Source organism: Tamandua tetradactyla, chromosome 6 (genome assembly GCF_023851605.1).
Source record: "Tamandua tetradactyla isolate mTamTet1 chromosome 6, mTamTet1.pri, whole genome shotgun sequence".
Lineage (NCBI taxonomy): Eukaryota > Metazoa > Chordata > Mammalia > Pilosa > Myrmecophagidae > Tamandua > Tamandua tetradactyla.
In genome coordinates this window covers 1,476,673-2,027,939 of record NC_135332.1, presented here as the reverse complement: position 1 = coordinate 2,027,939, position 551,267 = coordinate 1,476,673, and the positions used below count along the sequence as shown (strand labels likewise).

The following is a 551,267-nucleotide window of genomic DNA, read 5'->3' as shown; positions in this document are numbered from 1 at the left end:
TTTTCAGCAGTCAAAAGAGAGAATTTCCATCTCTGCTTCAGCTGGCCAGCCTCTCCTGGGGAATTCATCACAAACGTTCATCAGGGTTGCCAGCTTGTGGCCTGCCCTGTGGAATGTGGACTTATGCATCCCTACAGTTGCATGAGACACTTTTCATAAAATCTCGTCACATTTACAGATATCTCCTATTGGTCCTGTTTCCTTAGAGAACCCTACTACAGCTGAGAAGACTGACAGCCCACTGAGATGCCCAGCTTGACTTTGTGAGTTTTACCTATTGAATATTCTGCAAGTGTGAAGCACGGGCATGATTTGTTCTACCTTCAGGCAGTTCTCCACATTCCCCAGAGACCCTGGGACCCCGGACACCGCGTTAGCACACACTCTCGTGGTGAGGGAGGTGTACGAAGACCTCGCCAAAGCCAAACCTGGAGTCTCTGACATTGAATTATCAGATTATCATGGAAGTGAGGTTCCTATTTCTGTACGTATTGGTATGCACCAAATGTGAATGCATCCAGCTCCAGAAAACACGATATAAACCCAAGTACCCCTGACTTGATTGACAACTTGTGAACCTCTGTGTGGATGTAAAAATGAAAATTGAAGCAAAGAATATGAATTGAGAAATTTTGTTCTTCAAGCAATCTTCAGAATGGCTCACCAATTTCTTTGAGTTGTGCAGAATCTTATTTTGTTTGGGAATAACGAATTGTGGAATATTTTTAAGGAAAACTTATATAAGACTCGACTGCAGTAACCTTAGACCTTGGAGAGGGAGTCTTGGGATGAAACCCTAGCTACAATAGGCAAACCGTTTTCTCCTACATAAAAGGAGAAAACGATACAGAACTAAAAGTGGCATCAGAAGAGGACTGGGGGACGCACACGTGAATCAATAAAAATACTCAACTTTTTAAAAAAAGGTTTAGAGTGCTACCTTTTGAATTTTGCTGTTAAGCCAGCCATGAGAAGGTACTTTTGCCACGGGTCCCTAACGTCAAGGAAAAAGGCCTTCCCTGCTGTTAACATAATACTGTGTCAATAATGCGTCCCTTTCACCTCTGGATCTAGCCTTCTCAGCTGTGGGTCAGGATGTGGGTAAGTGAAGGTAAAAGGGATGAAATATGCAAACTAATTATGCACACACAAAATCTGTGGAACCCATTAGACCTCAAGTGTCGTGAGTGGTTTGTAGAAAACCCACTAAATACCCATTTCTCCGGGGGCCACCCTTCTCCGGGGGCTGCTGCTCGTGGTATGAGCTGTAGCACCCAGAAGAGGGGTTGCTCCTTTGGTTTTCATTTTTGTTCCCCAAATGGCAGCTTTTATCTCACTGCTTTACCCTCCTATTTCCCAAATAATTCCACTTATTTTGTCATTTGCACCAGTTTTTGTTCTTCAGAAGAATGGTCTCTCTCCCTACTCTGGCAGACCTATGGGTGATTCTGCAGAGACGCAGCATGACTTAGCTACCAGAATTATGCTAGAAAGTTCCTAGCGTGTGCCTATATAAAGCATTTGGAAGATGCCCTGTCACCCTAATGAACTTGAAAATCAGGATCTAGGGTTAGGTAGCCACAAGTGCTCTTCTTGGAGCATTATTCCAAACTCCAGCAGCCTTTAGGAGTTCCGTGGGGATGGCAAGTCACGGGGGTTAGGCCTCCATTGCATCCATCTCGGCTTCTTCCCCATGAAATTTTGAATCAGAGCGTTTATGGCGTTGGCCAACCACAGAACTTCCTCAATTGAGTTTCATTTGACCCTATGATAGAAATGAGAAAAGTCCAAAAAAGCTGGTAAAATTTTTAAACTTTTCCATTTTAGGTGGGGGTGGCTGGTGTATTTTATTTTTAACAAATAAATCAGTTATCTAACCACAATAAAAATAAAAAGTAGGCCTTTCAACATGGTGTACTTGATGGTTCTGTCCCTCTGCCTGTAACAAATTTCCTTTTTATTGACGAGATCTGTGTGAAAGAAATAAATCTGCCCCAGTTCTGTATGATTAAAAAAAAGAAGAAAGACAGCTCATGGATGTCTTCTGTCCTTTCTTCCCATTTCATCCCACCCTGTTACTTAAGAAACAAGGTCTCAAAGGGGTGAAAGACGTGTAACAAACAAGGCATCAGTGGCAGACAGAGCCCAAATAGAGTCAAGAGGCTACTCTGGAGGTCACTCTTACTCAAGCTTCAGTTAGACATTGTTACCTGTCATAACTTGCCAAACCCAACCAAAACCATCCCAGCCAATCCTAAAGGACACCTAGGGCAATATATCAGATTCTACAAATGTTCCATGCACTAGGGTAACTTTTCAGAAACCTACAACCTCCAGACGGGTCCCTGGACCACATAAGTTCTGAAATGTAGAGGGTCCAGCCTCTCCAGAACATCAGCTAGTTCATATCCCATATTAGTGACAGCCCCTTCCCACCCGAAAAAGTTGGAATGGGCATAGCCCAAACGCCCCTAAAGAGTGGGAGAAAGATCAAAGGTGATGGCAGAGTTATACAGAGAAGATCAGGTTTAACAAATGAGTATGAGTGCTGAATTATTATATTGATATTTCTTTTAGTCTCCAGTACCTTAGAGCAGCTAGAAATAAAAACCTAGAATTGTGGACTTGTAACCCATACCAAACTGTGAAATCTGTTTTACAACCAATTGTTGCGATGTGCTTTGGAATTTATTGCTTTTTTGTATCTATGTTATTTTCCACAAAAAAGTCGATTGTGATGATAAATGCGCAGCTATATGATGATATTGTGAACCATAGATTGTATACTTTGGATCATTATACAGTATGTGAATATATTACACATATAAATAAAGAATCAATGAAGAAACAGACACGCGGTGTCATGCTGAGCCTCCATCCCAGGCCACGGGCACAGGACCACACCTGGAGAAGCCGAGCAGAAGGCCACATCAGTCTGAATCCAGGCTGTCCGCGGAGACCCCATAGCAGCCTCCACTGTTCCCATTCGGACAGTCTTATTTCTATCTTGTTTAAGTCACTCACATTAGTCTTCTGTGGCTGCCGTAACAAATTACCAGAAAGCGGGTAGCTTAGAATCACAGAAACCCATCCTCTCACAGATCGGGGGGCCAGGAGTCTGCCCCCCCATGCCACAGGTGCAGTCCGGGTGTGGGCAGCACTGTGCTCCCTCCGGAGTCTCCAGCCTCTCGGGGAGGACCCAGCCCTGGCTTCTCCCAGCTGCTGGTGGCTGCTGGCAAGCCTTGGCTTGTGACCACATCACTCCAACCTCTGGCCGCACGGTCATGTGGAGTGCGTCTCATCTCTCTGTCTTCTTTGGGAGAAGATGTGTGATTGAGTTTCGGGCCCATCTGGGTAAATTCAAAATAATCTCCTCAACTCAAGATCCTTAACTTAATCACATCTGCAAAGACTCTTTTCCCAAAGAAGGTAATATTTATAGGTTCCAGGGATTAGGACCTGATATCTTTGGGAGATATCGTTCAGCCAACTACACCCCACACCAGCAGGGCATACGTTCTCAAGTGAACACGGATCATTCTGCAGATAGACCACGTGGTGGGTGGCAAAATAGGTCCCAACAAATTTAATTGATATTCTTCAAAGCATATATTCCCTTATCATAATGGAATGAAGCTGAAAATAAATAACCAGCTGAGAAATGGAAATTTCACAAATTTATGGAGATTAAAAACCATGCTCTTAAACAATCAGCAGGTCAAAGAGGAAATTTCAAGAGAAATCCGTAAATAGCTTGAGACAAACGAAAATTTTTAAATTATAGGATGAAGCAAATGCAGTGCTGAGAGGGAAATTTATTGCCCGAAATGCCTACAATAAAAAGGAAGAAAGAGCTAAAACTGAAGACTTAACTACACACCTGGAGGAACTCGAAAAAGAACAGCAAGCTAACCACAAAGCAAAAAGAAGGAGAGAAATAACAAAAATTAGATAAGAAAAAAAATGAAATTTAAAAAAAGAGAATGGCCTCAATGTCCTCTTGTCATGGTCAGGTTCATGTGTCAACTTGGCCAGGTGGTAGTGCCTGGTTGTCTGGTCAGGCAAGCACTGGCCTGTCTGCTGCTGTGAGGACATTTCATAGAATTAAATCATGATCATGTTAGCTGATTCCATTTGTAATCAGCCAAGGGGAGTGTCTTCTGCAATGAGTGATGCTTAATCTAATCTCCAGAAGTTGTTTTTTTTATTTCTTAAAACATTTTTATTGTGTAATATAACATATATACAAAGCAAAGAAACAAAAAAGCAATAGTTTTCAAAGCACTTTTCAACAAGTAGTTACAGGACAGGTCCCAGAGTCTGTCATGGGCTACCATACGATCCTCTCAGATTTTCCCTTCTAGCTGCTCCAGAATATGGGAGGCTAGAATGCATAAATATATTTTAATATCACAATTGACTTTTTTTGTGAAACATAACATGTATACGAAAAAGCAATGTGTCAGTTTGAAAGGATGTATGTACCCTAGAAAAGCCACGTTTTAATCCTAATCCCATTTTGAAAAGGCAGCTGTTTCTTCTTATCCCTATTCAGTACTGTATGCTTGAAACTGCAATTAGATCATCTCCCAGGAGATATGACACAATCAAGAATGGTTGTTAAGCCGGATTACGTGATGACATGTCTCCACCCATTTGGGTGGGTCTTGATTAGCTTCTGGAGTCCTATAAAAGAGGAAACATTTTGGAGAATGAAGGAGATTGAGAGAGAGCAGAGAATGCTGCAGTACCACGAAGCAGAGAGTCCACAAGCCAGCACTTCTTTGGAGATGAAGAAGGAAAACGCCTCCTGGAGAGCTTTATGAAACAGGAAGCCAGGAGAGAAAGCTAGCAGATGACGCCGTGTTCGCCATGTGCCCTTCCACCTGAGGGAGAAACCGTGACTGTGTTCGCCATGTGCCTTCTCACTTGAGAGAGAGACCCTGAACTTCATTGGCCTTCTTGAACCAAGGTGTCTTTCCCTGGATACCTTTGGACATTTGTATAGACTTGCTTTAATTGGGACATTTTCTTGGCCTTAGAACGTAAGCTAGCAACTTATTAAATTCCCCTTTTTAAAAGCCATTCTGTTTCTGGTATATTGCATTCCGGCAGCTAGCAAACTAGAATAAGCAATAAATTTCAAAGCACAGCACCACAATTAGTTGTAGAACATATTTCAGAGTTTGGCATAGGTTACAATTTCACAATTCTAGGTTTTTACTTCTAGTTGCTCTAAGATACTAGAGAATAAAAGAGACATCAATTTAATGATTCAGCAATCACATTCATTTGTTAAATCCTATTTTCTCTGTATAACTCCACCATCATCTTTGATCTTTCTTTCCCACTCTTTAGGGGTGTTTGGGCTATGGCCATTCAACTTTTTCATGTTGGAAGGGTCTGTCCCTAATATGGGTAGGAAGATGGAACTATCTGATGTTCTGGAGAGGCTGGGCCCTCTAGGTTTCAGGACTTTTCTGGTCCAGGGGCCCATCTGGAGGTTGTAGGTTTCTGGAAAGTTACTCTAGTGCCTGGAACCCTCGTGGAATCATATATTGCCCTAGGTGTTCTTTAGGATTGGCTGGAATGGTCCTGGTTGGGGGGGTTGGCAGGTTATGATAGGTAGCAAGGTCTACCTGAAGCTTGCATAAGAACAACCTCCAGAGTAGCCTCTCGACTCTATTTGAACCCTCTCTGCCACCGATACTTTAATTACACTTCTTTTCCCCCTTTTGGTCGGGATGGAAGTGTTGACCCCACGGTGCCAGGGACTGGAAGGCTTTTAAGGAGGATTCAGAAGAGATAGTCCCTTTTCCTGCTCCAGCCTCTCCTGAGAGTTGGTTGAGGACCTGCATCGGAGCTGCCAGCTCGCAGCCTGCCCTACGGACCTTGGACTCCACATCCCCACGGTTACATGAGACACTTTAATAAATTTTATATCTACGGATATCTCTTGCTGATTCTGTTTCTTTAGTGAGCCCTAGCTAATACACCTGTTGATACAGGAGAATAGATAAATAAATTATAGCATATGGTACCATGGCACCTTATACAGCAAAGAAAATGACTGAACCCCTGCTACATGTGCCAACCTGGCTATGTCAGTTGCAGAAGGACACATAAAGTATAGATGGGGTGCTGTGCTGGTGCTGGGGACAAGGAAATGAACTGGACCTGTCCTTTTCCTATAGACATCCCACTGTAGTGATGGAGACACACCCAGAACTGATCATAATCATTGGAGCACAGCGCACACGATAGCAGTGTACCTAGCAACCTCTGATAGAGCCCGGGGGTCAGCCCACCCGGGAGGCCAGGGAGAGCCCCACCCAGAAGGATATTGGAAGTGAACTATGTTCTCACCACGTCAGCACGTGGGAAGGACACTCGAGGTGGAGAGGAGGCCGTGTACAAAGGCTTGGAGGTATGTAAAGACCAGGGGAAAGTGTCTTAGTTTGCTAGAGCTGCTATAACAAAATACCACAAATTGGTTGGCTTAAACAGGAATTTATTGACTCCCTGTTTTGGAAGCTAGGAGTCCAAGATCCAGGTGTTGGCTGGATTGGGCTTTCTCGGAAGTCCGTTATGCTCTGGTGTTGGCTTGCTGGAAACTCATAACTCAGTCTCTGCCTCTCTTACATGGTAATCTGGCTGCTGGCTTCTGCTGACTAACCACAACTGAATTACCTCTGCTAATAAGAACTGCAGTCACAATGGATTAGGGCCCACCCTGATTCAATTTGGCCTCATCCAAAGAGGATATTTGAAGACCCTACTTACAAATGAGTCCACGTCCTCATGGCCTGAGGTTAGGACTTGAAGGTCACAAATGAGTTCAGACCCACAGGCCCAGGGGCGTGAGCATGTCTCCATGAGGACATGATTCAATCCACCAGAGGAGGGGAGGTGCTCCAGGCAGGGTACGGCCGGGCTCAGGCAAAGGAAACCTAACAAGAGAAGGGGTTTACTGGGTCCAGTGAAAAGGGTTTCAGGAGGGGTTTGGTCAGACTCTGCTATTGTGCAGCTCTCCCCTTCTCTATGGGTCAGCTTGTTCCATAGACCGGCCTCCTCCGAGGCTGTTGGCGGTGGTCAGGGAAGCAGACTTCTTCAGTCACCCAGGGTAGAGGAGAAGGTGTCTCTCACGGACAAGAGCCCAGAGCCCAGCACTGAGCAGACCACCTCCCGATCACAATCCGGGCGCCAGGAATTCTATGCTGCCGTCCACCCTCTGCCCCACTCCACTGTCATTCTCTGCCCTTTTCTGCTTTGCATCCTGGGAGTCTGGTCACCATGGACCACATCACTTGGGCTCCCTCAGCCAGGGCTTCTGGACAGGTTCCTCCATCAGGATTGGAGGGAGAGACGAACGAGATGGAGATATTCATTATCTCCACTCTATCTCAGCTCACTGGTGTTCCTTAAAAAACCACAGGTCCTGGCAGAGGGTCCTGCTTCCACGGCTCCAGCTCTTACTGGTTTGAGTAATATCCGTTCCCTTCAGGCTTAGGGATGGTGACAGTTTCCACTGGTGCTCCTCCATTCCTTGTGGGTGGCCTTAACCCTGCCCCACCTTTGTAAATTGCCTATTAAATGCACCATGTTTGAACCCCTTCAGAGTGCCATCTGTTTCTGCCATCAGAACAGAGCAGTGCCACATGATAATTCACCCAGTTCCGAGTTTCCTGAAACAGTTGCCATGGTAATGGGAAAGGAATTATCCTGATTGGTACAGAAAAATCAAAGCCCATCTCTGGAGCTAAGGATGGAGTCAGTGCCCCCAAGACAACAAGGCACTAAAGGAACAGCTGCTAGGGACATAATCCAAATCCACTAAACATGTCTTCCAACCTGCAAATGTTCAGACACCTGGCAGAGAATTCCCTGTGCACCTGTCTCGTCAGGTTCAAAACCCTGTCATCAAGGGGGACATCAGCAAAAATGGAGGAATAAGAGCTTCCAAAAGGTTGTCTCTCCATAAAGGTGAACATATAAACTGGTAAAAACATTCAGATTCAACCTTATCAGAAATCTGGAAATTAAACAAAGGCTTGCAACAATATGGGAAGTATTTAGTCAAGAAAAACAGCTGAATCTCAATAAGAACACTGAGCTTGGGGTGTGTTTTTAAAAAATATTTATATTGATAAATCTTAACATACAAACATTCTTTATTTTATTTTATTTTTTTAAATACCAAAAAACACCAAACAAACGCAAACATTCCTATTTTGATCATTCAATTCTACATATATAATCAGTAATTCACAATATCATCACATAGTTGCATATTCATCATCATGATCATTTCTTGGAACATTATACAAACATTCTTAATGTAAATATTCTATACACAGTGTACAATTAGTGGCTCACAGTATCATCACATAGTTGCGCATTCTTCACCATGATCATTTTTTGAACATTTGTATCACTCCAGAAAAAGAAATAAAAAGAAAAAAACTCATATATACCATATCCCATACCTCCCTCTCATTGACCACTAGTATTTCCATCTACCCAATTAATTTTAACCTTTGCCCCAATTATTTTATTTTTTATCCACATTTTTTTACTCATCTGTCCATAATCTAGATAAAAGGAGCATCAGACAAGGTTTTCACAATCGCAGTCACATTGTAAAAGCTTTATCATTATACAATCATCTTCAAGAATCAAGGCTACTGGAGCACAGCTGGAAGTACAGTTCTGGGTACTTCCCTCCAGCCTCTCCAATACACCATAAACTAAAAAGGGATGTCTATATAATGAATGCATAAGAATAACCTCCAGGATAAGTTCTTGATTCTGTTAAAATCTCTCAGCCACTGAAACTTTATTTTGTCTCATTTCTCTCTTCTCCCTTTCAGTTGAGAAGACTTTCTCAATCCCTTGATGCCGAGTCCCGGCTTATCCCCAGAGTTCTGTCCCATGTTACTAGGGAGATTTACACCACTGGGAGTCATGTCCCATGTAGTGGGGGGGAGGGCAGTGAGTTCACCCACCAAGTTGGCTTAGAGAGAGAGGCCACATCTGAGCAACAAAAGAGAGTCTCTGGGGATGATGCTTAGGCATAATTATAAGTGGGCTTAGCTTATCCTTTGCAGGAATAAGTTTCATAGGTGAAAATTCCAAGATCGAGGGCTCAGCCTCTTGATTTGATTGTTCCACTGCTTGTGAGAATATCAGGAATTCTCCAAATGGGGAAGTTGAATATTTCCTGCTTCTCCACATTCCCCCAAGGGGTCTTTGCAAATACTTCTTTATTCACTACCCAAATCGCTCTAGATATATAGGGGCATTACACTAACCTGGACAAACCAACAAAATCTCACACCCGGTTCAACGTTTCATATACTTATAGTGTCCAACTAAACTGACCATACAAGTTAGATTAGGAACTGCACTACCCAAAATATAAATTTTGCACCAAATAAACATCTCTCCCTTTAGTCTCACACAGAAGATGAAGTTTCAAAATATGGAAAATATCATCCTTTACCCTGTTCTCTGTTATACCTTAGTCCTATCCAGATCCGCTTCATTCATATCTCTGCTTGATTTCTGATAACTTTTTCAACATTTTAAACAGTTCCTGTATGGGGTAATGCTGAATTCCATAGCTTCAGAGCTTTAACTCTGAGTCACGGGTATCACATAAATACCCGAAGTTTCTGGGAAAGACCATGTTATATACAAACAGCACAGTATCTCAGAATTTAGAATTAACATTTCCACCTCCTGAATATATGTGACCGCTGTAAGAGCTTACAATCTAGGACCCTTTACAATAAGCCCCAACCTGCTAACCCATGCTCTCGACTTTAATTCACCAAATTTTTATATTATAGTTAGTCCATATGATTGAGGCATGTTAATATTTGTCTTTTTGTCTCCGATATTTCATTCAACATACAGTCCTTAAGGTTCATTCACATAGTTCATGCCTCACAACTTCATTCCTTCTTGCAGCCACTTGGTAGTCCATTCTATGTACACACCACAGTTCCCCCTTCCATTCCTCAGTCGTTGTACCCTTAGGCCACCTCCATCCATTGTGGATTGGAAACACTGCCGCCATAGACACTGGTGTGCAAATGTCCATTCGTGTCCCCACACTCAGGTACTTCAGGTATATACTGAGCAATGGGGTTTCAGGTCATATGGCAACCCCACCCCTGAGCTTGGGATATTTTAACATGCCCTAATCCCACTCCCCAGCTCAGCAGTAGTCTTGAAAAATAACAGCCCATGTTATCAATAATGGAGGGAGCAGAGAGGAATTGGAGCCTCGTTGTCAAAGAAGAGCCCTTATTTAACTTGTCTGGGGGTTCCACGGAAGACATCACTCAACAGGCTTACCTTTTTCTGGTCTCACGCAATGGTGTCCAAGGCTAAAAGCCCCTTGCCTGGGGTCACTTATCAAATGTTTTAAAGTCACAACTGTCTGAAGCATTAGGTAACATTTGGAGCGAACAGTAGACTAACCAAAGAGCTTAAAAGGAAAAGCTGAGGAATTGGGTGTCCATAGGAGCATTGAAAAGTTTGGGCATACTCCTGGGAATCTAGAAGGCCAATCGCACATGCTCAGGAGACACCTGTGAAGACCCTAAGTTCTCACCTGTGACCTTGAAACTCTGAAGGTAGGAAGTGAAGGTTAAGGCAGAGTTTTATACTGCCTGGCTGAGTACTGAAGGCTCCAATACACAGAGTCCCTTAGCAAAGACTCAGGGACGTACTGGTTCCAGGCATATGAGAAGTCTCTGTCCAATGATTAGCTGATATTAATGTAATTGAGTAGAACTCAGTGGCCACACATGGCAAAGAGTACAGAGTTTACAGAAATAGCTCAGAAAAGCTAGTAAACAACCAAACATCAACAACCACCACAGAAAGAACAACAAATTGTTAGAGAAGGGAAAGAGATCTGATTTCCAGAGTGACCACACCATATTATTGGAAATGACCAATTTTCAGCAAAAATTATGAGACAAGAGCATATGGCCGACATACAGGAGAAAAAAAAAAATCAGTCAACAGTAACTAACCCTAAGGAAGCCCAGATATTGTGCTAGTTAGACAAAGACTCTAAATCAGCTCTTTAAAAATGTTCAAAAAGCTTTAGGGAGATTTTAGCCAGTGAGAATTTAAGCAAAGCACCCAGCTAAGCCCACTGGACTTATGACCTGCAGAACTGTGTGCTTGTGTTTTTTGTGTCCTGTTTAAGAAATCTCTGGAGCACTTCCAAGGAAGGTGGTGGAGTGATAGGCTACGGGGCAGACTCCTCCTGCAAAAGCAGTTACTACCAGGCAGAAACTTTCTGAAACAACTGTTCTTGGATTTCAGAGATGAGGAGAAGACTGCACGGCATTCAGGAAAGAGGAGGTTGGGAGACTGAGAACCTACAGCAAAAGCGGAATCACCCTGGTGGAAGTGGCTAGTACCCGCACCCCTTCCAGGCTGGCCTCGGGTAGGGCATGGCTGGCTGTCCTGGACTTGCAGGCCCTGAGGCCTCTCCCTGGGGACAGGAGGTGGGGTGGAGTGTGGATGAGGGCTGAGTGTGGCTTCTGGGCAGCAGGTGTGGACGGCTGAGTCCCAGCTCTGAATCCTGCTTCTAGCCTGCTGGGAGCAAGGATTCCAGCACAACACCCAGGAAATACACCGGGTCCTGAGGGGAAAAGGTTTCTGAAGAGCGCCATATGCTGGGCCAGCCAGGAAATTGCACCTTAGAAGCAAAAGGGAAAAAAACAAAAACATTTGAAGGCCTTTCCTGACCCTCTCCCCAGGACCCTAGGGAACTGGTCTGCACTCACTTCCTGGGTCCCTGGCCTGTTGGCATCAGTTAAACATGGGCAGTTCTAAGGATCTACAGTAAGTTGAACCAAGTGCCAAAGAAGCCTTAAGACAAAGCCAATTAACAAGAAAACACTAGGCAGGAGAGAGGAAGGAGGCATCGGAGTCGATGATCAGAGCACACAGTGGGTACACACCCACTGTGTGTAGGGCAGCTCCGGCCAACTCCGCATTTGCGGAGGCGGGAATGTGGTCCAGGGGGTGGGGAATGGCAGCACAGGTGAGGCAGGGCGAGGTCGTGAGCCAGTTCCGCGCGAGCAGCAGGGGCCACAGGGGCGGTGGGTGGCCGGTGGGTCTGACCTTGAAGGAAATAAAGACAGTGGGCAACGTCTTGGAAGGCACTTCACTGTGGGTGGCAGAGAAGACAGTTTTCTATGGCCCAGCGATGGCCCGCAGAGCCTCCCTCTGAGTCACCGGTGTTAGGGTGTTAGACTCCCCTGCGTTCCTAAGGTGAGCCGTGTACCCCAGCAAAGGCCAAAGGCACAGTTCTGTTCCCATTGCCCAAGAATGGTGTGGACAAGGAATACACAAACCATCTTTGATGCAGCTGGCAGGTGTCGGTAACCCAGCGAATGCAGGTGTGGTGGGGGAAGGAGCCGTGCAAAGCTATTTCAGTGCCCTGCCCCCATGCCAACTCTAGGGAGTTTTAGGAATGGGGATATACTTCCTGGAGAAGCAGCATGAGGAGGCACTGAGAGCAAGGGCTTTGTGTGCCTGTAAGGAAACCGCCTCACATCCCTACCTGGCTCCATCAGACCCTAGTCCCAGAGAAGAGAAGGAATGAAAATCCCTCATGAATTTCCCTACTGAAAATAGGAGAAGTAAATGAATGTCTGCACACTGCATTCAACCCTTGTCCAGCACCCAGCGCCAGAGCAACGGGCAGCCACGTTTAGGTGGGGGGGTTTAGGGGATCATCATCATTGAACATACGAATGCCTTAGAGTAGACCTGTCAGCCTGATGAAGCAGGCTGAAACAGCACAACTGCACGTCCCTGGCTTCCTATTCTGCTCTGAAAGAGTGAACAGACTGAAGTAGTGGAAACTCCGTTTACCCAAGAAAGCACGAGCCTCTGAGAAGTGGTCAAAACTTTATTGCCGGCTGACACAGAGGACTCTTTGTCCAAAGTCTGAGCCCCGAGTACTCTTGGGTTCCGGATTACATAGGCTAGTGAGAGAGGCAGGAGTTACTATGGGAAAGGGTGGTAAACACTGGAAAGGTATGGGATTCCTTTTGTCTGAGGTGGGATGTGCGTAGAGGACCCCTGCTCTGCGGATGTGACCCGAGGCAGGGGTCTGCAGGCGTGACCAAGTGCAGACAGACGCCGCAGACATTTTGTTCTACTCCCTGCTTTGTATATACGTTAGGAGTTCATAATTTCGTACATAAATTCACAAGATGATACACATGAATACACATAAATCCATAAAGTTGTACAACAATAATACTGAGGAGATACACATGAACTCATAAAGTTATATAAAAATACCGAGGTTAAACTTGTAAACTGTCTCAAGACAATTGTAAATTCCTTATTTCTTATCCAGCTCCAAAGAAACTAATGCAAACTGCAAACTTCAGTTGCAAATTTCCTGGGACAAAAATTTCCCCTAAAGTCCCAAAACCTCCCCAAATTGTTGAGACTTCCCCAAACCATAAAAGCTTAGAAAATCATGGGCCCAAAACAAATTCCTAATGATAGGAAGCACAGGGTCATAAAGATTGTTAATCATCTGTCCAAAGACAAATTTTAGGTGTGTGACAACAAATCATGAATTTCACCTAGCCAGTCTCCTCCTAGAACAAACAGGACACCTGGTATTCAAAGGTTACTGTGGAAACCTGCTACCAACAAAACTTTCCTATAAAACAAGCTGGCCTACTCCACTCAGTGCACGCCCCTCCCTTGGCCACGTCCGCATTAACCTCTTCAATGTGCAGTCTCCTTCCCTTTAATAAAGTTTACCACTGATTCCTACTGGCCCTGTCATCTCTAAATTCTTTCCATTTCAAGACTAACGAACCTGGATTGGGGTTCAGCTGCATGTTGCCAGCCTGGCAGTGGCTCCAGTGACATTCGGGTACCTGTACCTGAAAAACTCGCCTTAAGGTGAAGTCCATTCGTTGACAACCCTCCATGCAACTCGGTGAGTTTCCGGTCAGCTTTGTCGATAGCCAGGGGTTACGTGACATTTGAGGAATGGGAACATCAGATAGGAAAAGGAAGGCAGGACAGTGCAAAACTGAAGAACATTTCAAAAACTATCATTAAAATCTGTGAAGATATAGTGTCCACGAAACAGGAACAGGATGCCTCTAAAAAAAGAAATATTCAGAGATAAAGACAAAATTGTTGGGACTTATATATGTGATAGCTGAAATAATAATTTCAGTAAAATGTTTGAAAGATCAATCTAAAAGTAGAACAAAAAAAAAAAAAGATAGCTAATAGGGAAGAAATAATAAAATGAGAGGCTCCTTCAAGGAAGTTTAACGTCTGACTGAATAAAGAAAGAGAGAAAGAATGGGAAGAACAGAGAAACAGGGGAGAAAATTAACAAAGACATAAGATAAAGTCCTTCATAACTGCAAGGCATGTTCTGCAAATTCAAAGTTTCCACCTGGGGCCTATCAGGCATGCGTGGCTAAGACAACCTCCACCCTCCAACAACTATGCAAGACACATTGCAATATAATTTTTAAACATGACCAAATGCATTGACGATCTCAAAGCATTAGTTTTTTCCTGTAGATGTCCCTCCTGGAGCCCTCCTTTCTCCTCATTCCATCTGGACTGATTGTACTTTAACCTAAACGTTCAGTTTAGAATGAAAGAGGTAGAGAGACTTACCCTGGTAGTTTCCAGATGGGAAAACGAGATTACAAACAAAGGATCGGGTGTCAAAATGGTATTGCACTTCCAGAAAAGAGAACAGAAAAGTGCCTTCAAAATTCAGAGGAAATATAATTTCCAGTCCAGAATCCTATACCAAGTCAAATTATGAAGTGTGAGGAAGAAAAAAGACTTTTCAAACATCAAAGTGTGAAAAGATTATCACTGGGTTCCTATTTCTCAAAAAGCTACTTAAGAATGGAAGAAAACTAAAGAAAGTGGAAGATAAGAGATCTCGGAAACAGGCTCTGACACAGAAGACAGGTGAAAACAGTTACCAGGATGCTCTCTAGCGAGAGCAAGTTTGGGGGTGATTTCTATGGAGCTGGTCTCAAGTACAATCAGTCCAGATGGAGTGAGGAGAAAGGAGGGCTCCAGGAGGGACATCTCCAGGGAAAAATTAATACTTTGAGATCATCTGATACATTTGGTCGTATAGAAAAATTATATTGCAATGTATGTTGCATGGTTTTTGGAGGATGTAGGTTGGCTTAACCAGATATTCAAGGAAAATTAAGCAAACGATAAAAAACAAAACAGTAACAACAAAAACAAAGCCGTATAACCTCTAGGGAAAAAGAAGTTATATAAGAAAAACATTTTGATTTGATGAATGACTTGGTTCAGAGAAATGTTTATATAATTATAGTGTTTTATAATGAATGGGGATTTACAAAAATTACCTTGAGAAGATGAGGGGTTTGTGAGCTAAAATTTTTGTTTACCATGATAGGAAATTCAATAAAGAATATGTAAAATCAACACAGCAAAAGAAACATGTTTCTTGAAGATGACTGTATGACAATAAAGCTTTCTCAATGTGAAAAAAAAGAGCACTATTTTTAAAAAGCCCTATATGCACATGATTTAGAAATAAGGAAGGAGATACAATAAAAAAACAACAGTAAAAGGGTAGTGTTTATGGACTGCAGGTGGTGTATGGCTACTATTTTTTTTTTTACCTTTCTTCTTGGTTTCAAGCCTTTTGGCACTATTTGATTTCTTTAAAGACCTGTGTAATGACTTAATATGATTTAAAAATACGTTAAAATAAAACAGAACTATAGGTCTGAGCAGAAAAAAACAAACAAAAAAAAGATAATCAGGTGTCTTGACCCAAAGTAACAAACTAAAAAGTTGGAGGAGACACAGAGTTTGAAACAACTAATCAGAGATGGTCTAACAAATCTCCTAAATCAATTCAAGGAGATGAAGGAAAATATGGCTAATGACATAAAGGATATTAAGAAGACACTGAGTGAGCATAAAGAAGAATTTGAAATCACACAGGGAAAAGTAATAGAACATATTATTGGAATGAAACATGCACTAGAAGAGATTAAAAATAAACTAGAGACATACAACAGCACATTTCAACAAGCAGGAGAAAAGCTCCGTGGATTAGAAGACAGGACATTTGAAATCTTACAGACAGAAGGACAGAGAGAAAAGAACAGAAAAATTTGAGCAGGGTCACAGGGAATTGAATGACAGCCCAAAGCCCACAAACATATTCATCTTGGGCATTCTGGAAGGAGAAGAGAAAGGAAAAGGGGTTGTTCTAGTTCGCTAGCTGCTGGAATGCATCAGAGACGGATTGGCTTTCAATAAAAGGGGATTTATTTTGTCAGTCCTTCAAAGGAAAGGCAGCTAATTTTCAACTGAGGTTCTTTCTTATGTGTGAAGGCTCAGGGTAATCTCTGCTGGCCTTCTCTCCAAGCCTCCAGGTTCCAACAACTCTCCCCGGGGTGACTTCTTTCTGCATCTCCAAAGGCCTGGGCTGAGCTGTGAGTGCTGAGATAAGGTGTGCTGAGCGGCTTGGGCTGTGTGCTACGTTGCGTTCTCCCGTTTAAGCACCAGCCAATTAAGTCGAACGTCATTCATTGCAGCAGACATGCCTCCTAGCTGACTGCAGATGTAATTAGCAACAGATGAGGTTCACGTACCATTGGCTCATGTCCACAGCAATAGAACTAGGTGCCTTCACCTGGCCAAGTTGACAACTGAATCGAACTACCACAGGAGCAAAAGGAATATTGAGGGAATGAAGGCTGTAAATTTCCCAATTCTTATGAAAGATATAAAAAGATATAAAAATATAAGAAAAAAATTTTTCTTATGAAAGAAAAATAAAAATATTCAAGATGCACAGTGTACTCCAGACAGAATAAATCTGAATCGATCTATTCCAAAACATACTAATCAGAATGTAAAATGCCAAAGATAAAGAGAGAGTTCTGAAAGCTGCAGGAGAAAAGCCATTCATCATACACAAGGGATGCTCAATAAGACTAAATGTCAATTTCTCATCAGAAACATGGAGACGAGGAGGCAGTGGTAGCATATGTTTAGTATACTTAAAAAGAGAAAAACTGCTAGCCAAGAATTCTTTATCCAACAAAACTGTCCTTCAAAAATGTGGAAGAATGGATAAACAAAATGTACTATAGGGCGGGCCACGGTGGCTCAGCAGGCAGCGTTCTCACCTGCCACGCCAGGGACCCGGGTTCAATTTCTGATGCCTGCCCATGCAAAAAAAAAAAAGAAAGAAAAGAAAAGGAGTATAAACATATGATGGATTGTTATTCAGTAGTGAGAAGGAATGAAGTCCTGTGGCATGCGATAACATGGATGAACCTTGAGGACTTATGTTGAGTGAAATACATCAGATGCAAAAGGATGACTATTGTATGATGTCACTAATATGAACTAATTATTCCATGTAAAGTCCTAAGCATAAAATACAGAACACAGGTTATATGGGAGAGAAAGAAACTAGAGAATGGGAGCAGTTGTCTAAGAGATGCAGAAGTTTTAAGTAGGTTGAATTTAAATGTGTTAAAACGGGTAGAGGTGATGGCAGCACGTTATTGTGAGTTTAATGAACAATGCTGACTTTGTGTGTGAGTGTGGGTGACTGGGAAGTTCAGAGCTACATATGTCACCAGAAGGAAAGCCAGAGGTTAAACATGGGACAGGACAACTCAGTAAATCCTGTGGCAGAGCTGTGTGTAACTGTGCAAATATAAACATTTTCCTCCATGAACTAGAACAAATGCATGAATCTATCATAAGGAGTTAATAATAGAGTGGCATATGGGAAAACGCACCCATTGTGAACTATGGATTATATTCACGGTAATATCTTAATATCTTTCATCAACAGGAGCAAATGTACCACATCAAGGATATGGGGGATAAGGGGTATGGGATATTTTGGGTTTTTTGCCTGGAGTAATGAACATGTTCTAAAATTGATTGTGGTGATGAATGCACAAAGTTGTGACAATCCTGTGAGCCAAAGATTATATACTTTGGATGGATTGTATGGTGTGTGAATATATCTCAATAAAATTACACTAAAAGAGGAAAAAAAGTGAGCATTTTAAATAGTCACAGATAAACAGAATCTGAGAGAGTTTGTTAACAAGAGATCAGCCCTACAAGAAATTGTACAGGGAGTTCTGCCGGCTGAAAGGAAAAGTCAGGAGAGAGGGTCTTGGAGGAGAGAGTAAAAATGAAGATTATCAGTAAGAGTAACTAAAAGGGTAAAAAGAAAAACAAATAAAATATGACATATAAAAGCTGAGGGATAAAATGGTTGAAATAAGGACTGCCATTACTGTAATAAATTGAATATAAATGTATGAAACATCCACAATCCACGATCAAAAGCCACAGTTGACAGAATGGATAGAAAAAATGATCCATCTATATGCTGTCTACAAGAAACTCACCCGAGGACACGAACAGGCTGAAAGTGAAAGGCTGGGAAAAGATGTTCCATGCAAACAGTAACCAAAAAAAAAAAAAAAAAAGAGCTTGGGGTAGCTCTACTAATATCAGACTGCATAGGCTTTAAATGCAAAACTGTTATAAGAGACAAAGAAGGACATTATATATTAATAAAAGGGGCACTCCACCAAGAAGAAATAACAACCATAAATAATTATGCATATAACCAGGGTACCCCAGAATACATGAGGCAAACACTGGCAAAGTTGAAGGGAGAAGCAGACGTCTCTACAATATTAGTTGGAGACTTCAATACACCATTCATCAATAGATGGAACATTTAGACAGAAGATCAGGTTTCTGCTCTTTATTTCCTTCTTTCTTTTATTTCTTTCATTCCTTCTTTCTGTTTTCTTTGGGTTTGCTTTTTAATTCTTTTTCTAATTTCTTAAGTTGGGAGCTTAAATGTTTGATATGAGACTTCTCTCTCTTCTTTTCTAATGTAAGCATTTAGTGCCATAAATTTCCCTCTCAGCACTGTTGCAGTTGTGTCCCCCAAAGTTTTAAATGTTACATTTTCATTTTCACTCAGTTCAATGTTTTTCCTTTCTCTTGAGACTTCCTCTTCGAACTTTATGGTATTATGGTATTTGGAAGCGTGTGATTTAGTTTCCAAGTGGCTGGAGCTTTGTCTTATCTTTCTGTTACTGATTTCTTGTTTGGTTCTATTTTGTTCAAAGAATGTACCCTGCGTGACATCAATCCTTTCATCAGTCATAGTCAGGAGAAGCAGCCATGAGGCGGGAGACACGCAATAGGCCATTTCTCATCCCCTGGCCTGGTCCCGAGGGGGGTGGGCGCATCAGGAAGATGCCAGCATCACAGAGCCCCTGGGACCGGGTACTGGGAGCACACACCACAGCGGACAGATGACCCAAGACCAAGGCCAAGGGCGGGATGCGCCACGGATACCAGCTGAGGCAAGTAGATGATGACACGGAAGGAGCCCCAGCCCATGGCCATGACACCACTTACCTCCTTGGAACTGAGACACAATGTCAAGAGCAGGAGGGAAGCCCGTGAAGTGACTGAACAAGCTCAGGACACTTGGAGAAATGAGGGCTTAAAATTAAGGTTGGGACTTCTGGGTCAAGATGGCAGCTTAGCAATGTGCGCATTTTAGTTCGTCCTCCAGAACAACTACTAAATAACCAGAAACAGTACAGAACAGCTCCTGGAGCCACGATAGTGACCAGACACACAGCATACCCCAGTCTGGACCAGCTGGACCAGCTGCGAGCACCCCCCAGAACCGTGAGTTCCCAAAGCTGCAGTGGCCAGCGCCCCTCCCCCACAGGCTGCTTCCCAGAGGGGAAAGGAAAGGACTTTACCAGCAGCAGGGACTGGGCACAATCAAACGCCAATTATGAAACTAGTTAACAAATTCTGACTACTAAAAATAGGCCCCCAGCTTAGGTGAACCTGATCAAAGCAGAGGTTGCTCATTTTTGCCCCGGCACCAAGGGGGCAGGACTGACAGAAAAAGGGGGGGAAAAAAAAAGAAGGAAACAGAGGTTTCTGTGGCTGTGTATCTACAAAGGCTTGACTGCCTCTGGATACAGCGGCAGGACTTTTCAGGCTGCAACTGCCCCAGGCACAGGCAGAAGTGAGCTCTTTTGGGGGCTTATCTGGAGCTTGTGCCTTCCCCAGGGGAGGGGTGAAGCCCCACCCAGGTGGAATCCCTCCATCAAGGAATTCAGACACCAGGGCTTGGTAATTTGAAGCCATTAAAACCAGCCTACAACCTCTCCTCTGTCTCCACCATGCCCCCAGCAGGGAGAGTCTGCCAAAGTTAAAGGTACCGCATCATCTTAAGCTGGTGGGACCTGCAGTCAGCCAAGTGCCACATACTGGGCAGGATAAGAAAAGCAGAGTCCAGAGACTTCACAGGAAAGTCTTTCAACCTGCTGGGTCTCACCCTCAGGGAAAACCGACGCAGGTGACTCTTTCCTCCTGATAGGAGGCCAGTTTGGTCTGGGAAAATCCGGCTGTGGTCTATAATACCTAATTAGACACTCCTAAGGGTGGGGGGGAAAAGGCACCATACAACAGGGCAAGAAACAAGAAAACAAGACCTGAAAAATTCTCCTCTGTTAAACAAAACTTAAGCTAAAGGTTCAGATAAAGCTGAACGGGATGTCAAAGAACAGAGAGACAACAAATTCATCCAGCAAGAAAACCCTAGATAAAAGAAGTGCAAGCAATCTCAAGAATAAACTAATTAAGGTAATTAAATGCCTAGACGCCAGCAAAAAATAACAAATCACACTAGGAAAGCTGAAGATAGGGCCCAGTCAAAGGAACAAACCAACAATTCAAATGCCATACAGGAGCTGAAACAATTAATTCAGAATGTACGAACAGACATGGAAAACCTCATCAAAAACCAAACCAATGAACTGAGGGAGGATATAAAGAAGGCAAGGAAAGAACAAAAAGAAGAAACTGAAAGTCTGAGAAAACAAATCACAGAACTTATGGGAATGAAAGACACAGTAGAAGAGATGAAAAAAACAATGGAAACCTACAATGGTAGATTTCGAGAGACAGAACATAGGATTTCTGAACTGGAAGACGGAACATCTGAAATCCGACAAGAAACAGAAACTATAGGGGAAAAAAGGGAAAAATATGAGCAGGGACTCAGGGAATTGAAGGACAATATGAAGCGCATGAATATACGTGTTGTGGGTGTCCCAGAAGGAGAAGAGAAGGGAAAAGGAGGAGAAAAACTAATGGAGGAAATTATCACTGAAAATTTCCCAACTCTTACGAAAGACTTAAAATTACAGATCCAAGAAGTGCAGCGTACCCCAAAGAGAATAGATCCAAAGAGACATACTCCAAGACATTTAATAATCAGAATGTCAGAGGTCAAAGAGAAAGAGAGGATCTTGAAAGCAGCAAGAGAAAAGCAATCCATCACATACAAGGGGAGCCCAATAAGACTATGCGCAGATCTCTCAGCAGAAACCATGGAGGCGAGAAGACAGTGGGATAATATATTTAAATTATTAAAAGAGAGAAACTGCCAACCAAGAATTCTATATCCAGCAAAACTGTCCTTCAAAAATGAAGGAGAAATTAAAGCATTTTTAGAAAAAAAGTCACTGAGAGAATTTGTGACCAAGAGACCAGCTCTGCAAGAAATACTAAAGGGAATACTAGAGACAGATACGAAGACAGAAGAGAGAGATGTGGAGAAGAGTGTAGAAAGGAAGACTATGAGTAAAGGTAAAAAGAAGGAAAATTAGATATGACATACAAAATCCAGAAGGCAAAATACTAGAAGAAAGTACTACCCATGCAGTAATAACACTGAATGTTAATGGATTAAACTCTCCAATCAAAAGACATAGTCTGGCAGAATGGATAAAAAAACAGGACCCATCTATATGCTGTCTCTACTCAAAGGACACGAGGCCAAGGACACAAATGGACATTTACACACCAATGTTTATAGCAGCATTATTAACAATTACCAAGAGATGGAAACAGCCAAAATGTCCATCAACAGACAGTTGGCTAAACAAACTGTGACATTTACATAAGATGGAATATTATGCAGCTGTAAGACAGAATAAAGTTATGAAGTATATAACAACATGAATGGACCTTAAGGACAGTATGCTGAGTGTGATTAGCCAGAAACAAAAGGACAAATACTGTATGGTCTCACTGATATGAACTGGCATTAGTGAATAATCTTGGAATATTTCCTTGGTAACAGAGACCATCAGGAGATAGAAATAGGGTAAGATATTGGGTAATTGGAGCTGAAGGGATACAGATTGTGCAACAGGACTGAATATAAAAACTCAGAAATGGACAGCACAATATTACCTAACTGTAATACAATTATGTTAAAACACTGAAAAAAAATTAAAGTTGGATGGGGACTGGGGGTGGGTGGATTTCTTGTACACTCAAGTGGGTGGTTGTGATTCTCACCCATACCACACCCATCTCTAATATTTGGACTTTATTTCTTCTGTACCTAACATGGGTCTCCCTGAGCTCCAGGCTGGCTCATCATTTGCGATGTGCACACAGTGAGACCCGAATTCGAATCCTGGTTCCGTGACACCAGCTGTGTGATTTCCTCTGTAAAATGGAGAAAATGATTCTACCTGCTGCTTAATGCTCTAAATTAAATTTAAAAATGCCACAGGAGGGAAGGAATCCACTAAGCAAATGAGTTATTTGATAACAGAATCATTCCAAGAATATGTATATAACCTGAATTCTCCTGAAAGGTCAATCATGAAAGTACTTCCCTCCAGCCTCGTGGATCCCTGACTCTCCCACTGTCTTTCCCTGGGTTCTTCTGAATCAGTTTTAAATCAATTTATTAACGTCACACTAGCTACACCTGTTGTAACACTTTGACAACTGCTTGTTGTCATGAGCAGCACACTAAGTGCAGTGATTAGGCTGAGGACTGAGAGATGACCGGCCCATCTTGTTGATGGGCAAACTGAGTCCCAGAGAAAGCGATTTGTAGAAGTTCACACTATTCGGTAGAGCGGGGCCTTGGTCTGGCCTCTTTTCCCTAGGGTATGTAGGCCCTGGGTTGTTTTTTATTACATTTCATTGGGGTAACATATACATGACATAAAATTTGCCATTTTAACCATTTATAAGTGTACAATTCAGTGGCATTAACTACTTTTACAACATCGCACGGCTATGCCCACCATACATCACCCAATCTTTTCCATTGATTCTGCACTCATTAAGCAGTCTCTTCCCGCAGCCTGTTAATCTCTAATAAACTTTGTCTCTATGAATTTGCCCTTTCTCCATATTTCATATAAGTGGAATCAGACCATATTTGTCTTTTTGTGTCTACTTATTTCATGTAGCACACTGTTTCTGAGGTTCACCGTGTTGTAGAAGGTTTTGGAACTTCTTTTCTCTTTGAGGCTGAATAATATTCTATCTTATGGATATACCCAATTCTGTTTATCCATTCATCTGTTGAGTGGCAGTTGGGTTGTCTCCACCTTTTGGAATTTCAATTTTTGGGTCTCCAAAATTCCCCTTGGATGTCTATACCAGTAACAATAGCTAACATTTGTTGAGTCTTTATTACGCGCAGAAAGAATCTAAGTGTTTTAGAAATGTTTATTAATCCTCCAATTCAAAAGATCTTCAATTGAAAAGTGAGAAATAGGAAACTTAGAGGTGGAGTGCCCGGCCTGGGACTGCACACCTAGTGACGTCCAGCGGCGCTCCGACCCACCTGGGTCCCATTTAAATGAGCACTGTGCTCATCTGCGGGACACTGGGGACGTTAAGCACATGCCACGAGATTCGCCCCAAACCCCACGGGCCAAGCGCCCTCCCCACGCGGGGCAGCTCCGCTGTTGTCCTCCCGGAGGAGCCGCCCGGCTCTGCTCCGGGTGCCGGGCTCCCCAGGTGCACCGAGGCCCCACGTGGTCCCCGCGAGGCCAGCCCCGTCCCCGCCACGCCGCAGCCAATGGCATCGGCTCGCGTGATGGAGGGGCGGGCTCCGGCCGGCCGCGCGCTCTGATTGGTCGCGCCAGGCGGAGCTGGAGCTGCCGCGCGCCAAGTTCGGCTTCGGGGCGCGCGCGGCGGTCACGCGGCGGGCCAGGCTCCGAGCAGCTGCGGTGCGGGTTCGGCTCGCGGTAGGTCGCGCCCGCAGGCCTCAGTTTCCCCGGCGGCCCCATCCCAGGCCTCCGCGGGGCCCGCTCCCGCACGGTGTCCCCAGGCCGCCGGGTGGGGGCGCGGGTGGGGCGGGGGTCCCTGCGGCCGGCGAGCCGGCGCCTGGGCCCAGCACCCGGGTCCGCGGAGGCCGGCGCGATTAGATCGCGGCGGGACAGGAAGCTCCGGGTAGGGTCTCCGGGCTTCTAGGTCGGGAGAGGTGGGGAATGGTCTTCTTGTTCAGGGCGGGGGCCGCGGAGAGGGCTGTGCGGCTCGTGGTCAGCCCGAGCCAGGGTCCGGCCATTCGGGCCGCGGGACTTCAGACCTGCTGCCTGCGTAGGTCCAGCAAACCCGTCGTCCCGTCCGTGCGCTTCTGTGGAAATCGGCTCCTTTCCCCCCAGGGCTCGGCCTCGTGGGCTGGATCGCGCGCTCTTTATGGAGATAAGTACAGTCCGTCCGCAGCGCATGGTCAGTGTCTTCTGGCGAATTCAGAGTTGTGCGTGCACCACCTCACTCAGTTCTGGGACGTTTGGCGAGTGAATGAGTGAGTTCATCGTAGGCTCATGGAGTGCAGTGGGGGTCTTAAGGATCACACGCTCATTTTGGACCCCAGGCAGGGGTGTGAATTTAATAAGTATGTGGATAACCGGCTGTAATCCGGAGGATTCCTTGATCCTGAATGGAGGGTGGGGACGGCACCCCTAGACTGGAGGAGAGACCCCTGGCAGGAACAGGTATAGTTTCTCACACGGCGATAAGGAGAGACCAGGTCTGAGAATGACTGTCTTGGAAAAGAAAAAGGTTTGCAGTAAGCACCAGCAAACGGGGCGGCAGGTGGATGTGCTGAAGCCAAGTCAGTGAGTCAAGGTACTGAAGGCAAATAGAGACCTTGGCTCCCGGCCCCTCCTCCCCCACCCCCCGGAGCCTCTCACGGAGTGACTGACCTCTGACTGGCATGACAGAGGGGTGTGTGCACGTGGACTTCAGTTATTTGCTGGTTAAGAAATATCTCCCTTGCATTGCTTGCCACCTTCAAATCCTTTTTAACCTTGAGCAGTTCGTGCTTAAGGGCAACTTTTCTTCCGGGGTGGAGATCTAGGGTCGGAAGGCCTATTTTTGGGGACTGCACTTTGCATGTGGCGCCCTTTGCCCCAACCCGGCCCGTGGTTAGTAGACAGAACTTCTTGGGTGGCACAGGCCATGGGGGGTGGGGGGCAAAGCTCAGCACCAACAGGCAGCCAGGCTCGGAGCCCCAAACCATTTCTACTCTCTGCTGCTTCTGCCCTGAACTCGGCCGGAATTGTTCTGTTGAATTTAAATCTTAAGTGTTTTGCCCACTGCCTTGCAATTTGCAGGAGTTGCTGAATTTCTAATTATGTTCTGCTTGTATTCAAATACTGGCTGTGTTGTGGAATTTCCTGGTTAAAGATTATTGCTAGTTTCTTTATATTAGCTCTATCAGAAATTAAGGAGGACCCCTGCGGTTTCGGGCTGTTAGGCAATTTTGTCTTAAAGAGTATATTTGCTGAATAAATCATACAGTGTACTCTTGGAAAATAGGCACTTTCTTCACAGATGGCTTTTTGTTCAATGAAAATGTCCTCTCCTCCAGTAGGCCTTTCCCTGTAAGCAGGGATACAGCCTGTTTATTTCCCAGTATACATTTGCACTATGGAACAATCCTGGCAAGTGGACGGTCCTCCATGGGTAGCTGTTGGACAAATAAATTTTAAATGAAAACAACCAAACTTAGTGGGAAAAGCTGCTGACTGTTAATTAAGAAAGTTGGTTCCAGTTCAATGTGTGAGCTTACCCACTGGGGGCAATAAATTCTTTTTTTTGTAGAAACCCATAGAAGAAACATCTCTTTCCTAGTCTGCTGTGTTTGAACAGAATGCGGTTTCCTAATAGAGATTTTTAAAAGTGTACAACCGACCTGCATTTCTAACAGGGGTGCATGTGCGTGCAAGCACGTGGTAACTTGTTCTAACAGGGGTGCACGTGGTAACTAGTCAGTCCCCAGAAACTCCGAGGGGTAGTTAGAACATGTTTTTTGGCTTTGAATCCTGATCCCGTGGGCGACATGCTACGCCGCCCCGGGCCACAGTGCTTTACTTTTCTGAGTCTCATTTTCATTACTTGGGAAATCGGGTGGGGTGGGGTGGGCACTTGGATTACTAGAATTGAAATAGGATAACCGAAATCGGGCACCTGGTAGAGACCTTTCTTAGAGCAGAACTCTTGTTTGTAATTTTCTGGAGCCTGAAGAAATGTGCCAGGCCTAAACAGATGGAAGCCACTTGCTGTAAGTGTCCTTCATACAGAGTTACTGGAGGCCAGCCTGGGTGGATTATCCCACTGGCCTGAAACCTAATCATTGTGAGCTTCCGAATCAGCCCAGGGAAAATATCTTGAAAAGTTGCTACACGCTGAATTTTTGACATTACGTGAAATCCTACCAGTTCCTTCCCTGTTGAAATTTAATTTGTAGAGTTGTTTGGCAAATACTGCTTCACGTATCTCTGAACTGGGTGCTGTGGGAGGGGGAAAATATACAGTAGGGCCTCGTTTTATGCAAACTCCACGTGAATTCAGGTATATGAAAAAAAATAAAGGCAGAGAGAGAATTAAAATCTAAAAAATTATTGCTACTATGAATTTTATTTACTTACTGCGAGTAAAATGTTTGTTTGCCTTATTTATAGGAAATGTGTGATAGGTATGTTCGTATAAGAAATATTAAGTCAGGGATTGCACAATTTTCAGCTTATGCAAAGGGTCTTGGAATGTGTGGGTCACATAAAACGTAGTCTACTTAGTCCTTGCCTTCGGGGGCTTAAAATTTAGTTGGGAAGAAAAAATGCAACCAAGAAAAGTTATCTACGCAGTGTTGGCAAGTACTTTTTTTTTTTTTCATTAAAGAAGTTGTAACTTTATAGAAAAATCATGCAGAAAATAGAGTTCCCATATACCCCCTACACAACCAGGTGTCCCTATTATTAACACTTCCATTAGTGGGGGTACCTTTGTTTCAACTGATGAAACAATATTCTAATTACACCATTGTCCATATAGTCTGCAGTTTACAATTGGGTTCACTGTTTGAGTTGTTTTTTAATTTTTATTCTTGTAACACATTAACAACCTAAATTTCGTCTTTTTAACCACATTCAAATATAGGATTCCGTGGTGTTAATGACTTTGAATTGTTGTACCTCCGTCACATTGTTATGACTGCACCAACTAAACCTTAACTCCCTATTCCCTCCCCTTACCCTGGCTCCTGGGAATGGGTAGTTTCTGACTTTATGGATTTACATATCTAATTATTTCATATCCATGAGATCATACGATTTGAGCAAGGGTCAGATGAGCTGTTGCGAAGAGGCCATGGTGCCCGCTCCAGGCTGGGTCAGCCTGGCAGGCCCTGGGGGGTAGAAGGTAGAGATTGGAGAACTGATTGGTCAGTTGAAGCTGGCAAGCTTACATCCATAGTTCAGAAAGGAACCAGGAGTTCCAGGGAGTGGTTTCGAAATTTCTTACTAAGCATTTCTGAGGGAGATGCTAAAGACATGCCCTCACTTCAGCTACTGGAGGGTGAACAGGTTGAGATAAGATTTGGCTCAATTCAAATCTGACGATGATACGCTCCCCCCGCCCCCCCATTTTTAGACAGCCTCACCCAGCATAATGGAGACTTCAGTCAACGGCGGGCAAAAGGATGATAGCCTCTGGTCCTCGCACAGTCGGATGCTCGCACAGCCCCTGAAAGAAAATGACGTTGAGGTGAGTGTCTGGACGCCGAACAGTGGTTTTTTTATTTTAATTGATTAGGGGCTTTTGTCGAAACCTCTACTTGGAATTGTGGATTAACTTCACAAGGGACGGACTAGTGTAAGAGTGTCTGTCTTAGAGGCACTGAACGGACTGTGATGGACCAAGTGGCTAGAAGTCCTTTAAGGGCAAGCTGAAATATTTAGAAGTTTCTAGCCTGTGTGAGAACTGGGCTGGGTTCTATGGAGGTGTGGTGGGGAGGGCAGAGAGAGGTCCTTGTGATTTGATCCTTTCCTTCTGGTTCAGAGGCAGCGTATGTGGACGTTTAGAGGCATCCTTTGTTTTTATAATAGGTTTATTGAGTTAAAATTCATTTACCTTATAGTTCACCCATTTACAATATAATGAGCGTATTCACGGGGTGCTGCCACCATCCCTGCACTCAATTTTAAACCATTCTCATCACCCAGGAGGAAACCCTGTCCGTGAGCGGTCCTGCCCATCTCCCCCAACCAGTCCTGAACCCCTGACAACCTAATATCTACTGATTTGCCTATGGATTTGCCTAAAGTGTCTTTTTTCCTAAGGAAGGGGAGCAGGGAGTACATTTCAGGGAGGGTTAGAGTGGCAGGAAGGGGTAGAGTTAAGAATTAAGGGGCATACTTGTTTTAAAATTAATTTTCATTTTGTTTTCCTTATCCATTGCCTTCTGTTAGTTCTTTCCCAGTTGGTAAGCTTTTTGGAGGAAAATTTCTGCTATTCCTTAAGTGTTAACAGTTTCCCCTAAATTTGTTTATTTGGTAGACAGTCAGCTTTGAGGGTAAAATATAAGTCTATAATATTGTCTTCGGTTTTTGGAGGTTATTGCTTTGATCAGAGCCAAATCATAAACAAAAATATCCAAATGCTTAGTGTCTGTTTTATTCTCATGAGGTTTACGACATCATCAAGAAGGAGAGTAACCGACAGAGGGTTGGACTGGAGCTGATTGCCTCTGAGAACTTCGCCAGCCGAGCTGTCTTAGAGGCTCTGGGTTCTTGCTTAAATAACAAATACTCTGAGGGGTACCCAGGCCAGAGGTAGGTGAACGTGTCCGAAGACCAACTTCTGATGTAGGGATGGGAAACCACTTCTCAGCATGAAATCGGAACGGTTGGGAAATTTCAGAAAATAGCAAGGTTCTCACTTTGGACTATCTGTAAGACTTCCCATTGTTCCTGCATGAGATGCTACTGATGCTCTCGGAGCAGGTGTAGATTCTCAGGCTCACCTTTCCCAGGGTACTGGGGGGTTCTGGATCAACGGCCGGTGCCCCAGGAGCCCTGGGCTGGGCTGTTGCTGCCACCTCCACCTGGAGAAGGACCCGGGAATCGACTAGACATCAGAAACAGCCAGGAAAGGAAAAATGAATCCGTGGTACCAGACACAGTTTCCCTATTATAAACGTTGGATTTACATCTGCTGCCATTTCAGTTAACTCTTTGATGCTGAGAATGATGATTAGTTGTACTCATTTTTTTCTCAGCCATCATTAAAAATGAATGTAAATTATAGAACATAAAGTATGCTTTTTGCAAATTTGTATATTTGTGTCCCAAAGGAGTACAAATAGCCAGCTGAGACACACACGCACACACCAGAGCTCTCTGAAAGAGAATCAAGTTGAAAGAATTGGCTTTCTCCTACTGTGAATAACTTTTTTTAACATGATAAAACATGCATGACTTAAATTTACCATTTAACCATTTCTAAATGTACAATTCAGTGGCTTAAATCAAGTTGTGCAGCCATCACTACTATTTCCAAAATTTTTCATAATCCCAAACAGAATCTCTGGACCCATTAATAAGCAAGAACTCCGCATTTCCCACCCCCCACCTCTTCTGGCCCCTGATGACCTCTAATCTACTTCCCATCTCTATGAATTTGCTTATTCTAGATTTTTTCATATAAGTGGAATCATACAATATTTGTCCTTTTCTGTCAGGTTTATTTCACTCAACATGACGCCTTCAGAGTTCATCCATGTTGTCCCATGTTTCAGCATACCATTCCTTTTTACAGTGGAATAATGTTCCATTGTCTGGAGAGGCCACATTTTGTTCACCCATTCATCTGTGGATAGACACTTGGCTTCTTCCTACCTTTTGGTTATTGTGAGCAACGCTGCTGGAGCACAGCTGAGTCCCTGCTGCCGATTGTTTTGGATATACCTGTAGGAATGGAATTGCTGGGTCATATGGCAGTTCTAAGCTTAGCTTTTTGGAAACAGTGTAACTGTGTCCCATAGTGACTGAACCATTTTATGTTCCTACCAGCAATGCATGGGGTTCCTGTTTTTCTGCATTCTCACCAACCATTGTTATTTTTCTGTATTTTTAACAGCCATCCTGGTGGGGTTGAAGTGGTATCTCGTTGTGGTTCTGATTTGCATTTCCCTGATGACCAATGATGTTGAGCATCTGTTCATGTGCTATTGGCTTTTTGTGTATCTTTTTTGTAGAAATGTCTATTCTGGTCCTTTGCTAAGAATAGTTGGATTGTTTGTCATTTTATTGTTTAGCTGGAGGAGTACTTTATATATTCTGGATATTAAACTCTTACAAGATATATAGTTTACAAATACTTCCTCCCATCCTGTAGGTTATCTTTTCACTTTATTCACAATGTCCTTTGATGCACAAAAATGTTTAATTCTGATGAAGTTCAGCTTATCCTATAAGTTTTGTTATGTTGTATTCTTGTTTTCCTTCATCTCAAGATGTTTACTGATTTCTCTTGCAATTTCTTCTTTGGCCAACTTATTAAGAGTGTTGCTTAATCTCTGTAAATTTGTGTGTTTTCCAGCCAGTCTTTCATTACTGAGTATGATGTCAGCTGTAGTTTTTTCTTTAATGCCCTTTATCATTTGAAGCAAGTCTCCTTCTGTTCTTAGTTTTCTGAGTGTTTTTATCAAGAGAAGTTATTGGGTTTTGTCAATGCTTCTTCTGCATCAGTTGGGGTGATCATGTTTTTTTCCCTTTTATCCTATTAATGTGGTTTAGTACATTGATTGATTGTCTTATCCCTTAATCCTTGGAGCCACCCTTGCATTCCAGGGATAAACCCGCTTGATGATGTTGTGCGACCGTTTTGTGTGCTGGTGGGTTCGGTTGGTGGGGATTTGCTGAGGATCTTTGCATCTCTGTTCATAAGGGATGTTGGCCTGTAGTTTTCTTTTCTTGAAGTACCTTTTTCTGGCTTTGGTCTCAGAATGAGTGTTCCTTCTCCTGTTTTTCCGAAGAGTTTGAGAAGGATTGGTGTTAATTCTTCTTTAAATGTTTGGTAGAATTCACACCAGTGAAGCCATCTGGGCTTTTCTTTCTTGGGAGGTTTTATTTTATTGTTGTTTTGTTTTAAATTTCAAAGAATGGTTTTGTTAATGTATTTAAGGACAATCACTGTTCATTTGCCACTTATTTCTGGAAGAAATACCGCCTATTACAAATAACCACACAACACGATGACTCAGGGTCCAGGGAGCACTCCTAGCCATCTGGGGGGCAACAAGGAACCCTAAGTCACCATGCAACCCTAAGTCCTCCTCTGTGAGACAAGCCCTGATGGTCTGAATTCTGTCCCCTGCAGAGGCCCCTGGTGGGGGTCCTACCTGCTGTGCTCACAGAGGCTGGAAGGGGCTTTCAAGTCACCTAGCGAACCGACCCCCTGGATTTTTAAGAAATATAACAACAGACACAGACATTCTTAAACATATGAGCATTCCGTTCTACATATATAATCAGTAATTCACAATATCATTACATAGTTGTATATTCATCATCATGATCATTTCTTAGAACATTTGCATCAATTCAGAAAAAGAAATAAAAAGCAGAAAAAATTTCATACATACCATACCCCTTATCCCTCCCTTTCATTGATTACTAGCATTTCAATCTAAATTTATTTTAACATTTGTTCCCCCATTATTTATTTATTTTTAATCCATATGTTTTACTCGTCTGTCGATAACATGGATAAAAGGAGCATCAGACACAAGGTTTTCACAATCACACAATCACATTGTGAAAACTATATCATTATACAATCATCTTCAAGAAACATGGCTACTGGAACACAGCTCTACATTTTCAGGCAGTTCCCTCCAGCCTCTCCATTACATCTTAACTACAAGGTGTTATCTATTTAATGCATAAGAATAACTTCCAGGATAACCTCTCGACTCTGTTTGGAATCTCTCAGCCATTGACACTTTATTTTGTCTCATTTCAGTCTCTTCTCTTATGGTTGAGAAGGTTTTCTCAATCCCTTGATGCTGAGTCCCAGCTCATTTTAGGATTTCTGACCCACGTTGCCAGGAAGGTCCACACCCCTGGGAGTCATGTCCCACGTAGAGAGGGGGAGGGCAGTGAGTTTGCTTGTCATGTTGGCTGAGAGAGAGAGAGGCCACATCTGAGCGACAAAAGAGGCTCTCTTGGGGGTGACTCTTAGGTCTAATTTTAAGTAGGCTTAGCCTATCCTTTGCAGGGTTAAGTTTCATATGAACAAACCCCAAGATTGGGGGCCCAGCCTATTGCTTTGGTTGTCCCCACTGCTTGTGAGAATATCAAGAATTCTCTACTTGGGGTAGTTGAATTTTCCCCCTTTCTTTGCCATTCCCCCTAGGGGACTTTACAAATACTTTTTTTTTTTTTTTTTTAATATATATATTTTTTTATTAATTAAAAAAAGAATTAACAAAACAATTAGAAATCATTCCAATCTATATGTACAATCAGTAATTCTTAATAACATCACATAGTTGCATATTCATCATTTCTTAGTACATTTGCATCGATTTAGAAAAAGAAATAAAAAGACAACAGAATAAGAATTAAAACAATAATAGAAAGAAAAAAAAACAAAAAAAGCAAAAACAAAAAACCTATACCTCACATGCAGCTTCATTCAGTGTTTTAACATAATTGCATTACAATTGGGTAGTATTGTGCTGTCCATTTCTGAGTTTTTATATCCAGTCCCGTTGTACAGTCTGTATCCCTTCATCTCCAATTATCCCTTCTCTTTTTTTTTTTTTTTTAATTAACGGAAAAAAAGAAATTAACCCAACATTTAGAGATCATACCATTCTACACATGCAATCATTAATTCTTAACATCATCACATAGATGCATGATCATCATTTCTTAGTACATTTGCATTGGTTTAGAAGAACTAGCAACATAACCGAAAAAGATATAGAATGTTAATATAGAGAAAAAAATAAAAGTAATAATAGTAAAATCAAAACAAAACAAAACAAAAACCTATAGCTCAGATGCAGCTTCATTCAGTGTTTTAGCATGATTACTTTACAATTAGGTATTATTGTGCTGCCCATTTTTGAGTTTTTGTATCTAGTCCTGTTGCACAGTCTGTATCCCTTCAGCTCCAATTACCCATTATCTTACCCTGTTTCTACCTCCTACTGGACTCTGTTACCAATGACATAGTCCAAGTTTATTCTTGAATGTCGGTTCACATCAGTGGGACCATACAGTATTTGTCCTTTAGTTTTTGGCTGGATTCACTCAGCATAATATTCTCTAGGTCCATCCATGTTATTACATGGTTCATAAGTTTATCTTGTCTTAAAGCTGCATAATATTCCATCGTATGTATATACCACAGTTTGTTTAGCCACTCTTCTGTTGATGGAGATTTCGGCTGTTTCCATCTCTTTGCAATTGTAAATAATGCTGCTATAAACATTGGTGTGCAAATGTCCGTTTGTGTCTTTGCCCTTAAGTCCTTTGAGTAGATACCTAGCAATGGTATTGCTGGGTCGTATGGCAATTCTATATTCAGCTTTTTGAGGAACCGCCAAACTGCCTTCCACAGTGGTTGCACCCTTTGACATTCCCACCAACAGTGGATAAGTGTGCCTCTTTCTCCGCATCCTCTCCAGCACTTGTCATTTTCTGTTTTGTTGATAATGGCCATTCTGGTGGGTGTGAGATGATATCTCATTGTGGTTTTGATTTGCATTTCTCTAATGGCCAGGGACATTGAGCATCTCTTCATGTGCCTCTTGGCCATCCGTATTTCCTCTTCTGAGAGGTGTCTGTTCAATACAAATACTTTTTTATTCATTATTCGAGTTACTCTGCCCACCCCCTTGATTTTAAGGCTCGATCTGTGATTTTAATCACTTATCTGAAACAGAACTCTCCCTGAAAACTAATTAGAGACAACCATATCAACTGACTGAGCCCTTGATCTTGGGGTTCACCCCTATGAAACTTATTCCTGTAAAGGATAGGCTAAGCCCACTTAAAATTATGCCTAAGAGTTACCCCCAGACAACCTCTTATTGGGGTGTTTGGAGGAAAGTACCTGAAACTGTTGGGCTGTGTTCCAGTCACCTTGATTCTTGAAGATGATTGTATAACGATACAGCTTTTACAATATGACTGTGTGATTGTGAAAACCTTGTGTCTGATGCTCCTTTGTCCAGGGTATGGACAGATGAGTAAAAAATTATGGATAAAAAATAAATAAAATACAGGGGGCATAAGGGGTAAAATAAATTGGGTAGATTGAAATACTGTGGGTCAATGAGAGGAAAGGGTAAGGGGTATAGTATGTTTGAGTTTTTCTTTTTATTTCTTGAGTGATACAGATGTTCTAAAAATGATCATGGTGATAAATACACAACTATGATGATGTTGTGAGCCACTGATTGTGCACCATGTATGGACTCTGTGTGAAGATTTGTGAAAAAGAAAAAAAAATACTAATTAGAATCCAGGAACTACTGGTGTGATGGGCTGTGAACATCCAGGCTGTCAGTCTAAACCCATGAAACAAGGTCATGCCAGAGGCAGAGTGAGCTTCATCTACCTGAGATAAAGTCATCCACAAATGCCCGAGTGGTATTGAGAAACATGCCCAGAACACAACAAGCAATCTCACTGCCCTCCCCCTGTCTACGTGGGACATGACTCCCAGGGGTGTGGACCTTCCTGCAACGTGGACAGAAATCCTAGAATGAGCTGAGACTCAGCACCAATGGATTCAGAAAACCTTCTAGACCGAAAGGGGGAAGAGTGAAATGAGACAAAATAAAGTGTCAGTAGCTGAGAGATTCCAAACAGAGTCGAGAGGTTATCCTGGAGGTTGTTCTTACACATTAAATAGATATCACCTTGTTATTCAAGATGTAATGGAGAGGCTGGAGGGAACTGCCTGAAAATGTAGAGCTGTGTTCCAGTAGCCATGTTTCTTGAGGATGATTGAATAATGATATAGTTTTCACAGTGTGACTGTGTGATTGTGAAAACCTTGTGTCTGATGCTCCTTTTATCTACAGTATGGACAGATGAGTAGAACATATGGATTAAAAATAAATAAATAATGGGGGAACAAATGTTAAAATAAATTTATTAGATTGAAATGCTAGTGAGCAATGAAAGGGAGTTATAAGGGGTATAGAAAAAAATAGGGGAAACAAAGGCTAAAATATATTGGGTAGATGGAAATACTAGCAGTCAATGAGAAGGAGGGGTGAGGGGTATGGTATGTATGAGTTTTTTTCTTTTTTCTTTTTATTTCTTTTTCTGAATTGATACAGATGTTCTAAGAAATTATCATGGTGATGAATATACAACTATGTGATGATATTGTGAGTTATTGAATATATACCAAGAATGGGATGATCATGTGGTAAGAATGTTCATTTTTATATGTTGTTTGCTTAAAAAAAAATATATATATATATATATATAAATAAAAAGAAACTTGCCCAGAAAGAAAACTCTAGGAGCAGGTGGCTACAGGATAGTTATTCCAGATGTTTTACAGAAAAATAAGACCAAGCTTTTATAAACTTTTTCAGAGAAAATGAATATGGAATTTTTCTATAGTTTTACAAGGCCAATATAACCTTAATACCAAAACCTGAACAAGATGTTACAAGAAAGTAGAGTTACAGACGAGTGTTTTGTGAGTTTAGATGCAAAATCCTAAAGTAAATAAAAGAATCCAGCCAAGAAAAACCCAAAATATTTAGAAGTATAGAAATTCTATTATATATTCTTTTTTTTTGAAAAATGCTTTTATTGACAAATCTTCACACACCTACAGTCCATACATGGTATACACTCAGTGGCTCACAATATCATCACATGGTGGTGTATTCATCACCATGATCATTTTCCTAGAACGTTTGTATCACTCCAGAAAAAGAAATAGAACAAAAAAAGAAAAACTCATACGTCCCATACCCCTTACCCCTGCTTCTCACTGACTGCTAGTATTTCCATCTACCCAATGTATTTTACCCCTTATACCCCCTATTATTTATTTTATCCATATATTCTTACTCTTCTGTCCATACCCTGTATAAAAGGGGTATGAGACACAAGGTTTTCACAATCACACCGTCACATCTTCAAGAATCGAGGCTACTGGAACACAGCTCGACATTTTCAGGTACTTCCCCCAGCCATTCCAATACACCATAAACTAAAAAGGGATATTTATATAATACATGAGAATAACCTCCAGGCTAAGCTTTTGATTCTGTTTGAAATCTCTCAGCCGCTGAGACTTTATTTTGTCTCATTTCTATTCCCCCTTGTGGTCAAGAGGCTTTCTCAATCCCTATATATTCATTTTAAAGAACTCTTTTAAGGTGATTGTCCTTTTAAAAAAAAATTGAGAGAAGTTGTAGGTTCATAGAAAAACCATACACAAAATACAGAGTTCTCATATACCTCCCCATTAGTAATACCTTGCATTAATAGGGTACATTTGTTACAATTGATGAAAGAACATTTTAATAATTGTATTGTTAACTGTAGTCCATGGTTTACATCAGGGTTCACTGTGTTTGTTATACAGTCCTGTGGTTTTTATCCTTTATTATCGTATTTTTTTTAATAATGTGAATTTACTTTAGAATATTAGTGATCAAAATTAATATTTCAGAACAGTATTGATCTAGCATTAATGACTTCACAAAAATCTGAAACACCAGGTTCTGGAGTTTATTTTTGAATAAAACAGCTCTTTCTTGGGTGTGATTTGCCTCACAATGTGCCCCAGGGCAGCGTCCAGTGGGGCTGCCTCTCCTCTGGGCGAGGGGGACTGGCTCCTGCCCCGGGGCCAGCGCCGGTGGGAGGGTGAGGTACAGGCGCGCCTCACTTTCTCTCAGTTCGCAGATACTGCGTTTTCTTCAAGCTGCAGGTTTGTGGCAGCCCTACGTCGAGCCAGTCCCTTGGCACCGGTTTTCTGGTGGCAGGTGCCCGCCTCGCGTCTCTGTGCCGCAGGCTGTCTTCTTGTCAGGCGCGGGCCGGGAATGGCCTCCAGGTCTCCCGCCTGGCCGGCGAGTGTTCCGCCCCCGGCCCAGCTGGGCCCCTCCGTGCCGCACTCTAAGTAAGGTGTGCTCGCCGGTTCCCTGATGCAGTGCCGTTGCACGCTTGGTAGAGCCTCCCTTTCATGGGCACCCTTCCTAAACATCCGTGTGACCCACTTCAGCGGAACCAAACCCGCGGCGCGTCCGAGCCCGGCCTGCTCTGGGCTCTGGAGCCCTGGTGACTGGCTGTTGTCGTTGCCTCCCTTCCTGTTGCCCTTGGGTCCCTCCGAGGCTCCTCTGGCCTCTGTACTAGGCTCAGCTCCAGGGCGGCGTGGGTCTGAGTCTCGGCTTTCCCTGCACAGGTATTACGGCGGCACCCAGTTCATCGACGAGCTGGAGGTGCTGTGTCAGAGGCGGGCGCTGCAGGCCTACGGTCTCGACCCCCAGCGCTGGGGCGTCAACGTGCAGCCCTACTCAGGTAACCACCATGCCCGTGCCAGGCCCCACCGGGGCGGCGTCCACACAGCGCGGGAGGGACAGGCCGAAGAAGGTGGGCCAGAAACCAGAGCAGACCTGGGCTGGCCCCGTGGGTTGTGAACGGCTCTTTCTGCTGCCCGCAGGTGTCGTGGCCGTGCTTTCTGCCCACCTCCCCTCCTCCCGCCTTCGCAGGGATGGGGCAGGGCAGCCTCCCAGGAGTTCTCGGCTGCCCCTGGGTGAATGTCTAGCGGCCGAGCCTTCGAGGTGCTGCTTGGTACCTCGCAGGCAGAGATAATGGTGTCTCCTCGGGCCCCCCACCCTGGTTTCAGGCTCCCCTGCCAACTTTGCAGTGTACACTGCCCTGGTCGAACCCCATGGACGCATCATGGGCCTGGACCTGCCCGACGGGGGCCACCTGACCCACGGGTTCATGACCGACAAGAAGAGGATCTCTGCCACGTCTATCTTTTTTGAGTCTATGCCCTATAAGGTAGGAGTCAGGGGCCTCGTAGCTCTGCAGAGCATTTTCTCTAGGACTTGTCTGTACCTCCAGGAGTAGTTCTGTTTCCCTGGCGACAGAGGAGGTTTTCATTTCCATGTCCTAAGAGGGGAGCCTCCCTGGGGCTGGTGGTGTGGCGTCCCAGGCAGTCAGGGCAGTGTGGTGGGCATCTGGGATGGAGAGGTAGAGGGGCAGCGCCGATGCTCTGGGAGTCGGTGTGGAGGACGGGACCCCCACAGTGGGGTGGCAGCTGCTCCAGAATTACGGGGCCAGCAGGAGCCACTGCCACCGCAGGCCCTCACCCAGCCACAGCCCTGCCTGGGACCCCTGCGGGCCCCCAGTCTCCCTGGCTCCATGCCAGCACAGCCCCCCACAGCCGAGGTACAGCCAGCCCCTGCTTCCAGGAGGCCAGAGCTAAGCTACCAAGCCAGCGCTGGAGGAGGAGATTCTCAGGAGGAACTCAGACGAGGGTTCGCGTGGTATTTCCTTGTCTTTGATCGAGCACAGCAGTTGCTTGGTGTTTATTCAGCGTCTGTCTCAGTCTGCTGATTGCGCGCGTACGTTTTCTGTGTATGTGGTATTACATTTCTTCTCACGGAAGGCCTAGCGGCTTCCACTCCCAGAGCCCCCTTCTGGCCAAAGCTCATTTTGAAGGTGGGTTTTGAAACATGTACCAGTAGCACCGAAACGCTTGGTCTTTGGAATACGCAAGCCGGTTTGTGCGGTGTCTGTCTGTCTGAAGGAGTGTGGCATGAGGGTCACTGTCAGCCGGTTTGGACAAACCTCAGAGGAGGCCATGGCAGCTCCCACCTTTTCCGCAGCGTCCTCTGCCTCTGAAGAACCCCTCCCGGGTACCCGGGAGTCCCCCCTGCCCCAGCTCCCAGTCGCCCCCATCTCTCAAGTGCTCTGTGCAGGGCACAGCCAGGTGGGTGAAGTTGGGGACCCACTCCCACTTTTTCTCAGCTGCATCCTGGCCCTTGGGGAGCTCTAGGGCACAGGGGATGCCTGGGGCCTGCTCGGTCTGAGCAGCAGGAGGCGTGGGGAGTCCGCCCGGCAGCAGCTGTGGAGCTGCCCAGGATGGGGGTCCCTTGTGCGCCAAGGGTGGGGCCTCCCCAGCCACCCCCTTCCCACTGGCACCCACCCAGGGCCTGGACTGTGGCCTTTGTTTCCGTCTCCTGCCCCCTCCCCTCCTGCTGCAGGTCCCCGGAGCAGCAGGGGCTCAGGGCGCGAGAAGGGGCTTGTGAGTTCTAGGAGCACCTGATCATCAAATTTTGAGGGTTTAAAAAAGAAAACAAATTTTTTAAAAAAGGCTAAAAAGCAGGGCAGGCCACAGTGGCTCAGCAGGCAGAGTTCTCACCTGTCCTGCCAGAGACCAGAGTTCGACTCCCGGTGCCTGCCCATGCAAAAAAAAAAATTCAAAAAGGTTAAAAAGCAAAATGTGGAAGGAGAGAACAATAGATTTTGGGGGGTAATTATGCTTTGAAAAATTTTTTTAGACTGGATCTTTTTGTTGGTTTACTATGGGTCAAATGTTTGTATTTGATCAAGATAACGTCTTCCCTGAGCTCAGATAACTGAGAAAGAACCACACCCTTGAAACAGAACCAAACCACAAATAGTCTCCCAACCCCCCTTTCCAGGTGCTGCCTCAGTTCCCCACGACTCAGGCTCGGCACTGGGTTGAGGTGGAAATGTCTTTGTCAGGAAGGGTGACTGCCAAGCCCAGACTTTTTCCCGGACAGCCCAGGGGTTTCTGGTGGGACCAAGTAGGGGTATAAGAGGGGGCAGGGCTCCTGTGCCTCCCCCCAGGGTTCCCCATGCTCCGACCCAACGTTCTTCCCGTAGTAATTCTTTTTTACTTTCCCTGGGCTTTTTTTTTTTTTTTTTAATATTTTTATTGTAAGCAAACATACTTTTTTTATGATCATTCTGTTCTACGTATATAGTCAGTAATTTACAATATCATCACATAGTTGCATATTCATCACCATGATCATTTTTTGGAACATTTGCATCTCTCCAGCCAAAGAAATAAAAAATTAAAAAAAAAAAAAACAAAAATCTCAGCCTACCATACCCCTTAACCCTCCCTCTCATTGACCGCTAGTATTTTATTATAATTTTTTTTTGCATGGGGCAGGCATCGGGAATCGAACCTGAGTCTCTGGTATGGCAGGCGAGAACTCTGCCTGCTGAGCCACCATGGCCCATAATCGAATTTATTTTAACCTTTATTCCACCTATTATTTAATTCTCCATTTTTTTTTACTGCCTCTTTAATTTTTAAAATTTATTTCTAAAACATAACTGCATACAAACACAAACATTCTTACCATATGATCATTCCATTCTTGTTATATAATCAAAACTCACAATATCATTACATAGTTGTATATTCATCATCATGGCCATTTCTTAGAACATTTGCATCAATTCAGAAAAAGAAAGACAACAGAAAAAAATTCATACATACTATTCTAGTTTGCTAGCTGCCAGAATGCAATATACCAGAAACGGAATGGCTTTTAAAAAGGGGAATTTAATAAGTTGCTCATTTACAGTTTTAAGGCTGAGAAAATGTCCCAATTAAAACAAGTCTATAGAAATGTCCAATCTAAGGCATCCAGGGAAAGATACCTTGGTTCAAGAAGGCTGATGAAGTTCAGGGTTTCTCTCTCAAGTGAGAAGGCACACGGCGAACACAGTCTGGGCTTCTCTCTAGGCTGGAAGGGCACATGGTGAATACGGAGTCATCTGCTAGCTTTCTCTCCTGGCTTCCAGTTTCATGAAGCTCCCCGGGAGGCATTTTCCTTCTTCACCTCCAAAAGTCGCTGGCTCGTGGACTCTCTGCTTCATGGTGCTGCAGCATTCTCTGCTCTCTCTGAATCGCCTTCATTCTCTTTTATAGGACTCCGGGAACTTATCAAGACCCACCTGAATGGGTGGAGACATGTCGTCACCCAATCCAGTTTAACAACCACTCTTGACCAAATCACATCATCCAGGGAGATGATCTGATTACAGTTTCAAACCTACAGTATTGAATAGGGATTATTCTGCCATTACAAAATGGGATTTTGATTAAAACATGGCTTTTCTAGGGAACATACATCATTTCAAACCAGCACACATACCATACCCCTTACCCCTCCCTTTCATTGATAGCTAGCATTTCAATCTATTAAATTTATTTTAACATTTGTTCCCCTATTTGTTTATTTTTAATCCATATGTTTTACTCATCTGTCAATAAGGTAGATAAAAGGAGCATCAGACACAAGGTTTTCACAATCACACAGTCACATTGTAAAAGCTGTATCGTTATACAATCATCTTCAAGAAACGTGGCTACCAGAACACAGCTCTACAGTTTCAGGCAGTTCCCTCCAGCCTAATATGCCATAAACTTAAAAGGTGATGTCTCTATAATGCGTAAGAATAACTTCCAGGATAACCTCTCGACTCTGAAATCTCAGGTACTACCGAAGGGATTTCATCTCATTATTTTGTCTCATTTCTCTCTTCCCCCTGTTTGGTTGAGAAGGTTTTCTCAAACCCTTGGTGCCAGGTCCCAGATCACCCTAGGATTTCTGTCCTATGTTGCCAGGGAGGTTTACACCCCTGGGAGTCATGTCCCACGTAGCAGTGGGTAGGGCAGTGAGTTTGCTTGCTGCGTCGGCTGAGAGAGGCCACATCTGAGCAACAAAAGAGGTTCTCTGGGGGTGACTCTTAGACCTAATTTTAAGTAGGCTTGACCTATCCTTTGCCGGGATAAGTTTCCTTAGTATGTTGAGCTGCTTGGGCTGTGCTGTATTGAGCTCTCTCCTTTAAGCATCCAGCCAATTAAATCAGACATAGTTCATTACAGCAGGCACGCCTCCTAGCCGACTGCAGATGTAATCAGCGACGGATGAGGCTCACATGCCATTGGCTCATGTCCACAGCAACAGAACTAGGCACCTTCACCTGGCCAAGTTGACACCTGAACCTAACTACCACAGCCACTATCATTGTACACTCGAGGCATTCCTAGACTGTACCATCTCGATCTTTATTATCTGTCTTTCCTTCTACTTTCACATGCTCCCCCAGCCCTCTATCATTCTCACATTCAGCTTCATTCAGTGTACTTACATTATTTTGCTACAGTCAGGTATTATTGTGCTATCCATTTCTGAATTTTTGTAGGCAGTCCTGTTGCACAGTCTGTATCCTGGGCTCATGTTTTCAGATAACTTTTAAAAACTGTACTTATTAAAAAATGTGTTCACCAAAAGAGAAAGTTAAATGGCTTCCATCTCACATTGTGCCCCGCAGCCGTCTGGAATTGAGTTCGTAAGTGGTGCGAGGTGGGGCTTCCCAGTGACCCAGCTGCCCTGGGGGGAAAGGCTGCTCTCCGTCGGGCCTGGCGGACGGCCGCGCCCTTTCTCAGCCCTGCCTCTCTTCCTGCAGCGACGAGTCTGCCCTGACACGCGTGCACACCGACTCCTCTCACACATCTTCCCTGAGTTATGCCCCTTCTCAGATGCTTTATGGCTTTTGATGCGAGTGTAATAGTAGTATTATTCTCATTTTCTATTTTTTTTGTTGCTGATATGCATATCTTTGATTTTTGACTTGGTATCCAGTGACATTGCTAAATTCACTTATTAATTCTGTTTGCTTGTCTCTAGACCCTTTGGGGTTTTCCAAGTACATGGTCACATTGTGTCAATAATGTCAATTTTTTCTGTCTCCTTTCCCAATCCTTAGGCCATTGGTTTCTTTTTCTTGCCTTATTGTACTGATTTGTGAGATTGAAGTGTGTTAACAGGCGTTTTGCCCATTCCTGAAGTTAACTGTATTTGGTATGTGTCGGGCAGTGTGTGGTTGATGTCTCTCATTCTTGTTCCTTCTGCTCTCAAGACCGAGTCCCGTGGGCAGGCCCGGGGTCTACAAGCTCCTGGCCCACACCAGGCTGGCCTGCCCTCGGCCTCCTCTCCTCTCTAGGGCCATCCCTGTTTTTCTGGTGGGGTGGAGCAAACAGCTTTGGGGTGGAACAAAGTGCTGACAGAGGTTCTAGTAGGAAGGGAGGCTCGGTGGGGCTCGAGGAGGGAAACTGAGGCCGAGGCTGCTGCCCCATATCTGCAGGTGAACCCTGACACCGGCTACATCAACTACGACCAGCTGGAGGAGAACGCCCGCCTCTTCCACCCGAAGCTCATTATTGCAGGTGAGCAGCTGGGCCAAAAGCCCCCCGCGGGCAGTCCCGGCGTCGTACGCGAGATGTTTTAGTGTCCCACCAAGTCGTGGCTTATTCCGAGGTTCTTTCTTGGATACTTGAGCTTCGCGGGTCTGAGTAGATTTTTCTCCTTTCGGCGGGGAGCTGAACTCTAACTTCCAGGCACAGAGGACAGCTGAAGGCAGCTGCCCGTCGTAACCACGTCTGCTCTGGGTGGAATAGGGCCTGAGGTGTCCTTGGCGGGGCCTTTGGGACGGTTGATTCCAGCTGTGGGGCGGAAGTGGTGCCGGGCCCAGCCCACCCCCACGCGCTGCCTCCAGCTCAGGGCGGGGCTTCAGTGGCCCTGCTCCACTTCCGTCCCGCGAGGTTTTGGGGCGCCCCTCCAGGCTTTCCCCAGCGCGGCCACCTGGAAGCCCCAGCTGACCATGTCACCCTTCCGTCCCCAGGAACCAGCTGCTACTCCCGCAACCTGGACTACGCGCGCTTGCGCAGGATCGCGGATGACAGTGGAGCCTACCTCATGGCCGACATGGCCCACATCAGTGGGTTGGTGGCGGCTGGCGTGGTCCCCTCCCCGTTCGAGTACTGCGACGTGGTGTCCACCACCACCCACAAGACCCTGCGCGGCTGCCGGGCTGGCATGATCTTCTACCGGAGAGGTGGGCGGCCCCCATGGCCACGGGAGCCCCCGCGTCTCTCCAGGCCCCCTGGGTTTGGGCAGCTGGGACTACTCGGGCCTGGCATCCCTGGAGGATGCCGGGTCCCCAGGAGAGCCCGTTAGGAAGGCAAAGTCCAGGCTGGGCAGGGAGGGCTCTGGAAGGGCCCTGCGCCCTCCTCATCATTCCCCTGGTGCCTGCGTCCTGGAGGAGGGCGTGGGCAGCTGGCGTGTCTTGTGTGGTGCTGGGCACACTTCTTCATCTCAGCGAGTGCCCGCGGCAACAGGCAGGTGTTGTCTGAGAGGAAGAGCACCCAGGGGGGCACAGCAGGGCCAGGTGGAGGCAGGAGACCTCAGCGGAGCAGGGTGACCCTGCCGTGGCCGGGCATGCTGCTGGGCTCTTGGAGGGGACTCACCCAAGACATATGAACCCCAGTGCCACTCCATAATTGTAGGAGGCCTTTCCCCCAGATGGGACGCCCGGGGCCCTCCCCCTGGGCCCACCTCTAGGTCCTCCCTCTGGGCCCCTACCTGGGAAAGCCACATGAATAGTCCTGCCAAAGTTCAGCCCATGGGGAGACCTGACACTGACCTGGAACCAGAAGTGGGCTGGCCCTCCGGCAGCAGGGCCCCTCTCTCCCCCAGCAGCGTCCTTGCTGCGCCATTGCGGCTCCTTGCCCGCCCTCTGAGGACCTTCGTCAGTTGCGTTGCTGTGTCTCTGGCAGGGAGCTCTTCCCGTATGTCCAGGTGCTCTCGGGCCCGTTAGACGTGATGTTGGTGGGGCTGGCGGGGCCCAGTGAGCCTGGCCGAGCCCCCGGGTGGGGGTGGCGCGAGGCTGGCCCTCCAGCCTGGGGGCCGAAGCAGAGGCCCCCGGCTCCCAGACCGCGGCGTGAGGCCAGACTACTGCATTCCGTGTACAGTGCCGGGAAGGCATCTCAGCTCACGGAAGCTCCGCAGAGATGTTACTGTTAAGCTACATGTTTTCTCAGAAAGGAACCTTCTCTCCTGTGTCTGGCTGAAGGGTTTTGTCCCCGTCACAGTTGTCCTGTTGCAAGACTGCTTGCTATCCTGGGCACTTCCCCAGGGGAAAGAAGCCTGTTCTAGTTTGCGAGCTGCTGGAATGCAATAACCAGAAATAGAATGGCTTTTTAAAAAGGGCAATTTAACAAGTTGCAAGTTTACAGTTCTAAGGCTGAGAAAATGCCCCAATAAAAACAAGTCTATAGAAATGTCTCATCAAAGGCATCCAGAGAAAGATACCCTGGTTCAAGAAGGCCGATGAAGTTCAGGGTCTCTCTCAGCTGTAAGGGCACATAGCGAACGTGGTGGTGTCTGCTGGCTTTATCTCCAGGCCTGTTGCTCTCGTGAAGCTCCCCGGGAAGCATTTTCCTCCTTCTTCTCCAACAGTTGCTGGCTGGTGGACTCTGCTCTCTCCGAATCTCATGGCTTTCTCTCCTGTTCTCTAGCTGTTTTTAAAGGATTCTAATAAACCCAATCAAGACCTACCTGGAATGGGTAGAGACACATCTCCACCTAATCGAGTTTAATACCCACATTTGATTGAGTCACATCTCTGTGCAGGGAAGCTAATTAAAGCTTCCAACCTACAGTACTGAATAGGGATTAGAAGAAACTGTTACTCCCACAAGTTTGATTAGGATTAAAACATGGCTTTTCTAGGGTACTTAAACCTTTTCAAACTAGCATAAAGCCCAAGGGATAGCCTCTCATTTCTCCTTAGAGAGCCGCAGCCGAGAGGGTGGAATTGAGCATTCCAGCCCTGCTGCCAAGGGGAAGGGCTCCCTCTGCTCCGCAGCCTTTTCCTCACTGCGGGGCCTGGAGGCCTCTGCTTTATTGGTGTCCTGGCCAGTTTGGGTTGAGTCCAAATCAGGAAGCGCAGGGGTCAGCCCATCATTTTAATTCTGGAGTTCTTTGTCTAGGAGTCCACAGCGTGGATGTCAAGACGGGCAAGGAGAGTCTGTACAACTTGGAGCCCCTCATCAACTCGGCCGTGTTCCCGGGCCTGCAGGGGGGCCCCCACAACCACGCCATCGCTGGTACGTGCCCCAAGCCGGCGAGAGCCCCAGCAGCCTCCAGGGAGTGCCCTCGGCCACGGCCCCCACGGTGTGCTCCCCACTGCTCCCCCTGTGGCCCTGAAGTCCCATCTTGCCTGCCCCCCAAAAGTGTATGGCAGGACTCCCAGGCAAGGAAGAAGCTAGAGGGCTCTGTCTCCCTGGGGCTCAGGCAGGAGGAGAAGCCGTGATTGGTGTCAAGTGGAGAGCAGAGGGCGTGGCCACCCAGCTCCACCTGGCCCGTGCTGGATTCCATAGCTTTGGAGACCTCAGCAGTCACAGGGAAGGAACTTGACAGTAGAGAAGAAGGCCTTGATAGTGGGGCAGCATTCAAGCCCTGCCAGGGGCAAGAGGGTCAGACCAGGCTGCTTCTCCTTCAGACAGGTACTTACCTGTGGAGGTGGGGCCCAGGTGGGCGGGAGCCCCTCACTTAGCCCTGAGCCTGATGCCCTGGTCACCCAGCCATAGGAAGGCTCGGGGACAGTGTCCTTCTGTGTCCATATGAGCGGCTTAGAAAAGGCTGTGACCATCTCAGGGTCATGTGAGCCTCTTCGGAAGAAAGCAGGTGATGAAGCCTAGCTCAGGGCTAGCATGTAACTTCCCTGGGGATAGGGGGTGGGATTTCAGGCCTCTGCAGGTGGGAGGAGCTGGGGGCGCACAGGGATGTTTCCAGGCCTTGCCTTTTACCTATGAGCCCAGCAGCCAGGTTCTTCAGCACACAGGTGAGAGGGCTTTTGGGTCTCTAACCCTTCGAGCCCTTTTCCTTTGATTTGAGCTGACAGCTGGTCTAAGTAGCACTTGGAATTGAACCCAAGATGCCTGCCTGGACTGGGGCTGTACCTCATCTGGCCCTTACCTGGAAAATCCCAACAATCTGGCATACAGACCTCCCAAGTAATCGTGTTCACTTGTCCGGATGGAGGAATGCTGCAGGTTCCCCTTGATTAAGAACAGCGCTCTGGTGGCAATCTTATTAGCACTAAGCCATGCCTGGAAAAAGTTAGCTCAGAGAGAAAAGGCTGCTTCTGTGAAGGCCTGGAAGTTTAGCCAGGTAACTGTAGGATTAAAAAAGAAATCATTTGGGAAAATGAGTATCATTCCCCCCACCCCCTGCCCAGTGACCCTCAGAAGCAGGAAAGCGCAAGTTTAAGTGGGCAGGGGTGGCCCCGGCTCTCGGTCCACTCCTGACTTGCTGACATGTCGTCTCTTCCTCCCTAGGTGTCGCCGTGGCCCTCAAGCAAGCCATGACGCCGGAGTTCAGAGCTTACCAGTACCAGGTGGTGGCCAACTGCCAGGCCCTCTCCCAGGCCCTGACCCAGCTGGGCTACAAGATAGTGACAGGTGCCAGGGGCGGCCACGGGACACCTCAGGGCAGCCTCCCCCTCCAGCACAGTGCCGGTCAGGTGATGCTGGTGGAACTGGCATTGATTGCCCAGCTCCTGAGGCCATGGTCCCCAGGACGGCCCGTTGGGGAGGTGGCGGGTCTGTGAACCACGAGGCACCTGTGGCACGAGCCAACTGGGGACAGAGCCAAGGCTCAGACATGGACCCAGCTCTGGCCTTTCTCTGCAGCACCGCTGCCTGCCCGGGAAGCCGGGAGCGGGAGCGGGACCCCTTCTGCAGGCGGGGCCGCCGGTAGAGACCTGCCTCCTGAGTGGCTCCCACTGCCATGAGTTTGCTTGCTGTGTCCGTGTTTGCCTTAATTCAAAAAGTGGTGAAACTGATTTGCCATGACTAAGGCAGGTGTCTGGAGCTGGGGCCTCCCTCACTGCTCAGCGGTCACTGAAGAGGTCACTTTGGAGGTGCCCACTCACCCAGCATGAGGAACGGCCGCTTCTGCCACCCACCTAGGCCCCAGCGGGGTGGTCCAGGAGGAGGGGTGTGGGCCATCCTGTCAGCTCAGGACCTATGCCGACTCTGCAGCCAGCTGGACTTCCTGCTCCTGAGCCGCGGGGCTGGCCGAGGTTGGGGGGGCATGGTGGGTCCCAGGCAGACACTGGCCTCCTCAGAGTCCTGGACAGGCGCCTCTTCGGTGTTTCCTTTACCAACCCTCTGGGTTTTTCTTCATCCACCACCCTTCAGGGTCACATAGGCCACCGTTTCTCAAGCTCGGGTGTGCACCCGATGCCTGGGAGCTGTGAAGCCCAAGACTCTGGATTCTGATGTCATGGGCTTGGAGTTGCAAAAAGTTAGGCACTCTTGGAGGTAGAAGTCCTTCCCACCTTCTTAAACGTGCAGGCTTGCCCTTGCCCTGGTACTTCGTCTGCACGTGGAGAACATGCCTGACACAGACGTTAGGAGCCCATCGGTGACGGTGATGGTGGCGGCTGGCCTTGATGAATGCACCCTTACTGTGGGTGCTCTGCCATGCAGGCCGCACGCCGTCTGCTCTCGACCTCACAGCAGCCTGGGGACTTGGATGTCTTACTGTACAAATGAGCTCAGATGTGTCGATCTGCTCAAGTCACTCTGGTAGTAAGTGGCACAGCCAACTGTGACTTAAGCTCTGGGCAGGGTGGCTCCAGTGGCCAACTGCTGATCCAGTTCGGCTGCCTATTTGGACTCATTCCTGAACAGCCCCCCAGTGGCAGAGGCAAAAACACTGCTGTTGCCTGAGTCCGCAACCCTGGCTTATTAGGAGTCTGAAGTGGTGAGGCCCATAAGTGTGATTACACTCCCCTTGGTGGTCCTGGGCCAGGTGCAGGGAGCCCTTTTAGCCGCAGTCTCCTCTTCTGCATCGTGTTGATAACCTGTCCATTCGTAGAGTCAGCTTCACCCAGGACTGGGCGTCCACTGTGTACTCAGTAAATGTAGTGGTCCTAGCACCGCGGTGGCAGATGGGGCCACCTTCCACTACCCCGGGCCTGCCCTGGAGGGAGGTAGCCTTTGGGATCAATTTTGGAGACACTTGGAAAATTACCAAAGAACGTGGGAAGAAATAAGCCACAAGTGGAGCTGGACAAGCTGTCACTCTCCAGGCAAGCTTCCAGCAGCACGCACTCTGGGCGACAGGCTGGATGGTTTACCCAGCAGCCTCCTATCCTTCCTCTGGGTGACCACTTACTCTTCTGAAAGGATTCTCTCATTTCTTTGGAATTCGTAGGTCCCAGGGCATCTTTTCTGTAGCAAGTGCCTAAAAACCTGGGATATGTGGTGGTGAGCTTTTTTTTTCTAAATTTGTTTTACCATTTGTTCCCCCTATTATTTATGTATTTCTTTTTTGCACGGGCAGGCACTAGGAATAGAATATTTACTTATTTATTTTTATTTTATTTTTTAAAAATTTATTAATTTAAAAAATCTAACAAATGAACTAAAACATCAACATATATAATCAGTAATTCACAATATCATCACTTAGTTGCATATTCATCATTTCTTAGAATATTTGCATCAATTCAGAAAAAGAAAAAGAACAGAAAATGAAAACAGAAGGAAAAAAAAGATTATACATACCATACCTCTTACCCCTCGCTTTCATTAGCATTTCATACTAAATTTACTTTAACATTTGTTCCCCCTATTATTTATTTTTATTCCATATGTTCTACTCGTCTGTTGACAAGGTAGATAAAAGGAGCATCAGACACAAAGTGTTCACAATCACACAGTCACATTGTGAAAGCTGTATCATTATTCACTCATCCTCAAGAAATATGGCTACTGGAACACAGGTCTACATTTTCAGGCAGTTCCCTCCAGCCTCTCCATCACATCTTGACTAACAAGGTGATAGCCACTTAATGTGTAAGAATAACCTCCAGGATAACCTCTCGACTCTGGAAACTCAGCCACGGACACTTTATTTTGTCTCATTTCTCTTCCCCCTTTTGGTCAAGAAGATTTTCTCAATCCCTTGATGCTGAGTCCCAGCCCATTCTAGGATTTCTGTCCCACATTGCCAGGAAAGTCCACACCCCTGGGAGTCATGTCCCATGTAGTGAGTGAGTTTGTCATGTTGGCTGGAGAGAGAGACCACATCTGAGCAACAAAAGAGGTTCTCTTGGGGGTGACTCTTAGGCCTAATTTTAAGTAGGCTTGACCTATCCTTTGTGGGGTTAGGTTTCAAAAGAACAAACCCCAAGATTGGGGACCCAGCCTATTGCTTTGGTTGTCCCCAGTGCTTGTGAGAATATCAAGAATTCTCCACTTGGGGAAGTTGAATTTTCCCCCTTTCTCGCCTGAGGGGACTTTGCAAATACTTTTTTACTCACTGTTCAAAGCACTCTGGGATTTATCGGGGCATCACTCCGGACAAACCTACAAAATCTCAAGGTTCCATGTACTTAGGGTGTTCAGTTAAGCTGTCCACATAAGTTATATTAGGAAATCCACTAGTGAAAATATAAATTTTGTACCAAATAAACATTCTTTTGCTTTAGTCTCACATATAAGCTAAAATTTTTAAACATTAATTACCATCTATTTTCAAGACACTGCAGTAGACATTCCTTTGTTCTTCCTCATGCAAAAACATTTTAAAATTTGTACATTTAGTCGGTGTGCTCTTTCTTAACCTCATCTGCTACAGCCTCCTGCTCTGCCTGACCTCGTCCCTCTGGAAGCGGTTCCTTCACCTGGTCTGGGATCAGCCTTCTGTGTTTTTACAGATCCAACTTTGTTTCCAGGTGGTTCCGACAACCATTTGATCCTTGTGGATCTCCGTTCTAAAGGCACCGATGGGGGAAGGGCTGAGAAGGTGCTAGAAGCCTGTTCTATAGCCTGCAACAAAAACACCTGCCCAGGTGAGAATCATCCTTGGCTTTCTCTTCCATATTTTTGTCTGCATTTCTCTTGGGAGAAGTTTCATCTGATGAAGATGTTCAGCACTGAGGATGTTTATCACGTGATTCGGGGTGTGTGATGGATGCACCATGCTGGCTGGAAGCTGAGTTTTGGCTCTCTCCTGGCGGCTTCCAGGCTCAGCTCACCCTAGCAGGGAGCAGAGGACTGGTTGGTCTGGAGTGCTCGGAGGTCGTACGTCATTTGGGGGAAGGAGGCAGGGACCTCTCAAACGAAGTGGCATTTCTCACTGGGTCCCATTAGTGAAATGTTGGTGATGCATCTCAGGCCGAGACAGGTGAGACCCAGTTTCAGAAGCATGGGCCACATCACAGCAGACAACTCTGCATGCACTTGCCTTTGGGTCTCTCTCTGGTGTTTAAATCAGTTCTAGTTCTAATGTAGTGTTTGTTTGAGCTGGTACCTCCAGGTCAGTTCTTTCTGGTCCAGATGAACCCTTTAAAATGCAGTGGTGAGTTTGGTGTGGGTTATCAATAGAGTCCTGTTTATTCTGAAGGTGACAAAAGTGCCCTACGGCCCAGCGGACTGAGACTGGGGACCCCAGCACTGACATCCCGAGGACTTTTGGAAAAAGACTTCCAGAAAGTAGCCCACTTCATTCACAGAGGTAAGGATGCAGTTCTGGAAGTTTGCCACATTTCAGCAGGTGGATGGAGTTTCTGATTGTGACTCCAGGGACTGAGACATTTGTCTCAAGGCTGACTGGGGGATAGGGGGTGGCAAAAATCACGTCAGCTGACCATCCTGTCTGAGCGGCTATGAGCTTGTTGTCCTGCTGCTCTCTGCCCAAGAGAAGGGGCACCTGAGAGCCAGCTCTGAGGGGAACATTAGTCTTTAAGCTCAGTAGCCCTCCAGTGGCTGGGGACACTTTAACACTTGACTGGACTTGGTCCACGGTCCCCTCTCTGCGGGTCCTGTGCTGCCCCTGCTCCTGTGGCCTGTGGCGCAGGCCGGCACTGTTTGCCCAGAGAGGACTCATTTTGTGTCTTGCTGGTTTAGGGATAGAACTGACCCTGCAGATTCAGAAAGACCTCGGTGTCAAGGCCACCCTGAAGGAATTCAAGGAGAAGCTTACAGGGGATGAGAAGCACAGAGGGGCTGCCAGGGCTCTCAGGGAGGAAGTAGAGAACTTTGCTTCTCGCTTCCCTCTGCCCGGCCTGCTTGACCCCTAAAGGAGCCCAGCTGCCCCTGCCCTGGGCACCGTTTCAGGACAGCTGGGTGGTGAGGAAGTTGCCTGCCCAAGAACCCAGTGCCCTTCCCAGGAAAGACACGGTTATTTCTCTGTGCCCTTTGAAGGGGTTGCTTTTTGAACTTTCTTCTCATATCTTCTTCACAAATCAAAATTTGTTTAAAGTCTGTTGTTAGTAATTGTTAGTTATTAAGGAATTCAAATTAGAACCTGGTTTTATCACAGCTAGATGTAATTACTCTGTGAAAATGAAAGACTGCCCAGCCACGGAGCCTAAATCCCTCTGGACAGTGGGATGTGGACACCTTCTCTGAGGGGTCCAGGGCTTTCCCGACTCGCTGCAGCAGAGACACACCCAGGCTAACAGCTGGCAGACGCTGCCATTCTTAATACTTAGCCACCCAAAAGGAAAACTGAATTAGGACCCTTGGCACCGAAGAGGGAAATTCTCCCCGGTCTCTGCTGTGAGCTTTATATCAGAGTAAGCCAGACATGGTCCCGGGTGGGGCGAGGCGGGGCGGGGCGGGGTGGGGGCTTCCCCCTCCACAGTGTGGGCCAGAGAGACACCTGAAGGGCCACGATCCCGCTCCACCCCCACCCCCCCGAATCAGGAAACCAAATGTCACCTTCCCAAAGAAACTTTATTTTTTCATAAAGTTGAAGTGCAAAACACAGATGACCATTTTTAATCAGCACAATCATTTTAACCACAGAATGTCCACAAGAATGTTAGCTTTAAAAAATACAATGAAGTTTTATATTTCAAAAATATCTGAACTTAAATAAATTAATCTTTAAAAAGCATACTTCTCATACTATTTGGCATGACTGTTAGACTTGTGGCAGCAACACCTATACAGTGCTGTCGGGTGCGCCAGCTGTACTGCCCCCACCAGACCCTGGGAAAACGCGGCTGCTCACAGATGGCCGATATACACTCACGCACGGAGGAAGGAACATGCAGTCATAGAACAAGTTCTCCTTAAAATAACAAGTACAAATTCATCACAGATTATGCTTTTCACTGCAGCTGGAAGGCAGTATTGACGCCCATCCAACGTGTGGGGGTGGCCCAAGTTCTCACGCCTCGGTCCGGAAGGGGGCCGAGGTCACAGCCCCGTGGGGGTGTGGCATGCCCAGGTCTCTACAGCCCTGGCTCCAATTTGGGAGTTTTGATGATGCCAAAACCTAAATTCAGGGGACTGACTGCTCCCCAGCTGAAGGGAAACGTCTCCAAGCCCCCTGGCCATCAAGCAGCCTGGCTGGGGTGAGGGTAGTGATGCCAGCTTCAGTTTGGGGCTGGAAGCTGAGGCCCTTCTGTCAGTTATCAGCTACCCCATCCCCCTAGGCCTCTGCCTCCTCTGCCCCAGACTTTAACCAAACATTGATAAGATAAAGCCAGGTTATATCAGCACTCAAAGGAGAAAAGGACCAAGAAAACTTAGAATCTGCTCAGATTGGTTTTGCTTTCCAGTTAGAAGCAGAAATTTGATGCTCCTTCCTTTTGAAATCTGTATATACCCCATCTTTTTTTTTTTTCACATGGGCAGGCACCAGGAATTGAACCTTGGTCTCCAGCATGGCAGGTGAGAACTCTGCCACTGAGCCACCATTGCACTGCCCTACCCTATCTTTTTAACATTTCCATTTCCTTCACTTCTTATAGTTTGGGGGGAAAGCCAGAAAGCTGGCTGGTTTGCTTGAAGCACAAACCAAGGCACTTTCTCCTGAGCTTTTGAGGGAGGTGGGAGGTGAGAGGGGTAGGAGGTAAAGGAGATGGGAGAAACCTGACAGTTTGCTGTGGGACCAACTCCTCCAACGGCCACACATACTACTGATGAATCTGCCACTAGCTTGAGATGGGGCTGCCAGGTGTGCAGACAGATATGAGACTGAGCAACAGCAGCAGCTCACCTGACGTGCAGAGGACCAGGGGATAGCGCGCAGGGCGCATGCGTTTAGTCCTGGCAGGAATAGGCGGTCCGTGCATGCAGGAGGCCCCACAAGCAGGTGACTATTCTCTGCCTCACTTCATGGAATTTCTGCAGCCCTGGCATTTGGGAAGAATCTGTTAGCCTTTCTAGGATTTTGAAAGATTTGTCATGTTTGGAGTTGAAAGCTACTTCACTTTGAGTACAGTGGCTGACCTGAAACAAAGAACTTAAAAGCTGGGAGGGGAATGACAGCTGGGTTGTCACAGTGCCATTTCCACTGTCTTGAGCAATGTGTCACTGGGAAAGGCAGTTTCTAAAATCCAGCGAGTGCACTGGAGGAGCGAAGCCCCAGGAAATGGGGCAGGAGACAGCAGCACAGGCGAGAGCGTGCCGTGGGCTACACATGCTGTGTAAAGCTTTCTGGTGTGATTACGAAGATGGCTTCTAAGACCACTAGTGCATAACTGACAGCTGGTCAGGTTCTTATTGACCCGAGTGCTTTTAAAGAGGGCAGGGGTCAGTGATCGGGGATAAAGTTGACACCAACTGCAGACAGGCACCTGGGCCTTCAATGTGACTTCGAAGCACTTCAAAGTGAGTGAAGAAGTATAAGGGCACTAATGTCATCTACTTTCAGTGTTGTTTTAGATGTTTTATTAAACTCATTAACCTGTATTAGTAGAGAAGAACCCTCAGAAGAAACTGAAGAGATCAGTCCCATTGCATAGGCGTCCCCACTATTCGGACCTGGAGACATGAGACTTCTCATTGGCTCAAGCTTTGCAGAGTGGAGAGGGGCTGGGGAGGGGCTACAGCTTCAACGTTTTAAATACCCCTGCCCCAGCCGGGGCTCAATTCCAGGACTGCTGTAAGATCCCTTTAGAAAGGAACATACTATATATCAAGTAACCCTTTAAAACTACCACACTGGAGAATTACGTTTTAACCAAAATCTAAATCCTGGAGCATTCAACCACCATTCCATGAAGCCCTCTTCACTTAATAAAGAAACAACTCAAGTGAGAAATGCAGGGTGTGTGGCTTTGGCCTGGCTCTGCACAGGAAACCATCTTGTCCTGGTCACTCCCCTGGCTGGCGGGAGGTGACCTGCCCTGGCTTCCAGAAGGCCAAGTGTAGCTGCAGTTGCGCATATACCAACAACTGCTACTAACTGCCCTCCAAGTTTTTACACTGGTGTAGAACCACAGAATGCAACAGTGCAACACTTGGTTGTACCAGTGACCACCTTTCTGTTTTCTTGTGGTTTGAACCCTGCAGACCTTTTTTCCTTTTAAGATACAATGTTGCACCACCATATCTTGGATGCCTGAGTAGACAGGTACTAGCCACCGGGGTTAGGAAATAAAAAGCAGCACTGACAAGGAGTGGAGCATGGTAACAGAAGGAGACAAGAAGAAAGCCCAGCTTTCCTTGCAGCCTCTTCCATGTGCAAACAGTGGATACTGCACATTCAAACACTCCAAGACCCCCCTAGAGACGGCCTGTCTATAAAAGCACGTGGTAAGGTACGGAGAAGCCGACTAGAGGCGATGCTGCCTGCCAGGATGGGGTCTGAGCACAGCCTGGTAAGCAAAACAGCACCCTGTGGCCGGGACGCCAAGAGGCCCTACTCCTTTGTGCAGGTTCTGGGTAAGGAAAGGGCTGCAAAGAGATGGAAGGCGCCAGTTCTGGCTGTTCCTATTGCTACCGGGGCTCCTCTGTCTCCCTGGATAAGGGGAGCAGATCCCCTCAGTGATCTCCATGGTGCCCTACGAAGTGCACAGCACAGCAGGACCAAATCTCCACAGAACAGGACATCCTGTGGGTATGACACATGCACGGGGCAGCTGCTGGGACCAATTCCGTTCCATTCTACCACCTTTTCCTCCTGGAACAAACTGAAAACAGCAGCAATACCCAGAGTCTTCTCTGCTGAGGGAAACAAACAGCTCTAAGAATAGATAGAAACTTGAAAGTTGCCAGAAATCCTTCCTCTCTGTCCAACTGGCCATTAGGGCAGAGCCCTAGGGCAGCCTGTGGCCGTCACTGCCAGGGAGCGGGGGACAGATGGACTGGAGGGCTTTCCCATTTAGCAGCCTTTGAATTCCTCTGCAAACGTGGGCCTCCCTCCGGGCTGGGAGTGGAGTGAGGGGAGATGAGCTGAGCTTCAGGTCTGAGCCCCTGCCAAGGGGAGAACCCCGGGGACAGGTGGACACGGAGGCTGTTTCAGGAGGTTCCTACCGTCAGCGTGAGTAACGAGCGGCCAACAGGCCAGGTCAGGCAGCTGAGGAGAGCGCCGTGCTCGTCGTGCCAGCAAGACCAGGTGCGAGGTAGTGAGGTGGTTGCAGAGGTGTGAGATGGGTGCAAGGACGGGAGCCAAGGCTTACAGCCTCTGCTGAGTCTGAACATTTCTGCAAATTGTTCTCAAAAGGGAAGTGCCAACTCTAGACAAGAAAAGCTGGTGGACCAGCCCCAAAAGAGCACACTGGCTGTTCATGTCTTGCACAGTGGTTACGGCCTCACGGCACCCCAGCCCATCCACACCCCTGGGCCCCCTGACAGTACCTGCGGGTTGCCTGGTGCCTTCTCCCCAACTGGGCCCAATCAGACCTGGGCTGAACAGACTCCCAGGGCCGGTTTTCAGGCCTGTCTCCTGGGTGGGGATGTGAGGAGGCGGAGGGGGCGAGGTGCTGTGTGCACGTGCTTGCTTGCTGCAGCCTGTGATGCTCTCCTTCCGCTCCGCTGTGGGGAGCCTCACCCCCATCCCCGCTCCCGATCATGGCTTTACGAGGCCACGCGAATGGCCACTGGGGCATGAGGGAAGCTGTGCATGTCGTCATCCTATTTTCCACCAAATCATCACAGCTGACTGGGCTGTTTCCCCTGCTTATCTCACTTGCATTTCTGGCGGGCACTGAATTTGCTCCTTCCGTGTAGGCTCTGGCCTGGGGTCCGCTGGAAGCCAAGTGCTGCTCCCAGCCCAGGGCTGCTCTTCACTAGGAGCTCGGAGCAACTGCCACCCTCGCACAGGCCTACAGCACAGCAGCCGGCCCACAGCCACCCCAGAGCCCCACTGTTACCGTGCTCCCCCCCCCCCCGAAGACACCAGGAGTCTAGACCCCAAGCTCAAGCCGGTTTGGTCACACCAACCCCTCCCCACCCCGCGCCCTGAGTTGCCGGTCTTGGTCACAGTGGCTGAGACTGACCTCAGATTTTGTACAGGAAGCTGGGGACATAGTCGATCCTGAGCATGGGGTGGCCGGCCCCTGCAGAGTCCTGCGTGTACTGCAGCCTCAGCAGCTCAGCCAGGTACTGGACCACCTTGACGTCCTCGTTCACCAGGCCCAGGGTGAGCTTCAGGAAGCTCCCCTGGCGGCTGGCCGCCAGCTCCTCGGGCTCGTCCTCGTGGGCGGGCAGGTGGAGGTGGTGGCAGAAGGTGTAGAGGAAGGCTTTGGAGCAGAGCTGCGTGAGCGTGCTCTGGACGTGCATGTAGTAGGTGCTGCCCCGCTTGATCTGGGTGCGGTGATCTGCCAGCCGGGGCACCAGGGCGCCCCGGTAGAGGGGGCAGCGGAGGGTCTTGCTGTCCAGATCCAGGATGCTTGTGTAGCGGCTGTAGCGGCTCAGGGAATGGAGGGTGCCAGCACTGGCAGGTGAGGCCACTCTGAAACAGACAGGCAGAGGTCAGCTGGAGGGACGGGGTGGGAAGGCAGGGGCTTCCTGTCTTGAGGCCAGCTCCCACCCAGCAACACTTTCTGGCTCTTTCTAGAAGACACATCTGACCACCACGCTCTTCAAATGGCTCCCTGCAACCCTCACAGGCGAGTTCAGATGTCTTGGCCGAGCCCTCAGCTCCTTCATGAGCTGACTCCTGTGGCCTCCGAGGCTCACGTGTCACTGCCCCAAATGGACTCTTCTCTTGGGTGGGCCCAAGCCCTCTGGGGCCTCAAAACCGATGACCTATTTGCTCTGCCTGGACCACCCTTCTCTCCCTTTTGTACTTGACCTACACCAACTGGACTTTTAAAACTTTACTAAGCCTTCTGTGATCCCTCAGGCTGAAACAGAGACCCCTCCCCTGTCTTCCTGAAGAGCCCCTTCACCTCTGGCTGCCATGTCCCTAACGTGGAAACAACACATCCACACTGCGAACAGCAAACACACTGTCCTAGAATCTGAGTGGCCCTTAGTAGAAGCTAAGTGCTGGCTGCCTTCACTGCCCCTGCTTCCAGCCTTGCACTCAGCGGCATGGGGCCTGCTCTCTGCTTGTCTGGACAGGAGCTTCCAGAAGCAGGCCTATGTCTGGTTGATATCATGCCCCCACAGCCTATCCCAGTGTCCAGCACATCGCAGGCAGGAAAGAGGCTCCTTATACTTCCTCTTCTAGATCCATTTTCTCTGCGGAGCTGGGACTATCCTCTAGAGACTGCAAATGGCTGGCTTGACCAGAGATATTTCACAGATTACCGACCTGTGAAATTTAGGGCTGCTGTTGGACATAAAGTGTTTTTTTAAAGAGCTGACAGTCTACCTGGAACCAAGATGATATCACAATTTTCCTTCCTGCATTTTGTTATCTTCTTAATTTAACAATCATTACTAGGCATCTAGTGTGTACCAGGCTCTGAAGAGAATGGAGCTGGAGCCCGGAACTCCTGTCCTGAACGAGCCCAGTTTGGTCGGGAATAATGACATACCCACAAGTCCACTGAAGCTGGGGGGAGGGCATGGTCTCTTCCCCAGGAGACCCTATGGCTGGGAGGGTGTGGGGTGCAGCTGGTGGAGCTGGGTCTTGAAAGAAGGGTGAGGGTGTGCTTGAGGAAACGCAAGGGCATCCCAGGTCACATGCCAGCGCCGAGAGAGCAGAGGCTCTCAGGCTGTGGGAGCTAAGACCCACGAGGAGGGCAGCGGGAAAGGCAGCTGAGGTCAAGCACAGCACCTGGGGCCACACCCTCGGGTAAGGAGCCAGCGCTTCCAAAGGGCATCTCAAAGTGATGCCAACGTCTGCAAGATGGTCCTCCCGATCCAGGCTGGGCTGGTGCACCTCACTGTGCCCCAGGTCCCACCCTCCTCAGGGCCTCTCCAGGCATGTTTCCCGGCCCTCCCTGGGGCTCAGCCCACTCCTAAGGCTCCCTTACATGCTGCAAGGGGCACCCGACCTGCTGTCCAACACTTGCTCTTGTTTGACATGCCCAGTCCACCAAGGCCCTGACTCAATGGCCCCTCGAGACTGCCCCTACTCTTTCTGCCCCTTAACTCCTACCATCCTTCTTCAGCAGAAAAGCCTGGTCTCTCAGGCCAGCCCCTTGTGTGGTACAGCTCTGACACCACCATCTCTTGCCCTCACCCACGGTTGCTCCTTCTTGTGGAAGATGCTATTTCAAACTTACTCTATTCCTGTTCCCCACCGCTCCTCACACAGCAGATGACATGGAGAAGTGGGGAGCCCCACACCTCTTTCCCTTGGCACACACAGCTGTGACCCAGAGCCTTCTGCCTCACCTCCCATCCCAACTTAGGATCACTGCAGGCTACTCCAAATCCAGAGGGGCAGCCTCTTAAAAGATGAGGGTGCTGAAGCCCAGAGAGTGGCTGGACTGGTCCAAGGTCACTGGACTCCTAGTGGCTGAGCTGGGACTCGAACCAGGGCCTCTGACCCACAGGGTTAGGGTTAGAAACAGGGCCTCTGACCCTAACCCTAACCCACAGGAGAACTGAACTCTCCTGTGGGTTTGCTCCTGCTCCCTAGTAAGCAGGGGCAGCGAGGACTGTTTGACCTGATGTAGAGCCTGTTTTCTAAATGCTGTTTCTCCGTATCTAGCCTACAAAAGGCTGGTCTAGTCGGCAAGCATTTCCAGGCAGAGGGTCTACTTGAATGAAAAAAATCAAGGGCCAGTGAGACTGGCAGTTCTGGGGCTAAAGCTCTAAATAAGCAGTGTTGGGGGGTGCAAGGGTGGTTCAGTGGTAGAATTCTCATACGCCATGCAGGAACCCGAGTCCAATTCCTGGCCCATGTACTTCCCAAAAAACAAATAAGCAAAACTAACTAACAAACAAAAATCAGCAAATGGTGCTGCAATAATGGGATACTCACATGGAAAAAATAATGAAACGTGACCCTGCCATATAGTGTATACAAAAAAACCAAAATGATGGTGTGTGATCTTGGCACCATAAATGCCAGCCCTTTCCCAGGAGCTGCAGTAAGATGTGTGGAGTAGGGTAAGATAATGGGTAATTGGAGCTGAAGGGATACAGACTGTGCAACAGGACTAGATACAAAAACTCAAAAATGGACAGCACAATAATACCTAAGTGTAATGTAACTATGTTGGAACACTGAATGAAGCTGCACCTGAAATATAGTTTTTTTTTTGTTTGTTTGTATCTTTTGTTTTTGTTTTTTTTCTTTTTCCTTTTTTATATATATATATTTATTAGTATTATTATTTTAATTCTCTATATTAACATTCTATATCTTTTTCTGCTGTTTTGCTAGTTCTTTTCCTAAATCGATGCAAATGTACTAAGAAATGATGATCATACATCTATGTGATGATACTAAGAATTACTGAGTGCATATGTAGAATGGAATGATTTCTAAATGTTGTGTTAATTTCTTTTCTTTTTTTTGATTAATAAAAAAAAATTTAAAAAAATAGGGGGAACAAAGGTTAAAATCTATTGAGTAGATGGAAATACTAGTGGTCAGTGATGGGGGGTAAGGGTATGGTATGTGTGAGCTTTTTCTTTTTTCTTTTTATTTCTTTTTCTGGAGAGATGCAAATGTTCTAAAAAATGATCATGGTGATGAATACACAACTATGTGATGATATTGTGAGCCACTGATTGTATATCATACATGGAATGTGTGTTAAGAATGCTCATGCTTGTATGCTGTTTTGGTTTGATAATACAAAATAAGTTTTTAAAAAATGCTAATGAGAAAAAGAAGTAAATAAATAATTATAGTGTAATGTAGTATGCTAAGTTTCACAGTAGAGCCAAATAAAGGCAATGGAAAAATGGAGGAAGGTGTTATTAATTCTGCCTGGTAAAGCCTTCACTGAAAAGCTGATATTTTAGGTGGGCTTAAAAGATGAGCAGACCTTTCCATATTGAGTCAACGTGAACGCAGGCAGAGAGATGTGCTGTCAGAAACATTAGAAATAATCCGTGGACGTTGTATTTTAAGCTGTTAACCAGGCTTGTCTGGGTGGTAAGCATATGGATGATTTTTCTTTTTTGTGCTTCTTTGTATTTTCAAGATTTATTTCAATGAATGTGTATATATATTGTTTTTAATAAAAAATAAAATTGAACATTAAAAAAAAAAAAAAAAAGATGTGTGGAGTATACGAAGGCGGTGCAGTGGCCAGCCCAGGCTCGCGCAGCACCAGGCCCTGACTCAGGGACACCCACAGCCTCCCCCTATGCCTGACACAGAATCACAATGCCATGGGTTTTGATCTCCTGATCTTTTGATGTCGGGTCTGCTGCTCGCCTCGGCAGGTCTTTGAGTTTTACTGCACTTGAGGCCCCTCGGCCAATCCTGCAATAATGTGTTCCCAGGGAACAAGGCCTTCCCACCCCCGCCACCCACCCCTTACACTCCTGGCTCCTAAACTCTGGGCACACTCAGAACTTCGGGGAAGGAGAATTCAATGGGAGAAGCAATCGGAAACTTCACACCTGTGATTCTTTGACAAGAGCCGATGGGTTCCTGCTGTTAGGGAGGGATGTTTACAGAAACTGTTTTCCAGGCTGCTTCCTGGAGCCGGGCTTCTAGGGCCCCACTCAGCCTCTGCTACTGGTGGCCTGTCCTTGCACAGGCTGTGTCTGTATCCCTGCTAGGATCTAAGAGGCACACTCCCACCCCTCAAGGGCAGATAAAGTGCCCCAGGCCCTCTGACACGTCCAGGCTCCAGCTTAGCTGGGGTCTTCTCTCATGTGCTGCACTACATCTGATGGCCTGGTGACTCTGGCACTGGGCACAGTCCATGGCACTTAACAAACCTCAATAAAGAGTCGGCAGGTGGCTAATGGATGATCTTCCCCTCTTATTTCCTAAGGAGGGAACAAAAGCCTGGAGTGGCAGGGGGACTTGCCCAAGTACCCAAGTGAGTGAATTCGGGGGCAGTGCTGGAACTAGCACGCAGCCCCTCTCCCCAGTAGGGCCAGTGCTCTTGCACCTGAGTGCTGTATTAAGCCTCAGGCTGTGGCAAGGACTGGATGACCCCTGCAGCCCAAGGACAGCCTTACTGTCACATAGGCACATCGTCAGCTTCCCATACCTGACCCTTGCTAGGGCTTCCTCACTCACCCACCCGAGGCCTGCCCTGGTATCCCTCTCCTCCCTTCCAGTGTGTAGTTAATCTGCTTTCCGTCTCCCAGGGGCACTGAGAATCCACCTCCCTGGCCACCCTGCCCACATCCTCCGCCACACTGTGAATTCTCCCAGAGCAGTGGCCTTGCCCAACCCTCCTGGTGCTCCCCCCAGCTCAGGGCCAGCATGGCCTTGAATGGATTCTCAGCAATGCTGTGGTGTGTACAGACCCACATTCCACTCCTCCCATCGCAGGTGAAAACGAATGCAGCCAGGGTTAGAGAAAGTTCCAGGTCACTTCCCTAAAAGGGGTGAGCCCAGGGAGACAAGGGAGATAACCTCATCCATTCTAAGGACCCAGGTGAAGAGACAAGCCGGGAAATTTGAACAAGCAGGAGAAATTCATTTCACCCTTTCATGGACTGTAGGAAGTATAGACAGTGGCAGGAGACTGTGACAATCACCTAGTCTGACGCTTTAGTTTTACAGATGAGGAACGTGGGGCTCAGAGAGAGGAAGTGACTTGCCGAGCGTCACAAAATGAGGAAATTAAACCTGGTGCACACGCAGAGGAAACGGGTCCCGTAGTCAACTTAACTTGCCAAGCAGTATTTGGAAAAGCAAAAACAATCTACTAAAGCAGAAGTATCACGGAGAAATGAAAGATAAAGTGTTCAAAGAACAGGAAAGTCGGGACTAGCTACTGCAATTCCATAGTAAATCAGGCTTCTAGAACAAACGGGATGGTAAAGAGAAACCACCGGGGCCCCTCTCTTCAGGGATGGCTGCCTTCTCCTTTTACTTAACGTAACCTCTTTCCCCAGGAGAGCCCTTCTTAGTCATTTACACCACACTGTAAATTTGAGGATGAGAGGACCTGAGCTCTTGCAGGCCACTTGTCCCCAAACCTCACTGGATGCCAAAAAAAATCCCACGTCATATCCCAGACCAACTGAGTCAATGTGGGGAGGATGCCAGGATATGATTCAGAAAAATTCTCCAAGGAATTCTAACACAGCAGGGTGCAGACCAGTGTTGGGAAACACTTAGCAACTGCAATCCCCTCAGGTGGAAGCCGAAGACCAGAGAAGGGCAATGATTTAACCACAGCAGCACAGCAAGTCGGCAGAGGGCCCAGGCTAGAAGCCTGGTCTCCTGATCCCATACCACCACACCAACCCGTTAACCTCATACGAAGAGATGTGCCCTCGACACCTCATCTCCAACTGCACAGAGCCCCTTCCCACCACCTGTAACCGGTTACCTCTGCAGGCCAATAAGCTTCCACTTCTGAAAATCCGTAATGTGCAAAGGGGAAGAGACCCAGTGCTTCACAGGTTTGGCACAGCGGCCATAGTTGGGGACGAAGATGGATAGTGCAGTCACAAGTTTCCTAACGATGGCCTCCTCCTCCCCCAGGACCACAAGTGTCCTCCCGCTGAGCAGGGAGTAGATGGCGGGGTGGGCAAAGGGGTATTGGCGGATGAATTTTAAGGCGTTCTGGCCAGCCCTCTTTTTATGCCTCTCCGAGTGAGCAGAGGAGGGCGTCCTTCCTGAGCCTGTGGAGGCTGTGCTGCCCACGCAGGTGGTGGAGTCCGAGCAGCTGTCCAGGCTGGTCTTACTGACATCCCGGCCAGAGAGCAGGCAGCCTGGGTCCAGCTCATAACGGGGGAAGCCTTCGGAACTGTTATCTCGGGAAGAAGGGCTAGCATTTTCCACCGCTAAGTCCACGTGGACGCCCTGGTCCTTCTGTCTGTGGGGCTGAGGGGGAATGCTCACCACTCTGTCCTCATCAGAGAGCTTTGGGGCCAGCGTGGAAAGTGGCGCCAGCAGACCATCATTCTCCTTCCCGATACAGCAAGAGGAATCTGTCTGTGATGGAGCGCTCTCCAACCTGCCCTCCTCTGCCTCACCCAGTACCAGAGGGCTGAGGCTAGCCTGGAAGTGGATGGCTCCCTCAGCATCATCTGCATACGATTCTTCTTCGTTAATGGCACTTGGGTAGCTGGCCTTGAAGTCATCAGGAATGAGAGCCTCTGAGGGGCAGGTGCTGAGGACTTCAATGCTGTCCTCGCTGATGGTCCTGTGGCTGACTACTTTGCTCCGGACCACCTGGGGGCTCAGTGGCACCGTGAGGCTGGCCTGGCTGTCAGACTTAGACAGCACAGAGGTTGACTTCTCTGTGCCCAGAACCTCAATGCTTTCACCACTGCTGATACTGCCTTTCATATCCATATCTAGGTAGTCCAAGTTCTCTTGGGGGTCAAAACTGCCCAGTTCCACCCCCCCCACTTCCTTATACTCCTCATCTACCAGTTCCTGATTCATCTTGATCAGTACAGACTCCACACTGGACTTGTAAGACCCAACGCTAATTAACACTGTAGGAATAGGACATTCTTCCAGAGACCTGGAAGGCGGCCTGTCTTGAACAGGCTCAAGGGGTGCACCATCTTGTTTCTCTATCACCCTGTCAGGGACCTCCACAAAGTCTTCAAAGAGGAAGCTGGTTACATGCTGTTGCTTCAGAAGTGCCCGGTCAATCTGACTGGTCAAGAGGTAGCACAGATCTCCTCTGAACATGTGCTCAATGTGGCTGAGCTGAGCCAGGGTCTGGGTGAAATACTCAGTGTCACAGAGCTCCTCCAAGGTCTTCAACTTCTTGTCAAAACACTTGGTGGACTTTGCTTTGATGAGTTTTGGGGTGTAGACTGGTCTGCGGGCGCAAAGACCTGTGTTGGCAGACTCATCAGAGTTAGAGGTAGTGGATGCCTGATCAGCCTGATCCTGGCTTGTCTCCTCCATTTCACTAGAATGCAAATCAGATTCCTTCAACTTCCGATGAGGGTACGAGCGGATCTGCTTCAGCAAGTCTTGGTGTTCAATGATGGACTTCTCCACACTGGCCAGTTCATTGGCTTTCTCAATCGCCTGAGATGAGTAAAAACCTTTGTCATTGGCTTTCTTCTGGATCTCTGTTTCTGTATGCAGTACTGTCCTGGTGTAATCCAAGTCTTTCAACTTTTTTTCAAGCTCCCCAGCAAATGCCTTCCTGTTGCCTGCCTTCAGGCACTCAGAAGCTTTGGAGAATTCAGCAGAAAGCTCCTGGAACTGTTGCATGATTTTGTGCTGGTCAGCCGAGATGTAAGCCATGCAGAAGGGCCTCACGAAGCCGCGGGCCTCCAGGTCATACAAGGTAAGGTGGTGCACATAAGCAAAGGCTCCCTCCTTGGAGTCACCCAGCACCACCTTGGAGTCCTCCACAAAGTTCAGCTTGGGGTAGGCAGAACCAGGGGGGTGGCCCACGAAGGAGGCCTGGTAATCCACAGACATGATCCGCAAGGAGAAGTAATTGAGATCAAAAGTGCCAAAAACTTTGGTGTCATTGGGGATGGTCAGCAACGGTTGGGGTCCCACCTGCTCTGAGAACTCAGAAATGAGGATGAAGTCCCGCGAGAACTTGGCCCCAGATAACTTAGACCATGGGTTGGCTCCTGGGCTGGCGAAGGGGAACAGGGGCACCGAGTACTCCTCTGGCAGAGCCGGCTCACTGTAAGGTTCCTCCTCATACTCATCCTCTTTGGTGAAGGCCACCACGTCTGGGGCGCTAATCATATTTCCAGATATGTGGAGAGAACATGGAGAAGGGGTGGGGCAAAGAATGCGGGAGTAGTCAACGTGGCGAAGTCAGGCCTCTGGAGGAAGAAGCGTAGTCCTCGCGGCCTTTTTTTCAACCCTCAGGGATCCTACGCTGCCTTCACACACTCAAGTACTCGAATTTCCGTAGCGCCCTTAGAAGTGCAGCTCTGCGGGAGTTCTCATGAACCTCAAGGCCGCAGGTCCAGAAGACCGGGGAACTGGCTGCCTTCCTTCTCCTCTGGCGACCGCTTGCCGGCGCACCTGCGGTGAGGCCAGCCGCACTCCCCCCGAACCCACCTCGTAGCAGCCCCAGGCCGGAACTGATGCCCAACGCGGGGTTACGGGCCGTCACGGGGGTCAGCCAAGTGTTGCCTTCCCCCTCGACTCGAGGGCAGAAACCGTCGCTCCTTGGACGCCACAAGCCGGATCCAGCTACCGCGGGGCCGCCATCTTAATATCACATGACTCGCGTTAACGGCACCGCGTGACCCGGAAGTGCCCGCGTGGACTTCCGCGCAGGGAAAAAAAAAAAAAGATGGCGAGATACAGCGCATTTAGGGCGGGGCAATGAGGCAGGCACTCCCAGGGACGAATCCGATTAACCTAACCAACCAGTGCCAGGAAGGGAAAGAAAGTGTGGGGAAAGGGTGGAAACCTTAGGGAACCAGTGTTCCCGGAACGTGGGGTAGCCTGAGAGTTTCAGTTCCCTGAGCTACAGAGACTCGAGTCCGGCGGAAGCGGCTTGAGAGGCGGCCGGAAGTAGATCGCGACGGCGTGGAGTTCGTGCTGAGGCGGCTGAGGGGTGGAGAAAGTGCTGGGACTGTAGCCCTGAGGCCCGGTGGGCTGTGGGCAAGTGAGTGGGACGCGAGCAGGGGCGCTGGCGACGCCCGGAGCCTCTCGCTCCCTCAGGGTGGGTGCCGGGCGGGGCTCCCCGCAGGCCCCCCCAGCATGCGCGGGGTTTCGGGATGATCTTCCCGGCCGCCCGCCGCGCTCTCTGGCGGCTGCCGCGTCCCGGAGGCCGCGCGTTATCCCGTGCCGCCATGGAAGTGGCCTTCCGAGGGGTGCGGAAAGTCCTGTGTGTGGCCGAGAAGAATGACGCGGCCAAGGGGATTGCCGACTTGCTGTCCAACAGTCGCATGAGGCGGGTAAGAGGACGCCTTCCCGAGCGGGGCCCTGGGACGGGCGCCCGGAATAGAGGTGGAGGCAGCTTGGCCCATTCCCAACTGCACTGTCCCCCGCCCGGGCTCTCCTCGGCCTGATGGGCATTAAAAAGTGCGGTTAAGACGTTTCACTTATTTGCTTGACAGCCTTGGATACCCCCTGCCCACAGTAATGCGTCCCAAACTTGTCTGATCTTCGGAATCCCCAGGGACAACCTGGTGTAGGATGTCCCGGGATAGCTGCCTTTTTTTTCTTTGCAGGTTTTTGTGTGTGTGTGTGTGTGTGTGAAATGTAACAGATATACAAAAAAGCAATACATTTCCAAGTACCTTTTAACAAGTAGTTATAGAACAGATTTAAAACTTTGGTGTGGGTTACAGTTCTATGATTTTTTGTTTTTTCTTCTAGCTGCTAGCAAAGACACTGGAGACCAACAGATTAATATGATTATTCAGTCATACTCACTTGTTAAATCCTATCTTCTCTGTTACACTCCCTCTTCTTTTAAAATAACGTATATACGTGCCATGCTGGAGACCCGGATCGACTCCCGGAGCCTGCCATGCCAAAAAAAAAAAAAAGAAAGAAGAATAACGTATACGTAAAAGCAATACATTTCAAAGCACATCGCAACAGTTAGTTGTAGAACAGATTTAAGAGTTTGGAATAGGTTTCACTTCCACAGCTGCTCTAAGGTACTGGAGGCTAAAGAAATATCAGCATAAAGATTCCGCAGTGATGCTCATTTGTAAAACGTGACCTTCTCTGTTATAACTCCATCATCACCTTTGATCTTTCTCCCTCTCTTTAGGGGTGTTTGGGTTGTGCCCATTCTAACTTTCTCATGTTGGAAGGGATCAATAATATGGAGTAGGGAGATGGAACTATCTGATGTTCTGGAGAGGCTGGGCCCTACAGGTTTCAGTACTTATCTGGACCATGGACCCGTCTGGAGGTTGTAGGTTTCTGAAAAGTTACTCTAGAGCTGAAACCCTTGTGGAATCTTATCTATTTCCCTAGGTGTTCTTTAGGATTGGCTGGAATGGTCCTGGCCGGGGTTTGGCAGGTTATGACACATAGCAAGGTCTACCTGAAGCATGTATTAGAGTGACCTCCAGAGTAGCCTCTCGACTCTGTTTGAACTCTCTCAGGCACTGTTATCTTATTTGTTCCACTTTTTCCCTCCTTTTGGTCAGGGTGGCCTTGTTGATCCCACGGTGCCAGGACCAGATTCATTCCTGGGAGTCATGTCTCACACCTCCAGAAGACTTTCACCCTGGATGTCATGTTCCACATATGGGAAGGGCAGTGATTTCACTTGCAGAGTTGGGCTTAGAGAGAGTGAGGCCACATCTGAACAACAACAGGGATCCTCCAGAAGTAACTCTTAGGCATGCCTGTAGGTAGGCTGAGCTCCGCTACCTGCATAAGCCTCACAAGAGTAAGCCTCAAGATCAAGGGCTTGGCCTATTGATTTGGGTGCCCCTAAAGTTTGAGACAGTATCCAGGGTTTCCCCAGTGGTAAAGTTTAATAGTTCCGTATTTTTCCTCCCATCCCTCAAGGGACTTTGCCAATACTTTTTGATCATCTGCTTAATATACTCTGGGATATCCAGGCATTACATTAAGCTATCCTGGTTGAAGGGCGCATTCTTATTCTGGGCTCCCCGTGTTTGGATTGTTTAAATGAACTATCCAGACAGGTTGAGTTAGATTATGTGCTACAGAAAATTTAGGTTCTGGACTTAAGATTTTCTTCCTTTGGTCTCAAAAAGTAGGTGAAGTTCTAAAATACAGGCAGAGTCTTCCTTACCCCTGTGTTCCGAACTACCTTAATCCTGACCTGATCAGCTACATTCTTATCTCTGAATACCAGGTTATGCATATATAAGACAGCCCCTCAAAAATCCAGAAATAACAATTACCACTCTGGACTAAATGTGACAGCTGTAAGAGGTTTTACACCGCAGTTTTCTTATAAGTATTTTCTAAATGAGATCATATAACATTTACTCTTTTGTTTCTGACTTATTTTCCCTCACCAAATATCCCACAGGTTCATTCACATTGTTGCATGCCTCACAACTTCATTCCTTTTTGTAGCACCATGTTCGTTCATATGTTTACACCATCGTTCACCAGTCTGCTTCTCAGTCAGTGCATCTTTCAGCCATCTCCATCTTTTCGGTCTCTTGTATAATGTCCAAAGTCAACGGTCCATCAACACTCTCAGTTTTAGATAATTTCATTGTTCCCAAGAGAAAGATAACCAATAAACACACCCTCACCAAATAGAAAATCTAAATCCTTCTTTAACTCTTGTCCCTCCCCCCATTATGTACCTAGGTGTTGCTGTGGCACTGTTGATGTTTTTCTGTTAAACACAGCCCATAGCGTGCAATAGCATTTTTCCCCCTGTCCCCTGATATTATACACTCTGTACAAGATTCATACCTTTGCAGTAGTTCATGCAAGAACTTATATTTCTGATGTTAATCAGTGGGACACATGGGTCTATACAACCCCTTTCAATCATGTTCACCTTCAATATGGTAATAATATTTGTAGACCCACTAGTGAACCGCCTTCGCTTCTATCTATTCCCTTACATTGGAGTTCAACCTCATTAGCTAACTGTTCACCCATCCCTAACTTCTATGTATCTCTAAGTTTCCTATATTCTGTATTATAAGCCTCTGATTTTTACCTTTACTGTGGTCATAAAAATGGAATCATTCATACAAAATCTGTCCTTTTGTATCTGGCTTATTTCATTCAGCATTATGTTCTCAAGACTCATCTGTCTTTCATGTGGTTCGGGACGTCATTTCATCATATTGCTAAATATTATTCCATTGTATGTATATACCACATTTTGTTAATCACTTGTCTGTTGGTGGACACTTGGATTGTTTCCATCTTTTGGTGATTGTGAATAGTGCTGCTGTGAACATTGGTGTACCAATCTCTGTGTCACTGATTTCAGCTCTTCTGGGTATTTTCTGAGCAGGAGTATTGCTGGGTCATAGGCAACGCGATATTTAGTTTTCTGAGGAACCGTCAGACTGTCTTCCCTAGGTGTCCCAATTTCTCCACATCCTCTCCAATATTTGTCATTTCCTGTTTGTTTAATAACAGCCATTCTTATAGGTGTGAGGTGGTATCTCATTGTAGTCTTGATCTACATTTTCCTTATAGCTAACAAGGATGAGCGTCTCTTCATGTGCTTTTGAGCCATCTGTATTTGCGCTTCCAAAAAATGCCTGTTCATAGGCATTTAGCCCATTTTATAATTGGGTTGTTTGTTCTTTCACTGTTGAATTGTATGATTTCTTTATGTATACAGGATATCAAACCTTTGTCCAATGTGTTTGGACAATTATTTTCTCCCATTGAAAATTGACTGTCTCTTCACCTTTTTGACAGTTTTTTCAAGGCACAAAAGCATGTGATTTTGAGGGGTTCCCAATTATCTATTTGTTCTTTTGTTGCTTGTACTTTGGATGTAAAATTTAGGAAACTGCCTCCTATTAGTAGGTCTTGAAAAATGCTTCCCTATATTTTCTTCTGGGAGCTTTATGGTACTGGTTCTTATATTTAGGTATTTGATCCAATTTGAGTTAATTTTTTTACAGGGTGTGAGGTAAGGATCCTCTTTCATTCTTCTGACTATTGATATCCAGTTCTCCTGTGCCCATTTATTGAAAAGACTGTTTTGTCCCAGTTCAGTGGATTTGGGGAGCTTGTGGAAGATCAATTGACCATAGATTTGGTGGTCTATTTCTGCACTCTCGATTTGATCCCATTGGTCAATACATCTGTCTTTGTGCCAGTACCACGCTATTTTGACCACTGTGGCTTTATAATAAGTTTTAAAATTGGGGAGTGTTAATCCTCCCACTTCTTTTTTAGGATGCTTTTAGCTATTTAGGGTCTCTTTCCCTTCCAGATGAATTTGAGAACTAGCTTTTCCAAGTCTTCAAAGTAGGTTGTTGGAATTTTGATTGGTACTGCATTGAATCTGTAAATCAGTTTGGGTCGAATTGACATCCTAACTACATTTAACATTCCTATCCATGAGCATGAAATGTCTTTCCACCTATATAGATTTTTTATTTCTTTTAGCAATGTTATGTGGTTCTCTGTGTACAAGTCCTTTACATCCCTAGTTAAGTTCATTCCTAGCTACTTGTTTCTTCTTAGTTGTTATTTTGAATGGAATTTTTTCCTTAATTGACTCCTTGGTTAGGTCATTGCTTGTGTATAGAAACATTACTGATTTTTGCACATTAATTTTATAACCTACCACCTTGCTGAATTTGTTCATTAGCTCAAGTAACTTTGTTGTAGATTTCTCAGAATTTTCTAAGTTTAGTATCTTGTCATCTGCAAATAATGGAAGTTTTACTTCTTCTTTTCCACTTTGTATGCCTTTTATTTCTTTGTCCTGCCTGATTGCTCTTGCTAGAACTTCTAGTACAATGTGAATAATAGTGGTGACTGTATTAATAGAGGGCATCCTTGTCTCATTCCCAATCTTAGGGGGAAAGCTTTCCGCCTCTCACCGTTGGGTATGATGCTGGCTTTGGGTTTTTAATATATGCCTTTTATCATGTTGAGGAGGTTACTTTTGTCTCCTACTCTTTGGAGTGTTTTTATCAGAAAAGGAGGTTGAATTTTGTCGAATGCTTTTTCAGCATCAATTGAGATGGTCATATGATTTTTCCCTTTTGATTTGTTAATATGCTGTATTACATTAACTGATTTTCTTGTGTCGACCCATCCTTGCATTCCTGATATAAACCCCACTTGGTCATGGTGTATAATTTTTTTCATGTACTGTTGGGTTCGATTTGCTAATATTTTGTTGAGGATTTTTGCATCTATGTTTATTAGGGAGATTGGTCTATAGTCTTCCTTTCTTGTAGCATCTTTACCCTGTTTTGGTATTAAAATGATGTTAGCTTCATAAAATCAGTTATTTAGTGTTTCTTTTTCCTCAAGTTTTTGGAAAAGTTTGAGGATTGGTGTTAGTTCTTTTTGGAATGTTTGATAAAATTCCCCTGTGAAGCCATCTGGCCCTGGGCTTTTCTTTGTAGGAAGGTGTTTGATGACTGATTGAATCTCATGTGATTGGTTTGTTCAAATCTTCTGTTTCTTCTTAGTCAGTGTAGCTTGTTTGTGTGTTTCCAGGAATTTGTTTCATTTAAGTTGTCTAGTTTGTTGGCATGCAGTTGTTCATAGTGTTCTCTTTACCAGGTTATGGAAACCCTGTGTATAAAGAATGACAACTCAGTGGCTTGAAACAACTTGGCACGTTCATAACCTGTGAGTAGCTGCAGTGGGAGATAGTTGGAGGACGTAGTGAGATAAGCAGGAGAGGCAGTTGAAGGCACATCATGGGGGCCATTTGTAGGTTTTGTGCGAATGTGTGCTGCAATTCACGTAACAGAATTTATCGTTTTTAAAGTATGCAATCTAATGCCATTTAATGTGTTCAGTGTTGTGCAGCCATCCCCACTGACCATTTCCAGAAGACATCATTATCCAAAAGGAAACCCTGTATCTATTAGACAGTTACCATTCCTCATTCTCCCCATCCCTATTTCCTGACAACCCCTAATTTTAGTTTCTATTTCCATGAATTTGCCTACACTGGATGTTTCGTTTAAATGGATCATATACATGTGAGATTTGTATCTTGGCTTTTTTCATTCACCAATAATGTTTTTGAGCATGTATCTGAACTTCCTTTTTGTAGCTGAATAATATATTCCCTTGTATGTATATCCCATGTTTTGTTAATCTATTCATCAACTGACGGACTCTTGGGTTGTTTCTACCTTTTGGCTATTATGGACAGAGCTGCGCTGAACATTCACGTACAAGATTTTTTGGATTTTTTGGGTTTTTTGCATGGGCAGGCACCAGGAATCGAACTGGGGTCTCCAGCATGGCAGGTAAGAACTCTGCCTGCTGTGCCACCGTGGCCCGCCCATGTACAAGTTTGTGTTTGAACATCTGTTTCTAGTTCTTTTGAGGATACAGAGGAGTGAAACTGCAGAGTCATATCGTAGCTATATGTGTAACTTATTGAGGAACCGCCAAATTGTTTTCCGCAGTGTTTGTACCATTTTAGCTTCCGCCAGCACTGCATGAGGGCCCTGTTTTCTCCACGTCCTAGCCAACATGTCCATTTCTTTTTCTAATAGCCATCATAGTGGCTCTGAAGTGGTATCTCATTGTGGTTTTGATTTGCATTTCTCAAGTGGCTAATGACATTAAGCATCTTTCCTTGTGCTTATTAGCCATTTCTTAGTATATCTTCTTTGGAAAAATGTCGGTATTCATGTCTTTTCCCCATTTTTAAATTGGGTTGTCTTTTGTTGTTCTGTTGTAAGAGTTCTTTTTATATTCTGAATTCTAGACGCTTATTAGATATATGATTTGCAGATATTTTCTCCCGTCCCTTAGGTTGCAGTTTCATTTTCTTGATAGTGTCTTCTGTGCACAAAAGTTTTTAATTTTGATTAAGTCCACCTTATCAATTTTTTCTTCTGTTGCTGGTGCTTTTGGGGTCATACCTAAGAACCCGTTACCAAATGCAAAGTCATGACGATTTACTTCTCTGTTTTCTTCTAAGAGTTTTACAGTTTTAAGCTGTTAAATTTAGGTATTTCACCCATTAGAGTTAATTTTTTGTGTCTGGTGCATGGGTCCAACTTCATTCTTTTATGTATGTATACCCATTTGCCTAGGACCAGTGGCTGAAGAGACTGTTCTTTTCGCCAGTTAATAGTGTTGATAGCCTTGTTCAGAATCAATTGACTAGAGATGTAAGGGTTTATTTTTGGTTTCTCAGTTCTTTTCCACTGATCAGTGTGTCTGTCCTTATGCCAGTACCACACTGTTTTGATTATTGTAGCTCTGTAATACGTTTTGAAATCAGGATAAAGATTGTTTAGCTATTGGTGCCCTTGCAGATTCCATGAGTTTTGTGTCATTTTCCATTTCTGAAAACAACAAAAAAAGCTGCTAGAATTTTGACAGGGATTGCGTTGAATTTGATGTCTCCTCATTTTCTGTAGTTGTTTTTAGCACTGACTTGTAGTTTTTCTGTGTGGAAGTCTTACACCGTCTTGGCTAAGTGTATTTTCTTTCTGGTGCTATGGTAAATAGAATTGTTTTCTTAATTTCCTTTTTGGGTTGGTCGTTGCTAAGGTGCAGATGTATCATTCATCTTGTGTGTTCATCTTGTGTTCTGCCACTTTGCTGAATTTGTTTATTGGCTCCAATAGTTATTTTGTGGATTCTTTAGGATTTCCTCTATAACGTCATGTCATTGTGATTAGAAATATTCACTTGGTTGTTTTTTTTTTTAATATTTTTATTGACACATCTTCACACATATGTATTCCATACATGGTGTAGAATCAGTGGCTCACAATACCATCACATAGTTGTGTATTCATCGCCATGATTATCTCTTAGAGCATTTGTATCACCCCAGAAGAAGAAATAAAAAGCAAAAAGAAAAAACTCATATATTCCATACCCCTTACCCCCTCTCACTGACCCCTAGGATTTCTATCTACTCAATTTATTTTACCCCTTACCTCCCCCCATTATTTGTTTATTTTTATCCATATTTTTTTATTTTTCTGTCCATACCCTGGATAAAAGGAGCATCAAACACAGTGTTTTCACAATCACTCAGTTACACTGTAAAAGTTATAACTTTATACAATCGTCTTCAAGAATCAAGGCTACTGGAATACAGTTCATCAGTTTCAGGTACTTACCTCTAGCCACTCCAATATACCGTAAACTAAAAAGGGATATCTATATAATGCATAAGAATAACCTCCAGGATAACCTCTTGACTCTGTTTGAAATCTCTCAGCCACTGAGACTTTATTTTGTCTCATTTCTCTCTTTCCCCTTTTGGTCAAGAAGGATTTCTCAGTCCTGTGATGCCAGGCCCCAGGAGTTCTGTCCCATGTTGTCAAGAACTTTTACAACCCTGGGAGTCATGTCCCACGGGGGAGGGCAGGAAGTTCACCTGCAGAGTTGGCTTAAAGAGAGAGGCTACATCTGAGTAACAAAAGAGGTTGTTTGGGGGTGACTCTTAGGCCTAATTTTAAGTAGGCCAAGCCTATCCTTAATAAGTTTCATAGGGGTGAACCCCAAGATTGAGGGCTCAGCCTTTTGACTTGGTTGTCCTCTCTGTTTGCAAGAATATCGCAGATTCCCTAGGTAGGAAAGTTTAATATTTCTTCCATTTTCCCCAGCTTCCAAGGGGACTTCGCAAGTACTTTTTTATTCATGACACAAATTTCTTTGAGATGTATCGTGTGAGAAAGAAAGTCGTACCTGAAAGAGAACAAACACTCATCCAATTGTGGAGAAGAAAAGAATTTATTCACAATCTTGCAAGAACGGGTGCTTAGCCGAAAAAAAGATGGCTGGCGCACTAAGCAGTAGAATACCACAAGTTTTATACCCTAAGCTTAGCGTGCAGGTCCCTCCCGTGTCTCTCCACTGATTGGATACTCAGTAGGGTACAGCTTATCTGAATACTCTAATTCAAATTTCCCACCGAAGGTTCCGACTTTTGATTACGCCTTACATTTCAGAGACCTTGGCCGTTACTTATTTAAACTTGTTTTTACCTATATTAAGGATTTGGCACCAATTCTAGGCTTGTGTCAGAGGCCCTTCCCTTTCCCTGCCTGCAAGACCAGTCTGAGCTGTTACGTCTTCTGTGAAAGCTAAACTTAATTTTATTCTTACATCAGGGCATCATAATAACCTGGACAAACGAACAAGATCTCACACCCTATTCACGATTCCTTGTAATTATGGTGTTCAAATAAACTGACCATACAAGTTAAATTAGATAATACTGTACCAAATATATAAATTTTCCACCAAATAAACATCTCTTTCTTTGGTCTCACACAGAAGTTGAAGTTTTAAAATGTAGACCATATCATCTTTTACCTCTGTATAGTTTTTTATTTTTTTTAATTTTTTAAATTTTTTTATTTTATTAATTAAAAAAAATTACAAGAAACAAACATTCCCAACACAACACTCAGCAATTCACAGTATCATCACATAGTTACATATTCATCATCATGATCATTTCCCAGAACATTAGCATCAATAAAGAAAAAGAAATAAAAAGACAACAGAAAAATATAACAAACAGAAAAAAAAAAATTTTACAGGCCATACCCCTTACTGTCCCTTTCATTGATCACTAGCATTTCAAACTAAATCTATTTTAACATTTGTTCCCCCTATTATTTATTTTTATTCCATATGTTCCTCTCATCTGTTGACAAGGTAGATAAAAGGAACATCAGACACAAGGTTTTCACAATCACACAGTCACATTGTGAAAGCTGTATCATTATACAATCATCATCAAGAAACATGGCTACTGGAACACAGCTCTATATTTTCAGGCAGGTCCCTCCAGCCTCTCCATTACATCTTGGATAACAAGGTGATACCTACTTAATGCATAAGAATAACCTCCAGGATAACCTCTCGACTCTGTTTGGAATCTCTCAGCCATTACACTTTGTCTCATTTCCCTCTTCCCCCTTTTGGTCGAGAAGGTTTTCTCAATCCCTTGATGCTGGGTCTCAGCTCATTCTAGAGTTTTTCTCAATCCTTGATGCTGAATCTCAGCTCATTCTGGGATTTCTGTCCCACGCTGCCAGGAAGGTCCACACCCCTGGTAGTCATGTCCCACGTAGACAGGGGGAGGGTGGTGAGTCTGCTTGCTGTGTTGGCTGGAGAGAGAGGCCACATCTGAGCAACAAAAGATGTTCTCTTGGGGGTGACTCTTAGGCTTAATTTTAAGTAGGCATGACCTATCCCCTGTCGGGTTAAGTTTCATATGAACAAACCCCAAGACTGGGGGCTCAGCCTATAGCTTTGGTTGTCCACACTGCTTGTGAGAATATCAAGAATTCAACTTGGGGAAGTTGAGTTTTCCCCTGTTCTCACCATTCCCTAAAGGGGACTTTGCAAATACTTTTCCACTTTACTGATCAAATCACTCTGGGGTTCATCAGGGCATCACCTGGACAAACCAACAAAATCTCATGTCCTATACAAAGTTCCATGTACTTAAGGTGTTCAATGAACTATCTACATAAGTTATATTAGGAGATGCACTAGTCAAAGTATAGATTTGTACCAAATAAACATTTTTTGCTTTAGTCTCACACATTAGTTGAAATTTTTAAATATTAAGTACCATCTATTTTCAGCATACTGCAGTAATGACATTCTTTTGTTCTTACTCATGCAAAAACATTTTTAAAATTTGTACATTTAGTCACTATCATTATATACTCTAGGCATTCCTAGATTACACCATCTCAATCTTTATCGTCTATCTTTCTTTATGATTTCATTTATGCCCCAACCCTCCTCCCTCTATCATTCTCGTATACAGCTTCATTCAGTGTTTTAACATAATTGTATTACAGTTAGGTAATATTGTGCTGTCCATTTCTGAGTTTTTATATTCAGTCCTGTTGCACAATCTGTATCCCTTCAGCTCCAATTACCCAATATCTTACCCTATTTCTATCTCCTGATGGTCTCTGTTACCAAGGAAATATTCCAAGATTATTCACTAATGCCAGTTCATATCAGTGAGACCATACAGTATTTGTCCTTTTGTTTCTGGCTAATCACACTCAGCATACTTTCCTTAAGGTCCATTCATGTTGTTATATACTTCATAACTTTATTCTGTCTTACAGCTGCGTAATATTCCATCTTATGTAAATGTCACAGTTTGTTTAGCCAACTGTCTGTTGATGGACATTTTGGCTGTTTCCATCTCTTGGTAATTGTTAATAATGCTGCTATAAACATTGGTGTGTAAATGTCCATTTGTGTCCTTGGCCTCGTGTCCTTTGAGTAGAGACAGCATATAGATGGGTCCTGTTTTTTTATCCATTCTGCCAGACTATGTCTTTTGATTGGAGAGTTTAATCCATTAACATTCAGTGTTATTACTGCATGGGTAGTACTTTCTTCTAGTATTTTGCCTTCTGGATTTTGTATGTCATATCTAATTTTCCTTCTTTTTACCTTTACTCATAGTCTTCCTTTCTACACTCTTCTCCACATCTCTCTCTTCTGTCTTCGTATCTGTCTCTAGTGTTCCCTTTAGTATTTCTTGCAGAGCTGGTCTCTTGGTCACAAATTCTCTCAGTGACTTTTTTTCTAAAAATGCTTTAATTTCTCCCTCATTTTTGAAGGACAGTTTTGCTGGATATAGAATTCTTGGTTGGCAGTTTCTCTCTTTTAATAATTTAAATATATTATCCCACTGTCTTCTCGCCTCCATGGTTTCTGCTGAGAGATCTGCGCATAGTCTTATTGGGCTCCCCTTGTATGTGATGGATTGCTTTTCTCTTGCTGCTTTCAAGATCCTCTCTTTCTCTTTGACCTCTGACATTCTGATTATTAAATGTCTTGGAGTATGTCTTTTTGGATCTATTCTCTTTGGGGTACGCTGCACTTCTTGGATCTGTAATTTTAAGTCTTTTGTAAGAGTTGGGAAATTTTCAGTGATAATTTCCTCCATTAGTTTTTCTCCTCCTTTTCCCTTCTCTTCTCCTTCTGGAACACCCACAACACGTATATTCGTGCGCTTCATATTGTCTTTCAATTCCCTGGGTCCTTGCTCATATTTTTCCATTTTTTTTCCTATAGTTTCTGTTTCTTGTTGGATTTCAGATGTTCTGTCCTCTGGTTCATTAATCCTATGTTCTGCCTCTCGAAATCTACCATTGTAGGTTTCCATTGTTTTTTTCATCTCTTCTACTGTGTCTTTCATTCCCATAAGTTCTGTGATTTGTTTTCTCAGACTTTCAGTTTCTTCTTTTTGTTCTTTCCTTGCCTTCTTTATATCCTCCCTCAATTCATTGATTTGGTTTTTGATGAGGTTTTCCATGTCTGATCTTACATTCTGAATTAATTGCTTCAGCTCCTGTATGGCATTTGAATTGTTGGTTTGTTCCTTTGACTGGGCCCTATCTTCAGCTTTCCTAGTGTGATTTGTTATTTTTTGCTGGCGTCTAGGCATTTAATTACCTTAATTAGTTTATTCTTGAGATTGCTTGCACTTCTTTTATCTAGGGTTTTCTTGCTGGATGAATTTGTTGTTTCTCTGTTCTTTGACATTCTGTTCAGCTTTATCTGGACCTTTAGCTTAAGTTTTGTTTAACAGAGGAGAATTTTTCAGTTCTTGTTTTCTTGTTTCTTGCCCTGTTTGTATGGTGCCTTCCCCCAACACACACTCAGGAGGGTCTACTTTGATATTATAGACCCCAGCCAGATTTTCCCAGACCAAACTGGCTTCCTATCAGGAGGAAAGAGTCACCTGCGTCGGTTTTCCCTGAGGGTGAGACCCAGCAGGTTGAAAGACTTTCCTGTGAAGTCTCTGGACTCTGTTTTTCTTATCCTGTCCCGTATGTGGCACTTGGCTGACTGCAGGTCCCACCAGCTTAAGATGATGCGCAGTACCTTTAACTTTGGCAGACTCTCCCTGCTGGGGGCGTGGTGGAGACAGAGGAGAGGTTGTAGGCTGGTTTTAATGGCTTCAAATTACCAAGCCCTGGTGTCTGAATTCCTTGATGGAGGGATTCCACCTGGATGGGGCTTCACCCTCCCCTGGGGAAGGCACAAGCTACAGATAAGCCCCCAAAAGAGCTCACTTCTGCCTATGCCTGGGGCAATTGCAGCCTGAAAAGCCCTGCTGCTGTATCCAGAGGCAGTCAAGCCTTTGTAGATACGAACCCACAAAAACCTCTGTTTCCTTCTTTTTTTTTTTCCCCCTTTTTCTGTCAGTCCTGCCCCCTGACAAAATCAGGTTCACCTAAGCTGGGGGCCTATTTTTAGTAGTCAGAGTTTGTTAATTAGTTCCACAATTGGCGTTTGATTGTGCCCAGTCCCTGCTGCTGGTAAAGTCCTTTCCTTTCCCCTTTGGGAAGCTGCCTGTGGGGGAGGGGTGCTGGCCGCCACAGCTTTGGGAACTCATGGTTCTGGGGGGCGCTCGCAGCTGGTCCAGCTGGTCCAGACTGGGGTATGCTGTGTGTCTGGTCACTATCGTGGCTCCAGGAGCTGTTCTGTACTGTTTCTGGTTATTTAGTAGTTGTTCTGGAGGACGAACTAAAATGCACACATTGCTAAGCCGCCATCTTGGCCCAGAACCGCTCTCTCTCTCCACCTCTGTATAGTTTTAAATAGAATTGGTTAAAAGGGGACATTCTTGTTCTTTATCTTAGGGGAAAAGCGTTCTTTCACTATTCAATATGATGCTAACTGAGAGTTTTTCATAAATGCCTTTATCGTGTTGAGGCAGTTCCCTTCTATTCCTAGTTTTCTGAGTGTTTTTATTACAAAAGGGTGCTAGTTTTTGTCACATGGCTATTCTTGGTCAATAGAGATAAGCTTCCTGGGTTCCCCTCCCCCCAGATTTTTAATTAGGGTACTGTCAGGATCATATTTGTGTTTTATAAAGTCACTCTCACAGTAGAGGATGTGAAGAGAGGAAGACTAGAGAAAAGGGAGACAGCCTTCACTTTTATCGATTCCCTTACAGTTAAGTTCAACCATGTTAGGTAACTGTTCACCCATCTCTAGCTTTTGTGTATCTCTAGGTCCCCTATATTCTCTATTATAAGCCTCTGATTTTACCTTTACCACAGTTTCATAGATTTTTAAAACATTTTTATTCTATAACCATATATATATATAATATAATGTTTCCCCTTTTAACCACATTAAGATACATATTTCAGTTCAATATATATACAATATACAATATAACACGATTCTATAACCTTATGACTTGTACCTGTCTCTATTACATATATACAATATAACGTTTCCCCTTTTAACCACATTAAGATACATATTTCAGTGCAGTTAATGATGTTCACAGTGTAGTGTGAACATGGTGGTGAATGGTAGTGAATCATTACGTCATTATCAAAACATTTTCGTGGTTCCAAATAGGTCTAGCTGCAAGTTTTTAAACCTATGTAATTGAGGAAGATAAGCAAGGGCTATAAGGATGAGTGTCGAAAGAACAAAGTGAGACTCTGCACACAATAGAGACAGGTACAAGTCATAAGGTTATAGGATCGCGTTTGGAGTTAGAGAACCCAGACCTTGTTATTATACTCCTCTGGCTCTTATAAGTCTAACATATAACACGAACCCTCACTCTCAGAAAGTAAACTTTTGGATCGGGAATACCAATAGCACTGTGAATTTTCTCCAGGTAAACCTCAGTCACTGTGCTACTGGTATTTTAAATTTTTTTTAAAAACCGGGTTCTTGAAGGCTAGGCCTTGGCTGCAGAACTACCACCCCACTGCATGACAAGTCCTCCTAGAGTTGCCACCTTTAATAACTTACCATTTAGGGTCTTCAACACACCTTAAAGTAACAGTCGTTAGCTGCTCTTCCTTAGGCTTAAAAATGAAGCCAACGAATTAGGAACTTATAGATAGATAGATAAGGTCAAAGATTCAAGTTAATGCAGAAAGGAAAATATCTCTTAGTCAAGATTTATTTCGATGCCTGGAAACATTCAGACTAATTAAAATGGTAATACTGTAATTTCTTAAAATATATGTAAATATGTATATTTTTCAGCTATTTTCTTAGTGGCTACCTTTGTAAATACAATGAACATTTTAAACTAATAACAGCCTAGTTCAGCTAGTTTGTATTCTACCCTGTACTCCTATATTTCTTCCTCCCTCCCCATTTATATCATCTCAAATTATATCTTTGTACATTATATTATGCCCATCAGTATAGATTTATAACTATTTTATACATTGCCTGTTAAGTCATACACGGGGTATAAAAGCAATTACAAACCAAAAGTACAATAATACAGGACTTTTTTTTTTTATCTCCTGATGGTCTCTGTTACCAACAAAATATTCCAAGTTATTCACTAATGTCAGTTCATATCAGTGAGACCATACAGTGTCCGCAGCCGTCTCGTTCGGCTTCTGATCCCCGGCCGGCGAAGGGAACAGGAGGGGAGAAAGAGACAGACGCAGGCAGACCAACTTAAGTGACAAACACGGGTTCGAGGCACGCAACGGTTGTGAGCACAGACCTTTACTGGAGTTAAGCTTGCATTCTCTGTTACAGGTTCCACGCGGGGCAAGATACCCCGCGGGGGAACAACCTCTATGCGGCCGTCAGGTACGGCTCCCTGTGGGTCGTCTCCACCCACCCTGTCCGGGTAACCTCTTATATACTGTGCCCAAACCCAATAGGTTAGTGCCACGTATACAGAGGTGATTGGAAGATAGGGTTGGTGGGCGCGTGCGTCATACGCGGAAACAGGATGCGGGCGCCATCTTGGCTCACTCGATGGGCGGGGGGAACTCTAGAGCAGGCTGCGGCGTGTCCACTAGGCCAGACCCGGGAGGCGGCTCTCCACAATACAGTATTTGTCCTTTAGTTTTTGGCTAGTCTCACTCAGCATAACGTTCTCAAGGTCCATTCATGTTGTTACATACTTCATAAGTTTATTCTGTCTTAAAGCTGCATAATATTCCATTATATGTATATATCACAGTTTGTTTAGCCACTCGTCTGTTGATGGACATTTTGGCTGTTTCCATCTCTTTGCAATTGTAAATAATGCTGCTATAAACATTGGTGTGCAAATGCCCATTTGTGTCTTTGTCCTTATGTCCTCTGAGTAGATACCTAACAATGGTATTGCTGGGTCATATGGCAATTCTATATTCAGCTTTTTGAGGAACTGCCAAACTGCGTTCCACAGCGGTTGCACCATTTGACATTCCCACCAACAGTGAATAAGTGCCTCTTTCTCCACATCCTCTCCAGCACTTGTCATTTTCTGTTTTGTTGATAATGTCCATTCTGGTGGGTGTGAGATGATATCTCATTGTGGTTTTGATTTGCATTTCTCTAATGGCCAGGGACATTGAGCATCTCTTCATGTGCCTTTTGGCCATTTGTATTTCCTCTTCTGAGAAGTGTCTGTTCAAGTCTTTTTCCCATTTTGTAATTGGATTTTATATTTAACTATGTAGTTACCTTTACCAACATGATTTATTTCTTCTTATGACTTCAAGTTACTGTCTGTTGTCCTTTTATTCTAGCATTTCTTATAGGCCCAGTCTTCTGGTAATGAAACTTTCAGCTTATGCTTATTTATAAATGTCTTAATTTTGCTTTCCTTATTATTATTATTTATTTATTTTTATATACTGCAATTTTATTTCAATTGCACAAACGAAGTTAGTGTGTAGGAAATTTAAATGAAACACTATGGTAAAAATAGCAAATAACTGAAAAAAAAAACAAAAAGGAAGTCCACCTAAAGCATGAGAATTCAGCATTCATAGTTTTGATTGATACTTGATGCTTGCAAATTTTTAAACAAACTTTTAAATCATGATGACTCTTCTGAAGAGATTTCAGCACCAGTACTAAGATTTGTACATTCAGTTTGTTTGCAGTTGACTTGTTAGCCGTTTGCAGTAGAGTCACAGATCAGATCACAGACCAGTGTTGAGGAAAGCAGTACCTCCTGTAATGAGAAAGGATCCCTTAACTGTACTCAGCTTAAGGCATCCAATGTAGAAAAGCACAAAAACCATCATGATGTTGTAGTTCCAAGGAAATATAAGGAAACTAACTAACTGACTTGTTTCTCATTTTAATTACTGAAATCTGTAATAATGATTTAACTGTTATATGACAGCAAATGTTTACAGTAATTCAGACTTCTTGGAAAAGACACATTTAGCAATCTGGGATAACACAAAATGATGGAAAATATAGCATGATTCAGTACTGGGGTTTTTTTTGTTTTTTTTTTTTTTGGTCATTTTACACAGACATCATCTTATTAGACCGAGGCACAAAACGTTTAGTGCATAAACCAGTTTCTTTTAAGATCTAGGATTTTGTTTTAGTCTTTCATCTTACTTTGGAGCACTATACTCAGTACCTTCATCTATCCTGTAGACTATTTAGCTTAACCAACAAAGTCAAAAGAGATTTCTGACCAGATTTATAGGGGGGATAAACATTCATATAATCAAAGTGTTTGCATAACCAAAAGTATATTAATGAAGATGAAAATGGTATTTCTTTTATAAAATAGAACTTTATAACCTTGCTGCATCTAATGCCTTTACTGGTATTCCTTGGCAATGAATAGTTGAAAGAAAAAGAACTGTATACTTGAATTATGATAGCTCATCCATCGCAGTTTAATCTTAGGAAGAAGTTTCTACAGAAACAGGAACTATTTTAACAAAGAAAAAAAATCTTATTCCAACCTCTTTGAAATGGTAATGGCTGTAAATCTGCAGCATTTAGAAAACAATGCTGTCAACAATCGTTTGTCTTATGAATGAAATGTTAAAGAAATCTAGAAAGCAGATGAAAATGAATTTGTTCCAAATTTTAGTAAGCTTCTTATGATCAAGTATTTAAAAGCACATATGGGGCGGGCCGCGGTGGCTCAGCGGGCAAGAGTGCTTGCCTGCCATGCCGGAGGACCCCGGTTCGATTCCCGGCCCCAGCCCATGTAAAAAACAAACAAACAAAACAAAATATAATAAAATAAGAAAATGTTTAAAAGATGTTTCCCTTTCTTCCTCCCTTCCTTCCTTCTATCCTTCCTTCCTTCTCTGTCTCCTTCCTTCTATCCTTCCTTCCTTCTCTGTCTTTCTTTAAAAAAAAAAAAAAAAAAAAAAAAAAAAGCACATATGGCACATAACAACTCAAGCATAAATCAAGATGGAGGGTGTAGAGAATTTTTGATATGCTAAATTTTCCAAAAAGCTCTCCTTGCAACATCTAGGATTTCTTCCCTATTTTAATCTTACTAGTTTCAGAGAAAAGGAAATGGAGTGAATTACCCATGGACACACTTCCCACCAGATAAAGTCTCACTTTATTTGTTTAAAGAAAATTACACAGAACTCCTCATTGGTCTCCCATTATCTCATTATTTCTGTGACCTTAATTGCTGCCAATGTTGTTATTTCTTGTATTTCCACTAGGAGCATGTACCTGAACACCTGTCCAACTGTAGGGACATCTAGGGAATAACTGCCCAATTCAGTGATCAAGCTCTTGAGTTCCAGAATAAGGTATACGTCACGTGACACTCAGAATCATGTTTCGGGTCATTAAAATTACTGAACTTAAAAAATACAAATAGCGGAAGACATGATTCTATTTTTTTTTAATTTTTTTATTTATATATTTTTTTATTAATTAAAAAAATTAACAGCAAGCAAAACATTAAGATATCATTCCATTCTACATATATAATCAGTAATTCTTAATATCATCACATAGTTGCATATTCATCATTTCTTAGAACATTTGCATCGATTTAGAAAAAAGAAATAAAGCGATAACAGAGAAAAAAAAGATTATACATACCATACCCCTTACCCCTCACTTTCATTTACCACCAGCATTTCAAACTAAATTTATTTTAACATTTGTTCCCCCTATTATTTATTTTTATTCCATATGTTCTACTCTTCTGTTGATATGGTAGATAAAAGGAGCATCAGACACAAGGTTTTCACATTCACAGAGTCACATTATGAAAGCTATATCATTGTTCAATCATCCTCAAGAAACATGGCTACTGGAACATTCCCTCCAGCCTCTCCACTACATCTTGAACAACTTAATGCATAAGAATGTCTACTTAATGCATAAGAATAACCTCCAGGATAACCTCTCGACTCTGTTTGGAATCTCTCAGCCATTGACACTTAGTCTCATTTCGCTTTTCCCCCTTTTGGTCAAGAAGGTTCTCTCAATCCCTTGATGTTAATTCTCAGCTCATTCTAGGGTTTTTCTCAGTCCCTTGATGCTGAGTCTCAGCTCATTCCAGGATCTTTGTCCCACGTTGCCAGGAAGGTCCACACTCCTGGGAGTCGTGTCCCATGCAGAGAGGGGGAGGGTGGTCAGACTGCTCGTAGTGTTGGCTGGAGGGAGAGACCACATCTGAGCAACAAACGAGGCTCTCTTGGGGGTGACTCTTAGGCCTAAATTTTAAGTAGACTTGACCTATCTTTTGTGGGGTTAAGTTTCATAGGAACAAACCCCAAGACTGGGGGCTCAGCCTATAGCTTTGGTTGTCCACACTGCTTGTGAAAATATCAAGAATTCAACTTGGGGAAGTTGAATTTCTCCCCGATCTCACCATTCCCCGAAGGGGGCTTGCAAATACTTTTCCAGTCACTGAACAAATCACTCTGGGATTCATCGGGGCATCACTCTGGACAAACCAACAAAATCTCATGAAGACATTTATCAATTAAAGTCACAAAATATTCCTCATCGTTATACATGCTGGTAACTGAGAAAAAAAGTTGGTATGGAAATTAGCTTTAAATAAAAAATTAATTCCTTCCCTTCCTCCCACTCTACACAGTGTTTTCCATGGGATGTACTGTGACAGACATTACTGTCTTCAATTTTAAAAGCTCATTTTGTGGTGATTGTAATTACATTATAAAAATGTTTCCATGTTTAAATCCAAAAAAGGTTGAAAACCTACAGTAAGTGTACAACATATTGTCTTACTTTGACTACTTGTTTGTGTTATGTAGGGGCTATAGATTTGGTAAAGCATTGTAACAGTTTAGGGAGGCATCTAAATATTCAAGGTCTGGATGGAGTTTATGTTTTAATCTACAAAACTGCAGGAAGGCAAATTTGAGAGACTTTCTGTCATCTAAAATTCCTCAAGATGGATGAATCATTTCTAGGACACGTTCTTATAAATATCACTCTTTGAAAACACGTGAAGTGCCATTTATTCCATATTTTCTGATCTTCGCCTATATAGAGCTGATCTCATTTTTTTATGAAATATCAAATACGATAAGAAGACAAACTTGAGTGAAACATTTACAATAGCATAACTTGCTAAACTCTTCAGCACACTCTGGAAAAAAACTTCTTAAGCCTTTCTTGTCTTTTAGCAGTGGATTGTGGAAAATGTGCAATTTTACCTTGGCATGAAAATATTTTGATGTACTGTGATCTTGTCTGCCAAGTATAGTATTTTTCTGCATAACTGTTGTAGGAACTCTTAGTTTGTCTCCATTTTCTTCTAATGGTTCACAAACGGTAGGGGGTTGATGATGATAACAGTTGCTGTTGTGGGTATTTTTTTTCCTCCAGATTAAACTCTTTAGTTTTTTTTTTCTTTATGTAGTATTTTATTTGCTCCCTTCCTGCCTTATTGCACTGATGAGCTCGTCTTTTAGTTTCGTTAATTCTTTTCTCGTTTCAACTAAAATGTCCTGCTTCAGTCTGTCATAGTCTAGTCCTGTCTGCCTCCATTGGCACTGGGCTGGGATGAGGGTGCAGATTTTGGTCTGGAGGTAACAGGTGTTTTGCTGCCATTTATTGTATTTGTTCTTTCCCAAGATTTTCTTGTTGACGAGGCCTTAGATGTTACCGGATCTTCACCTTCATCTTTGTCCTCTTTTTGTTTTGTTTCTGTTGTTGACCCCTTTGCAGTAGTCCTTCTCCTGGCCAGTGGGGCACTCATTTCTTCATTAAACTACGACCTCCTAAGGGAGAGGGTCCATTTCCAGACTAGTATCTGTCTTGGATGAGGCCGAATTAACACCAGTGGTATTCCCTTTGTTCAGGAAAGAAGCATCCTCCATCCATGACGCTTTCCTGCGTTTTCTCCAACAGTTGCAGCTGCAAGTCCATTTAAAGGGCGATTATATTCTGGTATGGATCCCACAAAAAATCCAGATGCAGGGAGGGGAGGAGCAGGAGGTGATGGAGGTCGAGGGGGTACTTGATTAGGAAGAACGGGTGGTTGAGGCAGGAAGATTGGAAGCAGAGGATTGAAAGGGGTCGTAGGGGAGGGAGAAGAGCTGCTGAAGGCCAGGTCGGACCTGATGGGAGTGGTGGAGGGAAAGGAGGGTCACGTGGTCCCAAGACAGTGCCCCGTTGGCTGGAGTCTGGCCAACTGAGAAGGTGCCCACAAGCCTGATGCAGAAGCAGAGGCTTCTCCCAGCACAAGGGTTTAGAGGAGTCTCAGCAGAGGCAGGGGCAGCGGCATTTGGTATTCTTCACGCTCTCATTCCACCTGCTCCCTCTTTAGCTGTTCTTGTCACTCTCTTTCTTGCCTTTCTTGTTAGAGTCTCATGTGCTCCTGCATTCTTGTGTGTCCTGCTCCAGGTGTTCGTGCCATTCCCTCTCTTGTCTCTCTCTCTCCAGCAGCTCCTGTTCCAGCCATTCCCTCTTGAGCCTTTCCCTTTCTAACCTCTCTCTCTCCAACCTCTCCGTTTCCATTCTTTCACTTTCTAGCCTTTCCTGTTCCACCTTGTTTTGTCATTGCTGCTCTTGAAGCTGCCTTCTTTGAATTTCCGATTCTTCTTGTGATGGACTATTCTGTACTTGGAATTTGTGAATTTTGTCTAGGCAATGTTAGCCCTGTTTCTTGTGAATTTAACACTTCTAAGGCATACCTCATGGCATTTGTGAAGACATTGGCATCCTTTTTGCTGTCAAAGTTAAACTGTATACCTGGCTAGCATCTCACCATTGGTGGCAGGTCTGTGTAGCTTAATTGTACTTCAGCCTTTTAGGAATGGCACAATTTAGCGCAATCTGATGGTCCTGAATCTTCCTGCCCACCACTCTGAATGTGTTGCTGCCTGTGTGGTGATATATATGAGTTCTGCTGAAGCCAATTGAGCTGCCAGCTGATACCCACTTCTTTTTTTTTTTTTTTTTTTATTAACGGAAAAAAAAAATTAACACAACATTTAGAAATCATACCATTCTACATATGCACTCAGTAATTCTTAACATCATCACATAGATGCGTGATCATCATTTCTTAGTACATTTGCATCGGTTTAGAGGAACTAGCAACACAACAGAAAAAGATATAAAATGTTAATATAGAGAAAAGAAATAAAAGTAGTAATAATAGTAAAAAAAAAAAAAAAAAAACCCTATAGCTCAGATGCAGCTTCATTCAGTGTTTTAACATGATTACTTTACAATTAGGTATTATTGTGCTGTCCATTTTTGAGTTTTTGTATCTAGTCCTATTGCACAGTCTGTATCCCTTCCGCTTCAATTACCCATTATCTTACCCTGTTTCTAACTCCTGCTGGACTCTGTTACCAATGACATATTTCAAGTTTATTCTCGAATGTCCGTTCACATCAGTGGGACCATACAGTATTTGTCCTTTAGTTTTTGGCTGGACTCACTCAGCATAATATTCTCTAGGTCCATCCATGTTATTACATGGTTCATAAGTTTATCTTGTCTTAAAGCTGCATAATATTCCATCGTATGTATATACCACAGTTTGTTTAGCCATTCTTCTGTTGATGGACATTTTGGCTGTTTCCATCTCTTTGCAATTGTAAATAACGCTGCTATAAACATTGGTGTGCAAATGTCCGTTTGTGTCTTTGCCCTTAAGTCCTTTGAGTAGATACCTAGCAATGGTATTGCTGGGTCGTATGGCAATTCTATATTCAGCTTTTTGAGGAACCGCCAAACTGCCTTCCACAGTGGTTGCACCATTTGACATTCCCACCAACAGTGGATAAGTGTGCCTCTTTCTCTGCATCCTCTCCAGTACTTGTCATTTTCTGTTTTGTTGATAATGGCCATTCTGGTGGGTGTGAGATGATATCTCATTGTGGTTTTGATTTGCATTTCTCTAATGGCCAGGAACATTGAGCATCTCTTCATGTGCCTCTTGGCCATCCGTATTTCCTCTTCTGGTAGGTGTCTGTTCAAGTCTTTTTCCCATTTTGTAATTGGGTTGGCTGTCTTTTTGTTGTTGAGTTGAACAATCTCTTTATAAATTCTGGATACTAGATCTTTATCTGATATGTCATTTCCAAATATTATCTCCCATTGTGTAGGCTGTCTTTCTACTTTCTTGATGAAGTTCTTTGATGCACAAAAGTGTTTAATTTTGAGGAGCTCTCATTTATTTATTTCTTTCTTCAGTGCTCTTGCTTTAGGTTTAAGGTCCATAAAACCGCCTCCAGTTGTAAGATTCATAAGATATCTCCCTACATTTTCCTCTAACTGTTTTATGGTCTTAGACCTAATGTTTTGATACCCACTTCTTATTGGCATCATCATAAACCATCACAACAGCTCTTGCCTGGCAGATACTCTGTTCGCTTAGGGTGCCAGTGGTGCTGGTGGCACCGAGGTTTCCCCAGCAGCCAGGACAGATGAGAGGCACTGAGCCCACCCGCTACTCCAAAGACCTGTACTCTCTTGCCACCTCACCCTCCACAGAGGCAGTGTGTGACCTGCAGCTCCTGCAGCCACAGGAGCAGAGAGAAGGTAGGGCATACCTCACCTTCATTTTTTATTTATTTATTTTTTTGCATGGGTAAGCACCAGGAATCGAACCTGGTTCTTCGGCATGATAGGCGAGAGTTCTGCCACTGAACTACTTTTGTACTGCCCTTGCCTTCATTTTTGGAAGAAGCATTGCTGGGTATAGTAGAATTATTGGTTGACAAGTTTCTTTAAGTGTATCAGTGCCCTGCTGACAATGATGCCAGCTGAACCCCAATCCAGGTTCGTTAGTCTTGAAATGGAAAGAATTTAGAGATGACAGGGCCAGTAGGCATCAGTGGTAAACTTTATTAAAGGGAAGGAGACTGCACATTGAAGAGGTTAATGCGGACGTGGCCAAGGGAGGGGCGTGCACTGTGTGGAGTAGTCCAGCTTGTTTTATAGGAAAGTTTTGTTGGTAGCAGGTTTCCACAGTAACCTTTGAATACCAGGTGTCCTGTTTGTTCTAGGAGGAGACTGGCTAGGTGAAATTCATGATTTGTTGTCACATACCTAAAATTTGTCTTTGGACAGATGATTAACAATCTTTATGACCCTGTGCTTCCTATCATTAGGAATTTGTTTTGGGCCCATGATTTTCTAAGCTTTTATGGTTTTAAGAGGTTTCTGTGGTTTGGGGAGGTTTGGGGGCTTTAGGGGAAATTTTTGTCCCAGGAAATTTGCAGCTGAAGTTTGCAGTTTGCCTTAGTTTCTTTAGAGCCAGATAAGAAACCAGGGACTTCCTTGTCCTATTCTATTCTTCTTCATGTGGACTTTAAATTTGCTGCCCCACTGTCTCCTGGCCTCTGTGGTTTCTGCGAAAAGTCTGCTGTTAATCCTATTGGGGATCCCTTGGCTTGTTTCTTTTCTCTTGCTGCTTTCAAAATCCTCTCTTTGTCTTGGATTTTGACAATTTTGCTATAATGTGTGATGGTGTAAATCTTTTAGGTCTAACCAGGTTGAATTTTGTTAAGCTTCCTTGATATGTATGTTCATGTCTTTCGTCATATTTGGACAGTTTTCCACCAGTATTTCATCAGATATTTTTTTCTGCCCTTTTCGCTTTTGTCTGTCTTGGACTCCCCTGATGTATATGTCAATACATTTGATGTTGTCACAGTCTCATTCTCTGTTCATTTTTCTTCACTTTTTCCTTCTGCTTCTCATACTGGATAATTTTAATTGTCTTGTCTTCGAATTTGCTGATCCTTTCTTCTGTCTCTGAATCTGCTGTTGAATCCATCTAATAAGTTTTTCATTTCTGTTACACTAGTTTTTGGTTCCAAAATTTCTGTTTGTAATTTCTCTTTCTCTCCTTTTTATTATCTAGTCAGTGCTTTCCTAATTTCCTTTAGTTTTTCATATATATTCCTTTAGCTCATTGAATATATTTAAGATAGTTGGTTTAAAGTCTTTGACATCCAAGGTATGTGTTTTCTCAGGGATGGTTTCAGGTGAATTCTTTTTTTCTGTAAATGGGCCACACTTTCCCATTGTGTGTTTTGTAGTTTTTTATTGATAACTGGCTATTCGATTATTATTTTGTTCTAAACTTGAACATCTAGTTCTCCCACTCATCTGGGATTGATAGGGTTTTTTAAATTGTTGACGTCTGGAGCCTTCAATTTGTGACTTTTCCAAACTATTTTTGCACTCAAATGGGAAATGGAAAGAGAAAAGAGGGAGAAAAAAAAAGTACTGCCTTTTTCTAAGAGTCACCCCCAGAGAATCCCTTTTGTTGCTCAGATGTGGCCTTTCTCTTTAAGCCAGCTTGGCAGGTGAATGCACTAACGCACTGCCCTCCCTCCTACGTGGTATACGACTCCCAGGGGTGTAAATCACCCAGGCAACGTGGCACAGAAATCCCAGAATGAGCCAGGACCCGGCATCAAGAGATGGAGAAAGTCTTCTTGATGAAACGGGGAAAGAGAGAAATGAGAGAAAATAAAGTTTCAGTGGCTGAGAGACTTCAAACAGAGTTGAGAGGTTATCCTGAAGGTTATTCTTATGCATTATACAGATATCCCTTTTTAGTTTATGGTGTATTGGAGTAGCTGGAGGAAAGTACCTAAAACTGTTGAGCTATGTTCCAGTAACTATGATTCTTGAAGATGACTGTATAAAGACATAACTTTTACAATGTGGAAAAAAAAAATCTGGGGCTTTATTACTTAGGAAGAAGGAGAGAACAGATATTGGAAGATATCACAATTGCTGCCACCTTCCTTAGTAAGGACTCTACAGAAGATTTACTGCATAGTGCTAAATACAACAAATTATAATGAAGCCTCAGTAATTTCTAGTCTCCACTACCGTTCCTCTTTATGAAGGGATCCATGATTATCCTTCACCTGAGTAGCTGAGGAATTATTTCGGGTAGACTCTGAATTCTTCTGTGTTTGAACGACATTGTTCTTGTTTGTCCCCAGTAGTATGTCTATCTCTTAACTTCAAGGCCCTTCACTATTGAGTTCAGTAAATTTGTTTTAAAAATATTCCTTTGTTTTAAAAATATTCCTTTGTTTTAATGGACATTTGCACACCAATGTTTATAGCAGCATTATTTACAATTGCAAAGAGACGGAAACAGCCAAAATATCCATCAACAGATGAGTGGCTAAACACACTGTGGTATATACATACGATGGAATATTATACAGCTTTAAGACAGAATAAACTTATGAAGCATGTAATAACATGGATGGACCTAGAGAACATTATGCTGAGTGAGACTAGCCAAAAATTAAAGGACAAATACTGTATGGTCCCACTGATGTGAACCGACATTAGAGAATAATCTTGGAATATGTCATTGGTAACAGAGACCATTAGGAGATAGAAATAGGGTAAGATAATGGGTAATTAGAGCTGAAGGGATACAGACTGTGCAACAGGACTGGATACAAAAACTCAGAAATGGACAGCACAATAATACCTAATTGTAATGTAATTATGTTAAAACACTGAATGAAGCTGCATCTGAGGTATAGTTTTTTAAATATTTTATTTTATTTATTTTTTTATTTTTTATTTTATTTTTTAATCTTTTTTTCTCTCTATTATCGTTTTATTTCTTTTTCTGTTGTCTTTCTATTTCTTTTTCTGAATCGTTGCAAATGTACTAAGAAATGATGAATATGCATCTATGTGATGATATTAAGAATTACTGATTGTGTATGTAGAATGGAATGACTTCTAAATGTTGTGTTAGTTAATTTTTTTAATTAAAAAAATTCCTTTGTTTTAAAGAAGCAAATTTTAAAAATACGAAATAAAAACAAACCAAAAAATTCGTTTGTTTAAAAAAAAAAACAGTACTGCCTTTTTAGTACTCCTCTGATACTTATGCCTGAGGGGGGTGCTGGAATAATGGCTGCCCTCAGAGCTGGCCCCCCAGAGATCTATAGTAGCCGATCAAAAGCGATCAGAGCAGGATGCGACGGCATACCCCTGGATTTGGAGGACAAGGTGCCCATAGCCCCTGGCACCCGCATGCTTCACCTGGATCCTGGGCCGGGAGGGTGACATCACCGGTGCTCACCTCTTTCTCCTGTTCCTTCGCGGGGCTGCACAGTTGTTCCCTTAGATTCCAGAGTGCAGACAGTTCTCGCCAGTTCAGAAGTTGTTTTGATAGAGGGACTGCTTCCTGGAGCTCCCTTTCTGCCATCTTCCAGCAGTACTCTCCAATACTGGTAAATCTCGACTTTGAGTGTTTTCCACTCCCAGTTGACCTTTCTCTTGACTTCTGTAATTGTGTAAAAATCATATGAAATACCGTTTTTAATGCCCTTGTGGAGAAAGGTGGGGAATACTCAGGGAGGGTCTTGTTCATCCACAGTGGTACTGAAGAAGTGCTCTGGGGATGGATTCCAGTTCTGACCAGACTCAGAGGGTCATTGGCTTTTAGAGCTAGAAGAGACCGTCAATAGAATTTTATTCAGGAATAAATTGAGGCTCAGATTGGTGAGTGACTTGTCCGGGGTCAACAGTTCATCGATCTAATTGGATGGCAAAGAAGTAGCAGAGCTTTATGGAGAGGAAGGAGAAAACAGAGGACAGGGGCCTAATCCTTTCTCTGCTATCAACTGGTGTGATTTGGACACCTCAGATCTTATCTCTAAAAAGATGTTATATGAGCTGATCTCAAGAGGGTGCCTTCCAGCATGAAGAATCCCATGGATTCTACAAAGTTTGTGCTTGGTGACTTTGTTGTGAGGGACCACTTAACGAGTGTTGGTAGCTGTTTAGCTGAGTTTTTTCTATCTGAGCCATTATTGCATTTTTTATGTTCCTTCCTTTATACTGAGGAGCATTTGTTCTTTATTGTATAATGTGTATATTTTATTTATTTTTGTTTTGTTCTATAGAGGGAAGGATTTTCTAAATTCAACAAGATCTATGAATTTGACTATCACCTGTATGGCCAGGTAGGTGCTAAAATATTTCTATCCTATGGCTGAAATATGCTTTCAGATTCATGTGCTTTTTTTGTGTGGGCTGTGCGATGGGACTCACATTTCATTGTTTTCCATGTGAATATCCTATTATTGCAGCACCATTTATTAGTTTTTGTTTTCTTGAGAGGTAGGGTGGGTGGATGGGCCAGGATTCGAACCAGGGTCTTCCATATGGCAGGCATCGTGCACCATTTTGATGTACATTCCTTAGGCATTCATCTGTGACTTTTTAGCTGCTTTTGTTAGAGCATCTGTTTGCTATAACTTCTTCCTGAATTTCTTGCATTATAGAGTTACTTAATCAAGGAGAATTTAGCCTAACCCTTGTAGAAAATGTTACTATCTCTGAAAAGTAACTATAATTTATAAGGAATTCTTTTTTCAATAAAATATGGTCCCATCTCAGCTTTTTAGAACAAGAAAGAAGCCATGTAAATACCAGTATTCAATACTTTAAAGAAATGTCAAATGAAACAAAAAGTATCATGGTTCTACAGTGATTTTTGTATTATTGTGGCTTTGGGCTTTGAAGAGCTAAATTTATTTTGGTTTCTTCCTGTCTGCCTGCCTTTATTTTTAGTAGAATTCACTCCCTTTTATTTGAATGATTTGGCAAAATATAATTGCTAATAGAGTAATTCAGATTTTGTTGTCATTCAGAATGTTACCATGATAATGACTTCGGTTTCTGGACATTTGCTGGCTCATGATTTCCAGATGCAGTTTCGGAAATGGTCAGTACAATTTCTGGGCAAGAACTCTCTGATTATTACAGTATGTTCTTTTAATACTATGATAACCTAACATCTGTTTCATTGTGACTTTTAATCAGATCTTTAGAATAAGCTGCCGCTTTTAAGTGTTCCCCCAAAACAGCCAACCCTGTTTTGTGCAGTTGCTGGAATGTACTGATCCGACTGCAGGGACATGCATGAAAGGAGTCCAGAATTTCTTCTCAGCAGCTCTTGTCACTCCTCATGAGGACGTTGAAAGGGCACTTCACAGAGGGCCAAAGCCTGGCTTCCAATCCCCCAGAGTTTCCCCTGGGTCCCCTCAGGGTCCTCCTGGATGGTGCAAGCTCATTATAATGGAGTACTCTCCATTATGGACTGGAGCAAGATTGGTTTTCTTTTTCCACCTAAACCATGTAACTCTTTTGTTTTCATTTCTGTTCTAGGCAGAGCTGCAATCCCCTTGTCCTCTTTGAAGCTGAAATTGAAAAGTACTGCCCAGAGAATTTTGTAGACATCAAGGTAGAACCTTTTGAAAGACATGTGGTATTGGAGTTGAAACAACCACAAAATCGTTGAACTGGGTGATTTTATGACTAGTAGTTGTTGAAATAAAGCTAGGAATAAGTATTTTTGAGCTATAAAATCTTCTGTCCACATCTAGGTAGAGTGAAGAGACCACAAAGTGCAAATGGCTGTTTGACAATAAATTGTACAGTCCCAGCATTCAAAGCACCTTTAATTCTGCTAACTGAAAAACCTTCTTTGGCTGAAATTCAGTTGGAGGTTAATTTTTTTCCTAAGCAGTTCCTAAATAGAACCAGGAAAGTTGAATTATGAGTGTGTGGTAGAGGTGAATTTTGGGTTTCATCATCATCCTAGCAGAGGTGTATAACACTCAGTCTTCTAAAAACCAACTTCTGGGGCTGTGATTCTTAGCTGGAGGGGTGCATAATGATCTCAGCCATCACAATATATGGCAAAAACAATGTTCTGTTATTTTTTACTCACAAGTTGGTGTACTCCAAATACATCATTTATCTTCAGTCAGATCTCTTTAGTGTGGTGATGTTAGGTAATTGTTCTGTAGATGCTGCCCTCACTGCCCTTTCTCCACCGTGAATTTCAGAAAACTCTGGAAAGAGAGACACGGCAGTGCCAGGCTCTGGTGATCTGGACAGATTGTGACCGAGAAGGTGAAAATATCGGATTTGAGATCATCCATGTATGCAAGGCTGGTAGGTGCTACTGCTCCTGAGTTTTTTACTGTAGGATCACATAAGGAGATTATCTTCCTGTATGTGTGAACAGGTGGGCCATTGCTGTGCTCTTCCACATGCACCCCTCCTCTGAATCAATCTAAGTCTCAAGGTGGGAAGATGTGGGCTAGGATAAGGAGAGCCAGGGTTCATTGTTGGCTCTGCAGCTCACCAGCTCTGTGTTCTGGAGCAAGTCACTGAACCTCTTCAAGCCTTGTCTTCATGCTTTCTTGGGCCGTAGTGAGGCTTAAATGAGTTAGCAGGTACTTGTTAGGTCCAAGTAGATTGCTAACTCCTTGAGAACAGGGGCTTTATGTCCAATTTTTAAAATTATACATTGAAAATATATACAAAAGAATAGACAAATACATGCTACAGGGAATAAATTAAATAGTCATTCTGAAATGTTCTGCTTGTTTTTACCTCTCCTTTATTCTTTGTACAATGCATGAATATTAAGAAATACTTGTTGAGGTGAATGTCAGTGGCTCTGACAGGGATAATGGTTTAGAATAATTTAGCAGGAGCAATGAACAGAACAATTCTAGGGCTCAGGGGTGGGGGTGGGGTGGGGCAGTGGTGTTTTCCCTAAGTGTTTTTACATTAAACGCTGGTTTGATTCTGGGAGTTTAAGTAAGTTAACTGCCAAGGGCAGTGTATGTATGTGTGTCCTAGATTCTATTTATGAAAAGATATGAAAATTCCTCCATTGGACCCTTTGACAAACTTTTTCTTTTCCCAGAGAGCAAGTGAGATTCAAGTCTCAATTCACTCACCAGAATTTTACTTAATAGCTGAAATTCACTCCACCGTTATTTCTAACCACATGCAATTTAAAAGTCATAATGCTGTCCACTCTTAGAATTATAAACCACTCATTGATCAATAGCCTTGAAATCCTCACAGGTTTTCACACTGATTTGCCTTCCATTCAAGGTGATATAAGAAAAGCAAGCCCCTTCCCTTTTATAAGAGAGGCAGTGAGCCCTGGTTCTGAGCTCATGACTCACTCTCCATAGTGAAGCCCAGTCTGCAGGTGCTGAGGGCCCGCTTCTCGGAGATCACCCCCCGTGCCGTCCGGGCGGCCTGTGAGAACCTGACCGATCCCAATCAGCGAGTGAGCGATGCTGTGGATGTGCGGCAGGAGCTGGACCTGAGGATTGGTGAGGAGCTGGTGGGAGGGCCCAACAACACATGGGGTGTTCCGTTTGGGGGTCAGAAGGGGGGCTTATGTGTAAATGTGTGCAGTGCCCTTTGACCTCTCTCATTGTCTCTCTCCCTTCCTTCCTTCCTCCCTCCTTTCCTGTCTGTCTCTCCTTCCAGGTGCTGCCTTCACCAGATTCCAGACCCTGAGGCTTCAGAAGATTTTTCCCGAGGTGCTGGCAGAGCAGCTGATCAGTTATGGCAGCTGCCAGTTCCCCACACTGGGGTTTGTGGTGGAGAGATTCAAAGCCATTCAGGCTTTTGTGCCAGAAACCTTCCACAAAATTAAAGGTGAGGCTGGGGCATTGTGTGTGGTGTGGAACTCGAGAGTCTGGAGTGACGGGGGGACCAGGGAACAGTAACAGTAACAACAAGAGTGAAATTAGTGAATTTTTGAGTCTTGTGGTCCTCCACTCTACTCTTTGATATTCAGAATCCATGTGAGTTTCCTTAGTTGTCAAGAAACTCTTCTGAATTTCATACTCCTTTAACTTTATGTTATGTCGTTTTTTTCTGTCTGTCATATCATATAACTTCTGAGTCACAGCTTTCCTGTCTGTCTTTGCCCAACATAGTAACTCACGAGCACAAAGATGACATCGTAGAATTCAACTGGAAGAGGCATCGTCTCTTTAATCATACAGCTTGTCTTGTTCTCTATCAAATGTGTATGGAGGTAAGAAATATTTGGAAAATCTTAACGATCTAGGAAATATCTTTCTACACCTTTCCCAAGCTACTCCCTCTCTTTTGGCAGAGGTAGTCCTGTCCTGTTGTCCCAATGAACTTTTCCTACATTTTTCAACTTTGCATCTCAGGCATCAACTTTTGGCAAACAATAAAATTAGAACCCCCAAAAAACAGCATATAAAAATGTGGAAAGGGCTAGGGAGAAGATGGCGGCTTAGTAAGATGCGCGGGTCTTAGTTCCTCCTCCAGAACAGCTACTAAATAAACAGAAATGGTACAGAACAGTTCCCGGAACCACGACAGAGACCAAAAAGACAGCGTACCCCATTCTGGAACGGCTGAAACGGCTGGGAGAATCCACTGCAATGAGGGGCGCGCGCTTCCCCGGTCCGTGCAGGCTGGCGGCTGGAGCCCCTCCCTCCCTCCTTCCCGGGCTGGCTGGGAGATTTGGACAGGCGATCCCCTCAAGCCGTGGCGGCCGGCACCCCCCGCCACATGCGGATTCCCAGGCCGGCTGGGAGATTTGGATCGGCACTCCCCCAAGCCTCTCCGGCTGGCGACCCTCCCCCAGAGCGAGAGTCTTCCAAAGTTAAAGGAGCCACAGCATCTTTTACTGGTGGGACCTGCAGACAGACAGCACCACGAGCGGCACATATTGGGCAGGATAAGAAAAACAGAGCCCAGAGATTTCACAGGAAAATCTTTCAACCTGCTGGGTCCTACAACCAGGGAAATCTGATTAAATGCTCAGACGCCAGCAAAAATAACGGATTGCGCCAGGAAAATTGAAGATATGGCCCAGTCAAAGGAACAAACCAATAGTTCAAATGAGATACAGGAGCTGAGGCAACTAATGCTGAATATACGAACAGAAATGGAAAACCTCTTCAAAAACTGAATCAATAAATTGAGGGAGGACATGAAGAAGACATGGACTGAACAAAAAGAAGAAATAGAAAAACTGAAAAAACAAATCACAGAACTTATGGGATTGAAGGACAAAGTAGAAAAGATGGAAAAAACAATGGATACCTACAATGGTAGATTTAAAGAGACAGAGGCTAGAATTAGTGAACTGGAGGATGGAACATTTGAATTCCAAAAAGAAACAGAAACTATAGGGAAAAGAATGGAAAAATTTGAGCAGGGGATCAGGGAACTGAATGATAATATGAAGCGCACAAATATAGGTGTTGTGGGTGTCCCAGAAGGAGAAGAGAAGGGAAAAGGAGGAGAAAAACTAATGGAAGAAATTATCACTGAAAATTTCCCAACTCTTATGAAAGACCTAAAATTACAGATCCAAGAAGTACAGCGCACCCCAAAGAGAATAGACCCCAAATAGGCGTTCTCCATGACACTTACTAGTTAGAATGTCAGAGGTCAAAGAGAAAGAAAGGATCTTGAAAGCAGCAAGAGAAAAACAATCCATCACATACAAGGGAAACCTAATAAGACTATGTGTAGATTTCTCAGCAGAAACCATGGAAGCTAGAAGACAGTGGGAAGATATATTTAAATTACTAAAAGAGAAAAACAGCCAACCAAGACTTTTGTATCCAGCAAAACTGTCCTTCAAAAATGAGGGAGAAATTAAAACATTTTCAGACAAAAAGTCACTGAGAGAATTTGTGACCAAGAGACCAGCTCTGCAAGAAATACTAAAGGGAGCACTAGAGTCAGATACGAAAAGACAGAAGACAGAGGTATGGAGAAGAGTGTAGAAAGAAGGAAAATCAGATATGATATATATAATACAAAAGGCAAAATGGTAGAGGAAAATATTATCCAAACAATAACAACACTAAATGTCAATGGACTGAATTCCCCAATCAAAAGACATAGACTGGCAGAATGGATTAAAAAACTGGATCCTTCTATATGCTGTCTACAGGAAACACATCTTAGACCCAAAGATAAACATAGGTTGAAAGTGAAAGGTTGGGAAAAGATATTTCATGCAAATAACAACCATAAAAGAGGAGGAGTAGCTATACTAATATCCAACAAATTAGACTTCAAATGTAAAGCAGTTAAAAGAGACAAAGAAGGACACTATCTACTAATAAAAGGAACAATTAAACAAGAAGACATAACAATCATAAATATTTATGCACTGAACCCGAATGCCCCAAACTACGTGAGGAATACACTGCAATCACTGAAAAGGGAAATAGACACAACTACCATAATAGTTGGAGACTTCAATTCCCCACTCTCATCAATGGACAGAACATCTAGACAGAGGATCAATAAAGAAATAGAGAATTTGAATATTACAATAAATGAGCTAGACTTAACAGATTTTTATAGGACATTACATCCCACAACAGCAGGATACACCTTTTTCTCAAGTGCTCATGGATCATTCTCAAAGTTAGACCATATGCTGGATCACAAAGCAAGTCTTAACAAATTCAAAAAAATTAAAATCACACACAGCACTTTCTCGGATCATAAAGGAATGAAGTTGGAAATCAATAATAGGCGGAGTGCCAGAAAATTCACAAATACGTGGAGGCTCAACAACGCACTCTTAAACAACGAGTGGGTCAAGGAAGAAATTGCAAGAGAAATTAGTAAATATCTCGAGGCAAATGAAAATGAAAACGCAACATATCAAAACCTATGGGACGCAGCAAAGGCAGTGCTAAGAGGGAAATTTATTGCCCTAAATGCCTATATCAGAAAAGAAGAAAAGGCAAAAATTCAGGAATTAACTGTCCACTTGGAAGAACTGGAGAAAGAACACCAAACTAACCCCAAAGCAAGCAAAAGGAAAGAAATAACAAAGATTAGAGCAGAAATAAATGAAATTGAAAACAATAGAGAAAATCAATAAGACCAGAAGTTGGTTCTATGAGAAAATCAATAAGATTGATGGGCCCTTAGCAAGATTGACAAAAAGAAGAAGAGAGAGGACGCAAATAAATAAGATCAGAAATGGAAGAGGAGACATAACCACTGACCTCACAGAAATAAAGGAGGTAATAACAGGATACTATGAACAACTTTACGCTAATAAATACAACAATTTAGATGAAATGGACAGGTTCCTGGAAAGACATGAAAAACCAACTTTGACTCAAGAAGACATAGATGACCTCAACAAACGAATCACAAGTAAAGAAATTGAATCAGTCATTCAAAAGCTTCCTAAAAAGAAAAGTCCAGGACCAGACGGCTTCACATGTGAATTCTATCAAACATTCCAGAAAGAATTAGTACCAACTCTCCTCAAACTCTTCAAAAAAATTGAAGTGGAGGGAAAGCTACCTAATTCATTCTATGAAGCCAACATCACCCTCATACCAAAACCAGGCAAAGATATTACAAAAAAAGAAAACTACAGACCAATCTCTCTAATGAATATAGATGCAAAAATCCTCAACAAAATTCTAGCAAATAGAATCCAACAACACATTAAAAGAATTATACATCATGACCAAGTAGGATTCATCCCAGGTATGCAAGGATGGTTCAACATAAGAAAATCAATTAATGTAATACACCATATCAACAAATCAAAGCAGAAAAATCACATGATCATCTCAATTGATGCAGAGAAGGCATTTGACAAGATTCAACATCCTTTCCTGTTGAAAACACTTCAAAAGATAGGAATACAAGGGAACTTCCTTAAAATGATAGAGGGAATATATGAAAAACCCACAGCTAATATCATCCTCAATGGGGAAAAATTGGAAAACTTTCCCCCTAAGATCAGGAACAAGACAAGGATGTCCACTATCACCAATGTTATTCAACATCGTGTTGGAGGTTCTAGCCAGAGCAATTAGACAAGAAAAAGAAATACAAGGCATCAAAATTGGAAAGGAAGAAGTAAAACTATCACTGTTTGCAGACGATATGATACTATACATCGAAAACCCGGAAAAATCCACAACAAAACTACTAGAGCTAATAAATGAGTACAGCAATGTAGCAGGTTACAAGATCAACATTCAAAAATCTGTAGCATTTCTATACACGAGCAATGAACAAGCTGAGGGGGAAATCAAGAAACAAATTCCATTTACAATTGCAACTAAAAGAATAAAATACCTAGGAATAAATTTAACTAAAGAGACAAAAAACCTATACAAAGAAAACTACAAAAAACTGTTAAAAGAAATCACAGAAGAGCTAAATAGATGGAAGGGCATACCGTGTTCATGGATTGAAAAACTAAATATAGTTAAGATGTCAGTCCTACCTAAATTGATTTACAGATTCAATGCAATACCAATCAAAATCCCAACAACTTATTTTTCAGAATTAGAAAAACCAATAAGCAAATTTATCTGGAAGGGCAGGGTGCCCCGTATTGCTAAAAGTATCTTGAGGAAAAAAAACGGAGCTGAAGGTCTCACGCTGCCGGGCTTTAAGGCATATTATGAAGCCACAGTGGTCAAAACAGCATGGTATTGGCATAAAGATAGATATATATATCGACCAATGGAATCGAATAGAGTGCTCAGATATAGACCCTCTCATCTATGGACATTTGATCTTTGATAAGGCAGTCAAGCCAACTCACCTGGGACAGAACAGTCTCTTCAAATAAATGGTGCCTAAAGAACTGGATATCCATATGCAAAAGAATGAAGAGGACCCGTATCTCACACCCTATACAAAAGTTAACTCAAAATGGATCAAAGATCTAAACATTAGGTCTAAGACCATAAAACAGTTAGAGGAAAATGTAGGGAGATATCTTATGAAACTTACAATTGGAGGCAGTTTTATGGACCTTAAACCTAAAGCAAGGGCACTGAAGAAAGAAAGAAATAAATGGGAGCTCCTCAAAATTAAACACTTTTGTGCATCAAAGAACTTCATCAAGAAAGTTGAAAGACAGCCTACACAATGGGAGACAATATTTGAAAACGACATATCAGATAAAGATCTAGTATCCAGAATTTATAAAGAGATTGTTCAACTCAACAACAAAAAGACAGCCAACCCAATTACAAAATGGGAAAAAGACTTGAACAGACACCTCTCAGAAGAGGAAATACAAATGGCCAAAAGGCACATGAAGAGATGCTCAATGTCCCTGGCCATTAGAGAAATGCAAATCAAAACCACAATGAGATATCATCTCACACCCACCAGAATGGCCATTATCAACAAAACAGAAAATGACAAGTACTGGAGAGGATGCGGAGAAAGAGGCACACTTATCCACTGTTGGTGGGAATGTCAAATGGTGCAACCACTGTGGAAGGCAGTTTTTCGGTTCCTCAAAAAACTGAATATAGAATTGCCATACGACCCAGCAATACCATTGCTAGGTATCTACTCAAAGGACTTAAGGGCAAAGACACAAACGGACATTTGCACACCAATGTTTATAGCAGCATTATTTACAATTGCAAAGAGATGGAAACAGCCAAAATGTCCATCAACAGATGAGTGGCTAAACAAACTGTGGTATATACATACGGTGGAATATTAGGCAGCTTTAAGACAGGATAAACTTATGAAGCATGTAATAACATGGATGGACCTAGAGAACATTATGCTGAGTGAGTCTAGCCAAAAACTAAAGGACAAATACTGTATGGTCCCACTGATGTGAACCGACATTCGAGAATAAACTTGGAATATGTCATTGGTAACAGAGTCCAGCAGGAGTTAGAAACAGGGTAAGATAATGGGTAATTGAAGCTGAAGGGATACAGACTGTGCAACAGGACTAGATACAAAACCTCCAAAATGGACAGCACAATACTACCTAATTGTAATTTAGTTGTTAAAACACTGAATGAAGCTGCATCTGAGCTATAGGTTTGTTTGTTTGTTTGTTTGTTTGTTTGTGTTTTTTTTTCTTTTTCCTTTTTTTCCTTTTTTATATATTTTTTACTTTTTATTTTTATTATTTTTTCCTCTATATTATCATTCTATATCTTTTTCTGTTGTTTTGCTAGTTCTTTTCCTAAATCGATGCAAATGTACTAAGAAATGATGATCATACATCTATGTGATGATATTAAGAATTACTGATTGCATATGTAGACTGGAATGATTTCTAAATGTTGTGTTAGTGAATTTTTTTTTTTAATTAATAAAAAAAAAAATGTGGAAAGGGGTAGTCGTGTGATCAAGAACAACATGGCTGCTGCCCTTGCTGGCCTGGCCACTGGGCCCAGAGCACTGGAAGCTGGGGCTGGGGTGGCTCAGTGTGGCAGCTCTGCTGAGGGCTCACAGCTGTTGGCCGAGCAGGGAGGCTGGCAGGAGGGAAGGAACCTTCCTGAAAGTGTGAGCCAACTGGAAAATCCAACTGAATGCTCTGATTGAGAAAATGAAAAGGGGAATGCAAGATGCAGGGCCGAAGGAAAGCTTCTGCATGGCTGAAGATGATGCCATGAACATCGAGCATGAGAATAGCAATTGCTTTGAGGAGTAGGAGTGGTATGGGCAGAGGCAGATATGGGCCACCACTCTCCTGGAAGGTAACTTCTGAGGCTCTGACCTTGTCATGTGCCCCGACAGAGAACCCAGACAGTGATGCTGGCCTGGGCGCGGATGTTGATGATACTCTGCAGTATGCAGGCAGTCGTCATCCCCTGCATAGGCAAGGAGCCTGGTGAAGCCAAGGAGAGAGAGGCACTCAGGGTGCAGACCTAAATGGCTGCCCTCCTAGGACACACATCACACCTGGGTTCCCTAAATGGGCCAGTGCTGAGATGCCCTCCACCAGCAACATGAGGGCAGCAAGCAGGAGGCCATGCCTTGAGAAAATCACCAAAGATTCAACTGACTACCTTTGAGGCCATGAAGGCTTGTGTCAGGGAGCTTGAACAGTAGCTGGCTCATGGGGACCAGTATAGATGCCTCATCTGCATGAACTTGAACATGATGCCCCTGGCATCCATCAGTGTTGACATGTGCACTGTGAGGAGGGCTACCTGTGGACCCTGGGTGCCAAGAAGCTGTCCTCAGTACAGCACAATCACAGCACCTGAAACCTGTGGTGAAGCTAGTGATCCCAGGCAGCACCTGCCCCAGCAGCCTTGCCTCAGCAGCCCTATCTGCCCCCAGTCCCTTTAGTAGAGGCTTCCTAGGTACAAAAGTGCATATGCTCACACACACACAGAGGCTTTCTGCGTACACTTACATACACACAAACACACAACATATGGAGCTCTGGAGCCAGAGTGGAGACTGAAGCCCATGTTGCTGGCTCCCACCAATTTGGGAGCATACCTGTTCCAGGCTCCAGGGTTGGGCAGGGAGGCAGGGGTGGGGTGAGCTGGGGGATAATAAGGTCCCTGAGATCCAGCCCCTAGGCTGACAGATGGACAGACATGCAAACACCAGACTGAAGCACATGTATTGTAGACTGTATGTTTACACTGTTGTGTATAAATAGGACACCTCCTCGCCCTCTATTCCATCCCTTCCCCCTTTGGTTGTATGATTTTCTTTTTGTAAGAACACCTGGCAAGAAGGCCTTTCTCCAGGCTGTCGGGGCTTGGTCCATCTGCACTCTGTGTATCTGCCTCTCCTCCATGTGTTGTCCCTTCTCTCACCCATGTGCTTGGGGTTTGGAAGTAGTTATTTCTCCCAGACATGGGGCACATGCCCCAAGGGACATTATCCTCTCCTTAGTCTTTGTTCATGGGGCCTTGTTCTAGTTTGCTAGCTGTTGGAATGCAATATACCAGGAACGGAATGGCTTTTTAAAAGGGAAATTTAATAAGTTGCTAGTTTACAGTTCTAAGGCTGAGAAAATGTCCCAATTAAAGCCAGTCTATAGAAATGTCCCATCAAAGGCATTCAGAGAAAGATACCTTGGTTCAGGAAGGTCAATGACGTTCAGGGTTTCTCTGTCAAGTGAGAAGGCACATGGCGAATATAGTCAGGGTTCCTCTGCTATCTGGAAGGGCACACAGCAAACATGGAGTCATCTGCTAGCTTCTTCTGGCTTCCTGTTTCATGAAGCTCCCCGGGAGGCATTTTCCTTCTTCATCTCCAAAGTTTGCTGACCGGTGGACTCTCTTCTTCTTGTGGCTATGTCATTCTCTGCACTCTCAGAGATCTTCCATTCTCCAAAATGTTTCCTCTTTTTTTTTTTTTTTTTTTTTTTTTTTAAAGAGAGAGGGAGGAAGGGAAGGAAAGACAGAGAGAAGGAAGGAAGGATGGAAGGAAGGAAGGAAGGAAGAAAGGGAAACATCTTTAAACATTTTCTTGTTTTATTATATTTTGTTTGTTTGTTTGTTTCTTACATGGGCTGGGGCCGGGAATCGAACCGGGGTCCTCCGGCATAGCAGGCAAGCACTCTTGCCCGCTGAGCCACCGCGGCCCGCCAATGTTTCCTCTTTTATAGGATTCCAGTAAACCAATGAAGACCCACCCAAATGGGTGTAGACACATCTCCCCTAATCCAGCTTAGCAACCAGTGTTGATTAGGTTACGTCTCCAGGGAGATGATCTAATTACAGATTCAAACATACAGTATTGAGTAGGGATTATTCTACCTTTACAAAATGGGATTTTAATTAAAACATGGCTTTTCTAGGGTCCATATATCCTTTCAAACTAGCACAGGCCTTTACAAAGAGTTGGAGGGGTTATCAGATAACAGGAACTGAGCAGAAGCAGAGGCTGAGCTTGGAACTGGATGAGGGTGCTCCTAGCTACCCAGCCTTCTGCTGACAACCATTTTTGAGATAGAGCTCCTGTTCCCAGGGAGAAAGTGTGGTCTCCCTGCCCCGCACATGGGCCCCCTGGGGTGGGGCTGCCTGGGTATTCGATACAAAGGTCCTTGTCCTTTCCCTTTGTAAACTACATTTGACCTGGATTAAACCAATATAAAGAAAAGAAAGTTGTAGAAAGGAAAGATCTGCTCCTGTCTCCATGCAATGCAGAATTTTTAGATAAAATAAGGAATTCTGAGAACGGTTGAGCCGAAAGCCCTTCCTGAAATAGTTTCCATCCCCAGAGATTGGAGAGGGTCAGCTCTCCTAAATGTCTAGAGTGGTAAGATGTCATCTAAATTCCCACACCCTCTTCCCTTGATCAAGTGAGTAAACCTAGAGAGGCGACCATCACGCCTGCCAATTTTTGTTGAGTCCCTACTGTGTACCCGGGACTGGTTGGTGAATGAGGCAACCAGGTCCTTGCCCTTGTGGACCCGTCCTTCCAGCTGGAGAAATAGGACAGTCACATACCAGACATACAAGCTAATTTCATACGGGGAAAAGGCCACAAAGAAAGTAAAGCGGGACAGAGTAGAATCAGGGGAACTGCTTAGAGGAGACAACTGTGGAAGAGGGTGGCACTTGAGCCAAGGCCTGAATACTTCAAAGATGCCTAGGGGAGGGTCTAGGGAGCAGCCCACTACGTAGAGTGACATATGCAGCCTTCACACTTGTTCTGCCCACTTTTCGCTGTCTCCTCTGATGTGCCGGCCATAACAGCCCAGTTTACCCAGAGACCCATCCAGCAGTGCCTGCGTGACATCCAGAGGGTCTGGGTTTGATCATTCGTGGTGTGCCTCTTGGCCAGGGCCCCTGCCAGCTCTGGGTTGGTCTGGTGAGGGGGGTGTGGTCATGAACACCCTCCATGTACCAGCACATTTTTTTGCCACCTACTGTTTTATCATTCTTAGCAGTACCCCCATTTTACAGATGTGGAAACTAGAGAAAGTTAAGTGACATGGTCACAGAAAGACCCGAGCTAGTGAATGGTAGAGTATAGATTTGATGCCGTTATGTCTGACTCCATGCTGCAGCAGAGTCCATAGACCACACTGCCTCCCTAGAGTCACCATGTCCGCTGATTCACCCTCTGGCCCAAGAGCAGTCACACAACCACCTGGCTGCTCTGGGATACTGCACATTTACCTGTTAAATCACAAACACTTTACTGGAATTAGTGCAGGAAGATGAGGCAGGCAATGTACTTTGAGCTCCTTGTAAAGTCGTTAGTCCCCAGTCTGTTTGGAGGGAGAGATTTGGATTTTTATTTACAAATATATTCAGCAAATCACTTAACATTTGCTTAAAATTTTAAGCAATTCTCTGTCCATTTACAATCTTTTAAACGTGTGAAATTAGTTTTAAGTTTAGAGTTCTCCAGCTTGTATAATTTTTCCCATTTCTAATTATATGTTATCCAGAATTTTAAAAAATTAATACTGTGTGTGTGGGTAGGAAACCACACTTAGGAGACGTAAGGAGGTTGTATCTCATAGGCTCTCCAGGAGGAGCTTACGGCTTTTGAACTTGCCTTTCAGCAGCTCAGTTTGAGTGGGAAGGTGGCTTCTCTGCTCTGCCAGCTGAAAGCTGCGTGATCTAGGAACACTGCTTTAGCTGCAGTCTGGCTGGCCAGTGTGAGCTGCAGTGGGGGTAGAGGCCATCCATAGGAAATGTGGAGGTGACACACCTACTGAGTAATGAGGCTTTTCTCTCCCTGACTTCCCAGGATCCCATGGCAACCGTGGTGGAGGTCAAGTCTAAGCCGAAGAGCAAGTGGAGGCCTCAAGCTTTGGACACTGTGGTACGTTCTGGATGGACTGTTTCAGCCATTCAGTAATGTTTGCTTCCTGTTGAGACTAGGTGATGCTGCATGCTGCGTGGGCCTGTGGCCCTTTGGAAGGAAGCATTGCCCCTCACTGGGCCACCACAGGAGAGCACTTGGGGAAAATGGAAATCATAGGCCTGCTTGGCCTCTTACTGCGTTTTTTTTTGTTTTTTTTTTTTAAGTTAAAAAATGCAACGTGACTACATTATAAGAGGTTTGGAAAACAAAAAAAGGCAAATCACCTATAACCTCGCTGTCCTTGCCTAACCACTGATAGAATTTCGGTGTCTTCCTGTTTCTTCCACATGCATATTTTTAAAAGCAGTATAATCACAGTAGCTTATTTTTCCCACCCAAGCAGTCTTTGCATCTTGCTATATAATCTTTGTAAATACCATTTTATATATCTGCTGTAGGAGCCTACCTCAAATGTTTCAATCTCAGGGGAGCTATTCCCATGGAGACAAGTCTGCTTCGGTCACGCTGGGAAGTTCCTTCCCAGGCACGATTTTTCTGGGCAAATCAAGTTATAATCACTGCTGTAGACACCTCTGGAGGCTGAACTACAAAACATGCCTGCCTAGAAACATGCCCAGGGATGAGGGGCAGGCCATCCTTTATACTGGCATGGTATAGTGCCTGTGTGTATGTGTCAGGGAACTAAGAGGGGATGTTACAGATGAATTTTACATGGTATGTTTTCTGTTCTTCTCTAGTTATGCATTGACATAAAGTGTGGTTGTCAGAGTACATATATTAGAATCAGTATGTTAGGCTGCTTTTTACCCCCAAAGTTTCCATGTGTTTTAAATCAGTGAAATTTGAAATGAAATAAGTACATTTTTGTACCAATTAATTTTGTACTAATTGATAGTACATTAATTGTACTGTCTGCTAATGAGAAGAATGAAGTTCCTTTAAGAATGTCTGTACATTGCAGATTAGTTACTTCCACTTGAAAGTTAAGTGGAAGCCCCCTCAATTGCACAGTTAAATGGTGTTTGAAATGCGAAAATTTTCTTTGTATTTGTGTCAAAGAACTGTAGTTTGAGCTCGGAAGATAAATCCTCCACATATGTGTGGGAATGGAGGTCTCACTTCTTGTTTTAATTTTTGATAGCGTGGAAAATGTATAGAGCAGCTTGGCATTACTCATGATTCCAATAATATTCGTTGTCGTTGAAATGACTGTAACACAGTATATATTTCGATATAAGTCCTGTTTTGCCTTATAATGTTAGGTTGGATTCATTAAGAAACATTTTCAGTGCTATCCAGTGACTTATAATAGAGGTTAAGGGAAGTTATTCTCATTCAGAAAAATTTCAGTCTCAGCCCTGAGCTTAAAAATCCTCATGAAACTTTATTCCTATTAAGCCTTGACCCCTTGTGTGATATGGCGAGTCCCAGTGTTCAGCTTTTGTTTCTGAAAAGAATTCACAGAAATCCTGATGGTTATGTCTACCAGAGCAGATGAAGTTCACCATTGACTCTGCTGGTTCAGTGGGTATAAGAAATGCAGCAGTTTCCCACAGAGTGCCTGCTGGTGAATAAATAATACCTTGAAAACCCATGGGCTGTAAACACCAGCTTTGTACATTTGCCCAAGCCTTTTCCTACTCCATACACATTTTTACCACCATCAGTGGTAATATATGGTAGCAGGTTCCACTTTAGGATGTATTGATAGTGTTTCCTCAACTGCTTTGAAAATATTCACACCCAGTTCGTTGTTCTGAGCAGTGGGTCGTTCAGTCGCTTCCCGATGCATTGAGGCACCATGCCTGGGTGGACAGCCACCGCAGAGCCCTATCTCCCAGCAGGGCCAAAACTCACTCAAGCCATTGGCCCAGTTTGCAGGCTTTTTGTCGTTTCTTTTTAAGTTTTATTTCTTTTTCTTTTTTAAAAAATTTATTTGTTATTTAACAACAAACATACATTAACATATGATCATTCCATTCTATATATATAATCAGTAATTCACAATATCATCATATAGTTGCATATATTCATCAATTCAGAAAAAGAAATAAAAAGACAACAGAAAAAGAAGTAAAACGAAAACAGAAGAAAAAAGATTATATATACAATACCCCTTACCCCTTGCTTTCATCACTATCAGTTTTCTCCACTATCTATTTCCGTACTATTCATTCTCCCAAACAAAAACTCGAAAAGCTCCGGTGGCGGAGCACATGCCTTTCATGTGGTCAGGTATTGACTCTTCTCCTGACTTGTCACCATGTCACCACTATTTATCGTCACCACCAAGGACAGCAGCCACTGGAGTGGCGGCCCAGGCCCTTCCTGAAGGATGACTCTTCTTGTTACTTCGGGTCTTTGACTCATTCACTAAACCCTGATGTATCTCTTCACTTGTTTGGCAGGAGCTGGAGAAGCTGGCTTCTCGCAAGTTGAGAATAAATGCTAAAGAAACCATGAGGATTGCCGAAAGGCTCTACACTCAAGGGTAAATATTCTGAATTTGGGCATAGTATCTGGCATGTCTTTATCATGATGAAGCTTACGGGAGAAACAGACACTTTGTCTAGAAATCACTTCCTGAAACAGGAACCCATAAAGTCAACTTGGACCCTCCCATGGACCCCTCAGCGCCTCTCTCTGGGGTCCTGGCCTGTGACAGGCAGCACCCTCATCTCTGGGGTAATGGGTGCAGTGCCCCAGAGCTGCAGTCCTGTAACTACACTGCCCACATGCCACAAAAACTGCTGAGCTCTTGTCACCTGGGCTAAGGTGGGGAGTGCTGTGAGTGTGAGCACACACCAGACTTCAAAGTCTTGGTATGAAGAAAAGAATAGCTTCCCTCATTGGTAACGTAGTTATCAATTACATATTTTTAAATTAATTTTACCTGTTTATTTATTTTAAAGTGGCCACTAGAAAGCTTAAAATGACATACAGGGTCCACGTGGTGTGTCTGTGGCACAGCATTGTTCTTTCTGTACCTTCAGTGACTGCTGGGCCGTCAGGGCCACTGGAGCAGGATGGTCCTGCCAAGACCAAGAGGGCCAAGGAGGGGCCTGCACCCCACCGCTGCTTGCCACACCAGGCTGTCCCATGTCCTAGGCCATTTCCTCCACATCGGGCTGCCCTGCTTAACCCTTCGACTCCCTTGAGTCTCCTAGCAGGAGAGCTTGCTGCTTTTTACCACATTTGGGGCTGCATCCCAGCATGTTTTTCAGTGTAATTGACAGGTTGCACTCAGTGATTGCACATTACAGGTAGATGAGAGACGCTGGCAGCATCTCTTCCTGTCTGTTTCCCTGTGTTTTAGATATATCAGCTATCCCCGAACCGAAACAAACATCTTCCCCAGAGACCTGAACCTCATAGTGCTGGTGGAGCAGCAGACCCCAGACCCGCGCTGGGGAGCCTTTGCCCAGCGCATCCTGGAGAGTGGTGGCCCTGCCCCACGCAACGGGAACAAGTCTGACCAGGCTCACCCTCCCATTCACCCCACCAAATACACCAGCAACCTGCAGGTTAGTTTCCCCAAATGTCTCGCCTGCTGGGCCCCAGAGAGGGATGCCAGGGGTCAAGACTGGGGTTTGAATTGACAGTGGATTTGTATTTTAGGAAATGAGCTATTTTGAAATAGCTCTTCAGAAAAGTATATCAAAAAAGAGAAGTCAGTGTCAAAATTCTGTTTCATAATCTGCTTGGTTTTCATGAACCCCCCTCCACGATAGACCCCCTCTCTCGATCTGGCTTCTTTCCCACACACTCACCATCAGACTCCCTGTGGCTTGTCCCCGATCCCTTTGCACAACAACTAAGCACTCCCCCTTCTCGGGCCAGGGCACAGACCCCTGCCACCCACGTAGAGGTGGATTGCCTTCTTGGTCCCTCGGGACTGTTAAACCCTCTGTATCCTTCCTGGACTGGCTTCATCTCCGAGTCCTTCTGTAACTTGACCACCACCCTCATTTCATGTTTGTGGTTACAGAGCGGGTACACTCAGCTCTGCTGGGTTGGGTTCCATTTTCTCCCCTCCTGGGGCTTAGGCTCCACGAGGGCAGGAGCCACTCAAGCCGGCTTCACATCTGCAGGCTTGTCCTAAAGCCAAGTAGATTTTGGTCTTTTTTTCTTTTTGACGACATGTGTTATTCTTTCTGATTATAAAAGTTAATACATGTACATTTTAAGATCCTGGACCAGAGCTCCTGTTCTTTTGCTTTAAAGGATAGTAGTGGAATAATTGATGAAATTTTAATAAGGTCTGTTTGTCAGAAGTTATACTACTACATCAATGATGATTTCTTGATTTTGATAAAAAAGTTCCTTAGTTTTAGAAAATAAACATTGAAGTATTTGGGATCAGAGGAGCATTATGTCAGCAGACATATGAATACGCACATATGCACATGTATGTGAGGCAATAAAGGAAAAGCAAGCATGTTAAAGTGTTCATGTTCGGGAAGTGTGGGTGAGAGTATAGAGGAATTCTTATATTTTATAACTCTTCTGTAAGTCTGTAATTACATAAAAATAAACATAAGTGGGGAAAAAATACATATTCATTTTAGACAATGTAAAAATATAAAAGATTATATGAGGAAGAAAAAAAATTGCCGGTAATCCAACCTCTTACCAAGAGCACCTTTTTTCTGTGCATGTTTATAATATCCTTCTAATAAAATGAGAATCTTAGATACCTTTGCTAAGTACTTTTTGGGGGGGGGGATTTTTTTTTTAATTAAAAAAAATTAACAAACAAAACATTAAGATATCATTCCATTCTACATATACAATCACTAATTCTTAATATCATCACATAGCTGCATATTCATCATTTCTTAGAACATTTGCATCGATTTAGAAAAAGAAATAAAAAGACAACAGAAAAAGAAATAAAATGATAATAGAGAAAAAAAAGATTATACATACCATACCCCTTACCCCTCGCTTTCATTTACCGCTAGCATTTCAAACTAAATTTATTTTAACATTTGTTCCCCCTATTATTTATTTTTATTCCATATGTTCTACTCTTCTGTTGATATAGTAGCTAAAAGGAGCATCAGACACAAGGTTTTCATATTCACAGAGTCTCATTGTGAAAGCTATATCATTGTTCAATCATCATCAAGGCTAAGTACTTTTTTCTGTTTTATATCATAAGCATTTACCATGTGCTGAAATATTCTTCAGAAGTATAATTTTTGATAATTGCATAGGTAGACGTTATTTTGTTTTCCAAATTGTTTTTAGACGTTGATGTTTACAGCTTTTAATCATGATGTACTACAGTTAACATTTTGTACATAAATATCTGTGCAGGACTCTCATTATTTCCTTCAAATAAATTGTTAGGAAGGGAATTATTGGATATGAGTATGAGCGTGTTAAAGGCTCATAAAGGTAGATTGATGTTTACTGAATCTCAATTACTTGACACATACAAAATCAGCCCAACAAATCACTACTTGACTGTGTCTGTGAAGGGAGTTTGTCCTCAAGGCAGGTGTGTCTGCGAGGTGGGTGTGTCCTCCAGGTTGGTTCCAATCTGGCAGCAGGAGCCGTACTACTCTGTGTATTTTGTTTGTCAGTGAGTTGCTCACTGACTTTTAGACTTTTATCATATTTCTGTCACTTCCCAGTCTTCAGGGGAGGACTTCTCCCTGCTTATCTCACCGTGGAGGGAGTCGGGAAGGCTCGCCTGGTGTTCCACAGGTGGTAGAGGGCTTGGGGAGCAGTGTGCCCTGCTCTGTTCAGAGCTTGTGGTGGCATCAGCTGTCATCCCTGAGAGGTAGAGTTCTTGAGGGCGTTTCAGACTCTTTTCTTTTCTTCATAGGGAGAAGAGCAGCGACTGTATGAGTTTATTGTTCGCCATTTCCTAGCTTGCTGCTCCCAGGATGCTCAAGGGCAGGAGACGACCGTGGAGATCGACATTGCTCAGGAGCGCTTCGTGGCTCACGGCCTCATGGTTCTGGCCCGAAACTACCTGGATGTGTATCCGTATGACAACTGGAGTGATAAGGTGAAAAGCCATAGCTGCAGTCAGAGGTTCAGTTTGTGCCCAAGTGTCCGACCCTTGGGCCTGAGGGAGAGGGGCGCGCAGTTGGGTCTCCAGTTCTAGTCCTCCGATGGGGCAGGACAACAGCCTCCCTGAGAGTCGTGACAGGCTGATTTGACCAAAGCATCTGCTGCTTCCTGTAGACCATCCCTGTCTACGAGAGAGGATCCCACTTCCAGCCCAGCACCGTGGAGATGGTGGATGGAGAGACCAGTCCCCCTCAGCTGCTGACCGAAGCAGACCTCATCGCCCTCATGGAAAAGCATGGCATTGGTTAGTAGCATGGCTGGGGCAGCCCACCTCTGAGCATGCAGCGTGTGGGCCCTGATCTCGGCCTCCGCTGCAGGCATTGCGTCCTGTTCCCCTCCTCGTGGTTGAGGTGAGGCTGAGAAGAGGACATGGAGTGCATGAGTACATTTAAGCCCGCATCCAGTCTTTCCCCACCAGGGGCCATAGCTGTTGTACTTAGAATGACAGGGGCATTTCCTGTAATTCAGAGCCTGTCCACAAACTTTTTTTCCCCTCATAGGTATTTTTGTTGTTTTATTTTGAATAAGGTACTAACATTTATAACTTGGGAGATCCCATAAAAAACATATGGGTCATCTTAGGAGGTCGCAGAAGGTCTGGACGCCCTGAGCCTTCGTTCCTATGTGCCCGTGGCCGGCTGTGACAGCACGGCCTCCCTTCCCGTTGCTCACACACAGCTTCACTAACCTGCATGGTAAATGCAGGTCCCTACCGACATCTCAGCCTGCCACCCTGGTGTTAGCTGTGGGAGGCCTTATTTTTAGCTTGTGGTTAAAGTGTTTTCCGTATTTAGGAATCAGAAATCAGTTTTTAAAAACACTTAGGACAGGGTGCACGGGTGGTTCAGTGGTAGAATGCGTGCCTTCCATGCAGGAGACCCAGGTTCGATTCCCGGACTATTCACCCCCCAAAAAAATAAAAATCTGGGTCAGAATTATGTTTTCCCATCAAGTAGGGATGCCCAGCAGCCGTAGTGGTCAGGCACTCAGGCTCTGCAGGTGGCCCTTGTGCTGCCTCCCTGCCATCAGTCTTCATTGCAGCTCCAGGCACTGGCTCAGGCTCATTCCTGAAGCCAGTCCTTCAGGCTCCGGGGCACTACCTCTCACTGGAACTGGGACCCTTTCATTATCATGGTTCTGTGCTTGGAAAGTGCTCCAACCAGGAGCTCAGTGACCACCAGTGGAATGTTCACGAAACCTCCAGGTGTAGGTCAAATTTGAGGCAGGTCCCCATCATGACGTATGAATTAACGGTCATGCACCCACTAGAGGTGGGCCTGTGCTAGACACTGGGGCCCAAAGATGAATGAGTCCTTCCCTAGGAGATGCAAACCACGCTTGCCATCGAGGGTGGTGCACAGGCAGGAGGGCCTTCATGGGGGCTGCCAATTAAGCTGGGCCCAAGCCTGATGAGGTGGCAGTGAGCCCAGCAGTGGGCAGGGTGTGAGTAAAAGCACAGGAACAAGGACGCACATGGCTGGTGTGCTTGGAGCAGAGAGAGGAGCCTGGGAAGGGGAGTCAAGTCAGGGTTTGTGGGGCCTGTCTGCTGGCCTGAGGACGTCACAAGTTAGCCTGTGGTCAACAGGGAGCCATGCGAGATTTCTGGATAAAGCACAACACAGATCAACATTTTAAAAAATAGTAATTTTTATAACAGCTTTATTGAGACATAATCCACCTACTATGAAATCCATCCATTTGAACTGTACAATTAAGTGGTTTATAGTGTATCTACAGAGTTATGTAACCATCCCACAATTTTAGAACATTTTCATTATGCCAAAGAGAAACTCCATGCCCGTTAGCAGTTAGTCCCCAGTTCCCCCCAACCTTCCCAGGCATACACAAACATCGATCTACTTCCTGTCTCTGTGGATATGCCATTTCTGGACATTTCATACAGATGGGGTTATGCAGTGTGTGTCCTTTTGTATCTGGCTTCTTTGACTCAGCATCGTGTTTTGAGGCTTGTCATGTTGCAGCACAGTCAGGACATCGTTCTTTGTTGTGACTGAAAAGTATTCCATTGTGTGCATAAACCACATCGGCTTGGCCACTCATCTGCTGAGGGACACAGGGTCGCCTCCACTTTGTGGTTACTGATGAGCAATACTGCTGTGGACATTCGTGCCCACGTTCTTGGAACACTCTTGGGTACATGCTTGGCGTGGAATTGCTGGGTCCTGGTAGCTCTGTGTTGAACTAGGGAACTGCCAGACTGTTCTCCACGTTGGCTGTACCATTTTCACTCCCACCAATTTGCGAGGGCCCAATTTCTCTCTGTCTTCACCAACACTTATTATTGTCCATCTTTTAAATTATAGCCTCCTAGTGAGCGAACTGGTATCTCATTGTAGCTTTCATTTCATCTCCTTAGTCACAGAGCTACTTTTTTTAAGGGTCTCTTTGGCTCCAGCATGGGGAATCGGGTATGGGGAGCTGTGGTCAGCAGGGAGCCTCTTCGGTGAAGAGGCCAGAGCAGGAGACTGAGGATGTTGTCATAATGCAGATGAGTTGAGATGGGCTCCTGCTGTGACTGGGACACGTGGGCTGAGGAGAAAAGTTTAGAAATGAGACCTGAAAGGTAGAATTGACAGCTTCAAGTGTAACTAGATGTGCTCAGTCCTTGGATGGGAGTCGAGAGTTGGGGTTCCTGTTGCAAGTTGCAGCATGGGCCAGGGCCAGATAGAGTAAGGGGTCCTGTCATGATTGTGGTACTCACAGGACATCTGGGGGAAGATGCCCCTCAGCAACTGTCTGCATGAACCTCCTAGTAACCAGAAAACTGCTCGTAGGTACTGATGCCACACATGCTGAGCACATCGAGACCATCAAAGCCCGGATGTACGTGGGGCTCACGGCAGACAAGCGGTTTCTCCCGGGCCACCTGGGCATGGGCCTGGTGGAAGGTAAGGTTGGGCAGGGCTTGCAATGACAGTGGGTGGCCGTGTCGCCAAGGTCCCCACTGGCTCGCCATGGTCCTTAGAGAACACCGCTCTTTCCCTACAGGTTATGACTCCATGGGCTATGAGATGTCCAAGCCTGACCTTCGGGCTGAGCTGGAAGCTGATTTGAAGCTGATCTGCGAGGGGAAGAAGGACAAGTTGGTGGTTCTAAGGCAGCAAGTCCAGAAGTATAAGCAGGTCTTTATGGAAGCAGTGGCTAAAGCGAAGAAGTGAGTGCCAGACCCTGCTCTCCTGCCCAAGAGGTCATTTAACTCAGAGGTCTCAAAAGTAACCGTCCCTAACAAGAAGCAGGGCATTTTGGAGTGATGCAGGAGAAAGTCTGTGGGGCAACAGTTTCCAGCCTGTGCCGTGATTGGGTCTCAGCCAGGCTGGTCCCTCCTTAGCAGCAGACTCGCTTTCCATGGCTGAGGTGCCCCCCTGTAGTCTTTACCCCTGCGGACTTTCTGAGTTTTGGTTTTCCTTTCCATAGAGCTTTGTCAGCATGGAAACAGCCCTTCAGAAAAGACGTTCTCTTGATTTAACTTCTGCCTTGACAGAAGGCCTAATCGCAGCGCAGACTTTTAAGTCAGTAAGGCCAGCTGCTGGTGCATGATCCAGGTGTTGTGGGGAGTATTTGGAGCGGGCCATTTAGCAAGCAGTGTGTGTCCATTTTATTAGAAATAACGTTTTCCACCCCATGCCAACTTTGAAAATAAATGTATTAGTTTGTTTGAACTTAATGCCAGATAGACCTTTCTGGAGTATGTGCATGGATGCTTTGCAGTTTCGTTTATTGTGTGACAAGGCAGAAGTTTATCAGCCTGGAACTGGGTTCCTTCCACCAGCTGACCAGGAGCCAGGAGGTCTGGAGTAGGGCCCGTTGGTGGGCTCAGCCTTCCCTCTGCTTTCCAGCCTCTGCCTCGGGCCCATGGCTGCGCTGACCAGCTGGTCCCTGAGGCCACAGGCACAGTGGGCACATGACGCATGATGACAGCCTTCTGAGAGCCTGCTGCTGTGTGTCTTTGTCTCTTCTTCAGGTTGGATGAGGCCTTGTCCCAGTACTTCGGGGAGGGGGCAGAGGTGGCCCAACCAGAAGAAGTCTACCCCACCCCAGCCCTGCCCATCAGGAAGTGTCCGCAGTGCAGCAAGTCCATGGTCCTCAAGACCAGGAAGAATGGCGGGTCAGTACTCAGTTCCTGCCCCTGCCTCTGCTCGCCCAGGCAGCTGGGATCTGGCCGGGGGGGGTGGGGGGGGTGGGGGAGGGGTGGCTTTTGTCCCCTGTGGAAGGCAGACAGGCTGTCCTTGAGCTGGTGTGTGCAAATGGGGAGTAGGAGGGGCTCTGTGTAGATCTCATGTTTGCTGCTCTATGAGCTTTGTGGCTTTAAGCAAGTTACTTTTCTACTCTACCCCTGACTCCCTCTTCCATGAATTAAGGGCAGGTGTTCCTTCCTCACAAGGCTATGGTGAGAATGTGGGTGACAATGGGTTGAACGTCTAGCACAGAACCTGATCCCTCGGGTACTCAGCAAATTCCAGTTTTCTGATTTTGGCTCTGAAACTCTGAAATCCCTTGTCATTTTCAGTGTCGTAGAACAGAGTCATTCTAAGAACCAGGTTACCGTTCACCATTGTTATCCAAGCTATCACCTGGCCAGTGGGCGCAGTGCTCGGGAGGAGGTGCTGCTGGGGGTTGGCAGCACTGCCCTTGTCCTTGGGACATCCCTGTGGTTGGCAAGGTGCGAGGCACTGTGCACCCCCACCTCAGTCTGCATGCCTGGCCTGCAGGGCAGCTGTGTACCTTGCTTGTCCAGGGTGGGACAGGCACAGAGGCTGCAGCGTCTTCTTTGGAGCCAGGCAGCCCTGGAGAGCGGTCGAGGCTGAACTGGAACCCAGCGCTTGCTGCCTTTCCTGGCCCTCCCCAGGAGCACAGCGTTGTGCTGCCTCCTTGTTTCTGGAGCATCAAGGAGATACAGGAAAGGCACTGAATGCTTAGGGTGGGTTCTCACCCAGCTGTCAGGGTGAGGAGGAGGCCACCCCTGCCCGCCAATACCCAGAGTCTCAGTCAGTGGCTGGGCACATGTCGCCCACAGTGTGACACAGGCTGGTGCCCTGCATGCCTCTCCTGCACCTGAGGCATGTGCATGCATGCTCAGTACATGCTGTCCGGGTACTGTTTTCTTTCTTGGCCACCAGTAGGTAAATTAATTAGTAATCATTGAAGTAAAAGGGAAAAGAATATTTGTTTTTGTTTTAACTCTGAATTCTCCAAGTACTTGACCGTAGGGAATGCTTCGCTGAGTCACCCTGGAGGACTGTAGGTGTTTTTTGTTGTTGTTGTTGTTTATTTTTTCAAGAAATTCAGCATTTTGGAATTTACCTAGTAATTTCCATTTCTGTACTTGTGAAATTTGCTATTTAAATAATTATGTTTGGGTTTTGTTTTGTGTTTTATGGTTGATCTAGTCATATCCAGCCACACACAAAACAAAATATAAATTAGTAAATCACATGCCTGTTAACAAGTGACTGGAAGGGATGAAGAAATGTTGGCTGAGAAAGATGTGTGGTGTAGGCATTAAGAGTAAAAGCTCTTTCCACAGACAGATAGGCAGGCAGGCAGACAGACAAGCTGACCCCCAGCCCCCTCTCACTACACACACCTCCCTGGGCAGACTTCAGCCCACTCCAAGCTGAGCGTGCCACCTCAGAGTCATCATGCTTAAGAAATGAGGGGTGTGAGAGTGCCATGAGCACTTGGTACACATGCCACATTGATGGATTAGCCAGTTATTTTAAGTATAAAGCATGGTTAGCAACAGCTGTTCGTTTTTTGTAACGTGGGAAGTCAGTTCAGGTTAGTTTTCCTGAGTTCTCCAGAGAAATGAAAATCCTCTTTAATCTGCTGGAGACATGTTTCTTTGGCAGGTGGGTGAGGCCCTGGGCCCCTAAGGGTACCTGCTGTGCTCAAGCATTCCCACCTGGCCTGTGGCTGCCCATTCACCCTTTCTCTCTCTCTCTCTCTCTTTTTTTTTTTTTTTAACTTTTTTATTGTATAATATAACATATATACAAACCAAAGAAATAAAAAAGCAACAGTTTTCAAAGCACTCTTCAACAAGTAGATACAGGACAGATCCCAGAATTTGTCATATAAAGTCATCTCAGATTTTTCCTTCTAGTTGCTCCGGAATATGGGAGACTAGAAGGCTTAAATATTTTTTTTATCACCATTGAGACTTTCATCCCTAGATGTCATGTCCCATGTAGGGGGGAGGGCAATGATTTCACTTGCAGAGTTGGGCTTAGAGAGAAAGAGGCCATATCTGAGCAACCAAAGAAGTTCTCTAGAAGTATCTCTGAGGCATGCTTGTAGATAGGCTAAGCTTCTCCACTACCTACATAAGCTTCACAACAGTAAGCCCCAGGATCAAGGGCTTGGCCTGTTGATTTGTCGCCCTTTCTCTTCTCCAGGTTCTATCTCAGCTGTACAGGTTTCCCAGAATGCCGCTCAGCCATGTGGTTCCCCGATTCCGTTTTGGAAGCCAGCAGGGATGACAGTGTGTGTCCAGTATGCCAGCCACATCCCATGTACCGGTGAGCTGGGTAGAGTTCAGATGACTGTGGTAGATGTGGAAGTCCAGGCTGGGTGGGGAGGCACCCTTCCCCCAGCACAAATGCACAAGGAACTCGCCTTCCCCCGCCCCTCCAGAGAGCTCACAGTGGTGATTCTTCAACACTTCTGTCACAGGACCCCTTTTCACTCTTAAATCACTGAATCATCAAGGAGCCCAGAGAAGTTTGGGGTGGATAGTTATGTCTATCAGTATTTTACTGTATTGAAGCAGAGATATCTTTTGAAATATTAATTTATTAATTCATTTAAAGGATAACAAACATATCACATGTTAACATAAATAATATTTTTATGACCAAATATTTATTTTCCAAAGTTAAAAAAAAAAAAGTGAAACAAATGGTGGTGTTTTACATTTTTGCAAGTCTGGTGTCCAGATTTTCTTAGCTGCTTCTGCAGCCAGTCTGCTGAGGTATCGTGTGTCATAGCTTCCAGAAAGCTCACTGTGCACACATGGAAAAATGAGAGCAAAAAACACATAACTTCTTTGCATTGCTATAAAAATAGCATTACTATAAAAGATAGTCTTGACTGTACCTTTAAAGGGTTCCCTGAGCTGCATTTTGAGGAATACTGGCACAGAGAAAAGTCGGGTTTGGGAGACTTCCATATGCTCGGGACCACTCCGGGCTCTGTGATTCCATGTGCCATTCCCCGGTGGGGATGGGAGGTGCTTTTTGGGGGGCCTTTTGCCCCATGGTGTTAAGGCTTTTTCCTTGTCTGGTCCACCCCCCACCCCCAGGTTGAAGTTCAAGCTTGCACGTGGCAGTGCCCCTCCAACCATGCCTCTGGAGTTTGTGGGCTGTGTTGGCGGCTGTGATGAGACCCTGAGGGAGATCTTGGGCCTGAGATTTTCACAGGGTGTTCCCAGAGCTTGCCAGCTGGGCAGCCAGCCCTCTAGCCACTTGCAGGCCAACCAGTCTCTGAACAGAATGGACAGCGGCCAGCACAACCAGCCCCAGCCTCCTGGCAACAGACAGCCCAGACCCGCAAAGCCACTGGCCCAGCCCGTCCTACCCACCACCGCTGGTGAGGGCAACTCTGTGACCTGCAACTGTGGCGAGGAGGCCCTGCTGCTCACTGTGCGCAAAGAGGGCCCCAACCAGGGCCGGCAGTTTTACAAGTGCAACAGGGGCAGATGCAGCTTCTTCCTATGGGCCAACAGCAGCCTGCCCGGAGCTCAGGAGCCGCCTCCTGCGGTATCCCAGCCCCCAGACAATTCACAGGGACGCCCACCAGGCACAGGGAGCCACCCAGGGGATCTTGGCAGCACCTCTTGCCTGTGCAGCCAGCCTGCCGTCACACGGACTGTGCAGAAGGACGGGCCCAACAAGGGCCGCCAGTTCCACACGTGCCCCAGGCCTCGAGAGCAGCAGTGCGGCTTCTTCCAGTGGGCTGATGAGAACGTGGCCCCAGGTGAGCAGGGGTCTGTGTCCCTGACGCCAACTCCCCAGTGGGGATGTCTCCCAGGCCAGAGAGCAGGGGTGGCCATGCAGAGGCCTGAGGTATGCAGGAAAGGGGCCAGGGGCAGTTGGCTGAGCTCCTCTAGGGACGTGCTTGATCCCCTCAAGGTGACAAAGTGCCCAGTCTTCCTTGCAGAATGACAGGTCGCAACCAGCTCAGTGTACTTCATGTGCCCCTTCCTCGGTGCTCATCAGGTCAGCGCCATCACCCCGGTGTCACAGGTGAGGAGAGGCAGCCCCAGCAAGGGCCGCGCCTTGCTCAGAGTCACACAGTGACGGTTGAGGTTCAGCTGTAGGCCCGCCTGATTCCCGCTCTGCACCCCGTGTGGGCTTGGTGTGCCTTTGTCATGGCCTCCTTCAGCTGAAGAAACTTGCCGCAATGAGTTCTGGGAGCCGGCGTGAGCTTTGCAGGAACACACTCGGCTTGGGTCACATTAGATAACGTACATGACAGCAGGCTGAAGAAGGTCTCTGGCTCTCTTGCCACACTTCAGAAGCTCAGTGAGGCAGTCGTAAAGGACTGCGAGGTCAGTGGGAGCGTCCAAGCTACCCCGAGCTGTATGGCCCTGAACAAAGGACAGCTACTCAGCCTCGGTCTCCTTGACCCGCCCTCCTTCCATGCTTTCCTTTTTTAAAGAAGTTTAGCCTCAGAGTGTTATTCAGCACCTTGTTGCCAACTCTGCAGGCTCTGGGAGATCCCAGAGAGCTTGGCAGGAAGTTAGGGCTTGAGAGCCAGACACGGGGGCTGGGGAGGGCAAAGACATTATTGTAGGGACAGAGCCATGTGGGAAGTATGTGGAGGATAATCCAGCACGCAAGGTCACTCATCAGCCTAGGAACAGCCATGTCAGGCCCCCGGGCTGGCTGACACACTGTCCTGGGCAGTCGGGTGGCTAGCATTCAGGCTATGTAGGGCCTGGAAAGGCCCAGGACCCAGATTCCCCTGCAGGAAGAGGGGGGTCAAATTGTGTCCCAGGCCCGTCTCACCACCTAACCCTGGTTGTCACTGGCTTGGGTTTCTACTACTGTCAAAAGGGAGCCCCGAGCTTTCCTTACCCGGACGGGGTGGGGATGGGGGTGTCTTCAGGAGCTCAGAGTCTCGAGGAATGGTGCCCAGCACCATAGAGCAGTGAGCACCTTGTGTCTGGACACGTGGCATTGCCTTCAGGCTGAGAGCCTGCCTGTGTTTCCTGCTGGACTCTGTCAGAGCCTGGACGCTGTCCACCAAACACCAACCCGGGTTTCTTGCCACTTGAGCTTGTTAGCTCTAAACCCAGCCTTCCCCTGCCTCTTCCCACAGGCACCTTTGGAGCCACGCCCTGGCCAGGAGGCAGAGGAAAATCCCCAGGGCCCGAGGCCAGAGGCAAAAGATCCCGGGCCAATTCCTCAGACCCTGGGGCCATGGCAAAGAAACCCCGGAAATGCAGCCTTTGCCACCAGCCCGGACACACCCGCCCCTTTTGTCCTCAGAACAGATGAGGGGGGTGGAATACACAGGCCACTCCACCGGACCTGGTCCCTCAGGTCTGGGGAGTGGAGCTGGCTTAACCAGGACCAGGGAACCCCCCAGTTGTGGAAACTCGAACTCCGTCCGACAGTGTCCCTCTGCCTGGGACTCAAGAGCAGCCTTGGCCATTGCCAGAAGCCACAGAAGGTGCCTCCTGGTAATGCTGCGAGGACTTTCGTGGTCAGCACAGAGGGGAGAAGTTCGCAGCCAAAGGATTAACTCGGGGACCAACTTTGGGCCGTCTTCTCCTTCACGACAGTCAGAAGGCTTCACTCCCAAACCCCTGGGAAAGGAGGGGGCTGCAAGATGCTCTTTCCATCTGCACAGAGCTTTACTGCCTCACTGCCAAGGAGCTGCCCCAGCCAGGTCATCCCACAGAAGACGTGCCTTAATAAAGGGCTTTATCCCTCTCAGTTATCACGGGTGTTGGTGCCGTGTCTGGTGACACTTGCAGGAGTGATGGGGACAGAACCCACCCCCAGTGCTGGGGTGAGCACTCACCCACCAGGCTATACCCTCCTGGGTCAGGCTCCCTCGCCTGCCCTGCCCTTCCTCCCTGCCCGCCTAGTAAGCATTAAATTCACTTCCACCCACCCCACAGGCAGCAGAAGCATATCAGCCCAAAGCTTAGAATAGCAGCTTCCTCCTGCCACCTTTACGGGAGGGCCACGTACCTTATTTGCCTTCATAAAAGTGAGGAGCATGTAACCCAATTCCTTTATTTTGTAGTTTAGGAGACAGGTAGAAACTGGGTGCAGATTGCCCCTCCAGCTTATGGCAACTGCTAGTCTCCTCTGTCTCCAGGTTTGCCTCTTCTGGACATCTCACGTGAATGGAATCCTGTAATACATGACCTTTTGTGCCTGGCTTCTTTCTCTCAGCAGTCTCTAAGACCCATCTGTGCTGACAGTGTAGCAGTACCTCACTAATCTTTGTGGCTGAATAATTGGCCACTTTGCTAATCCATTCATCTGTTGGACATTTGGGTTGTCTCCACCTCTGGGCTCATAGAAGTAATGCTGCTGTGAACAGCTGTGACAAGTTGTTGTCCGAGCCCCTTTTCAGTTCTTTGAGTGCACACCTAGAAGTGTACTCGCCGGGGCACTTGGGGAGCCTGTGCAGTGCTTCCTGAGGAACTGACAGGCTGCGCTCCTGGGCAGTGCTCGAGGCACCTCCCCAGCAGCCATGTGTGCTCGGGTGTCTCCGCGTCCGTGCTGACACTGGGTTCCACTGTTTTTGTTGCATCCAGCCTCGTGTGCATGAAGTCAAACCAGTATGGACTTGCTTTGCATTTTTCTGATGACCAGTGAGATTGAGCATCTTTTCATAGGCTTTTTAGGAGGCATTTGTATTTGTTTGGAGATATACTTACTCAAGCCCTTTGCCCCTTTTTTAATTGGTCTCTTCGTTGTTGAGTTGTAGGTGTTCTTTATATCCTGTGAATACTAGATGTGTTTGTGATTTTAATCTTTTCAGAGATACTCCGTGTGCTAGAGCTCTGCAAACGCCTCCCCCCCCCCCCGCCCCCATTCTCCACACCCAGGCTGAGGAGATGGGCATGCTCTCACTATAGAAAGGAAGCCTGGCTGACTTCTCCATGTTCTTCCCCATGGGTGGCTGTTCCCCCAGCTGTGCCCATCAGTCGCCCGCTCCCCTGTGAACATAAGAAAAACAACGGATGAGTCCCACACCTAGGCGTGGAGGGACTCGGACCTGGCACGTCCCTGCTGCTTACTGGTCTTGGAGTGGCTAGAATCTGAAAATGGTCCCCTCCAGCCCATCCCCAAAAGGCTCTCAGCACACATGACAGAGACCCCCTACCTTTTGGGTAAAGATGATGGAGCCGAATTTCCCCCCTGCTGTTCCTTCCGGGCCCTGGTGCATGTTCACACTTGACCATCCAGCCTCCCGCTTCCCTGAGCCGCAGTATGAAGGGGCGGTGGTCCCCTTTCTACCCCGAAATGCCATTATCCCCTGCAACTCAGCTGTCCTGCCTGCCCACGGCGCCACCAAGTGGGCTCGCTGCTCTAGGTCCTCAGGGAGCCCCGGAAAGGTGGTCTCCACCTTGAACAGCTTGCCTGCGGTTGTTCACGCCTGCCTCCAGGAAGAGCAGGTTTCTCACCATTGCCTTAGCTTCCTCGGAAGATTCAAGTGCAATGAGATTGTAATGCTAACTAGAGTATATATTTTTTAAAGTCTGTATTTTCCTGATTATAAAAAAAGTCTATGAAAAATTAAAATGTTACAAATATCTATGATGTTGACAGCCCCTCGTTTTAGGGAGATAAGGGCAGGGGGTGGGCTGAAGGGCCCGGGTCTGCACTGGGGGCTCTCGAGGCAGGACCTCAGAGTTTAGGACGTGGACGTGCCCCCGCACAAGTGAGACTCAGCCATGTCTGAAGAACCAGAGGATGGGTTGAGAAGAGGACCACTTGGGATCAAAGCTCAGGGTGCCTTCCCCCGCTGGGAAGCCCAGGCTTATCCACACAGCTAAGGTGTGGCACGTGGTAGGGCAGGGGGCCGTGGCAGGGAATGACATTTATTTTTTGATCCTAAAGTAAAAAAATTTTAGGAGATTTGGAAAATAGAAAAATATGGAAATCAAAGTTGGTGGTGGTGGGGACTTAATCTCAGCCACGACAACCTGTCTGTGGCTCAACACTCCAGGCTTTAGTTTTGGACATGCTGGCCAAAGTCCTCGTAACATGCAGTTTGGCTGGAGAGCTTAATATTTGGAAGCTCCACCTTCAGGAATCTATCCTAATGAAAAAGCTGGTGTGCACAAAGACTTCTTCAGAGCACAAAAAAAAAAAAAATTGGAATACCATTTGGTCAGCTGTAAGAGAAACGAATGGTGCACCCTTGATGGACCAGTTTCTAAGTGTCCCTGAAGAGAAAGTGTTTATAAGTTAATTTACAAAAATATATTTTACGTGTGGTAAGATTGATTCTTCTCGGATTATATTATGGCACTAATAACTTCCTATTTCCCAATGTTGGGCTACTCTGTATTGTGTAAATCTGCATGGGGCAACCCTCTGATTGTAAGCAGGTAAAGCAGGTACTGCTTTCCCACCACCACAACTCCTGGCCTCTGTTCACTTGGTAAAACTAAAAGAAAGGAACTAGAATACCCCCACAGCTGAAGGTTCTAGGTATTAGGATGCTTTGGCCAAGGGCTGAGGCCAGACCTGGGTCAGCCCAGGCACACGGACCTGGCGTGAGAACTGGGATTGTCATTGCTTTAAAGGGGGTGAGTGGAGTTTAGCAGCAGCTCCTCACGCGGCGGGTGTGGCACTGAGCAAACGGCACACAAGGCCCCCTCGTGGGGCCACAGGACAGGAGAGGCAAGACACGGACGCAGGGCTGAAGCCAAGCCCCAGGGAGCCAGCGCTGCAGCCGGGACAGCAAGTGCAGCCATCTAGAAGGAACAAAACCCTAAAGAAAGACTGACCACACGCGGGATCTTCCCACCTCCTCGCCCTACACACCCCACCGCCTTTCCTCCTTATAGCCCACCCCCCACACCCACCCCACAGGATTCCCAGCAAACTCCAAACAGCAGTACGAGTGCAAGCCACCCGATCCCTGCACCTGAGCCACACGTTAGAATTTCTTCCTTTATTCTCATTCACATTGAGGCAGAGCTGTGTGCCAGCAGGAAGGCCACTGGGGAGGCAGCTTGGCACTACCTGGGCTAGGCTTTAAGGGGCTTCAGAGTCGGAGTGCAGACATCGACTGGGTGACTCATTTTGGCACACTGTGGAGGCTCCCAAGGGTTTCTGCAGCCTGAAGAGAAAGCCCGCCCAGGTGGAGGGAAGAGACCCTCCAAGACACGAGGTGGGCAGCAAATCAGGCCAGTTTCCCAGCCCCATGCATGGCTCCAGAGCTAGAGCAAGCAGAGAATCTGATGTGGAAACCAAATACACACAGGACGGGAACACGCCATCCCTCCTGCTGATCAAAAGGCTCATTCCAGGCGTTCCCGGGGAGAGAGAACAAACACGTGACACTGTCAGCCCCCGCAGAACCCAGGACGCCTGGCAGCTGCACCTGAGCAAAGTGCTAAAACCACTTTTTGTTGGTAGAAGAAATGGAGCTGGCCGTCTTCCCTGCCTGGGACAGCAGCAATGACCTCCCATCTGGGGACTCACTGCTGGTGATGACGAGCCCAGGGCCCTCGGGTCAGCCCCAGGGGCAGAGGAGAAGCCTGGGTGAGCAGGTTGGAGGCGACCCCCGAGATCGGGTGCCATCGCCCCATACACCCTGGGCTCATGCAGACAGAGCCCATGCAACGGCCGCAGGGTGCGAGTAGACCTGTGTCTCAGATCCTGGCTAAAAGCGAGGGGTGGCTCTCCACCCTGGAAAAGCGGACCACTCCCTGCCCTCTAAAGCAGCCGCTCAGGCTCCTGCAGGCCGCTGTACAGCACGTAGCCGATGGTGTCCATCTCCTCCTCACTCAAGTCCTCAAAGAGGTTGACGCTGGGGTTGAAGTGGGCGGGCAGGCTGGCCTGCTCCAGGCCACCCACGAGCTCCTCCAGAACCTGCAGAAAGCGGTCTCCCAAGGCCTCCTCGGCCCAGTCGGCCGTGTCCTCCCCTAGGCGCAGGACTACCTGGGTGAGGGGGCCCCGGCCCAGCCGTCCCAAGGCCGGGTGGCGGCGACAAACACAGCACAGCAGCCGCAGGAGCCGCCGACGGGCCCCAGCATCACCCTCGTCCAGGGCCTGCAGCCTAGCGGCCTCTGCCGGGTACCAGTCCTGCAGCCACAGGTTCCCAGCCAGCCCCTCCAGGGGCCAGGCCACAAGGAGGCGGCCGGCCTCGGCCACCGCAGGCAGCACATCGATGTGGAGCTCCAGGTGTGGGTGTCGCACCTCAAGCAGCAGCTCCGGGGAGGCTACACCGGGCTGGATCAGGCAGCCAAGTAGGCTCCCGATGGCCGGCCAGTTGACAGATGCAGCCAGCGCCTTGCGGAGCAGCTCCAGCAGCTCCCGGGGGGACAGGTAGCCGCCCACCAGGAAGCGGTCCCAGGGGCTGCTCCCACGGGGGCGAAACTCCAGCTGTGTCCTGCGCACGGCCCAGCAGCGGGGGTCTCCGGCCACGGTGTCCGTACCCGGTACCAGGCCCCACAGGCCTGGCTCCAGCACCAGGGGGGCCAGGAGGCGCACGGGGTCAGCCACCCCCACCTGCAGCCCGTCATAGAGCGGCCCGCCCGGCTCCAGGGCCCCGAAGGGTAGCATTGGGAACTTAGCCCGCAGGTAGGTCTGCAGCTCCAAGCCAATGTCTCTGGCCAACTGTTTGGCTAACGCCTCGGTGGCAGCGGGGACGGCCACATGGTCCCGCTCGAAGGCCAGCAGCTTCTCCTGGAAGGTTAGGCACAGCGGAACAGGGCTGCCGAGCCACGGGGTCGGGCGAGCACCAGTGTCTGCAGGATGGGTGTCACTGGGCGCCTCTGCGAGGTCGGGAGAAGGTGAGAACGCACGAGCTGCAGTACTCTGCCCGACTCCCAGTGGCATGACAGCAGATAGGCCCACGGCAGGCCCAGCCCAGGGAGCCCGTGGCCCCAGTTCTCCCAAACCACGGCTGCCTGGTGACCCCCACACCCTCACCCTGCAGTTACTACACGGAACTGGGGAACGCTGCCCCCACCGCTCTGGACAGGCGCCCCTTTGGGCCTGGTGTTCCGCACTGGAAGCTCCCACCCCCAATTCCCACGTCCCTGCCATGAGCACTCTGCTGCCTCGCCACACCCCACCCAACACAGACACGTCATGGTTGGTGGGAGGACAGTGAATCCCACTGTTCACTAACCATTCGGGGAGAGCACCACCCACCCCGAGTGCCTGGAACCTGCCCGGGTCACACCACCAGCAGCAGAGCCTGGACTGACTCCAGGAGAACCCCAAAGGGAACCCCTGCATCCTGGGAGAAGGGCTGTGGCTCACCTGCAGCAGCAGGGGCTGGGGACAGGAGGGGCCGGCTGAGGGGGACAGGAGGCAGCTGGGGGTGCAGGCGCGGCGTGGCCCTGAGCAGGTTCAGCTCCTTCCAGCTATCCTCCAGGCAAGTGGGTTCCAACTTGGCGTCATCCTCATCCCGTGGGCTGGTGGCCCTGTCAATGAGCTGGAGGCAGAGACACAGGTCGGGTCGCCGGGGTCCAGGCACAGCTCCAGGTGGGACACACCGAGCTACTGGGGGACTGAAATGCACCCCACCGGCCCCCTGCTGGGACCTACCCAGTACAGCCTTACCCGCTTTACAGCCAGGGTGGCGATGCCCAGTACTGCAGCCCCACCCATGCCCAGCACCAGGCGGGCATTGGCCAGGAGGAAGTCCACAGCAGTGCCGAAGATGTCACCGTCGGGCCGCTTCCCCCGCTTCTGGGAGAATTCAGCCATGGTCTGCTGGGAGAGAACCAGGTGTGCGTGTGTGCATGCACATGTGTGTGCACATCTGTGTATGTGTGCATGCGTGCATGTGGGCAGCCCCAGTGGAGAAGCTAGGACTGCCAGGGGGTGGCCCAGGGCAGGCAGGGATGGGCAGAGGGCTCCTGCAGCCATCCTGCTGGGGCACTTAGTCAAGCCCATGACAGCTTCCCAGGAGAAAAGGGCTACGTGTATGGTTTCTTGGGAGATCAGGGTGCTGCCCAAGGCCCTGCTCCCCCAAACCTGCACACCACTGCCTGCAGGAAAAGGGGGATTCATGCAGACTGGCTCCTCCCCAGAGGAGTGAGTCGGAGTCACCACCAGCTTTTCCCTGATCACACAGTGAGCAGTGGGGGCACAAACCCGCAAACATACAGCGTGTGGCACCCCAGTGTTTCCTGCTGGCCCCTGAGTCTACTTGGTCCTCTCTGACCCACGAGCCCAGCTCAGAGCCTGCCGCAGCCCTAGAGCTCTGGTTTCCAACCAGGGCTGGGTAGACTCCCAGTGTAGACAGGTGGGGAGGAGTTAAGGGGACCTCAGCAAGACTCAGGGGCCACACTCCCAGCCCTGAATGCTGACAGGGCACCCCCAGGACAGGCAGAGGGGGCCGGCCTTGGCTCCAGGCAGCAGAGGGCACGCGCAAGTCCTGCTACGTGCAGGGGCAGTGAGCAAGGAAGCTTTTTAGAGCTCAGACGTGAGACTGCCCAGTGGCTTGGGGACAGAGGGACAGCTGTCATCAGCTGCTAGGAGGCCACGCACCCCAGAAGTTAAGGTCAGGGTCAGCAGCGCCACCCACTTCCTCCCCTGCAAAACAGCCAAAGGTGGTGGACAGAAAGGATCAGAAGGAGGGAGTCCGCAGGTGTCTTCTGGGCAGGCTCAGGCAGGTGAGAAGAGGCAGGGCCCTGACCCAGCCCCACATTCTAAGGGAGACCCGGCCTCAGGCTCTGCCCACCAAGCCCACCTGCTGAGGGAGAGGGGCGGCTACAGGGCCAGCGTGGGGCCCCGGGCCTGCAGGAGGGACAAACACACACCAGGCAGGACTGTCCAGTCCGGGAGGCCGAAGCCCGCGTCATGAAGTCACGGCCGGCTGGGGCCCTGGGGACGCAGCCCTCCCGGCCTGCCAGGTGCCCGCCGAAGCCCGGGCCAGGGAGTGACTCATTCCCAAGCACCTACCCACCCGCCCAGGCTAAAAATAGAACAAGAGGTCTCAGGGGCCGCGCGAGGACACCGGCCAGCCGGCTGACCAGTCCGCCGGGCGGCCGGTTTGTCCACCGGGGGTTCACCCGCCTCCACTTCGCGAACTGTACACCGATTTGAACACCTCCCTCCTGGCTACGCAGGCGCCCGCCCAGCGCCGGCGGCCGAGCAGGCCCCGGCCCCGGCCCGGGCCCCAGCCCCAGGAGCCGGCGCGGGGGGCAGGCGTGACCCCTCCCTCCTCCGCCCGGCCCGCCCCCACGCGAGGAACCCGCGTCCCGGAGACCGAGGGGCTTGCCCAACACGGGATTCGAGCGCGGGCGGCGGGCCCCGAGGCGCTGCCCCCGCCCCGCCGTACCCAGGTCGCGGCCCCGCGAACGGGCCCCAGCGCGAAGCGGGCCCCGCCCGGCCCACCTGGGAATGGAACGCGGCAGAGCCGGGAGGCGCGCGCCGGGGCCGGGGTCGGAGGAGGCGGGCGGTGACCCCCAGAGGCACGCAGACGAGGAAGCCGAGCTCCAACGAGAGCGCACAGCGCCCCGCCCACGTGCCAAAATACTGCGCAGCTCAGCCAATGGGCACCTGGCCACGCCCCCCGCCCGGCGCGACTTCCTCTCGACTTAAAGGCCGAGGACTCCATTTCGAGCCCGCGGCGGGCTGGGAAGTGGAGGCTGGGAGGCCTGTCCCGGCGCGTGGAATGAGCGGCCCCCAGGGCCCGTTGTGACTTGGGTGCCCTGGGATAGTGAGCCTGGGGGTGAAGAAAGCTCTCTGGGCCCACGTTTCTCCCGGGACCACTTGCCGGGCGCCCTGAGGTCACCTGCCAGAAACCTGAGGGCATTTCAGGATTACCTGCTGGCCCACCTGGTGACCTGGGGTGAGGGGGTGTGTCCATGCTCCACAGGCCTCAGTTTTCCCTTCTGTAAAGCAGGGCCCCGCACGGCGTGGCTGAAAACAGCAGCAGCTGGGAAATGCCCGGCCTGCTCTGGGGTCGCTGGACTGCGCCCGGACCCCGCCCCTGTGGGAGCTGCATTCGGGGGGCCACGAGGCGGGAGATCGCGGGAACACACCTGGGGGAGCTCATGCCCAGCAGGGATAGCAAACACGTGCACCATTGGGCGCCTGCTGTATGCTGGGAGTTCCACGTGGAGGTGGGGGTGCGTCTGGCCTTAGGAAGCGTTTCACAGATGCGGCCGCAGGTATAGGGTGGCCCGGGCCAAGCCCTGGGGCAGGCAGGGGCGCCTCGGGAACGGGCCCCCGAACCCCTCAAACCCAGTCGGACGACTGCAGCAACATCCCCGGGTCCCGCCGCGGGGTTCTCGGAGCCGACGCTGAACCCTGCCGCCGTCAGAGGAGCCGAAGCCAAGGCCCTCCCCGCCCCGAGACCCGGCGATCCCCGCGGGCAGGCGCGTTCCCGCGGCAGGGCGGTCCGGGGCGCGGGTGCGGCGGGCGCGGGCGGGTTAAAGGGGCGGAGCCGGCGGCGGAGGCCCAGCCCGCGGCCGCCTCCCGGATCCGCCCTGCGCGCCCTGCCCGGCCGCCGGCGACAGCGGCGCCATGGAGGCCACCGGGGTGCTGCCGTTCGTGCGCGGCGTGGACCTCAGCGGCAACGACTTCAAGGTGAGCCGGCCGGGCCTGCTCGCGGGCGCTGCGCCTCCTCCGCCGCGGGCCCAGCCGCCCCCCGCTCCTCGGCCGCCCGCGGGGCCCTGCGCGCGGCCGCGATCGCCGGCCGGGCCGGGGTGTGGCCCTCCGGGCGCTCCGGGACCGTCCCCGCGCCCTGCCCCGAGCCGGAGTCCGCGGCCCCGAGGCCCGGCGCGCTGCCCGGGCGGGAGGACGGCTCTCAGGCCGGGCTGCGAGAAGAGGGGCCTCTCGGCGGGGGCGACCCTGGGCCGGCCGGCGGGCCCCTGTTCACGCCGCCCCAGCCCCAGTCGTGCCCCTCGGAGGCCGCACCGCCCAGCCAGGCCCTGACTCACGCCCGCGCTGCCCCGCCCCGCCGCCACCCCTGGCCACATCCTGTGCGGTGTTGGGCCAGACACTTCCTCCTCGGAGACCCGGGCTTGCTCTCCGGGAGGAGGGTCTCCCTGCAGCCCTTCCTGGGAGTGTCCGGAGGGCGTGATAAGTTGCTTGGAGGGTGTGCAGGCCGGTGTGAGCCCCGGTGGTGTGGGTCTGCCTCTCTTACCGGCCCCCTCCCCACCCCTGCCCCCTACCTGGCGCTGCCCAGTTGGAGGGCAAGAGGAGGTTGTCCTGGAGAGAATCGGGAATGGGGTGGGCTGGGCTGTGACTCCAGAGAAGGGCCGCAGCTGAGAGCTGGCCTGGTGGGGGGATGTGTGGCTGCAGTGTGCGGGGCAGGTATGGGCCTGGGGCTGTTAGGTGGGGGTCTGAGGGCCCCCCACCCCTCCCCCGCTCTGCCTGGGGTTGGGCGTCAGCCTGGGGCTCGCTCCTCCTGCATCTCCCAGCAAACCACCACACCTTTGACTCCCATGCCCAGGCGTGGGCTGACTGCATGTCACCCTGTCCCCCATCCCCACGGGGTCTCCAGGTGTCCTCTCTGCACTAGGAGAGGCTGCATTACAGACTGGGAAGATGGCCATAGGGGAAAGGGGACACCAGCCAGGGGCACGGAGAGCACTCTTTGTCCCAGACCTCCTCCCCCAAGCAGGGAGGGGCTGTCACTGCAGACCCGAACCCCCCAGCCCCCATCTGCCCATGTGCACCTGGGGCATTCGAATACTGGGAGTCCATGGGGGTGGCAAGCCGAGGCCTCAGCACAGTGGGGTCAGGACCTGGTGGGGGTGTGAGGGGGTGGGCTGTGCTGCGAGACAAAGTGCAAATCTGGAACGTACCTCAGCCAGGTACTGTCCTGTCCGGGTCCTCCCCGGGCTCAGAGTCCAGTGGGACAAATAGATCTCAGGCCACCAACCACACCTACAGTTAGTCCATCCTCACAACACTTGTCATGTGAGGGCTTTTATTAGCCCCATGTCATGGGTAAGGAAATTGATGAAGTGACTCGTCCAGGGTCACCCAGATGGGTGGGTGGTGGAGTGGGGGTACCGGGAGGGGGTGCCTCCCTTCTCCAGACATGCCTACCATGGCACTCCGTGGCTACACAGGGTGGCTACTTCCCTGAGAATGTCAAGTCCATGACCAGCTTGCGATGGCTGAAGCTGAACCGCACGGGTCTCTGCTACCTCCCAGAGGAGCTGGCCGCTCTGCAGAAGCTGGTAAGGGGCTTCAGGCGGGGAGCAGGAGGGTGTCCCTGTGAATGAGCCTGGGCTGGGTGGAAAGGGTGGCCAGCACAGGAGGAACACTCTGACAGTCGTGGTCAGAGGTGGCTGAGAGGGAGTAAGCACCCTGTCATGGGAGGTGTGCAAGAAGAGGTCAGGCCTGTGAGTGAGGAGAAGGCAGAGATAGACTGGGCCTGCGTGGCCGAGGCCCCTCCCCCCATGGGGTACAAGGCTGCAGTGGTGGGCAGGACATGTGTGGACCCCATCCAGCCTGCTGAGCCCGTCTCCCTTCCTGCCCCAGGAGCACTTGTCTGTGAGCCACAACAACCTGACCACACTTCATGGAGAGCTGTCCAGCCTGCCATCACTTCGGGTGAGTGCTGGGGGGAGGGGGAGGCCTCCAGGCACAGGGGTGAGGTATTGACGAGCATGGAGGGGTGCCAGACATGGGAGGGGCCTAGGGGCAGGCGCTGGTATCCTGCCCGGAGAGGAAGGGCAAGGCCAGATCCCCGGCCGGGCCAGCATTTCTGTCTACCCCCATATGAGAATCAGGGGCCGAGGCATAAAGAAGGGAAGACATAATAATGCTTGTGTAAGGTGAGGCGTGTGAGTTGGAGAAGGCCAGAGTGGAAAAGAAGAAAAGAAGTCCTGATTACCCACTTTGGGTTGTAACAACGCAGTAGTAGTAAATCATTTAACCCTGGTTTCCACCTATTTTGGGAGGGGAGAAACTTAAGCTCAGAGGTCAGGTCACACCTGGCAGTGGTGGGGCTGGTAGGGTGAGCTTAGTTGGGGTGGGAGGGTCAGAGGGGAGCCCCTGGACAACGAGGATCAGGTCCACAGCCAGTGACCTGAGAGGTTTAGGGCACAGCCTCTGGGCCAAGGCTGCCCAAGTTCAAATGTGAACTCTGCCATTTTCCGGCTGCATGACCTTAGACAAGTCACTTCAGCTTCCTGGGCCCCAAGTGCAAGTAGGGTGGAATGGCACTGAGTAAGCCTTAGTGGCTATTATCATTCTTACCACTGCTTCTTACAATCATGGGACAACCTCCTCCACCCCCACGAACTTCCTGTAGGTCTGCGGTATGTGGAAGTTCCACCCAGGGGGTCAGAAAGCAGACTGCAGCTCTGCTGTCTTCCTCTCAGTCCACACACTGATTTCTCTTTGGTCGCTCCATTCTAGAAACCTTGACTCAGATCTAGAAAAGGTTCCCTGAGGGCCCTGTGCTGGGCTGTGAGGTACATTTGAGCTGGGCTTTGAGGTATGAGTAAGAGCCTGCCAGGCGGAAGAGGTCCAGAGGTGTGACAGCACTCAGGCAGCCTTCCTGAAGGAAGTGTCCCTCTCCAGCCTTGGGGGTGGAGGCTGAGACTCACAGGCCCTCACGGTTCTTCCCCAGGCCATCGTGGCTCGAGCCAACAGCCTGAAGAATTCCGGAGTCCCTGATGACATCTTCAAACTGGATGACCTCTCAGTCCTGGTCAGTGGTTGTCCACCCACCTGGTGGGTCACCCCAACCACGCAGTCCCCACCCACCCCATAGCTGTGGTCTCTGGGGCCATTTTTATCCCACTTTCACGTGGGGAAACTGAGGCTCAGAGTGGCCATACCCTTCCTCTCAGGGCTGCCTCCCTTTGGCCCTGGAATCCCCTTGTTTGCTTCTCCCCTGGATGCCTCCTCCCTGGTGCCGGAGCCGGCACAGGTCTGGCAGGTGGGGCCAGCCCCTGATGCCCTGACCAGGGCCTGCTCCCTCCCACCCAGGACTTGAGCTACAACCAGCTGACCGAGTGCCCGCGAGAGCTGGAGAATGCCAAAAACATGCTGGTGCTGAACCTCAGCCACAACAGGTGCCGGTCCACCTGGGGGTCCCGGGCAGGAGCGTGGGCCCCACCTGCCAGGCGCCCGCTCAGGCCGTCCCTCCCGCCCACAGCATCGACACCATCCCCAACCAGCTCTTCATCAACCTCACCGACCTGCTGTATCTGGACCTCAGCGAGAACCGCCTGGAGAGCTTGCCCCCCCAGATGCGCCGCCTAGGGCACCTGCAGACGCTGCTGCTCAGTGGGAACCCACTGCTGCACGCCCAGCTCAGGTCCACCCCGCCCCGCCCCACCCTGCCCCTCCACCGCGAGGCGGGGCCCCGCCTCTGCCCTGCCCCATGAGGACCCGCCCCACCCCGTGAGGCCCCACCCCCACAGCCTTTCCTTCTGAGGAGTCCTGGCCTGGGGCCTGCTATACCCTCAGGCCTCTAAATGTCATCAGTTCTGCCTGCAGCCACCTTTGGCCTTGTCCCCCTGGGCAAATACAGCCCCCCATCTGCCCTCCCAGCGAAGGCACCACCCCCTGCTCCCGGGGCCTGGCCCTGCCCCCACCACGTGCCCAGCCTGCCCTGTGTCCCTGCAGGCAGCTCCCTGCCATGACGGCCTTGCAGACCCTGCACCTGCGCAACACCCAGCGGACCCAGAGCAACCTGCCCACCAGCCTGGAGGGCCTGAGCAGCCTGGCAGGTCAGGGGGTCCCCCTCTAACTTGATGGGGTGTCGATTGCCCCCTTCCCTGACCCCTTCGTGAGGGAGGAGAAGGGCTACATGAGTATTCTGTTGTGGTTGTGATGCAGCAAGTACTGCTAGGTTATGAGCACCTGCTCTACACCTAGAACTTGTGCTACTCTCCATGGAGAGAAACGGGCTCAGAGAGGTTAATTCACTTGCCTAGGGCTGCACAGCCTGTGGATGGTGGAACTGGGGTTCAAGGCCCTGAGGGCGCTTGCTGACTCCCACTGCCTGTGTCCCCAGATGTAGACCTGTCCTGCAATGACCTGACGCGGGTGCCCGAGTGCCTGTACACCCTCCCCAGCCTGCGCCGCCTCAACCTCAGCAGCAACCAGATCACAGAGCTGTCCCTGTGCATCGACCAGTGGGTGCATGTGGAGACCTTGAACCTGTCCCGCAACCAGCTCACCTCACTGCCTGTGCGTGCACGGGCTCCCTGGCCACGTGGGGGGGGGGGGGGGCGCGCTGCTGTGCCCAGCCTGACTAGCCCCTGCCTGCCTATCCCCCCCCCCAACCAGTCGGCCATCTGCAAGCTGACCAAGCTGAAGCGCCTCTACCTGAACTCCAACAAGCTGGACTTCGACGGGCTGCCCTCAGGCATCGGCAAGCTGGCCAGCCTGGAGGAGTTCATGGCGGCCGACAACAGCCTCGAGCTTATCCCGGAGAGCCTATGCAGGTGTGTGGGGGGGGGGGGGGCATGGCACAGCAGGCCCCGGCAGGGTGGCCAGACCCCACCCTGAGGTCTCCATGCCTTGTGCGAAGTGGGAACATGTTGATTTGGCTTCGTGGATAAAGACCCCACAGTCCTGTGCTGGCAATTCCCAATTTGGGTTCCCTAGGGCACCCCTTGGGATGAGGCGAGGAGGGTTCCTCACCCGAGCTGGACCAGGGCAGCTTCCAGCTGCTTCTGAAAGTCCCAGTGCCCAGTAGCCCCAGCAGATTCTAAGCTGATCTGAGGGCCAACACATGTTTTGTTCATCTGTGGAAGGCTCTGTGGAAGACACACGTGGGACCTCTGTCACTTAGCACCGAGGCGGCTCAGTTCCCGGGCCCCAGCTCGCCCTGGCGTCCTAAATCTCACTTTCTGAAAGGAGCCCGGCCCCTCCCTGCCCTTCCCCTCGAGACCGGACATTTCCCTGCCCAGCCCCACCTCGGTCGGCTCCTTAGAGCTGCCGACCTATCCTCGCAGGTGCACAAAGCTGAGGAAGCTTGTCCTGAACAAGAACCGCCTGGTGACCCTCCCCGAGGCCGTCCACTTCCTCACGGAGATCGAGGTGGGGAGCAGGGGCAGCAGGGCACCCAACAGGGGCGGAGGAGGCAGGAGTGGGGGCTGAATTGGGGACGAGTAGGGAGCATTGCCTTCTTTTGCCTGAGGTCGCCACGGGTGTGTGGCCTCCGACAGGTCACAGCCCTCCCTGGGCTGCCGTTTCCCCCTCTGCACACAGTGGGCAAGGCCCCAGCCCCGTTGCTCTTGCAGGGTGAAGGAAAGCTCTTGGGGGGGGAGGGGCGTTGTCTAGGTGAAGCGTTAGCACCTCTCTGAGTTGGGGGTGAGGGTTCTGTAGGCTGGGGGGCCCAGGTGTTGGAGGGGATGGCTGGCCCATGTCTCCGTCCTGCGGGGGACGCGGGTGGTGGTGAACCTCCTGGGACAGGCCTCTGGCGGGAGCCTTTAGGGAGGGGGTGAGCTACACCCCTGTGTCTGCGTCACACTGGACAGTATCATTGAAGGACTCCAGCAGCCCCAGGGGTCCCACTCCACAGCAGGGGAAACAAGCCCACCTGACCCCCAGTGCTGGCCCCTCATCCAGCTGCTGCAGGGCTGGGCCGACCTCGGGGCTGGGGTGGGTGCCTGGGAGGCTGAGCTGCCACTGCTCCCCGCCGGTAGGTGCTGGATGTGCGGGAGAACCCCAGCCTGGTCATGCCACCCAAACCTGCCGACCATGCCGCTGAGTGGTACAACATCGACTTCTCACTGCAGAACCAGCTGCGGCTGGCAGGGGCATCCCCTGCCACGGTGGCCGCAGCTGCGGCAGGTGAGTGTGGCCCCTCAGTGGCCTCGGCCTCTCCCTCCATAAAGCAGGTGGGACACGTTTCTCTGGGCTGGGGTGATCCCAGGGGCCCTGGACAGATGCCCAAGGGAGGACAGAGCCCACTGTCACCCAGCTGCTTGCCCCCCCCGGCCCCGAAGCAGGGAGTGGGCCCAGGGACCCCCTGGCTCGGAAGATGCGTCTGCGGAGGCGCAAAGACTCAGCACAGGACGACCAGGCCAAGCAGGTGCTGAAGGGCATGTCTGACGTGGCCCAGGAGAAGAGCAGAAAGCAGGAGGTAGGCACAGCCAAGCTGGGGGGTGCCAGAGCTGCTGTGCAGAGGCCCCGCAGTGGGGGCCGGTGAGAGGCCTGTCCGGGCTGACCGATTGCCATGCACCGTGCCTGTGTCTCCAGGAAGTCCCGGACACCCCGGCGCCGGGGGGCAAGGCGCGGCGCTGGGACCAGGGCCTGGAGAAGCCGCGCCTCGACTACTCTGAGTTCTTCACGGAGGACGTGGGCCAGCTCCCCGGCCTGACCATCTGGCAGATCGAGAACTTCCTGCCGGTGCTGGTGGAGGAAACCTTCCACGGCAGGTTCTACGAGGCCGACTGCTACATCGTGCTCAAGGTGAGGCAGGCCCCCTGGGAGGCTTCCAGCTCCCATCTTAGGTGACCAGGAAGTCCCCCGCCCCTCCCCCACCCCGCGTGCTCTGCGGGCCTGCAGTGGGGGGGCAGCCCCGGAAAGGGGCCTCGCGTCCCGGCGCTGGGAAACCCACCTGGGGCCAGGCTCAGGCCAGCGCTGACCGTGGCCACTGCCCCCACCAGACCTTCCTGGACGACAGCGGCTCCCTGAACTGGGAGATCTACTACTGGATCGGCGGAGAAGCCACGCTCGACAAGAAGGCCTGCTCCGCCATCCATGCCGTCAACCTGCGCAACTACCTGGGGGCTGAGTGCCGCACAGTGCGGGAGGAGATGGGCGACGAGAGCGAGGAGTTCCTGCAGGTGGGGCCCGGGCGGGTGCGGGGTGAAGCTCTCGGGCTGGGGAGGGCGGGGCCGGGGCCAGTGGGTGTGGCTGAGAGAGAAACACGGGCAGCAGGACCAATAGTGCTTAGGGGGCGGGGCTGGGGTGGGGCCGGAGCCCAGCCTGCAACCAAGCGCTAAGCTGGGTATGTAGTCACAGGCCCTGAACCTGGAGACATACCTAGAATCGCCCCCCTCCGGCGATTCCCCTCCCCCCATCTTCCCCGGCCCTTACCCCCATTCCCCCTGAAACTGCTGACACCTTCGTGCTCACAGGTGTTTGACAACGACATCTCCTACATCGAGGGTGGAACAGCCAGTGGCTTTTACACCGTGGAGGACACGCACTACGTCAGCAGGTATGGGGAGAGTAGTCGTGACTTGCGCTCATCTGTGGAAAGCTGTGGGGGTGGGAGCCGGGAGGGGGCTGGGGGCCAGGTCGCCCTTGGTGCCCCAGCTGAGCCACCCTCCCCTCCACCCCCAGAATGTACCGCGTGTATGGCAAAAAGAACATCAAGCTGGAGCCGGTGCCGCTCAAGGGGGCCTCTCTAGATCCGAGGTGGGCCCCCCTGGTGCAGGGCAGCGGAGGGGGTGCTGGGCCCTCGAACTCCTTCTCGCCAGCGGGAGACAGATCTTCCCTGGAGAAAGGTCTTCTGGCAAACCCTCAGCCCTGGCCCCACAGAGCCTGGCAGGAGAGTCCCTGGGGCCCAGAGGGTGGCCGAGGCCCTATAATGCGGCTGGGGGCAGAGCCAATGGGGGGAGGGCGCACCCCCCAGCCCCTCCCACCCCCCCTTCCAGGTTTGTGTTCCTGCTGGATCATGGGCTGGACATCTACGTATGGAGGGGGGCGCAGGCCACGCTGAGCAGCACCACCAAGGCCAGGTATGGGAAGGGGCCCCCCTCGACATCCGGGGTGTTCCCCACAGAGGAAGGCTGCTGCGTGCCGGGGGGTAGGCCACTCAGCCTTCTCCCCCTGGCCTTGCACCCACCTCAGGCTCTTTGCAGAGAAGATTAACAAGAACGAGCGTAAAGGGAAGGCAGAGATCTCGCAACTAGTCCAGGGCCAGGAGCCCCCAGAGTTCTGGGAGGTGCTGGGTGGGGAGCCCTCCGCCATTGAGAGGCATGTGCCTGATGACTTCTGGCCGCCCCAGCCCAAGCTGTACAAGGTGAGTCACTGTTTGGGGGGAGGCCTGATGTCCCCCAGCCAACCAGGGGGCCAGGCTGGGGAGCCCCTGTCTGGACTTTGGGGAGATGGGGTCCTGCCGCCTCGGCAGGGACAGCCTGAGCAAAGGTCTGGAGGCCGGCTCGGGGGAGGGCGGAGCTGGGGGTGATGGGGGGCAGTGTTTTCAGGAGGCAGCACTGAATCGCGATGGGTGCCAGGTGCAGGAAACTGGCCTAAATTCTGGGACTCGGATGAGCAGAGGGGACGAGTTAGGTGGAGGTGGACAGGCAGGAGGAAAAGCACCATTTGAAAGTGTTCACCTAGATAGGACCTTGGGGGTGAGGAGAGAGAAACCGAGGCCCAGAGAAGACAGTGGCCAGCTTCCAGGTCCGCGGGCTAGGGTGGGTGGGCGGGACTCTGTCACCACGCCCCTCTTCCTCCTCCCAGGTGGGTCTGGGCCTGGGCTACCTGGAGCTGCCACAGATCAACTACAGGCTCTCAGTGGAACACAAGAAGCGGCCCAAGGTGGAGCTGATGCCAGGGATGCGGCTGGTGAGATGCCCAGGTGGAGGGCGTGGGCGTGGGCCCCTCCCTGGGGCCAGGAACCAGCTGACCTCCCGCCCCCCACCCCCCGGCCCCTAGCTGCAGAGTTTGCTGGACACGCGCTGTGTGTATATCCTGGACTGCTGGTCCGACGTGTTCATCTGGCTGGGCCGCAAGTCCCCTCGCCTAGTGCGCGCCGCCGCGCTCAAACTGGGCCAGGAGCTGTGCCGGATGCTCCACCGGCCGCGCCATGCCGCCGTCAGCCGCAGCCTCGAGGGCACCGAGGCGCAGGTGCGCGGCCAGGCCCGTCCTCCTCCTGCGGCCTTCCCACGCTGCGGGTCCTTTCGAGCCTCAGCCCGATCTGGCCTCCTTCTCCTGCTGCTACCCAGGCCCCGCCTCCTCCACGGCCCTATCCCCTCCCCGACCCCGCCCTCTTCCACCGCACAGGCCCCCCCTCCGCGCCCAATCCCCTCCCCAGCCAGGACTTGTCTACTCCACGGCCCTCCCCCTCCCCATACCCTGCCCAGTTCCACTCCCTAGGCCCCTCCTGCCCCATGTCCTGCCCACTCCCCCAGATCCCGCCCACTCCCTCCCAGGCCCCGCCCCTTCCGCGTCCCCCCCTGCCCTGAGCTCTGCCCATTCCACACCTGCCTCCCAGGGCCCCACCTGCTGGGACCCCCACCTTATTCCCGCCGACTCCAGCTTGCGCTATCCCTGCGCCGGCAGGTGTTCAAGGCCAAGTTCAAGAACTGGGATGACGTGCTGACCGTGGACTACACGCGCAACGCCGAGGCTGTGTTGCCGGGCCCGGGGCTGGCAGGGAAGGTGAAGCGGGACGCTGAGAAGAAGGACCAGCTGAAGGCCGACCTCACGGCGCTCTTCCTGCCGCGGCAGCCGCCCATGGCGCTGTCCGAGGTGCGTGGGCGGGGCTGTGTACGCACCTGCGTGGCCCGGGCCCACCAGGCCGGGTGGGGCCGGGGCGGTCTCTCATGCTGCGAACGTCCCCCTCCGCAGGCCGAGCAGCTCATGGAGGAGTGGAACGAGGACCTGGACGGCATGGAGGGCTTCGTGCTGGAGGGTAAGAAGTTCTCGCGGCTGCCCGAGGAGGAGTTCGGCCACTTCTACACGCAGGACTGCTACGTCTTCCTGTGCAGGTGCCGCCCCCGCCGCCCCTCCCGCGGCCCCTTCCCCGCGGCGCGCTGCGGCCTGGGCTCACCGCCCCTAACCCGCAGGTACTGGGTGCCGGTGGAGTGCGAGGAGGAGCCGGAGGAGCCGGAGGAGCCGGCGGCGGACTGCGCGGAGGGTGCGGAGGGCCGCACGGAGCGGCGGCCGGCGGAGGAGGCATTCCAGTGCACAGTGTACTTCTGGCAGGGCCGCGAGGCCTCCAGCATGGGCTGGCTCACCTTCACCTTCAGCCTGCAGAGGAAGTTCGAGAGCCTCTTCCCCGGCAAGCTGGAGGTGAGCCTGGCTTTCCCCGGGGCTGTGGGGGGCCAGGGCGCGGCCCTCACACCCCGCGCGCCGCCCCCCTCGCCCCCCAGGTGGTGCGCATGACGCAGCAGCAGGAGAACCCCAAGTTCCTGTCCCACTTCAAGAGGAAGTTCCTCATCCACCGGGGCAGGCGGAAGGCCCCGCGCGCGCAGCAGCCGAGCCTCTACCAGCTCCGGACCAACGGCAGCGCCCTCTGCACGCGGTACCTGCCCGGCGGGGCGCGGGGACAGTGAGCCCGGGGGTCTGCCGGCTCCGTGCTCACACCTCCCGCCACCTCCCCAGGTGCATCCAGATCAACACCGACTCCAGCCTCCTCAATTCCGAGTTCTGCTTCATCCTCAAGGTGGGCCCTGGGCGCGGGGTGGGGGTGGGGGGGCCGACCTGGGCTGACCCGGGCTAACCCGGGCCCCGCTGCCCGGATAGGTTCCCTTCGAGAGCGAGGACAACCAGGGCATCGTGTACGCGTGGGTGGGCCGGGCCTCCGACCCCGACGAGGCCAAGCTGGCTGAGGACATTCTCAACACCATGTTCGAGGCTTCCTACAGCAAGCAGGTGCCCGGGTTGGGGGCGGGCGCAGGGGTGCCGGGGCTGGGCGGGGCTGACCCCACCTGACCCCACCTCTCCCCACAGGTCATCAACGAAGGCGAGGAGCCCGAGAACTTCTTCTGGGTGGGCATCGGGGCACAGAAGCCATATGACGATGACGCTGAATACATGAAGCACACTCGGCTCTTCCGGTGAGGGCAGGGCCTGCCCCTTCCTCGCCCCACCTCTGTCCCTGCTGCCGGATCTTCACCCTGATCCTCTGACCCCTGACCCCCAGGTGCTCCAACGAGAAGGGCTACTTTGCAGTGACTGAGAAATGCTCAGACTTCTGCCAAGACGACCTGGCCGATGATGACATCATGCTGCTGGACAACGGCCACGAGGTGCCCCCCCCCGTCCCTGCCCCCTCAAGCAGCCACCCCTCTGCCACCCCCCGTATGACTCCTTGCTGCTGTCCCTGCAGGTCTACATGTGGGTGGGGACCCAGACGAGCCAGGTGGAGATCAAGCTGAGTCTGAAGGCCTGCCAGGTGAGCCGGGGCCAGGGCAGGGCTGCAGCCGAGCGGGGGTGATGCGGAAGCTCCCCCCACCCCCTCACCTCCTCCCTCCCCCCCAGGTGTACATCCAGCACATGCGCTCCAAGGAGCACGAGCCCCCCCGCCGCCTGCGCCTGGTCCGCAAGGGCAACGAGCAGCACGCCTTCACCCGCTGCTTCCACGCCTGGAGCACCTTCCGCCAGGCCCTGGCCTAGGCCCCGCTCAGAACGCCCCACAGCACTCGCCAGGCCGAGGGCAGCTGGGCCCCATGTGCACCGCTCACTAGTATAGAGCTGGTAGCTCCTGCCCCACCCCTCTGTGGGCCCCTCGGGTCTGCCGGGGCCTGGGAAATTGGATCCACCAGCATGAGCACCGTGTGAAGCCCCCTCTCCTGCCAGGGATGAAGTAGTTCTTACTAAGAGATATTAAATGCTTTTATTTTCAATATTAAAAATCAGTATTTTTAATATTAAAACAGTGCTAATTTTAACAAAATGGCAGGAAAAAACAACCCCAAGGTACAATCTACAGGGAAGGCCATCCTGAACGCCCCCAGCCCCCAACACGCAGTCCCCATGGGGACTTGTCACGTGAAGGCACACAGGCATGTGCACCCAAGTGTGGTGGGGGGGTGGGAGCTGGGCCAGGAGCAAGTACCAAAATAGTTTTAGAAATTGACTTCTAGGCCAGCCCTGGTGTTAGAAAAATACTCTGTGCAAAGGGACGTGGGAAGATGGCGCATGGGGAAGGGGCCAGCGTGTGCTGCCAGCCCAGCTGTCCACCCCACCCCACGCATCCACCCAGGGCCACCCACTGCCTGGAGGAGGGGCTGACCTGGGTCTTTTCCCCAGAGAAGGCGGGAGCCAGGGACACAGAGTCACGTTCCAGACCGGTGGCCGGTGGGTGGGCTCAGAGAGAACCAGCCACCCTGCTCCAGTCTCAGGACCCGGAGAAGAGGGCGCAGGGTAGCCGAGGCCTCTCCCACTGGGCCCCCTGTCCGGCTCCTGCACCTGGGTGGCCTCATCTGCGGAAGGGACTGAGCCCTGGGTGGGGGGCTGTCCAGGGGCGGCTCCAGGCTGCAGGGAGTGAGCACAGCATGGGGCCCTCGGGCTCCAGGTGCACGGGCGGGGAGGCAGGAGCGCACAGAGGACCAGCTGGACCCCAGGCCCCCCACCTGCAGCTCATTTGATCAGGACGGTGCAGGTGTGGGCCTCGGCTTCTGCCACAGTCCTCAGATTCCTCTCCGCTTCCTCCGAAGAGCTGGGAGAGGGAACAGTACTCAGAGGTAGAGGCCCCTCTGTCTCCAGGCCCAACGCAGACAGGGGCTGGGAGTCGGGACCACCAGTTCGGAGAAAGGAGAAAAAGGGAGCGTTGGGGCTACAGGGCAGCCCCTCACCCCAGGAAATCCTTCACGTCCTCCACCGTGACGTCCCCTGTCGTGTCCAGGGTGGTGTCAGCACTGGTGGCTGAGTCAACAGATGTGGGTGATTGGGTGGCCTCTGGCAGGTCCACTGGCTCTGCAGGGAAGGAAGCTCAGGCCTCGGGCCAGACCCCCGTGCCCACAGCAGGGGTCCCGACCCCAACACAAACCCAGGCCCACCCTGCCACTCCCTGCAAGCTCCAGCTGCAGCTCCCACATCTGAGCTGGTCAGCGCCCTCATGCCCGGGAGGTCAGAGGTCAGGGCTGCCCGTCGCTGCCCAGTCCCATCTCATACCCCCTGCTCCCCTGCTGCGTGCTGGACTTGGGCTGCCGTCGTGGCTGGGGGGATCCAGGATGATGCCTGGGGTCCCGTTGGCCTGGCCAAGCTTGGGCGACCCTCGGAGCCTATGGCTGTAGAGATGGGGCCATGACGGGGGGCCCCCCAGCCTCCCCACACAGCCAAAGGAGGGGACACAACCAGCCCCGGCTGCCCGCCTGCTGCGCACCTGGCATGGGTGGCCTCACGGGGCCAGCAAATGTCCAGGGAGCACAGAGGCTCCGTGATGTTCCGGGCACTCAGGGAAAAGCGCTCGAACTCCGACGGAGAAATCAAGTAGAAGCCTGGGGGGTGGGGAGGGAGAGACAGGGGGTGCGGCTGGGAGGGGCCCACACGCCCACCCGCCCTGCCCAGGCTGCCCCACTCTGCGCCAGCCCAGGCCTCCTGCCACGGGAGCCTCACCCTGGCCGTGGCGCGTGAAGACGCAGGAGGCGATGCCGCTGACATCCTCCTTGCGGATGCAGGTGTACTGCACCTGGGGCCGCAGGCCGGGCACCGAGAAGACGTGCACATCGCCCAGGTTGGTGAGGCAGGCCAAGCAGGTCTCGGCGTAGTCCTCGCAGGCCACGCTGGTGAAGGTAGCAAGCGCCACCTTGCGCACCCGACAGCCCTCATGGGCAGTCAGCTTGAACTTGGTCTTGGCACTCACTTTGGGCAGTGTGAACACCTGGCGGCAGGCGGCCTGTGAGCACAGAGCCCGATCCAGCCCGATCCCGGCCTGGGGCTGTGGCCACGCCTGCCATTGGCTTCCAGGTGCACTGCCCCGCGGCACCCCTGCCCCTCACACTGGACACTGCCTCCAGGAAGCCTTCCAGGGCCCCACCCACAGGCAGCACGTGGCTGCAATGGTTGTCTGGTGCCTAACCAGTCACAGCTGCTGGGACCCTCGGCAGGGGGTTGGGTAGTTGGGCATCCTGGAGGAGCAGGAGGGGCTGAAGATCCCGGCAGGGAGAGGGCAGGGGGCGGAAGAGCCCAGGGGTGCTGTGGGGGCTCACCTTGAACTGCTCCTCGGAGGCGATGAGCACGGCATGGCCACTCTGCATGTCGGGCGCCTGCGCCAGGTCCCGGGAGGCCTCGTAGGGCTCGGGCAGCGGGCGGCCACGCCCGTCCAGCACGGCAATGGCCACCACGGGGGCCCGGTGCATCAGCTGAACCTCCTTGCCCAGCACGGCCTCCACCACCTGCTCCGGCCGCTTCTCGCCGCCCGTCACTGCCGGCACCTCCAGCGCGTAGGCGAACACGGAGCCCGAGTTGGTGCCCGCCCACATGGTGGGCCCGTGGTGTGCGGCTGCGGGGCAGGGCAGGCCGGGTCTGCGTCTCCTCTGGCTGCGCCATCACCCACCCTCCCTGCAGATGCACAGGACCTGGCGGGCCCCTCCCTGCCCTCATGCCGCCCTCACCCAAGCCTTGGCCTCCAGGCATCTCCATGGGGACAGCATTTGAGCAGCAGCAACACAGCTGCCCGGCCCGGGGCCCGGCCCCTCCCATCGCTCCATCGCAGCCCAGGCACCCTCGCCCCTCTCCACTCACCCCCACCCCACTCCTCAGTCCCATGGGCCCCCACCAAAAGCCTGGGAGCCTGACCCCTGCTCCGGCCTCCCGTGGACCCCCCAGGCCTGTTCCGCACACGGCAGCCAGGGGGAGCCCACCTGCCACGACGGGCCCAGCTGGGCAAAACCCACAGCCAGCCTAGGCCATTGCAGCCAGGAAACATCACGGAGAACCAGGATGTGAAGGATGAAACTGCCTAACAGCTCAGACCCCTGGCCACCCCAGACCACGAGTCCCGGCCGCACGGCCACCCCCCTGTGAGCAGTTCAGGTGCACCTCAGAGTGAACAACACGGGCAGAGGGCAGGGGTCACCTCTCCGCCTCCCTCGGGCAAGCCTAACCCGAAACCCTGACATGTGCTACTAGCAGCTCAGCTCGTTGGAGAAACACCCCAACCCGACTGGAGACGAGACAGAACCCGCTTGGCCTCCTCCTGGGGCGGGCACCCAGGCTGCCGTATGCCAACAAGGGGACCCCACGGGCTGAACGACCGTCTGCCTCAACAGACTACATGGGGCTATCAGCTGCAAAGCGATTTCAACTTGTGACAAGGGGAACCTCCCACCTGCCCAAGAAGGGAGAGGCATAATCATGGCTCGAGTGTGGGGCCGTGCTGTGCCCCAGCTGGCCCATCCCGCTCCATGCCCGCTTTGGTTTCTCACCTGTAAATACTTCACCACCTATCTCCAATTAAACCACACAACCCCGGCCCGGCGACAGGCCGTGCCCTACAAAGGTTGACGATAACCCTTAATCCCTGTGATTCTCTGGGGCAGCTTCTCTGTCCGCCTTAAAGCCTCTGGTCACCTTCTGTCTGCAACTGGGGTTCCACCCGGGAACGAAGTAAGGGCCTCACTTTGCAGCGCCCCGAGGCATGGTGGTGATTACACCGCTCCCTTCTCGGGTAGGTAGGAGGTTCCCCTTGTCACAAGATAAAATCAGTTACCAGTCCCTGGCAGGGTCCCAGGGCAGTGAGGGTCCCCAGAGCAGTGCTGACCCCCACCCCATCTTTCCCGGGCCTCACCATCACGGAGGAAGGTATCAGCAAAGTAGAGGCAGCGGACAACACCCGAGAGGGAGTCATCGGCTGAGCGGGGCTCGATGCGGCGCTGCACGGGGGTCACCTCCACGTCGGGGGGGCAGGCCTGCTCTGCCAGCTGGGCGTTGGCCTCCTGCAGCTGGGGAGGGGAGGGGAGGGCTGCAGCTGGGGAGGGGAGGGGAGGGCTGCAGCTCCCAACACCCCCACCGTGCCCCCCACCGGCCCCACCCAGCCTGACCCTGGCATCCCCTGCCCAAGGGCCCAGGCCTGTCACCCCCAAGCCACCCCCACACGGCCCGACCACAGCCCTGAGCCCCTGGCCAGCAGCGGGCATGCAGTGCTCACCTTGCTGCTGGCACCCACTGCCCGCTTCTTGCCCGAGACGCGGCTCTTGCGGATGCGCCGGAAAGACTGCCGCAGCGACTTCTTGAGAGACTTCACCCGAGAGAGCGGCCCCTCCATGGCCAGGGAGTCATTGGGGTGGAGGGTACACCTGGGCAGGCAGGGCGGGCAGGCGGGCAGCTGGCGCCTGCTGCTGCCTCAAGATCCCCCCCAAGCACCTCATTGCTCTTATGGGCCAACAGAGGTGAAAGGGGCTTTTAAAGCCACTGTTTCTGCCAAAACCCAGGTCTAGAAACTTGGAAGCCTAGGCGAGAAGGCCCAGGGAGGCCAGGGCCTCTGCAGACTCAGACCCAGCCCACGGCCCTGTGCCCACCCCCAACTCTGGCTGCACCTCCCAGTCTCGCACCTAGCCAGCACAGGGCTCTTGCGCTGGTAGTCGTAGAGGCCGAAGCCATGGCTGGTGCCAAAGGCTACGAGGCCCCACTCGGCATGGAGCGTGACAGCGGTGACGGCAGCTGGCGGCAGGCACTGCACTAACACGCGGGGCTGGAAGCCAGCAGGCCAAGGCAGCGGGCCCAGGCGCGGGCTCAGCCGGTCGTGGCCCTTCCAGGTAAAACCCTCGCGGTCCTGGAGCAGGTCCACGCTGGCCACGCTGACTGCCAACGTGGCGGGCACGTCGCTGAGCTCCAGCACTAACACCTGCAGTGGCAGGGAGGAGTCAGGGTGCAGGCTGGGCCCCCAAGCCTGGAAACACCCCCAGCCCCACCAGCTAGCCAAGGACAGCCTTCAAGGGTCGTTCACTGGGCGCTTACGGAGTCCTACTGTGTACCAGGGCCGCAGGGAGCGCGCAGGCAGAGGATCCCGACCCCCACGGGTTTCAGCCTCAGGCACCCTCACCTCCACATAGCAATACGCACACACTGAGCACCTTCGCAGATGTGCTCGGGCCAGGGGCCCGGTGGTGATCGAGACCCTAAGTCCCTGCACATCCAGGCTTCTGAGCGGGTGCTGAGCTCAGCAGAGCCACGTCGGTCACCCAACACCGCCTTCTGGAACCTAGGCCTATGTCTCACGGTCACCCCCACACCGGAGGTCCTGAGGCCAGGCCCACCTCCCCGTCCATCCTCTCCTAGTCTGACCCCCAGAGCCCCAGACCCACCTCCAGGGTCCTGCACAGGCCATTCCTTAACCACCTTGCAGATCCCCCAGCTTGGGCCAGCCCCGACCCAAACAGCCCCGAGCTGGCCAGGGCTGCCCCACGCACCTGGCCTGCAGTGCCGGCCACCACCATCTGGGCACTGTACTTGCAGAGCGCCACCTTCTGCACGCCCAGCCGGGGGTCGTCGCTGTAGGGGTCGAAGCAGCCCACCTGGGGGACAGGATGGCAGGTGAGGCCGGGCAGGGCCTAGAGGCCAGGCGAGGCCAGGCGGTGGGGGTGGTGTGTGCACCTTGCGGAAGGGCGGCCAGTCTTCCTCTGCGGCCTGGGCCCCGCCGTCGGCATGCTCGCAGTCCGTCTGGAACAGGCCGGCCGTGCTCAGCCGGTAGAGAGGCCGCAGTGCCACACCTGAGGCGTCCCAGAAGCGCACAGTGCCGTCCTCGTGGCTGCGTGCAGGGCGGCGTCAGGTACGTGGCCAGGCCCCTCGACACTCACTCCGGGGCCCCCACGGCAGCTCAGACCCCGGCTGCACCCCTACAGTGCCCTGAGCACCTACAGGATGCTGGCCACAGGGGCTTGCGGACCTGAGCCACGCACACAGGGTGGGAGGAGGGGAGGTGACAAGCGCCCTGCCGGGCCAGGCAGGTAACCGCGCAGAGGCCTGCACTGGGGCATCCGGAAAACAGGGCCAGTGGTCAGGCAGTCACAGGGCAGCAGGCAGGGAGGCAGGGAAGCTGCGGGGGTTGGGAGGAGACAAATCCGGGGCACAACCCTAAGGCCCAAGACGGGGAGCTGGGCAGTGACGGCAGCTGGGCTGCTTGGGACAGCTCACGCCAGCAGCCCTGGGAGCCACTAGGAGTTCTTGAGCAGGGTGGGGACATGGCAGCCAGAGGCTGGAGAGTCCCAGCCCAGGCGGGGGCGGGGCAGGAAGTGGGCCTGAGTCACCAGGCTCGTCAGCACCCGCCAGGCCCAGAACGGCTCTCCTGCACCTGCCCTGGGCAGCTCGAATGGGCCAGCCCGGATTTTCCGGTCTCAGGGCAGGCCAGCGGGGTGGAGCCCAGACTGCTGAGTTCAATTCCAAGCTAAAAGGCGGGGCAAGGCCTTGGACCCAGGTCTACAAGGCTGCATCCCAACCCACCCTGGGGCAGGTGGACAGCCTGGTCCCACCAGGGGCTGGCCCAGAGTCACAGGACGCATCAGTGTCCACTGGACCCGGGACAGGGCCTCCCACTATGGAGGGGGCACTGCAGGCAGACCTGGAGGGTCTCCCGTGCCCGTCCCCGCCCCCCCCCACATGCCCACTCTACCCGGTCAGCAGCAGCCCCCGCTGTGATGGCTCCTGGGCCAGGTTCCGGCCCCCGGTGATGGGCCAGCTCTGGGAAGAGAGGCAGAGTCGTGAGCACAAGGTCAGGACACACGTCTTCTCCCTCTCACCCTGCTGTGCCACGCAGCTCCCCTGCCCCAGGCCCTAGCAGCACCCCCACGGGGTACACCACCCTGAGCAGAGCCTGCTCAGCAGGGCCCCTGGCACACACCGCGATACTGGAGGCAGGCTGGGGGCTCTGCTGCTCGCCAGCGCTCACAAGGCGGGCCCACAGCTTGGCAGGGACGTGGGCCACGTGGGCCGAGCAGGTGATGGCAGACGAGTGCAGGGGGGCGAGGTATGGAGCCGGCACAGGCGGCCACCCGGGCGTCTGGAGGTCCAGCACCACCAGCTCCTCTTCCAGCAGCACGGCCAGGGCCTGGGGGTCGTCGAATTCTGAGGGATGAGGGCGGGGTGTGTCGGGCTGCAGGCCTGCAGCGCATGGGCGCAGGGGGCTGGGCCAGGGGGCGGCACCTACCGTCTGCAGGCCGGGCACTGTGCACCGTGAAAAAGTCAATGACGCGAGAAGTGAAGTCCAGCGTCACCAGCGCCTCAGCCCGCAGCACGCTCACGCAGTGGCGGTCGCCGTAGCTGGCGCGGGGCATGCCGCCACTGAAGATGATGAAGTGGCCCCTGTGCAGGGCAGGAGCCCCGTGAGCCACAGCCCCTGCCTGAGCCCCTCCCACCTCCCTGCGCCGAGGCCGGGCCCCTCAACCTACCCAGCCTGGCAGCTTCGCCACAGAATCTTGTTGATGGCTTTGCAGGGGAAGGGGCCTGGAGGGTGGACAGGGCACCAGGCCGGAATTCGCTTGTGGGCTCCTGGGAGACCCACAGACCCACCCTCTCGCCCGTCACCACGGGCCTGGCCCGACAGCCGCGCAGAATCCACCTCATCCCTGCGCCGCTCCAGGGCGGCTCCGCCTGGAAACACAGCTCAGCACGGCCACCTCCCACAACTCCAGTGGACACCCCCAGGCCAGGTCGCTGTCAGCCCCCCCAGCGCTCACCGTAGGGTGTGGTGGCCACCGTGGGCTGCAGAGCTGAGGAGACACACGCGTCCACGGACCAAATGGCGTAGCTGCCGTCGCTGTGGGAGCTGACAATGGTGCCGCCGCTGCGCTCCCAGCACACGCTCTCCAGCTGCTGGGGGCAGGAGGGCGCAGGGCGCAGGGCGCGTGAGCCGGGCGGGGCAGGGCGCGGGGCTGGGGGGCGCCTCCCCCACCTACCTGGCTGCCCAGGAAGACATGGTCCACGCGCCGCACACTCGGATCCCAGATGGCCAGGAGGCCCCGGCTGTAGCCGACGAGGATCTTCGTGGGGTCCCGCAGGTGTCCCTGGAGTGACTCCACGGGGCCCAGCGCCTTCCCGCAGCGGTAGTCGTCTGGCACGCTGCAGGCGAGACTCAGGTGAGACAGGCGGCAGGACTTCCTGACCACGGGGCGGGCGCTGGGGTGCCTCCTCTCACCTGCACAGAACCTCATCTGGGCTGAGGGTCTGCCCGTCGAGCAGCGTCAGAGTGGCGACATCCAGGAAGAAGACGCTGCCAGCTTCGGTGCCCAGGGCTGCCCGGTCGCCAGAAGGCAGCAGCAGGACCACCGTGATGCGGGCGAGGCCGGGAAGGCTGCTGTGGATGCAGGCAGGTGGGTGAGGCACAGGCTGAGAAGGGGCGCGTGGGGCCAGCCCTTGGCACTGGAGGCACCTAATTACCCAGCGGGCTGGCACATGGGAAGGCAGCGGGCAGCTGCGGGCCTCCTAATTAGCTCATTTGCTGAACTATACATCAGAGTGTAGGCAGGAAATGGACTCAAAATAGGGTCCCCAATTCTGGGAGCTGTGCCTCAGCTCCTCTTGCCCCCCAGGAGGGGCCAGGGCTGGGGGAGGTGCCCCCAACACACGTGGCCGCCCCAGTCCTGCCCTGGCACCTCCACTGCTGGTCCTCAGGATCTCCTCACTGCCCTGGGTTTGCCCCCGCCTGCAGAGCTGGGGAGGCCACAAGCTCACCCGTGCCAGCTCTGACTCTGCCCCTCTCACTGGGCCTGGGGCAGCTGCAAGGCCAGGCAGGAGAGATGCCACCAGATCCCAACCACTGACCATCCCACCCCAGCCCAGCTGGACCCTCCTTCCACCCCTGTTCACAGCAGCCTGGCCCCCTCCCCTGCCTCAAGAGCCATAGGGCCGTGAGCTCCCAGCCGACCCGCGGCCCGGCCGCCTGCGTCTCCCACTGCTCCCAGCCCAGGTCGGGCTCCAGTCCTGGGCACAGACACCCTGCTACACGCTTCAGGCAGCATGGCTCGGTCTGGAAGGTTGGGAGGCTTCGGCCCTGGGCAGTCTCTAGCTAAGCAACGCCGTCCCCTGCGGGGTCCAAGGGCCTGGGGGCATGCAGCCAAGCCCCCCGGTACCTGGCACTGTCAAAGCCGGGACGGCTGGGTGGCTGGAAGGTGAGGGCTTCCTCCAGGCGGGCGCAGCCGTTGTGGTGGACGATCTCCCAGAGGTGCAGGCTGCTGTCGTCCAGCAGCGTCAGGAGGCGGCCCTGCGGGCAAGCAGACAGCAAGGCGGGCTGGCGGGAGGGCGGGGGGCAGGGGTCCTGGGGAGCAGCCGGCGGGGGGCGCTCACCTGGCCGGGTAGGAAGTGCACCTGAGTGATGGTGGCCGTGTCGCGGTGGAGGCCCGTGAACTCCACGCCGGGTGCGCCGTAGCTGCAGGCACGGGGTCAAGGGCACAGCCAGGCACGAAACCAAGGCCCCAAGATGCCCCGGCCCATTCCTGCCTGGGATCCTCAAGGGGCCAGGTGGAGCGGCACCCCCACTTCCCAGGCCTGCAGGGTGGGGAGCAAGGCCTGGGGCGCTGGCCCGGGCACAGGGGCTCACAGGGCTGGGGGGGCCCTAGCCGCCTCGGCGCACCTGTCCAGCCCAGCCCCTGCCATGGACGAGGACGCCCACCCGGGCCCGGGACTAGCAGCCAGCGCCCGCCCACCCGCCCACTGCGCAGATGGGCCCCGAGGCTGGAGAGCGGCACCCGTGTCAGCGCCTGAGTCAGGAAGGGCCCGGCCGGGAGGGTCGGCGAGGAGGCCCCGTTGCTCCGGTGACTCGGCGGGAACGGTTGCCGGGAGCGGAGCTGGGGCGCCCCGCAGGAGCAGACAAAAGAGGGGGCAGGAGCAGCTGGGCGGGGGCTGGGTCGCCAAGGAGATGCAGCGGCCCTGCGGGGGGAGGGGTGGCTCTGGCGACCAGGGCTGGCCCTCTCCAGCCTCGATGTCCCCACGGGGGTGGGGGGGGGCCAGATGGCGGAGTTCTGGGAAGGAGGGGGAGGGGAGCCCTGGGCCTCCTCACAGGCCGTTTCTCACGGTGAATCCGGCCCGTGCCGCAGGGCCCAGCCCAGGCACATGGTGGGGGGGACGACAGGGACAGGGCTTGCTCTGCTTCACCACCCCCCACCCCGTCCCCACCACACCAGATGCCCCAGGACCCAGGGAGGGCACACCCCAATCATCCTGCCACCCTCCCTCCCTTCGTCCACCCCTGGCCTGACCCACCCCCCAGCCCTGGGGCACAGAGACCCTCCCAGCCCAGCCCCACCCCCCTTTTTCGGCTGCAATTCGTCTTCTGCCCCCACCATGTCCCCCGGGGTAGACAGGGACCCAGAGGGCCAAGTGGGAAGGGGGTGGCCCGTAACCCACCAGCACCCCAGTTTCCCCAGTGGGGGTGACCCCACAGTGCCTACCGGGGTCGGGTACTCAACTGCAGAATGGAGGCATCAGCTGCCCGCACCCCCTCCCGGGCCCGCGCCACAGGGAGGGAAAATGCCTGCTTTGTGCGGCTCACACGGCCCAATTGTGCAGCCGCCAGCACCCCAGTGGGCCGGCCTCACAGGCCGCCCCAAGCCTGGCACTGCCCCGGCCACACGCGGGTCCCCACGGTCACACGTGCATGTTCTCCGCCACCAGAGGAACACCGTGGGACCCCCAGCTGCCACGGCCCAGGCTCCCTCCCTCCCGGCACTCCAGGCCCCCCCCCCCCCCCCCCGCGGGGCGGTGGCTGCAAGACACAGGGTAGCCGTGTCTTTCCCGTCTCTGAGGAGCCGCCCCCCAGCCCTGGGGCACAGAGACCCTCTCAGCCCAGCCCCACCCCCCTTTCTCGGCTGCAATTCGTCTTCTGCCCCCACCATGTTCCCGGGGTGGACAGGGACCCAGAGGGCCAAGTGGGAAGGGGGTGGCCCATAACCCACCAGCACCCCAGTTTCCCCAGTGGGACGCCAAGGCCACGCCACCCTCCGTGGCTGCCGGAGAGGCCGGCACTGAGGCCAGTAGCACCTGCCCCCGCAGTCCCCGCGGTCCCTGCAGTCCCGGCCAAAGGATACATCTTGACGGCCCCGTTCCGGGTGCCAATGGCCATGATGCGGAGCTCAGGGTCGAAGGCCAGGGCACTGGGCTGGTTGGGGAAGCCATGCTCCACGGTCTGCGGGGGGCCAGGGGCCAGTCACAGAGGGCCCCGGCGCCACGCCTCAGTGTCCTCAGCTGGGGGCAGCGTGCAGGGGGCTGGGCCCACGGCCTGCCTCAGTGACCCGACCCCGAGCAGCCCTCCCTGCCCCGGACCCCCACTCGTTCCACCCCTCAGCCTCAACTCTGAGGCCCAGGCCCCCTCCCTCCCGACCCTCCAGGCACCCACACCCCGGGCATGGCTGCCTAGATGCGGGGTGACCAGCAGACTCAGGGAGGAGCAGGCCCCACGAGGCAGCGGCAGGCCTGGGGGAGGCTCATGGCTCCCCTTCTAGAAGCACCATCCTGATGCCCAGGGCCAAAGGTCAAGGGTCAAAACCCAGGGTCAGTGAGGCAGGGAACTCCACCCCATCTGCTGAGACAGGGAGACTGAGGCCCAGAGAGGGGGGCTTTCTGCCTGGCCCCGGCAGCTATCACCCCACCTCCCAGGCTTCAGTTCAGCACCCAAAGGTTGGCCAGCTGCCCCCCACCCCATCAGCAGTGAGGACAGCATGAAGGGGCCTGCAACGGGGCTGTGGACAGGGCAACTCCCCTGACGCCACCTGCAACCAGACCCCTGCCCCCTGCCTGGAACGCCTGCACAGGGCAGGCCACGGGTGACCCTTCACCCACTGCCCAGAGAAGGCACGGACTGAACCCCAGGTTCCCTCACAGGCACTCCAGGTCCGGTGAGCCCGGGCTACTCACAGCACCCTCCAGGGGACAGGGCCGCTCCAAGGACAGAGCTGCCGGCTGGGCAACAGGGCTATGGCCCCACTGTCCAGTACAGAGAAAACAGAGGACAAATGTCATATGGCCCTACAACCCCCACAGCCTTGACATGGGCCCCCCACACTTCCAACTTTACAGAGGAGGGAGGTGAAGCCGGGTGAGGTCATTTGTCCAGCATCTGTTTCCCTCACATCCCATGACCGACTGTCCCCAAGCCTGCCAGCTCGGCTTCAAGACGGACACCGAAGTGGCCCCTTCTTCCACCCTGGTACCATAGTGCCCTCAGCAGCCCCATCCCTGCTCAGGACCCTCCTGGGGTGTCCACCTCACTCAGAGTCAAAGCCAGTGTGTCCCCTCTCAATGCTCACTTGACCCCAATTTTCAATGGCCATTCGCTCTCCTCCAGCTCAGCCAGCAGGCCCCTGCCCCAGGGCCTTCGCTGCTGATGCCCTCTGCCTGGAACACTTCTCTGCTTCCCCCGGAGGGCTCATGCCCACCACCCGGGAAGTAGCTCCTCAGAGGCTGGACAGGCCACATGGCCACTCTCCATCCCTGACCCCACCCCATTTTCACGCCCAGCCTGGCTACCACCCCAACGCCTGCACATTCTACTTTCTAGTTTTGGCTTTCACTCTGTCCCTCACTAGGACGTCGGTCCTGGAGGGCAGAGTGAGCTGTGTTCTTTGGGGCACTGTGCCCCCAGCACCCAGGAGACGTCACACGCAACACGGGCACAGCATCTGTTAAGCTGGCAGAGTGGACACCCCACAGGCCACTTGTGGGCAGGGCTGGGACTTGAAATCCAAGACCATCCAAGTCCAATCCCATGCTTGGCCCTGACTCGCACCTCAGAGTCCCCAGCGGTCACCTCCTTTGGTGACCCAGCATCTTCCCGGGGCCACCCCCTCCCATTGACCAACTCGGCGTGGGGCCTCATCCCCCCACAGGACGCTGGCCTTCTGACCACCCATGAGAGCAGGGGGAGCCGGGCGTCCCCCCATGGGTGTGAGGCCCCCATTCCACACTGCACTTCGCAGGCTGAAGGAGAGGCGTGTTAGCCCAGGGCCTGCCCCCCACCCTCCTGGGAAGGGTCAGTCTCCTCTCCCTGTCCTCACAGCCACCCCAGCGCAGGACAGTAAGGGTCCGGGACCCCTGAGCACCAGCCTCCCCTCCCGGGCCCTCTCTGCCCCTGGCAAGTTGGCAAGTCCTAAAGGGTGGTCCCGCTGCCCTGGCCACCCCAGAGCCTGGGACCACTGCAGCTGCCCCCCACCCCCGAAAACGCCTGCCCCTCAAGGCCACCATCAGACCCACACACAAAGGGACTGAGGACAAGTGCCAGCTCGGACAAGTCTTCTCCCCTCTATGAACCTCAACTTTCTCACCTCCATGGTGGAGCTGCGAGAAGCTGTGTGGTCAGAGGTCAGAACTGACAGGGCCAGGAGGGGTCCCCAAGGGGTGAGCTGGGGGCTGCGAGCTCCCACATATCAGTGCAGGGAAAGTTTATGGGCCCAAGGCAGCCCTGTTTCCCATGGTACTCCCTCCCCACCCCCCTGCCCCCAGCCAGCGCAAGGAAGGAGCAGCCATCCATCACCTCCTCCTTGGCCAAGGATGCCCAAGTGGCACCTCAGCCAGCCGGGTGACCCAGGGAGCCAGAGCCCCCAGCTGAGAGAGAAGCAACTCATTGCACAGAAGGGAAACTGAGGCCCCGCAGGGCAGAGCCTGGGCAGCGGGTGGGGGAAGGGAGCAGAAGAACGTGGACGGGATTTCCCAGCCCCACCTCCCCGCCTTGCACTCCCCGCGCCTCCTGGCCGGCCTGGGGGCCAAGCCAAACCAACCCCGGGCTGCCCCAAGGCGGAGCCTGGGGAGGGCCCGGAGGAGCAGCGGTCAAGAGGCAGAGAAGAGTCCCCGACCCCACGGAGCGGGTCTCTGGACACAGAGCGGCAGGAAGGGGCGGGGGACGAGGAGAGACGCACAGAGGGAGAGACCCGGGGGCCGAGGCGACAGCCCCCTACTCCCGCCCGGGACTCAGGCCGGAAAGGGCCGGGGCGCGGAGGGCGCAGGGCCCGGAGAGGTGCGGAGCCCCGCAGGGACCGAGAGCCAGGGACGTGCAGAGGCAGGGCCGGGCAGGCCCGGGACCCGGGGATAGACCCGGGCGGACGCCGCGTCCCGGGGCCGGGGGGGAGGGGCACGGGGGCGGGCCCCTGCGCCCCTCCCCCTCGCCCCCGCCCGGCGCCCCCTCCGCGGGCCCGACGTGGCTCGTCCCCAGCCCCGGCCCCCCGCCCCGGCCCGCCCCCTCCCCGCCGCCGCACCTTGTTGAAGGCGAAGAGCTCCTGCTTGAGCTTCTCGCGCTGCGGGTCGGCGACCTGCCGCCGGAACCGAAACTTCATCATCTTGCGCCCGGCCCGGCCGCGCCGCCCCGCCGCAGCCCGCAGGATGCGCCGCGCGGCCCCGCGGGTCCTGAGGCGCGGGCGGGGCGCCAAGGGCCGGGGCGCGGGCGGGAGGCGGGGCCGCGCGGGGGTGGGCGCCGGCCGCGACGGACGCGCCGCGCGGCCAATGAGCTTGCGTGCCGCGCCGCCCGCCCCGCCCCTCCGCCAGACAAAGGGGGTGGCCGGGGCCCCCGGGCTCGGCCGGGCTCGCGGAGGGGCGCCGCCGGTCATGTGCCGCAGCGCGCGGCCCGCCGGGACTCGTAGTCCGCCAGCCAGGCCCCGATCGTGGGCGGCTGGGGACTCGGCCGGCGGGTGCGGGCGCCTGGTCGCGGCTTGACCGAGGCTCTCTCCCCCTGCGAGGGAACGTCGTGCACCTCCACTTAGGGGGCAGCCCTTTCCCGAACGCTAGAGAGTCCCGACTGGGCCAACGCTCTGGCCCCTCCGAGCCTCAGTGTCCCCGTCTGCGCCACAGACCCTTGGCCCCATGTTGCCAGGTTCATGTTCTACCAGGCTCACGGGACACCACTCTGCCTGTTCTGCAGAGTGCCGGACCCCTCCCACCACCGTGCATGTGCTCCGGCTGCACGGCCAGTCAGGAATGTCCTCCTCCACTCCCAGCCCCTGGGGAACTCCTACACATCCTTCAGGACCCAACGCGAAACACTCAGTGTAGCAGCACAGGGGATTCTTAGGAGTGGCACGAGCCGAACAGTGAGACAGAAACCCAGCCGAGGGAGGAGGCCCTTTGGCAGAAGATGGTATGTGGGTCTGTCCTCAGCTCGGATTTGGGCTTTGGGCGATGGGGGAAGGGCCTTCCCACTGGAGGGAACAGTGATAAACAAAGCTGAAGGACTCTCGGCCTGTCCCCACCCACCTCCCAGGCCTCCTTTCCTCATCAGGAAAATGGCCTAGAGGTTGGACCTTTCCTTCCAGGCTGAAGATAGGCTGCGCTGGACCCAGGGCTGGGTTAGGTTGGAACTCCCAGAAGCCTAGATGGGGCAGGTAGGCCGGGTCCCAACCCCACCAGCTGTGTCAGGGAAGGTGGAGCTGACCTCTGACCCCAAGTGACAGGAGTTGTCTGTCCCCCTCCAGCCACACCCAGCCCTGCCCCGCCTGCCCTGCTGGATCCTGGATCAGGAAGAAGGTCAGGTTAGAAGAGGAGGGAAGCTGATAAGAACAGCAAGGCTTCTTCTATGTGTCCATTCAAAGATGTTTTGACTGCTTTAAGGCTCCTAACAGTTCTCTGAGGGAGTCCCCAATATTAGCCCAGTTTACAGATGAGGAAACTGAGTGACAATGCCTGCGCGCCCCACCCCATCCCTGTCACCTCTTCTGCAAAATGAGGCAATAAGTTGCACCAGACGGACCTCACGTGGGGTCCTACCATCACCACTGAGAAGCTGTGCCGCATGGAGCAAGTTACTTGTACTCTCTGTGCCTCGGTTTCCTCATCTGTAAACATGGCCATAATACTAGTACCTACTTCAAAGGGTGTGGTGAAGGAGAAATGAAATTTGTCCTTGTGACACCCTCAGAGCTTGCCTGGCGCCCAGGAAGGGCCGAGCGAGGTTAGTTATCATGGCTCTAGTTCACTGCTCTAGGAGCTCTTGTCCTCTGTAAGGGGTCTGCCTTTACTCAGCCTCCACGTCTCTGTCTTTGAAATGGGACTTTTTCATCAGGCATTAAGCAGCCAAACCTGTGTCTTCATCCCCTGGCACCGGGAGACAGAGCTGAGTAGCTCCCCAACTACTTAGAGTGCTGGGCTGTGGTAGGGGGTGCACAGGGTTGGGGTGGTGGCAGGGGGGCAATTCCAGATGGGCTATAATGAGTGAGGGGTTTATTAGGCAGAGAGATGGGGAGACAGGGAAGAGTTTCATGGCAAGGAACGGCTCTTGTAGTCAGAGGGTGTTTTGCCAATGCAGATACCAGGTACCCCCAGATGCAGATGTCTGCAGAATCAGGATTTTATACCAGCCTCTTCCCATCTGATCAGTTAAGGGGGGTCCAGTGGATATGCTGAAATATAAATGGGTAAACTGAGGCCTGAGCTGGGCCACAGCCAGGTAGGGTTTGGTGGGGAGGCGTTGACAGGTCCCGGGCTTCCTTCCCCTCCCCTGTGAGCAGGGGCAGCCCAGGCCTGTGATTTACCAAGGCGGTGCCAGGGGATGGGCCCAGGCAGCCAGGGGGGCACCAAGTGCCCACCCAAGCCTGTTCGTTGCTCAGAGCGGGAAACTGATGTGCAGTAAAGACCAGGCAAGGGCTTGACCACAGGGTCCTTTGAGATTTGGGGGCCCCCTCATCCGTCCTAGTCAGCAGTCTTCAAGCTCCAGCCTCCAAGGCCTGTGTCATCCCTGGGCCAGGGAGGGGCATTTCCTGGGCAGGGTGGCCCTGCCCCCTCCTAGGCTGGCTCCAGCACGGTACCTAGAACGGCAGCTGGCACCTGGTAAGTACACAACACGTATTTCTTAAAAACATATATAAAAAAAAATTTTAAAAAAGCTTAAGACAAAAACTCAAAAATGGACAGCACAATACTACCTAATTGTAATGTAATTATGTTAAAACACTGAATGAAGCTGCATCTGAGCTATAGTCTTTTTTTGTTTTTTTTGTTTTTTTAATTTTTAATTTTTATCTTTTTCTATTATCATTTTATTTCTTTTTCTGTTGTCTTGCTATTTCTTTTTCTAAATCGATGCAAATGTACTAAGAAATGATGATCATACATCTATGTGATGATATTAAGAATTACTGATTGTATATGTAGAATGGAATGATTTCTAAATGTTGTGTTAATTTTTTTTTAATTAATAAAAAAAAGCTCAAGGAAATATGGCAAAATGTTAACATTTGTGAGCGATGATGTCTATAAAGTGTTTTTCAGTGTGTTTGAAATAGTTCATTAAAAAATAGTCAAATACAAGTAATGATAGCCACACTGTCTGGGAGTCGAGCCCACGGGAAGCGGTGGTTGGTGCAGTGACGGGCAGGGGGTGAACAGGGGGCACCTTGAGTCAGGCTGGGGAGCAGGTTCGGGGACAGCGAAGAGGCCAGTTTGGTGAGTGCTGAGAGCAAGATGTGGGGGCCCTGGAGAGCACGGGCTGGAGCTGCAGGAAAACAGGTGTTGCGTTAATGAGTGGGGAGATGACTGTGGTGACAGCTGGCACACACCAACTGAGGCAGGCACCCCGATAAATGCAGTATTTGAGCTTCGCCTCTGTGATGCTTCACAAGAGGTGGGTGAGCAGATTGTCCCATCTCATGGATGGTAAATGGAAGCCAAGGGCAGAGCCCAGGGTGGCCTGCGGAGGGGAGGAAAGAAAGGGTGGTTCCAGCCAGTGACCAGAGGGAAAGCCCCAAAGAGAGGGAGACCGGAAGAGTCCAGCTGAGGGAGGCGGCTGTGGGGCTGGAGGCTGGCGCTGCCTTCCTGGCGCTGATGACCCAGATCCCAGCCAAGGCCGTGGCCCCCTCTGCTGTCCAAACCACACACACAGCTTCTTCCTGGAGGCTCCCCCAGGGACTCGGTGGGCCGAGGATTCTTGGAATGGAGTCTAGCCTGGGGCAGGGCTTGGGCAGGGTCCAGGGTCGAGGAAGGTGAGGGAGAAAGGGAGGCCCAGTGTGGAGGCCTGAGACAGAGACCACCTGGTAACAGGGTCTCCAGCCAGGGCTCCAGCAGGGTAGCCCAAGCCGGGGGAAGGAGGGAGCACCTCGTCCTGTGGGGTATACAAAATGAATCTGGCTAAGAGAGTGTTCTGGGCCCAGAGAGGGGAGGGTGGATCTGGGCCCCCCCTACCCCATTCCACAGAGGATGAACAGTGTTCTGGCCCCCATTTTACAAGGGAGGAACCTGAGGCCCAGAGAGAAGCAACCTGGGGCTGGATGGTCTCCTCCGGACGCACAGCCCCGAGCCTGGCTCCCGAGGGTCGCTGTTCTGGGCTCATGCTGGGACCTGGGACGCCGTACCCTCTGCCGGGCGTGTTGGGTTTGGGACTCCAGGGGCCAGGGAGGTGGGGCTCTGTGCCTCTTCCTTTCTACAGCCCCAAGTTCTAATCCTGCTGCTTCCTCCTCCCCTCTCTGGACCTCGATTCCTCATCTGTAACCTGGGGCTAATATTAATTGCTACCGTTAATTAACACTGAGCACTCGGCCTGTGCCAGGCACCACAGTCATTCATTTAATCCCATGGTATTTTACAAAGAAGCCAAGGCCAGAGAGACTAAGTAGTTTGCCCCAAGTCCACAGCTTGTAAGCCAAAGAAAGCATGATTTGAGCGCAGGACCCAGGCAAGGTATTGGAGGTTGTGGCGACGATTAAATGAGAGCCCGTGAAGGACCTGGTTCAGAGTGTGCATTCAGCCAAGGGCAGGGCAGCCGTCTCCCAGGCTGGACTGGACACCCTGGGCCCTGCTCGCTGACTGTGACCACAGCCTCGGTGCCAGGCTGTGCTGAGGGAAGCTAGGGAGCAGGGGTGGGGGGGTTCCAGAGACAGCCCTGACAAGGCTGGGGGTGGGGGGCCAGAGAAGTCAGCCTCGAGGGAGAGGGGAACCCTAGAGGCCACCAGCACGGGCAAAGGCTCTTAGGGAGAGGCCCATTGAGTTGTGTTAGGGAGACACAGAGAAGGAGCCCCAGGCTGATGCCATGTGCCCCTCCCCACACCCACCAACGCTGAGGGCCTCGGCTGGGCAGGGCATTAGAAGCAGGGAACCTACGTTCTTGAGGATAAGCTCTGGCAGGTTCCAGGGCCTCTGGGGCTTCAGTTCCCCAATCCAAACCAAAGGACCACGGTAACAGGCGCTCAGACGCTGCTGCCACACTGTGGGCACAGAGGAAACTGCAGCCATGAGCACGGGGCCTAAGTGGGGGTGGGGGTGGGTCCTCAGACCCCACCCTGCGCAGAGGCCAGGCCCTCCCACCCACCCGGGGCCCCCTCAGCCTCTCACCAGTGCCTTCTTTGGTGACTCTGACTGTCCTGGGTAGTCTGACACCTAAATATCTGCTCAGAACTCTCCTGTGGGAAACCCAGTGCTGCTTGGGTTACTTGCAACAGCTGATTGTCAAATTTTTGAGAATTATCAGCTAAGCACAGCCATTATTGAAAATTACATACACTTCAAATTACAAAATATTTAAAAAGGTAATATTTCAAACTTATCACATCCTAGTTATTTTACTACGCCTTACTATGCTCTTTACATTAAGTACATCCACTGACCTATATGGCAGAAATACTACCTAATAGCGCAGCACTGCCCATCTTTTCCCGACATCGTGTTCAGCAGCACAAAATCCCTCATGGTGGAAGTATTTACACCATGAAAATGGGCAGACACTGCAAATCAAACTTGGTTTATTGATTTGTTGATTTTCTAGACCAGTGCTGTCCAATGGAAATACAATGCAAGCCACACAGGTAATTTTAAATTCTCAAGCAGCCTTTCAAACAGTAAGAAAAAACAGGTAGTTAATTTAAATAGCATATTTTATTTAACCCAGTATGTCCAAAATACTATCATTTCAACATGTCATCAATATAAGAAGTTATTAATGAAATATTTCATTCTTTTCATCCTGAGTCTTCCAAATCCGGCGGGTATTTTACACTTACAGCACGTCTCAATTCAAGCTAACCACATTTCAAGTGCTCAATTGCCAAAGTGCCCAGTGGCTACTGCAGTGGACAGCGCGGGTCTAGAGTTGAGAGTGATGGAGAAAGCATTAATGCCGACGAAACTTTAAACTAGTGCTGAAGCTAAAAGAAATTACAACTGAATTAATGTAATTTGCTCAAGGTTTTGAAGTCAATAGGTTATTTATCTGGTTTAATGACAATAAATTTATTGGGAAAATATAATAGGGTGAATAACAGCCACCCAAAGATGCCAGGTCCTCATCCCTGTAAATGTCACCTCGTAAGGAAAAAGGGTCTTGGTGTGGGCAGATTATCCTTCATTGGCCAGATGAGCCCTAAATCCCAACCCAGGTGTCTTTATGAGGCAAAGGGAGAGTGGATACACACAGAAGCACAGTGGGCCCAGGAAGCAGGGATTGGGGGTGCGTGGCTACCACCCAGGGAGGGCTGGCAGCCAGTAGAAGCTGGCAGGGGCCAGACAGGCTCCCTTCCTGGATTCTCTGGAGGGGGCACGGTCCTGGGGCCACTTCGATTTGACCCAGTGATACTGATGGTTCTGGCCTCCAGGGCTGTTGTGATAGGCTACCAGATTTTTGGCAATTCGTTATAGCAGCCGCAGGAATTAATATAAGCAGATAGCGGTATAACTGTGTTCGTCAGGTCATGGGTGATATACAGATTAGCTACAAATAGAAGAATTCAGCAAAAATCAACAAAAGCAATTCTGAGAGGAACAACTGGCTATATGGAATTTACAATAGAATATTGTATATTTCACTATTTGGAAGTTACGTGCTACACATCTTCTACATCAAATTGATAACACCTCGTGCACCTGTGTCATAGGATGCTCTGTTGTCAACATGCTGTGTCCCCACCAGTCTGTCAGCACCACAGGGCAGAGGCTGGGTTGTCATACATCACCAGCACCCAGAAAAGGACTCAAAAGATTTTTTTAATGAATGCATGTGTGACCTTGGGGCCTCCAGTCCCCGCCCCCCGCCCCCCCCCCCCAGCAGGACTGGCGGGATGAGATGCACAGACATGCGCGAGGCTGGTGCCAGCCCTTGTTAGGTGACCCAGAAGATGCCTATTGTGGGAGAGGCTGGCTGGGACCCGGGCCACAAAGCTGGTGCCCCGGGAGATGGCTGCAACAGGCAGATTCAGGCAGCCCAGGGTGGACTCCCCACACGTCTTTGGGGCTCCAATAGGGGCCATGGCCAGAGACCCTTCCTCCAGCCTCTCTGGTCCCTCAATCCTGCATGGTGGAGCACCTCTCACTCCAACGCTATGAGTCTGGGTCCGGCTTTGTCAAGCTACAACTCGGGGTCCTCCTGGCTCCCCAGGCCTCCACGTGAGCCCCTCCCCAGCCCTGCATCAGGGCTGCCCACCTCTGCCACTTGCATTGGGATTATCCTGGCTCAAGGCACTGCCTGCTCAGCCTGGGCTTTGGCCCCTCTTCCTACTCTGACACAGTTTTGCGGACTGAGCCAGCTCTAGCTGGTCATTTGCTTCTCTGGCTTCTCCTTCTCTGTTAAACGGGCAGTTAAGCAGGTTGCCTGTCTCCACAGCAGGGATTTGGCTCAGGTGAGCTGGCTCTGAGCCCTTGGCCAGGCCCAGGATCTGGAGGCACAGAAATCCCCTGGGCCCAGCCCACACGTCTGCTTCATGCCTGCACTCCACAGCCCCACCAAAAGCATCCCAGAAGCAGGGACAGCCAGAGCTTTTGCTCACCACCAAAGCTCCAAGATGGGCTTGCTCAGCATATGGGAGAATTCAAGGATGTGTTTAACTAGCACAAGCATTTGCACAGCTTCTACAAAAGCCTGCTCTGCCCACCTGCTTTTGTGGGAAAGCTTTTGTTCACTACATGCAGCCTCTCTGATCACCACCGAAAAAACAGGCGTCCGGAATTCACAGGATGATACCCCAGTGCTCTGGGCACCTGGGACCCCCGGCTCATGAAGCCCTTCCTCCATAAGTGGGAGGGCAGCAGGCAGAGAGCAGTTTCCCACCTCCCCACCCTTGGCCCAAAGCCTGAGTAGCCTGGGTGCCAATACCAGTTTCTTTCTCTGGGATTCTCTCTGGTGGGCAGCAGGCTTTGGCCCCCTACCCACCCCAATTCAAAGTTCAAGAGAAATACAAAGGTGAGGAAATTGCCAGAGGCAAGCCCTCTCTTATGACAGCATCAGACAATTATTTCAAAATATATTAGATTTGGTTTTTATTGTAGAGCACACATATCAGGGCAAAGTGCTGCACACACAACTACAAATCATTTTTGGGAAAAAAGCTGTAAAAAAAATAAAACTGCAACTGCTTTAGTGATGCAGTTCCAACTTGAGGAATCCACGCTGGCAAAGGAGTCCCCGGCCCCTGAGAAGGGCCTCTTGAGGGTGGCCACCCCAGATGTCTGTGGGCTCGGCAGCCTCAGGCCCGAGCCCCTGGGAGGCAAGGCCTATGGGATGGTGGCAACCTGGGGCCAGGAAGGCTCTGCTCGCAGGCAGGCCCTGGACCTGGCAAGGAGGAATTCCTAGAGAATCCCGATCAGCAAACCCTTGCTGCCTTCAAGGATGTCAGTGGGTAGAAACTGCTAACAACTCTATACTGTTTTTTCCTTTTATTATATATTTCAGAAGACCCTTCCCTCCCCAGCTCCCACTCTGAGGTGGGGGAGGTACCAACCTAGTCTGAAGGCCTGAGCGCTGGCCTTGGATGCATGCTGCAGGCGGACAGAGGAGAAGGGCCTCCGCAGGGGCTGACAGGGAGAAGGTCCAAGCTGGCCAAGGTAGGATAAAGAAGAGGGAAAGGAAAATGCCAGAGACCAAAGGAAAAAAGAAAAACTCAAAATGAAAGAAAACAAAAACCCTACCACACACCACGATTTTCCATACCCCAAATGCTAGACTTGGAAGGACACTCATCCCTCTAGCTAGAAACAATTCCTAAAATGGACCCAACAAGGCAAGTCTAACTGTTCATACAATCACACGCATGTGCTTGAAAGCAGCAACCAGCAGAGGGACGCATTCCTGGCAAGAGGGGTCAGGGCCCCTTGGCAGCCCCAAGAAATTGTGGACAGAGCAGGTAGGTGTGAAGGAAGCTTGGGGTAGTGGTGGGGGGGTGGTGTGCTCAGCAACAGCTTCAGGACAGCAAGGGGCTGCACTGTTTCAGCCTGTCTAGCCACCCCGAACAAATCGGCTGCGGGGGGAACAGGTGTTTGCAGGAGCTTCTAGGGTCTGGGAAGCAGGTGAGAGGTGGGAGGATAGCAGAGCCAGGGCTGAACTGGCCAAATTCCGAGAGACCTCAACCAAGCGCAGATGTTGGTGGAGGAAGGGATAGGGCAGGATATTGAATTTTGTTTTGAACACTGAAAAGATTTACAATTAAAGCAAAACAAGAATTTTCTTAACCAGAACATTTGTTGCTTTTAAATAAACCCAGCCTGACAGCCCCACTTGCGCAAGGCTGCCCCCCAAGCCTCTACTGGCCACTACAGTGTGAGCTTCTGTCCCCTAGGACACCAAAGGCCTTTCCATCAAGGAGGAAAACCAGGAACGTGAGAACCCAGGTCCTCGCCAATTCTCTTCTTCAGCCTTAACAGGCAACAAATCAAGGAAAGAAATATATAGGATCAAAAACTAAAACAAAAACCCTCAAAACAAAACAAACTAAGAGGAGGGGCAGCTAGGCGAGGATGAGCCAGAGTCCCTGGAGGGTGTGGCAGGCGGCTCAGTGTCGCCTCATCTTCACCTTCCGGGCAGGGCTGCCTGCTGCCTCTGAGCAGTCCTCCACCGACTCATAGGACTTGCGCCAGTAGTTCTCAGAGCTGAAGCTACCCCGCCGCCGGTGGGTGGGCAGGAGCACTGAGCGCCGATTCTCCTCCTTATCCATCTCCAAGATCCGTGGCCTGCAAGGAAGGAGTGGGCACATGACCTGAGAGGATTGCTGGGGGGCCCAGCCTCCCCACCTCCCTGCCTGGTCCCAAGACCTTGTCTGCAATGGGCCACTCCGGTTCAGTTCTCAACTGTGGGACAGCACAGGCAAATGCACTGGCATGAAAGGTCCTTGTCCACTAACTGCCAGTGGCTGCTCCTGGTCTTTGAGACATTTCCAACTGCCCTGCAGGAAGCGGCCCTGACCCCGGCCGAGACTGGGTCTCCTTAGTACCCCAGGACACTTCTAGGCTGCAGGACAGAGGAAAGCCATCCCCAACACTGCCTCAAGAGCCCACTGTGGCCCATACACCTCAGCCTCTGCCCCACCCACCTGCCCTCTCTCTCTGCCTCCTTTTCTCTACCCCTCTCTACACTCCAAACCCCTGGCCCCTGAAACCACTGAGCTCTCTCCCACTTCAGGGTATGTGCCCACACAGCACCTCCTGCCTGGAATGCCCTCCCGCACATCTTCTTCACCCTTCTGGTCTCAGCTTAAATGTGCCTTCCTCAAAGATCTTTCCCCAGGCCCTCTGATATAGGCCCCTGGTTTGCTGACCTCCATGTCTCGAGTTTTCCTCTTGATACTTAAGTATAAACCCACAAGAACATCTATCTGGGTCTCTGCTTGGATCCCCTTCTCTCTGGGGGTGTAAGCAGCAGGTCACGGAATAGGTGGGAATGCCACCAACCCAGAGGACTGGACATGAATTTCTGGAGAGGTGGGATTCCTGGGCCCCTACCAAGCCTGCCCCAGGCTTCTCCAGCCACAGGACTGCCTTCCTGGCCTCTGGAGGGGGCCTCAGCCGAGTACCTGTGGGCAGCATCAGGGTCTGCCTTGCGGTGGGACCGTTTGGGTTTCAGAGCAGGGTCCCTGTTTCCTGACAGGCGATCTGAAGCATAGCTGGGTGGTAACACGGAGCTGCTCAAGGACTTTGTTTCCAGCCGGGGGGCGTCTAATCTTGTCCTGCAAAGGAAGCACAAGTGGCATAGCCAATGAGCCTCTGGGGAGGATATTACCCAACCTCCTCATTATTCAACTACAGACTGGTCCTGCAGACTTTTTTTTTATTTTTGTCTTGGAACATTTGCATCTATTCAGAAAAAGAAATAAAAAGAAAAAAAAGAAAAAAATTCATACATACCATGCACCAAGTGGAGGTTTCAAGGAACACATGTCTAGTGAAGGGAAAATACGCGAGCATGGGCAGGGAAGAGGGGGAAGGCAGAGGAGCTGGGCAGAGAGAGTTCAGGGCACTGATCAGGTCCTTTATGGAGCTGGCCAGGAGGAAGACGGCCTGGGAAAAGCCTCAAAGAAGCCCCAGGGCCATCTTGCATGGCACAGAGAAGACCATCAGGCCAGACAGGTGAGAATGGAGGGCAGGAGAGGGGTCTGTGCGACAGCCTGGGTGGGAAGGAGCTAGGGGATGACGCACACAGCCAAGCCCTTTATACACCTCTCCTGTAAACCACTGGGCATGAAGCAGTGAGCTGCTTCTCAAGGTTCAGGCTAGGGTCAGGGAAGAACTTGAAGGGCATCGTTTGTAAGGACAAAGGAAGGAGGGGAGCAGGAGGGAAATCCCAGAGCTGCTTCAGGCTAGGCCACTTGGAGTCCAGCCCTCACAGGACCCCAGCCTCCACAGTGGACCTCAAACTGGCCCCTGCTGTATTCAGACAGGGAACTAGAGCTGGAAGGCTCAAAGTCACCTCTTGGAGGATTTAAGCCTAGGTTAGTCCGCCAAGCCTGGCAGGCAGGAACCATAGGGCTCTGAAGCCAAGCAGGGATCTCTGCTGAGGCCAGCAGGAGCATCTCCTTCCTTTGGCTGGGACCAGCACTTCTCATGCCTTCAGGCCCCCAACTGGTGGGCAGGGAGGCAGGGCAGCTATTGTCTGGCTTCAGCATCAGAGGTGGGGAGGCCAGAGAAGTCCAGCCGCACCTACAGGTCCACTGGTCTCGTCCTCCATTCTGGGCGCTACAGGCTCCAAGAAGCAGGACCTAAACAGCAAGGCTGAAGATCCAGACCTGGTGCTACCACAGTCCAGGCTGGTGACCACCCCTCCCGGGCATCGGTTTCCCAAAATAAGCCAAGGAGGGTCTAGGAACCCAAGACAAATCACTTCTTCACAGCTGGAATTCTCTGGAGAGAGATAAGGCAGGAGGTAGTGCTGGGCAACACCCAGAGAGGAGGACGTGCATCAGAACCATCTGAGCCCTGAACTGTTCAGTGTCAGACCTCATCCCACAGAGCGAGAGGTCCAGGTGGCAGAAAGAAGCCCAAATGAGATTCCTAGCATCAACCTGCACTTAGAGGAAAGTCCCACCATCCAACACTAAGACCTCACAGAAGCAGGAGGCTATGCTCAAGGCCAAAAGGTCCTAGGGTGCCAGAAAATCCCAAGGACACACTGGTGGGCAGGGCCTACATTCACGGAGATGTTTCCTCAGGGGATTGATGGATGTCCATAGAAGAGCAGTGACCAAGGTGAGCATCTGTGGTCAATTCGACCCACATACCTCCCAGGGCTGGAGAATGGAAGCATATCCTGCCACACAACACAGCTGGCCCATGCCCAGCCCTGCAGCTGGCTCCAGCCCTCCCTCCTCCAGGAAGCCAGGCCAGTGGCACCAATTCTGCTCTCTCTCTGCATGTCAAAGGAAGGGCAAGGGGTTGCTTTTCACCATGAGAGCTCTGCTATGTAAGGGGTGGCCCTCAACGAAGGGATCGTCACTCAAAAACAGCCTTCTAAACCTACTTTGGAGACACATGAGCTCTGGGGCCACTTGTCCCTTGGGGCTGTTATAAGTACACCTCATAACAGCTGAAAAAGCTCTTGCGTTCCCCACCCCCTTCTGAGAAGCCACCAAACCACAGCCAGAGCTAGAACCCAAGCTTAGAGCCCACCAGCAGCCTAACTTCAGGTAAACCCCTCTGAAGGCAGCCAACTCCCAGGGAGGTCGGCCCTCAGGGTTTAGGGGAAAGAGCCACGGATTTGTAGTCAAGGGCCTGGGCCTCCTCAGGTGGGAGCAGGAGTTAAGACTTGCCTTACAGATCTGAGTCAGGATCCAGGGTCCACTATGAAGCACCGCAGGCACATAAGAAGAAAAGCCCCTTCTGGGTGGAGGGTCAGCCAGGCAGCCCACCACACCCAGAGAAGAGGGCCCCCAGCTCCTGGACAAAGCACAGCTCCTGGATACAAGTCAAGCCAGAACAAGGGGAGGTGACTGCAGCCCCTGTGAACTGAGGAAGCGAGGGGAACGGACTGGGTCCCAGGCATTATCACTCATTCGGTCCGGAGAGGAACTGTTGGGTGAGGACCAGTCTTCTTTCCAGGGGTGGAGCAATGAGGAACCACCAGGTACTCGCCCACAATGACTTCTAATGCCCATATAAGCCTTCTCTGCAGCAGCACACAGAGCTCTGCAGGCACCACCACTATGTCCAGGAAGTGGTGCAACAGTGACCCTGCTGGCCTTGATAGAGCAGCTCCCCACCCTGCCACTAACTACACCCCGATCACTAGCTGCCCCCCTTACAAAGCACCCCTGTGTTACGAAGCCTGCTGGCTCTCCCATCGGAGCAAGGAGGTAGGGTCCAGTGCAAAAGGCACTCCTTGTGCACCTCCTTGTACAGCTGGGTACCTGGGGCCTAGGCCTCACTCTGGACTTGCACCTTGAATATCAGACTCCCACAAAGCCCAGACCTGTACCCTGCTTAGCACCCAAGACCCCAACCTCCTGCTTCTAGCTCACCACAGAGCAGTTCTGAGGCATAGTAGCTTTCTACGGTCAAGAGAGCATAAAACACTCATGGAGGTCTTACTCACGAAGGGGCTCCCAGCAGACACACCCCAAGGGGAGCCTGGTTACTGCTGCAATCACATCGCACGTTTGCATATCCAGTGCCCAAGTACCAGGGCTCCAGGGGGGCCAGGCAACAGGGCTAGCATCACAGGGTGCTCCGCTCAGACCTGAGTAATGCCTGCTGTCATCCTCCAAGACACCAGAAGGTCTGAGGCCAAGTGAACCCTAGCTCTCAGGGTTTCCCTTCCCTCCCACTAAGGTGCCTTTACTCTACTCAAAGCACACCCCACCAGGCACAGCACTCCTCATCCCTGACTTTAACCATCAAGATCAGGGACTAGAAGCTATACCCCCAGCACCTAAGGGTCCCACTTTACATGTGTGAACACAGGTTTAGCAGGCTCAAGTAAAAGACTCACACTGCCCCCCACTTCCTCAGGCAAGCTGCTGAACAGGCAGGGTTCTGTGTGTGCACACGCTCACCGGGCCAACGAACAGATGAAACCTCAGCACCTCCAAAGGCATCGTGGAGAGAGGAGCCTCACTAAACCGTGGCACTGGATGGTGCCCTGGGAGGAGGGGGTGCTGCCTCAAGCCTGGCCAGGCTGGAAACCCAGAGCTGGCCGCTACTCCCACCCCACCAGGGAGAGGCAGAACCCAGAGAACACTCGCCACCCCCCACCCTTCAGTTATCCACACAGAGAGCTTCATTCAGGCTGCTCTGCTTTCAAGGAGGGTCTCCTCTGACTTGAGACCAAATAAGCCATTTAGCTCCCTCTACCTAGAAATCATGGCTCAAACAAATCTGATCACAACTCCTCACCCCTGTGCTCATGTGCCTCATCCACTCCCCACTGATTATCTCTGATCATTATCCTGGCTCTTCACCCCAGTGGGACTCGAGGCTCCAGAAGACTAGACCACCTCAGAGCCCCTGAGACCTGCCCCCTTTCTCACCTGTCCGCTCGGAAAAGAGCAGTCCCTCTGCCTAAAATATCTTTCCTTTTTCCCTGCAAACTCCGCGAAGGCCTGAGTGGCACCACCTCTAGAAAGCCTCCTGTGACCAGTCCCTGGTGAGATACTCGACGCCTGCCTTTTTCCTAACTGCTGAGGAGAGGCCACACTGACTGTTTTCCTGTCACTAGCACACATTTGGCAAAGGGGTTTCTCCCTACTTTTCCCGGTTTCAGTGCACTCTGAGCTGGGTTCCACCTGATCAAAGCAAAACATGGGCTATTCACAGCGCCTCAAGCCACTTTACCTGGTTGACTGGAGTAGGTGTCAACCAGCCTTAGAAAAACAAGTCTCGTGGGCATGCTCAGCACACACTGGGGCTCCCCAAAAGCCACCCACAAGAACCGACCTTCAGGCTGAGGGGGTGGCACCCTGGTCACTGACTACAGGGCCCTGAGGGTCCCCTGGTGCATGGAGGCCTTGGACTTCCCTGCCTTCCAGCCTAGGAGCTTGGGTTTCTGCTAGCCAGCAGTTTCTAACTCAGGAGCAGGTTCTTCTACCTGTACTCAGTGACCATCCCCTGAGTTGGATGTAACATTTTGTTTGTTTTGCTGGGCCCCAGGGACACTCCATACCCTTGTGCTTTCAACAGTACTCCCTCTGATTTGTGTTGTGCATACACAAAGCACAGGCCTGTTTCATACAATACACCGAGGTAGCACTAAGTTTCCTGAGGTTCCCCCCTTAGGTGCCTGGCACAAAGGAGAAGCTTGCTGTTTCAACGGCCAGGTACTGCCCCCCACCCCTCAAAGGCCACAGTCTGATTTGGGGACAGGTGCTGAGGCAGGATGCTCCCCTTTCTAGTTCACCACCAACTTATGACAGACCCCTGCCGCTGCTCTTCTCCAGTCTGAGTCATCCTCCATACACTGGCTGAACCTCCTCTGGGCCCCTTGATGAACAGGATCTCCCAGCCCCACGAGCGCAGATGTGAGAACTCACAATGGCGAGTGCTCGGGCTGAGGGAGCCTCCACATGGGTGCATATGGTGCTTCCTGCAGAGGGGTGGGGGGGGAGTATCTGGCTGTTGAAGCAAGCTTCTCCTCTGTACCAGGCACCTAAGGGAGGAACCTCAGGAAACTTAGCACTACCTCGGTGTATGAAAATGGTTGGCACCTGAACCCTGAAGGATGACTAGGCTAACCAACATCTACCTGACGGTGGGGGTGGGGCCCAGAAGACGAAACCATTCCCAACAGAAGGCGCACAGCAGCAAGAGCCCCGGGCAGCCCTCTATGGACCACGCCTGGAGTTGCAGGTACTTTACTCCAACGAGGGGAAGGTGAAGGGGAAAGCTCCAGACTAGGCTGGATGGACAGGCAAGGCCCTCAAAAGCCCAATGAGGAGCTGAGTTTTACCCTGCAGACCAGAGATACCTTTGGTTCTGTCCCCACAGTTGGTGCTTTCCCAGTTCAGCTGTGGGGCAGCTAGGGGGAAATTCTCATACTCCTCTCTAGCCCCCTCACACTAAAGCTCTGTGCTTCTGCCTTCTGGCCCAGTCCCAAGCTGCTCCTGGGCCTGCTCAAGTCAGAAGGTTGCAAAGCCTGGGCCAGCCACAACAGCCATTCTCTAAGGGCAGACCCCTGCCAGGGGATCAGTTGGCCAAAGACCTTCCAGGGGAGCTAGCTAACAGTGTTGACTTCCAGCCCCACAGGAGTGTCCAATTCAGTCAGTCTGAGCAGCCAGGTATAGGAGCCATTATTCGAGAGGAAAGCAGCAATTGGAAGCCTGAACTGACATTCAGCCTATGGACAATGGTCACCTCTATTAGCACCTCCAGCTAAGATTTAGAAGCTGGAGGAAACACCCAGGAAGTTACTGCTCTCGTCCCATACAACCCTGGGAGTCCTGACTGGGCCGCCTGTCCATGGCTGAAGCTGGAGATGCCAGGTACAGCCTAAGAAACGACTAAGAGGGAAGGGCCACAAGGGTGCTCACCCTGGGCGCCAGCACTTCAGGGTCCTGGATTCTGGCCTGTGCTAGGAACACACAGGAAAAGAAGTGGGAAGGCAGACAAAAAAACCTTCCTTTAATAAATTCTGGGAAGATTCTTAGGCTAAAGTAGAGAGGCTGCTGGCAGCTGACCCAAGTGTCTGGAGCTCCCAACACATACTCAGGTCTCTGCCTGCACCGCCTCCTTTATTTGCCAGGGCTGTCCCCCAGGTCTGGGTCATCTCCATTCTACAGACAGAACAGAGTCTCAAAGGTCTGACCTGACTAGGTGGCAGAGCCAAGCCATGGAGACTCACCACCACATTACTCTGGAGTTCTAGGCGCAAAGGGCCAGGATGCCAAAGTTCTTAAGTTAAAAAGATGGCAAGGGAAAGATATTTATTTGTGCAAAATTTATATTTTGGGTAGCACATCAGCTAATTTAATTTGTATGGTCAGTCTACTCAAACACCATAATTACATGGAATCGTGAATAGGGCACGAGGTCCTGCTGGTTTGTTCAACTTAGTATGATGCCCCAATAAACCCTAAAGAATAAAGAGTTATCTGTAAAGTCCTCATAGAGGACTGGAGAGAAAGGAGGAAATAGTCAACTTTCCCATCTGGGGAATTCCTGATATTCTTGCAAGCATTGGGGACAACCAAACGGCCTGAGCCCTAAGTCTTGGGAATCGCCCCTATGACGTTTATTCCTGCAAAGGAGACGTTAAACCTACTTAAAATTAGGTCTAAGAGTCACTTCCAGAGAACCTCTTTTGTTGCTGAGAAGTGAACTCTCTTCTCTCTCAGCCAACACGAAAAGCAAACTCACTGCCCTCCCCCTGTCTACATGGGACATGACTCCCAGGGTTGTGGACCTTTCTGGCAACGTGGGACAGAAATCTTAGAATGAACTGGGATTCAGCATCAAGGGATTGAGAAAACCTTCTCAACCAAAAGGGGGAAGAGCGAAATGAGACAAAATAAAGTGTCAATAGCTGAGAAATTCAAAACAGAGTCGAGAGGTTATCCTGGAGGTTATCTTTTAAGTGAAGGTATATGGAGAGGCTGGAGGGAAATGCCTGAAAATGTCGGGCTGTGTTCCAGTAGCCATGTTTCTTGAAGATGACTGTATAATGATATAGTTTTCACAATGTGACTGTGTGACTGTGAAAACATTGTGTCTGATGCTCCTTTTATCTACAGTATGGACACATGAGTAAAGCATATGGATTAAAAGTAAATAAATAGGGAATGTTTGTGTTTCTTGTAATTTTTTTTAATTAATAAAAAATTTTTTAAGGGCGGGCCGCGGTGGCTCAGCGGGCAAAGTGCTTGCCTGCTATGCCGGAGGACCTCGGTTCGATTCCCGGCCCCAGCCCATGTAACAAAAACGGAGAAACAGAATACAATAAAACAAGAAAATGTTTAAAAAATGTTTCCCTTTCTTCCTTCCTTCCTTCCTTCTATCCTTCCTTCCTTCTCTAAAAAAAAAAAAAAAAAAAAAAAATTTTTTAAAAAAGTAAATAAATAGGGAGAATAAATGTTAAAATAAATTTAGTAGACTGAAATGCTAATGATCAATGAAAAGAAGTGATAAAGTGGTATAGGAAAAAAATAGGGGAAAGAAAGGCTAAAATATACTGGGTAGATGGAAATATTAGCAATCAATAAGCGGGAGGGGTTAGTGGTATGGTAGGAATGATTTTTTTTTTCTTCTTTTTATTTCTTTTTCTAGAGTGATGCAAATGTTCTAAGAAATGATCATGGAGACGAATATACAGCTATGTGATGATATTGTCAGTTATTGATTATATACCAAGAATGGAATAGCTCATATGTTAAGAATGTTCATGTTTGTATGTTGTTATGTTTAAAAAATTAAAAATTAGGCCTAAAAGTCACCCCCAGAGAACCTCTTGTTGCTCAGTGGTGGCCTCTCTCTCTCAAGCCAACCTGGCAGGTGAACTCACTGCCCTCCCCACTACATGGAACATGCATGCCTCCCAGTGTGTAAAATCTCCCTGGCAACGTGGGACCTGACTCTCAGGGATGAGCTGGGACCCAGCATCATGGGAATGAGAAAGTCTCTTGACCAAAACAGGCAAAATAAAGTATCAATGGCTGAGAAATGTCCAATAGAGTCAAGAGGTTATCCTGGAAGTTCTTCTCATGTATTATAGATATCCCTCTTTTTAGTTTATGGTGTATTGGAGTGGCTAAAGGGAAGTACTTGAAACTGTAGAGCCAAATTCCAGTAGCCATGATTCTTGAAGCAGCTTTTACAATGTGACTGTGTGATCATAAAAACTTTCTACCTGATACTTCTTTTATCCAAGGTATGGACAGATAAAAGGATAAAAAAATAAACAATGGGGGAGATTAAGGGCAAAAACTGGGTAGAATGAAATACTGTGGGTCAATGAGAGGGAAGGGAAGGGGTATGGGAGGTATAAGGTTTTTTTTTTTCTTTTTATTTCTTTTTCTCGAGTGATGCAAATGTTCTAAAACTGATCATGGTGAAGAATACACAGCCATGTGATGACACTGTGAGCCACTGATTGTATAATATGGTTGCACTGTATGTGTGTGGAGATTTCTCAATTAAAAAAAAAAGATGGACATGCCAGAAAGCAGAAAGTAAGGAAGTTCTCACAAACAAAAGCAATTGAGGGAGGCATGTCAAAAGGACCCAGGAGCCAAATGAAGAGTTCACAGTGGCCAAACTGGAAAAATTTGAGCAACAAAATCAAGTAGTACTAAACTACAGCCCAAAGTATAAAATATCCATGAGCCCATAAATAAATGATGGACTAAATGAGAAGAGACCAATACCCCATGGAGAAAAATTCTTAATAGTTCATGAGACTTTCCACCCTCACAGAAGTAGAGTATAATTCCCACCACTTAGATGTGGGCTATACATATACTTCCTTCTAAAGAGGACAGTGTGGAAAGGGGGAGAAGAGTAACCTCTGGGTGGAGAGACAACAAACACAACCTCAATCACGTGCTGAAGGTCAGCCTCAAAAGGATTAAATCATCCTGACAGCCACATGATGAGAATGGCACTTTCCCTCTGTGGTCTTCCTCCCAAAAATCTATCACCCCAACGTGACCAGGAGAAGAACACCAAACAAATCCTAATCGAGGGTTTTTCTACTTCTCAAAAGTATCAAGTTCATCAAAAAACATGGAATGTCAGAGAAACTGTCACAGCCAAGAAGAGTCTGAGGAGGCATGATGACTAAATGTAATATGGGATCCTGGAACAGAAAATGGACATTCAATAAAAACTAAAGAAACTTGAATAAGGTATAGACCAGTTAATAATGTGTCGATGTTGATTTTTTGATTATAATGAGTGTACTGTACTAACATAAGGTACAGCTGGGTACAGAGTATACGGGAACTCTCTATTTTGCAATTTTTCTGTAAATCTAAAACTGTTCTAAAAATGGTTTAATTTTTTTTTTTTTAAAGGGTCAACTATATGACATTCTGATTGAGGCTGGCTCTAGGCACAGGCGTTGCTTTGTTCACCGACTCCTTTGTGACCCTGGGCAATCACCTATTCCCTCTTGGACTCCATGCAACAGAAAGGCTGGTCTTGACCCAAAGTGGGCTCAGCTCTGGCCTCTGACAAGCCTTAGTCCATTCACTCACAAGGAGAAAGAAGAGATGCTGGTGAGGCCAGGTTTGGGGATGTTCATCAATGCACCTTCCTGATTCCCTCGCCAGAAAGGAGGGACAGCCACAAGCCATGAGCCAGCTGAATATTACATCCGAACATCCCCTCTTCTCACTCCCTGTTCCTCCCAGAAGCAAAAACCCAGGCATTTTTAAAGCAGGCTGCTCAGGCACAGTCTAAAAATAACTAGTGAGAGCACATGTGACAAATCAGAACCAAGGAAGTGGGAAAACAAGACCTAACATCCCACCTTCGTCCTTAGGAAAGTGGGGGTGTGCCTGTCTGGAATATCTTCCCCCAATACTGTCTCAGGCTGAACTCATCAACACTGGAAGAGCACTCAATTTTCTGATGAAGAAAAGAAAACCCCTTTATCCTTATAGATTCCAAGTCAAAAAGTAAGAGAACATATAGCCTTCTCCTCTCCTAGGCTTCACCCAGCAACGGCATTGATACAGTGGACCCCTGGGTTCTCAGGAAACCCAGCCCACCATTTCCAGGCAGGCCTGCAGGCAAGGCAGACGTTGAGGGGCACTTACTTCCTGAGGATGATGACCGCTCGGCGCTCCTTGATGTCCTGAGGCCGTATGCAGTGAGTGATTTCATCAGCAGCATACCCACTGAAAATAGACACAGGGTGTGTGAGTGTGGAGAACATGCAGACTAGAGCTCCTGCAAGAGCACAAGCACCTGGCCCAGGTCCTAGAGCCGTTCTCTGCCCTACAATAGGACAGGCCAAGACACTTGAGAGGATCAAGGCTCTGCATGAACAGGAAAACCATGTCATGCTCCGGGAAGCTTTCATCTAGAAACCACTCAGGGAAAAATCCGGGAAGAGGCAAAGGAGACTGAATGCCTAATGGCCTCTTAAGACATAGGCTAAAGCAGGTATCGTAAACAGGCCATGAGCCCCCTTTTAAAAGATCCTCAAAAGGGAAAACACCTTTAGTCCCTGTGGAGATAGCTGGAGGGACAGAGACCTTGGTCTCCCCCAACACCCCCACCCCTCAGCATCCACAGGCAGACGAGGCAAGTGCTGGCAGCACTGAGTCACCAGGGTAATCTAAGACTGCAATGTTCAAAAAGGGAATCTGTCTACTTGAGAAAAGCTTTCAAAAGCCTTCATTTGGGAAGATCCAAAATTTTGAAGACAGCTGTGTTTGGGATATTATGAGACTTTCCACCACACTCAAGTACTTCTTTATTTTCAACAAGTTCTGTGATTTTTAAAATTGTTTATGGACCAAAGAACAGGGATAGATAAGCCAGCCCTCTTCACAGCTAACATGTCTCTGATTTGACATTAGAAGCAAATTCAGCTTCCTGAGCCCCCTACCCCTCACTGGGGACCTGGAACCCAAAAGACATCCCTCACCCCAAGTTCCCTCACCCCAAGTTCCCTCACTGAACTGAGGCAGTTCTACCTGGTCAGAAACACAAAGGCCTAGTCACAGGCCTAGTGAGAGGAGAGTACCTCCTCAGCCTTACCTACCTGCTCAGGATTCCCCAGACTGCCCCTGGACCACAAATCCTTCTCTATTTGTCTGCCAACCAACTCCCTCTCCCAAGAGTGATTGTGCAGACCTGGGAAGGACTCCTCGAAATGGCTAGGTTGGTCCAACTGAGGGCAAGAGCTAGATGCAAAAGCAAATGAGAGACAAAAAGGTGTGCTGCTTCTGGCCAGCCTCAAGAGGGAAGCATTTTTTATTTGGAAATCTGATTTAAGGCCATGCTAGGGGACGAAAAGAGAGCCTTTATTTTAGGGATTCTCCCTCAAGATGCCCCTACAACAGAGTTTTTCAGTTTGCTCTGTGAACACCAGTCACACGAGAGACTATAGACAGATTTCCAGTCAGATCAACTTGGACAATGGAGTTTCAAAAAGTATTATCAGTACATTAAAGGATCTAAAAATTACTACAGCGAAGAGCCTGCTGGCTTTATTTAACTGAGCACTGACTGGGGACCCGTCTCTCAAACAACACCTTTTCTATCCTTCAGTACACAGTGAGCAGGGCCACAATGTGATCAGGAAGCTGAAAGTCGGGTTCCAACCCAGCTTTTGACCTTAGTTATGTCACTTGCTGAGCCTAAACCTGTTCCTTCATCTGTGATAAGGATAGAACTAGATTCCCGGGTGTTCATTTTGTAATGTTCTGTCTCACAGATATTCTTTTGTGGCTATTAAAGATTCCGAGAGTTTAAAAGGGGGACTGCACCTCCTCCTTTTCAGGCAAAATCAGTTATGGGAACACGGCTAGTCCCCCTGGAGCAGGGTGACAGGAGGCCTACCTGACTATTGAGGGAGATGGAAGGCTGTGCCAGGCAACCTGTCCTGTTGCTAGGCACATGGCACAAGCCAGAGGACCGTGAACTACCTTAGGGCGAGCCAGAGCCCTGGGCTCACGACCTGCCAACTAACTCAACCCAGGGCTCCCCTGCAGCAGCAAAGGCCTCCTGGGCCCCATTCCCAGGGTTGGGAGCTCTTGGTCTCGTCCCTGCTCCTGTGACTCCCCACTGGGAGATGGGAGTCAGGGCTGCACGACACTCCCATATATACACAAGAGTATTCCCAAAGAGCTAAGACCAAGCTCCGCAAAGGCATTCCAAGACACGTTTCTAAGGCCTGAATCCACACTGCTAACTATAGGCAAGCTTCCCTCCAGTCTACAGGTGTTACAAATCTGTGTGATCGCCCTCCCCCCTCACTATGTGGGACATGACTCCCAGGGGTGTGGACCTCCCTGGCAACATGGGACAGAAATCCTAGAATGAGCTGAGAATCAGCATCAAGGGATTGAGAAAACCTTCTCCACCAGAAGGAGGAAGAGAGAAATGAGAGATTTCAAACAGAGTTGAGAGGTTATCTTTATGCATTATATACACATCCCCTTTTTAGTTTAAGGTGTATTAGAGAGGCTGGATGGAAGTGCCTGAAACTGTGGAGCTGTGTTCCAGTAGCCATGTTTCTTGAAGATAACTGTACAGTGACACAGCTTTCACAAACTGACTGTGATTATGAAAACCTTGTGTCTGATGCTCCTTTTATCTATGGTATGAACAGATGAGTAAAAAAACACAAATTAAAAATAAATAAAGAGGAGGGAACAAATGTTAAAACAAATTGAGTAGACTGAAATACCAGTGATCGATGAAAGGGAGTGCTAAGGGGTATAGGAAAAAATAGGGGAATAAAAGTTAAAATATATTAGGTAGATGGAAATACTAATGGCCAATGAGAGGGAGGAGTAAGGGGTATGGAATATATGAATTTTTTCTTTTTTTCTTTCTTTTTCTGATGCAAATGTTCTGAAAAACGATCATGGTGATGAATATATTACTATGTGACAATATTGTGAGCCATCGATTATACACCATGTATGGAATGCTTGTATGTTAAGAATGTTATATGTTGTTTTTTTTATTTGTCAATTAAAAAAAATATATCTGTGTGACGACCCTGGGCTCTAACTGCTCATCCCCAATAAGGAATCACGTTTCCTAATGCAGTACTGGAGCAAATCCGGATGTTTCTCAAAATTTAACTGCCACATGTTCCCTGTCCCCATTCTCTAAAGGGTACTAGCAATAAGAACAAGTCATGCCAGGCTCCTTCCTGCTCCAAGTCCACAGGCCTTGGAAAAACCAGTACAGAGGGAGGGCTGCACAGGCCCTTAGACGTGACCTTGGCACCAATGCCACGTGGAGGACTCATTAGTACTGGCCTTCTAGAACTTTCCGGTAGCTGTGACACAGGCAACCAATCCTACCACCCCCATCCCCCAAGAGAATCCAGGAGCAGGGAGACTCAAAGTTATGACCAAGAGACGTTCTCCCAGCCAAACTTCAGCAGAAAGTAGCCAACAGAGACCAGAATAGGGTTATTTACTGCTTAAGGAACCTACTTACTATAAGAGAAACTGCTTGAGAGCTCCAGTCTTGCCAGGTTGAAACTTAATAAGCCCTGGGTCCAGCCCTACCCTTGGCGTGAAGAAAAGTTTCAGTGCCTCTACATCTGTTGTTTTATCAGGGAGGGAGAGGATAAAGTACCTCTTGCAGGTCAGGTCAGCCCCCTGCTGCCTTTCCCCTGCCCAGGGGAGCCCCCTTGAGCTCTCCCTGACACCCCAGACAGTAGGGACCAGTGTGCAGCAACACAAGGGTGACAGTGTCTGGCTCAATCATCCACCAGCTCTAGACCCTGAAGGACTCTTGAGGAAGGACTCACATCTATCTCTTCCTCGGGGAAGCTTTTCCTGACCTGTCCAAGCTGGGTCCCCCACCCCCCACCGTCCACTAATGCCTCTGCTACACCTGGCCTTGTGTGCTGCAAAGTCCTTACCATCTCTGCACACAGTGGATGATAACCGAAATGTCTGTGGAGTCAAACTCTTCTGCTGTGGAGCCTCAGTTTCTAGACCCACAAGACAGAGAGTACAGCAGGCCCCTTCTCAGAGGTTACATGACAAGTCTGGAAAACCCTTTATAAGGGACTGTATATCTCTCCTTTAGGAGAGTATCAAGGCATATTTCCAAGATGACCACCACATCCTATCTCCCTGGGTCCACCCAGGCCAGCGGGAAGGAGATGGAGAGACGGGTCAGAATCCCAACCTTAGATCACCCTCCTCTGGCATGGGCCACCTGCCCTTGGCAGCCCCATAGCCCGCCTCACCACTGGTAGGCCGCAGGACCAAACAGCTGGGTACAGGGCAGAACTCTGAGCTCAGGCTCAAGTTATTTACCAGAACCCAGCTTCCAAGACAACATGAGGCTTAATCTGATGAGGAACCCTGGGGCTTTCTGGATCCAGAAACCTGCCCCACATCCCAGTTCTGTGCACTATATGAGGAACCCTGGGGCTTTCTGAATCCAGAAACCTGCCCCACATCCCAGTTCTGTACACTATGAATACATGGTAGCTGAGCACAGGAGCAGCTCATCTCCAGAGACTGTTCCAGCTACACCTAGAGTTCAGCAGTGTGAAACAGATTCAATCTTCAGTAACAACTCTATCTGGTACCACCAGACCCATTCTGCAGGTAAGGAAAATTGAGGTCAAGAAAACTTGCACAAGGACAAACAGCTGGCATGATGGGATTGGAACTCCAACCAGGTCTGACCATTCTCCTGGTTTCAGTGTCTATGCTACAATGTTTTTTGGCTCTGTGTGTGTGTCATTATGGGGGAAAAGGAACGAGGGGCAGGAAGAGCTGATCTGTTGCTTGTGGTGACAAGGTCCAACTCTGTCCAGGGGGGACTAGCTGGTCTCAGCAAAAGACATGTATGCAACCACCTACCTGCAGAGATGCCTTCAGACACAAGCCTGCACCCCTAGAACAAGCACCATATCTCAGCAATGGCTGCAGACCAACTGCCCAGCCCAAACTGGCCAGCTGCCCTGAGATTTTTACGGCCTATTTATCCTTTGCTTGCTCCGAGTTTCCTGATGAAGACCACGGCTCACTGCCAGCTTCCTTCCGCTTGCCGCCCTCTGCCTTCTTATCCAGCTTGGCAGAGCCAAGGGCAGCGAAAGCCCCCGGCTTCAGGGCTCCTCCTGAGAGAGCACAGCCTGATGTCATCCTGTGGCTACTTCCCCCCCTCCCATGGAATCAGAAGGCTCCACACAGGAGATGTGACCCAGGGCTTATCTGCCCTACTTTTCCAACTATTTTAAGCCAGAAAGCTAAATTTTGCTTTCGACCAGCTGAACAAGATCAGCCCTTAGCCTAGAATTAACAGGGGTGCCCACTCTACCCAACACCAACTCTAAACTGGAGAACTACAGGCTGAGCTCACTACTGCACGCCCCATGGCCAGGCAGTGTACAGACAGACTGAGTCACTTCCAGATGGGCAGCCAAGGCCTGGGTCTCTGGGCATGCAGCCATTACAACCACAGACCAGGCAGCAGAGAGTAAAAGCAGCAAGTAAGCAATTAGCCGTTGAGATAATTATTCCAATTAATCCAACTGGAGTCTGTCTTAATTTGCCCCATCCTTCACCCAATATAGAGTATAGGAGAAAAAACGTGGGATGGGTTGACATGAAGAGGAGGTAAAGATATTTCCCTAGAGAACAGCATTGAAAAAGGGACTCACCAGCGAAGGATTACAAAAAAACAACTGTCACCTAGGTTTGGAGAGGAATTTGCAGCACTTCCAGAAGTGTCTGTGAGGCCTTGCTATAAATGCCCAAGCTTGGACACTGCTGAGTCAAGGTCTGCCACATACCCACACCTGCACTGATGACACTTAAATATAAAAGTGCATTTTTGCCACGTGGCCTGGGCCAGGAACAGACACCCCTGCCTGCCCCCAAAGCCAACTGAGGACTCAGTCGGATGAGAATTAGACTCCCTTGCCATCTGACTTCATCAGCCACTCCCTTCCAACCTGAGCTTCACAGCTCATCAGCCCGGGGCTGGGATATGGGCCAGAAGAGAGAAAGCACCGCCTCTCCTCAAGGCTCCTCCCAGCTGGGGGCACTACCAACACCTGCACACAAAGTAAGCTGAGAGTGCTAAGTGAGCCAGTACTAAGAGATTTAAATTAGGGGCAGTGCCCGGAACCCTGGAGCAGTGGTTCTCAACTTGGGTAATTTTGCCCCCCATGGGACATGTGGCAATGTCTGGAGACATTTTTGGTTGTCACATAAGGTGGTACTGGCATCTAGTGGACAGAGGCCAGGGATGCTTCTAAACACCCTACAAAGCACAGGGCAGCCTCAAACAACAAAGAATTACCCAGCCCCAAATGTCCACAGTGCTGCTGCCCCAGATGCCCTGCCCCAGGGCCTCTGCCTCAGGTAAAATCTAAGGACAAATAATGAATTAATGCACAAGTCGGCATTTTCCAGCCCCCTTGTCTATATTGTTCCCTGTTCCATGCCCCCAGCCCTGCCACCACACACACCCCTGCACCTTTCTCTGCTTGGGGGGAGGGGGCATTTCAAGTTCCAGCTCACTTCCTCCAAAAATTTCCAATACTCTAGTGAGTGAGATGACTCCCTTCACTGTGCCCAACGAAGCAAGCTTGTTTCAGGTCCCAACAAATCCCCTATGCACTTACCCAAGAAACCAGAGGATCATCAAATAGTGGCAGGAAAGCAGGCACCTCCTGAAGTGCCTACACTGGGCCGAGCTGTATTAAGACACTAAATCACCCTGCTCCATTCTAACAGGCTTTGGAAGTTGGCATCTCCCCCACCTGGCAGATGTGAAAAACAGCCCAAAGAATACCCACAAGATGTCAAAGCAAATGAGAGAAGAGCTGGAGTCAAAGCCCAGGGCAGTACTTCTCAGGACCTGGCTGAGCCTCCAACACTAATTCTACAGCCAAGTCGAAATCCAGGAGGAACTGGAAGGGGCTGGGAAGGTTTTGGGACTTCACTATTTCCAGGAAAAGTAAAGAGAATTTTCCTGATGATGCAATCCTGTTGCTGATCGCTAACAGACCAGCATTTTAAGAACTTAGAACTCCTGCTCTTCAGTACAAAAGTGAGTGCTCTGCAGGGTGGGGGTCCCTCAAATTCACACATGCCTCTCCCCATCTCCCCATTACACACCTGATCACTGCTACAGTTCCCAACCACTATCCTGAGGGTGGAAAATTAATATTCCGTTAAGAAACCAAACAGTCCTTGTGTGAGCTCCTCTTAGCATCAACAGCCCTGCGATGCAGTCAGACGCCAAGATGCCTGACAAAGCTAGCCACTGGGAGGGTCTGTCCTGGGAATCCCACCCTAATGAGGTCTGCCAAGACACGGACTTGGGACGCAGACATGAGGGAAGGGCTCTGAAGCCTGAATGACTGGTAAGTGGCCCTCGAGCTCCTGAGGTGGACATCTGCCGTGTTTCAGAGGCATAAGGAAGCCTAAGTGCTGCCTCTGCTGCCACCAACTTTCCATTAGGAGGCCTCAGACATCACAGGTTCTGCTGCCAGCCCGACAGGAAAGCAGCCTCGGCTGCCCAACTCAAAGGAGATCGAGGACCTGCCCCCAGTATCAAGAAGGCTCCAGGGACCGCTTCTCCCCACAGGGCCCACTGAACTGACAGTACTTCAGAGGTTAAGCTGCTCAGAACAGATCCCCAGTGTGTCCTGATCCTGTACTTTAATTCCGTGGTCAACCATGCCACTCTGAACAGCTGCAGTCTAGTCCTCCTAAGAGGTTTGGGGGATTACTTAAGTATGCTCCTAGTTTACCTGTTTCAGGGCTGGAATAAGGCAACAGCTTTCAAATAAATTTTCTGCTTCATTTAACCAAAGAAAGGTGTTCCCAGAAAGCATTCTTTTTCTTGGGCCAGGACCGAGCTAATTCTCTGCAGGGTCTGGGACCCCAAATAGACCAGGAAACCAAGTTCTGTTACCGACATAACTGTCAGGCCAAAAAAACAGCTATTTTGTTTTAGTCGGTCCTGACTAAATGGAACCCATTTTTATGAAGGACCTTATAGGTTGTTCCACAGCCAAGGGGGTAGAATTCTTTAAATATACTCAACCCTACCTATTCCTGGCCCAACCACTGCTTTGTGGGATTCCAGGAAAGTAACTTCCTCTCTTGGGAGAGGAGACTGTGCAGCAATTAAGCCCTCTCAGGGAACCTCACCTGGGAGTATTTTCTCTGCTAAGGAATCCATGAGCATTTTCTCTGTTAAAAAGACAAAGAATGGTAACATCTGAAAGACTTTCGGATCGTAAGCGTGACTCGCCTGTTGTTTAAAATACAACACAGATTTGGAAGTGGAGGCCCAAGCATGGAAAAGTGGCTTGCCTAGAAAAAAAAAATCACACACGAAAAGAAATTTGTTAGCCTTCTGATATCCAGTCAGGCTGACTTCTGGAAAGATGACTTTGGATGAATTCTCAGTCTGGTCCAGGACTGTGTCAAACCTGCCTCGGGGATATAGAACTCTAGATCGGGTCCCTGACCAGGCTTTCTGGTCAGGGCCTCTGGCCGTGGCCATTCCCCATCACCTACAAACAGAAGAACTTAGAATGGATCAGGACCGTGATCGCAAGCCTGGGCTCCGAATGGCTGCTGCTGCAGCCTCCCGGGACAGAGGGCGGGGAGCTAGGGCAGAAGGTACGAGGCAGCCCCCTCCTCCCAGGTAGGTTACCTGAGCACAGTCACGCTCCCCCTACGCACGGGCAGGGAAAGCACAGGTTCTGACACCCGAATAGGCTTGAACTGGAACTTGCAGCCGAAGCAGAGCGCGGAGTCGCTGAAGAAGGACACGGACACGATGGGGCGCTCGAAGATGTGGATGGGATCTACGTGGGACACGATGCAGCCGCCGGGCTGGTAGTCGTTGATGACGGCGCTGTTGACGAAGCCCTCGGGGATGACGCGGTGCTCCACCAGCTTCTGGATCACCAGCTGGTGAACCCACTCGGGGATCTCATCCACGTCGCCCGGCGGGTAGAGGCGCTCCTGGCCGGGCCCGCGCTTCTGCAGCTGGGCGCCGTACGTGTAGCCCTCGCCGAAGAAGTACTTGTTGCGCAGCGGGGCCCGGTCCACCGTGTGCTCGTTGTACAACCCCTTCTCGGCGCGGGACACCACCTCGTCGATGCGGGCCTCGATCTTGGCGCACTCGTCCTGGCTGAAGAGGCGCATCTGGCGGATGCCGCTCTTCACCTTCCGCGCCTCCTCTTCCTTTTGCAGCTGCTGCTCCTCGTAGTCGCTGCGCTCGGGGTCCGAGTCCTCCGGGTACTTGCGCTTGGCCCCGGGTGCCGGGTAGGGCTCGGCCGCGGCCGCGGCGGCGGCAGCAGCGGCCACAGCGGCAGCGGCAGCGGCGGCCGCCTCCCGGCTGCCTGCCTTGTAGTTGTCTCGGGACGTCATGGACTTCAGCTTCTCCCGAAGGTCCGTGTAGCCGCTGGCGGCCGCCATGGCCCCCGCGCCGCTGCTCTAGGGTCCTCCGCGGCGGGCGGGGCGGCCGGGCATGGCCCTTGGGGGACGCGCCCCGGCACCCCCGGAGGGGAGGGGGTCCTCAGCGCCGGGCCCCCATGCGTGGCCGGAGGAGCCGGCGGGGGACGTCGAGGGGAGCCGAGCGCGGGACCAGGCCTCAGGGGCAGCGGGTCAGGCAGCGGTGGCGGCCGCTGGTCTTCCTCCGCCGCCGCCTTCTTCTCCGCGTCCCGGGGGGCAGGGGCGCCGGCAGCGCCTCATGCCGCGGGGGACCGCCGCGGGGACTCGGACCGACTCCCGGCCGGACCCTCAGACGCCCGGCCCGGCCTGCACTTTAAAGCGCTCCTCAAGACGTCACGGGCCGGCCGCCCGCCCTACGTCCGCCAGCGCCGCTCCTCAGCGGGTTCCTCCGAGCGCACGCGCAGAGCCACCAGCCACCGCGGCTCCGCGCGTTACGGACATGCGCAGGCGGGAGGACCCAGCCGGCCGAGAGACCCGCGCAGGCGCAGAGGGGGAGGCGGGCCCCCCGAGCGACGTCCGCCGCCCCTCCCCCACTCGCCGAGGGGCTTCGGGGAAGCACCCGCCAACAGCAGCCTGTCTCGACGCCGCGACGCCTCCAGGGCCTAGGGGCTCCCTCCGCAGGGGTGCGCTCACGCGTTCGACGCCTCCGCTGGACCGTGTCAAGGCATCGCCCGAGTACCCGTAATCGCCTCAGCCCTCAGCGCGCAATCACCGGGGAACCGCCACAACCTACGCTGCCCCGTGACCGCCCCCTTTGGCGCCTCCACTTCTTTAATTGGGTCTCCAGCCCCGCGTCGGGCGGGCCCAGACGGGAACTCCCGGAAGTCGGTTGGTAAGGATGCCTGTCAATCGGTCGGTCGCCTTGGTTACCACGTCAATCACTTAATCGGCGGCGGAGGAGGGCGGCGAGGACCCCTGAAGGGCGAACGGGTGGCTAAGTAAGTGCCTGAATGGAGAACCCCCGGAGGGAAGCCCCCCTACGCTTAAGGAAACTTTTGAAACCAGCGGAAACTTCTCAAACTGCGGGACCGGGAGCACTGGGCCCAGCTCCAGACCTAGATGGCGGCGGTCATCGAAACTGGCCACGCATTGTCCGGGGTGCCCCTCCTGCCGCCGCCTCGGCTGCGGGAAGCGAACGTTCTACGAGTCACGTCCCGGGGGCGGCGGGCGCGCGCGGCGCGGGGGCGCGCCTGGGCTGGGGGCGGGGCGGGAGCGGGAGGCTCGCGGAGCAGCCAAGCCGGGGCGGGTCACGGTAGCCGGCGGAGAAGCAGCGCAGCTGCGCGGCCGTGGCGGCCGGAGCCCCCTACCCTCTTCCCGACCCTGCCCTTTGTCCGCGCGCCGTCTGCCGCAGGGTCGCCGGCCGCCTTCCAGCCCCCGCCTCCGAAGCTCCTCCTGCCGTCCCAGGCGAATCGGCCGGTAACCACTTCCGCGGCTGTTTGGGTGCCCCCCGCCCCAAACAAAGCACCGACCCTAGAAGCGGAGAGTCGGAGTCGTGGGGGTGGGGGGTTCGGCCTCTCGACGGGCTGTAAGACCCCGAGCAAATGATTTCCTCTCCCTGCGCCTCAGGCTCCTGGTCTGAGAAACGGGAGTGACCCTAGTTCCCATCCCCCATGGTGAAAGGGGTCTATTAAGCGGGGTGCATCGCGGACCTTGGTTCTGGGCCTCAGTTTCCCCATCTGTAAACTGAGGGTCCCCCGGTCTCTGTCGGCAGTGGGAGTTGTACGGTGCCTTGTCAAGGCCAGGCAAGTGAGTGGCGAAGCCCAGACCCCTGGGACTGTGGCCACTGCCCCAGCTTCCCCTCTCTCCCAAAAAGCAGCCACATCAGGTGCAGGGGGAAATGCTGCAGGTATGGAACTTGCAGTGAAATTAGCTCCTCCCTTTTTCTGGTGCAGCCTGGGAACGGACAGACCGGGAGAGAAAGGTAGCTGCATCCGCAGGCACAGGTCCTTCAGAAGCCCAGCGCCCACCTCCCCTCTAAACTGCCCTCCCACAGGGTGCACCAGACTCTGCTCGCTTACTTCCTTGGCATCCTCCCAGAGCCCCTACGAAGCCCGCTGAGCTTATCCAGGCACAAATGGGAATTGCCTCCTCTCTAGGTTGACAGCCCCTCCCATCCCAGGATCCCCACTGGAAGTTTCTGTGTGTCCTTCCCGCACAGCGCAGACTCTGGAGCCAGCTGCCTGGGTTTAAACCCTTGCTGATGCATGTACTGGCTGTGTGGTCTTGGGGAATTCCGCCTTCTTGCGCCTCAGTTTCCTGTATATAAAATGGTAAGAACGATAATATCTACCTCACTGGGATGTTTTGAGGATAAAATGGGTTAGTACTTGTACAGTACAGTGCCTAGCAGGTGGTAAAAATAAGAATTAGCTTTTTAAAAATGTCTCTCCCACCCCCACCCCAGACATCCACTTGCATCACCTGCCAGACATAATGACCACTTAGCACAAGCCTTAAAGTGTCTATCAGTGCTTCCCCTTTATAAAGAAAGAAGCACAGCTCAGAGAGGACAAGCAACTTGCCCAAAACTACACAGCTAATCAGCAAACAAAGGTGGGATCTTCCCTGTCTCTGCAGCCTGGGCCTTCATCACCAAAGCAGGATTCCCTTAAGAGGCTGTGGGTCCTGCGTAGGAGGACGCGCCCTGGGCGGGGGAAGGTGTGGGGGGCAAGTATGTGGACAGTGGATCCCAGCAGATCCCAGCCCCTATCCCACGTGGAGGAAGCAGTATGGTCCTTCCTGTTTTGTTTTGTTTTTTTTAACTTAATTTTGAAATAATTTCAAACTTACAGGACAGTTGCAAAAATAATACTGAAACAATGCAGAGAAATCCAATACCTTTCGTACCCAGATTTACCAACATTTAACTTTTTGCCGCATTTGTTATATCACTCTATGTCATAAACATTTGAAAGTAGGTTGCGTGCATCAGGCTCCCTGAATACTTAGTAATTCTGTGCATATTTATTTCTTTTTCTTTTCTTTTTTTTGGGGGTGGGGTGGGGTTCATGGCCCAGAATAATTCTGTGTGTATTTCCAAACAAAGATCATTTACTTATATAACCACCTTAAGCACAGTTATCAAATTCAGGAAATTTAACATTGACATAAAGTGCACAGTCTATATTCCAAGTTTTTCAGCTGTCCCAGTATTGTCCTCTTGGGCATTTTCTCCAGTTTTAGATCAGTTCAGGATCATGTGTTGTCATCTCTTTAGTCTTTCCCTCTCTTTTAAATTGTGGTAACATACAATGTAAACTTTCTGTTCTTAACCACTCTCAAGTATACCACTCGCTGGGATGAATCCATTCTCCATGTTGTGCTGCCCTTGCCACCATCATTTCCATAACTTTCTCACCACTTCAAACAGTAATCCTGCACTCTTTATGCACTAGCCCCATATTTCCCTTCCCCACCTCCCTGGAGACATATAGAATCGACTTCCTGTTTCCATGAAGATGCTTTTTGAATGACTTCATTTGAAGGTCTCATACAATCCCTCTGTCTTATTTTATTCAACACGTATCTTCCAGGTTCACCCATGTTGTAGATTGTGTCAGAACTCGGTTCCTTTTTAAGGCTGAGTCATATTCCAGAGTATGGATAGACCACGTTTTTTATCCATTCACCTGCTGATGGACACTTGGGTTGCTTCCACCTTTAGCTCTTGTGAATAATCCTGCTCTGAACATTGGGTTCAAATACTGTTCTAGTCTCTGCTTTTAATTCTCTTGGGTATGTACCTGGAAATGGGATTGCCAGGTTACATGGTACTTCTGTACTTTGTGAGGAACAGCTAAACTGTTTTCCACAGCAGCTGTTCTATTTAACTTTCCCACCAGCAGTGCATGAGGGTTCCTATTTCTCCACATCCTCGCCAACACTTGTTATTTTCCGTTTCATGAATAGTAGCCATTCTAGTGGGTGTGAAGTGGTATCTCATTGTGGTTTTGATTTGCACTTCCCTAATGGCTGATGATATTGAACATCTTTTTGTATGCTTGTTGGCTGTTTATATTTCTTTGGTGAAACGTCTAATCAAGTCTTTGGCCCTCCTTTTTTTGTGATGCAATTTTGTTGAGATATATTCACACACCATATAAACATCCAAAGTATATAATCAGTGGCTCACAGTATCATCACATAGTTGTGCATTCATCACCATGATCAGTTTTAGAACATTTTCATTACTCCAGAAAAAGAAATAAAAATAAAAAGTATACCCAAAACATCCCATACTCCTTACCTCCTTCCTGTTATTGACCCCTAGTATTGGTGTGGTCCATGTCTAACTGTTGATGAAAGAATATTAAGATATACTGTTAACTATGGTCCATAGTTTGCGGTAGGTACATTTCTTCCTTGTTCATTGCTGGTATCTAGAACACCCCTGTTTCCTGGGTTTTAATCTTGTGCCCTGCCACTTTGTTGAACTCACTCATCAGCTTTAGTAGCTTTCTTAAAGTTTCTTTGGGATTTTCTGTATAACAGGATCATGCGATTTATAAATAGGGATACTTTTACTTCTTACCTTCCAAATTGGATACCTTTTCTTTCTTTTTCTTGACTAGCTTCTGTAGCTAACACTTCTATGACAATACTGAATTGCAAAGTGAAAGCAGGCATCTCAATCTTCCTTCCCTTTCAGGGAAGCGTTGGGTTTTTCACCATTGCGTATGTTTGCTGTTTTTCATAGGTGCTTTATCATGTTGAGGAAGTTCTTTCTATTCCTAACTTTCTGAGTGTATTCATCAACAAAGGTGTTGGTTTTTGTCAAATGTCTTCTCTGCATCAATCGAGAAAATAGTGTGGGTTTTTTCCTTCATCCCGTTAATGTGGTATATTACATTGATTTTCTTACGTTGAACCACCCTTGAAATGCTGGGAGAAGTCCCACTTGATCATGTTGTATAATCGTTTTAATGTGCTGTTGGACTTGCTTTGCTACAGTTTTGTGGCGGATTTTTGTGTGTGTATTCATAAGGGATACTCGTATATCATTTTTTCTGCTTGTGATATCTTTAATCGGACTTCAGGATCTAGGTAAGCATGGCCTTACAGAAAGAGTTAGGAAGTGTCTCTCTTCAATTTATTTGAAGATGCTATGGTAGTTTGAAACTGAATGGACCTCAGAAGATTATGTTCTTAAAGTTAATCTATTCCTGTGGGTTTGAACCTATTGTAGGGGGGACCTTTTGATTAGGTTATTTCAGCGGAGGCGGGCCCCAGGTGATTCTTAATCCTCTTACTGGAGTCCTTCATGAGAGGACGAAATGCAGAGAGAAGGACACAGAAGCTGAGAGAAGGACACAGAAACAGAGGAAGCCCCCAAAGCCTGGAAGCAGTGAAACCTGGAAGAGAAGGGAGAGACAGCAGATGCTGCCACGTGACAGGAGAAGCCCAGAATCACTGGCAGCCTGTGTTGAGGAAGAAGGTATTTTCTTGTTTTTTCCAAAGGGTAAGGATAGGTCACTGGGCAGATGGCGTTGTGCCTTTAACTCTTGACCCCGATTTGTGTGTGTACTGGCTTGGAAGGAGGATTCTTGTGGCTTCCTTTTACTCTGGGTTTATACTTAAGCGAAGACTAGATTTGCTGCCGTCCCATCACTGGCACATGGAGGGCTGGGAGCACATCAATGGTTAGTATCCCACAAAACCAGTGGGCAGTGGAAGTTGATGGCGCCACGTGTAAGTAACCAACTTGGGTATTCAATTCATGCTTTTGTCCCCACGGTAAAAGGACTAAAATTTTTATTGGCCAGCTGCAGATTAATCACGAGGATTTGAGTGTCCACATATTACGCCAGGTCATTTAGGGGCTACTAGAGGGGTGAGGTGAAGGGCTGGAATGGGGAAACATGCTGAATGAGGGTAGTTAGGAAAAGGAGTTGCAAGATAGTCGCTTCACAGTGCAGGCAAAATGTGCTTTCTGTCCCTCTACAGGAATGATCATTACTATGTGTTCACAAACCCAATATAATGATAGTATGTGGTTTATGTAAAACTGTGTCATCTTGGTCAAATAAGTTAGGGAATGCCAGCGTGAAGAAAATGTATACAGGTATCTTTACGTAGGTTTGTCCAGAGTCTTTTTAATGCTAATTTTGAAATTCCAAGAGAGAATTTACTGGTTTCCCACAGTTGTTGGATTCTGAAAATATCTTTATTTGTGACATCTTCTGGCGCTAGTGTTCTCAAGAGAATAGTTTGGAAACAATGGTGCAAAGTTTTCCACGTCTCCTTTCTTTTGTTTACTGTACTCCTTCCTTTTAGGTCTTGAAGAGAAAATCTAGCATAATGTGGTATAAAAGTGCCCAGAGGGTGGTCAGCAACCTGGGCTCATCCCCTGATGCTGTTTTATTTTTATCTTCCAAGAAAATAAATCAGCCCCTACTGTACTCAACAAAGTGAGCTCAACTTGAGACTCATTGACCCAGTAACTGCATTGCCCAAACAATTTCAGGTTTCCTAAAAGAAGGTATTTTCTTGATGATGCCTTGATTTGGACATTTTCACAGCCTCAGAACTGTAAGCCTGTAAGCTAATAAATTCCCACTGTTAAAAGCCAGCCCATTTCTGGGATATTGCATTTCGGCAGCTTTAGCAGACTAAAACAGATGCTTTGTTTAATTTCAATCTTTTAAATTTATCAAGACTTATCTTATAGCCTAATATAAGGTCTATCTCAGATTACGATTTCTGTACCCTTACAAAGAACATATTTTGCTGTGATTGGATGAAGTGTTTTATATATGTCTTTTAGGTCTAGTTGGTTTATAGTATTGTTCAAGTACTCTATTTCTTTATTGATCTTCTGTATAGTTGGTCTATCTATTATTGAAAATGGTGTGTTGAGGTCTCCGAATATTAACATAAAATCATTTATTTCTCCTTTCAAACTTGTCAGTATTTGCTTCGTTCATTTTGGGCCTCTTTAGCTAGGTGCATGTGTTTTTATAATTGTTATATCTTCTTGATGAATTGACTGTTTCATCACTATATAGTACCCTTCTTGTCCTTTTAACAGTTTTTGACTTCAAGTCTACTTTGTCTGGTATTAGCATAACCACTCCCACTCTTTTTGGTTACTATTTCCATCCTTTTTTTTTTTCCTCCATCCTTACACTTTCAACTTACTTTTGTCTTTGAATTTAAGGCAGGACTTTCTTCTGGCCATTTTACACTTTAGTTTTTGTAAGTCATATTTTTTTGTCCTTCAGGGATTCCATTACTGCCTGTTTTTGTTTTTAGTTGATCTTTTGTAGGATCCTGTCTTAGTTTTTAAAAACTGCTAGTATGCAATACACCAGAAATGGAATGGCTTTTAAAAGGGAATTTATTAAGGTGCAAGTTTACAGTTATAAAGCTGTGAAAAAATGTCTAAATTAAGGCACCCACAAGAGGTTACCTTCACTCAAGAAAGGCTGATGCCATCCAGAATACCTCTGTCAACTGGGAAGGCACATGGCTGGCCTGTGCTGAGGTCTCTGGGTTCTGGACACCTCTCTCAGATGGGAAGGCACACCCAGCTTCTTCAGGGGCTTCCCCGGGGGTGTTTTCCTTCATCTTCATAGGTCTCTGGTTGTGTCTGCTCTGTTGGCACTCTGGGTCTTTTCAAAATGGCTCCCTCTTAAAGGGCTCCAGTAAGCAACCCCACCTTGAATGGGTGGAGGTACATCTCCATGGAAATGGTTTAATCAAAAGTTACCACCCATAATTGGGTGGGTCACATCTCCATGGAATCTATCAGAAAGAGCCCACCCAGCAATGTTGAATGAGGATTAAAGGACATGGCTTTCCTGGGGTATATAATAGCTTCAAACCAGTGCAGATCCCTTCTCATTTCCTTCTGTGCATATTTTTCCAATATTTACTTTGGTTGCCATGGGGCTTAATTTTGATATCCTAGATATAGAAATTTCATTTGATTTGATGCCAACTTACCTTCAATAGCACACACAAACTATGTTCCTATATCCCCCATTGCCTCCCTTGATGTTGTTCTCCTTGTAGATTACATATTTTTACATTATGGGTCCAAAAACTTAGATTGTCCTTATTTTTTTGCATTTGTCTTTTAGATTCTGTAAGAAGTAAAAAGGAGAGCTGCAAACCAAAAATACATTAGCATTTGCATTTACAATTTACCAATGTCTTTACCTTTCCTGGAGATGTTTATTTTTTCATGAGGTTTTACCTACTGTGTAGTGTTCTTTCCTTTCAACCTGAAAAACTCCCTTGAGCATTTCTTGTAGGGCAGGTCCAGTGGTGACGAACTCCAACAGCTTCTGTTTACGTGGGACTCTCTTAATCTCTCCCTCAGTTTGAAGGACAGTTTTGCTTGGATATAGAATTCTTGGTTGACATTTTTTTTTCCTTTTAGTGGTTTAAATATGTCATCACACTGCCTCACTGCCTCCATGAAATTGGTGTTAATCTCATTGAGGCTCCCTTGTGCATGACGCATTGCTTCTCCTGTAGCTTTGAGATCTTTTGTCTTTGACATTCAACAGCTTGATAATAATGTGTCTCAGTGTGGATCTAATTGAGTTTAACCTGTTTGGAGTTTGTTATGTCCTTAGATGTGTATATTCATGTCTTACATTTGATTTGGGAAGTTTTCAGTGATATTTCTTTCAGTATTCTTTCTGCCCCTTTCTCTATTTCTCGGACTCTCATTGCCACACCTGATGGTATCCCACGGTCTCTCAAGCTCTGTTCACTTTTCTTCATTCTTTTTTCTTTCTGTTCCTCAGAATGAATTTCTTTTATTTCAAGTTTACTTCTTTCTTTTGTCATTTCCAATCTGCTGTTCAATCCTTCCAGGGAAATTTTCATTTCTGTTCCAGAACAGAGAAGGTCTTCATCTCTGTTGGGTTCTTTTTCATGATTTTTCTTTATCATGTTCTTTTTTTGTTCATCTATCATTTTCTTGAATTATGTTTTTCTTATTTTCCTGTGTTTTCCCTTAGCTCTTTGAGCATATTTAAGATATTTTTTTAAAAAGTCTTTGTCTAGTATATCCCAGATATGTTTTTCATCATTAATGGTTACTAATGTTTTATCTTGCTCCTCTGCATGGGCCATAGTTTCCTGTTTCTCTGTATATCTTGTAATATTTAGCTGCACACTAGGCATTCTGATATACTAATGTGTTATCTCTAGAGTTTCCCCACTCATCTGTCTGTTTCTTAAGCTCCTATCCAGTTAGTGTTAAACAGGGATTTCCTTGAAGGCCAGGAACTAACAGAAAGGAAGGAAGGGAGGGAGGGAGGAAGAGAGGGGAGGAAAGGAGGAAAGAAAGAAGAAAAGGCCCCTTAGTCTGCAGATTGGCCTGTGCGAAGTTCACCTTCAGAGCCTAGCCTCCTAACAGTGAGTTTAAAGACCAGCCCAAGGCAAAAGCACATGGTTTTCCCTGGTCTTTTTCTGAGCATGTATCTTGTCCTGGTCCTGTGCACATGGCCTTAGGAATTCCCCCACTTACACAGATCTGAATGTTCCTTTTCCTTAAGAGATTGTGTTCCCTCCCAGGCCCTGGTGTTATACTGTATGTGCTAATGTTGGCAGCCCTTTGCCTTGGGCTCCTGTGCTGTTACTGTTTCTTAAAGCGTGTTAGCTGCCCTGCAAGCTCCCTCTGTGCACCAGGGGAGTCCTGGGATGGGGGGGCCCTCAGCAAGCATCCTGGTTCAGTCCTTCAGGTCTCTCCCAGGCATGTACGCACCCTAGCATGCCACAGCGGGACCCTGCTCCCTCCACAACTTCCGTGAGGGGACACAGCCCTGGAGCATCTCCCTTGTGATGTCCCTCCCTTCCTGTTACTTTTTTATCATAGTTCCTTGTGCCACATGCATCTGGGGCCACAAGCTTTCACAGGGGTGACTCTCAGGCTCTTAAGCCACCAGACATTCTCCTGCATCATCTCACCCCATGCTGAGCCAGGCCCTCCGGGATCTGGTCCCCTCTGCACAAGGCCTCTCCACACCTACCTGGAGTTCCAGTCTTTCCAGGGCTCGGCCTAGGTGGGGGCTTGGCGCAGAACCCCTTGTCTGGGTGAACAGCAGGGTCCAACTCTTCTGCCACTCCTGGCCCTTCCCCTCGCTGCCTCGTGGGGATCGTCACCTCCTCTCAGGAGGGCTCGACCTTATGGACGCACCTCAGGGTCACCAGAGCAGCTGCTAAGACCTGAACCCCCTGCCTTGGGGCCCAGAGCCCTGAAATCCCAGAGCTTAGACCCAGTCACTGATTTAGCTCACAGGTCTGCAGCTCAGCCAGGGTTCGGCTAAGAAGGCTCATCTCTGCTCCACGCGTCCCAGCTGGGGCAGCCGAGCTCAGGGCCAGTGGATCCCCTTCACGGTATTTCCAAACCCAAAAGGCCTCTCTTTTTCCCGTGCTTTGCCCTGTCATCCCTCCCCATGCCTTGAGGTTTGGCTTGAGTGGGGAAAAAGTAATTCCTGAGACTGAAATCCCTCCCTGTACCACCCTACACCACTGAAAAACGAAAGAGAAGCCTTCAGGACTCCAGGCTGCAGGCTGTGGGACCCAGGCCACTGAATCTGGGGTTCCCAAGCTGAGCAGGGCAGGAGGCTGTGGGCATTGCAGCAGGGGCCAGCCAGGGGCCGCCTTCAGCAGCTGGACTTGATGCACCAGGCACTTTTCCTGGGACCTTTTCTACTTCCTTCCCCTCCCACATAAACGACACACACTGGCCTCCTCAGTCTCTCTCCAGGCATCGACCTCTCCATCCTCCTGCCACCACCAGCAGCCCTCCTGGACGCTGCAGCAGCCTCCCCTCATCCTGCCTCCTGTACTCAGGGGTCAGAGTGACGATGATGGTGAGGTGCTGGGTCAACTAGGCCACATGATGAGACCTAGTTGTCCAGTCAGGCGAGCACTGGTCTGACCACTGCTGCAAGGATATTTCGGGGCTGGTAGACAAACCCAAAGGCTGGTGCAGTAAATCATCACTTGGTGGATTGCATCCGTGGCTGATGACATCCGCAATCAGCTAAGGTGTGTCTCCCACCAGTGATAAAGTGCAATCAGCTGAGGGCTTTTAAAGAAGAAGAAAGATTCTTTAACTGCTTCTTCAGCTCGGAGCCTCTCCTGTGGAGCTCTTCCATACTCTTCCTCGGAGCTGCCAGCTTCACTCCTGCCCTGCGGGTTTTGGGCCCTTCCATTCCCACAGTTGCATAAGACACCTTTATAAATCTCACATTTACAGATCTCTCCTGTTGGTTCTGTTTTTCTAGAGAATGACACACTGACCTTTCTGAAGTACAAATTGAGCAGCCTACCCACTCACCCCTACTCCCTTCCCCACACCCCCTCGCTGAGGAAACTAAGGGCTCCTCATGGCTCTTGGGATGAAATCCTGAAACCTAAGCCTAGCCCACAGAGGCTTACCCAGCCCACCCCTGTTGGCCTCTTCAGGCTCCGGTCCTGCCACCCTCCCCCTTGTTAGCTGCTCTCAGGGCCCTGCCCGTGCCGCCCCCGCCATCCACCTTCACCCCCAGCCCACTCGCACTCACAGGCCTCATCCTGGTTTCAGCCATTTGACCGAGCAGCCAGGAGCAACTCCTAGTTGCCCTGTCTCTTGCTGGTACACAGTAGGTGCTCAATAGGTGCTGACTGAATAAATGAACCCTTCTTCTGACACCATGGCTCCACTCGGTCATGCTCCCCCCTACATGCCCATTCTTCCACCCCCAAACCTGGCGCTTCCCCACCCCATGAGCTCCCCAGATCACCAGCACTTTCCATCAAATTCATTTATTCCTTCATTAATGTGACAAGTATCTTTTGAAGGCCTGCTCTGTGTTAGGCACTGCCTTAGGCTCTGGACGATACAGCAGGGAACAAGCACTGTCTGCTCTGTTTGGAACATCCGTCCCCCATTTGGTACAGCTATTCCTAGTGAACCCCTTCAAAACCCAGTCCCACTGTCCCATGCTCTAAGAATCTCTTTCCCAGACTTCTCCCCAGCTCCTGAGATCGAACTTCTGCCTCTCTCTGCTACACCATTCTCGAGCTTTGTGTGGCCTGTCCAGTGAGGGGGACCTGGGATTGGGGCTACCCAAGGGAATCAGAGCAGAACAACGGGTTTACAGGAAGAGCTAAGAACAGGTCCCTGCTGGAAGCTCTGCTCTTGAGCAGTGAGCCCAGCACAGCCAGGACTCTAACTCCTCCGTCCTCCCTCAGGCTTGTTTTCCCGCCACTTAGCTACCCATGAAGGAAATGCCTGTCTTGTGTACCTTTTATTTGCACAGAAATGATCCAGGATCTCTCATCGAGGCCAGAAGGGAGCACACAGAGGGAAGGGGTGGGGACCTGAAGGAAGACATAGGCGCTGGAGTCGGAGCAGATTCAAATATCAGACCTTTGGAAACCAGCAGTCAAGTCCAGTTCACTGGGGCTCTGATGTGAGGACCCCCTGCGTGAGCAGGAGGTAGGGGTGCAGCCTGCCTGGCAGGAGGCTCTGGGGGCTTGCCTTCCACTCCATTGCACCATGGAGCAGCATGTGGCATTCCTCCTGCCATGAGACCCATGTTGACCAGCCCCAACAGAGGTCACTGGCTCAGGGAGGCCCGGGAACACCCCCACCCGTAAGGCCACACATCAGTCTCCATGCAGAGGGCGGCATCAGAGCAGGGTGATCTCGCTGGGGGGCAGCGTGAGCCGCTTCTCGCGGGCGCTGAGCAGGCTCTCCACGTGCGCGGCCACCACCCGGCACAGCTCCAGGCTCTGCGGCAGACACAGCGAGAGCCACTGCCCAGCTCGCCAGGGGGTAGGACGTGAGGAATGGATTGGTGGCTGGGAGTGTGAGCCTGTGCGTGCATCCCCTCCCTCCAGTGTCCCTAGCAGGCAGGTGCTGTTATATCCCCATCCGAAGGGTGAGACGCTGAGGCTCAGAACAGTGAGGCCACTTGCCCCAGAATCAGAGCTGGAAGGTGGGGGAATTTGAATCCAGGCAGCAGGCACCCGAGGCCACACTCCAGATTGCTCTTTTCTGTGGTCTGCTGTGTCTGCCCCCACCCCAGAGGGAGGGGGACCTGGAAGTGCCTCAATGTGGGAGTTGGGAGGGGGGGAGCAGTCCGTCACCTATCCAACGGGCTGCTTGTTCCAGGCCCTTTGGGGCTATTGTCCCACCTGGCAGGGGTGGAAACTGAGGCTCTGTGAGAGGCGGGGATGCCTCCATAGCACACAATCTGTTGGGGGTAGGGGGATGGGGACCCTGCTCTGTCAGCTGCAATGCTACTGCACTCAGACATCACCTCCTCCTGGAAGCTCTCCCTGATGAGCTCCCAGACAGCACAGGTGCCCCACGTGCCCTCTCAGCACTGACCACAGTTTATCTGAGACATTCTTTTAACTCTTGAGATGTGGGGCTCTGTGAGAGTTAGAGCTGAGGGGGCTCAGTGACTTTGATTATCACTGCTGCCAGTACAGAGCCAGCTACACAAAGATGTTTAAGAGATGAAAGAATGAATGTGAATGAATGAATGTCACCTCACATATTCAGACTGGAAGCACAGAGGAGCATAAAGAGCTTAAGGGGGCTACAAGCTCCATCCATTCCCTCCATCTATCCAGCCACTCAGCAAGTACATCTTGACATCTACTCTGTGCTGTGGCCACAACGGTGGACAAGCTGGGTGCAGTCCTGCCCTCTTGCAGCTGTCATTCTGGCAGGACAGACAGGCAATATACACACAGACAAACATCTAAATGGTCTGTAAGCCATGATGAGAGCTACTGAGGGAGAGAGTAGATTACTGGGAAAGAGGATCAGGGAAAGCTCAGATGCCATGATGTTTGTGCTGAAACTGCTGAAAGAAGGGAGAGAGGGAGACCTGAGATCAATCAGGGAAGAGCATTCCAGGAAGAGGTAACAGTGAGTGCAAAGAGCCTGGGGCAGGCAGGGGGAGAGGAGGGCCAGGTTGGCCTTGGGAGCTCCAAGAGGCCAGGGGAGAGGGGCGGGAGGTAATTGCAGGGGGGAAGTTTGGGGCTTGGGGCCTGTGTGCCTCGGAAGCTGGGAGGAGCAGGTCTGGGGAATTGGAAGGACACTGGAGAGGGCTGTTGGCCTGCAAAGGAGATGCCGAGGGGGCCTGGAGTTCTGAGGGCCGGTGGAGGAGAGAGGAATATAGGGGCTGTCAGGGTAGGGACTGCTTTGAAAGCCTCAGGACCAGATAGGGTGCTCTGGCGAGAGGCCCAGGCTCAGCAACATTTGGAGATCACCGGGGAGAAAGTGCTAGGAGGTGGGAGAAGGGCAGGAGACCTGCGGGAAGGAGGGAAAGTCAGGGATGGGGCGAGGCTCAGCAGGAGCAGGACTGGGGTGTGGTGGGAAGTGGACTGGGGTGGCCAGGCTCTGAGTTGCACAGAGCGGTCAGTGGCTGTTTCGGCCTGCCCTGTGAAGCAGGGCTGCAGGAGTGCAATCCTCTCTCCTGCCCTGGGAAAGCAGCCCCTTCAAGGCAGGCCCTGGGTGGGGTGTGGGGAGTATGGGGAGTGTGGGGCCCCAATCTCATGGGGGTACAGCAGCTGGAAAGGGCAGATGTGTGGGCCCCCACCCAACTTCCCCCTTCTCTGGGCCTCAAGCCTGTCTCTGCAGCCTGTCTCTGCACCCCTCTGCAGTGGGGTGGAATCGTTGATCCTCCTCCTCTACAACTGGGGGGGTGGGGTGGGGCTGTAAGGTGTGGACAGTAGTCTCGGGGATCATCTGTGCCTTTTAAGGAGCAGCCACAGTGGATAAGAAGGGGCAGGCCAGGTGGGCCTCAGTTTCCCTATCACATGGGGACCTCACTACACCCCCCCCCCACGAACTTCCTTAAAGCTGAGTGTCCCTCCCTTCTCTCCAGCCTTCCAGGGCTCCCTAGTGCCTTCAGGAGAAAGGCTCAGTTCCCAGCCGGGCACGTGGGGCCCTCCAAGGCCAGCTCTCCCCTGGCCTGTCTCCCCAGTGCCCCATCGGACTCCCCATTATTCCACAAACAATCTGAACCCTTCCCCATGTCCCCACTCTGGAGTTGCTCCCCTGGAGGACCACCCTAATGTGTGGCGCAGGGGTTAGGATGACCCTGCACTGGGCCGGACGCTCCTAGGGGGAACGGCCACAAGCTGATCTTTCCTGGAGCCAGGCCCAGAGGTCCCTGACCCGTGGAGGTTAAATGAGAGTGAAGGGTTGAGTGACAAGGCAGGGAGGGTGGGGGGCGGGGCCAAGGGATAGCGGGGCGGGTTTGTCAGATTGGAGAGGCGGGGCTAAGGGAGGGGGCGGGCAGGTCCGAGTGGAGGGGCGGGGCTATGGGAGGGGGCGGGCTGGTCCGGGTGGAGAGGCGGGGCTATGGGAGGGCTGGTCCGGGCGGGGGCGGGGCGGGGCCCACCTGCTCCAGCTGCAGCTGCACTGTCCGCTGCGTGGTCACATCGCCCAGGGCGATCTCCACGTAGGGGTAGCTGGAGTTGGCCGTGGGCCGCTGGGTCCGCGTCGACTGGATCTCCTTCAGGGGGAACTTCACTATCAGCTCCTGGGAGTGGGGGGAATGCGCTCACTCAGGCTGGTGGGCTGGGGGGCGTCCCCCTCCCGCCCAGTGCTCTCATCCACTCTCACCGCGCCCCTCCCCTGCAAAGCAGATGGTCAGAAGACAGGGGACCCCGGTTGGAGCGCCCGTTCCCCAGTAGCACGCTGTGCGACCTTGTGTTAGTCACCTCACCTCTCTGGGCCTCCGCTCCCTCCCTTGTGGAGTTGATTGCACACATATTGGAGGACGACCCAGGCATGGTTTAAGAGCGGGGCCCAGGGGCTAGTGGAGGCCCGGCCCCCCGACGTCACCTTTGCACAGCAAAGTTCTCTCTGGGGTTTTATTTCTGGACCACGCGGAGGGCAAGCCTGGTGCTGGGGAGCCAAGGCTTCAGGAAGGGCCCCGGGCCGACCGGGTCGCGGTGGGCTAACGGCCGGGCCCGGGATTCCCCTCAGGGATCCCCAGACGCACCGCGGCCCCTGGGTCGGTAACGCCCCTGGCCTGGCTCCGTCCCTTCCCCGACTCCCTTCTCCGTCCTCACGGCGCCCAAGAGCGACTCTAAATAATCACTTGCCCTAGAATCCATGTCTCAGAGTCCGCTCTGGGGGCAAGAACTCTGAAAGGGGGAAGCTGGCTCCGGGAGCGGGGAGAGTCGCCAAGACCGGGGGGGGGGGGGGGGCCGGGCCCGAGGGGCGCGCGGGGCGGGGCGCAGACCACTCACGTGGGTCTCGGGGACCAGGAAGCTGAGGCCGTCGTGGTTGACGGCTAGCACGCAGGGCGCTGGCACCGCGGCGGTGCTGCAGCTCTGAACCGAGAAGAACGAGGAGCCGAACAGGGGCGCGGCGCTGAGCAGGCCTGGGGGGAGAGGGCAGGGTCCGCGACGGCAGGGGCAGCCCCGCCCCGCCCTCCCATCTCCTCCTCCCTCCCAGCGGCCCCCTGGTGAAAACTTTTAAGAAAAGTGTCTTCCTATGGTAAATCAGAGTATTGAGTAAAGGATGATATGGTCCGCGTTTTAAAACTTCAACTTTTGTGTGAGACCAAAGGGAGAGATGTTTATTTGGCGCCAAATCTATATTTTGGGTGGTGCATTATCTAATTTAACTTGTATGGTCAGTTTACCCCAACACCACAATTACATGGAATCCTCAATAGGGTGTGAGATCTTGTTGGTCTGTGCAGGTTAGTGTGATGCCCCGATATATCCAAGAGTAGTTTAGGCAGAGAATAAAAAAGTATTTGCAAAGTCCCCTTGGGGGACTGAGGAGAAAGGAGGAAATATTAAACTTCTTCATCTTGGGAATTCCTGATATTCTCACAAGCGGTGGGACCACCAATTCAATAGGCTTAGCCCTCAATCTTGGGGTTTGCCCCTATGAAACTTATACCTGCAAAGGATACGGTAAGCCTAATTAAAATTAGGCCCAAGAATCACCCCCAGAGAACCTCTTTTGTTGCTCAGATGTGGCTTCTCTCCCTCTACGCCTATTTGGCAGGTGAACTCACAGCCCTCCTCTCTATGTGGGACATGACTCCCAGGGGTGTAAATCTCCCTGGCAACATGGGACAGGATTCCTGGGATAAGTCAGGACCCAGCATCATGGGACTGAGAAAACCTTCTTGACCAAAGAGGGGAAGAGAGAAATGAGATAAAGTTTCAGTGGCTGAGAGATTTCAAAGTTGAGAGGTTATCCTGTAGGTTATTCTTATGCATTATATAGACAACCCTTTTTAGTTTATGGTGTATCGGAAAGGCTGGAGGGAAGTACCTGAAACTGTAGAGCTGTGTTCCAGAAGGTTTGATTCTTGATCATGATTGTATAATGATATAGCTTTTACAGTGTGACTCTGTGATTGTGAAAACCTTGTGTCTGATGCTCGTTTTATCCAGGATATGGAGAGATGAGTTAAAAAATATATATATATGGATAAAAAAGAAAGAAAGAAAATTCCCTGGGAGAAACTCACAGAAAGAAAACTCCCCAGGAGAAGCAAGAAGGACCCACAGAAACTGAACATTTTGAAACCAGAGCCCAGGAGAGAAGGACCAGCAGACGTCACCATGTGCCATTCCACATGACAAAGGAAACCCAGACACCAGCAGCCCTTCCTCAAGAAGGCCCCTTGATTGTGCCAGCCAAGGACCCCCAGAAATCTTCATTTGAAGCTGACAATACTGGAAACCAACTGTAGTAAAGTTCAGGTGTCAGCTTGGCCAGTGATGGTGCCCAGGTGGCCTGTTGCTGTGGCCTTACAGCGTCAGCATGTGAATTCATCTATGCTCATTATGCCTGTGGTCAGCTCAGAAGAGCGCCTTCCGCAATGAGTGACATGAGTGACGTTTAATTTAATTAGCAGGAGACATAAAAGGGAGAGGTCAGACGCGACCTCAGCGTAGCTCAATGCAGCCCAGTAGTCCAGCAGCCCAGCACACCTCAGCTCAGAGCTCAGAGCCGGCTCAGACCCAGACATTTGGAGATGCAGAAAGGAATCACCCTGGGGAAAGCTGGCTGAACGCTGAAGCCAGGACCGAAGGCCAGCAGAGATAGCCGTGTGCCTTCCCATGCGGCAGAGAATGCCAGAGGAAAGCCAGCTGCCCTTCCTCCAAGGAACTGTAAATTTGTAAATAAATAAATCCCCTTTATAAAAGGGCAGTTAATAAATAGGGAGGATAAGGGGCTAAAAAAAAAAAGGATAGATGGAAATACTACTGGACAATGAGAGGGAGGGGTTGGGGTATGGGATGCATGAGTTTTTTCTTTTTATTTCTTTTTCTGGAGTGATGCAAATGCTTTAAAAATGATCATGTGATGAAAACACAATTCTGATGCTATTGTGAGCCACTGACTGTGTACAATGGATGGACTGTATTTGTGTGACGATTTCTCAATGAAAATTTTTTTTTTTAAGATTTTTTTTAAAGTGTCCTATCCAAGCAGGTGCTCAGCTTGGCTGGCAAGAAAATGACTCGAGAAAAAAATAACTACTGTGGGTGGGGGAGGTAGAAGAAACACCCTCTCTGGGGGGCACCTTCCTCTGAGCAAACGCACCCTTCGGGGAACTGGGTCTCAGCCCCGCTGCCTCCTCATGTGCAGAGTTCAGCCGGCACCACTGCACGGCAGCCCTCCCCCAGCCCCAGGGCTGCAGCCACAGCCTTGCACTGAGGACCCATCTCCATCCCAGGCCTGGCACCCAGCTGCAGACTAGCTGCCTCCAGGGGCCCAGAGGCCCTCGCCTCCCCCCATTCCCGCTCCTCTGCCACCCTCACTGCAGCTCAGGCAGTTATCAGGGGATTCCTTGAGCCTCCTCCTTCCCCCAACATAGCTGTCACCGAGGCATGACCCCCAACATAGCTGTCACCGAAGCAAGACCCCCAACATAGCTGTCACCGAGGCATGACCCCCAACATAGCTGTCACCGAAGCAAGACCCCCAACATAGCTGTCACCGAGGCGTGACCCCCAACATAGCTGTCACCGAAGCAAGACCCCCAACATAGCTGTCACCGAGGCAAGACCCCCAACATAGCTGTCACCGAGGCAAGACCCCCAACATAGCTGTCGCCGAGGCAAGACCCCCAACATAGCTGTCACCGAGGCGTGACCCCCAACATAGCTGTCACCGAGGCATGACCCCCAACATAGCTGTCACCAAGGCATGACCCCCAACATAGCTGTCACCGAGGCAAGACCCCCAACATAGCTGTCACCGAGGCGTGACCCCCAACATAGCTGTCACCAAGGCATGACCCCCAACATAGCTGTCACCGAGGCAAGACCCCCAACATAGCTGTCACCGAGGCGTGACCCCCAACATAGCTGTCGCCGAGGCATGTCCCCCAACATAGCTGTCGCCGAGGCATGACCCCCAACATAGCTGTCGCCAAGTCATGTCCCCCAACATAGCTGTCACCGAGGCAAGACCCCCAACATAGCTGTCACCGAGGCACGCCCTTTTCTTCCTCCTGGCAGTCTCCTGTCTCCATCCACCCTTCCTGTTCCCAGGACTCTGTCCAACCTCAGCCTCCACCTACTGTGCCCTGGACGCCTGCAGCGACCTCCATTCTGGTGCCCTGGCCTCCGTCCCCCATGAGTGAACCCAGTGAGTCCCTTCGGTGGCCCCCAGGAGCCCCCAGGGGAAAGCCCCTGAGCTCAGCATCCATGACCTCCCCCAGCCCTAGCTGTGCCCCGCGCCCACCACCCTTCAGGATCCCCGTGGGTCCAGCCCCTGCCCCTGCCCGTGGATTCTTACCCAGAAACTGGGCCCGTGCCTGGTGGGGGCTGAGCGCCTGAGTCTGCTGCCGGTGCTGGCTGACGAGGCTGAGCCAGGCCGAGCCTGCCATCGCGCGCACGAGCTGGGCCGGGATGTAGTCCTGGACCTCCTGCCTGCGGACGCACAGAAAGCCCACCTTGAGTGCCGCCAGGGCAGCCCAGGCTCACGCAGTCCCCCACAGGGACACCTGGGAGGCAGATGGCGTTGTCACCTGCAGAACAGGTGTAGGTACACCCCACCTCGCAGACTAAATGCTGGGAAGCACAGATGGGCAGCGGGTCAGTGGCACGTTCCCATGCTGTGCCTCGGCACACAGCAGGAGCTCAATCAATGCTCACTGGCAGCACCAGGACCCCTTGGTGCAATGAGGCTCTTAGGAATTCACAGACAGCCTTAGGTCCCGCAGTGACTGAGTCTGGGAGCCAAGACCTGAACCCAGGGTGGGTTTGTCATTTGTAGGCAGCCCCTACGAGGCAGCCCCTCTCCCTCTCTGAGCATCTGGAAAATACCAACAGCAGCCCCAGACCTCCTGGGCAGCAGAGCAGGGAGAGTTGGGAGAAAGTCAGTCTCCTGCAGAAAGCGCGCAGGTAATGTCTTTGCACATTGAGAGTGAGAGCCTGGCATCTGTGCCTAGCCAGGGTTTCAGTCCTGCTCCCCCATCCTGACCTATTTGCTGGGCGAACTTGGGTCAGTCATGTGACCTCTCTGAGCCTCAGTCTCTTCATCTGTGAAAGGGGAAAACAAAGTGTGGTTTGGAAGATTAGCTGACAAAATGCCTGCAAAGCACCTTGCAAAAGAGTGAGAATGCAATGATTTTTATCCAGGACTCGAATACGCCTTCACAAGCTTCCTGCTCTTTTTGCTTAAAATTAAAACATAAAAAGAGCTTTATGGACACCGATATTCATAGCGGCATGATTCACAACCAAGAGGTAGGAGCAAACCACGTGCCCCTCAATGACCAGAGAAAATCGGTACATCTACATGATGGAATATTACTCAGCTGTTAAAAGGAATGATGTTCTGATACACGCGACAGCAGGGATGAACCCCAAAGACATCATGTGGAGTGAAATAAGCCAGACAGAAAAGGACAGATATTGTATGATCTCACTTATGTGGAATAACTAGATATGCAAATTCATAGAGCCAGAAATTAGAATACAGGTTAGTTATCAGAATCGACCATGTGGGAAGGAAATGGGGAGTTATTGCCTAACAGGTGCAGAGTTTCTGTTTGGGGGGATGAAAAGCGTTTTGGTAATGGGTGGTGGTGATGGGAGCCCAACATTGTGAATGCAATTAGCACCACTTAATTGTTTATTTGAAAGTGGTTAAAATGGGAAATTTTAAGTCATACATCTATTACCAGAATAAAAATTTTTAAAATAACCCCTAGAATTGTAGACTACAAACAGTGAACCTGAATGTAAGAATGGATTATAGTAGATAATACATTATAGTAATTGTTTTATCAATTGCAACAAAGTTACCCCACAAATGCAAAATATTAATAAAAGGAAAACTGTGGGGTGGCGTGGAGTATAGGGGAGCTCTATACTTTCTGCATGATTTTTCTGTAAAAGTATGGCAGTTCTAATAAAAAAAAGTTATCAGGCAAAAAGAGTTGTATGATTGAGCCCTGGGATATATCACCTGTCCTTACATTCTCTTGTTTACTATTATTTAAGCCCAGCAGTTCTCAAAATATATCAAGAATTTGGGAGGTCAGAGCCATTTTCCTAATAACACTAGGACGTCATCTTCCCTTTTCAGTCTCATTCTTTCATGAGTATACAGTGTAGTTTTTCCGAGGTAATGTGATGTGTGATATCAAAACAGATGGAATGCAGAAGCAGATGTGCAAATTAGCTGTCTTCTCTAAAGTCAGACAGTAAAGAGATCGGCAAAAAATAAAACGGTGCCCCTCTTCTCCCTAAATCACTTTTTTGAAAATAGTTATTTCTCATAAAATGTAATTTATATTAGTGTGGTATGGGTATTGTGATGTTCAAATGAAATGCTTAATCAATACTTACACTTTTTTTTTCTTAATTTTCATTTTGATTAGGATAAATATTCAAAGCTTTAACCCATATGAACAAAAACTTTTTGGGGTCTAATCTTTAAGATAGTAAAAAGGTGCTGAGACCAAAAGTGTGGGAATGACTGATTTATACCATTAGCGCTGATCGCATCTTTGGGAACCTTCTCAAAGATGGCCTAACTCCCTATGATTTAGCCAGTAAGTCCCCTATTGTTGGATATTGAAGTTACTTTCAATTTTTTGCTGCTTTCAGTAACGTCACAATGAACACTTTTGTCCCGAGTCACACTGTAAGCATGTTCTGAAAGTTTGGGTTTTTTTTAAATCATTAAATTAGCTCTAAGGTTTCAGTACCAGCCTAGTACCTCTCCAGGGCTGGGCAGGCAGCCGGGAAGGGTGGGGCTGGGCAGCTCCCAGAATGCTAGGGATCAGGGAGGCCCGGGTGGCCCTTTCTTCCCAGCTCGGGCAGGTGGGAGGCCAGGTGGGCGGGCGCTTACACGCTGGGCAGGTAGGAGTGGTCCTTGGCGCGGTGCTGCAGGGCCGCCAGCTTGGACGCCTGCTGCAGCTGCTGCTCACTGGGCCTGACGGCCGGCACGCTGCTGAAGAGGCCCTTCAGGTAGTCCGGCAGCACCTGTGGGGTCACTCAGGTGAGGTTGGCCCGGCCTCGCAAGCACGCAGGCACGCATGGGAGGGGACCTGGAGACACACCTGCAGGTGAGCTGGCCTGTCAGGTTTCTGGACTTGGGGGATGAGCACAGAGGCCCCCGAGGGTGTGCCCCGTGAAGCCCAGGTGTAAGTCCAGAGTGAGTGGGGAGGGTTCGGGCTGGCGCAAGCCCGGAACCAGCCACACAGTGGGGAGAAGGGTCCAGAGCTGGTCACACATGGATATGCCCCAAGGTCACCTCGAGGGCTGGCTACCACAGCCTGTTGGTCCACGCACAGGGACGGAAGGCAGAGCGTGGATGCAGGGGGGTGGGGGTGGGGGACCCGGACCTGGGAGCGACTGCCTAACGGTACCGGGTTTCCTTTTGGGGTGCTGGGAATATTCTGCAACTAGATAGAGGTAATGGTTGCATGCTATTGTAAATGTACCAAACGCCACTGAATTGTACACTTGAAAATGGTTAATTTTATGTTGTGAATCTTTTCCCCACTAAAAAAGTTGAAAAACAGCTAGGCAGCACCCAGCCCAGAGCCTCGGATTCAGGGGCTCTGGGTGGGAGCCGCGGCTCTGCATCTCAGGTTCCTCGGGCGCCCAGGCCCACGCTAGGCAAGTCGCCCGCGGTCGGGGCTGGCCTCTACAGCGATACCTCGCGGCCGCGGGAGGGAAGGGGCCAGCTCCAGCGCTGACGGACTGGGCAAGGTCCTGTGCCCCCCGCGGACCTTGGTCCGGGCGGAGAAGTGCATGATAGCAAGACACGGCTGCGTGACACTGTCGTGCTGCCCGGGGCCCACCCCGCCGCCGCGGCGCACAGCCTCCCCCGCTCCGCGCGTCCTCCCTGGGGCCCGTGGGCCGCGCCCACCTTTTTCTCACGCCTCTTCGGGACCCTGGCGCTGGCCTCCCCTACCCACGTCCGCAAAGATCTGACCCCCCCCCAAGACAGAGGACGGAACCAAGGCTTCGTAAGGCCCGACCCCAACTTCCAGGACCGGCAAGTCTCAAAGCGAAACGACACAAGACAAAAACAGCGGCTTTAGCCACAGAAGCCCGGGGCCAGGGGGGCACCGAGGCGACCACTGCGGGCCTGGTGGGCGGGGCGCGGGGTGGGGCGCCGGGTGGGTGGGGTGCGCGAGCCGGGGGCGGGGTCGCGGGGTGGGTGGGGGACGAGGCGCGCGAGTGGGGGGCGCCAGGTGGGTGGAGTGCGCGAGCCGGGGGCGGGGCGGGGGCGCGCGGGGCCAGGGTCTGGCCAGACCCGCGAGGCCGCAGGCGGACGCCTACGCAGCCATGGCGAAGGTTCCGGAGCGGCGCACCTGGTGGTAGTGCATGGTCACGTACAGCTCGTTGTCGAACCGGAGCGGCTGGCCCCAGAGTGCGCGCCGGAAGCAGAGCAGGTAGCCGCAGTCCACGCGCTCCAGCTCGCAGGCCACGTCCAGGATGTAGGCGTGGCGGCTTAGCGGGCACACGTGCTGGCCTGCGGGGCGGTGGGGAGGGCTGGGGCACGCGTGGGGCACGCGTGGGGCACGCCCCCGCCCCGGTCTCGGGGCGCCAATTCACGGAGAGAACAGTCAGGGGACGGGGTGTGGCGTTTTGTTAAAATGCTGGTGGTCACAGAGGGGCTAGTACCTCTCGGCCCAGCGCCCGGGTTCCGCTAGAGAAGGCACCCGCCTCTTGCAGAGGAGACCGCGGGTGGACACAAGCTCACATTAGGAGACCCAATGGGTTCCTTTCGGTGGAACCCCCAGGAGACAAGGAGACACCCCTGGCACCAGGTCTGGGAAGGAGGGGTGGGGACAGCAAAGTGACTTAAGGTTTCGGTCCTGCACTGACATTTTGACCACCCGCCCCAGGCCTTCATAAAGTGTCACCAAAGAGAGGAGGCATGGCTGGTCCGCAAAAGCCCAGGCCCCTGAGGCCAGGTGGCCTGAGTTCGGATGATGACTACCGGATCTTGACTAAGTCACTTGATCTCTTTTTATGCTGAATAATGGCTCCCTAAAACATACAGATCCTAATCTCCAGGAACTTGTGAACATACTACTTTACCTGGAAAAAGGGAGTTTGCAGGTGGAATACAACAATCAAGGACCCTAATCCTGGATTTTCCAGGCAATCCCAATGTCACAAGGCTTGTTTTAAGAGGGAGGCAGGAGGGGTGGACTCAGAGAAAGAGATGAGACAACTCAGGCAGAGGGAGGGGAGACAGCCCAGAGATGGGGGGTGGGGTGGTTAAGAGAAGTTATAAACTGATTTACAGAAAAATCATGCATAAAATTTAAGGAGAGATTGCAAGGAAAATCATTACCCTTCCCCCTGTGTGGGACATGACATTCAGGGGTGAAAGTCTCCCTGAAAATGTAGGACATGACTTTCAGGGATGAGCCTGGCCCTGGTACTGGGGGATCGACAATGCCTTCCTGACCAAAAGAGGAAAGAAGAGAAATAAAATAAGGAAATAAAAGAAGAGAAATCAGATGGAGTCGAGAGGCTATTCTGGAGGTTGCTTTCATACAAGCTTCAGCTCAACAGTGCTAATTGCCATATGTGCTACTTTGAAACTATTTTGTACCCCAGAAAAGCCATGCTTTACTCCTGATCCAATCTTGTGGGGCCAGCCGTTTCTTTTAATCCTGATTCAACACCGTAGTACAGAAGCTTTTGATTAGATCATCTCCACAGAAATGTGGCACGACCAGCTGTGGATATGAACTTTTGGTGAGATGGAGATGTGACTCCACCCATTCAAGGTGGGTCTTGATTAGTTCACTAGAGTCTTTAATAAGGGAAACAGAGTGGGCCACAGTGGCTCAGCAGGCAAGAATGCTCACCTGCCATGCCAGAGGACCCGGGTTCGATTCCCGGTGCCTGCCCATGTAAAACAAACAAACAAAAAACACCCATAGGGTGTAGTAAAAGGGGAAGCATTTTGGAAAACCCTTGGAAACAACAGAGCAGAGCAGATGCAGTTGTTTAGAGAGGAAACCACAGGAAACAGGCTGAAAGCAACGGAGCCCAGGGGCAAGGGGCCAGCAGATGCCAGCCACGTGACTTCCCAGCTGACAGAGGGGCTCCTGTCCCATCGGCTTTTCTTGAATTAAGGTATCTTTCCTGGATGCCTTAGTTTGGACATGTGCACAGCCTTAGAACTGCAACTCATTAAATCCCCTTTTTAAAAGCCGTTACATATCTGGTGTATTGCATTCCAGCAGCTTTAACAAATGAATGCACCATGTTTGCTAACCCCCAACCAATATCACTCCTGTTAACTCTTAAGAACACCTAGGGTGAGGAATGCAACTAGGTGAATGAACCTTGAGGACACTATGTGGAGTGAAATGTCAGAAACAAAAGAGACAAATGTTATCATGCCTCACGCATATGGACTATCTATAATCTACAAACTTGGAGAACTGAAGCCGAGAGCGCGGGTTATCAGGTTGGGCCTATTGTAAAGGCTCCTAGACTAGAAGCTCTTACAGCAGTCACATGTATACTCAGGAGTTGTCACTGTTATTTCTCAATTCTGAGATGCTGAGCTATTTGTTTATAACCTGGTTGTCCCTGGAACTTCGGGTATTTGTAGGACACCTGAAACTCAGAGTTAGAGCCCTGAAGCTATGAAAGTCAGCATTACTTCATAGAGCAGTGGTCAAGAAAGCTGAAAAAGTGATCAGACTTTGCTAGAGATATGAATGAAGCTGGTCTGGACAGGACTGAGGTCAACCAGAATGAATATAGGGTAAAGGATGATACAGTCCATATTTTAAAACTTTAACTTCTGTGTGAGATCAAAGGAAGAGATGTGGTTTTGGTGCAAAATTTATATTTTGGATAGCACATTATCTAATCTAACTTGTATGGTCAGTTTATTTGAACACCATAATTACATGGAATCTTGAATGTGAGATCTGTTAGGTTCGTCCAGGTTAGTATGATACCCAGAGTAATTTAGGCAGAGAATAAAAGGTATTTGCAAAGTCCGCTTCAGAGTCTGAGGAGAAAGGAGGAAATATTAAACTTCCCCACCTGGGGATTTCCTGATATTCTCACAGGCAGTGGGGACAACCAATTCAATAGGCTGAGCCCTCGATCTTGGGGTTTGCCCCTATGAAAATTATTCCTGCAAAGGAGAAGCTAAGCCTACTTATAATTATGTCTAAGAGTAACCCCCAGAGAACCTCTTTTGTTGCTCATATGTGGCCTCTCTCTCTTGAAGCCAACTTGGCAGCTGAACTCACTGCCCTCCCTTCCTACGTGGGACATGACGCCCAGGGGTGTAAATCTCCCTGGCAGTGTGGGACAGGACTCCCGGGATGAGCCCGGACCTGGCATGATGGGACTGAGAAAGCCTGCTTGACCAAAAGGGGGAAGAGAGAAATGAGACAAAATAAAGTGTCAGTGGCTGAGAGATTTCAGAGTCGAGAGGCTATCCTGGAGGTTATTCTCATGCATTATACAGACATCCATTTTTAGTTTATGGTGTGTTGGAGTGGCTGGAGGGAAGTACCTGACACTGTAGAGCTGTGTTCCCTTAGCCTTGCTTCTTGAAGATGATTGTATAATGATATAGCTTTTACAATGTGACTGTGTGATTGTGAAAACCTTGTGTCTGATGCTCCCTTTATCCAGGGTATGGACAGATGAGTAAAAAAATAAGAATAAAAAAGATTGGGGTAGATTGAAATACTAGTGGTCAGTTAGAGGGAGGGGTAAAAGAGGGATGGGGTTTTTCTTTGTTCTTTTTGTTTCTTTTTCTGGAGTGAAACAGATGCTCTAAAATGATCATGATGATGAATGCACGACTATGTGACACTGATGTGAGCCACTGATTGTATACTTTTGGATGGACTATATGGTGCATGAAAATATCTCAAAAAAAATAATAAAAACAGAACACCTGGGGCTGGAACTAAGACTCTAGAAAGAGTTTCATGCACTAAGTTTGCTCTCCTGGAACCTATAATTCCCAGAGTGTTCCTAGGCCAGATAAATCCTGAAACCCAGAGGGATCAGCCTCTCCAGGATCATCGACAAATCACATGCCCCTGTCCTTTAGTGTGGACACCCCTTCTCAACATGAAAAAGTCAGAATGGACATGGCTCCAAGATCCCCATGGATTAGGAGAAGGATCAAAGGAGGAGTTATAACAGAGAAAATGGGATTTAACAAATGAGTATGATGCTGATTCACTGTATTCATATTTATTCTGGCCTCGAGTGTTTTGGAGCAGCTAGAAGGGAAAATCTGAACTAGTGGAACAGTAACCTATAGCAAACTATGAAATCTACTCGCTGACATGTACTTTGAAAATTGTTGCTTTTTCTTTCTCTTATTTGTATATATATTCTATTTCATAATAAAACAATTTTTTTAATTTAAGAGAGAGAGAGAGATTCAATGATGTTACGCTCCTGGCTCTGCAGCTGGAGGGAGAGGCACGAGCCAAGGAGGCAGGCGGGCCCTGGAAGCCTTCCCCTAGAGCCTCTGGAAGGGACACGGCTGAACCCTCGCTTGGACTGTAGGACTTCTGACCTCCAAAACCATAAGAGAATAATCTGGGTTGTTTTAAGCCACTAAATTTGTCATAAGTTGTTACGGTTGCAACAGGCAACTAATACAACCTCCCAAGGCCTCAGTTTCACAGGGTTACTCTGAGGGTTAAAATAGTTCATGGAATTATGAGCTTTAAACTGTGCCTGGGACAGAGTATCAGCTCGATGAGTGTCAGCTGTGAAGGCCTCCTTGCCACCCTCTTCTCCTGCAGGGGCGAGGACACAGGGCTGGAGGGTGGGGACAGCGGTGGGGGGGCCTGGGCAGGAGGAAGGCTGCGCTCCGGCGTGGGCAGCAGATGGAAGGGGCTTGGCTTGCAGGGGGGTCCCCCGATGTCCCCGGCGCCCTAGAGAGGGGCCTGCTGAGGCCGAGGGAGGGGCTGCCTGCACCACCATTAAGGGACAGGACATCAGAGAAACATTCAGACTTTGGGGCCTATTTAGGGAAACCTTCCCCTGGGTGTACATGCCTTTGGGGCAGGGTGACACCTATCACCCCAGGCCCCAGGGCACAGAGGGTGGAATCGAGGGTCCCTGTCCCCCATGAACGCACAGTCTGGGAGGGAAGACGGACTCTTAGCCAGAAGGAGGCAGGGCAGGGAACGAAGGGCTGAGGGCTTGGTGGCGGGAGAGGCGCTTCTACATGGGGCGGGGGTGCCAGGGGTGTCCAGAGGAGAGGGGGGCATGGGGCTCACCTCGGTTGGCAACAACAAAGATGACGTACTCGCTGAAGGCCTCGCTGCGGGTCAGAGCCATCTCGGCACAGATTTCCTCCACCACGTCCAGGGCCACCTGCCCGAGAGGGGCCAGGTGTGCGGGGTGGGACTCGTTCCGTCCCCCCAGCACCGCCAGGCCCCCAGAGGCTGAGGGCGGAGCCCCCATGAGGTCTCTCAACCAGAGCCAGGGCCAGCCTTGGGAGTCTCAGAGGCTGGGGTCGGAAGTCCACCTTTGCCCCACTTGCCCCGCGGTCCTGCTGGGAGGTGTAAGATCTCCGGCCTTGGTTCAGTTTTCTGAGAAATGACTCCTGCCCGTGGGACTGTGCGGGAGTCTGAGAGAGGCTCTTGGGGGTCCACCCCCACCCCAGGAGGCTGTGGCATCCCTGCCCTTCCAGAGCCTGCCGGCCCAAGCTCCTCACTTACGGTGCATGTTTTGATTTTGAGATGGCGTTCGAGGCCTCCTGGAAGAAGGAAGAGTTGCCTCTTGGAACTTCGGCCAGCCTGGGTTGAGGAGGTGACGGGATGAAAGTCTGGGTCTTGAGGCTGGGGTCATGGTGGTCCCCAAGCCCAGGGGTCCCAGGCATGCTCGGGAAGGATTGCGTGCAAGCAAGAGTCTGCCAGGGGAGTTTCAAGCTGACTCCACCCCCACCCACCTCCCTGGCCCAGCCTGACACTCACCAGCATGGCCCGAAGCTCCATGCTGCTGGGGAGCTCCAGACGGCCCCCAAATCGCAGGGTTTTCTGCAGGTTCTGCTCACAGGCCTTGGCAATCCCTGCAGAGATAGGAAATCTATTCCTTGCCCATGCTAGGTGCCAGCCAGGGGCCCACTGCATTCTCATCCCCATTTCACCGCGGAGGTGCAGAGAGCTGCAGACATTTGCCCAAGATCAAGAGCTGGAGTGTTAAGTTCTGGATTCGAACTCAGGGCACCTGACTCCACACCCCATGTGGATTAGGCCTTTGCTTACCCCACCCCTCCCCAGAGCCCTGGGCAGTCTGTGAGCCTGGGAACAACTGCCACCCACGCTGCCGCAGTGGGGGGCTTGCAGACACACCTGGCCCTGCAGCTGAGATGCCCCGGCCGACCCCCCTCGCCCAGACACCCCAGAGCAGAAAAGCCCACCATCGGGGGATGAGCTGAGGGGTCAGAGCACTTCTGTGCCTTCACAGACCTGGGACCCCCCTCTCTGGACTTGGAAATGTTTGTTAACTGAATCAGAGAGGAGAAGTAAGTCCCCGATCTCCTACATGACGCCCAAGAAAACTGCAGGGGCCCCAGCCTCTTTCTCAGGGGGCCCAGGGAAGCAGGGCTGGGGTGGGACCTGGGGAACGGCCCCTTCCTTCAGACTCCAAGGGGGAAGGACAGACATCTGTCACCAGCTTTGGGGTCACCCTTGCTAATTCCCCATGGCCAGAGAAGCTGGGCTCAGCCCAGCACTGCAGGCCCTTCCCTGCCCTGCTGTCCTCTTGTCACATACACCCACTCACTCCCACCTCCTAGCCTGGGTCCTGCCACTCCCCCCACCTGGAAGCCCCTCCCATATGCCCAGGCCCCAGAGAGACACCGCCACCAGGAAGGCTTCCCTGACCGGCCCCCATCTCCCCCTACTTACCGCCACACCCAGCCCCTTTGGGACCTCTGCAAATATTGAGCAGTGACTCAACGTTAGTGAACACTGCCCGGGCTTCCCCTTCCCGGCTGCCCACCCAGTCCTGGTCCCCACTTGCGGGGCCCTCACCCTGGAAGGGCAGGCCTGGGGCCCGGCCTGCGTGCTGGAGGAAGCGAACGAGGTGGGGCCGGAGGACCTCTGAGCAGCTGTGGTAGGCAGCCACGATATACAGCAGCCTCCAGCCTCGCTGGCAGCTGTCCCTGCGGGAACACATGCATAGGGCCATGTCACACAAGGCCATGGCCTGGAGAGCGGGGCCGGGCTCTCTTGGGATGGGTCCGGAAGCTTCCAGTTCTCAAGCAGCTCCTAGCTTCTGGGGGTGCTCCTTCTCCCCCTGGGAACCCCAAAGCCACCCAGAAGGGATGCTCTGCCCCGGAAGCCAGGGCGAGGGGCCGGGGAGGAGGGGGTGAGGCCATGGGATGCGCCCAAAGAAACAAATCTGATCCGGGTGGGAGATGTCTCAGGGGACATTTCTGGGTGAAGGTTCCGGATGGAGGAAGGGGGTTGGAACTTGCTGGGGCTGTGCAGAGGTAGTGGCGGGGAAGGCCTCAGACATCAACCAGGGCAGAGAGAAGCATGATGGGTCTAAAATTCCAGGGGAGGTGGGGGGAGCTGGAGGGCAAGTGGAGGAAGTAGAGGGAAGGGCCAGGACAGGAGGGTGGGCCTGATGGTAACAAGAGCAGGTTACACACTGGACACCTACTATATGCTGGCCCTAAACGAGACAAGGTAACTTGTCTTCACACTACCTGGGGGATGAGGGTTTCATTTGTGGGGACTTCTGGTGTCTGGGGACAGCCTTGGACTTCCTTTGGGGAACTACACCTTCTGCAAGGAGCTCCCCAAGCTGTGGTTGAGAGATGGGCCAGGACCATGGCCAATTAGATGGCTGCAGACCCTGGTCACCATGATTGGTTTAGGGATGGCCGTAAGATCCAGGTCTGGCCAATTGGAGCACAGCCTCTCTCTGCCCACAGTGATTGGTTCAAGGTGGGGCATGTGACCTGGATCTAGCCAGTCAGAACTCTGTGCCCCCCATTGAGGCTGCTTGTGACCAAGCCCGCCAATGAAACTTGGGGATGTGGGAACTTTGGCTGCAAATATTGGGTCAGGCATCTTGCTTTCCTCCGGGCTCTGGAGCTCAGGAGATGTCTTCCCAGAATCTCCACTGCCTGGGGAGGATAGTAACATGAAGGAAAGCAGGCCAAGAGATGGAGCAAGTCTGCTTCTTCATGGCATCTGGATCCAGCTATGCCTGAAGCCACCTGCTTGCTGTTTTCTATTACCTAAACCAATAATTTTCTTTTTTTTCCTGCTTAAATTAGCTTGAGTAAGGTTCCTCTCACTTGCAGCCAAGAATCCCCACCGATGCATCATGACAGCCATTTCACAGATGAGAAACTGAAGCTCAGAGAGCAGAAATGACTTGCCACACAAGTCCAATACCATGTGCTTTGCCTACTAAGTGAGGAGGGGTGCAAGGTGGAGAGAATCTGGGCCAGGCCGGGTGGAGAGCGTAGGAGGGCCTCCTGGAGCCTGGGGGGGGGAGCTCTTGGAGCCTGGTGGGGGGCCCTCCTGGAGCCTGATGGGGGCAGGGGGAAAGGCCCAGCCCACTCACTGCTTGGCGCTGGCGTTCTCCGTGACCTGCTTCATGATCTGGCAGTAGCACTCGTCCCGCAGGACCTCGTGGTCCCCACACAGCTGGGGAGGGGGCAGGCCAGGTCACATGTCAAGGCCGTGCCGGGGCCACGCCACCGGCCAGCAGGCACCTAAGAACGGCCGGGCACGGGGAGCCAGGCCCGGCGCCCCCCTCGCCAACCCCTCTTGCCCCCCCAGTGAGAGGCACTGGTCCCGGACCGCAGGCGGAGCTGCCCACGGCAGCAGCCAGCCCCTGTGGAGGGCCTGGGGAAGGGCAGTCCCTGAGCAGAGGGAGGCAGCGACCGCGAACTGACCTTCAGGAGGGTGCGGAGCGCGTCCAGCTCGCTCTGGCCCTTCAGCGGGGCGTCCCCCATGAACCGCATCACAGCTGCAGGAACGCCTGTCCTGCTCAGGCCCGCCAGACCCCAGTGCCCCACCCCAGGGTCACCCCCTCCCTGGGCGGCTGCGGGCAGGTGCAGCAGGGGGCTTCGTGCTCTTATAGGGCCCCCGCCGCCCAAGGACCAGAGAGCAGGGGTGCTGAGCAGGGCTGCACAGCCCCAGCTCCCACAGCTGGCCCGGTGCCATCACCCGCACCTAGGAACATGTCCACGGCCATCTTGTTGAGGCTGCTGTCACTGAGTTCGATGAGGGATTCCTGAAGTGGGACCTGTGAGGGGAGGCACATCAGAGCAGAAGGGTCACATTGTTTCCAGGCCACAGGGGGATGGGCAGGTCCGTATCACAAAATGTCCTCATGGGCCGGGCGCTGGGCCTAGTGGGAAACCAGGGCCCTCTGGGTGCTGACCGTGGGTCTGAGAGCTGGGGGTGGGGTGGGGGTGGGCCAGATGTGGGGGGCAAAGTGGGGGGCAGTGTGTCCATCATGAGGACCCAGTGTTCTCGTCCCAAGGGCCTGGGAGAGGGCTCTTGCATCACCATTTTACAGATTGGGAAACTGAGGCCTGGGACTGGGCACCTTGGTGAAGCAAAGCATGTCTTCCAAGGCTTGGGACTCCCGGCCCTCCTTGGATTTCAGCCTGAGGCCATCCCTGCAACAGGAGGGGAGGCCCCTGACAGTCCCACTCCCCTGGGGCCACAGCCCCTGAGCCAAGGTGGCCTCACACCCCGGTGGTCTCTCCTGGTGCCCACAGCCCCGCAGCCCAAGGCTTCAGAAGCCTCCAGGAGCCCCAGAAGGACCCTCCTCAGGGCAGGGCCGCCACTCACTGGGGTCTCCTCTGATAGTCTCGGAAATATTTCTGGGCAAATTTGAGCATTGTGTGCAGAGAGAGGGCCCCTGCGTCCTCCTGACCGCCAGCGGAATCAGCCCTGGCTAGGGCACCCTGCCGTAGGAGGGGAGGGAGGGGACAGGAGGGGAGGGGTCAGTAAGAGGAGGGGTCGGGCGGGGTGGGGAAGGCAGGGGAGGGGAGGGGACTGCAGACCTGGTGCCCGCAGCCGCCCGACCCACGACCCACGGACTCTACCCAACCCCTTACTCGCCCACTCGGCTTGGTCATATCCGCCATGTGCCCCGGATAACCACGCCCCTGTCCCTGGCCACGCCCACCGCCCTTGCTCCCGCCCCCATTGGTCTTCCCTCATCCCGGGTGACCCCGCCCCCCTACCTTGACTTTCTCCCACCTTCACAGGCACCACGCCAAAAACCTGACCCCGCCCCACCCGTGGTTGGCTTCACCTGGAGGGGACTGAGCCCGCCCTAATCCAAGCATCCCCACCCCATCGACCTGGTCACACCACCTTGCTGTCTCAGCGGACCCCCACCCCTCCCTGTCCCATTCTACCACACCCCTCTGGTCACGCCCTGGCTCTTCAGGCTTTCATCCCCTCCCCTGGCTGGCTCACCCCTCCCCAGCCCCACGCCCCCGGCACTCACCTCCCTCCTGCGGCCCACCTCCCGGGCAGCGGCCGTGGAGGCCACCGCAGCAGCCACGGCTGCGGCCCGACCACGGCCTGGCTCGGCCGGCAGCTGCAGGAATTCCGGGGCGGCCGCGGGCTGCACCAGCTCTGAGGGGAAGCGGCCCACGCGCCCGTGGATTGCCCCGAACCTCCAGCCTAGGCGGCGGGAAAGGGTCTGAGGTCAACAGGAGAACTGTCGTAGGACGGCGAGGCCCTGTGGGGCATTCGGGTGCCCCTCCCTAGAGCTCCGCCCGGGAGGCCCTGCGCCCAGCCCAGTTTACGGATGAGGAAACTAAGGTTCAGAGCGGGGCTCAGAGCGGTAGTGGGAAGTGGAGCGGACAAAGCAGCTTTTGTGGACTCTAAGAATATGCGAAGACCACAAACACGGAAACGCCAATGCCCACGGAGCTCCCCAAATCTGCAGACTTTGGCGGCCACCAACACAGTGACATTTTGGTCGGGGCAGGTCCCTCAGGGCACCAAGACCCTCCACCCTTAGTGCGTATCTGCAGTGTAAGTGCATGAAACCAGGATGTATGGGAGGGGTCCAGGGGTTGGAGGATAGCCGGGGGTGGGGTTGCGGACACCCTGGGAACCCACCGAAGTCGGGGCCCCCGCGCCGTAGCTCCTCCAGGTACACCACCTTCTTACGCACCACGCAGCCGGCGCTGTAGCCTGTGGGCGGGGCTTCCGTCAGCCCCGGGGAAACGCCCCCCTTGCCCCGCCCCCTCCTGCTAAGCCCTGTCTCCCGCGCCGACCCGCTCGCGGTGGCTCTAGGGGTTGCAAGTGGATGATGTCGCCCTTGTGAAAGGCCAGCAGCGCCGGGTCCTCCGGCAGGAAGTTCCTCACGGCCACCACGTAGTCCGAGTCCTGGATCAGGCAGGGGCGGGCTCAGGGGCCTGGGCCACTGCCCGGCGCCCGCACACAGGCTGGGGGAGGGGGGAGCATTTCCTAGGCAAAAGGGGGGCAGGGCATTCCAGATGAAAGACACTGGGCAAAGGCCCGGAAGCGTAAAGAAGCCGAAGGAGAGGGCATGGCAGGCACACTTTCCCGGCAGGTGGGCTGGGTTATGCCTGCCATGGGAGACTGGCCCCGGGTGGGGCTGGGGTATCTGTGCAGGGGCCCCGACCTTCTTCAGCTCCAGGATGAAGTCGTCCACCAGGGCCTTGACCTGGTGAGCTCGGGCGGAGAAGAGGATGACCTTCTCACTGGCCAAGTTGAACTCCAGCATGTTCTGGGAGGGGATGGTCACAAACAGGATGTCCGCAAAGCTGGAGGTCAGGAGAGTGGCATGAGGGCGGACGCCATGGCCAGTCTGCTCCTGCCTCCCTCTTCCCCCACCCCTAAGCCCAGCCTGTCCTGTCTGCCTCCGGGGCTCTCAATCCCCTCACACCAGCCCCCATGGGATTGCTCCTCTCTGCCCCCATCAGGGTCCCCAGCCTCATGCCCTACGGCCCTGGAAAGCAACCCTGCAGCCCCTCTCCACCTTGCCGTTCGGGCCAGCCTTCTAGATTTTGCCCACACAAATGTGTCTAGTCCACCTCTTGGCCAAATTCCACCTTTCCAAGCCAGGAGCTTTCCACCCGATGGGTGAGCAAGTTTCTATCTTTGTCCTTGTGTTATAAAGGACAAAAGGAGCAGGGGACAGGGGTCCCAGGACTCAGCGAGCTCCCAGTGACAGAGACTCCTTTTCCCTCCCGCTGCCCCAGGCTTGGCTGGCCACCTGCAGGCAGAGCTGGCGTTGGCCTCCCAGGTGGGAATGGGGAGTGGACTCATCCTCCCCTTCCAGGCTGTGTGACCCAAGACTCCCTAGCTCTATGCCTCAGCTTCCCCATCTCTAGAGCCTCAGTTAAAGGGTTTAGCACCGCCCCCCGGCCCATCCTGGGTGGTCCTGCAAGCGTTCCCAGGGCCTGCGGCTCCAGCGTCGCGAAGGCCCACTCCCGCCCCCTGCCGGTCACCTGTAGGCACGTAGGACCTGCAGCTGCCCGCCAGCCTCCCGGCCGCCCTTGACCATCCTCAGGAACTTGATGCCGTGGTGGGAGACCGCCAGGACCTGAACGCCCGTGCCCACGCTGCCCTGGGGCGGGGGGGAGGGGCACGTGAGGCTCTTCTAGCCTCGCCCCGGAATCCCCCGGGTGGGGTGTGGGGGCGGCAGGGGCTCGCACCGTGGCGGGGAAGAGGCGGGAGAAGTAGACCTCCCAGCTGTCGCGCGCAACGCTGACCACGGCCCGCTTCACGCTCTCGGTCACCACGGGCCGCTGCGCGTCCAGCTGGTTCTGGGCTAAGGGGGAGGGGGGTGTCAGGGCCTGCCCTCGCCCCACCCCCAGCCAGAGGTGTGTCCTCGCTGCCGCGCACACTGGAAACTGAGCCAGGCTTGGGTGGGGGCAGAGCGAGCTCCAACGGGCACCCAGCCTGGCGGCGGGCGAGGCGGGGGCAGAGCCATCAGGGGCCGGGCGTGTCCGCCTCGGGGTCCCGCCGGGGGCTGCCCCGCTCAGCGCCCTCCCCTCCCCCTGCAGTACCGAACAGGGCCCTCATCTGCAGCCGCTCGTCCGGGGAGATGCGCAGGCAGGCCTCAGAGAGCGTGTCATGCACAATCTGTGGGAACGAGCGTGAGGCAGGAGGGCCATGCAAACCCCTTGCCCGGGACCCGCTGGCCAGTTCTGGAGGGAGCGGGAACGTGGTGGAGGGGGGTCCCATTTATGCCACAATGGGGTCATCTGTAAACTCAGTCTTCTGTGTCAATCAGACTCCACCTGAAGGGCTCCTCTCCTGTCTCCTCACCTGCACAGGTGCACGCCGCCCCTCCAGGGCTGTAGATCCCTAATCTGTACTGTGGGGCACGCAGATTAAATCCCAGCCCCATTCCAGCTTGGACAACCTGTGACTCCGCCTTGACCCAACTGGGGGCCCACTGACCCTCTCTGTGGGGCTGGGGGATTCGGTAGAACAGCCCCGCCCCCCGCCCAAGGACCCCAATTCCCAGAGTGAGGGAGGCAGAATTGGCAGCCAGCCAGTCTACGTGCAATTGATGGTCCTGCTGGGGAGACTGAGGCAGAAAGGGAACAGAGGACCTCACCTGCCGGAACAGGAGGTCCAGCTGCACAGGGTGGCTGTAGCTGTCCTTAGGGTAAAACACCTGCGGGGGCGGGGCTTCAGCGGATACTTCTCCACGGCCTCCACCAGGCTCCAACCCCAGGGACAGCCCTCCCCCATACCTGCCGCTCCAGTCCCGCCTCTGGCCCCGCCCCCGGCTCCAGCCCCGCCCCGGACCAGCCCGCACTTCTGACCACGCCCCTAACTCCAGTGCCGCCCATGACCTCGCCTACTAGCTCCAGCTCAGCACCTGACCCCGCCCACCGGCTCTGGCCCCGCTTCTGGTTCCACCTCCGCCCTGGCCCTGTCCCAGGCTCTAGCCCCGCCCTCCCTGGTACCTCCTTGCGCAGGAAGATCCGCCAGGGCGCGTCCTGATAGCCATAGAAGTTGGGGTTGGCGAGGCGGTGCAGCCGCGTCTGCACGGCGTCCTCCGGGGGCTCCAGCGACCGCGAAGGCAGGGCTAGGGGGTGCAGGTCGAGTGAGAAGCTGGGCCTGGCCTCGGGGCACGGCCACAAGCGCTTCCCATCCTCGTCTACAGGCACCTGCTGGCGTGGGCTCACACGTACACTCATGGTGCTGCAGTTCTTTCCACACATATATTGAGTGCCTACTGTATACAAGTTCCGTGCTACGGGCTGGGGGTGCCTTGGTATAGATAAGGCACCTGCCCTTCAGCTTAGCGCCTCGCGGCGGGTGTGGGTTAAACGGCCTCTTTAGAAATGACAAAGTAGTCCTAAGAGGTGGGGTGGAAATGAAACGGTGATGAGAAGAGAGGCTGGGGGTGGGTGGTATGTCCCTCAGCCAGCGCGGCCTCAGCAGGCTTCTCGGAGGAGGTGCCATGTGAGCTGGGCTCTGGATGATGAGATGTGAGGAAAGGGCTTTCCAGGCAGAGGGAACCTTGAGAGCAAAGGCCCCGAGGTGGGAGTGGGCTTGGCATGTTCCAGGGACAGCCAGGAACAGAGTGAGCCAAGGGGAGCAGAGTGAGCCAAGGAGAGTGCAGGAGAAGACCAGTGAAGGAGGAGGGTAAGAAGATTGCTGAGGGTCTCACAGGCCATGGTGAGCAGTTTGGAATTTATCCTAGGGAACCCACGGGAGGTTTTCATGCCCACTGTGGCTGCTGTGAGAGAGTCGGAGAAGTTAGGGCTCCCGTTCTGAGACGTAGGCCGCCTGGGTTTATATCCCCGCTCTGACACTTCCCAGCTGTGTGGCCTTAGGCAAGTCACTTAACCTCTCTGTGCTTTTCCTCACCTCTAATATGTGGTCACAAATGGTGAGGATGAAGTGAGTGTGTACTGCAGCGAAGAACAAGGGGGACTGGCCTGTAATCAGTGTTAGGTGTGGCTGTGATGATTATACAGCTCTCAAGGACACAGAAGCATACACGCCACTGACACCAGTGACGGGCCCCTGTGCTCACACGGACGCTCAAACACCTGGCCCACCTGCCCCTCCCTCCCTCCTGGCCCCCTTACCTGGGGTGGGCCCCAGAGATGGCCTCGGGGTACTGGTCACCGGCTTTACTAGGGCCACAGCCTCTCGGGGCACCTGTTCCCACCCCCAAAGAGAGCATTCATGGGTCCTGAGGCCACCCCAGCTCCTGGTTCGGCTTCTGTCCACTGCGGGCCTGGCTGCCCTTGGCCCTCACCTGGGTGCCAGGTGCCGCTGCCGGATGCACCATCTGCCCCTTTAGGATCAGCAGGGCCTCCTCATGGGGGTCTGGCCGCTTCATGAATACCGTTCCCCCGTCCTTCCTGCAGGACGGTGTCATGCCGTGGAAACTTGGACACTGGGCCTCCCCCCTCCGCTGTGAGTTCCCACAAGAGGGAACTTCTGCCCACCCACCCCGACCCCTCGGCATTATACCTAAGGAAACTGAGACCCAGAGAGGGCCAGGGACTGGCTGAGGTCACACAGCACAAGGCCTCCTCCTGCCCTAGGACCCTCATCTGGATCCATCTACATGACCACTCACTCCCGAAGGGGAGTGGATACTGAGGCAGAGCAGAAGGGGCCAGAGGGCTGGCGCTGACCTGCGGACCTCGGGCTGGCCGCCTCGGGGTGGCTGCTGGTACTGCCGGACGATGTCCTTGATCTGCTGCGTGGGCTGAGGGAAGTGCTGGGAGTTGAGCGTCGAGTACCGAACCAGCTCTGGGGTGGGCAAGGCTGCGGGGCGAGGGACGGGGGAGGTTGAGGTCACCGGTCACCACTGTCTCCACGGGGGCCCAGCCCACCCGGCTACCCCCACCCCCGGGCTGGGATGGGGCACTCACTGGTTTCTGGAGAAGCATGGTCCTGAGCTAGAATGGGGGCCACCACGGGCTTGGTGGGGGGCCTTGAGGCCTTGGGCAGGAGGGCTGGCACCGTGGGTTTTGGTGTGGGGCGCAGGAGCACAGGTTTGGCCGGGGGGCCAGTGCCCACGGACTTGGGCCGGGCCTCTGGCGCTAAGGGTTTCTGCGGAGAGCAGGGTGTGAGGTGGATGCCTGGGACACACCAGCCCCTTCCCTCCTCTCGGGCATCCCAGCTCTGCCCAAGATGAGCTGTTGGGATCCCAGGCTCAGAGAGGGACAGAGATACCCAGGAGTGGCACAGCACGCCTCCTTACAGCGTGTGTCTCCGTGGCCCCCTCACCATGGGCAACCAAGCTCACCTCAGGGGGCAAGGATCTTGGGGTGGGGCCCAGGGGCTGCTGCTGGAGCGCCAGGGCCTGCAGAGTCATCTCCCGGGCCTGGGGAGAGGTGGCAGGTGTGACCAGGCATGTCTATTCCTGGGGCTCCCGGCCCCAGCGCCCCGGCCCCACTTACCAGCAGCACGGCCTGTTGGTGGATGAAGGCTTGCTGCAGGGCCAAGGTGGATGCATCCAGGCCTGGGACTGAGAGGGCACGGGAGAGGGCATGGCCCCTCCGCACTGTGCCCCTTGGGTCATCTGACCCCATCCCCTATGCTTGTGGCCGCCTCCAATCCAGCACCTGAGAACCAGTGAGAGACCCCAGCCCCACTACCCCTGGCCACCCCTGGCGGCACTAACTTGGTTTTGGCTCTGGGGGTCTCCTAGGGGTGTCCTTGCTGCTGCTGCTGCTGCCGCCACCTCCACCAGGCTGGCCTCCCCCCTTCATGCGGTAGGCGATGGCCGTTGGCTTCTCCAGGTCCTGGGGACGTCGGGTGGCTCGAGTGACCACCTCGGCCCTGCACTCCTGAGTTACCCAGCAACGGGCACCTGACACCGGCCGCCTCCTCCACCCGCGGGGGCTGCCTCCCCCGTTTGGGTTTCGGCTCAGTACCCAGCCTCCGCCCACGGGGTTGGCAGTGCTGTGTGGTCCCCACCCTCCCCAACCCCCCCATCCACAGAGGTGTAAACTGAGGTTCAGAGAGGGGCTGTGTCCTGCTCAGAGATGCACAGCACATCAGGGGCTCTTGGAAGGACCCCTGGGAGCTCCCAGAATGGACCCAGGTGCCCGAGGCGAGTCCCATGAAATCTGGGACTCAAGGTTCCTGGAGACCAAGGCCAGTCTGGCCCCGATAGAGAGAGCTCCCATCAGAGGTCAGCTCCCACCAGAGGCAGGGTGGGGGGCCTAGCTGTGGGGTCCCTCTTGTATCAGCCAGGAGCCCATACAACTGTGAGGACACCCCATCTTGCGCCCACTCCCAGGAGAAACCAGATGAGACCCCCACCCCCACGGCCCTGGCGGTACCGCATCCCCGCAGGACAACACAGGGCCGAAGAGGCTGTCCAGGTAGCAGTCCAGCCCCCTGTGGGGCGCGGCAGGCTCCCCAGAGCTGTCTGAGTCTGGTGGGCAGGGGTGGGGGGCAGGCAGCTAAGTCACGTCCTGTCTTCCCGCTGACCCCTGTACCATGCAGCCCCCACAGCCCCCCTCCTCCACCTCACCAAACGCAGCAGCCAGGGCTGGCTGACCTGGATGGGGTGCTGTCCCTCTCTGGGCCTCAGTTTCCCCATTTGAACCCTCCTCGTTGTGGCTGGAGTACCCGTCGGCGTCAGGCACTTTGGGCATGTACCCGGGGGGCTGGGGCTGGGGCTGGGGCCCAGGGGGGCCGTCGTCATCTGAATCCCAGCTGTTCCCAAACACCCTGTGGGGAGGGGCCATGGAGGAGCTGACCCGGGGGCACCTACAGCCCACCCATCACCCCCCTACCCCTGTGCCCTGGATTTAGGCGACTCTCCCTTTACAAGGCACCCCTTTCTCAGCCTCTCCCAGAAGCAGGGAGGCTGCAGCTCGTTCGGGGGAGCCCATCTGTGCAAGAGGGTTCCCAGATAGCTACCTACACTCTGGGGCCTCCCCGGCCGGATGTGGGCCCTTCGGCACCCACAATGAAGTAGGACTTCTGCCGCGGGAAGCCCTTGACGAGCTCTAGGTCCGACACCAGGTCCAAGACATAGTCGTGACCTGCCAGCTCGGCCCACTGGATCCCGTTCTTCAAGGCCACTGTCCAGCCCCGCCAGCCATCCGGCAGCCCCCTGGTGACAGTATGCGGGAGAGGTAGAAATGGAAGGCAGACCCCAGCATGACCGCATTGACCCCCGGGACCCTAGGGATGGGCTCCTGCCCCTCCTTCTCCCCCAGGTGCACGATGGTGGGTGCTGGGTGGGGTGTTCCAGGGGCCAACCTGTGCCTGAGAATGTCTCCAGCCACCTCTTCTCCCGTACTCCAGGAGTGCACAGGGCATGAGAGCTGATCACCTGGGGAGGCAGCAGGGGCCAGCGCAGTCTGGGGGGGCTCTCTTCGGCCTGGCTGCTTTGTCCTGTCCCCCTCTCAGGCCTCCTGGCGCTGGACCTGCCCCTTATCCTCCCTCCCCTCCCCCGCACAGCCTTTCTTCCAAGGGCACACATGTGCGGCCCCTCCCCAGCTCTGGACCAGCCTCCCTGAGGCCTGTGCTACCCAGGGCCTCAGGTCCTGCTGATTCCAGGGCCCCTTCAGGAATGGATGAGGGGGAACCATGGGTGGGGGGACGACAGGGCAGCTCACCATTGAAGCAGCTCACGTCCAGAGCCATGGCGGCCTTCTCGTATGTGGCTCTCCACTCGAGCTGGGTGGGGGGGAAGGAGCGGGCAGCCCCGGGCCCCTGCTGCTGTGCACGGCCCATGGCCTGCATGAGGCGGTGCTGACACACAGCCTGGAAGCCATTCCGCCCATGATCGGACACAAACCTGCCAGGAGAGGCTGGAGCTGCGATGAGGAGGGAGCTGAGGCTGGCCCACAGCTCTCTGCACAGGCCACAAAGGCCAGGCTGGGCTGAAAGGGTCCTAGGCTAGCCCTGAAGAAACTCAGGACAACTGCACAGAGGTCCAAGGAGAGAACAAAGAGGTTCCAGGTTGGCTCAAGTGCCCCTCGGGGGCACTGCCAGCATCCCAACAACCTTCTGCGCTTGTTCCTTGCCCTGAGCCCCATGGAGACGGAGAGCAGCCCCTGACCAGCCTCCCCGCTGGAGCTTCCAGGCGCAGAACCCCCCATGCCTGGCCTGCTCTGGCCCACTCACTTGAGAAGGTACTTGCTGAGGCGCGGGGAGGGCGCGAAGCCCCCCAGGCAAGCGGCCAGCAGCAGCCAGCCCCGCTCGGCGTTGCGGGCGTTGGGGTTGCGCCACACCTGGTTCGCCAGCTGCGCCAGGATTTCGTCCCGCAGCTCAGGCGCCGCCAGCCCCTTCTGCACAATGTAGCTCCCAAGGAGGGTCTCCTGGGCGCCGCGCAGCTGCGGGTCCCCCATGAAGCGCAGGATCTGGGCACACGAGGGCTCTCCTGGAGCTTTTGGGAAGTTGTTCCTGCCTGGTCCCCCCACTCAAACACTTGTCCCCCTACCCATATAAAAGTCCCCCACATTGCAATGCGATTGCCATCGTCCGTGCTGAACGACAGGCAGTTCATCCCAACTTTGGGAACAGTAAAGATCCAAATTCAATGTTGGTTTTCTCTCCCGCCCAGGAACCCTCTCTAGTGCCTCCAGGCCCAGCCCCCTCGCTGCACCCTGGGCCTCCAGCCAGCCCCTTGCTGACCGCTGGATCTAGGCCCCAAAAGGTTCTTTCTAGCACTCAGCACCTCACATTCTAAGCACCTTTCCTGGCTTCCTAAGGTCCCTGCGGTGAAATCTAATCCTTTTGTCCATCAATGAAGGGCTTGCTGACCCCTCTCTCCCCTTTGCCCACTTGAATCCTGTTCTGACCACCTCAATTTCCTCTGCAATCCGCGCCTTCTCCACTCTCCTGTCTGGAAGTTTGATTCTTCCTTCTACTCCAACTCAAATATCTCCTCCAGGAAGCCCACCCAGACTGCCCAGGGCTGGACTGGAGGTCTCAGCTGGTCTCCCCAGCCCCTGGGCTTCCTCCTGTCCATGCTGGTTTCTCACTGGCCAGATCTTCTTTGCCTCCCCCATCAGACTGGGAAGTCCTGGAGGAGATGACGTAGGGCCCATTTTTGGCCCTGGTGCGGCCTTTTTTTAATATTGAGAACTCTTCAAACACATACTTTCTATCCTTGGTGATGCAGTCTTTTTGCTGAGGAGATGGCTGGGAGGAAAAGCCCACCAGCCCCCAGACGGGGAGGTGTGGAGCTCACTGTAGGGGTGGTAAGGGCCCTGGCGGGGGGGGGGGGGGCTGGGGGCCTCTACATGTGAAGGTGGCCTGGTCAGCGCCATACCAGCTTGAAGACGCTTATGGCTTCCGCGTGGAGCTCCAGGGGCAGCAACGTGAGGGGTGTCCTCGGGGGCACTGCCAGCATCCCGAAGGCAGGTTCCTGGGGGCACAGGGCAGGCGCTGGGGAGACCGAGTCCGCCGGATCCATGGTGCTGTGCAGGCAGGCACACGCGAGCCTGCGGGGCAGGGGCTCTTATCCCAACATACAGGTGGGGAAACTGAGGCTTCAAGCGGGGCAGAGCCCGCCCTCAGGAGCTGGTGATGGAGACAGGGCAGGCCCCACTCTGGGCCCTTCCAGGAGGCAGGAAGTCAGGGCAGGGCTGACATGGGGGGGCGGGGGGCTCTGGTGGCTATTACATTTCTTAAATATTTCCAGAATGGTTGGCAAGCAGCCGTTGCCTGAGCCCCTCAGCACCTTCCCCAGACCCACCCAGGATCTGGTCACTGCAGGAACCATACCCGGAACCACAGGACCTGGAGGACAGGCCCCCCAGGTGAGGACAAGTCTCCACCAGCCCTCACCTTGAAGTGGCACCGGACGAACTTGGCCATGGGGTAGTTGTTGATGTCCAGGGGCAGCGTGGCCCGGGGCTCGGCCTGCAGCCGGGGCGTCCGCACGGGCACCACGTGGGCAGCTGGGGCCGGCCTGGCGTCTGCAGGGAGCGGGGGGCACTGGGGCGCCTGCTCCGCTGCCCACCCAGCCCACCCGCACCTCCAGCGTGACCTACCCGCCGCTGTGCGCAGGAGCCCGGCCAGCTCGGCTGGCACCTCCAGGTGCCCCACGGCCACCACCTCCCGCTTGCTCAGCTCCTGGGGGAGTGGGGGTGGGAGGGGGCAGCCCATGGAAGGGCCTGGTCGGCCCTGCCTCCCTCCACCCCTCGCAGCCCCCCTTGCCCGCACCCACCTCCTGCTCCCGCAGCCGCGCCTCCTCCACCTGGCGCCTCCGCTCTGCCCTCAGCTGCGGGAACAGATGGTCAGGGAGGGGGTGGTGGGGAGCGGCGATGCAGGACCGGCCCGTGGCAGCCCCGAGCCCGCCCAAGAAACTGTGGCCACTGCCCCACTTCCCAGAAGGGTGGGGGTGGGGCAGGCGTGTGGCCAGAGGGACAGGGTGACGGGGAGAGAGCAAGGGAGGGTGAGGCCCAGGGCAGAGGGGCGCTGGACTCTGGGTGACAGGAAGCCGTCCACAAATGCTCTGCAGCTCCTCAGTGCTTTCAGGTCAGATCTGCTCTTCGGGGGTCTGGGCCCGTAAGGGCTCCGAGACCTGCAGGTGTGTTTGGGCGGCCAAGCCTTAAGATGCCCACAAGCCAGAGACCCCGCCGGGACCCCACCCCATCCTTCACCCAGAAACCCCACTAGCCTCACTCAGCTCTCCCCACCAGGGCATGGGGTAGGTGGGGAAACTGAGGCTGGAGAGCGGCACAGTGGGAATGGAACACAGGCTGGTGTGGGGTCGGAAGTGCCCTGTGGGTGCTGAGCACCCCTTGTTGTGCCTCCTGGACCCTTGTTATGCCTCCTGCGGGGGGCAGGGTGCAGGAGTGGCCCCATGGGGTATGGGGTGCAGGGTTGGCCCCGGGGGGTCGGGGTGCAGGGGGGGTCCTGTGGGGTATGGGGTGCAGGGGTGGCCCCGCAGGGCATGGGGTACAGGAGTGGCCCTGCAGAGGAGCAGGGTGCTGGGGTGGCCCCGCTGGGGGGGCGGGGTGCAGGGGTGGCCCCGCGGGGGGTGGGGTGCAGGGGTGGCCCCGTGGGGGGTGGGGTGCAGGGAGGTCCCACGGGGTACGGGGTGCAGGGGTGGTCCCGCGGGATATGGGGTGCAGGGGTGGCCCTGCGGGGGCGGGGTGCAGGGGTGGCCCCACGAGGGTGCTGGGTGCAGGGTGGCCCACGGGGGCTCAGGGGGCCCTGTACCTTGAGGAAGCTCCGTTGACGCACGTAGGCGCGCACCAGCGCCCGGAACTGCATCAGACGCCTCCTCATGCGACGGTACCGCTGCCTGTGGGGAGGGGCACCTTGGGGAGTCAGGGGCCGGGGTGCACGCTGACCGGGCTTCACTTCCCTGGGGCTCACAGGGGAGCCTGCACTCCCTAAGGTCACGCTGCAGGTTCGGTGGCAGGGCCGGGACAAAACCTGCCTGGGCCCCGGGCTTTGGGTGGGCCTCTCATCACGCAGTGCAGGGTGGGTTCGACTGAACCGACTCCCACCCACCAGTCTCGAGGGCCCAGGAGAGGGTGGGAAGGGGCAGGGGCACAGCCAGTCTGGTCCCCCTTCCTGCAGAGGCCCGCCTCCTCAGCTTGCATGCCTCCAGGGATGGGGAGCTCATTCTCTGGATCCAGGCGGGCCTCTCCAAATCTTGGCCACTGGACCCCAGGGAGCCCTGCCCTCTCAGGGCTGCACCTGGCCAGGTAGCCTCGGGCTCGGCTCTGCAGCAGAATGATCTTGCGACGCAGGGAGCGGAAGCGGCGCTGGATGAAGAAGCCCCGGAGGCAGCGCTGCAGCGTGACGGCCGCCAGGTGCAGGACGCGGCCCCGCATGCTCTCCAGCAGCTGGTGGAGGTGCTCCTTGAGGAATAGCTGGGGACGGGAGGCAGGCACCGAGGTAGGGCGGAGACCAGGGAAAGAGGGGTGGTGGCGGGTGAGGAGGAGGGAAGACAGGGTCGGGAGGCGGGATGGTGCTTCGTGTAGAGGCTCCTGTGGGTGGGCTCGGGGGCCGCAGTCTTGGGCTTGGGCGTCCTGGCAGATGGCCCAGAACCTGGGGCCTGGGGGGGGTGGGGGCAGGGCTCACCTTGCTGACCCCAATGCGGTACATGGCCGGGGTGACGGTGCACAGGCGACTCAGCAGCGACACACATACATCCCCGGTGGCCGGCAGGTCCTGCTCGAGCGCCACTAGGCAGCGGTACCTGCGGGGTCTGAACTCAGCCTGGGCTGTGGGACCCACCCCGGGTGCCTGTGAGGCTACAGGGTCACTCCTCCCAGGGCTCTGTCTCCAGGAGGCCCGGTGGCCCCACTCAGGACGTCTCATCAGAAGAAAAGCGCTTTGTTCTCAAGACTCTTTCCTTCTGGGTGTCAGAAAACTGTCCTAACATGATTTCAGTAGAAGATGCTTTGCTGCCCTCTGTTGGGAACATGTCACAATAACTATCAAATTGACCCCCCTTTGGGGTCCAAACATGAAATACAGATACGAAAAAATGCCAAACAATCAAAACACCAAACAATCAGCATGGGACAGCTAGCATGGGTGGTTTTGGGTAGTGTACAACCTGAGCAACTGTACATGGCAAGCCCCGTTCTGCCTGGGTTGGGTGCCCCTGAGGCTGCGGGGTGCTGGGGAGGTGGGTGGAGCTCAGGGACCCCCCCCGACCGCGGTACCTGTCGATGAACACCTGGAAGGGCAGGCGCGCTGGAAAGCCCTCCTTGCGGATGCGCACTGTCTCCAGCACCCCCGAGTAGCGTAATTGTGCCATCACCACGTCCGGCTCAAAGAGGCCTGGTTCCTGAGGACAGGAAGTGTGCCCCTTGGGCTGCCCATGTGCAAAGAGCACCATCAGTGGTCAACAGTCCCCAGGGTGGGCTGGGCAGGTGGAGATCCACAGAGGCAAAGCCATTTGCCCATGGTCACACAGCACGGGGAGGAGGACTGCCACTGCCAGGGGCCTCAGCCATCACTCACCTTCTTGTGGTTGGGCTTCAGGCAGCGCACGAACAAGGGGTTACACCTGGCCGGGGCAGGAAGCAGGCAGCGTGAGGCTGGAGGGCAGGCGCTCACCTGCTGAGGGTCGCCCAGGCGTTAAGGTGCGGCTGGGTGCCCCTCCCACCTGCCGTGCCCACCTCTCCATCTTTTCCACCAGATCCAGGAGTGACTGCTGGAATTTGGCGGCCACCGTGTGTGCCTTGTAAAGCCGGGTGACGGAACTGCTCTTGCCCAGGCGCTGAGGGGCCGCCTGTGGGGCATGGCTGGAGAAGAGGTGTGCCACCACCTGGACAGGCGCCAAGACACCGGGTGGGGCGGCCAGCAGTGGGGAGAGACCCAGGAGACAGAGACAGAGAGATGGGGGCCGAGAGACAGGAGCGAACAGAGAGGGAAGGAGAAGGAGAAAAAGGAGTCAAGTTGTTAGGCCACAAAGATCCGAAAGCTAGCCCTCTCTGCTAGTTCTTGGCTTGCATGCCACTCAAGTAGGCTCTTTGTAGGGCACTCAGCACCTACACAGGGACCCCTCGCACGATTGGGCTTTGACTTTTTTCTTCTCCAGGCCAGAGAACACAGCTTTGCACTGAGTGTGTGCCTGGCCCGGAGGTGGCCCTGTTACAGTAACCTCGTGGGCACAGGGTTGGGGCCGAGGACGGGGTGAGCCAGAGGCAGGAGCAGGGCTGACCTCCCTTCCTGCTTCCCTGAATGGGGTAAAAGTGGCGCCAAGGGCAGGGTCTGACCCCCAGGCTGGGGGACTCTTGGGGGCGGGGCCTTGGCCTAGGGGCGGGGCCGCGTCCGGGGGCGGGGCGCACTCACCCGCGTGCGGCTGCGCACAAACAGCTCCAGCACGTCCTGGCGTACCTGGTCGTGGTTCTTGTCCAGGAACTTGTGCACCTGATAAAAGAGAAGGAAGCTCCGGGTGAGGAGCACAGAACGGACCCCTCATGCTGCGCAGCCTGGTGGGGGCAGAGGGCCAGTCCCGGGCAGTCAGTGCGGCCGGCTTGCTCCTTCCTGCCCCCGCGCTCCTCCCACAAGGGCGGGTCAGAGGCTCCCAGCCGGTTCGGGTGACGCGGGTGCCTCTGCCTGGTCTAGGAAGGACTGCACCCTCCCCGCTCCAGCCCCCACCGCCCTCCCCTCTCCTGGAGGGGACGGGTCATTAGCCAAGACCAGCCTGGGTCTTGGCTCCTAAACTCAGTAGGGGACACGCTCCTGGACCCGTTGTGCGGATAAGGAAAACAAGGCCCAGACAGAGGCAGGGGCTCCGAAAACTGGCCTGGGATAACCCCAGGGTGAGAAGGGGCCTCAGATAATGGTGATTGCTAGTCTGTATCTTACCCACTCCAGGCTTCTCCTACCTACCCCATGAAATGGGCACTACCATGACCCCCATTTCCCAGGTGAGGAAACTGAGGCTCAGCGAGGGTAAGTGGCTTGCCTAAGGTCACACAGCCCAGGCATGACACGGCTAGAACTGGAACCCGGGGCTGAGTGTCTGGAGCCCACACTGTGCTTCCCAGATTCCAGCAGGTGAGGGTGGGGGGCTGCAGCCCTGGGAGGCCGAGCTCTTGGGTCTTACCTGGTAGGTGACCTTGCCTGCATAGTGCTTGATGGTGAACTCGGGCAGCAGCATCTTGGGTTTGGAGTAGAGTGGGTTGGTGCTGTGGTGGTAGTGGCACTTCTGCAGGAACGTGTGGTCTGTGGCCTGGGGGCAGGCAGGGGATCAGTGGGTGGCCAGGGCCTGGGCACTTGGGGAAACACCCTCCTCCTGGCCCAGCAGCAAGTCCTCCAGCCCTGGCCACTGCCCAGCAGGCACTAGGGAAGACCAGCTCACAGCTTCCTGAGGCTGCCCATTGCCCTGGGGTGGGGGTGGGGGTGGGGTGGGGTAAGCAAGCAAATGCTTCAGCCACGAGCCTGAGGTCTAAGTGGACCCCTGCAAGCAAGCATGGCTGACTCAGCTCTCAGCCCAACTGCCCTTGCACTCTCCAATCCCACTGCTCAGTGCACCCATCCCACCCATGTGTAGTATATGTTTTCCATTCCCAAGGTCATCTCCTCCAGGAAGCTTTCTCTAACCTCCCAGGCGGGTACAGCCCCTCTCTCCAGCTGTTAATGGCAGGTCCAGTGTCCCAAGCCCCCTAACCCAAGCCAGAGTAGAGAGGCATGGAGGACCCAGGGCTGGATGAGGGCAGGAGGCTCAGGCCCGCACCTGGGGAAAGCAGCACTGGTCGTCGAGGATGCGCAGGATGCCATAGGGCTTCAGCGAGATGAGGTTGATGCAGGGCTGGTTGTCGGCAAAGGTGACCTCCTGCCAGTCCACCTGCTCGCGGAGGTACTCTTCCTATGGGCAGGGGGGCAGCAGGGGCTCAGGTTCCTTGCTTTGCCCAGAGTCTGCACCCCCTGCCTCCCACCTCGCCAGACACGTGGGGCTGAGTCCTCCAGGAGGGGCCTGACCAGGGCCATCCAGGCTTACACACCCGGAACGGAGAGCTCACTGCCTAGCAGACTACCTGAAGATCGCAGGGCCTCGCTGCCCCTCTACCTGAGGCAGCCCTGCAAAGGGCAAGAAGGACCTCCAAGGGGTCTCGACTCTGAGCTCAGCACCCCTGCCTGATCCCCTCCAGAACGGCCATCACATGTGCTGGTCCCTCTGTCTGAAATGCCTTTTCCCCCATTCCACTGCTGACCCTGTCGGATTTGTCCTTAAATATATCCTAGTCCATCTCCAAGGAGCCCTGTGGGGCCACCTGGGCGGGGGATGGGGGATGGGGCGACTGGGGCCTGGACACCTGCTCCTCCTGGAGGACGATCTTGTTGAAAAGGTACTGGAGGTTCTCGTTCGCGTAGTTGATGCACAGCTGCTCGAAGCTGTTGAGGCTCAGGTCCTGCCAGGTGGATGGTGGGCTTCGGTCCCGTCTGGGCCGGTGGCTCACCTGTGCTAGGGCCAGGCCCTGCCCACCTGCTCAGCCCAGGCCCAGAGCCCAGAGCCCTGCCTGCTGTCTGCAGCCCAACCATGCCTCTGTTCCAGAACCCTCCATGGCTCCCACCGCACACGGGCTAGAGCCCGCCGACCCACTAGAGGCAGCAGGGCTGGTGCTAAAGGCCCAGGCCCCCTGAGCCTCCGCCTAGGCTCAAATCTTGCTTCTGCCCCATTCTAGCTGTAGGACCTTGGGGAGCCTCTGAACCTCAGTTTCCCCATCTGCAGAGGGTGCTTATTGACAGTACCTGCCTCACAGGCTTGGGTGAGGACTCAGTGCAAGGACAGTGCCTGGCACACTGGAGGTGCTGCAGAGGTGTCAGGGGTCCCTTTCCTTGTCACTCTCCTGCCTGGTCTCCCCCCAACCCCCCTCGGTGCACAGCACAACAGCCGCCCTCCCCGCACCTCCCCAGACTCCATACCCCAGCTGGTCCTCCACCTAGAATGCCTTGATTGGTTCTCAAGGAATTAGCTCGGGGATCTTTCCTCCTCTTCCAGGAAGCCCTCCCTGACTGATGCCTCGCCTCAGGGCTTGCCCAGCCCTAGGCTTCCTCTGTCAGGGCTCTGACCCCACTCCAGCTTGTCAGAGTCTGTGCCCCCCCCTGCCCCGCCCACCTGGAAGCTCTGAGGCGGGGCAGAGCCTGGTTCCTGTGTGGAACCAGGAGTGGTTGTAGGCAGGACAGGGGGTCCGGGAAGGGACTGCGAGGCCCTGCCACAGGGGGGAACACGCAGACAGAAGAGAAGCCAAGGAGGTCTTGGCCATCAGCCCCCAGCCTCCTTCCCTCCCCTGCCCATGTGACCCCCACCTCGAAACCATAGATGTCCAGGATGGCGATGGACAGCGTGTCCTGCCGTGGGGACACCAGGGCGTTGACTCTGTCGATGAGCCAGTCAAACAGCAGCGCATACAGGGCCTTGGCGATGGCATCCCTGCACCAAGGTGGGGCGTGGGTGGGCACAGGGGAGGGGGCCCAGGAGGGGCCACAGGGGAGGGGCACAGGAGGGGGGCCTAGGGGAGGGGCCACAGGGGAGGGGCACAGGGGAGGGGGTACAGGGGAGGGGGTACAGGGGAGGGGCACAGGAGGGGGGCCCAGGGGAGGGGCCACAGGGGAGGGGCACAGGGGAGGGGGTACAGGGGAGGGGCACAGGAGGGGGGGCCCAGGGGAGGGGGCACAGGAGAGGGGCTACAGGGGAGGGGGCACAGGAGAGGGCCACAGGAGAGGGGCACAGGCGAGTGGGCCTGGGGCCTGGGGGTCCGGCAGTGAGGGGCACGGCTCACCTGGCGTCCACGGCACTCTCCACGGTGAGGGGCGTGAAGATCCTCTCCCGCATGGTCTCCTGAGGAGGGGTCTGAGCTGAGCACCCACCAGCCAGCCCTCCAGGAAGCCCCCAGGGGACAGAGGGGATGCTCAGCAAAGGGGGGCCAGAGAGGTGCTGGGGCTGCTCTGAGGCACTGGTTGGCCAAAGCAGCACAGCCTGGACGCCTGGCCCCCCACTGGCTGTGCTGGGGGCGCGTGGGGAAGCTGGCCGTCTATGGGGGGAACAGAGGCCTGGGGCCACCTGACCACAGCTCAGCCCTGGGAAGGGGGGGAGGCCCAGGAGGGATGTGAGTCCAGGGGAGGTCAGGGAAGGCTCCCTGGAGGAGGGGACGACCAGGCTGAGCTTCAACATGTGAGCGCGGGGTGGAAAGGGGAAGGGTGCTTTCCGGCAGAGGGAACAGCGTATGGGAAGGGAAGAAGGGAGAGCCTAAGGCTTTGGGGGGCCTAGCGGTTCCTCCCCGCCAGGAGCCCACGCGGCCGGGCAGCGGGTGAGCGGGCGGAGGGGGTGGCTAGGTAGGAAGCTGTGTGCGGGGCGTGGGGGCCACAGACTCACGGTCACTTTGAAGGTGAGCACCCTGTGCAGGCCCTCGGGGGACACCTGCAGCAGCTCGGCCACCGCCTGCGTCTCCCGTGCACTCACCACCGACGCCACCTCCTGTGCGTCCGCCTGCGCCGGACAAAAGCGGCAGGGCTGGCTTCTGGGTTTTTATTTTTTATTTTTTGCAGGGGCAGGCTCCAGGAATCGAACCCAGGTGTCTGGCATGGCAGGGGAGAACTCCACCACTGAACCACCATTGCACCGCTCAGGGCAGGTTACTTTTAAAATCGCAGTACGCTAACATTTCTAGGCCGTAAATGTGCCGTTTAACCTCTGTAACTACCAGTCAGCAGCATTAGTGACACTGAACATGTTGGCTGCTCTCACCACCGTTCCCTACCATTCTCACCACCCCGAGAGACTGCACACCCAGGGCACACCCACCCCCGATGCCTGGAAACCTCTACCTTCTGGCATATTCCAGTTATTTCATACAAGCAGAATCACACACACCGTCTACTCCTTTGTGTCTGGCCTACTTCACTCGACATGTTGTCTTCAGGGCTCATCCATGGCGTGGCAGGGACCAGGACTCCGTCCCTTTTTATGACAAGTGGCACCCCATGGCACACAGCCCACATTCTATCATCACCTGCCGATGGGCGAGCGGGTGTCCTAACCTTTCAGTTACCGTGAGTGATGCTGCTAAGAAAGTGGGTGAGCCCCTGCTTTCAGCCCTTTGGATTTTATCCTTGGAAGTGGGTTTGCTGAATTCTTAGTTCAATATTTAACTTTTCGAGGAATTGCCAAACTGTTTTCCACAACAGCTGTACCATTTTCATCCCCAATGGCAACGCACAGAGGTTCCAATTAACAGGATATATATATGAAATTAGATAAGCTGAGTTTAAAGTTCATATAATAATAATAATAATAATAATAATAAAAAACAAGAAGTCAGAGTGGTCAGGAAAATCTTGAAAAAGAAGATGAGTGGAGGTTACCATCCTAGATATTAAAACACTGTCAAGTTACAGTTATTAAAACAGTGTGATAGCACTGCACAGAGAGAGAGGCCAATGAAGCACAATAGAAAGTCTGGAATTAGACATACATGTATTTAGGAATTTAGTACATGATAAATAGGTATTTTTCAAAATATTAGGACAACTGAGTAATCATATGGAAGGAAAACTAATCAGGTCAACAACAAAAAGACAATCCAATTAAAAAGTCGGAGGTTTGTTTTTGCAAAACTTATGTATGTAGCGGAGAAGCTTAGCCTCCCTATAGGCATGCCTGAGAGTTACTTCTGGAGGACCCCTGTTGTTGCTCAGACGTGGCCTCAGTCTCTAAGCCCAACTCTGCAAGTGAAATCACTGCCCTCCCCCTGACATGGGACATGACATCCAGGGGTGAAAGTCTCCCTGGTGACATGGAAGATGACTCCCAAGGATGAGCCTGGCCCTCGCACTGTGGGATCAACAATTCCATCCTGACGAAAGAGGGGAAGGGATTGTAACAAAATGAGGCATCGGTGACTGAGAGAGTTCAAATAGAGTCGAGAGGTTACTCTGAAGGCTGCTCTTATGCAAGCTTCAGTTAGATATTGCTAATTACCAGTTTGCCAATGCCTAACCAAAACCATTTCTGTTAACCCTAAGGAACACCTAGGGCTCTATCCACAAAGGTTCCAGGCACTAAGACTACTTTCCAGAAACCTACAATGTTCAGATGGCTCCTAGGCCAGATAAGTCCTGAACCCCAGAGGGCCCAGCCTCTCCAGAACATCAGCTAGTTCCATTCCTGTACCCCATATTAGTGACAGCCCCTTCCAACATGGGCGAGTTAGAACGGGCACAGCCTAAATACCTCTAAGATTTGGGAGAAGGGTCAAAGGAGAGGAGAATTATAACAGGGAAGGTAGGCTTTAACAAAGGAGTATGAGTGCTGAATCATTATATTGATATTTCTTTTAGTCTCCAGTGTCTTAGAGCACCTAGAAGGAAAAACCTAAAAAACAGTAACCCACAACCCAACTCTGAAATCTGTTCTACAATTACTTGTTACGAGGTACTTTGAAATGTATTGCTTTTTGGTATACATGTTATATTTCCCAATAAAAAGTGCTTTTTTAAAAGAGTGGGCAAAGAACTGGAATAGCATGACATTTCTCCAAAGGAGACACACAAATGGTCAGCAAGCACAGGGAAAGATGGTCAACATCAGTAGTCAATAGGGAAATGCAAACTAAAATCATCTTGAGGTGCCACTTCACCGCCACAGGGACGCGAGGATTGGATGCAGAGAAGCGCAGCTGCTGGGACTCTACCCCTGCCGAAGCCACCCATTGCAGTGGCTGTGATTGTAAATGTTCTTTCAGCTTCTTTCCACTCCTTTTCTTGTTATCTTATGTTAATTGAGCGATCTAAACACTGCTGGAATCTCTCACCAAATGCTTCGCCAGCAGGCTTTTGCTCGTTTCCCAGCGCTTCTCGGTCTATGCTTGCCTGCTCCCTGCCAGCTGTAACCCCAACGTAACCAAGCAATCTGTGCCAACTTAAACAGCATCCCTGTCTCCACCTCCCTTCGTGTGAATCCTGCGGAAACCCTAAGTGCTTTTAACTCGGGGAGACAGATTTGAGCCAGGGTGTGCTTGTGTCTCCACGCAGTCCACCTTGCATTAAAGCTCTGTCTTTCCTCAAAATCCCCATATCGTGGCGCTGACTTCCGTGCGAGCCCCTGCTTGGCACAGGGCAGCTGATGTGGACAACAGTCTGCGAGTCCTCAGAGAGTGAAGCAAAGTTTCACGTGACCTGGCAACCCCACTACTAGGTACACACCCCAGCGCATCGAAAACCCGGACTCAGACACGGTACACAGACGTCGTAGCAGTACAACTCACAATCGCCAAAAGGAAGAAACAACCCAAATGTTCAGCCAATGCATGAACGAATAAACAAGTATGGTGCGTCCGTTCGATGGACTAGGACTCAGTCTTAGGTCCCAAGTGACAACACGGATGAACCTGTCAAACACTGTGCTCGGTGAAAGGAGCCAGAAACAAAAGGCTACATAGGCTGTGCTTTAATCTACAGGAAATGCCCAGACTAGACAAATCCAGAAAAATAAAACAGCCTGGTGCTTGCCAGGGGCTAGAGAGAGGGGAGCGGGGGTGGGGTGGGGGATAGCTAATGGAAGCGAGGTTTTATTTTGGGGTGATGAAAGTGTTTTCAAACTAGAAAACTAGATAGAAGGGGTGGTTGCACAGCACCATGTATGTACTAAATGCCACTGAACTGTTCACTTTGAAATGGCTGATTTTAAGTTATGTGAATTTTACCTCCATAAAAAATGCAAATAAATTTTTTTTGTAATAAGTCAAGATGTAATGGAGAACCGCCAGATGTGTTTGCAATTTCTACCAGACACAAAGGCTGATCATTTTAATGCGCACGGCGAGGTCTCAACCAGCAATTAGCAAACGAACCACCCAGAAGGAGAGAAAAGGACCAATGGCACGAACAGAGTGTGACCCGAAAGGGAACACAGCGGGTGGCTTGTTGCCCCAGGGTGTTGGGGAGCCATAGCAGGCGGCAGGGCTCCTCTCACCTCGTACTTCTCAAAGAAGACGTTGCCCAGGTGCAGGATGGAGGCCAGGATGCGGAAGGTGCTGTCCTGGTCCTCGCTGCTGAAGCCCAGCACCTCCATGGCTGCCAGGAGCCGGCGGAAGTCTTCGGCGTCGCTCTTGCCTGCTATCTCACAGTCGCCACCCTGGGCCAGGGCAGCGGTGGTCAGGGAGCCTGGGCGGCGGGGGTTGCAGCCCCGCAAGTCCCGGCTCGGCCCTGAGCCTGATGAGGAGCGGCCCAGCCAGGTCCCGGGCCTGTGGGTGTTCAGGAGGCCGGGGTGGGGGGGCAGGGAGGACCAGGCCAGAGGACAGGGAGGACCATACCAGGGGAGGGGTGGGGAGGACTCTGTTCCCAGGCACAGATCACAGCTGTGCCAGCCTGAGCCCAGCCCAGCCCTGCCCGCCCTGCGTGTCTCCCTGCCGCCCCGCGGCCCTCAAGTGCCTGCTGCCGCCCACCTGGTTCAGGTAGTAGTAGGTCTCCGGCTCCTGCAGGCTGAAGGTCTGCCGCAACTGGGCGGGCAGCCCGGCCAGGAGCTCGTAGAAGATATGGTAGTTGCGCTCGTTTTTGGCCTGCAAGGTGTTGTGTGGGTCCAGGGCAGGTAGCAGCCCAAGGTGACCCCCGCTACACCACCCACGGGGCCCAACCCGGGGGGAAGGTGGGGGCGCCCTGGGGGTGAGAGGGCTCCAGGCCCAGCTTGATGTTATCATTTGTTTCCTTGGTGGGGTCCGGATGGAGGGGCTGCGCAGGCAGGGGGGGCTCCGGGAGGGGTGCATACGTGCTGGGGGAGCCTGCCTGCGGTGCGTCGAGACGGGAGAGGTAGGGAGAGGGAGCCCTGCCCGTGGACGCACCCACGTGGACATGCACACAGGTGTGGGGCCAGCTCTGCTCCCCCGGCCCCCTGCGTCCGCTCTGAGCTCCGAGCTCTGAGCTCCGGCCCACCTGAAACACAATCCTGGATTTCTCGAGCAGATACTGGGAGGTTATGGCACCAGAGATCACGCCCCTGAGGGGGGGACACAGGTCAGCCCGCGGGGTGGAGGCGGAGTGGGGGACTGCAACAGCCTCTGGGCACCAGGGGCTGGGCTGGGGCTCCCCGGCAGCCCCCCACCCTCCCACTCACCCTTCCAGAAAGATCTCCACGAACTTCCCAAAGCGGCTGGAGTTGTTGTTCCGGACGGTTTTGGCGTTCCCGAAGGACTCCAAGAGGGGTGTCGCCTCCAGGATCTGAACCCGAGGAGGAGGTGTGGGCAGTGGGGGGCTGGGCACTGGTCTGCCTTCCCCAGACACAGATTTCCCCCAAGGCTCTCCTTTGTGAGGGTGACTGCACGGGGGCCCCCCTCACCCCATGCTGCCCAACCCCCACTGCAAGCCCTGTGCCCCACCCTCGGCCTCCCATGGCCCCGGGGCCCCTCCCACCCTCAGATGCTCCTGCTGCATACACATGCATGGACATGTGGGCATAAATCTGCACGTGCACACACACACACGTACACACAAACACACACGCACGGCACGTACCTTTATCTTCAGGCACACCCGGAAGGGATGAGGAGGGGAGAGAGACACGGGGCCACAGGCAGGTCACCAACACTGACCACCTCCTCCCCCAGCCACAGCGGGGGGACCACAGAGGGCCGCAGGCCCTTGGACTCCCCATGGTGGGTGGGACAACCTGAGACCCTTGGGCTCCGTGCAGCCCGGCCGGGGGGAGTCCTGCCCGGGCCACTTCTCCCGCCCCCTCCCCACCTCCCCCTGCCTGGACTCCCGGGGGGGGTCTCCTCCCTGATGCCCCCACTCCCTGCAGGGTGGTCCTCAGTGCAGCAGCCACAGGGGGCTTTGCAAGCCCGTATCGCAGGTCAGGTCCTCCCTTGGCTCCCGCCTCATTCAGGGCCAAGGTCACGGTCCTTGCATGGACCACAGGCTCGGTCCGGCCCAGCCCCACCTGGCCGCATCTCCCCCCTCCCTCCCTGGGCCCTGGGCATCTGCACTTGCTGATCCTTCTGCCCAGAAGCATGGCCCTCATATAGCTGGGGCTGCACTCTTGCCCCACCTCCGGGACGCCCCATGAACAGCCCTGGTTAAAGCATTAAAGGCTGAGCCCTGTTAGATATACGCTGTGCATGGAGTGACGTGTCCGCAGTATTCCATGGTATACTGGTCACATATCCTGGCATATGACCCAACCACATATGCTGCATGAATCATGTGCCCACGGAACCCGTGTCCTGTGAGTGTGAACTCATTTGTAACAGGACCTTTGAGGACGTTATTTACAGGAGCAACTTGTAAATAGGGGCTTCGGAGACACTATTCGGCTGAGGTCAAACCGCATTGGGGTGGGCCTGATCCCTATGCCGGGTCCTTATAAGCCAGAGGAACTGTGGATGCAATCACAAGAGGCCACAGGGGGACCAAGGACAGGGGCCACCTTGGAATGAAAGTGAAAATGCGGAGGGAGCTTATTGGGCTAACTGAAAAAGAGGAAAGGGGACGAAACGGAGGTGAAGCTCATCTCAGGTGGAATCCCTCCATCAAGGAATTCAGACCGCAGGGCTTGGAAATTTGAAGCCATTAAAACCAGCCTACAACCTCTCCTCTGTCTCCACCACGCCCCCAGCGGGAGAGCCTTCCAAAGTTAAAGGAGCCACAACATCTTTGGCTGGTGGGACCCGCAGACAGACAAGTGCCACATACTGGGCAGGATAAGAAAAACAGAGCCCAGAGACTTCACAGGAAAGTCTTTCAACCTGCTGGGTCTCACCCTCAGGGAAAACTGACATAGGTGACTCCATCCCCCTGATAGGAGGTCAGTTTAGTCCTGGAAAACCCGGCTGGAGTCTGTAATACCTATGTAGACCCTCCTAAGGGTGGAGAGGGAAAAGGCACCTTACAAGCAGGACAAGAAACAAGAAAACAAGAACGGAAAAACTACCCTCTGTTAAACAAAACTTAAGCTAGAGGCCCAGAAAAAGCTGAACTGAAGGTCAAAGAACAGATAGACAACAAACTCATCTAGCAAGAAAACCTTAGGTAAGATAAGTGAAAGCAATCTCCAGAATAAACTAATTAAGGTAATTAAATGTCTAGACACCAGCAAAAAATAACAAATCACACCAGGAAAATTGAAGATACGGCCCAGTCAAAGGAACAAACCAATAGTTCAAATGAGATACAGGAGCTGAAACAATTAATTCAGAATATACGAACAGAAATGGAAAACCTCATGAAAAACCAAACCAATGAATTGAGGGAGAACATGAAGAAGGCAAGGAATGAACAAAAAGAAGAAATGGAAAGTCTGAAAAAACAAATCACAGAACTTATGGGAATGAAAGATACAGTAGAAAAAAACATTGGAAACCTACAATGGTAGATTTCCAGAGACAGAGGTTAGGATTAGTGAACTGGAGGATGGAACATCTGAAATCCAAAAAGAAACAGAAACTATAGGGAAAAGAATGGAAAAATATGAGCAGGGACTCAGGGAATTGAATGATAATATGAAGCGCAAAAATATACATGTTGTGGGTATCCCAGAAGGAGAAGAGAAGGGAAAAGGAGGAGAAAAACTAATGGAAGAAATTATCACTGAAAATTTCCCAACTCTTATGAAAGACCTAAAATTACAGATCCAAGAAGTGCAGCGCACCCCAAAGAGATTAGACCCAAATAGGCGTTCTCCAAGACACTTACTAGTCAGAATGTCAGAGGTCAAAGAGAAAGAGAGGATCTTGAAAGCAGCAAGAGAAAAGCAATCCATCACATACAAGGGAAACCCAATAAGACTATGTGTAGATTTCTCAGCAGAAACCATGGAAGCTAGAAGACAGTGGGATGATATATTTAAATTACGAAAAGAGAAAAACTGCCAACCAAGAATTCTATATCCACCAAAATTGTCCTTCAAAAATGAGGGAGAAATTAAAACATTCGCAGACCAAAAGTCACTGAGAGAATTTGTGACCAAGAGATCAGCTCTGCAAGAAATACTAAAGGGAGCACTAGAGACAGATACGAAAAGACAGAAGAGAGAGGTGTGGAGAAGAGTGTAGAAAGAAGGAAAATTAGATATGACATATAAAATACAAAAGGCAATATGGTAGAGGAAAGTACTACTACAGTAATAACACTAAATGTTAATGGATTGAACTCCCAATCAAAAGACATAGACTGGCAGAATGGATTAAAAAACAGGATCTTTCTATATGCTGTCTACAAGAAACACATCTTAGACCCAAAGATAAACATAGGTTGAAAGTGAAAGGTTGGGAAAAGATATTTCATGCAAATAACAACCAGAAAAGAGCAGGAGTAGCTATACTAATATCCAACAAATTAGACTTCAAATGTAAAACAGTTAAAAGAGACAAAGAAGGGCACTATCTACTAATAAAAGGAACAATTCAACAAGAAGACATAACAATCATAAATATTTATGCACCGAACCAGAATGCCCCAAAATACATGAGGCAAACACTGCAAACACTGAAAAGGGAAATAGACACATCTACCATAATAGTTGGAGACTTCAATTCCCCACTCTCATCAATGGACAGAACATCTAGACAGAGGATCAATAAAGAAACAGAGAATTTGAATATTACAATAAATGAGCTAGACTTAACAGACATTTATAGGACATTACACCCCACAACAGCAGGATACACCTTTTTCTCAGGTGCTCATGGATCATTCTCAAAGATAGACCATATGCTGGGTCACAAAGCAAGTCTCAACAAATTTAAAAAGATTGAAATCATACACAACACTTTCTCAGATCATAAAGGAATGAAGTTGGAAATCAATAATAGGCAGGGCGCCAGAAATTCACAAATACGTGGAGACTCAACAACACACTCTTAAACAACCAGTGGGTCAAGGAAGAAATTACAAGAGAAATCAGTAAATATCTCAAGGCGAATGAAAATGAAAACACAACATATCAAAATTTATGGGATGCAGCAAAGGCAGTGCTAAGAGGGAAATTTATTGCCCTAAATGTCTATATCAAAAAAGAAGAAAGGGCAAAAATTCGGGAATTAACTGTCCACTTGGAAGAACTAGAGAAAGAACAGCAAACTAACCCCAAAGCAAGCAAAAGGAAAGAAATAACAAAGATTAGAGCAGAAATAAATGAAATTGAGAACATGAAAACAATTGAGAAAAATCAATAAAAACCAGACGTTGGTTCTATGAGAAAATCAATAAGATTGATGGGCCCTTAGCAAGACTGACAAAAAGAAGAAGAGAGAGGACACAAATAAATAAGATCAGAAATGGAAGAGGAGACATAACCACTGACCTCACAGAAAAAAAGGAGGTAATAACAGGATACTATGAACAACTTTATGCTAATAAATACAACAATGTAGATGAAATGGACAAGTTTCTAGAAAGGCACGAACAACCAACTTTGACTCAAGAAGAAATAGATGACCTCAACAAACCAATCACAAGTAAAGAAATTGAATCAGTCATTCAAAAGCTTCCCAGGACCAGATGGCTTCTTCCCATTCAAAAGAAAAGTCCAGGACCAGATGGCTTCACATGTGAATTCTATCAAACATTCCAGAAAGAATTAGTACCAACTCTGCTCAAACTCTTCAAAAAAATCGAAGTGGAGAGAAAACTACCTAATTCATTCTATGAAGCCAACATCACCCTCATACCAAAACCAGGCAAAGATATTACAAAAAAAAAAAAACTACAGACCAATCTCTCTAATGAATATAGATGCAAAAATCCTCAACAAAATTCTAGCAAATTGAATCCAGCAACACATTAAAAGAATTACACATCATGACCAAGTAGGATTCATCCCAGGTATGCAAGGATGGTTCAACATAAGAAAATCAATTAATGTAATACACCATATCAACAAATCAAAGCAGAAAAATCACATGATCATCTCAATTGATGCAAAGAAGGCATTTGACAAGATTCAACATCCTTTCCTGTTGAAAACACTTCAGAGGATAGGAATACAAGGGAACTTCCTTAAAATGATAAAGGGAATATATGGAAAACCCACAGCTAATATCATCCTCAATGGGGAAAAACTGAAAACTTTCCCCCTAAGATCAGGAACAAGACAAGGATGTCCACTATCACCACTGCTATTCAACATTGTGCTGGAAGTTCTAGCCAGCAATTAGACAAGAAAAAGAAATACAAGGCATCAAAATTGGAAAGGAAGAAGTAAAACTATTACTGTTTGCAGATGATATGATATTATATGTCAAAAACCCTGAAAAATCCACAGCAAAACTACTAGAGCTAATAAACGAGTACAGCAAAGTGGCAGGTTACAAGATCAACATTCAAAAATCTGTAGCATTTCTATACACTAGTAATGAACAATCTGAGGGGGAAATCAAGAAACGAATCCCATTTACAATTGCAACTAAAAGAATAAAATACTTAGGAATAAATTTAACTAAAGAGGCAAAAGACCCATACAAAGAAAACTACAAAAAACTGTTAAAAGAAATCACAGAAGACCTAAATAGATGGAAGGGCATACCATGTTCATGGATTGGAAGACTAAATATAGTTAAGATGTCAATTCTACCTAAATTGATTTACAGATTCAACGCAATACCAATCAAAATCCCAACAATTTACTTTTCGAAAATAGAAAAACCAATAAGCAAATTTATCTGGAAGGGCAGGGTGCCCCGAATTGCTAAAAGTATCTTGAGGAAAAAACACGAAGCTGGAGGTCTCACGCTGCCTGACTTTAAGGCATATTATGAAGCTGCAGTGGTCAAAACAGTATGGTATTGGCATAAAGATAGATATATTGACCAATGGAATCGAATAGAGTGCTCAGATATAGACCCTCTCATCTATGGACATTTGCTCTTTGATAAGGCAGTCAAGCCAACTCACCTGGGACAGAACAGTCTCTTCAATAAATGGTGCCTAGAGAACTGGATATCCATATGCAAAAGAATGAAATAGGACCCGCATCTCACACCCTATACAAAAGTTAACTCAAAATGGATCAAAGATCTAAACATTAGGTCTAAGACCATAAAACAGTTAGAGGAAAATGTAGGGAGATATCTTATAAATCTTATAATTGGAGGCGGTTTTATGGACCTTACACCTAAAGCAAGAGCACTGAAGAAAGAAATAAATAAATGGGAACTCCTCAAAATTAAACACTTTTGTGCATCAAAGAACTTCATCAAGAAAGTAAAAAGACAGCCTACACAATGGGAGACAATATTTGGAAACGACATATCAGATAAAAGTCTAGTATCCAGAATTTATAAAGAGATTGTTCAACTCAACAACAAAAAGACAGCCAACCCAATTACAAAATGGGAAAAGACTTGAATAGACACTTCTCAGAAGAGGAAATACAAATGGCCAAAAGGCAAATTAAGAGATGCTCAACATCCCTGGCCATTAGAGAAATGCAAATCAAAACCACAATAAGATATCATCTCACAACCACCAGAATGGCCATTATCAACAAAACAGAAAATGACAAGTGCTGGAGAGGATGTGGAGAAGGAGGCACACTTATCCACTGTTGGTGGGAATGTCAAATGGTGCAACCACTGTGGAAGGCAGTTTGGCAGTTCCTCAAAAAGCTGAATATAGAATTGCCATATGACTCAGCAATACCATTGCTAGGTATCTACTCAGAGGACTTAAGGGCAAAGACACAAGGACACTTGCATACCAATATTTATAGCAGCATTACTTACAATTGCAAAGAGATGGAAACAGCCAGAATGTCCATCAACAGATGAATGGCTAAACAAACTGTGGTATATACATACGATGGAATATTATGCAGCTTTAAGACAGAATAAACTTATGAATTATGACACAACATGGATGGACCTTGAGAACGTTATGCTGAGTGAGACTAGCCAAAAACTAAAGGACAAATACTGTATGGTCTCACTGATATGAACTGACATTAGTGAATAAACTTGGAATATGTCATTGGTAACAGAGACCATCAGGAGATAGAACTAGGGTAAGATATTGGGTAATTGAAGCTGAAGGGATACAGACTGTGCAACAGGACTGGATACAAAACTCAGAGATGGACAGCAGAATACTACCTAACTGTAATGTAATTACGTTAAAACACTGAATGAAGCTGCATGTGAGAATGATAGAGGGAGGAGGGCTGGGGACATAAATGAAATCAGAAAGAAAGGTAGATGTTAAAGATCGAGATGGTATAATCGAGGAATGCCTAGAGTGTATAATAATAGTGAAATGTACAATGTACAAATTTTAAAAATGTTTTGGCATGAGGAAGAACAAAGGGATGTCATTATTGCAGGGTGCTGAAAACAGATGATAATTAATACTTTAAATTGTCACCTTATGTGTGAGACTAAAGCAAAAAATATTTGTTACATTTGTTTTGTTTTGATTTTACTATTATTACTTTTATTTTTGTCTCTATATTAACATTCTATATCTTTTTCGGTTATGTTGCTAGTTCCTCTAAACCGATGCAAATGTACTAAGAAATGATGATCATGCATCTATGTGATGATGTTAAGAATTACTGATTGCATGTGTAGAATGGTATGATTTCTAAATGTTGGGTTAATTTCTTTTTTTCCGTTAATTAAAAAAAAAAAAAAAAGAGAAGGGGTAATTGGAGCTGAAGGGATACAGACTGTACAACGGGACTGGATATAAAAACTCAGAAATGGACAGCACAATACTACCCAATTGTAATGCAATTATGTTAAAACACTGAATGAAGCTGCATGTGAGGTATAGGTTTTTTTTTTTTTTCTTTCTATTATTGTTTTAATTCTTATTCTGTTGTCTTTTTATTTCTTTTTCTAAATCGATGCAAATGTACTAAGAAATGATGAATATGCAACTATGTGATGTTATTAAGAATTACTGATTGTACATGTAGAATGGAATGATTTCTAATTGTTTTGTTAACTCTTTTTTTAATTAATAAAAAAAAGAAAAAAAATATTTGTTACAAAATTTATAATTTGACTAGAGCATTTCCTAATATAACTCATGTAGATAGTTTGATTGAATGTCATAAGTACTTGGAATCTCAGGTAGGAAATGAGATTTTGTTGGCTTGTCCAGAGTGATGCCCCGATGAATCCCAGAGTGATTTGATCATTGACTGGAAAAGTATTTGCAAGTCCCTTTCGGGGAATGGTGAAAGCGGAGAGAAATTCAACTTCCCCGAGTTGAATTCTTGATATTCTCACAAGCAGTGTGGACAACCAAAGCTACAGGCTGAGCCCCCAGTCTTGGGGTTTGTTCATATGAAACTTAACCCCACAAAGGATAGGTCAAGTCTACTTAAAATTTAGGCCTAAGAGTCACCCCCAAGAGAGCCTCTTTTGTTGCTCAGATGTGGCCTCTCTCTCCAGCCAACATGACAAGCAGTCTCACCACCCTCCCCCTCTCTGCGTGGGACATGACTCCCAGGGGTGTGGACCTTCCTGGCAACGTGGGACAGAGATACTGGAATGAACTGAGACTCAGCATCAAGGGACTGAGAAAAACCCTAGAATGAGCTGAGAATTAACATCAAGGGATTGAGAGAACCTTCTCGACCAAAGGGGGAAGAGTGAAATGAGACAAAGTGTCAATGGCTGAGAGATTCCAAACACAGTTGAGAGGTTATCCTGGAGGTTATTCTTACGCATTATATAGCTAGCACCTTGTTATTCAAGATGTAGTGGAGAGGCTGGAGGGAACAGCCTGAAAATGTAGAGCTGTGTTCCAGTAGCCATGTTTCTTGAAGATGATTGTATAATGATATAGCTTTCACAATGTGACTGTGTGATCGTGAAAACCTTGTGTCTGATGCTCCTTTTATCTACCTTATCAACAGGCAAGTAAAACATATGGAATAAAAATAAATAATCGGGGAACAAATGTTAAAATAAATTTAGTAGATTAAATGCTAGTGATCAATGAAGGGGAGGGGGAAGGGGTATGGTATGTATGAATTTTTTTCTGTTTTCTTTTTATTTCTTTTTCTGAATAGATGCAAATGTTCTGAGAAATGATCATGATGAATATGCAACTATGTGATAGTATTGTGAATTACTGATTATACATGTAGAATGAAATGATCAAAAGTTAAGAATGTTTGCATTTGTTTGTTGTTATATTTTTTTAAAAAATTAAAAAAATAATTGAAAAAAATTGGCCAAGGACTTGAATAGATGTTTCTCTATAAGGGAGACACACAGATGGCCAATAAGTACCTGAAAAGATGCTTGATGTCATTAGCCCCTAGGGAAATGCAAATCAAAACCCCAGTGAGATACCAGCTCAGCCACTAGGATGGCTACTACTAAAAACCAGAAAATAAATATCGGCAGAAATAGGGACCTCAGGCATTGCTGGTGCAGCCGATGTGGCAAACAGTTTGGCGATTCCTCAAAAAGTTCCGTGTGGAGTGACCATATGACCTGGCAATCCCACCTCTAGGTATATAGCCTGGAGAATGGAAGCAGGGACTCAAGCAGACACGTGTACATGCGTTTTTCAAGCAGCATTATCACAGTAGCCAACACGTGGAAGCAACCCAAGTGTCCATGGATTAAAAAAGAAAAGCAGATGCATGGATAACTAAAATGTGCTCCATCCACAAGGCAGAATACGATTCAGCCAGGAAAAGGAACGAAGTTCCGATGCCGGCGACAACATGGGTGAACCCCGAAAACACTACTCAGAGTGAAAGAAGCCAGGCACAAAGGGTCAAATATCATCTGACCTCAAGGATATGAAATAGTCGGAATATGCAATGTGGGGAGGGGGAGTCATGGCTCAGCTGGTGCAGAGCCTCCCCGTTGGGTGAGGGAGGAGCCCTGTTAATGGGTGTGGGTGACACGTTGGGGATGTAAATAGAGTCTGAACTGTATCCACGACATGGATACAGTTAAAGTGGGAAAAAAAGTCAAAAGGAAATTCTTGGGAAAGAAGTGGAGGAGTCCTTGTCATGCCAGAAATAGTATCTGCCATCTAGTCCCTGGCCGTGCCAGGCCTGTTGGTCCAGGTAAGGCTGTGGCAGCAGGTGTCCATGTTGGGGCCTGCCTGGCGTCTGCCCGGCACTGTCCCTTAGTCTGGCAGCTCCTTGAGGGCCCATGAGGGTGGGGCAGCTGCTTCTGTGTTCAGGGTGCATACCCAGGGCCTGGGCCAAGGATCAGGGCTCCAAAGGGTGACTATTTGGCACCTCGGAGGATTTCCAACCCCACTGCACTCCAGAAGCCCTTCTCCTACCCAGCCCAGGGGAGGGCCTGTGACCGAGGACTTGGCCAATCAGGGCATGGCGCACACGACCCCCTGTACAGTGATTGGCTCAAGTGAGGACGTCTGACCCAATGAGAGAGAGCCCTGAGACTTTGGCATCACCTTGCTGACCAATGGGAGACAAGCTGGGGAAGAGCCAACCCGTGGGAGGGTGGAGCCAAGATAGGGACCATTGTCTAAGAGCCTGGATCCAGCCGTGCCTGACACCGAGTGGTTACACGAGGAGGGCAGAGCAGGGGCTAGAAGATAAGTCCCCACTTATCACAGTAGGCCAAGGTGGCCTCGCCCCAGCGTGCACTTGGCACAGAGACTCTCCTGGACCTAGCCAGGTGCCACAGCCTGACCATCCCCCTGACCCTTGCCCAGACGAACTTTAACCATGAGCTTCAAATCCCAGCTTCTCCACCACCTCACCTGGGACATCAGGCATGTCACCTGTCCTCCCGAGCCTCAGTTTCCCCTTTTGTGAAAGGGGTCCGACTATTCCTACTTCATGGGGTTGCCATGGAGATCTGGCGTGAGGACAAAACCCACCTAGGGCTTGATGTGTACTCACTTCTTTCCCTGCCCCCCTGGTTATCAGTCCGGACGGCTAACCCGACAGGCTCTGAAACCCTGCCTGGAGACGGGGGGCTGGTCTGGTTGCCCACCCAGAGACCCACGCTGGGGTGGGAGGGACTGGTTGCCCCTGCTGAGTCCCTACCGGCTGGGACGGTGCGTCCACTGCAAACCTTACGGGGAACCCTGAGAGCATGGCTGCGACACCTAAGCAGGCGGGAGTTTGCCTCCAGCCCTCCTCCTGGGCTCCAGACTTAAGCAGCACCGCACAACCCCAGCATCTGCCCTGATGGTGAGCAAACCCCTCCAGCTGCCCCATCGCCTTCTCGCCAAACCTGCTCCTCCCAGCCCTGCCCTGCTGAGGTTCAGGCCCCCGACCGAAGTCTGGTCTCTCGGCCAGTTGGTGGCTTTGCCTTTAAAACACGGGACTCGCAGCTCTCCTCGCCCCGTGCACTGCTGCCTGCTGGGGCCACGTCCTCTCTTGGGGTCCCCGTGGTTGCTGCACACACCAGGCCTGCTCACAAACGCAGGGCCTTTGCATCGGCCTGTTCTCTCCCAGTTCACGTCCCCCCATGCCCTCTGGGCCGACCCTGACCACCACACTGAGCTCTCCACCTCCACTCCCCCCCCTTTTTCCCCCCCCCCATATCTTCTCATCCTTTCGCATAAACGTAAGGAACTCATGCATTTGTTTTCCATCTGTCTCCCCCACAGGATGTAATTTCCACGGGCACGAGGACATTTGTCCATCTGAGCTGCTGTAGCCAGCCTCTCCGACCTGCGCCGGGCCTTCCCTCTGCCCCCACGCCCAGGCCCGGCCTACCTCTCCCACCACCAAGGCTGCTGGGGGGGAAATCCAGGAAGGAAAGCAGGAGGATGGCGCCACCCTCTCACCATATGCCCCCTACGCTGACCCGGCCGGAGGAACTAGAAGCCGAGCTGCTCTGAGGAACCCAGGAAGAGCCCCCCCCCCACACACACACCAGGCACATCTGTGGGCCGGGCAGCAGGAAGAGCCCAAAGTCCAAACCCCTCCCCGTGAACACTGACAAGGCTCTGGCCTCTGGGACTCAGTTTCTCCATCGGTATAGTGGGGCCTCCAGGGGAGTGCACAGGGCGGGCTTGGCCAGGGGCTCTTGGCTGGGGGTCCTGGGTGGATGGACAGAGCAAGCAACGCACGGACATGCTCACCTGCTGCATGACATCCCGTTTCTGGTTCATGGCGGCCAGGTAGCGTAGAATCAGCTTTGTGGCCTCGGTTTTGCCAGAGCCACTTTCTCCGCTGACCGGGCAAAGGGGGCAGAGTGACTCCACCGTCACGCCCCTTCCTGGCTCCCTCCAGCCCGCGTGGAGCCGGACCAGGAAGGCAGGATGTGGGCAGACGCCCCGGCCAGAAGGGCCAGCCACTGCCCCTGGCCACCCGGCAGTGTGGCCTTCTGCATGCCTGCTGTCCAAAGCCTCTCCAGGCATCTCCACAGGCACACTCACATGTACTCACACACACACTCACATGCATGCATGCACACACACTCACACGCATACACACACTGACACGTACACACACACGCTCACACATATGCACACACTCACATGTACACACACTCACACGCATGCACACACTCACTTGTATGTGCACTCACATGCATGACTCCTGCACACACCCATGCACACACGCACACGTACACACACATGCATGTAAGCACACATTCACATGTATGCACACACTCACATATGCACACACATGCCCGTGAACACACACCCATAGCACACCCATCCACACACCATGTGCACACCCCTGAGGCCTGCACAGGCACATGCATGCCACACGCATGCACAGCCTGGCCCACTGCTCACCTGATGATTATGCACTGGCTCTGTTTGGCATCAAGCATTTTGGAGAAGGCAAGATTTGCAATCGCGAAGAGGTGCCTGGGGAGAAGGCTAGGGGATGTCACTGGAGCGGGTCTGCCCCGACCCTCCCCAACCTCCCAGGGCAAGGCGGGGGGAGTCTCTGTTCAGCTGAGTGGCCCATCCTACTCCAGCCCTCGCCCCTTGGGGCATGTGCCCATCCTGGCCTGGGCCCCCCATGGCCTCCAGCCCCTGGCGGGTGGGGGTGCCTGGCCTCAGAGAGGGCAGCAGCCTGCCTGGGAAGGGACTATTGGGCTGAGGGGTACAGCCGGGGGCTCACCAAGCTCGGGGGACCCAGAAGCCCCCAGGGCAGCCCCACAGCCCCGGCCCAGAGGCACTCACGGAGGATTCTCTCCCAGAGCCCGGCCGCTGTACTGCTGTACTTGCTCCAGCCCATAGATCCCGAACATTCGGTACGGGTTCACTGACACCAGGATGCTGCCAATGTACGTCTGCGGGCAGGGGGAGCTCAGCCTGGCCCTCCCTGCACCCCACACCCCACCCCTGGAGGTCGGGGTCCCCATTTCATTGGCCCTGACGCCTGGAGGTGGGACTTCAGGCCCTGACCAGGCTGCGGCCGGGCCCAGGAACACCTGCCTCATGCCAAGGCCAGCCCCCAGCCCCAGAGTGGGGAGGGAGTTGGGGGGACACTTCGGGCTTCCCTGCTCCTGTGCCTCTGGCCCCCTGTCCCTCTGGGGGTGATGGCTCCCTCCCACCTCTCTGGCCCACCCCGTCTGGGGTCTCAGGCCCAGTATGCCTCCTCATCTGGGTCCCCAGTGCGAGCACACATTTCTGGGGCCCCTGAACCCGGGCCTCTGCCGCTGGCACCCCCTGTTCCAAGGCTCTGTGTTTTAGGACATGGGCGTTATGCTGTCCATACTCAAAGGATGGGACCCTCAGAGTCCAAACCAGAAGGGCCAGGCCTGACCCCATGGGAGGGCCGCCCGGCACTCACGTAGATGAGGCTCCGCTCAAACCTGGTCTTCAGGTTAGACAGCACGGTGGCCTCCTGCAAGTTCCTGGGGCGGGGGGAGGACAGGCGGTCACGCCGAGCCCGGAGCTGGCACGGGCCACTGTCCTGCATCTGGAACCCCCAGCTGCGAGCCCGGGCAAGCAGCTTAGCCGCTCTTTGCCTTGGTCTGGTCCCCTGACACGTGGCCGCCCTGCCTTGCAGGGGCCGTGGCTCAGGTGGCAGTGCACCGGTCGAGCCGTCCTAGTGGACGACGGCCTTGGCCAGCCCAGTCTCACAGGTCAGGCACCTCCTAACCACGGAGGGAAACCACTGACCCCGTTTTGTGGGTGGGGAAACTGAGGCACAGAGAAGGAAGGGGCTTGCCAGAGGCCAGCCAGCCAGTCAGCAGTGGGCCCGCTTGACTCAGGGCTGTGCCGCTCAGGCACTGGGTCTCTGGGTCACACCAGGACGCCCGTTGTGCAGTTGGGGAAACTGAGGCTCTGAAAATGTTGCAGGAGGTCAGAGGACCACCCCCCTCCGCATGGTGGTGGCTCTGCAGCTGGGAGTGTGGTGACCCACAGCAGCCCCTCCCCAGCTCCGCAACTCACTCCAGTTGCGTCATGTCCTCCACGCCGTCCTCCTGGCGCTGCTCGCGGAACCGCACGTGCGGCAGGTTGCGGATGGAGTGCATCTGCGGGAGAGGCAGGCTTGGCAGGCGGCATGGCGCCACGGCCCCCTCCCCGCCCCCACCGTCGAGGAAGGAAGGCCAGACAGGCTGGCGGTGGGGGAGGGGTCCTGCAGATGCTGGCAGCAGGCATGCGTCCACCGCAATGTCCACCCACGCAGGCTCCCAGACGTTGCCCTCCCGTTCCCCGCACAGGAAGCCCCCAGCCTCGGGCTCGCCGTCCCGCAGCGCCGACACCTCCCTGCTGAGCCCCCAAGTCCAGCGCATGTGCGAGGTGACAGCTCCGTGACCACCTGTGACCCGGGACCTCTGGGGGGCCGGGAGGAGGACGTCTTGCAGGTGCCTCAGCCCTACGGCCGCGGCGAACCCCGAGCCCCACGCAGCGAACCCTGAGCCCCACGCGGGGCAAAGGCCTTTGCAGCTCACGCAGCCCCCACGCACGCCATGGGCTTGGGAGGGGCCTGTGGGCACCCACAGGGCGTGGCCGGGAGCCCCCATGTGCACCTCCTTTCCCGCCTGCATGTTTCCACCCCCACGTGTCTGTGCACCGCTGTGCCTGCCCTGGCCCTCCCACGCCTTTTTGGACTCCTGGACATGAGCCGTGGCCCCGTCCGTGGGCATGTGGGCCTGCACGTGTGCACACCTGCAGCGTACAAAGCACCCCAGGACAGGCGTCATGGCCTGACAGGCAGTCCTTGGCCTCGGGACATGTGTGTGGACTGTCCGCCCCCCCGACACGGCGAGGAAAGGGGACACCTGCCTGGAGGCCGGGCTCTGGCTGCTAAGTAGGGCATGGTGTGTCACCTGGCCCCACTGCCCACCTGCCCACGTGCGCGCCGGCCGCCGGTGCCCTGAATAATTCAGCCACTCACGTATTCCAGGGTGAGGAGGGCCCAGGTGTCCTTGCCCCGCGCTCCCGGGCGCCCCGCGCCCCGCTCCCGCAGTGCCGCAGTCCACACAGCACGGGGCACCCGCCGGCGGGGCCAGGGGCCCCCCAGCAGCCAGGCTGCCCCCGTGGCCATGGCCGCGCCCCCAGCCGCCCGCTTCTCCGGGCACCGTCTGCACAGCCTGAGACGCACCGCCTGCGTGCCCCGCCCTGCCCGGCGTCCCGGGGGAGGCTCCGGTGACCACCCCCCTCTGCCAAGGCCACCCAGCATCGGCTGGCATTGGGCCACGGGCGCAGCAGTCGGGTACAGGCAGGCACCTCCCAGGGCAGACCCCGGCTCGCTGGAGACCCAGGAGAGCAACTGCCGCTCCGGGGTCCAGGGTCCCCACTCCACAGGCAGCACCCCAGCAGTGGGGACTCTGTGGGACATGTGTTACCCCCAGAGGAGGGGCCAGGGCATGGAGGCGAGGCAGGCCCTGCACATTTACACGAGGCCAAATTCTTGGGGGTCAGTCTGGAGTAGACACCAGTTTCTGGGTGCCCAGAGCCCAACTGGGATGAACAGACAAGTTCCCTTCCCGCAATGGGGAGGAGGCACCCATGTGAGCCCCGCGCTGCCCAGGCCGGCAAGCCTTGTCTAGCGGATCTCCCAGGATGAGCCTGTTCTCCCCAAGCCACAGGTGGGCAGACTGAGGCCCAGAGGACAGCACCCCCAGGCCACACAGGGGCTCCTGCCTGGGGCCGTCTCCCAGGCCCCCCCTGATCGGGGCCTCATACCTTGTTCCACCAGCTTCCGTGTCCCTTCTCTTCCCCGGGGCCCCTGAGGGGCAGATGGGGGGCTCCGGGGCCAGGGCGGGACAGGAGGAGGACGTGCGCTTGAGCCCGGACTGAGAGGGCCTCCGCCAGCAGCCAGAGGCGGGGCCAGTGTGGTCTCGGGGCTCGCGGCCCGGGGTGGGGCTCGGGGTCCTGGCCGGGCTGGCAGGGGGCCTGCGGGGCAGCGGGTGCCCCCTGCGGGAAGGAGCTCAGCTTCTGCACCCGGGGTGCAACCACCGCAAAACGCCCTGGGCCTGGCTGGCGCCGCTCACTCCCCTCAGCGGGGGGTCCTGGGGCCACCTTAGGCGCCAAGGGGGCTGGGGCTCTGGACAGTGTCCCCCAGCGGCGCCACGGTGGCCACGAGGCCCATGGCCGGTTGGCGGCAGCCAGGGGGTATGAGAAGCTGGGCCTCAGCGCCCTGAGCTCTGGGCGGGCCTCCATCGGGGGGCTCGGCATTGGGGGTTCAGGCTGTGCCGCTGGCAGGGGTTCCCCCGTGGCCTCTTCTCCTGGCCCCTCGGTGCTGGGGCTGGCCGACTTGGGAAGCTGTCCAGGCCCTGGTTCGCGATGTCTGCCCAGGAAGACCCTGGCTGAGTCCGTGGGGGCGTCCTCAAACTGGGGGTCCGGCGGTGGCCTCAGGGCCCCGTGTTGGAGGAAGGGGTTTCCGGGCACAGCAGGTGGCCTGGAGAAGCCTCGGCGGCTGCCGACACCCCCTGGCCAGGGGGAGGGTGGACGCGGCGGGGGAGGCATGTCCACCTCCCAGCTGGGGGCCTGTCGGGGCACCATCCAGAGGGTTCCCGAGTCCTCTGGCTCATGCTGGCCGTCGGGGTGCTCTGGGAGAGCCGTGTGTACCCGCCAGGACCCCGTGCCAGGTGGCGGCTGGAAGGGGCGCACCCGAGGCTTCACGGCCCGCGTGGGGGGCTCGCTGAGGCGCTTCCAGGCGTGCGGCAGGGGCGTGGCCAGGTCCAGTGAGCGGCGCCGCAGGCTGCGGCCCAGCAGTGGTGGGGGCGAGGGTGGACGTGACGCCGCCAGAGCCGGTGCGTGGGGGGCGCCTAGGGGCCCCAAAGCCTGGCGCGGGGTCAGGGGCTCCCGCAGTGAGCGGGGCCGGTGAGGTGGCTGGGAGGCGGGGCCGGTGCAGGGGGCCAGCTGAGAGGAGCGGGGTCCCCGGGCTGCGCGGTAGCTGGAGGATCGAGGTGGCCAGGCCGGAGTGCATGGGGCCTGTGGGGAGGGCCTGGGGACGCCCCAGGCTGGAGCCCGCCGGCCCGACACCCTGAAGGAGGCTCGGGGAGGGGGCAGGCCCAGCAGGCTGGGGGACCCCTCAGGGCTCACAGGAGGGGGCTCCACCAGGGCCCACCGGCTGGCCTGGGGCGCAAGGGGTGCGTGGGCCGGGGCGGCCCAAGGCGGTGGGTGCCGGCGCAGGGAGCTGTGGGGGGAGGCAGGCAGGCCGGGGCCCAGGGTGCAGCGGGTGGCCTGGCTGGAGGGCGCTGGGGGCGTGGGCGGGCGGGCGTTGTGGCTGTGGGCCCGCGGCTGGACCCTCCTGAGCACGATGGGTGTGCTGGGCTGCGCGGGGTCCATGCCGGCCAGCTGGTAGCCCAGGCGCTTGTAAGCGGCCTCCCTGCCTGCTTGGACCTCCTGGCCGGCGGAGGCTGGTCCGGCCTGCTTCCCTGACAGCGTCTTCTTGAGGAAGCGGGCCAGGGAGGTGGGTGGCCGGGGCGGGGGGCGGCCAAACGGGGGCACGAATCCCGGGCCGCGGGGTGCCCTGAAGGCCGTCAGGGCCCGCTGCAGGTTCCGCTGCCGCGGTGTGAGGAAGCCCCAGAAAGGGGGCGCGTAGGGCCTGGAGGGCCCCAGGCCCATCTCCTCATCCTCGTCCTCCTCGTCCATGTCCCCCAGGGGCAGCGGGATGTTCAGCGAAGGCGGGAGGGGCACTTCCAGCTTCTCCTTCCCGAACAGCTTCACCTGCGGCCGCGGAAAGAGGCGAAACCTGCGGATGAGCGAGAGCTTTGACCTGGCCGGCGTGTCCATGCCCTGCTGCTCGAAGAAGGCGGCACTGGGCAGGCGGAAGGAGGGGAGCTGCGGCTCGGCACCCGCCTCCTCAGACTCCTCCAGCTCCACGATGTCGTCCATGGGGTGGGCGTACGGGTTGTGGGGGGATGCGGTGGGCGGTGGGACCCACGGGTACAGCAAGGCTGGGTCCTCCGGGGACACGTGGGGCACCTGAGGGGGGTGGGCAGCCCTGTCCCCAGGTCCAAAGAGAGTGTCAGCAGTATAGGGGACGCTGTAGGGATTGAAATAGGGCGGCTCATATGGGGCGCTGTAGGGGGTGCTGTAGGGCAGGTCGTAGGGCGTGTCATAGGGCAGGTCGTAGGGCGTATCATAAGGCATGTTGTAGGGTGTGTCATAGGGCAGGTCGTAGGGCGTGTCATAGGGCAGGTCGTAGGGCGTGTCATAGGGCAGGTCGTAGGGCGTATTGTAGGGCAGGTCGTAGGGCAGGTCGTAGGGCAGGTCGTAAGGGAGGTTGGAGGCTGGGTTGTAGGGCGGGTAGGGCAAGTTGTAAGGTGTGTAGGGGTCCAGGTGGTAGCTGTGGGGTGCCAGCCCAGCCCCAGAACTGTCGTAGTAGCCGTAGGGAGCTGCATACCCCGAGGGGGGCGCGTAGGGGGGTTCGTGGTCACCGTGGCCGTAGCCGTAGCCATAGCCATAGGGACCCGGGCGCTGCAGGAAGCCCCCGCTATAGGGGGCATGCCAGACATCATAGGGGTCCCCATGGGGCGGCCAGGCCGGGGGGCGCTCCCGGCCCTCGTAGCGGCGCAGTGAGCGGTGGTCGTAGCTGTCGTCCCCGTCGCGTCGGTAGTCGTAGTACTCGCCCAGGTCCTGGAAGCCCTCGAGCCCGTACAGCGACCTGCGCGAGCCCGTGGGCCGTGAGGGGGCCTCGGCCTCGAAGGGCAGGAAACCCAGGGGTTCCGCGGACATGTAGACGCTGCGGCTGCGGGGGAAGCTGCGCAGGCGGTCCCCGCGTCGCAGGATCTCGGCGCCCGACGGGAAGGGCAGCTTGCGGGAGCCCTGGCGGGCGTCGGGGGTGCGCAGCCGGGCGTCCACGGCGGCCTGCGGGCTGCCCGCCGCCTCGGCCTTCTTCAGCAGGAACGTCTTGGTGAGCCAGTTGACGGCCGTGGAGGCCTTGCTGAGCGAGCGGGCGCGCGGGCGCAGCCGGCCGTGGCCGCGCCGGCCCGGGAAGCGGATGACCATGAAGGACGGCTTCTTGCCGCGCATGGCCCGTTTCTTCTTGCCCGCGCGCATCTGCGCCAGGAGCCGGGACGTGGCCCGCAGCGCGTTGCGCGCCTTCCGCCGGCGCCGGGTCCGGTGCGGGCCGCTGTGCAGGCCCCAGAGGAAGGCCGAGGCGCTGCGGAACTGGCCCTTCTTGGACACCTTGGGCGTGCGGTCCCGGAAGCCCATGAACAGCCGCGACGTGCCGCGCAGGCTCCGCTTCGGCTTCTCGGGCTCCGGCGCCTTCTTGCCTTTCTTGCCCTTCTTGGCCTTCTTCTCCTCCTCCTCCTCCTTCGCCATGGCGGCGGCCTGCCCCCCGCCCGGCCCACGCGCGCGTCTCCCCTGACTGCGGACGGATGCGCGGCCTCCTTGGGCAGGCTGCGGATGGGACTGGTCGGCAGTGGCCCCCGAGGGAGGCCCGGAGCCTACGATCCATAATTCATCCCCTGCGGCCGCCGCCTCGGGTTTCACGTGCAAGCGGCGGGGGACATCGGGCGGGTGGCGCTGCCCGGGGAGCCTGGGGCACCCGGCTGGGGCCTGGCCCACTTCGGCCCCCGCCTGCCACGCCCTTCGCACACCGCCCCTCGCTCAGCCCACACCATCTCTCGCCTCATGGCCACCCCTCTGTGGGGAAAGGCGCCGGGGCCCACAGCCAGGACCCAGACCCCGAAACCACCCAGGCCATCCATCCCAGGCCGGACATGCAGCCGGGGCCCCTGAGCCCAGGCTGGGGGCTCTGAACCCATCCCTGAGGGGCTTGCGGAGGGCTCTGTGCCCCCAGGCCCTGGGCCGGGGGAGGGGGCCAGGCAGGGCTGAGGCCGCATCTGCGAAAGGCGAGCCGGGCCACTGCTGTGAATAATGCATCGGGGAGCACTGGCAGCCGCTTGCAAGGCAGAGCCAGGCAGGGGGGTCAGGGGAGCTCCCACAGGGCCCTGTGAGGCCCCGGCATCCCCTCTGGGGCCCCTGGTGCTGGGCTGTGCCCCTTGCTCCTTCGCGAACAGGGAACCAGGCCTGGGGGCTCCCTGGGCAGCACCAGGGGCAGGAAAGAGCACAGGCAGGGCTCAGTTCCAGAACATTTCCTTCACCCCCAAAGGAAGCCCCCCACCCCATCAGCAGTGCCCCCCAGCCCCCACAACCACCAATGTGCTGGCTGTCTTGGTGGACTTGCCTGTTCTGGAAGCTTCCCATGAATGGGGAAGGCAGGGTGGCCTGTGGCCTCAGCCGGCCTCCCAGGGCATCCGCGTTGGGGCCCCCAACTCACGTCTGCAAATCGGCATAGGGGTGGTGGTGGCTGGGGCTCGTTAGGCGACAGGAGGGGAGCTTGGAGGGGGCGGCTCTGGGACCCTTGGGCACCCAGCCATCTGTCTTCCTTCCTCCCCCATCCCGTCTGCCTGGGGTTCAGGCGCTCTGTTCACTCCGCCCACCCCCATCCTTTGCTTGGGGGAGGTTTGCAGAGGAGACCCCCCCACACACAGAGGGCCTGGCTGTGTCCCTCGCCACCCTGTGTCCTGGGAGAGCTGTGGAACAGGGACAGCGAGAGGCCCTCCCGGGCCCCGCCGAGCCAGCAGGCATCTCCTCCTGCTCGCCACCTCAAGCTGCGCCCAGAGGCAGTGGGGCCAGAGCAGTGGCACCCAGTCCTGGCACCCCCTGGGCTGGAGGAAGCAGTGAAGGAGCCCCCGTGGGGAGGGCAGCCTGCAGGAAACCGTGGGGCTAGGGAAGGGGCGTCCGTTTCCCAACACGTCTTTCTACGCCACCCTTTCACCTGTTCTTCCCTGTCTGTGGGTCTGTGGATGTTGCTGCTTGGGGGGGCGGACAGAGGGCAGGGGGCAGTGGGCAGGGCACGGGCCCCACCAGGTCTGTCCACAGGGTGGGCTATCAGTCACCCGCCCAAAGGAGCGGAGCTGGGGCCTCGCTGCAGCATGGGTGAGCCCCTTGACGCCATGCTGAGTGAAGGGTCGCGGGCTGTGGGGGTCCATGACGCGAAGCAGCTGGGATCGGTGACTCCACGGAGGGTGCCGGGGCTGGGGAGGGGGTGGGGCACGGCTGTCCAGGTAAGGAGAATGCTCTGGAATTACACGGAGCTAATGATTGCACAACAAGGTGGATACAGCAAATACTACCAAATTATTCACTTTAAGATGGCTAATTTTATGTTGCACCAATTTCACCCCAATTGAAAAAAAAGGACTGGGGAGTATTTCCTCCTGAGCCCAGAGATGCTGATAGAGGCCCTGCCCTCCTGCGGCGTGTTTCCAAGGTAAGGGGCTCCTCCTAGGACCCTCACAGACCTGCAAAAGGTGGGGGTATTCGCATTTCTATTTCCCAGGGGTGGAACCAAGACTCAGAGTCACACAGCCTGGGCAGGGCAGGCAGGTGAGCTCAGGCCTGGGCCGCCATGAACTACCTTTGTCGCTGGGCCTTCCGGCCCCCAGATGCTCACGTACTGGGGGACAGGGAGCCGCCGCAGATGTGGGAGGAGGTGGGGGCTCAGCTGAGACCACCCAGAGTCCAGTCCTCCACCAAGCCACCAGGACTGGCCCAGGACCCAGCCCAGGCAGCCATGAGGCCTCCAGCATCGCTGGCCCTGGACACACTGTGGGGCTGGTAGGGCTGGAAGGGGTGGGAGGGACTGGGGGCTGGGAGGAGTGGGAGGGGCTGGGGGGATGGGAGGAGGGGGAGGGGCTGGGGGGCTGGGAGGAGTGGGAGGGACTTGGGGCTGGGAGGAGGGAGAGGGGCTGGGGGCTGGGAGGAGTGGGAGGGGCTGGGGGGCTGGGAGGAGTGGGAGGGGCTGGGGGCTGGGAGGAGGGAGAGGGGCTGGGGGCTGGGAGGAGTGGGAGGGGCTGGGGGGCTGGGAGGAGTGGGAGGGGCTGGGGGGCTGGGAGGAGTGGGAGGGGCTGGGGGGATGGGAGGAGGGGGAGGGACTGGGGGCTGGGAGGAGGGGGAGGGGCTGGGGGGCTGGGAGGAGGGGGAGGGGCTGGGGGGATGGGAGGAGGGGGAGGGACTGGGGGCTGGGAGGAGGGGGAGGGACTGGGGGCTGGGAGGAGGGGGAGGGGCTGGGGGGCTGGGAGGAGGGGGAGGGGCTGGGGGGCTGGGAGGAGGGGGAGGGGCTGGGGGCTGGGAGGAGGGGGAGGGACTGGGGGCTGGGAGGAGGGGGAGGGACTGGGGGGATGGGAGGAGGGGGAGGGGCTGGGGGAAGTGCTGTGGGGGCTGTGAGGAGTGAGAAGAGTGGGAGGGGTGGGAAGTGCTGTGGGGGTAGGGGTCACCTTAGAGCTGGACCTGGTAGCGAAGTAGAAAGGGCCCCAAAGGACACTGCTGGGACATAGGAATGACAGAGCACGGACTGGAAGCCTTCCATTAAAGTCACGTTCTCGGCCTTGGTGACTGCACCTGGGGGCCACACGCGTGAGCTGAGGAGGAGGGACACAAGCTGGGCTCAGGCGTTTAGAAAACAGGTGACAGGGAGATGGACAGAGGGTGACGGAGAGAGCAGTGTAACGTTTGGAAAAATGCTAATAAGTGGTCAACTTGGGCACCTGTGGGGCAGAAGAGGCTTGGAGTTCCCCATATTGCTTTTGTTTTATTTATGCCACTGTCTTTTAAGAGTCAAGTTATTTCAAAATAAAAAGTTAAAATCCCCAGAGACATCCGCGAGCATGGCCCCAAGGCCTCCGTCCTGACCCTTGAAGGCGGGGCGGGAGGCCATGGTAGGGCAGGCTGGGGGCCGGGCCGTTTGCAAAGGGCGGCAGCGCTGAGGCGGTGGCAGGGCGGTGGGGGGGCAGGTGGCGCTGCTGGAACGGGCCCAGCTCCCCCGTCTGGAGGCCACGGAGAGGAGGGGCCGCGTGGGGTGTGCGGCTGGTGGGGCTGTCAGGGAGCACGGGCAGAGGGAACCCAGGATGGAGGACGGGGTGGGGGCGTAGCCCAGGGGGCCGCAGGGCCTGGGGAGCCACAGAAAGGCCTCTGCCCTGTCTGCTCGGCAAGCGGCCTTGGGCTGCCCCACCTGGTCTCTGGGGTCCTGGCTCCACCCCAGGACGTAGGGACATCATTCCCAGCAGTCCATGCGGCTGCCCCTTCCCTGGCGGGTCAGGGTCCTCCCTTCCTGTCAGGGTCCCCAGTCTCCGTGGCAGGCGCAGGGGGTTCGGGGAATGATGTCCCTGCATTCCCATTTATTTATGGGGCACCCGCTCTGCGCAGGGCACTGGGCAGGGCCGAGTGCAAACCGACACGCACTTGCCTCTGCACTTGCCCCCTCGCCCTCCTGCTCTGCTCCCGCCACACGTCTGCGTGTTTGCATAGGCTTTTCACTTGACCTGCACCGCAGTCCCTCGCCGCCATAGGGGCTGTTACTCCATTTTACACATCGGGAGACCGCGCCAGAGCGCCAGAGGCGTTCCACGAGCTGCGGAAGCGGACCTGAACCAGACGGGCTGGCTCCAGAGCACCCAGGCTTCGGCCATGGCCCCAGTGCTCTCGGGAAACGGTCTTGCCAAGCATTCTTGAGGCGCGTGGGGAGAAGCGGAAAGGGACGCAGGAAGGAGGCAGGGACAGGGGACCAGGGCAGGGCTGTGACCAGGGGAGTGGCTGTGGGGAGGGGTTGGGAGGAACCGAGGGCGAGGGCAGAGCAGGGAGAAGCTTGGGCTGACACGGGGTGGCGGCACAGACAGGGGAGTCATTTGCTGGGGGGCGGCAGGATTAGTTGGGGTGGGAAACAGGTTTTTTGGGGACTGTGGGACAGCCAAGCGAGGGCCAAGAATTTGGAGTGGCCGGGCAGAGAGCAGGCCCTGTGGGGTCCCAGCGGGTGGGGCGAGAAGAGCCAGGGGCCTGGGGGATGTCCAGGAGAGGCCGAGTGAGCCCGGGACCCCGGGGGGCTCATCTCTTGCTGCCTGGCTGGGAGCAGCACCCTGGAAGGATACCGGAAGGAGGAGGGGTAAGGGGTGTCTCAGGAGCCAGCTGAGGCAGGGGGTGCTGGGCCTGCTGGGGCCAAGGAGAGTGGCCACTGGCTCAGGGGGCCTGGAGGGTGCCGTGGATGCTACTTGGGACAGAGGGTGAGGAAACCAAGTCAGGGGGGTGCAACTGCGGGAGCTAAGCAGAGGTGCTGGCGGGCCGGGGCTTTCATCATTCCAGGGGAGAGGCCCAGGCTGGCAATGGAAGGACAGGTCCAGGTGAGAGGGCCCGAGGTGGCCTGCCCACACTCTGTCCACAGCAGGGGGAGGGGTGCACAGGGAGGGGGGATGGGTCCAACTCTCTGGCTGGGCCTCTGCGACATGATAAGGAAGGGGTGGGGAGTGGGGAGCGGGGTGGGGGGACGTGCCAAGCCTGCAGGCCCTCCCAGCAGTGTACTCGGTGGCTCAGGTAGGGGCAGCTGGGTGTGTGTGGGGTGGCGACAGGGGCTGGGGCTGGGCCAGGTGCATTCCTCAGAAGGATGCAGGTTTGGGGTTTCTCGCCAAGGAGGTTTCTGGAATGCAGAACTGTGGACTCCAAGCTGGAGAAGGAGGGAAGGTCAGTGGGGCCCTGAGAGCAGGAAGGAGGCTAACACCCCCTGTCCATGGAGGGTGACAGGAGGAGAGCCGTGGGGGTCATGGGGGGCAGGCCCAAGCCTGCCTGGCACAGACTCAAGGGACCTTCCCAGCCACAGGGGGCCTGCCCCACAGGAAGGCTCAGAGGGCAGAGCCGCCTTGGCTGCAGGGACACACACACAGATGCCCAAAGCACCCTGACCCATGGCGGGACACAAAGACTCAGGAACCAGTGCTGGCCCCCACCTGTATACCCAGGGCCCCCAGACCTCTGCCCCATCTCCTGCCCTCTGCTGCCAGCCTGGGGACAGCCCTGGCCCCTGCCCCAGGCCCACAGGCCTCACCTGGAAGCCAGGATGGAGGGTGACTGCCACACCTCAGGGCCAGGGGTGGGGGTTGTCTGGAGAGGCCGCTGAGGACTTCCCTGTCCTGACCCCCCCCCAACCATGTAGGTGTCACGCAAGGCCTCACGGGGAACCAGGGACAGAGCCCAGCTGGGCCCGGCCCCCTCCTGCCCCCCCCCCGTAGCACGGAGGCAGCTGCTGACCTCATGACCCCTGGGACTGGCCCCTACCTGGGCTCCGTGGCCTGCTGCCCGCCTGCATGTCTCCAAGTGGGGGTCCTGGGGCTGGCTGGGGAAGTGTGGGGCCCAGTGAGCTGCTCGTGGCTGCAAGGGAGGCCGACCCACCACGCTGACCGCCTGGGGCCCCATGTATATTTAATGGGGCCTATTATTTCTGTTTTGTCTCTTGAAAGGGGCCTGAGCAGCTGACAGGGGAGCAGACAGCCAGGAGGGCTGGGCATGGGGCCTGTGCCCCACTCCAGGACCCCAGGGGACCCACCAAAGGCTCACCTGCTCAGGAAGCTGTCCGGCCCACAGGACACTGCACTTTGAGGCCAGACGAATGAGGGCAGCTCACACCCCTCTGGGCCCCCACCTCTTCACCTGCAAAGGTGAGATGCCAGGCCCAGCGCCCACCCGCGGTGGCAGCTCAGAAGCCGTCTCAGCATGAGCCACTCCTCGGCAAACAGGCTGCACCCGCCCTAGGCCAGGGGCCCTGCCTTGGGGACCAGGAATCGTCTGACTACCTGCCCCCACACAGGGCCCTGCAGCTGGGCTGACCTTCCTTCCTAGGCAGAGCCTCTGGTCCTGGGGCTGGGGGACCCCGTTCTCCATCATCCCGGGCTTAGGCCTGCCCCACGAGTGCAGAGCACACCCTCTCTGGTCCTGCCCTGCCCCATCCGAAAGCTGAGTCCACCAAATACACATGAAGTACCAGCATTTTTCCTCCATCTGAGCAGGAAATGCTCAGATGTCCTTTATTTCAGAAAGGAGGGCCGAGTGATCAGGGGCTTAGAAAGGAAACCAAGACTCCAAGCCCAAAAGCCCCCGCCCCGGGGTAGGGCAGGGCCAGGGTCCTGGCAGCTCTGGGCTGGGCAGGGGCTGCCCTGGTAGGCACTTCCGGACACTGCTCAGGCTGGGAAGGTGTAACTGGGCTTTAGTCACCAACTCCCCTGGTGTTCTCCATGGGACACCCTGGGGTGATAGGGTGTAAGGGGGGTTCTCATCCTGGGGAGCCCTGCCCCCACCTTAGGGCAGCTGCTGAGGGCACCAGGTGCCTGCCTCTGGGGACCCTCCAGGGACCCAGGCCCGTGAGCTAAGCATCTACATGAGGACCTGAATGGGGGCTGGGGGAGCAGATGCTCTCAGTGCCCAAAGGGGCATGGGGTAGGGGAGCAGGCCCAGGGCTCCAAACTCAGAGCCTCCAGCCAGCCAAGCCCAGCCCCCCACTTGGATCCCTGTGTTCCAACACCTTGCATTGTCTGCCTACTGAAGAAAGGGAAACTGTTCCCTTTCTGGAAACAGTGGAGGCTTGAGGGCCCCTTCCTGGGGTATGTGTTTGTATTTTCCTGACTGGGGGTTGTGGGGGCCCGAAGGTTCCGACTCTCCAGGAGGCGCGCGGGCACTACTTCTTGACAATCTGGATGACGTCCTCATGCTCCACGGTGTGCGTCAGGCCCACCCGCTGCGGGCTGTACTTGGTGCTGGTGCCCTGGGGGTGGGGAGGGGGGTTGTGAGGGGGCAGGGCCTCGGGAGATGCCCTGGAGGGAGGCGGGTGTGCCCAGGGGATGGCAGGGTCTCTAAGGCAGGGATTCCGGACTGGACAACCGCAGAGCACCCCTCCCAGCCTCCCAATGGTCTGCCAACTGTGACTTTTAGGGGTAGGGTGGCCCTGGCCCAGCTTGAACCCTGAACCAGCCCTGAACCCCACCAGAGCCCCCCAGGCCAGCAGGGCCTGCCGGCACGCACACCTATGGAAAGGACAGGCCCACAGGCTGGCTCTGTGGAAGGTAGAGCTGCGTGGCATGGGCAGCTGGCTCCAGGCTTAATCAGAGACTGGGAATGGGGCAGGCCCTCATCCCCAACCCCAACCCTGCCAGGTACTCACCCACACCAGGGCATACTTGAACTGGCTGGCAAGTGACCGGTGGATCCTGTGGCACTGGGGGACAGCAGAGAGTCAGGCAGGAGACAGCTGTGCTGGCTCCCCACCCCCACCTGGCCTTGAGTCCCAGGCCAGGTGCCAGGAAGTGTTCATTCACAGGGCTCCTTGAGCGGTGGGCCGGGCTGTACACTGCACACACCCATCCTGGCTGCTAGGGCCCCGATGGTCCCGTTTCCAGGCCTTCCCAGGAGCTGGTGCCGGCCAGGAACATGCTCAGGATCAGGGGAAGGGCACGGCCCTCTAATCCTAACAGGGCCTCCAGCAGACCCCGAGACTCCCCTCAGAATGGGCTGGTGGGGTGGGTGCCGCTTCCCAAGACACGCTCCTGTCCCTCACCATCAATTTTCAGAGCTCTTGGGAAGCTGAGACCTTGGAGTTGCTGTGGTGACAGGCATGGGGGGCGGGGAGAAGGCTGAGCAGTGCTGCTGGCCCTCCTCCTGCACGGTCAGGTCTCCAGGCCCTGGCTGGATCATGCCCAGCCAGCCACACTCCCCACACTGACCCCTGCCTCTGGGGCTTCCCAACTGCCCTCCGGACACACCCTGGAGCACCCTCTCCCTCCTGCCTTTCTTTCAAGGCGTGATTGAAGCCCCCTCCCCTTGGGTAAGCAGCCCAGGCCAAGCCCTGCACACAGGTCTTGTGGGATGGGACGCTGGGCCCCGATTGGAACGGAGCTCCTGTGGGGGCCAAGGGATTCTGAAGGTAAATGTGCGTCTCCAGCACGCTCACTCCCAAGGAATGAATGCAAAGCCGGGACCAGGACTGCAGGCCCATCCACCGCTGTCCCTCTAAGCAACCACAGGGACGGCGAAGGCCCCTAGTGTACCTGCCTCCACAGTCAGACCCTAAAATAAATGAGCTAAGAACACGAAACCTACGAGATGAAAGGCCCAGGCGATGGCTGTGTGACCTAGAGCCATACTGGGCCCCAAACTACTAGGCCATCACCTGCTCCTGCCAGGGCCATGCCCCCTAGAAAACCAGTGTAGGATCATGGCTGAGACGGCCCCTGGGGCCACCTGGCAACAGGGTGATGCCTGCACCTTCAACGGAGAGGTGTGCAGGCCAGCCCGGCATCCTGGCCCAGCAGCCAGCCTCCTCCGCCCCGGGGTCTCTGCAGACTGGGGTCTCATCAACTCACCACATGCTCCACGGAAGCCCCCTTCCGGAGAATGATGGCGTCTGTGAAGTCGGGCCTCTCTGTGCAGTTGGAGAGAACAGAGTCAGCCCAGAGACTCTGCTCCTGGGGCTCCCCTGTATAAGCCTGAGCACCTTCCACATGGAATGCTGGGTGCAGAGGCCCTTCCGGTCACTAACTGAAGGTCCCCAGCCTTGACCTAGCCTCCCTGCTACTATCCTTTGACATGGACCCTGGGCTGTCCTCTACGACCTGCTGTAACTCAGAAAATCAAAATAAACCAAAGTCCAAGATTCCAAGTGCCTGCGATACCATCAGCCACGAGAGCAGCACCCTGGAGCAAGGACCCAGCACTCAGAGGACCTGGGCCGATGTGGCAAAAGGGGACAGCAGCTGGTGACCAGGTAGTCCCTGGCCAGCAAGGCTGGCATTGATGCCAAGTGCCCCAAACTCAGCCGCCGGGTGCCAGGTGTGAGTATGTGCACAGAAGGGGGAGGACACAGAGGCCTCCAGCTCCCAGGATAACAATGGGAGAAGGCAGGTGGTGGACTACAGAGTAGGTTCCTGGGGACCCAGCTGCCCACTGCTCCTGCCTCCCTGGGGGCAGAAGAGGAGATGCTGCTGGACGTGGGGGAATCCCAGGCCTGGACCCAATAGCTGCCACCCCCTCAAGGTGGCAGTCTGGAGGGAGCACTGCACTCTTCCCAACAGGAGGGCTGTGGTCATGGGCTCCCCCAACCTGGGCAGGGAGTGGGTGCTGGGCTCAGAGACTGGGCTGGCCCCCCTGGAAGGTGACTGCAGAGCCTGGTGGCTGCTGCCCACCCTCAGGAAGGGAGGCCAGCCCCTCCCCAGTGCCGGCACTTCCCCACTCACGTCCTCTCTTCTTGGTGTAGATGCAGGTGAGGGCCAGATACTCCCAGAGCATCTCCAGCAGGTAGTCCAGGTTCAGCTTCATCCCGCAGCTGCAGGGAGGGCAGCCAGTCAGGTGGGAGGGCTCATGTGGGGCTGAAGGCCAGGGTGCTACTGCTCAGGGTTGGAGAGGACAAGGAGCCCTCTGGCTGGGCCATGAGACCCGGCTGGCGCAGCCCCACTGGCACATGGAAGGCAAGCCCAATTCTGAGAGCAGCCTGACGTTTCAGCAGTTACTGCCTCCTGCCCGTCACAGTCAAATCTGAGAGAGCTTGCTGTCTGTCTTGGGGAGTGTGGGTGAGGTCAGGGAGTACCGCCAGTACAGGGCTCACCCTGCTGGGACAAGAGGCCACATGGCCTGGGCAACCCAGCAGGGACTTCCGCCTGGGGAAGAACCAGGAGCCAGACCCGGGGACCTGGCCTGACATGGCTGGTGGTGAGCCGGAGGGTGCCTGTGCCTCTGTGGGGCGGCAGGGAGCAGGAGTCAGGTACGGGTGCAGGGTGAACCAGGCAGCCCCAAAGGCACCAATGGCCCTGGCATGCAGCAGACATGGCCCTTGCCTCGGGCCCCCCAACTTGGTCTCCTTGCTGTGAGCCAGCCTCACTGAGAAGCTGCCATGTGTGAGCTGGGAAACCAGCAAAGCAGAGCACAGGATCCAGTCCATCTCACAGGAGGAATCCCAGGAGGCAGGATGAATAAATAGCTCTCAGCCGGAGGGCAGCCCGTGCCCCGGGGAGCTGCCTGGCAAAAGGGCAGCAGCTAGCTGCTGAGGACATCATTTCTCCCTTCCCTTGTGAGCTGGGGATGGTCAGAAGCCACCTCTTCCAGAGCATCAGATGGGCTCATACTCAGGGGTTGCATGGGACTGTGGTTAAATGCCACTCAGTCCCCTAACCTTCCCGATCTCTGTGGACAAATCCACGTCTGCCCTCTGGACCACAAAGAATCAGGGCTGGTGTGTGGTGTAGCTCTGCAGTGTTGCAGAGGAGAGAATCTGAGGGCCGTGGAAAGGGTCCCCTGCAGCCTTCCTGCACACAGCAGCCCAGAAGGCCTCGGGCTCTAGGCTCTGGGTGGTTGCGAGCTGCCTGAGCTCCTCCCTGCTTTTCCTCCCTAGCAGCCCAGGAGGCTGTGGCCCGGCTGATAGACCAGAGCCGCCAGCAGGGCCCTGAACGGCAGGGCCCAGGCCCTCACCGGCAAGGCCCAAGCCCTTACCTGATGACTACGCTGTGGGGCCTCCGTGCCAGGCGGTCAACCTCTTCCATGGATATCTGGTCGATTTTGTTGTAAACCTGGTGTGAAAACGTGCTGGGTCGTCGGGGAAGGGAACCAAGGAGGCCTCCAAGAGGCTCACTTAGGCCGCTGGAGCCAATCCCATGTCCTCCCCGCCCCCAGGGTCAAGGGTCCCCCAGGAAGAAAGGCCAGGAGCTTTTCTGTGTGTGAAACCTGCAGGCAGCCGGGGCACAGGGTGGCGAGGGCTGGGGAGGCACCTCCTCGGGGCCCTCCTGGCATGGGGAAGGGGAGTCACATGCCTGGCCCCCTGCCCCCCGCCTGTTGTGGGTACCGGCACCACTTACATACAAACAGGGCATGTACACGCGGTTGCCCACGATCACGTCGATGAACTCGTCCGGGGAGCAGTCCTCTCGGAAGAGCACTTCCGCATTGAAAATCTCTGGGGGCTGGGATTAAGGGCAAGCCCCCAGGGGAGGGCCGACCCCAGCCAGTCTGGAGGGTCCAGCTGGACAGCACCAAACTGCGTGGTCATTGCCTCAGGGGCTTCACAAGATCCTACAGCTCAGAGAGCCTCCCCACTTTTTTTTTTTTTTAAAGGACCCACTATATAAAAGTTCTAATCAACAAATAGTTTAAATTGTCTAGGCAGGGGGAAATGCATTTACAAAATCCGCCCCCCAGCATCTTGGAGCACCTGGAGTCCCAGGTGTCAGCAATAGTTGTTTGAAAACAGTTGGCCTAATCCTGTGACCCACCCTGTGCTGTACTTGCTCCTCACCAGGGCTGTGTTCCCTTTGCTTGGTTGCTTCCAGTAATGAGGAGCTCACCTCCTTGCTGGGCAGCCTGTCCCACTGGGAGTCCTGTGCCACGGCTGGGCCACCCCACTCAGAGCACACTCAGCGGTGTGCGCCCGGCTCCTGCTCCTCCTCATCAGGTCCAGAGCAATGAATCTCCAGGCTACGTCCCCCCCGCCACCCCACCCTCTTCTGGATGTCACTCAGGGCCAGGCCGGGTCTTGTAGGTAATTTTGTCACTGTCCTCTCAAAATAGGCATCTCGAGTGCCTGAGACCTGGTGAGGAACCAGGAAGCCATTCCAACATGGGTGCTCAGCCCTGTGCGACAGAGCTGGGGCTTCCGGGGGCTGAGGGGTGGGTGGGTGGGGGGTCCCTTGCCCTGCCCCGAGAGCCACAGCCGCCTCTTTCAGGGAAGGATACTGTACTCGTGCAGGATGAGCTGCACCAGCTTTTCCGAGCACTGGGTCAGCGGGACGGTGGAGTTAAAGGAGATGCCGCCACCTTTCTTGGGCTGTAGGGAGAGGCAAGTGAGCTGCCGAGGGGCAGAGCAAGGGCCCCGGGCCGTGCCCCTGCCCCCACCTGCACCCAAGCACGCTGCTCACCTTGAAGTAGAGGTTGGGCTTGTGCTTGTTGAGGCGGATGCCCACTGACTCCAGCTCCTTCTCCAGCAGAGCCCTGTGGGCAGAGTCACCGTGGGGATCACAGGCTGCCCGAGGCCAGGGGCGGAGGCCCCACTGCCTCTTGTGCCCGCTTCCCCTGCCACCGTGGCCCTTCTTGCTGAGGATGCCCTGAGAGCAAGTGCAGTCAAGCAGCAGAGCCAACGTGGGAGGCCAGGGCAGAGGGGAGGGCCCTCCGTTCCCCCTCGAGTCCCTCCTGATGTGTGCTTCTATGCACTCCTGGCAGGTGCTGGGCAGTGACTGGGTGCAGCTGGGCCTCCAAAGGCTGGAACCAGGGCAGCCACGCTCCTGTGGGCACTTTAGGGGTACCCCCACAACACTGTGCCCTTCTGGGCTGCTAGAGACATGCTGCGCAGATGTGCCCAGTGGGTCGTGGTGGGTTTGGTGTGTGGGCAGGTTCCCGAGTAACCCACCACAGCCCTGACCCTCCCCCAGCCCCTGCTCCACAGACCTCTGCACCTCGCCCTTGGTGGCATCCAGCATCATGATGACGACATCCGCGGTGCGGGCCACAGCAATCACCTGCCGGCCCCGGCCTTTCCCTGGACAGCGGAAGAGAGGCAGTCACACGCTGGCCGGGCGCACCCCCCACTCGTAGCCCAGGAGCTCCTGCACCAACCTTGTCCTTGGAAACCGAGGGGCACCTGGGCCAGGCCCCCATCCTAGGTCCAATGCTCTGACACCGCTGCCTCTGGGCTGGGACCTGCCTGCCCTTTCCTTTCACCCATTTTTTGTTTTCTAATGGAGATGCATCTTGGAAGGAACAGGATGCCACCCTCCGGAGTGTCAGAAGGCACAGCTGGCACTCACGGGACCCCTACTCTAAGTGTTCTGAGCATCTCCTCGCTTCATCCTGAAAACTCTGCTGCGAGGAGTTATGATGATGCCCATTTCACAGACAAGAAAGCTGAGGCGTGGCTTAGACATCCAGTCACCTGCCCAAGACCACAAAGCTAGTATGTGTAGTACAGGACAGGCTCCCAAATCTTCCTTTCTGGAAGGTGGGTGACAGGACCCACCTCCCAGGGCTGCAGACAGGATCCTATGCTGTCACGCAGAAGAGCTTTGGATATTGCTAGAGACCCCTCAAAGCTCAACCCCCATTCTTACGAGTGACCAGAGACTCCAGGCACTGGGCCAGGGTCACACCATGAGCGGGCATGAGGGTCAGCATCAGGATCAGGATCAGGGGTCACGGATTTAAACCAAGACCTGCCTTCCTCATCTGGGAACGTGGGCAGGGCCAGGTGCTCCGCACAGGCCAGCTGCCGACCACCCCCTGCAGGTGGCCTGACCAGAGCCTGAGGGTGACGCACTGGCTGGGGCGGTAGGTTCCTTGAGGCCCACCCCACTCCCCAACCCCCAACTCATCTCAGGGAAAGTAGGCAGGGCTGATAAGCCAGCAGGGTTCGGAGGTGTAGTGGAAAGATGGTGCCCGGGCAGCTGGACACCCAGGGAGTGTTGTCCAGCCTGCCTCAGCCTGTGCTTGAGGCAGGGGCTGGGTCAGGCCTGCAGGTGGCCACTGCCCACCTGCACTATGGTTTTGAGCAAGCCCTTTGCCTTCATGTCCCTGAGGGGCCTTGGCTACGGAATGGACGTGTCATGGTTAGGGACAGGTGTCAACTTGGCCAAGCTGTGGTACCTGTTCATCTGATTGGGCAAGCACTGGCCTGTCTGTTGCAATGAGGACATTTCATAGGATTAGGTCATGATCACGTCAGCTACATCCACAGCTGATTCCATTTGTAATCAGCCAAAGGGGAGTGTCTTCTGCAATTAGTGATGCTAAATGCAATCATGAGAAGCCTTTTAAGGAGGACTCAGAGGAGACAGGTTGCATTCCTGCTTTGGCTGGTGAGCCTCTCCTGTGGAGTTCATCCAGGCCATCCATTGGAGTCATCGGCTTTGCAGCCTGCCCTGTGGATTTTGGACTCTGCATTCCTACGGTCACGTGAGACACTTTCATAAATTTTATATTTGCAAGTGTTCCCTGTTGATTCTATTTCTCTAGAGAACCCTAACTAATACAGGACGGGAGAGCAATCCTGAAGCCAGGGATGTTGTGGGAAAGACATGACTATACTTAGCAAGGACTCCCAGCTGTTTACCATCTTCTGGAACCTGCTTCCCACCCACTGCAGCCAGCTGCCATCAGAAGCCACAGGCAAGTTCCCATCTCAAAAAAAAAAAAAAAGAAAAAAACTAAAGCACCAAACAGTGAGGACTCCAACACAGGAGCACGGTGTGCACACGCCAGCTAAGTAGCCGCCTCCAGGGATCCCCAGGCAGCATGATGGGGGAGTGGTGGGAAGGGAACCTGTCTTATGAGCTGTGTGACCCTGGGCAGGTTGCTTTACCTTTCTGGGCCTCAGTTTCCTTGCTCTAAGACAGGCCATCACCTGCTCAGGCAGGCTCCCAGGACTTGCTGAGGCTGGAGTCCCCCAGACTGTCCAGGGCCTGGGTGCGTGAGGTGGTGCTCTCCCCCCACGGTCCAGCCCTCTACTCTGTGGGAGGGGGACCCGGGCACCATGCTCCATCCCTGCTCCTCACCTTGGGCTGCGCCTTCGATGATTCCAGGAAGGTCAAGGAGCTGGATGTTGGCCCCTTTGTACTAGGAGGCAGAGGAGGAGGTCATGTGAGGCCAGGTCCTGGGTGAGACCCTACAGCCGCCACACCCGGGAAGAGCCAGCAGGAACCCTTAATGCCCTGCTGGCCCCGCGGCCCCAGGGGCCTTGTCACCACCCCTGCCTGGGCACAGGCCAGGTCCAAGGAGCTGAGGAGCCCTCTTGGGAGAAGCTTCTGAGTTTCTACAGCCTCACCACACTCAACCCAGAAGCCAAGAGCCCTTCACAAAGGCAGATACCAGGCTACAGCTCCCAGCCCCCGTGGGTGGGCCCATGGCAGACTGCCCAAGCCTCTGAGGCTTATGGGAAACAGCAGGGTCCAGCCGATGAGCCATTAGTGAGCAGGGCTCACTAATGGCGGTGGGCAAAAGGGCATCAGGGAGGGCCGCCATAAGCTAGCCTGTCTGCTGAGAATGACTCAGGATTCCAGAACCCCAGAGGTACCAGTGCTTGAGGGCAAAGAATCCCATGTCAGAGCCTGCCCCAGCACAGGGCCACCCACCTCACACACACACACACACACACACACACACACACACACACACACACACACACGTTCACACACGCACATGCATGACTTAGAGATACACCACTGCAGACACAAGCACACGAACTCTATCCCTTCTGGGACACAGCAAACTCACTTCGATGACCCCTGGGATACACGTCAGGGTTGTGAATTCATAGGATGCAGCTTCGCTGGCCGTGGAGGTCATTAAACTCAGGAAGGTGGACTAGGAAGTAAAAGGAGAACGTTCCACTTAGGAGGCTTGTTCCAGCCTCCTCAGAATCCCGGAGGGGCTGAGCCCCCCTGGGGTGGAGGAAGCGCTCCCTTCCCCACTCACTTCCCACCCCAACACACCCCAGCACAGTCTGCGTAGCTGTGAAGGGAACAAGCATTCTAGCAGGAACAGGGCCCTGCTACCTGGTCTCTAAATGGGTCTTCCCCGTAAACCAAAGGCCCTTCAGCAGCTCCACACAACCTTCCTGACACTCCGGAGCACGGAGAGCTCAAAGCAGGTGCCGTTGAATCATACTCATAAAACAAAACCCAGAACTCGCTGCTCACCTGGGGAGGTGACAGGTAATGGGATTTCAACCTTCACGCCTGAGACAGACAGTGGGAACAGGGGAGCTGGGAGGGAGAGGCGGGGTGGGCTGCAGGGATTTGGATGAGGATACTTGGGTCACAATCTGTTGGGGGCCTTGGCCTACAGCCTGGCTGGGAGTCAGAGACCTGGCTCTGCCAGGGACCCTCTGAGCATCCGGGTCCTCATCTGTAAGATGGGCACCAGCCAGAGACCTCGACCTCCCAGGCCTGGGCAAGGGTTAGAGAAGAGGCATGTTGTATGCCCCGCCTCCTGCTGCACGCCCCTCCTAACAGCAGGGGCCTGAGCCTGAGTGCTATGATGGGGCAGCCCTGCCCGGGCACCACTCCTCAGGCTGGCAGGCAGGAGGCGGGCAGCACAGTCTCTCACACGCGGAGTCTCAGGCACCCAGAATGGGGCATGTGAAGGAAACACTGAGCCTTCAAACCCTGAAACTCTCAGCCCTGGGGACCTCATGGTAATCAAGAGAGGACAAACCCCCCCAGGGATAGACAGGTATGACTGACCAGGGGTGGCCCGAGAGCCATGGGGTCAGTGAGCAGGCCACAGGAAACAGTTCTTAGCTGTCCCCAGATGGAGTCAGCTGGAGCTTCTTCGCAGAGTAGTCAGCAGGGCTGATGGCCATTTTTAAACCCACAAACCCTGACGCAGCACCCACACCTAGGGACACCCTCCAGAAACACAAGGCCAAGGGCACAAAGGCTGAGGGGTACAGGGCAAGGGTCTCCACCACAGCACGACTGACAGATAAACCGGACCCCCTCAGAGGGCAGATACCAGGGACCTGCTGACCGGACATGGCCCCACCATGGAGGGCTAGGCAGTGTGAAGACACGAGGGGACCCCAGGTGTAGGGGTGTGACAGGCCTCCACCACACAGCGAAAACACTAGTGGCGAGGGTGGGTATAACCCCACTCTCATTATACCGTGTGTATGACATGGCGATGGTGGTCATAGTGCAGAGTGGACACCCCCTTCCAATACACAGAGCCATCACACCACATGCGGGCTTCAAAGGGTATGTACCCCAGAAAGGCCACGTTTAATCCTGATCCCATCACGTGAAGGCAGCCGCTTCTTTTAACCCCTACTCAGCACCGCAGGTTGGAAACCTGATTAGATGATCTCCACAGAGATGTGGCCCCAACTGTGGGCATCAGCCTTTGATTAGAGAGAGACGTGCCTCCACCCACTCCAGGTGGGTCTTGATCGTTTTACTGGAATCCTTTGAAAAAGGACACATTTGGAAAAAGCTGGAGAATCACGAGAGCCCATGCAACCAGAGACCTTTGGAGACGAAGAAGGAAAACATCCCCGGGGAGAGCTTCATGAAACAAGAAGTCTGGAGAAAAAGCTAACAGATGTCGCCATGTTCACCATGTGCCTTCCCAGTGGAGAGAGAAACACTGAATGCCATCGGCCTTCCTTGAGTGAAGGCAACCTCTTGTTGATGCCTTAATTTGGACATTTTATAGACTTGCTTTAATTGGACATTTTCACCGCCTTAGAACTGTAAACTTGCTACTTAATAAATCCCCCCTTTAAAAGCCATTCTGTTTCTGCCGCATCACATTCCGGCAGCTAGCAAACGAGAACACACAGGCAGAGGGAAAACAAGAACCCAAAGTGCATGCAAAGGTCCCAGCGAGCTGCCCGCAGAGCAAGAGTGGCATGAATGGAGACTGTTATCAGAGCCCCTCAAGCCTGGCCCCAGGGGAGGGGCTCCCTTGTGTTTTTCACCTGAATTAACTGAGTGGCTGTCCCTGGGGTCCTCCGCCCTGTTGGTGCCCACCCGGCCTGTGTAGCAGCCTTCTGGCTTGTCCTGCTCTAGTCTGTTACCTGCTCAACAGCCAGAGTGACTCTATTAAACCTCAGTCAGTGCCCAGACCCTGGTAGCTGATGCCATTCTCCAACGAAAGCAGCCATGGCTCCCTGGAGAAACAGTGATTCTAGGGCCTGGGTAGGGAAAACACTGGATGAGCCTAAAGCCTCCTACACGGCCAGCAAGGGAGGAAATGCTCAAAAAGCAAAGAGAAAGGGGCATGAAAAGGGACACAGGACCCGATGGAACGAGCTTCCAATGGCCACAGCTGGAGCAAACTGAGCTATGAATAAATAAATAAGGCAGTATAGGATTTATAACCTGAAGTGTAAAATGGCTACCCATGAATCCATTCTGATATAAATAAATGATTGAACCAATAAATAAATGGGGAAGAGCCAACCCTCCTGTGCAGGATTCCATACGTTGTACGGGGACACTCTATCCTCAAACGACCACAGCGCGGAGAGACAGGGGAGGAGAGTGACTAACTTCTCAGTGGAGAATCCTGACACACGCACCCTCAGTCAGCGGTCAAGGTCACCATCGTCCAGGTAAGTCATGCCAACAGCACAGACTCTTGAGGTGACGGGATGGAAACAGCATTTTAACTCTGCTGTCTTTGTCCCCCAAATCCACAACCCGGGTCTATCATTAGGAAAATGCCAGTTGAATCCCAGCTGAGGGACAGGTCACAAAATCCCTGACCAGTCCAGGTCATCCAAAAAAAGGCAAGTCTGAGAAACTGTCCCAGCCAAGAGAAGCCTAAGGGGATGTGACAACTGCATGGGGTGTGGTGCCCTGCTCGGGATCCCGGGACAGAAAACGTTAAAAACTAAGGTGATCTGAAGAGTGGACCTCACTCCTAACAGTGGGTACACACAGATTCCTCCGCTGTGTTGTGAGCACGCTATTACCCAACGCGTCGCCAGGGGAAGCTGGGTGCGGGGTATACAGAACCTCTGCGCTCTCTTCACAATTTTTCTATAAACCCAAAACTACCCTAAAATAAAGTTTATTTAAGAAAAGAAAGAATCGATGCAAATGTTCTAAGAAATGATGAATATGCAACTATGTGATGATATTAAGAATTACTGATTGTATATTGTAGAATGGAATGATATCTTAATGTTTTGTCTGTTGTTAATTTTTTTTAATTAATAAAAATTAAAAAAATAAAAAAGAAAAGAAAGAATGTCTGCTCCTGTCCCTTTTCTGCTCAGAACCCCGTAATGACCTTCACCTGACTCCACAGGAAAATTAAATCATCATGGCTTTACAATAAACTTAGAAGCTTCTAGAAGAAACCGTCCAGAAGAAACCCTCCAGGGGTCCCCTCCTCTCCTAGTGCTCCCCTGTCACCCGCTCTGACCCGGCCACCCCGGTTCCCTTCCCCTCTGCCTGGAACGCTCTCCAGATCCAGGTCCCCCCACCCCCGCAGGCCAGAGAAGCCTTCCTTCTCCTCCACGACCCAGCAGGCCCGCTCCTCCAGCCTGCTCCCCCAGCCCTCTCCAATGCACCTCCGCCAGTGGGGAGCCCCAGCCCTGGCTATACTGTCCGCTGCCCTTTCTCCCCACGGCCCATGAGGTCTGGGTGGGCTGGCGGTACCTCCAGTAACTGGCACGATGCCTGGCACAGGGAACATACTCAGGTAATACTGGTGCGCGAGCCAGGCAGGAGGGCAAAGGAAGCCACTGCTGCAGGAGAGAACAAGGTGTCCTCCGTGTTAGGACAATAAAGCAACAGGACATGCTCCCCTGGCAGCGGTGGTGGGGAATCTCCCCTCTCTCTGGAGTTCGTCCAGAAAGGCAGTGAGGGGAGGCGTGGCCAGGCACGGGTGTGGAAGATGTCCTCCCCCTTCCTCCCCACGGCCCACACTGGGCAGCAGTGACCGTCACTGACCTTACCCACAGAGGGAAATCCAATCAGCGCTACCCGGGCATCACCAGACTTCATGACATCGAAGCCCTCTCCTTTTGACGAGGCTGACTTGGACGGTTCCAGAAGCTGGGCCCGGTACTTGGCAAGTTTTGCTTTCAGCAGGCCCAAGTGATACTCGGTGGCTAAAGGACATAAAGCAAGATGTGGAAGGTAAGTGTCCAGGGTCTCCAAGGCCCGTGGGTCCGTCGAGGTCCTGCCCATGTCCCAGCACTGCCCAGGAACATTGGAACAGAATCACCTCCAAGATCAGAAAAAGAGAAAAGCCATCCCACTGCTTTCAACATTCCCCCGGCTTCTCAGTCCCTGTGGAATAGCACCCTGTCTCCTCACTGAGACCGCGGACCCCGTGTCAGTGGCTCTCCATGAGGGCAGCACCATTCCTGTGGGCATTCTGGAAATGTGAGGGACGTACAATGTTGTGCCTCTGCCGGGAAGTCCTCGGGCAGGAGACATGGTGAGTTGGCGCTGGCCAGCCAAGCACTGTCCCACACGACTGCGTCCCCGAACACACCAGAGGGGACACCTGGGTTAGGACCCCAGGAGCCAGCCTCTGTTTCACATATTAACACAGGGCCCTTCCGCAGTTTTCATACACGCTGATATTCCCAGGGATGCACGCTGCGTATGGGAAAGGAGGATACACTGTATTTGGTTTGAAGCTTTTCCTAGAGCTGCTCATGGGCCTGGGCCCTGTCTGCCTGGGGGCAACACCCCCGAAGGGTTCTGCCCAGAAGGACACCTGGCCACGGCCTGACACCTCCAGCTCGTGGTTATGCCCCATTTGCATATGAAAATAAATACTGCCCTTATTATTAATTACTTCCCCTTTTCTCCTCTTTCATTTCGATTTTTTTAAACTGTGTATCTATATAAGTTATGTAGATGAGGAATTTCATTTCAGAAAAGGGGGTCTTTACCATGGCCTCTATCCAAGACTGTATAGACGTTTTCCCTGTTAAATTTATCTTCTCAGAAACGTAAAGCCTCCAGATGGCTCCTATGCCAGATCAGTCCTGAAACCCAGAGGTACCAGTCACCTACTCCAAAAGGGTGACACACCTTCCCAGCATGAAGAAGTTAAAACGGCCACTGCCCAAATATCCCTGAAGATTGAGAGAATGAGCAAACGAGAGGGAGGAGGCGTAACTGAGAAGCTAGGATTTAAGAAATGATCATGACTGCCGACTCATTATGTAGACATTTCTTTTCAGCTTCTAGTGTACAGAATAGCCAGAAGGAAATATCTGAAACTGTTGGAGTTGATCTTTGATAATGATTGTATAATTATATGGCTTTCATCTTGTGGCCATGTGACTGTGAAAACCTCGCGACTGACACTCCCTTTATCCAGCATATGGACAGATGAGCAATAAAATAAAGACATACATGAAAAAAAGAAAGAAAAAAAGAAAAAAACTTTGCTCTAATATTATATGACCTCATTAAGATGAAATATTTAGAATAAGCAAATTCATAGAGTCAGATACGAGGACAGGTTTCCAGGGGCTGGGGAGGGGAGGAGAATGGGCAGTTAATGCTTAATGGGCAGAGTTTCTGCTTGGGGTGATGGAAAAGTCACCCCTTTACCCTCTGGTAATGGATGGTAGCATAATATTATAATAATGTAATGAACACCATTGAGTTAAATATTTCAATGTGGTTAAAAAGGGAATTTTAGGTTGTATCTGTTACTACAATTAAAATTTTAAAATAGTAAGACTGTCCAACGCAACAGTGGACCCTACTGTTAACCACGGACTTTAGTTAACAGTACAATTGCAATAATGTTTTTATCAGTTATAACAAGGCACCACACTAATAGGAGTGTTAATCAGAAAACTGTGTATGTGATGGTGGGTTAATGGGAACTCTATTTTCTGCATGGTTTCTCTGTAAACCAAGCATTTCTTTAAAAAAATAAAAAAATCTTTCCTCTAATAGGGAGCAACAGTCTGCCGAGGTCAAGTGCCCACTGCTGTGCCCGCCGCACCCCACGCACTCTCCCTGCAGGCCACATCCGGCCTCAGGACTTGGCACTCGCGGCTCCCTGCTTCAACCAGGTCTTCCCGGGACAGGCTCCATCTCACTACCCGAGGCCTCCCTGCCCAGCCTAGGGGACAGCACCCTGCAGACGGGAAGAGCCTGCAGCTGGACTGCTGTGTCTGAACCATTCTGAACTACTACGGGCTGGGTTACTTTGGAAAAGGACTTTAATTTTCCTGGCCTCAGTTTCCTAAACTGCAAAGGAGAGATGCTAAACGTAATAACTACTTCATCAGATTTTCATGAGGACTGGAGAGAGAACTGAAGAGTGGTGCTAGCATACAGAAAGCGCCCAGCGAAAGCCGGCTGGTAGCAGCGTCTACAGCAGCCACTGGCCCCACCCTCCGGTGCCTTCGTGCATCTTGACCCTGTTCATGGTCCCTCCCGGCCCCTCATCACCATATGAAACTACCTTGTTTCTTCTCATCCGACCCCAGGAGGGCAGGAACTGCGCCTATCCCAGATCCAGTTTGCCCCCAACTCTGGCCTCAGCCTGGCCCTGGGTAGGTGATCAGGAAACACTTTCTAAGTGAATGGGTGGAGGGACAGCAGTGGGGAATGCCAAGGATGAGTTCAGTGATGTCACATCCACGCGGTCCCCCCTGGGGCCCCACTCATCGGTGCAGGATTGGGTCCAAACATGTGTACATCCTATGCCTCCTTCACCACTGCCACCACCTGGAACAATCTCTGCCCACCCCAGCTCCCTCCAGACAATTCTCTGCGCGACAGCAAGAAAAAACTCTTAACACAGACACCAGACACCTCCTTCCAGCTCAAACCCTCCACTGGCTCCCACTCTAGAAGAAACCCAGCGGCCTTCCCATATGCTGCAAGGCCCTGCACGTTGGCACTCTCCAATCTCACACCACTGCCAAACTCTGGCCACAGCCCTGGAACAGGCCAAGCTCGCTCTTGCCTTGGGAAACACTAATGCCCAGACCTCTGCGTGGCTGGTTCCTTCTCATTCAGACCTCAGTTCAGCTCAGCGTCCTCTCCTCATGGTGACCTTCTCTAGCCACTCCACCCAAATGCCACCCCTCCCACCCCCAACCCTCTGCTCTATCCCCCTGGTTTGTCTTCACAGCATTTATCACTGGCTGAACTATGTTGCTTATTTGGCTACTAGTTCACAGACCGCCCACCGGAAGGTCAGTCCTGTGAGGGTGGGGACGGGCCTGCTGTGCTCACCGCTTTGACCACAGGGACCAGCACACAGCAAGTGCTCATCAGACATTTACAGGATGAGTGAATGATAGAATAAAATGCTGAGACACAGCTCCCCAGCTCCTCCACCCACAGGCCTAAAGGGAGCCCAGGGAGGGCAGACGAGCCGAGCCGCCTCCTGTGCCTTGCTCCCTGCTCGGGTAAGTCTGAGCCCAGAGCAGGGCCTCACCCACCCTAACATCCACATCTCCTCCCACCCCAGGCCCTCCTTCTGCTCTCGAGTGTCTCCCTCGCTGTTTCTTGAACGCACTCTATCCACCTGAACTCCCATGCCTCTGCCTCCGCAATGCCTTTCACCTGGAATACCCTCTCCTCAACCAGCCAAGTCCTGCCTCCTTCTGGACGCCTTCCTGGGTTTCACGTGCAGTAGCTCTTCGCCTCTCCTCCTCTGAGCTCCTTCTACCCTCCCCTTCTGAAGTCCAGAATTTAGGACTTTATGACGAGCCATGTATGTCGGGATACTTACAAATACTGAGTGCTCACCATGCGCTTTGCAACTGCGGTCTAATCTGACAGCGCTGCGATCGAAGGTGGGCCTCAGTTTCTTTACCGGTAACGTGGGAATCCTGCCTACTTCAAAGGCGAGGGGAGAAGCGCACATCCCCTCGGCAGAGGACGGAGCTGAGGCTCCGAGCGGTGAAGTAACCTTCCCAGGTGCCCCAACGGGTACACGGTGGAGCCGGGCGAAAACCCCAGGCCTGTCGGACCCCAGAGTGCTGGTCCCCCCGGCCGCCTGGCGCGCGGGCCCGGCTGCCGCAGGTCTGCCCCGGCACGTGCCCCAGGCGCGGGTCCGAGCTCCGGCCCTGCCTCCGCCTGCGGCAGTCGGTTCTCTGCGGCCCGGGACCTCTCCGGCCGGTCACCGGCCGGGAGCCGGGGCCGCTGCAGCCAGACCGGCGCGGGGGCGCGGGTCCCGCCTGGCGCTGCCTCAGGCGCCGTGCGCGCAGTGCCCGCGGCCTCGGGGAGCCGCTTCCCCCACCGGACAGACGGGGGCACGGAGGCGGGCACCAGCGAGGCCCCGCGAGCAGCCCTCACCCTTGTTCTTCTGCGTCCGGGCGATCTCCTTCTCGATCTCCGAGATCTTCTCCAGGATCCCCATGGCGGCGGCGGGGCGGGGCGCACCGACGGCAACCGCGGCGACACCGGGAATTCCAGCGGGACAGCGGCGGCGGAGCGGCGTGCGCCCGGAAGGCCAGCGACAACTGGTCCGCGCGGCCGCGGGTGCCCGGGAATCAGGGTCCGGGCGGACCGCGGCGAGCGCGCCCAGGGTTCCGCGCGCGGGGCGGGGCGGGGCTCCCGGCAGCTACGCAGGCCCGAGCGGGGCGGGGCAGACAGGGGCGGGGCCAGAGCGAGCGGGGGCGGGGCCATAGTGTGCCGGGCCAGAGCAGCTAGGCAGAGGCGTGGCGGGGCAGAGACAGAAAGGGAGAATCCAAGGTGGCCCCGGGTAGAGCAGCTTCTGGTGATGAAAAGTCTCAGAGCTGAAAGCGTGGAGGCCGCGGCCATTTTATGTAGAAGTTAAAAGTGCGTCCCTGCTATCACCTTAGCCAGTTCCTCTAATTTAGCTCTCTTGCCTGACACCAGATGCCCTCTGATATCTTGCAGTATACATTAGACAACACCCTCTGTGTGGAGTTCTGGCCAAAGATACTGTACCTGAATGATCGAAATCTACAATGTGTCGACATCTGATAAGACAAATGGCCTGGGCTCTTCAAAATTGTCAGTGACTGGGGGGGAAAAGGCAGGAGACTCCCCTCACTATCAAAAGATGTTAAATGCAATGTGTGAACCTCACCTGCATTATGATTCAAACATGTACAAAGCAGCTGTTAGGGCGGGCAACAGTGGCTCAGTGGCAGAGTTCTCACCTGCCATGCTGGAGACCCAGGTTTGATTCCCGGTGCCAGCCCATTAAAAAAAAAAAAAAAGCATTAAAAGACTCTTAGGACACTTGGGGAAATTGGAATCATACAGAGTTAATTTTCATGGTGTGATTATACAGACTGTCTCTATTCTTAGCAGGTGGACGCTGAAGTATTTAGGTCACGATGTCTGCACTTAATCTCAGGAAGTTCAAACTGTGTGTATATGTAAGAGAAAGTGTGCATTACAGATGGAATCACACATCCCCTCCACAAAGACACATTTGTATCTGTCATGGTCAGGTTCATGTGTCACCTTGGCCAGCTGGTGGCACCTGTTTGCCTGATTGGGCAAGTGCTGGCCTGTCTGTTGCAATGAGGACATTTCATAGAATTAAATCATGATCACGTCCGCCACATCCACAGCTGATTGCATTTGTAATCAGCCAAGGGGAGTGTCTTCTGCAAAGAGTGATGCTCAATCTAATCACTGGAAGCCTTTTAAGGAGGATTCAGAAGAGAAAGTCTCTTCCTGCTTCGGGTGGTGAGCCTCTCCTGTGGAGTTCGTCAGACCCTGCATCAGAATCGTTGGCTTCACAGTCTGCCCTGCGGATTTTGGACTTTACATTCCCACATATACATGAGACACTTTTATAAATTTCATATTTACGAATATTACTCATTATTCTGTCTCTCTAGAGAACCCTAACTAATACAACTTGATACCAGGAGTGGTTCTTAAGAAACAGAACCTTAAAAATGGATTTTTATGAATGGTTTTTACTCTGACTGAACTCAAAGGCACTAAGGACTCTGATTCCCATAATCAGAAATACACTCCCAATCCATGGAGTGAGTTGGCAAAAGGGAGAGTCAAAATATCACCATTCCATTCTTTTAATGCTTTGCTTGTATGAAGCCAGGCTCTGGGGGATTATGTTTTTGACACCTTTACGGAGTTCTGCGGAACTAGTAAGTATAGAGATGTTGGCTGGTTGTTGTTAGATAAACTGGCTACATCAATGAGTGAAGGATGGACTTAAGGCTTCAAACGAGAAGGTTAAGTGCCAGCTGACAGATGTAGACATTTCTGTGAGTATCCTGAAGGAAAATCTTTTTTCCTGTAGCCGTAAACTTGAGACCTCTGAAAATCAGACTCAGAATCTTATTGTTAGAGTAGCAACCTTACAATGTAAACTGAAATCTCAATCTTCAATGGTGTCTGCTGTTAAAGTGAGGGCATTGATTGGAAAGGAGTGGGATCCTGAAAAATGGGATGGTGACATATGATTGATAATGATGTTAGGGGTGAGGTTGAAACCCTAGGTCATGCTGAGTCTTCCCTAGATAACCCTGTAATAGTCTGCCCTGAGGACATAGCCGCCCCACCTCCGGCCTGCCTTGAGGAGTTGGCCACTCAACCTCCTCCTGAAGGGATTAGCCCTAGAGTGATTAATCCTGTTTCACCAGATGAAACTGCAAATGAATACCCTGAAGCAAATGGCTTGGAAGATATTTCTAATTCTTTTAATGACCCACCCCCATAACCCCTCATTGCTTCCAGACCTATAACTAGACTAAAATCCCAACAGACCCCTAAAGGTGAGGTACAAAGTATCACCCATGAGGAAGTACATTATACTCCAAAAGAACTGTGTGAGTTTTCCAATTTATACAGACAGAAATGAGGGGAATATGTGTGGCGATGGATTTTAAGTGTGTGGGATAATGGTGGGAGGAATATAAGACTGGATCAGGCTGAATTTATGGATATGAGCCCACTAAGCAGAGATTCTGCATTCAATGTTATAGCTTGAGGGGTTAGAAAAGGCATTAACGGTTTGTATGGATGATTGGCTGAAATATGGATCGAAAGGTGGCCAACATTACCTGGGATGAAATGCCAGAACTGCCCTGGTATAATGTAGATGAGGGGATCCAGAGGCTTAAGAGATTGGGATGTTAGAGTGGATTTATCATGCAAAGCCTGCTCTTACACCCCAGAAATGTCCGGAGGATGCACCTTTCACCACAACAGTGAGAAATAAATTTGTGAGAGTAGCGCCATCATCCCTGAAGAGCTCCGTGGTTGCACTTCTCTGTAGGTCAGATGTTACTGTGGGAACTGCTGTCCCTGAGCTAGAATCCTTAAACACAATGGGGTGTTGGGATCCCGAGTTGGCCAAAGCCAGGTGGCAGCACTTAATCGCCAAAGACAGGGTGGACGTTGCTATTATAATAGACAGCAAACTCAAAGCAGGCGTCAAAATTATATGACACGCAGAGATTTGTGGCATTGGCTAGTAAATCATGGGGTATGTAGAAATACAATAGAAGGGCAGTCTACTAAATTCTTGTTTGAGCTGTATAAACAAAAGAGTTCTAGGTCAAGTGAACAGAAGTCTAACTTGAATTACAAAAACACAGAGTCACAGCCCCTTAATCAATTTCCAGACTTGAGACAGAGCCCCTCGAATGAAAGGGAGGCCTGGTCCCTTTGGGGGAGAAACCTGTTACACTGCCACAAATTTATATTGTTAATCTTCCTCCAAGCCTCCCCCAAGGAGACCAACGGCCTTTTACCAGGGTAACTGTGCATTGGGGAAAAGGAAATGATCAGATATATTGGGGATTGTTAGACACTGGTTCAGAAGTGACATTAATTCCAGGGGACCCAAAACGTCACTCTGGCCCACCAGTCAGAGTGGGGGCTTATGGAGGCCAGGTGATCAATGGAGTTTTAGCTCAGATCCATCTCAAAGTGAGTCCAGTGGGGCCCTGGACCCATCCTGTAGTTATTTCCCCAGTTCCAGAATGTATAATTGGAATAGACGTCCCCACATTGGCTCTCTAACTCATGCAGTGAGGGCTATTATGGTGGGAAAGGCCAAGTGGAAGCTGCTAGAACTGCCCCTAACTAGCAAAATAGTAAATCAGAAGCAATACCGGATTCCTGGAGGGATTGCAGAGATTACTGCCACTCTTAAGGACTTGAAGGATACAGGGGTGGCGATTCCCACCACATACCCATTCAACTCTCCTATTTGGCCTGTGCAGAAAACAGATGGGTCTTGGAGGATGACAGTGGATTATCGTAAGCTCAACCAGGTGGTAACTCCAATTGCAGCTGCTGTTCCAGATGTGGTATCATTGCTTGAGCAAATCAATACATCCCCTGGTACCTGGTATGCAGCTATTGATCTGGCAAATGCTTTTCTCTCAAACGCTGTTAGTAAGGACCACCAGAAACAGGTTGGTTTTACCTGGCAAGGTCAGTAATATACTTTCACTGTCCTACCTCAGGGGTATATCAACTCTCCAGCCCTATGTCATAATCTTGTCCGCAGGGAACTTGATCGTTTCTCCCTCCCACCAGACATCACACTGGTCCATTATATTGATGATATCATGTTGATTGAACCTAGTGAGCAAGAGGTAGCAACTACTCTAGACTTACTGGTAAGGCATTTGCGTGTCAGAGGATGGGAGATAAATCCAACAAAAATACAGGGGCTTCAACCTCAGTGAAATTTCTAGGTGTCCAGTGGTGTGGGGCATGTTGAGATATCCCTTCTAAGGTAAAAGATAAGTTGCTACATCTGGCCCATCCTACGACCCAAAAAGAGGCACAATGCCTAGTTGGTCTCTTTGGATTTTTGGTGACTTATTCCTCATTTGGTTTTGCTACTCCGGCCCATTTATCGAGTTACCAGAAAATCTGCTAATTTTGAATGGGGATCTGAACAACAGGAAGCTCTGCGACAGGTCCAGGCTGCTGTACAAGCTGCTCTGCCACTTGGACCGTATGATCCAGCCGATCCAATGATGCTGGAAGTATCAGTGGCAAATAGAGATGCTGTCTAGAGCCTTCGGCAGGCTCCTATAGGAAAATCACAATGTAGACCCTTAGGATTTTGGAGCAAAGCCTTACCATCTGCTGCAGATAACTACTCTCCTTTTGAGAAACAGCTTTTGGCCTGCTACTGGGCCTTAGTGGAGACTGAACACTTAATCTTGGGCCACAAAGTTAACATGAGACCTGAGCTGCCTATCATGAGCTGGATGATGTCTGACCCACCAAGCCATAAAGTTGGGCATGCACAGCAGCACTCCATCATAAAATGGAAATGGTATATACGAGATGGGCCAGAGCAGGTCCTGAAGGCACAAGTAAGTTACATGAAGAAGTGGCCGAAATGCCCATGGTCTCCACTCCTGACACATTACCTTCTCTTTCCCAGACCAGAGTTATGGCCTCTTGGGGAGTTCCTTACAGTGAATTGACTGAGGAAGAGAAAACTTGGGCCTGGTTTACAGATGGTTCAGCACGATATGTAGGTACTAACCAAAAGTGGACAGCTGCAGCACTACAACCCTTTCTGGGGTGTTCTTGAAGGACAGTGGTGAGGGGAAATTCTCCCGGTGGGCAGAACTTCGAGCAGTGCTCCTGGTTGTTCAGTTTACTTCAAAGGGGAACTGGCCAGAGGTGTGTTTGTATACTGACTCATAGGCTGTTGCTAATGGTTTGGCTGGATGGTCAGGGACTTGGAAAGACCATATTTGGAAAATTGGTGACAAAGAGGTCTGGGGAAGAAGTATGTGGATAGATTTTTCCGAGTGGGCTAAAAACATGGAGATATTTGTGTCCCATGTGAATGCACACCAGATGTGACTTCAGCGGAGGAAAGTTTTAATAATCAAGTGGATAAGATGACCCGTTCTGTGGATACCGGTCGGCCTCTTTCCCCAGCAACTCCTGTCATTGTCCAATGGGCTCATGAACGAAGTGGTGATGGTGGTAGGGGTGGAGGTTATGATGGGCTCAGCAACATGGACTTCCATTCACCAAGGCTGACTTGGCTACAGCCACTGCTGAGTGCCCAGTCTGCCAGCAGCAGAGACCCACACTCAGCCCCCAATATGGCACCATTCCCCGAGTGGTGGGAGCTACATGGTGGCGGGTTGATTACACTGGACCACTCCGTTCATGGAAGGGGCAATGATTTGTTCTAATTGAAATAGACACATACTCTGGATATGGGTTTGCTTTCCCTGCACACAATGCTTTTGCCAAAACTACCATCCGTGGGCTTACAGAATGCCTTATCCATTGTCATGGTATTCCACATAGCATTGCTTCGGATCAAGGAACACACTTCACAGCAAATGAAGTGCGGAAACGGGCACATGCTCATGGAATTCTCTGGTCTTACCATGTCCCCCAACATCCAGAAACAGCTGGATTGATAAAACAGTGGAATGGCCTCCTGAAAACTCAATTGCGCTGACAACTAGGTGGTAATACCTTGAAGGGCTGTGGTAATGTTCCCAGGAAGCTGTATATGCTCTGAATCAGCGTCCGCTGTATGGTGCTGTTTCTCCCATAGCCAGGATCCATGGGTCTAAGAACCAAGGGGTGGAAATGGGAGTGATACCACTCACTATTACCCCTAATGATCCACTAGGAAAATTTTTGCTTCCTGTCCCTGTGACCCTGAGCTCTGTTGGTCTACAGATTTTAGTTCCAAAATGGGGAGTGCTTCCTTCAGGAGAAACAACAATGATTCCATTGAACTGGAAGTTAAGACTCCCACCTGGTCACTTTGGGCTACTCATGCCCCTGGATCCACAAGCCAAGAAGGGGATTACATTACTGGCTGGGGTGACTGACCCTGACTCTCAGGGGGAAATAGGGCTGCAACTACACATCGGAGGTAAAGAACAGTTTTCTTGGAATATAGGAGATCCCCTAAGGCATCTTTTAGTACTACCATGCCCTGTGATTAAAATCAATGGAAAACTGCAACAACCCAATCCAGGCAGGACTACCAATGGCCCTGAAACTTCAGGAATGAAGGTTGGGGTCACCCCACCAGGCAAAGAACCACGGCCAGCTGAAGTGCTTGCTGAGGGGAAAGGGAACATGGAATGGGTAGTGGAAGAAGGTAGTGATAAATATGAACTATGACCACATGATCAGTTACAGAAATGAGGACTGTGATGCTGTTTTCTTCCTGTTATACTATTTAAGTTGTAAGATATCAAGTTTAAGAATGAATATTACCCAGGGACTTGCATCCTATTCTGGAGAGAGTTAATATGTTTCCAGTTATATGCAGGACAGTTGAGTATTGTTAGGTGAAAGAAAAAAATGTGTCTTTTATTGTTTTCTATTTGGAAATTAGGTATGGTTTAAGGTGATGAATATAGCTGCCAATTTGACAAGGGGTGGACTGTCATGGTCAAGTTTATGTATCAAATTGGCCAGGGGGTGATACCCAGTTGTCTGGTTGGACAAGTGCTGGCCTGTCTTTTGCTATGAGGACATTTCATAGAATTAAATCATGATCACGTTTGCTGCATCCACAGCTAATTCCATTTGTAATCAGCCAAAGAGAGTGTCTTCTTTAATAAGTGATGCTCAGTCTAATCACCGGAAGCCTTTTAAGGAGGATTCAGAAGAGACAGGCTCTCTTACTGCTCCGGCCAGTGAACCTCTCCAAAGTTTGTCCAGACCCTCCATTGGAATCACCAGTTTCACAGCCTGCCCTGCAGATTTTTTACTCTACGTTCCCATGGTTATGTGATGCACTTTTATAAATTTTATATTTATGAATATTTCCCATTGAGTCTGTTTCTCTAGAGAACCCCAACTAATATAGTACCCTAAGCCCTGGTCCTGTGGATGTGACCCATTTGTAAATAGTGTCTCTGAAGATGTTACTACCTAAGGTGAGGCCAGATGGAATCGGGGAGTCCTCATGCAATATGGCTGGAGACTTACAAACAGTGGAAATCTGGGAGAAGAGGACGGGCAGAGAGACAGCAATGTGCTGAGGCAGAGATGGACGTGTGGTTTACCGGCAGGCCACCTGAACCCCACAGGCTTGGGAGGATGCCTGGTCCTGGCGGTACCTTGATTTTGACTTCTGGCCTCCACAACTGTGAGACCATCAATCCAGGCTGCTCTATTTGTCACAGCAGCTCTGGCAAACTAAGACAGCGTGCTCAAGTCTATGCAGCACTATGTCAACAATTGTTGAACCTGCGGGAGGGGTATGTGGTTCTTTACTGAATTATTCTTTCAACTTTTCTGCGTGTTTTTAATAAAAATATTGGGGGGGGCTTGGCAATCACACTGGGTTCACATCCTAGGTTCATAACTGCACAAGCTTCATTAGAGTTCTTAATCTCTTTGAGCCTGTTTCCACATCCTAAAAGTGGGAATAATATGGACGCTATGAAAATGGGATAAGATAATATGTGCAGAGTGATTGGTGCATGGTTTGCTTGCTTGGAAGTGCCCAGTGAATGCCCAGGCTATTGTCAGTCATTTCTTCTCTGCAGGTCCCCACCCCTCCACTAATTCAACCCCCATTTATTGAGCATCAGGCTCGGGGCTGGGGGTTTGCACACTGTGAGCCTGCTGGTCTCGTCTGCACTTCAGAAACCCAGGTCACGGGCCCTGCCAAAGCTCCTGGCCGGGGGCTCAAGGTGTTTGATGACAGGGCTGAGGCTGGAACCCATGGCTTTGGATTCCAAGTTCAGGGGCCCGAAAGTGACTTGCTAGGACACAGAATATCTGCTTACAAGGTGGCTGGAGGTCAGAGGTGATGCAAACGGAAGTCCTCTGGAAGGCACGGTGCTCCACGCAGATGCAGAGGCCAGGAAGGATGGGCGCCAGAGGTGGGTCTCTAGTCCGGCTCTGCTTCCAGTTCTCTGAGCGTTACTTGCCACCACCCTCCTGCCCGCCGAGGCACATCCACTTCCACCGTACAGTCGGGGAAATGCAAGCGTCTGGAACACGCTTCAGCTTTCCAGAGAGTCCAGGTATCACCACTGCTGCATGTGTCCAGCCATGACCCCTGCGGGCCTCTGCTTCCGCACAAGTAAAACGCCCACGTCAAGGCCAGGAAGACTGGCGCCCATCCAGCTCGCTCCAGGCAACAACGGGCCTTTCCTGGTTGGAAGGTTTGGCTTCTCCAAGCCCATGCCTGGGAATCCAGCTGTCTTAGCCAGCCTGCGCTGCTGTGACATATAAATGCTTTGAGCATTTATTGGCTGATGGTTTCAGAGGCCAGAAGTCCTACATCCAGATCTCGGCAAGGCCTGCTTTGTCCTTGAAGACCATCGCCGTCTCGGGCTGGCGGCTGCACCCATGGGCTTCCTTGGCTTTCCTGTCACATTGGCGGCCTGTCCTTTCTTCTACCACCTGCCTGCTTCGGGCTCTTTTGAGGCCTCCAGGACCCAGGCTGAAACCCACCCTCATGGAACCGGGCCACACCTTAGCCCAAAATACCAGCTTCGAGGGGTCCTATCTCCAGTGGGTTCACAGGAATGCAGGTGGGGATTAAGAGCAAATTCGGGCCCACGCCCGCCCACCCGCCCTCCTCTCCCCTCTTTGTCCGCCGGCCCGGCGCGCGGCACCGACGCCCTGCAGCAGCCGGCCCGCCCACCCTCCTCTCCCCTCGCGGTGCGCCCCCTCCTGCTCCGGCGACTCTCCAACCACCACCATGCCCTCTTCCACCTTCACCGGCTCCTCCGCCACCGGCCTCGACAGCCTTGGCACCCTCACCTTTCCTCCTCCAGAACAGTTACTGGGGGAGTGGAGACAATACAGAGCAGCTCCCGGAGCCACGACGGAGATCAAAGGGACGGCGTACCCCATCCTGGAACGGCTGACTGTCTGGGAGAACCAGCTCCGGTGAGATCACCAAGGGGTGCGGGCTTTCCCGGGCGGGACGGCAAGCGGCCGGAGTCCCTCCCTTCCTCCTTCCCAGGCCAGCTGGCAGAATTGGACAGGCGGTCCTCTTGGGCCGCGGCGGCTGGCGCCCCCACCACGCGAGGCCCCCCGGACCAACTGAGAGAGTTGGGTCGGAAATCCCCAGACTGCGGAGAACGGTGACCGGGGGGTCCCTTCCAAACACGTGACTCCCCAGTCCGGCTGGAAACAGTGCACTCTCCCGGGATGCGACAGCTGGCGCCCTCCTGCCACGCTTGGTGCCCCGGGCCGACTAGGAAATTCGGTCGGGCGCTCTCCCATGCTGCGGCGGCCAGCAACCCTCCCTGCGTTCGGACCCCTGGGCCGGCTGGCACTCTTCCAAGACGCTTCGGCTGCCGAACCTCCCCTACGGCGAGAGTTTTCCAAAGTTAAAGGACCCACAGCAACTTTCACTGGTGGAACCCGTAGACAAACGTGTGCCACGAGCGCCACCTACTGGGCAGGATAAGAAAAACAGAACCCAGAGATTTCACAGAAAAATCTTTCAACCTGTGGGGTCCAACACCCAGGGAAATCTGACTAAATGCCCAGACGCCAGCAGAAGATAACGGATCACGCTCAGAAAATTGAAAATATGGCCCAGTCAAAGGAACAAACCAATAGTTCAAATGAGATACAGGAGCTGAAACAACTAATGCTGAATATACGAACAGAAATGGAAAACCTCTTCAAAAACGAAATCGATAAATTGAGGGAAGACATGAAGAAGACATGGGCTGATCAAAAAGAAGAAATAGAAAAACTGAAAAAACAAATCACAGAGCTTATGGAAGTGAAGGATAAAGTAGAAAAGATGGAAAAAACAATGGATACCTACAATGATAGATTTAAAGAGACAGAAGATAGAATTAGTGATTTGGAGGATGGAACATCTGAATTCCAAAAAGAAACAGAAACAATCCGGAAAAGAATGGAAAAATTTGAACAGGGTATCAGGGAACTCAAGGACAATGTGAACCGTACAAATATACGTGTAGTGGGTGTCCCAGAAGGAGAAGAGAAGGGAAAAGGAGGAGAAAAACTAATGGAAGAAATTATCACCGAAAATTTCCCAACTCTTATGAAAGACCTAAAATTACAGATCCAAGAAGTGCAGCGCACCCCAAAGAGATTAGACCCAAATAGGCATTCCCCAAGACACTTACTAGTTAGAATGTCAGAGGTCAAAGAGAAATAGAGGATCTTGAAAGCAGCGAGAGAGAAGCAATCCATCACATACAAGGGAAACCCAATAAGACTATGTGTAGATTTCTCAGCAGAAACCATGGAAGCTAGAAGACAGTGGGATGACATATTTAAGTTACTAAAAGAGAAAAACTGCCAACCAAGACTTTTATATCCAGCAAAATTGTACTTCAAAAATGAGGGAGAAATTAAAACATTCTCAGACAAAAAGTCACTGAGAGAATTTGTGACCAAGAGACCAGCTCTGCAAGAAATACTAAAGGGAGCACTAGAGTCAGATACAAAAAGACAGAATAGAGAGGCATGGAGAAGAGTGTAGAAAGAAGGAAAGTCAGATATGATATATATAATACAAAAGGCAAAATGGTAGAGGAAAATATTATCCAAACAGTAATAACACTAAATGTTAATGGACTGAATTCCCCAATCAAAAGACATAGACTGGCAGAATGGATTAAAAAACAGGATCCTTCTATATGCTGTCTACAAGAAACACATCTTAGACCCAAAGATAAATATAGGTTGAGAGTGAAAGGTTGGGAAAAGATATTTCATGCAAATAACAACCAGAAAAGAGCAGGAGTGGCTATACTAATATCCAACAAATTAGACTTCAAATGTAAAACAGTTAAAAGAGACAAAGAAGGGCACTATCTACTAATAAAAGGAACAATCCAACAAGAAGACATAGCAATCATAAATATTTATGCACCGAACCCGAATGCAGTGAGGAATACACTGCAAACACTGAAAAGGGAAATAGACACATATACCATAATAGTTGGAGACTTTAATTCACCACTCTCATCAATGGACAGAACATCTAGACAGAGGATCAATAAAGAAATAGAGAATCTGAATATTACTATAAATGAGCTAGACTTAACAGACATTTATAGAACATTACATCCCACAACAGCAGGATACACCTTTTTTTCAGGTGCTCATGGATCATTCTCAAAGATAGACAATATGCTGGGTCACAAAGCAAGTCTTAACAAATTTAAAAAGATTGAAATCATACACAACACTTTCTGGATCATAAAGGAATGAAGTTGGAAATCAATAATAGGCGGAGTGCCAGAAAATTCACAAATACATGGAGGCTCAACAACACACTCTTAAACAACCAGTGGGTCAAAGAAGAAATTGCAAGAGAAATTAGTAAATACCTAGAGGCGAATGAAAATGAAGACACAACATATCAAAACTTATGGGATGCAGCAAAGGCAGTGCTAAGAGGGAAATTTATTGCCCTAAATGCCTTTATCAGAAAAGAAGAAAAGGCAAAAATGCAGGAATTAACTGTCCACTTGGAAGAACTGGAGAAAGAACAGCAAACTAATCCCAAAGCAAGCAAAAGGAAAGAAATAACAAGGGGGCGGGCCGCGGTGGCTCAGCGGGCAAGAGTGCTTGCCTGCCGTGCCGGAGGACCCCGGTTCGATTCCCGGCCCCAGCCCATGTAAAAAACAAACAAACAAACAAAATATAATAAAACAAGAAAATGTTTAAAAATGTTTCCCTTTCTTCCTTCCTTCCTTCCTTCTCTGTCTTTCCTTCCTTTAAAAAAAAAAAAAAAAAAAAAAAAAAGAAATAACAAAGATTAGAGCAGAAATAAATGAAATTGAAAACATGAAAACAATAGAGAAAATCAATAAGACCAGAAGTTGGTTCTATGAGAAAATCAATAAGATTGATGGGCCCTTAGCAAGATTGACAAAAGGAAGAAGAGAGAGGATGCAAATAAATAAGATCAGAAATGGAAGAGGAGACATAACCACTGACCTCACAGAAATAAAGGAGGTAATAACAGGATACTATGAACAACTTTACGCTAATAAATACGACAATTTAGATGAAATGGACGGGTTACTGGAAAGACATGAACAACCAACTTTGACTCAAGAAGAAATAGATGACCTCAACAAACCAATCACAAGTAAAGAGATTGAATTATTCATTCAAAATCTCCCTAAAAAGAAAAGTCCAGGACCAGACGGCTTCACATGTGAATTCTATCAAACATTCCAGAAAGAATTAGTACCAACTCTCCTCAAACTCTTCAACATAATCGAAGTGGAGGGAAAACGACCTAATTCATTCTATGAAGCCAACATCACCCTCATACCAAAACCAGGCAAAGATATTACAAAAAAAGAAAACTACAGACCAATCTCTGTAATGAATATAGATGCAAAAATCCTCAATAAAATTCTAGCAAATTGTATCCAACAACACATTAAAAGAATTATACATCATGACCAAGTAGGATTCATCCCAGGTATGCAAGGATGGTGCAACATAAGAAAATCAATTAATGTAATACACCACATCAACAAATCAAAGCAGAAAAATCACATGATCATCTCAATTGATGCAGAGAAGGCATTTGACAAGATTCAACATCCTTTCCTGTTGAAAACACTTCAAAAGATAGGAATACAAGGGAACTTCCTTAAAATGATAGAGGGAATATATGAAAAACCCACAGCTAATATCATCCTCAATGGGGAAAAATTGAAAACTTTCCCCCTAAGATCAGGAACAAGACAAGGATGTCCACTATCACCACTATTATTCAACATTGTGTTGGAAGTTCTAGCCAAAGCAATTAGACAAGAAAAAGAAATACAAGGCATCAAAATTGGAAAGGAAGAAGTAAAACTATCACGGTTTGCAGACGATATGATACTATACGTAGAAAACCCAGAAAAATCCACAACAAAATTACTAGAGCTAATAAATGAGTACAGCAAAGTAGCAGGCTACAAGATCAACATTCAAAAATCTGTAGCTTTTCTATACACTAGTAATGAACAACCTGAGGGGGAAATCAAGAAACGAATCCCACTTACAATCGCAACTAAAAGAATAAAATACCTAGGAATAAATTTAACCAAAGAGACAAAAAACCTATATAAAGAAAACTACAAAAAACTGCTAAAAGAAATCACAGAAGACCTAAATAGATGGAAGGGCATACCGTGTTCATGGATTGGAAGACTAAATATAATTAAGATGTCAATCCTACCTAAACTGATCTACAGATTCAATGCAATACCAATCAAAATCCCAACAACTTATTTTTCAGAATTAGAAAAACCAATAAGCAAATTTATCTGGAAGGGCAGGTTGCCCCGAATTGCTAAAAACATCTTGAGGAAAAAAAACGAAGCTGGAGGTCTCGCGATGCCGGACTTTAAGGTATATTATGAAGCCACAGTGGTCAAAACAGCATGGTATTGGCATAAAGATAGATATATCGACCAATGGAATCGAATAGAGTGCTCAGATATAGACCCTCTCATCTATGGACATTTGATCTTTGATAAGGCAGTCACGCCAACTCACCTGGGACAGAACAGTCTCTTCAATAAATGGTGCCTAGAGAACTGGATATCCATATGCAAAAGAATGAAAAAGGACCCATATCTCACACCCTACACAAAAGTTAACTCAAAATGGTTCAAAGATCTAAACATTAGGTCTAAGACCATAAAACAGTTAGAGGAAAACGTAGGGAGATATCTTATGAATCTTACAACTGGAGGCGATTTTATGGACCTTAAACCTAAAGCAAGAGCACTGAAGAAAGAAAGAAAGAAATGGGAGCTCCTCAAAATTAAACACTTTTGTGCATCAAAGAACTTCATCAAGAAAGTAGAAAGACAGCCTACACAATGGGAGATAATATTTGGAAATGACATATCAGATAAAGGTCTAGTATACAGAATTTATAAAGAGATTGTTCAACTCAACCACAAAAAGACAGCCAACCCAATTACAAAATGGGAAAAAGACTTGAACAGACACCTACCAGAAGAGGAAATACGGATGGCCAAGAGGCACATGAAGAGATGCTCAATGTCCCTGGCCATTAGAGAAATGCAAATCAAAACCACAATGAGATATCATCTCACACCCACCAGAATGGCCATTATCAACAAAACAGAAAATGACAAGTGCTGGAGAGGATGCGGAGAAAGAGGCACACTTATCCACTGTTGGTGGGAATGTCAAATGGTGCAACCATTGTGGAAGGCAGTTTGGCGGTTCCTCAAAAAGCTGAATATAGAATTGCCATACGACCCAGCAATACCATTGCTAGGTATCTACTCAAAGGACTTAAGGGCAAAGACACAAATGGACATTTGCACACCAATGTTTATAGTAGCGTTATTTACAATTGCAAAGAGATGGAAACAGCCAAAATGTCCATCAACAGAAGAATGGCTAAACAAACTGTGGTATATACATACGATGGAATATTATGCAGCTTTAAGACAGGATAAACTTATGAAGCATGTAATAACATGGATGGACCTAGAGAACATTATGCTGAGTGAGTCTAGCCAAAAACTAAAGGACAAATACTGTATGGTCCCACTGATGTGAACGGACATTCGAGAATAAACTTGAAATATGTCATTGGTAACAGAGTCCAGCAGGAGTTAGAAACAGGGTAAGATAATGGGTAATTGAAGCTGAAGGGATACAGACTGTTCAACAGGACTAGATACAAAAACTCAAAAATGGACAGCACAATAATACCTAATTGTAAAGTAATCATGTTAAAACACTGAATGAAGCTGCATCTGAGCTATAGGGTTTTTTTTTTTTTTTTACTATTATTACTACTTTTATTTCTTTTCTCTATATTAACATTTTATATCTTTTTCTGTTGTGTTGCTAGTTCCTCTAAACCGATGCAAATGTACTAAGAAACGATGATCATGCATCTATGTGATGATGTTAAGAATTACTGATTGCATATATAGAATGGTATGATTTCTAAATGTTGTGTTAATTTCTTTTTTTTTTTCTTTCCGTTAATAAAAAAAAAAAAAAAAGAGCAAATTCGGTTTCCACCAACTGTGGAGCACAGTCGTTAATGCCACCCAAGGAGCCTTGAGACAGTTTATGGAGCTTCTAGAGAATCTGGAGCGGCTGCTACTGCAATTCTGAAACTATCTGAGAAGAAATTCCGGGAAGGTTGCTGGGACCGTGCCTGGATTTCACCGTTTACTATCATGATTATTGAATGGGGGCAGTACTCCGAGTTTGCTCAGCTCCACCATTTACTGAGCGCATTTTCGCAGAGCACCTCCTGTTTGTCAGGCTCCCTACAGGCTGAGTGGGAATCGCCACTCGGCCAAGAGGCCAGGGGCTCAGGCGCCTCTCCCTGCACCGCCGGGAACTTGCTGGGTGCCCTCGAAGGCTGCGAGCCTCTGTCCCCTCCACCTAGGGTGCAGGTGCCTCCTACCTGCTGAACCAGAGCAGCCAGAGGAGCCGTGCGGGGATCCGAGCAGCACAGGCCGGGAAGGTCCCACTTCAGCCTCTGGATGGAGAAATGGACACGACCCCAGCTTGCCCCCCGGGAACTCTGTGCTCGGGCCGACAGAAGCCCAAGAAGATTTGGGCGAGCAATAGGGTTGCTGTATAGCTGGAGCCTATGAGAAGGATCTGTCCCTTTCTTTACGTTAATTTCAATCCAACTCTTACCAACCCGTCCAGACATGACACTGGGAAATTCCATCTCGGTCAAGTCGGGGCACCCCCTCCTAAAGCCCACATCTGGCGAGCCCTGAGGGTGTTGTCCACCCAGGCCTAGCCCCCGTGCACACGACGGCCCAGCCGCCCTCCCTAAAGGCCTCTCCCCGTGAACCGAGATGAAAGCAGCACCCAAAGCAGACTCCTCTGGGGAAGCTGGGGGGCAGCGGAGCCCATCCTGGAATACCTGCCTCCCCTATTTCCCTGGGCCTGGGCATCTGAAGGTGCGGCCACGATGCTGGGACAGCTTGTCCTGCTGTGAGGAAGGGGACCCCGCGGCCGGGCGGGGGGCTTTCCGAGAGTGCCCCCAACCCCGTGCTGGCATTTTACCTGTAACTGAAGCTATAAGCGAGCTGACACTCATGCTCTGGTCTTGGAGACGAGCGCTGTGGAGAGCTGCACCCAGCGTGAAGGGCCACCGCCTGAGCTATGGTGAATTCCCACGGCTCCGTGTGCTCTCTCACCCACCACCCGCCCGGGAGGCACCATGCAACCTTGTCTTAGAGGATGCAATCCAAGGGGATGGAGAAAATACCCGAGACAAGGAACTAGCGAAGTCCTCCAGACCCTGTTACATGTCACCCAAGATGGTCAACTTTCCTCATCTCTAACGGGCACAAAAGCCAGATGAAGAAGAAAGAGGCAGCTTAGGACATTTCCCCTGCCTGTCTGCTGGTATAAATAAACCTGCTTGTCCTGCCCAGCCCGTTTGGAGCAGAGTGGGTGGGCGCTCAGATTCACAGGAAAAGAGGCCCAGCTGGGTCCACTTTTGGGAGGCCGAGGCACAGTGGTCCTTGGGGGAAGGGGGACCCCCACATTGACCTGCGGACGGGCCAGTGGTGTTTGCAATCCTACAGGGAGCTTCTGGTCCCATGCCCTGGCCAAGTGGACCAGCCTCTCTAAACACTAGCTCAGAGAAGGAAGGGATGGGAGGGAGAGAAGTGGGGGCTGCTGGGCCCCTGGAGCTGTACCGGAGAGCGGACAGGACCAGGTGGGAGAGGGGGTTGGCCCAGGCCGTGGCCCCTGAGTTCCCATCTGTGGGCCCCCCACCCCGAGGGGTGAAGGCAGGGCCCCCCTTCTCAGCTGAGGACAATGAGGCATCCAACTTCACTGAGAGTGACCGCAGTGCCTGGAGAGACCCTCTGCCTGCTCCCAGCAGGCTGGCATCTTGGTGCTGCCTGGCTCAGGATGTCCCCTTCTCAGGCAGTGGCAGCTGCCCACTTTCCTGAGTCCCTTCCAAGAGACCAGGCACAAGCTGTCACATCCCCCATTTAGAAAATAAACAAAAACCCTTCCCGGCTTGTCTCGGTGTTTTAGTTTTCTACCATGCATCTGCACAGTTTCTGAATAAATGGTTTTAAAATCAATTTTATCAAGGTTGGATTTAGATGCAATAAAATGCAGCCAGCTCAGTGGGTGAGTCCAGGCGTTCTGACAGCTGCACACAGCTGCATAGCCACCTTCGGGCAGTACAGCTCTCCCTCGTGTCTTACAATCCCCAGCATCCCCCACCTAGCCAATTTCTATCTCCACTCCTGCCCTAAGCCACCGCTGACGCACTTCCTATCGCTACAGGTTTGACTTGCCTTTTCTAGAACTTCATGCAGAGAATCTCGCGGTATATAATCTTCTGCATCGAGATGCTTCTGTCAGCGTCGTGCTTCTAGATTTGTCCCTTTCCCTTGGGCATCACTGGTTCCCTCTCCTGCCAGGTGGGCTCCATTGCATGGAAAACTCGCTCCCTCTCATGGCACAAAACAATTTACTCCCCTCCCCCAAGGGAAGGCCCCTCCTCTTGACCACTTCCCCCCACGGAGAATCCTTTTTGTGCTCTCTGTGGCAGCAAAACTCTGCAAATCCCCTATTCTCACCATGTCCTTCACGCCACAACTCAAGGCTAGTCCTGTCCCCTCCCCGGGCCCACCAGCTCCCTGAGACCCGCCAAGCCCTCTCTTCTGCCGACAACACTCTCGGGTTACGTGCCTGGCTTTCCTTTGTGCTTATTGACTTTTCCTCCGCTGAATTCTTCCACATGGCTGTGACTTTCAGCGGTTGTTCAGTGAGCAACCTTTGTCACCTCATACTGTGTCTGGAGGTCAGGAGCCTGGAAGCAGCTGGGTGGTCTGGCTCGGGGGTCTCAGGAGGCGGGCGGCCAAGGCGCCAGCCCGGGCTGCAGGGCGGCAGGTTGGGGACGCGTTCAGCCAAGTCCGCCTTGGGTGGCTGGAGGACCCTGGGCTCCATTCTTGGTCTCTGCCCCCCCTGCATGCTCCCTCCAGGAGCCCGTCAGCCCCGGCTTCTAAGCACCATGGATGGGCTGATAGGCCCATCCCGGCCCTTCTCCTCAGGGTCGGGGTCACAGACCCTTCTCCACTGGGCTGTCTAACATCCATCTCAAACAGCACACGTCACAGCTGAACTCGTTTCCCCCCTGCTGCTCCATCCCCAGCCTTTGCCCCACTGTGGTGGTGTGGAGTTGGCCCCACCCCAGAAAAACGTGTTCTTAACCCTCAGCCATTCGGGGGGTGGGAGCCACGGTGAGTGGTTCCTCCCGATGAGGGTCCTGCAGTCAGGGGGCCACTTCTGTCGGGGGGTCTTCACCCTGAACTGGGGTCCTTTACAATCAGAGTGAAGTTCAGACAGACAGACAGACAGAGACATAGACAGAGAGGGAGCGCCGGCCACAGGGGAGCCCCAGCGCTGGCCATCTGGTGGGGAGGGAAGGCAGAGGCCAGGAGATGCCGCCGTGGACCTGCCATGTGACCAGCTGAGGCCAAGGTGCCCCACAGCCCCACGCGCCCGGGAGAGGACTCACTGTGACTTGGACCCTCCCTCAGCCTCGAAACCACAGGCAAATAAACTCCCGTTGTTTAAGCCAAACCATTGCATGGTAACTGCTTGAGCAGCTCAGGGAACTAAAACTCTCTCCAAATCCATCTCCCTTTCCTCGCGGGCGCGCAGTGAAGCTGTTTCCCAGCCTCCCCTGCAGCTGCACGCAGCTGTGTGCAGCAGCCTGAGTGCTCAGAGGCCACGCCGCCTCCTGCACGGTGCACGCTCAAGGGGACAGAGCTTCCGTCAGCCTCGTCCGTGACCACCTTGTGCCAAGAGGACTTGATGTGGACGAAAAATAAGCTTGTGTTAGGTTAAGCCACCAAGATTTAAGGGCTTATCTTTACAACAGCTGGCGTAACCTAAGCTACGCGATGGCGACTCCATCCTCCCCCAAACCTCGGCTCAGCCCTCAGCAGCTCTTTTGCTACCACACTTCATACCCGTCCAGTCATGATCCCTTTGGCTCTGTCTTCGAAGCTGATGCCGAGCCGAGCCCCTGCTCACACGCCGCTGTCACCCTGCCACCGGTCCGGGGACAGGCGGATGCCTCCTTCCTGCTCTACCGTCCCCACTGTTGCCTTCACATCTGTTCTCCACTCAGCAGCCCGAGGGAGCTTAGAATACGCCAGGACGATGGACTGCCACGCAGCCTTCGGAAAGAAGGAAGCACCGACACATGCCACCTCCATGGGGGGACCTCGACGACATCGTGCTGAGGGAAATAAGTCAGACACAGAGGGACAGCTCTCATGTGAGTCTGCTGAGAAGAAATGACTAGAATGAGCAAGTTCGCAGGGGCTGAAAGCAGGGAACAGGTTGGGGGGGTGGGGGGGGTCGGGGTTGAGGGGCAGGGTTTCTGTTCCCGGAGGGGTGTGGCGGGGAGGGACTGCCACAGGCGACTGAGACGGATCTCAGAATAGAATGCTTGGGAGCGACTGCGATGGGGGAAGCTTCTGTATATACATATATAATATATCAACATAACATGCATACTTGTATATATTTTTTCACAATAAAAAAGAGAAAGCACCTAAAGAGACAATGACAATTAAATGCAATATATGATCCTGAACAGGATCTAATAATAGTGAAGAGGCCCAAAACGACATGGTTGGGGTACAGGAAAACATTGGAATACAGACTGAAAGCTTTATTTCAATGTAAAATGTCTTGAACTTGGTAACCTTATTAAGATGGATACAGAAATGAATGTCCTCGTTCTTAGGAAATGTGCATAGCAGCGTTTCGAGCTCAGGAAGCATGATGTATGTGGTGTGCACTCCAGTGTTCAGAAAATAGGCAGACAGATGGACAGAAAGACAGACAGCTGGCATATAGGTAGATGAGAGGTAGATGGATAGATAAAATGATACAGCATATGGCAAAATGTCCAAATCGGTGCCCTGGATATTGACGGGTGGGGGGTCATGCTGGAGTTCTCTGTATGAGGCTTGTAGTATTTTTGACACTGCCCTGTAAGTTTGAAATCATTTCAAGATAAAAAGCTCAAGGAAAAACAAAATACAAACTGTAGCTGCTCGGTCGTGTGGCTGCTCACACCCCCCGAGGTTCTCCCCCCACGCAGGACAAAAGGCAAAGAGTCGTGGCAGGAGCCTACACATGGTCCTGCGGCCCTGCCTGTCCTGGGCGCCCCTCCCCGCGCCCCCTCTAGCACGGCTCTCTCCCTCCTGTGACCTGCTCCCTCCACCCACAGGCTGCCCCCCTCATCCCCCATCTTCAAGGCTTTGCTCAAACCTCACCTGCTCCCTGAAACGCCCCTGACCACCTTTTAGCAATTTGCACGAGCTCTCCACCCCCTCCAGCGTTCCCAGTTGCCCTTCCCCTGCTTTTTCTTTTCCTGCAGTGCTTCTCTCCGTCTGACCGTCCACACCTTCTTCCTTCTGTCTTCTGCTCGTCTCCCTCTCAAGAGCAGAGCCAGCCTCGTCTCTGTGGGCTCCGTTCAGCAGCTGCGTCTCCAGCACGCAGGGCGGAGGGCTGGCACCTTGGGAGTTCCTGAGAAAAACGTGCCTAGGGAACGAAAGGCCTGCCGAAGATGGGCTCGACGTGAGGAAGGAGAACGCCACCCCTTCTTTTTATTCTCCAGGGGTTCAAGGCTCTGGGTGGGCCATAGGGCTTCCTGCCCCCAGCTGCGCACGCGGCTAGCGCCATCTGACCCGGCAGCCCTGGAGCCTGGGGCCACAGCCTCGCCCACCGCCGACACCGGCTCCCACAGGGCCGCTCCCTGCCCAGCCCGGCACCTTTCTCTGATTTCAGCGGGGGCAGCTCACGCCTCCTCGGCAATGGCGGTCCATGCTCACCACGTGCTTCTCGGGCCTGCCTGTGCACCGGTGCCACCTGCAACGCTTCGCAGAAGTCAGGGGTTGTGACTCCACGGGGGCCTCACACGTCACGGGGGGCTTAAGACCCCCACGCGACGCCAACACACAGCCCATTCTGAGGGCCACTGCCCAAGGCCAGCGACAGCAGGGAGCGGAGCGGAAGGGGTTTAGCCAGCTAGTTGCAGGCAAAACCAGGACTAGAAGTGACTAAGTAGAAGTGACTAGGGACCAGGAGAAAACTGGCTAAAAAATCTTGGATTCCAGCACAGGCTACTCTACCGTAAAAAAAGCCTTATAGGCTTTTCCCTGGCTATGTACAAATAGGGAAGTTTCAACCTTTTAGATGTTTTGGAAGAAAAATCTGGAGGGAAAGGCGGCTCAGTTGCAATTCAATTTCCAGGTGCTGTTACATTCTGTCTAAAGCTAGCTGCCTAATTCATCACCAAGCAGTTTTAACACTTTCCTGATGTGGAGCAGTTCGGATCAATAGAAACAGCTTTGAAGTGGAACATTTTCCCCTTTCTCCTGTCTTGCAATTGGTTTCACACTTAATGCAGAAAGTTACCTGCCAAATGACACACTTGTGCTATCCCAGAGATGCTGAAAGAAAAAAGTGCAGAGTCTCTACACAGGCGCCAGCTCCACTGCCAGAGCAGCCCGGGGGGACACCACCCTCCAGGACCCAGCACCCCCCCAGCACCCCCCCAGCACCCCCTCCAGCACCCACCCCAGCATCCCCTCCAGCACCCCCAGCACCCCCTCTAGCACCCACTCCAGAACCCCCTCTAGCACCCACCCCAGCACCCCCCAGCACCCCCTCCAGCACCCTCCAGCACCCCCTCCAGCACCCCCCCAGCACCCTCCAGCATCCCCTCCAGCACCCCCCCAGCACCCCCCAGCACCCCCCCAGCACCCCCTCCAGCACTGCCCCAGCACCCCCTCCAGCACCCCCCCAGCACCCCCCAGCACCCCCCCAGCACCCCCTCCAGCACCCCCCCAGCACCCCCCCAGCACCCCCCCAGCACCCCCTCCAACACCCACCCCAGCACTCCCTCCAGCACCCCCCAGCACCCCCTCTAGCACCCACTCCAGAACCCCCTCCAGCACCCACCCCAGCACCCCTTCAGCACCCCCTCCAGCACCCCCCCAGCACCCCCTCCAGCACCCCCCCAGCACCCTCCAGCATCCCCTCCAGCACCCCCCCAGCACCCCCTCCAGCACCCCCCCAGCACCCTCCAGCATCCCCTCCAGCACCCCCCCAGCACCCCCTCCAGCACCCCCCCAGCACCCCCTCCAGCACCCCCCCAGCACCCTCCAGCATCCCCTCCAGCACCCCCCCAGCACCCCCTCCAGCACCCCCCCAGCACCCCCTCCAGCACCCCCCAGCACCCCCTCCAGCACCCACCCCAGCACTCCCTCCAGCACCCCCCAGCACCCCCTCTAGCACCCCCTCCAGAACCCCCTCCAGCACCCACCCCAGCACCCCTCCAGCACCCCCCCCAGCACCCCCCCAGCACCCCCTCCAGCACCCCCCAGCACCCCCTCCAGCACCCCCCCAGCACCCCCCCAGCACCCCCTCCAGCACTGCCCCAGCACCCCCTCCAGCACCCTGTCTAGCACCTACCCAAGCACTCTCCCAGCAACCCCTAGCACCCCCCCAGCACCCTCCAGCATCCCCTCCAGCACCCCCCCAGCACCCCCTCCAGCACCCCCCCAGCACCCCCTCCAGCACCCCCCAGCACCCCCTCCAGCACCCACCCCAGCACTCCCTCCAGCACCCCCCAGCACCCCCTCTAGCACCCACTCCAGAACCCCCTCCAGCACCCACCCCAGCACCCCTCCAGCACCCCCCCAGCACCCCCTCCAGCACCCCCCCAGCACCCCCTCCAGCACTGCCCCAGCACCCCCTCCAGCACCCCCTCCAGCACCCCCCCAGCACCCCCTCCAGCACCCCCCCAGCACCCCCTCCAGCACCCTGTCTAGCACCTACCCAAGCACTCTCCCAGCAACCCCTAGCACCCCCCCAGCACCCTCCAGCATCCCCTCCAGCACCCCCCAGCACCCCCCAGCACCCCCTCCAGCACCCCCCCAGCACCCCCTCCAGCACTGCCCCAGCACCCCCTCCAGCACCCCCTCCAGCACCCCCCCAGCACCCCCTCCAGCACCCCCCCAGCACCCCCTCCAGCACCCCCCCAGCACCCCCTCCAGCACCCTGTCTAGCACCTACCCAAGCACTCTCCCAGCAACCCCTAGCACCCCCCCAGCATACGCTCCAGTCCTGGCCTCGGCCGACCACCGTTTTTCAACATCTGTGGCCAGTCTCCGGGAATGTAACTGTAATCCCTGTGTGGAAAAGTCACAGAAAATCAATGCTTTTATACTGAGTGTACTCCAGAAAGCAGATGAAACAAGTGAAACAGGATCAGGCACAGGGAGTCACATTAGATATGGCTGGGAGCACTTGCCTAACGCCAGGAGGAACAGGTAAAGACTTCTGTATTCCTTCCAGAATTTTAAAGGAAAACCCATATATTATTGCCCTGTAATCTGCGTCCCTCAGTTTTGGGTGCTCGATGGCCTCTCCTCAGAGACGTGGGCACACGCTGTGCTGCAGAACTGCATCAGAAACCATTTAGCTCATTTATTCAAACCTTACGTTTGTGGGCCTGATAGGGGAGAATTGGCTACTCAAGCACTAGAAATGATTGGAAACGAGATAGAAAATAAGGGTGGAATTTTAATTTTTTAAATATTTTATTTCAATGTTTTCTTTCTCTTTTGTTATCTTTGTTGATTATTTTTATCATTCTTAGGTGGGATGTTTTTTGCTGCAATGCTGCAAACGGATTCATCCTTAGAGAACACAGCTCTGGGAGAATGCCCCTGGGTGCAAAGCATGAGCCATCTGGCACACAACACCACGCCAGCAGGGGATGAGCCTGGGCGGACAGGAAGCCCTCGTGGACCACGGGGCCCCATGTTAAAAGGGAATCAGTCACTGCCTTGTTGGTCTCCCTTATTTGACAGAATAGACGGTGTGACACAGGTGACAAGCTGCACCCGGGCACTAGCTGAGGCCCCCTTGACGTCAGCTGCCGGGAGACACTGGGGATGGGCCGTGCGCTTGGTGGAGGCGCTTAAAGCAATACCACCTCGCCAGTGATAGGCCTTCCTGCTGCCAGAGCAGAGGGTGCAGGAGTCAGCTGTCCTGGGGAGTCTTGCTCCACGCACCAGGTCTTGGGGTGTCGTCGGAAGAAAGCAACACATGGAGGAGAACATTCAGTGGACACCAGCCGCCCGCCGGCTGACACCCGCATTGGGGACACTGCCGAGGCTGTGCTGCATCTTCAGGCTGAATCCGTGGGCCTCCTCCAGTGGGCCCTGCGCGCCCTGCGTGGGTCTCCCGGCGTGGGGTCTCCTCCGGTGGGCCCTGCGCGCCCTGCGTGGGTCTCCCGGTGTGGGGCCACCTCCGGTGGGCCCTGCGCATCCTGCGTGGGTCTCCCGGCGTGGGGCCTCCTCCGGTGGGCCCTGCGCGCCCTGCGTGGGTCTCCCGGCGTGGGGCCGCCTCCGGTGGGCCCTGCGCATCCCGCGTGGGTCTCCCGGCGTGGGGCCGCCTCCGGTGGGCCCTGCGCATCCCGCGTGGGTCTCCCGGCGTGGGGCCTCCTCCAGTGGGCCCTGCGCATCCCGCGTGGGTCTCCGGCGGCTCCCGGCATTACTCCAGGACGCCGACTCGGCAGGGGGTGATGGCCACGCACCTGACATGGGCGTGCCCTTGTCCGGACAGGTCGGCAGGTATGAGAAACAAGCCCTAAAATGATTTTCACTTATTTGTCACGGTCGACAGCCATTGATACTTTTTTTCGCCTACTAAATTCATTTTTTCTCATGAATTAGAACAAGCTAAATTTAGTCCAGTGTGTAAAAGATGTGACTATACTGAACCCTGCATAATCGTCCACTGTGTAAAATCGGGTAGTGTAACAGAGATTTCACCTAGCAGAGACTGAAGCTTTAACTGTGGAGAAGGAGCCCTGTGCTGGGGTGGAGGGCAAAGGGAAGGCTGAAGGTCGGGGATGTGTGAACTGAGGGTCTTCCTAGCTGTGAGGGTCAGGAAATGCCAGTTCCTGTTCTAGGTGGAGTCCTGAGTTCCTGGGGAGGGAGCACATGGTTTTCTCCCGTCTGTTTTGCTTCATCCCTAACACACAGAAGGGCGCACTGCAGGTAGAGAGGCTCGGTAAATATTTTTGGGCATGTCTGTAGAACTGCTATCAGTGAAGATATCCCCTTCATGTGTTTCACAGCATCCTTGGAACCTGCCCAGTGCTGCAGGAGTGTGCCACCGACCCCCCAAGGGCTCTGTGACAGAGGTAGGGCTGACGCTTCACTTCTGGGTGCGCAGGCTGGCTGAGGCCCCTGGGGTCACACAGTGCCACAGGGCAGGTTGGGGGCGAGAGCCCCGTCCTCCACGGCCCTGTCCATGCCACAGAGCAACCAAGGAGATGCCACCGCGCCGTGTGGGAGAGAAAAGCTCGTTACTGCTGACAGCGTCACGGCAAGAGCCTCTGCCCGCGTGAGAGAACACAGCATGTCGCTGGTGTACATTCCCTCAGCATTTCAACCTGCTTAAAATGTCAACCTTTTCAAGATTTAAGAAACTTCCACAAAAAAATTAAATGTGTGTCTTGCTCACTCTTCATAGGTGCTTCCTGCTCAGGCACTGGCCAGGTGATGCGTCAAAATCAAGAGTAAATCCTGATCAAGAAGGCGGAGTGAGGTACTCCAGGGCAGTGCCCCCCACAGCAGCTTTGACCTACCAGCAAGAACTGGCAGAAGTATCTTTCCCAAAGCTCTAAAAAAGCTGAAGGACTGCAGTGAACACTAAATTAAGAAAACAGCTACTAAAAAGCAGTCCTATCCCGTCCTCACCCCAGTGGGGGCCTCTGGTCCCTGGTGGGGAGAGAACCCGGTACCCTCAGGCGTCTGCAGGAGCCTGCGCCTGCCCGGTCTGTCCAGTGGGGGCCTGAGAGATGTGCCACCCTGTAGGTGTCCAGCAGGTGGGAGGAGGCTCACCGAGCTGGCATACAGAACCCGGCGGGACGGCAGGCAGGAGTGCTGGCTGGAGGACACAGTGCCATGGCCGGGACCAGGGGGACACTGTTTCCTGGAGAGAGGGGTGTTTGTCTTGGTGTAGACGGGGGAATTCCTGGAGCCACATGACTGCTCAAGACAAGACACATGGAAAAAGGCTCAGGGAGGCCCCTGTGCTTTGGCCCGGAGCTCTTCTCTAAACTCGTTGTAGGAATAAGCCCTAAAGGAGACCATGCACACGGGCCAGTCTGCAAAGAACGGAAAATGAGTTTTGTCTTTCTGTTGTTGCTAGCTCCTGGCACTCAAGGGAAGCTCTGCCATCACACTAGCTGGATATAAGCTTAGGGGTCAGAACATGTGCCATAGTCTAAATTCCAGTGACACCCCATTAAAATATCAAAATTTCGAGGTTTCAACAGTTTCGAATTACAAACTGTGCAGAGAAACAAGAAGTGCTAGCCCAGGCTAAGATGGAAGCCCCAGGAACCGCCAGGATCAGAAGTGGAACATTCCAGATGAAGACGAAAGCAAAAGCCCTAGACACGCCCAGAGCTGAAGGGAGACCTGGACCAAAACCCACAAGAACCAGGTGGGGGCAGGACCGGGAAGTTAGGGCGTGCAGGCACAGGGCGTGTTCTAACAGTGAGTGGGGAGGGCACCGATGCTGTAAGCGAGCCTAGTCCCGCAGCTGGGGTGGCTGCGATGGGAAAGCGTGTGAGGTATGGCTGTTTCCACAATTAAAGCGAACAAACTGGAGAGAGGATGACTACCGGCTGTGGTGCGTGGTCCTGGCCGGGATCTGCTAATGCAGAAGGCCTGGGGGGCAATTTTTGGAGCGTATGAAAAAATTGGAACATAAACTGTAAGCCTTGTATCTGTGCTGAGTTTCTTGAACTTGGGGACTGCACTTAGGTTGGCTACAAAAGGGAGCATCTGTTCTTAGGAAATGCACGTGGCAGTATTGTGTTCAAGAAATACGATGTAACCTATCCTCAAGTGTTCAGAAAATAGGCTGATTAATGGACAGAGACAGATATGATAAATGTGGCAAAATATTAAAATTGGTGATCTCTATCTGGAGGGATGGGGGTATGCTGGCATTTTCTGCAAGGTGTTACTTTGTCTTGTAAGTTTAAAGGTTAAATACGTAAATACAAAAAAAACCCAAAACAATCAAGTGTAAACTGGCTGAGGGCTGGTCATGGGTGCAGAGGAGTCAGGGCTGGGGCTTGGCGCCAACGCCTGGCTCAGAGGCTCCTGGGGCACCTGCCCTTGCAATCCCTCCTGCGTGGGCCCACCGCGCCCTACCCCGCCGCCCGACCGAGAAGCAGACAGTGAAAACAGAGCTGCGCTTGCTCTTTTATTTTTTTTTTTGGTTTTTGTGCATTGAATAAAACTAAATCCTGCAAAAAAAAAGCTCCCACATTTGTAAAGAAACATACAGACCCTGAGCAGCTAACGCCCTCCCCAGCAGAAAGGAGGGAGCCTGGCTGCAGGCACCCGGGGGCGCACACCAGCCCATTCCCGGGCCACGCCAGGGGGTCCCCACAGTTGTTGGTTTCGTTTTGACTTACAAACAGGACAAACTCACTGCTTAAATACCTTTATTATTTTTTTAAAAATTATTTGGACATTGATAGCTTTGCAAAATATGTCTCCCGTCCCAAGCCCTCAAACCCTGTCCACATGTCCTCCCATAAAGAAACAAAATAGTCATACTTTGTGCCCATTCAAATCTAATTTTTAAAAACATATAAGATTCAAAATCAAATCTTATTTTTCTTTCCCAGAACTTGTTAGTAATTTTAAACCACAATGCAACATACTTTATGGCATTTCTTTTTAAAAATTAGCTTATCACACTATTTTATGAGAAAAAAAAATCAATTCAAGGCCTTGGAGAGAATATCGATTCCCTGCTTCTGAAAGCAAAAGCCACTGAGAAGCCCCTCTGCTCCCCTGGAGTTTGTGACGCCGGCACTGCCCACAGCACCAGCACAGACCTCTTTCTCCTTCCTGTCAGGCATTGCTCAGAGACGGGGGGCTGCAGCAGAGCCACCTGTGATGCCTGAGGGGCTGGGGTGGGTGTGGGCGGGGGGGCCGGGGGCAGCAGGCTGTCAGGCCCACCCCGTCAGGCTGGCCTGCTGTGGAGGGAGCCTGCAATGTGCACTCACTTCTCAACGAGACAAGTGTCAACCCAACATATTGCACATAGGATCAGAGGCATGTAAACCACTGAGGAGGTTCAGAAAAGCGTAAAAATAACTACAAATGGAGACAATTCTCCAAAGTTCCTTTGGGAACTGGCTGGAAGAAGTACATTCTCCGAGAGAGGAGAGCAGCTGATATGGGTCATGTGGAAGTTGCTGGGAGGGGTGGAAAAATCCTTGTCCCCTCCAGATACTCAGTGGGCCTATTTTTAAGCAAATCTTCTGCACAGATGTCTCCTAAAGAGCTAGTCAAGGAGCCCTTCTTCACTTTGTCCAATACAGCTGGCACGGCTGTCACCTGGCTGAGGGAGGGAGAGAGAGGGTGCGTCGGCCAAGGGGCCTGTCACTCCTTGCTAATTCCCTTCTGGCTAACTGCATCCCAGCAGTTTTTTGCAAACTGTCCTTCCCTGCTCACTCCAAGTCAGGTGTCCAAGCCCCCAGGGCAACAGGCTCTGAGCAGGGCCTGCCCTCTCCCGGCATGCAGCGATGGGGCTGGAGAGAGGGCAGGCCATGAAGGAACCCAGTGCACCCCTGTGACCTCCTCTGTCCTCAAGGAACGCTCACTAGCTTTGCTGTGAAGGATGGCGCGCGGCTGTGCTTGCCGGGAACTTACCTACGTCTCAGCAGAGTCGGCGTCTGCTGCCTTCTACATTTTAAAACCAAGAAAACTTTTCTGACCTATCTCTGGGAATGGATGTAAACCGTTCTGTCACCTAAGACAAAGGGGCAAAGTTTTAGGGCTCCAAGGGCCTGACCTTACTAAATGGACTGGCTACACCTCTGGACAAAATCTTAGGCCTACAAAATGCAGACATCACAAGTGCCCACTGACAGCTTCGCAGATACTTCTCCTTTAAGGTTCCTGGGACATTCAATCTCAGTCAAGTAATTTTTTACAAGAATAGAAGTTTTCCCTCCACTCATCTCATTGACGAGCCTTTCCAGGCAGCCCTCTGAGTGATGGCTTCTGCTCTAAAGCGTTCCCTCTGGAACTCTGCACAGGACTTGCAAACCCCAGAAAATGCCAATCCCCACCCGGCTCTGCTGTGCTGTGGGCTACTGCTGACGCCAACCTATGAAGCTTTTTTAACATTAAAAAACAAAAACAAAAGCAAACAAGAAAGCACACACACACGCACACACTTTGGCACGTGAGCCTCAAGTCCTCTGGGCAGGTTCCTGCCTTGCGTCCTCCCCACACCTCCCCAGCCCAGAGCCGCTGTCCTGGGAGAAAGGGGCTCCTTGCCCCGTGGGGAAGGGCGCACCCAGCACTGCTGCTTTGAGTAGCAAAAGGAGGAGGTACAAATGCTAAACTGGCCCCAAAAACAGTTCTCATGTTTAGCACTGTGATTTATGCAATGCTGCAAAACTTTTGTACCAGGATGACTAGTTTCAAAACTGCTGGTTGATTAAATATACATATACATATAGATATAGATATAAAAATTACGAAGTCAACATTTGCTGTTTTCAATGTGAAAACGATAAAATGCAATTCTGAATAATTGTGCATTTGCCTCAGGGCCCTTGTTAAAGGGACCATAAAAATAATTTTGTAATAAAAAAACTCTTATTTTTATTAAGTTTAGTATTGCCCTCAAGTTCAAAAGTTTGGAGCAAACGCACGGAGGAGGCAGGACTGGACTCCGTTCCTGCCAGGGATCCGGAAGCCTTGAACTGAGTGACCCCGTTGGCAGGCCCAGGGAAGCTGACGGCCCCCCCCCCCCCGGTGTGGCGCTGTCACCGTGACGGCTCGGCAGCAATGACCCCACCGTCTGGTCCAGATGGAGGCAGACCAGGCCGTCAGGGCCGCCTCGGCCCCAGCTCCACGCGTCCTGGTAACAGATGCTCCGTGGTTGGCCGCTCCCCCTGCACCAAGCGCTGGGGCCCGGCTGGGCTTGGCCTTTGCCCTCCCTTGAGCTACCAGACAAAGCAACCGGGGAGGGAGGGGGCCAGGGCCTGGGCAGCAGAGAGGATGGAGCACCCAGGCGGAGGGGTCTGGGGAGCTGACATTCTTCGCAGCTGGAGGCTGGGACGGAGGAAGGAGTGGGCATTTCAGGGATACAGATGTTAGCTGTGCAGGGTAGAAAACTGCGTTTAAGGTAGCTTAAAACAGAGTAAGACCAAATTGCCACAGAGAGGAAGGAAGAACGAGCAGCCCCACCTGCCCTGCTGCTCGGCCATGTGGCTTGGGCTCTGTGGGTTAACATTCATGCTTTCTGTTGAGGGTCTGCTCGTGGACAAACAGGAACATACTTTCTCCTGGCTCCGGCAGGGACACAATTTTCTTGGCAAAGTTTGTTTTTGCCAAGTTCAGTTTTATTTGGTTACTGTTCTGAACCGCTGTCACCGAAATTCATATATGGGTGCGCTGTGTTCAGGAACATGAGTTAGATTGAGGGACTGATACCTGCAATGGGGCAAAAGACAAAAACGGAAGCAGTCATCAAATGCACCCTGAAAACAGAACACGAGAGGTTAGAAAAGGCTGCCCCAGACCAGCGTACTAGGCAAGTCACATACCAAACTCAAGTGCAAATTTATCTTATGTTTCTTAAACTGAACCTAGTAGAAAGGACTTCTTTTCTTTTTTAACCCTCTTCAACAAGGCATAACGTGAACTGGTTGTAGGTGTTCTGCTCTAACCAGAGGCGACCGTGTTCTATAAAACATGGTCCGAGTGGGCCTGGCCTCCACTCTGCCCTCCTTCACTAGGCATTCTGGCTCTTGATACACAACACTGGGCTGCAAAATCCTAGGAACTTCAGGACAACACAGGCGAGTCCCAATCTCACGGTATCCAAAGAAACCATGACAAAAACACTGTGCGGTTGGCTCTGAACCTTCTTTCAAACTCGTCCTCACATTCCCACGCCCGTCTTTCCTGTGGCTCCTAAACCCGGGCAGTGCTGGTCGAGGCGTCGGCTCCCCACCCCCACCTCCTCCCACCCCCAGCAGGCAGGGGGTCCGCAGGGTCGGCAGGGGCGTGGGGCGAGGACCTCGGGGACTCCGAGTGGCTGCGGTAGCACGCAGGATCAGGACGGGCGTGCTGGGGAAGAACACAGGTAAAACAAGCGACCAAACACCGAGCGTGGATGAAGAAAGGGCTCCGCAGCAGCCATCAGGGAACGGGAGAGCAGAGCCTCATGAGACTCCACCGCAGACCCACTAGGAGGGCCCGAACCCAAAGGCCACAGCAAGTGTCGGCGGCGAGGATGTGGAGAGCCTGGGAGCCCTGTGCCTCTCCGGCAGAAAAGCACAATGGTGCAGGTGCTGCGGGAGCCGCCATCCGACCCAGCCACGCTGATCCGAGGCCTCGGCCCAAAAGGAGACTGAGGGCAAGTGGCTATCTGGGCACCAAAGTCCAGCACAGCATTACCCACAATATCTACAGGTGGGGACGTCCAGCCGACATGTCTGTCGACAGACGGACGGACAAATAAAGCGTGGCCTATCCATACAGGAGACTATAACCCAACACCAGAAAGGAATGGGGTCCTGAGACGTGCTGCAATATGGATGACACTGAGAGCACTATGCTGAGTGAAAGAGGCCAGACACAAACAACAGCTATGGTTCTCCTGATCCATTTCTATGAAATGTCCAGAACAGGCAAGTCTAAGAAAGATCCAGGGGCTCACTGGGCTGGGGGGAGGGGGCGATGGCTGAGGAGTACAGGGTTCATTTTTTGGGGTGATGAAAATGTTCTAAAACTGTGATGATGGTCATACAAGTCTTTCAATATACCGATAACCACCGAGTTGCACACTTTAAATGAGTGAAGTACACGGTGTGTGAACTAGATCTTAAGCGAAAGAACTAAAAACTCTTTTGACAACAGAGCGGTCACTGGCAGTCTAATGAAGGCGACTGAGGGACTGTACTTCCCGGGTGGTTGCGATCTGCGGCTGCCCATGAGGAATCTGGGTCATTCCATGGCAGGACACACCACTCACCAAGGTGTGAAAAGTGTGAAAGGAAACAGGCGTGCTTCTAGGCCCAAGGAGGAAGTCAGGCGCTGCAGGACACAGTCCACACTCCAGGTGGAGAAAGGGTTAAAACAGCGGCCAGGAGGCAAGGGAGACTGGGCAGGCTACGAGGGTGCACCCCCAAGGGCACCCAGACAGGGGTCCACGCCCACGGCCCCCACCTCAGTCCCCAGGGACCAACGTCTAAAGAAGCTGACCACAAAAATGAACCTGGCTGCCACCAGCAAAACTCACGCATCCACCCCTGAGTGGCCTTACATTCCAGTTATGGGCTACACTGGGGGGGAATAAATACAGCAAGGCAGAGGACACATCACGAAAAATACACGATGGCCTAGAAGTGCTCAGCAGTGCCTTTCCCTACCCTGTACTTCCTTTCCTTCTCGCCTCCTCTGCTCTGTGCCTGGGGACGCGCCCTTGTTATCAGCAACGGGGCCACTGAAACAAGGCATGGCATCTATGCTTCTGGGGTGCAGTGCGCCCCTGCCTCGGCCGCGGGGGTCCTCACCACTCCGAGCTCCTGTGGTAGTAGTAGCCCTCTACGGAGGCTGCCGACTTCTGGAAGCAGATGTAGTAGAACCCCGCAAAGGAAGCACCGCTGATGTCTTTGATCGTGTGGTCCGGGACCAGGAACTGCTCCTGCGTAGACGAGAGCCTTCAGCAGACAGCCAGCTGGGGCCTCCCTGCCAGGCACAGGCGGCCTCGGGGTCCCGGGGTCCCAGCTGACCTGCCTCGGGGGCTACAGTGGGAAAGTGTCTGGGGTTCTCCAGGTTCAAACATCCAACAAGGAATACCCGCCTGCCTGCCGGCCTGCTTGCCCACGCAGCAACATTTCAGGGGTCACAGAGAGTGGCCTGGGGACAGGAGGTGCGGCTCCAGCCAGGAATGGCGCTACATCAAGTCCAGGGCCGTCCCGGTGCTCTCTGCAGGGCAACGCTGGGCCCCGTTGGCTACCCTCGGGCGGGCACCTTGTGAGGAAGGCTAGGTCCTCTCTCAGGGAGATCGAGCTGGAGGTCCCAGGGGCCGTGGGGGGGCAACTAAAAGCCCACGGATGAGTGACCTTGAGAAGCCCTTGGGAGACAAAACGACTCCATTCTGCATTTTTTCCCCCTAAATCTCAAGACAGTCTCCCCTTTCCCTTCCTCAATCTCTGAGAGTGTGGTTCTTAAATTAAAGTGAATTAAAATTACTTTGAGAACTTTACAAGGCTCTTCCTTCTCAGGCCATTTAACTGGCGCGTCTCCCAGTAGGTACAAGCCTGGAGGTGCAGGGCTTGCCATCTCCTCTGTACCTGGCGAATGTGGACTGAAAGAACCATGCTCCCCATCCAATTCATCAGATACGCAAAGCCAAGATCAGAAATGCCCACTCTCAATGAATCAACTCTGTACAGATCAGCAAGGCGTCGAGATGAAACAACGCGTTTCCTACAAGGTGGTCACCCCAGTGGAGCTGTGTGCATTCTCAAAGCGACGAGCAAACCTGCCGCACGACTCGGCCGTGTGGTGACACGGAAACGACCACGCCAAAAAGCAGAGCACATTAGCTTCTCAGCCAAAAGCCCACCATGGAGCCAGCCACATGGCCTTTACCAAGGGCCAACGGATGGAAACCCAGATCCCACTTCCTGACCTGGCCAGTGCTGAGGAGCTGAGGAGCCGAGTGCAGGAAGGGACGTGGTAGGGGAGGCCCGCACACCAGAAAACTGAGTGCCCGGGAGGCCTGCACCCCTTGCCCACCGTACACCTGGGATGACCCATCTGGAGGGCTGAGGGGATCCTCGGGTGGAGAAGGACAGGGAGGAAGTGGGGCAGCCCTCCCCCTCCCAGGCGCGAGTCAGGTATGACACGAAAGCCCCTTCCAAGGAGAAGCCCTCTGGGTATCAGCAGCAGGGAGTCAGCTCCCCCAAGCCCACCCAACGCCCCACAGACACGTGCAAGACTCCATATCCAAGCCAGGGGGCCCACCTCTGCGGAGCAGAGGCACGTGGCAAGCCAGGGCCAGCCCAAGCAGACTCGCAGAGCCCAGGCTTGGGGGCCTTACCTTCCACCGCATGAAGACGTAATCCCCACTCTTCAGCTCGCCATAGTCAAAGTCATCAGAATTAAATGATTTTGCATATTGATAGAAAGCCAGAAACTTGCCCTGTAAGCAGAAAGAAGAGGCTGGTGGCAGCCCTCGAGGGAGAAGCTGTGTCAGGCCTCCCCCGACAGGCCCCTGGGGGTGGCTGGCTCCAGCAGGGGCACTGGGCCATGCCGCACTCGGGAACAGGGGCCAGCGAGAAGCCCACGGGAACGCTGCTGCCTTCACTCGGGACACACGTGGTTCCAGGGACACGTGCTCAGAGCACCTCACCAAAACCACATAAAAGCCGACGATGGCTTAGAAGACCTCAGCAGACCAACAGCAGATGCCCAGGCACAGAGCAGGGGCCTTGGTGGCGCTGGGCACGTGGGCCAGCCAGGGTCAGGAGGTAATAAATAAACGGTTAAGTTAAAAAGAGGACTAGAAATAGAAGACAGATTAAGTTTGTAAAGGTAAGTATACATGTAATAAGAGATTAAAATAGTCAAGTTAGGGTAGTGGAGTTAGGAGTGATTTCTCTTTTGGAAAATTTTCTCTAATGCTGGATTAAAAAACTGAAGGCAACTTAGATGTCCAAAATGTACCTATACACACTAGCCAACTACTAAATAGATATTACAGAACAGTATCTTAAAATCTTGACAATACATTATTAAGCGAAACAGGAAAAATGTAGGCTACCGAATATCTTTTGATCCCATTTTTTGTTAAAAAAAATAGTACATATATACGAAAGAGATTCAGGTAAAAGTTAACAACTGTTCTAGATTTATGTATTATCATTTTAGGTGTTTTTTTTCTATATTTCAAAAAAGTTAAAGGATATATTAATTTTTAAGAAAACATTTTAAATAAAAGGTTGAATATGGACATAGTCATAAAATGTGTCATTGATATTTTCATTCTAAGTAAATTAAATATATGAAATCCTGAACTATAAAAGTACTAGTAAAAAAAGATACTAATCTATTTTATCTATGTCATACCAACATCTTTAACCCAAGCAATTCTGAGGGTGTCACAGAATGGAGGTGATTACAGTGTCCGTGGGGAACCTTACCACAGGTGAAGTTTCTTAGGCCTTTACAATCCCAAGCAGAGGTGAGGGTGGAGCCCCTGGAGTCCCACATGGGATGTGGGGTGCCTGGGGGCGGGCTGAGAAGTGCTGGGAGAATGGAAACCCTGCAGCCTGGCCGCCCCGCCCCGCTGCACTTGGCACGCTGCTGCCAAGGATGACCTTTTCAGGCCCTCTTTCAGCCAAAACAGTTCAGTCTAGTCTAGCAAAGCCAAGAGCCCCACATATTCTTGGTTTTTCTCCTGGAAACCAGTGGGAAATGAGTCGTTTTCCAGGCATTCACTTTGCAGCTGACCTAACCTAAAACTGAGTTCTGACAGACTGCAAGGCTTTGTTTCCTGCAGGACTGATTTGAAATGGAAAATAAAGTTGAATGGGAGACAGGCTTAGGTTTACTACAAGGAGCAACTCTCTACCCAGGGGCTGTCCAGGAGAGGAAGGCACCAGCTCACGGGCTACACACACACCAGGGGAGCCAGTGCCTGGCAGGGGAGGCCCCTGAGGCACAGGAACCCCTAGGCCTGCTGTGGGGTGGTGGGCATCAGCAGCCCCCCCATGGTCCCCCCGACCCTCGGTTACCCCAGTCTTCTTCAGGTGAGGTTTTGACTGTCTAACTTTATCATCAGTTTGCTATAACAGACAAAACATGTCACTTCCATAATGTTTTTAAATGCCTGTTTCAACTTAGGGTCAGTGGAAGCTCAGGTTCTGACGGACGAAAGGTCCTGTTTCAGCCCAGGTGGAAACACCAGCAAGCTGAGTGGCTGCTCCGCACTGACGCTAACCAGATGAGAGTGTGCAGCAGGGATTCTCTCCAGACACTGCTGCACCACAATCAGGAGTGCACGCGCATGGCCAGGTGTGCGTGGCAATGCGAAGAGGGAGGGATTCCAGAATCTTCGCTACTGTCACCACTGTTTCCAGCTGGTCTACGAGGTGAGCACACTGGACGTGCTCAGTGTTCAAACTCATCGTCACCACAGTCCAGGAAGCCAGAAGGCTATTACGGGAGGTCTCAAAACAGGTTTTGAAGACCCAAGACTAGTGCAAGAACCACTGAAAAAACTTCTAAGTCGCCTTGTTCATTACAGGTGACAAACAAAACAAGGGCGTGGAGTCCTCAGAGTCCTGTCCTGACGGCCCTTAGGCTAAGAGCGGATTGCACCTTTCAGGAGCAGGGCCCAAGGGGCAGGGCCGCTTGCCCCCACAACAACCCATGGCAGGGGCAGGTCTCCAGGTCGGCATCTCCTTCCCAAGCCAGCCCCAGAGGCCATCATTGTGTGTTCACAGGGCCTTCCTCAAGTAGAAGGGAGTAGAAAGGAACAGGGGACAACAGGTGGAAAGAACAGGGGGATACTGTTAAGATTTTGATTGGTAAAAAAAACTGGGATGGAAGTCTGGGGACTGCGATCATGAAGTGACCATTTCCTACGTAAAGAAGCGTCTCAGTTGGCATCTAAGCTCTTTTCATTTAGGATGGCAGGACAACAGAGGCTTGTGCGGGACTAAGTCTCCACGCAGCTGCAGAGCCTGGACAACTCCGGGCACTCTCTCAGTCCTCCAGCGGTCCCGGAAGGACCCAGTGCAGACCAAACATTTACTCACCCAGTGTTTCCGATCAACGTCTTCGTCTGCATCCCATTTTCGGGTTAAGAAAGGGTGTTTTTTGCTGATTATTTCTCCTTCAAAGAAGGTTGTAAGCGTTGGATACTCCTATGGTATAAGCCAAGAAATCAAAACAAGATGTTTAAACAAGAGCCGCTAACCTTATAAAGGGAGAAACAACTTTGCTTTACTTCCTTTCCAGTACTCTGACAAAACCCATCACAGCGCTAACCAACAATCCAAGTTAGTGTTAACCGCTAACCCCACACTCTGCCAACAGGCTGGGGAACTGAACGGGAATCTCAGCTGCCCATGGGGTGGAAGGTCTCCTGTGCTTGGTCAAAAGCAGAGGCCACCTCTCTGACGTCATGTGCTATCTTTGGCCTCTCAGAAAAGAATGTGGACATTTCCAATCACAAGAAGATTCTGAATATTCTAGTATTCAAAACAGATGGTCCAAGGGACAGGACCAAAGAGGACCTAATGCAAAATGTTTGCAGCTAAGCTTCCCTGACCCACACACTGACCCACTGGTTCTCAAACTGCTTCAGCAGTTTGTCCCTTTCGAGCCAGTTCTTTATGTTTCCAAGTGGATTTTTTGTAGAATACCTTGAAACACTGGGGATATACAGCATCTGCCTTCTCACTTACTAAGAACAATGTATGCTAGGGTAAATATACATGAATCATGTCTGCAATGTAAAGTCACAACTATAAAAATTGTTTAAGAAAACAACACAAGGTGTCCCATTAACTGACTGTGTAGAAGCTTCCTGTTTATTTGCCATCTGCTCACCTGCTTGTTAATAAGGAGGCATCAAAGAGTTAGGGAAAAACCATGGCAGAAAAAGCTAACACTGTAAAAAGTCTAGCTCTTCTCCGCACCTGTAAACACCAGTCAATCCCACACATCGCCATGCCGAGTCCTGAAGTGGGGAACTTGCCTGGGTTGTCTCAGGACATGAGTCACTGGGCTCACAAAGCTAGGGATGGCAGCTGCTGGCCCCAGCAGCAGGGACCCCGCTTCCTCCTTCAGAATCTGTGTAAGCCCCCTTTTCTGCCCACGCTGAACACGCTCGTGCTGGCGGCTCTGCCCCACCTCCCCAGGCAAGCTGACCCTGCAAGCTGCCGGCCCAGGGGCTGCCCCCAGCCCGGCCGTCTCCCCGTGTGCCTTCAAGAGAAGGCCGACCTCAGGAAGAAATCACTGGGGTTTGTTTTCTGAACGGTGAACTTTAAAATACCGTAAAAGTAACGCAAAAAACCCACAACTCACTTTAACACTGATGCTGGGTATCATATCCATATTCTACACACACTCTGTGTATGTATACAGAATAAAAAAACTAAAGGAGAAACCTGACTTTGAAGGTATAAACTAAATAAACTAAATTTTACTAGGAAGTATCTTAGGAAAGGCTAATGAAGGGAAGAAGTTCTCTGTGAATCAGCACAGCGGATCTCGAATGGGAGGCAGAACAAGAGGGCAACAGAGACACGTGAGGATCCTGAGACGCCGGAAACAGCTTCTTGCCGCGGTTTTCTTAAGTCAGAATCAATGAATGGAGACTTTAAATGAAAAGATACAATATTAATGAGTTTTGAGCTTTAATATTTTTTCAGATTTCAACAAAAGGAAGTAGTCCTCTTACAATATGACTAAAATTCTTAAGGTCTAAGTCACCAGTTTGTGTCATGAATGCTTTCGGACACTGATTCTCTCAAAACCCTTTAACTGTGTCTTTGCCAATGGGTGTGCTGCCAGGATACAGGTGTGGCGAAAGTCATTGCTAATTTTAAGCCCAAATGGGAAAGGAAATGACTCCTGTCCTCACTGGACACATAGATTCAGGCAAGTTCCCCACTTCTGGACACTTGATCTACAAATGTGGTGGAACTGACAAAAGAACTGTTGAAAAAACAAGGCGGTGGCTGCAGAGGTGGGACAGGGGTCCTTTGAGCGTGGTGTCGCACTGAGGGCTCCCTGGGGAAACCTGAGACCAGTGGCTATTACACGGTTATCATCAGCGCCCCTGGCCCTTTGTAACAAACACTGTCCCTGCACATCTCAGGCTGACCATGCCGTCTTGACTGCGGCTGCCACTGTCGGGGAATCAGAAGCTGGTTTCTCCAAGAAAAGGCAGACCAGTGAGCGTGCCCTTCTGGCTTACACACAGGGTGTGCAACAACTGACTGCTGGGCTCATAAAATGGGATCCACTGGGCTACCCAATGGCCAGGAGACAGGCGAGGAAATTGTTAAGAAGTCGGCACCTACTTTAAGAAACTGGCTACAACCCTGGCACTGTAGCATCTGTGCCGATTTCTGGGTGGAATGGAGACATGTGGAGCTAGGTGTTTGGTTCAAGGGATGGAAAGTCACCTGAAGGGGCAGTGGTGCCAGCGGAACCATGAAGCTTAAAGCTCTGGATCACAGCCTGCCACCTCCTCACCCAGCGGGCAAGCCCCTGCACCTATCCCTCCAGCATGTCTACAAAACTGGTGTCCCAGCATGGTCCTGGGGGCTGCGTGCAGACCAATGCTCTCAGGCCGGGTGTGGCAGTCAATTCACACCTGCAGCCTAGGCTGTCCGAGTGCACTCTGGACCAGGAGTGAAGCTCCCCCGGGAGGCAGCATAGCCTTCAGTGCCAAGAGCACGTCTGTAGAAGATTCATCATGGCCACATGGCTGGTGACAGCAAAAATGACCCAATGGAAGCAGCTGGTCCCACTGTTTGGGTGAATTTTCAGTACCATCATGGCCACGTCAGGGCTGGCTGGGCTGCAGGGTGGGAAAGTCACCCAGCTCATGCTGCCTGTATGAAGAAGACTGACTGCTGATCTGGTGAGAAGCTGGAAGCCAGCCCCACGGTCCTGAAATCCGGTGATACTGCCATCATTGACATGATTCCCGACATGCCCATGTGTGTGGGCAGCTTTTCTCTGGGTTGTGCTGCTGTGAGATGAGCCAGGCAGTGGACAAGAAGGCTGCTGGAGCTGGCCACGTTGCCATGCCTGCCTGAGAGCCCGGAGGCTCCGTGGACCTCCTCGATCACACCTGCCGCCCCACCCAAGTGGTGGAAAGTGGTCTCAGGACTGCTGCTCTCAACTGGCCATTTACTTTTACTAGTAAAACGATGGTTAAAAACAATGCACCCTAAAACTTTTAAGAGGGAAGGAATGTTCTGTGGACCATTTTCTTTCTTTTGTGTGGCAAGTCAGTAGTTTCAAAATCAGTACTTTTTAAATGGAAACAACTTGACCAAAAATCTGTCACTGGATATTGAGACCCATTAAAACAAAGTTTAATAAACCTGTGTCTTCTTTTGAAAGGTCAACTCTTTCTTGCTTAGGCAAAAGGCTTACATTGCCTGTAATCTGTATTTTTGGTGTTTCATCTGCTGAAATTTGATAAGAATCTGATAGTTTCAGATTAACCATATTTTTATAGGGCAGTAGCTGAGGTGTTTTTCTTTCCCCCGTGGTTAAAGGGAGGAATCACCCCTTAAGTTGATTTAAGTACTTAACGAAAGCGTAGGGGAGTGGTTAGTTGGTTTCAATGCTGGGTTAGGAAAGAAAAACAGAGTAACTTGTAATGTTTATGAGCTACCTTATAAGAACGCCAAGTGCTGTAATAAAGCCCACATGTTGCACATAAAATTCTAATTTTGCATAGTTACATCAATACTGAGTAAATTTGAGAGGTAACTGCATCTAGGTTTTAGGAAAAAATAAGATACTAGAAGTTGAAAAAAAAGCAAAACTTTAAGCAACACCTCAGGGCAATGCTAAGAACCCCGTCCCCAAACTTTGAGAGTTAAAAAAATAAATTATCTAATGAAGGGGATTGAATATGTACATGAGTTACCAAAAATAAAATACTTTTCAGGGCAGATACTAGAAATTCAAGCACTTGATCATGGCCAAATCTGTATTTACAGAGCTAGAGAGAAAGCATGTTGAACGCAAGGAAGGACTTCAGAAAAACAAGTCATAGGAAAGGCAGAGCGCAGGCCAGGCTGCCACTGCAGGTACGTTTCTCCTCGTGCAGATCCGGCATCATCAGCCACGTAAATTCTCCACCCAACAACTCCCCTCTCTGGTTCCAGGCTCACCATAATCTGTCTGGTAATAGGTGTCCTGGGCTTTTCCTGCAGACTTGCCTTCTGAGAAATTAAAATTCAGTTGGCCATCTCTTTCTCTGCAAGTGAAATCACTGCCCTCCTCCTATGTGGGATGTGACATCCAGGGGTGCGGGTCTCCTGGGCCGCATGGGGTGTGACTTTCAGGGATGGGCCTGGCCCTGGCAACCTGGAATTGGCGGTACCTTCCTGACCAAAAGGGGGAAAAGAATTGTAACAAATAAGGCATCATCAGTGGCAGAGAGCGTTCAAACAGCATCAAGAGGTTGCTCTGGAGGCTGCTCTTACGCAAGCTTCAGCTAGATAATGCGACATTATCATGGTTTGCCAACCCCCAACCAGGGCCACTCCTATCAACCCTGGAGAGCACCTAGGACCCTACCTAAGATTCCACGAAGGTTCCATGCTCTAGGGTGACTTTCCAGAAGCCTAAAACCTCCAGGTGGTTCCCAGGCCAGGTGAGTCCTGAAGCGCAGAGGGCCTGGCCTCTCCAGAACACCAGCCAGTTCCACCCCTGATCCCGTATCGACTGCTCTTTTCAACAGGAAAAAATTAGAATGGGCACAGCCTAAATACCCCTAAAGATAGGGAGAAGAATCAAAGGCAAAGGTGGAGCTATAACAGAGAAGATAGGGTATAACAAAAGAGTATGAGTGCTGAGTCATTATACTGATATTTCTTTTAGTCTCCAGGTCTTGGAGCAGCTAGAAGGAAAAACCTAAAATTGTGGAATTGTAACCCGTACCAAACTCTGAAATCTGTTCTACAACTAACTGTTGTGGTGTGCTTTGAAATTCATTGCTTTTTTGTATATATGCCATTTTTCACAATTAAAAAAAAAATTCAGTTGTCCGGTAAGTCAGTGAGCACTTCTGGAAAGTGTACTGTATTTTGCTGTGCTGGGACTTGGGTCAGCAACGCGCCATCTCCTGGTTCAGAGCAAGTCCAGTGCACCCCCAGCTAGAGTACCCAGACCCGCCCCACGAAGGGTAGAGGATCTGACCATGACTCGCCACCACTGGGCTCCTGGGCCCTGCAGCCCACAGGTCGCTGGCTCCTTCAGCACTGCAGGGAGAATACGACCGAACACCCTTCTCCCCGGGGCGGGGAGACACAGACCGTAAAGCTGGGCTTGTTTGTGAACGTGCGGTCACTAAGAGGCGAATTACCTCTGATAGTTTTGCCACACTGTATACAAGAGAAGTTGAAAACTACTACCACCAAAGTTCACACCATTTGGTTTAATTAAAATAAATGACGTATTTGATAGTTTAACAATTATAACTGAGAAAATAAATAAAAATGGAAAATACAGGTATAATATTCATTCAAATAATTGTTACTTTTCTGCATTTTACTAATTATCTACAGTAACCTTCTATTGGATTTATAATTTTAAAAAATTATTAAATGGCTGCACAGCCCTGTGAACATACAAAAAGCCAATGAACTGTACACTAAAGTGAATGGATGAATTATATGGTATGTGAAGGATATGTGAATAACTGCTTTTAAAAACAGTTGTTAGAAGAGGAGAACTCTATGAGTCCTGAGGCCTGGGCAGGACTGTATGACCCTCTCGGGAGGGATACCTCTGAGTGCCGCTTCAGTGACGCGGCTGAGCCTGGGTGGGCTCTACTACTGCGGCACCTGCGTAGACTCCCTGCAGACATTAAATGGTGAACAGTCTCCAGGAGTTTTAAGTGCCCTAAGCTCCTCCTGGCTACCCCCTCCTCAAGGGACGTGCTCCCCTGTCTAGAGGTTATTTGATCCCTAACTGGAGCTCACAGCCATTAGCTCTATGTTTTAGGAGCTTTATGCCACTGATCATGTCACTGCAGCTTCCCGTAACCCAAGCGACGGTTCTGGAGTCAGCGCTGACATTCGGCATTACACACTGGGTTGGTTTCCTTATGAAGTTGAAATGCTGGCACTCCACCCTGTAAGAAACACATCTGGCTACCTAGTAATACAGTATTTTCTGTTTTACTACATGCTTTCTTCCACCATAAATTCAAAAGTTAGAATCCTTTATTTTGCTCTTCTTTTTACTCTCCTTTAACTGGCTATATTTCTAGAAGTGGGGAAGAGCCAGCTGCTTACAAAGCCCAAGAGACACCTTTCTGTTTCAACAACAAGTTGCACAGGAAATCTTCAAACTTCTGATAGAAAAGTGGGAGAACCAGGAACAATTGTGGAGTGACACAGCTGCTGCCAGGCCAAGGACAGCAGTGCCCTGGGAGCGTCCCGTGCTGCGTCCCAATGAGTCTGCCCCAGCCTCTTCCAATGCCCCCTGACCCCAAGACATGTCTCCGAGCAGATGGAGCAGGCATTTTTATTCTCATTGTACGATAAGGAAACTGAAATTTAGGGAAATAAAGTCATGGGGCCAGGGAGGGTTGGCCGGGGCTCTCATCCCATGCCCTGGTCCCTGCTCTGCACAGCACTTCCAGATCCTGCTGGACTATCAAGACAATGAGAACTGACCAGAGGCCAGCGGGCCAGGCCACCAGTTTCGGCACCTCCTTACTCTTCCTGTTTACTCACTGCTGGGAAAACAAAGGATGCTCTTTCTTGCTTTCTAAATTTCCAAGATTTCTAAGTTTTAAAAAGTTGACTCAAGACACACAAAATGGACACACACTCAATAAAAGTTGATTCAAAGAAAAGGAAAGCACTTTGTATTTACTTGAGAAGCAGCTTCTGTTGGAAGCTTGTCAGTTTCAATGTATGGGGTTTAAAGAACTTGCAAAACCTCAGTTTTTGAATGATTGAGGCTTGTCTCTGATACTAAAATTATGATGAAAACGCTTCTACATGCTCTTTCCCCCAAAAGGATGGAAAACAAAATTAACAGAGTTGGACTTGATGTGACTTATTTTTAAACTTTTCTTGCAAAGATTTGGGAATGTGTATATATACCCCACAGGACACATTAAAACGACAAATGTGTCCACCTTTCCACAACTGCTTAGGGACGAGCGTTCCCAGCAGGTCTCCGGGGGCTGAGCCTCTCCTCTGCCCTCTGCCCTCACTCCTAGGACCCTGTGACAGCCGCGGCTCTCAGGCTCACGGGTGCAGACGCTTACCTCAGTGAGGCCTTTGATCTTCAGGTAGCCGCAAAGGTAAGAGTTTTCCATGTCCACATGCTGGAAAGAAAGGACAACGATCCTGTTACAAGCGGGTGGGCCTTGAGGGGACGGGTGGGGAGGACTTCTTTGGAGGTCCATTCGCGTCCGACAGGCAGATGAGCCCGCAAAGCCCAGCTGGGGGAGGGGCGCTGGGGTCGTGGGCACACCCACCTCCATAAGCCACTCGGGTCCTCGCATGAAGCAGCTTATCCCAGGGCCCTCTCAACTTGCTTCAGCTAAACATCTTGAGGCTCAAGTGAGCTCCTCCACTCTCATTTTCTGTACCGCCCCCAACACAAGGCTCTCCCTGGCCTGGGCGTGCCAGCCTATTTCCGTTTCTGTGCTGCTCACTGCTGGTCTAGGAGGTCAACTCTCCCGGTTATTTACACTAAGTACCGTCATGCATTACTTCTTTAAGAAATGAGCAGAATATTCAGGAAAAGCATCTTATGAAGACTCATGTGGTATAAATATCAATTACATCCTCAACTACCAACCAAAGATCTGACTGGACTGTGAGTACCCACTGCTCGTTTCAGACATGCACACTTCTTTCTTATTTCTTGACAAAATCAGAAGCCTGAAATAAATAGAAGCAACAGGCATGATAGAAATTAAGGTGCAGCAGTCTCAGTGGTTGCAGAGATGCTGCCGGAGGCCTTCTTGATGACCAATTTTGTCCTTGCACCTGCCCTGCCCCTACAAGCCCTGCACATTCGGACGGACCTCGGCCTGACACATGCTCACACTCCCCTCTAAGAGACCCAGTCCGTCTGATGGGCAAGTCTCCTGGGTGTTTTTGGCTTAAGGTGCCTTCCTCTGGAAGGTGTATGGACCCTGAGGGGACGGGTCCGGGAGGGGCCAAGGAAGGTGGCACCGGGACGGGCGACAGGCCCAACGGGCCAGGAATCACCCAGCCTGGACTCACGCTGCCTTGGAACTTCTCCTAATGTGAGATGATACATTTGCTTACTCTTTGAACTATCTTCAAATGGGCATATTGACTAGCACATCTTACCCTACAACTACACAAATTCACCCCAAATAGGTAGATTTTGAGATTTCATGGCAATTAGATTAACCGACAAAGCTAAAGATCACAATACCAAGCAAACCAAAATCCAAAGGTATGTAGCAGAGATTTTTACATGAGCTGAGAACTTGTTTCCAGAAAGCTAACAAAGTTTTATGGCATTTATCAGATTTGGGATCCAACTACTTTCAATTATACCATAAATCAAATCCTTAGGCGCCCCCCCCCCCCTTTACCAACCCTGGTGAATTTAGCCAGATGACATTAGCACTGAAGCAAACCAGCTTCAATGGAGCTCAAGTGCCCCCCCAGTTTGGTGCTGGTGAAGGCGTTCCATGTGCCAAACAGTAAGCGTCCTCCTACGCTGACCTGGGCACTGGATGTCACCTGAAGCAGCTGATCTACACCAAGAACTCTATCCAAGGACGTTCAGGCAAGAACTCTATTCAAGGACGCACAGCTCCAACCCGGGGCCCTCAATTTCACGTACGCACTCCTCACTGAACTCAACCTAGTTTGGGGTTTCACGGCAGCTGGAAGGGCATCAGGTAACAAGGAGGCTTGATAATACGACAAAAAACTGAACTGTAAAGAGGCTAACATTTTGCATGGATTATCACATGCTCAAGAATCAGAATTTCAGTTTGGCCTCGATTCAACCACGCATTTCTCCCTCTCTGTCCAAAGTGACCTCGGCAATGGCCGGTAAAGTCAGACATGCCACATGCAAAGACAGGATGGCATCTCAACGGGAAAGAGAACAAGGTGAATGTTGAGCAAGCAGGTCTCGCTGCACAGCTGTGGTCAACAGCTGCTCTTTTTAATATTCCTTTCCCAGTGACCTGGGGCTACATCTACTCTCGGCTTTTTGGAAGAGCAGGAAGAGTCACAGCAATTAAAAAAAAAGACCCCCAGTTGGAAGCTCTCAAAGGTTAAGGAACTCCAACTGGAATCTCAAAAGAGAAAGTACGCCAACAAGCACTTGAAAGGACATTCGGCATGAGCATCAGGGAAATGCAGATCAAAACCACCACGAGACCTGCACCTCACATGCCTTAGGACAGCTCTAAGCAAAAAGGGAGATGATAATAAGTCGTGGCGACGACGTGGAGCAGCTGGAACCCTCGTGCACTGCAGGTGGGAATGGGAAACAGTGCAGCTACTGGGGAAAACGGCCTGGTAAGTCCTCAAGATGGTAAGCAGAGTTACCACTCGATCCAACAATTCCAAGGGAAATGAAACACATGGCCACCCAAAAGCTTCCAGACGAATGTTCACAGCAGCATGGTTTGTAATGAGCAACCCAAATGACCATTTCTGATGAAGAGACAAATACTGAGGTCCAGCCATACAACAGCTATCATTTGGCCAAGGAATCAAATACTGATGCTAAGTGAAAGAAGCCAGTCATAAAAGACCACATATTGTATAATTCTGCTTTTAAAAAATGTCCTGAATAGGCGAATCTAAAATACAAAAAGTAGATTAGTGGTAGCTGGAGTTGGGGGGTGAAAGCTAAGGGGCATAAGGCTTCCTTCAGGATGATGAAAATGTGCTAAAATTAGATTGCAGTGATGGCTGCACAACTCGGTGAAAATACTTAAAACCACTGAATTGTACACTTCAAATGGATGGATTGTATGGTATGTGGATTCTATCTCAATAAAGCTGTGAAAAGGAAGAAAAGAAGGAAGAAAGGAAGGGAAAGAAAGTGGCTGCCTTACAAAAGGCAGAAGTAGTCTAAGAAGGCTGAGTCGAAGAAACTAGTCCTGGCTGAAAAACCAGATGATGGAGCAATTCCCGTGCCGCTGATGAGTCCCTGGGGTGACCAAGCAGCCGCTGAAGCCGGATGGAGGGCGGCATTCCTTGGCATGACTGTCTCTCCGCCCCCATCAGCCACCCCACTCATGCGGCTTCTAGCACTTGGCCAGGCTTTTCCTCTGGGCTGTCCTGAGACCTATCAGCAGTGCAGAAGTTTCTCCAAACATCAGATTCTACAAACTCAGCAGCTCAGTCACACCTTCAACTTGGCTCAAGGGAAACTTGGCACTTGACGTGAGTTCAGGAATATTATACATTAACGACAGACGAGAGCAGTTCCTGCAGGCTGCCGGGCAGACCCTCCTCTGACACTTAGCTACCTACCCCACTGGTTGTCCCTACAGCACTGGAAACCATCCAATTAAAAAAGCACACAAATTCAAGCTCATCCCAAATGTGGTCCAAACAGGGATCTCACTTCCAGGATTTCATGTTTAGCTGCAAAAAGATAAAGCCCTCACCTTCACACTACATTTCACATATCAAGCGAAAGCAAAGGGGAATCACTGCATTAGACATATCATTTTGAAGAACTGAACTACCTCAGCCCAGTAGTTTCTCAATTACAATGAGATCACAGCTCACGTTAGAGCCTGGAGTTTACAGACCAAGATAGAATTAACATGAGGATGCAGTCCTCCTGGTCCAAAAAAAAGAGAAGAAAGTTACTTATTTCCATGGAACAGTGTGAAATGGAAAGTGATAAAAGAGCTACAGTTAGCAGGAAGAAAAACGTCCCCCCACTGACTTTGCTGGGAGACCTGTCTGTTCAGAAGAGAAGCGGTTTAGGATTTAAAATAAAAGAAGACTGAGGAGGGCTGCAAGGAGGGGACACGTCCTCTATTCTCTCCCTGCACACAGAAGCTGTCAGGCTTCACACGTGGACTATGAAACTCTCTGTAGGATTTCCAGGGAGGACCACTGTTTGGAGAGGCTTTGGGGGAACAGCCTAGGAGGTGGGGCGTCTGGCTAAGGAAAAAGGGGCAGAGGGAGGGAGAAAAGTGGGTTTCAAGGTAGGCAGGAGCAGGCATGGAGGAAAAATGGTTTTGTGGGGAGGAAAGATAAAAAGGGGTATTCACACCACCAACCTCCTTGGGCTGGGGAAAAATGTCATGTGTGCTACCGCTTGTGTGGGAGGGGAGAGGTGCTGGACGGGCCAGGGCAGGTGGCATTGTAGCCCCAAAGCCTGGTCCGGCCTGGCAGCAGGTACTCGAGATCCAGGTCAGGTAGGGGGAGGTGGATGGACACAGAAAGGAAATATCCATGTGAGACACAGAACTGGGTGAGTTGGATTTCCCAGCCCGCGGGTATCAGAGACTAGGAGGAAGCCCTGTGCCGGTGCAGATAAAAGTTAAGAACACAGAAAAGAGGGCTCCCTGGAGCAAGGAATGAGGAAGATGAAGGTATGGGGTGGGGAGGTCTGGGGGGAGAGCCCTGGGACACTGGAAGTAGCCAGAGCAGGGGGGGCAGGGAGTGGGCGAACCCTAGGACAGGAGGCCTGGGGGTGGGGGCAGCTGCGAGGAGCCGGGTGCTGGGAGCATGCAGAGGCTGGAACTGTGGGTGGTACCGCGGGGGACGCAAGAGGCAAGATGCTAACAGGCTGTGAGGAGCCCCACTGGGCGGCTCCCAGGGTGCGAGGGGCTGGTCTTGAGGGGAGGGGGGCACGGTCTGGGGACTCAGCTGTGGGTGGGGACTCCTGGGAGCTAACGGAATGAAGGGACTCCCAGGTAGGAGGGCTGACCACACTTTTTCGAGGGGGGGCTGCCCTGATCTTGGGGGATCCCTGGGACTGAGAAGGGGGGCCTGTTTCAAGTCTGGGAGAATCTGGCATGGGCCTAGCCTGTGGGGGGACCCCCGAGAGGGATGGGCAGGGGCTACTCCAGAGGAGACAAGTCAAGAAGAAGGAGCGGCCAGGCCGGAGTGGGGCAGTCATGGGGGGGCTCCGGATCCCGTGGGGGTCGGGTGCCGGGGAGCCAGGTCCGGCGGAAGGCTCAGGGAGTGCCGGGAGCCGGTCGCGGAAGCCCCGGGCCCGCGGGGACAGGTCGGGCCGCGGCTCGCGGAGTTTGAGGCGCCAGCGGGGCCGGTCCCGGGTGAGCTGCGGCGGGTGCAGCAGGCCCCGGCGGCCCGGCCTGGTCGGCGGCCGCGGGCTCGAGGCCCCGGGGCCCGGCTCCGGCCCGTGAACGCCGCGAGGAGGCCCTCGGGCCCGGCCAGCCGGCCCGGCGCTCACCTGCAGCACCACCTCCACGTCGTACGAGTTCCCCTTGCTCTTCTGGTGGCCGCGGAACTTGGAGCCGCTGTAGAGCAGGCTGGTGGCCACGCCAGGCTGCTGCGTGTTGATGGGCGGCGGCGGGATAAGCGAGGCCGCCGAGGCGGCCGCGGCACCGGCCGGCGGGGGGCACTCGGTGCGGACCGGCATCGCGGGGTCCCCGGGAGCCAGGGCTGGGGGGAGGGGAGAGGAACGGCCGCCGCCGCGCGGGAGCCGAGGAGCGCGGCGGGGAGGGCGGGGCGGGGCGCGCACGCGCGCGGCGGGGGCGGGTGGGGAGGGGTCACCCGCCCACTGCCTGCGGACCAACGCTCCGGCAGCCCCGGGACCCCGGGATCTGCGAGCTGGGCCTCCCCGTCCGGCGCTGGATCCCCTCCTCACTTGCCCTCGCACACACACACACATACACACAGACACACACACACACACACACACACACACACACACACACTCTCACTCACTCACACCAGTCCTTCCGATTGGTGCGGGCGCGCCGGGGGGCAGGAACAGGCTCAGCCGGCGCTCCCGCCCATTGGCGGGCGGAGGAAACACGTGGCAGGGTGCGCGAGCGGCCCTCTGGGACTTGTAGTCTTCCTGCCGAGGCGCGGCGTGGTGGGGCGGGGCCAGGCGCGTTTGTGATGCTGATTGACGGGGGGCGTGCGCCGGAGGCGCGCGGGAGCGTCGGCGCGCCGTTGGCGTCACGCGGAAGGTGACGGCGTCCCGGGGACGCTGAGGAATCCGTGGAGGCTGCGAGGGGAGTTCTCGTACGGCCCGACGGCGCGATTCGGGGATTCCTTCGCTCGGTGTTTCCTGCTCTCCGGCTTCGCGCCGCGCGTCGCCCCAGGCCCTCGGGAGCCATGTGGCGGAGCTGCCTCCGGCTGCGGGGCTGGGGGCGCCGCCTCCTGAGCGGGCCCCCGCGTGGCCTCGCGGCCTCCCTGGGGTCGGGGCCAAACCATTTGCCTCCGGCCCGGGCCTACGCGCCCCCGACAGGTGAGGCCAGGGTCCGTTCCGTTTTGGCCAGGGCCCGAGCCGGGCTAAGGTGGGCTGAGGAGTTCAGCCATGCAGGGTGGGTACCCAGGTAGGGTCCTGTGCAGACCCGGAAAGCGAAGCCCAGACTAGGGCAGAGCGGGCCGGAGGGCGCCCGGGTGTGTCAGCCCTAGACGGTCATTGCCGCTCGGCCCGGGCGTTTTTTCTCAAAGCTCACGGCTTTCGTCTCCTTAGCAGCGCAAGCTGGTGTGATCCCAGGTTTCGGACGGAGAGATTCGGGTTCTGAATCGGGACTTCACCAGGGTCACGCTGCAGACTTAGAGAGGTCGTGGAGGGCAAAGGTTGGCCTGCCTGGCCCCCCCCCCCCACACACACACACATACCGACACTTTCCCCCTCCGCCCTTGATGAGTGAGGCCTTGAAGAACGGTTTGGCCCTTTCCCTCCTGCTGGGGAGAGGTTTTTGGGTGGGAGGATCTCATTTTAGTGAATAAAGAGTAGTGACACTCTCCTTCCCTTCCCTTAGTTGCTTTATGCCGGAGGTAGGGTGTGCAGTGGTTTCAAGACAGGTGTGGTCCACCTTGAGAATGTTCATTGTCAAGTGCAGAAGATTATACTGTTCTGATTAAATAGGAAGTTATAATACAAAGAAGCTGCGACAACACAGAGACGCCCTGATTCCCATGTTGGGGGTGCTCAGGATCTAGAAAGAGTCGTGAGTAATAGGGCATTAAAGTTGGGCCTTGATGGATGAGTAGGAGTTGGGTGAAGAGGAGGAGGAAGAGTGTTAGGTAGCTAGAACACGTCCAGAGGTGACAGTGAGCCTGGTGTGAGGGACCTTGCTGTCACAACCTGCTCTCAGAAATCCAAACCACCCCAGGCAGTTTGAGGCACTGTGGCAGGAATGTAAGTCTGGTTCTAATGCTGGAGTGCTGTGTGATCTTGGGCATGTGACTGCTCTCTTTGGGGCTCATCTTCCTCTTTAAGTTAAAGGACTTAGTTTTCTCTGGACCCTTTTGGCTCCTAGGTAAAAGAATTTTATCCAAATGGGGGAGGGGATTGGATGTAGCAGGGAGTGGAGGCTTCATCCATGTATCTCATGGGCCTGGAGTGGCCCATGAGAAGCAGTAAACAGGAAGGAGGAAGGGCATCCCAGAGAGGCACAGCATGAGCAAAGGGGACACAAGCCGGAGTTTCTCAAGTTGACAAAAGCCGGGAGTTCGTGTTGGTTAGTAACTGCTCACGTTCCATCACGGTGGCAACTGATCTGCTCTCTCCTTTTCCTTTCCGCTGCAGACACAGTCGTGGAGGCTTTTGGCAGTACCTGGCGCATGGGAGGTGGTCATATGTGGAAAAAAAATTGAATGAATGAATGAGGTAGTGTGGGAGAGGGGTGCCTAGTATCAGGCCGCTGCATGCTCTGCAAAGACCTTACCGGATGGGAGAGTCTCTGCTTCTCGATGAAGGCTTCGACTGGCAAGGAGATTGAGCTTGGCCCCTGAGGACTGGGCTTGTCGCTGGAGGTTTTCCAAAGGAGAGGGGGCATTTTGGCAAGAGCCATTGAGATGTTGGAGAGGAGACCTACTTGAGGATGCTTGTGGCCTGGCAAATACCCTTGACTGCTTGGGTGGGAGGCGTTCAGGAGTGCTGAGTGCAGACGCGGTGCAGTCCAGGCTGTTTTTCACCACTTACGGCCTGGCTGTCACCTGAACAAGTCATTTAGCTGTGTCTTGGGCCTCAGAGGCAAGACCTGTTCCTGCCTTTCTCGTAGAGTGGTTGTGTGGATTGAGGGACATCCTGGAGATAAGGGGTTCAGCCCTGCAGCCTGTTTTTTTTCAATGAAGTTTTATTGAAACATAACCACCCTCATTTGTTTAGATGGTCTGTAGCCGCTTTCACCACCACAGTGGAGTTGAGTAGTTGCAGCAGATGGGATAGCCTGAAACGCCTGAAATATTTACTGTCTGGCTGTTTACAGAAACAAGTTTGCCAATCCCAGCGGTAGATGCAAGAACCATTTGGAAAATAGAGTGTGTTTAGTCATTTAGCCCATTTACATTAATTGCTGCACAAATACATGTGGCCTGAAGAATTTTTTTCTAACAGCTTTATTGTGATATAATTGATGGACCATGTAATATCCCCATTGAAAGTAGACAATTTAGTGGGTTTTAGTGTATTCACAGAATTATGCAGCCATCACCATAATTTTCGAATGTTTTCATCAACCCCCCACCCAAGAAACCCTGTATCCTTTGGATGTTGTCCCAAATCCCCCCTTTCTCCAGCCCTAGATAACTGCCAACCCTTTTTCTTTCCCTATGGATTTGCCTATTCATGACATTTCATATAAATAGAATCATACAGTATGTGTCCTTTTATAACTGATTTATTTCACTTAGCGTAAGTTTCAGCTTTTCACTTAGCATAATGTTTTCGAGGTCCATCCATGTAGCACATACTCCTTACTTTTTATGGCTAAATAATTATCTTTTGTATGTATAAACCAGATGGACACATGGATTGTTTACAACTTTTGGCTATTGTGACTAAGTCGTCTATGCACATTTGTGTATATGCTTTTGTGAGAACATGTTACAGGTATACATTTCTCTCAGGTAATATATACCTATAACCAAGATTTAAGAGTTAACAAATGACTGTGGTTACTGAATCGTTATATAGATGCTTTCTTATTTTCTAATATATTGTAGAACATCCAAAAATAAATACTGTAACTACTGAAACTCCCTGAACTGTAACCCAGGTGCCTTGATCTTTGATGGTGATACTTTGTTGTATAACTAAATAATCTTTACCTTATAACTAAAGCCTCATGATAACGCATAACGAGCTCTACATGTACCCCCTCATTTTGTTTTACAAATTTGAAGTCTTGTGATCAGGTAGATAGTTCTCTAATGTTTATTAACATAAGAATTTGAGTCAGCTCAGTACTAACTCTCCCCAATTCCTAGGCTACCTTTTTTTTTTTTTCTTTTTCAGCCAGTCCCTGTGAGTTTACTCTTATACTGTTTGTGCGTATTTCTAGATTTAAAAGATCCTTTGATTTTATGGTTGAAAGCAATGCCGGATTTAATATTCAATTATTGGCAGTAGCTGCGCTAGATCTGCTTATTGTAGGAAAGATATTTAGGGAAGTACTTCAAATAATAGCATACAGAACTTTCTCACACCTTTTGTAAGTTAATAGAAGTTTTTTTTAAAATGTTTAAGATTCCCAGTGTGGTGTGTGTGGTCAGTTAAGAACAATCTGAAGTACAAATCCTAGCCTTGACAAACGATCAGTGTTTGTATTTAGTAAGTTCAGTTTGCTTCTCTATAAAATGGGGAGAAAGTAGGGCTTTTCTCATAAAGTTGTCATAAAAGTTAATGAGGTAATAAATGTAAAATGCTTGGCATGTGTTATTCTCAATAAAATATTGTATTAGCTATTATCACATATCATGAATACCTACACATTTTACCACAGCTGTTTGGTAATAACTTTTTTTAAATATGTTTTTATTTAAGAAAACAAGCAATACACTTAGAACCGCCAAAAATAGATATTAGTTAGCTTAACCATAGGCATAATTAAATAAAATATCCATATAATCATTGTAAAGCCTGTGTTTGCAGTAAATTTCATAAACCAATTAAAAGTTAAGGCAACAAGGAAAAATTCTACATATTTGGATAGCGAAGTTCTTAAATTCTAAGTATTAAAAACTAAGATACCATTTGATCAGCTGTCAAAACTGAATATTCTCAAAAATATCAAGTAGACAGTTCTTACAAATATCTGCATTGCTATAGTAATGAACTATGTTAATAAATATTTTCCTTATTTCAGGAAAATATTCAAATTTTTTATTTCAGGAATTTATTTTTATCTAATATTACTATAAATGCCTATAGATTAAAAAAATTTTTAGTTGTAAAATATAACATATATATATATATATGCAAAGAAAAGAAAGAGAAAAAGTAATAATTTTCAAACCACACTTCAACAAGCAGCTACAGAACAGTTCCCAGAGTTTGTTATGGGTTACCATGCCCTCAACTCAGATTTTTCCTTCTAGCTGCTCCAAAACACTGGCAGCTTTATCAGAGTCATAATAATGAGATCAAATAGTATATGTCCTTTTTGTATCTGACTTATTTGTAGGCTATCTTACTAGACAAAGCTAGTTCTAACCAGAATTGTCTTTTCTGACATGCACGGGAGCTTTTGCCTTAACCCATAGGTGCCCTACACCTCATTTTAATACTAAAACTCACACGCATCGTTATGGTGAGGCCATGGTTTTCCTCCATATGTTCTGTGACTGAGCATGTAATCAGTCTGTGCACCCTCTGTAATTAGACTGTCTCTAACATCGTCACTTGGAGCCACTACACTCTTCTTGGATTACTGGAAGCCACAGTCAGGGGAGACGGATCTCAGGCCTCCCGTTCTCCTTTGTGTTTTGCCGTAAAGCTCTTTCTCAGGAACCTTTGACATCCCAGGGCCCCAGGGTAGGTCTTTGTGCCGATGGGGCAGAGTACCCACGCTTTGATTGGTATCATACCTAGGACTGGAATTGCCTGGTCAAATGGGAACTTTGCATTGAGCGTTTCAAGGAACTGCCAGCCTGGTTTCCAAAGTGACTGCACCGGTTTACATTCCCACCTGCAACGAAGAAGGGTCCCAAATTCTCCGTATCCTTCCTAACCCTTATTATCATCTGCCTTTTGATGATAGCTGTCCTTGTGGGGTGCTTTGATGATAGCTGTCCTTGTGGGGTGGCATCTCACTGTGGTTTTGATTTGTACTTCCCTGAGGACTGATGATGGTGACCATCTTTCCATGTGCCTATTAGCCATTTGTGTGTCTTTGGGGAAATGTCTGTTCAGATCCTTTGCTTTTATTTCTTTTTAACTTTTTTTTTTTTAATTGTGAAACACAACATATATACAAAGTGATAAATTTCCAAGTACATTTTAACAAGTACTTATAAAACAGATTTCAGAGTTAGTATGGGTTATAGTTCCATGATTTTTCATTTTTTTTCTAGCTGCTCTAAGACACTGGAGACTAAAAGAAATATCAGTATAATGATTCAGCACTCATACTCAATTGTTAAATCCTATCTTTGTTATACCCCTCTTTTTTTCTTTTTTGTAAAAAATAACATGCGAAAAAGCAATAAATTTCAAAGTACAAAGCAACAATTAGTGGTAGAACAGTTTTTGGATTTTGGTATGGGCTACAATTTTAGGTCTTTACTTCTAGCTGCTGTAGGGTGCTGGAGAATAAAAGAAATATCAGTATCATGATTCAGCACTCACATTTGTTTGTTAAACCCGACCTTCTCTGTATAACTCCACCATCACCTTTGATCTTTCTGTCCCACTCTTTAGGGATATTTGGGCTGTGGTCATTCCAGCTTTTTCATGTTGGAAGGGCCTGTCACTAATATGGGATAGGGAGATGGAACTAGCTGATGTTCTGGAGAGCCTGGGCCCTCTGCATTTCAGGATTTATCTGGTCCAGGGACCCATCTGGAGGTTGTAGGTTTCTGGAAAGTTACTCTAGTACATGAAACCTTTGTGGAATCTTATATATTGTGCCCGGTGTTCTTTAGGATTGGCTGGAATTCTCCTGGTTGAGGTTGGCAGGTTATGATAGGTAGCAAGGTCTACCTGAAGCTTGTGTAAGAGCAACCTCCAGAGTAGCCTCTCGACTATGTGAACTCTCTCTGCCACTGATACTTTATTAGTTATGCTTCCTTTCCCCCCTTTCAGTCAAGATGAAATTATTGATCCCATGGTACCAGGGCCTGGCTCATCCTTGGGGCTCATCTCCCATGTCACCAGGGAGACTTTCACCCCTGGATGACATGTCCCATGTAGGGGTAGGGCAATGATTTCACTTGCAGAGTTGGGTTTAGAGAGGGAGAGGCCACATCTGCCCTTGCTTGTGTTGTAATTGGGTTATTTTTTATTACTGTTGAGTCATAAGGTTCTTGGTATGTGTGTCCTAAATAACTCTGACCTGAAGACGGCTGGTTGCTGCAGCCCTGGGCTGCGGATGGGAGGGTGTCCTAAGCCGGGATGTCCGCTGTGAAGCGCCTTCCCGCCAGGGGGCGCTGCCCCACTCTGCAGGGCCTGGGCGCCCGGGCGGGGGTGCATGGGGTAGAGGCCTCTGAGGCCAGGTGGCCTCCGGAAGCCCAGGCTGGCCTGGAACAGGCGGCGAGACTCGGACACTGACCACGGGGCCGGGGTGGAGCGCAGTGGGTGGGGGTGACACAGCAGCCCTCCCCCACCTCGCGTGCCTGTATGCAGCATGAAGCTTCCAGGACGAGGGGCGCCTGCCCGGGGGCGCGCGTTGCACCGGCCTTGTCCTTCTGACCATCTTTCTAGTTCTCCAAAGCATTGTGTTCTCCTGGAGCCCTGGACCTTCATGTAAGCTTTTCTTTTTGCTGGAAACAGCTTCCATACACGAACCCCTCCAAAAACAACCACTTTAGTTTGGCTAACTCTGATGTGTTTTGTGGGTCGTGCATGAAATCTGATTTCTCAGAGGCCTTCCTCCAACCCTAGATAAGATTCAGCTTCCCTGGGATGTGTTTGTGTTGCTCCTCACCCTTTCACCATCCTAAAAATCCCTTTCTTGTATTGCTGGTTTGCAGCTGTCTTTCCCGTTGGACAGTAAGTGGCTCAAGGGCAGGGGTTGTCTTTGAGCCCCGCCTGCCCCCAGGGTTTATCCATCTGCCTTGGCCTGTGATTGGAACTCACTGCAGTTTGCTCAGAGGCTGACACTCACCCCTTCATGCGCCGGAACTTCATTCAGGGTCAGCCTCTGTCCCAAACATGCCTGTCGGGTGACACCTTCACCTTGGGAGGCCCTCTAGCCATTGCTTTTCCTGTTTTGAGCAATTCTCATCACTTCTTCTCTGCCCCTCCATCCATCCCAACCCTTCCAGCTTTTTCTTTTTCTCACTGAGATACAGAGGTGGGCCTGGCCAGGTCAGAGGAGCACAAACCTGACAGCAGGATGGAAAGGAGACTTGGCAGCTTTGGAAAGGAAGGGCCGGCCTGTCTATCAGTCTCTGGCCCGCTGTCCATGTCTGGCCCCAGGTCTCCAGGGCCATTCCCTGCCTGGTTGGGGCAGCCCTGGGCACTCCTGGGCACTGTCATGTGGCGCTCCCTGCTGGCGTTTCCTGGCCATGCAGAGACACCCTTCTCCCCCATAGATCAGTTGTCAGAGTCCTCCCCAACTCCCTGCCTGGCCCCGTTACACACGCTGCCCAGCCCGGACCTGGAGACACCATGCCTGCCGGACATCGCCTGGGCACCTGGGTGCAGACCTGGGCTGGGGAGGTAGGCCTCCCAGTCAGCCCGTCCTCCGATACACCGAGACAGCGTGGAAGGCTGGGGGTTCACGCACTGGGCCTGGGAGGCCGCCAAGGAAAGTCAGTGTTGGAATTTCAGAGGGAGGTGGGAAATCACACCATGAGGGTCCAGTGTCATTCTGGTGGCCAGGTCTGACTGCTGTTCTTACTTTTGATGTTTGTGCTCTGACAGGAGAGGGAGTGTGTCTGTTTGTACTCACTGTTGTGTTCCACGTGCCCAGGCCAGGGGCTGTAGGCGCCTAGTGAGCACAGGCACTGGGAACCAGCATGGGCCTTGTTTAGTAATTGCACCGTGGGGGTGCAGTTTTGGGCCCTCTGTGTTTAAGCATTAATGAGAGCAAATGAGATTTATGGAGCAAAAACAGATACGATGCAGAGAAACGCAGAAGGAATATGTGTGGCACTAGACCAGATGCTTTCTCTCTGTTACCCTTCCCCAGTGCACACAGGAAGTTCTCCTAAATTTTCAGCCTATTTGAATTCCTGGAATTTTAATGTAAGCTTAGTTGATTTTAAAAAAAATGCACGGAAAGAAAACTAATGAATCTCCTTTTCTTCCACACACGGCATCAGTGCTTCGACGAGGTGACTACAGTCAGGGCCTCAGAAGACTTAGTACAAACGCGCAAGTGGATGTGCCCGTGAATGAACCAGTAAATGAAGGGTCTGTGTTTATCACAGATGCTAGACTCTGGGTTGTGTTTATAACTTCCAGAACATGCCCTATTTGTTCTCCTTTATCAGAAGAGAGAATCCGCACAGTTCCTTATGGGGCTCTTGATCTTTAATCCCCGCAGGGTAAAGGAGAGAGACCATGATTACATTTTCATATACAATTTCATTCCAAGTTATTTTTGAAAGAAAACAGGATAGCTTTTCCCCTTCTTAAAGAAGATGTTTGGAGTTCCTGTTGAATACACAGGCAAGCTGGCTAATTAGGTTAATTAATTGGACAGAGGGGACAAGAAATGCTCCTGGGGCCTCTCCCTGCTGCCACACGCACCCAGGCATGCTGGCTTCCACTCATCCCTTCTCAGAAGAAGTAGAGCCTTTTCTGAACTGGGTCTCCGGCTTCACCCATTCGGTTACCGTCTTTAGATTTGGGCACATTGGGGGGTGGGGGGAGTGGGAGGGTATACTAAGGGGTTAAATAAAGCAGAAGGTGGTAAAAGATGTGTCCGGTCCCCAGTCTCTGCAGCGTCAGGAGGCTGTGTGAGCAGAGCCAGCACTGGGCTGGCGAGAGGCCAGGTGTGCACCCACTGTGCTATGTTCCTCTCGGTTCCTGGGGAGTCGGTACCCTCCAAGCCCGCCCCTGCCCCTGCTCCTGTCAGCAGCCATTGATTAGACTGTGTAGGGAACGGCAGACCTTGAAGGGTGATCGGAAAATCAGGCCCGTAAATCAACACTGGCAGTGATGATGCAAACCCTCTTGTGGCTTCCTGAGCTGTCTGCGTTACTCTAAACTGCCTTTTTGAAAAATCTTTCCCACAGAAAGGAAGAGGTTTTATCAGAATGTCAGCATCACGCAGGGTGAAGGTGAGTGTCTGAAACAGTTTGGCTGCTGCTTTTCACGTGTACGTGTGTGCGTGCACGCGCAGTCGGAAACATTTTTCCTCTCCCGCCGGTTCAGTGGCGAGGTTATCCTCTGCAGTCTGTCAGCTGTGCTTCTGTAAGGCTCCAGCGAAGGCCTTGAGTGGTGTCTTTGTCTGCAGCCATTTGGGTGGCTAAATATAGGAACGGGCCCTCGATGCCACTTAACCATCCCTGAGAGTTTTTCCTTTGATCTTTCAAGGTGGCTTCGAGATAAACCTGGACCACAGGAAGCTGAAAACTCCCCAAGCCAAGCTCTTCACCGTCCCCAGCGAGGCCCTGGCTATCGCGGTGGCCACCGAATGGGACTCCCAGAAGGACACCATCAAGTTCTACACCATGCACCTGGTAACAAGTCCGCAGTACAGACCTCTGCCCCATGCCCTCCAGCAGCTGCCTCTGGGAGCTGGCAAACACAGGCTCCTATCCCCAGTCTGACGAAGCCCCTGTGTCCTGGTTCCAGCCGCACTCATCTCCTCTCGGCTCACTGAGCATGCCACTCTTTCCACTCATGGCCTGGCCACCCGCAGTGCCTGCTGTTTGGAATGCTGTGCTGGGGGGACTGCTTCCTTCTCTGGTCTCAGGACAAATGTCACCTCCTCCGGCAGGTCCTCCCTGACTGCCCTGGCTCTCCTACTTTCTATCCTAGCAGTTGTGTACGCATTTCCTCAGCACTCATCCAGTTTGTAATTGTATATTTTATGTGTTCATGTCGATTATCTAGCTGTTCCCCCCACCACAGCAACTTAAGGGCAGGGCACCTCTGCTACACACCCCAGCATCTGGCTAGCTCCAGGTTCAGCTGGCACTCTGTAAAAACCGGCTGAACGGAGGAACGCATGGAGGCGGGTGGGCAAGGGTGAGGAAGACGTGCTGCAGAGCCAGCCGCCCTCATACCCGCAGAGGCAGCTCACTCGGCTCTTTGCACCCAGGCTCTGCAGCTTCCAGTCAGCGTGATCTGGGGCGAGCCACTGCCTCTTTCTCACATCTGTTCTTCAGCTGCACGAGGTGAATGGCAGCCGTACCCCACTCTCGAAGCCGTCAGGGTCAGATGAGAGAACAGGCGTGGAGGCCTTACCCTGGCCCCAGCCCATGGCAAATGTCCAGTCCCGGCCACCCTGTGCTCAGCACACTGACCCCTTGCCATGTCCTCCCAGCCTTCCGAGGTGCCTGTGCCTTTGACCATCTGATAAGAACAGGGTGACTAGGGCTGCCCGTCATCGGCTCAGTTAGCTTGTCCCCCTGCATTAGGGGGGCTCTACGGGGCCAAGTGTGGAGCTTTGCTGCCAGCAGATGCGCGTCCCAGTTCTGCTTGCACGTCTTATTCGCTGCACCTGATGCTGGGTTGCACCCCTCTGGGCCCTGGTCCCCACCCCTCTGAAGTGGGTGTAATGATGTTAGCTACCCCAAAGGTAGTGTGGAGAATGTTAAATTAACACAGCAGAGCCTGGTAGCAAGGGGCACGAGCCCTTACGAAGTTCGTTAATTCTAAGGCTCAGCTTTTTCATCTGAGAGATGGAGATAACAGCTCCTGCTCCCCCAGCTCCCGCCGGGCACCGTGAGAATCCCAGGCGTCTCCTGAGTGGTCACACACAAAGCTTTTGGCACGGAGCTGGGCCACGGTGGCGCCCACTGGGGTCAAGCGAGGCCTTGGCTAGGGTCCTGGCCGCGGAGCCGTCCCCTTTCTCTGCGCACTGGATGTGGTGTCTGTGGGGAAGCAGCACTTTCACCCAGGCCTGGCAGGGGTGACAGGGTGCTGTCTGCCTTCTGACTCAGACCACACTGTGCAACACTTCTCTGGACAACCCGACCCAGCGCAGCAAGGAGCAGCTGATCCAGGCGGCCGTGAAATTCCTGGACACCGACACCATCTGGTAATTAATGGACATTAGTGGGCTAGGGAGCACGTCCCTCGGGGGGTTGCTGCACATGCCCAGACCATTAGTAGAGGAAGGACAGGCAAGCTGATTTCCTTTCTCTCCCAGTTCTCTCCCAGATCAGGTCAGGTAAGGCAATCCCCTGACAGCCACCCCTGCTGCTCTGCAGAATCCTAGGAGAGGACTCCACCACTGAGGTGCTGCCAGAACCCCGGGCACTGCCTCCTGTAGCCTAGCCTCCGTCCCTGGCCCGGGGGGAGGGAATGGGGGGTCCATGCAGCTCTTACAGGCCCAAGACCCAAGGGGTCGCTTGCTGGCCCTCAGCAGCTCCTCTGACCCTGAACTGACCCCAGCGCATGTTCTCATTTCCTCCTCCTTGTTGTCACTTCTCATCTCAGACACAAAGAGCCAGTCCAAGCTGGCGCCCCGGGGCCGGCTCCCTCCCCTTTGAAGTCTCCCCTCGGGCTTATGTTCCTTAGCTGGTTGGTCAGTGGTACTGAAGGGATGTGGAGTGTACAGCCGCTGTGGGAGGCACCCCAGGCCTCCCCAGCTGCTGGCCGGCGGGCTCTGGGCTCCTGCCGCGTTGTGGAGGCCGAAGGATAGAATTCTGGGGGCTGAGGAGGGGCAGGGTCCCCCAGAGGTTGCTGGTCAGAAAACCAAATAAATTCGTGTTAGGGGTCACAGGGAGCAGAAAGGTACTTAGCCCAGCTCAGTAAGATGGGGTTCCTGGAAACCACACAGGGAGCCCCCAGGGTTGGAGCCTGGAGATCGGATGCTGGAGCGTGCCCATCTGCTCCTCCCACTGGGCCAGCTTTTCCTACATGTGCTGGACTGCTCTCCTCTCCTCTGCGTCCACCTGGGTTCCCATTCTTTGTGCTCAGCTGCCCTCAGCTGACTTGGTCTTGGAGTCTCGGGGTCAAAATGAGTGATGTGGCCTGGCCTCTGGGTTGGTCCCCTGGACTCGGTGTCACACCAGTAGGTGTGTCTGTGGCCAGGAGATAGGTGGGCTCAGGAGTATGAACGGGGACCTTGAGGCACGGTTCCTAGGATGCAGGAACTGAGCTTCGGGAACATTTGCATTCATGGTCCTGGGAGCAAGTGCGCGTGCAGCTAGGGCTGCAGTTATTCAGTTGAATCTGCCCTGGAATGGCATTAACCGTGAGCTCTTACCTCTCAAATAGTTGGGCGCACGTAGGTAGGCAGTTCTCAAATGGGCGCTTCCCTGGGACTTGTTGAAACACCGATCACTGGGTTCCGTCCCCAGCATGTCCAGTTTCAGTAGACATGGGCTGGGCCTAGGCTGTGCATTTCTAGCAGGGCCCCTGGTGAGCTGACACTACTGGGCCGAGACCAAGCTTTGAGAACCACTGCTTTAGGGGAAAAGACGTGTGGGGCTCAGGTGGGAGAAAAGTTTAGACTGTTGCCCTTTGTCTTTTACTGAATTAAAGAATTGTACCTTTTATTAATGAAGGTGCTTTTTGCACTGAATTAGTTACAGGGTGGAGGAGCCGGAGACGTTAGTGGAACTTCAGAAGAATGAGTGGGATCCAGTCGTTGCGTGGGCCGAGAAGAGGTGAGCCGAAGCCCCTAAGCCTGCCCCTCCATCCTCCAGTCCCCGGGTAAACCTGACTGGTTTCCAGCGTTGGGCGGGGTTTGGGGAAGGGTTTGGGGCTTGCCCTGGAGAACCAAGGCCCTTAGCTGGTCAGCTTTCTGGGCCAAGAATCTCTGGCATGGCCAGGCTCACCTTGGAAAAGTGCTCTATGGCATTTTTCTGGTTTTGCTTCTGTGCACCAAGGATTGGCCTTCGGTGCACCATCCATGGGCCGGCAGAGCAGCTCCTCGTCCTGGGGCAGCACCCAGAGGCCCAGGCCACCTTCCCCCAGTGCTCAGGAGCAGGCACATGGCTTGAGTCCTAGCTCTGTCACTGGTCAGCTGTGTGACCATGGGCCAATGACTCAGACTCTCTGTGCTTTAGTTTCCTTGCCTGTAAAATGGAGCTCCGAATCCTTTACCTCTTAGAGTGTGGTGACAAGTAAATGAAGTGGTGCTTTTTAACAGTGTCACAGTGGCTAGACTCTCAATTGCAGTCACCAAGCAGGATGACAGCTTCACTGCAAAAGCGCAGGCAGCATGTGTCCTGTGCGTGGGCAGTTTCTAGGAATTGATGATATCCAATATTTTTCCTTAACAGGAAGACCCTTTTGAGTGCAAAATTAAATAGTCTGTTGATACAGTGGCAAAACAAACTCAATTCCATTTCATTCCATGGGAAATCTGGAAGGGCTCCTTCCATGGCAGTACTCTGAACACTTATGTGGGGAGTCTCTTGGTGTAGCAGCTTTCACCGAAGTGAGGCCCATGGACCTACCTCCTTCCCCCATTGGGTATTGAATGCTCAGTTGGGCAGGCATCCTGGGGTTTGACAATAAAAGGCACCGCGAGCGCCTCTAAAAGAACTTATCCCCCTCACATGCTCAAACCAAATCAAACGTGGCCTCTCTGATGCTGTAGGAGAAATAGCAAACACAATGTCCTTTTGGAGTCTAATCTAACAACAGCTGAGGTGCCTGGAGAGATCATTGTGCGAAACAGGTTTTTGTGGCTGTTGAGATTTCTGGTACTTAATAGTTTACAGAAAAAGTGTAACCATTTCCTCTGTGTGATTTGTATCGCAAGAATATTTTTAAACCAGTGAGAGAAAAAAAATCAATGATATATTAAAGAAAAATCACAGAAATGGTTTTATCACATCATATTTTTCATGTGTTTTCTACAGTTATGATTATTCTTGAAAAACGTATCTTTTCTTGAAGCCAGCTCCTATCTCATCAATCACAGGCCGAAAACAACACCTTATATATTGTAGAGGCTTGATAAATTATTTGTTAAATAAGAAGGGTTGGGTTATAAAGAACATAGAGATGTTCTTGTAAGGAAAACAATATTTAAAAGAAACTTTTTATGGGCTCAGATGAGAAAAACGTTACTAAGTTTAGAAAGCAGGCAGCCCACACTTCCATGGAACCTTCCGGGTGAGTGCCTGAGAGTGCGCGGCTGCGGGGACGGGCGCCTCCAGCCTGCGTGGCTCGCAGCCAACTCAGGGCAGTTTCTTGGTCCTCTGAGTTTGCTCTTGGGATGGAAAATTGGGTCAGGAGGCCATTGGCCTTCCCGAGACTGGGGTCTTGGCCAGCTGTCCTAAGGGGCATACACATGCTCCATGGTTCAGGTCTTTGCTGCTCTCAGGCCACAGCAGGACAGGGACGCACCAGAGCCCTGTCCTTTCAGATACGGCATTGAGATCGGCTCCTCCACCAGCATCCTGGGACCCAGCATCCCGGCCAGGACACGGGAAGTGCTTGTCAGCCACCTGGCATCTTACAACATGTGGGCCCTGCAAGGTACTCCTGGAGCCCCCGAGGGCCCGAGATGGGGCGTCCGGTGGGTGCTCGCCCTTCCCTAGGACCTGGCATGGAGAAGGGCTCTGGGGGGTGCTCTGAGGATGGCGGCACTTGTGCTCAGTCTCAGCTGACAGCGGGACCCCCTTATGCTCCAGGCTCACAGTGTTCCAGCAGAAGGTGGGGTGTCTCTTCTCCAGTGGAAATCTGGGGTGCATTGGGCCAGCCTGGCCACGTGCCCTGGGGGGTGGAGTGTTCGGATGGGCCTAGCCCAGGCAGGAGCAGAGTAGGGCTTGCCCCAAGAAAAACCAGAGTGCCTTCCAGAGCAGGAGGGGAGGGCAGACCCAAATAGCAGGGGCTCCCCGTTCACCATTCCTGCTCCCTTCTAGGGCTGGGGGCAGAGACCCACCGGGCCGGACGGCAGCAGCTGCCTGTGGGGGCCCAGGGCTGGCAGGTCCTGGGCCCTGACCTGGCTTGTTTCCTTGCAGGGATTGAGTTTTTGGTTACCCAGCTCAAGTCCCTGGTGCTGGCCTTGGGCCTCATGGACCTGTATCTGACGGTGGAGCAGGCTGTGCTGCTGTCGCACCTGGAGGAGGAGTACCAGGTGAGGGGTACTGGGGAGCCGGGGCCCCAGTGCAGGGCGCCCCTCCCTCGTCCAGACTAACCTGCGGGTGGGGGTAGCTAAGCCTTCTGGGTTCTTGTAATTAGCCTTTAGAACTTAGCCTTTGAAACTTCCTCATGCAAACTGACATTAAAGCTGTGGACCAGTACAAGCACTGCCAGGTAATAAGAATAATTGAAAAAGCGTGGTAGGAAGTGCTAGTGCCTCTCATTTGCCTCGCCCTCCTCTCAGCAGCCTCTGGTCTGCAGGGGGAGACTGAGGCAGGCGGTCACACAGCTGGAAAAGGTTCAAGCCAGGGGCTGAGGCCAGGTCATCATCCCTCTGTGATTTGGGGTCCTGCGGGGCCAGGATACTTAGCAGAATCCCCAAAATCACACATGTGCTCTTAAATAGGGGCCATTTCTGCAGTGTCACCCAGCGGTTCACCTGGCTGGCACCAGAGTGTGGGGCATCTGCAGTTTGTACTCAAATTTTGATTTAGAGGCCTCGGAATTTGTAAGCTTTTGCCATACTACATTTTAAAATTCTGAGACGTACAGCAGTATTTGCCATCCTTTCGGTTTTCCTCCCAATCCCAGAAGGTTAATTGCTGTCACAGTTTGGTTCCCAGGAAGAGGAAAATCTTTTTGTAAAAACACTATTTCCCCGTCCTTCTAGTTGGCTTTTGATTCCAAGAAATGCTTGGGGCTGGGGAGGCAGAAATCCTTTGTCAGGACTCGGGTTCCCGGCCTTGGGAGCCCTGGTTTCCGGTCTGGGTGCTGCTTCGGGATCTGCGGCCCCAAGCCCGGCGGCCCGTCTCTGAGCCTAGTCTCCCTTCTCCGCGCAATGCCCTGGCGGGAGAGGATGCTGTCTGGGGACTGTTTCCCAGACTGAGCTTGGGCGGCCCAGGGGTGCAGCAGCTGGTGTGGCACGTCAGGTCCTGAGCCACAGGATGGGCTAGGGCGGCCGGGCCAGGCCTTTGAGGACCCCCAGCGAGGAGCCCGCAGGTCCTGGTGGGGACAGTGTCCCTGTGCGTGTCCCTGAGGCTGCTTCAGCCCTGCCACTGCCTAGGTGTCAGCTGAACGGACCACAGGACCAAGGCTGGCCTGTGGGTGTCTCTCCATGCAGGGCCATGGCCGGGAAGTGGGCGGGCCTCACGCCGGCCTCCTGGGGCGAAGCAGGTGCAGGGGAAGTGCACGGGGTCAGCCTGCAGAGGTCAGTGCGCTTGGGCTGGGTACCTGGAGGCCCGCCCTGGCCACTGGCACAGCTCTCGGGTTCCGGCAAAAGGCTCTGCTCTTGCCGGAACGTGGCTTTGGCCCAAAGGGCAGCAGGGGTGCTGGCCACTCTCACAACGCCCCTCTCGTCTCCCCTCAGATCCAGAAGTGGGGCAACATCGAGTGGGCCCACGACTACGCGGTACAGGAGCTGCGGGCCCGCACAGCCGCTGGTGCCCTCTTCGTCCACCTCTGCTCCCAGAGCTCCATGGTCCGGCACAAGCTGCTGCGGGACTGAGTGAGACGGGCGCGCACCAGGTGGGATGGGGCCCGTCCTGCCGGCTTGGCTTCTGCCCCGACAGCCCTGGGTGCGGGTGGCTGACTTGACGGCCACCCTGTCCACCCAGCCGCCCAGGCCTGGCCTGCAGCAAGACGAGGCGTGGGGTCGAGCTGCTGCCCCGTGACTGACCTGCTGACCTTCGTCCTGTTAAGCCCCCGTCCACCCACGTGTGGCCAGTGCTGCTGCTCCTGGCACTGCTACTTCCCCATCCCTTGGGCCCGGCCGGGCCCACCAAGGTGAGACAGCGTGTCTTACCTGGATGTGGCTGCTCAGACTCCTCTGCTCCCCGCCACCTTAGCCAGGAACCTCCCACGCGTGGACATGGTGCTAGCAGCCCACAGTTGTCCACATGTCCTTTAGCCTCAGCTAGAGGCTTTTTTCTTTCCTGGTTTTTAATTGGGTGACCTCTGGAGAGTGAGCCCTTCTTGGTCTAAACAGATGTTTCTGTGTGTTCCTACTGTTCCAGAAAAAAAGATTTACTCTTGCAAATAGGAAGTCCACGTGGTTTCTGTGCTTTGCAGTCTGAAAGTGCAGCAGCTGCCACTCGGTGCCAGGGCCCATGCGTCCCGCCCCAGAGGGCCTCAGACCCTGCAGCCAAGCCTTCACTGATGGCACCCCACTGCCCAGGGTTCCTCTCCCCTCTTGCTTCACCTGCCCGGGGTGGCCGGGGCAGTGGGCAGCGGGGTCACAGCGCAGGCCCAGCATGGCCCACTGGTAGGCCCCGGGTTGCACTTAGCAGACTGGCCAGCTGGGGGGCTCGCGGCTCGGCTCCTGCTCCCGCTTGAGTTGAATTCCGCTTTTTTTATTTTTTTAGAGAATGAGGAAAGGTGACCTAAGTTCTCTATTTATTTATTATTTGTACATTTGGAAGTTCTCCCGGGGTGGAGGGAATGGGTGGTAAGGGAGGAGTGGGTTGAGGCATCCACCAGTGCTCCTCCGAGGGGTCAGCGAGGCACAGGCCCTCCGGGTGGGGCGGACACAGCTAATCGAGAACGTCTCCGAACTCCAGGCTGTCCAGCTCGTTCTGCATGTGGTCGATGTACTGGGTGATTTCCTTCACTCGCTCGCGGTTCCTCCTGGTTTCGTCCTGGTGAATCTGGGGTGAGTCCAAAGCCCCTGAGTCCAGACCGAAGAAGGTGGCTCCCTAAATCCCCTGGCTCACCTGCCCCCTCCCCTGGGTCCTGCTCCTCTCTGCGCATTTGAGGGAGGAGGGAGGGAGGCGGGGCCCGAGAGCGCTAACCTCCGCACCAGGTGGAATGATGTCTTCGGCGTGGAGTTCTGCACCCTGCCAGTGTTTCTTCCCCCCTTTTACCCCCACTGCACATGCCCGGGCACAGCCCCCTTCCCCTGCCATGACGTGCGCCACCTTGTCCACGAAGCGTGTGCACCACGCGTTGGCTCTGGTCACCAGTGCGTCCTCGCGGTTGTCGATCCTCAGGAGGTGCATGTCATGGGAGGCCCCGACGGCGCCGACGAGCGTGTCTTTGTCCACGAAAAGCTGGCGTGGGAGAGAGTGGCCAAGTGAGACTGGGGGTGTCGTCAGGCCCCAAGCCCCAAGTCAGATCCCCCAGCCCCTACACTTTGCTACCGTGCCCAGGCCCCGGGCGTGACAGGGGAGGGGGCAGCCAGGGGTCTTAACTCTGGAACCCCAGGGGAAGCAGGTCTTCCCTGGAAAGGGCAGGTGGTGGCCCCCGCTGACCCCTGCTCGGGCCACCTGCTGTCCCATGGCTGCTGGGATGCTCACTGTTCCCGAGTCTAACTTGCCTGCCCCCACCCCCCACTGGCCGGGCTCTCAAGGCCGCTCCCTGAGGACAGAGGGCCCTGCAGACGGCTGGCGCCTGCCCGCACGCCTCCCCACTGCCCCACAACGCTGATTCCTTCAGGGCTCTATGTGCTTCCTCATGCTGGCCTTGTCTCCTGCCATGTGAAAGGCGTTTTTTTTTTTTTTTTTTTCGCATGGGCACCAGGTATCAGACCCAGGTCTCTGGCATGGCAGACGAGAACTCTACCACTGCATCACCATTGCCCGCCCTGTGAAAAGCTTTTAAAATGACCTTGAATAGGCCTGGCTGGTCCTAGGGTTTGCTCCGTGGCTGCTGTGTAGGAGGGATGGTTCAGTTACTTCCCAGAGTCCGGGAGGTCGCTTAAGCGTTTATCAAATGGCAGCTTCCCCTCTGAAGGGCGGGCTCCTTATAATGCCAGGTCGGCAAAGGAACTACTTTTTTTTTGCCACAGCCATTTTTTAAAATTGTGACATGTAACATATATACCAAAGAAAAAGCAATAAATTTCAAAGTACGTTTTAACAAGTAGTAACAGAATAAATGTCAGAGTTTGGTGGGACACTGTTCCACAACTTCAGGTTTTTCCCTCGCACTGCTCCCAAACGCTGGAGGCTAAAAGAAATGTCAGCATAGTGATTCAGCAGCCATACTCATTTGTTAAATCCTATTTTCTCTGTTATACCTCCTCCTTCTCCTTTGATCCTTCTCCCACTTTACAGAAATCTTTGAGCTATGCTCATTCTGATTTTATCATGTTGAAGCTGGGTGTCGATAATGTGGCATGGGGGGTGTAATTAGCTGATATTCTTGGAGAGGCTGGCCCCTCAGGGTTGCAGGATTTATCTGGTCTAGAAACCCTTTGGAGGTTATAGATAGGTTTCAGGAAAGTAAAGTTAGTATATGAAAGTGTTATAGAATCTCAGATAGAGCCCTAGGTGTTCCTTTTTTTTTTTTTTTTTAAAGAAAACAAACAATACACTTAGAACAACCAAGAACGGATATCTTAGCTTAACCGTAGGCATATTTAAATAAAGTGTCCATATAATCATTGTAAAACCTGTGTTTGCACAATAAGTTTCATAAAGCAATTTAAAATTAAGGCAACAAGGGGAAAAAAAACTACAAATTCAGACAGCAAAGTTCTTAAATTCTAAATATTAAACACTAACTTAGATACCATTTGATCAGTTGTCAAAACTGTGAATGTTCTCAGAATACTGAGTAGAAAGTGCTTACAAGTATCTGAGTAGTGGCCTAAGGAATTACATTTTTATATTACTGAGATGACTGTGAGGCTACTTTCTTTTATGGGTTTTGTTTCTTTTTCATACAGTAGCAATTAACAGTCTCCAAAATGTATTCTGTGAAATCTTGAGATGTTAATTTTTTTAATTTTTTTATTAATCAAAAAAAAGAAAAGAAATTAACACAACATTTAGAAATCATTCCATTCTACAAATGCACTCAGTAATTCTTAGTATCATCACATAGATGTATGATCATCATTTCTTAGTACATTCGCATCGATTTAGGAAAAGAACTAGCAAAACAGCAGAAAAAGATATAGAATGTTAATATAGAGAAGAGAATTAAAATAATAATACTAATAATATATATATATATATATAAAAAGGAAAAAGAAAAAAACAAAAACAAAAGATACAAACACACAAACAAATAAACAAAAAACCATATTTCAGGTGCAGCTTCATTCAGTGTTCCAACCTAGTTACATTACACTTAGGTATTATTGTGCTGTCCATTTTTGAGTTTTTGTATCTAGTCCTGTTGCACAGTCTGTATCCCTTCAGCTCCAATTACCCATTATCTTACCCTGTTTCTAACTCCTGCTGGTCTCTGTTACCAATGATATATTCCAAGCTGATTCTCGAATGTCGGTTCACATCAGTGGGACCTTACAGTATTTGTCCTTTAGTTTTGGGCTAGACTCACTCAGCATAATGTTCTCTAGGTCCATCCATGTTATTACATGCTTCATAAGTTTAGTCTGTCTTAAAGCTGCATAATATTCCATCGTAGGTATACGCCACAGTTTGTTTAGCCACTCGTCTGTTGATGAACATTTTGGCTGTTTCCATCTCTTTGCAATTGTAGATAATGCTGCTATAAACACTGGTGTGCAAATGTCCATCTGTGTCTTTGCCCTTAAGTCCCTTGAGTAGATACCTAGCAGTGGTATTGCTGGGTCGTAATCCATTCTGCCATTCTATGTCTTTTGATTGGGAAATTCAGTCCATTAACTTTTAGTATTATTACTGTTTGGATAATATTTTCCTCTAACATTTTGCCTTTTGTATTATATATATCATATCTGATTTTCCTTCTTTCTACACTTTACTCCATACCTCTCTCTTCTGTCTTTTCGTATCTGACTCTAGTGCTCCCTTTAGTATTTCTTGCAGAGCTGGTCTCTTGGTCACAAATTCTCTCAGTGACTTTTTGTCTATAAATGTTTTAATTTCTCCTTCATTTTTGAAGGACAATTTTGCTGGATATAGGAGTCTTGGTTGGCAGTTTTTCTCTTTTAGTAATTTAAATATATCATCCCACTGTCTTCTAGCTTCCATGGTTTCTGCTGAGAAATCTACACATAGTCTTACTGGGTTTCCCTTGTATGTGACAGATTGTTTTTCTCTTGCTGCTTTCAAGATCCTCTCTTTCTCTTTGACCTCTGACATTCTAACTAGTAAGTGTCTTGGAGAACGCCTATTTGGGTCTATTCTCTTTGGGGTGCGCTGCACTTCTTGGATCTGCAAATTTAGGTCTCTCATAAGAGTTGGGAAATTTTCAGTGATAATTTCTTCCATTAGTTTTTCTCCTCCTTTTCCCTTCTCTTCTCCTTCTGGGACACCCACAACACGTATATTTGTGCGCTTCATATTGTCATTCAGTTCCCTGATCCCCTGCTCAAGTTTTTCCATTCTTTTCCCTATAGTTTCTGTTTCTTTTTGGAATTCAGATGTTCCATCCTCCAGTTCACTAATTGTAGCTTCTGTCTCTTTAGATCTACCATTGTAGGTATCCATTGTTTTTTCCATTTTTTCTTCTTTGTCCTTCACTCCCATAAGTTCTGTGATTTGTTTTTTCAGATTTTCTATTTCTTCTTTTTGTTCAGCCCATGTCTTCTTCATGTCCTCCCTCAATTTATTGATTTGGTTTTTGAAGAGTTTTTCCATTTCTGTTCGTATATTCAGCATTAGTTGTCTCAGCTCCTGTATCTCATTTGAACTATTGGTTTGTTCCTTTGACTGGGCCATATCTTCAATTTTCCGAGCGTCATCCATTATTTTCTGCTGGTGTCTGGGCATTTGATCAGATTTCCCTGGGTGTGGGACCCAGCTGGTTGAAAGGTTTTTCTGTGAAATCTCTGGGCTCTGTTTTTCTTTTCCTGCCCAGTAGGTGGCGCTCGTGGCGCTCGTCTGTCTGCATGGCAGTCGACCCGGGAAACCGCGCGTGGAGGCGGGGGTCGCTGGCCGCCGCGGCTTGGGAGAGTGCCGGTCCTAATTGCCCAGCTGGCCCGAAACGCCAAGCGTGACGGGAGGGCCCCGCTATCCAATGTTCCCAGTCAGACTGGGGAGCTGCGTGCGTGGAGGGGACCGCAGTCGCCAGCTGCCCCGGCCAGGAAAACGCACGCCCCTTGGGTATCTCACCGCAGCAGATTCTCCCTGCCGGTTCAGCTGTTCCAGAATGGGGTACGCTGTCTTTTTGGTCTCTGTCGTGACTCCAGGAGCTGTTTCGTATTGTTTCTGTTTCTTTAGTTGCTTTTCTGGAGGAGGAACTAAGACCCGCGCGTCTTACTAAGCCGCCATCTTCTCCGGAAGTCGAGATGTTAATTTTTATGCAGAAAAAAGTATTCTTTGGCCATGGATGTTTTGGGAAATTCTGTATACCTGGGTGGGCTGAAAAACTGCCCCCTAAAGATATGTTCACTTTCTAATTTCTGGGATTTGTGATGTTACCTTATGTGACAGAAACCGTGCGTGATTGACTTAAGGTGCTTGAGATGGGAGATTGCCTTGGGCTAGCCGGGTGGCCCCTGAAGGTCACATGGCCTTATAAGAGAAGCTGAGAGGTCTAGATGCCTTCCCTGCCCGGAGAAGACCGTGGGGGACGGAGGTGGAGTGATGCAGCCACAGGCCGAGGAGCCCTGGAAGAGGCAGGAAGGGACCCTCCCTTTGGGCTTCGGGTGGGGCCCAGCCCTCCCACAGCCTGAGTTAAGACTTCCAGCCCTCCAGCACTGATTGAATAAACTAATGTCGTTTTAAGCCACTGGGTTTGTTGTCACTTGTCACCCCAGCACAGGTCACTCGGAACACCTCCTCCCCTCTAAAGACTCCGGGAGGGGCTACAGAACATAAGCCTGCCAGCTTTGTCTCTGCGGTTTTCCAGCTTCTGGCCTCAGACTCCTTTTCGGCATCATGCCTGTTAATATCCTGCGGGATGCTGGTTTTCCATGAAGTCATGGAATTCTACATGGGGAAAGCCAGGTTAGCTGGTGATGGAGGTCTGGGGAACCGACGGGCGCCCTTGCAGGAGAGAAAAGACAAGCAGTCATTTCTCGGTGGTGGAAGGGCCAGGCCAGGCCCCAGGAGGGGTTCGGAGGGTGCAGTGCCTGCCGGCTGGTCCCTGTCTCAGAAACAACACAACACAGCATCCACCCACCAGGAAAGACCCTCGCGCTTCACTTTTTATACAAGGGTTTAGCTGATATTCTAAGGCCAGACGAGAAAACAGCCTCGAGCTGTGAGAAGCAGCAAAAACTAAAATCTGCTTAGAAATGTAAGAGATTAAAATTGGTTCTGAGAAACAGTATGACGTTTGCAATGCAAACCAAGGGCACTGAATTGAAGGAGTGATACAGCATGTCCTCGCACACGGCCTCGGGACTTCAGTGGGCCTCCAGGGGTGGCTACTTCAGTTTTTCCCTGTGGAATAGTTGTTGGGTAGGTTATTCAGATTCCTTTGCCGTTTCTGCAAGTCAGAAGCACTGAGGTGGAATGGGGGTGGGGGTGGGGGAGGGCACCCAGCACGAGGAGGGCCAGCTCCCTTCTGTAGGACTCCCTGACCTTCCACAGTGGTGACTGCTGCCACTTCAAAGACCACGTTTCTTTGTAAGCAACTTCTTGTGGGGGGGGGCCCCTCTTGAGAAGTTCACAGCTGATCCCCACTCCCGAGCGGATCTGCTGCCCCGTCACACGGGATCAAATCGTCCTGTCACACCTACCCGGGCACCTGAGCCCCTCTTGGTCCCAGCCTGGCAGCTAGGGCAGGGGCGGGCACTGCCAGCTACTCTGTCGAGGGAGAGCCACCCAGTGTCCTCCCGACCACCCTGTCCCCGGACCACGGGCCTGGGTCCCACCGTCATGGGGCCGACGCTGGGGACTCATCACCTTCCCTTGGCCTGAGCCCAGAGCCTGGAGTCCAGCCTCTAGCGGGCGCCCACATGGAAGCAGTCAGGGCACACGGGCTGCACCTCGCCGCTCCCGCTGTCTGAGAGGACCCCCTGCCAGCCCAGGCCGCCCTCTGGCGTGGGCATTCTGCCTCCGCCCAGGGGACTCAGGCGGAATTGGGACAGACTTGACCCCAAGTCTGGCATCAGCTGCCAACAGCCACACGGCTGAGTGAGGGGAACCTGGAAGAGGCGAGAACTCGCGAGTGTAGCCTGGGGATCAGGATATACTCGTTCGCGGCTGCGGGACAGAAACCAGAACCTTCTCCCCAAAGGCTTCGTGTGAACGGCTCAATGCACTTGCTCACGCTACCGAGTCAGGAGAAGTTTAGCAAAAGGCTTTGAGTTGACCTGCCCAGGCTCAAATCACAAGCCCAGACTTGAGTGTCCTTGGGCAGATTATCTACTGTGCCTCAGTTTCCTCATCTGTAAAAGAGCACCACAGCGGTACCTCTGGCGCCATGCAGATGTGGAAATGAAAAGAGCAAACACATGCCCAGTGTTTCTCAAGGGGTGGCCCCCAGAGGCCCTCGGTAAATGTTTGTTTTTATCGGTCAAGGCACAGTTGTTCCCCTTGGGAATAACATGCCACATTTTGTGCTTAACCGCAAGGAGACCTGAGCAACCTGAGGTCCTGGCAGTGACTCCTGCTGCAACTGTGGCCCCCAAGCATCCAGGCCTGGACACACCTGGGCCGACAGGAGGCCTGCAGTGAGGGGCGCCAGCTCCAGGCTCCCCTGACTCTGGGCCTCACAAGCTGTGTACTCTTGGGCAATTCACCTGACTTCTCTGAGACCCAGTTTGATCCAGTCTTCTCCCCTGTCTACTGGGGATAACAACAGTACCTCTGGGGAGGGTCCTTTGACAATTAGATGAACTCCTGGGTGGCCACCAGGCCTTGGCCAGTACCCAGGTGATGGGGCTCTGCTAACCGCCCTGTGTGTCCACCCCTCTCAGTCAGCAGGTGCCTCAGGAGCAGGTGTCAGAGGGCCCAGGCAGAGCCAGGCCGGTGGCAGGGAGGGGCCGGCCACTGGGAGCCCCTGGCCGAGCCTGCTTCTCCCCCACTGCTCTAGATGGCTAAAGCTGCCAGGATACCATGTACCAGACTTTTTCCGTTACAAGCTTGCAGTGCTAAAGCCTTAAAAACGTCCACACTAAGATGTCCAAAGAGACCTTGACTCCGAGGAAAGGCCGTCTGTCCCACGGGAAGGCATGCGGCCGGTGCCGGCTGGTTCTTGGTCCCAGTTCTGGTGCCTTCAGCTTCTGGTTTCCATGGCCTCCTTCCTCTTTGGGCACCTGTGGATCCTGACTTAGCTTCTCCGAGCAGAGCTCTGGTTCCATCTCCATCTTGGGACGGCACCTGGCCACGTCTGCTGGGCTCAGGTTCCTGTTGAGCCGCTGTCAACTGTCCCAGCTCCTGGCCTCTCCTGGGGCTTCTGCATTTCCAAACGTCTGCATCTCAACTTCCTCCTAAGTATTTCCCGGTGTCAGCTCTCTTAAGGACTCTAGTAATCAAGGCCTACCTTGAATGGGCTCAGTCTTATCTCCCTATAATCAAAAGATCCCACCCTACATTACTGAGTCAGGATTAGAAGAACAAGCCTTTTCTGGGGTATGTAATAGTTTCAAACCAGCACACCTGCTGACTCCAGGGACCTGCCTGCCTCCCGCGTGCCTGCCCCGGGCACCAAGCCCACTCTGGAGCAGGCCGGCTGGGGCCAAACCCAGGAGCCATCCAAAAGGCAACTTGCTCTGCGCTGGCCCCGCTCAGGGTCTCCAGGGTCAGCTCTCGGGGCAGCCGCACCTGCAGATTCTGGGGAGATGGGTCCCCTGACATCTGGTCAAAAGCAGTTAGTAGCAGTTAGCGGGTGCTGGGGAGGGGAGGCGGGGCTGAGTCTTCTTGGGGTGGGCCCCCCGCTGCCAGCTTGTTGCTGTGCTGGCCCTTTGTCTCAGCCCTGGACGGGGCACCTGGGGCTCCACGTCTGCTGGGCCAGGCCAGCCTGGGCGGAGGGACAGAGGACGGGTGCCCACACACTCAGCCATGGCAGGCCAGCCCCAGGGCCCGGACGGTGATGGGGAAGACCTGGACCACCTCCCTCAGGAGCTTTAGGATTGCAGTGAGGAGCTGAGGGAGTGAATCCACACAAGCAGGTGGTTTGAAATCCTGGTAAGGGCTGTGAGGACGAGAAGTGGGTATGCGGTGGAGACACTGATTCTGCAACACAGTGACAAGGGAAGGCCCTTCCTAGGCGCCCGCAGCTGAGCTGAGACGGAACGACAAGGAACAGCCCGGTACAAGCCGAGGGGAGGCACGTTGGATGGAACATCAGAGGGGAGGGGCAGGCTGGTGAGTCCAGGGCGATGCGAAGGGGCCAGGAGCAGGCATGCTGTGGGCAAAGAGCGTCCCAGGAGGGGCCTGGGTCCGTAGGGCTGGTTTGGGTAGGAGGGACACCGGTGAGGAGTGTACCCCAAGTCATGGGAAGCCACTGAGGGTTTTGTGCAAAAGTGCAAAATTCTCTGATTTGAGGTTTTCAAAGGATCCCTCTGGTAGGTGGGAAATTAGAGATGGGGAGAAGGTGAGAAATTTGGGAGTGAATGGTGAATGCCAAGACAGGATCTGGGCCTGGGGTCCTTCCTCATGACATGTGCCTGCTCTCCAGGGACACACACTGCTGTGGGTGGGCCCCGTGCGAAGAGCCCACAGATCTCCCTCAGCCTCAGACCCCTGGGAGGGGCCGGGCTGCCCAGTCCCCTCCCTGCTCCGCCCTGTAACAATTTGTCCCAGGCTGGGTCTGAGCTGTTTGAGTGCTGCCCCGCCAGGGTGCTTTCTGTTATAGACGTACAGACGCCTGGAACCCAGAAGACCTTCGGGGAAACCTCAGAGCCCAAGCTGACAAAGGGCCAAAAGCTCCCACCCACCCGTGGGCTAGTTGAAACCACTTAGTGATCCTGAGCTCCTCGGTCAGCGCGCGCCTCCGGGTGCCCCCCCCCCCCCCGTGTTTCGTTTGCCCCGCCCCCACCAGGCCCCGCCCCACCAGCCCCCCAGCCCCAGCCCCAGCCAGGCCCCGCCCCCAGGCTCACAGCGCGGACGTGGTCTGGCAGGTCCTCGTCTAGCTCGCCCTTGAGGATCTTCTCGAGGGTGTTGATGGAGATCTCTAGGAGCTTCTCGTGGTGGTGGTTCTCCAGGTCCCGGCACTGCGCCATCGTGCCAGCAGCCAGTTAAGCAAAAGCCCGAGAGGGGCAGGCGGGGCCTGGGCGGTGCGCGGGTCTAGGCCACGCCCCCTCACAACCCCCTCCCCCCCCTCCTCCCACCTGCCCACCTCCCCTGCCTCTCCCCGCCCCTCCCCTGCCCCGATTGCCGCTTTCCACCTCCCTGGACGCCCAGCGTGCAGACCACCTGGTCCCGCACCTGCCCCTGCGGGTCGGCCAGCCCCCCACTCACGGCACGACCCTTTGCCTCACAGCAGACGGGGTGAGCCTTAAAGAAGTGGGGGCTGGGACCCCCGCTCCCCCACACTCGTGAAAGACTAGGCCGGCGCCTCCCGAGCCCTGCTACTCAACCCTACTTCTGTCTCCCTTTCAGGGCAGAAGGCAGCACGTGCCCCGCCCACCCCTCACTGGCGGGGCCGCGAGTTCAGGGGGCAGGAGGGCTGCTCCTGCCGGAATGTCAGCTCCCACCCCGAGAGCTGGTGAGAAAGAGCTCCCCCGCGCCCCCCACTGGAGGCCCCCCACCCCCGCACAAGGGGCCCGCAAGCCCGGACGTCCCCGCTGGAATACAGACCTGCCAGTCCGCAGGCGCCTGCGAACGGCTCTTCCACCAAGGCCACCTTGTCCCCGGCGCCCCCGAAACCCCCCGGAACCTGCGGGCGCCCTTCTGAGCCTTCTATGCTGCTGCTCCGTCCTTCCAAGGTGAGCATTTTCTTTAGGAAAACACTGGAGGTTTCACCTACCTCTAATTTCAAAGGTGGAAATTCCTGTTAAGTAGGGGCGTCAGAGGGCATCTGGGGGTGGGGTCTTCCTCCCGAGTCAGGTGGGCGCTTGAGCGGACTCCGTGGCGCCGGGCCGGGGGGTGGGGCGGCGGTGTGTCACCGAGAAAGGGCCCCCACTTATTTGCACCCTGCTGACGTCACTCAGATGCTCCACCCCCCCACCCCCACCCCTTTAGGGCCCCAGGCAGGGTCGCAGCAGTGAGGATATAGGCTCTGGACATTCTCAATGAAGAGGCCCACTAAGTCGATGATGCTCCGCTCGAAGAAGTTTATGGTCTCCTGGAAACCATGAAGGGGGCACTTGGCACACCGGGGTGGCCCCCACTCGCAGACCTGCAGGGTCCAGGCCGCCCGCCCTCCTCCCAAAGGTGTCTGGGCACCTGCTGCGCCTGCCTTGCCCTCCATCCAGCCCTACCCGCGTGGCGCTGCCTCTGCTCAGCCCTGAGGCTTTCTCCGGCCTTTGCCTGGGCCGGCTGCTCTGCCAGGAGCCCCTGTCCTGGACTCACCTACCCTACCCGCCCCCCCCCACCCCCAAGCTAACTCCTTCCTCTGGGCTCCTCGGCTCGGCCGCATCTGTCTGTCACCTCCAGAGAAACAGTGGAAGGAGCCCGTGTCCCAGCTCCCCTCGGTGGCAGCTTAGCTTCCTCACCCATCCAGTGGGGTTGCTGAGCTCAGCTCAAGGCACCCGTCTCAGCATTGCCGTGGGGCTTGAATCAGTTCTATCCCACGAAATGCTTTGCAGGGTCCCTGGCACCGAGGAACCAGCAGGAAATGCTAGCGGTCTCTCTGGGCCTCTCATACTGAGTCCCAGAGCCTGAGTGCGGACTACTTGAGCACCGGGCACATGGTTCTGGAACCTGCTGCCCTGCGAGGCCCTCTTTCCCGATGTGCAGAGGTCACAGCCCCATCTGCCCCAGACCCAAAAGGCCAAGGGCAGAGGGGTCTGTAGGAGCCCGAGAACTCTGCAACCGGGTAAGCCCTACATCTGCCAAATGTACGGAAACGCCGTGTAACAGACGCCAGCTGCACTCACGGGGTGAGGACACACAGGTTCTGGGGAGTTGGGGGATGTGACAAAGGGGGTCCGGGCTTGGGAAGCTGGGGAGCACTGCCTTGCCCTCCTCTGGGGCCCCGGCTGCTGCTTTCTGAGGAGCCTGGAGCTCCATGGGTGAGCATCAGCTGCAGGTGAGGGGTGCAGTGGGCACAGTGGGTGATTCTGCACTTGGCACTCTCTGTTGGTCCAGCTGACAAGCTTTGACTCGTCTCAGTGTCTGGGGAGTCCTTCCAGCCACTCATGAGTTTCCTTTCCATTTCTTAGTGCTGCTCGGGGCTCCATCCAGTGGCCCTTGGCCTCACCCCCATTGGGCGCCCACTTGGCCCTAACAACTCCTGGGCCTGCAAGGAGAGCTCTGTACAGTGCTGGAAGCTTCTGGAAGACTTCTGTCGGAGCCAGCCAGGCCTGCGACGCTCACAGGTTCCACTGTCGCGACCCTAGGGCTCTCACCAAGGAACCTGGCAGGCCCTGCCCTTCTGCGGCAGCATCTCACCTGGGCCTGGGCCCCCCTCCCCGCCTCACCTCCAGCTGCTCCACCAGCTGCATTTCCAGGGACATGAGCTCGTTGAACAGCTGAGTGATGTCTTCGCCACACTCTACCATCTTCATCTCGATGGCAGGTAGTTCAGATTCTTCTCGAATAGAGCTCAAAATCTGGAAATGGAAACTGGTTTCAGAAGCCCACACTGCGATTAGCTGATGACAGGTGGCCATTTCACTGGGCAGCTGCTTTGTCTAATTGAAGTGAAATTCACGTACCATAAAATGGGCAGTTTGGTTAAGAACTTGGACCCTGGGGTCAGGTGGCCTTGTCTGTGCCTCAGTTTCTCTGTCTGTACAGTGGGTGTGCTAAGAGCCCCTACCCAGTGCACAGCTGTGCTGAGGTCACGAGGGGATGTGTGAGGCTGCTGGGACCTCCGAGATGCCAGCTCAGGGTCCTGCAGAGGCAGTGGGCACAGCAGAAGGGGCCCTGGTGTCAGAGTCAGGCGAGGGCAAGGGTGGACCCCGCCTGGCCACCTACAAGCAGCGCCACCTTCCCGTGAGCTGCCTGCGTCCTCTAAGTTTCTGTTTGCCCCAGTTAAGCGGGCAGGACTCTGTTCCCAGAGGCCCGGAGGCCAGTGTATGGGAAGTGCCTGCCCACGGTAGTGGGTCCGCTGACGGGGGACAAATACCAGATGCCCATGACGGGCACGTACCGGTCTTTGAGGAAAGACACAGAACCCAGCAAGCAAGTGGAAGCTGGACGCCAACAAGCTGGGCCACATGCCTGGGAGGAAGCGGGGCTCTGGATACCGCCCACCCATTAGTCCCCACAAGGGCTGGGGATGCGGCAGCCCGGCCACGAAGGAGGGAGTACATGGGCGTGGATTCAGTGGCAATTGGTGTTTATAATGTCGGCTGTCCCATCCGGAGAAAAATCAAGCACCAGCCCTACCTCAAGCCTTACATGAGAGCAGATTCCTGACCGAGCAAAGATTTAATGCAAAAACAGAGCAAAACCATAAACGTGTCCCAAATAGCTAAAAGTATTCTGAGAAAGAAAATGAAGTTGGAGGTCTCTCGCTACCTAACTTTAAGGAGTATTATGAAGTGGTCAAAACAGCACGGTATTGGCATAAATGTAGATATACTGACCAATGGAATCGAATAGAGTGCTCAGATATAGACCCTCTCATCTATGGACAACTGATCGTTGATAAGGCAGTCAAGCCAACTCACCTGGGACAGAACAGTCTCTTCAATAAATGGTACCTAGAGAACTGGATATCCACATGCAAAAGAATGAATGAGGATCCATATCTCACATCCTATACAAAAATTAAGTCAAAATGGATCAAAGACCTAAACATTACATCTAAGACCATAAAACTGTTAGAAGAAAATGTAGGGAATTATCTTATAAATCTTATAATAGGAGGCAGTTTCCTAGACCTTACACCCAAAGCATGAGCATTGAAGAAAGAAAGAAAGAAAGAAATGGGAACTCCTCAAAATTAAACACTTTTCTGCATCAAAGAACTTCATTAAGAAAGTAAAAAAGATAGCGTACACAATGGGAAGTGATATTTGGAAACGATGTATCAGATAAGGATCTAGTATCCAGAATTTATAAAGAGATTGTTCAACTCACCAACAAAAAGACAGACAACCCAATTACAAAATGGGCAAAAGACTTGAACAGACACTTGTCAGAAGAGGAAATACAAATGGCTAAAAGGCACATGAAGAGATGCTCAACTTCCCTGGCCCTTAGAGAAATGCAAATCAAAACCACAATGAGAGACGCCCCGCAGCAGCTGACCCGCCCGCCCTCCTCTCCCCTCTTCCGCCTTCACCGACTCCTCCGCCACCGGCCTCGACAGCCTTGCCGCCCTCACCTTTCCTCCTCCAGAAGAGCTACTGGGGGAGTGTAGACAATACAGAGCAGCTCCCGGAGCCACAACGGAGATAAAAGGGACGGCGTACCCATCCTGGAATGGCTGACTGTCTGGGAGAACCAGCTCCGGTGAGATCGCTGAGGGGCGCGGGCTTTCCCGGGCGGGACGGCAAGCGGCCGGAGTCCCTCCCTTCCTCCTTCCCAGGCCAGCTGGCAGAATTGGACAGGCGGTCCCCTTGGGCCACGGCGGCTGGCGCCCCCACCACGCGAGGCCCCCCGGACCAACTGAGAGAGTTGGGTCGGAAATCCCCAGACTGCGGAGAACAGTGACCGGGGGGTCCCTTCCATACACGTGACTCCCCGGTGTGGCTGGGAACAGTGCACTCTCCCGTGCTGCGACAGCTGGCGACCCTCCCTGCGTTCGGAACCCCGGGCCGGCTGGCACTCTTCCAAGACGCTTCAGCTGCCAAACCTCCCCTACGGCGAGAATTTTCCAGAGTTAAAGGACCCACAGCAACTTTCACTGGTGGAACCCGTAGACAAACGTGTGCCACGAGCGCCACCTACTGGGCAGGATAAGAAAAACAGAACCCAGAGATTTCACAGAAAAATCTTTCAACCTGTGGGGTCCAACACCCGGGGAAATCTGACTAAATGCCCAGACGCCAGCAGAAGATAACGGATCACGCTCAGAAAATTGAAAATATGACCCAAAGGAACAAACCAATAGTTCAAATGAGATGCAGGAGCTGAAACAACTAATGCTGAATATACGAACAGAAATGGAAAACCTCTTCAAAAACGAAATCGATAAATTGAGGGAGGACATGAATAAGACATGGGCTGATCAAAAAGAAGAAATAGAAAAACTGAAAAAACAAATCACAGAGCTTATGGAAGTGAAGGATAAAGTAGAAAAGATGGACAAAACAATGGATACCTACGATGACAGATTTAAAGAGACAGAAGATAGAATTAGTGATTTGGAGGATGGAACATCTGAATTCCAAAAAGAAACAGAAACTATAGGGAAAAGAATGGAAAAATTTGAACAGGGTATCAGGGAACTCAAGGACAATATGAACCGCACAAATATACGTGTTGTGGGTGTCCCAGAAGGAGAAGAGAAGGGAAAAGGAGGAGAAAAACTAATGGAAGAAATTATCACTGAAAATTTCCCAACTCTTATTAAAGACCTAAAATTACAGATCCAAGAAGTGCAGTGCACCCCAAAGAGATTAGACCCAAATAGGCGTTCTCCAAGACACTTACTAGTTAGAATGTCAGAGGTCAAAGAGAAAGAGAGGATCTTGAAAGCAGCAAGAGAAAAACAATCTGTCACATACAAGGGAAACCCAGTAAGACTATGTGTAGATTTCTCAGCAGAAACCATGGAAGCTAGAAGACAGTGGGATGATATATTTAAAATACTAAAAGAAAAAACTGCCAACCAAGACTCCTATATCCAGCAAAATTATCCTTCAAAAATGAGGGAGAAATTAAAACATTCTCAGACAAAAAGTCACTGAAAGAATTTGTGACCAAGAGACCAGCTCTGCAAGAAATACTAAAGGGAGCACTAGAGTCAGATACAAAAAGACAGAAGAGAGAGATATGGAAAAGAGTGTAGAAAGAAGGACAATCAGATATGATATATATAATACAAAAGGCAAAATGTTAGAGGAAAATATTATCCAAACAGTAATAACACTAAATGTCAATGGACTGAATTCCCCAATCAAAAGACATAGATTGGCAGAATGGATTAAAAAACAGGATCCTTCTATATGCTGTCTACAGGAAACACATCTTAGACCCAAAGATAAACATAGGTTGAAAGTGAAAGGTTGGGAAAAGATATTTCATGCAAATAACAACCAGAAAAGAGCAGGAGTGGCTATACTAATATCCAACAAATTAGACTTCAAATGTAAAACAGTTAAAAGAGACAAAGAAGGACACTATATACTAATAAAAGGAACAATTAAACAAGAAGACATAACAATCATAAATATTTACGCACCGAATCAGAATGCCCCAAAATACGTGAGGAATATACTGCAAACACTGAAAAGGGAAATAGACTCATATACCATAATAGTTGGAGACTTCAACTCACCACTCTCATCAAGGGACAGAACATCTAGACAGAGGATCAACAAAGAAATAGAGAATCTGAATATTACTATAAATGAACTAGACTTAATAGACATTTATAGGACATTACATCCCACAACAGCAGGATACACCTTTTTCTCAAGTGCTCATGGATCATTCTCAAAGATAGACCATATGCTGGGTCACAAAGCAAGTCTTAACAAATTTAAAAAGATTGAAATCTTACACAACACTTTCTCGGACCATAAAGGAATGATGTTGGAAATCAATAATAGGCAGAGTGCCAGAAAATTCACAAATACGTGGAGGCTCAAAAACACACTCCTAAACAACGACTGGGTCAAAGAAGAAATTGCAAGAGAAATTAGCAAATACCTCGAGGCGAATGAAAATGAAAACACAACATATCAAAACTTATGGGACGCAGCAAAGGCAGTGCTAAGAGGGAAATTTATTGCTCTAAATGCCTATATCAGAAAAGAAGAAAAGGCAAAAATTCAGGAATTAACTATCCATTTGGAAGAACTGGAGAAAGAACAGCAAGCTAACCCCAAAGCAAGCAAAAGGAAAGAAATAACAAAGATTAGAGCACAAATACATGAAATTGAAAACATGAAAACAATAGAGAAAATCAATAAGGCCAGAAGTTGGTTCTATGAGAAAATCAATAAGATTGATGGGCCCTTAGCAAGATTGACAAAAAGAAGAAGAGAGAGGATGCAAATAAATAAGATCAGAAATGGAAGAGGAGACATAACTACTGACCTCACAGAAATAAAGGAGGTAATAACAGGATACTATGAACAACTTTACGCTAATAAATACAACAATTTAGAGGAAATGGACGGGTTCCTGGAAAGACATGAACAACCAACTTTGACTCAAGAAGACATAGATGACCTCAACAAACCAATCACAAGTAAAGAAATTGAAGCAGTCATTCAAAAGCTTCCTAAAAAGAAAAGTCCAGGACCAGATGGCTTCACATGTGAATTCTACCAAACGTTCCAGAAAGAATTAGTACCAATTCTCTTCAAACTCTTCAAAAAAATCGAAGTGGAGGGAAAACTACCTAATTCATTCTATGAAGCCAACATCACCCTCATACCAAAACCAGGCAAAGATATTACAAAAAAAGAAAACTACAGACCAATCTCTCTAATGAATACAGATGCAAAAATCCTCAATAAAATTCTAGCAAATCGTATCCAACAACACATTAAAAGAATTATACATCATGACCAAGTAGGATTCATCCCAGGTATGCAAGGATGGTTCAACATAAGAAAATCAATTAATGTAATACACCATATCAACAAATCAAAGCAGAAAAATCACATGATCATCTCAATTGATGCAGAGAAGGCATTCGACAAGATTCAACATCCTTTCCTGTTGAAAACACTTCAAAAGATAGGAATACAAGGGAACTTCCTTAAAATGATAGAGGGAATATATGAAAAACCCACAGCTAATATCATCCTCAATGGGGAAAAATTGAAAACTTTCCCCCTAAGATCAGGAACAAGACAAGGATGTCCACTATCACCACTATTATTCAACATTGTGTTGGAGGTTCTAGCCAGAGCAATTAGACAAGAAAAAGAAATACAAGGCATCAAAATTGGAAAGGAAGAAGTAAAACTATCACTGTTTGCAGACGATATGATACTATACGTCGAAAACCCGGAAAAATCCACAACAAAACTACTAGAGCTAATAAATGAGTACAGCAAAGTAGCAGGTTACAAGATCAACATTCAAAAATCTGTAGCATTTCTATACACTAGTAATGAACAAGCTGAGGGGGAAATCAAGAAACGAATCCCATTTACAATTGCAACTAAAAGAATAAAATACCTAGGAATAAATTTAACTAAAGAGACAAAAAACCTATATAAAGAAAACTACAAAAAACTGCTAAAAGAAATCACAGAAGACCTAAATAGATGGAAGGGCATACCGTGTTCATGGATTGGAAGACTAAATATAGTTAAGATGTCAATCCTACCTAAATTGATTTACAGATTCAATGCAATACCAATCAAAATCCCAACAACTTATTTTTCAGAAATAGAAAAACCAATAAGCAAATTTATCTGGAAGGGCAGGGTGCCCCGAATTGCTAAGAACATCTTGAGGAAAAAAAACGAAGCTGGAGGTCTCGCGCTGCCTGACTTTAAGGCATATTATGAAGCCACAGTGGTCAAAACAGCATGGTATTGGCATAAAGATAGATATATCGACCAATGGAATCGAATAGAGTGCTCAGATATAGACCCTCTCATCTATGGACATTTGATCTTTGATAAGGCAGTCAAGCCAACTCACCTGGGACAGAGCAGTCTCTTCAATAAATGGTGCCTAGAGAACTGGATATCCATATGCAAAAGAATGAAAGAAGACCCATCTCTCACACCCTATACAAAAGTTAACTCAAAATGGATCAAAGATCTAAACATTAGGTCTAAGACCATAAAACAGTTAGAGGAAAATGTTGGGAGATATCTTATGGATCTTACAACTGGAGGCGGTTTTATGGACCTTAAACCTAAAGCAAGAGCACTGAAGAAGGAAATAAATAAATGGGAACTCCTCAAAATTAAACACTTTTGTGCATCAAAGAACTTCATCAAGAAAGTAGAAAGACAGCCTTCACAATGGGAGACAATATTTGGAAATGATATATCAGATAAAGGTCTAGTATCCAGAATTTATAAAGAGATTGTTCATCTCAACAACAAAAAGACAGCCAACCCAATTACAAAATGGGAAAAAGACTTGAACAGACACCTCTCAGAAGAGGAAATACGGATGGCCAAGAGGCACATGAAGAGATGCTCAATGTCCCTGGCCATTAGAGAAATGCAAATCAAAACCACAATGAGATATCATCTCACACCCACCAGAATGGCCATTATCAACAAAACAGAAAATGACAAGTGCTGGAGAGGATGCGGAGAAAGAGGCACACTTATCCACTGTTGGTGGGAATGTCAAAGGGTGCAACCACTGTGGAAGGCAGTTTGGCGGTTCCTCAAAAAGCTGAATATAGAATTGCCATACGACCCAGCAATACCATTGCTAGGTATCTACTCAAAGGACTTAAGGGCAAAGACACAAACGGACATTTGCACACCAATGTTTATAGCAGCATTATTTACAATTGCAAAGAGATGGAAACAGCCAAAATCTCCATCAACAGAAGAGTGGCTAAACAAACTGTGGTATATACATACGATGGAATATTATGCAGCTTTAAGACAAGATAAACTTATGAACCATGTAATAACATGGATGGACCTAGAGAATATTATGCTGAGTGAATCCAGCCAAAAACTAAAGGACAAATACTGTATGGTCCCACTGATGTGAACGGTCATTCGAGAATAAACTTGAAATATGTCATTGGTAACAGAGTTCAGCAGGAGTTAGAAACAGGGTAAGACAATGGGTAATTGAAGCTGAAGGGATACAGACTGTGCAACAGGACTAGATACAAAAACTCAAAAATGGACAGCACAATAATACCTAATTGTAAAGTAATCATGTTAAAACACTGAATGAAGCTGCATCTGAGCTATAGGTTTTTGTTTTGTTTTGTTTTGTTTTGATTTTACTATTATTACTTTTTTTTTTCTCTATATTAACATTCTATATCTTTTTCGGTTATGTTGCTAGTTCTTCTAAACCAATGCAAATGTACTAAGAAATGATGATCATGCATCTATGTGATGATGTTAAGAATTAATGATTGCATGTGTAGAATGGTATGATCTCTAAATGTTGGGTTAATTTCTTTTTTTCCGTTAATTAAAAAAAAAAAAAGAGAGAAGGGATAATTGGAGATGAAGGGATACAGACTGTACAACGGGACTGGATATAAAAACTCAGAAATGGACAGCACAATACTACCCAATTGTAATGCAATTATGTTAAAACACTGAATGAAGCTGCATGTGAGGTATAGGTTTTTTGCTTTTGTTTTTTTTTCTTTCTATTATTGTTTTAATTCTTATTCTGTTGTCTTTTTATTTCTTTTTCTAAATTGATGCAAATGTACTAAGAAATGATGAATATGCAACTATGTGATGTTATTAAGAATTACTGATTGTACATGTAGATTGGAATGATTTCTAATTGTTTTGTTAATTCTTTTTTTAATTAATAAAAAAAAACAAAAAAAACAGACAAGCAACTAAACAAGCTGTGGTATGTACATACGATGGAATATTATGCAGCTGTAAGATGGAATAAAGTTATGAAGTATGTAATATGTAATAACATGGATGGAAATTAAGGACATTATGCTGAGTGAGACTGGCCAAAAACAAAAGGACAAATACTGTATGGTCTCCCTTATACGAACTGACTAGGATAATTGCAGTTAAGAACAGAGGCCATCAGGAGATAGAGACAGGGTAGATACTGGGCAATTAGAACTGAAGGGATACAGTTTGTGCAACGGGACTGATTGTAAAAACTCAGAAATGGATAGCACAATACTACCTAACTGTAATACAATAATGTTAGAACACTGAATGAAGCTGAATGTGAGAATGATAGAGGGAGGAGGGCTGGGGGCACAAATGAAATCACAAAGAAAGATAGACGATAAAGACTGAGTTGGTATAATCTAGGAATGCCTAGAGTGTACAATGATAGTGACTAAATGTACAAATTTTAAAATGCTTTGCATGAGAAGAACAAAGGAATGTCAATAATGCAGCATGTTGAAAATAGATGGTAATATTTTAAAACTTTAACTTATGTGTGAGACTAAAGCAAAAAATGTTTATTTGGTACAAAATTTATATTTTGACTAGTGCATTTCCTAATATAACTTATGTGGACAGCTTCATTGAACACCATAAGCACATGGAACCTTGAGTAGGGCATGAGATTTTGTAGGTTTGACCAGAGTGATGCCTCGATAAATCCCAGAAGGATTTGAACAGTGAATAAAAAAGTATTTGCAAAGTCCCCTTGGGGGAATGGTGAGAAAGGGGGAAAATTCAACTTCCCCAAGTGGAGAATTCTTGATATTCTCACAAGCAGTGGGGACAACCAAAGCAATAGGCTGAGCCCCCAATCTTGGGGTTTGTTCATATGAAACTTAACCCTGCAAAGGATACGCTAAGCCTACTTAAAATTAGGCCTAAGAGTCACCCCCAAGAGAACCTTTTTTGTTGCTCAGATGTGGCCTCTCTCTCCAGCCAACACAACAAGCAAACTCACTGCCCTCCCCCTGTCTACATGGGGCATGACTCCCAGGGGTGTGGACCTTCCTGGCAATGTGGGACAGAAATCCAAGAATGAGCTGTGACTCAGCATCAAGGGACTGAGAAAACCTTCTCAACTGAAAGGGAGAAGAGAGAAATGAGACAAAATAAAGTGTCAATGGCTGAGAGATTCCAGACAGAGTCTAGAGGTTACTCTGGAGGTTATTCTTGTGCATTAGATGATACCACCTATTTAGTTTGGGGCATAACAGAGAGGCTGGAGGGAACTGCCTGAAAATGTACAGCTGTGTTCCAGTAGCCATGTTTCTTGAAGATGATTGTATAATGATATAGCTTTCACAATGTGACCGTGTGATTGTGAAAACCTTGTGTCTGATGCTCCTTTTATCCATGTTATCGACAGACGAGTAAAACATATGGATTAAAAATAAAGAAAAAATGGGGGAACAAAGGTTAAAATACATTAAGTAGACTGAAATGCTACTGATCAATGAAAGGGAGGGGTAAGGGGTGTGGTATGTACGGATTTTTTTCTGTTTTCTTTTTTTTATTTTATTGCTTTTTATGAATTGATGCAGATGTTCTAAGAAATGATCGTTTCCTAGATGAATATATGATGAATATACAACTATATGATGAAAAAAGAATGTTCATATTGTATGTTGATTGGTTTTATTAATAAAAATTTTAAAACACATAAAAGTACTAGAACAAAACGTGCTTATTTTTTTTTCTTTTTAATAATCTCAAAGTGGAAAAGTTCAACCGAAGAAAGGACTTAACAAATTACACCATGTACAGTTTTAACTCCTATGTATAATTTTTAACTCCTGAATGGTGAAAGCACCATAGGCAAAGTGGCAATAAATGACAAACTGGGAAAAATATTTGCAACACATTTCACAGATGTGGGGCTAATTTCTTAAAGTAATCGATAAAGCCCCCCTACAAAGTAGTAATTAAAAAAAAAAGATAAAAAATCAGAAAATAACAGACAAGGGCAAAACAGGAGAACAAATAGTTTGCAGGATAAGAAATACAAATGGCTGTAAAAAACATGATGTTCACCCTCATTTAAACAAAAACTGCCAGTTAAAACTTCCTGCAATACCTGGCGTGCACCAACTTGGCAAAGGTAAAGCACCCTGATAATGAGCTGGGCCGGGGCGTGGGGTGGGGCAGGGAGCTGGGCAGGAGCTGGAGAGGGCGGCGGGCAGGGCCGATGAGAAGCACAAGCGCACACTTCCATTTCCCAGACTCCGTCCCGTGGGCCAGACTTGCACCAAGTTATTCGCTGCAGTGCTGTCTGAAAGAGCATAAGACTGGGAAAAACTATCAACAGAGGACAGGCTAAAGAGATGATGGGCTCATCTATGCAGCGGGGTATTTTGCAGCTCTGAAAAAGAAGAGGCCGCCCTCTAGTTCTGGAAGGGCTGCCAAGATTTACAGATACGAGAGCAGAGTGCAGAAAGGGGCCGGCTGCCCTTTCATTTTTCATAAAAAGCACATCTGTTTTTTGTGTTTTTTTATCTGTTTGTTTTTTGCATGGACTGGCACCAGGAACCAAACCCAGGTCTCCGGCATGGCAGGCGAGAACTCTGCCACTGCACCTCCCTGGCCTGCCCCGATCGTCCGTTTTTAAACAGCCTCCAGGGGAAGGGGACGGCAGGGCGGGGTTTGGAGGGACACGGGGTCTTCCCCTTGAGTGCGGTTTCCATTGTCCGCCATGTGCAGGAATCACTGATTCACAATGAACTTGGACCAAACATCAAGTTGGCTATTATTTTGTTGGTGCCAATGAAGCGTGCGGCCTTGCACAAGTGTGGTCAGGTCACTGCAGCCCACAGTGGCTCGGAGGGTTTCAGACATGGCCACTGTAACAAGTCTGTGGGGCAAGTCCACATCAGCCGCCAGCCTCATATGGCGGCACCGTGACGAGGGCAAAGGGGGGCATCCTGCCGGCCCTGACCCCAAGGTGCTGCCCGGCCCTGTAGAGGCATCTGATGGGACCTGGGGGTCAGGGGTGCGGGGGCTGGCCTCCAGTGGAAGGGAGGCTTCTCCAGGGCCCTGGGGGTCTTGTGAGCTCCCCAGACTCTGGCTCCCCTGGGCAGCTCTGCAAACCCCCAGTGCCCAACTAAACGCCCCAAACCAACTCAGTCAGCCTTTCTGGGCAGGGCCTGGTCATCGGTATGTTTTCAAGTCCCTGGTCGATCCCAATGTGGGGTGAGAACCCCACCTGATGAGGGGCAGCTGCAGGCAGTGCTGGGGGAATAGAAAGGGGGAACCAGCCTTCTCCAAAGGCACACCCCCCCAAACCTGCAGAGCAGCTCGCCAGGGAGCCCTGTCATGGGTCACACTTGGTGCAGGCTGGGGTCTGCCCCAGGTTCTGGAGCATCCCGCCCCCAGCTGGCAGCCAGGCCTCTGTCACTGGGGGGACGCGGCTGGACAGTTCACCTTGGAAGCACTGGCAATCCCAGCTTTTATGTGAAGTCGTGCAGGTTTAACGCCAGCAGAATGGTCAAGTGTTTTTAAACCCTGCCGGCCAAGTGAAACACATACGCAAGCAGACGTGTCCCCCACTGCTAGTTTTAACTGCTGCATTGACGCAGAACAACCGCACCCACTAACACAATAAGGAAGGTCTCAGGAATCAAGTCACAGAAAATGTGTGGTGTCGTTAGCGCGGCTAATGGAGCAAGAGCGGGGCTCGGGCAGGCAGGAGGGCTGGGAAGCACTGGAGCGGCCATGCACCCATCAGGCGTGAAGATGCATTATTGGGGTCTGGGTGTATTCCACTGCATGCCCCAGCTCCCAGGCAGGACAGCTCTATGGGGCCCTGCACGCTCCTGACGCTTAGGCAAGCTCAGTGTGTGTGTGAATTTTTTTTTTTTGAAGAAAGTCTATAGTTTTCTTTAGTCTCACAAAGATCTGTGGTTCAGAGCAGGTTAAGAATCCTCCTTTCGAGTTCCGGGTCAAGATGGCGGCTTAACAACGTGCACGTTTTAGTTCGTCCTCCAGAACAACTGCTAAATAACCAGAAACAGTACAGAACAGCTCCTGGAGCCACGATAGTGACCAGACACACAGCATACCCCAGTCTGGACCAGCTGGACCGGCTGCGAGCACCCCCCAGAACCCTGAGTTCCCAAAGCTGTGGCGGCCAGTGCTCCTCCCCCACAGGCCGCTTCCCAGAGGGGAAAGGAAAGGACTTTACCAGCAGCAGTGACTGGGCACAATCAAACGCCAATTGTGGAACTAATTAACAAATTCTGACTACTAAAAATAGGCCCCCAGCTTAGGTGAACCCGATCAAAGTGGAGGTTGCTCATTTTTGCCCCGGCACCCAGTGGGCAGGACTGACAGAAAAAGGGGGGAAAAAAAGAAGGAAACAGGTTTTTGTGGCTGTGTATCTACAAAGGCTTGACTGCCTCTGGATACAGCGGCAGGACTTTTCAGGCTGAAACTGCCCCAGGCATAGGCAGAAGTGAGCTCTTTTGGGGGCTTATCTGGAGCCTGTGCCTTCCCCAGGGGAGGGGTGAAGCCCCACCCAGGTGGAATCACTCCATCAAGGAATTCAGACACCAGGGCTTGGTAATTTGAAGCCATTAAAACCAGCCTACAACCTCTCCTCTGTCTCCAACAAACCCCCAGCCAAAGTTAAAGGTACCGCATCATCTTATGCTGGTGGGACCTGCAGTCAGACAAGCGCCACATACTGGGCAGGATAAGAAAAACAGAGCCTAGAGACTTCACAGGAAAGTCTTTCAACCTGCTGGGTCTCACCCTCAGGGAAAACCGACACAGGTGACTCTTTCCTCCTGATAGGAGGCCAGTTTGGTCTGGGAAAATCTGGCTGGGGTCTATAATATCTAAGTAGACCCTCCTAAGTGTGTGTGTGGGGGAAAGGCACCACACAAGCAAGGCAAGAAACAAGAAAACAAGAACTGAAAAATTCTCCTCTGTTAAACAAAACTTAAGCTAAAGGTTCATATAAAGCTGAACAGAATGTCAAAGAACAGATAGACAACAAATTCATCCAGCAAGAAAACCTTAGATAAAAGAAGTGAGAGCAATCTGCAGAATAAACTAATTAAGGTAATTAAATGCCTAGACGCCAGCAAAAAATAACAAATCACACTAAGGAAATTGAAGATATGGCCCAGTCGAAGGAACAAACCAACAATTCAAATGACATACAGGAGCTGAAACAACTAATTCAGAATATACGAACAGACATGGAAAACCTCATCAAAAACCAAACCAATGAATTGAGGGAGGATATAAAAAAGGCAAGGAAAGAACAAAAAGAAGAAACTGAAAGTCTGAAAAAACAAATCACAGAACTTATGGGAATGAAAGACACAGTAGAAGAGATGAAAAAAACAATGGAAACCTACAATGGTAGATTTCGAGAGGCAGAACATAGGATTAATGAACCAGAGGACAGAACATCTGAAATCCAACAGGAAACAGAAACTATAGGGAAAAAAATGGAAAAATATGAGCAGGGACTCAGGGAATTGAAGGACAATATGAAGCGCACGAATATACGTGTTGTGGGTGTTCCAGAAGGAGAAGAGAAGGGAAAAGGAGGAGAAAAACTAATGGAAGAAATTATCACTGAAAATTTCCCAACTCTTATGAAAGACTTAAAATTACAGATCCAAGAAGTGCAGCGTACCCCAAAGAGAACAGATCCAAATAGACATACTCCAAGACATTTAATAATCAGAATGTCCAAGGTCAAAGAGAAAGAGGATCTTGAAAGCAGCAAGAGAAAAGCAATCCATCACATACAAGGGAAGCCCAATAAGACTATGTGCAGATCTCTCAGCAGAAACCATGGAGGCGAGAAGACAGTGGGATAATATATTTAAATTATTAAAAGAGAAAAACTGCCAACCAAGAATTCTGTATCCAGCAAAATTGTCCTTCAAAAATGAGGGAGAAATGAAAACATTTTCAGACAAAAAATCACTGAGAGAATTTGTGACTAAGAGACCAGCTCTGCAAGAAATACTAAAGGGAACACCAGAGACAGATACGAAGACAGAAGAGAGAGGTGTGGAGAAGAGTGTAGAAAGGAAGACTATGAGTAAAGGTAAAAAGAAGGAAAATGAGATATGACATATAAAATCCAGAAGGCAAAACAGTAGAAGTACTACCCATGCAATAATAACACTGAATGTTAATGGATTAAACTCTCCAATCAAAAGACATAGTCTGGCAGAATGGTTTAAAAAACAGGACCCATCTATATGCTGTCTCTACTCAAAGGTCACAAGGCCAAGGACACAAATGGACATTTACACACCAATGTTTATAGCAGCATTATTAACAATTACCAAGAGATGGAAACAGCCAAAATTTCCATCAACAGTTGGCTGAACAAACTGTGACACTTACATAAGATGGAATATTATGCAGCTGTAAAACAGAATAAAGTTATGAAGTATGTAACAACATGAATGGACCTTAAGGACATTATGCTGAGTGTGATTAGCCAGAAACAAAAGGACAAATACTGTATGGTCTCACTGATATGAACTGACATTACTGAATAAACTTGGAATATTTCCTTCATAACAGAGGCCATCAGGGGACAGAAATAGGGTGAGATATTGGGTAATTGGAGCTGAAGGGATACAGATTGTGCAACAGGACTGAATATAAAATCTCAGATATGGACAGCACAATACTACCTAACAGTAATGTAATTATGTTAAAACACTGAATGAACCTGCATGTGAGAGTTATAGAGGGAGGAGGACTGGGGACATAAATGAAATCAGAAAGAAAGATAGATGGTAAAGATCGAGATGGTATAATCTAGGAATTCCTAGAGTGTATAATAATAGTGAAATGTACAATGTACAAATTTAAGAAATGTTTTTGCCTGAGGAAGAACAAAGGAATGTCATTATTGCAGGGTGTTGAAAATAGATGATAATTAATACTTTAAAATGTCACCTTATGTGTGAGACTAAAGCAAAACATGTTTATTTGTTACAAAATTTATATTTTGACTAGAGCATTTCCTAATATAACTCATGTAGATAGTTTGATTGAATGTCATAAGTACTTGGAATCTCAGGTAGCACATGAGATTTTGTTGGTTTGTCCAGAGTGATGCCCCGATGAATCCCAGAGTGATTTGATCAGTGACTGGAAAAGTATTTGCAAGCCCCCTTCGGGGAATGGTGAAAGCGGAGAGAAATTCAACTTCCCCGAGTTGAATTCTTGATATTCTCACAAGCAGTGTGGACAACCAAAGCTACAGGCTGAGCCCCCAGGCTTGGGGTTTGTTCACATGAAACTTAACCCCACAAAGGATAGGTCAAGTCTACTTAAAATTTAGGCCTAAGAGTCACCCCAGGAGAGCCTCTTTTGTTGCTCAGATGTGGCCCCTCTCTCCAGCCAACACAACGAGCAGTCTCACCACCCTCCCCCTCTCTGCGTGGGACATGACTCCCAGGGGTGTGGACCTTCCTGGCAGCGTGGGATGGGGATCCTGGCATGAGCTGAGACTCAGCGTCAAGGGACTGAGAAAAACCCTAGAATGAGCTGAGAATTAACATCAAGGGATTGAGAGAACCTTCTCAACCAAAGAGGGAAGAGTGAAATGAGACTAAATGTCAATGGCTGAGAGATTCCAAACAGAGGTGAGAGTTTATCCTGGAGGTTATTCTTACGCATTAAGTAGATATCACCTTGTTGTTCAAGATGTAGTGGAGAGGCTGGAGGGAACTGCCTGAAAATGTAGAGCTGTGTTCCAGTAGCCATGTTTCTTGATGATGATTGAACAATGATATAGCTTTCACAGTGAGACTCTGTGAATGTGAAAACCTTATGTCTGATGCTCCTTTTAGCTACTATATCAGCAGAAGAGTAGAACATATGGAATAAAAATAAATAATAGGGGGGAACAAATGTTAAAATAAATTTAGTTTGAAATGCTAGTGGTAAATGAAAGTGAGGGGTAAGGGGTATGGTATGTATAATCTTTTTTTCTCTGTTATCGTTTTATTTCTTTTTCTGTTGTCTTTTTATTTCTTTTTCTAAATTGATGCAAATGTTCTAAGAAATGATGAATATGCAACTATGTGATGATATTAAGAATTACCGATTGTATATGTAGAATGGAATGACCTCTTAATGTTTTGTTTGTTAATTTTTTTAATTAATAAAAAAAGTTAAAAAAAAAAAAAAGAATCCTCCTTTCTGGTACCTGGAAAATTATAGAACATTGCTGCAAGAAATTAAAGGAGATCTAAATAAATGGAAAGACATCCCGTGTTCAAGGATAGGAAGACTTCATATTATTAACATGCCAATATTCCCCAAAGGGGCTACAGATTGTGACAAGCAAAGCCCCAACAGCCTTCTTCCAGAAATGGAAACGCCAATCATCAAATTCATATGGAAGGGTGAGGGACCCCAAATAGCCAAAAGCATCTTGAAAAAGAACAAAGTTGGAGTACTCACACTACCCAATTTCAAAACTTACTGCAAAAATACAGTAATCAATACAGCACGCTACTAGCTCAAACACAGAGATACAGACTGATGCAAACTGAAAGCAGAAAGAAACCCTCAATCTACAGCCAGTGGATTTTTGGCAAGGGTGCCAAGTCTACTCGATGGGGAAAGAATAGTTGTATTAGTTAGGATTCTCTAGAGAAACAGAATCAACAGGGAACACTCACAAATATAAAATTTATAGACGTGTCTTACGTGACTGTGGGAACACAGAGTACAAAATTCACAGGGCAGGCTGTGAAGCCAATGATTCCGATGGAGGGTCTGGATGAACTCCACAGGAGAGGCTTGCCAGCCGAAGCAGGAAGAGACCCTGTCTCTTCTGAATCCTCCTTAAAAAGCTTCCAGTGATTAGACTGAGCATCACTCATTGCAGAAGACACTCCCCTTGGCTGATTACAAATGGAATCAGTTGTGGATGTAGCCGACATGATCATGATTTAATTCTATGAAATGTCCTCATTGCAACAGACAGGCCAGCACTTGCCCAACCAGACAAACAGATACCACCACGTGGCCAAGTTGATGCATGAACCATAACAGTCCACCCCTTGTCAACTTGGCAGCTATACGTATCACCTTAAACCATACCTAATTTCTAAATAAAAACACTAAAACACACATTTTTTTCTTTCACCTAACAATACTCAACTGTCCTGCATATAACTGGAAACATATTAACTCTCTCCAGAATACAGTGCAAGTCCTTGGGTAATATTCATTCTTAAACCTGATATCTTACAATTTAAATAGTATAACATGAACAAAGCGGCATTATAAGTCCTTGTTTTTGTAACTGGTCACGTGGTCGAGGTTCATATTTATCACTACCTTCTTCCACTACCCATTCCATGTTCCCTTTACCCTCAGCAAGCACTTCAGCTGGCTGTGGTTCTTTGCCTGGTGGAGTGATCCGACCTTCATTCCTGAAGTTTCAGAGCCATTGGTAGTCCTGCCTGGATTGGGTTGTTGCAGTTTTCCATTGATTTTAATCACAAGGCATGGTAGTACTAAAAGATGCCTTAGGGGATCTCCTATATTCCAAGAAAACTGTTCTTTACCTCCGATGTGTAGTTGCAGCCCTATTTCCCCCTGAGAGTCAGGGTCAGTCACCCCAGACAATAATGTAATCCCTTCTTGGCTTGTTGATTCAGGGGCATGAGTAGCCCAAAGTGACCAGGTGGGAGTCTTAACTTCCAGTTCAGTGGAATCATTGTTGTTTCTCCTGTTGGAAGCACTCCCCATTTTGGAACTAAAACCTGTAGACAAGCAGAGCTTAAGGTCACAGGGACAGGAAGCAAAAACTTTCCTAGTGGATCATTAGGGGTAATAGTGAGTGGTATCACTCCCATTTCCACCCCTTGGTTCTTAGACCCATGGATCCTGGCTGTGGGAGAAACAGCACCATACAGCGGACGCTGATTCAGAGCATATACAGCTTCCTGGAGAACATTACCCAAGCCTTTCAAGATATTGCCACCTAGTTGGCACCAGAACTGAGTTTTCAAAAGGCCATTCCACCGTTCTATCAATCCAGCTGCTTCTGGATGATGGGGAACATGGTAAGACCAGAGAGTTCCATGAGCATGTGCCCATTCCCACACTTCATTTGCTGTGAAGTGTGTTCCTTGATCTGAAGCAATGCTATGTGGAATACCATGACGATGGATAAGGCATTCTGTAAGCCCACGGATGGTAGTTTTGGCAGAAGCATTGCGTGCAGGGAAAGCGAACCCATATCCAGAGTATGTGTCTATTCCAGTTAGAACAAATCGCTGCCCCTTCCATGAAGGGAGTGGTCCAATGTAATCAACCTGCCACCATGTAGCTGGCTGGTCACCTCGGGGAATGGTGCCATATCGGGGGCCGAGTGTGGGTCTCTGCTGCTGGCACATTGGGCACTCAGCAGTGGCTGTAGCCAAGTCAGCCTTGGTGAATGGAAGTCCATGTTGCTGAGCCCGTGCATAACCTCCATGCCTACCACCATGACCACTTTGTTCATGAGCCCATTGGACAATGACAGGAGTTGCTGGGGAAAGAGGCCGACCGGTATCCACAGAACGGGTCATCTTATCCACTTGATTATTAAAACTTTCCTCCGCTGAAGTCACCTCTGGTGTGCATTCACATGGGACACAAATATCTTCATGTTTTTAGCCCACTCGGAAAAATCTATCCACTTACTTCTTCCCCAGACCTCTTTGTCACCAATTTTCCAAATATGGTCTTTCCAAGTCCCTGACCATCCAGCCAAACCATTAGCAACAGCCTATGAGTCAGTATACAAACACACCTCTGGCCAGTTTTCCTTCCAAGCAAAATGAACAACCAGGTGCACTGCTCGAAGTTGTGCCCACTGGGAGGATTTCCCCTCACCACTGTCCTTCAAGGACACCCCAGAAAGGGGTTGTAATGCTGCAGCTGTCCACTTTCGGGTGGTACCTGCATGTCGTGCTGAACCATCTGTAAACCAGGCCCGAGTTTTCTCCTCCTCAGTCAATTCACTGTAAGGAACTCCCCAAGAGGCCATAGCTCTGGTCTTGGAAAGAGAAGGTAATGTGGCAGGAGTAGAGACCATGGGCATTTGGACCACTTCTTCATGTAACTTACTTGTGCCTTCAGGATCTGCTCTGGCCCTATCTCATATATACCATTTCCATTTTATGATGGAGTGCTGCTGTACATGCCCAACTTTATGGCTTCGTGGGTCAGACAACACCCAGCTCATGATAGGCAACTCAGGTCTCATGGTAACTTGGTGGCCCATGGTTAAGCGTTCAGTCTCTACTAAGGCCCAGTAGCAGGCCAAAAGCTGTTTCTCAAAAGGAGAGTAGTTATCTGCAGCAGATGGTAAAGCTTTGCTCCAAAATCCTGAGGGTCTGCGTTGTGATTCTCCTATAGAGGCCTGCCAAAGGCTCTAGATAGCATCTCTATTTGCCACTGACACTTCCAGCATCATTGGATCTGCTGGATCATATGGTCCAAGTGGCAGATCAGCTTGTACAGCAGCCTGGATCTGTCGCAAAGCCTCCTCTTGTTCAGATCCCCACTCAAAATTACCACCTTTTCTGGTCACTCAATAAATGGGCCAGAGTAGCAAAACCAAATGAGGAATATGTTGTCACCAAAATCCAAAGAGACCAAGTAGGCATTCTACCTCTTTTTTGGTTATAGGAGGGGCCAGATGCAGCAAATTATCCTTCACCTTATAAGGAATATCTCAACATGCCCCACACCACTGGACACCTAGAAATTTCACTGAGGTTGAAGGCCCCTGTATTTTTGTTGGATTTATCTCCCATCCTCTGACATGCAAATGCCTTACAAGGAAGTCTAGAGTAGTTGCTACTTCTTGCTCACTAGGTCCAATCAACATGATATCATCAATATAATGGACCAGTGTGATGTCTTATGGAAGGGAGAAACGATCAAGGTCCCTTCGGACAAGATTATGACATAGGGCTGCAGGGTTGATATTCCACTGAGGTAGGACAGTGAAAGTATATTGCTGACCTTGCCAGGTGAAACCAACCTGTTTCTGGTGGTCCTTACTAACAGCGTTTGAGAGAAAAGCATTTGCCAGATCAATAGCCACACACCAGGTACCAGGGGATGTATTGATTTGCTCAAGCACTGATACCACATCTGGAACAGCAGCTGCAATTGGAGTTACCACCTGGTTGAGCTTACGATAATCCACTGTCATCCTCCAAGACCCATCTGTTTTCTGCACAGGCCAAATAGGAGAGTTGAATGGGTATGTGGTGGGAATCGCCACCCCTGTATCCTTCAAGTCCTTAAGAGTGGCAGTAATCTCTGCAATCCCTCCAGGAATCTGGTATTGCTTGTGATTCACTATCTTGCTAGGTAGGGGCAGTTCGAGTGGCTTCCACTTGGCCTTTCCCACTATAATAGCCCTCACTGCATGAGTTAGGGAGCCAATGTGGGGATTCTGCCAGTTGCTCAGTATGTCTATTCCAATTATGCATTATGGAGCTGGGGAAAAAATCACAGAATGGGTCCAGGGCCCCACTGGACCCACTGTGGGACAGACCTAAGCTAAAACTCCATTGATCACCTGGCCTCCATAAGCCCCCACTCTGACTGGTAGACCAGAGTGACATTTTGGGTCCCCTGGAATTAATGTCACTTCTGAACCAGTGTCTAACAATCCCCAAAATATCTGATCATTTCCTTTTCCCCAGTGCACAGTTACCCTGTAAAAGGCCGTCAGTCTCCTTGGGGAAGGTTTGGAAGAAGATTAACAGTATAAATTTGTGGCAGTGTAACAGGGTTCTCCCCCAACCAAAGGGACCTGGCCTCCCCTTCATTCAAGGGGCTCTGGGTCTGTAAACTGTCTCAAGTCTGGAAATTAATTAAGGGGCCGTGACTCTGTGTTTTTATAATTCAGGTTAGACTTCTGTCACTTGACCTAGAACTCTTTTGTTTATATAGCTTGAACATGAATTGTAGACTGCCTTTCTATTGTATTTCTAGGTACCCCGTGATTTACTAGCCACCACCACAAATATCTGTGAGTCAGATTATTTTGACTCCTGCTTTGAGTTTCCTTTCTATTATAATAGCCACGTTTACCCTGTTTTTGGAGATTAAGTGCTGCCACCTGGCTCTGCCAACTTGGGATCCGGTCATCCCCATTGTGTTTAAGGATTCCAGCTCAGTGACAGCAGTTCCTACAGTAATATCTGACCTACGGGGAAGTGCAACCACAGAGCTCTTTAGGGATGATGGTGCTAGTCTCACAAATTTATTTCTCGCTGTTCTGGTAAAAGATGCATCCTCTGGACACTCCTGGGGCATAAGAGCAGGCTTTGCATGATAAATCTGTTCTAACAATCCAATCTCTTAAGCCTCTGGATCCCCTCATCTGCATTATACCAGGGCAGTTCTGGCATTTCATCCTCAGGTAATGTTGGCCACCTTTTGATCCATGTTTCAGCCAACCATCCAAACAAACTGTTAATACCTTTTCTAACCCCTTGAGCTATAACATTGAATGTAGAATCTCTGCTTAGTGGGCCCATATCCATAAATTCAGCCTGATCCAGCCTTATATTCCTCCCACTGTTATCCCACACCCTTAAAATCCATTGCCACACATATTCCCCTGATTTCTGTCTATATAAATTGGAAAACTCACACAGTTCTTTTGGAGTATAACGTACCTCCTATGTGATACTTTGTACCTCACTTTTAGGAGTCTGTTGGAACTTTAGTCTAGTTATAGGTGTGGAAGAAATGAGGGGTGGTGGGGGTGGGTCATGAAAAGAATTAGAAATATCTTCCAAGCCATTTGCTTCAGGGCTTTCATTTGCAGTTTCATCTGGTGAAATAGGATTAATCACTCTAGGGCTAATCCCTTCAGGAGGAGGTTGGGTGGCCAACTCCTCAAGGCAGTCTGGAGGTTGGGCGGTTATGTCCTCAGGGCAGACTATTACAGGGTTATCTAGAGAAGACTCAGCATGACCTAGGGTTTCAACCTCACCACCAACATCATTATTGATCCATATGTCACCATCTTATTTTTCAGGGTCCCACTCCTTTCCAATCAATGCCCTCACTTTAATGGCAGACACCATGCAACATTGAGATTTCAGTTTATGTTGTAAAGTTGCTACTCTAACAATAAGATTCTGAGTCTGATTTTCAGAGATCTCAAGTCTACGGCTATAGGAAATAAGATTTTCCTTCAGGATACTCATAGAAACTTCTACATCTGTCAGACAGCACTTAAGCTTCTTGTTTGCCAAAAACGGGCAAAGGACTTGAAGCTTTAAGTTCATCCCTTTCACTCCTTAATGTTGCCAGTGTATCTAACAACAACCAGCCAACATCTCTATACCTCTTATTTCCACAAAACTCTGTAGAGGTGTCAAAACATTATCCCCCAGAGCCTAGCTTTGTACAAGAGAAGCATTAGGAGAATCGAATGGTGATATTTTGACTATCTCTTTTGCCAACTCACTCCATGGATTGGGAGTGACATTCTGATTATGGGAATCAGAGTCCTTAGTGCCTTTAAGTCCAGTCAGAGTAGAAAACCATTCATAAAAACCCATTTTTAAGATTCTGTTTCTTAAGAACCACTCCTGGTATCAAGTTGTATTAGTTAGAGTTCTGTAGAGAAACAGAATCAACAGGAAACACTCACAAATATAAAATTTATAGACGTGTCTTATGTGACCGTGGGAATGCAGAGTCCAAAATCTGCAGGGCAAGCTGTGAAGCCAACGATTCCAATGGAGGGTCTGGATGAACTCCACAGGAGAGGCTAGCCAGCTATCTCTTCTGAATCCTCCTTAAAAGGCTCCCAGTGATTAGACTGAGAATCACACATTGCAGAAGACACTCCCCTTGGCTGATTACAAATGGAATCAGCTCTGGATACAGTTGATGTGATCATGATTTAATTCTATGAAATGTCCTCATTGCAACAGACAGGCCAGCACTTGCCCAACCAGACAAACAGGTACCACCACTTGGCCAAGTTGACACATGAACCTGACCATGACAAGAGTCCCTTCAAATGGTGCTATGGGTACCCATAGCAAGCAAATGAAAGTGGATCCCTACCTCAAACCATATACATATACTAACTCAAAATGGATAACTGACCTAATTTAAGAGCTAAGACTATAAAATACTTAGAAGAAAACAGAGAAATGTCTTCAGGACCTCATCTTGAGCAATGAATCCTGAGGCTTTACATCTAAAGCACAAGCAAAAAAAAGAAAAAATAACTGAGACTTCATCAAAATTAAGAACTTTTGTGTATCAAAGGATATTAACAAGAAAGTGAAGGACAGCTAACAGAATGGGAGAAAGTATTTGGAAACCATGTATCCGATATGGGTTTAATATTCTGAATGTATAAAGAACTCTTACACTAAACAACAAAAAGACAAACAACCCAATTCAAAAATGGGCAAAGGACTTCAATAGACATTTCTCTGAAGAAGATATAGAAATGGCCAAGAAGCACATGGAAAGATGCTCAACATCATTAGCCAATATGGAAATATAAATCAAAACCTCAAGATACCAATTCACACCCACTTGGATGGCTATTATTAAAAAAACAAACTAACAAACAAAAACAGAAAATAACAAGTGTTGGCAAATGTGGAAAAACAGAGGAGAAATACACGCTATGATATCTAGAATTTAAAAATGTTTTTTTTTCAATTACAGGCTGATTATTTGATTGATAAACTATGAACATGAAAATGTCAACATTAAGAAGACTTTCCTAATCATAGTCCAACATAAATTTTGATCTCTTTGAAGTCTACTTGCTATTTTAAGGTTTGTTGGGTTTTATAAGCAGCTATTACTGAGTAGCCTGAGATCTTTTCTGAATGTATGTTTCTTGACCTATGATGTAGTTTAAATAAGTATCTGTCACTGACTTCTTTGTTTTAATGGTTAGTTATCTGAAGTGTAAGATACTATGGATAAAATTCCATAAAAAAATTGTTAATCAATAAGGGCTCTGTATTTTAAAAATTCAAATATTTTCATTTCTCAATAGTTAGAGGAATAATTTATTTATATGTGTCCACTATGAAGAATAAACAAGTACAAAAAGTACTTTATTAGAACTTTTATTACTTTGAAGGAGTAAAAAATTAACTATTTATTGACGGTTCTTTAGTTTTAAACACAATGATTCAAAATATGGAATACTCCAATATAAAACAATCTCTGATCTTGCTGATGGAAAGAGGTTTATCATTTTTCACTTAAATTTCAGATGTTTGTTTTTAACTCCTAAAACCTAGCATTTTTGTAATATACTGATCCTGAAATTTGGGAACAGTGAATTTGTAATAACAGTCACTGGGGCTAACAACAGAAGTCACTGCAATGGAATTTACTGTAGGAACATAAATGGGGAAGAAACATAAAGTGGTTATGTTAACATATTAAAACTGACAGAAACTGTTGCTTCATGGCTTGATTTTTATGCCAAAGGGAAATTTAAAAGATTTCATCATGAAAAAGGCCTCATTTGAAAGAAGAGATAGATTGGTTATTAAAATAAATTTTCATATCTACATTTTAATATTAAGGACATATCATTTCATGAGGTGTATTTCTTTAGGACTTGCCTGTTGGTGCTAAGCCATTTAAATACATCTGTGTATCTCCAATAACTGTAGTGAATGTGAATGGAGAATAAGTGCTGAGACCTAATCCTGCATTGCGTCAGTGTATAATGGACCCATGTACATGAATATAAATGGACATAAGGATTAATATATTGACGTTTGAAATGAGCTGAAATTACTAGTTTTCTTTCTTTGGGTGTTTGTGATGTAAAATATAGTTTTAAGAAATGAAATACTGCAGTGTTTGGCTGAAACATCTGGAGTCAATATTGTTTAGTTTGTTCATTCATTTATTTTTTCAGTAAACATTTGTTTAGTATTTAATGCATACTATGCCTTGTGATAGGATCAGGGAATAATAGAAATGAGAAGAGACAATCTGCTTCAACTGCTAATAAAGGGGTAAGACAAAATCAGTGGTTAGAATTTAAGGTAGAATGTGTTGTAATGGTTATGTGTCCAAAGAAGAGATTGGAGGAGGAAACACCTCTGAAAGCATGTGGCAGTGAAGCTGAGTAGGAAAGACTTAATGTTAGGCAGGCAGATTGTGGAAGTTTAGTTGAGGGACCACATGTACTTTTCTTGAGTTCTGCTTTTATTATGATTTACTTTACAATTGAAATGAATGTCAGTTTCATTTTAATCACTGGCAGTGGGGAAGGGAATTTGGAAGTTGGTATTATGGGCTGTCAAAGTTGGATTACAAGGTTTTCAGCATTGCTTTGTGAAGTAGCTCACCGAACACCTACTTGGATTAGCAGTTACAAGTTTCCATAAATCAGCTAAAATCTGACCAGCTATAGGAAAGGAATTTTCAACATGTGAAAATTGAGTGCTTAACTATGTATGCTTGCAATGATATAACTGACAATAGTATGAAAATAGTATACAAATTATTTAAGGTGTTTTGAAATGCCTTATGGACCTCTTCAAAAATGTGTTTAGTCCATTAATTTAATTTATATAGTTAATATTCATATGTTTTTCTTCTTTGTGGAGAGTCTCTGCTTTTACATGTAAAGATAATCAAATTGCTACAATAAAAATTCACTTACCCTTAAAAAAAAAATGTGGAAAAACAGGAACCTTTCCCATTATTGATGGGAATGTAAAATTGTGCCGCCACTGGGGAGAACAGTTTGTAGGTTCCTCAGAAAGTTGGACACAGAATTACCACATGATCCAGCAATCCTGTTTCTGGGTATATCCCCAGAAGAATTGAAAGCAGGGACTTGGACAGGTATTTGTATAATGATGCTCATAGTGGCATCATTCACAATTGCGAAATGATGGAAGCAACCCAAGTACCTGTCAATAGATGAATGGAAAAGTGAAACATGGTTTATATACACAATGGAGTATTAGTCAGAGGCAAAAAGAATGAAGTTCTGATACAACTGGACGAATGTTGAAGACATCAAGTTGATGCAATAAGCCAAACACAAAAGGACAACACTGTGTGATCTCACCTACATGAAATAACTAGACTAGGCTAATTGATAGAGACAGGAAGTAGACCACAGGTGCGGAGGGGAGGGCGGTGGAGTGAGTGGGTGCAGGTTTCTGTTTGGGGGACCGGGAGTTTGGTAACGGATGGAGGTGGCGGTGCCACAGGTTGTGAGAACAGTCAGCACTCAAAAATGGCTACATGGGACATTTTATGTTGTATATATGTTACCACAATAAAAAAGAAGAACCCTGACTTAAAAGCAAGGCTGATAAAATAAGGAGCTCCCAGGGACAGAGGTTGTCTACCTTTAAAGTGGCCTGCGGCTGTGACGCTGGGCTCTCCTTGCTGCTGCCACGTCCTGCCAGGGACGTTAAATGAATGGAAGAACACAAGAAAAGCAGTCATGGCCACTGTCGTCGCAGTGAAGGCAGGAGTGGGATGGTGACGGGGGCTCCAGGGGTGACCCAAGGCCCCGTGGCCTCCACCTAGCTGGCCCTGGCTTGGGCAGGAGCTGTGGCACTCAGCTCGGTTCCACTCTTCAGCTGGGCTGGGGTGGGTACCCCAAGCCCATGGGGGAGGCGGGGGTCGGTGCAGGCCCTACCTGGAAGTGCTTCTCCTCGAATTCGGCGACCTTCCGCTTGCCCTGCGCATGGTTCTCCAGGATGGCCTCCTGGACGCACTGGTAGAAGGTGTCGACCTCCACCTTCCGCTTCTCCTGCTGTTTCAGGCCGTACTCGAAAATGCTCACGCAGATGACGACAAACTTGTCCCTGTAGGTGAGTGGCCGTTAAGGAGGCTCCCCACTACGTGGCTGGGTCGAGTGACAGTGCCGCAGTGGCTGGAGTTTGAAATCCATGATCTCATTTGGCCCATTTGCCAGATGGAGAGACTGAGGCGCAAAGAACTCTGCCTGGGGTATGTGCTGGGGAGCAGGACATCGTGGGGCCTGGCGGACAGGTATGGAGGCTGCGAGGGGGGGAAGGAGGTGGGAAGAGCAGGCGAGAGCCTCTGGGGAGCTTTGGGTGTGTGGGAGGGGACCAGGAGGGCAGGGAGCCCGAGGGAGGGGGGTAGCAGGCCATGAGAGTTTGTCCCTGTGGGCTCCACCAAGGCTGGCCTGCCTTCCCAGCAGGTGCAGGAGCCCCGAGGGGCCGCGGCAGAGGGAAGGCCATGCGAGGGCCTTGAAGCAGACCAGGTCCAGGTCCCAGCACTACCACTACCTCTGGGACCCTGGCCTGGCACATCAACCCCTCCCTGGGCCTCAGTTTCCTCATTGGGAGCATGCTATCGAGTTCCTGGGAGGAGCCACCGAGATCAGACCAGGCTTGCCCACAGTGCCCGGGGGATGCAGTGGGCCAGACACCGGTGCCCAGGGAGAGAAAGGGCGTGCCCGAGGTCACCCCCACATGGTGCTGGGCTGGGCTCCAACCCAGCTCTGCCTGGCTCCAGGTCGCACAGCTGGCGGTGGGCAGAAGGGCCGGGGACCCCTGCCTGTCTGGCCCAGAGCCTGCCCCTCCCCACCATTCTCTTCAGAATACTGGGTTTTAAGAGTGAATTTCTCTCTGTGCATCAGTGGTGGTTCCGTGAACTCAACTGCCTTGTCTCTCAACTCTCAGCATCAGGAGCTCCTGTGTCTGGCCTCAGTCCCTCCATTGCAATGGAAGCTAACCAGCTCCTCACAGCCAGGAGGGACGGCACCGACCACATTCTCTGGGGTGTCAGGTACCGGGGGGAGGAATGCGTACTTTGGGGCCCCCTGACTAGGCTTCAAATCGCAGCTTCTACCCGCATGACTTTGGACAAGTTGTCTCACCTCTCCAATTTCCCCAACTGTGAGACAGGATGCATTATAGCACTCATCTCCTAGGCTGGTTGAGAAAATTATAAATAATGTTTGCAAAGCATACAGCAGGAAGAAACAAGGATGGCTAAAGTATTAGCACAGATGCACATTTTCAATTGATTTTCCATCTTTGAAACTTGGGCTGCCAAGCAAGGGGGAGCTAGGCCCTGTTGCCAGAAACTCAGTGAGTCCCGGGAATCAGACAGCAGCCCCGTGGGGTCCCTTGGAATCAGACAGCAGCCCCGTGGAAGCTTGGTGGACCTGGCTCCGGCATGCCTCTTGGGTACCTTCCTCGGAAGTGGGGACTTTGCTTTTCAGGGTCCCACGTGAGATGGAGAAACTGAGGCCCAGAGAGGAAAGGCAGGTTGACAGGTAAGGGCAGCAGTGACCCGCAGGGAAGGATATGCCTCAAGGAGCTCGCTGATGCCGGGCAGATGGGACAGCTTGCTGCCCTCCACGTCCTCTGAGTACATGCTGTCGAACAGGAGGGAGCCGTTGAGGTTCTCCACAAAGGCGGCCTGCAGTCAGAACCACACAGGGCCTGGATGACCAGGAGCCGGCTGTGGTGAGTCGCGGTGCAGCCCTGTGAGGACACTCTGGGGGTCAGGGGTGGGGGGCGCCGGCTGGGCCCTGGGTGGGCAGGGGCTTCCTGGATGAGGTGCTGCTTCACTCAGGCACTCGGCGGGGTGGGGGTGGGGGGGTGGGCGTCTCCAGGCGGAGGGAATGCCGAGTGCAGGGTCCCAGAGGCACCAGGCCGCGGGCTACGCTGAGAAGCGTGCACGGGGCCCTCAGAGCCAAGGGACCTGTCATGGGGAACTGCCTGAGGGTTTTACGGGCCACCCCCACCCCACCCCACCCCGCCCTGACTGCTTTGAGCCCCATCTCTCCAGCCCCAGGAGCTGGGGGCAGGGGCTGTGTCAGTAGTGGGGATGGAGCAAGACGACAAGCGCCAACAGATCAGATACGGGCACTGCTGGGCAGCATCTGTTTTCCATCAAGGCCGTGGGGGTTCCTGGCCCGGGGGCCTCCTCCATCCCTGACCCGCTGGGAGCACCTTGTGCTCCTCCAGCTCCTCCCGCCGGGCCTGCTCGTCCTCCTGCTTCGCCTGTGCCAGGTTCTCGCGGTGCCGCAGCTCGTCGATGGTGTACTGGTGCTTTGCCTCTGCCAGCTCCTTCTGCCAGGGGGCAGGAGGGTCAGCGGTGCCCGGGCAGGCCCAGGCGCCTTGCGGGCATGGACCGGTGGTGGACAGGAGGACGGCCCCGCCTCTAAAGACAGCTGCTGGGCGCCCTTGCTGGGCCCAGGGGGGCTCGTTCCGGCACCTGCCAAGCAGCCCGAGTCTGCGCTCATGCAGGGAAATCAGGGAAGGCCCAGGAAGTGGAGTGTGGGAAGCTCATTCTGCACTCCAGGCGGCCTCACCTGCTGCCCAGGCTGCAGGGACCACGCACCCTGGACCCCCAGCCCCCAGCCCGTCTCCGACTGCAGCCGAGCACCACCAGCTCACTGGCCTCTAGAAGTTGGGCCTGGGGAGTGGCCCCCAGCAGCCTCCTAACCGTGTCTCCCATCAACCTGCTTCCTGCCATCACTTCTTGCCAGGGCGCCTGTGTCTCCCTAATGCAGCCTGTCCCCTTCTAATCTGCCCCCACCCCGGCACTGGGGCAGAGCATCCTCACCAGATGCTCACCGTCTTAGCTGCTCGCTTACATCTTGAGGCCTGGGGCACTGGCAGCTCCTGCAAGGTCCACCTGCCTCCCTCTCTCGCCTTGTCTCCCGCTGGTTCGCAGGCTCCAGCCTGCCCCCCGCAGCCTCCTGATGCAGGGCCTTTGCCCGAGCTCTGCCTTCCGCCCAGGCTGTGCCTGCGGCCATCCTGCTGGTTCCAGCTGAAAAACCACTTCTTGGGGAAGCCTTTCTGGAAACCCCGCCCCAGGCCAGGGCTGGCCCACTGACCACCAGCCCCATTCTGTCATTTCCCAGAGCCTGGGTCCTTCCCTCCCAGCCTTCCCATCTCTGTGGGATTCTCTGCAATTCCAGATCCTGAGCTTTCCTTCCACTCTCCTGCGCTGGTGAGAGACCCTTCCCGGCTTCCCTCCCACACGCCGTCCCAATGCCTTCACGTGGGGCCTGGCCCCAAACAGCACAGGTTCCACTCTAGTTAATCTCTTACACAGAGGTGGAAAACGTCTAAAATCTCTTGGTATTCACTGAGCCGTACACTTACATTCTGTTCTTCACATATTCATAGTGAATAAGTGTAAACATTTAAAAGTCTCTCGTAACCACCCCCCTCTCCAATCCCCCAGCCCTGTCCCCCCGAGGCTGCCATCTCCTCCCCTCCTCTCCCCCTACACACCCTCTCGCCACTCCTCTCTCCCTCCCTTGGTCTCTCAGACAACCCCAAAGCCTGTCTCCCTGTCCCCCAATCTTCCGGGTCCCCACTCCCCAGCCCTGTCAGTGCATCCGGAACCTCTGGTTACACCACGCCACCCCATGAGCTCAGAATTACCGTGCGCCCCGCCTTCAACAGGATGAGGCCCTGCTGACCTGGCCCCAGTACACACGGCCCCCAGGCTCCCAGCCCTGCCCCTTCTCAGCCTCAGCTCCTCAGGCTGCAGCCAGGCATGGCTTGGTGGGAAAGAAGGGGCCCCCAGTGAGCTCCAGGGAGCTGGCAGGCACCTCGCAAGCCTCACTCAGCCCAGGCTTGGCCCTGGGTGTCCCCATGTCCGGGTCCTGTGGCACCAGGAGGCCAGGGGCCAGGAGTAGCCTGCGCCTGCAATTTGGTCATAATAATGTGGACGGGGGCTTCGGGTGCCCCTGCCTTGCAGAACTCAGCTTTTACAACCCTGTTATTGTTATTTATCAGGGGATTCTAGGCGGGCCCCCGAATCTTTATGGGGCAATGGGTATACTTGGGCTGTGCCGCCTGCCCCTTGGGAGGCCTTCTGAGGACCCAGCAGACAAGGCCCGGCAGGGGCTGTGGCAGCCACGCTGGCCCATGGACTCATAATGAGCAAGACACGCCCAAACAGACCCAGTTCAAGCATTTGCAGCCCTGATGCCTTTGAAATTATTGTCTAAATGAACGACAAAAAAAAAAAAAAATACTGGAAAGTCCTAGTATTCAAAATCCCAGATTTTTCTACTGCTACAGGACAAGAGAAAGGCCATGGTCAGAGGGAGCCACTCCCTAGCCCTCTCTCACCGTCTGGGAAGGTGCTGGAGAGCAGGGACTCTGCCTCGATCCCCCCAGGGTGGACTCTGCGTGGAAACCTGCAGACCACCCTTCTCCCATACCTTGCTGGCTCCCGGGGCTGCCCGGATCACCTCCAGGCCTCCGCCAGCTTTCTGTGGTGCTGGGTCCTCAGTCTCTCCGCTGCCCACCTCAAGGAAGGTCAGCCCTGTCCTGCCACCCAAGGCCTCACGGATGCGCCGGATTTGTGTCTTTCTTTTTTCCCAAAGGGACAGGTACCTCCAGGAAATAAGCCCACTGCTGAAAGTGTGTCAGGTGAGAGGCTAGTGAGGATGGGGCAGGGAGTAGTCAGTAGAGAAGCAGACCAGGCTGTGGGCAGAGCACACAATGGGCCAGGCTGCTGGGCCCACCCCAGCTCAGCCATGAGAGCCTGGGAGGCTCACCTCCTGGGTGCCGACTTCCCTGCAGGGAGTCAGGCGGGAGAGCAGTCGTGTTCGGAGGGTGAGTGAGAGGGACGCAGACACTGCACGGAGCTGGGCTGTCAGTGTACAAGCAAAGCTCACGGCTGGAGTTGGGAGACCTGGCTTTGCACTGTGGCTCTGCTGTCAGCTGGTGATCCTGGGCCCACCACTCTGGGTGCCCAATTTGGGAAACTGGACAGTGTGATGGCTGTGAGGTGGCCTCGGGACCTGGGGCGTGGCTCTCACAGAGGCAGAGAAAAGCCACCCCTTCTCTCCTGTTCAATCCACCAAGCCCTGCATCCCTCCCACTGGACCCGGGGGCCTGAAGACCGTCCCGTGGGGGCTGAGGGCTGAGCGGGCACTTGCCGCGTGCTCGTCGATGCGCCGGAAATCCAGGTAGGTGAGGTCAGGCAGGTAGGCATAGATGGACATCTTGTAATCCTCTGACTCGGAGATGGGGTTCCCGGAGAGGCTGAGGGTCCGCAGGTCCTTGAAACGCCGCAGGTAGATGACCTGGGGAGAAAGGCCCATTTCTTGGCCAACTGTGGGGCCGAGTACTCTCCCGGCACCCTTCCCGGGCTCCCGCCCAGCTGCGGCGGCCTTTGGCCACGTGGAAAGGCAGGGGAGATGGGGTGGGGGCTCCAGGCACAGGTCCTTAGTGAGGTTTGGGTCTTCCACGGAGACATGGGTTCAAATCCTGACTGTGGGACCCTGGGCAAGTGACCCAACATAGCAGAGCCTCAACTTTCTCTTCTGGAAAAGGGGCACAAGGGCTGTTCATGTGTTGCAGGTAAGGGGTGAGGGCCAAGTGGAATGAGCTATAAAGCATTTAGAAGCTTGCAAGCCAACAGCTATGGTGGTGCTGTGCCCATTGGAAGCTATTACGTTCCCCAGAAAAGCCATGTTTTAATCTTGACCCAGTCTTGTGGACTGTTTCTTTTAGGCTGATTCAATACAGTAGGGGGGAAACTCATGATTAGATTATCTCCGCAGAGATGTGGCGTGCCCAGTTGTGGGTGTGGCCTTTTGATTAGATGGAGATGTGACTCCACCCATTCAGGGGGGGTCTCGATTAGTTCACTGGAGTTTTTAAAAGGGGAAATGTTTTGAAGAAACCTCAGAGCACGGCAGATGCAGGCGTTTGGAGAACAGTTACTTCAGAGACACGGGTGTTTGGAGATGCCTTGGGTGCCCACAGAGAGAGCAGACGCCTAGGCACGGGCAGGGCCCAGCAGACCCGCCATGTGCTTCCCGTGAGACGCTGACAAGCGAGAGCCCGGAGCTGTGTCCAGAGGAGCTGAGTGGAGGCCCCAGACGCTTAGGAAGCCACTGACGTCAGGAGCTGGAAGCAACAAACCAGGAGCAAGGACCAGCAGACGCCAGCCACGGGCCTTCCCTGTGACAGGTGTTCCAGATGCCATCAGCCTTTCCTGAGTGAAGGTAACCTCTTGCTGGTGCCTTAATTTGGACATTTTTACTTCCTTAGAACTGTGAACTTGTACCTTATTAAATTCCCTTTATAAAATCCATTCCATTTCTGGTATATTGAATTCTGGCAGCTTTAACAAACTAATACAAGCGGTTATTATTATCAGGTAGTCCTATTAGGCATGTTTTTTAGATGGTAAACCTCTTAAATTATATGTAACTCAGTGTAGAGTTAACCTTGGATTAACTGGATAACAGCTTCTGGAACATTCTACTACCTGTTGTTCAGTCTTCCTATGCTCCATTTTTTTTTAAAAACAAAACACATTTTATTTAGATTGAAATGAACTATACAAAATTGATTTTCTTCAAATATAACAGCAATATTTTTGGTATTATTCCCAGATAAACCACAAAACACTTATTTTCGTAGTCTTTCCAGTTTTGCTTATAAATCAAGGTGAGCAGTAGATACAGTCATGGAAACAGACAGAAGAAAACTCATAAATCAGCTGTTGGTGTCCACGGCTGCAGATTTGGTCCTGACTGAAACGGATGTGCTCTCCACCTCCCCGCTGAAAGGCCTGCAATGACGCAGCCCACCCAAGGAGTGCAGACAGCAGCAACCTGATGCGAGAAAAGGCCTTCAGACTTGAACTGTAACTCATGCCTTTAGGTTCACTTGATAAAGACAATATCGACACTGAAACCCTTGCTTGGCAAGCTCAGTTTCTCTCTCTCTCTGCTGATTCCCTTAACTGTTCAATACACATTTTTAACACAGTTAAAGGTCAGTCGTGCGCCTCATTTAATATTTAACAAAATGCATTCCTTCCTTCCCTCCACACCTCCTCAAAATTTATCTCTTCAAAAAACTGATAACCACTTCCGGAGAAGATGGCGGCTTAGTAAGACGCGCGGGTCTTAGTTCCTCCTCCAGAAAAGCAACTAAAGAAACAGAAACAATACGAAACAGCTCCCGGAGTCACGACAGAGACCAAAAAGACAGCGTACCCCATTCTGGAACGGCTGAACGGGCAGGGAGAATCCGCTGCAGTGAGATACCCGAGGGGCGCACGTTTACCCGGCTGGGGCGGCTGGCGACTGGGATCCCCTCCATGCACGTGGCTCCCCGGTCTGACTGGGAACGTTGGATAGCGGGGGCCCTCCCGTCACGCTTGGCGTCTTGGGCCAGCTGGGCAATTTGGACCGGCACTCCCCCAAGCCACGGCGGCCAGTGACCCCCGCCTCCACGCGCGGTTTCCCGGGCCGACTGCCCCGCAGACAGACGACTGCCACGAGCGCCACCTACTGGGCAGGAAAAGAAAAACAGAGCCCAGAGATTCCACAGAAAAACCTTTCAACCAGCTGGGTCCCACACCCAGGGAAATCTGATCAAATGCCCAGACAACAGCAGAAATTAATGGATGACGCTCGGAAAATTGAAGATATGGCCCAGTCAAAGGAACAAACCAATAGTTCAGATGATATACAGGAGCTGAGACAACTAATGCTGAATATATGAACAGAAATGGAAAAACTCTTCAAAAACCAAATCAATAAATTGAGGGAGGACATGAAGAAGACATGGGCTGAACAAAAAGAAGAAATAGAAAATCTGAAAAAACAAATCACAGAACTTATGGGAGTGAAGGACAAAGAAGAAAAAATGGAAAAAACAATGGATACCTACAATGGTAGCTCTAAAGAGACAGAAGCTACAATTAGTGAACTGGAGGATGGAACTTCTGAATTCCAAAAAGAAACAGAAGCTATAGGGAAAAGAATGGAAAAACTTGAGCAGGGAATCAGGGAACTGAATGACAATATGAAGCGCACAAATATACGTGTTGTGGGTGTCCCAGAAGGAGAAGAGAAGGGAAAAGGAGGAGAAAAACTAATGGAAGAAATTATCACTGAAAATTTCCCAACTCTTATGAAAGACCTAAATATACAGATCCAAGAAGTGCAGCGCACCCCAAAGAGAATAGACCCAAATAGGCGTTCTCCAAGACATTTACTAGTTAGAATGTCAGAGGTCAAAGAGAAAGAGAGGATCTTGAAAGCAGCAAGAGAAAAACAATCTGTCACATACAAGGGAAACCCAATAAGACTATGTGTAGATTTCTCAGCAGAAACCATGGAAGCTAGAAGACAGTGGGATGATATATTTAAATTACTAAAAGAGAAAAACTGCCAACCAAGACTCCTATATCCAGCAAAATTGTCCTTCAAAAATGAAGGAGAAATTAAAACATTTATAGACAAAAAGTCACTGAGAGAATTTGTGACCAAGAGACCAGCTCTGCAAGAAATACTAAAGGGAGCACTAGAGTCAGATACGAAAAGACAGAAGAGAGAGGTATGGAGTAAAGTGTAGAAAGAAGGAAAATCAGATATGATATATATAATACAAAAGGCAAAATGTTAGAGGAAAATATTATCCAAACAGTAATAACACTAAAAGTTAATGGACTGAATTTCCCAATCAAAAGACATAGAATGGCAGAAGGATTACGACCCAGCAATACCACTGCTAGGTATCTACTCAAAGGACTTAAGGGCAAAGACACAGACGGACATTAGCACACCAGTGTTTATAGCAGCATTATCTACAATTGCAAAGAGATGGAAACAGCCAAAATGTTCATCAACAGACGAGTGGCTAAACAAACTGTGGCGTATACCTACGATGGAATATTATGCAGCTTTAAGACAGACTAAACTTACGAAGCATGTAATAACATGGATGGACCTAGAGAACATTATGCTGAGTGAGCCTAGCCCAAAACTAAAGGACAAATACTGTAAGGTCCCACTGATGTGAACCGACATTTGAGAATCAGCTTGGAATATATCATTGGTAACAGAGACCAGCAGGAGTTAGAAACAGGGTAAGATAATGGGTAATTGGAGCTGAAGGGATACAGACTGTGCAACAGGACTAGATACAAAAACTCAAAAATGGACAGCACAATAATACCTAAGTGTAATGTAACTAGGTTGGAACACTGAATGAAGCTGCACCTGAAATATGGTTTTTTGTTTGTTTGTGTGTTTGTATCTTTTGTTTTTGCTTTTTTTCTTTTTCCTTTTTATATATATATATTATTAGTATTATTATTTTAATTCTCTTCTCTATATTAACATTCTATATCTTTTTCTGCTGTTTTGCTAGTTCTTTTCCTAAATCGATGCAAATGTACTAAGAAATGATGATCATACATCTATGTGATGATACTAAGAATTACTGAGTGCATGTGTAGAATGGAATGATTTCTAAATGTTGTGTTAATTTCTTTTCTTTTTTTTGATTAATAAAAAAAATTTAAAAAAAAAGAACTGATAACCTGACAGCTGGACCCACAGTGATGTTAACGTTATGTCTAAAATGACTTAAAGTAATTCCAGGGTGCCACTAAAAACGATCACGCAGAATTGAAATGTGGCACTTTCAGCGCTACGTCCTGAGGACAGACGAGACTTCAAAGCATGCGGGTTCAAAGAGGAACCCTTCAACAGGTAGGTTATTCATGACTAAGGTGTCCACGGCAGACCTGCAGGTAGGGCCAGTCAATGACGGAGCAGCTTCCACACACCTCACAGCTCCCCCAAACCTAACAGGAAAACTTATTTTGAAAGTCTCAAGTATTTTCCACGGTTTCAGAGTTGCCTGTAGGGAGCTCTGACTTACTGGTGCAGAGTTTGATATTTGTGTCCACCCTTACATGCAGATCATGGTTTATACCAAAATGTACGTCAAGCAAAGCCCAGTCAGTCACTTGACCTCTGTCTGTCTAAGTGTTCCTCGGGTAAGCTTTGAGATGCTTTCATCCATCTCCACAGCTGTTTCGTTCCCGCCCTTCACTGTAGGAAGAACACAGAAGACCTTCCACGAAGCACAAATTTGGGGAAAACCTCAGTGCCAGGCAGAGCTTCCTAAGTGGCGGACGGAAGCTCCGCGCCCTTCCTGCCGTGTTTCCACCTGGTTCTCCGACAACGAAGCTAGGCCGAGTGAGCGTCAGGATGGCTTTGTCACTTCTGTACGCGTCAGCGTCCCGTGACAGAGGGTTCCAGAGATGACAGTTCAGGAGCTCGGAGGTGCTGTCCTGAGCATGTATCGTGTTCCTGTCCATCCCGTGACAGAGGGTTCCAGAGATGACAGTTTAGGAGCTCGGAGGTGCTGTCCTGAGCATGTATCTTGAAGTTCCTGAATGCTGTGCTCCCCCATTGGAGCACTGAGGGTTTCTTTATAGTAACTCCAGAGGTTCACTGAGGGTCCAGGCCACCTCACTGAGCTCCGTGGGATTTGCAAGGGAGTTTCTTGTGAATATCAAGTTTGCCAAATTTGTGGCTTCCTCAAACCAAAATTCATGATAAACATCAATATTTCCCATCACTTCATCTGGTGGCTGCAGCACTGTAGTTAAGCTGCTGGCTGTAAAGAAAACATCCGAGGTTTGCCCCTGGAGATGTTTCCCTAAGGCCCCCGTGAAAGGTAGGACATTCTTAGGAACCACAACGGTAACAATGAAATCAAAGGCTGTCACTGCGTTACTGAGCACAGGTCCCCGCCAGGACTGGTCACTCCATCTAACACTTGTGTCACTGTGTATGCCACCTACACATAAAACAAGCGCCTGCAGGAGTTCCACCAAAATTTCAGAGGCATCATGCCTGCCTGTCCGCTGAGAATGGCAAATTTCCTTCAGGTCATTATCTCTTTCTTCATGCCAAAATCACACCGTCAAGCTCTAAAAGTAGTTGCAGTGATGAATGGAAAAAGAAACGTCCTCAGTGGTTCTCAATGCAACAGATGCTCCCATAATGGGCCCTGATTTTGCTGACCACATAGTTAAGGCACAGGAGGAGCGGAGTGTGTAAATAGCTTGGGGGTATTTCTCTAGAAGTCTAGAGGCAACAACTTTCATTTTGGAAGAAGACCCACTGGCCACAGTGTAAGCCTGTCCTTGACTGTCCTCCATGTTTAGTCCCCACTAACGCAGGGCGAAATTTCACAGCCAGAATTTCTGCATCGGCTTCATAAGGCAGGAGGCCCACCGACTTCTCTCTGAGGTTATGAGGTTCACCCACACACCTCACCAGCACGGCAGGGGCGCCCCCACCACAGCACCCCTGGGAAGGCAGCGTGCGCCTCTCACTTGCTGAGTTTCTTGCCACGTGCAGTTCTCGTAGCTTGAGCATCTGTTTCTGCTCGGTTTTCGAACAGAACAATGTGTTAGCTGCTGTGCCCTCACAGCGCTTTCTCGGAACCCCTCCGCCAGAATCTATTCAGCACCCCAGCAGCGCCTCCAGGTCACCAGGAGCGAGGAGACCTTCAGGGGCTCGTCAGCCTCGGTCCCGCCAGAGGTAGTTTTCCCCTAAGAATCGAAATCTCAAATAAACATTTTAGGTATTCCTTGTTTTCCTTCTCTTCATCCTGTTCCTCACCCTTCTGAATTTGGGTTCTGAGCCTTGCTGTGGTTTGTGTTTTTTGTTCCTGTTCAGAAGATTCATCAGCAGGTCAAGGCCTCTGAAAAGGCTCTCAGGGGTGGGGCGCTCGCCCTCCCTGCGGGGACCCGGGCTCAATCCTCAGACCATGCACCCCCCTAAATAATGCAAAAAGGTCTTCAGAAGTGGAGTCATTAGCACTATCACTTACTTTTTTTGTTTCAGTGTCCTGATTTCACCTTCACTCAATTCTTTTATTCATTTTCTGTGTCTACGATGTGAATTGTTCAAATGGCCACTAAGATCAAATGTTGTTGATAACATGTTATCTCGAAGAACCGTCCTCTGAGGACCAGCTCTACAGATGACAGAGGTCTCCAAGTGTGGCACATAACCAATAACGGTTATTTGGCTGATCAGGTGTTTGATTTCCCCAGTCTGCTCCGCAATTCTCCATGCCCCATGGACCTGGCCGGGTCCCGCAGGAACCTGACGGCGGGTGGGACTGTGGGGTCTTCCCAGAGCAGCTGGGACAGTGCAGGAGCTGTGCCTTGTGGCCCTGCCTCCGCAGGGCAGCCCACCAACCCGGTGTGCCCCTGTCCACTATTTCCAATAAAATGGGGGAAAAGATCAGAACTAACATTTTATTCAACAGCATTTTCTGAGCACTAAGACACTGTCCTATGCAAAAGATAAAAAGAAACCTAGCATCCTTTCCAGAAGGGACCCCTTTTGGTCATTTACTTGTTCATTCATTCAATAAACGTTCCTAAGCTCTTTGTGGGGAATAAGCTCCCATGGCAAGAGCTTACCTTCTGAGGGTAGGGCACAAAAAATTTTTAACAAATCAGTGAAACACATCAAGAGAGTCTGGGGTAAGTGCTGTAAGGAACAAAAGCCATGAAAGGGAGGATTGGGGCAGGCCTTCTCGGTGGGGAAGCCATGTTTGCACCAAGGAAGGGTGGTGTATTCCCCAGAGCAAAAGCAGCCCAGGCAAAGGACCTGTGGCAGGAACCAGGGGCAGGCCAGGGAGGCTGCGGGCTGCGGAGCGGGGAGGAGGCAGCCACGGGAGACGAGACTGGACACAGGCCGTGGCAGGTTCGTGGAGGATCTCACAGGCCATATTTCAGGGTTTGGCTTTTGTTCTAAGGGCAGTGGAAGCCACTGGAGAATTTTAAGTGGGTATGGAGTGGGGGACACAGTCTTTGATTTGATTTTTATGAGATTCCCCCAATGAGATTCCATTTGCCATCTTTCAGATTGACGAAGAGAGAGGAGTTTGACAGCCAAACCAATCCAAGCGTGTTGTTGAGGCTGGCAGCAAAGAGGCCTTCTCGTATTTGCTGGTGGGTGTGTGAACGGTTTCACTGCTCCAGAGGGCAGTTTGGCAAACTCAGTCACAGTTGGAAATGCATGTGCCCTCCGACCCTGCAATTCCACCCCAGGGAGTCATGGCACAGATGGACTCACAAGAGGAAAGTAACTCCTGCTTGAGGGTGTCCATCGCAGTCCGCACGCAAAGGCACGAGACCAGAAGCAACCCTGGTGCCCACCCTCAAGGGATGGGAAAAATGCATCCCATCACATCTGAGCAGTGGAACGATCCAGAAGGAGGGGAGAAGCTAGAGACAGGCACCTGAGTGTAGGACTTGATGTGGTTGGTTGAATTACAGACCCCCAAACCGCACACTTCTGGACTCAGTCTGCACTTCTGTCGGTGTGAGCCCATTTACACGGCCTGACCTTAACCAGAATGGGCCTTACTCCTCTATCTCGAGGCCTTATACAAGAGAAAGTCCTGGGCAGGAGTGGGGAACCAGAAGAGAAAGGAAAAGCCACGGAACCCCAAGTATCACTGGCCAGTCAGAACACTACCAACCCCAGGAGGAGATAAAACTGCTAGTTTCTGAAACCATTAGGACAGTAAATTCCCATGGTTTAAGCCAACCCACCAGGTAGCACTTGTCAGAGCTACTGGGAAACTAAGATACATGACAATTATGCAAAATGCTGAAATAACAGGATGACTGAAAAGGCACACATGCAACTTAGAAGCAGATGTGGCTTCCCCGTGGTCGGGGGCCAGGGACAGAGGTCAGGGGGAGAGAGGTTTTCCACTGGGAATCCTGGGCTCTGCTAAATGCTTGTTTTGGCTCATAAACAGGTATTGAAATAAGCCTAGTAAATGGATTAATGAATAACAAACAAGTCTAAAAGTAGATATCAACCAATTTAGATAAAAACTAAAATTGCAAATGCTCAGGTCACAAGAGGGAACTCAGAGGTATTTGTCAGGCCACCCTGGGCTGCAGCCGGGCCTGGGGAAATGGAGATCTGAGCCTGGGGAACACAGGATCTGAGTTGCAGCCGGGCCTGGGGGAACGGAGAGCTGAGCCTGGGGAGCACAGGATCTGGGCCTGGGGAGCATGAGGACCTGGGTCTCAGGATGTGACCCGGGAGCACGGGGCCCTGGCCCAGACCCCTTGGTGCTCCGCAGCTCCTCACCCCTTTCCCTTCCCCCTCTCCGGGCTTTGGATTCACCTGCTTCTCTGGCTTTCTCAGAGGCCACCCGGCACCCTGTGGGGTAGGGTGGAGGTGGGATTTCTTCCCGTGCAGTCCCCTGCAGGGGTGGGGTACCAAGCTCAGGGAAGGAGTGGGACATCTGTCAGTGTCTGGGCGCGGATGGAGAGGCAGCACCCAGCTCCACAGCCTCTGCGACCTGGCCTCAGCCTCACTGACATTCCCAAACATCCAAAGATAACAAGTCAGAAGGATGTGGGTTCCCCCTCCAGGCCCTAGGGCACTGGAATCAGCAGGGCAGAGTGGGTGGGGGGTGGGCGCCCAGAAAAGATTCTAAGCAGCCAGGTTTGGGGCCATTAGGGATGAACCCTAAATCTGAAAATTCCAGTTATTCTCACTCCTTGCACACCTACTGAGTTCCAGGCCCTGTTTCAGGCACTTAATTCTAACGGACTTAACCCTGACGACGCCTCTGTGGTCCAGAACCGTTATGGCTCCTGGTCAGCAGATGGGGAGATGGATAGCCAGGACTGGACTGCACTGGCCGAGGTCGGAGAGAGGCAGTGCTGAGCTGTGAGCATGGCTGACTGACTCTTACCTCTCCACACGTCCCCCTGGGCTTCTGCCCCTCTAGGCAGCCCATTAGGCCAGCACATGGCCGCCCCATCCCTGCTGGGCAGTGGGCAGTGGAACAGCTGGGATCTGGAGCCCAGAGAGGGGGCTGGTTGTGTTCACACCACCTGTGCTCCCGACGACCTGCGGGGCAGAGCTCCTCAGGCTCACCGCCTCCAGGGCAGCCCGCCACCCCGGCGCCCACCCCCCAGCCAGGGAGCCTCTGATGTGGCCCCGGGCCCTGGGTGGCCACCGACCGCACCCCGCATGCCTGCTGAGTGTAGCCAAGTGCTCAGCTTGCGGCAGAATCCAGCCGTCGCCATGACGGGCTCCGAACAACTCTCGGGCTTTCTGCCTCAGGTTCTTCTCCAGAGGGGCAGAGCTGGTGGGTAAACACCCAAGGCTCCAGTCCTTTGGGTGTTCGGTTCCGGGAGGTGTTCTGGACACTTCCCAGCCCAGCAGAATCGAGTGCCACCCCCACTCCCCCACCCCAACTCAGGACAGGCAACAGCGCAGTGACAAGCCTGCCTGTGGCACCTCCCCTTCCCCTTCCGCTCAGTGCAGCTCCCTGAAGTCACCTCCCAGACAAAGCCCCTGCCCCCAGGTCCTGGCCTAAGTCCAGCCCTCGGCCCACTGGACTTGAGATTTTTGGTGACTTGCAGGTGACGTGTTCTTTCTTCTTGCTGTGGCTGGGGTTTCTTCCTGCACTAGGGCCCTGGCCTGAACACGCCGCAGCTCAAACCTTCCATAGCTCCCCACAGCTGCCCCTGCCCTTTGAGGGTGTCTGCCTCCGGGCCCCAGCTCCTGCTTTGGGGCCCCCTGCACCACCCACACCTCGGGCACCTCTGGTGACCTTCCATGCCAGGCAAGCCTTCTCAGGCTCACCTCCTGGCCTTCGCTTGTTCCATTCCCTCCTCTCGGGCAGCCTTTTCTACCTACTGACTGGCAAAATTCTAGCACTCTCTTTATGAGTCTGAACCAAGGTCACCTCTCCGTCCCTGCCACTCTCCTAGGAACTAGCTCAGCTCCCGCAGTCCTCCATTTGCCAGGGGCATGTTCAGCTAGACCCAAACGAAGTGTGCTGCATTCACAACCTCATGTGATTGTCAGGATAGCCTGAAAAGGTGGGTTTGGGCTCCTCCCAGGTGAGAAAATGGAGTCCTATAAGAGCTGAGGTTGAGCCCAGATTCTCTGCGTGCCTAGATTGGAGAGGAACCTTGAAGGGGTGCTGGGAAGCTCCCAGGACCGGCAAGCAGGTTGGCAAAGCAGGTCCCAGCCAGAGCCTGGCCCCCAGAGTGGTCAGGTAAGACCCCCGTGGGTCACTTCTGACCCAGGACCTCATGGCGGCCCAGCGGCTCTGAACCTGCCCAACTGTCCCTCAAGTCTCAAAGCCACAGGTGCAAGAGTCCAGTGGGCTGAGCCTGGCTGCCAGTGGTGGGGGTGGGCAGGGGTCTGCAGAGATGACCCATGCCCACTGCCCCTCCCACGGCCTCCCCTATCCCCCACAGGCCTTGCTTTATCACTCCGAGTGACCCTGGCTCCTTGTCCCCTGTGTGCTGACTGTGTGGGCATGTGCTGGTCTCCCCAAAGAGACCACGGCCTGTCCATCTCTGTGCCCCCTGAGCTCGGTACTGATGCCCACACCTGGCAGGCCCTCCCTCGGCGAGTGTTTGCTCATCGAGTGTGAGGCTGAGACATGAAAAGGGACGTCACTGACATGGAGGCGGCCAACTGGCCCCCATGGCCCCCACATGGACTTTGTTGGGCTGGGTGTGGGATTTAACATTACCAGATCTCTCACCGGGCCCACCTAGAGGCTGGACTCTTTTGGGACGAGGGTGAGACACAGAGCCCTAAGCCTGCAGCGTCCTCCCCCAGCACCAAGCCCAGGTGCGCCCGCAGCCGCCCCACTCACGTTGAGCATGTTGTAGATCTGGTTGTTCCCCAGCGACAACACCTGCAGCTTGGTCAGGGCATCCAGGGAGTCGATTTTAGAGATTCGGTTGTTGAACAGGCTCAGGTCTTCCAGGTTCACCAGCGTGTCCAGCCCCTCGATGGTCTCAATGTTGTTGAAGGACAGATCTGGAAGGGAAGAGGGTGCCGAGGGCACAAGGCCCAGCTCAGGGGACGGATTGTCCCAAGTGAAGCACCTGTGGGCTCCTGTGTGTGCCGTGAGCTGCTAGCCAGCTGCTGGTGCCAGACCCGACTTGCTGCCCAGCGGCTCAGGGTCCTTGTAGGAGCCTTGCATAAATTCTTTCCCCTGGCAGCAAACTTGGCGCCATCCTCTCTGGTTCTGTTTTAGAAGCCCACCTGAACCTCACCCTGGCTGGGGGCCGGGGGCAGGAGCTCAGGCCTTTGCTCCGGCACTAGCAGGTCTGAATCTGCGCAGCCTCGAGGAGGGCGACTTTCACGTGTCACCCTGCCTGGCTGTGGTGTCCAGCTGTTGGGCCAAACACTGGCCTGGATGTTGCCTTTTAAGTAAAGATCACCCTCCACATTGTGGGTGGGTCTCATCTCATCTTTGGAGGCCTTCAGACCAAGGATGGAAGGTTCCAGAGAGTGGAAGGAGCGACGCCTACACTCTCCACTCCTTTCTGAGTTCCCCAGCCTAAGGAATTTGCACTTGAGAATTCAACCTCACTCTCACCAGAATTTCCAGCCCCTGGCTGCCCTGTGAATTTGGATTTGCCCTCACCACAATTATGGGGTCCAATTTCTCATAATAAAGTTTTTTCTACACACACACACCACATATGCACACACGCACGTATACACATATGTACCATACACGTACACACACACCTGTCCTGTTGGTTCTGTATCCTGGAGAACCCTGGCTGATGCGTCACCCAGGCGGACACAGCTGCAGCTGTCCCCTTCCCCCTGCCCAAGGGCATCTCAGAATTAACACCTCCTAGTACAGGCTTAGCATTTGCCACTACATGACACGCCCCTGTGCCCGTCATCTGACAACAGCCTGGAGTGGCAGTTCAGATTTTCTCTCCTCTCCTGACCCACCAGGAAGCCAAGGCTCAGACAGCTTGCCCATTTTTAGCTTGCCCCCCAGCCCACCTCCGCTAACCATGCGGTGCCCGAGGTCTGCTCCCTGGAGGTGGGCAGGACAGGGTCTGCCAGCTCGGGGGCCCTCCCCGGCCCCAAGCCCAGTGGAAACTTAAGTGCCCTCTCCAGCCCGGGTTTCACATCTTTGGGAATTAAAGTGCTTTCTCCATGCCCCTCCCCCTCCCCCACACTTACTGGCTTTTAGGATTGTTTGGGGTTTGGGACCGTCATCCTGTCCTGGGAAGCTAGTGGGGACCAAAATGGGGAATCTGTCCTGAGCTTGGAGATAGGATGATGGTAACAGCAAGCAATAGCATTTTAAAAGGCGATTTGGGAACTTGGGTTTAACCACATCTTAATTTAGCCTCCTCCGCCCATCTGGGGAAGCGGATAGGCTACGGTCCGAGGCCACTGCCCGCTTTCTGTGCCAGGCCCTGGGCAGGCACTGCCTTAGTTACTCTTCCCGGCACGGCAGTTACTCCTACGCTCAGAGAGGTGAAGCAGCGTGCTTTCCCACCAGGCCACCAGGTTCTGCTCTTGGGCAGCCAGGCCCTTGAGCCCTGCAACCAGCGCAGCCCGGGCAAATGTCTAAGGGCTGGGGACAGCCCTAGGAGTGGCGCGGGTACTCCTGCCACCACATGGGGCTTCGCATCACTGAACGTGAGGTTGGACAGGGACAGGTGATCCACTTCTGCGAACCTGTCCCTGCTGCCTCCAGCCCAGGCCAGGCCCGGGGAAGCTGACCCCCAGAGGCTACCTGTGTGGGCAGGTGTAGGGGCTGCGCTGAACCATCCAACGCCACCTTCCCTATCCCCACCCCCAGCCCTTGCATTCGAGGTGGCCCCAGTTCTTGAAGGCTGTGGATGGGGCTCTGGGCGACTAGACTGAGTCTGGACAGAGGCTGGCTCCTGCCTTTGACTCCTGCTACCCAGTGCTCTCCCCTTCTGATCTCACCCCCACACTGCGGAGCACTGGCCATCAACCAGCACCCACCTTTGAGCCCGCCTTTTCTGTCTGCGGGTGCAGGAGCCCTGAATGGTGGGGAGGTAAGCTTTGGTAATGGGGGAAACAAAGTCCAGCCTTCAGGTTCTGCCTGGGTGGGCAGGTGGGGAACAGCAGACCCGCATGGGGGCACAGCGGGGCCTGGTCACTCTTCCTGGCCCTCAAGGCGATTCCAGGGCCTGCATGCCACTGCCCTTCGAGGGGGGTGGCCTGGGGCTGAGCTGACCCTGGCACCCGTGGACAGACGTGGCTCGGGCTGCCAAGCCCAGGGATCAGTGTCTGTGGGTGTGGGTAGAGGGCCCTGGGCCTGGGTGTCCGCCTCCTCGGCTGCTGCAACTGTGTGACTCTGTGTCTGTGAAATGGTGCCACGTGCCTGCCTGTAGGGCTGCCCTGGCTTTGCAGCACCGGGTGGCCGAGAGGGGCCTGCAGACTGAGGGGTGTGCCCATGGGCTGCCCTGTGAGCGGGAAGCAGATGACAGGAGGGAAGGAACGTGGGCTTCAGAGTCAGTGGCTGGGGCTGGAAGGCAATGCCCCCCACCTTCCTCGCTGTGGCCTCGGGCTCCACAGTGGGGTGCAGGGAGGATGGCAAGGCCTCCCATGGAAAGCCCAGAGGACATGCCTCACATATAGTAAGCGCTCAGGATGCAGTAGCAGCTGAGACTACTCATTCTGGTTTGACCTGCCCGGTGGGGCAAGGCTGGCTCTGAATCTGGGGGACACAGGCAGAGCCCGTGGCTGTCCCTAGTGGGCAGGAGCAGAAGGTCCCCAAACCAATGGCCCCTGGCTCCCGGCGAGCCCTGGGCCAGTGAGGCTGGCGGTGGGCATCGCTGTGGCGGGAGGTCCGTTTTGAGGAGCCTTACCCAGCCAGACCAGGCGCGTGAGGCTCTCCAGACCCTCGATCTTCTCGATGACGTTGTTGTCCAGCTGCAGCTTCCTCAGGCTCTCGAACGGCCACAGGTTGTCTATCCGCAGGATGTCTGGAACCACGTGGGCAGAGCCTCGGTGGGTGCCAGCCGCGGCCGGTGGCAGGGCCGGGGCCCTGCACGAACATGCCCGAGGACTGAGACTGCTGTGCTAGCTGTTCAGGGTCCCCGGTACAGGAAGGCCGTGGCCCCTGTGAGTGTGCTGGGGATGCAGGAGGACCCGATGGGGGCCTGGTTCAGCTTGGGGCACAGGATAGAGACGAGGGGTGACAGACAGAATCGAGACTGCAGGATGACCCGGGCCTGTGTGCGCTGCTGGTGGGTGGGTCCGAGCACAGCTTAGTTGTGGCACTGAAATGTTCAAGGTCTGTGCCCTTTGACCCCACAGACAAGGAATCTGCAGAGATGCACTTGTACACACGACAAACAAAGATACCTACAGGGACATTAGGGACAGAAATATACGGGAAAACCCCAAGTGTCCATATATGCATGGGGGATGGGATAAATGCCCCAAGCAGCAGAGGGGGACAGAGTTTTGACACGGTTTAAGCGCCTGGACCCAGCCATGTGGGAAGACCACCTGCCCCAGCCACATCAGCCAATCCATTTCCTTTTCTAAGCCAGTTAGGGCTTTGTGTCTGTCACTTCTGCAGCCAAAAGAGTTCTGAAAACCCCTAAGTATAAATAAGCAAATACTAACCGCATATGATTCCAGAGGCCTAAATTTGTCTCCCAGTTTTTTCTAGAAGCCTCATTCCCTGTTTTTTCTGTATTTGCTTTTTTATTATAATTTCTACAACTTATAAAACTAGAATATGCTCCTTAAAAGAAAACAGCACACTAATGAAAGGGGTAAAAACTACTCTGATAGCCACACATTCTGGGCCTCAGTTTCCTTATTCATTTGGAGGGGCAGGGTCTGCCTCTGGGTCTCCCTGGGGGAGGCCGGGTCCCACACCCCTTACCCTCTGCCCAGCCTCTGAAGCTGTTCCCCCAGTGTCAGACCCTCCTCTTCCTCCCGAGCCCCCAACTCCCAGCCCTGGCTGCCCGGGACCTCCACGCCCAGGATGCCAATGTGTACTGGTGTGGTGGACACAGCACCAGGCCTGTCGGGTCCGGCTGCTCTTTTCCTCTGTTCTTATTGGGAATCAGGACTGTTTTGGAGATTTAAATGTTAACGACCCTCTGCTAATTGCACTTTATAGCCACTTCTGGGAAATTTCTCATTTTAAAAAACATGTACGCGCGGGCCGCGGTGGCTCAGCGGGCAAAGTGCTTGCCTGCTATGCCGGAGGACCTCGGTTCGATTCCCGGCCCCAGCCCATGTAACGAAAACGGAGAAACAAAATACAATAAAACAAGAAAATGTTTAAAAAGATGTTTCCCTTCCTTCTTTCTATCCTTCCTTCCTTCTCTCTGTCTTTCCTTTAAAAAAAAAAAAAAAAAAAAAAAACATGTACGCTGTTCCTGCACCTTCAGACCCCAGCCGGCCCCTGTGCTGCCATGGGCCCCAGGCCCCCCAGGGATACGTACTCTGGAAGTCCAGCTGCAGGGACAGGACATCCTTGAAGAGGATGCCCTCTTGCTTGGCCAGCTGCCCGGCCTCCTCCCGGGGGCCCTGCTCGCTCACAGCCAGCTTGAGCAGGTCGTCGTCCAGCACCCTTGGCTCCATGGAGTTGCCGAGCCGGCTCATCCTGCCTGGCGCTTCCCTGAAAAGCACCACAATCTGCTCCTTCTTTGCGGATGGACGGGGTGGGGCTGGGGTCTCCCTGCAGGTACCTCTCCGAAGCCCCCTTGGCCCTGAGCACTGGGGGATAGTGGGTACCACCCAGGCTGCCCAAGACCTTTCCTGGTAGCCGTCTGGGCCCATCCCCCTCGAGCCCAGCTATGACCCTCACCGGGGCCGCAGGGCCCACACTGCTGTCCTTGGCCCTGTCTCTCTTGGGTCTCTGTTCTCTGCCCCCACCCTGGTCTGCCCTTCCTAGGACCCACACTGACCAGTTTCCCTCGGCCTTACCAGCCGGCAGCCCCTTTCTCTGAGAGCCTTGCCCTCTTCTCGAGGCAGCCACACATGTACGCCTTCCCCCACCACACTTGCTGCCCAGGGAGTAGGCGGAGCCTGACCCCAGCTGGCCATTACTCTCCCCCTGAGAAATGTGTCCGTGGGGCTGTGGTATGAGCATGTGCGTCAGAGCTGGCTGCTTGAGCTGGGCAGGGAACTGGGGGCAGCCAGGCACACGATCCAGCAGAGAAAGCAAGAGGGGAACGTGGCAGACGTACAGAGAAGCAGAGATGAGCGCCTATGTGATCCAGGAAACAAGCCGGAGCAGCACGGACAGGCATACTGAAATGGGCCGAGGCTGCCGGCTTCCTGCCCGCCTTTTTGTCCCCAATTCCAGGACCCCATGGGTGACCCAGCTGGGAACTGGCTCTGGGCTGGACTTCCCGCATTCAGCCTTTTTTTCTGTAAGTGGCTTTCTGTGGCTACAGTCCAAAGGGCTTTGGCTGAGATGTCCCTACAAAGGAGGGGAACTGCCCTGGTGGATTTGGTCACACTGCAGGGCAGCTCCCCAGACAACTGTCTCCGGCTGGACAGAGCCAATAGCCCTGGGAAGCCGGGGCACCCCAACTTCATTCTCAACCTCACCATCCCCTCGGCAGAAAGGTCCTGAAGGGCTGGCCTTGCAGGAAGGCACATTCTCTTGCCAGTCTCCTAGAAACACCCAGATTCTGCCTCCTGAGCCCTCTGGAAACTCAGTTCTCCCCCCTACCTTCCACCTGTTTCTCCCCTCCTGGCTTTCACCTCTTTCCTTTGCCTGCATACCTCCCCCACATCGGGGCCTCTGGGGCTTCAGGACCTTCATGTCCTACCTGCCCTGCTGGTCCCTGGTCCTGGGAGGCCCCGGCCCCCTGGCTTTTGTTCCACTGGGCACTGCTGGAGAGAATCCTGACATTGGGTGATGATGTCCACTGAAGACCCGGTGGGCCTGGCCTCAGGGGCGCCTACCGTCTGCCTGTTCTCTCACCTCCTCCCCACCACACCAGGGAATGCAATTTGGGCATGCTATGTGCCCCCCCAGTTCTGGATGGGGTGGGGTGGCATTTACCTTTACCCCTGGGCCTTTACCCTCCTACAGCCTCCAATCCTCCCCCAGGAAGAGGTGCAGCCCTCCTCCCCTTCCCTGCATGGGCCTTCATCCTCCAAGACCTTGTCCCTTTCCTATCCCGCTCTCCAGTTTCTCCATACTGGCTGCTCCTCCTCCTCGGGCTTGATTGATTCAATCCCCATAGACATTTCCAGTCCTTGCCTCTCTCTATCTCCCCACTTCTCTGCAATGCTTCTCTTTAAGGTTTTATGTTACTTACTATCAATTTGCCTTGGGGGAGATTTTAATGTGCTGCATTCAGCAGATGGTATCTGCAACATGGTTGTGCTTTTTTCAGAGAAAGATACCACACTTTGAGAAAGGGTTCTGCTTTCTGATTTCAAAACCTTGCTGTTATCACCCACTTGGTCAAGGCCGGACACCTGTGACCGGGCACCTGGCTCTCAGTCACGCTTGGCAGTCACGGTACACTAAGGAACGGCTGCTGCAGACGCAAGTGCTGAGATCACCCAGGCAGGTCCTGGGGTCCCGACTGCGCACCCTTTGGGATCTCACTCCACCTGTCCAACCCTTCCCTCTCCCATCTGTAAAAGGCAGGTATGGCCTCCCTCCCGAGCCAGCTTAAGAGGATTAACAGCAGAACACACACGCATAGCTGCTGGATATTGTTCATTTCCACACACACTTACTGAGTACCTACTATGTGCTGTAAGGGAAACAGAGAGTTCTCCTCACCTCTTTTGCAGAGGTGAATCAAATAATCCTACAAGCATTTCATCACAAAGCATGCCAAGATCATAGGTATAGGGAACCATTAGAGCACATGTTAGCGCCCCCGAGCAGAGGAGACAGGGCTGAGAGTTGAAGGAGGAGTAGGAAAGAAGGAAGAGGGAACTGCATGGTGACAGCCCTGTGGGGGAAAACAGGACACGTTCCACTTTGGCTGAAGTGATGTGAGTTCGGGGGGGCCTGAAGGGGTTTTATTCTTATCCTAGGCTTATGAAGGACAATGACACAATCATTTTTAATTTTAAAATATGCAGTCCTGAGAATGGCAAGAGCAGGGAGGCAAGAAATGACGAGGGTTGATGGTAAGATGTAGATGTGAGAGCTCTCTAGGAACTTAATTTATATGTACGTCTAATCACCCTGGGTCTCCAGATAAGAAAACTGAAACTAGTTAGAAAGGGTTAAGGAACCATGCCCAAGCCTCAATGGCAGAGGCCAGGTAATAAGACTCGAGAGCTCCTTTACTGAATTCAGACTCATCGAGGGGACTGTCGTTGCCACAGTGCAGTGTTTCTCCCAATTGCTCTGGACTAAGGGCAGGGCCCAGACACTCCTTCCTCAAGGGGACTTTTTCAGCAATTGACCAACCAACCTGGGTTCCTGCGGTCTTGCTTGATGACACAGCTGTCACTGAAGACCAGGGCTGGAAGGCTGGGAAGGTGGTGGAGAGTTTTACACTCTGTCAATGGAGAGGCTTCCTCCCAAGGGACAGATCCAGAAGGGCCCCGGGAAACAACAACCTGGGATCAGCTGGATCTGAAAAATATCATCCCCACTGGCCACAAACTAACAAGAAGCAGGTCGACCAGCCACTTAGTTCTGTGTCTCAAGTTACCATTATCTAAAACATCAGCTCTGGAGGCCCCTGTCCCCTTAATTCTGGAGTCTCAGTGCCCTTATTTCCCAGATAGGGAAACCGAGGCCCCAGGAGGGGAAGGAACTTGTCCAGTGAGCGACGGACAGAGGCCCACATGGAACCTGGCTGTCCATCTCCCCAGCCAGAGCACGTCCCAAGCTCTGAAGAAGAATACGAAGAAGAAAATAAATAAATTAATACGAGTTAAGCTGACGGATATGATGCTAAATTCTGGATTTTATCAGTGAACTGGGGCTTTTCCTTTTAGGAAAGGGGTCAGAGCCGGAGACTGGGGGTATGGAACACTTGACCCCTAAAAATCCCTTCTGGGCCTGTTCCCTGAGGAAATACTCCTTTAGCATTTACTCATTTCACAGCCGAGAAGGGCCGGGCGGACGCCTCAAGGCAAAACGTCCCAGGACAGAGGAAAGCGGAGGCGAGTCCTCCGTCGCCTGGGCGCCCGGCTCTTACCTTCGCAGCGCGGCCCGCAGGCCTGGGTCAGCACAGCACCGCGTCGCCCGGTTGCTAGGGGAACCAAAGGCAGCCACTTGGTTGCTAAAGGGAAGTCAGAAGGTGGACTTCCTGGGGGGGGGGGAGTTGATGGACCACGTGATCAGCTTCTGGCGGGGAAAGACGCTTAACACCAATCAGCCTCAGAGAAAACAAAAGTTTCTCCAATGAGAACTTCCTTTGGGCGGGGTTCTTCGTAGCACCACCTTTTCTCCGCCCCTTACGTGTGATTGACTCTTCTCTTGCCCAGTAACAATCAGGAATCTTTAGATGGACCAATAGCTAGATGAATCAAAACGCACAGACTCCCTTTTGGAGGCGGGCAAGGGGAGGTGCCGCTACGCCTGACGGAGACGCCTGACGGAGACCCAGCTCGCCCCGGGCCCAGTCGGACGCTGCGGGGTAGGTGGAGCTTCGCGAAGGCCAATCGGAGGAGCGCTATGCAAGGAACTGCCCAATAGGGCCGCAACAGCGGGGCGGGGTCAAGGGCCCGGTGCTCGGCGTTCCCGAGGGTGGGGTGTGGGCAAGCGTCAGTCAGGTCGGGAGCGCGGCGGGGGACAGCGGAGACCGCGGCGACAGGACGCGGGTCCGGGCCGCTGCCGTGTAGTCCACCCAAGATGGAGTTCCTGCTGGGGAACCCGTTCAGCACCCCCGTGGGACAGTGCCTCGGTAAGGCCGCGCGTGGGGCGCGCGACGGGGCTGGGGGCGGCGCCTGCTGACAGGCGCTGGTGAGGGCCGCGGCCTTCCGCCAGGCCCCGAGGCCACCCCGCGGGCGAGCGGGTCCCGGGGCCACCCCACCGGCGGGTCTTTGCAGGAGGCTCTTGGCGCCTCACGGTGGAGCCGGGCCTCCTCACCGGCGCCTGTGTCACCCGTGGGTGCCAGTGCCACCCTGCCAGGCGGCACCCCTGAGAGATGCCGGGCACGTCCCTCCCCCGCCAGGGCCCAGCTCCTCCTGCCTCTCCCGGAGGTGGTGCCAACGCCGTGTACTTACCCCTCCCCCGCTGGGAGAAGCCTCGGCGGGCACCGCTGCCAGCCCGATAGCCTCGCTGCTGCTGCCCGCAGGACCCAGTCCCCGCAGCCCCCTGTGGGATGTCACCGCAGTAACCCTCCTCTCCGCCCGTCTCTCTCTTCCTTGTCTCCCCTTTCCAGTGCCGGCAGCCCTCGGACTGGGCACCCTCCCAGAGAATGCCCCTGCTCTAGGACCGGCTGATTGGATCTCTGTCTCAGCAAGTCTGTAGGAGGGGATGGGATGGAGGGCGTTTGGTCCTAGAGGGTGATTATCTTGGCAGAGGGTTGGCATGCCTGCAGTGCCTCCCAGGAAAGAAGGAAGGCTGTGGTATCTAATGATAAGAACCCTGGACGGGAGTCAGGAAGCCTGGACTCCAGTTCTGGCTTTGTCAGCGACCCTCCCTATGATCTTGTGATAGTCCCTGGCCTTTTTAGTGTGAAGTTTCCCTGTCTGTCGAATGAGGTGTTTGGAGGCAAGATGTGCTATGACCCGTTAAGTTATAAAGTTTTGGTATTCCTCATAGTAGTCTCGGCACGTTGACTATTGCTCCCATCCTATAAAATTTGCCAAAGCTGAACTCTTTGGGCTGCAGGGAAGAGAGTGGTACTCGAGAATACCTGTCAATTCTGTCGCAGACTCCCAAAGGGGCACCAGAGATGACTAGTCCACTGGATAGGGAAAGCCTGAGCTTTAGGAAAAGCCCAAAGTGGTTACTCCAAAACAAGTTTCCTTACAAAGACAGCAGCTTGCCTTTTCTCCCAAAACCGAGGACCAGTAGGGAATGTTGATTGGTTTATTTTACAACTGGTGTCTCCTGGTTGTTGGAAGGACTGGTAAGACGTCTTCTTTTGAGCAGGGACCTTTGGTGTCCCTCTTGGCCTGACTGGTGTAGGCAGCAGTGATTTATTTCCTAATTTGCTCGTGAATTTCCAGCTCACTTTTCAGGCTTTGGTGGGGTCTCTAAAATACCTGGGACTTCTTCTGCTGGCTAACTGGCGTTTGGGAAACTTTCCTTTTGGGGGAAGTGACTTTTCAAAGCAGTGATGGACACTGGGTCCTGGAAGAGTCTTTTCCCACCTTTATGACATTTGTTCCCCTGCTTCCCACTGGGTTGTTTTGTTCTCAGTCTCCTTTCTTCTCCCTCACGATCTTTTCTGCTTTCCTCAGGTGCTTTTTCATGGCAGCCTTTTCCCCAGATCTCATCTCAGTTGTTTGTGAACTCCAGCTTCGTTAATGAAGAGAGTCACCAAACTCCTTTTTTTTTCTTCACATCTTAAAAAAAAATTGTCTTATTGTGAAATATAACATATATACAAAGCAATAAATTTCAAAGCACATTGCAACAATTAGTTATAGAACAGAGTTCAGGGTTTGGTATTGGTTACAGTTTCACAATTTTAGATTTTTCCTTCTAGCTGCTTCAAGACACTGCAGACTAAAAGAAATATCAGTATAATGATTCAGCAGTCATGCTCCTTTGTTGAATCCTGTCTTCTCTGTTATAACTCCACCTTCTCCTTTACTCTTTCTCTCAATCTTTATGGGTATTTTTGCTATGCCCATTTGAACTTTTTCTTGTTGGAAAATGCTGTTGATAATATGAGATGAGGGGTGAAACTAGTTCATGTTCTGGAGAGGCTGGCCCCTCTGGGTTTTAGGACTTATCTGGCCTAGGAACCATCTGGAATTGGCAGGCTTCTGGAAAGTAATCATAAAGTGCATGGAACCTTTGTAGAATCTCAGATAGAGTCCTAGGTGTTCTTTAGGCAGAAATGTTTTTGGTTGGGATTTGGCAAACCATGGTAAATAAGATTTCTAGCTGAAACTTGCTTAAGAGTAGCCTCCACAGTAGCCTCTCAACTCTATTTGAACTGTCTTAGCCACTGATGTCTTATTTCTTGTAATTCTCTTCCCCTTTTTGGTTAGGAAGGTGTTGTTGATTCCACAGTGCCAGGACCAGGCTCATCCCTGGGAGTCATATCCCATGTTGTCAGGGAGACTTTCACCCCTGGATGTCATGTTCCACTTAGCGGGGAGGAAAATGATATCACTTGCAGAGTTGGATTTAGAGAGATACCACATCTGAGCAACAAAAAGGGTCCTCTGAAAGTAACTCTTAGGCATACCTATAGGTAGGCTAAGCTTCTCCACTGCATAAATTAAGTTTCACAAGAGCAAGCCTCAAGATCAAGGGCTTGGCCTATTGACTTGTGAGTCCCTAATGTTTGAGAGAATATCAGGGGTTTCCCCAGTGGTAAAGTTTAATAGTTCCCTATTTTTTCTCCCATCTCTCAAGGGACTTTGCCAGTACTTTTAAAATTATCTGCTCAACATATTCTGGGATGTATCCGGGCATTACATCTTTGTAATAAGAAACTCTACACCATTGACATGCCAAATGAAACTTAAAAATATGCTAAAATAAGGGATACATGGAGGCCATGTAGGCAGTGGCAAGAGTAAGGAAGCATATCAGGATTTGACAGAATTTGTAAATTTCCAGTTTATTGGCTGTGTGCCTCCAGAGGTTGTGTACCCTTCCTTTGCTTTTCTGTTTAAAAAGAGAGTGAATGAGAGAGAAATGTTTTAATACTCACAGAGGAAGGAGGATCAAGTGAGATAATGTATATGAAACACTCAACATAGTGCCTGGGACGTATGTAGAGGCTCGCTACTTTGTAGCTGACAGTTCGCTGCAGAACAATTGTTAGGGTGGAATTTTCTGTAAGGGGAGAATATGCTGAGACAACTTGCCCATCTACGTCCCCCATAAAAGATGCTTAACCCTTAAGGAAGGAACCAACAGGCAGGGCCCTGGGGATTTCACAGTTCAGCTCGGTTCAGTTAAGATAAATGGCTGGAGGACAGAATGAGGGTGTACTGTATGTTCTGTACTGTTGGGACAAGGATGTGAGCGTGATTTCCACGATGTTTGATAGTATTCTTTTAGAAGTGTGTGCTGGGCAGGCAGCGCCCTCATGGGAGACAGCATGCGATATTAATATCAACCCGGTGTGCCACCTGTGGGAGGGGGAGGCACACAGAAATAAAATAACACAAAGGTGGGGTTCAGAGCAGTGGCTATGGCTTGTGAGAAGCAATTCCCAAACCCTTATTTCTTCCTTACTGCTGCTTTGCAAAGTTTTATTGGTCTTCCTGCTTTAGAGACGAGGAAAGAGTGTGTTAACTTGCTGGGAAGAGAGCGAGCTGGGAAGCTGGGATTTCTGCCTGGTTCCTGCCCTGAAGGGGTTTACAGTTTCTGGAGGATACAGAGATGCGGGAAGCAATGAAGCTCGTCTGTGGTGAAGCACTCAGTTGAGTAGTGTGGATTGTAATTGAGTCTGCAGGCTGTGCAGGTTGGGTGGGAATTCCACAGGTGTGGGAGAGAAGGCTAATGCAAGCTGGGACGGGTGAGTGAGGCAGGGAGGTGGGTGTATTTGTGGATGCCAGTCTGAGTGGGGCAGAGGTGGCTGTGAGGATGGAGGCTGGGAGGGTTGTACTCACAGTATGCACGCCCGGTTCTGGGTGGGTGGTGTCCAGGGCTGCATTCTTCAGCTGCCACTCTGGGCCTCACTTACCCCGCTTTAAAGACTTGACTCCCCACAGTTGCATGAGGCCTCATACCCAGATAATTTGGTCAGTCCTATGTAAACATTGGTGAGGGGTCTCTTGTGCCAGGCCTCTGCCCAGATCTAAGGGTACAAATGTTAAAATCATGCTCCAGGGAGCCTGCAGTAGGCGTTAATGCCCTCCCAGGAGGCATTGCTGAGCTTCACAGCGTGAGGGTTATAGTCTGAGTGGCAGTTAGAGCACTTAGTACCCCTCTCCTGCCTGCCTCAGGTGGTGCTGACGGGTTGAACATTCTGCCGTCTTGAACTAGCAGTCCAGACCACAGTCTAGAATGAGGAATCTGTGCATGTTTTGCCTCCATCCTTGCCTGCCTTCTGGAGAGTGTGTCCTGAGTGAAGTGAGAGCAGAGAGCCGGGGAGCAGTGATGTGAACTAGGAAATGTGGGCCAAAAAAAAGTACTTACTTTTAATTCCTGACTTTCTTTTCTGAAACAAGTTTTAAAATGTTACTGTCTTAATCCCCACTCTGGGCAACAGCTTGGAAGTGGATGTCATCCATGGGGAATTTTGTACACCAGCTCAGTGCTACTTTGTAAATGTTTGCATTTGGCTGGAAGAAGTTTTCAGATAATCTTTCCCAGGAGTAAATTTTGCATAGGAAGATCAGTGATAAGTAAATGGTTAAGTCTGGCCTGAATTTTGGGGGTGTGGGGAGAGAATCATTTATTCTATTTATGGTTCTGCTTGAATAAACATGTAAGAAGCAGATAGATATTCTGTTGGAAAATTTGTGTTTGTAGATTCTGTGGTGCTGGTGTCCTGTGAATGCAGGCCGTCCCTCTCATTGCTATGGCACTGGCAATTTGCAGATCCCTTTTGCTTCCATAATTTTATTAGTTTTCCCAACCCTGTGAGATATGCAGGAAGAGACATAGAAGGAAGTTTTATCTATCACACTCCAACTATATGCAAATGTCCTCAGGACATTTAATTAGTTGGGTGCTATTGTCCCTGTGCCACTGGTGAGAGAGTTGAGGCTCTGAGGCTAAAGCCTGGTCCAAAGTCTATACGTGGAATCCACTCTGGGACCAGGGCTTATTCTGCGTTGCCAGTTACTTTTTACTCCCAGGATCCAGTCATCAGAATCACTTCCAGGGCTTCTTAAAATTCAGATTGCTAGACCTGATCCCCAGAGCTTCTGATTCTGTAGGTTCGGATCAGAGCCTGAGAATTTGCACTTCTGACTCATTTCCATGGTGTATTAGTTAGGGTTCTCTAGAGAAACAGAATCAATAGGAAATATCGGTAAATATAAAATTTATAAAAGTGTCCCACGTAACTGTGGGAACGTAGAGTCCAGAATCCGTAGGGCAGGCTGTGAAGCTGACGACTCCGATGGAGGGTCTGGACAAACCCCACAGGAGAGGCTCGCTGGCTGAAGCAGGAAGAGAAGAAAGCCTTTCTCTTCTGGATCCTCTTTAAAAGCCTTCCATTGATTAGATTAAACGTCACTCATTGTAGAAGACACACCCCTTAGCTGATTACAAATGGAATCAGCTGTGGATGTAGCCAACATGATCATGATTTAATTCTATGAAATGCCCTCATCGCAACAGACAGACCAGCACTTGCCCAACCAGATAAACAGGTACCACTGCCTGGCCAGGGTGACACATGAACCTGACCATGACACAGGGAATATTGATGCTGGACTCACATTTTGAGAACTGTTGCTGTGGAATAAAATTTCTGCTTCTTTAATCTCCTCTTTGTCTTCCTTCAAACATTAAATTTGGTCTTTCTTGGGGACAAACTATAAGTGTGATTATGTAGAATTTGTTTATTCCTCCAGCGACTCTATACTGACTCTGTATGTACCAAGCTAAGCATTTACCAGGCTTTCAGTCTAGTGAAGCGGCTAACCTGGTTCAGATAAGATTGAAAGTGGTGCCACAAGATGGGGTGGATAAATGCAGGAAGGGAACAGGGGAGGGGAGGGGCCACCTCCAGGAGTCATACTAATGGCTAAAGGTGGTTGTTTTTTTTCCTGTAAGATTGGTAATGCATTACTATATGCCAGCAACCTAAGTAGATATTCTATGTCCTAGTCTTTTACTCCTCATAACCCTGTGAGAAAGGTTCTGCTTTTACCTCTGCTGTGGCAGATGGGGACACTGAGGCAATGAGAATTTATGGAACCTATCTAAGGTCTCACAAGTAGAAATAAAAGAGCTGGAGCTTGAATCCAGGCATTCTGGCTCCCTAGCAAGGGAGGGGGTGGGGGGAGCACCAGGAGGGAGGGAAGAGCTCAGGAAGTGCTGAGGAGGAGGTGGTGGGTTTGGCTCATTAGAAGTGGAAACTGGATGCTAGAAATGGATGCTTAGACTGCTCTCTCAGCAAAGGCGTGGCTTGAGTGACAGAGCAGGTGGGGGCAATAGGTACTGGTTCTAGTAGCCTTGCCAAGGGGAGTGCTAAAAGGTAAGGATGGGAAGCTAGCTAAGGCCTGATCGTGAAGGACTTCAAATGCTGGGCCAGGGAGTTTGGACTGTCCCTTTGGAAGCACTGGGAGAGTTTGTGGGAGGAATGGCACGGATGTCATTACTGAAGCAGGCAGAGTTTACCTTGCCAGTCACCCAAAGGTCAGTCTGCTCGCACCGCCAAAACCCCCATTTGTGTGGTTGGCAGCAGACAGGGCCAGTTCCTCCGTGGCCAGGGCCCTGAAGATCAGGGGAAGGAGCTCTCCTAATGAATCCCTGCCCCAGAGACAGGGGGGTGCTGTGGCAGATGGATGGAGCACTGGGAAGAAGTCTGGCTGCTGAGAACATTTGTCCTTAACCATCCGGGCAGGTTATAAAACCCCAGACACGGGAAGTCATGTGGTTCAGGGCCAACCTGCTCGTTATTCTGCTCTGCTTTCCACGTCCAAGGCCAGGAGACGAGACACTCACCAGGCCTTCCTGAGAGGGTCCTCATATCGTGCTGCTTTAAAAACCCAATAGAAACCGATGTAGAAAAATCTGAAAATATAGAAAAATGCGAAAAGGAAAAAACAACTGTAATGTTTTTTCTTTACAAACTCATTGAGATTCATATTTCACATAAAGAAGTACGTGGGCAGGGTTGTATAACCACTGTTAGCAGATTTCTGTATCATCTACTTGCTTTTAAACTTTTTTTTTGACTTGAGATATTAAGTGAAGAAGGGGACATACACACAACACCCAGAGAAACATTGATTAATGATTGTTGAAAAGAAAAGAAAAGAAAGGAAAAGGGTTGTTACTCTTGACCTAGCAGACAAGTCACCTAGCAGTTTTGAACTACCCGAGTCATCTGAAAAGAGTTGAAGGATGTTCAGCTCTTCCTGCTGACCCAGTGTGTTGTGGTTAGACGAGTGCTCTTTTACAAAGCAGCCTCAGACTTGGTGCTTGTGTTACTGCTCCATCCATCATCTGGCCTACTGTCTGTCAACCTTTGCCTTCTCCTCCAGTCAGCCTTCCTAGATCACCCAGTGCTGGTTATCCACATCATTCACTTGGCATTTCCCTCACCTAGAAAATCTAGACAGTAATATTCCTTACTCTCCAAGTTTTTGTGACGATTAAATGACATAGTGTCTGAAAAGTCCTTAGCACAATATTCTGCACTCAAATAATATTTTCAACATCTGTTGATTCCTTCCCTCCCATCTGGGCTGTTTCCTCTTGTTTTAAATTTTGTGTTTATTTCCTTATCTCTTTAATAACACTGCAGCTCCTTAAGGGTAGGATGTGCACTTTCTAGTTTCTTGTGACCTTTACAGTGTGTGATAGTGTCCTCTGCAGTTGTTCATGCAAATCACTTTACTTTTTAGAACCTTTCAAAGCTGAAAATATTAGCCACCCTTCATTGAACTGTGCCATGTACCAGGTACACATTATCTCATTAAAATACCATTAAGTCGTTGGTATTATGTCCATTTAACAAATAGAGGAATGGAGGCCTAGAGGGGTTAGGAAACTTGCCGATGGCTCTGTGGCTTACCTTGGCTGTGCTGTGCTCTGCACTCCGGGAGCCCCCGAGCATTTGTTCATACTGCCTCTTAGACAGCAAGCATGACCTGCTTGCATTTGGATAAGAATGGGCCTCAACTGGCTCCAAACGGTAATTCCACACAGATAGCTCAGCCCATTGATGAATTCTAGAGGAGCATCAGCGCCCATTGTTTTCTTCCAGCATTTGGCAGTTTTTGTTTTTGACTGGGATCGGTCCCATCTCTGTCTCTGTACCTGACTGTGCTTGTGTGAGTCCATGACCTGTTCTGATCTCAGTTTGCTAATCTGTAAATTGAAAACAATAATTCTTGCTGTGCCGTATCTTACAGGGTGGTTAAGAGGATCAAATGAAATGCTGTGTGTACAGCATTTTGTAACTGAAAATTGACATACCAGTGTGCTGTGTCCTAGTTCTCCCCTTGCACCATTTAGACTGAATGTTCCCCGAGAGCATCACTTTCTCTCCTGCTCTTATTTTTCTGTAGTCTAGCACAGTGCCACAAAGGTGGGTGACAATGATGCTGAGAGTGCTGGGGTCAGTACCTCACATGCACCATTTCCTTTCATCCCCACAACAGCCATGTAAGGCGGTGACCATCATTCACATGTTTAGACCTGGAAACCGAGCCTTAGAAGACCAGTAACTTACCCAAATTCTCATGGTTTCTGCAGGAACTTGAACTCAGGCCTGTGGGCTTCAGAGCTGGTGCTCTGAACCACTACACTCTATGAAGCTCAGTAATTATTTGTGGAATTGAATGAATAAATCCATGAATGGAGTTGGTGACTGAAAATCTACTAATGGTTGTCCCAAATTCAAATCTGCCTTAAGATTATAAATTACGCACCCAGTTCAGTCCCCCGGTGAAATTCTATCTTCCTCTGTCCTCTGCATCCCAGCAAGTTTTCTGAGAGTTTCTTACAAACTCACTGAGAATCTTTTTAGTGAAGGAAAACCTGTATACTTCACTTTCTTTTTAGATTTGCTTTGAAACAGCGATGTTGGATGGAGGAAGAGAAGGGGTTTAAGCAGATGCTAAGCTGCCTAACTGACCAGCTTGCTAGTAAGATATTAGCAGCTGCTGTTTTAAATCATTAATGAAGCACAAGCCTTGTAGTTTGGAAGGCCCATCAAAATCCTGTTTTGGGTTTTGGTTTAAAATTGAGTGTAATGGAGAGAGACTGATTCTTTCATCTCAGAGAATTGGGCTGCAAGTCTTTGAGAGCTGGGGACAAGGGCAGGGCCCCATAATAGAACGCTGTTGAGTTTTTTTGCTGCTTCTCAAAGGAGAAAGCACACAGAGATCTGGCATGTCATTAGTCAAAATAAGAAATGAGGTCAGAGAAATGATGTTGCTTAGGGTTCGAAAGCTGAATTTGCTTGTGGCTTCTAGAGAGTTAGAATCCCTCATGTTAACCCTGGAAATTCTTAAATGAGTGATTCCAAAAACAGCCACTGGATTCTAGCTAGAAGGGCCTTTAGCAGCATGTGGTCCAACCCCCTCATTTTTACAGGTAGGGAAACTGAGGCCCAGAGAACAACTGGGTTCCACAGAGAGTTATGGCACAGCTGGGGGTAGAGTTCAGTTTTTTGACCCTTAAATGTCTTCCAGCTTATCTCCCTGCCTCTTGCCAGTCTTTTAGGTGTTTGGGAATGGGCTGGGAGACTAGGCTAAGCAAGAAGGAGTAAGTCTGCCTCTCTGTGGAGGGCCCGTTCTTGATTCTGCCTCACGAAAGGCAAACCCGTTTTTATTGTTTGAAAGTTAATTGCCTGATTTAAACCAGGCCTGGTGGAGGACTGTGTAGTTCCAGATTTGATGATTCAAATGAAATTAGTTTATATAATCACCCTTCATCCTTGGTTTTACTACTTTTTTGGCTTAGGTCTAAAACAGAGAAAATAATCCCAGGCTTGGTCTGGGATTGGTCACGCTTCTGCTAATTTGCTGTGCCTTTGGGTAGGTCACGTCCTACCTTCTGAAAGGCGTGGGCTGAACAGCAGGGTTAAGTTCAACCCCGGGCCTCAAGTTCAGGGAGTCAATAATTCTAGCGCCTGAATACAAAGTGGCTTTTAGTGTTTCCTAGAAACTTTAGCCCCTTTAGAAAATTCTGCTTTCTTCTGTGGCCAATTAATATATATATATATATATTCATGTGTGTATGCCTTTAATATTTTTCATTGAGGTGTAGCTTACTTACAGTGAACTGCACAGATCTTAAATATTACAGTTTATCAGTGAATTGTGCCAAACCTGTACACCCTCGTAATGCACCCCAATCAAGAATGTCACTGTCACCCCAGAAAACCCATTTGTATCCATTGGTAATGTCACTGTCATCCCAGAAGAGCCAGCGCTTCCCTCCATCACACCCATCTGTAGGCAACTGCTGATTGTCATTCTTTCCCCATAGGTTAGCTTTGCCTGTTCTGGAAGTTTAGATACATGGAGTCACATATTATGTGCCCTTTTGTTTTGAGTCCTGGTGATATTTTGAAGAGACTTTCTGCTTTCTCCCTCCAGTCCTGAGAAATCATACATTATCTTCTCTGCCTGCCATTTTCAAAGGCCATAGCCTGGGGGCTCTCCTACCCCTCTGAACTGCTGTGAGAAGAGAGGGCTTCTGCCGGTGGACCACCACAGGGTCTGCTGAGCACGATGGAAGAGATGGAGAGAACAGCTTGATTTCCAGACTCCAGGCTGAATTTTTTTCTCTAATAGTCGGTGTCACAGTCTTCTCACTTGTCAAGTGGGCAAGTCAGATTCACTGGCAGCTGAGAGACACCGACTCTGACACCCAAAAATGTCACTTGTCATGGCACTTTTCTGACAAGATGCCCTTGAGATACAATCCTTTCCACTTCATTAACCCTTTTTGAGCATAAAGACAGATTTCTCCAGGGCTGAGCAATGATGAGAGGAGAGAAGAGCAGGAAGGGGCTGAGCAGATGGACAAAGGACATGTGCTGTGCCTTGGAACTTCTGTGGACCCTCTTGATGTGGGGCCCAGTGTTGCTGTGAGGTTTTTTTTTTTTGTGTGTGTGTGTTTGTTTTTTACTTTCATGATGTCTGTTTCCTTGTCTTCATTGTCACCTCCTCTAACCTAGTTCATCTCTGGTCATGCCTGGTGTACTGTGGTACGCCCGCATGGACTCCTTCCTTCCATTCTCCCGCCCTTTTTACACTCTGCTGCCATTTGGAACTTCTGACAAGTACGCCTCTTAGAAACCTCCTGGAATACTTCCTTTCTGGCTGGCATTCGAGACCCTCACTAGTGGTACCTCCACCATGCCCTGCCTGTGCCTGCCTCTCTCCTTGCCTTTGCTTCTTGTGCTCGGGGCTCCCGTGTGGCACTCATTCTTCTGTCCTGTGCCTTGGTTAGAGCCGTCTGTCCATCCCGCTGCACAGAACTGCCCAGAAGCCCTCAGACACTGGTGTCATGTGTATTTGATAGTTTTCTGACTGTTTATCTAAATACTAGGTGGATGGTGGGCTGGGGTTTTGAATTCAAAGATGATTAATGTGTTTGCCTTCCCAGAGAGGAGCTCGCCAGCTGCTAGGTAGAAGGAGGGTAGAGGGAAAACTCAACAGACTACCTGCTGTGGTCTTTTTTTTCCTTTTTTTTTTTAACTTTCTTAAATTGTAAAAATATAACGTGTATACAAAACAAAGAAAGAAAAAGGAATAATTTTCAAAGCATACTTCAATAAGTAGTTACAGAACAGATCCCAGAGTTTCATGGGCTATCATTCCATCATCTTAGATTTTTCCTTCTAGCTACTCCAAAACACTGGAGGCTAGATGGAATATCAATATAGTGATTGAGCTATGCTCATTTTGACAAATGAGCCATTTTCTCTGTTGTACCTCCTCCTTCTCCTTGGATTGTTCTTCCAGTCTGCCATGTCCTTTTAAGATCTTATCTCATTGGCTCCTTCTGACCTTATGAGCTGGGCATTTTTATGTTTATTGGGACTACCTTAGAATAATGTAACAAGTAGGTGCACAACCAGGATTGAAATGCAGCGAAAGCCTCCCAGAACAGCCCAGATGTTTCCTCTCACACCACACTGGCTTTGTCTGGCTGTTGGGAACAGGCGGGCACAGTGCTGTGGGGACTGGGTTCAGATCATTGAGATTGTGATATTGTTACTGGACAAAGGCTGTGGATTCTTTTGCTCAATAACCAATTCCTGAGATATTAAGGTTTCAAAGAGAAAAAGAGTGTATTACTAGGCACGTAGTAGGACAGCAGATGGTGTAGCAGCCTAAAATCTGTCTCATTGAACTGCAGTAATTCTGATAGTTTCATTGGAGATAAAGATGGGCAGGGTTTACGATAATGAGCACAGTGGCCCCAGATGATGTCATTAGAAGGGATGAAATTATTGAGCATGAGCTGGTTGATTACATGCTTAGAGAAGGTAGGTAAGAAAATAGCAGAACGAGGTACAGGTGACCCCTACATGAAAGTCTGAACTACTTCGCATGTCAGACAGGCCCATTTTGGTTAGATCCAGTCTCAATTATCAAGATTGATAACTGTGGACTAGGGGTGGGTTAGTTCTGGCTGACACCACACCCTTCATTAATAAACATTAGGGGCTGTCTTTAGTGCTAACAAGACTCTAAAGTTGAAAAACTGGATAACTGGGTACAAATGAAGGTTTGTCACAGAGTTTTTACAATCACAGGGGTAGAAGATAAGGGCTACATAGTCATGAGAGATCGAGGCAGTTGAATTACCATTTAGAGATTTCAGGAATTTCCCTCGGTCTACTCCAGTATGCCACAGAGTAAAAAGGAATATTTATGTAGTGATTCAGTGATCAGAATTATCCCTTAGATCCTGAATTCTCGGTTACAACATTTGCTGTTCCCACATCCTGTCTCTGTGTGTGCTAGCTGGCAGAAACTTCCTTCTGAGTCTGAGCCAGGTAATGCCTAAGGCTCTGCCCACATGGTGGTCCTTGTTGGGGCCCTGCTCCTCAAGGAGATGGTAAGCCCCTTTGGGGAACTGTTCTGTATCCCTTTGTTCTGGAGCCACAAGAAGCACCCCCCAGGGCATTTCAGAACTTTTCAGGAAGACTTGCCCTTTCCTGATGAAGTCATCCTTAAGGACACAGAGAACAACTCTGTATCCATTCCTAGGGTGTGCTAAGCACCTGCCTAGATGCAGCATTGTTCAGCCCCTCAGTTGAGGACTTGTATCTGGAGAGGGCAGAGCCACGGTGTCATTCATGGGTGATGTTTTCATTTTTCAGCAGTTCATATTTGCCGAATGGTGCCGCATGGTTGGTTTTGCTTTACAGACTTGCTTTGTTAGGCTAGAGGCAGCCCATCCTTATAGGTTTAGAAGCAGTGATGACACAGAGGAGCTGGAGGGGTCACTCATGGCTGACTGACAGAGCAGAAATTACAGCTCCCCGTTGGGTGGTAGAGCTGTCTTGGGCCCTCAGGAAATGGACATTCTCCAAGGATAGCAGATTCCAAGTAAAAGTCAGCCTAGAACTTAGCCATCTCCCTTTCCCCCGCCTATCACCACCTAAAGAATGACCTTTTGGGGGGCAAGCTCCCTGCCCTGGGTACACTGGTGGTTTGCTGTATGACGAGGGGGTGTTACAGCCCTGCTAGGGCCTCTGAGTACAGACCCTGCTTGGTGCTGGGAGTGTGGGGGTTTTGGTTCCTGCCTTCGGGGGGTTGACACTGAGAGGGAAGACAAACTTGGAAATACTTCATTTCAATAACCAGGGCATGTCCCTGACAGAAGCATGTGCAGGGTGCTGGGAGAGGCCCAGAGCAGTGCTGAGTCACCTGGGGGTGGGGTGGGGAGGAGAAAGAGTCCTGAGAGATGCTGCCTAGACTTGGTTTTGAAGGACGAGAGGACACTGACTAGTCAAAGGGAGAAGGGAGTTGGGGGAGGGCAAGGACACCCTTTAGCTTGTCACTGAGTCTTGTCTGAGAGACTGTTCCAAGGGATCTTCAGTTTAAAAATTGATAGAATTAGGAAGAAGAGTATGAAGTGGTACCTGCTGCAGAGCTCCACCAAGACGGAGGCTGGGGAAGGGGACGGGATGAGCCCCTTGGGTATGGCCCTCCCAAAGCCGCAGGTAGGCTTAAGGAAAGGGTGTCTACACTCCCCCAGCCAGCCTACAGGGCTGTCAGAGGTGGAAACAGCACTTTGCACTGGCTAAAGGGCCAAGCCACCACAGGGTCAGCCTTCAGACCTTCATCCCTGGCAGTTCCTTCTACCTCAGAGGCAGCCTTCTCGTTTTGTTTATTTGCCTTTCACTGAATGGGTATTAGCATGTGTACACATTCTTGCTTAAAAAGCAAGAAAAAGACACTAAGACGTGTACGAAATGAAAGTAACATGTACATGTTTTTGTTAAAAAAAAATAGGCATTGCAAAAATCTATAGAGTATAAAATGAAAATCCCCTTTCCCAGCTCCACTCGTCTTCCCAGAGGTAGCCACCATCAACTCCTTGTTCTGTGCAGCTTCTTTTACAGAAATGGTTTCTGCACCAGGTTTCATGGAACTGTGTATTTTGGGGATCTTTCCATGGCCACGTCCTTATTTATTTTATTTATTAATTAAAAAAATTAACAACAAATAAACAAAAACATTAACATATCATTCCATTCTACAAATATAATCAGTAGTTCTTAATATCATCACATAGTTGCATATGCATCGATTTAGAAAAAGAAATCGAGACAACAGAAAAAGAAATAAAACAATAACAGAAATAAAAAAAATTATAAATACCATACCCCTTACCCCTCGCTTTCATTTATCACTAGCATTTCAAACTAAGTTTATTTTAACATTTCTTCCCCCATTATTATTATTATTTTATCTTTTTTATTTTTTATTAATTAAAAAAATTAACTAACAACATTTAGAAATCATTCCATTCTACATATGCAATCAGTAGTTCTTAATATCATCACATAGATGTATGATCATCATTTCTTAGTACATTTACATCGATTAGAAAAAGAAATAGCAAGACAACAGAAAAAGAAATAAAATGATAATATAGAGAACAAAAACATAAAAAATACAAAAAACATATAAAACAAAACAAACAAACAAAACTATAGCTCAGATGCAGCTTCATTCAGTGTTTTAACATAATTACATTACAATTAGGTAGTATTGTGCTGTCCATTTTTGAGTTTTTGTATCTAGTCCTGTTGCACAGTCTGTATCCCTTCAGCTCCAATTACGCATTCTATTACCCTATTTCTAACTCCTGATGGTCTCTGTTACCAATGATATGTTCCAAGTTTATTGTCGAATGTCGGTTCACATCAGTGGGACCATACAGTATTTGTCCTTTAGTTTTTGGCTAGTCTCACTCAGCATAATGTTATCAAGGTCCATTCATGTTATTACATGCTTCATAAGTTTATTCTGTGTTAAAGCTGCATAATATTCCATCGTATGTATATACCACAGTTTGTTTAGCCACTCATCTGTTTATGGACATTTTGGCTGTTTCCATCTCTTTGCAATTGTAAATAATGCTGCTATAGACACTGGTGTGCAAATGTCCGTTTGTGTCTTTGCTCTTAAGTCCTTTGAGTAGATACCTAGCAATGGTGTTGCTGGGTCGTATGGCAATTCTATATTCAGTTTTTTGAGGAACCGCCAAACTGCCTTCCACAGTGGTTGCACCATTTGACATTCCCACCAACAGTGGATAAGTGTGCCTCTTTCTCCACATCCTCTCCAGCACTTGTCATTTTCTGTTTTGTTGATAGTGGCCCTTCTGGTGGGTGTGAGATGGTATCTCATTGTGGTTTTGATTTGCATTTCTCTAATGGCCAGGGACATTGAGCATCTCTTCATGTGCCTTTTGGCCATTTGTATTTCCTCTTCTGAGAGGTGTCTGTTCAAGTCTTTTTCCCATTTTGTAATTGGGTTGGCTGTCTTTTTGTTGTTGAGTTGAACAATCTCTTTATATATTCTGGATACTGACCTTTATCTGATATGTCGTTTCCAAATATTGTCTCCCATTGTGTAGGCTGTCTTTCTACTTTCTTGATGAAGTTCTTTGATGCACAGAAGTGTTTAATTTTGAGGATCTCCCGTTTATTTCTTTCTTTCTTCAGTGCTCTTGCTTTAGGTTTAAGGTCCATAAAACCGCCTCCAATTGTAAGCTTCATAAGATATCTCCCTACATTTTCCTCTGTTTTATGGTCTTAGACCTAATGTTTAGATCTTTGATCCATTTTGAGTTAACTTTTGTATAGGGTGTGAGATACGGGTCCTCTTTCATTCTTTTGCATATGGATATCCAGTTCTCTAGGCACCATTTATTGAAGAGACTGTTCTGTCCCAGGTGAGTTGGCTTGACTGCCTTATCAAAGATCAAATGTCCATAGATGAGAGGGTCTATACCTGAGCACTCTATTCGATTCCATTGGTCGATATATCTATCTTTATGCCAATACCATGCTGTTTTGACCACTGTGACTTCATAGTATGCCTTAAAATCTGGCAGCATGAGACTTCCAGCTTTGTTTTTTTTCCTCAAGATACTTTTAGCAATTCGGGGCACCCTGCCCTTCCAGATAAATTTGCTTATTGGTTTTTCTATTTCTGAAAAATAAGTTGTTGGGATTTTGATTGGTATTGCATTCAATCTGTAAATCAATTTAGGTAGGATTGACATCTTAACTATATTTAGTCTTCCAATCCATGAACACGGTATGCCCTTCCATCTATTTAGGTCTTCTGTGATTTCTTTTAGCAGTTTTTTGTAGTTTTCTTTATATAGGTTTTTTGTCTCTATGGTTAAATTTATTCCTAGGTATTTTATTCTTTTAGTTGCGATTGTAAATGGGATTCGTTTCTTGATTTCCCCCTCAGCTTGTTCATTACTAGTGTATAGAAGCACTACAGATTTTTGAATGTTGATCTTGTAACCTGCTACTTTGCTGTATTCATTTATTAGCTCTAGTAGTTTTGTTGTGGATTTTTCCGGGTTTTCGACGTATAGTATCATATCGTCTGCAAACAGTGATAGTTTTACTTCTTCCTTTCCAATTTTGATGCCTTGTAATTGTTTTTCTTGTCTAATTGCTCTGGCTAGAACCTCCAACACGATGTTGAATAATAGTGGTGATAATGGACATCCTTGTCTTGTTCCTGATCTTCGGGGGAAAGTTTTCAATTTTTCCCTATTGAGGATGATATTAGCTGTGGGTTTTTCATATATTCCCTCTATCATTTTAAGGAAGTTCCCTTGTATTCCTATCCTTTGAAGTGTTTTCAAAGGAAAGGATGTTGAATCTTGTCAAATGCCTTCTCTGCATCAATTGAGATGATCATGTGATTTTTCTGCTTTGATTTGTTGATATGGTGTATTACATTAATTGATTTTCTTATGTTGAACCATCCTTGCATACCTGGGATGAATCCTACTTGGTCATGATGTATAATTCTTTTAATGTGTTGCTGGATTCGATTTGCTAGAATTTTATTGAGGATTTTTGCATCTATATTCATTAGAGAGATTGGTCTGTAGTTTTCTTTTTTTGTAATATCTTTGCCTGGTTTTGGTATGAGGTGATGTTGGCTTCATAGAATGCATCAGGTAGCTTTCCCTCCACTTCGATTTTTTTGAAGAGTTTGAGCAGAGTTGGTACTAATTCTTTCTGGAATGTTTGGTAGAATTCAGATGTGAAGCCGTCTGGTCCTGGACTTTTCTTTTTGGGAAGCTTTTGAATGACTGATTCAATTTCTTTACTTGTGATTGGTTTGTTGAAGTCATCTATTTCTTCTTGAGTCAAAGTTGGTTGTTCATGCCTTTCTAGGAACTCGTCCATTTCATCTGCATTGTTGTATTTATTAGCGTAAAGTTGTTCATAGTATCCTGTTATTACCTCCTTTATTTCTGTGAGTTCAGTGGTTATGTCTCCTCTTCCATTTCTGATCTTATTTATTTGCGTCCTCTCTCTTCTTCTTTTTGTCAGTCTTGCTAAGGGCCCATCAATCTTATTGATTTTCTCATAGAACCAACTTCTGGTCTTATTGACTTTCTCTATTATTTTCATGTTCTCCATTCCATTTATTTCTGCTCTAATCTTTGTTATTTCTTTCCTTTTGCTTGTTTTGGGGTTAGTTTGCTGTTCTTTCTCCAGTTCTTCCAAGTGGACAGTTAATTCCTGAAGTTTTGCCTTTTCTTCTTTTCTGATATAGGCATTGTTCTAGTTTGCTAGCTGCTGGAATGCAATATACCAAAACGGAATGGCTTTTAAAAAGGGGAATTTAATGAGTTGCTAGTTTACAGTTCTAAGGCCGAGAAAATGTCCCAATTAAAACAAGTCTAAAGAAATGTCCAATCAAAGGCATCTAGGGAAAGATACCTTGGTTCAAGAAGGCCAATGAAGTTCAGCGTTTCTCTCTCAAGTGAGAAGGCACATGGCGAACACAGTCAGGGCTTCTCTCTCAGCTGGAAGGGCACATGGCGAACATGGCATCATCTGCTAGCTTTCTCTCCTGGCTTCCTATTTCATGAAGCTCCCCAAGAGGTGTCTTCCTTCTTCTTCTCCGAAGGTCGCTGGCTGGTGGACTCTCTGCTTTGTAGTGTTGCTCTCTCTGAATCTCTCTGAATCTCCCATTCTCCAAAATGTTTCCTCTTTTATAGGACTTCAGAAACTAATCAAGACCCACTCAAATGGGTGGAGACATGTCATCCCCTAATCCAGTTTAACAACCATTCTTAACTAAATCACATGAACCAGGGAGATGATCTCATTACAATTTCAAATATACAGTATTGAATAGGGATTATTCTACCTTTAAGAAATGGGATTTATATTAAAACATGGCTTTTCTTAGGGGGCATACTTCCTTTCAAACCAGCACAGGCATTTAGGGCAATAAATTTCCCTCTTAGCACTGCCTTTGCTGCGTCCCATAGGTTTTGATATGTTGTGTTTTCGTTTTCATTCACCTCGAGATATTTACTAATTTCTCTTGTAAGTTCTTCCTTGACCCACTGGTTGTTTAAGAGTGTGTTGTTGAGCCTCCACGTATTTGTGAATTTTCTGGCACTCTGCCTATTATTGATTTCCAACTTCATTCCTTTATGATCTGAGAAAGTGTTGTGTATGATTTCAATCTTTTTAAATTTGTTGAGACTTGCTTTGTGACCCAGCATATGGTCTATCTTTGAGAATGATCCATGAGCACTTGAGAAAAAGGTGTATCCTGCTGTTGTGGGGTGTAATGCCCTATAAATGTCTGTTAAGTCTAGCTCATTTATTGTAATATTCAAATTCTCTGTTTCTTTATTGATCCTCTGTCTAGATGTTCTGTCCATTGATGAGAGTGGGGAATTGAAGTCTCCAACTATTATGGTATATGTGTCTATTTCCCTTTTCAGTGATTGCAGTGTATTCCTCACGTATTTTGGGGCATTCTGATTCGGTGCGTAAATATTTATGATTGTTATGTCTTCTTGTTGAATTGTTCCTTTTATTAGTAGATAGTATCCTTCTTTGTCTCTTTTAACTGTTTTACATTTGAAGTCTAATTTGTTGGATATTAGTATAGCTACTCCTGCTCTTTTCTGGTTGTTATTTGCATGAAATATCTTTTCCCAACCTTTCACTTTCAACCTATGTTTATCCTTGGGTCTAAGATGTGTTTCCTGTAGACAGCTTATAGAAGGATCCTGTTTTTTAATCCATTCTGCCAGTCTATATCTTTTGATTGGGGAATTCAGTCCATTAACATTTAGTGTTATTACTGTTTGGATAATATTTTCCTCTACCATTTTGCCTTTTGTATTATATATATCATATATGACTTTCCTTCTTTCTACACTCTTCTCCATGCCTCTCTATTCTGTCTTTTTGTATCTGACTCTCGTGCTCCCTTTAGTATTTCTTGCAGAGCTGGTCTCTTGGTCACAAATTCTTTCAGTGACTTTTTGTCTGAGAATGTTTTAATTTCTCCCTCATTTTTGAAGGACAATTTTGCTGGATATAGGAGTCTTGGTTGGCAGTTTTTCTCTTTTAGTAACTTAAATATGTCATCCCACTGTCTTCTAGCTTCCATGGTTTCTGCTGAGAAATCTACACATAGTCTTATTGGGTTTCCCTTGTATGTGATGGATTGTTTTTCTCTTGCTGCTTTCAAGATCCTCTCTTTCTCTTTGACCTCTGACATTCTAACTAGTAAGTGTCTTGGAGAACGCCTATTTGGGGTCTAATCTCTTTGGGGTGCGCTGCACTTCTTGGATCTGTAATTTTAGGTCTTTCATAAGAGTTGGGAAATTTTCAGTGATAATTTCTTCCATTAGTTTTTCTCCTCCTTTTCCCTTCTCTTTTCCTTCTGGGACACCCACAACACCTATATTTGTGCGCTTCATATTATCATTCAGTTCCCTGATTCCCTGCTCAAATTTTTCCATTCTTTTCCCTATAGTTTCTGTTTCTTTTTGGAATTCAGATGTTCCATCCTCCAGTTCACTAATTCTAGCCTCTGTCTCTTTAAATCTACCATTGTAGGTATCCATTGTTTTTTCCATCTTTTCTACTTTGTCCTTCAATCCCATAAGTTCTGTGATTTGTTTTTTCAGACTTTCTGTTTCTTCTTTTTGTTCAGCCCATGTCTTCTTCATGTCCTCCCTCAATTTATTGATTCGGTTTTTGAAGAGGTTTTCCATTTCTGTTCGTATATTCAGCATTAGTTGTCTCAGCTCCTGTATCTCATTTGAACTATTGGTTTATTCCTTTGACTGGGCCATATCTTCAATTTTCCTGGCGTGATCCGTTATTTTTGCTGGCATCTGCGCATTTAATCAGATTTCCCTGGTTGTGGGACCCAGCAGGTTGAAAGATTTTCCTGTGAAATCTCTGGGCTCTGTTTTTCTTATCCTACCCAGTAGGTGGCGCTCGTGGTGCTGTCTGTCTGCGGGTCCCACCAGTAAAAGATGCTGTGGCTCCTTTAACTTTGGAAGACTCTCGCTGTGGGGGAGGGTCGCCAGCCGGAGAGGCTTGGGGGAGTTCCGGTTCAAATCTCCCAGCCGGCCCGTGAATCCGCGCATGGCGGGGGCGCCCGCCTCCGCGGCTTGGGGGGCCTCTTATCCAATTCTCCCAGTCGGCCAGAGAGGCCGCGCGTGGGGCGGGGGCGCCGGTCGCCGTGGCTTGAAGGGACCGCCTGTCCAATTCTCCCAGCCAGCCCAGGAAGGAGGGAAGGAGGTACTCCGGCCGCCAGCCGCCCCGGCCCGGGGAAGCGTGCGCCCCTCGGGTATCTCACCGCAGCGGATTCTCCCGCTGGTTCAGCCGTTCCAGAATGGGGTACGCTGTCTTTTTGGTCTCTGTTGTGGCTCCGGGAGCTGTTCTGTACCGTTTCTGTTTCTTTAGTAGCTGTTCTGGAGAAGGAACTTGTTTCTTAGCAGCACTTTTACCTTGTACCTGTTCATACTCTTCTTGTGCTTTTTGATTTGATGTTTTCTTTTTATTTTTCTTTGAAGTAGCAATGGAATTTACTGTTTTGCTACTTTGGCTGGCTGGTAGAGGCTGGTCAATGTTACATTGTTCTTCAGATAAAGCCAGATCAATGCTACATTGTCCTGGCAAAGGTTGGTCAACTTGTTTTTCAGTGGAAGTTTGGTCTACTTTTTATAGTTGCTTTCTAAGTCTGTCCTCTTCAGCCAAATAGAGATGTTTCAGATGATCAGGATATTGATCTGTGAACTGGGGTTCTTGTGAGGTTTGAGCCTTTTTTGTCTTCCAGGTAACTTCTTGTAATTTTGCTGAATCTTCAGTTTTCTTTGAAAAGCAAAGCCTTGCCCCTAGCGGACACTCCCAGCATGGACCTTCAGATGGTTAGGATGCCACTTCTGTTTCACCTTCTTATTCCTGAACTCAACCAGAGAAACTCCTTCTTAACGTGACCCAAAACTCCCAGCTTCCCACCTTGCTGCTGTCCTCACTGGCGCCATTACAGACCACTCACTGGGTGTGGCCTTTTGATTAGATGGAGAACTGACTCCACCCATTCAGAGTAGGTCTTGATTAGTTTACTGGAGTCTTTTAAAAAGGGAAACAGTTTAGAGAAAGGTCAGCCAACAGGAGACCAGACTTTGAAGATGCAGAAAGAAAATGCCCCTGGGGAAACTGAAACCAAAGCCAAAGGACCAGCAGATGCCAGCTATGTGCCTTACCAACTGACAGAGGGATTCTGAACCCACTGTCCTTTCTTGAGTCATGGTATCTTTCCTTGGATGCCATAGTTTGAACATTTTTCTGGCCTTAGAATTATAAACTTTAACTTAATAAATTCCCTTTTAATTCCAGGGCAGGCAGTGGTGGCTCAGTGGCAGAATTCTTGCCTGCCATGCTGGAGACCTGGGTTCAATTTCCAGAGCCAGCTCATGCCAAAAAACAAAAAAAGTCATTCCATTTCTGGTTTATTGCATTCGAACAGCATTTAGCAAACCAGTACACAGCCTGAGCTTCTGAAGGGGGTGCTTTGTAGTGTCTGTCCTCTTGGCCTGATCGGGGGCCACAGCGCGCTGGGTCTGGCCTGGTCAGAGATAAGTCTGGTGAGGAGGTGCCCCCTGCACTGAGCCCTGTTTGCTGCCATGCTTGATGCTCAGTAAATGCAGCTGATGGTGTCAAACTGGATCTTCTGGTGGATGGTCCATACGTGCTGTTCCACACACGAGTGCGTCTCCCAGCCCTGGAGACCTTGGGAAGAGGTTAAATCGAGGTCCTCTGCACTTACTTCTGAGGCTCTGATGGTCCTTGGCCTTGACCTGCTCTGGCTTCCTGGCTTCAGACCCCCATTCACCTGGTCTTTGATATGGTCCAGTCCCAGTGACTTCTTCTGGCTTTCTGACCCCTGCTTTCACTGCTCTCGAGACCCCAGGCACTGTCCTTTTTGGCTTTACCTACTGCCCACTTGGGCAAACCTGGCTCTGTATTCCAGCCCCTGCCCTCTCGCCCCCTGCACCAGCTTGACCACACCACATGGCCTGGGTTGGCGCTTAGGGGTAGGGGAGAGAGGTTGTGGTTATAGGTGAGGTGGCAGGTGGGGAAGGAAGAGTCATGCACTCCCTTTGGACTCCTGTCCCTCTCTGTCCACCCTGCTGATCTCCCCCTTGGCCAGAGGGTCCTGTGGAGTGGACACTGAGCTGCAGAGCTTCCGGGCATGGCTGGGCAGGCTGCACCCTGCACAAAGGTACTCAGCCAGTGAGAACTGGAGCTGCTCCGCTCTGAGAAAGGAGCGCCTTTCTCTACTTTGTATACCACTCCTGTGGGTTCACTGTGGCTGTCGCTCTCCCGGCTGGCTCCATGCCCTCCAGGGTTGGGTCGGGATATACCCATCTGGCACCCAGAGCGCCCAACACTGTGGCTCCCAATGGAAGGGTGGCAGGTGAGCCCAGGTCCGGTGGTCTTTCAGAATCAAACAGTCACACTGGGGAATTTCATGAAAAAACTAATGTGCTTGAGCCTCGGTTTCCTCAAGTATGACCTAGGATTGTTGAAAGCTTAATTGGATAATGTAGGTAAAGCTTAGATTCATTAAGTATTTCTTTTCTTTCCTCAAAAATGCTTCTGAAATGAATGAATTTTGAATTTGGACTGTAACCACGTACATGCTGGAGAGAGTACATATTGGACTTAAAAATAAGACAGAATTTCTTATTCAGTTATTATAAACAGTCTGACCCCCTCATGCTGCAGAAAATCTAAAAATAAGTTATAAATCATGGAACTGTAACTCATACCAAACTTTAAAATTTGTTCTATAACTACTTGTTAAAATGTACGTGGAATTTTATTGCTTTTTTGTATATTTTATATTTCGTAGTAAAAAAAAAGTTAACAAAAAAACGGCCCGTTGTAGTTTCTGAAAAGAAAAGCTTTGAGTCCCAGCCCCTAGTGGGCCTCTTTGAGCCTCAGCTTCCTCATCTGTAAAATGGGATTAATAGTTCTACTTTTGAGAGCTAGCAGGGCTGCTAAATGAGGTAATGTTTGCAAAGTAGTGAAAAGATGACAGTCCTTAGTGTTTACATGGTTTTCTTTAGTCTTTTTCTGCCCCTCACCCCATACTGGCTCTGGTGTGAGCAGTTGTCTGAGGGCTGGTAGAGCCATTTAGTCTCTTCCCATGCTCTAGACCCGGGCACTTTCTATTAGCTTTAGGCAATCTGATGGGCTTGGTTTAGAGAGCAAGAACAGCCTCCTTCAGCTTCTGGACTCACAGTGCCAGCAAGGGTCAGTAACTCATTGTTCAGCAAAAAACAGACTTGTCTTTATAAAATCTGCAAGAGACTAAGTTTTAAATATGTAAGACTCAAGATGGGAAGGAAACATAACAGTGTTAATAAGAATAAAAATGTGAAACCATTATGCTAAGGCAAAGAAGCTAGTCACAGAAGACCCCTAATTGTTTCTGTATATATGAAATACCCAGAATAGGCAAATCCACAGAATGAAAGTAGATTAATGATTGTCAGTAGTTGAAGGGTGAGGTAATGGGGTGGGGGTAGGGATGACCGCTGATGGGCACAGGGTTTCTTTTGGGGTTACAAAAATGTTCTAGCATTAGATGGTGGTGATGGTTGCACAACTCTGTGAATAAAAACCCCTGAATTTTACACTTTAAAAGGGTGAATTTTATGGTATGTGAATTATATCTCAAGTAATGTGCTTATAGAAAACTTGGATTAAGCCCAGAATGATTTGATCAGTGACTGGAAAAGTATTTTCAAGCCCCCTTCGGGGAATGGTGAGAGTGGGGAGAAATTCATCTTCCCCAAGTTGAATTCTTGATATTCTCACAAGCAGTGTGGACAACCAAAGCTATAGGCTGAGCCCCCAGTCTTGGGGTCTGTTCACATGAAACTTAACCCCACAAAGGATAAGTCAAGTCTACTTAAAATTTAGGCCTAAGAGTCACTCCCAAGAGAGCCTCTTTTGTTGCTCAGATGTGGCCCCTCTCTCCAGCCAACACGACTAGCAGTCTCACCACCCTCCCCCTGTCTGCGTGGGACACGACTCCCAGGGGTGTGGACCTTCCTGGCAACGTGGGACAGAGATCCTGGAATGAGCTGAGACTCGGCATCAAGGGACTGAGAAAAACCCTAGAATGAGCTGAGACTTAGCATCAAGGGATTGAGAGAACCTACTCGACCAAAACGGGGAAGAGTAAAATGAGACAAAATGTCAATGGCTGAGAGATTCCAAACAGAGTAGAGAGGTTATCCTGGAGGTTATTCTTATGCATTAAGTAGATATCACCTTGTTGTTCAAGATGTAGTGGAGAGGCTGGAGGGAACTGCCTGAAAATGTAGTGCTGTGTTCCAGTAGCCACGTTTCTTGATGGTGATTGAACAATGATATAGCTTTCACAATGAGACTCTGTGAATGTGAAAACCTTATGTCTGATGCTCCTTTTAGCTTCTATATCAACAGAAGAGTAGAACATATGGAATAAAAATAAATAATAGGGGGAACAAATGTTAAAATAAATTCAGTTTGAAATAGTGGTAAATGAAAGCGAGGGGTAAGGGGTATGGTACATATAGTTTTTTTTCTCTATTATCATTTTATTTCTTTTTCTGTTGTCTTTTTATTTCTTTTTCTAAATCAATGCAAATGTACTAAGAAATGATGAATATGCAACTATGTGATGATATTAAGAATTACTGATTGTATATGTAGAATGGAATGATATCTAAATGTTTTGTTTGTTAATTTTTTTTTAATTAATAAAAAAAGTTATAAAAAAAACAAAACTTGGATTAAGGTGGTAACAGACTTAAGTGAGTGGTCTTTCTTCTTTTCTCCATTCCCCATGTTTTCTGTAATTACCGAATGGGGGGAAAAAAAACAGAGTCCCACATTTCATAAGATTACTTTTGTGTGTTGTTGAATTAGAGCTATGCAAAGAAAATCTCCATGAACTATTGGGTCCTTGAATATCAACGAGTGACTAAGATTTACAAGACTATAAATAAGGAGAAAATGGCTATGTGTATTTTAATGCTCAGTAATAAGTTTGGCCCCATGTAGTTGTGGGACCCCTAAGAGAGGATTTGTCATCTCATCGATAGTGGGTTTGTAGTCTTGGGCAGTATTAGCTCTTTATTGTTTGGTGGAGTCTAACTGCTGTCAGGCACTGAAATCCATCTTTGTGGCGATGTATAAGTGTACTCAGAGAATCGCTAGTTCCTAGTTTGACATTGTTTTCAATCCAATGCCAGGAGATCTCTAAGCCACATTTATTTTTAATGTATGTTAAATAATTCATCAAGGAGCAAGTTTGTGTGTGTGCGCGTGCACGTTTGTGGTGTGTGTTTGAAACTTTGATGGCTGGCGTACTTCCAATTTAACTATTTCTACTCAATTTTTAACCTTGTTGGTCCTACAGGCAGTCTGTTGCTTGGCTAACCATGGCATAAAATCACCTTTGAAAGGAACGCTAAAGACTTGTATGTACCTTTTACCAGTTTCTGCTTTAAATCTACCCTTTGATATTTGAAAAGGTCAGAGGAGCTATTTTCGTGTCCGCGGCCCTGGCGGATGGGAAATCGTACATTTCCATTGGCAACCAAGGATGAAGGATTAGCGTGGCGGCGGCGGTGGGCAGCATCTGTGGTAATGTCAGCGCATGGTGGTGGGAATTGCTGGAGCAGCAGGCCTATGAAAAATGTAGGAGGAGGGACTCTCCTCTAGCACTAGCCCCTGTTTGCAATCATGCAAATGTCTCTGGGAACATTTGTTTTCCTCAGTTAAGCTTTTTCGCTGAGATTTTATTGTGAAGAGTGTAAGTGCCCCTTTCCTGAAAGGCTGTGGGCTGTTTGCTTGGTCTCCTGCCACCCTAGCAGAAGGCTTCCTCAGCTCCTTGCCAGTCGGAATGTTTGTGTTCAGTTTTTCACCCCTGCTTGTAGGAGACGTTGTTTTATTCTAAGTTAAATAAAAATTTTTATGTTGGTGCTTAGGTTTTTTGCAAGAGAAGCAGGTGCCTGGTGCTTTAGGGAGAATAAATCTGAACATGGGAATGTCTTTTCCTACCCAGGAGCAGATGGTCTACTTTAGTTCATCTCGTGACCTTTCTTTGCTTCGAAGACACCAAATCTCTGATCCCACAGATCATAAATATTCTTTAGGTTTGCAGCCGTGGAGGTGAGGGGAGCATCAAGCTGTCGTTATCACATCCCATTTGTCTGGAACCTTTGGAAGGAAACTGTTACAGCATTTTTAGGCACTAAATTAGCCTCCTGCGGTTTTGGGAGGGAGCTCTGCTCCCTACGCCTTACAGTCACGTGAAGGGCACTGCAGCAAGGCTGCTGAGCCTGGGCTGGAAAGAGCCCTTTGCTGGGCCATCCTGCTGCCCTCACCAGTCTGCCGAATGGACGGCCTCTCTCAGCAGCTGCTCTGTGCCAGGCCCTGTGGTGGCTGACCCAGCCTGTGCTTGCCCAGGGATGCATCATGTCACTGATAGTGGTGATGGCCACCTTGTAGTGGTTCCCTATTGGGTGCTGGGCTTTGGGGGGGGGGGGTGAGGAATAGGGGATAATCTCTCCCTGGCCCAGAGCACCCATACTCACTAGGAGGCAGACCCATGAACAAGTGCAGCATTGGGGTGTTCTGACAACAGAAATGGGTGCTGTGCCATAGGCACAGTGGGGTCTGGCTTCCCAGAGGAAGTGGGTCTGAGCTGGTCTTGGGTAGGAGTTCATTGGTGGGGGGAGAGACTTTTTAGGAAGAGAGGACACCTGGAGAAGAGCCCCATGTGTTTGGGAAATGTCAAGTTGTTGGGAGCAGTTAGACATCAGGCTCTGGCTGTCTTTGTAGGGGCAGTGTGGGGGTGGAAGTGAGTGACAGGTACCCCAAGGATGAGGCTGAGGGGTGTAGACTTTGTCTAGAAGTGAGTGAGGCCTTCTGGGAGGTTTTTAATATACACGGGAAGATGTGGTCAGATTTCTGTTTAGGAAAGTTCATACTGGGACAATGTGGAGAAGAGGAGCTGCAATAATATTCCAAAGAGAGAAGAGAAGGCAGAGTTTAGTGGGAGATGCAAAGGAGAGCGCAGCGGTCCCCTCCCAAACTGGCCATCTGGAACTCCATTGCTGCCTCTTCCCGTGCTTACTTCCTTTTCTTTCTTATTCCTAAATCCCCCTTCAGATTATCTACATCCTCTCCACATGCAAGTCCTGCTAACTTTCTTTTAAAAAAAATTAATAGGCTTAATTTTTTAGAGCAGTTTTAGGTTTATGGAAAAATTATGTAGAAAGTACAGAGTTCCCATATGCACCACCCCCCAGAGTTTTCAGTGTTACTAGTATTTTGTATGAGTGTGGTACATTTGTTATAGTTGATGAACCAGTGTTATTAGAATTATATTATTAATTAAAGTTCATAGTTTAGGGTTCATTTTGTGTTGTAGTAGTCTATGTTTTGTTTTTTTTCATTGTGGTGACATATATACAATTTTAACCACTTTCGAGTAAACAATTCAGTGGCATTAATTACATTCACAGTGTTGTGCTATCACCATCATCTATTACCAAAACTTTTCCATTACCCCAAACAAAAACTCTGCACCCATTCAACATTAACTTGACATTTCCCCTCTGCCTGGCCCTGGTAAGTGCTAACCTGTTTTCTGTCTCTATGGATTTACTTATTCTAGCTGTTTCATATAAACAGCATGATACAGTATGTGACCTTTTTGTGTCTGGCTTCTTACATTCAACATAATGTTTTCAAGGTTCATCCCCGTGGTAGCCTGTATCAGCCATGGGATGGATATCCCACATTTTGTTTATCCGTTGGTCTGTTGATGGACACTTGGATTGTGTCTACCTTTTGGCTGTTGTGTACAATGCTGCTGTGAACACCGGTGAACAGATGTCTGTCGGAGTCCAGACTTTTAGTTCTTTTGGGTACACACCTAAGAATGGGTTGCTGGGTGATGTGGCCTGCTTCTTTTCTAGGGCCTTTCGTGGCCTCTCCAGGTATTAGAACCCACCCCTTTCCCTACACCTCTGCAGCAGGACTGTCTACTGTCATTTGTCCCTTAACGTAGGCTGCCTTGCTTTCAGAATTCCTCAGGCTGGATTACTAGCACCATTGGGGTGACAGCCTGTAGGTTCCATGTGGCTGGGTCCACATGGAAGGAAGGAAAGGAGGAGAAAAACAGTTACTGTGGTGGATTGGAGGGCACTCAGAATTGGGGTACAGAACACATGCCTCAGTTTGAGACCCGCCTCTGCCTCACACGTTCTCCAGAAGATGAGGTGATCTGTTTTTGCTTTTGCTTTTTATCTTTTTACTGGGTGATGTCTCAAACATAAGAACAGGGAGAACGGTGTTACGAACCCCCATGTAGCTGTCACCCAGCTTCAACAGTGATCAGCATTTGGCCAGTCCAACTTGGTTTCATCTAGGCAACCTCCTCCCACTCTGCATTATTTTAAAGCAGATTTTCAGGCATCACATAATTTTATCCATGAGTATTTAAGTATATGTCTCTAGAAGAGAGAGACTTTTTCATTTTGTTTCAATTTAGCTGGAAGAACTTTAGGTTTTCTTAATCTGCTTGAGCCCCAGCCTTCTCCCCTTTGAAGTGGGAATGATGATACTCCACCCCAGGCCGCGGAGGCTCAGGAGACTGCTGGGAGTCAGGTTGCTGCCTTCCCCCTGCTGCCGCCTGTGCTCCAGGCAGATAACCCTAGTCCCATTCTCAGTCCCAGCACTGACCAACCCTTTGTCTTTTGGGACAAATTACTTACTCTGTGCCTCAGTTTTCTCATCTCTAAAGATGGGGGAAACAGTGTCTCCCCCTCTTAGGCTTGTTTACTCTTCTTCCAATGCATTCCTTTTTATTGTGGTAAAATACCTGTAACTTACAATTTACCAATTTAACCATTTTCAGGTGTACAATCCAATGGCATTAAGTATATTTACAATGTTGTGTAACCGTAAGCAGTATTTCCAGATCTGTTTCATCGTTCCAAATAGAAACTTTAAGAAGTAATTCCATTAAGCAGTAATTCCCGATCCCTGTACCGCCCCTGCCCCCAGCCCCTGGTAACCTCTAATCTACCCTCTCTATGAATTTACCTTTTCTAGATTACTCATATCAGTAGAATCATACAGCATTGGATTGTTTTAAGATTTAAATAGGATAGGTAAGTATCAGCACATAAGCTTGTGATGTACCATAGCTGTTATTATAAAGGCCCATGAAATACGTGTTATTTCTAATTCTCACCGCAGTCCTGCAAAGTGTGCAGTTGCTGCTCCTATTTTACCTATGAAATAGCTGAAGCTTGTCTGAGGTTGGAGCTAATACATTGCAGAGCTAGGAATTTGAGCCCAGGTCTGACTGACCTTGAAGCCCCTCACTTTACTATTGCTCTTGTTTATTAAGCTTGGCTATGTGGCTTCATGAAGAAGGATATGCTGACCTTGAGTCAGGCAGACCAAGGTCATCTGGTTCATGCCCCTGTCTGGTAGTTAAGCTGGTGCTGGCGTTTCAGAAGCTCATGATTCATGATTCATGCTGTAGATTCCCCCTAGGCCCCCTTGTCCACATCTCTTGCCTTCTCCCTTCTGCTCACTTTCGGGTCATGCTGTTGTTGCTCATCAGACCTGTACTGGAGACACATAAAGGATCAGGGTGAGGGAGGGAGTTCAGATCACACCAGTGCACAGCAGCCCGTTTGAGGTAAGTGTGGTGGGAAAGAGGCTGAAACTGTAAGGCACGATGAGGTTCATAGGTTATCTGTGGGTCTGTGGATCAACCCAGGTAATAGGAGGCGGACAGGACTTTCAGCTGTAAGATTGTCAAGGTTAGGACTCAAAGATAAGGTGGTGGAGCTAGAGATCAAACCCATATCTCAGCAAGCCCCTGCAGGTGCTGGTCCACTTGTCCACACTTCCTCTGGGGCCAGTCACCATGGAGACCTGCCAAGGCTCAGGAATCCTCCTGGGGTATAAGCTCCTGGCTCAGAACCCTTATCCTGAAAAATCTGCTCTAGTTCTGGCTTAATGGAGTCGGCATAATTATAGGAATACTCGGCTTTCTGTCCCGTTTTGCACATAGGTTTCCATTCTCCTGATGCAGTGAGGTTCTCTGTCTCCACCTTTGCAGATGAGAAAGCTGAGGCTCAGATAAGAGCAGTGAGCTGTCTGTGGTCACCCATGGGCAGGGTGAGGACATGCACAGCATGTTTAGTCTTGCTCCTCCCACACTGCAGAGGCCTCTAGCCCTGGCTTGCCCCTCGGTCAGGGGAAGGGCAGCATTACTGAGTTGGAACAGGAGCTCCAGGGCCAGTAGCCTCTCTCTGAGGTGCTCTGCAATCCCCTGGTGAAGGGGCAGTCACCACACAGGGGGCTTTGATGCTGCGGTGCTTTGTCCACCTGATTTCCGAAGGAGGAGCTCCTGTCAGACAGCATTCTGGTGTGTCATCTCGAGGACAGCCATTTTCGATGGTTTAGTTTTCCCCAAATAAAACACTTGTTTAGCAGAAGATTGAGAATCCCAGTGGTATAGATCTTACCAAGCGTGATTTGCAGGCTCTGTGTAAAAGCCTCCCTTTTGTTGTAGGTATGTGAAACCAACCACCCCGTTGCTGGAATGACAGCCTGACTTTCTTGGGAACTAGCCAAGAAAACAATTTATGAGACTGACCCACACACTTAACTAGCTGAAGCTTTGGGCTGTAATCCAGAATCCTTATTATGGAAAGCAGCATTAAAATTGTTCCCTCTTTACACTGTGGCTATTTATTTGAATTAGAGAGGTCGTCTCAATGACAGCCATGGAAACCAGTCTTTAATCAGGATAAGAATTTACCCCTGCCCCGAATTGCTAAAAGTATCTTGAGGAAAAAAAAACGAAGCTGGAGGTCTCATGCTGCCTGACTTTAAGGCATATTATGAAGCCACAGTGGTCAAAACAGCATGGTACTGGCATAAAGATAGATATATTGACCAATGGAATCGAATAGAGTGTTCAGATATAGACCCTCTCATCTATGGACATTTGATCTTTGATAAGGCAGTCAAGCCAACTCACCTGGGACAGAACAGTCTCTTCAATAAATGGTGCCTAGAGAACTGGATATCCATATGCAAAAGAATGAAAGAGGACCGTATCTCACACCCTATACAAAAGTTAACTCAAAATGGATCAAAGATCTAAACATCAGGTCTAAGACCATAAAACAGTTAGAGGAAAATGTAGGGAAATATCTTATAAATCTTATCATTGGAGGCGGTTTTATAGACCTTACACCTAAAGCAAGAGCACTGAAGAAAGAAAGAAATAAATGAGAGCTCCTCAAAATTAAACACTTTTGTGCATCAAAGAACTTCATCAAGAAAGTAAAAAGACAGCCTACACAATGGGAGACAATATTTGGAAACGACATATCAAATAAAGGTCTAGTATCCAGAATTTATAAAGAGATTGTTCAACTCAACAACAAATAGACAGCCAATCCAATTACAAAATGGGAAAAAGACTTGAACAGACACTTCTCAGAAGAGGAAATACAAATGGCCAAAAGACACATGAAGAGATGCTCAGCGTCCCTGGCCATTAGAGAAATGCAAATCAAAACCATTATGAGATATCATCTCACACCAACCAGAATGGCCATTATCAACAAAACAGAAAATGACAAGTGCTGGAGAGGATGTGGAGAAAGAGGCACACTTATCCACTGTTGGTGGGAATGTCAAATGGTGCAACCACTGTGGAAGGCAGTTTGGCGGTTCCTCAAAAAGCTGAATATAGAATTGCCATATGACCCAGCAATACCGTTGCTGGGAATCTACTCAAAGGAATTAAGGGCAAAAACTCAAACGGACATTTGCACACCAATGTTTATAGCAGCATTATTTACAATTGCAAGGAGATGGAAACAGCCAAAATGTCCATCAACAGACGAGTGGCTAAACAAACTGTGGTATATACATACGATGGAATATTATGCAGCTTTAAGACAGAATAAACTTATGAAGTATGTAACAACATGGATGGACCTCGAGAACATTATGCTGAGTGAGACTAGCCAAAAACTAAAGGACAAATACTGTATGGTCTCATTGATATGAACTGACATTAGTGAAAAAACTTGGAATATTTTGTTCGTAACAGAGACCATCAGGAGATAGAAATAGGGTAAGGTATTGGGTAATTGGAGCTGAAGGGATACAGACTGTGCAACAGGACTGGATACAAAAACTCAGAAATGGACAGCACAATACCACCTAACTGTAATATAATTATGTTAAAATACTGAATGAAGCTGCGTGTGAGAATAATAGAGGGAGGAGGGCTGGGGACATATTGAAATCAGAAAGAAAGATAGATGTTAAAGATTGAGATGGTATAATCTAGGAATGCCTAGAGCATATAATAATAGTGAAATGTACAAGGTACAATTTTAAAAATGTTTTTGCATGAGAAAGAACAAAGGAATGTCATTATTGCAGGGTACTGAAAATACATAGTAATTAATATTTTAAAATGTCACCTTCTGTGTGAGACTAAAACAAAAAATGTTTATTTGGTAGAAAATTAATATTTTGACTAGTGCATTTCCTAATATAACTTATGTAGATAGTTTGATTGAATGCCATAAGTACTTGGAATCTCAGGTAGCACATGAGATTTTGTTGGTTTGTCCAGAGTGATGCCCTGATGAATCCCAGAGTGATTCGATCAGTGAGTGGAAAAGTATCTGCAAAGCCCCCCTTCGGGGAGTGGTGAGAACGGGGAGAAATTCAGCTTCCCCAAGTTGAATTCTTGATATTCTCACAAACAGTGTGGACAACCAAAGCTATAGGCAGAGCCCCCAGTCTTGGGGTTTGTTCATATGAAACTTAACCCCACAAAGGATAGGTCAAGCCTACTTAAAATTAGGCCTAAGAGTCACTCCCAAGAGAGCCTCTTTTGTGGCTCAGATGTGGCCCCTCTCTCCAGCCAACACAACCAGCAGTCTCACCACCCTACCCCTCTCTACATGGGGCATGACTCCCAGGGGTGTGGACCTTCCTGGCAACGTGGGACAGAGATCTTGGAAGGAGCCAAGACTCAGCATCAAGGGATTGAGAAAAACCCTAGAATGAGCTGAGATTTAGCATCAAGGGATTGAGAAAACCTTCTCGACCAAAAGAGGGAAGCGGGAAATGAGACAAAGTGTCAATGGCTGAGAGATTCCAAACAGAGTCGAGAGGTTATCCTGGAGGTTATTCTTATGCATCAAGTAGATATCATCTTGTTATTCAAGATGTAGTGGAGAGGCTGGAGGGAACTGCCTGAAAATGTAGTGCTGTGTTCCAGTAGCCATGTTTCTTGAGGATGTTTGAATAATGATACAGCTGTAACAATGTGACTGTGTGATTGTGAAAACCTTGTGTCTGATGCTCCTTTTATCTACCTTGTCAACAGACGAGTAGAACATATGGATTAAAAATAAAAGGGGGAAGAAATGTTAAAATAAATTTAGTTTGAAATGCTAGTGATCAATGAAGGCAAGGGGTAAGGGGTATGATAGGTATAATCTTTTGTTTTTTTTCTTTCCTGTTTTCGTTTCATTTCTTTTTCTGTTGTCTTTTTGTTTCTTTTTCTGAATGAATGCAAATGTTCTAAGAAATGATGAATATGCAACTAGGTGATGATATTGTGAATTACTGATTATGTATGTTTTATTTTGTTTCTTATTTTTTAATTAATAAATAAATTAAATTAAAAAAAAAGAATTTACCCTTCACATCATCCAAGTGGCATTCTGAGGGTCTAGAGTGCTTTCCTTCCTGGGTTCTTCCTTATATCCTACTCTTTGTTCAAGTCATAGCTCGTTTCTTCCCTTCAAGCCCATTGACTACTAACATGCAGCCAATCTCATTTTGTTGGATTTCACAATCCCTGGAACCCAGTCACAGGGCTCTCTCTCTTAGCTGCAGTGCCCTCCAAGAAAGCCCATTTTGAGGCTTGGGCCAGGTATTCATTTCCAACTCAGCCTCTTACTGGCAGCATGACTTTTTTGACAGTTGCCTTATTTTTTTCTGAGCCTCCCTTTTCTCATCCATAAAGTGGGTCTACTAATATTTATTTCACAGGGCTGTGTAAAGCTACTATTTATTGAGCACATTCAGTGTATGCCAGGCAGTCTTATAGATTCTTTTTCCTCAAAGAAAAATTTTTGGGGGGGAGCATGGTCCGGAAATCAAACCCAGGTCTCCTGTGTGAAAGGTGAGCATTCTGTCACTAAACAGTCTTATAGATTCTTCACATGTATAATAAGCTCATTCAACCTTAGTAGCAGCCATGTGGAGTTGAGTTCTTAACATCCCCTGTTTATAGATGATTAAACTGAGATGCAGAGACCACACGGCTAATAAATAAAGTACTATTGAAGAGTCTAGAACATACGTGATGAGCACTCAATAGATGTTTATTGAATCTGAATGTCTTCCTATCTAAGTTTCTGTGTCATTCATAATCTGTATTCTATAGTTTTTATTTTAACATTTCTCTGATAATTTTGAATGTAGTCATCTATCTTCCAATGCAGATTTGTTTTGTAAACTTTGTGTTATGGAAAATCTTGAACATATACAAAAGTAAAGAATAGTATAATAAACTGCTATATGCCCTTTATGTACCTTCAGCAGGTTATCAATAAATGACTTATGTTTCATCAGTATACTTCCCTACTCCCTTTCTCCACCCATATTATTTTGAAATAAATCCCAAACATATTATTTCAGCCATATATTTCAGTATATATTTCTTAAAGAAAATGATTCTTCAAAAACAACCAGACTACTATTATTGTACCTCAAAACACTAACAATAACTCAAAAATGGACAGCACAATAATACCTAATTGTAAAGTAATCATGTTAAAACACTGAATGAAGCTGCATCTGAGCTATAGGTTTGTTTTTTTTTTTTACTATTATTATTACTTTTATTTTTTTCTCTATATTAACATTCTATATCTTTTTCTGTTGTGTTGCTAGTTCTTCTAAACCGATGCAGATGTACTAAGAAACGATGATCATGCATCTATGTGATGATGTTAAGAATTACTGATTGCATATGTAGAATGGTATGATTTCTAAATGTTGGGTTAATTTCTTTTTTTCCGTTAATTAATAAAAAAAAAACACTAACAATAATTCCCTAATATTGCTTATTCAGTCAGTGTCCAAATGCTTAGTTGTCTCATAATGCCATTTTTTACAACTAAGTTTGTGTGCGTGAATAGGATCTGGTAGAGCCCACCGTCACAGTTGGTTGCTATGTCTCCTAAATCTCTTTTGATTTATAGCTTCCCCTTCCATATTTATTTCCTTGCAGTTTATGTGTTGAAGAAGCCAGGGCTTTTGTCCTATGGGTTTGCATGGATCGGATTTGCTGATTGTATCTCCCTGGTGTCACTTAGCATGTTCCTCTGCCCTCTGTATTCCAGCTAGAAGGTGGGTCTGGAGACGTGCTCAGGCTCAGGTTCCATTTCTTTTTACAAGACTCCTCCAGAGACAGTTCATTCTCCTCTCAGGAGGTGCGTCACGCTGGGTGTCCTGCGTTCACAGATGACCAGCGGGTCCTGCATCCGTTCCTTTCTTTTGGAATTGCAAAATGGCTCCAAAGTAGATTTCGGTTACCTCAAGGCCTGTTGCTGATGATGCTTGTCCTGCGGCATCAGAAGTGTTAGTACTGGGTAATGAATGTTTACTCTCTGAAACATACTTGCTCACCAACTGGTTGTGGAGAAATGGCCCCCGTAAGAGGAATTAAATTCTCCCTTTGACTTGGGGGCCCCACCTTGGGTTCAGTGCCCTTTGTATTTTTCCCTTCAGCGTCAGTTATTCAGAGCCTCATACTTTGGCTGTGGATTATTTAGGGCGTAGTGTGCGGCACAGTAGAAAGAAGACTCTGGGGTCACCTGGCCTTTTGAGCAGCACAGGGAGGGCTGGTCACTGACCCTGAGCCTCGAGGCCTTCTCCAGCCTCTGGTTTTTTGTCTGCTTTTAGCCTAACCACCAAAGGTAGGCAATGGTAGGGAAGAAAAATTCATAACAAGAGGTCTGGCTCACTTTGTAAGCCTTGCAAAAAGTAGAGTTCAGCTGGAAAACGCTTTGTTGGCATTTGGCTAAAATAAATCATTTAGAGATGGCGTGCACAATCTTTATCATTATTGAGCAGCTACATTATCACCTGCTGGCAGAGAGCTTTGGTTTTGAAGTCCGACAGCACTGGGTTCTAGCCCAGGTGCTTCTGCCAGCTGCAGGGTGACTGGGCGCAGCATTTACCTTCTCTGAGACTCACGTCCGTGGGGTGGGTAAAAAGTGAGGATGGGTCTCTGCCTTCACACTAAGGTGAGGACTAAATGAATTGGTGAGGTGTCTGTAACATTGTAGGAAATCAGTAAAGCTTAAGTGGTGGTGTCTTATGATTTCCTGTCACCTGGAATGAGTCGTGGATATGGGCAGAACTGGAGTCTGGAGAGATTCGCAGCCCTTTTGCTGTCCTGAGTCACTCCGGCATCTTCCAGAGCACCCCTTTCCCCTGGTCTCTGGTGGAGGATTGAATGCCTCCTTTTCCTCTCCAGTGCCTCTCTTGTCGGCCCTTTATTCTGTAGAATGTCCTAGAAAGGTACAGGATGTTGTCAACCCTGTGCTACAAATGAAGAAGGAAACTTGGGGCTGCTCCAGTGAATCAAAGGCACCCAGGGTCTCAGAGGTGGAAGGAGCCCTGTGGGTTGCCGAGGGCAATATTTCTGGCAAAGAGCCGTCCCTTTGGAGTCTCCTGCTAGGCTTGTACACCTTCAGTGATGGGAAACCCACTGCCGCATCAGGCGGCACTTCCCCTTGTTGGCCTCTTTTCTTGGTGAGGCAGAAAGACCTTGCTTAGTGCTAACTGAAATGTGCCCCTCTCATTGCTGCCTGCCAGCCCCAGGTGCTCTTCCCTTCACTCCTTGCTGCAATGAAAAGGTGTGTGGGGACTATTACAGAGAGGGTCTCTGTTCTCAGTGGCAGTGCATTCCAGAGAGATCCCCCAAAGCAGGTGTGCCATATGGCAAAATCCGTCCAAATGTGTGGCCCTGCCTTTGTGTGGACATCAGCAGAGACCATCCCCTGCGTGGGAGGAAGGGAAGTGTAATTCCCTGTTAGGAGCGTCACTTGCAGGCAGATTGGTGAGACATAAAGGGGCCTGGGTGGGAAGTGCCTTGAAGCTTAAGCGCTCTGACTGGGATCCTGGTGAGGGGTGTTAACCTTTCCACATGCCCCCCCCTTGCTCCTGCCGCTCTCTCAAATGGCCTTGTTTATGCTCCCCTGCATTATTTAGTGCCATTTATCCCTACACTTTCCCATTCCTGCGGCCCACAGGAGTGGAAGCTGTAGCATGTGGGCTGTGCGTCAGCAGTGGGCCGTTTGTCAGCCTCAGAGTGCTGCTAGTGAGCCAGGAGCCCGCCATAGCAGCAGGCGAAGGCGAAGCGGAGCCCGCGCAGCAGGCTGAGGCCCTACCCCCACAGGGAAACACAAAAAAGAGGGCAAGAATCTTTATTGCTTCTGTCTGGTATGTACCAGCTCCTCTGCTAGAGATCTGCAGCCCTCACTATCCATACCTGTGAAGCTCCCCTAACTTGAGATCCACAGTACCAGATGTGGTTCTTCATCAAGCGTGAATGTGAAGTGGGGGCTGTCATTTCCATGTAAAACTGTGAATATTCTTTGAATGAGAGTGTAGTAGAATATCTGTTCCATAACCAGGAGAAGGAATTAGTTGGCTTTTAGTACATGTCTGTTGGAGGAAGGAGGCTTGTTACCTACCGTGGCAGTTTGAACATCCTGCCTTGGAGGTGGCCAAACAGTCCCAGGAATGTCAGGACACATGGCAGAATTGAAGGGGCTGCACTGAGGCTTGTAAAAACTCTTATCTACCCCCCACCCCCATCCCCCTCCCCCGCCCCAAACATGCAAAGGTGTGAAGAAATGTAGAGAAGCAGAGAAGAATGATCCTTGTTTCTCTACCCAGTGGTCACTACTATAAGCATTTGGGCATGTTTCCTTCCTGTATTGTGAATGCATTTTTCTTTACAGAGATTTTGCTGCAGATACAATTTTGTGCCCTGGTTTTTTTTCACTTAATATGTAATGAGCATTTTTAAATTAAAAAGCAACTTATAAATATCATTTTGAAATGACTACATAATGTTCTATCATGTGGATATATTGTAATTTGCGCCACCATTTCCTTAATGTTGGACATTTAGATTTTTTTTCTTTTACAGTTAATGCAGCAATAAACATCTTAGGGCTTGAATCTTTGTCTGCATTTTAGATTGCTTATTTACAATAAATTCCTTTAAATAGCATTACCATTTCAGAGGGTGTGCACGTTTTGAAGATTCCTACTCTCACAAAAATGTATACTATTTGCATTTGCTCAGCCTTTATTGCACCCCACCCTCACCTTGCCCAGGGTGGGGTGGGGTGGGGTAGTAGTATGTGGAGGGGGGTTGGGACGACTCCCTTGGAGATGGGATGTGCAGACTGTGTTCTGAAGGGTGGTAAACTGTTAACTAAGGTGGAAGCAGACGTGGGGAGTGAGCAGAGGTTGTCCTAGATATCTGGGCAGAGAGAACAGAATGTGCACATGCCCCAGAACTGCTAAACACGGAACTTGAGGATTGGAGGCACCAGACAATGGTCCAGAGGTGGGATGGAGACGCGGCTGGAGAGGAAGACCAAAGCAAGTCAGCTCTGGTTAGAGGGTAGCCTTGACCCCACCAGCCGTGGGCGGCCACTGAAGGGCTTTGAGCAGGCCAGGGAAGAGATTTGCATCCAGAAAGGTCACTCTGGCTGCTGGGTGGTGGAGGGACTGGAGAGGGGACGGGGCTGCTGAGAGACCAAGGAGGGCTGCTCCTCCAGTGGAACTCTGCCAGCTGTGACGCGTTCCTCAGTACTTGCTAAATTGATAGGTGAAAGTGCGTTTTGTTTAAATTTTCATTTCTGTAGTTATTGCTGAGGTTGAATATATTTTTTATTTCCGATTGTATTTCATTATGTGGAGCTTGCCTGCTGGTGCCATTCTAAAGGCACCTGGAGCACCACAGTGCCATCAGACATGTGCAGTGGAAGGGGTGTAGAAGCAGCGTGGCACTCACTTCTGCTTTGCATCAGAGCTGGTGGGATTCAGACAGGGCAGACAACTTGTCAGAACGTACCTGGGGCCAGCATTGCAGCTTCCAGGCGTGACCTCTCAAAGCAGTCATTGTGACAGGGGCCCGGGAAGGGGCCAAGCAAGCTATGGAAGCGGTCACTTGAATGGGTGGCAGGAGTGGCCCTGGAGAAGATCCCTTTGACTGAAGTCCTCTTTATATGCTATTTAATTTTGCACAAAGACCAGATGAGTTCAGATATATGGCATAGAGGCAGATGAGCTGACACCAAAGTTTTGGAAAAGGGGGCTCAGGTATGGCAAACCCAATTTAAATCAGGGGCTCCTTAGCAATTGGGGGCAGCTTTGCTTTAGAACAAGTGCAGCCAGATTTGCCAGCACACTTGCTAAAGTGGAAAAGATGAGTAGAGAACAGAGCCTCCCCAGACCCAAATCGCAATTCAGCTGCCTCCCCAAAGTTAACGCTATCCAACTTGTAGGTCTTGCCTGTTAATATATATTTTAGCTCACTTCTTTGAGAATCACAGAGGCTTCATAGGGAAATGCAGGCAGGGGTTTACTGAGAAGGTTCCTTGATTGGAAAAGGTTCTCTTAATAGCTGGCTGCTTGCCATGCTGTGGGGGCTTGTGCAGTTTGGTTCCTCCCAGAGGGTGGCCGGCTTTGTATGCACTGCACAAGGCGCCCCAAGTTCCACCCTAATTGCTATGTGCAGGGCAGCTGAGTGCAGCACGGTGGCTGAGTAATGAAACAGCGTTTCTCCTTGCAGCTTTTCATTTAGGAAATCACAGGACCTTGAGCCTGCGTTCCATTCTGAAGTGTTTTCCCCTGTTAAATCTGAACGGTTCCAGATTTTCAAAATACTACCATTGTAGCCAGCAGCATTGTCACGCTGCTCTACGTAGAGAGTCATGCTCTTGCTTTGGCTAAGTCCTCTATATTTACTATTTAATTTTGCACAAAGACCAGATGAGTTCAGAGATATGGCATAGAGTCAGATGAGCTGACATACCAAAGGCCTTCCAAAACTTATTCTTTGATTCCTGATGACTATAGAGGTTGACAGATTTCAAAAGAAAAAATTAAATTTGGTTCAAGAGAAAATTTTGTAAACTCAAAAAGCAAAATAAAGCCAAACCTAAAGAATAAAATAATTATGCTTGCCTCTGTTGCCATGTCAGGGTTTAGCCTTGTATCTTGATTTTCTTCCCTCTAATGTATGCCGAACACTTGCCCACTCTCATAGATTTTTCTTTTTTCTTAGCCTTGTAGCCACATGTGTCCATGGGATCGAGAGCAAGCCTTTCCAGAAGCTTTCACCTCCTCTGGGGCCTTGTGGCTTCAGCTGGGTTTGGGGATCTAAGTCACAGTCTGTCAGTAGCGTCAAGGATGGCAGATCATCATTCTTTGAAGAATGGGTTTCATTTTTAAAAGAAGTTAATAATCTTCCATTTCCCTATGGCATATGCTGAGCCAGGCCGTTTGAGGCCAAACCTGAGATGTTGTAAAAGTGAGATTAGAGTTTTGGGGGTATGATTTATAGGAGAAGGAAAGAAGATGAGAGCAAGTATTCACTGGACACCCACTAGGCTGGCCACTTTGAAACCAAGGTCTCAGCCTCTGTGTAGGTGTCAGTGTGGCAGCTTCCTTAGTAGGGGGCATCAGCATCTCCTGGGGAGCTTCTTAAAGATGCCCAGGAGGCCAGCATTGAGGGGGCCAGGGGGCCAGAGGTCCAAAGGGACACGAACCTTACTGTGATTGTAGTAGATGTTACTAATTTGCTGCCCAATACCTGCTCCTCTTTCCTAGTCAGAGATAGAAAAATTATTCTTACTAATGGAAACTTGATTTTGTTTGGGGAAGCTCTGTGTCCAGCTGAAAGATTCACTGACCCAGTTCTGGTCTGTGAGGTATAGGCAGATGCTTCTCGGGAAAGGGGCCCTTCATAAATAAGATGGCAAGCCCTTGGTCCTTGGACATTCTTTTGCCAGCCACGCCGACTCTGCCCCGTGCAGCAGCAGCCATCTTGCACTAATAAGAATCGACACCCAAGGCTGGTGACAGCAGAGGAGGGAGACAGAAGGCCCCTGCACCCTTGAGCAGCTCCTCCAGCTCTGTGCTGCCTGCTTCCAGTTGTCTTCTGGTTCCATGAGAAGAATAGCCCTCTGTCTCTTTAAGCAACTGTTAGTTTTTTTTAATTGCCTGCAGCTGAATGCAATCATAACTGATAAGGTAATGTTGTACTGTTTTACAAGGGAGAAAAGTATTTACATATTGTGTAATTAAAAATGAAAAAATAATGTAAATCTCCATAGATTTCTGGGCCCCACACCAGACCCACTGAAACAGAATCTTTGGGGGTGGGACTAAGGTTTGTGTATTTTTAAGAAACTCTCCAGATGATTCTGATGTACAATAAAATGTGAGAAATTTCCATAGTTGTCCATTTTGTGGGTGAGAACATCACAGATGAGAACATAAAAACGTAACTTACCCCAGTACTTTTAACTGGAGTTGAGATTTGTGTCTAGTTCTGTCTGGTTCCAAAGTGCCCTGTCCCCACCCTCAGGACCCTGACCGCTCAGTAATACAGCTACCCTGCTTCTGAAGAAAACTTCCAGAATAGAAGATTCAAAACTATTTTCTAAACAGGGACGGCAGCACTGCAATGCAAGTATCCCCAGGAAAGGAGGGGGTATGTGGTTTCTGGCATACTGTAAAAAGCAGATTCTTAAATTCATGGTTTTGTCTTTCATTTTTGAAACAAAAATTCTTTGAAACTAGCTTTTTCTGTAGACTTTCTAGGGTTAAGTCACTTAAAAATTACCAGAACATCTCACCCATGAAAGGTAATTATGGTTGTTTTATGAGTGTGGAAAACATATAGCTTGTAAGTACTGGAGTAGTCTCCCGTGAGTTATTAGAACTTGCAGTATTCATGTTATATCAGATTAGCCATCAAGAGCTGATAGATTTTATCTGTAGTTCACAAGGCATTGGTCAGTGATGCATTCATAACAATTAAATGCACACCAGCTCCCCTCAAATGGGATCTTTGGGTCAGGTGGCTACCGCTGGTTGTAATAGTGTGATTTGCATGGGTATTTGGAGATCTGTGCACTGAGACTGATTTTCTGCTGGAGGAGAGGCTCTTTATTGTGTGAAACAGGAGGCCAGTGTACTCGAGACCCTCAAAGGGCAAGGCAGCAGGACATGAGTCAAGCATGGCCTGGAAGTCAGGACCTTCATGTTCTGGGCCTGGGTCCAGCACAGATCCGCTCTGGGTCAGGATCTCTGATGTAATTCCCAACAGCTGGGCTTTGAGACCCCACGCAGTTCTCGAGGTCTTCCTCTGGGTAAGGCATCCTGGGGATGTCTCGCTATGTGGCCTTGAAGGAGCACCTTTCTGGGGAGGAAGAGGAGAAAGGCGCCATGTCTCTGTGACAGCAGCTGTCGCCAGCATTCTTCTCCTGAGGGTCCACTTGTGTCAGACTCCTTGCAGAGCATTTTATAGGCGTGCATTAAACTCTTATAAGAGCTTTGAGGAGGGGAAGGGATTGTTATTCTTATGCTGCGGATGCTGAAACCGCGGCTCAGAGAGATTGAGGTACTTGCTCCAGGTCACATGCCAGTAAGCAGCAGACTCCAGATCTGCACTCAGGCCTGCCTCTGCCTGATTTTGCTTCCGCAGTGCTCCACCCACTGTGGTCGTACAGGGATATGGGAAGTGTGATGGGAGGAGATCTCATTTGACTGGGAGAATTGGGAGAATCTTTGTGGAAGAGGCAGGATTTGAACAGGATGGGGTAAGGAGAAGCTGGGAGCGTGTTCTAGGTATGGAGAGGAGCCTGGTTTGGTTAAAATGAGTAGATCCCTGTGGGGGGGGGGTGGGGAATAGGAAACTAGTAACTTGAGAAGTAATTTAATAAATTGTGAAGGGCACTGAATGCCAGGCTAAGTTATAGGAAGAACATTTCACATTTTATTTAAAACTATTGTTGAAGACATTATTATTATGTTACTCAATATCCTTAATATAACAAGAACTGCAGTAAATTAATATCAACACTTAGTGTCGGGAAATGTGCCTTCCCCCCAATGGAATGCCTTTTATTTTTCCTTAATTACAAAGTAAGTACTGTGGAATTCATTGTTTTTCCCTTTTTGCCTAGATTGCTAGGAAGCCCAGACCTGATTTAGTGCCCAATTGCAGTAACTCTCTCTCTTATTTCTGATTCCTGATAGAATAGTTTCTTCTTAATTCCATGTAGTTTCCAATCTTCCTTTAATTTTACTTGCCTTGGGTGTAAATTATTATTAAAAGCTACCTTTAATTCGTTTTGGAAAACAGAAGGATATATCTTTTAAATACATTTTAATGCTAGTTAAGAAGAAACAGATTGACTTTTTTTGCATTTTCATAGGGAAAGGCAATAAAGAGCTGGAATCGGGTAGCAATGTGATCAAAGCTTGTCAGAACATTTTCTTGGCATCTTGATGAACTGTTTGTATGCTGTGGAAAGGGCCTTTTATCCCTTGGGTGAGCAGTGGAATTAGTCAGTCCCTGGGAAGCCCAGGAGTCTCCGTGTGGTGGGAGGAGGGGCTTGCCAGGAGTGGGTATGCTGTGGAGGGCTCTCTGCAGCTCTCCTGGCCCCTGCCAGTTCCTAAGACATGTCCACTGCACACCCCAGCCCCCTTTTCTACCATTTCTACAGCATTCTCTTGATTTGTTCATTTGCTGGGACCACCTGGGCCAGATATTTGGCTCTTTGAGGGAGAACGGGCTCAAAGTTTGTGTTGGCAGTTCTCCATACCCCCACCTTTTGGAGCTTTTAAGGAAGCACTCAGGAAAATGACTCTGCCTAGTGACCAGAGTGTCAGCATCCCGAGCCAACAAGAGGCTTGCCCCGTGGTCTGATGACCTCCAGGACTTTAGCCTTGGCAGTCATGTTGGCAGTCTCGTTCCTGAGCATCAGGAATAGATGGCTTAGCTGGAGTGCTCTTGCCTTCAGCCCTGTGCCTGTACTTCTGGAGGCATTCTCCATCTGGACCGGTCCTCCCCACAAAACTGCTGCACCTCAGGTCTGTAAGCCCCTGGTCCAGATATAGCCACCTTGCTGGCTGGAAAGTCAGGTAGATTGGCTTTTTAAGTGCTCGCGTTCACAGCTGCCGTTAGAGCACCTGAGGCTCGCTAGGGCCGAAAGGGTGGCTCAGGTTAAAATTGTTTGCAGAACTGTGTGTGCACTTTTCTGAAAAATGACCTATGGATTTCTTCCCAACATTCTCAAATATCCCTATCACACTGCCTGCTCCAAAGCTTGCTGCTCTCGGTAACTCTTAAGCAGAGGGAGGGTGAGAACAGGAGACTGGGGCTGGGGCGGCTGGTCCCGTGAAGCCCTTGTGCCTAGGCGCAACCCCCGGCCAGGACAGGCAGCCTTCGCGTTGCTTACTGGCCCTCGCCCTTGTCCTTCGTCGCCGCCCACGGCCACACAGCTCTTCCCTCTCGAGAGGCTGAGGAAAGGCCGTTTTCCAGGGCTGCACTTGGGAAACATTCAGACCTGGGATTAGGCAGGACGGCTATGGGCCTTATTACAAGCTTTCAGGACACAGAGCTTCCCTGGGCCCAGCAGACCCAGACAGGAGGTGCCTCTTAAGCCCGGGGCTGCGGAACCACTCGCGGGGGGCTCAAGTGGATACTGTCCTCTGGTCGCCTCTGGGAACCGCGGGAGCTCAGCCCACAGAAAGGAAGCCTAGGCCCAGATGGCGGCTATTCACATTCCGCTCCGCGTGACCACCACTGAGTGGGCTCTATCGTGCACCGGTCGCCTCCGGTCTGGGGGTTCAGGCAAGGCGGGGAGCGCCCGTGCGCCCTGGGATACGCGGCATGGGAAGAAGCACGGCCGCCTGGTGCGTGCGCGGGGGGGGGGGGGGGGGCAGGGAGAGGGCGGGGCTTCGCGGGGGGGGGGAGCAGGAGCTTCAGGGCGTGTTGGGGGGGAACGAGGTCACTTTTCGCGTGCTCCTTTGATCCCTGTTATTATGTGGGCTTGCGTTCTCACCATTGCTGGTGAGTACGTACATAATATTTTATGTCGGCCGTTCTCCACTTAGCATTTCTGTACCGATTTCCACTTAGCGACTTAGGCCGAAGTGTTTATCATTTTTTAAAACCGCATGGCAGTTTTGCCTTAGAGATATGCTCTAGTTGCTTAACCATCCTCTCATTTGTTGGAACCACTGAGGTTTTCTCAATTATGCATCTCTGCAGTGTCAGCTCTTCCCTTAACCTTATTTATTTCTTTATTAGTATATTGTTGGGTCAAAATTATGAATGATTTTATGCTTTTTCCTATTGAATTTTTTTCTTTGTATTATGAGAAAATGTCAAACATATACTAAAAAGAAAAGACTTTTATAACAACCCCCATGCACTTATCAGGTGCTTCAATAATTATCAACTCAGGCCAGTTTTGTTTCATTATCCCCCCCCCCCACCCCATCCTGGGTTATTTGGAGTAAGTCCCAGACATCATATAATTTCATCCATAAATACCTCAGTATATATTTCTAAAAGATAAAAGCTCTTTTAAAAAGTATAATCACATCTAAAAAAATTAGCCATGATTTTTAATTTTGTAAAATATGTAGTTATCCAACTGAAAGGTTAACATTTCCACGTTTCCTGTGGCTAGTCTTATAAGGCCAAATGGCTGTTTGCACTAGTGTGTTCTCTAGGGAAGGTTTCACTGGACACTCACATGACGGGTGGAAATTTTATTCAGAAGGGCTGCTCTGCTGTGGAGGAGGGAGGCAGGCAGGCAGGTAGGCAGGCCTCCCTCTGAGGTTTCTGCTGCTTGCCACTTGTGGTCTGTATTGCACCAGTGTGCCGGGAACCATCTGGCCATCCCTCACTTGGTCAGCCTGGCTGTGCCTTTTTATCCATACACCAGCTTGACTTGGGCAATATGCATAGAACAATGTCCGGCCCTCCTTTTGGGCTCTATCCAGTTGAGTGAAAAATCATCATGTTCTTTTTTCAGTGTTGAAGCTAGTTATTATGTTTCCTTTTCTAGGAAAAGTGCCTATTCCCTGCTGGATTTTGATCATCTGATTTGCATGTTTCCCTTGGCAAGCCTTGTTTGGTATTATTCAAGGTGACCCAGTTAGAACTACTGTTTAAAGTCACATTATCGTTAATAAGTTATACAACCTGTGTGTAAGTCTATTAATTCTGAATATTGCTCACGCAGGAATACATACTTGTGTTGCAGCTCTTTTTCATATTTTAATATGGCTACATTCAAATATAATCTCCTCTGTTTGTTCTCACTGTTGATATTTCTGATTTTTCATTGTTGATAGATAGGAACAATTTCCTGGATTATCCAGAACCCTGTTAGACTTGGTTTTGGAATGCACACTGCATATGTGTGTTACGTGTGCATCTCACCTGGGCCAGTCCAGGTTGGCTTGCAGCTGGAGATTCCTTGAAACTGGGCACCCTACCTGGGGGGTGAACAGAAGTCACGGGAACCCCCTTTGGAACAAGGACAAGTTCACAGGGAGGCCTGTCACATGAACATGCCCTTGAGAGGTATTAGAGCCCGAGTGCTTTTATCCTTAGGGAAAATAGTCTTTATATTCAATAAAAGTGTGTTTCTGTGTTCAGGCTAGTTAGCATCACATCCCTGGCCTAGCTGATTTTTCTTTTTTAATTGTAAAATAATCTTTTATTTTGAAATAATTAAGAACATATAGATCTAGTATATATAATTTTCATTAACAATATAAAGAACCCCTGATCCCCTCAGAGCCTAGCTGTTTCTGATGGAAGAATCAAGTAACTGAATTTTAGTTTAGGTTATGAATTTGCCATTTCATTCCTTACTCACTTGCAGTATATCCCCCTTTTCTTCTTTTTATAGCAAGAACACACATTTTAAAAGATTTACCTCTAGCAAAATACTTCAACATCTTGATTATTTTATTGTTTTCAATATTTCAGGCATTCCCCTATGCATCCTTTTTTTTTTACAATTTTGTATTGCCTTCTTCAGTGTACACCATTACAGAAATGCAAAATGTTTCTGTATGGTTTTAATAAGTACTTATAATGTACTCATAAGTACATTATATTGACTACTTATAATTACCTGTAATGATTATTCTAATGACTGTCTAATATTCAGTTGAGTCAATATGCCATAATTTGCATAGCTATTACTCTTCTATTATATATTTGAAATATTTTCAGAATTTTAAATAATGCTACATTTAATTAAATTTAATTAAATAATGCTACATTCCTATGTGTAGTTTTTACCCCCTTTTAAAAACTTTGAGATATAATTCGCATACCATACAATGTATCCATTTGAAGTATACAGTTCAGTGATTTTTAGTATATCCATGCAGTTGCACAACCGTCCTCACAATCAATTTTAGCACATTTTTGTCCTTCTGTATTTATTAGCAGCTATCCCCATTTCCCCTTAACCTTCCCCTCCCTGCTCCCTGTCCATCTCTAGGCAACCCTAATCAATGTTATCTCTATAGATTGACCTATCCTGGACATTTCCCATGATGGAATCATATACTAGGTGGTCTTTTGTGACTGGCTTCTTTCACGTAGTATAATGTATTCAGGGTTCATACATTACAGGTAGAGGTACACGTCATTTCTTTTTTTGGCCAAATAATAGTCCATTGTATGGACAGACCACATTTTGTTTATCCATTATCAGTTGATGGATAGTTGGGTTGTTTCCACCTTTGGGCCATGATGAACAATATTCTTTGAACAAGTTTTAGGGGAACAAGTTTTAGTGTGGACTGATGTTTTCATGGCTCTCTGGGTATATACCTAGGAGTGGACTTGTTAGAGTGTATGTGACTTTTTTCTTTGAAATATCAGGCTACAAGTCCGAAAGAGTTGATTTGGCATACCCCTTTGTGTCTATTGCCCAAATTGTTTCCAAAGGATTCTTAAAGATATGCTACTTTCAATAATGTGTGACATTCTGGTTTTACTGTAATCTTCCCAGTGGTATATATTATTCTTTTGAATAATACATATTAATTTAAGAGTGAAAGTTTAACCTCACTGTTTTCATTTGACTTTGTTTTATTATAGTATTAACTGCTTTTCCTCCCCAAACAATATTCAGTTAGGTCTCTGGATGGGGAGATAGCTAATATTTGCGTTTTACTCTGAGGGGTTGCTTTTGACTGCTCTGCACAAATGTTTTTGAATTCTGCAAATGCTGTGCTCGTGCCCATGAGAGGTTTCCCTTCACCTGGTTCTGAAGGACAGCTCTTTGCCCGAAGTTGGTCAAAGCTCTGGATTAATGAGCACGACAGGTGTGCACTGTGGGAGCTTCTGGGACTCTTTCCCCTGGCATGGAGTTTCATAATTGCTCTTTGAGGCAGAAAAGGACACCCTTCTTACTAGCCTCACTCACGGTGATGTGTGCAACCCTTGGCTGGCATTTAGGCGGACAGAATGCTGTCCATCCTGCCATGGACCCTGCCCCTACTCTGAGAGGGAATTGGGGTTGCCACCTTGAAGACAGTTGTTCTCGTTCCTTCTCTTCCCTCTGCCCTCCCCACCAAATTTCATTCTTTCTCAAAGACCTGCAGCGCCCTGAGGTCTAGGCCGCATGATGCAGATGGTAGCAGGGTGGCCACCATCCACTGAGCACTGTGGGCCTGATTCTGTGCTAGGGCTCTGTGCTCATCAGCTCATGTAACTACCCCAACAACCCTAGAAGGTAGGAACCACTATTTCCCCCACTTTATGGATGACTGAGCTAAAGTTCAGAGAGTTTAAGTAATGTGCCTGGGTCACAGAGAGCCAGCCCTGGAGCCCAGGCCCCTCAGGTTCAAAACCATGCCCTTCCCCACTGTGCTGCACGATTTTTTCCCTGCGCCTTCGTGACAGCTTCCTACTGGCTTCCTGCCAGCAGTTCCTCCGTTCCAGTGCAGCCTCTGCTGTTACCAGAGTGATGTGTTTAAAACACATTCTTGTCACTCCTGTTAAAATAAAAGCCCATCCACTGCTTCGCATGGCAAGTCTAGAATCCTTGCAGAAAATGGAAGGACTTTCATTGCCTGGCCTCGTCCTGGCTTCCGCCTTCACCACAGTCCTGGCCCTCGCATCCTTGCTTGTGTTTTTCCCACTGCCTGTGATGCTCTCTTCCTCCTCCTCCTTCCCTCTCCTCCTCCCCTTCCTCCTCCCTCTCCCCCTCCTTCTCCCTCTCCCCTTCCTCCTCCTCCTCCTCCTCCATGCTCTCATGCTTCCATTGCAGGACCTAGCCCAAGCTGTAGATCCTTTCCCTAGCTTCCACAGGACCTGCATAGGCCCGTTTGGTTATTCCTTCACACTTCTGCTCTAGCACTCCTCCCATTGCATAGTAGCTAGTTGATTGTAGGTTTCTGGCGGGGGGCGGATGGAGGGCTCTTTGAGGGTAGGGACTTTGTCCTAGCTTCACACTGTCTGGCAGGCACAGGCTTCTAGAACAACTCAAGTTTTTACATTGAGCTGGGAAATCTTTGGATGGCTTGGCGTATTCAGTGTCCCCAAGGAATGCCTTCGAGTCTCCTTGGAGATGTCTCTGTAATGGGGCAGCTTGAATGAGGGTGGGCACCAACCCCCATTGACAGGGCTGCCTCCTTTCCTCTCTCAGCCCTACTGAGATTCCCACTCAGGTGCTTGTGGCCACTGGTGGGCAGGCGGGCAGTTTGGGAAGAAGGTATTGGCATCAGAGCAGCCAGCATATTCACGCTGTTGTAATGCCTAAGCTTTAACCTGAACACTGAGTCCCAAGGGACCTTTTATCTCCCTGTCCACCTGCCCATCTGCCTGGCCTTAGTTCTGCAGGCTGAGATGGGCCACCTGCTAGCCCTTGGCTCCTGGCCTGGGATTGGCTCCTGCAGAGGCCCCACCTCCCCAGGTTGTCAGTTTCCATCCCACCCCCTAAGTCAGTCTTCCTCTAGTTCTCACGTGCTCCTGTACTCCACACATAAAATATTCCATTAAAGACAAAGAAGGGAATACATCACACCAATGACTCTGCTGCTAGAGGCACACCTCGAATGCATTTTAAATCGGCCGATCTCCCTCAAGGGAATTCCAGTTAAAAAAGAACTTGGATCAGCAACCTCAGGCCTGCGTGGCTAACAAGCATCTATTTTCTCTGTTGTTTGGCTGGCCTGAAGGGCTTCTTTGTTGGGGAAGTGGGAGGATGTGGTGCCCTAATTAGGCTGGATGTGGAGAGGTGGCTTCTCCAGAACTGCCTTTTAGAACCGGGCTCTGCAGATACGAGAATAAGTGTCTTTAAAGAAAATAGAAGATTAAAAAACAGGGAAATCAAATGCAACCTGGTATTCTGGATTGGATCCTGGATGGAGAAATAACATTAGTGGAAAAATTGGAGAAATCCAAAGGAAGTTTGGAGTTTAGCTAACAGTGCTGTACCAGTGTTAAATTTTTAGTTTTGACAAATGTGTCTTGGTTACATAAGACATTAACACTAAGAAACTGGGCGAAAGGCGCATGGGGACTCTGTACTATCTTTGTAGCTTTCCAGTAACTCTAAAATTATCCCCCAATTTAAAGTTAGCTAAAAGGAAAAACAAAAAGGAAAAAATTGGTTTAGCAGCTAATTTGCCACTTCCCCAGCACTTATACACTTCTTACCCCAGAGTCTTCACTCTTCAAAATCAGGAGGGTAGACTGCATCCAGGAGCCTGGACTGGTGTGCTCTAGAAGCTTTAATAGTGGTTAGAAACCTTCTCCACTGGGTGGTGGTGGGGGTGGGTGGAGGACAGAAACCTGCACTATTGGGCGGGGCCTGGAGGCTGAGCGGGGCCTGGGGGCAGAAGCCTTTTCCAATGGGCGGGATCTGGAGGACCGGAGCCTTCTCCACAGGGCGGGGCCTGGGGGCGGAAGCCTTTTCCAATGGGCGGGGTCTGGAAGACCGGCACCTTCTCCGCTGGGCCGGGCCTGGGGACTGGCGCCTTCTCCACTGGGCGGGGTCTGGAGTACTGGAGCCTTCTCCCTGGTAGGGGTAAGGGGGTGGGCAACTGGAGGATAGCCTTCTTTTCTGTCCCTTCCACCCTCTGTTTCCGGGGAGTTGGAGTCCAAGGCCTCATCTGCCAGGAAGATCTGGATCATGTGACTGGCATGCTGCCACCTCCTATCTGTGCACTGTGGTATTATTCATTCATTGGGCTTTAGCTGCTAGAATAAGACAATGTGTGTAAAGACTGGCCCTCCTAGAACGTGGTGCTTGGTAAACTCTGGTTTTCATTCTCTCTCATACTGAAAGTATTAAGCACTGTGAACAGAAGTGCTTTTCTTTGACGACTTGAGATCAGTGAATCAGTGGTTACTTTACAGGCCAGAACACAGGGACTAGAGGAATGTGGCTCTGATTGAACATCCATTTTAAGTGACTAGTAGGGAATCTTTTTACTAGAGGTCTCTAAGACCTCTTGGAGTTTTTAACATTTGGATTCTAAAGGAAATTGTGCCTACCTCCTCCTTCACCCTGCAGGTGGTCCCAGTTGAATTTGGGGGTTTCTTCTGGCATGGAAGCCCTTTGTGGCTTCTGGGCAAGATATTATCCCTGATCAGAGACCAGAAAGGCTGGGGGTATCCCTGGGCTCCAAAGGCAGTGAATCTGGTGTGCCTGACTTGGGGATGTCCATTTACCTGTAGGTGGCAGTGGTGACTCGGGTAAGCAGGGGAAGAGTGCTGGCAGAGCCCCTCTTAGAAAGACAGTGGTGAGCAGAGAAGCAGTGGCAATGGCTGCAGCCTCACCCCGGAGCCTAGTAAGTGCTATATGGGCCTTGTTTCCATTACTGCTCACAACTGGGCAAGGGAGGTGCTGTTACCCCATTATGCAGATGAGGAAAGGCTTGGAAAGGTCCCATTGCTGCCCTGGGGTCATGTTGTTATTACAGAACTGGGACTTATCAAAATCCTGCTATTGTGTTCATTTCTCCTGCTTATAAGCAAAGAACAACGGAAAGAACAGTTGGACACCCTGCTCTCATCTAGCATGTTGCCCCATGTGTATCAGCCAGAGCCCTCAGAGGCCTTGTCAGCTTCCTTTTGCTTCTACAATGCCCTTCCTAGGTCAGACCGTGTTGAGTACCTCAAGATTGCCCTACCTTCAGGCAACCTCAAATATAGATAGGGGCCAAGAAGGAACCCATGGCTCACTGAGTAAAACTTGAAGGACTTCTCAGGTCAGCCTTGGAATGAGCTGTGCTGTCAGGTGCTGGAGGATTCCAGGGACATCACTTGGGGTGGTAGCAAACACAGCTCCTGAGAGGAGAGCAGACCAGATGGTGCATGGTTAGGGTGCCAGCCTGCGCCTGGCCATAGGGCAGGACAGGGTGCTGACCTATGTCTGGCTGCAAGGGAAGACAAGGTGGCCCTAGGGGAGGACAGGGTGCCAGTATGCACCCAGCCATGGGGAAGGGTGGAATACCAGCCTGTGCTCAGCCACAGGGGAGGACAGAGAAGTCTGCAAGAATCCCCTCAGGGTGGGATCTGAGGCCGTTGGCTTGCAGAGTCCTTGGGACCCTGTTGTGGCTCTTGCTCCCACCATCCAGCAGGCACTCTACTTTTCTCTTTAGCATTATTTGGTCTCCCAGTAGAAGACTGGATTTTGTAAAAGTATACCCAGACCAAGAGATGGTTAGAGCAGGGGTGGGGTTGGAGTGGGGGCTGTACTCAGAAAGTATCTCAGCCTGTTTCCTTCTTGAACAGGAGACCCAAGGCCCAGAGAGGAAAAGAGACTGTTCCAGAGCACAGGATCTTCAGTGGCAGAGCCAGGACGAGGCCCAGGTCACTTGACACCCATCCCCATTGCTGTGGGCTCCCCAATAGTGGGACTAGGTCTGTCCTGCCTCCTGTGCCCTGTGCCCTGCACTTGGGAGATGGGATGTTTGTTTATGTCATGAATGACTGTACTCAGGTCCCTTCCTCTTGGTTAGTGGTCCTCAACCCTGGCCATGTATTAGACTTGCCTGGGGGCTTTTACCCCCAGAGAGTCTGGTTAAAATTGAGATGTTGGGGGAGTACCCAGGCATTCATTTTGTTTTGTTTTGTTTGGGCATGAGCAGGCACCAGGAATTGAACCCAGATCTCCGGCATGGCAGGGGAGAATTCTGCCACTGAGCCACTGTTGTACCGCCCCATTCTTTTTTTTTTCTTTCAAAGCTTCCTGGATAGTCTAACATGTAGCCAGGGTTGCAGACCCCTGTTCTACACCATGCACTCCTCAGTGCTCTCGAAAGCTGGGAGTGTGGGAGAAAGGGGCTTAGTCATCCCCTCTGCAGTGCTCGCAGAGTTTATGGTTATTTCCGGGTGACCTCATCATGTGCATGCTCTGCTTAAAAGGCATGCTGTTCACTGTGGAAGACAGTGTGGCGGTTTCTCAGAAAGCTAAGTATAGACTCACCATATTACCCGGCAATCCTGCTACTAGGTATCTACCCAAAGAAATTGAAACCAGGGCTCAAAATATGCGCACCCATATTCATAGACATTATTCACAATAGCCAGAAGATGGAAGCAACCCAAGTGTCCATCAGCTAATGAATGGAGAAACAAAATGTGACATATACATGTGATGGAATACTATTCAGCGTTAAAAAGGAATGGAGTTCTGAATCACACGACTACATGGATGTACCTTGAAGATGTCGTGTTAAGGGAAATAAGCCAGACACAAAGGGACAATGCTGTATGGACTCACTGATCTGAAGTAATTAGGATAAGCAAACTTATAAAGTCAGAAATTAGAATGCAGGTTACCAAGGGAGCATTGGGGTAGGGAATGGGGGTTGGTGCTCATTTTGTACAGGATTTCTCTTTGGGGTGATGGAAAAGGTTTGGTGATGAATGGTGGTGATGGTAGCACAACATTATGAATGTGATTAACAGGACTGAAATATATATGTGAATGTGAGTTAAAGGGGAAATTTTAGGTCTTATATGTTTCCGGAATAGAAATTAAAAGATAAAACATAGGACAGGACAACATAGAGATGCCATGATGGACTGTAGTTAATGGTACAACGTGGTCTCTCATCAATCATGATGAAAGTGCTACACTAATGTAAAGTGTTAATAATGGGGGTGGGGGTATATGGTACTGCTGTATCTTTTACATGGTTTTTCTATAAGCCTACAACTTCTCTAATTAAAAAATTAAATTAAAAAATAAAATTTAATGTAGGGCAGTGTGACAGTGGCTCAGTGGCAGAATTCTCGCCTGCCATGCCAGAGACCCGGGTTTGATTCCTAGTACCTGCCATGTTAAAAAAAAGTATATATATGTATCTGCTGTTGCCTGTCACAGTGTAGTGGGTGCCATCCTACCTTGGCCCCCTTAGCACCAGAGCCCAGGTATTGAAGCACCCAGAGTGTTGTAGGGTCCTCTGTGAAAGCCCCACATGCCAGATCATGACCCACTGGCTATCCACCACCCCTTAGACAGACCTCTGAAGGCAGGGCCTCTCCTGTCTCTATCTCCTCTCATCCAGGGACAGCATGGCCCTTGTCAGTATCAAGTAACTGCCATGGGGATCCTGTGGTTCCATTTTGCTGTACTGTTAGGGAGAGGGGTGCCTCAGGGCAGCTCCTCTGGGCACCTTCTTCTCCCCCATCATCTCCTTTTTTAGGAGTAAGGGCATTCACAGACAGGGACAACCTGTAAAGTAGGATGAGTACTTGGAGTCCATTTTCTTGCCTTGCAGGTGGTAGGGAGTACCTGCAGTTAGCATTCACTGAGCACGTTAGGATTCTGAAGCAAAATGCAGTAATGGTTCTGTGTGGAATGTCGGGATTGATTTTTCTTTCCAGCTGACTTGTAGATGTCAGCCTGTCTTGCTGGCATGTAGTGATCCAGAAGGCTCATCTCATATTCTTGGGGCATGTTATCAGCAGCTTCCTGCCCATTGAAACTCCTTTTGCTTTTTTTTCTTTACCCCGTCACAGAACAACTCTAAATGCCGTTCCTTTGTGCCAGCACCTCTGGGGTGCTACCCACACTCTTCTTGATGATTAGAGAGGTAGATAATTTGGCTGTTTTTTCTCCATTCTCACCAAAAAAGATGCTGCAGATTGCAAGATGCTGAAAGCAGCCTTCCTTTGCCTCCTGATGCTGGCTGCTTCTAAAGTCACTATAATTAACAGCTAAGTACAGAGTGCAGCAGCCCAGAAACCAAACCTCGGGGCAGTGAAGCCCCTGCCAGCATTTCAGACTGCAGGGGAGGGGCAGGCAGGCAGAACACCCTGAGAGAGAGAGAGAGCACTGTCCCTGCTGTTGGGGTCCAGGCTTCAGGGTCTCGTGTCCCAGGCCTGAGCACCAGGAGGGAGGCAGCCTTTTCTGAATGAAGAAAATGCCAGGCTGACAGCTCCAGGAGGATGCGCTGCTTTTCAGAGCCCTGAAGGTTTGATGTGAACCGTGTCCGATTTCCCCTGAAACTGGAGCTCTTCCAAGAAGGCTGCTCAGCTGGCGCATTGTCTAATCCCTTGGCTGCCCAGCCCTGCCTGTTAGCATGTCCCTGGAGTCCTTGGACAGGTCAGCACTTTGCCTCCGAGGTCACTGACATTTTGAGCTTTATCCCTCCCCAGGGCTGGCTGGTAGGTGCCTGCCCTGAAGCACTGTGTTTTTGGTTTTCCTGCTGTTGCACCAGGCTTTGTTTTAGGGTTTGATGACTTATGTGACAAAAGAAATGAGTTTGAGTGTTACTTTATTCTGAGGGAGCCCACATAAGTGGCCCCATTTCCAGGGGCAGTCAGCTCTGACTGTTCCTGTGTGCCGGGAGTTCTTTTATGAAAAGAGAAAAATGAGGACTGACTTGACTCCTTTGTCAGTCTGACTTCCCTCCTCCATCTCAGCAGAGCCAAATACCCACAGTTATGTTCATGTGGCAATTTTAGCTAAATGAAAAGAAAGAAGTGTTTTCTTTAGTTGGTTCTTTATAATCAAAATGAGTCTCTCTCTTTTAGCTTGAAATTCAGAATCCCAGTAATTGGCTAGAATGTGCTGACCCTGTGGATAAGTTATGATGCCTTTGAACCCCTTCCCAGTATTATTAGAGGAAGGGAGAGGGTGAATATAAGGTTAATGGATTCTGCCGCTAAACCGAACTTGGAAATGAGATTCCATCGATTTACTATTTCCCCCATTAAGCCTCCCAAGGCGGTGTCCCTGTGGTCCTGACAGTGCGCGCTCATGGTGCTTTCTTCCCCAAGAGGTTCGCTGCTGCAGCCTGTTCTGCGAAGGGGTCAGCCTGTGCAGGATGCCCCTTTGGCAGCTGAAATCTCCCCTTTCTGACCGGAAGGGACCTCAGTCCAGGCCGCCCACAGAGCTGCTTCGCTCAGGGTCTGCTCCCCGTCCAGAGGCTGCTGGATTTATGGTTGTAAGACACACCCTGTGACCCGGGGTGAGTGACCTCTTCTGGGAGACCTTGAAGGCGAGGGGTGTTCAGAGACAGCTGGGCGTGACAGGAAGAGCCCGGGGCTGGTACTGTAGATCGTTCCACCCAGCTGCCTTCCCTGCTCAGACCTTTCCTCAGTCTACCGATGTGGGCTCATCCCACCCATGGGCCGTCCCCTCTGGTGACTGGAGCACACTGCTGTGCCCTCTGCCCTTGTGGGAAGTCTGAAACTGGCACCGTGCACCCCTAGTAACCTTCCTCTTTAGACAAAACTGACTGGTGTTTTGAGCCGTTTTCTGGACGCCTACCACTACCCTGACACTCCCCAGCCATGCCACTTGCCACCCCGGTTGCCCTCCCTGGGTGAGCCTAGGTATGTGACTTACTGGCTTCAGCAGCTGGATAGAATTAGCATCTCTTTTCTGTATAACTGAAATGGATGCAGGTGTAGCTCACGTGGTCTCTGAACCCTGTCTGACTTAACAGTCTTGGGCATTTACTCATCCCTTCCTGACCACTTTGTGCATACACTTTTTTTTTTTATATATTTTGTTACAAACAGTGGACAAACATACAAACATTCTTGACATACAAACATTCGTGTAATGGTTACAATCAGTGGCTCACAATATCATCACATAGTTGTGTATTCCTTGCCATGATCATTTTTTGGAATATTTGCATCTCTCCAGCAAAAGAAAGAGAAAAGAAAAAACTCATACATGCCATACCTTTTATCACTCCCTCTCATTGACCATTAGCATTTCAATCTACTCAATTTATTTTAACCTTTGTTTCCCCTATTATTTGTTTATTTCTTATCCATAGTTTTCACTCATCTGTCTATACTGTGTGTATACACTTTTCTCATCTTATAGTTAAGTATCAAATACTGCTGCTGTACCTGCTAGGTTGGCACCATTTGAGAGCTTTGGCTAAGATTTCACCAGTCTCTGGGGCCTTCTGGGACCCATGTTATTCTCTATTGTGCATTGCTTTCACCTGAGGGCAGGTTCTTACCATTTGTGGGTGACTGCTTTTTCAAGGTGGTCAAAACTCTTTTAAGTGTAATGAATAAAGAAGGTGAAAAAGTTGGAAATATATCCTTTATGGTAAAAAAAAAATAAAATGAGTCATGATTAAAACAATGAGGCTTTTTAAAATGCAGACTGAAGACTAGTTGTAAAAACGTTTTAAGAAATAGCTGTATTTTTAGAGTGTGTTATCACTGCTTAAAAGCATAGCTTTTGTTTGGATGTGTGAGTTCTAGTACATTATGTAAAAAACAAGTGTCACTTCTTCCTAGTGGCATCCAATAAAACAAAGACACTTCCAGCCTGTACAGAGATCATCTGTTTCTTTATTGGGGTACCAGTGGAAAGGGGGATTTTATTAAGTGTTTGTTAAAATGGTGATGGTAGCATCCCTTTCCTGATGGTTGTGGCTGGTTTAGAATTCACCTAAGACATCAACTTCAGGTCTGAACTCAGGTTTTGCTAGGATGTGGGGCAGTGTTTGCAAACGTCTAGCTTTAGAGCCACACAGACCTGAGATCAGATGCTGGGGCCACCATTTCAGTTATGGAGTCTTGGCATCCATTTCTGGGCCTCCATTTCCCTCTTTTTAGATGGAGGTGGGGTGGGGCGTAAGCCTATCTTAGGGGCTTGTTTTGTAGATTAGGTAAAATAACGTTCATGAAGCCCCCAGCAGCCATAACTGGTAGTGGCTTACTAGATGGTCCCTTCTCCCTCCCCTACGCGGGATGCACTTTTTTTTAAACTTACAGAGAACTCCTACATACCCCTAGCACCCCAGATACACCAGTTTTAGCATGTGTCACCTCTGCTGTATTGTTTTATCTCTCTCTCTCTATCCATTAACCCATCTCTCCATCTATCTGCCTGTCCATCTGTCTATCTGTGGGATGTGTTTTTAACTACCAAAGTTGATTTTTAATAACTTTAAGAGCAAATACCTGCATAGCACTGTGCACCAGGTCCTGTTCTAAGTGCTTTATGTCTATTAACTCATTTAATCCTATTAACAAACCTATGGGGTAGAAACTGTTATTTTTCACTTGTTTACAAGTAAAGCCAAGGCACAGAGAGGTCAAGTAATTTGCCCACGGTCACATGACTAGTAAGTGGTGGCGCCTGTGCGAACCCATTGGGCCGGGCCAGCACCTCTGAGCTGACTTTCACCGTGTGGGCCTGGGAAGCCTGGAGACGGCCAGATGCATGGCAGTGTCGTGCCGGCGGGCCCGGCCCGGCTCACGGGCCCAGACTTCCTTCTGGCTGTTCTCTTGTAAAAACAGCCCCCTTTGCTCAGACCATATTCTTGGCAGAAGAACATGGGGTTCTGGTCTCTTCCTCTTTCCTACCAGGGCCCCCTCATTCTAGGGGAAATGTGAACCATTTTTTTTTTCTGATTTCACAGAAAAGGCCACTGATGGCTCCCTGCAAAGCGAGGACTGGACGCTGAACATGGAGATCTGTGATATCATCAATGAGACAGAGGAAGGGTAAGTGTGCCCACCTCCCCACCCCAGCTCTCCCTGCTGCTGCCTCCGTCCACCCCTGATGGTGCTGAAGCCTGCTGGGTTTCTCCAGGGTGTCGGCTGTTTCGTTTTCTGTTTTGTTTCTAATCTGTTCCCTTTGGCATTTAATAGACTGGCACTCTTCATTATCTTTCCTTTTCCCTTCCATTCTCTCCCCACCCTTTCCCCAGTGGCAGTTTTTGAATCAGAGCAGTGATGACCTCTTTTAATAAACCAGCTTTTAATCACAAGTGAAAATGAAGTTGCCTGGTTACTCGGCCTCCAGTGACCAGTAGTCTGAGCAGCCAACCCCTCCTGCCCCCCCATCTCTTCCCCAGCCCTGCTTCCCCTTTGTGAACCTGGGGCTGCGTCTGCCCTGGTTCACTGGCCTAGAACCCCAGGAATCAGGAGGGAGTCCACAGAGGGAGGTCCAGGGCACATGTGGACAAGGCGGAGAATAGGTGATGCCTGAGGAGTGTTTCCTGTTTGGGGGACTCACCTGCAGGCTACCCGTCTTCCCATCTTGCATTCCTGCACAGCAGGATCTGCTCTTGGGTTTTGTTTTTTGTTCTTTATTATTATTATTATTATTATTATTATTATTATTCCTTTGCTATATTCTTTTCTTCTATATGATTACTATGCTCTATTTGCACATTGTACTTCTTCCAGATTGGTCAGCATTAGTCCTCTGTCCACACCCTCTGAATTTTACTTATTGTCGCCACAGCCTCTTAGATCATCTCCAGAGTAGTCGGTGGGGAAGATGGTTTTGGACTTGGACCACCTGAGCTTGAGTCTGGACGTTGTCACTTGTCTTGTTATGTAGAAGCTAAGTCCAATCTCTTCAGGTTGGTCCTACTCTCTTTCATCCAACAGATATTCGCTGAGTGACTGCTTTGTTCTGGGCCCTGTGGTCCAACTCCCCTCCCTCAGGGGGCTGATTGCCTAGAGGGGCAGGTCGTAACCAAGTAATCAAGGAAAGCCTCACTAAGAAGGGGACTGTGAGCAGAAACTTGAAAGAGGTGAGGGAATGAGATGTGAAGATCATCGAGGGCAGATCTTCCAGGTGGAGAGAATAACAAGCACGGGCGTCCTGAGGCAAAGGATGTCTGGTGTGTTTGGGGAAAAGCCAGGAGGCCAGTGGGGTTGACTTTCCTTGATTACTCTGTTTGAAATTGTTCAGTCTCAGCTTTCTCTGTCCCCATCTCCACAGCTTTGTTGCCATCTGACCTGCTCATATGTCATCTTGGTTATGACCTGCCCTCTCTAGGCGGTCAGCTCCCTGAGAGCGGAGAGTTGGACCACAGGGCCTGGCACAAGGGAGTCAGTCTGGCTGGGTCTAAGGTTGATCAGAATACAGGCTAAACGATGACAGTGTATGTACTCTAGACCTTCAGCTGCCATATGAGATCAAAGGCAGAGAAGTTTGTTATGTCTAGAACCTGAATTTTCTGTAACACGTAGTCTGAATTGGCCTTTCTGGAGAGCTCGTTTAGACAGCTTAGATTCCGGGAGTCCAGAATGGGAATGAAGCCTTGTAATTCTGTATGGCTTAGTGAAGTGCCAGGATTCATTTCAGACTATGGTGAGCTGATAATTTAAAAAAGTGTTGGTAGAGTTCCTTGAGGATCTGAAGGGGAAATATATATATGTATATGTGTGTGTGTGTATATATATATATATATATATATATATATATATATATATATATATATACATGCAACTGTTAAACTCTCCATCTGGGAAATCCCAGGTACTCTCCCAACCGTTGGAGACTCCCAAGAATATAGGCCAAGCCCTGGATTTTGAGACTTACTCTTAGGAAGCTTATTTCTGTAGGGAAGAAGCCAAGACCACTCATAATGAGGCCTAAGGGTTCCTGTTTGTTGCTCAGATGTGGCCTTTCTCTCTCTAGGCCCAACTCTGCGAGGTAAATTGCTGCTCTTCCCCTCACGTGGTACAAGTCATTCAGGGTGAAAGTCTCCCTGACAACATGGGACATGACTCCCATGGATGAGTCTGGCCCTGGCACCATGGGATTGACAATGCCTTCCTGACCAAAAGGGGGAAGAATGTAATAAACTAAGGTATTAGTGGACAAGAGAGATCAAGTGGAGTCAAGAGGCTGTTCTGGAGGCTGCCCTTATGCAAGCTTCAGTTAGCTAGTGCTGATTGTCATGGTTTGCTAAACCCCAACCACCATCACTCCTGTTGACTCTTAAGAACACCTAGGGCGCTCTCCGCCGGACCGCCGCGCGGCGCACGCGCCCCGCAGCAGCCGAGCCGCCCGACCTCCCTACCCCCTCTCTCTCTCCGCCGGACCGCCGCGCGGCGCACGCGCCCCGCAGCAGCCGAGCCGCCCGACCTCCCTACCCCCTCTCTCTCTCCGCCGGACCGCCGCGCGGCGCACGCGCCCCGCAGCAGCCGAGCCGCCCGACCTCCCTACCCCCTCTCTCTCTCCGCCGGACCGCCGCGCAGCGCACGCGCCCCGCAGCAGCCGAGCCGCCCGACCTCCCTACCCCCTCTCTACCCCCCTCCTGCTCCGGCTGCTCTCCAACCAACACGGTGCCCTCTTCCCCCGCCTTCACCGTGCTCCTCCGCCACCAGCCTCGACAGCCTTGCCGCCCTCACCTTTCCTCCTCCAGAACAACTACTGGGGGAGTGGAGATAATACAGAGCAGCTCCCGGAGCCACGAGGGAAATCAAAGGGACAGCGTACCCCATCCTGGAACGGCTGACTATCTGGGAGAACCAGCTCCGGTGAGATCACCAAGGGGCACGGGCTTTCCTGGGTGGGACAGCAAGCGACCGGAGTCCCTCCCTTCCACCTTCCCAGGCCAGCTGGTAGAATTGGACAGGCGGTCCCCTTAGGCCGCGGCGGCTGGTGCCCCCACCACACGAGGCCCCCCGGAACAACTGAGATAGTTGGGTTGGAAATCCCCAGACTGCGGAGAACAGTGACCGGGGGATCTCTTCCAAACACGTGACTCCCCCGTCGGCTGGGAGCAGTGCACTCTCCCGGGCTGCGACAGCTGGCGCCCTCCCGCCACGCTTGGTGCCCCGGGCCGACTAGCTAATTTGGCCGGACGCTCTCCTGTGCTGCGACAGCCGGCGACCCTCCCCGCGTTTGGAACCCCGGGCCGGCTGGCATTCTTCCAAGACGCTTCGGTTGCCGAACCTCCCCTACGGCGAGAGTTTTCCAGAGTTGAGGGACCCACAGCAACTTTCGCTGGTGGAACCCACAGACAGGCGTGTGCCACGTGTGCCACCTACTGGGCAGGATAGGAAGAACAGAACCCAGAGACTGCGCAGAAAAATCTTTCAACCTGTGGGGTCGAACACCCGGGGAAATCTGACTAAATGCCCAGACGCCAGCAGAAGATAACGGATCACACTCAGAAAATTGAACATATGGCCCAGTCAAACGAAGAAACCAATAGTTCAAATGAGATACAGGAGCTGAAACAACTAATGCTGAATATACGAACAGAAATGGAAAACCTCTTCAAAAACGAAATCGATAAATTGAGGGAGGACATGAAGAAGACATGGGCTGAACATAAAGAAGAAATAGAAAAACTGAAAAAACAAATCACAGAACTTATGGAAGTGAAAGATAAAGTAGAAAAGATGGAAAAAACAATGGATACCTACAATGACAGATTTAAAGAAACAGAAGATAGAATTAGTGATTTGGAGGATGAAACATCTGAACTCCAAAAAGAAACAGAAACTATCCGGAAAAGAATGGAAAAATTTGAACAAGGTATCAGGGAACTCAAGGACAATGTGAACCGTACAAATATACGTGTAGTGGGTATCCCAGAAGGAGAAGAGAAGGGAAAAGGAGGAGAAAAACTAATGGAAGAAATTATCACTGAAAATTTCCCAACTCTTATGAAAGACCTAAAATTACAGATCCAAGAAGTGCAGCGCACCCCAAAGAGATTAGACACAAATAGGCGTTCCCCAAGACACTTACTAGTTAGAATGTCAGAGGTCAAAGAGAAAGAGAGGATCTTGAAGGCAGCGAGAGAAAAACAATCCGTCACATACAAGGGAAACCCAATAAGACTATGTGTAGATTTCTCAGCAGAAACCATGGAAGCTAGAAGACAGTGGGATGATATATTTAAGTTACTAAAAGAGAAAAACTGCCAGCCAAGACTCCTATATCCAGCAAAATTGTCCTTCAAAAATGAGGGAGAATTTAAAACATTCTCAGACAAAAAGTCACTAAGAGAATTTGTGACCAAGAGACCAGCTTTGCAAGAAATACTAAAGGAAGCACTAGAGTCAGATACAAAAAGACAGAAGAGAGAGACATGGAGAAAAGTGTAGAAAGAAGGAAAGACAGATATGATATATATAATACAAAAGGCAAAATGGTAGAGGAAAATATTATCCAAACAGTAATAACTCTAAATGTCAATGGACTGAATTCCCCAATTAAAAGACATAGACTGGCAGAATGGATTAAAAAACAGGATCCTTCTATATGCTGTCTACAGGAAACACATCTTAGACCCAAAGATAAATATAGGTTGAAAGTGAAAGGTTGGGAAAAGATATTTCATGCAAACAACAACCAGAAAAGAGCAGGAGTGGCTATACTAATATCCAACAAATTAGACTTCAAATGTAAAACAGTTAAAAGAGACAAAGAAGGACACTATATACTAATAAAAGGAACAATTAAACAAGAAGACATAACAATCATAAATATTTACGCACCGAACCAGAATGCCCCAAAATACGTGAGGAATACACTACAAACACTGAAAAGGGAAATAGACACATATACCATAATAGTTGGAGACTTCAATTCACCACTCTCATCAATGGACAGAACATCTACACAGAGGATCAATAAAGAAATAGAGAACCTGAATATTACTATAAATGAACTTGACTTAACAGACATTTATAGGACATTACATCCCACAACAGCAGGATACACCTTTTTTTCAAGTGCTCATGGATCATTCTCAAAGATAGACCATATGCTGGGTCACAAAGCAAGTCTTAACAAATTTAAAAAGATTGAAATCATACACAACACTTTCTCGGATCATAAAGGAATGAAGTTGGAAATCAATAATAGGCGGAGTGCCAGAAAATTCATAAATACATGGAGGCTCAACAACACACTCTTAAACAACAAGTGGGTCAAAGAAGAAATTGCAAGAGAAATTAGTAAATACCTAGAGGCAAATGAAAATGAAGACACAACATATCAAAACTTATGGGATGCGGCAAAGGCAGTGCTAAGAGGGAAATTTATTGCCCTAAATGCCTTTATCAGAAAAGAAGAAAAGGCAAAAATGCAGGAATTAACTGTCCACTTGGAAGAACTGGAGAAAGAACAGCAAACTAATCCCAAAGCAAGCAAAAGGAAAGAAATAACAAAGATTAGAGCAGAAATAAATGAAATTGAAAACATGAAAACAATAGAGAAAATCAATAAGACCAGAAGTTGGTTCTATGAGAAAATCAACAAGATTGATGGGCCCTTAGCAAGATTGACAAAAAGAAGAAGAGAGAGGATGCAAATAAATAAGATTAGAAATGAAAGAGGAGACATAACTACTGACCTCACAGAAATAAAGGAGGTAATAACAGGATACTATGAACAACTTTACGCTAATAAATACAACAATTTAGAAGAAATGGACAGGTTCCTGGAAAGACATGAACAACCAACTTTGACTCAAGAAGAAATAGACGACCTCAACAAACCAATCACAAGTAAAGAGATTGAATTAGTTATTCAAAACCTCCCTAAAAAGAAAAGTCCAGGACCAGACGGCTTCACATGTGAATTCTATCAAACATTCCAGAAAGAATTAGTACCTACTCTCCTCAAACTCTTCAATATAATCGAAGTGGAGGGAAAACTACCTAATTCATTCTATGAAGCCAACATCACCCTCATACCAAAACCAGGCAAAGATATTACAAAAAAAGAAAACTACAGACCAATCTCTCTAATGAATACAGATGCAAAAATCCTCAATAAAATTCTAGCAAATCGTATCCAGCAACACATTAAAAGAATTATACATCATGACCAAGTAGGATTCATCCCAGGTATGCAAGGATGGTTCAACATAAGAAAATCAATTAATGTAATACACCATATCAACAAATCAAAGCAGAAAAATCACATGATCATCTCAATTGATGCAGAGAAGGCATTTGACAAGATTCAACATCCTTTCCTGCTGAAAACACTTCAAAAGATAGGAATACAAGGGAACTTCCTTAAAATGATAGAGGGAATATATGAAAAACCCACAGCTAATATCATCCTCAATGGGGAAAAATTGAAAACTTTCCCCCTAAGATCAGGAACAAGACAAGGATGTCCACTATCACCACTATTATTCAACATTGTGTTGGAAGTTCTAGCCAGAGCAATTAGGCAAGAAAAAGAAATACAAGGCATCAAAATTGGAAAGGAAGAAGTAAAACTATCACTGTTTGCAGACGATATGATACTATATGTAGAAAACCCAGAAAAATCCACAACAAAATTACTAGAGCTAATAAATGAGTACAGCAAAGTAGCAGGCTACAAGATCAACATTCAAAAATCTGTAGCTTTTCTATACACTAGTAATGAACAAGCTGAGGTAGAAATCAAGAAACGAATCCCATTTACAATCGCAACTAAAAGAATAAAATACCTAGGAATAAATTTAACCAAAGAGACAAAAAACCTATATAAAGAAAACTACAAAAAACTGTTAAAAGAAATCACAGAAGACCTAAATAGATGGAAGGGCGTACCGTGTTCATGGATTGGAAGACTAAATATAGTTAAGATGTCAATCCTACCTAAATTGATTTACAGATTCAATGCAATACCAATCAAAATCCCAACAACATATTTTTCAGAAATAGAAAAACCAATAAGCAAATTTATCTGGAAGGGCAGGGTACCCCGAATTGCTAAAAACATCTTGAGGAAAAAAAACGAAGCTGGAGGTCTCGCGCTGCCTGACTTTAAGGCATATTATGAAGCCACAGTGGTCAAAACAGCATGGTATTGGCATAAAGATAGATATATCGACCAATGGAATCGAATAGAGTGCTCAGATATAGACCCTCTCATCTATGGACATTTGATCTTTGATAAGGCAGTCAAGCCAACTCACCTGGGACAGAACAGTCTCTTCAATAAATGGTGCCTAGAGAACTGGATATCCATATGCAAAAGAATGAAAGAAGACCCATCTCTCACACCCTATACAAAAGTTAACTCAAAATGGATCAAAGATCTAAACATTAGGTCTAAGACCATAAAACAGTTAGAGGAAAATGTTGGGAGATATCTTATGGATCTTACAACTGGAGGTGGTTTTATGGACCTTAAACCTAAAGCAAGAACACTGAAGAAGGAAATAAATAAATGGGAGCTTCTCAAAATTAAACACTTTTGTGCATCAGAGAACTTCATCAAGAAAGTAGAAAGACAGCCTACACAATGGGAGACAATATTTGGAAATGACATATCAGATAAGGGTCTAGTATCCAGAATTTATAAAGAGATTATTCAACTCAACAACAAAAAGACAGCCAACCCAATTACAAAATGGGAAAAAGACTTAAACAGACACCTACCAGAAGAAGAAATACGGATGGCCAAGAGGCACATGAAGAGATGCTCAATGTCCCTGGCCATTAGAGAAATGCAAATCAAAACCACAATGAGATATCATCTCACACCCACCAGAATGGCCATTATCAACAAAACAGAAAATGACAAGTGCTGGAGAGGATGCGGAGAAAGAGGCACACTTATTCACTGTTGGTGGGAATGTCAAAGGGTGCAACCACTGTGGAAGGCAGTTTGGCGGTTCCTCAAAAAGCTGAATATAGAATTGCCATACGACCCAGCAATACCATTGCTAGGTATCTACTCAAAGGACTTAAGGGCAAAGACACAAACGGACATTTGCACACCAATGTTTATAGCAGCGTTATTTACAATTGCAAAGAGATGGAAACAGCCAAAATCTCCATCAACAGAAGAGTGGCTAAACAAACTGTGGTATATACATACGATGGAATATTATGCAGCTTTAAGACAAGATAAACTTGTGAACCATGTAATAACATGGATGGACCTAGAGAATATTATGCTGAGTGAATCCAGCCAAAAACTAAAGGACAAATACTGTATGGTCCCACTGTTGTGAACGGACATTCGAGAATAAACTTGAAATATGTCATTGGTAACAGAGTTCAGCAGGAGTTAGAAACAGGGTAAGACAATGGGTAATTGAAGCTGAAGGGATACAGATTGTGCAACAGGACTAGATACAAAAACTCAAAAATGGACAGCACAATAATACCTAATTGTAAAGTAATCATGTTAAAATACTGAATGAAGCTGCATCTGAGCTATAGGGTTTTTTTTTGTTTTTGTTTGCTTGTTGGTTTGTTTGTTGTTGTTGTTTTTTACTATTACTACTACTTTTATTTCTTTTCTTTATATTGACATTTTATATCTTTTTCTGTTGTGTTGCTAGTTCCTCTAAATTGATGCAAATGTACTAAGAAACAATGATCATGCATCTATGTGATGATGTTAAGAATTACTGAGTGCATATGTAGAATGGTATGATTTCTAAATGTTGTGTTAATTTCTTTTTTTTCTTTCCGTTAATAAAAAAAAAAAAAAGAAAAAAAATAAAAAAAGAAAAAAAAAAGAACACCTAGGGCTTGAAGTGAGACTCTGTAGAGGTTTCATCTCCAGGTTTGTCTTCCTGAAACATATATTCCCAGAGGATTCTTGGGTCAGATGAATCCTGAAACCCAGAGTGACCATCCTCTCCAGGATTATCAATTAGTTCTATCCCCCTCTCCTTCAGTAGACATCCCTTCTCAACATGAAAAAGTCACAACAGACATTGCCCAAAGATCCCTGTAGATTGGGAGAAGGATCAGAGGAGACAAGAGGAGGTATAACAGAGAAAATGGGATTTAACAAATGGAGTATGGCTGCTGAATTACTATATTGATATTCCTTCCAGCCTCCAGCATTTTGGAGCAGCTAGAAGGAAAAATCTGAGATGATGGTATGGTAGCCCATGACAAACTCTGGGATCTGTTCTGTAACTACTTGTTGAAGTGTGCTTTGAAAATTATTCTTTTTTCTTTCTTTGCTTTGTATGTATGTTACATTTTGCAATTAAAAAAAAACAAAAACCAATAAGGGTAGTGCAACAGTTGCTCAGTGGCAGAATCTCACCTGCCATGCCAGAGACCCAGGTTCAATTCCCGGAGCCTACCCATGACAAAACAAAACAAAACAAAAAACGTTAAAAAAAAAAAGAAGATCATGGCTGTAGGGTTCAGAATTGCTTGGCTGAGGTGGGGCAGGAAACAGGAACCAGTTAAGAGGTTAGTACAGTAACCAATTATTAGATGATGAGGAGAAGGTGAGGAGGGATTAGCTTCTGAACATATTTAGAAGGTAAAGCCCTGGGACTTTTCTGGTATGGGGGATAAAAGCAGAGTCAAGGATAACACCCAGGTTTGGGGCCTGAACAAGTACTAAGAGAGAGGAGACCGTTGGGAAACAGGGGGAGGGGGCAGGCCAGGAGCTTATCATGTTAACTCTGTAGGGCCTGGCGACTGCCCAGTGGAGACAGTGACAAGATGATTGGAGAGATGAGTTTGGAGTGTGGGGCGGTGGCCTGCACTGGACAGAGAAGTTTGGGAGTCCTCAGTCAGAAAGACAGGTCTTCACTCTCTGAATGTAGGTAAATGTTGGTGTGTTGCATGTGGGTGTGATTCACAAGCAGTCACTGGGCCTGTGTTTTCTCACTGCTGCAGTCATGGGCCCAGGCCAGCCATCCTCCTCCAGGTCTGCTTGGCCTCCTTTCTTCCTTGTGCCCACTTGAGAGCCTCTCTTTCACTCATTTGCGCAGTCACCCAGCCCGCGTTTATCGAGCTGGTGCATCCGGCTCCAGGAGGCCGAGATAAATGTGCTCCGCCAGGCCTGGAGGCTCTCTGAGGAGGACCGGACAGGTGTGGCAACCAAGATGTGTGCCCAGCACTGAAGACTCAGACAGAGAAGGCAGGGAGGCCCCTCCAGCATGGGCTGGCAGCAAGCATGGAAGGAAGACACGAAGTACCGTGAAGCAAGATGCTGCAGCCGTGTCATGGGAACACAGGGGCAGGGCTGGCCGAAACTTTCAGCAAGTGATCCCTTTCTTGTACAGAATAAAGAGTCCAGAAAGGGCAGAGTCCTTGTCATGGTCCAAAAGAGCAGGGGAAGACTGACCATGACCCTGGCCAAAGACTTTCTGGGTCAGGGTCGATAAATGGCAACTCCAAGAACGCTACTTTGTGCCAGAGAAGAGAGACACATCTATACTGTTTGACTTTCTGTGTGTGGTTTTTATCCATCTCAGGGTGGAGGAGGATGAGGGATGGGAAGAGAGAGGGGACCCTGCCACAGAGAATTCCGTCCTTGTGAACATCTGGGGTGCTGTTTGGGTATAAGGTCTGGCAGGGCCTTTTCATTAGATGTCAGTTCCCCCCAGGTTGTGGAGGAGTGCATGATAGAAAAGGAGGTGGGGGAGCAGGAACCCAGGATGCCTGTTAAGCCTGTGTTTGTGACTTCCCCAGAGAGGGAGGTGGCGATAAGTGAGCGCTGGGCGATGGCCATTTAACAGGCATCTTCAGTTCCCCCAGCACTCACCAGGCAGCCCAGGGTAGCCTGACGTGGACCAGCATGTTGAGGGACACAAGCCTTCTGGGGTGAACAGGGAGAAAGTGGGGGTGTGCTGTTTGGGAGAGGACGTGCATGGAATTGAGGCTGGTGGTAGAGCTTTCTTTCCATACCATGCTCCAAAGTTTGATCACCATCCTAAAGGCAGCGCATCTCCATTTGCCCCTTCCCCTCCAGTCCTTTTTCCATACTGAAGCCAGGGGCTCTTTTAAAAACTCACCCTCATCGAGTGGCTCCCTTGCTAATCAGCCTTCATTGGCTTTCTACGCCTTGACCAGACCTGCAGGATAAGCCCTGGACTTTCCTTTCCCGCTTCATTTTGGTCCCTTTTCCCCACATTCTTTATTTCAGCCCCACTGATCTTTCAGTTCCTTGAATTTTCCACATTCCTGTATCCAGTTTGAGATCTATCACAAATTTGAAGAATATATAATTATGCTTCCCAACTCTGATTTTTCTAGGGAAATTTCAAATACCGTATGGCTAGAGGGCAGGAAGCTCGGAACCCAGTGTTTCCTCAGTCCAGTACGGTTGGGTAATTTCTTTTTCAACTCCTCTCCTCCCAGAGGGCCTGGCTATACCTTTCTCCCCAGGTAGTCTAAGCTTTGTCCCTGCTCTTTTAAGTGAGAGTTTCACAGTAATTCCCAGGGGATTTTCCATGTGATAACTGATCAAATCTCCCTGAAGTAGGAGTGAACACAAGTTCAAGTAATGGTAGGGTACCCCACCGACAACTTCCTGCCTCAGAGCCTTTGTCCTGCTGTTCCTTCTGTTATCTGCCTCCAGCCTCCCCTTTTACTAACTAGCTCCTATCATTCATCAGATCTCAGTTTGACTCTCATTTCTCTGACAGCCCTCCTTCCTGATTGGGACAAGTCCCCTGTGAGATGATTTCTTAATACCCCTTGTATTTTACTTAGGCTTGTCATGGTTTAAACTTATATATCTGTGTGATTTTTGTTTGTTTCTGTCTGAGTTCACCAGTGCTGCTATGACAAATACCACACTGGTTGGTTTAAATACCGGGAGTGTTTCCCTCACAGTTTTGTAAGCCAGAAGTCAGGGTATTGGTAGGGTTCACTTTCTCCCAGAGCAGTAGTGCCCCAGCCGTCCTCGGTCTCTCTCCTGCTTTTTTCTCTCTCTCTTTCTTTCTTTCCCTCCTTGTTTCTCTAATTTTTGGCTTCTTCTGACTTCTGGTTTCTTCTGCCCTTTAACTGCAACCAAACTTCCTTTTCTTATATACCTCCAGTCATATGGATTCAAGCCCACCTTGACTCTACTTAGCCTCACCTATATAGGATCTTGAGAGATCCTATTGACAAGTGAGTCCACACCTTAATTATTAATTCCATCCTCAAAGGTCCTGTTTGCAAATATCTGCTGAGTGGGCTTGTCTCACTCTTCACTAGACCAAGAGCTCCCCGAGGGCAGGAACTCTGCTTGTTTTACTCACCATTCTTATCCCTGGCACATGAGGGTTGAGGTTTGGGTCTTGATAAATACTTCTTAAATGGTAACTAAGTCAGTGTGGTCCCCAAGGAACTCGTAGTCTGGGGAGGGATGGAGGCCTGGAAGTGTAATCATCACACAGTGGGCGGGTGCTGGGGCAAGGGATGCCCTGCACTGCATGGCCAGCCAGCCAGTCTGGGCTTTTGGCCACGGCAGAAGCCACACCCAGGAGGTCTTACTGGTGACGAGGGTGCCAGCCAGGCGAGGTGGGTGGCTGGCTGGGGAGGCGGGCTAACACCCAGGCTGGAGGGCTGTGTGCACAGCGCCCGCATTAGTGCACCCCGGGGTGGGCCTGGGGCACTTCCCTAGTCTCCCTATGCCTCAGTTTCCTCACTTATAAGATGGGGTGCAAATAATACCTATCCCATGGGGCACTTGTAAGGATTAGAGGAATCAATGTGTCCAGTGACTGGCTGTCTGTCTGGCCATCTGTGCCGTATGGAAGGGTTTGCTTTGTGTCCTTTGAAGACATCTGTCATCTGTGCCTTTCCCCCTAACTTCAGCTGTGCTGTCCTCTGGCCCGTCCTAGGGTGACGGGCTCTGTGACCACTTCCCTGTGGTCACCACCTTAGAGCTCATACCCAGGCCAAAGCCTGGATTCTGTCTTCTCAAGCAGCCCCCAACAGACTTCTGCGGTAAGACAGCCTGTTTTAAAGTTGAAGAAAATGAGGCCCAGAGTAGTTCAATCACTTGCCAAAGGCCTCACAGCCCAGCCAGGACTGGATAGTGCCGGACCCAGCCACTGAAGCTCTGCCATCTGGGAGACAGGTGTGGGGAACCACCGCTGGGCCCTCCCGGGGCTCCCCTGGGCCAGGCGTGCTGGCTGAGGCACCCACAGGCCTGACGCCCTGCTCTGCAGGCCTCACCCCCAACCCACAGAATCAGGGCCCAAGCTTGGGGACGCGGTACCTGCTCCCCAGGCGGTTCTGCGGGTGTCTCTGACGGGGCTCCACCAACCCAGACTGCTCATGACCTCTCTGGACTTCTCAGCTCACCGCATCACTGTCTGTGCTGGGGGTGGGGGGTGGGGTGGCGGCACGGTGCAGAAAACAGGTAAAGGCAATGCAGACAGACAGGAGCTGAGAGGGAGCCCTGAAATGACGTGAGAAGAGGGCTGGTGTGTCTGGGGTGGGGGTTCTGCTGGGGAGGGGCCCTCCTACATTTTCTCCTCCTCAGCCTCCCGTCTTGACCCCGGTCTCTTGCCTCTTCCCTCCCTCTCCACTCCCCACTCCATGCTGTCTAATCTGCTGCTGCTTCTGGAAGCTTTTCAGTTCCTCTGACAGGACTTTGATCCTCCTCTCTGAAGCTTCTCCCCCGGGGAGAGAGATAAATGCTTGCTTTTGTGCTCACCCAGTCGCTCTCAGGCAGTGCTTCCCATGGGTGAGTTTTCACTTGAAATCTAACCCAGGAGCCTGCTGACTATTCACTGTGGTTCCCACTGCCACCCCCTCACTGGGGAGAGCAGCAAGGCAGAGACCCCCATGATCACCGTGATCACCGCCCCTGCTCTTCCCGCAGATGTGGGAGAGGCATGGGAGGATGGAGCAGGGCCGGCAGCTGCGGGGCAGGAAAAGCCATGGCTCTGCAGAGCCTGGGAGGAGGATGGAGGGAGGCAGTGCGTGCTCCCAGCCGCAGTTTCCCCTGCCCGGCTGCTCCAGGCAGCCTCCTGTGTAAGCGGGGGTCTCTTCCTGAGAGCCGGGTTCTGACTCCCCTTGTCCCAGGAGCCCAGAATTCCTGCAGGGCAGCTGTGTTTCAAGGTGGACTGAGAAACAGGTGACTAAAGGGTACGTTTTATGCCTTCTAGAAGACTTTCTATTCATTTGTGTCTAAACCGGGCAGATTAGAAGATTTTTCACCCTCACCTCCTCCAACATCCTCCTACCCTTTTTTTTTTTAACTCGAGAGTTGTAGTCTACAGAAAAATCATGCAAAAAAGAGTTCCATGTTATCCCCTCCCCCTTTATTAACATCTCCCATTAGTGTGTTCATTTGTTACATCCGATGAAAGAATAGTGTTCTAACTGGACTGTTGTCTGTAGTCCATGGTTTACATCAGGGCTCCCTGTTTGTCTTATATAGTTCTGTTTTTTGTTTTTAATTTTTATTCTAGTGACATATATACAACCTAAAATTTTCCCTTTTAGCCACATTCACATATGTAATTCAGAGCTGTTAATTATGTTCACAGTGTTGTGCTGCCATTACCACCATCTTTCACCAAAAATAAACAAATAGCAACAATTTTAATTTTGACACTAACTGCCCATTCCCTACCTCCACCCCGATTCCTGGTAACCTGTATTCTAGTTTCTGACTCTATGAATTTGCTTATTCCAATTATTTCATATCAGTGAACTCATGCAATATTTGTTCTTTTGTGTTGGCCTTACTTCAGTCAACATGATGTCTTCAGGGTTCATCCACATGATATCATGTATCAGAACTGCATTCCATTTTACAGGTGCCTAACACTCCATTGTGTATATAAACTGCATTTTGTTTGTCTGTTTGTCAGTTGATGGACAGTTGGGTTGCTTCCACCTTTTGGCTGTTGTGAATAATGCCACTTTGAGTACAGGTTGCAAATAGCTGTTGGAGTCCCTGCTTTCATTCATGTGGGGATATACCTAATAACTGGATTGCCAGATCAGATGGTAGTTCTATGCTTAGCTTTCTGAGGAACCACCAAACGATTTTCCATAGCAGCTGCACTATTTTACATTGCCACCAGCAAGGAATGAGTGTCCCTGTTTCTCCATATCCTCTCTAGCACTTATTTTCCTTTCTTAAAAAAATTAGTAGCCATCTAGTGGGGATAAAATGATATCTCACTGTGGTTTTGATTTGCATTTCCCTAATGGCTAATGATGTTGAACATTTCTTCATGTGCTTTTTTGTCTTTTGTATATCTTCTTCAGAGGAATGTCTGTTCAAGTCTTTTGCCTATTTTTAAGTTGGGTTGTTTGTCTTTTTCTTGTTGACTTTCAGGTTTAATACTCATTTAAGGAAGAATGCATTCCAAGTTCTAAACAAGCGTTTGAATTTGACCTATTTGTAAATTTGGGATTGCCATAATCCCATGAGAATCCCCTCTGGAAATCTATATCAGGTCTGCTACCCTAAAACACACGGTTTCTTGGGTTTCAAGGAAACTCATTTAAGCTTTCTCAGAGAAAGAGGGGGTTCCATAGAGCCCAGGAGAAGCTGACATCCAGGCCTAAGCAATGGCCTGGCCACTCCCTCTTCTGACTCTCTTCTGCTTTCTCTGGAGGAAAAATTCTCTCAATGTATCCACTTCACAGTGGGTTAGTTATTGCTTTGTCATACTATGTCATATTATACAGAGAGTATATCTTATGCATGGTTCTGCGAATTACTCGTTCACATATCTTCTTGGTCTGTAGGGATTTCTTTATTTTTTTGCAGCTACCTAATATTCCATTACATGGACATGCCATAATTATATTTAACCTATTCCCTTAGTTTATTGCCAGTCTTTGGCTTTTCTAAACAGTGCTGCAGTGAATAACCATGTATATCTTCTAGTTCACACAAATGGGAGTGAATCTCTAATTCCCCCAAATGGAATTTGTAAGGACCTTAACCTGTCCTTTCCTCCAGGCCGAAGGATGCCATTCGAGCCCTGAAGAAGCGGCTCAACGGGAACCGGAACTACAGAGAAGTGATGCTGGCACTGACAGTGAGTGCTGCTCTCTTAAGGAAATGGGAGCCTAGGGGAACACCATCCTTCATGCTATACCCTTTCACAGGGCCCCTGTCCACTCACATGGCCCTGGGGACTGCCGCCAATGAGTTGGTCAGCACATGGGCCACTAGAGTTCAGCAGAGCCTTGGAGCAGTTCCCTCAAGTGGTCCCACCTGCCTCTGAAGCAGGGGCGCTTCTGTTTGAGAAGGTCTAGCGGCAGAGGAGGTGGTGTGTACAGCACTGTGGATGCACAGGCCCTCCTAGGAAGCCCAAGTCCTGGCCATTGGGCCGCTTTTGCCGCCAGGCTGCCCTGAGAGCTGGGGCCAGTTTCTTCCTTATAAAAATACCTTCCACCTGTTGACTGTCTGCCGGGGCGGCTGAGCTTTTTAAGATCTCTAATGCAGGTGTCTGTAACAACCTTCCCAAATGGGTTTTGGTACCCCTCTTGTGGATAAGGAGACCAAGACTTGGAGAGGCATGGGGGTTTGCCCAGACCTTGGCAGCCCATGAGCGGCCAGGCCGTGGGTTGCTGGCATGAGGTGGCCTGTCCTGAGTGCTGACACTGGCGCAGAGGTGCTGGGGAAGGTCCGCCAAGGCTCCTTTAGGGAGGAGCTGGCCGGGGTTTTGCCTTCCTTCAAGATGCCAAATAATTAAGAGACAACTTGTTATTTCTAGCTTAAACTCTAACAGTTTCTCAGATATGTGACAAAATCTGGGTCACAGTGAATTCTTATAATAAAAACTGTAACAAGTCAGCACATTGACTTCTCTGTAGCTTTGAAATAGTAGGTACTTTATCTAAAACAGGAATGAAATGGTTACTTTTCAAGCAAAGAAACTGATTGAATTTTTTCCCCAATAAAACCCCAAACTTCTTAGTAGAGTATCCTCTGCCAGGAAATTGGGCTTCAGATAATGAAAGAGACAAGGCCAGGCAAGAAGTCCGAGTTGCAAGCTGTTTTCTTAGATTTTACACCAAGGCATTCACTAAACCCGGAGTGATGCCTGAACTTAATTGTTTCCGATAGCAAAAATCATCAGGGAAAGAGCCTGAACAGGAAAGAGCATTTTCCTGGAACCTAAAATTTAACCCTTCATGCCCCAACTTCGTGACCACCACACTGGATCTTTCCAGGATATAAACCGTCTTTCTGAAATGGATGTACCTCAGCTTGCTAGAGCAGCATGTGCTGGGCAGCATCTAACCTTTCCCCATGGGCCAGTCTTCGCTGCAAGCCCAGCGGTGCCTTGGGGAGCTTTTTGAAGGGGTCAAAGCCATTGGCCCGATGCTGAGTGGCCCCCAGCCTGGTGCACTTTATGAGGTCCTAGGCCAGCTTGGTGTGGTCTCTGTCTCAACTTAACCTGTTAGTGGCTCCTGCTTTTCCAAGCCCTTTCTCAGCTTCACACCTCTACCCCTAAGAGTGTTGCTGTTTACCTAAAGCAAGAGTTTGTGAGGGGCCTGAGGCTCTCGCCACTGGCTTTTGAACCCTCTGTTTGTGATTGCTTAGAGACCCCTTTGGCTTACTCTTTGGATTTCAGCTGTGTTCTGGAAGGCTGCTGCTCTGAGTTTTGAGCCTCTTAACCTATAAGGACAGACTGCCAAGAGCTTTTTGGGCAGATTGGTCCGAAGTGGGCCCCTGGGCCTCCCCAGGCTGCGTGGCCCATGCCAGCTCCATGCCAGCCCCAAGAGGCTGCCTTGTACCTCCTGCTTGGCTAGGCTTTGGGCTGCTCTGGATCATGGGCAAGCTCTGTCTAGGCATTTCCAAGCCTGTGGGTCTGAGCTCACAGGGAAGGTTGGGGACACCTGGCAGATGGAAGGCTGTGTTACTTCAAGGTGAGGAAGCCACCTGGCCCTATGCTGCCCTGAGAGTGGGCAGAGCCACAGCCCGCCCGGCCACCTCTGCCTTCCTGCTCCTCTTTCTCTGAGACTCTTACCCACCCACTCCTGCTTTTCTCCTCCACTGCCTACCCTTCCCTGCCCTGTCTGTGCCTCACGAAGTAAGGCCGATTTGCTACCTCACACGGCCCAGCATTCCATGCCTTCAGCTTGCTTTGGTCCAGCTGGGAGGAGGGTTTTGGAGAACCCTGGAGAGACGGAGGCTGTAAGTTCCTTGAGGGCAGGAGGGACACTCACCTCCGTAGCCCTTCAGGGACATTGTGAAGAGGGTACTGGTTACCTCATCGTTAACTAAGAGTGGCAATGCTTCCTTGGCTAAGGAAGAAGTATTGTGGTTCAGAGGCCATGAGGAAGTTAAACTTCAGAGTTGTCTTTGGCATACTGAACAGAATCCAGAGTTCCCCACAGTGCAAGTGGCAGTGGGAACTGAGCAAGGGGCTGCCTGGCTAGGGGAATATCTCTGTTCTTGCCTCCCACCTTAAGTTACTTGGCATATTTAAGCCTCAGCTTTCTCATCTCTAAAATATGAATCATACTACACTTCAGGGTTATTTCAAGGACCAAAGTTGGGAAAAAGACATCTAGTGCCCACTGATGTCAGAGGGCAGCTTGGAGCAGAGCTGGGAGGGTGGGGAAGAGAGGAGGGCTGCAGAGAAGGCTGAGACCCCTCCTGCCTGCGCACCCACCAGCCACATGGATCTAGACCAGCTTCTTTACCATGTTGAGCCTCTGAAGTCTGAAGAATGGGACCACAGCAATGTGAAGGAGACTTGTTCGTTGTGAGAATTAAGTGAAATCACTATGGTTTAAAAGACCCATCCTAGTACCTGGTGTGTCAGGCAGTCAGTGGGGACAATGGCTCAGGCCCGCCCTTTACAGCCACTTTATCAAAGTAAAGCCTCTTTGTATGAGCCCTGCCCAGGGGAGTGGCTGGCCAGGTTAACCAATGGTGAGAGAGTTAACTAGAGAAATCAGACTTGGTTGGATAACAGTAACTGAGGCAGTCAGAAATATTCCCTCCAAGAAAACACTCCCAGCTTGCTGTTGGCCTGGGAAGGGCTCGGTGATGGTATCGGGTGGTTTGAGGAGAGCTGTGCTTGAGGCTGGAGAGACTCTCCTAGCTGGTACCTCTCTGCCCTGCCCCTTTCCCCGACTGCACGCAGCTGCCTTCAGGGTCACTGCTGTCATCGTCATGACCCTCCACTTGCAGGCCCTGCAGTGTGCAGGGTCCAGTGCTCGCTGCTTTAAGCAGTTTCTCTAACTTCACCACAGCCCTGCCAGGGGGCACGTTGTTCCTGCCTCCAGGAGAGGAAGCTGAGGCCCCTGGAAGCTCAAAGAGAGGAGCAATGCTGAGATGCAAGTGTTCCTTCCCTGCCTGGGCAGAACCCACACGTTCCAGGCTTTCCTAAGTGGCTACTGCCTGGGTAACTAGAGAAGGGTGAAGCAGGCAGGGTTTAAGTTGGCCATCAGCCTTAAAGCTGGCTGGCAGCAGAGGCCCTGCACACCGTTTGTCCCAGGTGGAAAGGGTTTTGTTACTGCCAGTTTTAGTTGTAGAAGCAGGGGTTGTGTGGGGCATGCAAGGGATGTGTGTTTGCCTCCTCACGTACAGGGGCCAATAACTCACTGGGTAATTTAGACTGTCACAGTGGCCTCCCCTGGTGACAGAGTCTACATTCCATTGCCTGATGCCTCCTGCCCAGAGGCCCAGAGAGAGAAGTTAAAATGCTAATTTTCAGGGACCGCTCAGTCATTTTGATCCCATTAGAACACCAGTATCCTTCTCATGCAAAACCGGTAGCTCAATTATGAACTAATTGCCTGATTACTGTGCAGGGACAGGAGGCTTCAGTCAGCAAGGGGCTGCTCTCATCCCGGGGAGGGACCACTGAACTAGAGTGTGGGAATGCAGTGCCACTGAGGTGTGACGCTGAAGGAGACATGTCAGCAAGAAGACCTGGGAGAGGGATAGAGGGGAGGGAGGACACACGGCGGCCCCTGAGTTCCCTCACACCTGGTGATGTGACCTCTCGCCTCCCTCCCAGGTGCTGGAGACGTGCGTGAAGAACTGCGGCCACCGTTTCCACATTCTGGTGGCCAACCGTGACTTCATCGACAGCGTTCTGGTCAGGATCCTTTCTGCCAAGAGCAGCCCTCCTACCATTGTGCAGGACAAAGTGCTCGCCCTGATTCAGGTAGGCCGGCTGCCCTTGACCACTTGGCAGGGACAGAGGCAGACAAGTCCTCTTACCTGTGAGTCCTAGGCTTGAAGTACAATGCTCATTTCGTTTGCTCATCCCACTGAGACCCTGGGCAGTGGCTCTCTGGCCAGTCCGCAGGCTCTGCTGCCTGAGCCCCTGTGGCCACTGAGCAGGTCTCTGAGCCCCCAGGGACAGTGCATGGTTGGGAGGCCACATCAGGGCAGTGTGCAGGGGTGTTTCACTGAGGAGGTGACATTTCCGGTGGCCCCTGAAGGCTGCTGAGGAACCTGGTGAAAAGGTCAGAGGGCCCCAGGGGATAGCATGTGCAGTGGCACCGAAGCACCAAGAGGGCAGCTAGTGCATGGAGGGTGCACCCACTGCCAATTGCCCAGTAACAGACCACCCCCAAACGTAGTAGCTTCAAAGCGCAAGTGTATATCATCTCATCTGTTCTGTGGTCAGGATTCAGGAGCAGCTAGTCCAGGTGGCACTGGCTTGGGTCTCTCCTGAGGTTGCTCTGAAGACATCAGCCAGGGCCACATCTGCAGAAGGGTTGGCGGGGCTGGACGATTGTTTTCTAAGATACCCACGTGGCTGTGGACAGGAGGCCTGACTTCTCACCCCGTGAGCCTCCTGAGAATACGCGTCACGTGGCAGCTGGCTTCCCCCAGAGCAAGTGACCCGAGAGAGAGCAAGGGAAAGCTGCAGTGCATCTTATTTCCTAGTCTCAGAAGTTACACACCATCATCACCATCATGTTGTTTATTAGAAGAGAGTCACAACTCTAGGCTCAAAGGAGGGGATTTAAACTCCACTGCTTGAGGAGAAAAGGATCACAGAGTTTGTGGACTTATTTTAAAGCCATTATGGGGCAGCAGGATGTAATGCAATATGTCTGGGGCCAGGTGTGTGTGGGTGAGTAGACAGGAAACAAGGGCAGGGCGGTCAGGGGCTTGGGGCCCTACATCCCGAAAAAAGCATGCTGTGGAAGGTCTTGGAAGGCCTCTGAGCTGGGGTGTACAGTTCTGGATCCTAGAGGACCCACTCAGTGAGAGGGCTGAGGCATGCAAATCAGCCAGCACATCCAGCTGCAGCCGGTGAGTGCTGTGGTAGAGGGGAGACGGGCCTGCAGGAGCCAAGAGCAGGGTAGGAGTGGGGCTGAGTGGACTGGGGCTCTGCAGGTACAGAGGAGCCTGAGACTGCAGGGGAGAGACAGCTCCCAGGAGGAGGCTGCCACCTTGGCCTGTGCTTTGCACCTGGGCTTCCCTCTGTCGGGCAGGTCCTCCCCAAGCTCCTGGAGCAGACGGTCCATGTCATCAGCTAGAGGACCACCGCACAGTTCCCTCTTCCTTCCCTCTCTCCCAGAATCCTCACCTGTGGCCTTACAGCACTACTAACTTTTCCGTCAGCTGCCCACTCTATGCCCAGGGTCTAGAGAATTGAATGTGGAGAGCAGGTACTCAGTAAATGTCTGTGAAGGGATGGATGCATGTAGTTTCCTGAAGCTTGGAGTGAGGGGAGGTGTGGGCCACAGTGGAGTCCCCTCTTGCTTCACCACCCAGTGTCTTCCTCTGTCACGAGCACACACCTACTTCCCCAGCACTCTCCCCTGCCTCAGGACACCCAATAGAAGATGTCAGGAAAGTGAGTGCTAGCCTTTTCTCACAGGAGATGGGGCATCCCAGCCTGTGCCTCTTGTGCAGAAACTGCTCTCTGCAGGCCCACCAGACCTGGAAGGGGCCCTCCCTGTGGTGAAGGCTTCTCTTGTCATTGCATGGGGTGGGGAGTCTTGGGGAGCCTTCCACAGTGGCTGTGAGCCACGGGCCCAGCCCCTGCAGGCTCTGTGCACCAGGACCCCTGCCTGACCTCAGAAGCCCACTCCAGAGGCACCCTGAGCACTGCTGTCATCAGCTGCCCACAGCCCTGTTTTTCCTAGCCGCGGAGCCTTAGGCCTCACCTGCTCTGTCCAGGAGGCAGGGTTCCTAGCTGATCCCCCCAGCCTGTGGACTGTCCAGGCGCCCCTCCTGGCCTATGGGGGTGGCTCTGGGGCTGGGGGCTAGGAGGGGCAGGGTCGGCCTTGAGGCACCCCCAGGACCAGTGGCCCCAGTCCCATGGTCCGTTTGTGAGATGCCAGGGGCTTGGGGTGAAGCTTTGCTGACCTTGGTGGGGGGCCCCTCTGTGCGGGATCTGAGGCCCCTCTGAACAAGTTTCTCCTACGTGGGGAGAAGTGCAGGTGACACTAGGAGGTGGTGGGCCAGGAGAGTGAATGTGATGCCCAGTGTAGTTTTTTTTAACTTTTTACAGAATTAGCATGTTTATACAGGAAAGTGCTCATCTCAAAAATGTATACAGCTTGACTAAATGTTTACAAACTGAGCATATCCATGTAACGAGCCCCTACTAAAAGAAACAGAATACAAAGCCCCCCCCCCCCCCCCCAGGGGGATCCCCTGTCCTGCAGCTTTTCCCCATGGACTCGTCTACCAGGGCTCTGGTCTGGCTTCGTTGTGCTGTGAGAGCCATTGCCACTGTCGCCTGTGCTTCTTGTCTTCCCGCTGCTCTCACTACCCAGAGGTGCCCCATGGCGGGAATGAGCCACAGTTAGTTTCTCCCTCCTGCCCCGTGTGGGCACTCGTTTCCAGGTTGGGGCTACTGTGAAAAATACTGCCACCTGTCCTTTAGTCAGCGTATGTTCATTTTCATTGGGTCTGTGTTAAGTTGAAAAGATGAAATTGCCCCTCTTGTGCATCAAAAATGGTCAGATTTTGGCAAGTTCGCATAGCTCAGCCTGACACCTGGGAGTGAACCTGCTGGGCCAGGGCGTGTGGGCATTCAGCTGTAAGAACTGGACCAAACAGCTGTCCCATCTGTCTCCGCTAGCAGTGGGGAGTTCTGGCTACTTCCTCGCCGGCCTTGGCATGTCCTTCTTCTAGTTACAGCCTATCTCAGGAGGGTGGAACGGGGTTACATGCTGTCAGCCTTTGTTAAACCCCTTTGGGAAAGATAACTATTTGATTTTCACATTGAATATACTTCTTAAACTGTCCCCCTTCCCTCCTTTCCCCCACCTCAGCCCAAAGGCCCATCATTTCCCCTGGGAGGACACAGGCTTCTCCATGGGACTGAGAGTAGTGGCGGGGTGTGTGTGATGGATCCCGGCTCTCACCAGCCGGGGAATGGGGAGCAGGCTCGACCAAGGAGAGGGCCAGCTAAGCTGTGGGGCCAGCCCCTAACCGAGTCCCTCTCCCATCCCTGCCATCAGAAGGCTTCTTGGTGCTCTTGGGAGCCCAGCTGCCCGGGAAGTGGAGCGGCATCTGTCCTAGCCTGCCCTCAGGGAGCTGGCCCTCTAACAGGAGAGACAGCTCTATAGATGACAGAGTCCAGGGGCCTGGCCAGGAGGGCCGCGAGGGACAGCCTGGGCGTTCCGTCCTGTGGCAAATTGAGCGCGTTGGAACTTGGAAACCTCGCAAGGTGAAGGGGCTCCTCACACAAGCCCCACGGCCCTCCTGCCACATTTTCAGGTCCCTGGTGGAAGGAGAGCCTGGGGCCCTGACTACTGCTGCCCTGGGCCCACCATCCCTCTGGTCACATTGAGGAAGAAAGAGGCTGTGCTGTCAGGCTGGGCGGGGGAGGAGGCTGGCCTCCAAACCAGCTTTCTCAGTTCCCCGTTGTTAGAGGGAAGGGGTAAGCACACATGTCTCTCCTGATTTCCTTCCAGAATGGCCACAGAGGTGGCCTGTCTAGTGGCACGTAATGAGCCACCAGCGGCACCCTGGGTGAACTGTGGAGAGAATTTCGCTGGTGCCAGTCTCTCCCGCCCTCCTCCAGAAACCCACTCCCCACACTCCCACCTTCCTGCTCCTCCTTCCCCTTCCCCCTCCCCCTCCCCACACTCCCACCCTCCTCCTCCTTCCCCCCATACTCCTGCCCTCCTCCTCCTTCCTCGCCCTCCCCATCCTCCCTCCTCACACTCCCACCCTCTTCCTCCTTCCCCCTCCTCCCCCTCCCCACACTCCCGCCCTCCTCCCCTCCCCCCACACTCCTGCCCTCCTCCTCCTTCCTCGCCCTCCCCATCCTCCCTCCTCACACTCCCACCCTCTTCCTCCTTCCCCCTCCTCCCCCTCCCCACACTCCCGCCCTCCTCCCCTCCCCCCCCCACTCCTGCCCTCCTCCTCCTTCCTCGCCCTCTGCATCCTCCCTCCCCGCACTCCCGCCCTCCTCCCCTCCCCCCCACACTCCTGCCCTCCTCCTCCTTCCTCGCCCTCTGCATCCTCCCTCCCCACACTCCTGCCCTCCTCCCCTCCCGCCTCCCCATACTCCTGCCCTCCTCCTCCTTCCCCGCCCTCTCCAACCTCCCTTCCCACATTCCCGCCCTCCTCTCCCTCCCCCTTCCCCCATCCTCCCTCCCCCTTCCCATCCTTCCTCACCCTTCCCCCTAATTATATCTTTGTTAGTTTAACCTTAGGCATATTTAAATAAAGTGTCCATATAATCATTGTAAAACCTATGTTTCCCCATGCTGAGACCGTTTGTTGGGAAGATAAGAATACTGCCACTAATTACCCCTTGGCATTTCCCTGGGGACCCTTTTTCCGGGCAGAAGTGGTGTTGCCCTGGCAGAGCAGCTGCAGTGCGGTTGTGCCTCCCAGCTCTACCCCACTGCCCCAGCAGCAGTCTTAAAAACCATCTCTCTGGTGCTGGTTGGAGCGGCACATACACTAAAAATAACCTTTCCACTGAAGAGTTTTCTTTCCACCCAGGAAAGTGAGCCAGTTGGGGTGCTGGGGTGGGTGGGGGTAGGAAGGGCTGGAGGGGGTGTGTTCTTTGAACGTGTCACAGAGCTGGGTGGCGGGCCCTTGGCTGTATCCTGTGGACGGGCAGCTCCCCGCAGACCCCGTTACTGGGAACAGGAAGGAACACAACCGAAGCTGTCTTCCGTCCGTCCGCAGGCATCCCAGAATCCCTAGTTTAAAGCAGCACTCACTGGTTGGTCTGAAAGGTGATGGTTCAGAACCTTGAGGGATGCAGAAATGAACAGGTTTTATTTTAGTCTGGCTCATGGTTTTAATCTAGGCTTTGGTGTACAATCTGGAGGAATGAAGGAAACGAGAGCATGGATTGATCTCTTTTGCCCTCATTACACCTTCCTCTGGGTCTTTCAGCCCCTAATACTCTGGTCTCAAGGAGGAGAAGAGAGAATTCCATTGAGAGTGTGGCTTCCAGGGTGGCAGCCGCCTGCCATCATCTGGGCAGCTGTGTGGTGGGTCCTGAGTGTGCAGTGCTGCTGTGCCACCTGCCTCCTGAGAAGGGGCCTTCGGGAGGGTGGCTGCCAGCGCCATCTCTTCCGCTCCCGGCTTCTGGATGGAGTCCGAGAGTAGGCCGGCCCTCCTGTGCTTTGAGACCTCTCCCTTGAGAGGGTTCTCAGTGGGGTCAGCCCTCCCAAGGGCCCCTCTTTTGTCAGTGCCACTTTGGTCAGTGGACAGCACAAGTAGCCATCTTTCCTATCTTCTCTGAAGTGGGGAAGTAAGACTGCTGAGTAACTGTGAGAATGCGTTCAGTTGAACTTGACAGATGTGTCCTGACTACCTTCTTTGTGCAAGGCTGAGAGGGCTTGGTTTGTGCTTTCAAAAGGTGTGTGACCTAGCAGGGAAGAAGACAGGAGCACAGTGCTTTAGGCATTGTCCCTGGAAAGGGTTAAGACATACCCTTTGTCTCTGGATCTCTCGCACTTCTGCCTCTCCACATATGACTGTTATTCCCCCCTTCCACTGTTGGCATCACAGCGTTTTTCAGCAGAGAAAGCTATAATGAACATCCACGGTTTCTTAGTAGCCACTGCATCCAGCTGTACGGGGGTCCAGTATGGGGTTGAAGTAGTGGATGGCAGGAAGGAGGTGGTCTAGCCAAGACTGCTTGATTGGAAATAACAGGTGCCAACTCCAGCTTACCTAGGCAAAGAGGGAGGAGAATTTGCTATGATACGGTGGGGCTTCCAGACCACCAGGTTGTCACTGGGCTTGGGGAAGGAGTGGAAGGGGCCAGGAAAGCCCTGCACATCCTCTCCTTTTATGTCTGCACCTGTTGGCACACTAGCTGCTCCTTTCTGAGCACACAGGCTATCTCTGCTCCCTGGTTCCTGTGTGGCACATGGGCCACCAGGTGCTGCACTTACAGAGGACACTTCTGCTGCCCCAAAGAAAACAGCTCACTCCCCCCAAGGCCCCCAAGCTCCTGGGAAGAGGAGAATCTAATTGGCCCAACTTGGGGTGTGTTTTCCCCTCCCTTCACCTCATTGCAAAGGCATCTACTAGGGCCCTCCGTGAAGGGGGAGGGGAGGGACACCTGGGAGTCCCCAAAAAGATTAAGGGGTAGGGCCTGTGCCCTCAGGGCTTGGGCACATGCCTCAAGAAGTACCCACTGAATTGGAGAGAACCATAGTGGTCTTTTCATTTTCATTCTTATTATCTCCTTTTGGCTAGGGAAGAGAAGGAGGTAAACTGAAAGGGCTACCCTGAAATGGTGTGAACTTCCATAGAAATAGAGGGATGAAATGACCCCAAGAAGAGCTATCATGCTTTCCCCAGCCTCCCACAGCAGGCCACGAAACTGACGTTGAGACGCTAAGCTTTGGAAGCTAAACTAAAATGCTTAAGCACTTTGAAGCTGGAGTCACAGGACACAGCTGGTGCTTGCAACAGCAAATCCACAAGGCGGCTGTTGAGGAAGGGCTTGGGGGGACGGCCTGAGGGACTGCCAGGGGGTCTCTGAGAGGTTCTGCTGGCCCTCAGCCCACACACAGCTCAGTGACTCTCAGATCCCCAAGGAGGGAAGGAGGGCTCGGCCAGGATGGAAGGCCTCATGAGACCCGCATCCCACCCCGAGTATGCGACGTAAACGAGTGGAGCGAGAATATTTGTTGTAAGCCAGGTGCTTCCGCTTTAATGAATGAGGCTTTAGGGAAGCTGGCATTTAACTTGCAGGGGCTCTGTTGGTTAGAGATAGAGTTTCTGTGGCTACCACAGGATGGGTTTGAAAGTGTTGCAGGAGCCAGGGAGACAGTGAAATGCTGGTGACAGCCACAGAATCGGCAAATGGGAGCACTGGCCCAAGAGGCTTTGCCTCCTCCTGTGTGTATGGTGAGTGGGGTGGCGCATGAAGGCCTGGCCCCACTGCAGGGAGCCCTGTGGGGCGACCATGTGACCTGTTTTGAAATATTTTGAACTTCCAAAGAACAGCCTGTTAAAAAAAAATTAAGAGCTCCTAGCACGCGCAAGCCGGCGGGCCTGGGCGTGCGGTGGGAGCGGCGCCGTGCAGATGTTTGTTGTCCGGGATGCGGAAAGGTTCCACCGCCGCCGCCGCCGCCTCCGCCTGGCCCGTCACTGGTGTTTGTACGAAAACACCTCAGCGGCTGGTGGCGAGGGATACGCCGTGCGCCCAGAGAGGAGCCTGGGTGTTGCAGCTCGGCCCGTTCCTGTTAGCGCCCATCGTACCGTATGATGCCGTTCCTGCTCAGTCCAGTGTGGTGATCTGCTCCTGCCCGTCCCCATCAATGGTGAGGAACCAGGCTGTCTCCGGCACCGCCCCCGCCGCATCCCGGTGTGAGCAGGCAGGGCCCCACCTTGGATAGTGCCACAGCCAAGTTCAGGCCAACTGCAAACTCATAGCACACCGCCCAGCCGCTGCCACAGCCTCGGAAGAGACGGCCTGAAGACTTCAAGTTTGGGAAAATTCTTGGTGAAGGCTCTTTTTCAACAATTATATTTATTTTCTTTTTTCAAAGGACTATGATCTGATCTCCAAAGAACCAAAGCCTTTTGTATTTGAGGGAATAATACATGGTCCTATTGTTGTTCCTACAGCAGCAGAACAACCATCTGGAAATTCAGGTAATTTAAGAAAAGGAGTTGTAATGAAGGAGAATGTATCTTTTAAAGGAGATGAAGGTGATAAGAAATCGACGTTAATGAATCTAGCAAAAGAAGATATTAAAGAAAATGACAAAGCATTACAACAGCAGCTAAGTGATCAAAATAGAAGTATTTCATCAGTCCACAGTTTACACAATGATACTGTGAAGGCCTTGGACCGAATCACACTGTAGACTGTTCCTTCTCCAACATGCCCGGGTTTTCCTGCAGGAATGAGGAAGGACTACAGTCTCCCCCACACATCCTTACGTGCACTAAAGCATGTCCACATGTGGCTGCTTGTGGAAATGTTCTGTTTGAGGGAAGAACAGTTCAACTAGGAAGCTTTGCTGTACTGGAATTGAAACTGAAAATGATGAAGATGCAGAGTCTAATTCATCTGTGGAGCAAGCATCAGTTGAAATGCCTGATGGACCAACACTCCATGACTCAGATCTGACAGAAATTGCCCAAGAGGCTAATACCTCACAGTGACATTATAGATCAAGTAGTTTATGATTTAGATAACCGAAATTACACCATTCCAGAAGAAGGAGATATTTGGAAGTTCAACTCCAAATTTGAATCTGGAAATCTGCGCAAAGTAATTCAAATTAGAAACCCGACTACTTATGTGTTGGATGAAGATGAACCTCGAGTCCTTGAAGAAGTTGATTGCAGTGCAGAGAGTAATGAGGAGTTAGATATTGAACTGGCTGACAGTGCAGGAGATTATGAGCCTTCTGCTCGAGAAGAAGGACTTTCTGACTCTGAATTATCCAGAACCTACCTACCTTGAGCCCACTGCCATCTCCTGTTAATTGCAAAGAAGCAATGAAATAACTTTGTTTTTATAGGAAATTTGAGAGAAATGAGTTTTTAGAGAGCTGATTCAGAGAGACAAAATTAACTTGGGCCAGTTTGGTTTCAAGACGATAAATGTGTTATTAATTAATAATAAAATTGTCACTTGTTTTATTTAAGATATTCAATGCTCTTATATACCACTGAATTATCAAATGTGAGGTTTTTTTTTAAAAAAAACCTCAGCATCATGGCATGAATTTTTACGTCCTTATGGTTATAACCTTCATCAAATGGGTAATTTTGAAGTGTATCAGAGCATAAACTCTAAATTCTAGATTGTTGTGGTCCTGAGTTGTTGAAAACTAATATATATGTACATGGATTTCTATAGATGTGTTTGTGGGGGGAGGGAAGATATTGAAGATAAGACTGCTCTTCAGAATCATGTTAACTATTGGGTTGTGAGTGAAATAATCCAGAATTTGCCTTGAAACCATTTCATTCTACAATTATCAAATTACGCAAATAAAACTATCTAATATTGCATTGTCAAAAAAAAAAATTAAGAGTTTTGTGAGTTCACAGAAAGGATAAATGGCAAGCCATTCTAATTTTTGTTTTTCCCTGTCCGTGCTGTGCTTTCCTGTAGAGATGGAGCAGCCAGCACTCCGCTGGGCCTTTGACTTGGGCATGTGCATAGGGCTGGGCGCTTCCTGGGGAGGACGCCCGGCCCAGCGTCTCCCTGTCAGTGACCTGGGCAGGCGCCGCGATTTCAGCATTCACATTCTCTGATCTACTGAGGAAAAAGCTTATTTCAGAAACCTAGAGTTAGCCTTTATTTCATGTCACACACTAATTTCCCCCTTTCTTTTCTGCTCAGTTTACCTACGGCTTCTCCTCCCCCCAATGAAAATTTGCCCAAGGAAAGGGCGATGATGAATGTGTGTGGCGTGGTGCCCCTGTACCTGGGGCTGCCGGCACAGGGCTCAGGCAGCCTCTCCCCCCTTCAGCTCAGCAGCACCAGGAATTGATTTCCTGACGATTAGGGAAATGTCTGCGTTTCAGGATGCACCACGGTGCCTAGGTGTTATTCCTCTTTCTCTTCTCCAAGGAAATACTACATGCTGAATTAAGTATTATGTTTTTGTTCATGCTTAATAGCACCATTGAAAACCGTGATTTGGCCCGCCGCTCTTTGTGCGCTTACAGGGGGAGGGGCGCGGGGAGTGGGCCAGGGCGCTATGCACTCAAGTGCTGGCCAGCGCGGGCCCTCCTGGGGGGACCTGGGGCTGCTCTGGGTGGCTGGCAGCCCTGAAGCCCGGGATGGGAAACCCTTGCTAACAGGCCTGACTTTCTCCTCGCAGGCTTGGGCTGACGCCTTTCGTAGCAGCCCCGACCTCACTGGCGTGGTGCATATATACGAGGAGCTGAAGAGGAAGGGGGTCGAGTTTCCCATGGCAGACTTGGATGCTCTGTCTCCAATACACACTCCACAGCGGGTAAGCGTCCAGCTGGTACCTTCCAGAGAGACCGAGTGCAGAACTGGCTAGCTTGCCACCACCCTTCTGCTCCTCCATTTGAATTATTCAGCTTGTCATCACACTTCCTTAGAGCTCAAGGGCATTTCTTTTTCATAATAAGGAGAACGCAGGACTAAGACAGCTGGTTGACTGGTGATTAAGGGGCAGCAGTGTCTCCCCCCAGTTTTCACACTGACTGTGGAAGGATATAATAGAGGGATCAGTGCAGATGTTTTCAAGGAATAGCTGCATGGGCAGAACCACCCTGGGAGGGGTTCTTTAGCGCCTGCTTCTCAGCAGCCCTTACCATTTGCCCTTTGAGAGGACCCAAACACCTCAGGGTTCGTGGTCGCAGAAGGGTTGGCATCACGACCGCGGGGCAAAGAGCAGCTTTCTTTTCTTTTTTTCTCCGACTCTACAAGTCAGATGGGTCTGACATTTGCTTTGAGCTGTGAGCATTTAGAATCAGTGCAGACACCCTTGAATTCCATCAGCCTTAGGGTCCAAGGCCCAGGGCAGGCCCACTGGGGCCTGCTGAAGCTCTCACAATGCCTGCAGTGATGCTGGCCCTGGGGTGCAGCTTTGCATTGCAGAATTAAAAGCAGGCAGGTGTTGCCCTTCTCCACCTCCTGGTGCCTCTCGGAGCACACTGTACTGGCTGAGTCTGCTTTTGGCCAGGGCACAGCTAGGAGAGCTCCGGGATCTCGGAGAGGCGCCTCATCCCAGGACTCGCGGCCCTGCTGGCCGCTGTCTGTGGAATGGGGCGGCCAGCAGAACAGCTCGCCTGTGCATATCTTTTGTCAGAACAAATGACTTAAAATATTTTGAGAGGTTATCTGAGGCATCCAGAGGGAAAGTACCAGGAATTGTGCTTTCTAAACCAACGTTCTCATTAGGATCCCTGCAAACCACTTACCATGCTTCATGGAATAAACATAACCTGTTTTATACGTCTAATAATGATACAAAACAGTGTTGTTGTTCGCATAATTACAAAGAACATTTGGTAAATTGCATAATTACTATTTATACGAGCCTACTTGTAAAGGCCAATCTTATGGTACCGAATAAGAATTCGTGATTAGCAGAACTTACAGCAGCTCTCCCTCCACTCATTGCCATCGCCGGAGGCTCAGAGAGCTCTCCGTGCTCCCCTCTGGGTGGCTGGTAGATGCACTGCCCTTGTGAGGTAAGTCGAGGGAGGAGCCGCCAGTGGCCCCAGTGGACACATGGGGCTGGGCTCAGGAAGCTTGAGCAGAGCCCTGGGTGTCCCACCTCACAGCAGCTGGCCATGTGGGGAGGTCTTCCCGGGTGGGTGCCCGGCAGCCATGATGAACGAGGACTCTTGTCTTCATGCCAGAGTGTCCCTGAGGTGGATCCAGCAGCCGCCGCGCCCAGACCCCAGTCGCAGCAGAGGACAAGTGCCGGCTCCTATCCCTCGCCTCCTCCTGCTCCCTACTCTGCGCCACAGGCCCCATCTCTGAGTGTGACTGGCCCCATCACGGTCACTTCAGAACAGGTACTTACATACTTCTGGGCCACAGGCAGGCTGGCTCCAGTCCTCATCCACCAGCCAGGCCACCGTGCAGAGGCCACCCTGGGTGTTGGGCATGAGCTACCTGCTGAGGACATGAAGACGAGGTCCCAGCCCCTCCTCTCAAGGACTCACAAGGGGCATGGGAGGACAGGGGCAAGGCGGCCTGAAGCCGAGGTGAGGACAGGGGCTACACTCCAGAGGCCCAGGTTCCTTCTGGCCTGGCAGGGGGCGGGGAGGCGCCTGGCCCTGGTCTTGAAGCAGGAGGTGGGGTTTGTCCATGCAGCGCCCTTGAAGGTAGCGTGCAGAGGCTCGTCTCAGGCATGCAGAGAGACCTGCCCTCCAGGGCAGTGGGTGTACCTCAGGGGAGGTGTGGACCCAGGGTCGGCTGGGGGCAGGGCCAGATAGTGGCCGAAGATGAGGCCACAGGCCTAGCCACAGAGGGCAGTGAGAGGCCCTACGTGACGCAGAGACCTTTAGGCTTACCCTATAAGGAAGGATGGCAGCACAGATTTTTAAAGAGGCAGTGACATGGTCAGAAAGTCCAGGGACCTTCAGGAAGCACCCCACACACACACGCCTCCACCCTGCCCCTCCCTCCTTCCCTCACTACTTGCAGACAGCTGGTACACTTACCCCAAACTGCGTTTTTTAAGATGACTGTGGAAACTGGTTTTTAGATGAATTTATAAGATTTTCATTAGTTAAAATTTTGAGAATTGGTCAGAGTTGGGGGAAAAAAAAATCTCTCAAATGTTTGTATTTTCAAAATCCTTATTTCGGGTGGTTGAGAGTGTCATTGCTCCAGAGGCGCATGTGAACAGGGCTCCAGGGATGGAGTCTGGCTCGCGGAGGTGTCATGCCCAGGCCCGGTATCCAAGGGCTCTGCTAGCCATGAGCAGGCAGTGTGCTGCAGACAGGGTAAGGGCCTGGGTATCCGGCGTGAGCCCTGCCCCACCACACTGGGCCTGGCCGTCTCCCCTGGGTCCTTGTCATAGGATGAGCGGCAGATGGGAGCGGGCTTCACTGTGGCCACCCTATTGCTGGGTGCAGTCCAGGAGGGCGTGGGAGTCCTCATGGGAGCACAGGTGGGCATGGTACACCCCACACTGTCCCTCCTTGTCTTCAAATCTAGCCAGGACCTTCCGTGAACAGGGCCACTGTTGGGAAGCTGGAGGCCTTGCTTCTGTGGTCAGGACACTTCAGTCTACTCAGAGAAAGGCAGGAGACCTTGTGGGCAGTCACTGAGCCGTCACACTGGTATGCCCAGTGTGCACTTGGCGCTCTGGGCAAGTTCTCCCATAGCCAACGCAGCCAAGGGAAGGGTCTGGGACCAGAGCAGGGGACAGGGGAGTGCAGTAGCCATGGAGCCTGTCATCCCTGGGGGGTGTGGACACAGATCAGGCAGGCTCACGCCCTGGCCTGGTGGGCCCTGGGGCTTCAGAGAGCACATATTCTCAGACCGGGCGTTGGAGGCAGCCTCATGTGCCATACCCCAAGCAGAGGCAGGGGCAGGGGCCCCTGGGGACCCAGGTCATCTTCCTGATTGGCTGTCCATCTGTCCGTCCACCCACCATCCATCCATGCACCCAGTAGACAGTTATTGAGGCCTCTCGTACCTGTTCCTGCACTGAGGATGGGAATTCATCCCACAGCTGGTTGGTGCTACAGTGCCGAGCAGGAGAGAGCCAGGAAAGCTTCACTGAGGAGACGCCATTAGAGCCAAATCAGAACGCTGTAGGATGGTTTCATAGTTCAGCTCTCTGGTCCTTTTGGCAGGAAACAGAAGAGGACAGGCACACTGGCCACCAGCCTCTGGGGTGCTTTGACTAATGCACTCTTGGGGCCTGGGTGTGTATGAGTAGAACCCCAGTCCTGAAGGCCCCTGGAGACCACGCATGCCAACACTGCAGAGCAGAAGTGGGGACGCTGGTGTGGGGCCCAGGGCACCCAGGAAAGAGCCACAGAGAAAACCAGCTTGGCTCCATCCAGGCCCAGAGCTCTTTCCCCGTGCAGGGCAGCCTTGGTGGTGTGTGCGCGTCACCAGTGGCAGAGTGCTGGTAACCAGCCCCTCTGGAGTGGTCTCGCTCCCCCATTCATTCCCTTCTGGAGCCTCACCCTCACGCCCCCCACATCATAGTGGGGTGGGGCAGGGAGCTTTCTTCTTCAGCTTGCGGTCATGGTTGTGATGCACATTGCAGAGCAGGACTCTCGCCGGCTTGTGGAGCCAGCTTGTTCCAATATCCTGGTGAAGAGCGACTGAGCTCTCCTTCCCTCTTTCCTCTGTCCCCTGCCCCCAACAGATTGCCAGGCTGCGGAGCGAACTGGATGTCGTTCGGGGAAACACAAAAGTCATGTCCGAGATGCTAACCGAATTGGTCCCTGGGCAGGAGGATTCATCTGACCTGGAGCTGCTGCAGGTGAGATGGACCCCATCATGTGGACGCCGCTTGTGTGCTGTGACAGAACCCCACTGGGGAGGGGGCGGCTCGCTGGCACCTGGCCAACGGGGAGCCCACATCCAGCCTCTCCTCTCCCAGGGGCAGCCAGAGAGAGACAGCCAGTAATTCATTTACACCCCCAGCTGGGGTCTCTCTTTTTTTAATTTTCCTTAATAACATTTTTTCTCTAATTATAAAACGTCAGTTGTAGAATACATGCCCTTCAAAAGAAAAAGAAAGCACAAAGAAGAAAATGTTCTTTAATCCCAGTATCTATAAATAACAGTTGGCATTTTGAGGCTTTTCCTTCAAACTTTTTTCTGAGTATATTTGAATGTGGCTGTATGTACAGTTTCTTGTGCCACTTTGTTCCTTTAATGTTATGTCAGTAACCTTTCACACGGGAGGCCCTTAACCCTTCAGCACAGAGAGGAGGCCTTCCTGTCATACCTTCCCCCCAAGGCCTGCCTAGGACTGACATAGCCTCAAGCTGGGAGTCCCAGGCTGGGGTTGCTAGATGGCTTCGCCCCAGTCTGGGCAAGTCTGCAGGTGTGACAGAGACAGGTCCAGGAGGAGGGCTGGCCTGAAGTCCGGCCCTCAGATGTGACATCCGGGCCCCAGCCCCGGGCCTGTTTCCTCAAGCTGCTAGGTTCAGAGTGGGGGGCCGGGCCAGCTCTCCATACCCAGCCTCAGAAGCTCTGGCATTTGTAGAAGATAGCAGTGGCACTGCCCTTGGAAGCAGTGACCCTCTGGAGGTGTGGAGACGAAATGCTGTAAACTGAAAGTGCTGGGTCTTTTCATCAGGAGACCAGACACTTGAGTAAGCAGGTCAGGGGGCAGATGGGCTTGGTGGTAGAGGCAGTGCCTCCCCATGGGCTGCTGCTGCTGCTTTCATCTGGCTCTTCGCGGTCAGTCTTAGCCCCCAGATACCCGCCTCCCTGCCCCCACTGGCACACGTGAGCAGCCTAGAAGGCTCGGTTCTAGTGGCCCTGCCCTCCAGTGGTGTGCAGGCACTGCCTCTTGAGGCGCCCCTTCCTGCTCTGTAGTCATCAGCTCCTGTGGGGTACGGGTGTGGGGAGGCCAGCTGTGGGCCAAACGCCAGCAAAGCGCTTGGCACCCAGTGAAGAATAAGCCATTCGGGAGGAGCTCACAGCAGGAGACAAGACGGCACACAGCTGGTTTCCACAGAGCCATGTGAGCAAGCTGCCCTTGAAGGAAGTGCACGGACCCTCAGCCAGCTGAGTGAGGAGCCCTGCACGGCCCCTCTGCACCTCCCAGATCTTGCGCCTGGGGCTTGCCTGGGGCCAGCTTGCCTTGGCTTGGCAGCTCTGGCTGGCTGCTGGCCACGCTCTGCAGGCCCCAGCATCCCCCCCAATGGGTAGTCATTGGCCCCTGTTCCCGGCCTGCACAAGGATACTGCCAGGCATTAGCAAGATGTGCAGGAATCTGAGGTCAGTCTGCGCCTGGGAGGGCCCCTGAGGCAGCTTTGTGTTGTGTCAGCGTTGGAGTTCTGCTGACGGGGGGCTTTGTCATGGACAGAACTGAACTCCTGGCAGCAGGGGGTGGGCCGGACAAAACCCAGAAGCTACAGGCAGCCAGTGCAGACCCAGACAGCAGGAGCACTGTGCATGTGTCTGTGTGTGTCGGGGCTTTTTTTGGTTTACTTTTTTTAAAAACAAGCCCATCAGCCAAGATAAACAGAATCTAATCTCCTGGCAGCCAGCTCACAGTTTTCAAAAATAGGTTGCTTCCCATGACGTTTTCTTTCCCTCTGTTTTGGTCCAACTCCGAGCCTACCAGTCCTCACTGCTATCTTATAAATCAAACAGAGAACGAACTATTCTGGGTGCCAGTGGGAGGCTATCCTTTCAGCCCAGGAAACACAGGAGTCGGGCAGTGCTGTGTGAACCAGACCCAGCTCTTTTGGCTGGTGGCCCTGCTGCCCATCACCCCTGACAGCTTCCCTCCCCTTCTTCCCTGGCAGTCGGGAGCCAGCCGGGCAGGGCCTCCCCAGGGTGGGGGCCTTACTGAGCAGCGAGCCTTCCACATGGGAAAACGCCACAGTCTGCTTAGAAAGTGATGGGATCAGAGCATGCCCCTGATGCCCCTCCATCGAGCTGGAGGACAGCCAGACTGCTCAGGGAGGAATTGTCCAGAGCTATGGCAATAAACACATTTGTCACCAGCCCAAACGTTCGTGCCAACAGAAGCTGCTCCTGACTTGCGTGTAAATTGCTGGATGTGAGGCTAGGGAAGTGGGAAAGGGACCGCGGGGGTGTTGGCACAGGGAGGGCCGACCTGCAGTGTGGGGCTTGGCAGGTCTGGATTGCTTCGAACATACTGTAGAGCCCTCCCAGCACTGATTGAGTACAGCGGGGAAGCTCAGGCGGAGAGAAGTTTCCCTGGGGACTCACAGCGAGGCCCAGGCAAAGAGTGTTGGGGTGTGAGGAGTACACCCTGCCCTTCCACAACAGCCTGTCGACTCGCCGTCCGAGTCAGAGGAGGCCTTCCAGGCAGCAAGAGCAGCTGTGGCGCAGTGCTCAGATTCCTGTATGGGACCTTGCCTTGCATTTCCTCATTCCCTCAGTGCGTGCCAGCCCTTCCAGCACACTGTCCACACATGGACCTTGTTTGGAATTAGGGACGCCCACTGCAGAGTGGACTCAGAGTCACGGGGTTCAAACCCAGGCGTCCAATTCCCGAGCTGAGGGCCTGCAGGCAGCTCTCCTCCCTCTGTAGACCAGAGGCGACCGCTCTGACCTCCTGTACATAAAGTGCCTGGCACAGTGCTGGGCTAAAGTGAGCCCCGCTGCTCAGAGCTCTCAAGATTATTCCTGTAAAACCCATCGATAGATCGAGCACAAGTCCATCCCCCTGCCCTGTCTTCCTTGGTGACAGAACAAAAGCCACGTTCCTCTTCCACATGGCAGCCTTTCCACTGCCCAGCCTGCCCCATCAGCTAGAGCCCCTGGCTCCTTGTGGCGTGACTGGTAAGCCACAGCTTCCTCATTGGCACGGGGCACCTGGGCTTTGGGCTCAGACTGTGAGACTGCATTTGTCCCTGTTGAAGTCCATGTCCTCAGCTGCAGCTCACATGGCACACTTTCCAGAGTCTTTGAAGGTTCCAGTTGCCTCATCCTGTGTGTCCTTGCTAGCTTCCAAATTAGCCTGTCGAGCTTTGTCTTTAATTAATAATAATTTCTCATTAATCCAGCAATGCCCAAAGTAGGCAGTAGGTAAAGAAGCCTTTTCCAAGGTGTTTCCTCTGGTGGCAGTGGCAGGGCTCCACTTGCTTCTTGTATCTCATTTCAGCAAAAACAGGATGGCTGGGATGAGTCTCTGTAGAAGAACCCAGTTTATTCTACGTGTTTAGCTTTGTTACTTCCCCTTTCTCTTCAACAAAGGCTTTCTTCTCCCTCCCCTCTCCTTTGTAGCGACAGGAAACAGATCTTTAGCACTTTATTCTGTGCTCCTTAGAACTTGGAGAGGATTCAGAGAAAACCCCTAAAGATGATTAAAAGCTTTTCTGTGAGTTGGGGATGAGACTGTCCGTTGAAGAAAAGATAAAGGGCTTGGAATTGATTGAGTGGAGGAGAGGGCACATTTGAATAAGGAGTTCTGGTCATCGGGGTGCTTCTGCACGGAGCACAGCGCCTTCCCTCCGTGGAGAGGCAGTGGAGGTCTCCAGCCACAGGAAAGCTCCTGTCCCAGATGCTGCGCGGTGGCAGGAGCAGCGCTGCGAGCGGAGGCTCAGGCCGTAGGGCAGGAGAGGGGACACCCTAGGGTGGTTGGGGGCACAGGGAGCAGAGGCGGCCCCCCAGCTCATCTGTCCCAGCCAGCGGGCATCTGTGGGTGGGGAAAGCTGAGCATTGGGTCCTCTCACCTTGCATTTTTTTTTCCCTTTAAAACGTTTTTAGAGACAGAAATGTAAAGGGTTAAAGCAAGGCGATGGGGTCACCTCCTCTTTGCAGACACCTTTGGAGACCCCCGTTTCAGAAGTGCAGGCCAGAGTCCTCGGGCCTCCCCTTACGCATAGCCTGGGGGGGCGCCTAGCTGGGGAGGGGCAGGGAGCCCTATGGTCGGAGGACACTGCACCTTAGGCCTTGGGAGCTCAGCCTTTCTCCAGGCCGTGGCAGCACTTTTAGTCAGCGGAAAGCATCGAGCTAGAAATTTTCCAGACAAATTTCTAAAAAAGCAATGGAAATCCTTTCTCCACAAATAAAATTCCACAGAGAACCACAGTATCTAAAGCAGGTAAAAGCAGAGCTGGCCAGTGCTGGCAGGGGTTCGGGGTGGGGATTTCTTGAGATCTAGGCCAGGAGGCTGCAAAGCACCTATGGGGTGCTCTGCAGAAACCCCTGTTGGTCAGCCCCACTTACCCTGCAGGTCAGGAGGGCAGCAGGCCCTGGGCCCACTGGGGCTGGGGCTCTCTCCCCATTGGGGTGCTGGTGCTTTGGGACATTCCCTGCAGTCTGCTGAGGGAGTAGCTTTGGCTCTTTGGTTAATCCGGCAAATGTTCCTGGAGGCCTGCTCTTTCCCCAAAGGGTGCGGGGTGGGGGGGTAAGCCTCCTCCCAGTGCTGAGGGATCCTTGGGGAAGGGGGGTGGCGAAAGGACCCGCAGAAAGCGTTCTGGCTGGACAGGGAGATGGAGAAGTAGAAGGTATATGGTAAAGCAAGCCGGGTAAAATGTTAATGGTAGCATCTGGGTAACGGGTATCCACTGTAGAATTATTTCAACTAGGCTACAGGTTTGAAAGTTTTCATGATAAAATATTGGCGTGGGGAGGGGGCCTTGGAGGATGAGTAGGAGTTTGTTTGAAAGAAAAGGCATTGAGGGGCAAGGCAGAGAGAGGGCTGATTTCTCAGGGATGCCCAAGCAGTGTAGCTAGTGCCTGAAGCCATCTGCGATCCTAGAAAGTCTCAGCTGTGTTTGGGGATAGCCTTGGGCTCTAGGCTTGGAGCTCCTGGAGGGGGGCTCTTGAACCCATTGCCTGCAGCCCACTTCCACACTTCCCCGCCTTACAGGTCCTGAGGCATTTAATTAGTCTGCAGTTTGGCTAGGGAGTGAAAACCCCCCACCCGCTCCAACCAGCGGCAGTGGGGCTTGCAGCCTGGCCACAGCAGCAGGACAGGGCCACAGCTTTCTGTCCTGGACTGTCTAGGGGAGGGTGTCTATCTGCCTTGAGTGGAGGGAACAGGCCCTTAGCTGAGACTCAAAGCCCTTGGCCTCTTCAAAGATTTTTTGCAGACCCCTCGAGTGCTAGAGCAAGGAGGTGTCGTAGTCCTTCCCTGGTTGGGAAGCATTCCTGCTGTATGTGCCCCTTCAGGAAGGGGGTCTGAGGCGTGGGAGAGTCCAAGAAGGGAAGTTGGTTTTGAATGAACTCAGGTTCAGAGTGTCCCAAACTGACCACCTTAGTGCTCTCCTGATCCGCAAGCCCAGCCCAGCTCTGACTGGACCCTTCCCCCGCCTCCTGCATCTCTGGCCTGGCTCCTATGGCTGGGGCTGGCTTCTGGGTCCAACCTTTACCCAAAGCACAGCAGTGGGGGTGGGAATAGAGGGGCAGTGAGGTCAGGTGGTTTGCCGTAAGTGGCCAGGGTTACTATCACTGCTCCAGAAACTAGGGTGGGGAGTCTTTGCAGAATCAAGGGTGGGGGTCTCCTCAGAGAAGAAACTGGAAGGTCCTGATTCTGGGCTGGCTTTCCCGATTGGCCAAGCGAGAGTGGCACCACCGTTCCAGCTCTGTGTGCTGAGGGCTGAGAAAAAGGGAGAGAGACAGCAAGGGACAGTGTCTCCGCAGCCAGCCAGGTAGGACCCAGCAGGGGTCTCGGGGTAGTGCTTTCTTCTGGAGGTGAGTGCCAGCTGCCTAAATCTGGGAACCTTCCCCTTCTACAGCTGCATGCAGGTGGTTCTGGGCTGCTTTCCTCAGCTGTCCCCACTCGGGGAAGGAGCCATGGGTCTGTGGTCTGAGTGACACAGAATCTGACTGTCCAAGCCTGGTGTTTGGCTGGCCCAGAGCTGACCTGCTCTCTGAGTGCAGGGTCTGTCGGGACTCCACCTTGCTCTTGCCTGGGGGTCAAGTCTAGAACACCACCAGTGGGCTTGTGTGTGTACGGGAACAATTTTGATGCCTTGGACTGAGCTGGATGGAAGGAATACCACTTGTCTTCCTCATTCTGCTCAGAGGCATCTGGGGACCCCTCCTGTGTGTCAGCAGTGGGGTGCCAGGGAAGCCAGGATGAGAGGCCCAGCTCCTTCCGTGAGCGTCAGTGCTAGGGAAGGCAGATGTGAGCTCAGCCGCAGCCACCTGGTGTGGTGAGGCTGAGATCGGGGAAGGGCAGGTGGGAAGGTGTCTGCAGATTCCGGCTGGAGAGGCTGGGCAGGGACGAAGCCAGCACTTCTCTGTGTCGTACGTTTCCCATCTGCTCCTTTCAACCTATTGGTGGGTGGGCTTAGCAGACAGTCTCGGGGCTTTTTTATTGCACCTGTATAGAAAGGATGGTACCCCCCACCACCCCCCACCACCAAAGGAGTTTACAGTTTGATGTGTGTGACGGAACACCTCCTAGCCAAGCAAGCCAGATTTTAAGCTAGAATGGTTAAACAGAGATGCCCGTGCCTACTGTGAGTTGGTCCATGATTCCTACCAGAACGATTTGCAGAAGGAGAGGATTTTGGAGCCCAGCTGGAAGCAAGGACGTCTCTTCTTTCCTTAACCCTGATTTCCGTGGTCCCTCAGCTCCCACCAAGGCCGGGGTAGCTGGGGTTAGCCTTGAGCCTCTGCCTCAGCCTGTGCAGCTCATAGGGACCTGGCAGTTTCTCACAGGCAGCTCCTGCCATCAGGGATGCCAGGGTGCCTGCCTGTGAAACCCACTAGCTCCCGCCTCTGCAGGGCCTTCGGCCTGTTGGGACAAGGTGGCAGATGCTGAGGGAACTACACAAGCCAGCTGAAACAAGCACACCCTCCAGAGCAGCAAGGGGCTGCAGGAAGCAGGCCACAAAGAGACAGTGCCCTGTCCTCAGGGGGACCCTGCTTCTGAAGGTGGGGAGCAGCTCTGACGGTGACTTGGAGGCACAGGGCCTGTCTTTGGCAAGCAGCTGGACTGTGGGGGAGCTTGTTGAGCCTCGAGACCCTGATCACAGATATGTGACCTGTGTCTCAAATTGCTGTCCTAAGGCTGCACCTGGGCTGTAACTGGTCATATGGATAAATGGAGGTCATCCTCCCGGAAGCCCTTTTACCATTACCAGTTAATGTTCTAAATGGCCATCTTCTCTCACCCCCACTTCCATGTGGAGGAACTTCTGCTGTGGTAGTGCTTGGCCAGGTGTGTAAGGGTGTGTGCATACAGCTGTTCACGGGGCATTGTTTGGGCTGCCCAAAAAAGAGACCACCAGCTTAATGAGTGTCGCTAGAAGAAGGCATGTCCCCAAGGGGTGAGTCTGTCTGTGTGGTTTAAAAAGAACAAGCCGCACAGGGTCACATTTTTATGCTGTAAACCCGTCTGTACAGATGGGCAGTTCTGTGTACACAGTAGTGTATGCTTAAGCACATTAGTCTGCCCTTTGCAAAACCACTGTTTTTTTAATGGAGGAATTGGGCCCGGGGTCCTTTCCTTTGCATCTTGCCCACGTCTGTGGAGTTTCTGGACAAGCCTGAGCCCCTTTTATAGCCTGCATGTTTTCAGAGGCAGTGTGTGTGACACAAGCATGGCCAGCAGGCTAGCCAGAGGTGTGTGTGTGCGCCCTAGGAGCTGAACAGGACCTGCCGGGCCATGCAGCAGCGCATCGTGGAGCTCATCTCCCGCGTGTCCAACGAGGAGGTCACCGAGGAGCTGCTGTGTGTCAACGACGACCTCAACAACGTCTTCCTCCGATATGAGAGGTGCTGGCGGCCTTCTCTGTGTCTCTCTGCGAATACTGTTGCCATAACAGAGGGTTTTTTTTTTTTTCATAAACAAAGTGGGAGAGAGAGACAGAAGGGTTGGAAACCACTCATCAGAGATGCTAATTTGTTCCCTGGTGACAGGGAAGTGCTTCTTGCTCTCCCAGGAGTGGAGCAGCGGGAACTTGGCATGCAGAATTAGCTCTGCCCTTGGGAAGCCTCGGCTGCTCTGCCTCTCCCCGGCTCCAGCCCCAGGGCGGGGAAGGGCTGGGGCCTGGGCCAGAGCTCCTGCCCCTGCTCCTTTGATGAGCCTTCGAATCTGAAAAGGATTAGAGACAAAAATCTCTAGGAAGAAAGAGAATTTCCTCTTTCCTATCTTTAAAAACAGAAAAGAAGAGTTTTCCCTTTCAAATGTCAGTGTGTCTAGAGTGTTCCAGAAAAGCAGACAGGGCGTACCCGCCGAGACTCTGCCGCAGAGCAGAAACACGCACACTCATTTCTTTCTGCCGCCAAATCATTTTCGGGTTTGAGGTAACAAACTTGCAAATTGTTTTCCTTCCCCAAAGCTTTCCCTCTGGAAAGAGTCCCAAACATCTCATTCAGGTGTAGCTTAGATGGGAGGTATAAGGGCAGGTGGCGACTCCCACTGCCACCTGGGGGCACACCTCAGTTGGACCTGAATGGAACTTGGCCGGTCCAGCCTGCTTTTAAAAGTGAGATCAGAGAGGGCAGGGGGCCTGCCGCAGCTTCCCCAGAGAGGCCAAGTCCCTGCCCCCTGCAGGGCCTTCTGTCCCCTCCGCGGGGCTGCTGATGCAGCGAATATTTGTATATACCATAAGGTGGGTGCAGTGTGCTGGAGCCTCGGGCGTAGAGAATGGTTAGAGAGTGGTTTTGCTGTGGTGGTCACCGCCACAGGCTTCGTGTCAGCTTTCTGTCATGGAGAAGCCTTGGCAGTGGGAGTGTGGGACCACCCAGAAAGGCCCAGAGTTGGGAAACAGGGTCAGACCTGAAGTGCCTTGACTCCCAGCCTAAGACACTTTCCTGTGTCTCCGTGTTTAATGGGCGGAAGCTTAAACCCCTTAAAGTGACTTAAGTCCCTCCTAGGATATGACAGGGTGTCTCCCCCCAAGCATCATCAGTCCCAGACCTAGAAAGAATTCAGAGGCAGAGCTGTGGGGCCAGGGGCCCTGTGGTGACCTACGGTCGGAGTACCTTGCAGAGAATTAGTCTCCTAGGACTCCAGTAAGAAAGCACCCCAAACGGGGGGCTTAAAGCAGCGTAAATCCTTTCCCTCATAGACTAAAAGTCTGAAGTCAAGGTGCTGACTGGGGCGCAGCTCTGCAGGACGGTCCTCCCTTGCCTCTGCTATAGCTGTGGTACTGGCAGCAGTCCCTGGCATTCACAGCTTGTGGCCTCATCACTCCAGTCTCTTGCCTCTGTCTTTGCATGCCCCTCCCCTGGGTTTCTATCCCATGTCTCTTCTTAGAAGCACACTGGTCATACTGGATCCAGGGCCACTCTACTTCAGTATGACCTCATCTTAACTGATTCCATCCACAGTGACCCTGTTTCCAAACTGGTCACTGTGTGCAGTCCTGGGATTAGGACTGCAGTGTATCTTTCTGGGGACCACCTTTGCTCTCAGCGTGGGAAGGGTACTCCAGGATTAGAGGGCTTTCAGATGTACTAACATTTCCTGTTCTCCCTAAAGCCCAAGGTTGAAAGTGCCCTACAAATCTCTCCTAAAATCATGGTCAGCTTCCTGACTTGGTCATCTCTCCTGGGATCCCTTTCTTGCTAGATGCTCATCTCCACACGTTTTGGCAGACAAAGGTGGAGCAGCACATCTCACTTAAGCCCAGCTTCTTGGCTCACATGAGCTGGAGAGTTTCCTAGCTGCCTCTTTACCTGCAGCGTTTCAGAGCCATGAGAATGGGCTGCTCCCCACCCCTCCCATCTCCCCGTGGCTTTCCTGCCCCACCTCTGGTGGGGGAGTGACCTGGATATGGGAGAAGAGAAGCTTTCTGCCCTTGCACAAAGCTGAGTCCTGCCAGTGGCAGGCAGGGCAGGACACGGTGGGGGGAGGCAGAAGAGGCACCCTGTGGTCCCATCCCACCCTTCCCAACAGCACCTCAGGGGCTCCCCAGTTGGCCCAGATGTCCCTACAGCTCCTGGAGGAGTTGCTCCCCAGGCCAGGGCCCTGGGCCTGTCTCCCTGCTCTTGCCTACCTTTCCTCCAGCAGGTTGATACAGCTATAATGGATCATCTTCCACATAGGGGGTGCATTTTAGAGACTGGCAAGTGGCTGTGCATCACAGCTCTGGGAAATAGGGAGGGGTCTGGGTCACTGGATTGCTTTGGAGGTGGACACCTGAGACACCCCATGGGTGAAGTAGCGGACCCCCAGGGGCAGTGGGGCATTCTGGAATCGGGTTGGGAGGCACTGATGGTTCTTAAGATGGCCTCTCCCATGTGCCAGCCAACACCCCCCCACCCCCGCCCCAGACCTGCTCAGGGTGCTCAAGGGAGAGGCAGGAAACCCTAGGCAGAGAAAAGCCCAGGTAAGTGTGTGTGTGTGTGTGTGTGTGTGTGTGTGTGTGTGTGTGTGTGTGTGTCCATGTGACCGCATCCCAGGACCCCTCTCTCCTTACTTTTGACTTTCTTTCCCATAGGTTTGAACGATACAGGTCGGGTCGATCAGTTCAGAATGCCAGTAATGGAGTAAGTATTCCTTCAGAGCCCCCTCATCTGTGGAGGCAGGTCCCCCCACCCCACCCCACCCCATGGAGGCGGGGAGGCTGGCTTTAGTTTGCTCACACCTCCAGCATTTCTAACTGTTTGGGCAATTGGAGGGCAACCCAGGATTGATGCATGAAGGGCAAGAGCTGGCAGCTCATCTGTGATGGAGAGTGCAGGAAGTGCCAGGCGGGCAGGCAGTGGGGGACAGGCCAGCCAGCACAGGGGCTCGCTACTGGCCCTGAATGGCCCTGCTTCTGCCCTGGTGCCACCCTGATGCTTTTCCTCTCGGGACTGCCCGGTTGCCCGCTGGCACTTCAGAGCTGGGCGCTCACTGCTAATCTTGCGTTCTGCCAGGTCCTGACGGAGGTGACTGAAGACAACCTGATAGACCTGGGGCCGGGGTCTCCGGCTGTGGTCAGCCCCATGGTGGGAAGCACGGTGCCAGCGCCCTCCCTCTCCTCCCAGCTCGCAGGCTTGGGTGAGTGTCACTAGGGGCATTGTGGCCCCTCTGCAGCTTTTCCCAGTTGTGGGTCTGGCCACAGGGCCCCTTCCTCTCTGTTTGTTAGAAGACGTGGGAGAGCCTTTGGAGAGTCCTGACCAGTTGTGCCACCTTCGGCTCATGATGTCCAATCTTAAATTAAAGTGTGACCCTGTGTAGAAAGTAGGTATGGGTGAGGGGGTAGAGCTGGAAGTTGTCTGTTTTAAAAAGAAAAAGAGCCTGCTGCATTTACCTGGAATATTCTCTGGGTGAAGTGATTTCCTTTTCTGTATGAGCTAGGTCAGGGATGGCAAATAGGTTTCTGCTCATTGGCTGTTGGACCCCAGGGTTGAGAAGGATGCGGGAGCTGCCGCGGGCCTTGGAGAGGACCTGGTGGTTGATGGGCAGTGCCTGTAGTGACTGGGAGACAGGAAATGACCACACTCTTGTATTCACTGTCATCAGCCTAAGATGCTCCACCGTCTGACGCTTTAAGGGAATGTACCACTAAGCTGCCCGTACTTAGATAGTCCCTGTTTATAGCTGTAATGAAATGATGATACTGAAATGATTAATAGGCCTAGCTCTCTCAAAATTCTTTCCTCCACTCTACTCTTCAGTTTTCTTTCTTTCCAAATATTCATCTGCATACCTTTGTTTCATTGCAGCTGAATTATGCTTTGATTTAGTGGCTTCTTCAGTAGCTCGTGTATCTGTAGATCCTACTTCTTTAATGAAACATATTCTCTGCCTTCGAGCCATCCAGCATATGGCTACCAGATTTAGCAACTACACTTTAATTAGGAATCTGCTAGCTCCCTTCTTAGAAAGTGTCTAGTGTTTTCCCATCAGCTTCTTCACCTGGCAGCTGAGGGTCTTCACCAGCCCCCTGACACCTGCCTTTCCACCTTGCCCTGCGCTGACTCTTCCTTGAGCACTGTTCACGGCACATGGGATCCTGGATGTCCAGGTCCTGTGCCTTCTGGAATCCCACTCCTCTGAAAGACCTGTTTGGTCTCAATTTTGAGTCTTCCCAACGCCTCAAGCTAAGTACTGCTGTCCTTGGTCTGCCTTTCTCCCACCAGCTGTGAGCACTGTGGCGCCAAGGACTGTGCTTTGTTCATTGGGGTCCACTCGAAACCTAGCTGTGAACACAGTGGGTGCCCCATAAACACCTGTCAGACAAGCAAGTACTCAGTCCCGGAGAAACTATTGAGGTCACAGAGAACTCTCTGGGGGGCCTCCTGGGGCGGCGCTGTTGACCTGGACACAACCCCCCAGCACTCTCCCATCGCGCACAGTGACTCTTCCCCGACTGGAGCAGCTTTGGGGTTGAATGGCTGTCCCCTCCCACACCCGAGCCCTGCGCCCTGGGGTGAGTGCACTAGGAGTGACTGAGTGGCGGAAGGCCCTGCACCCCTCCCCCGTGGAACCAGACTCCTTAGCGTCCTGCCTTTGGGGCCCCCCACTGAGCCCCAGACCCAGGCCATGTTCTCATCCTCCCCTGGTTCGCTTTGTTGCCACAGACTTGGGAACAGAGAGTGTTAGCGGGACCCTCAGCTCCCTCCAGCAGTGCAGTCCTCACGATGGCTTCGACATGTTTGCCCAGACAAGAGGGAATTCCTTGGCTGAGCAACGCAAGACGTATGTGGGGACCCTTTCAGTGGCTCTCTAAAGATGTGGGATGGGGTGGGGGTTGACCCAGGGCCACAGGTCAACACAAAGAAGCGTTCCGTTATGACCATAGGGCCTTGGCACCTGGTGTGGCTGTTGAGTGAATGCCACACTCCTCTGCCCCAAGCTGGGCTGACTGTCGTGCAGTTTCCCCTGTCAGTCACAGAGAGAGGATACCACTTTCCTCTTCCCTACCCACGTTGCTGCTGCAGAAAATGAACCACCTTGTCCAGCCCCTCGCCAGGAGGAGCTCGGAGGCAGGGGTGCAGTGAGGTGAGGCCGGCAGTGGGTTTCCAGCAGCAAATTTTCCTTTTCCTGGTTTTCCTGCCCAGTGGTCAGTCAGGCCAGAGGCTCCTTGACAGCAGGTCTGATGAGGATGACATGTGGAAGCAGCTCTGTCTCAGGGGGTCTCCGGAACATGTTTTGAGCTCTCCATTCCACCTGAACAGACTTTCCCTACTCTTACCAGGCCCAGCACCCTGGAGCATTACAGCTCTCTGAGCTCAGAACTCCCAGGTTGACCAGAAACCCAGGGACCCCCTGAACCCTTTGCCAACCAAAATTGTCAGTAAAACAGATACAGCTCAGGGGTCTGGGAGCAGAGGAACACACCCCCAGTCGGTGACAGCCCCAAATCCCAGACCGTGAGGCCACTTTCCTTGTCAGATGCACTGAGACACTGCTTTTAAAGTAAGAATTAATGTCACTTTACCTTTGTCTGTCCCCTCCCTCTGGGGAGTTTTAAGGCACTTTGGCTGCCCTGTCACTGAGCTTCAGAAAAGGAAACTGAAGGCTCACAGTATCCCAGAGCCCAGAGGTGGAGCCAGTGCCAGAGCCCAGGAATCCAGGCATCGCTGAGGCCACTGCCCCATCCCTCTGTGGCTGCCCAGTGGGATTCTGCTTGTGCTGCTTTGTCTCCAGGGTGACCTACGAGGACCCTCAGGCTGTTGGAGGACTTGCTTCTGCACTGGACAGTCGGAAACAGAGCTCTGAAGCGGTAGGTCCCTGTTTTTCTGACCGAGGTCCTGTGGAGGGAAAGTCAGGCATTTGGGTGGAGCTGTCGGCTCAGTTAGGCAGGGTTTGGCTATGCTGGGGGAAAGTCCCGGGGGTGGACAGCACCTTTGCCCAGTGCCTGTGTGCCACCAAGCTGTTCCACACATGGCCTCGTCAAATTTGCAGCCCAGGAGGCCAGTGCCTGTTGTCCTGACACAGAGAAGACAGGGCCCAAGAGGCAGGACACTGGCCTGGGGGCACACAGCAAGCAAAGAGCAGGCTGGGATCCACCCAGGAGGAGGCAGCTCAGAGCCCTGCTCTACTTGCCACGGGGCCCAAGCTCTCCGGCCACTGGTCTGTGGCCACACAGAGTCTCTCCTTGGATGGCCTGGCGCCCTGAGGGAGGACAGTGCTCTGGTGAAACAGTGAACCTTATGAGGAAGGAAATGCTGGTCCCGTGATAATGGGTGATTGAAGAAGGACAAGCCCACCTAGAAAACGGTGGGGGTTCAGGATTGGTTTGGGGAGCTGGAGCTAGAGGGGTGGGGAGAGCAGTCGGCAGCTACTTGTCTGGAAGTGGCAGAGCTAAAAGGGAAATTGCTTTGAAGGAAAGAAAGGTGCTTGTTTCAACTCCCAAGGCAGTTGTGGCATAGGATTTCAGACCACAAGATGCACCTTCTCGGTGGTCAGGAGACCACCTGCGCAGCTGCGTGCGCATGCATGCCTGTTGGCCGAGGCCAGGGGCTGAGGAGGGGCCAAGGTAGTGGCCCTCCCCCTGCCCCCACTCCTTTCACAGTTCCTTAGCGGGCTAGGAAGTGGCACTGTAGTCATCCACTGGGCAGGAAGGCTAGCAAAGGTACACCTGTTCCCCACATACCAGGTCTTGGCATCCAAACCCCCACCCAAGTGTGGGCTTAGCAGGCAGCAGAGCGCCAGCTCGGTTCTCATGGGAAAAGTTCACCTCTGGGAAACAAGGATGACTCCTCCATTTTGGCCAGGCCAACAAGGGATGAGGGCAGTGCGTCCCTCACACTGGCCACCAGGGAGCACCCAAGAACCAGGCCGGCTGGGCCACCATCTCTGGCCAGACTGCCTTTGGTCCCAGCACCTTCTCCAGAGCCAGCAGTGCCCCCAAAGCCCTGACACTGGGCTTTGCACCGTGTCTGCTGTGGCCGTGTCCTGCCCCCACCCCTATGCAGAGGCGGCATGTTCTCACACCTGGCTGCATGCACCTGTCCCCTCAGGCTGGCTGACCACCCGTGCTCCCCGCTTGGACCCCAGTGCTGCCCTGGCCCTGCAGGGTGTACCCTGCTGCTCTCCGCGCTCAGGCCTGCGTCTGAGCAGGGGGCCTGGGCAGAAGGCCCGGGCTTGGGAGGAGCAGCACACATCACGACCTTTGCCCTTGGGGCCTGGGGGAGCATCCCACAGCTCTCAAAGGTCTGGAGGACTCTGGCGTGTGTCCAGATAGTGGAGGCAGTGGGGGTTAAGCTGTTTTTCATGTTGATCACTTGGTCGGGTAATGCCACACCCGGAGCCGTAGAGGGGCAAGACCCAGATGTGCTGACCAGGCACCCGTGCAGCAATTGTGGGCACACTCGGGCGGGCACATCATGTCCTCACTCAGGGTCCACTGCCAGGTTCCAAGCCAGGCCACCCTGGAAAGGAAGACACTCCCCAGGGTGACAGCTGGGCTGGCCACAGTGAAGGGAAGGGAGGTGTGGCCGAATTGGCAGTCTTTAAGTGCTTCCATCATTTATAAAGAGCCAATAAAGATTACACCATATTCAACCTTGTGGTTTAAGAGTATAGAGAAAAAGTACACAGGAAACTGAGAAGGAGATAAAAGAAAAAGAAGGAAAGGAGGGAAAGTTAGAAAAAATGGCAATGTCTTTGTAAAAGGTGGTGCTCTGAGCGGTCGCCCCCTGCAAGTCCCGTAGCCCTCCCAGGGAGAAGCAGCCCTGGTCAGCCCGGGCGGGCGACCTTGTGAGCTTCCCGCATACAGAGTAGCACAGGAGTGTGTCCCGTGTTAGTTGGTTGCTAAACTACTCTTCCCTTTTCCAGGCAGGTAAGGGGGACGGGGCTCAGGGGGCTCGGGTTACATTTCCTCACGTGGCAGATGGCACCTCTCAGGGGTGACACATCGTTACCATGATATGTCCATTGACTTCTCTATCCCGGGAATTGCTGTGACTTCTTTCTCTCTGGGACATTCCGTCCTCGGCCCAGAAGAGAGGCAAAGGTGGGGCCTCGGACCTGGAGCCTATCGACAAGTGGCTCATGACCCAAGGAATGGTGAGCGGCTCCAGCAGAACTGAGCCCCCCGCTGTCCGTCCAGCCCCGCACCCGTCTCCCTCCGCCTGCCTGCTCAGCCCTCACAGATCAGTCAGTCCAAGGCTCTCCTTCCCACAGGAACACCCCAGCCCCTCCTTTCTTTGTCAAGTCCCCTTAAGGCACAGGCCACCAGCCTAGAGACCCCCTGCCTGGTCTCCTGCCAAGCCTCATGCCCCTGGACCTTATGGGGTTGTACCCCCCCACCCCCCTTTTACTGTCTCTGGGGCTCTGGGCAGTATTCACTTTTCCAGGATCAGCACAAGTTACAGTGGTTTTTGTTTGGGAGGGAACAGTCAAGAAGAACAAACTCAGAGCGGCTGCCCTGCCAGAGAAGTCCCCATGCAGCCGGTACCTGTGAGTCAGGCAGACTGGGTGGAATTTATAACATAGCTACTTATGTCCACCGGGTCCCCCCAGAGTATTTGTGATCTCTTAAAGAAACGCAAGCACCAGAACAGAGTAAAGAGCAGACACAGGCAGGGTAGGTTTAGCGTCCTAACCCAGCCCTCACATGGCTGCACACTGGTGACACCGAGGCCTGTGGAGTCCCTCCCGCCTTGTCAGGCGAGGCGCCTGCTGGATGAGTGCCTCTGACACAGGGCCCCACGCAGGGCTAGTGAGCAGAGACAGAGGAGGAGGATGGGCTGTGGAGGGACTACGGCTCGCCTGTCCTCAGGCCAGTCTATGGCCAGGTTGAGGTATCCAGCCAGCTGGGTGTCCGAGCAGGAGCCTCCAGAGCCATGGGGAGGGGCAGGGCCAGCAAGGAGCAGTGACCTCTGTACTGACTGTGCCCAGGTGGGCCAGCATCCCCCACCTGCACAGCAGCAGGCAGGCTCTCCTGCTCGAGGGCAAAAGGCCGAGGCCTGGGTCCCTCATTTGCTTCCTCTGGTCCACGTGGGTAGTCTCAGAGCAGGACTCCTGGGGCCACGTCCATGCTACCACCCAGGAGGGGAGGACCCAGCCCATGTGTCCTTGTCCCTGTTAATCCTGCAAAAAAGGATACTGCCCACGCCAGCTACCTGAGTGTGTCCTAGGCAGTGGTGATGCCCGTCTTGGCCCCACCTAGAGCTCCAGGCCCCCACTGTCCCAGACAGAACACTAACAGCTAACCTGCTGTCTCGTCTGCCTGACATCAATGTTTTTTTCGGTGTTTTTTAAATGATGTATATTAATTGCTTTGCCCTGTTTCCCATAGCATAGAAAAGCTGTCTATCCAAACTTTCCAAGGACAAATTCTTTACTTGGAAACTTTTTGTACTATTGAGCGAAACCAAAGAACCTTTGGACTCTTCCACGTGTTGGGGCAGGGGTTGAAGCTTTGTAGGGAGGATTTCACACCCTCTCTGGAAAGTGTACACTGAAGCTGCAGAAACTGCTCAGGGTATGTTGAAGGTCGGACAGTTGGGTTTCTTGGTGATCTTGGGGCTGTGGGGAACCCTTGCTCTCCAGGGACTTCAGGTTCATTACCAGCTGAGGGGAATGTGAGAACCACCTGGGTCCCGTGTGAGTGCTGGGGCAGAGCTCTCCCTCCCCTGCCTTCTCTGCCTCCTGGGGATTTTTGCCTGTCCTGGCTGGTGACCAATTAGGACTCTCCCATATATAAGCAGGGGTCAGCCAGGAAGCGATCCTGTGGGGCACACATAGAAATCAAAGCAAGAACAGACATAGGTTGGTAGAAGAGTCTACTGCTGCCAGAGCCCAGGTGGGTGGTGGAGGGGCCCTTAATCAGACATAGGGGACCTGCAGGCCCTAACCAGTCAGGACAGATGATGGTAACTGGGAACACCCCCAGATACAGAAAGCCTGGAGCCACGAAGAGGTCTTGCTCATGCCTGAGCCAGGGGGTGCCCCTCTCCCCCTTGGGCAGATGACCCTCCTGATGCTAAGGCAGAGCTCGCCCTGCCTGCAGACCCAGCGACACTAGGGCAGAGCTCATGTGTCTGCTGCTCATGCCCACGTCAAACCTGCCACTGCTGACGTCAGGGGTGCCCATTTCTCTCTGGACTCTGAAAATGGGCAATGCTTGTCCAGTCCTGTGGGCCTTCCTAGGGAGAGAGCTTTTGGGGTTGGTCTTTAATGGAGGGGCTCCCTTCCTAGCTTCCTTTCTTTTTCTCTTTTCCCCTTTCTACTTACCTCCTCCAACTCAAACCTTCCTTCAGCCCTGGGAACCAGCCTGCAGCTGGACTCACTGCCCCAGAAGATGCTCGGACATAGCATCCTCGGGCTCAGCTGGTCTGGCCTCTCCTTTGGCAGATGAGGAAGCAGGGCCTCAGAGGGGCCTGGTGACGTGCTCCAAGCTACAGGCAAAGACAGGGCCCCTGACCCCAGCACAGGGCCTCCTCTCCAGCGGCGGCCGCTTTTCGCTCCTTGAACTCCCCTGAGGTCTCTTAGTCCGTGCCTTAGAGCAGTATGCAAGTGCGACCTGTGGCTGATGGCACTGCAGCATCTGATGGGCTTTTCCCTGTGGAGGAAAAGGGTAGGACTGCTGCCCTTTGCAGTACTCAAACAGGAGGTTTGGAGAGCTCAGCCATTGTTTCCAGCCCCATGATGCTCAACCCCTGCCTTACAGGAGCCTAAGTGCCCACCTGCACCCTAAGACCGAGCACCCTCACCTCGCACCAGTTACCCCAGGCACTTAGAGGTAGAAAACAGAAGCGTCAGCCTGGAAGTCGAGAGATTCAGAGTCATTGAGTCACCTTAGCAGTCACCCTGATTCACAGTTGAGGAAACCGAGGCTGAGAGAAGTGTCGCCCAGGTGCTGGCACAAGAGCTGGTCCCCTGTGCCTGGTACCTGCTACCCCTCCAACTGAATTTCTGAGAATTTTGAAGGTAGAAGAGTCTTGGAGCTGGCCAGTGAGGAGACTGGGGTCCAGAGATGAGCACTGTGCCCGTTAGTACCAGCCTGGAACCGAGTCCAGCCCCGACCCATCACCTGCTGCCCCTCCTTCCCTAACTTTGCCCCTTGGGCTTGGCTTTCCTGAGTCTCTGCACCTGGTGTCATTCCACAAACACGGCTTATGTGGGAAAATCTAGGAGGAAAAACAGAATATCCCCCAGCTTTTGGAGATTTTGGGGGGGATCGGCCGGAGTAAGGAACTTCTCAGACGTTTGTATTCTGAGTGTGCTGGCTCTCAAGATTAGTCCTCGAAGAAGGAAACTGGAGCCTGATCTTAGGACTCAAGGAACTTATTATTATTATTATTTTGGGGGGGTGCATGGGCCAGGAATCAAACCCAGGTCTCCGGCATGGCAGGTGAGCATTCTACCACTGAACCACCTGTGCACCCAAGGGATTTTGAATAGTAATAAAAAAAATTCTAAGAAAACTCTGAAGGTTTAAGGCCCATGACCCCTGACAACTTTTTTTTAAAAGCTTTTTTGCCACGTATTACAAAGCTCTGTACATCTGTATTAGTTTGTTAAGGTGCCTGAATGCAATATAACAGAAGTGGAATGGCATCTATAAAGGGAATTTTATTACTTTACAAGTTTACAGTTCTAAGGCTGTGAAAATGTCCAAATTAAGGCACCAACAAGAGGTTACCTTCACTCAGGAAAGGCTGATGCCGTCTGGAACCCCTGTCACAGGGAAGGCACATGGCTGGTGTCTTCCGGTCCTTTCTCCCAGTTCCATTGCTTCCAGCTTCTGCTTCCAGTGGTTTCCTTGCTAAGCATCTGCGGGCCTTCACTTAACCCCTCGGGACACACCTCTGAGTTCTGGCTTGTTAGCATCTCATGGGAAGGCACATGGCGACGTCTGCTGGGCTCTGCCTGTGTCTAGGCATCTGCTCTCTCTGTCGGCACTCCAGGCGTCTCCTGACACCCGTGTCTCTGTCAGCTCTGATGCAGCTGTTCTCCAACTGTCTGCATCTGAAGTTTTTCCAAAATGTTCCTTCTTTTAAAAGACTCCAGTAAGCTAATCAAAACCCACTTGGAACAGGTAGAGTCACACCCCCATCTCTAGGCCAGAATTGGGCATGCTGCATCTCTGTGGAGATAATCTAATCAAAAGTTCCCACCCTACAATATTGAATCGGGATCAAGAGAAATGGCTGCCCCCACAAGATTGGGTCAGGATTAAAAAATGGCTTTTCTGGGGTACATAATAGTTTCAGACATCCAATATCAGTCTCTCCTGGGCAGAGACAGAGCTAGGTGGGAATGAAGACAGCTCAGTGTGCTTTCTGGCAGCTGCTGCTGGGTTTGTTTTCTCTTTAGAGGTGCAGGCTCTTTCCAACCTCTAGTTCTGGGACTGTGGCTCTGTTCCAATGTTCCTAGAAGCCAAGCAGGCCTTCTGGTTTATAAGCAGAGTGATGATGAAAACTGACCCCCACAGTTATCGACTGGTGATGCAGAAGTTCTACCAGCCCACAGAAAACAAGCAAGCTGTACCTCACGTGCCCCACTTTCCTTCAAATAGGCAAGATGGTGCCTGCCCTGGGCCCCACTGGCGCGTGCCACCATGGCTTTATAGGGTGGCTTGGTGAGTGGATCCCATGGCCCTTGGCTTTGGCACCCATTTTAGAGTGACAGGGTGCCTGTCACTTTGTTTTTTGCTTAAACAATAGGAATTTATTGCTTCATGATTTCAGAGGCCACAGGATTGCTTCCTCCTGGGAATTCCAGTAGTTTTGTTTTTTTTTTTTAATTTCACATTCTAAAGTCCTCAAGTCAGTCAAAGAAATAAAATGGCAGCACGGGATTGTCCTGATCTCATCAGTGGCTAGCTTTCACCTTTAGGGAAGTGCACGCATGGCCTGCCTACTGTGGGCTGTGGTTCATGGTCAGGGCTGGAGCCCGTTCACCATCAGGCTGCACATGCGGTGAGCAGGGGGTGCAGCTGGAACTGGAGTCCCGGATGCTTGCCTTGGGTGCTCGAGCCGGGCCCAGGGGTCTCCTCGTCCTGCCCTGTGGGTCCCAAACCCCATTGCCACAGGACCAGCCCCAGCAGTGGGAATGCAAAGGCAGCGCTGTCAGTTTGAATTCTTGGTTCTTTTCCTTTGGTAAAGTCACATGAGTTCTTAGAGTTGGTAAGCATTGACCAGTCCTCTGACGGGTGAAGTTGGCTGTGGACGTGGTGCTGGTAGTTTTGTAGAAAGGATGGGCTTGTGAGTGATCCCTAGAAGGTACCACCCAGGTGCAGGCCAGGTGAAGAGGTGAAGGTGGTCCAGAGGCCACCTCAGTTAAGGGCAGCGGTCATTTCATGAACGTGGCTTCTCAGGGGGTTAAAGGTTATACCTGATAGCGCCTTAGATATGCCTAGCCTGATCCCTTCTTTACAGCCCCTGCCCCAGGGGCTGCTGGCTTGGCCAGTGCAGAGGCTGCTCCCGGCCTCCCTGCCCCAGCCCTGCTCAGGCTCAACTTCTTTTCTTTGACTACTGAGGCATAGCCAGCCATTGAAAGCCAGGAAGAAAGGCTGAGACTAAAGGAAAGTGTTGCATTCTGGGCTGCTTCATGATTGTCCCCCACAGAGACATAAAGACGACCCAGCCTGAAGCCCTGCAGTCCCTTTGGTCATCAGAGCCTCCTTTCTGCTATGTGTCTGTTGGCAGTGAAATGAGTCTGCCTTCTGTAGGCCAGGCCCTGGCCAAGGGAGTGTGGGCCTCCACTCACAGATGCACTGGGGCACGTTTGAAACCCTTCCAGCTCCCCCAGGGCTGGCTCCCTGGCTCCACTGGCCCCCCCAGCTCCTGCACAAGCCTGGGTCAGCAGGACCCGGTGGGGCAGGCTTGACAGTGGGCAGTAAATATCCATCCGACTTTCCTGCAAGACCAATGCTTTCCCCAGAGCAGAGACCCCATGCTAGGAGGGTTGACCCCCATGCAGTCAAAAAGTTATCCATTTCAAGAAGGTGTGCCACCCCCTGCCTTCCCCACCTAGCGCCCGCTGTCAGCCTGCTGCTTATAATTTGCTATCCCATCGCTTTCCTCACCTGCCATTTCACATGTGGCTGCCCATGTGCCCTGTGTGTGCTGTGCCAGTTGTGTTTTTTTTGCTCTGTATATTTTGGTTCTGTTTGGAGTTTGCTTTTGACGCTTTCCTTTTGTTCCGGTGTTTTGTCCCCCTGGCTGTGGCTGTGTGTGGGGTGCCTGGCCGGCTGCTGGCTGCCTCCATAGATCCCTGTGGCGCAGCCCTCTGTCATGGACGACATTGAGGTGTGGCTCGGGACTGACCTGGTGAGATTCGATTTTTCTACCTTGTGCGTGGGGGGGGGGGGCACGGAGGCCCCAAAAGGCTGCTCCCTCTTGGGGTGGGGGGAGGTCGGGGGCAGCCGCCACGCAGATGCAGCCTGACATCCTCTCCGACTGTCAGCATGACTGGGGCGGGCAGCTGGCTGCGACTGAGGGCCGGCCCTGGGCAGAGCCCCATGGGGTGCCCGTGGGCCCAGGGGGCGAGATCACAGAGCTGGTCAGAGGTGGAGCTGCTGAGGGTGCAGGCTCTGGCCAGCCCTGAAGCCGCCTCCCTCTGCTCCAGCCACTTGTCAGCTCCCTGAGGAGGGGGAGGGGCGGCGCTGTCATGTTTTAGCTGTGGGGTAATCATACACACTGATGATGTGTCAGGTGTTTGGTTTGGTTTTTAAGTCACCGTCGTCCCCCTTCCTCAGTCTTCCAATATCTTTGATTTAAAAGAATCCCTCTGCCAGAAAGACAAGTGTCTCTGTCCTGAGAGAGTGTGGGTGAGGAGCCCCCAGCCTCCAGCTCCCTCCTGGGCAGCCCTGTGGATCCTAGCGATGGTGGGAGGGGGTGGCCCTTTGCCGAGGAAGAGGTCACTATGAGGGGAAGTGGCTTGTCCAAGGTCGTGGCTGCTTGGCTTCTCCCCAGATCTGGAGACACCTGGCCTCCTGCTCCCTCCTGGCTTGGGCTCTTTAGCCACAGGGCTGCCCGCTGTCTGTGGACAGGTGGCTTGGCCCCTCCCACCCCAGGACAGCAGGCCTTCCCAAGATACCAGTACCAAGTGAGGCAGCCCCTATGCCTGGGGAAGAAGAAAAGGGCCCATTAGATCTTTCCACTGGGATGCCCTGGAAAGAAATAGCTGCTCTCACAGAAGCAAAACAGGAAGGGCCAAGCCCAGGACCCGAAAGGGGAAGGGACCAGCCCAAGTAAGGCCATACTGCAGGCAGGAGCCTACCCGCTCTCCTCGACCAGCCCAGGGCTCTGTCCACCTCCCTGTCTGGCCCTGCCAAGGCCCCTGCACATGATCTCTTGAAATGACTCAAGTCTGATCCATCTTAAGTGCTCCCAGCTCTGCAGGAGGGTGGCGGTGGGGAGGACCTGGGCAGAGGAGGCTAAGGGGCATGGCGTCCAGCATCCCTCCCAGCTGTTGGTGTCCACAGGGACTTCTCAGAAGCCAGGGGGCCAGAAGCGAGGGATGCTGGGGAGGTGGGAGGTGGAGGCCTCTCAGGGCTGCCCCTCCAGCTCTCCCTCCAGGGCCCCCAGCACGGGCACTGGTGCTTGGGAAGGTTAGGGTCTTCGCCTGCTCGTGCTGCTGCTGTGCCCTGGGCGGAGCTTCCGGCTTTCCGAGGCGAAGGGCAGCCCTGTGCGTCTGTCACAGACCTCTGGAAAGGAGGGACGCACCGAGGCTTCTTCTGGAGGGTGGGGTGGCCGGGGGTGAGGCGGGGCAGGCCTGCCACCAGGTCCCGACGCTGCTGTTCTGCTTCTCCCCAGAAGGGCGACGACCTGGAGGAAGGCGTCACGAGTGAAGGTACGGCCGTGCCCTCACGCGCCCCCCAGCTTCCACGGCGCCGGGTCCTGGGCCACAGTCTCCTGGCCTCCGGCCCCGTCCAGGCATCCTTCCCATCTTGCCTTCTGCAAAATGGAGACCAGAAAGAACAGGGGACTTCTGAAAGGTCACAGAGTAGTGAGTGCTAGGCGTGGCCGCCCGAGGTTAGCAGGACCCCAAACCTGTCTCCTCAAATGCTCAGTCTGGCTCGAGAGGCCACGGGACAGCTCCAGACCCTGCCTCGCTTGAGGCCGCTCTTCTGGGGCAGCCGGGTGATGGGCTGGGATCAGGGGACAGCAGGGCACTAGTCCTCCCTCACTGCCCCCTATACCTCCCCCCAACTCCCATCCCTCAACCCTCTCTCACATGCCCCTAGGCTCCTCATTCCCCTGCCCCTCACGCCTCTCCATTCTGCTTCCCACCCCGCCATCTTTGGGCAGGCTGGGGCGGGCTCTGGAATGCACGGCCTGGCGGGCAGCGCTAGGGAAGGAGGGGCACATGCTGGCTTTAGTGAGCCAAGGGCGGGTGGGGCACTCTTCCCCCCACCCCGCGTCCTTCCTCATTGTCTCTTGAGTCTCTTTACTGGGGGGTGGGGGTGTGTGGGAGATTTTGGGGGGCTGTTCCCTGCCCGCCCCCCAGTGCCCACCTGGAAAACGGAGAGCTCTTCCATCTGTGGGTGGGCAGTGATGATAACAGCCCGCGGCTTGCGCCCTGCAAGGCTGTGGGGGACCAGGGGGCCTCCAGCCCCCCACTAGACAGCTACCAGCTCACCACCTGCAGAGCCGCCCCCCCCCCACCAGGTGCAGGCAGGCTCCCCCCTTGGCCCAGGCATGGCAGAGGAGAGGTGAGTGCTGCCTGCCCAGAGCCTGAGCTGGGGAGACCCAGGAGTGGGATCAGCCGCCGTACCAGCTCTCGCCCTGGCCTTGGTTTGTATTACAGAGTTTGATAAATTCCTTGAAGAAAGAGCCAAAGCAGCTGAAATGGTCCCCAACCTGCCGTCACCCCCGGTGGAGGCCCCCGCCCCAGCCTCAAACCCCCCCGTCGGGAAGAAGCCAGAGCGGCCGGAGGACGCCCTCTTCGCCCTGTGAGCTGTCCTCGGGGTTTGCCTCCCGGCGGCCCCTGCAGCCCCGCCCCAGGGGCCTGCGCAGGCAGTACCTGCGACTCCATGGAAACACCTCCGTGTTTGCTCCCAGGCCTCCCACTCATCAGGACCATTTAACCGCCTTCTTCTCTCCAGGGGGGGCACGACAGCTCCCCCTCCCCCCTTTGCTCATGTCTCCTCTAAGGAGGGACAGGCAGGGCAGCCCCTTGGGACTGCCTTTGGAGCAGGTCACCCGAACCGCCTTCCCCAGCAGGCTCTCCGCAGAGGGGTGCCCTGAGGGCCCTGTGCCTCCTCCTGCGCGCCTGCCTTCCTGTACCCTCATCCTCCGGAAGGGCCATGCTGCTGCCTCTGTGTGGGTGGGGCGGCCGGCACCTTCGGGCCGCACTTCCCTCCTTGCATCGCTGCTCTCTGGCACGTGTCGCCTGGTGGCACAGGTGTGCCCAGCACTTTAGAAGGCTCTGTGGGGGGCCCACAGGTGGGGGCTCCCAGCGTCTTGATCCTCTCTCTGTCACTCAGCTGCTAGCCCAGACCCCACACCCAACTGGCTTAGCAGCCAAGTCTATGACCAAGGGCCCCGGTAGTCCCCCCACCTCCCAGCAAAGGGAGAGAGCTCAGGGCAGTGGGGACAGCCCCCACACCTGGATGGTGGCCATGTGGTCTGGTTAGCTGTGCAGAGTGAACCGTCCATGAGCCACCCCCCACTCTTGTGCAGGGACTTGTCAGGGAGGGGTCTGCACTCGAGGTCTTGGCTTGGGCATGGAAGCCCCGCACTCTTCTTCCGGGGCCCTGCAGCAGACAGCTTGCACTCCATGCGGAGACTCCATGCGGAGTCTTCCACAGGGCTGTCCTGATGCCCCGTTCCACTCCCGAGGCCCGCTGGGGAGGCAGCCCAGCCTGGTGGACTCCCTCCTGTCTCTTCCCAGGTGTCTCCTGGCTGCGGCATAGCCTGGAGCTCTGGGTTGCCCCACCCAGCCTGCTGATCTCACCCCTGCACTGCCTCCGCCCGGAGCGTGAGAATGAGCCACTGCATCTGCTTCACTGGCTCACGAGTCTCTCGGGCCAGCCTGCCCTTCTCGAGCACGCACTGCCCCACAGGTCAGGGCCGAAGCCGAGCCCCGACGGCCACGTGTTCCCAACCCACGGTGACGTCAACCCTTCCCACCTGGAGGGAGGCCTGGAAGTTGCTGCCATCACCAGGACACCACCCTGGGCAGGGAAAAGATGCCGGGCCTCAGGCCAGGTGAGATCAGCGAGAGGAGCCCTGGAAAGTTCTGTGGGGGCTGGGATGGGACTGGGGCTGTGCCAAGCACCAGCGGGGGCCAGGCTGACAAAGAACAGGGTGCTGCCAACCCACCCAGTGCAGCCTGCTGCCGCCTGCTCGCTCCCCTCCTAGCTGCAGTCAGCCCTAGCCACTCCTCTCAAGGGCGGGGCCCCCTGAGGCCTGGCATGGACTTGAGGACTGCACAAGTCAGCTGCCGAGGAGGTGGTTGTGGTGGCCCCTGCCCGGCGGATAAGTCTTCAGGGGTTATCTCTGTGAGGCCCAGCACCCGCCAGGCAGGCATGGGAGGAGGGCAGGGCCAGCGTTCCCTATCCTCTGCTCTTTGCCCCCAGCCCTGCTGCGATGTCAACCTCATCACACAGGTGAAGAGCTGGGCCTGCGGGTGATGGGTGGCCTACAGGGATGTGGGGGAGGGCGAGGAGGCTCCTGGCACCTGCCTTGAAGACCCCAGCAACGGTGTGGAGAGGCCTGGCTCCTGTGGGTCCCTGGGGCGGGGACTCCTGTGGGGCTGTTGGAGGCCAGGGACCCCTGAGAGAAGCGTTACCTGCCTTCCTGGCTTGGAGGCCCCTCTGGTGGCTCCCACACACCTGCTGCTGGCACCTGTGTCCACAGACACCCAGCCTCCCACAGGCCACAGGGAAGTGCACATAGGGCTCACCCTGGAGGTGTTCTGTCCTGAGGCTGACCCCGACGCCCTCCTGACCTGAGGTTCGGGGGAAGCAGAGCCCTGTAGGATGGCGAGTGAGGCCAAACCCCAAGGAAGGCCAGACCTCACATGCCACCAGCCTCCCCACCAGTGTTAGAATCACAGATACAGTATATTGTTAATTACACTAAATTATTGCTGAGATGCCTCATAAGCACTAATTATACCTGATTATAGGTTAAACTATTTATTTTGTCAAAATATTTTCTTGGGGATGTGTTTAACCTTTTCTGTGTTCATTGTGTGCTGAGATGGGAAAACTAACTGTTTCCCACTGCCCACCTTTTTGGCCAGCGGGCAGCACTGAATGACAGGACATGACATCTGAGCTGGCATGGTGGGGGCTTTGGCTGGCAGGGTGGTTCCTTCCCTGGCACCCCTAGGCCCCAGTAGAGAGGATGGCAGGTTGCTGGACAGTGTGAAGCGACAGAGTGTTCCAGAGCTGAAAGGACTTGTTGCTGGCCTGGGCCACAGGGAAAGGTGGTCATGCATCTGTCTTGTCTGTCTGTCACTGCCTGGTATCACTCTTCGGCCCCCGTGCACATGGCCATGCAGCCTGGGAAGAGGCTCAGCGCCATCTCTGTGGACTGGGCCTTGGCTCACTGCCCTCCCCCCACCCAGAGAAGGGGGCCAGGCCGTGGGCGCTCTCGGGAGCCGATCACGCCTTCAGTGTTGCCTCGAAGCCTGTCGCTGGGTGGCCTGTAGGCAGTGGGTGCTGGGGTGCCCAGGGTAGGCCGCTGCGCTGCCCTTGCTGCTGCTCCTTCCCGGCCCACACCCTCTCCTGTGCAGCGCTGAGCGTGCCGGCATGCGGGCAGGTGCTGTCCACCACCTGTCCACCAACTGTCGGAGCAGCCGGGGCCCCTCCTGGCCTGGGGTGTTGGTGGCAGTGGTCGGGAGCAGAGGCCCAGATGCTGGGGCTCCTCCCAGCTCTCATCCACCACCACTGCGAGGCCTGCTTTCTTCCTCCCCAACCACCTGGAAGTCACTCCCTGCAGGCCCTGCCAGCCACGTCTGTCCCCAGGGCCCACCTCCAGCCCCTCCTGACCGTGGGTCCGTGCCAGGCTACTCCTGCAGCCAGCAGCCCTTGGGGACAGCGGTCACCTCCATGGTCTCTCAGCGACTCCTGCGTCACCACTGCATCTCGCCTGTGCGAAACTACGCTCTCCCCGAGAAAGGGATGGATATTTTCTTCCTGAAGTTTGCACTTGGTTTGTGAGGTTCTCAGGACTGTGCTAGAATCATGCGGGCCACTTGTCCAGGAGTCGGGTCTTATGTTGCCACCATGTGTGTCCGGGGCAGACCTGGCTCCGGGGGCCTGGCAGTGCCTGTGAGGCACAGAGTGACGTGGGGGCATCCACCCACCTGCCGTCTCCCTCCAGATGTCATCTCTCTCCTTTGGGTCCTTGCATGTAAAATCCTCCAGTAAAGTAAATGAAACAAGCCACGCTGTGTGCTCTCTGTATACTCAGCTGTGGCTTCCTGGGGCTTGTCAGTCTGACCACCCGCATGCTGTAAGTGGGGGCAACTGTCAGAGCAGCCGGGGCCCCTCCTGGCCTGGGGTGTTGGTGGCAGTGGTCGGGAGCAGAGGCCCAGATGCTGGGGCTCCTCCCAGCTCTCATCCAGGCTCCAGCGTGTGTGCTCCTACGTGTGTGTGTGGGGGGTGGTCGGCAGCTCCCAGTGCCCCCAAGCAAGCAGAACTGAGTCCCCCTTCGGCCCTCCCCCCTTAGCTGGCCTCCCCAAACTTTGCCAGGTGTCAAACTCTCCTGCAGAGTTTGCAGTAGGCTCTGAATTTGAAAGCTGCTCCAACCAGGTGGACACCCGCCCCCACCTTTTTATGTGGCAGTCTCTCTGAGGTATAACTCCATAGCATGCAGTTTGCCCACTGAAACCACAGTCCAGTGGTTTTCAGTGTGTTTACAGAGCTGTGAGACAGCACCACAGTCTATTTGAGAATGGTTTCATCCCCCCAAAAAGAAACCCTATGCCCTTCAGCAGTTCCCTTACCCTTGCCCTCACCCTGTACCTCTCGGCACTCCCTGAGGCATGGAGGGTCCTTGGGGGGCATCTTGTGGGAGCAGGGGTGACTGCACCTTCTCAGAGCGGCTGGGGAGGCTGGAGCCCTTTCCCTTCACCTCCCACGATCTCAGGATGGGCCTCAAGTGTGGTGCACGAGCCAGCGCTCAGGGGAGCCTCAGAAACAGACATGTGTCAACCCCTTGCTGCTGAAGCAGACATCAGGTTCTGGAAAGCTCGAAGGGATTAGCAGCAGCCCTCAGGCGTCCCAGGCAGGGAGCGGGGGTGGGGGGCGCAGTGGGGAGAGATCCAGGAGCACGACCCTCTCCAGGGCCAGCAGGTGAGGCAGCCCTCCCACCTGAACCCCAGCTCCTCTGGGAGGGGGCTGGGGTCAGGGCTTCTGGCCCTTGGTGAGAGCAGTCAGTCACCTCCCCGGCAGCTCTTTGGGGCCATGCCGGTTTCCAGCTAGTGGGAGTAGGGCTGGGGTGACCAGGGATGCCCCCAGCCTTGAGTTAGGCACCTGAGCAGTTAAGGAGGCCCAGCCATGCGCTGCCTGGCGGGACAGCAGGGTGGTCCTGGGCCACCACGGAGGACCCTCCAGGCACCCGGACCACTGGTGCTCTCCGAGCCTGCATGCCAGGGGTGCCGGAGGGAGGGTCCTGCCCTTGGGGAGTGCACAGCCTGCTCATCAGACCCCAGGACGTGCTGCAGCTGAGAGCACCAGCACACTCCTCCCTGCAGCACTCCAACTGCTCACAGCTGCTTGGACCTGCGGCTCCCGCTCAGCTGACCAAGCCCCTGGGAAGGACCTCTGGAGCCTGGCGAGCACTTGGCAAGGATGCATCGCCCCAGGGCACTAACAGGGACATGCTGGAGGAAAGTTCAGTAACAGCAGAACGTCTCTGAGCTTTTAATATGCTAAGGTTCGTTACTATGTCCAAGACAGGGGCTGTTGTGTTCCAAATCCCTCAATTAGAAACAAACCTTTTTTTTTTTTTGCTTGTGACTATGTAACTGAAAAGTTTAGGCATTTTAGCTTCAGGTAGAGCTGGGTCAGGTGCTTAGGGGTTTGGTCAGGACGCTGCCTCTCTCCGTCTCCTGGCGCTGCTTCCAGGCTGTGAACAGATGGGGGAAGAGCTCTGGGAAGGCACAAGCAACAGTTGGTCACTGGAGCAGCACTCCTGGGTGCAGAGCTGGACGGAGACAGTCCTTGCCTCCTTTTGTCCTGCTCCATCCCCCTCTTTGACCACCTCCCTTCACACTGCCACGGGCACTGGGCACCCTGGGCCAGCCTGAGCCCCTTGAAAGACCTTCCCTTTGTGGAGCTGGTTGAAGCCCCACAGCTTGTTCTACTGCGCAGGTCACCAAGGCCAGAGAGTGCCAAATGACCCGCCAGCTCACGCAGGGCCAGGCTGAAGTGCAAATGTGAGGGTCACCCTGCTGTCACCTGGTCCCATTAGCCAGTCTCCAGGCTCTGGTCTTCCCACCACCTGACCCCTTTGTCCTACCCCAGTGAGGTCCCACCTTGGCGGGGGTGGAAAGGAAGGAGACCCAGAGGTTGGAAACCCCTCGCCCCTCCCCCCGCCAAGACACCTGCAGCTTCTAAGACACTGGGGAAAAGCAGGAGTGCGACCCCGATCGCACAGCTGCAGAACTGCAGGCCTGGCAGGAGCCAGGCTGGGTGGTCAAGGCGGCGGGGGGGGGGGGGGGGGGGGGGGGGGGGTGCGGGCGGGAAGAGTAGGGGCGCCCACGGTGAGTCCCCCGCTGGGCCGGTGCGTGTACCCGGCAGCAGCCCCGGCCAGATGTCTGGCCTAGAGGCCTGGCCGCACGGCATGGCCTGCCTGCCCACGACCCAGCCCCGCCCCGCCCCGGCCGAGGGCGCAAGTGATGTGGCCGCGCTCCCTGTAGCCGTGCGGTGACGCTTTCTCACCCCACTCCGGGCCCGGCGCCCATTGGCTGCGCAAGACCGCGGGGCGGGACTCCCCTGGCTGGTTGCCCCGACTCTGCGGGTCTCCAGGTCGCCCCCAGGCCTGACCAACGGGGGGACAGCTGCCTGTACTCCACGTGCCTCAAAGTTTCCTCACCTGTGCCATGTGGATGACCACAGTCCCGGCCCCAAGGGAGGGATAAATGGCGGGGGGGGGGGGGGGGGGGCGGTGGATAGGAAAACTGTTTGGCACAGGGCATGCAACTAGGCACATGGGCACAGAGGGCCGGTGCTCAGTTTGGCACTCAGGGCAACTCAGCCAAGAGGGGCCTGTGGGTCTTGGAGGAGTGACCAAGACCAACAAGTTCCTCTAAGGCACCTAGCCCCCAGCCTGGCTTTTCCCACTCCTGCCTTGAGATTCCAGGCTCTGCTTCAGTTTGGTTTCTTTGGTGGCAAAAGCCTTCCCCTGCTCCCTCCTCCGACTACATCCCACAGCTGGCTTCAGCCAAGCTTCAGTTTCAACTGGTGTTTCCAGTCTGGGCTGCAGGTCTCCTATTGGCCTTGCCTTCCCTTCTTTCCCTCCCCCCTAATTTGTGCAGTCATGGAGTGCATATTTATCAAGCCATGCTCTTTACATATGTGATAAATGCATTTTAAGAACGAACACTGAGGCAAGTCTATTGTGACATGACTCCAATGCTCTACCTGTCTCTGCATGGTGACCAGGAAGGGTTGCTTCCATCTTAGAGGTCATTAGCCAACACTCAGACGGGTGAAGTAGGTGGTTCACGCTCACCCAACCAGCAGGTTGTGAGCCAAGCAGGCTGCCTGGCTCTGAAGAAAGTGGTCTTCAGGCTTCATCCAAGGACTGTTTGAATTTTCAGGGAAGGCACTAGATTCCCAAGGTCTCCTGGTACCCTGCTTCTTGGGGGCAGTGGGGAGGAGGGAGGGAGAGGGAGGGAGAGGCTTCTCTGGAAGGGTAGGGTCCTGAACAGGGCCACTTGTGGGAGGACATGGTTTGGAGACCCCATGGCTCCTGCCACCCCCGTTCTCAGCCAGTTTCCCCGGAGGCCTCTTCTGAGCAGGGAACAAAGAGACGCCTGTCCAGTCCCAGCCACAGGGATCTGGGCCTCCTCGGCAGGGCACCACTGCCTTCAGGCCCCTGCTTTCCCTCCCTCAGAGGGTGTGGCCAGACAGGCTAGATCTGGAGTCTGAGCAAGGCTGTCTGCGGGATGGCAAGACTCAAAGAGTCTGGGCAGGGAGGGCCTTGGGGTCTATACTCCTTGGTTGCCTCCGCCAAAGGCGGCTTTCTCTTCTTGCATACCTCTGGAGACAGGAAGCTCATTCTCTGGCCACTTTCAGACACCTTATCTTATTTCTGGTTGACTATGGACCACTTGTCTTGGACTCTACCTGTCCCACCTGGCTCTGTCCCCAAGCTGCAAGACCCAGGGAGCCACGATCTCTCCCCACAGCCCCCCCACCCCCACCCCGCCAGTCAGTCCAGGGCTCAAGTCAAAAGCACCATCAGCCTCTTGTTTGTGGCTACTATCCTGGCTGCTCCCAGGAGCAAGCATTACGTTTGGGGTTGGACAGACCTGGGCCCCTACCCGGCTGCTGACACTGAGTAGCTGCAACCTTGGGCAGGTCACTTTTTCTCCAAGCTTCAAT

At 51.0% G+C, this 551,267-nt stretch overlaps 14 protein-coding genes and 3 pseudogenes across 52 annotated transcripts; 7 read left to right on the top strand and 10 right to left on the bottom strand.

Annotated features, from left to right (window-relative positions):
* The first annotated feature begins 24,119 nt into the window (after positions 1-24,119).
* Positions 24,120-53,439, top strand: SHMT1 (serine hydroxymethyltransferase 1). Of its 3 annotated transcripts, none has more exons than XM_077163425.1 (12): positions 24,120-24,194; positions 27,883-27,996; positions 28,918-29,063; positions 37,684-37,799; positions 38,149-38,288; positions 43,428-43,509; positions 43,965-44,177; positions 46,114-46,230; positions 47,464-47,586; positions 50,874-50,990; positions 51,545-51,655; positions 52,048-53,439. In XM_077163425.1, the coding sequence occupies exons 2-12, from the start codon at positions 27,901-27,903 to the stop codon at positions 52,218-52,220; spliced, it is 1,434 nt and encodes a 477-aa protein (XP_077019540.1). In that variant the 5' UTR covers positions 24,120-24,194; positions 27,883-27,900; the 3' UTR covers positions 52,221-53,439. The 3 variants fall into 3 exon arrangements, with proteins under 3 accessions (XP_077019540.1, XP_077019539.1, XP_077019541.1); XM_077163424.1 differs by having other exon boundaries at positions 38,128-38,288; XM_077163426.1 differs by lacking the exon at positions 28,918-29,063 and having other exon boundaries at positions 24,185-24,194; positions 38,128-38,288.
* Positions 52,860-66,598, bottom strand: SMCR8 (SMCR8-C9orf72 complex subunit). The gene is made up of 2 exons (XM_077163423.1): positions 63,759-66,598; positions 52,860-57,832 (listed from the first exon to the last, which is right to left on the bottom strand). Exons 1-2 carry the CDS (start codon positions 66,107-66,109, stop codon positions 57,379-57,381), a joined length of 2,805 nt encoding a protein of 934 aa, XP_077019538.1. The 5' UTR covers positions 66,110-66,598; the 3' UTR covers positions 52,860-57,378.
* Positions 66,003-127,474, top strand: TOP3A (DNA topoisomerase III alpha). 3 transcript variants are annotated; one of them, XM_077163422.1, is made up of 19 exons: positions 66,003-66,046; positions 95,101-95,160; positions 95,851-95,924; positions 96,368-96,443; positions 97,051-97,159; positions 98,200-98,343; positions 98,504-98,674; positions 98,959-99,059; positions 109,508-109,582; positions 111,994-112,076; positions 112,902-113,109; positions 115,422-115,607; positions 115,787-115,916; positions 118,468-118,581; positions 118,682-118,847; positions 119,655-119,798; positions 122,089-122,211; positions 122,994-123,667; positions 125,015-127,474. In XM_077163422.1, exons 3-19 carry the CDS (start codon positions 95,860-95,862, stop codon positions 125,191-125,193), a joined length of 2,748 nt encoding a protein of 915 aa, XP_077019537.1. In that variant the 5' UTR covers positions 66,003-66,046; positions 95,101-95,160; positions 95,851-95,859; the 3' UTR covers positions 125,194-127,474. The 3 variants fall into 3 exon arrangements, with proteins under 3 accessions (XP_077019537.1, XP_077019534.1, XP_077019535.1); XM_077163419.1 differs by lacking the exon at positions 66,003-66,046 and adding an exon at positions 66,625-67,278; XM_077163420.1 differs by lacking the exon at positions 66,003-66,046 and adding an exon at positions 94,395-94,425.
* Positions 87,604-94,400, bottom strand: LOC143685584 (protein enabled homolog pseudogene; annotated as a pseudogene).
* On the top strand, positions 105,180-107,143 carry LOC143686943 (E3 ubiquitin-protein ligase RNF220 pseudogene; annotated as a pseudogene).
* Positions 127,475-128,823: 1,349 nt separating the features above from the next.
* Positions 128,824-134,213, bottom strand: MIEF2 (mitochondrial elongation factor 2). 5 transcript variants are annotated; one of them, XM_077163414.1, is made up of 4 exons: positions 133,899-134,213; positions 131,467-131,619; positions 131,164-131,338; positions 128,824-130,670 (listed from the first exon to the last, which is right to left on the bottom strand). In XM_077163414.1, exons 1-4 carry the CDS (start codon positions 133,941-133,943, stop codon positions 129,610-129,612), a joined length of 1,434 nt encoding a protein of 477 aa, XP_077019529.1. In that variant the 5' UTR covers positions 133,944-134,213; the 3' UTR covers positions 128,824-129,609. The 5 variants fall into 5 exon arrangements, with proteins under 5 accessions (XP_077019529.1, XP_077019530.1, XP_077019532.1 ...); XM_077163415.1 differs by having other exon boundaries at positions 131,467-131,616; XM_077163417.1 differs by lacking the exon at positions 133,899-134,213 and adding an exon at positions 133,193-133,365 and having other exon boundaries at positions 131,467-131,616.
* A 126-nt stretch (positions 134,214-134,339) lies between these two features.
* On the top strand, positions 134,340-146,375 carry FLII (FLII actin remodeling protein). 2 transcript variants are annotated; one of them, XM_077163411.1, is made up of 30 exons: positions 134,340-134,445; positions 135,939-136,049; positions 136,354-136,425; positions 137,450-137,530; positions 137,812-137,897; positions 137,981-138,142; positions 138,454-138,557; positions 138,845-139,020; positions 139,120-139,277; positions 139,791-139,875; positions 140,484-140,631; positions 140,790-140,923; positions 141,040-141,252; positions 141,450-141,629; positions 141,924-142,006; positions 142,132-142,206; positions 142,446-142,529; positions 142,642-142,813; positions 143,257-143,361; positions 143,452-143,643; positions 144,079-144,267; positions 144,367-144,506; positions 144,585-144,810; positions 144,891-145,042; positions 145,123-145,183; positions 145,264-145,392; positions 145,471-145,577; positions 145,664-145,769; positions 145,850-145,915; positions 146,002-146,375. In XM_077163411.1, exons 1-30 carry the CDS (start codon positions 134,383-134,385, stop codon positions 146,134-146,136), a joined length of 3,795 nt encoding a protein of 1,264 aa, XP_077019526.1. In that variant the 5' UTR covers positions 134,340-134,382; the 3' UTR covers positions 146,137-146,375. The 2 variants fall into 2 exon arrangements, with proteins under 2 accessions (XP_077019526.1, XP_077019525.1); XM_077163410.1 differs by having other exon boundaries at positions 140,787-140,923.
* Positions 146,312-160,768, bottom strand: LLGL1 (LLGL scribble cell polarity complex component 1). 2 transcript variants are annotated; one of them, XM_077163413.1, is made up of 22 exons: positions 160,641-160,768; positions 157,482-157,579; positions 155,743-155,824; positions 155,529-155,659; positions 154,595-154,753; positions 154,356-154,518; positions 154,137-154,269; positions 153,849-153,903; positions 153,608-153,762; positions 153,302-153,525; positions 153,074-153,141; positions 152,059-152,212; positions 151,875-151,979; positions 151,017-151,309; positions 150,614-150,761; positions 150,254-150,407; positions 148,674-148,966; positions 148,081-148,345; positions 147,848-147,962; positions 147,637-147,752; positions 147,318-147,438; positions 146,312-147,181 (listed from the first exon to the last, which is right to left on the bottom strand). In XM_077163413.1, the coding sequence occupies exons 1-22, from the start codon at positions 160,719-160,721 to the stop codon at positions 147,103-147,105; spliced, it is 3,192 nt and encodes a 1,063-aa protein (XP_077019528.1). In that variant the 5' UTR covers positions 160,722-160,768; the 3' UTR covers positions 146,312-147,102. The 2 variants fall into 2 exon arrangements, with proteins under 2 accessions (XP_077019528.1, XP_077019527.1); XM_077163412.1 differs by having other exon boundaries at positions 146,313-147,181; positions 154,137-154,272.
* Positions 160,769-166,217: 5,449 nt separating this feature from the next.
* On the bottom strand, positions 166,218-191,534 carry ALKBH5 (alkB homolog 5, RNA demethylase). The gene is made up of 4 exons (XM_077163409.1): positions 189,874-191,534; positions 181,299-181,379; positions 171,135-171,287; positions 166,218-170,295 (listed from the first exon to the last, which is right to left on the bottom strand). The coding sequence occupies exons 1-4, from the start codon at positions 190,641-190,643 to the stop codon at positions 170,118-170,120; spliced, it is 1,182 nt and encodes a 393-aa protein (XP_077019524.1). The 5' UTR covers positions 190,644-191,534; the 3' UTR covers positions 166,218-170,117.
* A 10,897-nt stretch (positions 191,535-202,431) lies between these two features.
* Positions 202,432-267,160, bottom strand: MYO15A (myosin XVA). The gene is made up of 66 exons (XM_077163408.1): positions 266,140-267,160; positions 263,570-265,947; positions 261,830-261,912; positions 261,225-261,288; positions 260,612-260,721; positions 260,216-260,290; positions 259,553-259,643; positions 248,036-248,041; positions 247,638-247,741; positions 247,457-247,520; positions 246,973-247,086; positions 246,501-246,662; positions 242,904-243,017; positions 242,311-242,369; positions 241,838-241,961; positions 240,844-240,939; positions 240,264-240,395; positions 239,634-239,759; positions 238,874-238,951; positions 238,198-238,346; positions 238,040-238,085; positions 237,739-237,863; positions 237,149-237,266; positions 236,762-236,937; positions 236,276-236,360; positions 235,278-235,331; positions 235,080-235,183; positions 234,896-235,019; positions 234,378-234,473; positions 233,228-233,463; positions 232,717-232,898; positions 232,358-232,430; positions 232,017-232,208; positions 231,648-231,820; positions 231,427-231,521; positions 230,763-230,883; positions 230,539-230,606; positions 230,385-230,462; positions 230,008-230,188; positions 229,768-229,900; positions 229,383-229,488; positions 229,210-229,282; positions 228,076-228,197; positions 227,721-227,780; positions 227,164-227,239; positions 226,810-226,925; positions 226,603-226,721; positions 225,774-225,915; positions 225,403-225,514; positions 225,245-225,319; positions 224,622-224,800; positions 223,955-224,070; positions 223,707-223,779; positions 223,328-223,400; positions 223,048-223,121; positions 222,714-222,796; positions 221,165-221,295; positions 220,103-220,197; positions 219,848-219,925; positions 219,404-219,500; positions 214,472-214,632; positions 212,998-213,131; positions 210,433-210,566; positions 206,907-207,040; positions 206,051-206,191; positions 202,432-203,420 (listed from the first exon to the last, which is right to left on the bottom strand). The coding sequence occupies exons 1-66, from the start codon at positions 267,158-267,160 to the stop codon at positions 203,319-203,321; spliced, it is 10,416 nt and encodes a 3,471-aa protein (XP_077019523.1). The 3' UTR covers positions 202,432-203,318.
* A 6,494-nt stretch (positions 267,161-273,654) lies between these two features.
* On the bottom strand, positions 273,655-291,614 carry DRG2 (developmentally regulated GTP binding protein 2). The gene is made up of 13 exons (XM_077163407.1): positions 291,433-291,614; positions 287,092-287,252; positions 282,902-282,991; positions 282,184-282,244; positions 280,085-280,175; positions 279,559-279,631; positions 279,377-279,467; positions 278,503-278,600; positions 278,141-278,217; positions 276,892-276,980; positions 276,022-276,080; positions 274,824-274,877; positions 273,655-274,427 (listed from the first exon to the last, which is right to left on the bottom strand). The coding sequence occupies exons 1-13, from the start codon at positions 291,494-291,496 to the stop codon at positions 274,341-274,343; spliced, it is 1,095 nt and encodes a 364-aa protein (XP_077019522.1). The 5' UTR covers positions 291,497-291,614; the 3' UTR covers positions 273,655-274,340.
* A 28,005-nt stretch (positions 291,615-319,619) lies between these two features.
* On the bottom strand, positions 319,620-341,611 carry GID4 (GID complex subunit 4 homolog). Its single transcript, XM_077163405.1, has 6 exons — positions 341,346-341,611; positions 336,223-336,282; positions 328,997-329,104; positions 326,275-326,376; positions 324,740-324,870; positions 319,620-322,652 (listed from the first exon to the last, which is right to left on the bottom strand). Exons 1-6 carry the CDS (start codon positions 341,532-341,534, stop codon positions 322,589-322,591), a joined length of 654 nt encoding a protein of 217 aa, XP_077019520.1. The 5' UTR covers positions 341,535-341,611; the 3' UTR covers positions 319,620-322,588.
* A 456-nt stretch (positions 341,612-342,067) lies between these two features.
* ATPAF2 (ATP synthase mitochondrial F1 complex assembly factor 2) lies at positions 342,068-365,544 on the top strand. Of its 9 annotated transcripts, none has more exons than XR_013177311.1 (10): positions 342,068-342,371; positions 351,263-351,307; positions 351,564-351,709; positions 353,138-353,235; positions 354,731-354,811; positions 356,524-356,636; positions 357,122-357,237; positions 358,609-358,766; positions 359,798-359,889; positions 364,565-365,544. XR_013177311.1 is itself a non-coding variant. In XM_077163400.1 (9 exons), the coding sequence occupies exons 1-8, from the start codon at positions 342,239-342,241 to the stop codon at positions 358,744-358,746; spliced, it is 870 nt and encodes a 289-aa protein (XP_077019515.1). In that variant the 5' UTR covers positions 342,068-342,238; the 3' UTR covers positions 358,747-358,766; positions 359,798-362,166. The 9 variants fall into 9 exon arrangements, 7 of the variants coding, with proteins under 7 accessions (XP_077019515.1, XP_077019514.1, XP_077019513.1 ...); XR_013177310.1 differs by lacking the exon at positions 364,565-365,544 and adding an exon at positions 360,227-362,166; XM_077163400.1 differs by lacking the exon at positions 364,565-365,544 and having other exon boundaries at positions 359,798-362,166.
* DRC3 (dynein regulatory complex subunit 3) lies at positions 359,622-424,061 on the bottom strand. Of its 10 annotated transcripts, XM_077163379.1 has the most exons (17): positions 423,652-424,061; positions 423,065-423,080; positions 422,917-422,975; positions 419,962-420,137; positions 418,363-418,479; positions 415,356-415,522; positions 403,796-403,942; positions 400,839-400,958; positions 400,072-400,367; positions 399,755-399,809; positions 398,546-398,714; positions 398,250-398,302; positions 371,608-371,739; positions 370,240-370,310; positions 369,124-369,247; positions 360,155-360,286; positions 359,622-359,884 (listed from the first exon to the last, which is right to left on the bottom strand). In XM_077163379.1, exons 4-17 carry the CDS (start codon positions 420,119-420,121, stop codon positions 359,771-359,773), a joined length of 1,857 nt encoding a protein of 618 aa, XP_077019494.1. In that variant the 5' UTR covers positions 420,122-420,137; positions 422,917-422,975; positions 423,065-423,080; positions 423,652-424,061; the 3' UTR covers positions 359,622-359,770. The 10 variants fall into 10 exon arrangements, with proteins under 10 accessions (XP_077019494.1, XP_077019493.1, XP_077019495.1 ...); XM_077163378.1 differs by lacking the exon at positions 423,065-423,080; XM_077163380.1 differs by lacking the exon at positions 423,065-423,080 and having other exon boundaries at positions 423,547-423,653.
* Positions 424,062-424,070: 9 nt separating this feature from the next.
* TOM1L2 (target of myb1 like 2 membrane trafficking protein) lies at positions 424,071-547,098 on the top strand. 12 transcript variants are annotated; one of them, XM_077163387.1, is made up of 17 exons: positions 424,195-424,359; positions 478,265-478,342; positions 484,384-484,468; positions 500,364-500,442; positions 504,388-504,537; positions 514,622-514,756; positions 516,138-516,296; positions 518,615-518,731; positions 526,502-526,635; positions 529,308-529,356; positions 529,729-529,852; positions 531,379-531,496; positions 532,448-532,523; positions 534,746-534,811; positions 540,967-541,026; positions 542,515-542,551; positions 543,509-547,098. In XM_077163387.1, the coding sequence occupies exons 1-17, from the start codon at positions 424,308-424,310 to the stop codon at positions 543,655-543,657; spliced, it is 1,668 nt and encodes a 555-aa protein (XP_077019502.1). In that variant the 5' UTR covers positions 424,195-424,307; the 3' UTR covers positions 543,658-547,098. The 12 variants fall into 12 exon arrangements, with proteins under 12 accessions (XP_077019511.1, XP_077019502.1, XP_077019503.1 ...); XM_077163388.1 differs by lacking the exon at positions 478,265-478,342 and adding an exon at positions 424,840-424,920 and having other exon boundaries at positions 534,749-534,811; XM_077163386.1 differs by lacking the exon at positions 478,265-478,342 and adding an exon at positions 424,840-424,920.
* Positions 445,340-446,273, bottom strand: LOC143685582 (thyroid transcription factor 1-associated protein 26 pseudogene; annotated as a pseudogene).
* Positions 544,522-547,098, top strand: LOC143686933 (uncharacterized). The gene is made up of 2 exons (XM_077163406.1): positions 544,522-544,911; positions 546,678-547,098. The coding sequence occupies exons 1-2, from the start codon at positions 544,522-544,524 to the stop codon at positions 546,870-546,872; spliced, it is 585 nt and encodes a 194-aa protein (XP_077019521.1). The 3' UTR covers positions 546,873-547,098.
* Positions 547,099-551,267: the final 4,169 nt, after the last annotated feature.

Excerpts from the sequence above, each read along its gene's own strand:
- SHMT1 (XM_077163424.1), top strand. The coding sequence starts at position 27,901 with ATGGAGACTTCAGTCAACGGCGGGCAAAAGGATGATAGCCTCTGGTCC. Across the intron at positions 43,510-43,964 it reads CCCGAAGCTCATTATTGCAG|GAACCAGCTGCTACTCCCGC; the intron begins GTGAGCAGCTGG and ends TTCCGTCCCCAG. Across the intron at positions 47,587-50,873 it reads GGGCTACAAGATAGTGACAG|GTGGTTCCGACAACCATTTG; the intron begins GTGCCAGGGGCG and ends CTTTGTTTCCAG.
- SMCR8 (XM_077163423.1), bottom strand. The coding sequence starts at position 66,109 with ATGATTAGCGCCCCAGACGTGGTGGCCTTCACCAAAGAGGATGAGTAT. Across the intron at positions 57,833-63,758 it reads AAGCTTATTGGCCTGCAGAG|AGTGGCCTCACCTGCCAGTG; the intron begins GTAACCGGTTAC and ends TGTCTGTTTCAG.
- TOP3A (XM_077163419.1), top strand. The coding sequence starts at position 67,099 with ATGATCTTCCCGGCCGCCCGCCGCGCTCTCTGGCGGCTGCCGCGTCCC. Across the intron at positions 112,077-112,901 it reads GAAAGGCTCTACACTCAAGG|ATATATCAGCTATCCCCGAA; the intron begins GTAAATATTCTG and ends CCTGTGTTTTAG. Across the intron at positions 115,608-115,786 it reads ATGACAACTGGAGTGATAAG|ACCATCCCTGTCTACGAGAG; the intron begins GTGAAAAGCCAT and ends TGCTTCCTGTAG.
- MIEF2 (XM_077163414.1), bottom strand. The coding sequence starts at position 133,943 with ATGGTGCACGTGTTTGCTATCCCTGCTGGGCATGAGCTCCCCCAG. Across the intron at positions 131,620-133,898 it reads CTGGGCATGAGCTCCCCCAG|CAGACCATGGCTGAATTCTC; the intron begins GTGTGTTCCCGC and ends GTTCTCTCCCAG. Across the intron at positions 130,671-131,163 it reads CCCAGCCCCTGCTGCTGCAG|AGGCGCCCAGTGACACCCAT; the intron begins GTGAGCCACAGC and ends CCGACCTCGCAG.
- FLII (XM_077163410.1), top strand. The coding sequence starts at position 134,383 with ATGGAGGCCACCGGGGTGCTGCCGTTCGTGCGCGGCGTGGACCTCAGC. Across the intron at positions 139,021-139,119 it reads ACCAGCTCACCTCACTGCCT|TCGGCCATCTGCAAGCTGAC; the intron begins GTGCGTGCACGG and ends CCCCCCAACCAG. Across the intron at positions 142,007-142,131 it reads GACACGCACTACGTCAGCAG|AATGTACCGCGTGTATGGCA; the intron begins GTATGGGGAGAG and ends CTCCACCCCCAG.
- LLGL1 (XM_077163412.1), bottom strand. The coding sequence starts at position 160,721 with ATGATGAAGTTTCGGTTCCGGCGGCAGGTCGCCGACCCGCAGCGCGAG. Across the intron at positions 154,273-154,355 it reads ATGTCTTCCTGGGCAGCCAG|CAGCTGGAGAGCGTGTGCTG; the intron begins GTAGGTGGGGGA and ends TCCTGCCCCCAG. Across the intron at positions 147,439-147,636 it reads ACGCAGCAGGGGAGCAGGGG|AGCCAGTGGACCTGCCAGAG; the intron begins GTATGAGATGGG and ends CCTTCCCTGCAG.
- ALKBH5 (XM_077163409.1), bottom strand. The coding sequence starts at position 190,643 with ATGGCGGCCGCCAGCGGCTACACGGACCTTCGGGAGAAGCTGAAGTCC. Across the intron at positions 171,288-181,298 it reads GCGGTCATCATCCTCAGGAA|GACAAGATTAGACGCCCCCC; the intron begins GTAAGTGCCCCT and ends CTTCCTTTGCAG. Across the intron at positions 170,296-171,134 it reads GACCCTGATGCTGCCCACAG|GCCACGGATCTTGGAGATGG; the intron begins GTACTCGGCTGA and ends CCTTCCTTGCAG.
- MYO15A (XM_077163408.1), bottom strand. The coding sequence starts at position 267,160 with ATGGCGAAGGAGGAGGAGGAGGAGAAGAAGGCCAAGAAGGGCAAGAAA. Across the intron at positions 235,332-236,275 it reads GTCAACGGAGCTTCCTCAAG|CTGAGGGCAGAGCGGAGGCG; the intron begins GTACAGGGCCCC and ends CTGTTCCCGCAG. Across the intron at positions 227,240-227,720 it reads TGGACCTCCTGTTCCGGCAG|ATTGTGCATGACACGCTCTC; the intron begins GTGAGGTCCTCT and ends TCGTTCCCACAG.
- DRG2 (XM_077163407.1), bottom strand. The coding sequence starts at position 291,496 with ATGGGGATCCTGGAGAAGATCTCGGAGATCGAGAAGGAGATCGCCCGG. Across the intron at positions 282,992-287,091 it reads GATTTCCCTCTGTGGGTAAG|TCCACCTTCCTGAGTTTAAT; the intron begins GTCAGTGACGGT and ends TTTACTTCCTAG. Across the intron at positions 274,428-274,823 it reads TCAAGTATGCCCTGGTGTGG|GGCACCAGCACCAAGTACAG; the intron begins GTGAGTACCTGG and ends CCCCACCCCCAG.
- GID4 (XM_077163405.1), bottom strand. The coding sequence starts at position 341,534 with ATGCCGGTCCGCACCGAGTGCCCCCCGCCGGCCGGTGCCGCGGCCGCC. Across the intron at positions 336,283-341,345 it reads ACGTGGAGGTGGTGCTGCAG|CATGTGGACATGGAAAACTC; the intron begins GTGAGCGCCGGG and ends CTTTCTTTCCAG. Across the intron at positions 324,871-326,274 it reads ACGTCTTCATGCGGTGGAAG|GAGCAGTTCCTGGTCCCGGA; the intron begins GTAAGGCCCCCA and ends TCGTCTACGCAG.
- ATPAF2 (XM_077163400.1), top strand. The coding sequence starts at position 342,239 with ATGTGGCGGAGCTGCCTCCGGCTGCGGGGCTGGGGGCGCCGCCTCCTG. Across the intron at positions 353,236-354,730 it reads CTGGACACCGACACCATCTG|TTACAGGGTGGAGGAGCCGG; the intron begins GTAATTAATGGA and ends GCACTGAATTAG. Across the intron at positions 354,812-356,523 it reads GTTGCGTGGGCCGAGAAGAG|ATACGGCATTGAGATCGGCT; the intron begins GTGAGCCGAAGC and ends CTGTCCTTTCAG.
- DRC3 (XM_077163376.1), bottom strand. The coding sequence starts at position 420,501 with ATGTGTGGCTGCCTCGAGAAGAGGGCAAGGCTCTCAGAGAAAGGGGCT. Across the intron at positions 418,480-419,961 it reads CCTGCAGCTGGACTTCCAGA|ACATCCTGCGGATAGACAAC; the intron begins GTACGTATCCCT and ends ACGTGGTTCCAG. Across the intron at positions 398,715-399,754 it reads CAGTTGGGGAAATTGGAGAG|GGACAAGTTTGTCGTCATCT; the intron begins GTGAGACAACTT and ends ACTCACCTACAG.
- TOM1L2 (XM_077163386.1), top strand. The coding sequence starts at position 424,308 with ATGGAGTTCCTGCTGGGGAACCCGTTCAGCACCCCCGTGGGACAGTGC. Across the intron at positions 424,921-484,383 it reads TTGGATCTCTGTCTCAGCAA|AAAAGGCCACTGATGGCTCC; the intron begins GTCTGTAGGAGG and ends CTGATTTCACAG. Across the intron at positions 514,757-516,137 it reads CAATACACACTCCACAGCGG|AGTGTCCCTGAGGTGGATCC; the intron begins GTAAGCGTCCAG and ends TCTTCATGCCAG.
- LOC143686933 (XM_077163406.1), top strand. The coding sequence starts at position 544,522 with ATGCCCCGTTCCACTCCCGAGGCCCGCTGGGGAGGCAGCCCAGCCTGG. Across the intron at positions 544,912-546,677 it reads GATGCCGGGCCTCAGGCCAG|GGCCCACCTCCAGCCCCTCC; the intron begins GTGAGATCAGCG and ends GTCTGTCCCCAG.